Source organism: Leuresthes tenuis, unplaced genomic scaffold (assembly GCF_036924035.1).
Source record: "Leuresthes tenuis unplaced genomic scaffold, fLeuTen1.0.hap1 SCAF_20, whole genome shotgun sequence".
In the NCBI taxonomy this organism is placed as follows: domain Eukaryota; kingdom Metazoa; phylum Chordata; class Actinopteri; order Atheriniformes; family Atherinopsidae; genus Leuresthes; species Leuresthes tenuis.
Genome location: NW_027325374.1, coordinates 31239872 through 31776439, shown reverse-complemented (window position 1 = coordinate 31776439; position 536568 = coordinate 31239872). Strand labels below are relative to the sequence as shown.

General features: G+C 40.9%; 3 protein-coding genes and 1 pseudogene across 10 annotated transcripts; 3 read left to right on the top strand and 1 right to left on the bottom strand.

Moving 5' to 3' along the window:
* Positions 1–7454: 7454 nt before the first annotated feature.
* Positions 7455–33574, bottom strand: cabcoco1 (ciliary associated calcium binding coiled-coil 1). Its single transcript, XM_072373906.1, has 7 exons — positions 33517–33574; positions 33351–33415; positions 17447–17616; positions 13194–13338; positions 10492–10564; positions 10365–10416; positions 7455–7839 (listed from the first exon to the last, which is right to left on the bottom strand). Exons 1-7 carry the CDS (start codon positions 33559–33561, stop codon positions 7808–7810), a joined length of 582 nt encoding a protein of 193 aa, XP_072230007.1. The 5' UTR covers positions 33562–33574; the 3' UTR covers positions 7455–7807.
* A 41522-nt stretch (positions 33575–75096) lies between these two features.
* Positions 75097–140453, top strand: mtr (5-methyltetrahydrofolate-homocysteine methyltransferase). The gene is made up of 33 exons (XM_072372724.1): positions 75097–75243; positions 83472–83683; positions 83808–83897; positions 85533–85602; positions 85713–85805; positions 88222–88328; positions 88607–88666; positions 88972–89066; positions 89183–89283; positions 89767–89828; positions 91229–91296; positions 91380–91459; positions 92410–92522; positions 93349–93489; positions 95384–95569; positions 95650–95829; positions 96069–96185; positions 97752–97892; positions 97977–98066; positions 108042–108194; positions 112284–112391; positions 113137–113237; positions 118254–118321; positions 119193–119313; positions 119477–119558; positions 124534–124632; positions 126316–126391; positions 130713–130868; positions 132929–133128; positions 133612–133812; positions 134569–134761; positions 135568–135680; positions 140059–140453. The coding sequence occupies exons 1-33, from the start codon at positions 75201–75203 to the stop codon at positions 140146–140148; spliced, it is 3810 nt and encodes a 1269-aa protein (XP_072228825.1). The 5' UTR covers positions 75097–75200; the 3' UTR covers positions 140149–140453.
* Positions 140454–146520: 6067 nt separating this feature from the next.
* On the top strand, positions 146521–535135 carry ryr2a (ryanodine receptor 2a (cardiac)). Of its 8 annotated transcripts, none has more exons than XM_072372750.1 (115): positions 146521–146655; positions 185371–185490; positions 186460–186564; positions 190744–190818; positions 191158–191236; positions 198374–198486; positions 202591–202690; positions 217268–217364; positions 227343–227417; positions 242378–242534; positions 242620–242784; positions 243272–243393; positions 247169–247352; positions 255013–255148; positions 255343–255438; positions 258055–258173; positions 274859–274992; positions 276552–276793; positions 277625–277817; positions 280452–280656; positions 280766–280870; positions 283398–283501; positions 285640–285723; positions 285914–286073; positions 289200–289347; positions 289539–289639; positions 289976–290080; positions 290746–290920; positions 297126–297334; positions 297499–297669; positions 298050–298192; positions 299440–299554; positions 300030–300190; positions 313143–313302; positions 313637–313723; positions 317897–318028; positions 319692–319786; positions 319907–320082; positions 332578–333230; positions 343716–343916; positions 355563–355668; positions 355817–355954; positions 356338–356468; positions 373696–373841; positions 382301–382415; positions 382724–382856; positions 387792–387895; positions 388701–388836; positions 388994–389180; positions 399888–399996; positions 400100–400220; positions 400472–400641; positions 401975–402195; positions 402374–402464; positions 402849–402989; positions 404005–404168; positions 404438–404516; positions 405379–405468; positions 411871–412008; positions 412137–412214; positions 412321–412396; positions 413054–413177; positions 417717–417832; positions 419874–419938; positions 421250–421371; positions 421655–421704; positions 423697–423757; positions 426520–426758; positions 426857–426938; positions 428517–428647; positions 429032–429159; positions 432263–432455; positions 432961–433043; positions 433404–433561; positions 433649–433736; positions 435754–435846; positions 435996–436166; positions 438098–438157; positions 438325–438459; positions 438688–438800; positions 439725–439821; positions 439922–440028; positions 442266–442317; positions 442456–442503; positions 442604–442703; positions 445479–445558; positions 446377–446453; positions 463816–463889; positions 464897–464914; positions 470026–470106; positions 470397–470485; positions 471296–471424; positions 482389–482493; positions 488538–488619; positions 488975–489133; positions 489296–489450; positions 498918–499133; positions 499248–499520; positions 508559–508765; positions 508870–509175; positions 509790–509860; positions 509987–510137; positions 510380–510466; positions 513301–513570; positions 521602–521732; positions 521997–522039; positions 522296–522429; positions 522656–522716; positions 523996–524142; positions 524410–524544; positions 526097–526253; positions 526841–526905; positions 527181–527281; positions 528949–529000; positions 530321–535135. In XM_072372750.1, the coding sequence occupies exons 1-115, from the start codon at positions 146608–146610 to the stop codon at positions 530414–530416; spliced, it is 14892 nt and encodes a 4963-aa protein (XP_072228851.1). In that variant the 5' UTR covers positions 146521–146607; the 3' UTR covers positions 530417–535135. The 8 variants fall into 8 exon arrangements, with proteins under 8 accessions (XP_072228851.1, XP_072228852.1, XP_072228850.1 ...); XM_072372751.1 differs by having other exon boundaries at positions 289536–289639; positions 290746–290914; XM_072372749.1 differs by having other exon boundaries at positions 289536–289639; positions 356341–356468.
* On the top strand, positions 234329–241456 carry LOC140278868 (piggyBac transposable element-derived protein 4-like; annotated as a pseudogene).
* Positions 535136–536568: the final 1433 nt, after the last annotated feature.

The following is a 536568-nucleotide window of genomic DNA, read 5'->3' as shown; positions in this document are numbered from 1 at the left end:
GGAAACTCTAACAATCACACGTTGGCTTGCAGGAAAATGTGGAACTCTTTCAGGTATGATAAAGCTTGGTCATTTACAACCATTATGGGAGCAAAGAAGATTTAAAATCTATTCTGGATTCTACAGGGAGTGTTACTTTGACACAGAATGCTAATAATTTTTAAATTACTGTGGAGGTGAAAAAGGGTGGCCCTGCAGACTAGTTTTGTATGTAACTTAAACTTAGAAAATATATCCTGGTCAAAATCACTAAAGTGTACTCTGGAATAACTGAAAGCCAAGGTAATGCCTTTTAAATAAGAAATATGTCCCACAAAACAATGTTAAATCAACAGCAATGGAAAAAAAGAGAGCAATAAGTAAAAAGAATTAAGAGCAATGTGTAAGTGTTGCTTACATTAAGATATCCCAAGAGCTGATGGGGATGAAACAAGAGCTAAAACAGATGATTTCTTGCAGTAGATGTAGTGTAAGAATTACAGAGGATATTAGTCAGAATGGCTGTGGTTTTTTTGTGTTTGATTTCTGTTATGACTTTAGGTTTTTCAGGTTTCTGTTTAGTATTTAGTTCTTGCCATGTTTTCACCAGTCACGCTTGCACATCATTAGGTTCATCCTTGTCACCTGTTTTAGTTCACAGCTGCATTCCATCACCAATCACCTCCCTACAGTATCTAGTTTCCAGGTTTCCTCATGTCATTGCCAGATCCTCACCATTCACCACCATTCATGTTGTCAGGTTGGTCACGGCAACTCATTGTTAATTTTGTTATCACAGTTCATGTCAGGTCTTGTTGTTTTTTGTTAAGTATTTTGGTATACCGGCCCAGCTGTGCTTTTGTTTGTTTATGTTTAAATAAATCAAGTTTTCTTTACCCAGATATCTGCATCCAGGTCCTAACATCTTTGCCAAGCCACACCACAGCTTACCGTGACAGGCTGTAAACCAGCCAAGGTCTATCCAGGTGGTCTAACTGTACATAAGTAATTATGTAATATTACTGGTCATTTCCTACTGGAGAACTCAACATACTCAGCAACAGCAAATAAGTTAAGTCAGGTCCAAGCTGAAGGAGGAAAATGGTTCTGATAGTATTCTGCAGGTGACAGTTTTTCAGTAACATTTTTGGTTTTGGTGTCTCTTTCTTCTGCTTATATTTATCAACTTGATAAGTAGAGATATATTACCACTAATTAAAATGATGATCAATGCATCAAAAAAAATTCCAACCTATGCTTTAATTTGTATGGTATATGTCTCAAATGTATTATTTTAACCCTTAAATAAACATCGTAAGTGTTTGACAAATGAAATCTGTTTCAGTATAACTTTGGAATACTGACCAATATACAAGAGCAGAACAGAAAATGAATGAAAGGAATGCTCTTCCTTATGAGTAAAGTTTTCTTTATGACCATAGTTATACAATGTTAAAAACAGTCACATTCATAAATGGGACTTGGTCAAGAATGGTTGCAGTTGAATGTATTATTTCCCTTTTCTTAAAAAGCATGAACATTCTGAAGAAAATTTTAAGTTACTATTCAATTTAGCATTGGGCACATAAATGGTTTATAGATTTTTGTATCTAGATTCGAGATCTGTAAGTTCTTGTTGACGTGTGTTGGGTAATCAGTTTTTACTGTATCTGATCCCCTTCTGTAAAGTGTTCTGCGTCACAAAATTCAGAGAATTAAGAATAGTGTGAGAAAATCTTTTAGAACTGACCATGGAACACTACAATTTCATCATACTGCTATGGCTTTACAGTGGATTATACTGATCTCTTTTGTGAGGTCTGATCTAGAAATGTTATCACTCAATTTAGTTTCATTGTTTTACTTCAAAAGTAAACTAAAACTGACAGTACTAAAAGGAGAGCATATAGAAGAATAAACAATAATTGCATCAGATCTAATTGCAAATACTATGCAAGCCACTGTGTTGTTATATTTGATTTATCAGAGCATAAAAGTAAATGTGTTGACATAACTTACAGAAAACTGGAACCAAGTTATGCTTTTCATTATTGGTAGTAACACAGGCGAAACACATCAACAGAGAAAGAGTGTTTCTATACTTGAGGAATAAGGAAAAGGACATCCTGTGGTGTTTCCCTAGAACTGTATAGCTGGAAATTCCCACCCCACAACAACAGTAATGGGCAGTCTGGCTGTCCTCAGTCGTCCTAAATCATTCAGACTACTCCTGTTTGAACAAGTGTTCAGTACACAGTACATGGTCTGGAAAATAAATGTCTCTAATGTGCAGTGAATTTACTGATTCCACCTTGACTGAGTTGTTGTTTCTGGATGTCATAGCCCAGTAGACACCCTTCACATGTCTTCTCATGCTGAACACTTAATTAACTGCAACTATGTTTTATTTGAATATTGTAAAGTTCCCGTGTAAAGTAAAAGAGTAATAAAAATATGAATGAATTTAAAAGAATGACATAAACAGTTTAACTGAAAAGGCAAAGGGCTTCATTCAATTCAATTCAATTCAATTTTATTTATATAGCGCCAGATTACAACAATTGTCATCTCAAGGCACTTAAGTAATATAGTCCAATTCAAGCCAATTGGAATTCAATTAATTGTAATCATAATCCAATTAATTCATATAGAGCCAATTCAAAAAATTAATATCCTAGCTAAGGAAACCAACAGATTGCACCGAAACGTGTCTTCAGTCCAATCTCCCGTCCTGAGCGTGCCTGTGGCGACTGTGGAAAGGAACGACTCCCTTTTAACAGGAAGAAACCTCTGGCAGAACCAGACTCAGGAAGGGTGGCCATCCGCCTCGACCAGCTGGGGTTTGAGAAGACAGAAAAGAGGGAAAAGAGGGGGGAAAAACACCATAACGCCATTCAAAGGATATCTGTTGGAACAGGGAAACATAGGTTAATAATCACAATAATGTCACATGTACATAAAATCAATTTTGAAATTAAACAGGGGGAAAAAGAGAGCAAAGTGAGGAAAGGTGTGACAGATGAGGTCCCCCAGCAGTCTAAGCCTATAGCAGCTTAACTATGGGATGATTCAGAATTACCTGAGCCATCCCTAACTATAGGCTTTATCGAAAAGGAAAGTTTTAAGCCTAATCTTAAAAGTGGAAAGGGTGTCTGCTTCCCGGACATTTACTGGCAGCTTATTCCACAAGAGAGGGGCCTGATAACTGAAGGCTCTACCTCCCATTCTACTTTTAGAAACTCTGGGAACAACAAGTAAACCTGCAGTTTGGGAGCGAAGTGCTCTGTTAGGAAAATATCTTACAATTAAATCTTTAAGATATGATGGAGCTCTGTCATTAAGAACTTTATATGTGAGAAGAAGAATCTTAAATTCTATTCTGAATTTAACAGGGAGCCAATGAAGAGAAGCTAAAACTGGAGAAACATGATCTCTCCTGTTAGTTCTCATCAGAACTCTGGCTGCAGCATTTTGGATCAGCTGGAGGCTTTTCAGAGAATATGTGGGACAGCCCAATAATAAGGAATTACAGTAGTCCAATCTTGAAGTAACAAATGCATGAACTAGTTTCTCTGCATCACCCTGAGACAGGATGTTCCTGATTTTAGCAATATTACGAAGGTGAAAGAAGGCAGTCCTAGAAACCAGTTTTATATGTGCGTCAAATGATAAATTCTGGTCAAAAATAACTCCAAGGTTCCTCACTGTAGAACTAGAAGCCAAGGAAATACCATCTAGAGTAACTATATAACTAGACAATTTCTCCCTGAAGCGCTCAGGTCCAAAGAGAACAACTTCAGTTTTGTCTGAATTTAAAAGCAGACAGTTCTGAGTCATCCAGGTCTTTATGTCTTTAAGACAGGCTTGTAGTCTGACCAACCTGTAGGTTTCATCTGGTTTCATAGATAAGTACAGCTGAGTATCATCAGCACAACAATGGAAATTTATTCCATGCTGTCTGATAATGTTACCTAATGGAAGCATATATAAAGTAAAAAGAATCGGTCCAAGCACAGAACCCTGAGGAACTCCATGACTTACTCCAACGTGTGAGCAAGATTCTTCATTTACAAGAACAAACTGGAATCTATCAGATAAATATGACTTAAACCAGCCTAATGCAGTTCCTTTAATCCCAATAACATGTTCAAGTCTCTGTAACAGAATGCTGTGATCGATCGTATCAAATGCAGCACTGAGATCCAACAGGACAAGCACAGAAACAAGTCCGCTATCAGAAGCTAACAGGAGATCATTGGTAACTTTCACCAGTGCCGTTTCTGTGCTATGATGCACTCTGAATCCTGACTGAAACTCTTCAAACAGATTATTTCTATGTAAATGATCACAAAGTTGAACTGCAACTATTTTTTCAAGAACTTTGGACAAAAAAGGGGAGATTGGATATAGGTCGATAATTAGCCAACACTTCTGAATCAAGAGTAGGTTTTTTAAGTAAAGGTTTAATTACAGCAACCTTAAAAGTCTGAGGTACATATCCTATCAACAAAGACCGATTGATCAAATCCAATATGGAAGTCTGCTTGGGATTGGGTCTAACATACAAGTTGATGGTTTAGAAGAGACTATTGCTGTTGTTAGCTCAGAAAGATCAACTGGACGGAAGCTGTCTAAATACAATTCAGGTTCGAAAGATACTTCTAAAGCTGCTCTACTTGATGATACATCAGTGATAATAATGGGAAGGATTCCATTAATCTTCTCTCTGATAGAAACAATTTTATTGATGAAGAATCTCGTGAAATCATCACTGCTGAGATCATCTGGTGTGCAATACATGTCATTGACTAAATGCAATGACAATCTCAGACAGTTATAAAAACCCGTATGGTATCACTACAGTGACTCAGAGAAGATGAATAAACAGATAATTCAGTTGAGTTTGATATATTTAGCAACAAATTACAAAAAAAATGTCATCTCAAGACACTTTCTCTCAAGAGATTCAGTCCAATTCATTCAACTATTATTCATTTCATTGTAATACAATTGTAATTCTTTCAAATTAGATTAATTAAAATCCAAAATCGTGCAATCACTACAATGCCCATTTAAAAAGAAGTTGAAGTTAAGGAAACCAATATCAAATTTTCACCCAGCCTGAGCATGCACAAGGCGACAGTAGAATGGGAAAAAAACACCCTTCTAAAAGGAAGAAACCTCAAGAAAAACCAGACTTAGGAATGGTGGCCATCAGTCTGGACTGGTTGGTGGTTTAAAGGACAACAAACACCATAACACCAGGCCAGGTATACCTGCCGAGAAATGGAACACAAGTTAATGACAGCAATAATGTCGTCAAGCATGTCGTCTAATTACTATTTGGACTAGTTGTGAATTAGTCACAAAATTGCCAAAAGTATTCGTTCATCTGCCTTTACATGCATATGAACTTAAGTGACATCCCATTCTTAATCCATAGGGTTTAATATGACGTTGGCCCACCCTTTGCAGCCATAATAGCGTCAGCTCTTCTGGCCAAGCTTTCCACAAGGTTTAGGAGTGTTTCTGGGAATTTTTGACCATTCTTCGAGAAGCGCATTTGTGAGGTCAGACACTGATGTTGGACAGAAGGCCTGGCTTACAGTCTCTGCTCTAATTCATCCCAAAGGTGTTGTACCGGGTTGAGGTCAGAACTCTGTGCAGGCCAGTCAAATTCTTCCACACCAAACTCGGTAATCCATGTCTTTATAGACCTTGTTTTGTGAACTGGTGGAAACCCATTCCATGAAGTTCTGTTTTTGAGCTAATCTGAAGGCCACATGAAGTTTGGAGGTCTGTAGCGATTGACTCTGCAGAAAGTTGGCGACCTCTGCGCACTATGCGCCTCAGCATCCGCTGACCCCGCTCTGTCACTTTGTGACTGAGTTGCTGTCTTTCCCAATCGCTTCCACTTTGTTATAATACCACTGACAGTTGACAGTGGAATGTTTACTAGTGAGGAAATTTCTCGACTGGACTTGCACAGGTGGCATCCTATCACGGTACCACGCTGGAATTCACTGAGCTCCTGAGAGCGACTCATTCTCTCACAAATGTTTGTAGAAGCAGTCTGGCAAATTCAAGCACCTAGCAGCCTAGGTGCTTGAATTGATACATCTATGGTCATGGAAGCGATTGGAACTCCTGAATTTAATTATTTGGATGGGAATACTTTTGGCAATATAGCGTATATGTACCTGTTGAGAATATTTATTGTATATTCCGTTAAAGATATGTTATGTGTGTGGTAACTTCAGCTCAAAGAATCACTCTACTTTATATAAAGACGGCAAAATAAACATATATATCTGGTCTGTAGGCATTTTCTGTCGGTCAGAGGTCAAGATTATAACTACCGCCGGGGTGGGAGAGTCCTTTTAAAATACATGCAACATATGCAACACTGACCCCCAAGTGGGTGCATGGCATAAGCGTAACTTAATAATGTTCACATCACAACGTCTGTTATCTGTAACATGAGTACCAGTTGTTTGTTCTGTTTATTGACACAAAACCACACATAGAAACACCTTCACCCTTTCCCAAAGAAACTTGTTTCTCTTTCTCAGCAAGTATCCTTTGAATGGTGTTATGGTGTTTGTTGTCCTTTCTTTCCTGTTTTCTCAAATCCCAGCTGGTCGAGGCAGATGGCCACTCCTCCTGGTTCTGCCAGAGGTTTCTTCCTGTTGAAAGGGAGCACGATCAGGATGGGAGATTGGATCAAAGAGAAGTTTTCGTGCAATCTGTTGGTTTCCTTAGCTGTGCTGCTTTTTTAATTGTCTCTATGTATGAATTGAACTAATCTGGAATTTAATGAATTGGATTCTAATTGGCTTGAATTAGACTGTATCTTTGATGTGCCTTGAGATGAGTTTTGTTGAAACTTGGTGCTATATAGATTAGGATAGGACTGGATAGTGTAGTGGTTAGATTGCTACCTTTCATGTAGGTGACCTGGGTTCAAATCCCCTGCATGAAAGGTTCTACTACTTAGGGTATTCCCCTTAGGCAAGAGCCCCTTACCCTATCTGCCAACCAGTAAGTCGCTTTGGATAAAAGTGTCTGCTAAATGCATAAACATATATAAACCAAATTTAATTAAATCAATGTCACATGGACAAAACCACTGACAGAGGTTTTACAGTGCATGGTGGTTAGAATTTTCTTTGTGACAATGTTCTCTTGTTGCTAAATCTAGTCGAGCACATCACTGGTATCTTGGATATATGGAGGTAGTGAGAACAAAAGGAAACGTTATGTATGTTTATGTATCATTGGCAGCATAGAGAAAATGCCATTTATGGGTTTGAATTGTATAGAAACATTTTGAGAGACTGTGGATAATAAACTGATTTTCTATATCTAAATTAACCTTTTTTATTCCAAATGTATTTAACATAGCACTCTGAAACAGTGCAAAAATAATTAGTTGACAAAATTGAATAAGATTGGATAACACGATTCGATGAGCAGTATTTCATTTACATGAGGCAGAAATTGAAGTACATGTTATTGAATGCAACACTTGGTTTTATTTGTTAAAATCTTTATTTAACCAGAAGATTGAACTCTTGAGATATAAAATCCTGGCCAATTAGCAGCTCAGAAAAAGAACACAGACAGAAAATGATTACATGTACACATTAAATTAAACAAAACAATAATGCCATCGAAACTATAAACATCAAAAACTAAACAACAAAAAGGCATTAGACTTATCAAGTTGAATCACTCATCAAAAATAGGGTTTTTGCGTTTGACATTAATAGATAACAGTTATTCAGATTAGGTTAATTAGGATGAGTGCCTTTCAAGAAGTCTAGTCTTAACAGTGGAGCGTTTCCTCTTGAACTAAGCCTGTGAATCAAACACAAACAGACAGATTAGGAGATGGCAGAAGATAATAGGTGTTAAAATATGAGGAAATTTCTGCTTTACTTCTGACTTCTTTTGTAATATGATGCTATGCAAGTATATTCCACATTCATTTTAAACCTGATTAATAAATTAAAAATAAGTCCAGTAGCTATGGGTAAAAGAAAATGTGTTGTCTTGTGAATGTTTAGTAATGCCTCCATAATGAAGCTTCCTTTGGCTTATTATTTTGATTTAGAGCCCTACAACTTGCACAATTTGATTAAACTTCATAGCTTAGTACCAAAAGAAGAAAACTAAATGGAAGTAAATACTTCATAGTTCATCAAGTGTGCATAAGTAAGTGTTATAATGAATGCTAATGTTGCTCTATGTTGTAATATATGTAAGACAGAAACTAACCAATATACTATTTATTTTTCAAGGGAAATGTTTTTGTATTTGCAGCTTTTTTTTCCAAAATAAAAACATGAATGACTGTAATTGATATTCAAACAATAATATCTTCTTTAGGTAACAATGAACTTGGGGTGTCACTGTTAGGAAAGAAAGGTCAGAAAGTACTCAGAATAACAACATTTTTTCCTTTTTTTTGCCTTAGTTCTACAAACGATTATCTATTGTATAGCTCACTAGGGCAATATGTGAGGCTGTACGAGAACCACTAGAGCAGTGGTTCCCAACTGGTAAGGCTTCAGGACCCACCATCATTTGTTATAGAAAAGGTGAGACCCAGGAACATTTTAACATCTCAAATTTCTTTATGTTTCAGTTTGAACCTGACATTAAATAAAATATCACAGTGTGTCAACAGACACAAATTTCAAGTTTAACGATAAACAAAAGCAATTAAAAGAGTGTTAATTCCCTTTAACACTCAAGTGGCTGCATTTTAATTCAAAATCAAGACGTGCACTGAGGTCGTTCATCCTTTCATCCTCAATATAAGAAAATCCATATTTTATGGAGTTAATGTCGTACCTGCGTTCAGCTATGGCGAGGCAAGTTTATTTGTATAGCACAATTCAACAACAAGGTGATTCAAAGTGCTTTACAGAGACATTAAAACAGAAGAAATAAAAAGCATGATTTAAAATTTAAACAAAAGAAAGAAATAAGAACAATAGATCAAATCAGAAAAAAATATATATATGAAAGATAAAATCAATAGTTAAAATATGATTCCGTTTTGAAACTCAACCTTATTCAAATGCAGCTGAAAATAGATGTGTCTTCAACCTGGACTTAAATACACCGATTGTTTCAGCTGATCTGAGGCTTTCTGGGAGTTTGTTCCAGACATGTGGAGCATAGAAGCTGAATGCAGCTTCTCCCGGTCTGGTTCTGACTCTGGGAATTGATAAAAAACCAGATCCAGATGACCTGAGGGGCCTGGAAGGTTCATAGTGGGTCAGGAGGTCACTGATGTATTTTGGTCCTTGACCATTCAGAGCTTCATAGACCAGCATCATAACTTTAAAGTCTATCCTCTGATGGACAGGCAGCCAGTGTAAAGACTTCAGAGCTGGACTGATGTGGTCACTCTCATATGAAAACAAACCATAGCTTTTCTTCTATCTGTAAAATGGTGGGAGTCAATTAGCATTACAGGGTATCGTCGCCACCTACTGTTTACGAGTGTGAATAGCATGCATTCTGAGCCCTTCAAAATTAAAGCATGGTCATTTTTCTGATTTTTTTTTTTTTCCCCAGTCAGAGTCTGGCGACCCATTGAAAACGTGTCCGCGACCCACTTTTGGGTCACCACCCACCAGTTTGGAACCACTGTACTAGACTATCACACTGTGTATGCATTTCACACAGTGTATAGTAGAATGAGTTTGAAATCTAATTATATGATCTTATGATGATACATACTTGACATATGTTGAAACACAAACTGAAATGGCTAGATCCCTCCCTGCATTATGAATCCATGCTGACTCTGAGTTTTACAGTCTGTTCCATCCTATAGTCCTATCGACAATATCGAATATTCATTATGAATGTCATATATATACAGAAGCTAGCTGTTTTATCCCTTTTATATTCTTTTTCCAAGCAGAGCACAGTTCTGTAGCACAACCTGACATCCATATGCTAGGTAGTCCAAAAGTTTAAGGCTGATGACAATGGATTTAATTGTTTTGCATTTCATTTGACAAATACATGAAGTATATCAAAACAATCAGCAATACTTTTCATGATTAAACTGTATATATACTGTTGTATATTTTGATTAATTCCGTAAAAAACCATCATACTAGAGTTACACAGTGGTGTGGTGGTTAGCACATGCCGTGTGGTATTATCAGCCACAAGTCTGATAATAAGTCTACCTTTGGCCTAAGGTGGCCAGTCTTATGGTAAAGTCACAAATGTAGACACAAGGACCAGGGGTTGAAGCCAGTGCAACTCACAGGTCAGATTCATTCCATCCATCTATCCATTAATTTCTCTCAAGAGCAGCTGGGGCTAATTATGAAAGAAGAGGTGAGTGGAATTACCTTCCTCCAGTGGGATGAGAGCATCCTGAAAACTGAACATCTCAATAGTGTCCTGAAAAACAGCATTATTGAATTTACATGAAGGCATTACACACACACACACACACACACACACAAGAAGCCTCACCTCTATGCCTGCCAGTAGTTCCTCTTTGGATGTGTTCAAGAGACATTCATAGAGCCTGTATTTCTGAATCAGACTATAGCCAACACAACACAAAGTTAGAAAGTCTCTTCAGTTATTTAAACACAATGTAGCATACAACAGACCTACCACAACTATTTTAAACGATACTGTCAGGATTGGGCAGTCTTGGGGTTTTAACCGTCATGGCTTAAGAGGGCCAATACAAAGGTGGATTCCAAAGGAGGACACCAAGAATTAAAATCTGAGTAAAGAATAATTTATTTTCGAAAGCTATTGGTGGTGGTGCGTGTGCATAGGGAAGCAGTCCAGGTAGGTGACGAGTCTCTGAGAGAAAAAGGAGAGGCGAGTTAATCCTTGCACGGTTGAGTTTAATAGATGCCAGGAATTTCCAAATGGAGACAAATGATGAATGGTTCTCCGTACTTATCAGGTGTTGATTTACTTAAAGAGGGGAGATACTGGCTTTGGTGAGGAGGCACTGAGTCGGCGGAGGGTGAGCATGCAGGCAAGTTACAAAGCTTGGTATCCTTGATCATTTTCCAGAGGAAGTGAAACACGGGTAAAATCAACTGAGCCAAACCACTGATGGGAATCAGCATAAAAAGACACAGAGGAAGCTGAGTAAAGCAGAAGATACAGGTAAGAATAACGCTTAACAAATATTACAAGAGTAACACTGGAATGGCCTGATTACCACAGAAAAGTTGTTGACAATCTGGCAAAGACTGGCTGCTCCTGATGAGGTTAAAACTCCACCCAGGAAAGCTTCTGCAGACCGCAGCTAAGACTCAGAAACCAATACAACACCACAGCCAGGCATTATCTTTACATTTCCTTTGTTTCTTCTTTCCAACAATTTTCTCAGGAGACAACGCAGCCTGTGTTCTGCCTATGGGCGGATCCGTGCTTCCTGGGGTTGCACTCTCGCTCCTACAGTACATCTTCTCATGATTGCTGTGTATATATGGACCAGCTGCGCATTTGTAAATATTGTCCTGCGCATTTGTAAATCTTGTCCTGCGCATTTGTAAATCTTGTCCTGCGCATTTGTGACTCTTGTCCTGCGCATTTGTGACTCTTGTCCTGCACATTTGTAAATCTTGTCCTACACTCTTGTGAATCGTCCTGTGCATTTGTAAATCGTCCTGCGCATTTGTGATAATTGAGAGTGATTTAGCTTCATATAGGTACTCCCCTGCCATCCATTCACAATCCAGCCAGGTTGCTGTGATGGGTTTCTGCTCTTAAGCGATCAATACCTTTCCCAATGATTACACCAAGATTTCCCACCTTATTGGCTTATGAAAAGATAAGGGCTCTTGAATGGGCAGAAGCATATCTCATCACAAATTCTATAGACTCTGTTTCCTATGTCATATTTTTTGCTGATTTATCATCTATCTTTTGTCACCCTTTACGAGAAGGAGAAACTACCCGGCAATTATTTACCCTATGGCTTTGAGGGGAGTTTTCTGCAATGCCTTGAATGACAAGATGAAAGAACTGAATGAACTGGCCACCCATGATGATCCTAAGAGTCTGGATGAATTGCCATGTGTATCAATAATCACATGGATGAATGACACAGGCAACATTCTAACCGTAGCTCACTTTCCACTTTTGGTCCTCGGTTCACCTTGCCTTTCTCTTCTGGTGCCTATGCTTTGTGGTCCTCAAGTGCTTGCTATGAGGAATTGATGAAGCTTGGAAGAGCTAAATTAACAGCAGAGGAATGGCAGCAGAATTGAGCCAAAGCTTTTCATTGCGGTCAGCCCGGTCATTTTTTCACCACTTGTCTGGTGCAGCCAAAAGTCTGTGTCCATCAGTAAATGTGAAGATACTAGCAGGCGAAGCTCTCCCAAATAAGAACTTTCCTCGCATGCAACTCCCAGCTATTATCTGTATAGGCCATGACATTTGACCTCTCCAAGCTTTATTCGATTCAGGGGCTACTACTCCACCAATTAGGAATTCCCTTCAAACCTTTGGATACTCCTACAGCAGTCTCTGCATTAAATGGACAATCTCTGGCTACTGTAACTCACCAAACCGAGCCCATTCAACTCATCGTATCAGGCAACCACCTAGAGTGCATTAAATTTATTTGTGTTTCAATTGACTTACATTCCCATAATTCTAGGATTCTCTTGGTTTTAGAAGCACAACCCACACATTAATTGGCCCGAAAGTTGCATTGCAAGTTGGAGTCCTTTTTGTTTGTCTCTTTGTCTGTTTAAAATCTGCGTTACCACCTACTCATGACACATAAGATAACACCAATGCTCCATAGCTAGTGGATCGGAGAGCTGACCACAGCAAACTCATCACAGAGTCAGACATCCAAGACAAAATTTTCAGTAAGAAGAGCTGGACTGCACCAGGCCCTCACATGAGACAGAGACTTAAGAGGCTAGCAGCGCAGATTAACCAGACCCCCAGATACCCAGGGGGCAGTTCCATCCAACATAAAAGCTTTATATGTATATATATGTATGTACATATATATACATATATAAAACTTGTGAAAAGAGTTTGTGTTTACTGTCACCATCCAACCAATAGAAGATCTGCATGTACAAGTATTAGTTGGGGATAAGGAGTATAAAGAGTTTAAGTTCTAGTTAATAGTAATAGTTTTAGTTCATGGTGAATAATGATATTCCATATCAACCCATATTTACCTGTCTCTAATGTAGCATATGAACGCTGCAGCTTCATTACTGTCTAGAAGTGAATTGACATCTTCCTCTGAAGTTGAGTGCTGGCAGGCAGCACTCAAGGCCTTCGCCAACTCCATCAAATTATCCACCAAACCCATCTGTTTCTCTGATATGATAATAGAGCATAAATTACTGCTGTGATTCTGATATGCATTCAGCAAAACCTTTTAGATTAGATTAATCAGCTATTGAGACAAATATATTTCTTTTGTTAATTTAGAAAAAAGAGGAACACCTTTTACACACTGAATCTGTAATAATTAATGTAGAACTGTTACATGGTGAACCTTCATAAACTATATAAACAATACTTCTAAGAGGTACGAGTCACTGTCTTTCAAAGTTACAGTCTATTTAGAATATTTTTTTTCATAATTGGTCATTCTAATATATAATTTGTTTATTTATTAAGCTTCTCTCATTTAACTCTCTTTTCGTTTAAATATTACACCATAATTGTACAGATTTTCTGTGAGATATCTCAGAGAAAATCCAGGAAATTCTTTGTGGAACCTATTTTCTCTGGGACACACTTAAAGCTGCAGTTGGTAAGTTGGAGAAGAGAACAGACTTAGACTGAAAATTCGCTGCTGCCATGACAACAGCCAAAGATACTCAACTGACGCGACTTGAAGAGGCAAAGTGGCATACGCGACATGGATGACACTACACATACAAAGATAAACACCAAACCGTGACTGCCTGGTCACTTTATAAAGGTATTTTCTACTGTTTTCTAACTAAATGACAACCAGTAACATTAGCCTTAGCATCAGAAAAAATCTAACTCTACCTAGCCACTATGTCACGGAGCCAGGGCCGGCCCTGAGTATAGGCGAACCAGGCAGTCGCCTGGGGCGCCATCTGCTGGAGGGGCGCAAAAATTGAATTCTCAAAGTGAAAAAAAATAAAATAAAATAATTATACTTTAAGATACAAATAATACATTTCAACCCATCCTTCACATTTCTTGACACTTTTTCTTTTAAATAAATAATAAAAGGAACAGAAAAGCTCAATATGAAAAATGTATTTGCCGTCCTGAGCACTTGTGAATTCTCCTGCGCATTTGTAAATCGTCCTGCTCATTTGTGAATCTTGTCCTGTGCGTTTGTGAAACTTGTCCTATGTATTTGTGATAATTGAGAGTGATTTAGCTTCATATAGGTACTCCCCTGCCATCCATTCACAATCCAGCCAGGTTGCTGTGATGGGTTTCTGCTCTTAAGCGATCAATACCTTTCCCAATGATTACACCAGGATTTCCCACCTTATTGGCTTATGAAAAGATAAGGGCTCTTGAATGGGCAGAAGCATATCTCATCACAAATTCTATAGACTCTGTTTCCTATGTCATATTTTTTGCTGATTTATCATCTATATTTTGTCATCCTTTACGAGAAGAAGAAAATGCCCGGCGATTATTTAACCTATGGCTTTGAGGGGTGTTTTCTGCAATGCCTTGAATGACAGGATGAAAGAACTGAATGAACTGGCCACCCATGATGATCCTAAGAGTCTGGATGAATTGCCATGTGTATCAATAATCACATGGATGAATGACACAGGCAACATTCTAACCGTAGCTCACTTTCCACTTTTGGTCCTCGGTTCACCTTGCCTTTCTCTTCTGGTGCCTATGCTTTGTGGTCCTCAAGTGCTTGCTATGAGGAATTGATGAAGCTTGGAAGAGCTAAATTAACAGCAGAGGAACAGAATAGCCCTTATGGCTCTTGAATGGGCAGAAGCATATCTCATCACAAATCCTATAGACTCTGTTTCCTATGTCATATTTTTTGCTAATGTCTAGTCTATCTTTTGTCACCCTTTACGTGAAGAAGAAACTGCCCGGCGATTATTTAACCTATGGCAAAGTAGCCAGTCCATATCAGTATTTTCCATTGAGTTGCGCATTTTGGCTGCTCAGACAGGCTGGGATACTAGAGCTTTGAGGGGAGTTTTCTGCAATGATCACATGAATGAATGACACAGGAAATAACTGTCATGATCCTTGACTGTTTTTGTGTTTTTCTGGTTTAGTGTCCTCTCGAGTCTTTTGTAGAGTTTAGTTTTTCTCTTTGTGAATTTTCTAGTTCCTTAGTTTCTAGTTTTTCTCCAGCATTGCTGTGATTTAGATTTTTTTTAATAAAACCTTTTGAATTTTAAGTTCTGCATCTGGGTCCTACCTTCCTGCTCCACCATTCCTGACACTAACCGTAGCTCACATTCCACTTTTGGTCCTCGGTTCACCTTGCCTTTCTCTTCTGGTGTCTTCTGGTATGCTTTGTGGTCCTCAACTGCTTGTTATGAGGTATTGATGAAGCTTGGAAGAGCTAAATTAACAGCAGAGGAATGGCAGCGGAATTGAGCCAAAGGTGACCAAGGTGACCGGCTGCCATGCGCCCTGAACCTGACGCTAGTGGAAGGTGAGGTGGGGGAGGGGCAGCGCATTCCAGCTTCTTCAGTTAATAAACAAGGATGTTGTTGTGTTATTTTTAGCAACATCTTTTTTTTCATCTTGTATAATGAAAACTGCACCCAAGCCATCAGGTGCTGCTTTTAGAAAGCGAAGGAAGGAGGAGGAGGAAAAACTGTCCCAAAGCAGAAGTATGTAACTTTAATTTAACTTTTAAAGCATTAGGTGTTGATTTCTTCATTTTGGCTAACATCAAGTGCAAAGCTAACCTTGCTGTATTAAATAGCAGTACGATACTGTCGTTACTACTACTAAAGTTACTACTCATAGACAGGTTCCCTAGCTATCATACTCTACTATACATTTACAATATACTATTGTAAATATCTTGCAAACGGCTGCCAAGCTGACATTGATTGAACTTGTGAAGTAAATAGAGGGTAAAAGCTTCAGAATAAAGCCTAAACACCAGGAATGTATGAGAGGAATCCTAAGATAAACTGTGTTTATTGTAAGCTTGGCTGTTGGCTGCAATGTAACCTAGTATTCAAATAAATCAAAATTTACTATTTGGATTTACTAATTTGGGTCAGGTCGCGGGGGCAGCAGCTTGAGCAGAGAAGCCCAGACGTCCCTGTCCACGGCCACTTCCTCTAGCTCTTCCGGGAGGACCATGAGGCGTTCCCAGGCCACTTGTCCTGGGTCTTCCCCGGGTCTCCTCCCAGTAGGACATGCCCGGAACACCTCACCAGGGAGGCATCCAGGAGGCATCCTAACCAGATGCCACCTCATCTGACTCCTCTCGATGCGGAGGAGCAGCGGCTCTACTCCGAGCCCCTCCCGGATGACCGAGCTTCTCACCCTATCTCTAAGGGAGAGCCCAAACGACTCTCGCCTGGAGCGCCATATTACCCAGAGCAGGCCCTGCACGGAACTAACCATACTCGCTCCGGAGGTTTACTGTCACAAATTCCCCCCAAAAATCAAAACAAATAGAAACCAAGCAGGGGTAATTACCTGTCAAGCAGAAATGTTGCTAACTTGGAATCGGTTTTAAACCCTTTCAGGTCACGTAGCTCCCTCCACCTCTGAAAAGCTACTCCAATATTTACTCTTTTTTATATTTTTTTTTATCTCTGGTTCGGTTAAGTTCTTTCTTTTTCGCTTTTTTGTCTTACCCGGACATCTTCTTTTGTCTTGTCTTAGCCATATGCTGTTGTTGGCAGCGGCGGTATGGGCACTTTCTCTTTTGCTAGTAGCTGTTGTTCCACCATAACTTTCACCAGCCTCCTGCCGCAGCTCACAGAGCTGTCCTGACAGTGCGACAGCTGGCAGCATGAGCAGAGGAAGAGCCGGGTCGCAGCCTGTGTGTGAGGAGTGATTGACAGATGTCAGACACTCCATCAGACGCTGCTCTAGCTCTGATTGGTTGTTTTGTCTCAGTAAATTCTTGAAAATCGCAGTAGGTGGGACCAATAGAGCTGCTCTTTTTTTAACAGATTACAAGTCTCATGTCTTACTGCCTGGGCATAGGGACAGTTTTAGGAAATATCACAAGAAGTTACTTTTATTCAAGTTACCAACTGCAACTTTAAGTAACATAATAGAATAAATGTACCATTGCCAAAAATTAGTGATTAAATTACTGGCAGCAGCTTTTAAGCAGCCTATAACAGCAATATTATTAGGTTCAGCTTTGGAGAAGCAAATGCCTGTGATGGTATTCAAAATTCAGCATTATAAGTAGTTTGTTTTTTATCTGTGCTTGTCATCATCTCTCTTTCTGAGCCTTCCCAACCTCTTATGTTGTCCAACAGCATGTGTAGCACATCCATAGTGAAAGAGGCCTGTCCTGGGGTAAAGTTGGCCTCCTTCACCCACCAAAAACCACGGGTGTAGTAATCAAGCAGGACAGCTTCCTTCATACAGGTCTGATGATTCCTGCAGCCCAGAACCTCCGTCAGTGCTCTTAAAAATAGAACAGACAATAGCAGTCAATAGTCTCCAAAGTCCTGCTCATACCACTGATCTGATTATTTTCAGCTCAGTTCAGTTTGTATTATGTAGCGCCAAATTCCAAAGATCATCTCAAGGCACTTCAGTTGTATTTTAGTTTTACACAAATCAGCCACAAACACTGAACCACTGACAAGGCTACAGCATAGTCCCCCAGGATGTCAGCAGCGGGTCACATCCAAACTCCCCAGATACCAATCTAATGGTATCTGTTGGACTCCAGGGAAAGCAAGCCCAAATTACAAAGGAACTACTGGTATTTAGATGTTTTTGTCTACACCATGCTTGGCAGCATGACAGAGACCTATTCAATACAAAGTGGTCATAATGTTTTGGCTGATAGGTGTGTCCTATATCTAACCACAAAATAAATAAATAAATAAATAATGAATAAATTCATTAATTGGTAAATAAAAATGAAAGAAAACAAATAAAACAATTAAAGCTGCAAGCACCATGAACGGGCCCTCGCAGGTGTGCACATCAGGGTATGCGCTGGACTCAGTCCGATGCGCACCGCACAGCTATCCGTCAAGTGTAGAGCAGGATGTTAGAATCCCAGCCTGGCATAGTACCGCCAGGCGTAAAAAGTGACGTTTTTGGCCACCAGTAAGTGGCGCTAAAAGCATGTATAAATTTGGTCATATGTATGTGTTCTGAGTGGAGCCCAAGTGCAGCCTATGAAGTTTGGTGAAGTTCGGACAATGTATGGAGAAGTTATAAGTGACTTATTTGACCACCAGTAGGTGGCACTATAAGCATGTGTAATTTCTGGCATATGTATGCATTCTGGGTGGAGCCCAAGTGCAGCCTATGAAGTTTGGTGAAGATCAGACAATATATGCAAAAGTTATAAGTTACTGTGTTTTGTGGCGAGCAGTAGCAAGTCCTCAAAGTTTGAGGCTCTGCCCCGGCCACAACCTTCAGACTTTGGAAAAAATCCTCCTAACTTTTAATCCCCCATGGCAGAAGAGTAATTTGACCAAGTTTGAAGCCATTACTGTTAAATCTGTAGTTGGATTTCGATCATATGTGAGGCGTGGAAACACAGTGACATTTCTAACCACCAGCGCTATATGTGAGTGTCAGTATGTGCATATGTATGCACTCAGAGCAGAGTCCCCGGCAAGCCTATGACGTTTGGTGAATATCGGATGATGTATGCAAAAGTTATGAGTGACTTTGTGTTTTGTGGCGAGCAGTGGCGAATCGTCAAAGTTTGAGGGTCTGCCACGGACACACGTTTTAGAATTTGGAAAATCTGATCACAACTTTTAATTCCCCATGGCTGAAGAGTAAGCACACCAAGTTAGAAGCCGGTAGTATTAAATCAGTAGGATGAGTTTGATCAGATGCAAGGCGTGTAAAAAGTCAAAATCGACACTTATTTGCACGTTCAATTCAAAATGGCTGACTTCCTGTGGCCCCAGCGCCATGATGTCGAGAGGCGTTTTTGTGCGCCTGGGCATGATGAAGGCGTGTTCTGAATTTGACCAGCCTACGCAAAACTAAGCCCAATGGCAGGGGTATTTAGAAAATTTGTAGGGGGCGCTACAGTGCCATTTTCCTCTGGCCACAAACAATATTACTGACATACGTATGAGGTAGTCAGTGTGGACATGTTTGCCGAGTTTCATGACATTGCGATGATATTGCTTTTAATCCACAAACACCATAACATGATCTTCGCTGCCCCACCACGGCCACACCCTTCAGACTTTACAAAAAATTCTCCTAACTTTTAATCCCCCATGGCTTAAGAGTAACCTGACCAAGTTTGAAGCCGGTAGCATTAAATCTCTAGTAGCAGTTCAATCATATGCGAGGTGTGGAAACAGAGGGACTTTCCAACCACCAGCAGGTGGCGCTATAGGTGAGTGTCACTATGCATATATGTATGCAGTCAGAGCAGAGTCCCTGGCAAGCCTATGAAGTTTGGTGAAGATCGGACAATGTATGCAAAAGTTATTAGTGACTATGTGTTTTGTGGCGAACACACATAGTCCAAGTTTGAGGGTCTGCCACGGACACACCTTTTACAATTTGGAAAATCTGATGACAACTTTTAATCCCCCATCAGCTCGGGCCCTAATAATAACTCCTTCAGATAGCTGCATGCAGCGTTGATTGGGCCCGAGCACGAGCACATGTCGGAGTAGGCGTTGGATGCTGACTGACACGCATCGTACAGTACAGTTGTCTGTCAAGTGTGGAGCAGGCTGTGAGAATCCCATGCGTATGAAGACATCATCAGCAGGGTTTTTGAAAATTGTTAGGGGGCGCTACAGAGCATTTTGCTCTGATATAACATGATATTCTTTACATACGTATGAAGTCCTCAGCATGGATGTTTGTGCCAAGTTTCATGAAATTGAGATGATAATATGGCTATCAAACCACAAACACCATAATAGAACCTTCGCTGCCCTGCCACGGACACACCTTTTAGAATTTTAAAAATTTGATCACAACTTTTAATCCCCCATGGCTGAACACACCAAGTTAGAAGCCGTTAATATTAAATCTGTAGGAGGAGTTCGATCAAATGCGAGGTGTGGAAAAAAGCACCAATTTGCATGTTCAACTCAAAATGGCCGACTTCCTGTGGACCCAGCACTATGATGTCAAGAGGTTTTTTTGTGCGCCTGGCATGATGAAGGCGTGTACCGAATTTCGCCAGCCTACGCAAAACTAATTTACAAACGCCATAACACGATCTTCGCCGCCCTGCTACGGCTACACCCTTCAGACTTTGGAAAAAGATTCTCCTAAGTTTATTTCCCCATGGCTTAAGAGAAACCTAACCACGTTTAAAGTTGTTACCATTAAATCTGTAGGAGGCGCCATGATGTCAAGAGGAGTTTTTGTGCACCTGGGCATGACAAAGGCGTGTACCGAATTTCACCAGCCTACTCCAAACTAAGCCCAATGGCAGGGGTATTTAGAAAATTTGTAGGGGGCGCAACAGAGCCATTTTCCTCCAACCACACATAATATTCTCTACATACGTATGAGGTCGTCAGCGTGGACTTGTGTGCCAAGTTTCATGACCTTGCAATGATGATATGGCTTTTAATCCAAAAACGCCATAACACATATATACATATACATTTCACATATAACAGCTCGGGCCCTAATAATAATTATAATAATAATAATAACGCCAAGGAATACAATAGGGCCTTCGCTGTTTCACAGCTCTAAACTTACTTTGCTAGGAGCTTCAACCTAGCAGAGTGAAATTGGTTTTATATTCGACATTTGCCAATTTTTCCAGTGTAGTAACTTTAATAGCGTCACGAAAACCGCACCCATCACCCTCAAGATGGTATCATTTTGTGCAGAAAACTAAGACTAAAATTTCACAGGCTTTATCAACTCACCAGAATAACGAAGTCTGGCGAAAGAGAAAAGTAACCTTTTTTTTTTTTACATATCGACAACAAACTCACTTCTGATTAACTCATTGTTGAGGTCCCACACCCTTTATTATCAAGGCATACTTTTTCTTTTTTTTTAAAAACTCTACTAAGTAATCAGTGCATCAGGTTCAGCCATATGTAAGGCTTTTATTTTGTAATAGCTCCCTTGCTTTTATAGATATCGACACCAAACCATTTCTTATGTGTTCCAGGACTCATTGTGTAGTTCCCACAACCCCTTATTATCAAGGAGCACCTTTTCTTTTTTTTTTTAAGTCATAAGTAATCAGTGTATATAAATAACTCATATGTAAGGCGTTTATTTGGTAATAGCTCTCTTGTTTTTATACATATCGACACCAAATCACTTCTGATGTGTTCATGAACTCATTGTTGAGGTCCCACAACCTTTATTATCAAGGAACACCTTTTCATTTTTTTTAAAAAGTCATAAGCAATCAGTGTATATGATTCACTCATATGTAAGGCTTTTATTTTGTAATAGCTCTCTTGTTTTATAGATATCGACACCAAGCCACTTCTGATGTGTTCCAGAACTCATTGTGTAGGTCCCACATTATATATTAACAACCAAAATACAAAGGGTCCATGTTCATTTTGAGTGTGATTTTGATCTACCGGGAGCAAGTCAGGAGTTTTGTTTTGAAAACCAACCGGATTTCCTTGTGTTGCACAAGTCCACCTTCCTGTCTGTGTCATCCGCTTCAAAACAAAAGTTTATATCAATGGAGAAAACATAGGTTTTCATGTTTTCCCACTGTTGTGTGGTCATTTTTCTGAATAAAATGTTTCCAAAATTATCCCCACCTCTTGTTTTTTTTTTACAAATCGCACCCTGGTAATAGTGCTTTACAGTAGTCATGGTTGTAGTAGTCCATGATGTACTTAGTCTGGCAGTATAGGTTTCATGAACTACTTATGGAAGAAACAGGTTTCATACTACATCAAAATTCGATAAAATAGTTTTATTCTTGTTCAGTTTTAATCAACTCGATTGCCTTTGAATGACTAGTGTCTTATTTTAAAAACAAGAAGTTAGCTTGCTCAGTAGTGCTAACTTTCATGATCCGGACGCATGTCAAATGTTAGCGCTGGTGGCTTAACAAAAATATATTTTGGATGGTTAATTGGTTTTACTGCAATATATCAAAGTTGGGAGAGATTGTCCTGTGGAAAAACAGGAAAATATGGTACATTCGTGTTGAGGTTCCCCCTCACAAGAATTCAACTGAAGGACCAAGGACGTTTCGAGAAAAACAGGTCTGTATTAAAATTATAATGAAATAGTCAGATTTGATCAAATATGAACTTAGTATGTTGACCTGAAAAACACTTTAGTTAACTGGTACTCAGTGAAACAGCTTTTCTAAATATTTTTTACCAATTCAATCTTGCACAAAGTGATGTAACATTACGTATGTGTCTATTTGAAGTGCCTAGAAACAGTTTTTCATCATCATGGGCCGTACTAAAAACGGTGGAAGAATTCCAAAAGACGATCTTTGGATAAGGGCTGGTGGCAAAGACAATATCCTTAGCATATTGTCAGATTTTGAAAAAAAGAAACCTCTTGGACCTCAGAAACTTGGCCAGAGCTTTCTGTCATTTTTTTTGGCATCAACCAAAACATATATAGAAAATGGCTGTATACTATTTGGCACCAAAATCGAAAAGGTGTTAGGACATCGGTGACTCAATCTACCATCAATAAAGGTGCTGTCAATGTTGATGAAGGCCTATCACAGAGTGAGGAAGATACAGCTGCAGCTGAAAGTGAGATGGACGCTGAAGCTGAAGGATTATTGGCCCCACCTTTAATGTACAGTGAACGTATAACTTGTAAAATTCCTATATTTTAGTCTTCATTGTAACAGACCATTGCTCCAGTTGTGGCCAGGAGAATCCCACTGGACAGAAAGGAAACACAAAATGGGTAATTTATAAATGTAATATTAACTTAATTTAAGACTTTTAAAGATACAGAGTAGCACTGTAAAATCACCCCTGCAATGGATACGGTTTTGGCAAAACATCTGATATCACATATACAATTTGCAGTATTTTCTAGAAAGCCTGATCTAATGATGTTGGAAATGTGATTTAAAAATGCATTTCAGATTGAATGTACTAAATGCAGGAGGTGGTACCATCTGACCTGTGTTGCCATGTTGGATGAAGATTAGGACAAGGAAAAAGAAGCAGTCACATCAACGTAGAACTGTGGCCTTTGCTGATTTCACATACAAGGTGGATACGTCATGTAAGTAAGTATGAATGTGTCTGTTATGTGTGTAATGTAAAACAAACACTTTAAATTTCAGACAGCATCACTTCCAATGTGTCACCAATCATATGATTCCACTGTAAGACAATGAATGAAAATGTGATTTACGTATTTAATTACTGTGAATCCCAATTTACATGTGTCTACTATTTTCAACAAAAGACAAAGCCTGCTCGTAGTATTTTAACTGCTAATTACAATTACTACAATTGTTCTCAATTTTCTATTTTGGAAAGCATCAGTAGCTGAAGGTAAAGTATAGATCAGGGGTGTCAAACGTACGGCCCGCGGGCCTGAACTGGCCCACCAAGGGGTTCAATCCGGCCCGCAGGATAAATCTGAAAGTGAAAAATTGCAATGAGACCTGAACTAGAATTTTTTTAATAAAGTGCTATTCCTAAATTGTCCACTATGGGTGCACTGTTTTAGACATGGAACAGCTGAAAGAAGAAGAAAAAGACAAAACAATGCTGAGATAGACACAGCTAATGTTCAGTGATTACTACGATACATCTACTTACTTTTGTACTTGCCTTTACATCCTCATTAGCCAAAATGTCTTTGTGAAAAAGGAGTTTTTTGTCGAGTTTTCCAAGAAAAATGGACAGCTTACTTTTCATTCACAGAGGTGAATGGGAAACCTGTGTGCTTGATGTGTATGCAACACGTGTCGGTGTTTAAGGAATATAATATTCGGCGCCACTATGAGACTCAGCATAGTGAAAAATACAACAGCCTGCAAGGACAACTGAGACGAGAGAAGATAAATGAGTTGCTGGTGGGTCTGAAGAAACAGCAGTCTGTTTTCACTCTGAGCCGAGAGGTCAGTGATGCAGCAGTAAAAGCCAGCTATATAACTGCTAACGACATAGCATTAGAATCAAAGCCGTATTACAAAGGGGAGTTCATCAAAACATGCATGCTGAAGACTGCAGAACTCGTATGTACCGAGAAGCAACAAGCTTTTGCCAACATCAGCCTGATTAGGAATACTATTGCAGAGAGGATTTCAGAACGATTCACAGATTTGGACAGCCAACTGAAACACAAAGTCAAGTAATTTCTTGCATTTTCTGTTGCAATTGATGAGAGCACTGACGTTACAAACGTCACTCAACTGGCTATATTTATTCGTTGAGTTGATTAGACATTGGCCGTCACAGAGGAGTTCCTTGAGTTGGTGCCTATGATGGGCACCACAACAGCAGAGGACATTTTCAGCTCTCTCGTTTATGCGCTGGACAGAGTCGGAGTAGACTGGTCGCGTACTGTCAGCTTGGCTACAAATGACGCGCCATCAATGATCAGAAAAAAAGCAGACATTGTGACAAAATTAAGAGAGAAAGTACAAGTCGAAAATGGAGGAGATGCTTTTTGGACATTTCATTGTATTTTACACCAGGAGGCATTGTGTTGCAAGTCATTAAAAATGTATCACGTCATGGAGGTGGATGTCCGAACTGTTTATTTTATCTGAGCCAGAGGTCTGAATCATCGTTAGTTTGACTGCCTTCTCAGTGACAATAAAATTACCCATGGCCTGCCATACCACACTGAAGTAAGATTGTTAAGCCGAGGTGCTGTGCTGAAGCTTTTCTTTGAGCAATGAGAGGAAATTGGACAGTTTATGGAGACAAAAGGAAAGCCAGTGATGGAATTACAATCTCTGGAATGGCTGCAGGACCTTGCATTTATTACAGAGCACTTCAATAATTTTAACAAAATGTTGCAATGCCGTAAAAAAGTTGTCACACAGAATTACGACAGCATACGTGCGTTCAACTTGAAGCTGACTTTGTGGGAGACACAGCTGTCATGTGGTGACACTGCTCATTTCTCCTGTCTAAGAAATGTAAGTGTGACTGTCATTAATGCTGATATGAAACGGTACAAAGACAAGATTTCAGGATTGCTGTGGGAGTTTGAGAAACGGTTTCAGGTCTTTGGTGAACTCGTGACAGAATTTGCAGTTTTTCGCTCATCCTTCACAGTCAAAGCTTCTAATGTGCCCGTCGATATCCAATTAGAAATAATTGATTTGCAATGTGATACAAATTTGAAAAACACATTTGCCTCACTGAACTTGGACACATTTTATCAGTATCTCCTGCCAGGGTACCCCAAATAGCTGTAAAAAATTGTGCATGTTTAGGACTACCTACCTTTGTGAATGTCAGGATCGTGGAAGGTAGGACCCAGGTGTAGTTCTCTTTAGTTCAAAAACAAGGTTTATTTCTCAAATCAAGACAGGGAGCATGAACAAAAGGCGCGGCAGAGCCGGATCAAAAAAACACTTAACTGTGGAAAGGGACTATGACAAAAACAAGACTATAAATAAACGCTATGACTATGATTAACTTAACAAGGCTACGACAAAACAAGACTATGAGGCAGGTAACCAAACTTAGCTTTTTCGTGACGAAGCATGGAGGGATCGTGAGGATTCTGCGATGAATGAAAGTAAACCAGGAAGCTAAATACTGTGAGGGGAGTGATCAGTGACATGAGGTGCAGCTGTGAACAATTAGACAGGTGGAGTATGGCCTTGGTCACCTGACACAGGCCAGATGCTCGCGAGATTTCGGTTCGGAAGGATAGTTTGGTGGAGTGCGGTAAATTCAAAAACAACACGAGAGGAAAAAAGTGAAATAAGGAGTGTTTAACATCATCACTAGAGTGTAGAAGGTAGGTAGAAAAGTAACTTACGGAGAGTAGAGTGGGGGATATCGGCCGATGGCCTGTACAGGTCCGGTAGCGATATCCTAGCGCTACTTTTGGTAAGCGGGTGTAAAATGGAGGGGTATAGGGAGAGTAGTAACAATACGGAGATGACTGAAGAGGAGTTTGAGATTGATAAAAAGGGTGGTGAGTGGGAGCAAGTAGGGAGAGGAGGAAGGGGTAAAGTGGGAGAAAGAGAAAGAAAGAAGATAAAGATAGCGTAGAAGACACGGAGAGTGAGGGACAGGAAGATGAGGAAAGGAATAGGAAGAAGGGAAACTGTAATGTTGTAGTGAGATTTGAAGGTGAAGGGGGAGTTAAAAAAAATGGATCCATTAAAAATTACAAAAATAATCAGAACACAAGTAGGAGAAGTCAAATACGCTAAAGTGTTAGGAGATGGAAAGCTAATCGGGTGCAACACAGATACACAAGTGGAAAAAGCTCGGAAAATGGTGAGTGTAGGAAAAATTAAAGTTACAAAAACGGTGAGAGTTGGAGAGCAGAGAAGTTTTGGATGTAAGGGAGTGATAACAGGGGTTCCACTTGGAATCAGTATGAAAGTCGTAATAGAAAGAAATACATCTTTCTATTACTACTTACTAGAGTAATAGTAACTAGAGTTGTAAGAAATACAACAGTTAAAGATGTTAAAAGAATGACAAGAGGGCCTGAGAAAAAAGAATCTGAAACAGCGGTTATAGAATTCGATGCAAAAACGATCCCAAAAGAAATTTATTTTGGATTTGTAAAGTATAGTGTTCGAGAATTTGTCCCAAAACCAATGAGGTGCTTTAACTGTCAAGAGTACGGACATATTGCTAGCAGGTGCACAGGGAAAAGAAGGTGTGCAAGGTGTGGAGGGGACCATGAATATGGGAAATGTGGGACAGGTGTGAAACCAAAATGCTGTAACTGTGGAGGAGAACATAGTGTAGCATACTGGGGATGTGAGGCTATGAAGAAAGAGATAACAGTGCAGCGGATGAAAGTGAATGAGAAAATATCGTATTCCTAAGCTGCCAGGAGAGCGGGAAAGGAGAATGATAAGCAGAAGCATAGAGAGAAACAAGTGGTGACGGATATTGGGCAAGAAATTGAAAATAAAATGGTGGAGGAGAAAAAAAGATCGGCGACATTCATAGCAGGGGTCATAAATGCGACTGCAGATGTTAAATCTAAAACCGAAAAGAATACAAATCATAGTCAAAGCAGCAGTACATCATCTGGGTATGAGAGGGATACGATGGGAAGAAGTGAGAGATGAGTTAAGTGTTCAGGCCAGTCAAGATTCATCATGTATTGGATAGTAATAATAATAATAATAATCCTTCAATGGAATGCAAGAAGTCTAATTGCTAATGGTCAGGAATTTAAACAATTCATATATAGTCAGCAGGAAAAACCAGACATATTGTGCATACAGGAATCATGGTTAAAACCAAATTTAGATTTTATTATCACAGGATACGTGGCAGTCAGAAGGGACAGGGAAGAAGGGGTAGGAGGTGGGTGTGTCACGTTTGTTAAAGAGGGCATTCCTTACAGGGTTATCGATATTGGAGTTGAGATGGAGAATATTATAATAGAAATATGGATAGGGAAGAGAAAGTTGGCAATAATAAATTTTTATAACACATGCAGGAAGTTGGATATAAAGAAACTGGAAGAAATGGGGGGCAAGAGCAATGGAAATACAGTGTGGTGTGGAGATTTTAATGCTCATAATACATTGTGGGGGAGTGAGAAAAATGACAGTAATGGAGAAATAGTAGAAGAAATGTTAGATGGACAGAATCTGGTTTGTGTGAATGATGGAAGAGGGACAAGGATAGATGTAAATACTGGGAAGGAGTCGGCTATAGACCTGACAATAGTGACGAATGTATTAGCACCACTGTGTGACTAGAATGCGTATCAAAAAGGGACCATAGGAAGTGATCACTACCCTATATATAATAAAATAAATATAGAGACAGTACAGGACACGGAGAGAGTAGGGGGAAGATGGATCTTTGAAAAAGCAAATTGGATAGAGTTTACAAAGGAAAGTGAAAAAAATCTGGATCGGGTTAATGATAATGTGGAGGTGGAAATGATGGAGAGGGACATAAAGCAGGGGATCATATCAGCAGCAAACAGATATATACCTAAAAGTTCAGGGAGAAAGAAAAACAAGTTAGTACCATGGTGGGATGAAAAATGTAAACAAGCAATAAAGAGTAGAAATAAAGCGTTTAAGTTAAAGTTAAAAGATACCATAACTTTCAACACATGATTCAATATAAGCAAGCGCAAGCAATGGTAAGGAAAACAATAAGACAAGCAAAGAGGTCGTATTGGGGGACATTTTGTGGATCGATGGGGAGCAAAACTAAGATAGGAGAAGTATGGGGAATGTTGAGGAAAATGGGTGGGGATAGGAAGGATTGGACTTATCCAGTCCTGAGTTCTGGAGAGGAAGTGGCTATAACTAATAAAGAAAAGGCGGAATTAATGGTTAAAACTTTTGTTGCGGTGCACAGTTCAAATAATTTAACTGAGGAGGGAAGAAATGGAAGGAAGAAAAAGAGAGACGAAAACAGGGAGGTGTTAATAAGAAAAGAAAGTAGAGAAAACGAAATAGATGTACCATTTACAATTAGAGAAATTAAACGAGCAATAGAGAACACAAGAAGGAGTGCGTCAGGCAAAGATGGGATATGTTACACTATGATAAAACATTTAAGTGAGGGGGGATTAACAAAGATATCAACATTATTCAATAAAGTATGGAAAGAGGGGAAAGTACCACGAAGTTGGAAGGAGGCAATAATAGTACCAATTAGGAAGCCGGGGAAAGATCATAGTAAGACAATAAATTACAGGCCCATAGCACTAACATCCCATATAGGTAAGATAATGGAAAGAATGATAAATGAAAGAATGATGTATCATATAGAAATAAGGGGATTGGTAACTAGACATCAGGGTGGGTTTAGAAGAGGTCGGAGGACTATTGATCCAGTAGTATGCATTGAAGATGATATAAGAAAAGCACAAGTAAATAAAGAAACAGTGGCAGCAGTGTTTTTTGATGTGGAAAAGGCATATGACATGTTGTGGAGAGAGGGATTGCTAATTAAAATGCATCGAATGGGAATTGAGGGAAACATGTTTAACTGGACTATGGATTTTTTAAATGAAAGAGTTATACAAGTTAAAATAGGGTCGGAGGTGTCAGAGAGCTATGTGGTAGAGAATGGCACACCGCAGGGGAGTGTGATAAGTCCAACGCTATTTACAATAATGATAAACGATATATTCGACAGTATACCAGCAGGAATGGGAATATCTTTGTTTGCAGATGATGGGGCATTATGGAAGAGGGGAGGCAACATAGATCACATAGTTAAGAAACTACAGGAAGGGATAAATCAAGTGGAGAAATGGGGAGAAGAGTGGGGTTTTAAATTTTCGGTGGAGAAAAGTAAAGTAATGTTCTTCTCAAAAAAGAAAATTAGTGAAAATAAAAAGTTAAACTTGTACAGAAAGAACTTAGAGAGAGTAAGCAGCTTTCGATTCTTAGGAATGATAATGGATTCTAGATTAACATGGAGGGAGCATGTGAAGGGAATTGTAGAGAGAATTAAGAGAGTATTGAATATTATGAGTTGTTTGGCTGGGTTAGAGTGGGGTGCGGATTTTACAGCATTAAAATATATATACATAGCATTAATAAGGTCTAGAATAGATTACGGTTGTGTGGGATATGGATCGGCAGCAAAATCAGTACTCTCGCAAATAGATATAATTCAAGCCAGAGCATTAAGAACTTGTCTCGGAGCAATAAAAACAGCACCAGTATGTTCACTACAGGTTGAAGCAGTAGAAATGCCACTAGGGCTCAGAAGAAAACAGCTAATAGCCAACTACTGGGTAAATTTAAAAGGACACAAAGATGAACATCCAGCAAAGACAGTTCTGTAGATGTGCTGGGAAAAGGGGAAGGAGGAAAAAACGAGTTTTGGGTGGGTCAGTGAGGGTTTAGCAGAACAACTAAAAATACATCATATGGAATTCAGCCCAACAGTTCTGTGGACAGTAATACCAAAATGGATGCTACAAGAAACAAATGTAGACTTAAACATGTGGAACATCAAGGAAAGAAATAAAACAGCAGATATAGTGCAGGAATTTTATAACTATGTGGAGGAAAAATATGGAGAATATGTGTATATATATACAGATGGGTCCAAAGAACAGGCAACAGGAGTAACAGCAGCAGCAATGGTGGTTCCCATTTATAATAAGACAATTTAAAAAAGAACATCAGATCATTTAAGTATATATGCAGTGGAAGTATGTGCAATATTGATAGCAATTGAATGGATGGAGGGGGTGAGGGATAGGAGAATAGTTATATGTAGCAATTCATTTTCATCACTCTTAAGTATTAAAAGCGGAACAGCAAAAACACATCAGGAAATTTTATATGAAATACAGTTAAAAACATCCAGATTAATGCAACAGGGGAGGGAAATAGTGTTCATGTGGGTACCAGCTCATGTAGGAATAAAAGGAAATGAAAAAGCAGACAAAGCTGCTAAGGATGCAGTAAAGAAAGAGGTGGAGGAAATGAAAGTAAAATGATCAAAAACAGAGGGGAAAAGTTTAGTATGGAAAGAAATAAACAATCAGTGGAATCAATATTGGAAGAATCAGGAAAAAGGAAGACATTTATATAAATTACAAAGTGTAGCAGGAGAGGCAGGGTGTTATGGACAGAACAGAACAGAACAAGTCATTATTAGCAGGATAAGAATAGGTCATTGTAAACTGAATAATACACTTAAGATAATGGGGAAACATCCAACTGGGCAGTGTAGCTGTGGGGAGAAGGAAACAGTGGAACATGTGTTGATAGCATGTCCCAGATATGGAAGGGAGAGGGAAATAATGAAGATAGGGCTGCAGAGGGCAGGAATAACAGAATATAATTTGAAAAACATAGTAGAATCTGCTAAGTCTAAAGAAGGCAGGAGAATAACAATAAGATTCTTGGTAAACACTGGAATAATTAAAAGAATATAGAAAAGAAGAAATAAGAAAGAAAAAAAAGAGAGAAATTTAGTCCAGTAGATGGCGGCATATGCAACACCAAGGATGCCAGCTGCCATTAAACATCAAAGAAGAAGAAGAAGAATTAGACAGGTGACGTGAGTGAACTGAACGTGACAGGGGAAAAACATGACTAGAACATAACATGGTTAAACAAACTGTGACATAACAATACAAACTAATAGTGCAGACTGTGACAGTGAACAGGTTTTCTCTGTAATGAACATCAATAAAACAAAGCTTCGCTCAAGGCTCAACTGGCTGCTACTCAGGACCTGACGCCTGACACAATTGTGCAGGCTAAAAGATGTCAAGTTTCAGGAGCAAAAAAATGTAGTCTAAACTAGACTAATTCTTGTAAAATGCTGCATCAGAAACATTTTACACTCAAAAAATATACTTTCTGCTTTTAGGTGCTCTGCACTCAAAAAATATATAATATAGAAAATTTATCCTTGCTGTAATAACAGCTAAAAATTGTGCAATTTGTTAGTCACCAGCTGCACTACAAAAGAGTTTGGTCATACATTTTATGTATACATTTTCTATGTATGTTTCATGTATAAATCTTATATTTACAGGCCGGGTGATTACTTTCTTTCTTATACATTTAAAATGGCCACCACTTTGGTCTGTAAGATGTGGGGAGTCAATTCAAATTTTGAGAATTATTACACTCGGGAAAATAATTCCTACACCTTGATAAGTTGATTCAGTCTTAAAGTGCAATAAGCTACCATATTTTTCAGTTCTAAATACCTGTGACTTAAAGTTTTATGCCTTTGTACAAACACTGTAATCAGTTGTAATGCACACATGTAAATGATAAACTGAAGCAAATTGCACATTTTTCTTGAGAAATCTGAAGTTTTTCATAACATGTTTTGTAAAAGGATAGTTCATTAAATTAAAAATATCCTAATGTAATTGTACTTCTTTCTACTAAAACAAAGCGGAAAACATGAACGTATTGTTATTTATAGCTATGATGAGCTGTGCTATGATTTTAATGGTCCGGCCCACTTGGCATCAAATTAGGCTGTATGCGGCCCCTGAACTAAAATCAGTTTGACACCCCTGATATACACTGATTACTTATGACCTTAAAAAAAATGAAAAGGTGCTCCTTGATGATAAAGGGTGTTAGAACTACACAATCAGTCCTAGAACACACCAGAAGTCGATATCTATAAAAACAAGAGAGCTATTGCGAAATAAAAGCCTTACATATGAGTGAATCATATACACTGATTACTTATGACTTTTTAAAAAAATTAAAAGGTGGTCCTTGATAATAAAGGGTGTGGGATCTGAACAATGAGTTCATCAGAAGTGAGTTTGGTGTCGATATGTAAAAAAAACCCAAAAACAATGAGTTATTAAGAAATAAAAGTCTAAAATATGAATAAAATATGCACACTGACCACATATTCTGCCTAAATTATTTTTTTTGCTGGAAATTAAGTGGTTGTGAAAGTTTTATAGTGAGTTCACAAACACATCACAAGTGGTTGCATGTTCATTACATGACTTTCAAGTAAGTAAAAAAATAAATAGTTGCACTCTTTCGATGGTCCCTTAGCGCTCTGCCTGCCGTAAGGCACTAAGACGTATATTCAGCGCGGTTACTTTTATCTTTCGCCAGACTTCGTTATTCTGTTGAGTTGATAAAGCCTGTGAAATTTTAGTCATAGTTTTCTGTACAAAATGATACCATCTTGAGGGTGATTGGTGCGGTTTTCGTGACGCTATTACAGTTACTACGCCGGAAAATTGGCGAATGTCGAATATGAAACCAATTTCACCCCGCCCTTAAACCTCTGTAATAACAGGACAAATCGATATTAGCAGAATAGACATAAGACATTAAAAATAGAGATGAAGACGGCTGCATGTTTGAGAAGTGTTAATAGTTTTTTTATGCAATCTTAGAAACTTTAAATTTGGCATTAAATCGGACGGTAGGTAGTGCTGTTTTTTCTCTGATAACAACAAAGCAAAATTACTTAGAGCCATAAAAAAATACTATTTTGATATCATAGAAATGATCAGTGATTACTCTCCCTACAACCGTCATGTCATTACTTCAGTTAAGGTAGTTAGCAGGCAGTAACGTAGGTTTGCATGGTTGCTGTACTTACAACTGCAGTTCCTCTGCACTCATCTTCAACAAGTCTTCGATTTGTTGGGGAGGAAGCGCTTTCCACTGCAAAAAAAAACTTCCTGTTTCTTACAGAAGAATAATTCACTGTCACTAACGTAAAACAAAACAAACGCCCTTTGTAGAATGTCGGTTACATGCACTACCTCTGGTCGTTCCTCTTTCTCACGACGACTAGCTCGTCCGGACATGTCTATTCTGATGTCGTCATGGCAACGTGCTGTCAAACCCATATACACAGACAACGCATCGACTGTGGAAGCATAGACATAAAGAGTAGACGCCGCATCGACCGCTGAGGCACGAAAAATACGGCCGCCATCTTGGACCGGTCATCCTACCCTTAGACAGAAGAGTATTCAAGATTCTTTATGTGTGGAAGGGCTTACCTAAAGCGTCACCATCTTGGTACACGCTGGCAGAGGCACCGGTGCATCAACTTACGAAGGAAAGAGGTACTCCTCAACCTTAAAATAGAATTACTCGCTGAATTTTGGACCGGTTTCCAAACCTATTGATTTGCTAAAAACGTCACACATGTAGCTATGATACAGGGTGCTTGGATATTTTAAAAATGCTGGTTTTCTTCCAGTGAACTTGCCTCAGCATTTCCCTGAAGCTTAACCACAGTCTAATGAGTATTTGCATGTAATACTTTTAAAACAATGAGAGCATCAAGGCCATGATCATATTAAAACCTGTGTCGCATTTACTCTGTCACTCATTTAGACACCCTGAAATACACGAGTACACTTTAAAACAAACTGTAGGGTATTTTGTCCCTGTCACTTAGATAGCTTAGCTCATATCCAGGGTGTAGACAGTGGGATTGAGGTATAAAATTAAGAATGTGGGCCAGCTAAATCAGTGTGTGATGAGTCATAAGCATTATTATATATTTCCATCCCCCTTTCCACTAGGACCACAATTATGCTTTGCCTGCTTCTCCCACTGTTCTTAAGGCCAGACTTACTCAGGATTTCCACCGGGTACGTAACTTGAGCGGCCGTGGTCCATACATCGGTTCCCTCTTTCACCATAGATCGCACTCTGGGCAGCCTTCTTTGTGTTGCATCTGCATATTTGCGATGGAAATGCAGGGCCTGTTGTCGTCGGTCCATCTGGGTCCATAACGTCCTGCAAAACCGGCCTCTACACGGGGAATTTCAATTCAATTCAATTCAATTTTATTGATATAGCGCAAAATTACAACAATTGTCATCTCAAGGCACTTAAATAATATAGTCCAATTCAAGCCAATTGGAATTCAATTCATTGTAATCATAATCCAATTCATTCACATAGAGTCAATTAAAAAAATAATATCCTAGCTAAGGAAACCAACAGATTGCACCGAAACTTGTCTTCAGTCCAATCTCCCGTCCTGAGCATGCCTGTGGCGACTGTGGAAAGGAACGACTCCCTTTTAACAGGAAGAAACCTCTGGCAGAACCAGACTCAGGAAGGGTGGCCATCCGCCTCGACCAGCTGGGGTTTGAGAAGACAGAAAAGTGGGGGAAAAACACCATAACATCATTCAAAGGATAACACCTCTGACAGAGTCGGACTAGTGGGTTTCTTCTATGTAGTTTACTGTTAGCTTTTTGTATAGCTTGTTATATCTTGATTTGTAAGTCGCTTTGGATAAAAGCGTCTGCTAAATACATAAACATAAACAAACATAAACAATTTACTGAAGCTGTATTCCGGCTCCTCACAAGTCTCTGAAGGTCTTTGTGCAAGATGTGGTAACTGGTTTTCTGGAAGGCTACTCCAGGAAAGAGAGCCACAAAGGGAGGAAGAAGTCATCGGGAGAAATTCCACAGACACTCACAGAACGTCACTTTCTGTGTCAGAATGATGACCACCCAGATTGTGTCGTATGTTCTGATCAAACCCGGCCTAAAGGCCGCCGTCAGACAAAGTACAGGTGGAGGCAGTGTGGGGTGGGTCTTTGTGTGGTATCATGCAATGAAAGGTATCACACCATAAAAAACTACAAACAGTGTCACCTGGATGGATAGGCATAGGCCAATGTTGACCTCTGCAGGCAAACGTGAGGTTATCGCTCATGTGCATTTTTCAGCCACTTATTAGAAATAATTTACAGTTTTGGTTTACTCTTTGCTATTTCCCTGAACATTTTGCATTGAATATAGAATATTGAATATAGCACAGAGATTAATAGGGGCATATTTGGGGGAAAAGGCTGCATTTCATCATTGAAACATGAAAATGTCATAGAAATGCAATAATCCAAGATGGCCGCCACCCCATGACGTCACAATATGCAAATTAGGCGTGTAAATTTGCTTCCTACATAAACTTTGGGTCATCCTTAACATTTCTCTAATTTACAGAAAGTCTCTATCTCTTATCAGTTTTTTTTTTTTTTTTTTTTTTTTTTTCCCCTTGTCCTGTTCAGCATTATGGCAGCAGAATTGTAGTCTGAATACCTTTGATGCCAAACAGATTTGCTTTGCCAAGGGAAGTTTTATAAATGTAAAGCTCCCCTTGATGCCCATTTATTTATTTTTGTTTACAATATATAACATGTAATAGAACTGAACCGGACCGGGGGACAAGGAAAGAAGAAGAGGAAAGAAGAGGAAACAGAACAAAAATCAGACAACCAGCTGCTACACCTGTAAAAAACAAAACAGACAACAATCCATGGCCTCTGAGGGGAATCCAGCCTTAGCGCCACCAGGAGCACCTGAAAGCAGACAAGCAAAGAAAAAACAAACACACAAACAAACAAAAACAAGCACAAGAAGCGGCAATCGCATACAACACAGCTGTGGATATAGATGACCTGAGACGACATGATAATACATCAACTGCTTAGCGAGCATGCTACTGGGCTAATAAATGTGTGTGTGTGTGTGTGTGTGAGAACATGCAACACCCATGGCACAGGATCTACATGGTAACCGTGGTTAGTTATGAGTGTATAAGTGTACAGGGCCACAATCCACAGCCCCCCCCCCCAGCAATCAGAAGCAGGCAGAGAGGGCCACAAGACCCAGGCCACCAGCAGCCCCCACGGAGCACAGAACCCAGGAAGCCCACCGCAGGGACAACCACGCATCCACCCAGAAGACTGCAGAGGAAGCCCCCGGACAGAGCCCCCATAAGCATAGGGCAGAGGCCCCCCGGGAGCCAGGGGCAACAGCCCACCGACCCCGCCAGGTCCCAGCCGCCCAGACATGGGCCGTCCACTGGACCCGGGCCCCGGGAGCCCGAGCGCCCCCAAACCCCCCGGCAGAGGCCCCACCCAATACCCAGGAGGGCCAAGTGCCCCAGACAGCCACGCAGTGGGTCAGCGCCTGCCCCAGCGCCCCTGGCCAAGTGCCCTGGGAGCCAAGACGTGCCCACAGGTGGGTGAAGTCGCGAGCAGCGGGGAGAGGCAATGCCGCCCCCCCATCGGGAGAAGCACAGGCAGGCCAGGCGACAGCAAGTCCCAGATCCAGGCCCAATCATTACCACACACACTTTCACGTCCCATACATCCACACGTCCTCCCTCCCTCAACTCTGCTGGGGTGTAGTGCAGCGGGCACATCTTATCAGTTTTAAGATATAGCCTTTTGAAATTTGTTTGTCAAAATCAAGGATTTTAGAAAAAAACCTCTGGCGCCTAAAGGGTTAATAACCACAATAATGTCACATGTACATAACATGATTTGAGAAATTAAACAGGGGGAAATGTCACACCCTGATGAAGTGCGGGCCCCGGTGCGGTCACAGAATCAGGAGAACAAGAACTCTTAGTTCAAACAAAAGTTTATTGGATAACAGAAAATCTCACACAGAGGAAAAACCTGGCCTGGTGAGCAGGGAAGTCAGCCTGCAGGACCAGAACAAAAAAACAAGGTAATCCAAGAACTGAAAATAATCCACAAAACACTAAATGTCAGGATCCAGGTCGTGAACCAAAAAAGAAATAACAAATACATTAACATTAACATTAACATTAGGCAGAGAAGACCAGATATTTAAACTAACGGGGCAATCAAAGGAAGATGGAACACAGGTGAGTTAAGAACCAGGTGTCACAGCTGTGGCTGTGACAGTACCCCCCCTCCGACGACCGCCTTTAGGTGGCCCACCAGGCTTGTTAGGGTGGGCTCTGGAGAAGTCGGTGATGAGTGAATGGTCCAGAATAAACCGACGTGGAACCCAAGAACGCTCCTCCGGCCCATAATCCTCCCAATCAACCAAAAACTTGAAACCCCTGCCACGACGTCTGACATTCAGAATCTGACTAACTGAGTAAGCAGGATGGCCATCCACGACCAGGGGGGGAGGAGGAGGTTCAGCTGGAAGGCCAAGTGCACAAGAGGTGACTGGGTTTAAGAGGGATACATGAAATGCGGGGTGTACCTTAAGGGAGTCTGGGAGCTTAAGGCGCACAGCCGAGGGATTAATGATTCTGACCACTGGAAAAGGACCAATGAAACGAGGAGCCAGCTTACGGGAATCTACCTGCAAAGGCAGGTCCCTGGTGGATAACCACACCATCTGCCCAGGCTCATAATTAGGAGTGGGCGAACGCTGACGGTCCGCCAACCGTCGGTTCCTGGCAGCGGACCTAACTAAAGCAGCCCGAGCCTCCCGCCGCACTCTGCGAACCCGTCGCAAGTGTTCCTGTACAGAAGGGACGGACACATCATCCTCCTGGGAAGGGAACAAAGGGGGTTGAAAACCATACATTACCAAGAATGGCGACATACCAGTAGCAGATGTGGAGAGACGGTTATGAGCATACTCCACCCAAGGCAGCTGAACACTCCAGGAGGATGGGTTACGTGCACACACACATCTTAAAGCGGCCTCCAGGTCCTGGTTGGCCCGTTCTGTCTGGCCGTTTGACTGAGGATGGTACCCAGACGATAAACTAACCCTTGCCTCCAATGCTCCACAGAATGCTCGCCAAACCTGGGAAGAAAACTGGGGTCCCCGATCAGAAACTATGTCCATGGGGATACCATGGAGACGAAAAACATGGCGAACTAAGAGCTCAGCAGTTTCCAGAGCAGAAGGCAGCTTCGACAGTGGCACAAAATGCACAGCCTTAGAAAAACAATCAATAACAGTAAGGATGACCGAGTTACCTGCAGAAGGAGGCAGACCAGAGACAAAATCCACCGCGATGTGAGACCAAGGCCTTGAGGGGATGGGGAGAGGGTTCAGCAAGCCAAGTTGGTGTGAGGCCTTCCCTCGGGCACAGACAGAGCAAGCTGCCACAAATTGATTGGTGTCACGGACCAGCGTGGGCCACCAGAACCGCTGTCGAATAAGCTTAAGTGTGCGTGCCACCCCAGGATGGCAGGCCAATTTGGAGGAGTGCCCCCACTGCAGCACCTGAGATCTAACGTTCTCGGGAACGAACAAACAGTTAGGTGGTCCAATCTCTGGACGGGGACAACGGGAAAGGGCCCTCTTAACCTGCTGCTCAACCTCCCAATGGACCGCCCCCACAAAATCTGGCCTGTCGAGAATTAAGACGTTTGGCTTGCTGAAGGTAGGCTAAATTCTTATGGTCCGTCCAAACCACAAACAGAATTTCTTCCCCCTCCAGCCAGTGTCTCCACTCTTCCAATGCCAGAACGACTGCTAAAAGCTCTCGGTTACCCACGTCATAGTTGCGCTCAGCCGGAGACAGCCGGCGAGAAAAATAGGAGCAAGGATGCAATTTCTGTTCTGAGATTTGTGAAAACACTGCTCCCACACCACTGTCAGAGGCATCCACCTCCACTATGAACTGCTTAGAGGCATCAGGGTGAATGAGAACAGGCGCAGAGGAAAACAGCTCTTTAAGTTTTAAGAATGCCTGGGCAACTTCAGGGGTCCAGGTAAAAGGGCTGGAGGTTGGGTGAGTGGTGCAGCTACCTTACTAAAATTCCTAATAAAGCGCCGGTAAAAATTAGCAAAACCAAGGAAACGCTGAAGTTGCTTGCGGTTTTCAGGTACTGGCCACTCAACCACCGCCCTTACCTTGGCTGGATCAGAGCGAATCTGTCCCCTTTCAATGACAAAGCCCAAAAAAGAGACGGACTGGACATGAAATTCGCACTTCTCAGCCTTGACAAATAGTCTGTTCTCAAGCAACCTTTGGAGAACTAGTCGGACATGCTTGCTATGTTCCTCCAGTGTGCTAGAAAAAACTAAAATGTCGTCCAGATAAACAAAAACAAAATGGTTGAGCATGTCACGGAGTACATCATTAACTAAGGATTGAAAAACTGCCGGTGCATTAGTTAACCCAAAAGGCATGACCAAGTACTCGAAATGGACAAGAGGTGTGTTGAACGCCGTTTTCCACTCATCCCCCTCTCGAATACGGACAAGATGGTATGCATTCCGAAGATCTAGTTTAGAAAAGACAGTGGCTTGGTGAAGGGAGTGAAAGGCTGAATCCAACAGTGGCAGGGGATATTTATTCTTGACAATGATAGCGTTCAGACCACGATAGTCAATGCAGGGGCGCAAAGTCTTGTCTTTCTTAGACACAAAAAAACCCAGCACCTACAGGGGAGGAAGAGGGGCGAATGATACCTGCTGCCAATGACTCCTGTATGTACCTCTCCATAGTCTCTCTCTCGGGACGGGAGAGGTTGTAAAGGCGGCTGGAGGGGAGAGGGGACCCAGGCAGTAAGTCTATGTGGCAGTCATAGGGACGATGTGGTGGGAGAGAGAGAGCTTGATGTTTGCTAAATACCTCAGCCAAGTTATGATAACAAGGAGGAACCCCAGAAAGATCAGGAGAGACTGGAACTATGGCAGGAGGGCTCAAGGCTGGAACAGCAGATATAAGACAATTATTGTGACATGCTACACTCCAGCTAATGATTGTGCTCTGTGTCCAGTCAATGTTGGGATTGTGCAGTCTAAGCCAGGGGAGACCTAAAACCACAGGAGTATGAGGAGCAGGCATAACAAAAAAACTGATAAGCTCATGGTGGTTACCAGAGATAAGTAGAGATAAAGGAACAGTCTGGTGAGAAATTACAGACAACAACCTACCGTCTAGAGCATTTACCTTACGAGGTGCTGTAAGTGACACAACAGGAATCTTATGTAGTTCAACAAAATCCGCGGCAATAAAATTCTCATCTGCCCCAGAGTCCACAAACAGGTTTATACCCACCTCCTTAAAGTCACAAAACAAAACGGAAGACAACTGAGTATGTGTGGAAGGAAAAAAAATTGAATCTTGGCTCACCTGGGTCCCCCCCTCCTCAGGTGAGCCTAGGCTTTTGGCAGATTGGGGCAGGTCTCTCGAACGTGGCCGGGTTGGCCACAGTAAAAACACAGCCTCGCCTGAAGTCTCCGTTGACGCTCAGTTGGAGTCAATCTGGCCCGTCCAAGCTGCATGGGTTCAGGAGGGGGCAGGACAACAGGAGTGTGAGCACCTGCTGGAGTGGACACCTCCACCTGTTGGCCAGAGGCAGAACCAAAAAACGGGGTACAGGCAGAAGTGATGCAGCTCCGGTCACGCTCTCGGCGTCTCTCTCGCACGCGGTTGTCCAACCGCCTCGCAAGTTCCATTAAATCGGCCAGGGACTCAGACTCATCCCGAGCCGCCAGCTCATCCCTCAAATTGTCATTCAGGGAGCGAAGAAATATTCCCATCAACGCAGCATTATCCCAGCCGCTCTCCGTCGCCAGTGTGGAGAACTCAATAGCGTAGTCGGCTACTGACCTGGAGCCTTGGCGCAGTGAGAGCAGTCGGTTGCCCGCCTCTTTACCACGAACAGGATGGTCGAAGACCCCTCTCATCTCCGCCACAAACCGCCGGTAGGAGGAGCAGAGCTGGGGGTTTTTGCCTCTAAACTAACAAATGGATTGAATTAATCTTGCATACAGTTACACACTTTCTGTGACTAACACCACAAAGTAGTTAAGAACTTTGAATTTGAATTAATGAAAAGCAATAATATAGTAACTGTGTTTATGGGCAATTAAATTAGTTTCAAGTTAATACAGATACTACTGTACTGTCTATTCAACGTCTTTGCTATTACTAATCTTTTGTTATGATTGCATAGTTACAATTTCATTATACATTAAACTGTACTAACTGTGTTACTTTGCACTCAAAGACAATTGCTGCACCTTCTTGTCTGAAAGTGATCTTAAAATGATGTATATGATTTTTTCCACTGGTTTGCTCTGTATCGTCCCACCTCTCTCTGTGTTCAAAAATGCCTTTTGCACAGAGATAATTCATTTTTGGGGTAACTACAATCTTTCACATTTCACTCTACTGTTACAACAGCTGATCCATCTTCCTTGCTCTTTTTGAACTGCACGCAGACATAACAATGCAAAGATTTTCATGTGTCCCTGGATGGTAGTAGTCTAAAGTATAAACGTCTCAAACTTTGTAACCACTCTGCACAGAGTGCATGCTTGGGACACCATGTGGGGACAGTGTGTACCGGTCAATCAGGAACAGTTGGGCTAGCCTACACAACTATGTAGTAACACAAATCAACGGCACACAGTGGTTGTTCAATTCAATTCAATTCAATTTTATTTATATAGCGCCAGATTACAACAATTGTCATCTCAAGGCACTTAAGTAATATAGTCCAATTCAAGCCAATTGGAATTCAATTCATTGTAATCATAATCCAATTAATTCATATAGAGCCAATTCAAAAAATTAATATCCTAGCTAAGGAAACCAACAGATTGCACCGAAACTTGTCTTCAGTCCGATTTCCCATCCTGAGCGTGCCTGAGGCAACTGTGGAAAGGAACGACTCCCTTTTAACAGGAAGAAACCTCTGGCAGAACCAGACTCAGGAAGGGTGGCCATCCGCCTCGACCAGCTGGGGTTTGAGAAGACAGAAAAGGGGGAAAGGGGGAAAGGGGGGGGGGGGGGGGGAACACCATAACGCCATTCAAAGGATATCTGTTGGAACAGGGAAACATACGTTAATAACCACAATAATGTCACATGTACATAAAATCAATTGTGAAATTAAACAGGGGGAAAAAAGAGAGCAAAGTGAGGAAAGGTGTGACAGATGAGGTCCCCCAGCAGTCTAAGCCTATAGCAGCTTAACTATGGGATGTTTCAGGATTACCTGAGCCATCCCTAACTATAAGCTTTATCGAAAAGAAAAGTTTTAAGCCTAATCTTAAAAGTGGAAAGGGTGTCTGCTTCCCGGACATTTACTGGCAGCTTATTCCACAAGAGAGGGGCCTGATAACTGAAGGCTCTACCTCCCATTCTACTTTTAGAAACTCTGGGAACAACAAGTAAACCTGCAGTTTGGGAGCAAAGTGCTCTGTTAGGAAAATATCTTACAATTAAATCTTTAAGATATGATGGAGCTCTGTCATTAAGAACTTTATATGTGAGAAGAAGAATCTTAAATTCTATTCTGAATTTAACAGGGAGCCAATGAAGAGAAGCTAAAACTGGAGAAACATGATCTCTCCTGTTAGTTCTCATCAGAACTCTGGCTGCAGCATTTTGGATCAGCTGGAGGCTGTTCAGAGAATATGTGGGACAGCCCAATAATAAGGAATTACAGTAGTCCAATCTTGAAGTAACAAATGCATGAACTAGTTTCTCTGCATCACTTTGAGACAGGATGTTCCTGATTTTGGCAATATTACGAAGGTGAAAGAAGGCAGTCCTAGAAACCAGTTTTATATGTGCGTCAAATGATAAATTCTGGTCAAAAATAACTCCAAGGTTCCTCACTGTAGAACTAGAAGCCAAGGAAATACCATCTAGAGTAACTATATAACTAGACAAATTCTCCCTGAAGCGCTCAGGTCCAAAGAGAACAACTTCAGTTTTGTCTGAATTTAAAAGCAGACAGTTCTGAGTCATCCAGGTCTTTATGTCTTTAAGACAGGCTTGTAGCCTGACCAACCTGTAGGTTTCATCTGGTTTCATAGATAAGTACAGCTGAGTATCATCAGCATAACAATGGAAATTTATGCCATGCTGTCTGATAATGTTACCTAATGGAAGCATGTATAAAGTAAAAAGAATCGGTCCAAGCACAGAACCCTGAGGAACTCCATGACTTACTCCAACGTGTGAGGAAGATTCTTCATTTACAAGAACAAACTGGAATCTATCAGATAAATATGACTTAAACCAGCCTAATGCAGTTCCTTTAATCCCAATAACATGTTCAAGTCTCTGTAACAGAATGCTGTGATCGATCGTATCAAATGCAGCACTGAGATCCAACAGGACAAGCACAGAAACAAGTCCGCTATCAGAAGCTAACAGGAGATCATTGGTAACTTTCACCAGTGCCGTTTCTGTGCTATGATGCACTCTGAATCCTGACTGAAACTCTTCAAACAGATTATTTCTATGTAAATGATCACAAAGTTGAACTGCAACTATTTTTTCAAGAACTTTGGACAAAAAAGGGAGATTGGATATAGGTCGATAATTAGCCAACACTTCTGAATCAAGAGTAGGTTTTTTTAAGTAAAGGTTTAATTACAGCAACCTTAAAAGTCTGAGGTACATATCCTATCAACAAAGACCGATTGATCAAATCCAATATGGAAGTGTAAATTAAGGGGAAAACCTCCTTGAACAGTCTGGTTGGGATTGGGTCTAAAATACAAGTTGATGGTTTAGAAGAGACTATTGCTGTTGTTAGCTCAGAAAGATCAACTGGACAGAAGCTGTCTAAATACAATTCAGGTTCGAAAGATACTTCTAAAGCTCCTCTACTTGATGATACATCAGTGATAATAATGGGAAGGATTCCATTAATCTTCTCTCTGATAGAAACAATTTTATTGATGAAGAATCTCATGAAATCATCACTGCTGAGAGTTAAAGGAATACATGGCTCAACAGAGCTCGGACTCTTTGTCAGCCTGGCAACAGTGCTGAAAACAAACCTGGGATTATTCTTATTCTCTTCTATCAATAATGAATAATAAGCAGTTCTAGCTTTACGAAGTGCTTTCTTATACGTTATTAAACTATCTTTCCAGACTAATTGAGACTCTTCTAAATTAGAGGAACGCCACTGTCTCTCCAGCTTTCTTGCAGTCTGCTTTAACGCACGCAGCTGTGAATTATACCAAGGAGCCAACCTCTTCTGACTGATTACCTTCCTTTTCAGAGGGGCAACATTGTCCAGTGTTGTACGCATTGAAGCTGTAGTGCTGTCAACAAGAGAGTCAAGTTCTACTGGAGTAAAATTTAGGTAGCCATCCTGTGTCATATCTGCACAAGGCAGTGAAGAAAAGGATGATGAAATCAACTCTTTAAATCTGGTTACAGCATTCTCTGACAGACACCTTCTATATGTAGAATTCTTCTCAGAAACCGTGTAGTCAAGTAATGTAAATTCAAAAGTTATTAAAAAATGGTCAGACAAGACAGGGTTATGAGGGAACACTGTTAATTGTTCACTCTCAATGCCATAAGTCAGCACAAGGTCAAGGGTATGATTAAGGCAGTGAGTAGGTCTGTGAACACTTTGAGAAAATCCAATAGAGTCTAATATAGAATTAAAGTTAATATTTAGGCTGTCATTTTCAACATCTACATGAATATTAAAGTCACCCACTACAATGACTTTATCTGTACTCAGCACTAACTGGGATAAAAACTCTGAGAATTCAGAGAGAAACTCAGAATAAGGGCCAGGTGGACGATACACAACAACAAACACAAGAGGTTTTTGTGATTTCCACTTTGGGTGGGAAAAACTGAGAATCAGAGATTCAAAAGAGCTAAAACTAATCTTGGGTCTAGGACTGATTAGTAACCCTGATCTGAAGATAGCTGCCACTCCTCCTCCTCTACCTGTGGTTCTAGGAACATGAACATTTAAATAGTCAGAGGGAGTTGATTCATTAATGCTAACATGATCCTCCTGCTGCAGCCAGGTTTCTGTAAGACAAAATATATCAATATGATGATCACAAATCAAATCATTCACTAACAGAGACTTCAAAGGGAGAGATCTAATATTCAGCAAACCACATTTAATAGTTTGATGTTTTTGTTCAGTTAAAGTTTTTGTTTAAAATTTTTTTTGCACAAGAGGATTTGCTCCTTTTGTGTTTTTTGATTGAGGGGGGGGCAGCATCAGGTGGGAAGCCGCAGAGAAGTGTGTAAGACTACAACTCTGCATCCTGGTCTCAACCCTGGGATGTCATGTTTTTGGATGACTAATAAATTCGTCCATATTTCTAGAAATTAGAAGAGCTCCTTCCAAAGTGGGATGGATGCCGTCTCTCCTCATCAGACCAGGTTTTCTCCAGAAAGATTGCCAATTATCTATGTAGCCCACGTTGTTTGCTGGACACCAACTAGACAACCAGCGATTGAATGAGGACATGCGGCTAAACATGTCATCACTGGTCAGATTTGGCAGGGGTCCAGAGAAAACTACGGAGTCCGACATTATTTTGGCAAAATTACACACTGATGCAACATTAATTTTAGTGACCTCCGATTGGCGTAACCGGGTGTCATTACCGCCGACGTGAATAACTATTTTACCGTATTTACGCTTATCCTTAGCCAGCAGTTTTAAATAGGATTCTATGTCGCCCGCTCTGGCCCCTGGAATGCATTTGACTATGGTCACTGGTGTCTCTAATGCCACGTTTCTGACTATAGAGCTGCCAATTACCAGGGTTTTGTCCTCAGCGGGTGTGTCGCTGAGTGGAGAAAATCTATTTGAAACGTGGACAGGTTGATGGTGAACCACGGGCTTGACTTTAGGACTATGACTCCTCTTCCTGACAGTCACCCAGCCACTCTTAAGTCCCGGCTGCTCGGGATCTGCTCGGGGACGACTAACAGAGCTAGCTACGCTAGGTGGCTCCGCACTGACTAAAGGGGCCTGGCTCGCTATCGGGTGGTTTTCAACAGTGCAGAGCCGAGCTTCCAATTCAGATAACCTTGCCTCCAAAACTACAAAAAGACTACATTTGTTACATGTACCATTACCACTAAAGGAGGCAGAGGAGTAACTAAACATCTGACACACGGAGCAGGTGAAAGCAGGAGATAGAGGAAGAGAACTGGTAGCCATGCTAAGCTAGAGAACCAGACACACCGCTAAAAAGTGAAAAATAAAAACTAAAGATCTGTAAGAGTGAGCGTTAGAATATAACAAGTATGGGATAGAGTTAACTATGCAAGATGTGTAAATTATAGGGAGAAATAAGGTGATTATTAGTAGTTCAAGAAGAGCGAGAACTGTCACAGTGCACACACAAAGCAACAGGAAGTGATGCAATACGTCTTACCGCAAAGCAAAGCCGTCAGCCACCAGAAAAACGTGGTCTACACGCAGAGAGTGCAGCAATTTAGTGTCAAAGAAGACACTAAATCTGTTTACAGATTCGAACTTCCGAGATCAATAAGTCTGAAGCCAAACGTTGTCAAAACACAAATGATACCTCTGTCTCATCATAGTACCATAAACTACGAGCTACCAGGACCAAAACCCAGATTTGTACAAAAATAAGCTGTCCTGTGAGCTGGACGGATAACATTCATCTATATGCACAGCCGGCAGCTGTGCGACTGTGCAGGGACCGTCTGCAAATTGCAACACAAGAGCAAGACGCTGTAAAAAAAAAATAAAATCAATCACTCCACGGTTGTACAGGCTAGAGACGCTAAAATCACTCCACACATCAGCGTTCTCCTAATGACCATACTATAACAGCTGTTATGGACAAAACAGGTTCTGCATAATTTTGGTAATTTTTTACAATTCTGAATAATCAATAAAAACTAAATTTTTTCCCCCAATAAATTTACTGTTATAAAGTACAGACACTCTAAACTCACTCCACACATCAGCAGTCTCTTCCTGGTCATACTACAGCAGCTGTTTTGGACCAAAAAAGGTTTGACATAATTTTGGTGAACTTCTGTTTGGAATATTAATCAGTAACTTCACTGTTATACAGAACAGGCCCTCCAAACTCATTATACATGTCAGCAGTATCCTAATGGTCATACTCTAACAGCTATTTTGGACAAAAAAGATTTGGTATAATTTTGATTATCTTTTTCATTGTGATTAATCATTAATAACTTCAATACTGATCAATAGCTTCACTGTTATACACTACAAACACTCGAAACTCACTCCACACATCATCAGTCTCCTCCTGGTCATACTACAACAGCTGTTTTAAAACAAAAAGGTTTGGCATAATTTTGGTGATTTTTTAAAATATTAGTAATAGTAATCAATAACTTTACTGTTATAAAGAACAGACACTCCAAACTCTACTACACACGTCATTGGTCCCCTACAAATTACAACACTTGGTTTGAAAGAAAGGCATTTTCCATCATTTCTGGGAATTTTTGATAGGAATATTAGTCAATAAGTTCACTACGATACAGTGTAGTGTCACCAAACTCACAACACACTTCATTGACCCCCTACAGATTACACTACAACAAGTATTTGGACAAATAAAGACTTTTAATAATTTCTGGGATTTTTTATGAGGAATATTAATCAATAAGAGTATGATATAGTGTAGTGTCACCAAACTCACTACACATGTCATTGGTCCCCTACAGATTACACTACAACATGTGGTTGAAGTATGGATTGGGTGACTAAGGCTACGTTCACACTGCAATTCCAATTTACTGCTCAAATCTGATTTTTTGTTTGGCTGTTCACATTACCTCTTTAAATGTGATCTGTCTATGGATTCTTGTGTGAACAGCTCACGTTCCTGAAGTGACCTGCATGCACAGTTGATCATTGATGACATCACGCCCATAGACCACGCCACAATGGTGTTTACTGAAGCGACCATGGCAACGGTCTGCTGCAGGACTGTATGGCTCTCAAGTCTCACGAGACACATTTCAACAAGTTCTCATGCTCACATGCCACACATGGTATTTCTCACGCTGAAAAAAAAAAATCTATATAATATAAATTTCTCTGGCACGCTGCTATCACTACGGAAATGGCAGGAAACAAGCACGTCTCTCATGAGTCTGAGCTCACTAATAATAATATAAGTAATGAAAGACCTGTACAACCCCCCCACCCCGGCCAGGATTCTCACTCTTGCCTTCATTCATAACTTTAGAGCCCTGCTAAAAATGGTGTGTGGCGGCAGCCGGCAAATCTGTGAGATCACGAAGGAGGAAGAAAATTCAGATGTTAATGATGGCTCTATGCGGAGCAATAACCACATCATCCGCACAGAAAAGTATTTGGATGTTGCGTCGGAGCCAGGAGTGGTGGGATCAGGTTGTGGCTCCTTGCACAGAGCAGGACTTCGACGGAGACACGTCGTTCAGAAGATCCATCTCCTTGAGAAAGCAAGTGGGAGTGGGGCTATATTGGGTAGCAACGGGGCGGGTTATCACACCTTGGCCAACCTATTTGGCATCACAAAGTCCTCCGTTTTGTGCAAGTCGTAATGTGCATGACTTCTGCAAAGCTGTGCACCAGGTCCTCATGTCTGACTGTTGTAGCCAAATTATATATCGCCGGCACACAAGGCACCAACAATATATATTTATAGCATAAAGGACAGGAAGCCAATAAAGGGAGTTAAGAACAGGAGTGATATGCATACGTCTGTTAGTGTTGGTTAAAAGACTTTGAGCAGCATTTTGCACAAGTTGAAGGCGACTGAGAGAAGTCTGGGAGACGCCGACATAAAGTCCATTGCAGTAGTCTAACCTTGAACTTATTAGGGCATGGATGGCTTTCTCAAGATCGTGACGGCTTAAAAACATTTTAACTTTGGCCAGGAGACGCAACTGGAAAAAACTAGTCCTGACAACATTGTTAATTTGTTTGTCAAACTTCAGATGACTGTCAAAGGTTACTCCCAGATTTCTGACGGTTGAACTGAGCTTTGAAGACAAGGTGCTAAAGTCAGCCCTTCAGTATCCCCAAACACAATACATTCAGTTTTGTCATCATTTAAATGTAGAAAATGTTGGGCCAACCACTGCTTAATGTCAGCAATACAATCAAACAAAGAACATTGTGCACTGTTACTATTTGGCTTCACTGGCAGATAGATTTGTAAATCGTCTGCATAACAGTGAAAAGAAAGGTTGGTCCTGGCTATAATTGACCCAAGTGGTAACATGTATAATGAGAAGAGGATAGGGCCAAGAATAGATCCTTGTGGGACTCCACAGGAGAGAGGAGCAATGGAAGAGGACAGGTCACCAACCATAACGGAGAAGGTTCTACTGGATAAGTAAGATGTAAACCACTTCAATGCAGTGCCATGGACGCCAACATAATTACTTAGACGTAATAGGAGGACTGCATGGTCCACCGTGTCAAAGGCTGCAGTGAGATCAAGCAGCACTAAGGCAACAGGGCATTTGGCATCCACAGACAGAGCAATATCATTGTGCACCTTTAACAGTGCAGACTCAGTGCTGTGACAAGACCTATATCCAGATTGGAACTTCTCAATAACAGAGTTATCCTCAAGAAAGGACTGTATTTGTATAAAAACAACTTTTTCTAAAACCTCAGAAAGACAGGGCAGATTGGAAACAGGTCTAAAATTTGATAACATTGAGGGGTCAAGATTAGGCCTTTTAAGAAGGGGCCTGACCACAGCATGTTTAAAGGCAGCTGGGACAGTTCCTAATATAAGGCAGGAGTTAATAAGAACCAGGAGACTGGGCCCCACAGTATTAAAAACTATTTTCAACATTTTGGAAGGGACAATATCTAATAGGCAATTTGTAGGTTTCAGAGATTTCACTACATCACAGAGACAAGAGAGGGAAACCAGCTCAAACTGATCAAACACAGCAGAATAAGTTGGGACAACAGGCAGATCCTTATTTGTACTCAAAATAACATTAGTGTTTCTTCTGACAGAATCAACTTTGTCAACAAAATAAAGAAGAAAATTCTCACAAGTGGCTAGCGATACATCAGTTACAGCAGAAGTACATGGGTTAATAACAGCATTAATTGTATCGAATAACACCTTAGGACAATGACTGCTGCTAGAAATAATATTAGAGAGGTACTGAGATTTTGCTTCACGTACGGCTCTCTGATAATCAGTGAGACAGTCCCTTAACATTTCCAGAGACACATGCAGTTTGTCCTTCTTCAATCTGCGTTCCGCCTGCCTGCAACGCTGCCTGATAGCACGGGTGGTGTCGTGCAACCAGGGGTCTGTTCTTGGCTTGACAGATTTTTGCCTAAAATGAGCAATAGAGTCCAGAATTGCAGTACAGGTGGAGTGAAAGGAGGAGAGAAAATTATCAGGACAGATAGGGGAAGCCAAGCCATTCAAGGGAAAAAATTGTGAGTCATTGAAAGCAGCAGTAAATTCATCGGCTGTGGAGGGAGTGATGATACGCCGCTGATGGGATGGAGCAAGAGGTTTGTTCACTGGTTGGGGGGCTATCCATTCAAAAACAATAGGGAGATGATCTGAGATTGCAGTCTCAGAAATGTCTTTAAGGGAAACTGAAAGTCCAGAAGAAATAATAAGGTCCAATGTGTGTCCCAGATGGTGTGTTGGTTTATCCACGAATTGAATCAAATTAAAAGTTTCCAAAATGCTTTTGAAGTCTGTGGCGAATTGGTCAGATGGGCAACAAACGTGAACATTGAAGTCCCCACAGATCAAGATCTTGTCATATTTTGGGAGAATGTCAGCCAGAAACTCAGAAAACTCATGAATAAAGTCCTTATATTTCGGAGGGCGATAGACAACTGCACACAACACGGGACTTGCGAACTCTACCGCAAACAATTGCAGTTCAAAGGAGGAGTATGTACCTGTGGGAAGAAGCCGACATTTAAAATTGGTATTGAACACATCAGCAAGTCCCCCTCCTCGCCCTGACACTCTTGGGGAGCTGAAGAAAGAACAGTTTGATGGAAGAAGCTCAGAGAACGCACTGTTATCACCTGGTTTAAGCCATGTTTCAGTCAACAGGAGGAAATCCAAGGAATACGAAGTAAAAAAGTCATTTAGGATAAATGTCTTATTTGCAACGGATCTGGTGTTGATGAGAGCCATATGAACCAAACGCCGATCCGTCTGTTGGTAGGCACAATTAACTGGACGGAGATTCTCCAGCGCGCGGCCCCATCCTGCGACAAGGACGTGGGTACCCGGAGTCTGGTACGGCCGGCAGCAACCATCGGTAGGAGTAATCCATGAAGCCTCGGATGTCGTATCCGGCGTAATCGCTGGAGAGACCAAACAGCATTTGGCGAGCGTTGTACGTGGAGTACGAAGCCAATTGAGCTTTCAACCGGCATATTACTCCACCTCTCTTTCCTCGTCTTCTGCGACGGCTGTTGCGTGGTAACCAACAAGGTAGACGCCATAGGTGAGAGGGTACAGACGCCATAACAGGAGGCAGTGGTCTTGCCCGATCGCCAAAGTCCTGGATCGGCAAATTGTCCACAAAATCGCGAATCCCCAAGAGCCTCAGGCGATCATACACCAGTAAAGATGCCACTTTACAAGATAAAAGCGATAAAAACAGGACAATACACAGAAAAGGTAGAAAGGTATAAAATTTTTAGTCACACCTGACAATAAACTGCAGAACTAGCCAAAATATGAAAAAAGTCAGACTAAAATGTGTTGCTTTCAAGTGCAACTCAGAAAAACAAAATATATTTTTAACATATGAAACAACTATCCATCCATCCATCCATTTTCTATACCCGCTTAATCCGTCAGTCGGGTCGCAAGGGGGCTGGAGCCTATCATCGGGCGAGAGGTGGGGTACACCCCATCACAGGGCCACGCAGATGCTCACTCCTAAGGACAATTTAGTAGAGAAACCAATTAACCTAACATGCATGTTTTTGGACGGCGGGAGGAAGTCAGAGTACCTGGAGAACCCACACATACACGGGGAGAACATGTAAACTCCACATGGAAAGGCCCAAGCCAGGAGTTGAACCTGGAACCCTCTTGTTGTGAGGCGACGGTGCTAACCACCACCTTACACCTGGGTGTAATGCTTTGTGCCAGGCAGAGACTGCTATAATGATTGGCATGTTGCCAACAGCAAATAATATCAATACAAATTGTGAATAGTGTTCAGTGTTGTTTGCTATGTCATTATTTATGTATATAAACTAATTGAATTTAGACCATACTATTTGTTTGGACTTTTATTGTATGCACAAAGCTCTGGTTATGGACAAAATGTGTTTGTGCTTCTGTTACTCTTTGTCAGTAATACTGAGGATCAAATCCTCTGCAGCACAGGCGGCAGAGGATTTGAATGTGGGATAAGACAGTCCCACGTGTAACCTTTCATTAGAGCCCAAGATCATGACTGTATGTTGAAGGGTTAGCTCATATTATATTCAAGCTCATATTACTGTGTGACAGTCGATCTTACCAAGATTCTGACTGTTGTGGGTGAATATTCAGAGTGTTCTCTTTCAAAAGAGACCTCAACCAGCCCTCTACTCCAAGTGGTCCAAGAACAGCTTTCAATTTACTATGGGTATGCTTTTTATAGGAGTTGCAGGCAAAAATTGCCCAACTGTTAAGGGGTTAAACTGTGTATTTCAAAATCTCCAATGCTATTTGACCCCTGCATTTTTTTAAGTCACTGAAGTCTCATATCTCTTGCTATATTTGAGACAACATACACCAATGTGTATACTTATTAAGCCAAAGAATCTGGGAGGCATATCCTTGCCTAATTTACAACAACACTGCAAACCTGATTAAGTAGAATATAGAAAAGTTTTAAGTAATGAAGCATTTGTTGAATAAGTGAAGTGGACTACGTTCAATGTACTTGAGCAAACAATCATTCCCCACACATTTATTTAACTCAGCTTGTTAGGTAAGTATTACTCCATTACCAATTCCATTCCAACTCCTGGTGCAGGCCATGGTCATCTCCCGCCTTGACTACTGCAATGCTCTCCTAACTGGTCTCCCAGCCTGTACTATGAAACCTCTGCAGATGGTCCAGAACGCGGTGGCGTGTCTGGTCTTCGATCAGCCTAAAAGAACACACGTCACTCCTCTGTTCATTGAACTCCACTGGCTACCCTTAGCCACCCGCAAAATTCAAGTAACTGATGTTAGCCTACAAAGTGCTTAATGGAACGGCTCCCATCTACTTGAATGCTCTTGCAAAGGCTTATGTCACAACTCGGTCCCTTTGTTCGTTCCAGGATTTTTGCCTAGCAGTGCCTACACCACGCCTAAGACAATCCAAACTCTTTTCATGTGTCGTCCCACAATGGTGGAATGACCTACCGAGCGCTACCAGAACAGGGGCGCCCCTGTCTATCTTCAAGAAACTCTTGAAAACCGAGCTCTTCAGAGAGCATCTCCTATCCTAGCTGTACGATTTTACTCAACTATCTACAGTAGTTGAATAACTCCCGCCGTATAGGGTGTTTTATTCTGGTGAAACAGTGTCACACTCAAGCTCGGACATCGAGTACTGTCTTTCAGTTGTTTTATTTTTCTTAAATCATTCCTGTTCCACACATGCTTAGCTAACTCGCTAACAGTAAATGTGCCGTTAGCCAGGTAATCAACAGCTCAGCTTCACCAGTCAAACAAATGTATCCATATAAAAGAGAAACTGAAAGGTTAACACATCCGCCCCAAATAACCTACAGGGGGCGGGGGGTTGCTATCACAGGAGGTTGACTATGACACTACACAAAATGTGGGATAACTTCATACCTCCCACTTGGGTTACTTGTTATTGACCAAGTAGGCCACAATAACTATCCTTAATACAACAATGTAAAACCTCTCAGTTGACAAAAATAAACAAACAGCATAAAACTGCTCAATGAAACAGAATCAGCTCAAGTCCGGCATTCAAGTGCTCAAAGTCCCAGTACTACTTAGGTACTCGGGGGGTAAGCGAAGCCCCTCCTGCTTCTCTACTGGCAGCAACACCACCAGCCTCCTGACGTCCCTGTGTAGGATTGTGGAAGGACACGGCTCCACCTGAACTGCTCGCAGACAACTGAACGGGTAGGTAGGGAATTCAAAACCTTGGGTGCCACCTCTGGGACCCGTACGACCCAATAACAATGAGTTCAGTGTCACAACCTCCACAGTCTCCTCCTGAACCTGAGCCCTGGCACCGATCGGTCTCTCATTGGAAAGGTTAGCGGCCAGGTAGAGGACGGTCAAATCACCCTCCTCACCAACACTGCTCAACAACCTCTTCAACACACGGACAGCTGCCTCTGCTGCCCCATTCTGATGCGGCGAGTCCGCTGGACTGAACTCCCACACCCAGTCAGTCCCAGTCACAACCACTCTCCTTTGGATTTCCTCCTTATCGACACCCGCCAGAAAGCTGTAGAGATCCTCCAGTGCAGGTCTGGCCCCCACGAAGTTGGTGCCCTGGTCGGACCAGAGCTTTTTCGGATGACCCCTTAGGGCAGTAAATCGCTGGTAGGTTTTGAGAAAGCCCTCAGTCGACAGATCCTCGACCACATCTGCATGGATCACTCTAGAGGCCATACAACTAAAGACTACGCCCCAGACCTTCTTCTTTGTGCCCCATCTCACAACATCCCTAATTACGTATGGACCAAACAGGTCCAGCGTTGTGTACTCAAAGGGAGCTGCTGGCCCGGTGCGTCCATGACGGAGATCTTTCATCACTTGAGAACATAATTTGGCTCTGCGCTTCCGAAAATGAATATACATGTCCACAACTCTACGAGCGACTCTAGGGCCTTGCACCACCCAGGTTCTTTTCCTCATCCAAAGGAGGGTACCGGCAATGCCTTCATGGTTGGCACGGTGGGCTTCTTCTGCAAGGAGTGTGCAGATCCGCTCCTTGTAGGGGACCAGTGGAACTCCAGACCCTCCCGTATCAAATGACTGAATCCGGCCGTGGCACAACAAGAGACCCGTTGCACTGTCCCTGTTCACAACCAGACGGTTGAGTGTAGTCGTGGGGAAGGTCACACCTGCCTGGGCAGCGAGGCATAAGTCCTTGAACGCCTCATCTCGCTCCTGGACTGTGAGTACTGCCTCCCACTGTTCATGCTCGTCGGTTCGATTTCTACCTAGTAACCAGAAGTGCACGGCTCTGCGGATGTATCCCACAGCCCCACAGAGTTTAGTTAAAGTAGCAAACCTTAAAAGATTCACCTGTCCTACAAGAGCCAAACCCCAAAATCTTCTCATACTGCAGGCGCAAGATGCTGTTGATGAAGACCCTGTGACAGTATCTGGCGAGGGTCCCCTATTATCGACCGCAGGAGGCCCCATGACCGCCACGTCCTCAACCATGGCATTTAAACCAGTAGGACTGCCTGAGGCAGACAACTTCTTCCTCTGCGCCCTTGTAATGATGGCAGAGAAAGCTTTCCTTTGGAGCTTACTCACGACCTCCCTGGTACCGGAGGCCACCTCCGCTGCAAACTTTATGGGCCATTCCTCCACTGCCCTAGTCAGGAACTCGGGACCTCTCTGCCACAAGGAGTTACCATCAAGCTGTTCAGGGGAACAACCTCTCGTGACAAGATCGGCCACGTTGTACTGACCGGGGTGCTGTCAGGTGGTTCACCCACCACACAGCTCCGCTCCAACTGTCCATTACAGCCCTGGAAAGCTTGACTGCCGCCCCCCTGGATATCATGTCATGCACCTGCCTTGTGTAAGCTTCCTTCCACTTCGGATCCTTCTCGAGGCGCTTCTCTGATCTCAGAAACGCCGCCTTGACAGCTTCGCGGTTGTTCGGCAGGGTAGTGGGATTCTCTTTCCAGGGGTACCTGGCGTCCCAGTGGGGCCTGTCGCTGTGGTTGTCACTCAGCTTGAAGATCAGACTTCCCCTGATGATCTCTAACTCTCGCTCGTCAGCGAGTGACATCTCCTTTCCCCCAGGGGCGCACTTTCCACAACGACAACCACCACACATAGGGTTACAGGCGGCCCCAATACTGTCCCACTGCAGCCACTTGACAATCTCAGCATTGCAAGTAACCATGGTTCCAACCTCAGCGCTGCCCTTTAGCTCGGGGCAGTAGTTATGGAGGACCTTGACTCTCCTGGACTCTGCCCTCATGGAGCATGCAAAGTGGGTCGATGAGTGGCGTGTGGTTACCTCAACATCCTCAAAGAGATCCGGGTGCACACCACTGATGGTCTTTCCAAGTGGACCATCCCACAATACCAGATCACCACACCTCATCATCCGCTAGGGGGCAAGGCGACCTTCCCGGGTACTGATAAGTAACTCAACTTTCTCCGGGCGGGTCAGTCCCCCCGGTTTGACAACACCAGGGAAGAATTTCTCCAGGCGCTCCGAGTCCACTGCATGCTCCACTCTGGCTATCTCCTCCAGACCATAGCAGAGCATTTCATGGAGCCGCCATGTCCCCCTTTTTGTGGCTACTTTTATGCTCACACAGTACCTCTTTGTCTCAACCCTCACCTCCATACCACCTACACCGTATACAACCAGTGTGATTGGCTCACCTGCCAATCCAAGTCTCTGTGCTGCTTGGTGAGTGATAGTTAGTATCAGAGGCTAGATCGATTAGGGCTCCGACCATGTCTCCTCTCTTGGTCGTGACCTCCACCAGCATCATGAGGACTGGGTACTCTTTCTGTCCACTTTCTCCCATCAAATCTTTGCCAGCACATATTGTTGAGAACACCTTGTTTGTGCAAGCTTTACGCACAGCCTCTAGCTGCTCCGAGGTCAGGCCTAAACTAGCAAACAAAGCCTCTTGTTCCTCGGTTGGACCACAGGGCTCTCTCCTCTTGTCCTTTGTCTCCGCCCTAGCAGTGTCCTGTTTGGTTGGTGATTTGAGGCACAGGAAGAAGTGGTGATCAGGAGGGCCATCACCTCTTTTGCATTCGTCATTGCGACACAGGAAGTTCTTATTGCACAGACCGTCCCTCCCATGTAGATCCAAGCATTTGGGGCAGGCTTTGGTCCTTTTTACCTGAGCCCTCCGCTCTGCTTGGTTGGCCTTCTTAAATATCTTACAGTGGTATAACCGTCCAGGATGCCCCTCTTCGCCACACACACTGCAAGGATTCCGCGAAGATTCTTTCCTCACCTCACTTGCTGCGGCCTTGGTAAATGAATGCCTCTTCAGTTTTCTGTCCCCCAGTCTTTCCTTAGGCCTTTCACGGGGGTTTGGTTCACAGGCTTTGGCAGAGGCCGGTTGTCTTGTGATCTGTAACTGCTCCAGTTGCACCAGGACCGTCTTCTGATCTTTCAGGAACTGCCATAGTTTATCGAACCGATTACGTGGGTTGACGTTGCTGGCCGCATCACATCGACACAAAAGCCACCTCTCTTTCGTGCTGTCTGGTAGCTTACTTTCAAGTGACCGGATCACCAACTGTTTTTTTATGGCGTCCTCACAACCCAAGTCTATAAGGTCCAACAGTGCCCTTTCCACCGCTTAGATCAACTGCAAAGTTTCCCTCGGTTGGTTGTTGCGAACAGCTGGTAAATCTTGTAGCTCCAGTACAATATCGTCCACTATTTGCGACATGTCCCCATAACAGTCCTCCAGAACCCGGAAGACCTCTTCTGCAGTACGGCAATGAGACAGCCTGAATTCGCGTTTCACTGCATCAGCAATACTGTCCAGCAGGTGGAAGAGTCTAGACTCTGGGGAGCCCGTGGGTTCGGCTGATGCCTGAAGGGTCCCCCAGTTACTCTTCCATCGCCAATAGCTTCTTCTGTCTCCAGAGAACTTTGGTAGGCTTAGGGGCACGAGCGCAATCCTGGGCCCAATTAACCTCTCAGGAGTGGCAGACACACTTCGTCCTAACCCAACACTATCCGGTAACACGGCATGTGTTCCTCTCTGTTGCTGCGGTGTGCTAGAGAAGCCGGGGGCAAATGTTGGGTTCATGGACCATTGTGGTGGATACCTCTGTGGTGGCGCTTGGGGAGACACTAATGGGATGCCCGTGCCTTGTGCCCCATCACGACGGTCCACATAACCATCCAGTGCACTGCTAAGCACAGCAGTAGTTGGGTTGGTGGCTGGGCCTGCACCTGCACATAGGACAGCATTATGCTGCACCGTGCCACCGTCTCCAGCGCACTGACCATCGTCTCCGCTGTCAACACCCCCCTCGTTCTTTTCACCGCTTGCCAGGACACCAAGTTCGCTATGTGTTGACCTGTTGTTTTGGCGCATGTAATTAGTCAGTGCAACTAAAGTCATTCTCCTTTTCTCCTTGTAGTCCTTGAGGCAAACCCGCATGTCATCTACCTCCTTGTCCGGGACATGACGGTCCCAGCATCGCACAAACTCCTCCAGCGTTTCGTCTCTGCCTTCCAATGCTGTATGGACCATATCATACTGCTCAAGGGTCACATGGCCTGACTGGAGCGCTTCAGCCTGACCAAACACTTCTTTGAGATCCGCCTTCAGACTGCCAAATTGACCCGTCGCAAAGCGTGACCACAATGTCTCTTTTACCTTCATCTTAATGTCTTTGTACTTTGTGCGGCAATCATGCAGCCTTTTCTTCACATCTGCTACATCCACTTCATAACCAATTGCTTCTCCCTCTTCCATAACAGCAATGTAATTAAAACTGCTGTTACAGATCTCTTCATAACTGCTCTTGAGTGCCCTAAGTTCAAGTTTTAGGTCGTGTTCATTTAAAAGATCCATGTTAAATCCAATTGCATTTGCCTTCCTGTTAAAAGCCCCTTGTGCATAAGAACGCTTTTTCTTTAATTCCCCACAGTCAGCCATGCTTTTATTCTCTCCTTTACTTTTGATGACGTACTTCCGTCCACCGCACCTGTACCAAGATGGCGGTCCTACTTCCGTTTCCAGTTGGCAGCTAGCTGAGAGCTTAATGTGAGTCCGATGCACTGTCAGTCGGCCAGGATGTTCCACCAGGTCCTCTCCACACGATAGTATCCTGTAGCTTGCCGTTTTGTTGACATCTGTCCGGCCTCCACTTTTCCGTCACGGAGCTGGCTTAATTCAATTCAATTCAATTCAATTTTATTTATATAGCGCCAGATTACAACAATTGTCATCTCAAGGCACTTAAGTAATATAGTCCAATTCAAGCCAATTGGAATTCAATTCATTGTAATCATAATCCAATTAATTCATATAGAGCTAATTCAAAAAATTAATATCCTAGCTAAGGAAACCAACAGATTGCACCGAAATGTGTCTTCAGTCCAATCTCCCGTCCTGAGCATGCCTGTGGCAACTGTGGAAAGGAACGACTCCCTTTTAACAGGAAGAAACCTCTGGCAGAACCAGACTCAGGAAGGGTGGCCATCCGCCTCGACCAGCTGGGGTTTGAGAAGACAGAAAAGAGGGAAAAGAGGGGGGAAAAACACCATAACGCCATTCAAAGGATATCTGTTGGAACAGGGAAACATAGGTTAATAACCACAATAATGTCACATGTACATAAAATCAATTTTGAAATTAAACAGGGGGAAAAAGAGAGCAAAGTGAGGAAAGGTGTGACAGATGAGGTCCCCCAGCAGTCTAAGCCTATAGCAGCTTAACTATGGGATGTTTCAGGATTACCTGAGCCATCCCTAACTATAAGCTTTATCAAAAAGGAAAGTTTTAAGCCTAATCTTAAAAGTGGAAAGGGTGTCTGCTTCCCGGACATTTACTGGCAGCTTATTCCACAAGAGAGGGGCCTGATAACTGAAGGCTCTACCTCCCATTCTACTTTTAGAAACTCTGGGAACAACAAGTAAACCTGCAGTTTGGGAGCGAAGTGCTCTGTTAGGAAAATATCTTACAATTAAATCTTTAAGATATGATGGAGCTCGGTCATTAAGAACTTTATATGTCAGAAGAAGAATCTTAAATTCTATTCTGAATTTAACAGGGAGCCAATGAAGAGAAGCTAAAACTGGAGAAACATGATCTCTCCTGTTAGTTCTCATCAGAACTCTGGCTGCAGCATTTTGGATCAGCTGGAGGCTTTTCAGAGAATATGTGGGACAGCCCAATAATAAGGAATTACAGTAGTCCAATCTTAAAGTAACAAATGCATGAACTAGTTTCTCTGCATCACCCTGAGACAGGATGTTCCTGATTTTAGCAATATTACGAAGGTGAAAGAAGGCAGTCCTAGAAACCAGTTTTATATGTGCGTCAAATGATAAATTCTGGTCAAAAATAACTCCAAGGTTCCTCACTGTAGAACTATAGAACTAGAAGCCAAGGAAATACCATCTAGAGTAACTATATAACTAGACAATTTCTCCCTGAAGCGCTCAGGTCCAAAGAGAACAACTTCAGTTTTGTCTGAATTTAAAAGCAGACAGTTCTGAGTCATCCAGGTCTTTATGTCTTTAAGACAGGCTTGTAGCCTGACCAACCTGTAGGTTTCATCTGGTTTCATAGATAAGTACAGCTGAGTATCATCAGCATAACAATGGAAATTTATGCCATGCTGTCTGATAATGTTACCTAATGGAAGCATGTATAAAGTAAAAAGAATCGGTCCAAGCACAGAACCCTGAGGAACTCCATGACTTACTCCAACGTGTGAGGAAGATTCCTCATTTACAAGAACAAACTGGAATCTATCAGATAAATATGACTTAAACCAGCCTAATGCAGTTCCTTTAATCCCAATAACATGTTCAAGTCTCTGTAACAGAATGCTGTGGTCGATCGTATCAAATGCAGCACTGAGATCCAACAGGACAAGCACAGAAACAAGTCCGCTATCAGAGGCTAACAGGAGATCATTGGTAACTTTCACCAGTGCTGTTTCTGTGCTATGATGCACTCTGAATCCTGACTGAAACTCTTCAAACAGATTATTTCTATGTAAATGATCACAAAGTTGAACTGCAACTATTTTTTCAAGAACTTTGGACAAAAAAGGGAGATTGGATATAGGTCGATAATTAGCCAACACTTCTGAATCAAGAGTAGGTTTTTTAAGTAAAGGTTTAATTACAGCAACCTTAAAAGTCTGAGGTACATATCCTGTCAACAAAGACCGATTGATCAAATCCAATATGGAAGTGTCAATTAAGGGGAAAACCTCCTTGAACAGTCTGGTTGGGATTGGGTCTAACATACAAGTTGATGGTTTAGAAGAGACTATTGCTGTTGTTAGCTCAGAAAGATCAACTGGACAGAAGCTGTCTAAATACAATTCAGGTTCGAAAGATACTTCTAAAGCTGCTCTACTTGATGATACATCAGTGATAATAATGGGAAGGATTCCATTAATCTTCTCTCTGATAGAAACAATTTTATTGATGAAGAATCTCATGAAATCATCACTGCTGAGAGTTAAAGGAATACATGGCTCAACAGAGCTCGGACTCTTTGTCAGCCTGGCAACAGTGCTGAAAAGAAACCTGGGATTATTCTTATTCTCTTCTATCAATAATGAATAATACGCAGTTCTAGCTTTACGAAGTGCTTTCTTATACGTTATTAAACTATCTTTCCAGACTAACTGAGACTCTTCTAAATTAGAGGAACGCCACTGTCTCTCCAGCTTTCTTGCAGTCTGCTTTAATGCACGCAGCTGTGAATTATACCAAGGAGCCAACCTCTTCTGACTGATTACCTTCCTTTTCAGAGGGGCAACATTGTCCAGTGTTGTACGCATTGAAGCTGTAGTGCTGTCAACAAGAGAGTCAAGTTCTACTGGAGTAAAATTTAGGTAGCCATCCTGTGTCATATCAGCACATGGCAGTGAAGAAAAGGATGATGAAATCAACTCTTTAAATCTGGTTACAGCATTCTCTGACAGACACCTTCTATATGTAGAATTCTTCTCAGAAACCGTGTAGTCAAGTAATGTAAATTCAAAAGTTATTAAAAAATGGTCAGACAAGACAGGGTTATGAGGGAACACTGTTAACTGTTCACTCTCAATGCCATAAGTCAGCACAAGGTCAAGGGTATGATTAAGGCAGTGAGTAGGTCTGTGAACACTTTGAGAAAATCCAATAGAGTCTAATATAGAATTAAAGTTAATATTTAGGCTGTCATTTTCAACATCTACATGAATATTAAAGTCACCCACTACAATGACTTTATCTGTACTCACCACTAACTGGGATAAAAACTCTGAGAATTCAGACAGAAACTCAGAATAAGGGCCAGGCGGACGATACACAACAACAAACACAAGAGGTTTTTGTGATTTCCACTTTGGGTGGGAAAAACTGAGAATCAGAGATTCAAAAGAGCTAAAACTAATCTTGGGTCTAGGACTGATTAGTAACCCTGATCTGAAGATAGCTGCCACTCCTCCTCCTCTGCCTGTGGTTCTAGGAACATGAACATTTAAATAGTCAGAGGGAGTTGATTCATTAATGCTAACATGATCCTCCTGCTGCAGCCAGGTTTCTGTAAGACAAAATATATCAATATGATGATCACAAATCAAATCATTCACTAACAGAGACTTCAAAGGGAGAGATCTAATATTCAGCAAACCACATTTAATAGTTTGATGTTTTTGTTCAGTTAAAGTTTTTGTTTTAATTTTTTTTTGCACAAGAGGATTTGCTCCTTTTGTGTTTTTTGATTGAGGGGGGGGCAGCATCAGGTGGGAAGCCGCAGAGAAGTGTGTAAGACTACAACTCTGCATCCTGGTCTCAACCCTGGGATGTCATGTTTTTGGATGACTAATAAATTCGTCCATATTTCTAGAAATGAGAGCCGCTCCTTCCAAAGTGGGATGGATGCCGTCTCTCCTCATCAGACCAGGTTTTCTCCAGAAAGATTGCCAATTATCTATGTAGCCCACGTTGTTTGCTGGACACCATCTAGACAACCAGCGATTGAATGAGGACATGCGGCTAAACATGTCATCACTGGTCAGATTTGGCAGGGGTCCAGAGAAAACTATGGAGTCCGACATTGTTTTGGCAAAATTACACACCGATGCAACATTAATTTTAGTGACCTCCGATTGGCGTAACCGGGTGTCATTACCGCCGACGTGAATAACTATTTTACCGTATTTACGTTTATCCTTAGCCAGCAGTTTTAAATAGGATTCTATGTCGCCCGCTCTGGCCCCTGGAATGCATTTGACTATGGTCGCTGGTGTCTCTAATGCCACGTTTCTGACTATAGAGCTGCCAATTACCAGGGTTTTGTCCTCAGCGGGTGTGTCGCTGAGTGGAGAAAATCTATTAGAAACGTGGACAGGTTGATGGTGAACCACGGGCTTGACTTTAGGACTATGACTCCTCTTCCTGACAGTCACCCAGCCACTCTTAAGTCCCGGCTGCTCGGGATCTGCTCGGGGACGACTAACAGAGCTAGCTACGCTAGGTGGCTCCGCACTGACTAAAGGGGCCTGGCTCGCTATCGGGTGGTTTTCAACAGTGCAGAGCCGAGCTTCCAATTCAGATAACCTTGCCTCCAAAACTACAAAAAGACTACATTTGTTACATGTACCATTACCACTAAAGGAGGCAGAGGAGTAACTAAACATCTGACACACGGAGCAGGTGAAAGCAGGAGATAGAGGAAGAGAACTGGTAGCCATGCTAAGCTAGAGAACCAGACACAACGCTAAAAAGTGAAAAATAAAAACTAAAGATCTGTAAGAGTGAGCGTTAGAATATAACAAGTATGGGATAGAGTTAACTATGCAAGATGTGTAAATTATAGGGAGAAATAAGGTGATTATTAGTAGTTCAAGAAGAGCGAGAACTGTCACAGTGCACACACAAAGCAACAGGAAGTGATGCAATACGTCTTACCGCAAAGCAAAGCCGTCAGACCGTCAGCATGAAATGGTGTTGATTACTGTACGGTTTTACTCAATTATCTACAGTAGTTGAATAACTCCCACCGTATAGGGTGTTTTATTCTGGTGAAACAGTATCACACTCAAGCTCGGATATCGAGTACTGTCTTTCAGTTGTTTTATTTTTCTTAAATCATTCCTGTTCCACACATGCTTAACTAACTCGCTAACAGTAAACGTGCCGTTAGCCAGGTAATCAACAGCTCAGCTTCACCAAAGAGAAACTGAAAGGTTGCTATCACAGGAGGTTGACTATGACACTACACAAAATGTGGGATAACTTCACACTAGCACTTACCTTGTACTTACCTACCCCCTCTATCTTTGCACTTTATCTTTCTGCACTTCCTTCTATGCCCGCACCCTATCTCTACTCTGTCACCTCTGACAGAGTCGGACTAGTGGGTTCCTTCTATGTAGTTTATTTATGTAGCTTTTTATATAGCTTGCTATATCTTCAATTGTAAGTCGCTTTGGATAAAAGCGTCTGCTAAATACATAAACATAAACAATTCAACTAAATTGTATATTTGTATAATTGTGTTTATATTCCTCAGTGATGGCATGAAAAGAAAAGAAATCTGCCTCACAAACTGGTGCCAAGCTCTCTTACTCTTTACCTCCAATCATTACAATATTGTAATGAAACCTCTTCAAATTTGGTTGACTGGTTAGTGAAAACTAACAGAGAGCAGATACCTGTATGGAAAGCCCATACTCTCTCCTCCACCTCTACCTCCTCTCTAACCCCCTTTTTTTAGTCTGTCCTTCTCTCCTTACCCTCTCTTTCTTCACTTCCGTACATTCCCTTCAATTAAAGAAGGTAGAGAAAAATCAAAGTTGCATTGAAGAAGGTGTATGGATCTTCGCTGAGAATGACAGGAAGCCCCCTGAGGACAAGGCATATGACTTCTGTCACATCCAAAGCCTGGTGGATTGAGGGAGCAGAGAGGACATCACACACTTAAAATAGTGTCCATATGTTACCCTGAACACTATGTGCAAACACAAAATCAGTAAGACACAGCATAGCCATTTACATACTGGACCCCACCAGTTAACTCACACACAGTGTTCTCAACATTATGCAAATGGGTAGTTATTTGTATACCTCATTTACAGATCAACTAGCAAAACCTGATCTGGCAAACTAATGTAATGGGTGGCAAGTAATTACGCTGAGGAGTTAGTTTAGACAATTCAACTCCATTACACATAGGCTACTAAAAGTTAAGGAAAAGAAAAGAACCCTGCCAGGTTTGCAATATTTTCAGCAAAGTGTGTGCTAAGAAATCTAAAGGGCCAGATGGCTTACCTGCTTTCCTGTTAAGAAAATGTCCCTTTGAGCTATCTGCTGTATGGTGTCCCATCTTCCAAAAATCACTGGACTGTTGCACTGTTCCTGCACTGTGGAAAATATCTATAATCATCCCTGTACCAAAAATATCTTTGTCCTTCAACTAATAATGACTTCAGACCAATTGCTCTAACATCTGTGATCATGAAATGTTTTGAAAATCTATTGGTCAATCGCTCAGGGCTGAGGTTGCTGTGGACATAGACCCTCCTCCAATTTGCCTATAGGCATATGCCTATAGGCAGGGTAGGGGTACAGAGGATGCTGTCACCAATGTAACCCACCATAAGTAAGCACCTTGAAGATACTAAGGCCTACGCCTGTGTTTTGTTCATAGATTTTAGCTCAGCTTTTAACAATATCCAGCCACACCTACTGGTCCAGAAGTTAGCCAACATGGGGGTAAACCTCCTGTTAGGATGGCCATGTCGCGGCTAGATTTGCAAGGTAAGAGGCTTGAGTCCGGAGTTGTGTGAAACCAACCAGGTGTTTATTCACCAACAATAAATAAACATACAGACACATATGGGAGTGGGACTGGGAGCAGAGTGGCAACAGCAACAACCGCGTGTGGTGCAACTGGCAACTGACTTAAATACTATTCTGCCGCTACCAACCAAGACCCTAGGGAATTCTGCCCCTCCCATTACATATCCACATAACAACAATAGACAAAACCTTAAAATACATTTACCCTCTACTATACCCTCAATCAACTACATATTCTACTGGTTCTAAACAATATGCCCAAATCTACAAAATACTTTTATAGATAAAGTGCAGGGACTCTTTTCGCCCAAACACCCTGGAGAGGAGACACAGGACTTGCACTTAAACACACATATTTCAGTTATCATTTGGCATAGTCACATCACATTTATCAAGCATCATTAGCTACAGTTAAAGAGCATTGTTTAGGCAATGTGATGGTAAATTTTATCTCTCAGAGCTAAGGAACTCTCCAATTCACATGACGGTTGAACTATTCACACCCAAAGAACAGGGCTCCCTCAGGTATAAATGCTCTGGGTTCCCTTTCGTATCTTTTCATACCATTGCCGCTGAATAGTGTGGACTGATCTTTTTCCTTGCAACGAAAAACAAAAACTTACTGATGTAATAATTAAAGTTCTCTATTCAATTTCTCATCAGAGGTATTAGGAAGGAAGCAATAAATACTTGGCGTTGTCAGCAGGACCCCATGAGCAGCCGTTGAGGACGAGGCACAGAAAGTGACAGGCCATCCTGGAATTTCCAGCCTCCAAACCTCAATTAATTTGTGAGACGGTAGGGCTAACCGGAAACACAAATATTGACTTTTTACATTTTCTTTCAAATTTGGTTTTAATTAGGCAACAATTTCATTTCTCATAGTCTTCACAGTTGGCCAGCTTTTTTGCCATTTGTAGCTTATCGAAATGGTTTCACTTTTTTTGTCATTTGGAGCTCTATTCGAAATGTTGCTTCTGCTATTTGTAGCTTAACGAAGTGGTTTAGCTTTTGTCACTTGAAGCTTAATATCAAGTGTCGCTTTTTGCCATTTGAAGCTTATCGAAGTGGTTTAGCTTTTTTTGTCATTTGGAGCTCAATTCAAAATGTTGCTTTTGCTATTTGTAGCTTAACGAAGTGGTTTAGCTTTTGTCACTTGAAGCTTAATTCTAAGTGTCGCTTTTTGCCATTTGAAGCTCATCAAAGTGGTCTAACTTTTGTCACTTGTTTCTTATTTTCGAAGTGTCTGCATTTGTCACTTGTTGCTTATCGAAGTGTCTTGTCGTACGGCCTCTTCATTCAGAATGGGGAGTATATTCTCTGAAGAAGCGGTTCAGTCTGCGGAGGGGCCAATTGTGGAAATTATGAAAATGAGATTTGGGGATAAAAGCTTAAAATATTTAAATGTATGGACAAATGAGCTCAGATTCCCAATAGAGGAATCCTTTAGTTTAAAAAACATAGAAAAACTGAAGAAAAAATAACAGGAAATTAGAAGAAAAAAACTAAATTTCTGTTAAGAAATTAGAAATTACGGAAGGTACTACACCACACTCACAGACACATGGTGATCACAATGATTCACAATCTATTGAGAGCTCTCACAGCACACATGCAATTGTCCTAACATATGTTCATTATACATCTGATCATTTCAAGAAATTTCCAGAACACCCACTGAACATCACAGAACAAAACATTGTATTCTTAGTTGACACAGGAGCCACAAATTATGTGATTAAAAACTTCAGAATTCACAAAAAAGCCAAAACTAAGTGGAAATAATGTGTATTTTATTAGTTCATCAGGTCAAACAATTAGAGAGAACATGACCATCCCACTCAAATGTGTAGATGAGTCACATTCAAGCTTCCAACATGTTGCTCTCTAAAATCTGTCCCAGTAACCTGACAGGCAGGAACTGGATGTGCGAATTAAGCCTTTGTCTAATCTCAACCCCAGAAGGCGTCAAAAATAAGCTTTGCCCTGTAGCTTATTTTTCTTCAAAACTGTCACCCTCCTCCCCTCACCAGATAACAGAACACAACATAACTGTGTTGCTGTCCCCCAACCGGTTTGCTTGCCAAGACAGGACCTCCAAGAAACACCATTAATAAATACGGATTTAGTTCTCTGTGCAGATGGATCAGCTTCACGTGACCCACAAACGGGTCACAACAGAGTTGGTTTAGCTGTTGTCACTAATCATGAAACACTTCTCTCCAGTTCACTCACTATTCAGCACAGGCGGCAGAACTGATAGCTTTGACAGAGGCATGCAGACTAGCTAACAACAAAGCAGTAACCATCTAATCTGACTCCAGAGACGCTTTTGGGTTGTCCATGATTTCGGCACTCTGTGGAAACACAGGCAAAATAAAATCTGACGGCAAACCCATTCTCCATCATGACAAAGTCGCAGCTCTTCTTGATGCCATTTTGCTCCCAAAGTCAATTGCTGTTTGTAAATACCTTGCTCACACTAACAACACAGATCCTGTCTCTCGAGAAAATGCACAGGCCCCGAAGCTGCTGCAAAAAGAGCAACACTCCAACCCAGTATAATTGATTCCTGTCACTATTTCCACCTCTCTCACCGCAGTACAGTCTTTTGCCACACAAAAGGAAGATGTGTGGCAAGAACCCGATAATAAACCTTGCCTGCCCAAAGATTTTTTTCCTCATTTTGCAAAATTGACACATGGGTTGGACCATGTGTCAAAAGACGGGATAACGGATGCCATAACCCAACACAAGTTCACCAAAGGATTTTCAGTTCATGCCGCAGAAGTTCTGTCAACCGTGTATGGTTTGTGCAACGCATAACAGGTAAAACCAAAACAATCAGACACATCGCTCACCCATCATCAGACAGACTATTCAAACACTTAATGATAGATTTCATAGGACTGTCACCAGCTGAAGGAAAGAAGTACTGCTTAGTAATAGTTGACATGGTCAAAATAGATTGAAGTATTTCCAGCAAAACACCAGAGTAGCCAAGTGGTAGCAAAGGCTCTGCTAACAGAGATTACTCCCCATCTGGGAACTACAACTACACCAAAACTGAGCAGCGATAATGGCTCTTACTTTGTCAATTCTGCAATAACCCAAATTAGTACATTTCTTACCATTAATCTCAGACAACATTGTGTATAACACCCCGCCAGTAGAGATGCTGTCGAACGAGAAAATGATAAAATCAAAATGAATTTTGGCAGAACTCCATCTCTGGGAGTAAAAGCTGTAACCAGGCCACTCCCCTCCACTGGCCTATGTGAGGATAAAAGCTACAATATTGCAAAAACTTATTCTCTCTCTCTCTCTCTGCAGACTTCCAACCTGGGTGGTGAGAAACGACTTCAGAAGGGAGCACTGGAACTCCAAACGGTGACAAGGTCCATTCTGACAACGCATACCATTGCGAAGATAGCCGAGAGGGCAACGTGGGTTCACGCCATCCACTACAGGAAGATCCCCGAGCCAACGGAGGAGCCAAGCTGCCAACCTGATTGCCACGAGGACGGACGGTGCGAGGACAAACAGACGCCAAGGTGGACAGACGGTGACGGACGACACGAGGACGAGCAGAGGCCAAGGAGGACGGACGGTGCAAGGACGCATAGACGCCAAAGAGGACGACACATGGAATTGGCCCTGTGGATTCAACAAACACCAACTAGACGTGTTCCACCAAACTCCACCATGCATCACTTGATTCTGACACTGTCATGTTTGGCACAGCTGATGGAGGTTAACACCTACAAACCTGCCAGGACTGTCACTTTGACAGAAGGACAAAGTGCAACATTCACCTGCCTCATTTACCCTGAAATTTGGCGATCAGGACGGGCTCAGGCATATTATGCCAAATATGCCAAATACCTATGCAGAGACCCCTGCGGCCCACACGATTGGCACTTGATTGTTGCCACCACTGACAAACTCATTGCTCCAAACAGAAATCCCCGCTTCACAATGACAAAACTTCCAAATTCCAACGGAGCCCAGATCACCATCTCTGATGTCAAACCCACTGATGCAGGCACATATTGGTGTGGAATTGAATATCCAAGCTCTGATATGTACAGACAACTCACAGTCATAGTCAATAGGTCACCTGACCCACATGACGCCCTACTTAACACAATGTCAGATGTGAACACGTCACGTTGACCTCTGGAATTGAAAACAACCACTCCGATGAATATAAGAAGGATGGCCAGCATGGTTTTTAACAATGATAATTGTCAGGGACCGTGGACTCAGGACACAGACGTAGGGTCTTTTCAGACTCAAAGGGGTTTTATTGGAGAGCAAAGCACACAGAGCACAGCAAGGCAGGGCGATCTCCAAGCAGAGCAAAGTAAAGGGCTATGAAAACCTAAGCGCTCTCCTCGGTAACTATGGCGGACGACGAGCGCAGCTATGAAAGTTATGAAACATAAATCTCTCCACGCTGGGAGGAAAACAGAAATACTATGAACAAATTACAAAACAAAGACACGCTCTCCTAACGAGAGGCGGAATTAAACAAAGGATGAATAAAAATAGGTCATAAAACTATGATTATGAAATGTTATAACGAAAAATCTCTCCTAGAAAACGGAGGAACAAACAAGGCTATGAAACTTACCGTATTAATAAATAAATAAGACTAGGACTAAGAATAAATTACAAAACAAGATTATACTGCAGGAGGAATGCTCACTGCAGGCTCGTGGTTTTATGACTGTGAGGCTGGTAGTGTAGCTCATGGGAAGAGACAACATACTGGCACAAGACAAGGGAAACGCAGACTATTTGAACACATGAGGGACCAAGGGGAACAGGGGGAAACACTTGGGAATCAGGGAAGACAATGAGACGCTTGACACGAGAGGAAGGGCAAGATACCTAAAACGAGAGGAGGTCAGTGCTTTCAAAATAAAACAGGAAATGACGAGACAAGACATGAAACAGAACATAAACCGTGACAATAATCCCATATGTAGTGATTTTCTTTTTGCTCTGCACCTTAATTCCATGTGTATTGAAATGCCTGTCTAACGTGCTCATGAGAGAGATGACTCATTCCTCCACATATGTTCATGTCAGCGTCAATAATGCAGATCAAAATTCAACCTCTCTTCATAGTCCTGACCCCGATCATTACCCCAGCTCAGACTCTGACTCTGTTGTCGCCGATCAAACTGCAGTTTCAGTTGATGAAACGTTTATATTTTGTTGGTTCTGTACCCAATCACCATCAGTCAAATAAACTTCAGATAACATACACACCATCCAGAGCAAGGTTGCCACTGCACAAACACCTCAACACAGCCCTTAACAAGACAAAAAGAAAGGTAAAATTAGTTACATTTTCTTTTAAAAAAAGAACAGTAAATACAACCTGAAGTCCAAGTGATATCAAATAATAAAGTGCAATGTGGCTAAAGACTGCCATCCTCTTTTTTAACAAAGCACCTAGACTTATTTCTGTTGGGACAATTACAGTGCGTGGTTTTTTCATCATCATTAATTTCTTATGCTTCTTGAAACGAACCTCCCTGACTCTTTGCCTCAGTATTTTTTTTGTAGGGGAAACTGCTTGACCCTTGATGAATGTGGCATTCTGAAAGGAATGAAAGGATGGTAATCGTTTGTTAACAGACATCTTCTCAATGTTGCCATGAGGAAAAAGTTCAAAATTATGCTAATACTTCTGATAACAAAAATGACTGGTAACTTTTAACAAATGAACAGGACCTTTTTTCAGTTATGTTACAGTAACATGGAAGTAACATATACTCACATGCCAATGCTGAGGTAATCATTCGTTGCTATGACTACTTTTTATGACCATTATTTTATGATTATTTTCCTATAAATACTGGCCACAAACAGATCCAAGATTATAACACTGGAAAATATAAATTTGATTTTACATCTGACCACAACTAAAGTACAATAGTGCATCATTTTGTCACTTGTTGAGATATCATGCAGGTCAACGGCAGGTCAGAAAAGCCAGCTAACTAACTAACTAACTAGCTAGCTAACTAACTAACTAACTAACTAACTGTGAGTTAACATTATGTTTGCTTTTGTGAACTGGCATGCTGAGAGAAGGACGAACAACAGTTGTTTGTAGAAGGATGTTCTTATTGTTGCTGCTGCAGCGATGATATAGAGATGTTGTTCAGTGTCCTGAACACCATTCACGTGTTAGGGTTATTGCACGTTTATATACATTGCCATTAAGGAGTTTTTCGTAGATCCGTTGCATCGTCACAAGGGAATCCTTTACCTCCTCTGCCTCGATGTCCCATGGAGAGAGGAACTCTACCACAATACCGCTTTTATTTTTTTTGGTGAAGAACAGGATAGGGTGCCTCTCTAAAAGGTCCCACTGGTGGAGCTTTAGCAAAGTAAAAACCAAATTATACAATATATTGGAATACAGAAATATAGAGTACAGATAAGTTGACATTTTATGTTTTGGTATCTAGACATATCAGCAACTCATTAAAGGTTAGCGTGAAGTAGCTACTGCTGCAAATAAAACTTTCTGACTGTTAGCAATGGCAAAAATTAAATACTCATTTGAAATACATTAAAATTTAGTGAAAGAAAACTCAAAAATAATAACAGGCTTCTATGTATCTGTACTGAAAGTGCTGCTCATGCTACAAAAAACAAGATGCTTGGCTTAAAATCTGGACCTAAAAAGTTTTTGCCTCTAAACTAACAAATGGATTGAATTAATCTTGCATACAGTTACACACTTTCTGTGACTAACACCACAAAGTAGTTAAGAACTTTGAATTTGAATTAATGAAAAGCAATAATATAGTAACTGTGTTTATGGGCAATTAAATTAGTTTCAAGTTAATATAGATACTACTGTACTGTCTATTCAACGTCTTTGCTATTACTAATCTTTTGTTATGATTGCATAGTTACAATTTCATTATACATTAAACTGTACTGATTGTGTTACTTTGCACACAAAGACAATTGCTGCACCTTCTTGTCTGAAAGTGATCTTAAAATGATGTATATGATTTTTTCCACTGGTTTGCTCTGTATCGTCCCACCTCTCTCTGTGTTCAAAAATGCCTTTTGCACAGAGATAATTCATTTTTGGGGTAACTACAATCTTTCACATTTCACTCTACTGTTACAGATTACAACAATTGTCATCTCAAGGCACTTAAGTAATATAGTCCAATTCAAGCCAATTGGAATTCAATTCATTGTAATCATAATCCAATTAATTCATATAGAGCCAATTCAAAAAATTAATATCCTAGCTAAGGAAACCAACAGATTGCACCGAAACTTGTCTTCAGTCCGATTTCCCGTCCTGAGCGTGCCTGAGGCAACTGTGGAAAGGAACGACTCCCTTTTAACAGGAAGAAACCTGTCAACAATTTCAGATACATTTAGATGTTGTGCAAACTGTAATTTCATATGCAATTGATTTAGTAGGTTAGTGTCTGGATCTGTGTGTTGTTAAAAATCACACAAACTTTTAATGCACCAGCTGCCTGAAGTTATAGACCTAAACTGTTTCAGTTCGCTCTGCCATCTGTAATTTCTTCTTTTTGAGACAATGAAAAAAAATCTATTTTAATCGGTGAAACTCTCCCAATTGTAATAGATTTTCGTAATTTTATGGCTGAAATGCCTTGCAATGTGCATATGACATTATTATCTCTAGAATTCTAAACATCTTCCTGGGAATAATTTCAACTTAAATTCTCAAATCTTAATTTTACAAAAAATACTATACCAGATTGGGGTGAGACTATATAAGGGTTTCTATGAGGTCTGCTTTCAGTCTGTAGACAAATTGACAGTGGAAACAAAGAGTTTTCTATTGAAATGAATCTGAAAATGGAGAAGATGTATGTCATGTTAGACCATTTCTAAGGGCTTTAATTCTTAAATAAAACACCAAATTAGACTGAGACTTTTTGAGGGTCTCTCTGAGGAGGTCTGCTCTTAATCTGAATTGACACTGGTCTGTGGAAACAGAGTTTCTTTTTAATAGGATTCTGAAAATGGAGAAGGTGCTGCACAGTGGTGTGTGGTGGTTACCACCGTCGCTCACAGGTTCCAGGTTCAACTCCCGGCCTTTCTGTGTGGAGTTTGCATGTTCTCCCCGTGTATGAGTGGGTTCTCTCCAGGTTCTCCGGCTTCCTCCCACTGTCCAAAAACATGCATGTTAGGCTAACTGGTGACTCTAAAATTGTCCTTAGGAGTGAGTGTGAGCGTGTGTGTGGTTGTGTGTCTCGTTTGTCTCTGTGTGGCCTGTGATGGACTGGTGACCTGTCCAGGGTGTACCCTGCCTCTCGCCTGATGACCGCTGGGATAGACTCCGGCCCCCCGACTGACTTATTAAGCGGATATAGAAAATGGATGGATGGATGGAAAATGGAGAAAATTTATGGAATATTAGACTATATTTAGGGGATTTCATTTTGAATTACAACACTAGATTGGGGTGACACTTTTTGAGGATCTCTCTGAGGACGTCTGCTTTCAATCTGTAGTGAAACTTCTCTGTGGAAACAGTGAGCTTTTCATTAGTATGGGTCTGAAGATGGAAAATTTTGGTAAGATTTAACAGTCATGTTCTATAATTCTTTTAAGAGTCTGGGGGGCTGGTATACTCTGATACACTTTCTGGAAGGAGAACCTACACATTTACGTTTAATTCTTAAATATATCACCAGATTGAAATTATATTGTTTGGTTGACTCTGAGGATGTATACTTTTACTTTGAAAGCTGCTTTAAACGTTAACCGTGATCCCCCAAGTATGCGCGCAAAACAAAAATAAAGAGAGGCCTGGCTTGACCGTCTTTCAACAAACGAGGGCTCTGTAAATGTACAGCAGTCGTCCAACGTTGTGTCCGATTTGGCTGCAATCGTTTTACCCACCACATTTTACATGCCCAAAGGTTCTCGTCTCCTTATAAATTTGGTCGTCGCAAAGAACCCCCAGCCCACCGATTACACGATTGGCCATAGAAAACAGTGTAGAGGCGCATGACATTTTCAAGTGTTGATAGCGCGACGGCGTAAGCATGAAGTGATGGTGGCGTGACCGCGGTATCTATGTGGGCGGATCATAAACTGCAGATAAAGCCGGTCCTGCAAAAGTTTAAGGCAGCACAATCAAGCACTTGGTCTTCAGACGATTTGTTGGGTTGTTTTTAAGGCTTTAGTTGACCTGATGTCTCCGACTAACGCCTGTCATGAATACTCTTCAGGAACGGGTAAAAAACGCTTTACACTGAAAACATCTACAGTTAGCTTTGAGCAAAATTTAGTAAAGAATGTAGTTGACTAGTAAGTGAGCACGGAACGTGTGTTTGGAGCAAGTATTACATAGTTAGCTATTAGTTGCACTCTGATGTGCAATTAATAGCTCTGCTGCCTCCGGTTGATTTAATGCGTCGACGAGAATTTTTGGGCAAAGTAAAATGTAGGGTGAGAAAAGACCGTTCATTCGAGACCGGTGTCAGATCAAGTGGTGAAATTTCTCAGTGGAACTGTTGTTACAAGACAGTAGGTGACTACATTGTTGCCTGATCAAAATATTAGGGAAGGAAATGAACAAAAACAAAATGTTTATGTTGTGATTAATCCGTCTCAAATATTTTCGTTTGTAACAAAATTATTTGGCCCAATGGTAAAGCAAATCGTAATTTAAAAAATCACTAATCTCCTTAAAGAGATACAGCGCTGTGCCGAAGCTAAAAATGGTAAAGTACAGCGAGATTAACTTGTGATATATCTTTATCCGTTTTTATTCAAACGGTAAAACTAGAAACTACCTAATACAGTCCTAGACTTTTGTTTTAAGATTCCTAGTGTCTAACAGGTGAATTTTATTTCTGATAACTTGCACATTTCGAGGTACGCAGCTAGCAACAGACGCATTTCAGCTGGGGTGTCGTGCCAAAGTAGTTATTTCCTACAGGGAGTGTTCCCCCTTACTTGGGTAAGCCAAATGGCCCATGTAGACATTCTAAACAACTGTAGTTGTTCTGTCGGTGAGGTTTGCCATGTCGCTCTAAACAAAATAAATGTCTTGATTTTTTTTTTACATGGGTTATCCGACTGTGTTTACTTAAACGAACAATAATAAGACAATCGCTACGTCAGCATTCTTTTCCTGCAAAAGCACAGTTTTAATGATAATTTAACAATGCTATAGTGTAGGCCTATCATGACGTCGATTTCACAGTCAAACACTGTGAAGCAAGATCCAATATTCTGTTATAAAAAGTTAAGAACAGCACTACTGTCAAGTCAAGATAATGACACTTTGTTTGGCTCAGCAAGTTAAATTATGCACGATGGCATTTACCAAAACACAAGCTACAGATTAAGGCTACATATTGATCTGTACATCAGGTTGAACAACTGGAAACAAATGTTACAATAAGAATTAAAAACGAAAACTTTTGGTCAAAAGATGTCTTTAATAACAAGCTTCAAATAGTTTGTTATGTTATTTACATTTTTCATGTAAAGCTGAAATATTGTCTGTCAATTACTTGTCAAACCAAGTACAACAGAGCAATTTTACAGAGAAATCTGGTCTGCCAGTGGGTTCTCTCCGGGTACTCAGATTTCCTCCCATCGTCCAAAAACTTGCATGTCAGGTTAATTGGTGACTCTAAAATTGTCCTTAGGAGTGAGTGTGAGCGTGTGTGGTTGTTTATCTCGTTTGTCTCTGTGTGGCCCTGTGATGGACTGGTGACCTGTCCAGGGTGTTCTCATCTGATGACCTGCTGGGATAGGATTTTGCGGGTATAGAAGATGGATGGATGGATGGATGAAGTATGTACAAAATAAAAGACCTTATGGTAGGATATCATATAAGCTACACAGACAATGAATACCAAGTCTGGCAGACAGAAAACTCCAGTCTCAGTCTGCCAGAGACTACTTTTTTCTTTTTTTTTTTACACCCGTGGCATATGTTTGAAGCTCTAATATGGTTTGAAATCCTGTCACAGCACTGAAACTGCTATTTCTAGGTAAGGCATGCCACATTTATTTGTATAGCACAGTTTAATTTAACACCAAGTGTTTTGCACAGAGCATATAGGCATTAAAAACAAAATATACTAAAGTAAAACCGTGTGAGAAGTACAGTACAGTGAAAGGAATGAATCAAAGTCCTTCAATTAGTCGATCAAATACAGTGGCAAAAAGAAAGTCTATAGGTTTGATTTAAAATAAGCAAGAGTTGACACAGGTGTGCAGTTAGTTTGCAGTGGTGTTTGTTCTATGCACAAAAACAGAAAACAGCTTCTTGATGTTCAGTTCTATCTCTGGCCACAAAAAGCAAACCTGTTCCTGACGACCAGACGGGTCTTGAAGGTTCATAACTTATCAGAAGATCTGAGAATTACTTTAGCTCCAAGCCATTTTAAGCTTTATAGACCAACATCAGAGTTTAAAAATTTACTCAGGAAGCCAGTGTGAAGATATCAGGACTTAGATTGATATGATCCACTTTTCTGGTCTAGGTGAGGACTCAAACAGCATTGCTCTGAATCAGCTGCAACTGTCTTATCAATCATTTAGGCAGACCAATAAATACACTATTACAGTAATACATTCACTGGAAATAAATGCATGGACCAAATCTTTAGTCCTTTTAATTCCTGAAATATTCTTCAAGTGATAGTTGGCTGATTTCATAACTGACATGATACGGCTGTTGAAGTTCAGGTCTGAGTCCATAGTATCTCCAAAGACAATTACACCTCGTTTATATTGGCATTGATGACTGCAGTTTCTAAAGCCTGTGGATAAACACCTGAAAGAAGAGATGTTTATATCCAGAAAGTCTGGAGTTAAGCTACCAGAAACATTTTTTTTAAAGCAATTGGTTATGAAATGTCCAGTCAGCAAATTAGAGGTTTAAGATGCTTTATAATGTTTTCAAGGTCGAATTGTCAATTGACATTGATTGGTATAAATTTTGTCATTATATTACGATTTAACTTTTGCAGGGAGTGGGATATTGCATTTCCAGTAGCTGTTATAGAGGCAAATAATTTATTTTCTAATGTTCAAAATTTTGTCTGTGAAAAAGTCATTGCAGGCTTTAGTCAATTAAAAAAATTCAGGTGGATTTATTAATCTGTCAACCATTGCAAAAAATAAGCATGCATTGTAATTGTTCTTGGTAATAATATCAGAAAAGAAGGACTGTCTTGCATTTCTCAATTCTATATATATGTGACGGCTTCTTTTTTTTTTTTGTAGATCTCCTAGTGAACCTGAAGTTTTTCACCACCAGCGATCAGTTTTATGTCATTCTCTTTTTTTCCATTCTGACTTACGTAGTGTTTCGCCATTGGAGATCTTTTCTTACCAGAAATGACCTTCTTCCTAATAGGTACAGTGGCATCCATAACCTTTTGTTCGTTTAGAATGGATAAGTTCTACAAGCTTATTCATTGAAATCTGTTTGAACATCCATGTGTACACAGATCCATGTGAACAACCTAAAAAAAATTAAAACTAAAAAAGTACACAGCATTGATCAGATAGATGATTTCATGAATTTGAAAATCACCAACAATAACGCCTTAGTCAAGACATATAACTGGTAGAAGTTCAGTAAATAAAAAAATAAAAAAACTGCATTGTATTTTGGTGGCCTATACATATTTAGTATGACATGGGTGTATAATTTCAACTGTCACAAAAGTCACATATTCAAAGACTGCGAGTCTTCCATTAAATATGGAAATCAGTGGGAATTATTAAACAAAACAGCAACTCTACCCCCTTTCATATGAACTCTAGTTTCGCTAAAGAACTGAAGTTTGGAAGGGTTGATCTGAAAAGAACAGCTGCATCTTGGTCTAATCAAATCTCTGTGAAAACATAAAATCACGATTATATTTAGGAGTTAAATCATGGATTCAATTTTTTTTACTGCCACGGATTGGATACATCAATGAATCAAAATGTAGTGTTGTCAAAGTTTTTGGTGTTAACCAGCTGCTGATGAGGAATTGATGCTACATTTCAAATTTGCGGTGCTGGTTTCGTGCATCCCTCTTTGCAGATCACCTTATTTTTTCTGTTATCTATTAATACAGGAATTAGTAGAGCTTCTTCCACATGAGACCCTGGCTTTTCCTGGGGAAAACCCTGTGAGATATCAGTCTGTAAGCTTGGACCCAGTCAAAATCAGTTTTTTTTTTTTTTTTTTTTTTTTTTTTTCAAGAGTTGTACATTATAAACACACAAAAAGGAAATAAACCATATCCATTTTGGTGAGGGAGCCTTTGTTAGTCGCTAAATTTTCAGCAAACCACCGGACGTCAAAGATCGTGGATATTCTTCAGCCTACCTGTCTCTAGTGGGTTGGACTAATCCAAAATAGTGAAAACAAGGGGGGTGTTCTCTGAAGAGGCTGTTACCTGTGAAACAGGGTTGCTCTGAAAACACCCCCATTAGCACTTGGTACTTGCTTTCTGATGAAATTAACCATAGACTGTATGAAATGAACACGGCAAAAAATCGACCAATCAGAATTTTGGTCGACCCAGAACGTATCGACCAATAAGTTGACCAGTCAACTAAGACTGTACAACCCTACGCAGTACACAGCCCTTGATGCACTGGGTCATAAGATTCCACTGTCAAGATTTGAACAGAGCATTGCTGTCAAAGGTTCAGTTCTGACTTGGTTGAAATCATACCTGACAGGAGTTTTTTGGTTGATTTTAGAGGATTGTTCATCTTCTATTGCCCCAGTCACTTGTGGGGTATCCCATGGATCCATCTTGGGTCCAATGCCGTGAAGGATCCAGTGAGGTCTAATTTCAGGAAACGTAATATTGATGATATCCAAGTTTATTTGTCTATAAATGTAAACATCAGTAGTCCACAGCATCCTGAAGTCCACCATCAGCTCTTTGGTTTTCGTAGTGTTTCGGAGCAAACAGTTCTTTTTGGTCCAGCCATTGAAGGACTCCACAGGGTCCCTGTGCTCCTTCTCATGTCCACCACGCACACATGCCACAACAGCTGTATCATCAGAATACTTCTGTATGTGGCAGGGCTCCGAGTTGTACCTGAAGTCCGATGTGTACAAGGTGAACAGAGAAAAGCAGCTAAAACAGTACCCTACGGAGCCCCAATACTGCATTCCAGTGTTCCAGAAACGCATATCCCCATCCTGACATACTGGGGTCACATAGTCTATAATCTACGATGTCAGGGAGGGGGCCACACCCATATCTAGAAGCTTGTCTTTCAGTACGGGAGGCCATATGGTTTTGAAGGCACTGGGAAAGTCAAAGAACATGATTTTCACATATGAACCAGGCACATCCAGATAAGTAGAGAATTGCGTCTTCCACTCCTATGTATTTCTGGTGGGCAATCTGGAGGGGGTCAAGATCCTCAGCAACCTGCAATCTCGAAGAAGGAGTCTCTCCAAGGTCTTCATGATATGAGATGTCAAAGCCACTGGTCTGTAGTCATTCAGCTCCACCGGTTGCCCTAATTTGGGCACCGGTATGAGACAAGAGGTTTTCCACAGCACCAGGACTTTTTCCATCTGAAGGCTCATATTGAAAAGCCACTGAAAAGGGAATGCTAAACTGACCAGCACAGTCCCTTAGAAGCCTTGGGCATACTCCATCTGGGCCTGTAGCCTTCCCTGACTGAAGTCTCCTGAGCTCAGCTCCAACCTCCTCTATTGTTAGACACAGAGGCAGTAACGGAGGGATGGTGTCAGGAGTGATGTTGGTGTCAATCATAGAAATGGGGGTGGGGGTGCAGCTGTGCTCAGGATGCCTGGAGGTGGAAGCTGCCGCAGAGGTGGATGTGCAGCTGGGCTCAGGAGGCCTCGTGGTGGAAGCTGCCGCAGAGGTGGAGGTGTGGCTGGGTTCAGGAGGCCTGGAGGTGGAAACTGTCATAGAGGTGGAGCTACAGCTGGACAGAAGAAGCCTGTTGGTGAGAGTTGCTGCAGAGGTGGAGGTGCAGTCAGGCGGAGGAGGAGGCTTGGTGATGCAAGTTGCCATTGAGGTGGAAGTACATCTGGGCAGTGGAAGCAGTATAGAGGAAACAGCTGGAGTGGTGGGGGAGGAGGGAGCAGCAGCAAATGTGGAGGGAGCAGAGGTGGAAAAAGCCACACTATCAAACCTGGTGTAATATTGGTTGAAAGTATGGACTTTGTCCACATCACCTTCCACAGACAGAGTTTTTCAGGCTATCCAGTGATGGTCCTCATGCCCTCCCACACCTCATTGGTGTTATTGTTCTCCAGCTGTCTCTCTACCTTTTTCTTCTACTCCACCTTAGCTTGACATAGTGTCTTTTTAAGCTCCTGTTGTACACTCCTCCGGTTTTCTCTATCCCCGTTCTGGAACACCCTCTTTTTCTGGTTCAGGAGGTCTTTGATGTCAATGGTGATCCATGTTTTATTATTTGGATAGCACCTTACAGTCCTCACTGGAATCACAGTATCCCTACAGAAGTTAATATAGTCTGTGATGGTGCTGACCCTCCTGTCCATGTCAATGTCCATTTCTTCTGCCTCCAGCGGTACAGCCCAGTCTGTGACATCAAAGTAGTCTTTTAATGCATCACTCGCCTCTGGTGACCACTTCCTGAAAGATCTGGTAGGAACAGGAAGTCTTTGTACACAAGATCTGTATGTGGGTTGTAGATAGACCATGCTGTTATCAGATCTACTCAGTGGTGGAAGAGACACTGCCCTGTAAGCCTCTTTCACGTTAGCATAGAACAGATCTAATGTCCTTTCGCCACATTTGGGCAGTCCACATACTGTACGCCTTTCCGCTTACCGTTTGTACGCAGATCTCAATCTGCTCATACGGCTGTGAAGCTGGGTATGTCCACACATTAGTCTTGTGTGTTGTCATTCAGCCAGGACTCGGACAGACTGATCCAACTGTCAAAATAGAGCAACTGCAGTGCTTTACCTGTTCCTTACCTGCAGCTGCCATGGTCTGTTGTGGCTTTAATATCAGATGACAAAGGGATGTTCTCTAGCGCTGATGAAAGTTGGACAAGATTTTTAACTAGCATGCACTGATTCAAAGCCATCAACCATCATGTCAAGTGAGTGTTGCGCAGTGTCACTTGAAGTTGAATGAACCTATCAAACTTGTACTGAAAGTGTATCTTGTGTACAGACGCTCATCATAGAACATGTACTAATACTCGTGATTAACATGACACGGCCAGATATTGCAATTTGTTATCGGAATTATTTTGTTGAAAAAAAACTGCCAGTGATTTTCATCATGTATTGTGTTTTCTGCATATATTTTACATGAGCTTCTTAGATCCTTTCCTGTTTTGCCAAACATGTTCAGTATCTCCCATCTTACAAATTTCCTCTCATCATTTAGTTAATTAGTTCAAATGTAGTGGAAATCACGAAAAACATAAACATTTTTTGTTTTGGTCAATAATAGTACAATAAATGATCAAATTAGTCATACAAAGGCGAATGAAGCATAAAATGTTTTACACTATGTTTGTTTTTCTGAAACAAATAACAATATTATTCAGCATGAATACAAAACAGAATAGCGGATATTGCTGCTGCATCTTAAAAGCCTCATGCTTTTCTAGAATCAGTTTTACAATTTCTATAAAAACTAATTGTAGGTATTCCACCATAATTATCACTATGGTGTGAGTATTGCATTGTGTCCTGAATGAGCGGTGGGCTTTGTAAATACATCAGCAGATATGTTTGAAGTTGTTTTGAAACATTGTCTCCATTACATTTGTCCAGTAGAGAGCTCTGACACTCTTGCCATCTGTTGTGTTTTAAACACGTTTTTATATATCTTGATATTCAGCCTTTCTGAAAGTGGAATTATCTATATTTTTGCACAAAGGTAACCCTAAAACATCAGTATTCAAGCAGGCACTGAAGTAGATGAACCAAATTAAACCAATGTGACCAAAATCTAATAGATTATTTATCTAATGATGAAACCGATGGCTTGACAGTTTTATGTGCACTTTCATAATTTTGCAATTGTCCGTTGAGAGTCTGTTATTTTCAGTCTATGGGATTACGCTCAACTGTGAGTGTGTCTAATTTATTTTGCCCGTTCAGATCGAAAAATAAGAAGCATTTTAAAACCTGAGGGTTTTGTTGAAAATGTCCTGATGTCTGCTAAATCCATTTTGTTTCTTAACCTTTTGAAGAAACCATAAACATGAATTTAAGATAATTTAGGTGGTTAAACCTTTCAGTCCTTTCAGGTCTAAATGGGTTAAAGGACATCATCTTGGCAAGTCTAAGTGTGAGGACATGTTTATAGTGGTATGTCATACACCATGACATGGACAAAGCATTAAGATTGTGTTTTTTTTTTTTTTTTAATTACAATTTCCCATTAACAGCTAGTTGTAGATGTATTTTGTGATACTGTAATCTTATTTGTGAGCAACCTATCATATATTTTCCCAGGATGCAGCTGTCCATTGGAATCGGAGCTTCGAGCTTTGCTGCAGCAAAAGATAATGATCTTGGATGGAGGAATGGGGACCATGATCCAACAATACAATCTCAAGGAAGAAGATTTTAGGGGAGATGAGTTTGTAGAGCACATGCTGCCATTGAAGGGCAACAATGACCTTCTCAGTCTCACACAGCCAGATGTCATTTATAAAATACACAAGGTAGTTAATTTTTTTCTCACTTTGTCTGATGCTAATCACTAGTTCTCAGTTTATCCATAATTTCATAATTCATGACATTGAGCAGAAGTTATGTGTTTAAATTGTGTTTTCCTGCTATTCAAAGGAGTACCTACAAGCTGGTGCGGACATCATTGAGACCAATACATTCAGCAGCACATCTATTGCCCAGGCAGACTATGGACTGGAACACATGGTATGTTGTGCCTGCTTGGCCACTGCACACAGGTTGTACTGTAGACACAGCGGTTAGGTATACATAGTAACTGATATAACTCGTAAACCACTGAACTTTTTTATTTATTTATTTATTTTTTTAATTACATACAGCTCAATTTCTATATACGTCTGTGCACTCTATCTTGTTCTATGACCTTGCTGCTATCGATACTTAAAACTGCGTTTTCGGTTCATGTTTCTTTTCTTTTGTTCTTTTATTAGTTCAGATATCAAAGACATATAATTTGCTGATATGTATAGTCCTTTTTACACTGGTCAAAAAACTCCACAAACATCAGTTTATAGCTGAATTTGAAAATATTTCATCAACATTCGGTTGTCAAATGACTCTGCATCAGCCATAGGTTTTTATCGGCTCCGTCTTGATTTGGCACAGAAGGGAATGCAACATCCAGGTGCATGCTAAAAGAGCAGTGGACATTTTTCATGATTTGAGAATAGGGATTACTCCAAAGTGAGTAAGTAAAGATTCAGACTTTTTTGTGCCCCAGAAGTATTGAGGAAATCTTCCCCACCTGTGAGATTGTACTCAAGATCTGAGGTTTTCCATATCCTTGACACTAGAAATGTATGTATGAGGGTTAATTTCCAACCACAGTTTGCTCACAATGCTTCACAGTGGTGCAAATCTGTGATCGGTTTGTCAGAACTTCCTTGAGGCCAACTGAAAATCCTTCTCCATGGCCTTGCCGAATTCCTCCCACACCTAAGTTTTATCTTCTGCAACCACCAATGCTGCAGCCCTCTTGGGCATTCGGTACCTGTCAGCTGCCTCAGGTGTCCACTGGAATAACCAATCTTTCACCTCTATTGCTTCCCTCACTGCTGGTGTCCACCAGCGTGTCCTCTGATTGCTGCCACAAGAGGTAACAATGACTTTTTGACCACAGCACTTGGTAACATCCACAATGGAGGCTCTGAACATTCAGATTTCATGTCTCAACCTCTCCTGTACATATGAAGAAACTCTTCCTGAGGTGTGAGTTGAAGATATTCTAGACAGGGAGGCTTCTCATTTGGATTTGCTAGGTTTGTCCATTAGTCTTTCACACCATTTCATCAACTCAGCAACAGTTGAGTATTAGTTGACAGCTCTGCCTCGCTCTTTACCGAGCGTCCAAGACAAGCTCAGGCTCCTTCCCTGTCAGCGAGGTGATGTTCCATGTCCCAAGAGCCAGTTTGTGACACCAAGGATTCTCATCGCCAGGCCACCGCCTTCGTCTGCCATTCAGCTCACATTGCACCCGACTCAGGCTGTTCATCCTGCAGGTGGTGAGCCCACGGGGAGATGTCATTCCATGGCTTTTCTGGGCTGAGCTTGGTCGAGCCCCAGAAGCCACAACTCGGCCACTGGGCAAATACCCTGCTGTGCATTTTACAGAAATACTAGTTTCTGTTAAACTAGATAATTAATAATAGTATTATTACATCTGTCCATTGTGTCAACAGTTTTCAATTTTCTTTTTCTTTTAAAGACTTCTTCACAGACAAGGCAGTTTCCATTTTAGAATATTAAACCAGTAACATTGTAACCAGCTCATGTTTCATGCTCTATTTTGTAGACTAATGTTTTTGTGTTTTTTTTGTGTAGGCATATCGCCTTAACAGGGCATCAGCAGAGCTTGCAAGGAAGGCAGCAGATGATTTCACCAAACAATCTGGTTAGCAATAGCACCACATTGTTTTCAGATACATATTTTCTGGTATGGTTCATAATTTTTCAGGATTTCCTCATGTGTGTAACATTGGCTGTAATGTGTCTTGTTACCAGGTTGTAAACGCTATGTGGCTGGGGCATTGGGTCCCACTAATAAAACCCTCTCTGTGTCGCCATCTGTGGAGAGACCAGATTTCAGGAATATCTGTAAGATTAGATTTATTTTCAACTCACTTCTTGCTTTATTAGGTTATAGATATTCAAAATATTGACTTTTTAAAAGCCCTCTAAATTAAATGTTTTTACAGTCCTCAGAATTTGTAGCATATATGCTTGAAAATGGAAACAGATTACAGACAACATTTACTCCTCTGCCAAGATTACCTTTACTCACTATATGACCACAGCAGCCTAGTGATGCCAGTGGTAACTGTGCTCATGACTGTATTTTTGTTGCATAATAGATTTAATTTAATAACATTTAGTAATTTATATTATATAAAATACATGTATGTATGTAAACCTTGGAACTGTCTACTTTGGATAGACAAAACAAATATGGAGATACTTGGTGTTAATGCACCTTGCCCAGCTTGGCAAATACTAAATACAGTACACCCCAATTGTCAAGAAAGGAGGGAAAGATGAAGATTTGGGCTTATGTTTTAGCCAGAAGGTTAAAACTTGCAGTAATTCAGTTGGCCATGAACTCTATACCGAGGCTAGTCTAGTCTCGTCTAATCTGTTCTGTATACCAATTCTATTGTAACTTAATGTCATATGTGAGGCTATCTTGCAGCCAAAACTTAGCTGAAATAGGATCTTGCAACAGAGCAATAATCCGAAGCACACCAGAAAATCTACAGAAAGGCTGTAAAACTAAATATTGTAGGATTTCAGTTCCAATACAAGTGCGTTATATGCTACTTTTGAATTCATTATTGTATTTAGCATATATAACAATGTGATTAATCGTGATTAATCACAGGATATCATGCAATTAACGTGATTAAAGATTTTGATATTTGCGCCTAATTTTTTTTTTTTTTAATTCAGTACAGTGAAGTACGAATTGCCTACAAACACAGTTGATTCGGCTATAGAATTCCAATTTCTGGTATATAAAAGAGTATTTTCTTTATTTATTTGTTCATTTATATTATTTGATTTATTTATGACCTGTTAGCAGGTTCTTGTTGATGATGATCTTCTCAGGCTGTCCATTTTGAAATGTGTCAGTAACACAGTTAAAACTTATTGCTGCACATCTTATGATGAAAAAAAGTCCACCACCCGAAACGGTCAAATAAATTTTGTTCTTACCCCTAATATGCCTTATAACAGCACCCTGGAAATTACCACCCAAACAAGTAGCAAAATGAAAAAATGACTGCTTCCGCATTATAGCAGACATAATTCTCAGTCTTTAATTTTAGAAACAACAAAGTTCTTATGAGGAGAAAGGAGTGGTGATTGGATGTATCAGCTAAGTGCTGTGCATTCGACCTTGAGCCTTTTGGTGATGTGTGATGAAGACCAACACATTTAGGCAACAACATTACTTTGTCAGAGTTGGAAAATAATCATTCTTTGCTGGAGGTTAGGTGAAAATTAAATGATTTTACAATAGGTCACCATCACAAACACAATTTTGCTGGTTGTCTTGGTTACTGTAAATAACATGTTGTGATGAAATATCACTTTCTGGTTGACAAAAGAAAATAAAATCACTTGGTTAGTATTAGAAATCAAAACTACTTTGGTTGGGTCAGATGATGATATTCATGGTTCGAGCTTAAAAAACATTATTTTTACAATGTGTTGCAATGTAAACCTTGCATTTCAACATGTATATGGTTTTCAGTCCTTCACATTCAGTTGCTTTCATGACCATTTTGGGTTATATATATTCTTTATATATAAGTATTTACCGTATCTGCCTGAATGAACACATGCCACACAGGCATGTTTTGAGGAGCTGTCTTGTTTTTCAGACCAGTTGAGAGGATGCAAGAAATATAAATTATTCTGATATGTTATAATTTATTCCCAGGTTTTCCACCTTACACTGTGTTGCCTGAGAGACGACCAAATTCCCTGTTAACATTCTCGGCCATTAAACATGATTCTAATTCTGAGAAAATCAGAGCAAATCAGAGAAAAGAAAACATCATTTTTTGACTGTTTCACAATATACGTATATGTATATATTTTTTTTATATATATATATATACACCCATATAAGTCAGTGTAGTTTGAGAAGTTCCATTCTCTCCATAAATCTACACAGGGATTGGGTGCGTAACCATGTCTTTTCTGTGTTCCAATAATGTCTCCAAAAGTAGCTGCTGCTTGACATTTATTAGCTCCAAATATAGACATGGAAACATCACCACCCAACTAGCAAGTCCTTTAGAGCTTAGATGCTACTGACTCCCCTGCATGGAAGGTACTACCTCAAGTAGGGGTCCTTACCCTATCTGCCTACCTGTAAGTCGCTTTGGATAAAAGCGTCTGCCAAATGCATAAACATAAGGGATTCAGGGAGAAAGGACATTCACAAATGTATGCAATTCCAGTTACTTACATTTTGTTTATGTATGTGCATGCCTTTTTTTCACAGCTTTTGATGAGCTTGTAGACGCCTACTCAGAGCAGGTCAGAGGTTTATTGGATGGAGGAGCTGATATCCTTCTTGTTGAAACCATCTTTGATACTGCCAACGCTAAGGTATCCCTCTTGTAATGGTGATATTTTTTTTTTAAAGTAGACAATAATAATTAGAAAGGGAAATGACAACATTTTTTTTAGCTTTAGTAGTTAATAACCACTGTTCAAAATTGCACTGTAACTTTCTGAAGTTCTGCAGGATCTATCTGAACTTATACAATCAGTGAAACAAAGTATATTAATTGTACTATATACTACATGCATGCCTCCTTACACTGCTTTCTTTTGCTATATTTAAGTTCATGTTTCATATTACTGCTTCATTACTCCGTCTACAGGCTGCCTTGTTTGCCATTGAGCTGCTTTTTGAAAAGAGCTACGAAAGGAAACCTATATTTGTATGTTTGTACCTTTTTTATTTATTATATTTCTAAGTTTGCTGTAGTTTTAAAATTCAAATTTTTGATGTAGAACATAGTTAAGCATACAGTAAGAACCATGCACATCTACTTTCTATTTTATTATATATTTTTAAATGATGTTTTTTTATATATAATATTTTTAAGGCAACAATAAAGCTTTAATCTTATAGGTCCTCCCACTCCTATGCAGGATGGGTAAAATAACGCATCTTAGCATCAGTAACATCTGAAATGTTGAGCAGTTATCTTTATCAGGCTTTCTTGTCAAACTCACTATACAGATCTCAGGGACCATTGTTGACAAGAGTGGACGAACACTCTCTGGTCAAACAGGAGAAGCCTTTGTCGTGAGCTTATCCCATGCTAAGCCACTGTGGTGAGTTACTGTACATAACACACAGCATTGGCACCTGTAAGAGGAAAAACAAATCAATCATGCTAAACTAATGCCCTCACAGTAAAAACAGTTCTTTTCCCCTCACGGTGATGCAGTATTGGTCTAAACTGTGCCTTGGGGGCAACAGAAATGAGGCCCTTCATTGAGACCATGGGAAAGAGCACCACAGCTTTCATTATTTGCTATCCCAATGCAGGTAACTTGCACTCCATCCATCTATCCATTTTCTATACCCTCTTAACCCAATTGTAGGGTCACGGTGGGGCTGGAGCCTGGGGTACACCCTGGACAGGTCACCAGTCATCACAGAGTTGCATCAAGACAAATGAGACAAACAACCATGCACGCTCACACTCACTCTTAGGATCAATTTAGAGGCTCCGATTAACCTGACATGCATGTAACAAAGTACCTGGAGAGAACCCACACATACACAGAGTCGAACCAGGAACCCTCTTGCTGAGAGGCGCCGTGGCTAACCACCACACCAGAATACAATAGAAAAATACTTTATTCATCCCCCATGGAGGAAATTCAAATAAATTATTTGAATTATAAATTAAATTATAATTCTATATATAATATAATTACAATAAAATGTGATTAAAAATTGATTATGAATGATAAATGATTGCCTCATTCCTATGTGTTAATAATAATTTTTTATCTTAATTTTTAGGCCTTCCCAACGCATTTGGAGGTTATGATGAAACTCCTCAAGTGACAGCCTCAAGTTTAAAGGTTCTGTTTTTTACTATTATTTATTCCTCTGATTTATGTTTAAATGGACTGCATTTACATTGCAATTTTCTAGTTTTGTTGACTGCTTATAAAGCTCTATACTACAAGTTACTTTCACTCATTCACAAATACATGCATACACAGCACTTCTTGTGCTGTTTTTGCACCAAAAATACAGCTGCTAAAGCTGACTGAATCCTTCCACATTGCCAGTGGTAGTGCATTTACTGTCTGTGCTTAATGAGCTACAATATACTCAAAACTGGTTCAGTAACAACCACTGTCTCCCAGTGTACAAGCTTGTGACTACAACCTAAAGGAATGCCATTACACTGTATGTCATATCCAACACTACTGGCTTGGACACCAATGCCTGATAATCAGTTCAGTTCAATTTATTAATATAGAAACAATCCCAGATGGGAAATTATATTTCTGCTGTAAAAAGTATTATTAAAGGTATGCTTTTGATACAGACAACAAAATAAAATTTTAAAAAACTGATAAACCTTAAGAAGTTGTAGTAAGTGTAATGGAGAGAGTTGTGGTGAAAATCTTCAGACACTGACGGAGCGTTTTTGTGGCATGGCAGCTACTTAGCTGATTATGTCACACAGCTTCAGCAGGTCACACAGTTGAACTCATGGTAACGCAAACCAGCTGAAAAACTGAACTGAACCTGCTATTGTAGTCCTGAATGCAGTATCCTCATTGAGATCAGTGTGGACACCCATGTGTTGTCTTCCTATAAATTCTGATTGAGAGCTGATAGATACCTGTAGCAACTGCAGTTAAACACTTTCTCGTTTTACTCATTGGCCAGATGTTAGTGTAAAAGGGCCCTTAAGTCTACTCAGTTTAAGCTAGATTGTGTCTTATTTCTGTCAAACATATAATCCCACAGTGTGGGGTGAAGTGTGGGGTCCACCATCTTACTCAAGGACATTTTCAAATGTAGACTAGAGATGCCAGAGATTGAACCACCAGCAGATAAATACTTTATTTTAACAAAACCTGCAGTAATTCTGTCCCTAATGTGTGTCTCATCTACAGACCAATTAAGAAATGGCTAACTGCAAGAGAAAATTAAAGATGGGTGTAAAGTTAGGACATTTGACTTAGTCCTTTTCTTTCTTTCTTTTCTTTGTAAAACTTACAAAGATTCATGACCTGCTACATTTAGTATGATACATTATTTTTAACCTTAGCAAATGAAAAAGTCTCAAAATACTTGCTTCAGACATGAAATTACATTAAATGAAAATGAAAATTGTGTTTGTGTACATGTCTTTTTGGGCCTTAAAAGTTATCATTGAAAACTAAAAAGTGAAATAATCTTTGCCTTGTTGTTGAAACCTGTCTGGTCTGCATCGGTAGATTGTATTGTCTTGTATTTGCAGGACTTTGCCATGGATGGACTTGTGAATATTGTGGGAGGATGTTGTGGGACAACCCCACTGCACATTAGGTCAAGATCATGTACCTTTTAACCATATTTCTGTCCTAAGTATTGCTCAGGTTTGATTTGAATTGCTTTTTCTTCTCTTACAGAGCCATATCTGAGGAAATAAAACAATGCCAGCCAAGAATTCCTGCTGCTGATATTTATCAAGACTGCTTGCTGCTCTCAGGTATTAAAACCACGTATTAAAACTTTTGAAGTACTAAATGTTTAATCCCTAATATCTTAATAAGTGCGACTTTTTTATTAAAACTTGTCAGATGCTAGCTGTTCAGGTTGATCACAAATGTCAATTGATTAAGTGAGGATGCCAATCAGATTGTAAAATCACTTCACGTTTCTTTAGTGGACAGAATACCTCAAGACTTTCACTCGTTGTCTCCCTGACAATTTTACTTTGTGATAGATGAGTAAAATTCTAATATTTTTTTGCATTACTGGTAATTAGGTAGTGCAAAATCAAACTCCATCTCATGAGGAAATGAGTAAACATACCCGTACCTTCCATTGTAACAACATTCACCATTTTACTTCTATACATATTCTGTTTCTTCCCAGTTTTCTAAAAAAAAAAATAACTGAAACTTGACAGCTCCTGTCCTGTTTTTTCAAATTCTATTCATATTTGTAAACTTTTTGATAGTCTTCATTTCAAAAAGCGTCTGCAAGATAAGAATTGCATGCCAGCAGAGCCGCAATTGTACAGATGTAGTGAATCCAAATGAATGATTCCAAAAGGATTTGTAAAAAAAAAAAATTATTATTACATATTTGCAGTAAATTAGAAAACTCAGAACAGCAGAGTGGTGAGTATGATGTGACTTTAAACATACCTTTAATTTTCATGTAAACCATTTTTTTGTTGTTTTTTTTATTTATCTTTTTGAAAGGTTACTGTTCAGCCCATCAACCAATGTCATGAAAAATATTTCTAAAGATTTTTCAACAATTAAAACCAATTAAACTATACATCCACACCTTTTTTTTTTTTTTTTTTGAATACCTTCTTAAAAGTCCTTTGTCCTGTAATGGGTGAGCTAGTTTCTTTAGCTTGTGCCTATCTATCCAAGGTGAGATAAAAATTGAAAAAATAATTTGAAAAACTGCTGTCATTTCTAGGTTTGGAGCCATTTAGAATTGGTCCGTACACCAATTTTGTAAACATTGGAGAACGCTGCAATGTGGCTGGGTCACGCAAGTTTGCTAAGCTGATCATGGCTGGACACTATGAGGTTATTATTATTATTGTTGTTATTATTATTATTGTTATTGCTAATATTGCTCTTTTTTTTTTTTTTTTACTTATTGTTAAACAATACGGGGATAATGTTAATTTTGATTTTAAAAAAATTACAGATTTAACATAAGTTCTCACCTAGCAATGGCTAACATGCACATAATTAACTGAATAAAGATATATCCAAGTGGCTAATCTTGCTCTTCGTTCGCCATCTTTCTCGAATGCCTGAGTTTGTTGTTGTTGTTGTTGGTGGTGGTGGTGGTGAAGAGGTCAACTGGAAGTGGCTCTATTACCACTAATTGAAATGGGTACATCACCACCTATTGTACCAGGGTATGACATGCTTTGTGCCAATGATTCGATTTATTCACTGCCATATATACTTGGATAATTGCCCTTGCCAAAATAAGGAGCATAGTCCAACTATAGCTATAATCAAATTAATCTCATCATGTTGACCCACTCGGTATTACACTTTTGCTCAGGGCCTGTTCTTGAGCTGCCATGATTAGTGCCTCTGTGCTGTCTTTTAGAGAGCTGTACATTCAGGTGAGGCTTAACAGTGAGTCATTGTTCTTTCCACTGATAGGATTTATAAGACTTCTTCCTCTAACCTCCCTCTGTGTTGCCTTAATCTTGGCCTCCAGCTGCTGTCTCCATAGGGAGTGCTGTTTCTTATCAGTCCTAGTATTGTTCATCTTTTGAATATTGAAATAATTGAAAAAGAAATGGCTTTCAAATTCAGAAGAGTACAGGGCAGTGTTTTAAGTCTGTATATTTCACTTTTATTGATATGTCCCTTTGTGTTTGTTATCCAGGAGGCTCTGAGCATTGCAAAGGTTCAGGTGGAGATGGGAGCCCAGGTCTTGGACATAAACATGGATGATGGCATGCTGGATGGAGCAACTGCCATGGCCCGATTTTGTAACTTCATTACCTCTGAGCCAGATATTTCACGGGTGGGATATTCAAATGCAAAGGAAATAAACAATTGATACTAAATAATTAATCTGATAGTCTTGAACTTAGCCCAGCATATTGGATTTTATTTGTATTTTCGAAAGAAAGTGTCTTAGACTAATTGATTATCAATGCCTGACACAGCTATTATACGATCACAATTATTTCAGCTGATCTCAGTTATTGTGCATAGATGTCATCATCTCCATTTGTCTATAGAATTGGAAGGGGAAAGTAACAGAAATGTCCTATTTCCTTGCCGTTTTACACTGTTTGATAGTTGACTGGTACCTTTTTGATGAAGTCATCTCATTGTCTCCATGTTCTGCACATGTGGCACATGAGAGAATATTTGATATTTTGTTATCATTTTGCTCTTTGTTAGCAACTTTCCACTTTCTGTTGAGCATCTGTTAGGGTTGTTATAAGAAATGCTATTTAACCCTCTAGGGTCTGAGCCCATTTTGGTCGTTTTTGAATACTTTGATTTTGTCTTTATATACCACAAAAAAAAAAAGTTTGCCATACCCATGCTTGGTATCTTTTTTTTTTTTTAGTTTAGTTTGTAATATCAAAATCATTTGTAGTTTGTTTTCTACGGTGCCGTAATGACGTCATGTGACCTGATCACGCCAGCATGTTCATAGATCAGAGGATTAAGTATTAGGATGATTTAATACTGAAATTTAGTATCTGACTCTTAGTATCCATTATTGTCAATACTATAACGCAAACTGGAGCAAGTTAGGATTAGTGTATGTGTGCCTGGGTTGGGTCTGTAGCTGGTCAGCAGACTATGGAGAGGATAAAAAGGAGAGTCAGGCATTGTCCAAATTTCTCCTCTTCAACATCTTGTCCAGAGTGTAGTTCCTCTCCCATGACATTGCTGGCCTTCCTGATGATCTTGTTGAGTTTGTTGGTGTCTGTGACCCTCAGACTGCTGCCCCAGTGGACAACAGCGTACATTATGGCACTGGCTAACACAGACTCATAGAACATACGCAGCATCTTCCGGCAGATGTTGAAGGACCTAAGCCATCTCAGAAAATAGAGACGGCTCTGGCACTTTTTGTAGACCGTATTCACATTTTTACATTTTTGGTAATTATTGCTTCCCTTGACTCTTTGAATTATTGAGTCATTTTTCGAAAGAAACAAGTATTCAGACCTTTCTACTGTGTGATAGACTGTAAAAAAAAAAACAAAAAAAAAAAAACACACAGTGTGTACTTTTTTTTTTGTCCTTTTAGGGAAATGTTTTCTAGACTTATATGCTGCACACATAGCTAGATAAATTTACAGTAACAGCAAAAGATCATGATAAGAAATTGCAAAAAGGTATGTCATATTCATACAGTCTCACATTGCCAATACAAGCAAGCCTTACTGCACACACGCATGGAAATATTGCACAATCCTTTCAGCCTCTCCTCAGTTTGTTTGCAAGTTTAATAGAGACAGGAACAGAATAGTTTTGAAAATGATTGAGTTTAGAATGAGGAACTTGGTACCCTCTGTCAAAGGGCAAAATCTCTTAATCTCTGCAGAGAAAATATATTATATATAAAATATAATAAAAATATGACGGGTCAATCAAAATCTTTCGATCTTGTCCGAGAACAGACTGCTCAGAAATTGTCTGAAGGGGCTGCTATTCATTCTTTCCTATCACCTTCATAGTGGTACTAGATGAGCATAGGCGTAGTCTTTAGTTGAACAGTGAAATAGCCATATCATTCTGACATCCCAGATCTCACAAACTCGATATTACAGCCTGGTAAAATAAAAGGGCCAGTTAAAAAAAAAAAAAAAGATAATATGAATGAACCTGTTCAGTAAATATGAAGACCGTATGCTGTGTTTTTTTTTTAGCCATCCTTTCTCCTCATCTAGGTTCCTCTATGCATTGACTCCTCTAACTTCTTTGTGATTGAGGCTGGCCTGAAATGTTGTCAAGGCAAGTGCATAGTCAACAGCATCAGCCTAAAGGAGGGAGAGCAGGAGTTTCTACAAAAAGCTGCCACTGTAAAGCGCTATGGAGCTGCCGTGGTGGTCATGGCCTTTGATGAGGAGGGACAGGTGGGAACGCAGTTATACATACACATACGGTCACCCACAAACTAACAGATATTTGCTTACAAATTTGCTGTCATCTCCAGGCCACAGACACAGACCGCAAGGTGGAGATCTGCACTCGAGCTTACAAACTGCTGGTTGGCAAAGTGGGATTTGACCCCAATGACATCGTCTTTGACCCCAACATCCTAACCATTGGTACAGGCTTGGAAGAACACAACAACTATGCTGTCAATTTCATCAGGGCCACTAAGCTTATCAAGGTAACAGAACAGCTGCTCACACTAACTGTTAAAACAAATGGTCTGCACTTGCTGTATGTACTGAACTGAAGGGGAGCATTTTATCCAAAGCAGACTTCTATAAAAGTAATTTCAATAGGTCTCTGCTTCACAAAATGCTGTGCTCATTTTAAGTTGATCTTATCTAGCAAGAAACTGTAAATATATTCATTACAACAGAAATTTAGATCACTAATGGACCAAGTTGTGTCTGTGTTTAGGAGACTTTACCTAGAGCCAGGGTGAGCGGAGGTCTGTCCAACCTATCCTTCTCCTTCAGAGGTATTGAGGCTATCAGAGAAGCTATGCATGGTGTATTTCTCTATCATGCTATCAAGGTAAATTTGGCCACACACTGGTTCTCCCACACCCACTTCTTTCATTTCTGTTCATGCCTCTGAAATTTAGAAACATACAACCTATTAATGCTGCTTTTCATTTGTTAATGACTTAGTATCGATACAGATAGCAAATCTAGTTTTTGTTCACTGTGCTGTCAATGGATATAACTGTTGATGTTATTTAGTTAGCAAGAGAGAAACGGAAGCTGATTGTAAGAGAATAACAAATGTTGGTAGTATTGTTTGCCAATTTGCCTTTCTGTCATAAACATAGATAGAGAAAAAGTTTGTATAATGATCATGGCTTACATAAAGACTATGGTGTCAGACAGCTAACAGCATAGTTTTTCTACATTATGATCACTATCATCTGGCTTGACAAATGTGGATATAGCTTATTGACAGAGGCTGTGCTGTGATGAGAGATAACATTAGGAACACAAAGGGTTGTTCTATTCCTGTGCAGTCACAAAGCATCTCCACAAGCTCAAACTGAGTATTCAGTATGATATAAAACTCAGCTCTGTCCACAGTGCCATATACTTTTGAGATAATAAGTAAATGTGAAAGTATAGCATTTAGCATTGTAACTATAAAGCTGACAATTATTTATCCAAATGATCTAAAACTGTGTGCCCTCAAATTAAGCATAATATTAGTTTAGGCAGACCACGTAGTCGAGCCTTGTCTACAGATTGGTTGATCTGTTGATTAGCTCAAGATGGCTCACATCAGCTGTTTCCGCTCAATGAAATCAGCTGTCCAGTTCTGTCCATAATATACTCTACTACTGTCATGGTCTGTGGGTTTGTAGGTCTCTATTTTTGTTCAGATTTCTGTATGTATTTAGATAATATTCCAATTAGTCTTGCTTCTATTGTATGTTTTTGAGCTCTTCTGTACACCTTCCTGTGTTATTGTGAAATCGATATTCCCTGTGCACCTCAGTTAATTTCTGTTCTTCTGTCAGTTTGCACCATACTGTATTCAGGCTTCTAATTTCCATTAGTTCTCTGCTCGTTTGTTTGTCATTGTTGTTTTGCTTAATGTCACGTCTGTTCTTACCCTGTTCTTGTGACTGTCGGCCTCAGTAACACCCTTTTGTTTCCAGTAAAGAATAACGTTTTGTTTTTTCCTCACCCTCCTGCCTCCTCCTGTGAGCTGCATTTGGGTACCTTTCTTCCACAACACAAAACTGATGCCACATCTTCTTCAAGCTATTTTTCAGTCCACTTCCACTTAGCTTCTCCTTTTCAAACTGTGTCTGATTGAATTGATTTTATATCTGTCATTGATGCTGCTCTTTTCTGTACTCTGGTTTGGTCTTTGCTGCTACTCTCTTCCTTAAGTATTCCACATTTGCATGTGAAATGTTGGGTAGTTAACAGAACACTGCCAAATTAAACTAATATAATGCAGAGGGTTGGGTTTTTAACAAAACTGCCTGAACTATAGTGAATGTACTGTACGTGCTTATCAAAGTATTGGCTAAAGCTATGAAACCATTTCCCTCATTGAGATGGTATTAGAAATAGGGCTGTGTATTCCTGTGTGTTTTGTCAGGACGGCCTGGACATGGGGATTGTTAATGCTGGGAACCTGCCTGTGTATGACGACATTGATAAGGAGCTGTTGTTACTGTGTGAAAATCTCATCTGGAACAGTGACACAGACGCTACTGAGAAACTTTTGGCCTATGCACAGGTACACACAATCACAGGAACAGAGGAGTATACTGAGCAGTTGTTGCTTTGGTTTGGTTAACAGAAATTTGACTCTTTTTAACAGAACAATGTGAAAGGAGAGAAGAAGGTAGTTAAAACAGACAAGTGGAGAGAGGCCAGTGTAGAGGAGAGATTGGAGTACGCGCTCATCAAGGTAAATTACACTGAGTAAGTGTAAATTGTTTGCTTTAAGTATCTGTTATTACACCCTTGAACATTAAATACTGCCAATAAATGGTATAGAATAGAAATGGCATGTTACAGAGCTCTGTGATGAAGGAATATAAACAAAATAATTAAACAAATGCAAAAAGATATGTACAAGATGTAACATGGCATATATACGAGATGTGATATAGTATGTACAACATATGAACATGCTATGATGCAAGTGAAATAGTAAATATGATGAGTGAGTGCTCTCGTGGTGTTATGGAGTCTGATAGCTGCTAGTAAGAATGACCTGCGGTAACGTTCCTTCCTGCACTGCGGGAGTAAAAGTCTATTGCTGAACGAGCTGACCAGAGCCTGCTCTGTCACATGCAGGGGGTGGGAGGTGTTGTTCCTGATGGATGTTAGCTTAGATAACATCCTCTCCTCACCCACCAGCTTGATGCGGAGCACAGGGCAGCTTATTGAGTATCCTCTTGTCCCTTTCTGCCATTCCACTGCTCCAGCAGACCACACCATAAAAGAGTGCAGACGCTACCACAGTGTCATAAAAAGTTCTTAAGAGAGGCCTGTTCATTCCAAAGGACCTCAGTCCCCTTAGCAAGTGAATACCTAAACTGAAGTACTACTTGTAAAGTGCATCAGTATTCGTGGACCTGTCTAGTTTATTATTGAGGTGAACACCCAGGTATTTGTAGTCCATCACTGTTTCAAATGTACCATGGATGTTCATCAGCGTGAGGTGGGGTGCCTTTTTGCGGAAGTCGATCACCACCTCCTTTGTCTTGCCAGTGTTGATGCAAAGGCGGTTCCGTTCATACCAGCTGACAGTGCCTGATGACTCTATATATTTGAGCTTGTTCCCCTGCGACACCTGGCCAACAATAGCGGTGTCATCAGAGAACTTCTGAATGTGGCTGAAGAAAAGCTTAACTTACTTCACAAACAGACATTAAACAATCAACAATCTGTGCCATTCTTTCAGCATTCATGCATGCTCCTCCAGGTTATTGCCTGAGCTGTGTATGTAAAGTGTGAATGCATGACCAGATAAATACATAAATACATCTGTAGGCAGTTAGTGCATGTTAACATTCAGCAGGGTAATGGCTCTGGGATAAAAACTTCTTTTTAGTCTGTTTGTACTGGTCTTGATGCACCTGAAGCGCCTCCCAGAGCTTAGTAGGTTGAACAGATGATGGCCTGGGTACAAACTGTCCTGAGCAATGTTTCTAGCTCTGTTTGAGCAGCGGGGGTTATAGATGGAGCCCAGCTCACGTTGCTCTGTCCAGTGATGGAGTTCAATCCTCTTTACAAATCTCTGGCATTCTTCTGCTGGAGCTGCTCCTCCAGCTTTCTCCTTTCCCCTCCAAATCTCAGTTATCCTGATGACATGTGAAAATTCCCATGGCAGGTAATACAGTTTCACATCCCGTGTACAGTGCCGCTCCTTGACACTGATGTGCCCTGGTTTACACTATCGCTCATTCACGTCATTTGCGTCACGTGAGAGTCTGGGGTGAGGTCGGACTCAGTGTAGCACATCATGCTAACCTCATGATACTCCTTTTGAAGTTTGGTCAGTGCCCTAGCTCATCGATCTTATTTAGGAGAGATTGAACATTCCCCATAAAAATCGATGGCATGCATAGTTTGTACTGTCTCTTCCACTTATGACACTTCACTTCAGCTATTTATCCCAATCTTCTCCGCTGTAATTCCTTGGGATCTGTGGTCTTTCGCTCAGGATGACTATACTTGCGATGACTTGAAAAATGAGTAGAAAAAAGAAAACATGAAAAATACATTTTCGAGTTTTCAGAGCTCCTGTAACTAACTGCAACTCACATGTTGCCATCTTGAATTGATGATGTATAGAAACCTGCAATGTATACTGCAACTGGAAACTAGTAAAGAATTACCATTAACTTCCCTAAAAAAAAAATCAGTTGTCAGAATCTTTAAAAGGAGTATTGTGTAATTGTCTGCTGTTCGTCAGATTCTGTAATTTCCGAGTGCGTATGAACGATATTTGCTAGATTCTGTAATTTCTGATTGCGCTTTGAATGCAACACTCCACCCTTCGGAGAAACTACGGTGGCCAGACACTGCATGCAGCACACACTACCCAACACATCCATCACTCAAAAGTGTCACGATGTCTTCTCCATCCAGTGAAACCACCTTCTCAAGTTCTGAGGTTACTTTTAGAGATATAGATTATTATATTATATATTATAAATAGATGACATTTGGTTAGATATTCTGTGAAAAGATGACTTTCAGCGAATGTCACTGTTAGTTGTTCTGCATTATATTAGTGTTTTACCTGTGTGGTAATAAAAGCTAATATTAGCTATGTAATGCTAGGGGCTGTTTGTATTTAGTCTGATAGAGGGATAGCATTAGCAGGCAACACGTATCTGGCTGACGTTATCTTCAAAGACTCTTATAGTAATTTCTGTCCAGCTAACGAAGCTACTTAGTAGTTTTGGTGCTTAAACTCAAGTGAATCAACAGTTTTCAAAATGCGTACGGAGAAAATGTTACGTTTGTTTAATCAGATTAGCTGATTGTCTGCAAAGTAGCGGCGAATCACACTTGAGCCACCTTTTGTCCTTTCTAGGCCACTGTAATCAATGTGGCGACGCAAGTGGTGTCCTTCCGGGTAAGCCTTTGTGTAGAGCGGATCGCGATATATATCAATAAAAAGACGAAATCTAAAGTAATAAAAACATAACGACTCGTTTCATAGGGTGACTATATAGAACAAACAACATAGTTATATGTATTATATTCCATTTCTGTTAATAAATCACCATAGTTATTAGACACAGCTCCTTTAAGTGTCTTTTAATCCAGTTTATGCAAGTACAAGCCATAGCCAAAATCTGATTTAAACAATCCAACAAAACAAAGTAATGCCTACCCCACTGACAAATGATTTGTGGAGTTCACTTTCTGAAGCCTATTTTGTCCATGCTCCATGTCATCACTCACATTGTCTTCTAGCCAAATCCATCAGACCAGTCCTACCCCAAACATGAATTTTTTGTGAAAATATATGCTCAGTTATGGGAAGCACTGTCGCTTCATACACTGCCTGGCCCAAAATAAACATTTAAAAAAAAATTGCCACCTGGATTTAACTAAACAAATAGGTAAGCGCTTCCTATTGGTTAATTACTGCATGGGCGATTATCTTTCAACAAATTATTTAACCCCAACTGATGCAGTGAGTAGCTTCTCATTTCTTAAACAACCATGTCGAAAGACTTAGACTTAGACTTAGACTTCCTTTATTGTCATTGCACAAAAAACACAAGGTGAATCTTGACAACGAAATGTCGTTACTTGGCTACCAGTGTAACAGAGCTAGACCTTATTCCTATACAATAAATATGTTTTCTATAACTAAGAGCTAAGAGCTAACTATATGCAGGGTAAATAAGTATATATATATTCATGTATATTGCACTAAGTTATTGATATATTGCACTAATTGTCAAAAGAAACATTAAAAATTGCACTGAGTTATTGCAAAGAAAAACATTCCGTGGTTATGGAAAAGATGTTATGGAAAAGATGTTAGTCTGTTTGAGAAGGGACAAATCATTGGCATGCATCAAGCAGAGAAAACATAAGGAGATTGCAGAAACTACTAAAATTGGGTTAAGAACTGTCCAAAGCATTATTAAAAACAGGAAGGATATTGGGGAACCATCATCTTCAACGGAGAAATGTGGTCAGAAACAAAATCCTAACTGATTGTGATCGGCGATCACTTAAACGTTTGGTGAAATAAAATCACAGAAAACGACAGTTTACCTCAGGGCTATGTTTGAGAGTGAAAGTAAGCACATTTCCACACGCACAAGGGAACTCAAGAGATTGGGACTAAACAGCTGTGTAGCCCTAAGAAAAGCACTTATTGGTGAGGCTAATCGGGAATAAAAGGCTTCAATTTGCTAGGGAGCGTAAAGATTGGACTCTGGAGCAATGGAAGAAGGTCATGTGGTCTGATGAGTCCAGATTTACTCTGTTCCAGAGTGATGGTGCATTGGGGTAAGAAGAGAGGCAGATGATCGATCATGCACTAGGCATGATTATTCCATCAATGGATTTTTTCTATCCTGATGGCACGGGCATATTCCAAGATGACAATGCCAGGATTCATTGGGCTTAAATTGTGAAGGAGTTGTTCAGGGAGCATAAGGCATAATTTTCACACATGGGCTGGTCCCCACAGAGTGCAGACTTTAACCTCATTGAGAATCTTTGGGATGTGCTGGAGAAGGCTTTGCGCAGTGTTCCAACTACCATCATCACTACAAGATCTTGGTGAAAATGAATGCAACACTGGACATCTAAATCTTGAGACATTGCAGAAGCGAAACGATGCCACACCGAATGAGTGCCGTAATCAATTTCAATTCAGTTTTATTTATATAGTGCCAAATTACAACAGTCATCTCAAGGCACTTAAATGATATAGTCAAATTCAAGCCAATTCTAATTAAATTCATTGTAATCATAATCCAATGAAATCCAATTAATTAATTTCAAAATAATCCAATTCATTCATATGGCGCCAATTGAAAAACAATATCCAAGCTAATAAAACCAGTAGATTGTACCGAAACTTGTCTTCAGTCCAATCTGCCGTAATGAGCGTGCCTGAGGTAACTGTGGAAAGGAACGACTCATTTTTAAATTAAATATGATAAAATTAGATAAATATGACTTAAACTAGCCTAATGCAGTTCCTTTAATCCCAATAACATGTTCAAGTCTCTGTAACAGAATGCTGCGATCGATCGTATCAAATGCAGCACTGAGATCCAACAGGACAAGCACAGAAACAAGTCCGCTATCAGAGGCTAAGAGGAGATCATTGGTAACTTTCACCAGTGCTGTTTCTGTGCTATGATGCACTCTGAATCCTGACTGAAACTCTTCAAACAGATTATTTCTATGTAAATGATCACAAAGTTGAACTGCAACTATTTTTTCAAGAACTTTAGACAAAAAAGGGAGATTGGATATAGGTCGATAATTAGCCAACACTTCTGAATCAAGAGTAGGTTTTTTAAGTAAAGGTTTAATTACAGCAACCTTAAAAGTCTGAGGTACATATCCTATCAACAAAGACCGATTGAGCAAATCCAATATAAAAGTGTCAATTAAGGGGAAAACCTCCTTGAACAGTCTGGTTGGGATTGGGTCTAAAATACAAGTTGATGGTTTAGAAGAGACTATTGCTGTTGTTAGCTCAGAAAGATCAACTGGGCAGAAGCCGTCTAAATACAATTCAGGTTCTAAGGGTACTTCTAGAGCTACTATACTTGATGATACATCAGTGATAATAGTGGGAAGGATTCCATTAATCTTCTCTCTGATAGAAACAATTTTATTGATAAAGAATCTCATGAAATCATCACTGCTGAGAGTTAAAGGAATACATGGCTCAACAGAGCTCGGACTCTTTGTCAGCCTGGCAACAGTGCTGAAAACAAACCTGGGATTATTCTTATTCTCTTCTATCAATGATGAATAATAAGCAGTTCTAGCTTTACGAAGTGCTTTTTTATACGTTATTAAACTATCTTTCCAGACTAATTGAGACTCTTCTAAATTAGAGGAACGCCACTGTCTCTCCAGCTTTCTTGCAGTCTGCTTTAACGCACGCAGCTATGAATTATACCAAGGAGCCAACCTCTTCTGACTGATTACCTTCCTTTTCAGACGGGCAACATTGTCCAGTGTTGTACGCATTGAAGCTATAGTGCTGTCAACAAGAGAGTCAAGTTCTACTGGAGTAAAATTTAGGTAGCCGTCCTCTGTCATATCTGCACATGGCAGTGAAGAAAAGGATGATGAAATCAACTCTTTAAATCTGGTTACAGCATTCCTTCTATATGTAAAATTCTTCTCAGAAGCCCTTTAGTCAAGTAATGTAAATTCAGAAGTTATTAAAAAATGGTCAGACAAGACAGAGTTATGAGGGAACACTGTTAACTGTTCACTCTCAATGCCATAAGTCAGCACAAGGTCAAGGGTGTGATTAAGGCAGTGAGTAGGTCTGTGAACACTTTGAGAAAATCCAATAGAGTCTAATATAGAATTAAAGTTAATATTTAGGCTGTCATTTTCAACATCTACATGAATATTAAAGTCACCCACTACAATGACTTTATCTGTACTCAGCACTAACTGTGATAAAAACTCTGAGAATTCAGACAGAAACTCAGAATAAGGGCCAGGTGGACGATACACAACAACAAAAACAGGTTTTTGTGATTTCCACTTTGGGTGGGAAAAACTGAGAATCAGAGATTCAAAAGAGCTAAAACTAATCTTGGGTCTAGGACTGATTAGGAACCCTGATCTGAAGATAGCTGCCACTCCTCCTCCTCTGCCTGTGCTTCGAGGAACGTGAACATTTAAATAGTCAGAGGGAGTTGATTCATTAATGCTAACATTATCCTCCTGCTGCAGCCAGGTTTCTGTTAGACAAAATATATCAAATAGACTACATTTGTTACATGTACTATTATCACTCTAGGAGGCAGAGGAGTAACTAAACATCTGACACACGGAGCAGGTGAAAGCAAGACATGGAGGGAGAGAACTGGTAGCCATGCTAAGCTAGAGAACCAGACACACCGCTAAAAAGTGAAAAATAAAGACTAAAGATCTGTAAGAGTGTTAGAATATAACAAGTAGGGGATAGAGTTAACTATGCAAAATTGGTAAATTATAGGAGAAATAAAGTGATTATTTGTAGTTCAAGAAGAGCAAGAAATGTCACAGTGCACACACAAGGCAACAGGAAGTGATGCAATACGTCTTACCGCAAAGCCGCAAAGTGTCCTGTCTGGAGACCAGGGGCCTCATGTACAAAGACTTGCGTGGATTTCCTACTGAAACATGGCGTACGCTCAAACCAAAATGCCCTCCAACGTACAAAAATATCCGGATGTATCAATGTGTGCGCACGCATGAATCCAAGCACATTTCTTTTGTACATCCCAATCAACGTGGAACTGAGCGCACATGTCGGAGTACCCGACTCCTCCCTGTCCACGTCCCTACTTAAATATGCAAATCATATTTAAATTAGCCCTCCACCTGCGATTCCTCTCTGCACGATCAGAAAATAAAGAAAAAAGAATGAGTAAGACGGAAAAAGAATAACTTAACGAAAATCGAGATGGAGGTGCTACTCTCTGAAGTGGAGGCCCGCAAAAATGTGCTCTTTGGCACGCTGTCCTATGATATAAGCAGCAAACATAAGAGGAGTGGGTGGGAGAGCGGGAGCGAGGCCTGTAATGCTGAGGCGTCTGAGAAGCGCACACAAGTAGAGGTGAAAAAGAAGTGGTTTGAACAGAGAGTCGGCACAACTATGGGTGAAACTGCTCTGTCAGGGGTTTGGGTGTGGGAGTGTGGGTGACTCTGATTAAAGGTGAATACCTACATTTGTGTAACTCACAACAAACGTGTTCATACAGTAACCAGAGCAGAAGTGCGCCGGGGAAAAGGTGAAGCTAATTATGACACTTCACACTTTACGTACGGGGTTATTAACATTTGCACACAGACACGATCAGGGGCTTGTTAGAAAGATCTTAAGCTGTTGTTTAACCAGCAAAAAACAGCAAGTTACTAACTTTAACTACCAACTATGATGCTGTGAAGACGGGATAAAAATTGGGGGCGCATATGCTCAATACACGTCACAGGGAATAATATTAGGACAATTACACAAATAAAGTTACTCACCAAGAAGCCACCCCTACCGCACAGTGCCAGCGTGTTGTCTGTTCCCAACAATTCTGTTACTGAATGTATGAATCGTGTGTTGAACCAGGCCACCCCCACAAAGCATTTAATTAATTAATTCCGTCCCACTCGGCTGGCATGACTCGGGCTCAGGGTCGACTGGCACAGTCCCAATCGGTTGGATCGGTCTGGAATGCCCCAGTTGCTTAAACCCCAGTGTGCACATCACCTGTGGCACAAGCAGCGCATGGCTCCTCGCTGTGTTGCGCTCCAACGCCGGCCGCAGCTCTGCGCACAGTTCCAGGAGGATTGCCCTGAAAATGGCTGATGAGCCAGTTGTCATCATGTGCCAGCAAATCCCCCATTTTCTAATTGCACTTCTTCTAATACCGCTAAAGCTGCCATTGTTTTTAAAGGTATGCACTGCAACACTTTGCGCATGCTTTTATATCCACTTGTGTAATTGCAGACACGTGTATTAATTGTTCATGTGTCTCAGATGTGCACATCACTCAGTCTGAGGACAAATTGTGTTCACATTTATTATAACAGTTTCCCAACATCACCTCTAGTTGTGTCGCCAAAGAAACAACAGCGGTAGAAAAGTGCGTACGACAGCCCTGCAATTTGCGTGAGGCACCGCACATTTCCACGGTCATTTCGCTCTTGATACATCTGATCGTTGACGTGAAAAAGTGTGTACGCCACTTTTTTGTGCGTACGTCTCCTATGTACATGAGGCCCCTGGAGAAGTAATCAAAGCTAAAGGCTGTCCAACGAAGTACTTGTGCGTGACCTTTTTTTGGCCAGGCAGTGTAGTTTGAACGTTCATAGTTTGACTCAAAGCTCAGGCCTTTTTGTGTGCACTTTGCATGTCCCCTGTATAGGTTTTCCTCTAAGCCAAATACATAATTGGGAAATATAGAGTTATTAATAAACAGAAAGTTTATTATCTTGTGAATTACCCTCATTTGAATTTTGTTATGAATTGGCTTTCAATAAACTGAATTGATTGATTAGTTTCTTCCAATTGTACACAATATCTGTAAGAGTGAATTGATAAAGCTCAAACTTTAGGTATTACTTTTTTTTTTGTTTCTTCAAACCTTTAATTTTGATGAGAAACAATGCATATATATCCAATATATATTTGGATGGATAAATTAGATATTCAGTGCCTAGATAACAAAATCGACTCCCTTGAGAAGGGATTTGATTCCCCCATCCCTATCATGTACAAGGTGACGAGGAAGAAGGAGAACTCTCTTTCAACAGGAAAAAATCTCCAGCTCAGCTACTGATGTGCTAGGGTGTCATCCCCCTCAACCAGTTGAGGGGTGAGTGTATAGGACAGAGACATTAACAAACACTATGAAACTAGACCAGGAGTACCTGCTATTGAAAGGAAAAATGAAAACAGTAGGAAAGACACCAATAATGGCTGTTAAGATAAAGAGAGCAAATTGAGTAGAAGTGCTCATTTTCACTTATTTAAATTTCACTGAATCATTTAAGATTAAGAAAAGAAAAAACTATCTAATATCACTCCAAAAAAGCAGTGTCCCTTATCATGCATTTGGTTAACTCATTCTCTCTAGGCTGTTGGGTAAGACCCTGGCTGTTGGGTAAAGATGTCAGATTATACTTCCACCCATTATCTAAACCCACATTATCTTATGATGCGTTGCTGAGGGCTGTGGTCTTGTTCACCTACCATCAGGCAAGAGGTGGGCTTAACCTTGGACAAATTGCTAGTCCATCACAAGACTAACAGAGTGACAGAAAAATCAGAATGTTCAATTAACCCACATAGGCCTGGGGAGAACTTGCAATCTTCCCTCAGAAAGACTTCACCATAGTTAGTACAAGAATCCCTCTTGCTTGAGAATTTATATCTGGTGAGCTAATGTGCTTTATGTCTTGGACATCCTAAACTGCTGAAACATGTTGAAATATGCACTTAGACTTAGTTTAAGCATTGTTTATAATGACAAAGTTGTTTATATCATATGAATAATGACTTCAGAATCATTTGCTTGTTTTCAAACATAGGATTTTAAACAGATTTATTTTGGGGTTTTAACCTGCATGTAATATTTATGTCTTGTAGAAACACATGTGTTTTCATTCCTCTTATTTTGAGCTTTCCTGCTCCATCTTGTGTTGTTACTGTTAGGGAATAGAAAAATATGTGGTGGAGGATGTAGAGGAATGTCTGGCTCAGGTTGACCTCTACAAACAACCCCTTCAAATCATTGAGGGCCCCCTGATGAATGGCATGAAGGTGGTGGGAGATTTCTTTGGAGCTGGGAAGATGTTCCTGCCACAGGTACCACTTTTGTTCATTTTTCTCCTGTGTTTCAGTCAACATTGTATGAACTTTGTTCTATATATTACACCTTTATGTAGATGTTTAAATAGTGGGAGACAGCCTCAGCATTATTTGTGTGCAATGAATTGAATAGAACCCTTCATTTTCAAGCATTTTTTAAGTGATATGTTTCACTTCAGTTTGGTTACTCAAGAAATTATGATAATCCAGTGACTGAAACAATGTGCAGTATACTTCTCACCAGTTTTCAGTCCACTTTGGGAGAAGTCATTGAGGTCACCGTGTCATTGCAACATAGTTTCCAAAAGATCATTTTTCAGCTTTTTAATTTTTTTTTTAAGGGTTTTCTCATTCAAGACTTCACAGTCAGACTTACAACTCTTTAAAATGAAACAATGACTTGACTTATTGTTTGTTGCAGACTGATGAATACATGTGTACTTGAAGTTGTTTGTAGGATTCCGACATTCGCATAAACAACCTCCAAACATGGCTATAAAATACTGCACGTTCTTTTTCTTTCCCATTTTTTTTTTTTTTTTTTTTAATGGAATGTAATAGCATGATTCTTTTCTTGTCTAGTTGACCACTCAGCGCTTTTACACAACAAGCCTCATTCACCCATTCAGACACACTTTCTTATGGCATGTCTTGGTCTATACAATGTTTCAAGCCACATTGTGAAAAAAGCACTTGCACATTCGACATTTCGACTCCAGGGAGGCCAGGGGTCAAAATACACTACTCTGACTGTTACTCCTGAGCTACAGCTACCATCACAACTTGACTGCAACAGGCTTAAGAAGGGAAGAGACTGACATAAAAGCAGTGGCTAAATAACATCAAAAGCAAAGCAGTCTGTGACCAGACATATGACAGTCATGATGAACTTTTTTAAAAAAATTTTAAATAACATTTTTGGAACCTGCAGTATGTGATGTTGCACTGTTTAGAGAATGAACACTGTCTAGTTTAAATGAAATGCCAATACATATAAGCTTAAAATTAGATTGTAGTTGCAGTAAATTGGCATCTGTGATGATGATATTATTAGTTGTGGACAGTGTTTTGGTTTTGTAGTTTTTCATGTATTCAAATATCTTATTTTTTCATTCATTCACATATAGAAATGTCACTTTTGACCAAATTTGTTTTATTGTGTGTCACGCATTTACATGTCAGCATATATCAGGTTTGGACATTCTTAATATTTTCGGTGATACATATGCAAAAAAAAAGTTAATTAACATGCATTTTTGTTACCTCACAATACTTAAACAGTGTTGCAATTCAAATTTTTTAACCATTTGTCAACAGAAAAAAATTAAAAGTTGAATTTACTCTATACAAATGTAAGAGATGCATACAGATCCTCTTCCCATCCTCGATTTAGAAAATCAGACCAGAGTAAGAGTTACTTTCAACTATATACTTATTGTTCACTGACCTGTAACAACAAGTGTGATCTTAGGAGGCTGAATAAACTTTGTGGCCCTAATCCTAGTTGGAATGCTCTCTCTGAGCTACTTGGAGATTACATTAGTGCCAAGACTGAGTCTGTAACAGATAAAATTAACCTCTCTGTGGAGAAAATTATTCTTTCAATTGCAGGGAGGTGCTTTTTCCAGTCAAAAGCCCACACTCACCATCTGAGAAAGCTGCTGAACATGAAAAAGAAGGTCTTCTGGGGGGATAATAGAGAGTTGTTGAGGACTGCTGGGGAAAAAAAGCTAAAAAGCAAGCTACAGCAGAGAAATATGAGGGATGTTTGGTCAACGATGAAACAGATTACAGGCTTTAAAGTGAAAGAGGATCATCCATCTATCCACTCATTATCTATACCTGCCTAATCCAGTTCAGGGTCTTTGGGTTGGGGGGGCTGGAGGTTAACATCCTGAACAGATCGCCAGTCCATCACAGGACCACACAGAGACAAACAGCCACGCATGCCCACACTCACTCCTGGGGTCAATTTAGGATCACCTATTAACCTGACATGCAAGGTTTTGGATGGTGGGGGAAGCTGGAGTACCCAAAGAGAACCCTTGCATGTGGGAATAGGGAGTGCATGGGGCATGCACTCCCTATTCCCACAGATTCCCTGTCACAACGATCTCAACACAGACTATAGCCCCTCAGCAAAACACAGTGTGACCTTCTGTGCTCTCCCATCCACCCTGTCTGTCTTCAGCAGTCAGCTGAAGAGAGTCTGCACATCCAGATGGTGTCAGTCCTGGAGTCCTGAAGACCTGAACTGATTATCTATATTGACTTCTATAGCACCTCTTCAACCTTAACCTTAATCATGAGAAAGTTCCAGTGCTGTGGAATACATGACAGACTGTACATATTTAGAAACTTTAGGTCCTTCAGTGTCTACACCAGTGTTTCTCAATCCTGGTCCTCAAGGCACCCCGCCCTGCATGTTTTCCATGTTTCCCTGCTCCAGCACACCTGATTCAAATGAATGGGTCGTCCTCAGCCTTCTGCAGAGCTTAAAGACCTGAAACCTGATTTTTGGGAAGACCAGATGCATAGCTGTCAACATATGGCTCCAGACAGAGGCTATGCTTGGGCACAGGAGCTGTTACAGGAACACTTTTGGAACCAACACAAGATTACTGCATCATACATGGAAAAAGCCGTCAGAATAGACTAGAATAGAATGCCTTTACTGGCCAACTGTGAAAAATGGAAAATTGTTTTATTGAGTGTTGTAATGCATTGGAGGACATACAATACAGGATCCTCTGGCAGTCTAGGCTTATAACAGCATAACTATGGGATGTTTCAGAGTCACCTGGGCCATCCATAAATATAGGCATTATTAAAAAGGAAAGTTTTAAACCTAATCTTAAAGGTAGAGAGTGTCTGCTTCCTGAACGTATCCTGACAGCTGGTTCCACAAGAGAGGAGCCTGATAACTGAAGGCTCTACTTCCCATTCCACTACTTGAAACTTTCAAACTCTCACAAGTAAATCTGCAGTCTGACAGTGAATTGCTCTGTTTGGAAAATATCTAATATATGTTGGAGCTTGGCCATTAAGAGCTTAATATGTGAGGAGAGGAGTTTTAAATTCTAAGGTGAATTTAAGAGAAAGCCAATGAAGAGTAGCTAAAACTGGAGAAATGTCAGGGTTGATGCAGGAAGGGAGGACCCAAATGCAGACTTCTCAAAGGTAACAAAGGTTTATTTCCAAAGGAAAAAACAGCAAAAACAGAAAGGGCAGCTGAGCCGGATAATCAAAAATACTTAACTATGAAAATAAAACAAGACTGTGAATAATTTACATGACTATGAAAAACAAGACTGTGGCACTGTGGATAACGAGGCTGATTAAACAAACTGTGGCTATGAGGCAAAACCAGACTTAGCGTTCGTGGCGTGAGCGTGGAAGGTAAAGTGAGGATTCTGCCATGAGTGAGACTGAACCTGGAAACTAAATGCTGTGGGGAAGTGATTGGTGATGATGTGCAGCTGTGAACAGAAACAGGTGACTTGAGTGAGACTAAGTGACAGGGGAAAAAACATGACAAGAAATTAATCACGACAAAACCTGAAAACATTATAAAGACCAGAAAACATAACAAATGACCAAAAAACAAGAGGATTAAAACATAAACCGTGACAAGAAATATGATCTCTCCTGTTAGTTCTCATCAGAACTCTGACTGCAGCATTTTGGATCAGCTGGAGGCTTTTCAGAGAATATGTGGGACAGCCCAATAATAAGGAATTACAGTAGTCGAATGTTGATGTAACAAATGCATGCATTAGTTTTAGATAGATTATGGTTAAAAATAACTCCTATACATTACTCCTATACATATATAATCTATACATTAATAACTATATCTAGTTGGGACACCTCCACCTCCACCAGTGGAAAATTCCTTTCCACTGGTGGTGAGTCAATGTGAAGGTGGCATCCAAAAATGGAAAAAGGGAGAAATGAACATCATCTCCATTTATTTTCATTGAAATGTTTTATACATTGGTCAGTATTTATTTTTTTAGTTAGCAGGCAATATAAATGTTCCCTTTATGTGTGTAGAAACTAAATCACACCTCATTGTATTTGCAGGTTATCAAGTCGGCTCGTGTTATGAAGAAAGCGGTTGGTTATCTGATTCCTTTCATGGAGAAACAGAGGGAGGAGATGATGGCCTCATCTGGGTCAACTGAGGAGATGGTTAGTCTCAGTGGAATATGATTCTGTTTGGTGAAAAGATGTAAAAGCATTTAAAAAAATATATTTTTGCGTTTTTTTGCAAGAGTTTTATTTGTGGAAAGAGTTTACAACACTTTTATAATATATAGTATCACAATTGTACTATAAACGGTAAAAGTAAAAGAAAAATGCATTAATTGTGCATGACAACTGACAGTTGGCCTTATCAATAACAAAGGTGGCCTAAACTATTGTGAGCTTTTAATGCTTTCCTAAATTTGTTTTCACACATGCTGGAACAATGACTTCTTTTTTTTTTTTTATAGGTACTTAATTTACCATGAGCAGTTGCGTGTGATGTTAATAGTTTGTGTTTCATGCTCTAATTTGCTGATGTGTATGTTGATTTTCACTCACTCAACAATATTGTGCATGCTTTTAAAGATATGTGGCATCGGTATCAACAAAACATGTCATCAATGAGGCTCACCCTGCATTCTCCACATGCTGTAATACAACAGTTTTTTTCAATAGCATATTTTCACTACTCTACCCATGTGCCACTTCATGTACCCATTCCAGCTGAGACTGCATCTCCAGCAGAGAATCTCTTGCTTTGAAGTGCATGATTAAGTAGAAGAGATGGAGAAAATCTAGACTAAAGTGACTGTGCAGTCTCCAGAATATCCAATTTTTTTGTGTGGAAAGGACTTACTAAAGTTTGTGTCCTGTATAGCAGCCCTGATGTTTTCTCCATTGTTTGCAGGATCCCTATCAGGGCACCATAATTCTGGCTACAGTAAAGGGAGATGTTCATGATATTGGCAAGAACATCGTAGGAGTGGTGCTAGGTTGCAACAACTACAGGTAAAATTTATGTAATGTTTTGTTGCTGAATTTTAATAACCAACCATCTGAAATTATCTTACTCTTCTGCAGAACTATGCCAATTTCTGTTTTTACCAACTATAGTCTTCCCAGTGAACTCGGAAAGTGTCAGCAGCACTTTTTCTCACGATGCAAAGTGTCTCCAAGGGACTTAAGAGCTCATCCAGTAAAAGACATTTCCAGTTCAATAATGTACCACATGCAGTCAAACACATGTAAACATTTGACTGAAAGTATGTAGGACACACCTACATAGTGACATTAGAAACGTATATGAAATACGAACAAAAACTTATTATTCTAGAAATACCAAGGTAAAGTAGTGTGACTCAGCAAGTCAAAGCTGAATGTGAGTTTTAATGAATGGACTCGTGACTTCGAAATAAATGCTCAGAAAAAAACAAAAGTATTAGCTTTGACGTCGGACATCAGATCTTTTTCATTCAGTCAGTCACCAAAGGCGTGCAGTGGAGAAGCCAACCACCCTCCATCACTCTCCACTCTCACTCTCTTGGTGCTTCACTGAAGGGTCTACCAGTGTATTCCTGGAACTTTCATAGTTTCCCATGTCAAGTCTTCTACAGTGGAGCTTTGCCCACGATCGGACAGGATGTGATGGCTTATGTTGCGAAATGCATTCTCTGGAGTCAAATCTCCCTCCTCGGCTTCACTACAAACTGGACAACCAGTTTTTTCTCCTGGCTGTATTTTACTTGCCTCTGGAAGCACAGCTGGTTTGGAATTAGTGGCCCTCTTGTGTTCCATTTGAAGTCTTAAAAATTATTCAAGGGTAACAGCTTTAACAATTCAATTCAATTAAATTTTATTTATATAGCGCCAGATTACAACAATTGTCATCTCAAGGTACTTAAGTAATATAGTCCAATTCAAGCCAATTGGAATTCAATTCATTGTAATCATAATCCAATTAATTCATATAGAGCCAATTCAAAAAATTAATATCCTAGCTAAGGAAACCAACAGATTGCACCGAAACGTGTCTTCAGTCCAATCTCCCGTCCTGAGCGTGCCTGTGGCAACTGTGGAAAGGAACGACTCCCTTTTAACAGGAAGAAACCTCTGGCAGAACCAGACTCAGGAAGGGTGGCCATCCGCCTCGACCAGCTGGGGTTTGAGAAGACAGAAAAGAGGGGGGAAAAACACCATAACGCCATTCAAAGGATATCTGTTGGAACAGGGAAACATAGGTTAATAATCACAATAATGTCACATGTACATAAAATCAATTTTGAAATTAAACGGGGAAAAAGAGAGCAAAGTGAGGAAAGGTGTGACAGATGAGGTCCCCCAGCAGTCTAAGCCTATAGCAGCTTAACTATGGGATGTTTCAGGATTACCTGAGCCATCCCTAACTATAAGCTTTATCGAAAAGGAAAGTTTTAAGCCTAATCTTAAAAGTGGAAAGGGTGTCTGCTTCCCGGACATTTACTGGCAGCTTATTCCACAAGAGAGGGGCCTGATAACTGAAGGCTCTACCTCCCATTCTACTTTTAGAAACTCTGGGAACAACAAGTAAACCTGCAGTTTGGGAGCGAAGTGCTCTGTTAGGAAAATATCTTACAATTAAATCTTTAAGATATGATGGAGCTCGGTCATTAAGAACTTTATATGTGAGAAGAAGAATCTTAAATTCTATTCTGAATTTAACAAGGAGCCAATGAAGAGAAGCTAAAACTGGAGAAACATGATCTCTCCTGTTAGTTCTCATCAGAACTCTGGCTGCAGCATTTTGGATCAGCTGGAGGCTTTTCAGAGAATATGTGGGACAGCCCAATAATAAGGAATTACAGTAGTCCAGTCTTGAAGTAACAAATGCATGAACTAGTTTCTCTGCATCACCCTGAGACAGGATGTTCCTGATTTTAGCAATATTACGAAGGTGAAAGAAGGCAGTCCTAGAAACCAGTTTTATATGTGCGTCAAATGATAAATTCTGGTCAAAAATAACTCCAAGGTTCCTCACGGTAGAACTAGAAGCCAAGGAAATACCATCTAGAGTAACTATATAACTAGACAATTTCTCCCTGAAGCGCTCAGGTCCAAAGAGAACAACTTCAGTTTTGTCTGAATTTAAAAGCAGACAGTTCTGAGTCATCCAGGTCTTTATGTCTTTAAGACAGGCTTGTAGCCTGACCAACCTGTAGGTTTCATCTGGTTTCATAGATAAGTACAGCTGAGTATCATCAGCATAACAATGGAAATTTATGCCATGCTGTCTGATAATGTTACCTAATGGAAGCATGTATAAAGTAAAAAGAATCGGTCCAAGCACAGAACCCTGAGGAACTCCATGACTTACTCCAATGTGTGAGGAAGATTCTTCATTTACAAGAACAAACTGGAATCTATCAGATAAATATGACTTAAACCAGCCTAATGCAGTTCCTTTAATCCCAATAACATGTTCAAGTCTCTGTAACAGAATGCTGTGATCGATCGTATCAAATGCAGCACTGAGATCCAACAGGACAAGCACAGAAACAAGTCCGCTATCAGAAGCTAACAGGAGATCATTGGTAACTTTCACCAGTGCCGTTTCTGTGCTATGATGCACTCTGAATCCTGACTGAAACTCTTCAAACAGATTATTTCTATGTAAATGATCACAAAGTTGAACTGCAACTATTTTTTCAAGAACTTTGGACAAAAAAGGGAGATTGGATATAGGTCGATAATTAGCCAACACTTCTGAATCAAGAGTAGGTTTTTTAAGTAAAGGTTTAATTACAGCAACCTTAAAAGTCTGAGGTACATATCCTGTCAACAAAGACCGATTGATCAAATCCAATATGGAAGTGTCAATTAAGGGGAAAACCTCCTTGAACAGTCTGCTTGGGATTGGGTCTAACATACAAGTTGATGGTTTAGAAGAGACTATTGCTGTTGTTAGCTCAGAAAGATCAACTGGACAGAAGCTGTCTAAATACAATTCAGGTTCGAAAGATACTTCTAAAGCTGCTCTACTTGATGATACATCAGTGATAATAATGGGAAGGATTCCATTAATCTTCTCTCTGATAGAAACAATTTTATTGATGAAGAATCTCATGAAATCATCACTGCTGAGAGTTAAAGGAATACATGGCTCAACAGAGCTCGGACTCTTTGTCAGCCTGGCAACAGTGCTGAAAAGAAACCTGGGATTATTCTTATTCTCTTCTATCAATAATGAATAATAAGCAGTTCTAGCTTTACGAAGTGCTTTCTTATACGTTATTAAACTATCTTTCCAGACTAATTGAGACTCTTCTAAATTAGAGGAACGCCACTGTCTCTCCAGCTTTCTTGCAAACAGTTCAAACAGTTCAATTCAAGAAATATGAAATAATTAACTGTACATGGTTAATTGAAAAAGGGTTGCCAGTATGCTCAAGCATTTCTTTAATTAATCTCTCTATCCCTAAATTTCATAATAAACTTATTAAGACTTATTTTGAATATAGCTGCAAGCAGCATAGCAGGCAAGCCTATGGCTGCTCAGGAAGGCGTCATGAGTCCATACACCAAGTTTGGCATCGATACATCAATGCATCGCAGAGATATGGCCTCACTTCCTGTTTGGCATGTTGGTGCTGAGTTTGATTGGCTGCTACGGGCAAATGGAAGCGAAATTTAAAAAATACACACGATACCTTTTGTGAGGCTTCTTCTGAAGATTCTATGTGTCAGGTCCTGTGGAAATCAGACAATCTGGGTGACCTGAAATGCTTTTTGAAGGACTTTCATAAAATTAAAAATAGCGGAAAATCCAATATATCGCAAATGACGTCATAGTGCAATGAACTTGTCTCAATCCAAGGATTCCAACGGTACCTCATTTGTGAAATTTGGACTAACGAGTCCAAAGTTACATACAGCTGAATGCACTTCTAACTTTGACGTGTTGGTGGCGCTACAGGGATCACTGCTTGGGCATGAAAATTATTGACGTTGACCATGGGACTGTCCTGAATAAGTGTGCCAAATTTCACAACTTTTTACCCATAGCGTTCTAGGGGCTGCCATAGACTTCAATTGCAGCAGAAAGTAAAATGATGATGATGATGATGATGATAATAATAATGATAATAAAAGCTAGGAACACTATGGGTGCCTTTGCAGCTTCACTGCTAGGCCCCCAATTATTCTCACAAAAACAACACAATCACAATCCAGTTCAAAGAAGATATCTTCTCTGTTTCTAAGATAACATGTTAGCCTAATAAATTCTGGTTTAGTTTTTGGACAAAATTATTCTGCCATCCTTTGTCATTGAAAATTGTGTTCCTCTGTGAAAGAACATGCCAAACAAAAAAGAGCATGAGATGGAAGGAAAGGCACAATTAATTTATTAAAAAAATAAGACAACTGTAAATGTATACCATGATTTTCATATCAGCTAACTGACGATAAAGACTCCAAGACTAGTGTATCCCACTATCCCAATCAATGATCCCAACAGGAAAATGTCAATGCAAGGAAAGGGGGAGACAGGTGTGTCAGAGGGTGAGGTGTGAGAGAACAAGGAAAAAATGCATCATTGTTTGTTTGAAAATGCTGTCATATTTCTCTAAAGGCTAAAATGAGTATCACCAGATAGGGGCCATTAGTAAATTAAGATATGTGTTTTAACACCTCAGTTGTTGAGGGTACTCTACAATAAAGTTACATTTCTGACCATATGAAGGTGATTTTTTTTAATTAAAATGATTGAGAAATATTTACCTAAATCACAATTAGCTTGATTGGAAATGAGATATTCAAGTTTGGCTGTAAATATGCCACTGGCTAGAATTGACATCTGGTAGGGAGCACACAGTTTGTTTTTTTTTTCTCATCAGACACAAGCCACGTCTGTTGTTGGCTTGTTAAATGTTCTGGTCAGTGGCACTTAGTGTGGGCTATTGAACATTTCTGAGAACTAATCAATTTAAGATTGTGTTGAAAATCGTTGATTGCATTTCTGTTAGATGTTGGACGTTTCCTCTCTTGCAGAGTGATCGACTTGGGTGTGATGGTTCCCTGTAATCAGATTCTCAGCAAAGCTGTTGCACTGAAAGCTGGTATGAGATAAGTTTGGGTTTGTATATTGTTATAGGATGAGGCAATTAAAATTCTAAACAGGAAGCTTCTGGGAGATTTTGGGTATGACAACAGTCACCAGTAGCAGCTCCTGGTTCACTGACTGGCTTTGCTCATAGCCCTTCATTGATCTGATTGGTTGAAGTGTGCTTGTGTTGACAGAAATTGATTTTTTTTTTCTTTCTTTTTTCTTTCTTGCTATATATATATATATATATATATATATATATATATCCATATATCCAATTTTTTTTCTTGATCTTGAAAAAAAACCCTACTTACAGAAGCTGAGAGGGGCCTTGACTGCAATTGTTTATTTTCTATGCCATTATCTCAAAATCACTAAAAATTTTCATGGTCTTGTCTCCAGATTGCAACGTTATTATTTTATCATGAGAAAAATAGCTTTTGCTTCTCGAGATCATAAGATGTTTATGGTGAACTTGAAAATACGTAATTGTGTTTGCTGCCGTTTTGCAATTCAAAGTGCTTTACATGGAGCACTGAAGCATTAAAACTAAATATGTAGTTTAAAATGCAGTGGGATAGTGAAAGTTATTCATCAAAGTCTTTCAACAGTTTAAACGATTCTGCTACACTTCAGCCAGTAGCTGCTCTTGAGGCAGTCCAACTGTTTACGAAGACAGTAAATCAAGGTCTTTACTAGGCCAAACTGACAAAATATACCACCCTCTTATCTTAAGAAAACAAGCCATATAATTCTGAGATAATGACAAAAATGTCACCATTATCATAACTAACATATTATAACTGCAAAACAAGCTTAAGTTATTTCAACATAATGAAATAATCAACCCATGATCTTGAGATGTTGTTGATTTGTTGTTGTAGATATTATTGGTTTGTCAGGCCTCATCACTCCCTCTTTGGATGAGATGATTTATGTGGCCAAAGAAATGGAGAGACTTAAAATGACAACACCACTGCTGATTGGAGGAGCCACTACTTCAAAGTAAGACAAGCATACACACAAACACAGGCACCCACAAACCTATGTCATATAAAAATAAAAGCAGTATATGTAATTATTTACTGTTAGGGTCATATCCTCGTTCAACCCAAAGCTGGGTATTGTAGTGCTTGCTTTGGTAATTAGTGTGTTTTGTGTTTGATAGGACACACACTGCAGTGAAGATTGCACCATGTTACAATTCTCCTGCTATCCATGTTCTTGATGCCTCCAGGGCTGCTGTATTGGTAAGAGTTCAATACAGCTTTTCTCAGACCTACAGTACAACAGCTGAATTCAAATAGTGGTCTGTGGGACAAAATCCAGCCTAAACAAAAAGGTGTTCAGCTACCTGGCATTTAACCTGTTGTGATCAGAGGTGCTGGTTTATTCAAAAGAGTGATATCATCAAACATATGCTCAGTGGCTGAAGACTATTTCACTGGCTGGAAAACACATAAAGAATTATTAGCGAAGAGCTGTTTTGCAATTGACTGTACCTACAGATTCATAAGTAAGTATGGGTTTTCTTATAGCCAAATAATTTCAGCTATTCATAGAGATTACTGTAGTCCTGGCTTGGAAAGAAAAATGTAATGTGAATTTTTAGGCGCTTGTGGCCTTTTATTTGAAAGTAGGAAGACAGGAAAGAGGGCAAAGACACTGGGGGAAGACATGCAGCAAAGACTCAAACCAGGACCAGCTGTATCCAGTAGCAACAGCCTCTGTATATGAGGCACCAACTTAATCAGTTCAGCTATACGGCACCCCTGGCATGTTAGAGTTCTAAGTCTTCCATTTTGTATCCTTGCTGGGGCCTTTCTGTGTGGAGTTTGTATGTTCTCTCCTTGCAATTCAAGTCAATTCAATTCAGTTTTATTTATATAGCACCAAATTACAACAATTGTCATCTCAAGGCACTTAAATAATATAGTCCAATTCAAGCCAATTGGAATTCAATTAATTGTAATCATAATCCAATGAAATCCAATTATTTAGTTTCAAAATAATCCAATTCATTCATATAGAGCCAATTCAAAAAACAATATCCTAGCTAAGGAAACCAACATATTGCACCGAAACTTGTCTTCAGTTCAATCTCCCGTCCTGAGCGTGCCTGTGGCGACTGTGGAAAGGAACGACTCCCTTTTAACAGAAAGAAACCTCTGGCAGAACCGGACTCAGGAAGGGTGGCCATCCGCCTCGACCAGCTGGGGTTTGAGAAGACAGAAAAGAGGGGGAAAAATACCATAACACCATTCAAAGGATACCTGTTGGAACAGGGAAACACAAGTTAATAACCACAATAATGTCACATGTACATAATATCATTTGAGAAATGAATCAGGGGGAGAAAGAGAGCAAAGTGAGGAAAGGTGTGACAGATGAGGTCCCCCAGCAGTCTAAGCCTATAGCAGCTTAACTATGGGATGTTTCAGGATTACCTGAGCCATCCCTAACTATAAGCTTTATCAAAAAGGAAAGTTTTAAGCCTAATCTTAAAAGTGGAAAGGTATCTGCTTCCCGGACATTTACTGGCAGCTTATTCCACAAGAGAGGGGCCTGATAACTGAAGGCTCTACCTCCCATTCTACTTTTAGAAACTCTGGGAACAGCAAGTAAACCTGCAGTTTGGGAGCGAAGTGCTCTGTTAGGAAAATACCTTACAGTGAGATCTTTAAGATATGATGGAGCTCGGTCATTAGGAGCTTTATATGTGAGGAGAAGAATCTTAAATTCTATTCTGAATTTAACAGGGAGCCAATGAAGAGAAGCTAAAACTGGAGAAACATGATCTCTCCTGATGCATGTGAGGGTTGTCCCCAGCAACTCTAACTTCCTACCCCAGTCTAAAGATATGCACGTTTGGTCAATTGTTGTTCGAAATTAACGCTAGGAGTGAGTGATTGTGTGCGTTCCTGGTTTTTAGCTTCTGTGTTTGCCCTGGGACTCTGTCCAGAGTGTACCCTGCCTCTCGCTTTGCTACAGCTGGGATAGGCTTCATAATTATAATTGTTCTCCTTTTAAAAACTTTCCATTTCCGATGTTTGATTATCACTTTGTTGGTGTGCCATTTAGATCTAGTTGCCCTTACTACTTCAGTTACCACATTCCCGTGGTTAACGATATCCTCAGTGTCGAGTCGTTTCGGTCACCATCTGTCTGGGATCGCTTCCCGGGCCTCCAGCCTCCCTGTTCACTGCCTCACCGCCAAGACCGCTCCCCAAGCCCAGACTGACGGAAGCACCAGCTGCCACCTCCATGGGACCACTCCCCGAGCACCCAGCCTTCACACCCGGTAGCCAGCCTCCAGCCGCATGCCCACTGCCGTTTCCTCTCCCGGTACCAATCACAGTCAGTATCGTCACGTCTCCCATAGTTGGAGGAATCACAGCGATGCTCCTGTTAATGTTATCGGATACATGTTCGCATTGCAGTCCACCATACTTGTCACTCGTTTCACATGTGGGAAATGGGCCAGGACAGTAGTGTATATCCCCGGACATCAGAAGGCAGATGGTAATTATAGTTGTATCTTTATCTCGCCCTAATGTTTCGAGGCTATGTGCCAGCTTGGGTTCAGGAAAGTGGACAGCAGCGCAAAACTGCCAAACCCAAAATGTTTGAGACTGATTTTACACCGTTCATGAGAGAAACGCTTATTAAAATAAGGCCCTGAGTCGACAAATTTAGGCCCTGTATATAAAAACTTTAAAATAAGTTAAAAATGTCAGGCGAACACCTGAGCCTCCTGCACCTGAGCCCCCTGCTGCTGCCATTTTCAAGTATCAGATGAAGCTTCATCTAGATAACTTTAATTTTACCATGGCCGTGTCAGTGGCCATGTCAGTGTCTCTAATTTCAATATCATGCCACGGCAAAACAAAATGACTATAAATCACTCCTATATCTGCCAAAAGCCATAAATTTATAGGATTTAATCACTGTTGATTCCCTAAAAAGATGAAAACTTTCATTGACATAGCTCTGCCTACTTGTGCCAGGAATTCGCCATTAAAGGGGAACTTGCTGTAACTCTGTAGTGTATTGTCCTGCAACACTCATGTTTTTGCATGATTATCAGTCGTCTTATCCTTACCATGTCTGTACATCTGTGTCCACCCATGATCACAACACAATCTCATGTATACATGGAGGACAATATCTGTGCACTCTTCAAGTGTCGTTCCCAATAAAAGCCAGATTGTGGTGCTATCCAGGGCCTAAATATCTTGGTATTGTGGTCGCCACTGGCCAGACCATCACCATGGTGCGAGGGCCATTATTGCTGCTTGCAGCTTCAATTATGTTTGTGTTTTTAGTCTATATGAGGTTACCAATAGAGCAGTTCTTCCATGTGATTAAATGCATCGTCCTGAGCAAGCACAGGCCGGCAGACAACAGTGCAGGAAGCCTCTTTTAAACAGGAAGGGAACTCCTACAGAACCAGACTCAAAAGGAGGATGACCATCCCTGACTGGTTGAGTGAGAGGAAAGGACAGCAACACAAAAAAGCATAGAAATGCCAGGCCAGTGATTCCTACTTTGTGAAGGAAAAAACAGAAACACACAGCTAAAGACTGCAAAATGACATATACAGAGCAAGGATGCCACCCAGCTCCTGGTGCAGGCCATGGTCATCTCCCGCCTTGACTACTGCAATGCTCTCCTAACTGGTCTCCCAGCCTGTGCTGTGAAACCTCTGCAGATGGTCCAGAACGCGGCGGCGCATCTGGTCTTCGATCAGCCTAAAAGCACACACATCACCCCTCTGTTCATTGAACTCCACTGGCTACACTTAGCCGCCTGCATCAAATTCAAGTCACTGATGTTAGCTACAAAGTGCTTAATGGGATGGCTCACATCTACTGGAATGCTCTTGCAAAGGCTTATGTGACAACGCGGTCCCTCCATTCATCGCAGGATCTACCAGTGCCTACACCACGCCTAAGACAATCCAAACTCTTTTCATGTGTCGTTCCTCGATGGTGGAATGACCTACCGAGCGCTACCAGAACAGGGTCCCTGTCTATCTTCAAGAAACTCTTGAAAACCCAGCTCTTCAGAGAGCATCTCCTATCCTAGCACTTCCCTTCCCCTCTGTCCTTTCCTTTCCTTTTTGATAATGGTAGAGATGATTTCTCACTCTATAACCTATAGTGGAAGTTAGTTTTACATGAGAAGATAGTTGGGGGGGAAAAAACAATAGCTGAAGACTCTACCTCCTATTCACAATCAAGTCCATAGTCGGAATTGTCGTCTGGATTAAACATTCTGGATCAGATGGAGGCTTTTTAAAGAATTTTTGGGTCTGTCTTAGTCTACATAGTGCTTCTACATTTATGCACATACATAGACCAATGGATGCAGAATTGCTTCAGGTTACGCTTGATTAAAACGCAAGGTTGAGATTTAGTAATCTTTGTATTCCTGACTGTCGCAACAACACAGTGGTCACTGATGTCCTTGGCAAATACAGAAGCAGATGAATATTTGTGGGGAGCATTTGTTATAATTAGATCTATGATGGAGGATTTTTTTCAAGTTAGGTCTAGGAATTGTTATGTTTATGTTCATGCATTTAGCACACACTTTCATCCAAAGCAACTTACAGGTAGGCAGATAGGGTAAGGGGGTCTTGCCTAAGGACCCCTACTGGAGGTAGTACCTTTCATGCAGTGGATTTGAACCCAGGTCTCCCACATTAAAGGTGGCAGTCATAGCACTACACTATCCATGCATGGAATCAGTAAGCTTTAAACTCATCAGATACTGGTTGCAACCAGTTCCAGTTTCAGTCACCAATTATTACTTTTTCATTAAAGTTTAGGTCTGACAGGAGCTGTTCTAAATAGGGCAGAGCACCAGTATCGTTGATGGAGTCCTATAACAGCCAACCACAGTTCTAATAAGGGATCCGGATACTATCAGCTCCAGGGCTAAGAAGTCAAACTGCCTTACTCAGATTTAGAGAGAAGATTACAGACACGAAATTTACTCTTTATAAAAATTGCCACTCCCCCATTCCTTTTCTGACGATAAGTCCTGTATACCTTATAGCTATCAATAATTATCGCCTTATCAGCAATAGATTTGCTGAGGTTATTTGTTATGCTGGTATTTATTCATTGAAACCATAAAACAATTTTTATGTTTCAGAAACTATTTTGAGGAAGAATAAGTCTCTATTATGTTTCATCTGCTTTCTTTTCTGTATGTTAGTGCTCACAGCTACTGGATGATGCAGTGAGGAAGGAGTACTTTGAAGACCTGAAAGAGGAGTATGACGAGATCAGGCAAGATCACTATGACTCTCTGAAGGTGAGTAGTTTTTTGAAAAATTCATTACAATTGGCACTAGAGCAGACACATTCACATCTTGAACCATTATTTAATGTAATTATAGACTGTAATATTTAGCAATGTCTAATTAAGCAATATTACTCGAGAGGGTGTGCTTTAACGTCATTTGAGCACGACAGTGATGCGGTCAAGACCGAGGTGCCTCGGTCCTGCTATAAAAAAAAAATTCGTCTCAGTTGCTGTGTAGTCGAGTAACGTTTACTCAAACATTATATTATACATAACATTATATTATAAAAAATGAGGAAGGGTTTTGTGTAAATACAGTTAACTGTGCACTCCATCTTATTATTAAGATATTAATATATGTATTTTTTGGGCTCTTGTGAATTTCTAAATTCTCGTGAATTACTCCACATCGCCACCTTTTGTGGTAGCAAAAGTATTTTCATGAAACTTGGCAATCACATAGAACATGTCAAGCTCCACATTATGTGGAGCAATGTCCAACAGGAAGTCGGCTAATTTGGTTCAAAGATGTCAGTTTGGCGTTTTACAAATATTATATTTTAATGAACTCTTCTAATAGATTTAATCATAAAGGCTTGAAAATTGGTCTATATGGTCAAAAGACGTGTAATTAAATGTTATTGAAAGCTTTATAATAAACCATTGGATTTGGGCGTAGCAGCACCCCAAAGTTGATGTTTCGCCATGAAACAGGAAATTGACATCTTAGCCACATTTTACATCCAAACTGCGCTAAACATCACACATATCACACTCAGCTCCTATACAGGTTTACATGGAAATATTTTTTATGTTTTGCTCTGTCATTATTTACTAGATCTACCTCAAATATGTGCAGAATACAAGTAGATAATGCTTCCCTTACAAAACTATGAGTCTTCACTGGAGGATATGTCTGTTGGACATGTCAGTGGGGCGAATTTCAATATCATGTCATGACAAAAATCATTATAAATGCTCATATCTCATCCATGCAACCCCAAATTTAGAACTTGTCAATGATTTACCCCTCACACTCAAAAGTGTGTGAGACAAGGGATATGTTTTTCACGAAACGTATCCATGACAAATTAGATACATGGCCACAAAACAGGTAGTCCTTTTATCTCAAGCATACCATGTCCAAGCTTCACCAAACTTTGCATGTTTTATGAGGATTATGCCCTGAATCATAGCCAATGTAAATATTTTTGGAATGTACCAAAACGACTCAAGAGCGCCCTCTACAATATTACAGAAATATAGCCCCATACTTTAAGCCACAGGTGAGAAAATTTACACATACATGTAACATGCAAAGATGTACAAAAAAGCCTCCTGGACCCATTAGCTAAATCAAACAGGAAGTCGGCCATTTTGATTTGAACCCTGCGATTTGGACTTTTTTTTTCCAAACTGTGCCCTTGTCAATTGCCTGAAACCCTAAAAGTACAACTGACATTTTTACATTATCGATCAAGCATAGCCACATTCCTCTCCCCTTTGATGATTTTCTTTGTTCCTAGTCCTGTACATTATAAATGAGTGTTTTATGATGTTTATATTTTATATATTTATATGTTTATATTTATCATTGACAGGGCTGGATTTTTGTTTATTTCAATGTAGACCATAATGACTTTCATTTGAAAATAAATGTAATAATCTCCCTCTTCCTTATGTTCTTTCCAGGATCGTAGGTATCTATCTCTTTCTGAGGCCAGACTGAAGGCTTTACCCATAGACTGGTTCTCTATGCCTAGACCAGGTAAGCTTGAAAAGATGAATTAAGTATGGAATTAAAACAAAATTACTTTTATCTGTCAGAAAAATTCTCTACATATATTTTTGATGGGAGGAGAAATTAGTCTCAATTGATACATAATATTTAGGGCCTGTAATATTCAGGGGCTGTGAACGGGCGGTCACTCCCCTCTCTGAAACCACTTGTTGGTTAACTCTCGGTGGGCGGTCCTCTCACTAAAGCAAGAGCTTTAAAAACTCACTACAGCACACTGAAGGTATCGGAATTGCACGGAAAGCACATTGTGTGTCTGCTAGTGTAAGTTTTTCTAAGCTTCTTTGCCAAAATCAATATCTGCTGTTGAGAAAGTGATCAAAACCCATCCGTAGGTGAAACCTGTTGCCTAGTAGCCTCGGTTGGGCCATGGCAAAGCAATCGGAGTACCCAGGGGCTGTGAACGGGCGGTCACTCCCCTCTCTGAAACCACTTGTTGGTTAACTCTCTGTGGGCGGTCTCAGCCTAGTGCAATTAGCCAACACATGAAGGGCCGTGTCCAATTGTGTGCACAACATAAAATAAGGGGTGATGCCTGAAGCGTCAGCCAATCTCAGGTGAAGACAAGCGTGTCCACCGAGCAAGGACACTGAACAAGGCAAACCTGTCCTACTTGCCTCATCCATGTCGCTCTGGCCTTACCACCTGCTTTAAAATGTGCCTCAATCCCATTCCTGTTGTCTCCGGCTCGCATAGAAGGTTTCACACAACCAAACGCCACTGCAACCTTAACAACCTCCGCTCTCTAAAGCCCACTTCACTCTGTGACACACCCTTGTCTGTGGGGTTGTGGAATTGCTAGTCGGCGGTAAACAAAGCAGATTTCATTATGGCTTATGCCCAACCACCTGTCTCTTGATATCCTGGCTCTCACTGAGACCTGGATTAAGCCTGAAAACAAAGCTACCCCGGCTGCACTTTCAACCAACCACTCATTCTCCCACACTTCTGGTACATCTGGGAGAGGTGGTGGAACGGGCATGCTCATTTCCAACAAATGGAAATACAACCAACTGCTACCTAATGCTAAATACAATACCTTTGAATACCATGCCATCTTGGTAACTGCACCGGTCAAAATCTATTTCGTTGTCGTATATCGCCCACCAGGACAACTCGGTGACTTTCAAGATGAACTAGACACCTTGCTCTCTTCTATCCCGGAGCATGACTGTCCCATAATGGTCTGGGTGACATGAATATCCACCTCGACAGTCCTAACTCTTCAGATTTTCTGACACTAATGCACTTGTTTGAGCTACAACTGCTCAGCAGTCCTCCGACTCATAAAGCTGGCAAAGTGCTAGATCTCATTTTCACAAGAAACTGTGCCACAGAGGCCCTTGTCTGTCACACCTCTGCACTTTTCTGACCACTATTTAATTCAGTTCAGAGTGAGTCTTCCGAGAAGACCATCTGCTTCTATCCCTATGGTTTCCTTCCGCCACAACCTCCGCAACCTGTCGCCCACCTGCTTCTCCTCCGTTATTGCCTCCGCTCTTTCGACCTCCAACACATTCTCCTCCCTTGAGGTTAATGATGCCACGTAGTCCCTTTGCTCTACACTGAGCTCATCTTTGGATAGTCTTGTGTCTTCTATCCACCAAACCCGCTTGATCCTCCCAATCTGGTTTAATGATACCCTCCGAGCGTTGCACACCAATCTCAGAGCTGCCGAAAGGAAATGGCACAAGTCAAAAGATCCTGCAGATCTAGCTAAACTCCAGCCGCTACTGTCATCATTAGCATCCAGTGTTACTGATGCAAAAAAGTCTTTCTACATTAACAAGATTCATAGTACTACTGACACCCGGAAACTTTTTTCCACCTTCAAAACTTAATCCCCCGCCTCCGCCACCTGCTACCAATCTAACAGCATACACCTTTGCCTCATTTTTTACTGACAAAGTGGCAGCTATAAGCAAACAGTTTCCCAAACCTTGTACCACAAAATCTGCATGCAGAAGTCCTACTGCATCATTTTCCTCATTCACCCCTCTCACTCAGAGTGTGTCTAAACTTCTCACATGTAGCCATCCTACTACATGCCCGCTTGACCCCGTTCCCACTAATCTTCTCCTCACGTTTCTGTCTAAAACCATTGAAAGGGCAGTCTTTAAGCAGGTCACTGATTACCTCTCACATAACAACCTCCTTGATCCAAACCAATCTGGTTTTGACACTGTCAACCACAGTATCCTTTTGTCCATACTCTCTAGCATGGGCATCACAGGGAGAGCACACTCCTGCTATGAATCATACCTCACTGGTCGGTCATTCCAAGTATATTGGCTTAGTCACACTTCTGCAGCACACCACCTCGCCACAGGGGTCCCCCAAGGTTCAGTACTGGGACCTCTTCTCTTTGCCATATACACCACCTCACTGGGCCAGATCATCCGATCACATGGCTTCTCATTCCAATGTTATGCTGATGATACCCAGCTCTTTCTGTCATTTCCACCTGATGACCACACGGTCTCAGCGCAAATCTCAGACTGTCTCTCTGACATATCAACATGGATGAAAGCCCATCACCTCCAACTTAACCTCCCAAAAACTGAACTGCTAGTCTTCCCAGCCAAACCAACCATACACCACAGCATCTGCATCCAAACTGACCCCCTATCTCTTGCTCCATCAAAGGTATCTAGAAACTTGGGTGTCATGATTGATGACCAACTAACCTTCAAAGATCACATTACTTCTGTTGGTTGTTCTTGCCGCTTTGCATTGCTAAACATAAGAAAGATCAGACCATACCTAACCCAACATGCCACCCAGCTCCTGGTGCAGGCCATGGTCATCTCCCGCCTTGACTACTGCAATGCTCTTCTAACTGGTCTCCCAGCCTGTGCCGTGAAACCTCTGCATATGGTCTAGAACACGGCGGCGCGTCAGGTCTTCGATCAGCCTAAAAGCACACACCCCTCTGTTCTTTGAACTTCACTGGCTACCCTTAGCTGCCCGCATCAAATTCGAGTCACTGATGTTAGCCTACAAAGTGCTTAATGGAACCGCTCTCAACTATTTAAATGCTCTTGCAAAGGCTTATGCGACAACTCGGTCCCTCCGTTCGTCGCAGGATTGTCGTCTACCAGTGCCTACACCACGCTTAAGACAATGCAAACACTTTTCATGTGTCGTTCCACGATGGTGGAATGACCTACCGAGTCCCTGTCCATCTTCAAGAAACTCTTGAAAACCCAGCTCTTCAGAGAGCATCTCCTATCCTAGCACTTACCTTGTACTTCTCCACCCCCTCTATCTCTGCACTTTATCTTTCTGTACTTTCTTCTATGCCTGCACTCTATCTCTACTCTGTCACCTCTGACAGAGTCTGACTAGTGGGTGTCACGGTTTATGTTCTGTTCCATGTCTTGTCTTGTCATTTCCTGTTTTAACTAACTGCCCCCTCTCGTTTCAGGTATCTTGCCCTTCCTCCCGTGTCAAGCGTCTCATCGTCTTACCTGATTCCCAAGTGTTTCCACCTGTTCCCCTTGGTCCCTCATGTGTTCAAATAGTCTGCGTTTCCCTTGTCTTGTGCCAGTATGTTGTCTCCGTTTGAACTGCATTACCAGCTTTTGTCTTGAACCATAGTTTACCTCGATCCATAGCTTCCACAAGCCTGCAGTGAGCGATCCTCCTGCAGTGCTATCGTGTTTTGTAAATTATTCTTTTTCATAGACTTATTTTTTTTTTTTTATGCGGTAAGTTTCATAGCCTTGTTTGTTCCTCCGTTTGCAAGGAGAGATCTTTTTGTTGTAACTTTTCATAGTCGCCTCCGTTAAAGGAGAGTTTAAGTTTATAGTTAAAGTTTCATAGTGCCTCTTTTTGTTAAGAGTGCATCTTTTGTTAAATCCACCTCGTTAGGAGAGCGTGTCTTTGTTTTGTAAAGTGTTCATAGCTTTTCTGTTTTCCTCCCAGTTTGGAGAGATTTATGTTTGTTAACTTTCATAGCTGCGCTCGTCCTCCACGGCATAGTTACTGAGGAGAGCGCTTAAGTTTTTCACAGCCCTTTACTTTGCTCTGCCTGGAGATCGCCCTGCCTTGCTGTTCTCTGTGTGCTTTGTTTGATAATAAAACCCTCTTGGAATCCAAAAGACCCTGCGTCTGTGTCCTGAGTCCGCTGGTAACTGACAGTGGGTTCCTTTTTTTATATAGCTTGTTTATATCTTCATTTGTAAGTCACTTTGGATCAAAGCGTCTGCTAAATGCCTAAACATGAACATTTAAAATATGGAAAAGTTTTTTAAAAAATCTCTGAAACACAGTTATCCTTGTTTTTTAGTGCATCCTCAGTTCCTGGGCACCCACGTGTTTGAATGTTACGACTTGAACAGTCTGTTGGACTTCATAGACTGGAAGCCTTTCTTTGATGTATGGCAGCTAAGAGGAAAATACCCTAACAGAGGATATCCAAAGATTTTCAATGACAATACAGTTGGTATGGCTTATTTTGTTGTCACCTTGATCATTCACACTGTAAAATTGATGTCTGCAAAAGTGTGTCTATGCCTGAAAATCTGTTATTCCAACATGGTCTCACAATATTCAACAATGTTTTTTTCTGTTGTTTTTTTTTTTTTCTGTGATCACAAAAAGTTTTGCCTTCTAAGGCTTATGTCTCATAAATCTCTCAAAAAATGTGATTGTGGTCAGCTGATTGTGAATGAAAGTCCACCACAGTCAGCACTTATTTGTCTTCTTTGGTCCTTGCATAGATTTTCAGCATATGTAGACATGTTTGCGCTTGTGGAGTAGAAATTAAATGAAAAGAGTACTGTTCCTTGGGGAGCCTCTGTGCTTCATTACGCATTAGAAATGCAAACACAGAGACTCTCATAACACTGTGAGTTGGTGAGATAGATGATGGTCCAGGCAGCCATTCAAGCATAAGGTGGACCATAAGTGTACATGGAACCAGGCCACCTTAGATAATCTTTTTTTATAGTCATATTATCAGACCTGCGGTCCTATATCTTAGACAGTCTGGTGAAGATCGGGCCAGAGGTATCAACTGATCACCAACGAGTGGTGAGTTGGGGCGGCTGTAGCTCAGGAGGAAGAGCAGTCACCAATCGGAAGGTCGGTGGTTCGACTCTGGCTTCCCCGGGCTACATGTCGAAGCGTCCTTGGGCAAGACACTGAACCCCACGTTGCCCCCCCAGTGTATCATTGGGGGTATGAATGTGTGTGAATGATTAGAAAAGCACGTAGTTATGAATCTTAAGGCGTGCTGTGTGAGTGGGGTGAATGCGGCATGTAGTGACTTGTATGGACTTGTACTAGTGGTCAGCTAGACTAGAAAAGCTGACCACTAGTACAAGTCCATTTACCATTTACCAATTCAGTGGCAGGGAAGACTGTTGGGCGGACCTATTAAATCCAGACACGTAGTGAAGATGAACTGGGCATCTGGCGGAGGCCCCTATCTGTTAGATCTTCAACTCAAACCTTTTGAAGAGATTTTCACCCATGGGAAATTGGAGCATATAATCTGAATGGGCCACGTTCAGAGCCTGGGTTGCTGACACAGCTTCCATGAGCTGTGGTCGGTCATTGGTGGTTGTGGTGCTGGCAAGCGGACGACCCACTGGTGGACACGAGGGGTGAGGGAAGCTCTCAAGCTGCAGAAGGAGGACACTTGGATTTGGATGGCCAAGAGTGCTGCAGCACACTCTGAAAGGGAAAGCAGGGTCTGTCCCGCATTGTGCTTGTCCTCCATTGAGGAGGCAGAGTGCAAGTGACTCAGGGTAAGAGTGACTACTGGGCGTGACGAGATTCACCTTGAGATGCTGAAGTCTCTGGACATTGTGGGCTGTCTTGGCTGACATGTCTCTTCAACACTGCATGGAGATCTAGGACAACACCCAGAGTGGCAGACTGGGGTGGTGGTCCCCATTTTTAAGAGCGGGTACCGAAGAATGTGTTCGAACTATAGGGGAATTGCGCTTTTCAGCCTCCTTGGGAAGTTTCCAGACCTGTCCAGTTTAGAAGAGAACCCAAGACAGATCCAGAACTGGAGCTGGAAAGTGTCACTGGGGAGAGGGATGACTGGGTTTGCCTCCTGGACCTAATGACTTCATAACTTGACCTTGGATAAGCAACAAATAAGAGATGGCATAAAATGAGTCTCACCCGTTGAGAATTGCAAAGAGGACAAACTCTCTGGGGATTAGTGTGTTATAATTTTTATAACTTATAGATATACATATAAATGACACATTCCCGGACTTTTTGGCCCCAAGATATTTAAAAAAAAAAAAAAAAAAAGCATGTTTGTATGGATTGTTCTGTGAAGTGGGACATATATTTCAGATCAGACACAGATTATTATTGTTATTATTTCTATCTATTTTTTTAAAAGAAGACAATCATTATAGATAATCAAATATAACTGGAGGGCATGCTTAATTTTATAACATTAGATTAGGTAGATTAACTGGAACTATGTTTATATGTTCTGTACATTGCTTTTAAATCATAAATTACATCATTCTTCAGGTTTGGAGGCTCGCAAAGTCTTTGATGATGCCAAGTTGTTCCTCAACCGCATGATTGACAGTGGCAGTCTGACTGGACGAGGCCTGGTGGGCTTCTGGCATGCTCAGAGTAATGGTGATGACATTAATGTGTACAAAGGAGAGGTTACAGCAGACAAGGACACAAAACCCATTGCCATATTTCATGGCTTACGACAGCAGGTGAGCAACTCTATTTGAAGATTAATTTCTCATCAACACCAGTACCATACCACCTTGCAGCAGCGTGGTAAGCGTTTTTTTTCCCCCAGTATCCTGTAAGGAACTGGATTATATTAATTTCTTACAGATATTTTCTGGTCACAAAAGAGAAACAAACATTTTTTCTGCAAGCAGATACAGCAGATAGATGTACATAAAGTAGCTGCTGAAATCGATGATAATGTGTTTGTTCCTGGTCGTTTGTTTCTATTTTGATATGGTCAGTACTCAATATTTTTAAATGACCAAACTGTTCACCATCGTCCTGAAAGTCACAATGTTAACTATTTAAATCAAGGTTAAGACTTGGCTTGGTGGACTAATGGTTGGTTCATCAGTCGTGATGTCAAAGTGAAGGGATATAGAATTGTTTTAACTGCGAGTTGCCAAAAAGTTATTATTACCTGATATGCTTGTGTGTTTATGCACGTGCATTTGCTGCAGGCGGAGAAGGACCGCTCCAGCTCAGAGCCCTACCTGTGTATTTCTGACTTTGTGGCACCCATAGAAAGCAACGTGGTAGATTATATTGGTATGTTTGCTGTGGGTGTTTTTGGAGCTGAAGAGCTGAGTCAACAGTTCCAGGCCCAAGGAGATGACTACAGTAGCATCATGGTCAAAGCTCTTGCTGACCGTCTGGCTGAGGTATGTACGCATGGTTCAAGTGTTCTAGAAAAAACAGAAAACTTTTGATTTGGAGACTGTTCTTGTATCCAAAAAAATAAATAAAAATTGATGTTCAGATATATCAAATATTCTGGTGGAACGGTTAGTGCCAACATTATCTTCTCTGCATATTCACATTTTCATTATAACAAATAACATTATTGAAAAGAATTAAGATAATGATCAATGCAGGCAATTTTGGAGGAAAACATTTGAAATCTTCCAGAGAACTGAGACAGTGGTCCAAAACATAAAGCAACATTCGAGTGGTCTAAGGGGACGTTTAAATGTTTTGAACTGGCGTAGTCAACACTCAGACCCAATCTCACTAATAATCTGTGGTACGACTGAAAGATTGCTGTACATCAGGACAACTTAATTTTTAACTTTAATTAATGTTTTATAACAGTTTGTTTTAGAATTTTTGAAAAAAAAATGCATCTTCAAAGTAGCAGTTATGTTGTGTTGATCAACTTATACAACCCTCCAAAATTAATCTGAATTCCAGGTTGCGGGGTAACAAATTATGAGAAATGCCAGAGAGGGTGAATACTTTATAAAGTCTTTACCATGGTCTATGGGGAGACTAAGACATGATGTTTTAGTGTGAGTGTGAATGGGTAAATATGGCTTGTCGTGCAAAAGCGCTTTGAGGTAGACTAGATAAACACAATGTAAATAGTCCATTCACAATTTACTATTTACTTCCACTATCTGCCTCCTTTTGACTTCCAGGCATTTGCTGAGGAGCTCCATAGTCGAGTACGAAAGGAGCTGTGGGGTTACTGTGCTGATGAGGCTTTGCAGGCTTCGGACCTCCACAAAGTTCGTTACAAAGGCATCAGACCTGCAGCTGGCTACCCCAGCCAACCAGACCACACAGAGAAGATTGTTATGTGGAGCCTGGCTGCTGTTCAGGAGAATACTGGTGAGAATAACCCAAACCTCTTTCTTTTATTTTTTTTTATATCAAGCTTACATTGTTCATTTTCAAGTCGAAGGTTCATACTTGAATTTTTTAACGACACAGACAGATTTTGAGTTGCTTTACTGCATACATTTATAAAATAATGCAATAAAACTTTCTTTTAATACTCTTGTATCTTTCATGAAGACAAACTACTGATGTTGAGTACAAGGCAAAATAGAAGGTGGTGTAATTGATATAGTTACGGTATGTTTCTTAATATATTTTTTAATCTGAACTTTAACGTGTTCTGAAAAAACGAAACAAGTTAAAATTCAAGCACTTATTTTATACACATGGAAACTTGCTTTTTCTCTATTATACATACACATACATACTCTTTGACATTCTGATTTTTGGGTTACCACTCTACCATGGTTCCTCAGACTCATTAGTGGTAAACTTTGTTACTTTTGTGATTGCACCATTTGATGCTAGCTGCCATGCTGTAAATGTTGCATTAATTTAGCTGAATTTGAGTCATGGATGTATTAATCAATATCAATAGAATGATGGTCTTGGGACAGAGCAAGACTCACCACAAAGAAGTCCCATAGCATATGATTTATTTGGTGCCTTTTGCAACTTCACACTGGGAATGTCGAGTGTGCTTTGCTGAACTGCTTCATTCACACTAAAAAAGTGAAAGTTACTGTTGTATCTCGTTCTTTGTTAACTTGTTGTACATGCATGTTTAGTATTTTACAAATATCTGTCTTCCTTTCTTATATGTATAGTTATATAATAACTGTGCATTATGTATTTAGGTATTGGTCTGACAGAGTCCTTGGCAATGACGCCTGCTGCCTCAGTGTCTGGACTTTACTTTTCCAACCCTCAGGCCTCATATTTCACCGTTGGAAAGATCACCAAGGAGCAGGTCCAGCTATCCTTTCATTATCTCAGATTTTTGCAAGTAATTGGGAGAGTGTCTGCTTTGGCATCAATCCTTTGGTAACTTGTCATCTGTTAATGAAGGCCCTTTCAGACACAGTATACGCAAAATTATTGTCCTCATAAATCTATGAGCTTTCTGTCATTCATACATTGGTCACATTTAATGTTCCTTTCGGCTTCATTTAGCTTCATAATTGTGAAAGTGGCAAAGATGGCGACAGTGCATGTACAATATTTGCCATTCACACAAGATTGAATAGTAAGTACATCAAGGATAATACAACATAGTGAAGTACAACCTTATGGAGTCAGATGTCATATTGCCAAAACATTTCATGCAACTGGGCCAAGCATGCCATGGCTGTGTAAGACATAAAATCAGTGAATCAGATTAGTTGAAAAATATCCCTTTTCCACAAGTTTGAATTTCTTGAACATAAAGTGGGATTGTAGTTGTTATCAACCACTTGAGCTTCTCATTAATTCATTGTTCATATCTGCTTCATCCTCATCAGAGTAGCAAGGAGGCTTGTGACTCCAAATAGGTCTTTTTTTTAGAATGGGACTCCATGTCTCATGGAGATTACCTGTAAAAATAAAAGGTAAAATAGAAATAAATAAAACAGAAACAGAATTGGGAAATGAAAAAGCCCCTCAAAGAGATGCAGTTTAGAATGATGGAAGATTATGATTTGAATAGCATTTTATTCTATAGTCTCAAAATGCTTTATGCAAGCCTTAGTTGACATGCAGTCTTAATGGGCATTTCTAATGCTTTTTGCAGTCTGACAAAAGAAACAAAAACATATATGTTAATGTAAGCAATTTTACTAGAGATTCAACTGTATTGATATACACTTTAGAGCATATACAGAGTACCTAGGCCCAATCTAGTCGAATTAAGGTTATACATGCAGAAGTGATTCAACTCCGCATTATCTAAATTTCATTAGTTCTGCTTTGAGAGCTTTGATTTCATGCAATTTCTACTGGACTACCATGTTTACATGATTTTTTTTTAAGTCTAGTTTTGGTCTGAAAAACCCAATAATTTGTCATTTTCTTATAAACTTACATCAAGACTCAAGGTTTCTCACAATACATGAAGAATGTCACCCCCAGCTCCCAATATCCTGAGATTGAACACTAAGCAGAAAGAGAAAGGTTTGAGGTTAGTGAGCGTCCGACCCCTTATCCAGGACAAAGAATCATGGCCCCCAGCAGTGAACTGCAAAATAAATGACTCAGGCATCTTAAGCCCAGTGAGGGAAACTGAAAGGAGAAATAATAAAAGGATAAGTACCTGCATGATATGCACAATGGACCAATTGAAGAAATGGATGATATCAAGAATCTTTATCATTAGCTGGAAAAGGCTGATTTGAAAGAAAGCATTGATGCACTCATCATAAGAATGGGGGCAACAGGAGCAAAAGAGGCCAGGGTGTACTACACCAAACAGAACAGGCTGTGCAAAAAGACCTGAGACAGTCCAACACATAGTAGAAGGTACGAGATGCAGGCAGGTGCTGTACATAACCGAGTGGCTGGAATAGTATACATGAATATCTGCACCTAGTATGGGCTGGAAATATTACATTTCATGTGGGATATGGGAAGTGAAGGTGGCACTGGTGCTAGTGGTAATCTGAGGACTTGGGGCTGTGACCCACAACCTCTAGGAGTGGCTTCACTAGATTCCTGTTTCATTTTGGAGTTGAATTGTTTAGTATTGACAAGAAGCTTCTCTTTGGCATAAATTATAAACTGCACAAGGTAAAATATCTCGAAAAATTCAAAGATTTTTATTTTAAATACAATAACAAATTAGACTGCTATTGTGACAATGTCATTTGAAAGTGTTGTTCTCTTGATCTGAAGAGAAACTAGTCTGTGGAAATGAGAAGTTTCTGGTTTTTATTCGTCTGAAAGTAGATGTAAGATATATATGAGTTTTAAAAGGACTTAATTTTTAAATCTAATAGTTGACTGTGTTGTGGCCTTGTCAGTAACATTGAAGATGGTATAGTCTTAGTCTGAAGTAAATGTGAAGTCAATGAAACCTATTGCTTTCTTTTTATGCAGAATATGGTGAGTATAAGTGATAACTGACATTTCATCAGCCTCTGACATTTAGAGGTGGTATTATGTTGATCTGAGATAAAAGTTGTCTGTGGAAGTGGAGTTCATCTTTTCATTTGAAAATAGATATGAATTTATCGGCAATAGTAAATATTTTATGGTGCTTTAACTTTAAAATACGAAACCAGATTAAACAATTATTATGTTACATATGAAATTTGAAATCCTACTAGGCTCTTGTAACGACGGCAAGAATTAGCTCCAGTCAAACAGTGTTTATGTTGTTGGGATTTTCTGAAACCAAACTAATGCCCAGAAAAGATGCCAAAAGACAAAAGGTTTTGCAAATTGTATTGGAAAAGTTGAAAAGAAAATAACAAAAAACAAAGAGATTTATAGAAAAAGGCTTGAAAACAAACTTCAGGAGTATACTTCAAAGTATGTGTGGTCAGGCATTAAAAAGATCACAGGCTTTAAGGAGAAGGTGTATCAGACTGACGGAAGTCTGGCGAAAGGGAAATTAACTGAACATATTAACATGAACATTTTAGTAGGTTCAATTAGGTTTTGAAGGTGTGATGTCTGCCTCCAGCTACACAGACAACACAACAACGGCTTCCCTGTCACATCTCTGCAGTGTCATCTGGCTCCTCAGTCATGACTTATAACACAGCAGGAAACACGGAGATCCTTTCAGTATGCCTGCATAGAACAGCTAAGTTGGACTTACAGAACTTCATCAACTAGTGATGGGATACTCGATTCCTTTTACTGACTCGAGTTTGTATGAGTCACTCACTAAAGAGAACCGGGTTTTCGAGTCACTTGATGAGTCACTTGAATAAGTCACCCAGAGTGTGTGCCATGGAATGTACAAACAAGTTCCAAACCTCTCCAGTCCCCAAATCATTGTGGAAATGACTAAAAATCAAGAAGTCTCCAAGGCGAAACATTTATTTTTCTGTCTTTCTTTCTTTCTAAATAAATGCAAATAACCCTAACAGCCAATAAATTAACGTTCAGTGCGAAATAGTGCATAATTCTAATAAAATGTATGAAATTGTGAATAAATAGAACATTTAAATACCCTAAACATCAGTGCAAAAATAATGATATTCTAACATTCAACAGTGCACCATTAGAATAAAATAATTTTGTACAGAATGAATGAACTCCCGTTTCCTTCAAAATGAGGCCGAGAGGGAGCGAGTGAGCGGTGAGCTGCGTTGTTACTGCGCGTCAGGTATGAATCATGAGTCCTGAATTGTGCGGAGCAGCGAGTTTCTACGAGCTGGGAGAGAGAGCGAGTGAGCTGGAGCAGATACAGCGCTAATACATAGAGCTAATACAGCGATTAGCTTCATACGTTTACGCGATTGCAGTTAGAATAACAGTTGTGTGACATGTCTCCTCTTTGCAGTTAGCTGGCAGTAGCAGCGGTCAGTCAGTGAACAAGTTTATGGAAACAATGACTCATAACTCCTGAGTCAGTAAAATTAATCTTGAGTTTTGAACTATTGATTGAATCGCACATCACTGTCATCAACCATAACCTAAGTCAGGAGAAAGTTCAGTGGTGTGGAATACATGAGATCATGATGAAAAGAGATCATCCATCTGCCCTGAACAGACCAGTTTCATTAACATCCCATATCATGACAATCCTGGAGAGACTCACTTAAGTAAGCAAATTAATACCTTTCAAGACCCACTACAGTTTGCTTATCATCCTGGGGTTAGTGTTGCCATGATATACTCACTCCAGCAAAGATAATGTTCTATCACTTTTCTAGTGCTTTAAATAAAAATCAATATTCCTGCCCACAGCAATAACTGTACAATATGTTTTAGTTATTTTATAATGACTAATACCTAAAAACTGTTGATTCTTTATGAATCCCAAAAATGTAATACTTTTGCAGCATAAAGTATTATTTAATGTAATTTAATGAGATACAGTGAGACTCCAACCAACAATGTGCCCATCTCCTAACAGTACTATATGTTTTTGTGTCAAAACTAATATATTCTTGCGTGTTGGAGTTCCATTATTGTCCATAAACTAGTAAAAACATAGCAATAAATCACCTTGTTGTTGGATGACATGTTCCACCACAAATATTATAGCGATGATAGATTTCTTTGGAACAGCTTGAACAATAACAAAAAAGCTTAATTGAGATCAATATAAACTAATGTCAGAACAGGAATAATCCAAACTAGAGCACAGGGCACAAACCAGGCTAAACTTTTATTCTGTCTGCTCATCTTTTTTGCAGGTGGAAGACTATGCCAGAAGGAAAGAGATGAGTGTGGAAGAGATGGAAAGATGGCTTTCTCCCATCCTTGGTTATGACAGGGATGCATAGTGTTTACTAGTCGAATCAGAGCAGAGAATCAAGTTTACAGTTCACATTTCCACTGTTGCTCACAGTAGTTAGTTGGTAGTTACTCCAGCTGCTGAATGTACTCCAGAACTGATTTCTTAGTGTATATTGTTTACTCCTGGACGCAACACACCAAGCCTTAGTATTTTATATTCTGAATGTCAGAGTGAACTACAGTGTTTTTTGTTTTTTTAGACCTTTGCTATGACTGGAAAAATCTTCTGCCGCTGAAGCATTCACAAATGTATTGCTTGGATCAGCTGAAACACTGAAATAAATTGGAAAAGTTTATTGATTGACTGATTGAGGCTATATCTAATTACTACAATAAAAGTATGAAACATGGCGAACTCACTGTGACAGGATTTATGAATCACTACAGATGATTAGAAACACACAAGTTGTTTTTTTCTCACTCTTGAAATAACTCTGAAAGCAAAATGCTTAGGTAGTAGACCTTCTCCACTACTTCCAGTGATGGCAGTGTGATCCTGAGCCTTACCACATGCAGAGGGTACTTTTTGAAAGACACAAAGACATGAGAAACACATTTAAACAGAGCGTAAGGAAATATCTTGCCAAATAATCACTGGATTTAAAGACTTTATATGGGTTGGCTGTCCTGGTAGGATAGAACAAAAGTTAATTTGCCCTTTAAAAGTACTGAAGTAAATGGCATAAAGTATAAATCTGTGTTTATGGTATCTGTGGTGAGGGAGAGGAGGAACCGAATAAAACTAATCTTAACTAAATGAAAACAAGGAAAACCGACAACGCCACCCTGGGAATTGCACATAGAGAATTAGGTTGCCATGTTAAGGCACACGGGTAAGTTACTCAGGCAGCATGAGACGTGGTTCAAGATTTAAAAGTACAACTTTTATTATCTATAAAAATATGGTTAAAAGGAATCACACTTACAATAGTAAAATCTAATCAATTATGGGGCTAAGTGAGTAGACAAAAGCTAGTGCAAACAGGGGGGACCACCAAAATAAAGAAAAGAAAAGCAAACAAAATCAACCACGTGGCAAATACACTCTAAAGTAGACCTGTTTCCTAAACGCAGCAAAGAAAACAGAAGGGGGGATGCCACCACCGAGACACCAGCACTGCCACCACTGTCCGCCAGCAACTGCCAAAGAAAGAATTACAAAAATTAGGAAATGTAGAAATAAATAAAACAAATAAAACAACTGATTCAATAACAAAGGACAATTAACAAATGGAAAGGAACAAAAGAAAATACAAACTCAAGACAAACAATTTATACAAAAAACGTTAAAACAAACGTCACAGACTCATTCACTCAGTTAAATAAAAGCCTAAACCCAGCTCCAGGCATGTATGCTCTTTACAACCGCCTTGGAGGACAGGCAGACAGAGAAGGTGGCTGCAACGCACCGGCAAAACGAAACCACACCGGACGAGCTGCAGAGAAGCATAGCAGTGAGGTTGAAGCAGATTAAACATCATTCAAAGCAGCAGCAGCTCCAATGAGCTGATTGTGGTACCCTGTAGAAAAAAATGCTATTAGTACCAGCGAATCGTGACTGGAGTACGAGCAGAAAGGTGGGGGTATTAACCTGTTTTTTAATCAGAGATGGGTTAACCCCTGCAATGTGACCGTTAAGGAGAGGGTATGCTGTCCAGACACTGAACTGCTGTTAGTTGGTTTCCGTGCTTTCCATGCGCCAAGAGAGTTCACATATACAGTTGTCATCGTTGTTTGAATTCCACCGAGGGCAGCACCTACAACGGCGTGTGACATTGTCCATGACGCCGTTGCTAGAATATAGACCCAGCATCCTGAGGCATTCATTGCAATCACAGGGGATTTCAACCACGTCTCTCTATCCTCCTGCCTGACTGGCTTTGTACAGTATGTGGATGGTCCAACACATTGAGAAAGGTCATTAGATCTGTTTTATGCTAATGTGAAGGAGGCTTACAAGGCAGTGTCTCTTCCACCACTGGGTAGATCTGATCACAACGTGGTCTATCTACAACCCACATACAGACCTTGTGTACAAAGACTTCCTGTTACTACCAGATCTTTCAGGAAGTGGTCACCAGAGGCGCGTGATACATTGAGAGACCTCTTTGATGGCACAGACCGGGCTGTGCTGCTGGAGGCAGAAGAAATGGACATTGACACGGACAGTAGGGTCAGCACCCTCACAGACTACATTAACCTATGTAGGGACACTGTGAGGACTGTAAGAAGCTATCCAAATGATAAACCATGGATCACCAGTGACATCAAAGACCTACTGAACCAGAAAAAGAGGGTGTTCCAGACTGGGGATGGAGAAAGGCGAAGAGATGTACAACAGGAGCTTAAAAAGATGTCAAGCTAAGGTGGAGTAGAAGAAAAAGGTAGAGAGACAGCTGGAGAACAATAACACCAAGGAGGTGTGGAGGGGCATGAGGTCCATCACTGGATACAGACTGAAAAACTCTCTGTGGAAGGTGATGAGGACAGAGCCAATACTTTCAACCAATATTACACCAGGTTTAATAGTGTGGCTTTTTCACCTCTGCTGCTGCTCCCTCCACCCCCACCACTTCAGCTGCTTCCTCTATACTGCATCCACTGCCCAGCTGTACTTCCACATCCATGGCAACTTGCATCGCCAAGCCTCCTCTTCCGCCTAACTGCACCTCCACCTCTGCAGCAACTCTCACCAACAGGCTTCTTCTGTCCAGCTGTAGCTCCACCTCTCGGGCAGCTTCCATCGCCAGGCCTCCTGAGCCAAGCTACACCTCCTCCTCTGTGGCAACTTCCCTCACCAGGCCTCCTGAGCCAAGCTACACCTCCTCCTCTGCGGCAGCTTCCACCACCAGGCCTCCTGAGCCAAGCTACACCTCCTCCTCTGTGGCAGCTTCCAGCACCAGGCCTCCTGAGCACAGGTGCACATCCATCTCTGTGGTAGCTTTCACCACCAGGCATCCTGAGCACAGCTGTACCTTCAAATCTGTGGCTACTACCACCGCCTGGCCTCCTCAGTCCAGCTGCACCTCCACCTCTGCAGCAACTCCCACCACAAGCTCTCCTCGGTCCAGCTGCACCTCCACCTCTGCAGTAACTCCCACCACAAGCTCTCCTCTGTCCAGCTGCACCCCCACCCCCATTTCTATGATTGATACCAACATCACTTCGGTTGCCATCCCTCCGTTACTGCCTCTGTGTCTAACAATAGAGGAGGTTGGAGCTGAGCTTAGAAGACTTCAGTCAAGGAGGGCTACAGGCCCAGATGGAGTCTCTCCAAGGCTTCTGAGGGACTGTGCTGGTCAACTGACAGTCCCTCTTCAGAGGCTCTTCAATATGAGCCTTCAGATAGAAAAAGTCCCGGTGCTGTGGAAAACCTATTGTCTCATACCGGTGCCCACATTAGGGCAACCGGTGGAGCTGAATGACTACAGACCGGTGGCTTTGACATCTCATATCATGAAGACCTTAGAGAGACTTCTCATTCGTCGCATGAGATTGCAGGTTGCTGAGGATCTTGACCCCCTCCGGTTTGCCTCCCAGAAACACATAGGAGTATAAGACGTGATTCTGCACATGCTGCATCGGGCATATGCTTATCTGGATGTGCCTGGTTCATATGAGAATCATGTTCTTTAAGTTCTCCAGTGCCTTCTACACCACAAGGCCTCCCATACTGAAAGACAAACTTCTAGGTATGGGTGTGGCCCCCTCCCTGACATTGTGGATTATATACTGTCTGACTGCCTGACCACATTATGTCAGGGTGGGGAGATATGTTTCTGGAACACTGGAATGCATTACTGGGGCTCCACAGGGTACTGTTTTGGCTCCTTTTCTTTTCACCCTGTACACATCGGACTTCAGGTACAACTCGGAGTCCTGCCACAAACAGAAGTATTCTGATGATACGGCTGTTGTGGCATGTGTGGCCAGGAAAAGGAGTACAGTGACCTTGTGGAGTCCTTGGCTGGACCAAAAATAAAATGTTTGCTCCTGAATACTACCAAAACCAAAGAGCTGGTGGTGGACTTCAGGAGATCTAAAACTCCATACCAGTCAGTCTGCATTGATGGAGGGGAGATGGAGACTCTTCAGACTTGCAAATACCTGGGGGTGTTGCTGGATAATAAACTGGAGTAGTCTGCAAACATAGAAGCAGTGTACAGGAGGGGCCAAAGTTTACAATAATTGTAAATATTTCAATTTGAATTTCCCCCACTGGGGGATGAATCAAGTATTTTTCTATTCTATTCTATTATATGTGCATACAGAACTGGGAGTTACCATTTAGTGACATTCTACATCAGTGGCTTACCTAAAGTTTAAAGTGATAGAGCCACAACTCTACACCTGGTGTGCTCCTCCCCCTGGTGGGATAATGCGCATATTGCACAAACTTGGGAAGAGCAGACTTATACAAGCCTAATCATAATCCCCAGCTACAATAAAAGTCCCTTCAGGATGAGTTTACTGCTGTCTGTATATCTTTAAAATAGCCTATTAAATTCAATATAGAATTAAATTAAATATTTAGGCAGTCATTTTCAACATCTACATGACTGTTAAAGTAATTTCATTCACTAATTGAGATTATGTGGGGAAACAAAATCTGAATTCAGACAGAAACTGAGAATAAAGGCCACGTGGATGATGCTCAACAATGAACAGTTGTTTTTTTTGTTTTTTTGTGATTTCCACTTTAGATGGAAAAAAACAGGTATTCAAAAGAGCCATAAGTAATCTTGGGTCTAGCACTAATTAGGAAGCATGGTTTGAAGACACGTAAAAATTATCATCAAAATTCACCAATTTGATGATCATGTAAATTCATAAGAACTGAACAGGAGAGATCTAAAATTCAGCAAAATGGTAAATGGTTTGTACTTCTATAGTGCATTTCTAGTCTAGCTGACAGTCAAAGCACTTTTCCACAGCAAACCACATTCAAGCACATCTTAGAATATTCAGTATTACAGGCTGTATAGCCTGTTCTTTTTCTCTGTCACACAAATTCACACACTGATGGCAGCATCGGAGGCAACGTGCTCAGTATCTTGCCCAAGGACAGACGACTGCCTCAGCGCTCCAAAACCAATTTGATGATTTTATGCTTTTAATAATTTAAATCTTCCTAAATGTTTTGAAACAGGTATCCCATGTCACATAAAAACAGTCGTCCTAATTTGCATAACAAACTAGAAATGCATTCAGTGGTATAAGAAGGAGGACATAAATGTAAAAAGAAAACATGGGCTTGAAAGAGTTAATAAAGGGGCAATGCATTGGGGAAATCATAGACATATCCTGTAGGTAAAATTACAATTTAAGTTCAACTACAAAAACTACAATTTAATTCAAGAATACAGTAAAATTGCAATAACATATACACAAATACTTTTAGAGAAATAGATATAAAATGCTATGGAAAGTTATTGGGGAAATAATTGCAGACACAAAATAATAACTTTAAAAACAACTAAATAATAGATTAGGATAACACAAAGTTAAACAAATACAGTTACATATTTATCATTGCATAAACTATGTCTTTGCTTTATTGAATTTACATTTATTGCCATGTTACTTATTTGTTGAGCCATATGTTTCTATGTAAATGTTTCTATTTGTATTTTGTTCATTGTAATTCCAGCCCTCCACACCCATCCTTTATGATTATCAGTCCACAGAGAAATGTTGGTGAATCTTTGAGACAGGAATGAGTTCTTGTATGATGATTATGTTGAAGTCAAATTTTATGAAGTTGTTACACAATTTGTAGATACATTTTTCAGCAGATAGCTGAACCCGCCCATCATCCCTTGACAAATCTCTACCTTTTTGAGAGGTTCATGTTGAACAGTATGGTCATTCTATTTGATTATTCTCCCTAAAGTACAATGGAATATAAGTACACCTGCAAACCATTATTACCAATATTACATAATGGTTAAGGGAGGCTGCAAGCCTACAGTAAGGCAGCTACCTTGAGCCCACTTCTCAGTCTTTTGTGTTCCGTTATCATCGTTTAAGACAGCGATGCTACTCATATAAGTTCTAAACTACATGTGTGTCACACTTACTTAACCTGCATGGGGGCAAAGCAATAAGGTAATGACAGCTCCTGAGACATAATTTATTATAAGAATTATTATATATATGTACATATCAATAAATAAATGCCAAATTTAGCTTATGATACAACGTTTAGGCAGCACTGTCTTTTCCTGACAGGCCAACAGAGGGAGCAAACTGCCCAGTAAACGCGCACAAACACTCGATCACACTTTTGTAGCTCCTCCCCCAGTGATTGCTCCTATCCAATGAGTTCCACTGCGTTGTGGTTTCTGCCGTTAGCCGTAAACTAACAGACACAGACGAATATCCACACAACCCTAGCCGGTATTCTACAAGCAGACATAGCTTTATCGTCTGTGAGACAGCTAGCTATGGCAGACGGAGGTGAGGGCGAAGATGAAATTCAGTTCCTGCGAACCGTAAGTATTGTTCAAATTCTTCAGGAGCACAATACCTGCATGTGACCTACTGCGTCTTTCTGCTTTGCTCTGTGCGTGCGTGTGGTGTGGGCAGAGAGTTTACCGCATTAAGGATGACATCTCTTCATATGAGACATTGGTCAGGGAGCCTGTATCACTGACAGACGAATGGGAGGATGGACGAGGTGTGAAGATGTAGTCATAGACAGAAACAAAGACAGGCGGCATTGGGAGGGGAGATTGATGAATTGTTGCTATTATTGTTTTAAAAAGATAAATTTTTATGACAAGCAGACTATATGGAGTCGCTGATGTTACGTAGTGGGTAGTGGGTAGATGCAGGGCGCAGTGCGGTGAGACAGACGGCATGAAGCCTGCTGCATTTGCTACAGTTCATTGAGTTTCTACTTTGAGGTAATGCTACGACACCCCGTGTTTCTGAACCCTCAAAACCCTCTTGCTGTGACACAACAAAGCTAACCGCAGCACAACCCTGCAGCCCAAAAAGCCGTTCTTTCACAGTCAAATTAAATTCGTTGTGCTACATGACATAAGCTGTTGCTTCACAAAATCTCTCTCGTGAATTGTCACGTGAACGCACTGCATCAGTTTTTTTTTAAAAGTGAAGTTATATACACATCTGCACAAATGTTGTTAAACATACATAGAAGCCATGTAAGATAATATGTAATTTATAACGAAAGTGTACTATAGTGTATTTTCTGTCTGGGTTAAAATGATTACTTAGTTTGCAATGCACTTTCACTTTGTTTTTGGAATAGTCCGTGGTATCATCTTAATATCAGAAGGTAGATATTGCAGCGCCGTTAAAAAACAATGACTTGATGATGGAAGATCCCTCGGTTAAAAATATATGTAGAAAATGACACATACTGGACTGTTGCATATGCTGAGTCACAGCTGAATTTTAGCAAATTAGCTGGACTGCATCACATATATTTAAATGTACAATGAGTCAATTGATTGTACAGTGTTAATACTCACTAGTGAAGTCCCTTGTAGTTACATCCACGCAAAAAAATCACTGTTGGGTACCAACAGAAGCAGTAATAGAGAATGCTGAATAGACAATATCCTGATTAACCACAACATTATGACTGCTGACAGGTAAAATATATAACACTGATAGTTTTGTTTTGGGAAAAAACTAACTGAAGTTGTTTTTTGTGAATTCCACAATTGTGACAAATAAACCAAATGTATAAACAAATTCATGATCATTTCATAATGTGTCATCATTATCTAGAAGTTGGCCAACCAATAAAATAAAAAGCATAGGTCTGGGCAAATATTAAATTCTTTAATCGCATTAATCACATGATTTCCTGTGATTAATCACGATTAATTGCATTGTTATACACAAAATCCAATAATAAATTCAAAAGTAGCATATAACGCACTTGTATTGGAACTGTACAGTCATATAATCGAAGTGTTAAGACAATTCAACATTGCAGTGCTTACAGATAACTTTGGCTCTGTCGACTGTGTCGTCTGGAAGAACTTTGAAATGAAAATGGCCATGTAAAAGTTCCGTAACCTTCTCCATGTTTGTTTAGCCCGCTTCAGCTGCCATTCTTTTCTTTTCTGACTGTTTCCTGTGAGCGCCATAGCAGTAAGCAACGCACTAGGCTCGCTCACGATGGACTTTTTCAAAATAAAAGCCAGTGAGCAACAGAAGTTTACAATAAAAATGAAAAGTAATAAAAACTTTGTTAATGGGAGACAAATAATTGTCGTGATAATGAATTCATTAGTTAAAGGGGAACTCCGGTATTTTTAAACCAAGACCTTATTTCTGGCATGAAATACCGACAACAGTTAGATGAAAGTCGGTGTCCTTCTGAAGATATTTAGATTACTCGAGATCCGTGTATAGCCATATAACGGGAGAGAAGGGGGCATTGAAAATACAGCCTCTAAAAAAGGCATTATCTGTCTTTATTTCACCAATACTTTAAGACGAATGAATGAATGAATGAATGAACGTGTACTATTGCACTGGCACGGACATTTACTGGCAGCTTATTCCACAAGAGAGGGTCCTGATAACTGAAGGCTCTACCTCCCATTCTACTTTTAGAAACTCTGGGAACAACAAGTAAACCTGCAGTTTGGGAGCGAAGTGCTCTGTTTGGAAAATATCTTACAATGAGATCTTTAAGATATGATGGAGCTCGGTCATTAAGAGCTTTATATATAAAGACAGGTACATTCAAAGACACTATATATATATATATATATATATATATATATATATATATATATATATATATATATATATATATATATATATATATATATATATATATATACATATAAACGGCAGGTTTAGTTGTTGAGACCATTAAAAACAATGGCTCCTTTAGCGGTATTGGAAGACTTTGCAAATGGTGCAATTTCAAAAGAGCGTGTGTTCAAAACTGAGAGGATTTGCAGGCACATGATGACAACTCAAACATCAGCCGAAATCCTCCTGGAACTGTGTGCAGAGCTGCGGCCGGCATTGGAGCGCAACACAGCGAGGAGCCATGCGCTGCTTGTGCCCACAAGTGATGTGCACACTGGGGTTTAAGCAACTGGGGCATTCCAGAGGGAGCTGGCCAACCGATTGGGACTGTGCCAGTCGACCCTGAGCCGAGCCATGGCAGCCAAATGGGATGGAATTATCTGCATCTCAGCAGGTATATCAAATTCCCACAATGCAGTTGAACAGGCCAACATTAAAGCGCAATTTGAAGCAAGAGCCGGTTTTCCTAATGTAATCGGAGCTAGTGACTGCACACACAGTGCTATAAAAGCGCCATCACATGATGAATTTGTATATGTCAACAGGAAACATTTTCATTTGATCAATTCATATGTGATGCACAAATGCAATTCACCAACATTGTGGCGAGGTGCCCTGGTTCAACGCACGATTCATACATTCTGAGTAACAGCATGGTTGGGAACAGACTACATGGTGGCACTGTGCGCTATGGGTGGCTTCTTGGTGAGTAACTTTATTTGTGTAATTGTCCTAATATTATTCCCTGTGACGTGTATTGAGCATATGCGCCCCCAATTTCTATCCCATCTTCACAGCATCATAGTTGGTGGTTAAAGTTAGTAACTTGCTGTTTTTTGCTGGTTATACTACAGCTTAAGATCTTTCTAGCAAGCCACTAATCGTCTCTGTGTGCAAATGTTAATAACCCTGTGCGTAAAGTGTGAAATGTCTTAATCAGCCTCACATTTTCCCCGGCGCACTTCTGCACTAGTTACTGTATGAACACGTTTGTTGTGAGTTACACAAGTTCAATTCAATTCAATTCAATTTTATTTATATAGCGCCAGATTACAACAATTGTCATCTCAAGGCACTTAAGTAATATAGTCCAATTCAAGCCAATTGGAATTCAATTCATTGTAATCATAATAAAATTAATTCATATAGAGCCAATTCAAAAACTATATCCTAGCTAAGGAAACCAACAGATTGCACCGAAACTTGTCTTCAGTCCAATCTCCCGTCCTGAGCGTGCCTGTGGCGACTGTGGAAAGGAACCACTCCCTTTTAACAGGAAGAAACCTCTGGCAGAACCAGACTCAGGAAGGGTGGCCATCCGCCTCGACCAGCTGGGGTTTGAGAAGACAGAGAAGAGGGAAAAGAGGGGGGAAAAACACCATAACACCATTCAAAAGATATCTGTTGGAACAGGGAAACACAAGTTAATAACCACAATAATGTCACATGTACATAATATCATTTGAGAAATTAAACGAGAGCAAAGTGAGGAAAGGTGTGACAGATGAGGTCCCCCAGCAGTCTAAGCCTATAGCAGCTTAACTATGGAATGTTTCAGGATCACCTGAGCCATCCCTAACTATAAGCTTTATCAAAAAGGAAAGTTTTAAGCCTAATCTTAAAATTGGAAAGGGTGTCTGCTTCCCGGACATTTACTGGCAGCTTATTCCACAAGAGAGGGGCCTGATAACTGAAGGCTCTACCTCCCATTCTACTTTTAGAAACTCTGGGAACAACAAGTAAACCTGCAGTTTGGGAGCGAAGTGCTCTGTTAGGAAAATACCTTACAATGAGATATTTAAGATATGATGGAGCTCGGTCATTAAGAGCTTTATATGTGAGAAGAAGAATCTTAAATTCTATTCTGAATTTAACAGGGAGCCAATGAAGAGAAGCTAAAACTGGAGAAACATGATCTCTCCTGTTAGTTCTCATCAGAACTCTGGCTGCAGCATTTTGGATCAACTGGAGGCTTTTCAGAGAATATGCGGGACAGCCCAATAATAAGGAATTACAGTAGTCCAATCTTGAAGTAACAAATGCATGAACTAGTTTCTCTGCATCACACTGAGACAGGATGTTCCTGATTTTAGCAATATTACGAAGGTGAAAGAAGGCAGTCCTAGAAACCAGTTTTATATGTGCGTCAAATTATAAATTCTGGTCAAAAATAACTCTAAGGTTCCTCACTGTAGAACTAGAAGCCAAGGAAATACCATCTAGAGTAACTATATAACTAGACAATTTCTCCCTGAAGCGCTCAGGTCCAAAGAGAACAACTTCAGTTTTGTCTGAATTTAAAAGCAGACAGTTCTGAGTCATCCAGGTCTTTATGTCTTTAAGACAGGCTTGTAGTCTGACCAACCTATTGGTTTCATCTGATTTCATAGATATGTCACACCGTAATGAAGTGCGGGCCCCGGTGCGGTCACAGAGTCAGGAGGACAAGAACTCTTAGTTCAAACAACAGTTTATTAGTTAACAGAAAATCTCACACTGAGGAAAAACCTGGCCTGGTGAGCAGGGAAGTCGGCCTGCAGAACCGGAACAAAAAACCAAGGTAATCCAAGAACTGAAAATAATCCACAAAAACATCAAGGGTCAGGATCCAGGTCGTGAACCAAACAGGCATAACAAATACATTAACACACGAGCAAAGAAAGGCGGAGAAGACCAGGTATTTAAACTAACGGGGCAATCAAGGGAAGATGGAACACAGGTGAGTTACGAACCAGGTGTGACAGTACCCCCCCTCCGACGACCGCCTTTAGGCGGCCCACCAGGCTTGTTAGGGTGGGTTCTGTAGAAGTCGGTGATGAGGGCATGGTCCAGAATAAACCGACGTGGAACCCAAGAACGCTCCTCCGGCCCATAACCCTCCCAGTCAACCAAATACTGGAAACCCCTGCCACGACGTCTGACATTCAGAATCCGATCAACTGAGAAAGCAGGATGGCCATCCACGACCAGGGGGGGAGGAGGAGGTTCAGCTGGAGGACCAAGTGCACAAGAGGTGACTGGCTTTAAGAGGGACACATGAAACGTGGGGTGTACCTTAAGGGAGTCTGGGAGCTTAAGGCGCACAGCCGAGGGGTTAATGATTCTGACCACTGGAAAAGGACCAATGAAACGAGGGGCCAGCTTACGGGAATCTACCTGCAAAGGCAGGTCCCTGGTGGATAACCACACCATCTGCCCAGGCTGATAATTAGGAGCGGGCGAACGCCGACGGTCCGCCAACAGTCGGTTCCGGGCAGCGGACCTAACTAACGCAGCCCGAGCCTCCAGCCACACTCTGCGAACACGTCGCAAGTGTTCCTGAACAGAAGGGACGGACACATCAACCTCCTGGGAAGGGAACAAAGGGGGTTGAAAACCATACATAACCATGAATGGCGACATACCAGTAGCAGATGTGGAGAGACTGTTATGCGCGTACTCCACCCACGGTAGCTGAACACTCCAGGAGGATGGGTTACGTGCACACACACATCTTAAAGCGGCCTCCAGGTCCTGGTTGGCCCGTTCTGTCTGGCCGTTCGACTGAGGATGGTACCCAGACGATAGACTAACCCTCGCCCCCAATGCGCCACAGAACGCTCGCCAAACCTGGGAAGCAAACTGGGGTCCCCGATCAGAAACGATGTCCATGGGGATACCATGGAGACGAAAAACATGATGAACCAAGAGCTCAGCAGTCTCAGAGCAGAAGGGAGCTTCGACAGTGGTACAAAATGCACAGCTTTAGAAAAACGATCGACAATGGTAAGGATGACAGAGTTACCTGCAGAAGGAGGCAGACCAGAGACAAAATCCACCGCGATGTGAGACCACGGCCTTGAGGGAATGGGGAGAGGGTTCAGCAAGCCAGCGGGCCGTTGGTGCGAGGCCTTCCCTCGGGCACAGACAGAGCACGCTGCCACAAACTGATCGGTGTCACGGACCAGCGTGGGCCACCAGAACCGCTGTCGAATGAGCTCAAGTGTGCGTGCAGCCCCAGGATGGCAGGCCAATCTGGAGGAGTGCCCCCACTGCAGCACCTGAGACCTAACGTTCTCGGGAACGAACAAAGAGTTAGGTGGTCCGATCTCTGGACGGGGACAACGGGAAAGGGCCCTCTTAACCTGCTGCTCAACCTCCCAATGGACCGCTCCCACAAAACAGCTTGGAGGGAGCACAGGCTCAGAAGGATCAGTCAATGGTTGTCTCTCTGTCTGACGGGAAAGGGCATCAGGCTTTAAATTACGGGAACCAGGTCTATAAGAGAGTGTAAAATTAAATCTGCCTAAAAAAAGTGCCCATCTGGCCTGTCGAGAATTGAGACGTTTGGCTTGCTGAAGGTAGGCCAAGTTCTTATGGTCCGTCCAAACCACAAATGGAATTTCTGCTCCCTCCAGCCAGTGTCTCCACTCCTCTAATGCCAGAACGACTGCTAAAAGCTCCCGGTTACCCACGTCATAGTTGCGCTCAGCCGGAGACAGCCGGCGAGAAAAATAAGCACACGGATGCAACTTCTGTTGTGAGACCTGCGAAAGCACGGCTCCCACACCACTGTCAGAGGCATCCACCTCCACTACGAACTGCTTAGAGGCATCAGGGTGGATGAGAACAGGCGCAGAAGAAAACAGCGCTTTAAGTTTTAAGAATGCCCGGGCAGCTTCAGAGGTCCAGGTAAAAGGGCTGGAGGTGGAGGTAAGTTGGGTGAGTGGTGCAGCCACCTTACTAAAATTCCTAATAAAGCGCCGGTAAAAATTAGCAAAACCAAGGAAACGCTGAAGTTGCTTGCGGTTCTCAGGTGCTGGCCACTCAACCACCGCCCTTACCTTGGCTGGATCAGAGCGAATCTGACCTCTTTCAATGAAAAAGCCCAAAAAAGAGACTGACTGGACATGAAACTCGCATTTCTCAGCCTTGACAAATAATCTGTTCTCAAGCAATCTTTGGAGAACTAATCTGACGTGCTTGCTATGTTCCTCCAGTGTGCTAGAAAAAACTAAAATGTCGTCCAGATAAACAAAAACAAAACGGTTGAGCATGTCACGGAGTACATCATTAACTAAGGATTGAAAAACTGCCGGTGCATTAGTTAACCCAAAAGGCATGACCAAGTACTCAAAATGGCCAAGAGGTGTGTTGAACGCCGTTTTCCACTCATCCCCCTCTCGAATACGGACAAGATGGTATGCATTCCGAAGATCTAGTTTGGAGAAGACAGTGGCTTGATGAAGGGAGTGAAAAGCTGAATCCAATAGTGGCAGGGGATATTTATTTTTGACAGTGATAGCGTTCAGACCACGATAGTCAATGCAGCGGCGCAAGGTCTTGTCTTTCTTAGACACAAAAAAAAACCCAGCACCTACAGGGGAGGAAGAGGGGCGAATGATACCTGCTGCCAATGACTCCTGTATGTACCTCTCCATGGTCTCTCTCTCGGGACGGGAGAGGTTGTAAAGGCGGCTGGAGGGGAGAGGAGACCCAGGCAGTAAGTCTATGTGGCAGTCATAGGGACGGTGTGGTGGGAGAGAGAGAGCTTGATGTTTGCTAAATACCTCAGCCAAGTTATGATAACAAGGAGGAACCCCAGAAAGATCAGGAGAGACGGAAGGAACTATGGCAGGAGGACTCAAGGCTGGAACAGCAGATCTAAGACAATTATTGTGGCATGCTACACTCCAGCTAATGATTGTGCTCTGTGTCCAGTCAATGTTGGGGTTGTGCAGTCTAAGCCAGGGGAGACCTAAAACCACAGGAGTATGAGGAGCAGGCATAACAAAAAAACTGATAAGCTCATGGTGGTTACCAGAGATAAGTAAAGATAAAGGTACAGTCTGGTGAGAAATTACAGACAACAACCTACCGTCTAGAGCATTTACCTTACGAGGTGCTGTAAGTGACACAACAGGAATATTATGTAGTTTAACAAAATCTGCGGAAATAAAATTCTCATCTGCCCCAGAATCCACAAACGGATTCATAGCCACCTCCTTAGAGTAACAAAACAAAACGGCAGACAACTGAGTACGCGTGGAAGGCAAACAACTTGAATCTTGGCTCACCTGGGTCCCCCCCTCCTCAGGTGAGCCTAGGCTTTTGGCAGATTGGGACAGTTCTCTCGAACGTGGCCGGGTTGGCCGCAATAAAAACAAAGCCTCGCCTGAAGTCTCCGTTGACGCTCCGTCGGAGTCAATCTGGCCCGTCCAAGCTGCATGGGTTCAGGAGGGGGCAGGACAACAGGAGTGTGAGCACCTGCTGGAGTGGACACCTCCACCTGTTGGCCAGAGGCAGAGCCAAACAACGGGGTACAGGCGGAAGCGATGCAGCTCCGGTCACGCTCCCGGCGTCTCTCTCGCACGCGGTTGTCCAACCGCCTCGCAAGGTCTATTAAATCGGCCAAGGATTCTGACTCATCCCGAGCCGCCAGCTCATCCCTCAAATTGTCATTCAGGGAGCGAAGAAATATTCCCATCAACGCAGCCTTATCCCAGCCGCTCTCCGTCGCCAGTGTGGAGAACTCAATCGCGTGGTCGGCTACTGACCTGGAGCCTTGGCGCAGTGAGAGCAGTCGGTTGCCCGCCTCTTTACCACGAACAGGATGGTCGAAGACCCCTCTCATCTCCGCCACGAACCGCCGGTAGGAGGAGCAGAGCTGGGGGTTGCCCTCCCACGTAGCCAGCGCCCACTGTGCAGCCCGTCCGGAGAGGAGGCTGGTGATATACGCCACCTTGGCGCGGTCCTCCCGGTACATCCGAGGCTGCAACTCAAACACCAGAGCGCACTGGAGGAGGAAACGTCCACAGGCTCCCACGTCCCCGCCATAACGCTCCGGCGTCGGGAGATGGGGCTCAGGAAGAGGGGGCGTTGATGGCAGAACTGCGACAGGTGGCGGATAAGCAGCACACAGTTCCAGTCTCTGAGAGAGGGAGGCGACGCTAGAAGTCAAGGGCCCCAACGCCTCCATAATGTCCTTGAGGTCCTGGGCATGCTGTCCCAATAAAGAGCCCTGGGCTGTCAGCGCCTGGTAAATCGACTCTGGATCCGCGGGGTCCATTTGGCTCGTGTGTTCTGTCACACCGTAATGAAGTGCGGGCCCCGGTGCGGTCACAGAGTCAGGAGGACAAGAACTCTTAGTTCAAACAACAGTTTATTAGTTAACAGAAAATCTCACACTGAGGAAAAACCTGGCCTGGTGAGCAGGGAAGTCGGCCTGCAGAACCGGAACAAAAAACCAAGGTAATCCAAGAACTGAAAATAATCCACAAAAACATCAAGGGTCAGGATCCAGGTCGTGAACCAAACAGGCATAACAAATACATTAACACACGAGCAAAGAAAGGCGGAGAAGACCAGGTATTTAAACTAACGGGGCAATCAAGGGAAGATGGAACACAGGTGAGTTACGAACCAGGTGTGACAAGATAAATACAGCTGAGTATCATCAGCATAACAATGGAAATGTATGCCATGCTGTCTAATAATGTTACCTAATGGAAGCATGTATAAAGTAAAAAGAATCGGTCCAAGTACAGATCCCTGAGGAACTCCATGACTTACTCCAATGTGTGAGGAAGATTCTTCATTTACAAGAACAAACTGGAATCTATCAGATAAATATGACTTAAACCAGCCTAATGCAGTTCCTTTAATCCCAATAACATGTTCAAGTCTCTGTAACAGAATGCTGTGATCGATCGTATCAAACGCAGCACTGAGATCCAACAGGACAAGCACAGAAACAAGTCCACTATCAGAGGTTAAGAGGAGATCATTGGTAACTTTCACCAGTGCCGTTTCTGTGCTATGATGCACTCTGAATCCTGACTGAAACTCTTCAAACAGATTATTTCTATGTAAATGATCACAAAGTTGAACTGCAACTATTTTTTCAAGAACTTTAGACAAAAAGGGGAGATTGGATAAAGGTCGATAATTAGCCAACACTTCTGAATCAAGAGTAGGTTTTTTTAAGTAAAGGTTTAATTACAGCAACCTTAAAAGTCTGAGGTACATATCCTGTCAACAAAGACCGATTGATCAAATCCAATATGGAAGTGTCAATTAAGGGGAAAACCTCCTTGAACAGTCTGGTTCGGATTGGGTCTAAAATACAAGTTGATGGTTTAGAAGAGACTATTGCTGTTGGTTAGCTCAGAGAGATCAACTGGACAGAAGCCATCTAAATACAAATCAGGTTCTAAAGATACTTCTAAAGCTGCTCTACTTGATGATACATCGGTGATAATAGTGGGAAGGATTGTATTAATCTTCTCTCTGATAGAAACAATTTTATTGATAAAGAAGCTCATGAAATCATCACTGCTGAGAGTTAAAGGAATACATGACTCAACAGAGCTCTGACTCTTTGTCAGCCTGGCATCAGTGATGAAAAGAAACCTGGGATTGTTCTTATTCTCTTCTATCAATGATGAATAATAAGCATTTCTAGCTTTACGAAGGGCTTTCTTATACGTAATTAAACTATATTTTCAGACTAATTGAGACTCTTCTAAATTAGAGGAACGCCACTGTGTCTCCAGCTTTCTTGCAGTCTGCTTTAACGTGCGTTAAAGCACAGCTGTATGTGGGCTGGAGATAGACTATGCTGTCATCAGATCTACCCAGTGGTGGAAGTGACACTACCCTGTAAGCCCCCTTCACATTAGTATAGAACAGACCTAATCCTATCTCCAAGTTTTTGATAGTCCACATACTGTACACAGCCAGTCAGGCACAAGAACAGAGAGACGTGATTAAAAATCCCCTGTTATTATAATGAATGCTTCAGGGTGCTGGGTCTGTATCCTAGCAACAGTGTCATGGATTACATCATACGCCGTTGTAGGTGCCGCCCTTGGTGGGATGTAAACAACAATGACGACGATATATGGGAATTCTCTCGGTGTATAGAATGCACAGAAACCAACTGACAGCAGGTCAATGTCTGGACAGCATACCCTCTCCTTAAGGGTTCCATTCAGGGGTTTAATCCATCTCTGATTTAAAAAAGTAGAATAATTCCTTCTCCTTACCGCCTAACGCTCGTTTTCGGATCTCTATCTGCTCGTATGGCTTTGAAGCTGGGTATATCCACACATGAGTCCGGTGTATTGTTGTTCAGCCAGGACTCAGACAGACAGATCAAACTGCTCTCCCTGTACAGCTGTTGGTTCCAAACAAGCGTCTTCAGCTCGTCACACTTGTTTGGCATCGTCTGTGCATCACACAGGGACCGTAGGTACCGAGGTGTTTACCTTAACAATAAACTGGACTGGACCACCAACACCGATTTCCTGTTTAGAAGGGCCAAATGAATAAAGTTCTATCCTATTGTTAAATTTCTCCATGGCAAGTTTTGATGTTTCACCATGAAACAGGAAGTGTCCATTCCTTACACATACAAAGTCCAACTTGTACCAAACTTCCCTTTTTACAGTTAACAAATGTAAAAGTCAATATTGTGTCATTTCTATGGCTCCAGCCTCTTAAAACAGGACTTCACCACGAAAGAGGAGGTACTCATACCTTACACATACAAAGCCCGATCTGCATCAGTCTTCAGTTGTTAGATCATGGTCTGCTCCTGAGGAGATGTGCAAGTTTATATTTCTGTCATTGCCATGGCTCCGCCCACTTAGGACTTCGCCACAAAGCATGAAGTACCTATAACTGACACATATATTATCATAGTCCTACACTGAATACATCTTACATTTGATTTAATTTACTGGAAATAGGCAGTCAGATGTTTTTCACTTTTATGTACCATTTATACTGTTTATATTTAAACATTTTGGCTAGAACTTCCTTAATACTTACAGTATACATTCTTCCACACATTTAGTCTATCCTTCACCATGGAACAGGAGGTTATTGTACTGAGTAGTGCATTGTCCCACACAACTCATATCTTGCATGACTGATAACTGTCTTGGCTTGATCACGTTTGTTAATCTACTTTTCAAGTAGCCAACCTCCCTGGATCTACCAGTCCACAGTGTCAACATTGCAAATCCACACACATCCATTTCCAGCCTGAAGTAACTAACCTCACAACCATTTTTCTTGGTGTCACACAACCACAAGACATCACATCAGAAACCATCTCTCAAACACACACATCCGTGCTCTGTGCTCCTCACGCACGCGTGCACATACGCACACATGCACGCACTTCCTACCCTAGTGGGAGACCTGGCACTGGGTGTTGGAGGCTAGCTTCTCGTAGTCAGGAGTGTAGGAGCTGGTTGCAAGGCGTAGGCAGGCTGGTCATCAGTCATTGTTGATCTGTACTTGGACTTGGTGATTTTCATAAGTTGATAAATAAGTTGATACAAAAAGAGCTGTTTTGCCATTTTGCAATGTCAGAATCTCATCCTCAAGAGTGGAGTTTTCCAGGTCGAAAAATTATTTGACTTTGGCGGCAATGTCATCAACATCAATTCTTGCAAAAAAATGGATAACACATATAGCTGGCTAAAGGCTCGATGGATGCAAAGTCAGTAAAACGCCTCTCAAACTCTGATGAGATGCTCTGAACATGCTCCTCATAACGTGCACTGTCAAGCTGTGTCACACCTTTACCTTGACGTTGTAGTTCTGCTTGCATGTTAGGGAAGTTGCGCAGATTACCATGCTGCAGCCTGCTTGACATCAGCTGTAGCTTGCTTTTAAATGTGTTCACTGAACTCATGTTGACAATATCTTTACCCTTACCCTGCAGCTCTAAATTCAATTACAAACCTAAAAGCCACTGGTGGTCCCCTAGCCTTGTATGGCAATCCACGTTTTGAAAGCTTCAGGAAGTCCTTGATTTCAGGCAACAGCTTCGTAAATCTTGCCAAAAAATTACCTCTGCTTAACCACCTAACATCCGTGTGGAGCAGCAGGTCTGTGTGCTCAGCACCATTCTCCTCCAAGTGGGCACGGAAAAGCCTTCTCTGCAGACTCCTGGCCTCACAATTTCCGTCGCTTCTTTCATATTTAAGATCCTTCCACACAACGCCTGCTGGTGAATTATACAATGATAATTCAGGATATACGGGATTCACTTTCTTTGCACAGTGCAATGAACCCCCTAGTGCGGCCCAACATAGCAGGCGCCCCACCAATTGTGATGGAGATCAGCTTGAAGAGCGTCAGTTTTGTCTCGCTAACAAATCTCATGAAAGCATTAAAAATATCCTCACCTCTGGTATGTCCATTTAATGGCAAAATGGTGAGTATCTCTTTCTTGGAACTCATGTCTTCAAAAGCCATCCTGATGAAAACAGACAATTGTGCCACATCCAGCAAATCAGTCGACTCGTCAAATTGGAGGGAAAAGCACTCACGTGTCAATATCCTTCTTCAATTGTTCCTCCACATCCACAACCATCCCCTAACATCGCCTTGTGGTAGTATTGCTGGAGAGTTGCATTTCTTTAGTGGCCTTCACAATCTCTGTTTTGTTTTTAAAGTCGTCAAAAAGGCTGTCTGCTGCCTCCAGAAAGACTTCTTTCACAATTTCGCCATCTTTGCATGGCTTCTTGTATTTAGCAAGGACATGACTGACGCAATAGGAAGCAACAGTTGCGGCCTTACCCTGGGTCTTCGGTTTGGTTCGGTGAAGACTGACTGCCGTGCTGCAACCTGTGCTTTCAAATCCCACACTTTTCTTATTTTCTTAGTGAAGTGTAAATATTACACTTGTGAAATAATGTTACATTCAGATCATATGCCCTTCTGCTGTTACTTGTTGGGCTTGAGTTTGCCATGGTGAGCTACCAGCATATTATTTTTGAGTATGCTGAAGAATGTTCTGGACAGTATTTGTCAACACAATCTGTTTTGGATTGTTGCAAAAATAAATATGATATTAATTTACATAAAACAAGCATATCCGTTTAATCTGTTGATAAACAAGCAGGAGCTGGTTTAGGTATTAGCAAATATTAATAAGTGTCCATGGACAGGTTTTATTATTCAATAAAATTATAACAAAACTCATTAACTACTGGGCACCACTGACAAAAGCCACGAACTAAAAACGAAACCCCATTATCTGTCTCAAAGTATGTTGGTCTATGCATGTCTATCTGGAACAAATATGACACAACCACCTTCACAACCAGCAGTTATCACAGTAAACATTCACAATGTTTCACGATCTGTGGAATTTTGGACTTTGGATTAGTTTTGTCTTGGGTTTTCTGGGTTTTGTTTCTATTCTGTTTTGTTGTTGGTCTTGAGTCACTGGTTTAAAACCGGTTTTACTCTGTTAATATTAGTCTTGTCTTTATTTGTCTTATAATTACTGTCATGGTTTGTCTTTATTATTATTACTTTTGTCTGTTAGTCTTGCCTCATCTTAGTTCAGTTTAGTTTCTAGGTCCACCTTCCCAGCAGCAGTTGTCCAGCAGTTGTTCCTGTTCTGGTCATGAGCTCCACTGACACATCTGTCATCTGTCTATTACCCTCAGCTGCTGTCATTCACTAATCAGCTCACCAATAGTATTTAAGCTCCCTTTTTTCTCTCAGTCATTGGCAGATCCTCATTGTGACCACTTTGTGCTTTCCTGGTCAATTCTAGGTCTGATTCTTGTCAGGTATAGTTGTTTCTTGTCTTTCGTTTCTTCAGTTTTAGTTTTAGTTTAGTCTGCATTTGGGTTCTCTCATTTCCACCAACCGTGAGACTATGACCACAAATAACTTTATTAAACTTGATTACATCATTCATACTTTCATCAGTAAGCCCTATTGTCCACTAAGTTATCGCATCATGTACAAAATATGCAATGGGAGAAAGACCATCACTTGCGTGTGTGTGTATATGCATGTGTATGGGAGAAAATGGCAGCCATGATCATGTTATGGTGAGTGCACAAGATGGCAGCCGTAACCATGCACTCAGTTAAGCTAGATTTATACTCTTCCAGAACGTCAACAACGTCGATGTGACGTCGTCATTGAGCATTCAAAGTTCTGCGTTGAGGGAACACGTTGCTCTGCAATTCACCATTCCGGTAGGGAGGTGTGACTGTGCGTTTGTGTGGTTTCAGGGGTTATAGCCGAATCCTTGCTTTTTCTTCCGGTCACAGTTAACAACAGTAAACAATGGCAACCGAGGTGGAGCAGCTGTATTTGCAGTTGGAGCTCATCAATATTGAAGATCAAATGCTTAAATTGCAAATGTTGAAGCCAGGCGTCAGAGAAGACGTTCACGGGGGTGGTCTGTACGACCGGCCGAGGCTGAACGGGTGAATTTACAACACTGATTGTGAATTCACTGGTGTGAATTTACAACCTGGATGAACAAATGCACTTTAGATAATTTTGCATGTCAACGAGCTTCTTCGGCGTATACAGCCATTAAGACAGGAAAAGGCAACTGCCGTAAATTACGTTCTGAGCGGACCAATCACAGCCCTTACAGCCCGCATCTACGCGATGTGTAGTTAGAATTTTTTGGAGGTGCACGTCAGGCTACGGCAGAGGGGTCGACGTAACGTTAAAGCATAAACTACTTCTAAGTCATGTGTTAGCCAGAAAAGCTACAACAATGATGGACATGTAGCCCACAAGTTAACTGGAGATCTCTTGGCTCTTTGTCTGTGTAAGCACATTGGCCTGCATGTGAAAGTGAATGGCGAACGTGCTACAGCATGAATGAGAGACCATGTTCAAATCCCTATCTGTGTGTAGTTCTGGTTAACAAAGACTTCAAATGTTAGGGTGTGACTTATGTCAAAGGTGCCAGGTTAAACAAAAGGAGGATACCTAACATCAACTCGACTAAAATTAACCTTACAGTTTAAACATTAACACAACAAAACTGTTGGAGAGAAACAACCCAATACAATACACTTTTAAAACAAATGATACCCTATGCCAGGACTGTCCAAAGTCGGTCCTCGAGGGCTGCTGTCCCGCAGGTTTTAGATGTTACCCTGCTTCAGCACACCTGATTCAGATGAAAAGGATCTCTTCAAAAGATTGTTAAGTTCTGCACAAGCCTGCTAATGATGCCTTGATCTGCATTTTATTCAGAAAAATTACCACACAACAGTGTGAAAACATGAAAAATGTTGATTCTTGTGTAGATAAACCTTACACTTAGGCTACATAATGTAGGTGATAAGCCTATTTTGAACGTGAACTTAACCACTGCATTTGCAGAAATATTTTCTCAAAATATTGTTTTTAAATTTGTCAATTAAAAATGAAATTGTATTTCTTTCCCAATATCACTTCAACAAAAAACATGACATACCATGTGGTGTCAAGATGTTTTTTTTTTTAAAATGGTTAATCTGGCAGACTATAGGTCAGTCTGTGAAAACAGTATATATTTTTTGTTGTGGTCCTGTAAAATATGACGATATGCTGCTCTGGATTCTTTTTATGTTTTTCTCCATTTGATTTAAGCTTTTGTTTTGGCGCGGATGACGCAGACAGGAAGTTGGACTTGTGAAACGCAAGAAAATCCGGTTGGTTTTCAAAATAAAACTGATTTCTGACTCCCAGTTGATCAAAATACTTTAGGTGGGGGAGATAAATTTTGTCCCCACTGAGGATAAAAATAATTCAGCAGAGGGTAGGACGTATAAACCAGAGGAGGGGGGGGATCCCCACCATCCCCACCGGTGTATACAGGGTGCGATCTGCCGGATTTGTGTGTATATATATATATATATATATATATACAGATGAGATATACATAGAGATATCTATGTGATTCTGGCTTGAAATAAAAATAAAGCATGGGTAAGAGACATCTAGTTAATCAGAGGTGTAATGTTGAAACTTTTAGAAAGGCAAATGCTTTTACTGCCAAGCCCTAATAGCAGGGCGGCATCCCATGCTTCATATTTATCTAGCATGGTGCAATCATAAACTAGTGACCGCTTACTAATAGTCATCAGTATAGTCTTGTAATGGCACAGCACATACATATCCTATCTGTCTTAAAATGTAATGGAATAAAGGAAGATTAATTTAAAGGAATGACTTAGGGTTTGCTAGTGTTAGAGTCCACTAATGATGTTTATGTCAGAGCCATCTGTGCATCCCTTTGAAAGGCTTGAATGGCTCTCCCTGCCTTTTTAGTCCATGGCAGATGAGTAGCTCTTATCACTGCTCTCAATGATGCCATTCTGCTAGAAAAAACACTTATCTTTCGACTGCTGTATTCTGGTATTCATAAGAAGGAAAGCATTTACTCCACAGTCTGTAGTTTGAGGACAGTGAAAGTAAATTCCTGTTATGTGGGTACTATAAGACTGGTCTTCTATCAACAGTAGGCTGAAATATACAGTTTTCTACCAAAACTGTAATTTGTCTCTTTACTACTTACTTTTTACTTTACTTTTATTTGTCTTTTTACACTTACTGTCTCGTATGATAACTTGGAACTAAAGCAATTAGAACAGTGATACAATCTTTTTCACAATGTTTTTTTTAGGAATACACATAATGTGAGAAAGAAAGTCTGCATACTGCATTATTGTAGACTGCATATTTAGCTGTAAGAGATTTTGAGCCAAGTCTTTTAAAGTTGATGGGCAGTCTACAAAACTTTGGCACTATCATTTGTGCTGACACTCTGAAATGTTGAAATGAAAATTGTAAGGATTGGGACCACTGGAGTATGGGATTCAATGATGAAGTTAATTACTTTGTTAAGTACATTTTAGTTTCATTTGGGACATGTAGCTCATCCTTTGCTCCTAATCTTAATTCGTCGACCGTCAAACTAGTTTCTTTAACTGCTACATCTGTTCTATGTTCAAAATATAAGTTATACGTTTTTAGGAATTTGATTTTACTACACTTTTTAATTTATTTCTGATTTTTTCAGTCTCAGTCTTTCCTTCTTTTCACTTCTTATGTGTATGGGGTACGCCATTTTGCACCATGATCTTCTCTGATGTTCCTTCATCTTCTGTTTTCATGGAAATTACAAGGGACTATTTGTCAGCAGAGACATGAATTAACTACCATCCTGTTGATCTGCATTCTTGCACTTGCACAGAAATGCTCAACATGGGACTCCGTTCATGAGACTCATGTCCTTGTATTCGTGGAGTGATGGGAAGTGGAGAGTTTTAGACATGTCTTGATCTTTTCTTTTTCTTTCTTTTGACAGCTTCAATGTGCAGTAGCTTTGGTTTGTCAACTAACTGCTACTTTTGCTCTTACTCCTTTCATATATATTAGGGCTGGGCAAATATTATATTCTTTTAAATTTATATTGTTATATGAAAAATCCAATAATGAATTCAAAAGTAGCTTATAACGCAGTTTTTGGACCTGTACATTCATATGATCAAAGTACTCCGCTGATAAGATAATTCAACGTTGCAGTGCTTACAGATAACTTTGGCTCTGTCGAATGCGCCGTCTGGACAAACTTTGAAATGAAAATGGCCATGTAAAAGTTCTATAACCTTCTCTATGTTTGTTTAGCCCGCTTTATTCGCCATTCTTTTCTTTTTGTTTCCTGTGCAGCAACCAACATACTAGGCTTGCTCATGATGGATTTTTCAAAATAAAAGCTGATGAGCAACATATGTTTACAATAAAAAATAATAAAAACTGCATTAATGGGAGACAAATAATTGTCGGCGATAATGAATTCATTAGTTAACGCAAAAATAACGCGTTAATGTGTCCAGCCATAATATATATACATCAGTGCTTTCCCTACCATTCTGTTGTCTGGGCGGCCCGCCCCCCACCAACACGGGTCCCCGCCCCCCTTGAAAAACGGGGAATGCGCTTGTTGTCTGTTTCTCTGCACGCTGTCGGATGCTATTTACAGTTTACACTTTTTATTGAAATAAGCTAACATAGCTTCCACATGTTTATTTTCATCTATGATATCTACATTTATCTCCCAAAATGAAGCTATCCAGCCCGCGTTTAATCTCCGAAAAGCTGCAAGGGAATTAATCGGCTCGTGTTCTTCTACTGATATGACGGTGAAGTTTTGACCGCAGGTCCCCTCAGCAGACCTGGGCTGGGCTGCTCCGCTCTGTGGCGGCTCAGGTGTGGCTGGTCTGGACTTCTCCCACCACTTCGGAGCAAATGTGCAAACAAGCGTTATTTGGATAAACTGGTGGCACAACGGGGAACTAAACGGCTCCTTTCTCACACGAAAAAGCTTGACTAACTTGATGTTACCGGCGCTATAGCGTAATTTAAAACAGCGTTACGGCGGTTTCAAGTGAGCTATAGAGAGGGGGTGTTCACTTCCTGTTTATAAAATAAAAGTGCAAATTATATCCTTATGGTTTTCTGTATAATAAACGACAACGGCTGTTTTATTTTTGTGAAAATGACCAGAAGTGCATTACTCACTACGGCTGGCTTGGGTAGCAAAAACTCGCAGATCAAACTCTTTCTGAAAGCCAAGGAAAATCAAGTGCTCTGACCACAGCTGGACAATATGCCATTGAGTCCAGTCCAGCCCAAGCCGGCCCTGCCCTTCCCAGCCCCTAACCAGTCCTGTCCAGCTCATCCCCGCTTGAGTGTTTCTGTTTTGTTAATGTTGTTCTGTTGTGTTTTAATTCAATTAAATGGTTCTATTCATTACCTTGAGGTTTACTTTTAGCTCAGTGTAAAGAGTCGCTGAATGTACATTTTCAATGTAAAAACTTACGTATGCATACATATGCATATATTTATTTGCATATTGAATGGGGTTATAATTACATGTGAAATTATTTATTTTCTACTGTTAATTTTTTTTTATTAAATAAATATTGCTGTTGTTACAAAAAAAACAGAGATTTCCTCTGCAACAGAGACAAATGAAAATATGCTTATGGCTGCTGCTGTTTTCTTTTTTCTTAGACATCAGCAGTCACCAGAAACCATGTATTGATCTGCATTCGAGGTGCACTTAGTAGGAGTGCTAGAGGATTACGGAGAAGGGAAAAGCAGAGCTAGATGAAAGATAGTAACAGAGGAAGAGGAGATAAATGGAGAAAATAAAAAGCTTGGATGTAAAATCAAAAAACTGTATGCACATCTCTTTCTAAAGGAATGTTTTGCTGCTTTTACTGTCCTTTGTTACAAGTGCAGAAAGGAAATATATAGAGAGAAAGATTAAACATTATTGCTGGGAACAAAAAGCTGACAGATACCAGTATTATTGGTAAAGCCAGTAGTGTTACAAGGAGAAGGCTGGACTTTTGAAAAATAATTAAGTGTTTGTGCAAATCTTGTCCTGCTTAAACTGAATAATCAAGATTCATGATCAAAGTTTAACTGTATTGATTTTAATCAGTAAAGCAGCACTCTTTATTAAGAACCTCCAGCACAAAATATTATTTAGTTAAGCATCTAATAAAACAAAAAACAGCAAGATTGTGGTGTACCCTCGTGTTTATTTTCAATATATTAAAGGAGAACAATTATACTCCTTTTACACCAGTTCATACAGGTCCCAGGCACCTTAATGACATGTCTGTGAAAACATTTGGTCAAATTCCTCACGGACCAGGCACAGCAGCCCTCTCTGTACCCTGTCTGTAGCACTTTATGCTATGGTGGACGGTTTTTGTGTCTGTCCCTTTAAATGAAAATGAGCTGCTGCCGGCTGCTGCTCACTCCGCCCCCCTCTTCCGCCCGACTTCCGTCCAACATGCCGACCTCCGTTCGATGTCAGGCTGCTATGACAACAGTTGAGCACGAGTACTGGTCATGGCCGCCCACAAACCGTTGCAACCATATATGTTTGAGCCAGAGTAAGACCCTGAGAATGAAGAGGCTCCAGAAGAAGTAAGAGAACAGAGGATAGAACAGGACACTTCTGAATGGTAAGTTTATGTAATGTGTTTTTGTAACTACATATTTAAATACAAGCATGTACTAAGCTGTGTGCCGTGGCGGCTGCCCCAGACACCGGCAGAGTTGAGAAAGCCTCAGATACGGGTAACTGCTGCCACAAATTCAGCCAGCACTTTCTGCAAAATCACCAGCCACTCAGTAGTCATGCCTTTGTCTGAACTCTATTAGCCACGTTACTTTTCTACCTACATTTGGCTGGTGTTACATTTGGCTGCCAACTGTTTTTCTTCGCTGTGATGAGTAAAATATGTCCGCCTCTCCTGAGCTTTGCACTTTCATCACCTGTAGGGCATGCTGGGTGTTGGCCTCTGCTGGAGAGCTCAGGAAGTGGGTCTGGCCTATTTGCTCGTTACGTCACGAGAGGAGTGGAATCTGGGTTTTCTGCCTCTTCCTGCACTTTACATTATTTGTTATCCTTGTTAATTCTTGTAATGTAATTTTAAACTGTGCAAAAATAAGATTAAAAAAAAGATACTACCATTTGTAGACAACTTTCCATTGACAAAGTAATTCGTTATAATAGACTTTACAAAGTGTCCAAAGAACACAGAGAAATGATCTAGCAGCACAGCTTAAATCTCTCAGGGAAAAGCACATTTTAGAAAATTGTGTGTGTGTGCACTCTATTTACAATAAACTGCATTTTTATTCTCTATAATCACACACCGATGAAACAGCTGGGCACCACATGGGGTTAAGGACACTTAGATATGTAAACGCACTGGAAATTGAATTGTCAGCCTTCTAGTTGGAAGACAACAACTGTCTCTTCTGAGCCACATCCATGTGTTAAAGCTCCATCATACAAAAAAGAAGTCATATGTGAACACGATTGAAAAGTGCAACCATCTTTTCTGGGATAAAGGTCAGTTAAAATGGACTGAGCAAAAAAAGTCTGTCTGTTCTGTGGTTGGCAAAATTGAAATTTTATTTATTTTTTCTTTTTGGAAAATCATGTTGCATCCTGCAGACTAAAGAAGAGGGGGGTCATCTGGCTTCTTGTTAACTCCCAGTTCAAATGCTTGCATCTCTGATATTATTGAGTTTGCATTTACCCCCATTGAACAGGTGATTTGCACCACCGATGCTGAAAGGTACATAGACTTTTAGCAACATATGCTCCCAATGTCTGCTGCGGGCTAAGCTTAACAAAATAAGTAAATAACAATTTAGGTCAATGCAAATGGTAGCTGCTACACAGATGTCTTGTTCTATGTATTAAAATGAATGTCCTCTTTGGTGGCTGCTTCTAAAAGGACTGGTAATAACAATGGTCACAGCACCCTACATACTGTGAGATGGTGTGGATGTAGATGTGTGTGTAATTATAGTGTGTGTGTCTATGTATGTATTGGAAATTAAAGTACTGCATTCCGAGAGTTAAACGATGGACTCTCTTTCTCATACATCATGGCTGATGTGTGCTATGGCTACAAGGGCAGCCTATTTTTAGAAGACCTACCTTTGGCTGAAAACCAACACACAATCACACATTGCTGCTGCAGTGCTGTATTTTTCTCTTGTCCCAGAGGTGGACTATGGTCTTTTAAACTCTGGAAAGTCTAACTTTATGTGAAGTGTCCCATTTATGATAGAGAGGGCAGCAGGACAGACTCTGCAGAGCCAACTGCAGCTGCTGTTATTGAAAAATAACTGGGGAAAAAATATGGGATTGGTATTATCTATCTGGTATTATTTATTTACATATATATATTTTTTTAATTTGTGACTAAATATTGATGAACCAATGTGTCATGATTTTATTGCCACTATGTCAATATTTAGCTTTTCTGATGCAAGTGTGCAGGAGCTGGTGAATAAAAGCAGTTTAAAGTTTGCTTGTGAACAAAACTGAGAGGTACAAAACAGGATCAGTCATGATCGGTCAGTCACTCGGCTTTGAGTCATGTAGTGGTTTTGCTACTGATGCAGTTAATTTAACCTGTGGATGAATTTTAGCACGAAAGAGAAACAAGCTGCACAACAATGCAACATATCATTTTAACAGAGTTCTACATTCAGGAATGACCTTTTAACAGGTCCGATCCCAGTGTTCATTGTTAGACCCATCAAGATTCCATATGAACTGAAAACAAAACAACTGGCCAGTTGATATAAACCATGTTTTCGGACAGTACCAAAATACTCACCAACCTGCTGTAAAGCATCAATTAGAAATGCAGTAACACCATCTTTTTTTGCTGTGGAAAAACTTCGAACCATTTAGAAAACACATCAACACAGAGACACAACAAGACAAAACAGATAGAGACAAAAGACACATAGAATTTTTGGGAAAACTTTGAAGTTTTAGTAAACCATAATTAATTGTTGTATCATCCATCCCCCCTGATGAAGCTTAGTCTTGTCTGTAAGTTAAAACTCTTCCACTGCAGTTTCTGCTCCTGTGTTGCTGTCTGCTGCAGGACAGAAATGTTTGTGGTTAAATTTTATTTTGGGAGCAGCACAGCATCAAGAAAGCAGCCATTTCTTCTCAATGAGTAACTTTTTAACCTGTTTAGGCTAAATGTTGTCTGACCTCTCTAAATTCAGCTCAGAGAGTTTCGATAAAAGTTCAACATAATCATCTTAATTCTCTCAAGTTACTTCTTACTAAATTCTTGTAACTTCTTAACCGGGGGTTTTGTTTTGTGATGATGAGCCATCCACAGACAGTTCTGGATCAGCATTAAGTTGTTTCTGCTCCAATTGAATCATAAACTCTTCATGTGGTGCCCACAGTGTGAAATCAGAGCTGCTTACAACATTATGTTATGCAACAACATATTTTCCATATAGATTAAAATTAAGAAACAAAGGTTCCATTTATTTGCTTATTTACCTTAATTCATTATTAGATCAATTGATATATTTTTGAGGCTAGCCGTGTGACCTTGTGCTGCTAACTTTTTTCTGCTTTTATTGTCTAGACATCAGTTATTTAAGATTAAGATTAAGATTACTTTACTGTCATGTAGTCATTGTCACACGAAATACACAAAATTACTCCTCCGCATTTGACACATCCAGGTTGGCACCTGTTGAACACACACATGCGCATGCACAGGGTCACGCACACATGGAGACAGATGCCATACACTGGAGCAGTGGGCAGCCATTCACAGCGCCCAGGGAGTATGGGGGTACGGTGGCAAGGTGGTGGGCTGCTTTGAACATTTCATTCATTCCATTCACATCCTCCCACATCCAGCTCCTCACACTTAATCTTATTTCTATCAATAAGAATATGTTTCGATCAGTATGTTCAGTTGGTGGGTTTGAAAATTTATATGAAATCACTCAGTTATCGGCTGTGTTGTTCTTTACACTCCATCCACCCTGGCACAGTGTCTTTACTGTGCACATCTAAAATAAAATTAAAAAAAAAAATCAGCAATTCCCAAGTAGTGGTCCTTTAAAGGATTCCCCTCAACTATGGTGTTGGCATGAGAATGTCAGCCTGAATGCTTTAATGCAAGAAACAACTCCTGGAATAGATCATATAAATGCTGGCTCTCCAGGGTCCTCATGTATAAAGACTTCCGTGGATTTCCTACTGAAACATGGCGTACGCTCAAACCCAAATGCCCTCCCACACACAAAAATATCCGGATGTATGAATCTGTGCGTATGCATGAATCCAAGCACATTTCCTTTGTACATCCCAATGAACGTGGAATTGAGTGCACAAGTCGGAGTACCCGACCCCTCCCTGTCCACAACCCTACTTAAATATGCAAATCATATGTAAACGACCCTGCACCTGCGATTCCCTTCTCTGTAAGATCAGAAAATAAAGAAAAAAGAAAGTATGGTGGGGAAAAAAAGAAGAACTTCCCGGAAAGCTAGATGGAGGTGCTACTTTCTGAAGTGGAGGCGTGTAAAAATGTGCTCTTTGGCACGCTGTCCTCCAGGATAAGCAGCAAACGTAAGAGAAGTGGGTGGGAGAGCGTGTGCGAGGCTGTCAATGCTGTGGGGTCTGAGAAGTGCACAAAAGCAGTGGTCCGACTCTGTGAAGTGGAGACTGTCTGCCCACCACCAAAGTGTGGCCAAAACAGGCAGGGAGACAGGAGAAGAGGGGCCCACCCTGTTTGAACAGAGAGTCAGTGCAACTAGGTGACACTGCTCTCTCAGTGGTGGTGAGAGCACATGTGAGTGACTCTGATTACCCTCAAGGTAAATACCTATGTACTTGTGTAACTCACAACAAACATGTTCATACAGTAACCTATAGTGCAGAAGTGCGCTAGGGAAAAGATGAGGCTGATTAAGACATTTCACACTTTACGCACAGGGTTCTTAACATTTGTACACAGAGACGATCAGTGGCTTGTTAGAAAGATATTAAGCTGATATTAAGCTGTAGTTTAATCAAAAAACAGCAAGAAACTAACTTGAACCACCAACTATGATGCTATGAAGGAGACAGAAATTGGGGGCGCACATGCTCAATGCACGTCACAGGGAATATTATCAGGACAATTACACGAATAAAGTTATTCACCAAGAAGCCACCCATCACGCACAGTGCCAGCTTGTAGTCTGTTCCCAACAATCCTCTTACTCAGAATGTATGAATTGTGCGTTGAACCAGGGCACCTTGCCACAATGTTGGTTAATTGCATTTGCGGATTACATATGATCTGTGCATTGATGGAATGAAAATGTTTCCTGTTGACGTATACAAATTCACCATGTAATGGCGCTTTTATAGCAATGTGTGTGCAGTCGATAGCTCCGATTACATTAGGAAAACCAACTCTCGCTTCAAATTGTGCTTCAACGTTGGCCTGTTCAACTGCATTGTGGCAATTTGATATACCTGCTGAGATGCGGATAATTCCGTCCCACTCGGCTGTCATGGCTCGGCTCAGGGTTGACTGGTACATTCCCAATCGGTTGGCCTCTGCATTGCACTCCAACGCCGGTCGCAGCTCTGCGCATAGTTCCAGGAGGATTCAAAAGCCCTCAAAAGCGGCTGATGAGCCAGTCGCCAGTCATGTGCCAGCAAATTCTCTCTGTCTCTGAACACACGCTCTTTTCGAATTCCACCATTTGTAATGTTTTCTAATACCGCTAAAGCAGCCATTGTTTTTAATAGTGTGTATAGCACCACTTTGCGCATGCTTTTATATCAACTCATGTAATTGCAGACACATGGGTGTGTTAATTGTTCATCAGTGTTAATTATTCATATGTCTCAAATGTGCACAGCACAGTCTGAGGACTGTGTTTTCACATTTATTTATTATAACAGTTTTCCAACATCACCTTTAAGTGTCGCCAAAGAATCAACAGCTGTAAAAAGTGTGTACACCAGCCATGAAGTTTGCTTGAGGCCCCGCACTTTTCCACGGTCATTTCACTTTTGATACATCTGATCGTTGACGTGAAAAAAAAGCCTACGCCACTTTTTTGTGCGTACTCACCCTTTGATGTTAAGCCCCAGGCTGTATGTTGCTTCTTTCACAAGTGGTGACCTTGAAGGAAGGAGGAACAATAGCAGAAGTAATTCTGCTTCTGAAACATTTTCATTATATAATCAGCTTATTGAAATAAGGCATAATGTGCATTAACATTACAAGTGGTAAACAATAAATTTTGTGTCTCTCTGCCATTGTGTTTCTGTTTGGGTATAATCCCTCCATTTGTTCTGTCCATAAGGCCAGCTGACTGTGGACGATAAGCATAATGATTCTTCAGTTTTTTCTGGAATACAAAACCTAGAAATAATTTCGAAGATTTGGTGGGAAAGACCGCAAACCACCTGGTTTAAGCATCAATTATCACCAGGCACCATAATTTTCCTTGACAGGGTGTTATTCAGTGAAGTCCATATGCAAAGTTTGAAAAGGAAAAGTTGAAAAAAGAAATTTTGATTTCCCTGTTGATTGTTATGCATACATATTTAGCTTTTAACATACACAGTTCTTATTTGCATATGCTACTAAACCAAATGGCACAAATACTTTGTTTACCATTTCAGGCATCCTCCCTGTGGAGACATGGGTGACGCCATGACTCCACTTTGCAGCAAATCTAAAAAGGACTGTAGCACTGCTGTCCCTTTGTCATCACTCCACGGTCAATTTTGTTGCTGTTTCAAGCCTGAAGCACACCTTAATTTTTCTTTTTGATTTAAAAACTTATTTTCTCATGAAACAGGATCTGTCTCAGGTGTGGCGTGGCTTGGCTTGGCTTGGCTTGGCTTGGCTTGGCAATGACGGTGAGGATCTGGCCGTAAACATGAGGGAACCTGGAAACGAAATACTGAGGGGAGGTGATTAGTGAAGGAGTGCAGCTCAGATGAAAGCACAGATGACTTGAGTGAAGTAGATAACTAAGAGCGACTGAGGGAAAACATGGCAAAACTAATGGATTAACAGAAACCTAAAACATGAAAAAACCTAAAGTCATGACAAGATCAAGGATCATGTCTTTGTATTTTAGTGATAGCACAGACACTACATGAGAAACTAATAGGGTTATAGTTCTATACAGAATGATAGATGCAGATGCCTGCACTGCAATAAATGCAGGCAACGGCTGGCAGATAAACAAGTATGGCAACAGCTACAGGATTTAGTTAAATAAGCTACTGAGCACATTTCATCCATGGTCTGTCATGGCTATGAAAGGTCAAGTTCTTCTTTCTCTGCCTGTCAAATGCACACTAGGTTTCACACATAGCAGTTAGTTTTCAATGCATAAGTTGGTGGTGTCTGTACCACTCATCTTGTTCGTTAGGTTTACAGCTGCTCTCATAAACTAATTTATGTTCAATTCAATGTCATCAATACTAAGGTTGTATTCTTGAGTTTGAATAGTAAAAAAAATCTGGTTGTGTTTGTTGTACATGGCTCAGTGCAGGTCTGCAGATACCCCAGCATGGTCATCAGGCTTTGACACTTCATGTTCTTATGTCTTGTCTTAAACAGTAATTTCATACTTTATTGGAGTTAAATTACTTTAAAAAAAATGTCACTCTATTTATTTGCTTTTCTTTATTCATTTTTTTTTTTTTTTTTTTCGTTAGCTGGACACCGTTTTGAAACTCAGATTTTAGCTTTGATTTGAATGCTTGTCTGGCTGGTTACAGGATTAATTCAATTCAATTTTCAATTCAATTTTATTTGTATAGCGCCAGATTACAACAATTGTTATCTCAAGGCACTTAAGTAATATAGTCCAATTCAAGCCAATTGGAATTCAATTCATTGTAATCATAATCCAATTAATTCATATAGAGCCAATTCAAAAATTAATATCCTAGCTAAGGAAACTACCAGATTGCACCGATACTTGTCTTCAGTCCGATCTCCCGTCCTGAGCGTGCCTGTGGCGACTGTGGAAACGAACGACTCCCTTTTAACAGGAAGAAACCTCTGGCAGAACCAGACTCAGGAAGGGTGGCCATCCGCCTCGACCAGCTGGGGTTTGAGAAGACAGAAAAGAGGGGGGAAAAACACCATAACGTCATTCAAAGGATATCTGTTGGAACAGGGAAACACAAGTTAATAATCACAATAATGTCACATGTACATAAAATCAATTGAGAAATTAAACAGGGGGGAAAAGAGAGCAAAGTGAGGAAAGGTGTGACAGATGAGGTCCCCCAGCAGTCTAAGCCTATAGCAGCTTAACTATGGAATGTTTCAGGATTACCTGAGCCATCCCTAACTATAAGCTTTATCAAAAAGGAAAGTTTTAAGCCTAATCTTAAAAGTGGAAAGGGTGTCTGCTTCCCGGACATTTACTGGCAGCTTATTCCACAAGAGAGGGGCCTGATAACTGAAGGCTCTACCTCCCATTCTACTTTTAGAAACTCTGAGAACCACAAGTAAACCTGCAGTTTGGGAGCGAAGTGCTCTGTTAGGAAAATATCTTACAATGAGATCTTTAAGATATGATGGAGCTCGGTCATTAAGAGCTTTATATGTGAGAAGAAGAATCTTAAATTCTATTCTGAATTTAACAGGGAGCCAATGAAGAGAAGCTAAAACTGGAGAAACATGATCTCTCCTGTTAGTTCTCATCAGAACTCTGGCTGCAGCATTTTGGATCAGCTGGAGGCTTTTCAGAGAATATGTGGGACAGCCCAATAATAAGGAATTACAGTAGTCCTATCTTGAAGTAACAAATGCATGCACTAGTTTCTCTGCATCACACTGAGACAGGATGTTCCTGATTTTAGCAATATTACGAAGGTGAAAGAAGGCAGTCCTAGAAACCAGTTTTATATGTGCGTCAAATTATAAATTCTGGTCAAAAATAACTAAGGTTGTATCCAAGGTTCCTCACTGTAGAACTAGATGCCAAGTAAATACCAACTAGAGTAACTATATAACTAGACAATTTCTCCCTGAAGCGCTCAGGTCCAAAGAGAACAACTTCAGTTTTGTCTGAATTTAAAAGCAGACAGTTCTGACTCATCCAGGTCTTTATGTCTTTAAGACATGCTTATAGTCTGACCAACCTATTGGTTGGTTTCATAGATAAGTACAGCTGAGTATCATCAGCATAACAATGGAAATGTATGCCATGCTGTCTGATAATGTTACCTAATGGAAGCATGTATAAAGTAAAAAGAATCTGTCCAAGCACAGAACCCTGAGGAACTCCATGACTTACTCCAACGTGTGAGGAAGATTCTTCATTTACAAGAACAAACTGGAATCTATCAGATAAATATGACTTAAACCAGCCTAATGCAGTTCGTTTAATCCCAATAACATGTTCAAGTCTCTGTAACAGAATGCTGTGATCGATCGTATCAAATGCAGCACTGAGATCCAACAGGACAAGCACAGAAACCAGTCCGCTATCAGAGGCTAAGAGGAGATCATTGGTAACTTTCACCAGTGCCGTTTCTGTGCTATGATGCACTCTGAATCCTGACTGAAACTCTTCAAACAGATTATTTCTATCTGGATATAGGTCGATAATTAGCCAACACTTCTGAATCAAGAGTAGGTTTTTTAAGTAAAGGTTTAATTACAGCAACCTTAAAAGTCTGTCAACAAAGACCGATTGATCAAATCCAATATGGAAGTGTCAATTAAGGGGAAAACCTCCTTGAACAGTCTGGTTGGGATTGGGTCTAACATACAAGTTAGATAGTGGCTCTGGAGTCATGTGTCCTGATGCTGCTTTCACCAGGATTTTCTCAGTGGATAATATTACTTTTGTTGGAAAGTTTTTCAAAAGTATTACTGATCTACATGCCCCACTATCACATAAAAAATCTAGTTCCTTCTCATCAACTGTGAGGATGATAAATAAATATTTTTCAATTAGCCTTAAAATTTACTCCAAGCATGTCCTGTTTTTTTTTGTTGTTGTTGTTGTTCACAAACAACTTAATTTCTTCTATATTTGTGGTTTTATGCATGACCTTCAGTGAGTTAACTGTTTCTCAGTCGAGTCATGTAGTCTGTTGTGGGTGCCGAACTCTCCCCCAGACATCCATGGCTTCTCCAGTCCTCCACCTCCCACCTCTTCTCTGCAGACAGTCACGAGCCCTGTGACCCTGTTTTTTCCCCACACATTACAACCGGAGCCTTCTGCCCACCGCCAGCCTCCACACCCACACACCAGGTCCAGCCCTCTGGTCACAGTTTCCAAATAGATTCCCTCAGAAAAAGACAAAGATGAGGAACACAAATATGTATCAACATGTATCACTGTCTTAATTTAGAAGCACTTCTACAGCATATGAGCCTAATTTCTTATCAAGCTTCTATTTATCTTGCTGCATTTTCTCAGCATGCATTCTGTGCATTTATTTTTAACCGATTAATTATTCAATTTATTATTCAGTTAAATCGTTTATCTCTGGTTTGCAATTATTCAGGGATGCTATCTTTAACTGTATTCTTTTGGTTAAAATGTATTAACACCTGGACTAAAAGCCGGGATCATATCACTGATCTGTCTTAGTGATTCTATTTTGGTGAGCTGTTCATTTCTTCAAGAAGCCTGGATGCTTCATCAAATTAACCTTGACGTGGTGGTGAGGCAGTCAGTATGGGGATTTCCAATCGAGAAGGCAACCCCCCTAGGGAGAGGATCCGGATAGGGTCGGGGAATGGTCCGAAGTGTTCTGGGCTGTCAAGTTGTCTGTAAAACACTTCATTATCTCTTTTTTGGAGAAAAGCGTTAGTTTCTTCCACATCTTTTTTTTTCCATTTTCCTTTTTCTTATCTCTACACCTCCACTGACCAAACTGTCACTTCTCTATAAGCAAACTTATCTCTGTCTTTTTCTCTTTCGCATTCTTACACAATCCCCCAAACAACATATCACATTTACCAACATTCAAAGTTTCTTTAAACCCATACAGTTTGTTCCATTTTATCATAAATCTGACTTTTCTCTCTTTTCTTGATTCTTTATAAAATCAAAATATTTTTTATTTGGTGAATCCTTCACAGCATTGTTTTCAATTCACCTGGGAGAAATGGAGGCATGTTGGGACCTTAAGTTTGTGAGATGTAAAATGATTACTAGGATTTGGTAAGTTGAAACTTTTTAGCGCTTTCATTCTTGTTAACAAGAAGGAACATACAATTCAACAAAGATCAAAATGATGCTCAGAGGGCAGTCCTCTGAGAGAGCTTAATATAATATGAACACGGGAGTTGCTTCAGCAGTATTTCACTCGTGGGAGTTGCTTCAGCAACATTTCACTCAAAAGAGTTGCACCTTCAGGAATTCCTTCCTTCTCAGAACTGATTAGATTGTATCCACAGCTGCTCCTAATTTAACCACAATTGTGACACATTTCTTACAGCTTGGTTAAGCTCTCATGAGGGTAATTACAACCTGGTCGCATAAAAAATGGTGATATGACATTCTGTATTATAAAATCAAGACATGTGATACAATAGAATAAAACTTTTCACAATAACTCTGGGTCTGACACTGGTTTAACCTCCTAGGGCAATCCTCTCCTGGAAAAAATAGCAGTTGCCTGTGAATAAACGTTCTCAATATAGAATGATGAACTCCGAATTTGTTGGCAATGGCCTCCAAGATTGATGGTCAGAAACAATTTATTTTTTGAGCTAACTGGTCATGTTTTTCATCCTTGGCATTTCGTTTACACACCTGTATGCTCAATACTGACAAAACCTCTGCTTTCCTGATATGTACACTGTTGATGGTGATCAATTAATCAAGTCAATTTTTTTTCCCTTGTCCTTTCCAGCATTATGGCAGCAGAATTGTAATATGAATATCTTTTATGTCAAACAGATTTGCTTTGCCAAGGGAAGCTTTATGAATGTAAAGCTCCCCTTGATGCCCATCAACTGCTTATTTATCTATTTTTGTTACAATATTTAACATGTAATAGTGCCGAACCGGATCGGGGACAGGGAAAGAGGAAGAGCAAAGAAGAAGAAACAGAACAAAAATAGAAAGAAAAACCACACAACCAGCTGCTACACCTGTAAAAACAAAACAGAAGACAATCAAGCCTTAGCACCACCAGGAGCACCTGAAAGCAGACAAGCAGAGAAAAAACAAACACACAAGACCAGGGGCAACAACCAGCCAACCCCGCCAGTCACCCACCCAGCCCCAATGTGTGGATGGGTGAAGCAGCGGGGAGAGACAACAGCAACAGCACAAGCAGGCGAGAGGACAGCAAGTCCCAGACCCAGGCCCAGTCATCACCACACACACTTGCACATCATATACATCCACACGTGTCCCCCCTCCCTCAACTCCGCTGGGGTTTGGCGCAGTAGGCACACCAGGGGACCCGGACCAGCAGAACAACTCATCCTCCCGGCCCCTCCCGCCTCGGGCAGCAACCAGGCAACAGGGGTGTGGGAAGACCCCTCCCCTCACCGCTCTGGTTCTTCAATATTTTCTAATAGTGAGCGATTAAAATTGAGGGGCAGGCAACCTTGTAGAACTGGGAGCGCAGCCCTCTGGGCAGCCTCCATACCCAAAGATCCCCGCCCACCAGATACCACTCAGTGCTACCACCACCCAAGACCTAATGTGTGTGTGTGTGTCTGATAAGTAGTAATGTCTAAGGTGTAATTAAAATGGGGGCAGGGAAGTGCAGAGTGCAGACCACCTACGTGGCCCCATACACTACACCCCACAGAACACACACACCCCCAAAACTCTACGTGTGTGAGTGTGTGCTGTGTAAAGGAGCCAAAAGGGAGAGGGGTATGAGATATAGACCAGGGGGGGAAGCTCCCCCAGAGAGGGCAGCCAGAGACTGGCTGCAATAGGCACCCCCGTTTCCTGGGACCCGCCACAGGGCAGGAGGGCCTGATGTCCACCAGGTTCGGGGCCTGCAGCGACTGTATTCGGAGAGCTACTGTGCACCCAGAAGGCACCCATCCGCCCCACCCCAGAGGGCACCCACCCACCCCAGAGGACTACTAGAAAAAAGGAATAGAGAAAAAAAAACAACAACTGAACAAACAAACAAACCATGCAGTCAGACCAGTCGCAGCAGCCCGGGCCTGAGACCCACCATCACCGAGGCCCACCCAGGGTGCCCCCAACAGGGGAAAAGCACCGACCCACTCCACCGCACGCCTTAACGCCCTAAAAAAAAAGAAAGAAAACAACCTGTGGACACATCGGATGTCCCAGAGCAACCAACCCGACACCAGGACCTGCACCAACCCACCCACACTGTGGCATGCCCAGGGCAACCCAGACCCCCCAGGCTCAGGCAGGGCTCCCTCCCAGGGTGCAAGGCAGCGCCCAGACACCAGGGCCCAAGCCCAGCACCACCATCCATGCTAGAGCGGCCCAGGCACTCGGCCCAGAGCGAGCAGCAGTTCATGAGAATAGCTTCCTTTGCGATACATAACACTGTGAGGACCATGTGTGCTAACATTTTCATGTTGATGTTGTCTAAGTCACCCAGTATGCACACTGTGAGACATGCAGGAATGCCACACTTAAGCCATAGGTCCTCACAGACCTCAAGCCAGAACTTCTGGAAGGGCGCAGAAAAACCACAAAGCGTGTACATAATCATCAGGTGTGTTATCTGTGCAATGTGAGCAGATGTTTGAGTGTGTAAGACCCATCCTGAATATCCTTTTTCCTATATAATGTGTTCTGTGAAGAATTTTGTATTGTATGAGCTGTAAATTAGGATTTCGAGTCATTCTGAAGGTGTTCAAACATATTTGTGGCCAGTTATTATTATAACTGATAGATAGACCTGCGTCCCATTTTGAGGATGGTAGAGACATTGTGTCATCTATCTTAGACAATAATAATATATATTTTTGATAGCAGTTTTGGGGTGCAGATGCTTAAAAATTCTGCTACCCTAATGGGGAGTTGGTGGAGGATGTATTTCTTAGTTATTATAGACTTAAGTTGTTGATATTCTAGGAATTTATTGCTGCCTTCCCCATGTTGTGATATGAGCTCATCAAATGAAATAAAATTTCCATTTTGGATTATATGTTCCAGATGTTTGATTCCTTTGATCTTCCACAGAGTAAAGTTTAGCATTTTTTTGTTTTGCAGGATGTCAGGATTGTTCCAGATGGGTGCAAGCTTACACAGGAGAAGTGAAGACTTTGTAATTTTAAGAAATTCCCACCAGGCTGTCAGAGAGGTGCTGATGTTAATGCTTTTGAAACATTTGTGATGTTTTACATTTTGACTAATAAGTGGCAGGTCGGAGATTTCCACACAATGCTTGTTCTATATTTATCCATGGTTCATCTAGTGGGCTAGGTTAAACCATTTTGATATATATTGTAACCTATTGGCTAAGAAATAGTGTTGAAAATTGGGAGAATCTAATCCACCACTGTCCTTGGTCTTCTGTAGAGTTTTTAAACTAATACGTGGTGGTTTGTTTTTCCACAGAAATTTGGAGATACATGAATCTAGTGACTTAAACCAAGTAGTGGATGGTTTTATGGGGATAATTGAGAACAAGTAGTTAACTTTTGGTAGAATCATCATTTAAATAGTTGCAACTCTCCCCATAAGTGATATGGGTAATGACTTCCAACAAGTGAGATTGTCTTCTACTGTCTTTAATAGTTGCACATAATTTAGCTTTGTTAGCTCTGACAGCCTGGCGGAAATGTTTATGCCTAAATATCTAATATTTCCTGACTGTAAAGTGATCGCAGGTATATTCTGGAACCTACAGTTAATGGGCAGAACTGTGGTCTTAGACCAGTTGATAGAGTAGTCAGAAAGTGCTGAGAATTTATTTATGAGTGTGATCGTGTGAGTGAGAGATGTCTGTGAGTTCTAAAGGAAAAATAATACATCATCAGCATAGAGACTTATTTTGTGCTCAATATTTTGGGGTCGGATGCCTTTAATATTTCTATCTTGTCTGATAGCAGCTGCTAAAGGTTAGATGAAAATAGCAAAAAGTGAGGGAGAAAGTGGGCAACCCTGTCTTGTACCTCTCTGCAGACTGAAGCTTGGAGAAGTTTGATCATTTGTCCTGACACATTGATTTGGGGAGCTATATAATAACTTTATCCATTTGATGAAGTATGACCCAAACCCGAATTTGTTTAATGCTGCGAATAAAAGTTTCCAGTTAACTCGATCAAATGCTTTTTCAGTCCAAAATTCTTTGGAGAACTCTGCTGGAAACCATCTGGTCCTGGGGCCTTGTTATTAGGCATATGTTGAAGGGCTTCATGGAATTCTCCTATGGAGAGTGGTGAATCCAGAGCCATTGCCTGTTCGGGTTGTAATTTTGGAAGGTTGATTTTACTAAGAAACTGGTCTATTTTACTGTCTGGGGAATCATTTTGTGATGAATATAAGGTTTTATAGAAGTCCATAAAAGCATTGTTGATTACATCAGGGTCATGGGGGATAGTTCCTTTTGAGTCTTTAACAGAAGTGATTGTTGTTTTCTCTTTCTTCATCTTTGGTTGATTGGCTACGAATCTTACAGATTTATTGCCATGCTCAAAGTTCTCAAGCAAAGTCTTTTTATCAGGAGCTGTGTTTGTTTATCAATGATTTTATTTAGTTCAAGTTTAGCTTTTCTTAATTAATTCAGTATGTGTTTATCTTTAGAGGCACTGTAGGCAACTTCAAATGATTTAATCCTGAGTTCTAATGCTGATACTTTACCTCTTTTTCTTATTATTTAAGATTATTTTGCCTCTCATAACTGCTTTTCCTGCTTCCCAGCGAATACAAGCTGACATTCCTGGCAGGTCATTATTTTCTAAATATACAGGCCATTCCCTTTTGAAATAATTAATAAAATCAGGGTCTTTTAGTAATGATGTATTAAATCTCCAATTCCTAGCTCGTAGTGTAACTGTTATTTTTATTTATTTTATTATTCTATCTTGTGATAGAAACTGTTGTGTGATCACTGATAGTGATGGAGTGAATTTTGGTGTCTGAAATATCACTCATCAAGGAACTGCTAACTAAGAAATAATCTATTCTTGAATATGAGTGGTATACTGGTGAGAAAATAGGTCTATTCTCTAAGAGTGGGGTGGTGGGAGCGCCAAGCATCACAAAGACCGAAATCATTCATGTATTGTTTGACAATATTTGTGGACTGTCAGTTCTGCTGAATTTCTGTAGCACTGTGCCTGTCCACTCCTGAGTCAGATACCATGTTAAAGTCCCCTCCTATGATGGGTGTGTTATCTGAGTGATCAGAGAGTGAAATGAAAAAGGAGTGGAAAAATGAGGGGTCATCAACATTTGGGCCATATATATATATATATAAATCTACCTTCTGTATCTATAACTGTGTTGTGTACGGTGAAATTTACTCTGCTACTTATCAGAATGGCTACACCTCTTCACCACCTCTACACCATTCTACACCAGAATGGCTACGCCGTGCATGTTAGCATCATGTATTAAGGTGGAAATACAGTGGGTTGGGGAAGAAAGACAGAAATGAAAAAAGTGGAAGTGTGAGATAGAAAAAATCCCAAAACAAACTCAAATAAACAAATGTGACCTGCATAACTTTCTATGCTCGTGAAACTGGCAGTGAGCTATCTATTTTGCCTTGACAGATAACTGGGAATTGGGTAGACTATTTCTGTTACATATAGGGTGGCTGTAGCTCAGGAGGAAGAGCAGTCGCCCACCAATCGGAAGGTCAGTGGTTCGACTCTAGCTTCCCCGGGATACATGTCGGGCAAGGCATTGAATCCCATGTTTCCTCCCAGTGTATCACTGGGGTATGAATTTTTAGAAAAAGCACGTAGTTAAGCACGTAGTTAAGACGTGCTGTATGAATGTGTGTGAGTGGGGTGAAAGTGGCATGTAGTAAAGTTAGACTAGAAAAGCGCTATACAAGTACAAGTCCATTTACCATATTTCCATCTACAGTGATATGATTTATACAAGTTCACAAATTCAGATCACCTGGGGTTTAGAAGAGCCAAGGAGTGGTTTCCTGGTCGCATAATTGAATGACAGCTTGGGAGCCTCCTTCCATGAACTTTCTCCGGATGGGGAACAGAACCCTGCGTCTTTCCAGGATTTCTTTGGGAAACTGGTCGTTGACGCTGAAGTCCGTTCCTCTCAGCTCCCTGCCGCGGCCCCTCACCGGAACTTTCTGTTGGTAGTGTTCAAACTTGGCCACAATCGGTCTTGGTCGGCGGGCATCAGGTCTCTTCCCTTCAAGGCGGTGGACTCGGTGAAAAGTGATGTTCTTCACTGCATCTCCGGGAAGTTTCAGATGTGTTTGGATAAAGTTTTTTATTGTGAGTTCAGGATCCTCGTCTGCCTGGATTCCAGAAAACACCAGGTTGTCCCTCACAATGCGAGCCTGGAGATCAATAATTGATTCTTTCATTCTCTTGTTTTCGTCAGAGATCCAGCTCATTACTTCGTGAGTAATCCTCTGAGGGCTGCGTTTTCAGCAGCCAGCGTCTGCACCTGTTGCTGGCTGAACTCCAACGACTCCCGTAATGCTTGAAACTGTAGAATCTCTAACAGAGACATACGGGCCTCAAAACTGGATAATTTCTTATCAATCGATGTTAAAATGTCAGTCGAATCATTACCAACTGGAGATGTCGCACCGGGTGACTCTCCGTTGTGACTCTCCATTGTGACTTCTTTTGGAAGTAAAAGCTGTTTTGCTTGCAGATGGGGTTTGGTTGGTTTTCCCCATGAGGATCCTGTCAAAACACAGGAGTGTTTTGGTGTTGCTAATCAAGTAAATTTGATAAGCAACACCTGGCTTCTCTTTAACCTTTCAATTGTTATATAAGCAGTAAGGATAGACTTTCCACACTACTTCTGCATCTTGGTTTAGTTTTTGTTATTTTAATGATAAATGATCATATGGGGCTGTATTTACCAAATTTTAAGACCAAATACTTGTTATTATGTCCTCATACATAAAACCTTAGAATTAATAGAAGATGTACTTACATTTTACTATGTACCATTTTGCCTAAATTATATGAACTATAGGATTTTGGCCACTTAGTTGAAAGTCTCATGATATTTTAGCAACTGCTGACAACGAGCGAAAGAAAAAAAGTCTCTTACCTTGATTGGTAAATGTGTTGATTCTTAACTGTTTTTTTTTTTTACATGTTTAGGATGATGAGGTGGTCTTACAATGCTCAGCTACAATCCACAAGGAGCAACAGAAACTCTGCCTCGCTGCTGAAGGCTTCGGGAACAGACTCTGCTTCCTAGAGTCCGTCTCTAACTCCAAGGTATGATACAAACATGTATGATACATCTATTTCCCAACAAAGCAACAATTAAAAAAATTAAAAGTTTCACTTTCACAGAGGTTACATTTGTAAGAACAATGAAAAAAACAAAGTGGAATAGATTTTGAGGGAACATCATTGAAAATCACTTCTCAGTTTCACTGCGCTGTCTGTATGGTCACCTTTGACTGGGACTGGTTGTGATTGCAGGATGTGTTTCAAGACTTAAGTCATGATTAGTTCTCCTAGTACTTAAAAAAGTGTATTAATTAGAAGTTGATAATTCAAACTAAATATTCTATTTTTCCAACTGAATGTACAAAATGCCAGTGCATAGGTCTAGTGCCCTCTGGCACCATTCAGCTTTGTGTTATCATGGTGAGCCATAGAGACAGGCAGGCAAACAGTTGTTTGAGAGGTGGCTGTTCTGGACCAGAATATCCAGATGTCCTGTCTGTCCCCTTTCCCATGCACATCCACAGTCCTCAAATGTCCAACTGCAGCTAATACCCTCTCTGAAGCATTTGTGAAAATACAGACCTCTGTTTGATTGGCAACGTGGTGTAAGACCTAGGGACATTAAAGTACTCGAGTTCCAGAAGAGACTTTTTTTCATGATTCCATTCATTCTCTTTCTCTGAAGGTAAAGTAGCATCCCTCTCAGGAAAATCTTGTGGTTAAAGTAAATTTTACATTTAAAAATATTTGAAACATATTCCTCAGGCGACCATACTTTCTGCCAAATATCAGCCATTACATTAAATCACCTAATATTGCCTGATATTTTGTAGGTCTTCCATAAAAAACATCTCTGTTTCTTGGGGGCAAAGGCACTGTGGTAGTGTCCTCTGGATGTGTCACCATCACTTTGGCTCGTGTGTGAAAAAAAAAGGCATAATGTGTAATAGATCCTATTATACCCCTTCAGAAAAACGAAGATACATCACTCAATATGTGTTCTTGTTTCAGAATGTGCCTCCAGATTTATCCATCTGCACTTTTGTGTTGGAGCAGTCTCTATCAGTACGAGCCCTTCAGGAGATGCTGACTAACACAGAGGAGAATGCTGAAGGGGTAAGTGTGAGCAAGCACACACACACACACACTACAGAATACTACTTTTTTTGATAGTGAAATTGACTTGAAAGGTGCCTCCAAATAAAATTAATCATTATTATAGTTTAGTATTTAGTATATTATTATTATTATTATTATAATTGTTTACCACATTATTTATGTTAAATTAAACAGTAAAAGGCTACCAATGAAAAAATTGCGATTATTTACACAATCACAATTCTTTGTCTGTGATTTCTAATGAAAGAAAACATTAAGGCAGCACTACCCTCAATAAGTATTTTTGTCAACCGCCAGGAGTGACAAGATTTTCACATGGATTCTAAAGCAGTACAGGTCCCAGTTCAGTTTGTTTCCTACATGATCACGGAAATAATGAGTTCAGAAGTGCATGACAAAGTTGCGGATCGTGAGGGGGCAAGGGAGCTGCCCTTAAGGATACCATAGAATGTTTTAAAGGGGAACTCCGGTATTTTTGAACCTAGACCTTATTTCTGGAATGAAATACGTTTATATACTCACCGAGAACAGTTTGCGAAAGTTGGCGTCCTTCGAAAGCTATTTAGAAAACTTGCAATCGGCGTAAATCCATATAATGGAGGTAATGGGGCAGGGACAATGCAGCCTATAAATAAGGCATTATCTGTATTTATTTCACCAATACTTTAAGAAGAATGAATGAACGAACGTGTACTATAGCTCTGTTAGCATATAGCTACTGTTATGTGGCTACTTGCAGCTATAGGAGAGCTAACGGAGGGAATTCAGATTGCTCAGATTGCTTTTTCGTTTTCAAATCATGGGCAGTACTTTGCGGGCAGACCATGAAAACGAAAAAGCAATAATGTGCAGTCTTGAAGAAGAAAATGCAAATGCAAATGGAAGGATTGATTACGAATTTTATTTATGAGTCCAATAATGCAGATACATTCATAAAATGAAAAAGCATTTCTGCGAATGCATTTTAATTTTCAAAATTGACATTTCAAATTTAATTTTGGTATCTATTTTCTGGGGCATATTTTGAAAATTAAATCTCAAATGTCTATTACTTTTTCATTTTAATTAAGTCAAAGATTGAGCACTCTTGAAGAAGAAAATAGAAAATGCAAATAGAATGATTGATTACTAATTTAATTTATGAGTCAAATAATGCAGCCACATTCTTAAAATGAAAAAGCATTTCTGCAAATGCATTTTAATTTGAATTATGGTTACGATTCGCTTCCATAAGCGGCTGGTTTGGATCATGATCATAACCAAAACAATATATTCAAAGTGGATACATGTCAATGATATCACCCTCTACTCGCAACTCCTCTGTCTTCATCACTTATTTTCTTTAGGAACATTATCAGCTGCTTTGTCTTTTTGTCAGGTGATTCTTTCTAGTTTAGTGGGATAAGTGAATCCAGGACATCCTTTCTGCTATTTTGGCTGCTGTGGGTGTTGTAAGTACTACCTGATATGGACGTTCCCCCTTGGACTTGACCAGTTTTTTCCCCTTTTTCTTTACCAGTTTGATGAGGATCCAGTCTCCGGGTTTTACTGTCTTCAGAGATTTCTCCACAGGTTCACCTGGAACAGAATTGACAGAAGAGATCTCTCTACTTGTTAACATTTTAACCCTGTATTCTGCTAAGGTTTCTTCTCTTTCATTATCATGTCTGGTGAATGGTTTTAACTGTGGGAGTACAAATGGTCTGCCATACATGTTCTCAAATGTAGCTAATCTTGCGCTAGTTGGAGTTAATATGCATGTTTAGGACTACTAGTGGTAAACAGTAAACCCAATTTTTTACTGTTTCTTTCATGATTTTCTTCAACCTTGACTCAGTTGTTCCATTGTGTCTTTCCATCCATCCTGCTGACTGTGGGTGATATGCACGTTGGTTTCTAAGGTCTATTTTCAAATTCTTTGCCATCAGGGAGATAACATTGTTTACAAAGTGTGTCCAATTATCACTCTAGATCTTTTCAGGAATTTAAAATATAGGAATTATTTCTTTTACCTGTGCTTTTGCTACTGAGAGAGCATCTGCGTTCAGCCCATTTGGTAAAAAAAAAAAAAAACTCTTATCACTTGGCAGAATTGTTTCCCTTCACATTTATTTAGTTCAATGAAATCCACACAATAATGAAATAATGAAATCCATACAAATGTGCTGAAAAGAGTACACTGGCTTAGGGAATAATTCTCGTTTTGGTCTTAGATAGCCCTGTTGATTGTGTTGTGCACATATTTGACCTGTTAGACAAATAAAAAAAAATTTTTTATTATTTATTTTTGAGTAATTAGTAAAACCATATGTTGTAAAAACCTTGTTCATTATTGCAACCATCCCTCCTGTTGAGACATGACGTGGGCCGTGGTTCAATACTGCAGCATATTTAAACAAGCTTTTTAACAATATGGGTTTTCCTTCAGGTCATTCATACAAGTCTGTGGCACCTCAATTCTGCCATATCTGTCTTTCTGTATGTGTATGCTGTTTTTTGTGTATCACATAACACTTGGTGGTTTATTTGTATGTGAGGTTCTTTTTTGCTTCCTCGTCTACTTTTCTATTACTTTTTGAGACAGGATCAGTGTTTTCAGTATGTGCAGCACATCTACAAATTGCTATTTTAGCTAGCAGTTGAATAGCATCTAATAATGCTAAAATCAAGTCTTTATGGTTTATAGATTTACATGTGGATGTTGTCATACCTCTGTTTTTCATTGCTGTGCAGTTAAGAAAGCATGCTGACTGTCAGTGTCAATGTTTGGATTTGAAAATGCATTTCATAGATTTTCCTCTTTTTCGCTTCCCTCCCAGGGGTTCCGTAATTTTTTCCATTTAATTTAATGTAATTTAATTTTGATTTAAAATTTTGCAGCACTTCAGGATAGTTTTGACACTGTTGTTTGTTCGAAAAGTCATGGTTTGATTTTGGGATCCTGCTTTAGCTGTCCTTCATTGTATACAGTCTCTGAAGTGATATGGCCTCATCTGTAACAAACAAAGGCATACCAAGTAAACTTTGGGCTAGGGCAATATTTAGGACATTGCTGTCCATTGCCTTTTTCAGATCAAAGTAGCAGTAAACACCTTCACTGGACACTCTACCCAGGGTACCAATGTGTGCATCGACAAAATAATAGTTGGCATCTACCAGAGCCAACAGGGCTACGGAGGAACAAGACTTGTGATTCCTGAAGGTGCTCACACTGATGCTTGGTGGAAGGATGGTAATGAGCTTCCCATCCAATGCACAGAGACAGTTGGGAAGGCACTTGTCACCTTTCCAGTCAGCCTCCATTGGTGTCTACACAAAAAACAGACAGCATCAGATTGTTGACATCAATCTGTGCATGTTATTGAGGTTCATAATTGTGCAATGATAATAATCCAATAATATCTTGTATTCTCGGTGCTTAAAAATACATCTCACCTTCAGGTAGTCAGACTTTAGGACATGATATAACAACATATTGCATGTCTCTTTAGTAATGATGGGTACTCTTTTCAATATGGCACTAGAAGTTTGTCCTGTCAACATGGACACTGACTGTTTTTTTTGGGTTTTTTTTCAGCATACTGATATTAAGATAAGCATTATTTATACAGAATTCCCTGACGTATTGTCCGGTTTAATTAGGGGCAATAGTCAACAGGAATGGGTTTCAGCACTAAGCCAATAATGATAAGCCTTCATCATACTGATGAAGGGGTATTGTCTCTCTCAGGCGCTCTCTCACATGGGTAGTTTGTTGCTTGATATGTACAACAAGCTTGAGCAAACAATTAAGTTTGCATGTACAGGAACTATTGGAATCTGTTTGGATCTACTATTTAAACAGTGCAGCAACCAAGATTTTTTTAAAGTTTCAATATGTTAGCTAATTAACTTTCTGTGAGTAACATAATTATTCCACTTTGTTTGTCGTAGTATTATGAAACAGCCGACTTTCAAAAGCTACTGTGCTTAAGCAGTGGACGTACAGAAACATTTCCATAAGTTACTTTACTGAAAGCCAAAATTCTAGGGTGAGATTTTTCCAACAATTTCACGCATTACAGTGATTTTATTCCTGTTTGTATATTTTTTTCTTTCTTTCTTTTTTATTCACCTGGTGATTTTTATGCTTTGTAACTATTTTTCTCTGTCTTTCCCATCAAATGCCTCTCTCAGACGGCCCAGGGTGGTGGGCATCGAACACTTCTCTATGGGCATGCTCTTTTACTACGACACTCCTACAGTGGAATGGTAAATAAGTAAACAAATGTACACAATCAAACAACAAAGGCAAAGTGAATTTAATGTTAAAGGAATAATTTTTGGAACTAGGTTTTCATTGACTATGTGAGATAATTTGAATATTTTCAATCTTACTGTTTACAGAAATACTGTACATAAGGTACACCTTCCAATTATTAACCTTAAATTTCTCACTTCAAGTTGGGAGGTCAATGAAAATGCAAGAATGCTTACATTCATCTTTAAAACAACCCAGTTAATTTCATCTGGGTATTTTCTACTTATTCAAACTGACTATTGCTTTGACTGTGTCTTTTTGTGTCTATTATTTAATTGTTTTTCTTTTAGTACCTGTGCTGCCTGTCTACCTCCCGTTCATCCACAGACAAATTGGCTTTTGATGTGGGACTGCAAGAAGATACCACAGGTAGTTATCAAAGAAGTGTATGCTGTTTTATAGAGCATTTCCACCAGTGTAAGATTAGTTTTACAACTGAAATTATGTTGTACTGGAGCACACAAGCTGTCACAACAAGTGCAAATGCAGATAAGTCCAGACAGCAATGAAAGTATTTCCAGGGAAACAAAAAAGGATGGATAAGACCAGAATAGATTTGTTTTTTAACACTTGTTGACTTATAAATATTAAGTTGTATACTTGTCAGTGATATAGAAATAAGGATCTAAAAGGAAAGTTTTTGGTTTTGACTCCATTATTCAGGTGTTACCTCAGCTGTATTACTCTAGCATCAGTTGTTTCCTTTTATTTGCTTTTAAATTCAAATAAACTGTAAAAAGACACACTTGTGAAAGGCATAATGTCAAGTAAACTTGTTATTACATTAAGCTATCTTTAGAACTTGTATCTTAAAGCAACTAGACAAGTTTGTGAATCGTAAAACTATATCCATCTGACTAATTTTGCACATTCCCTGGCCTGAATTTGTCCTGGAGCACCTGGTGACTGAATTACCACACTTCAGACGTTTGGTTTCCTGTCCAGCACAACACAGTTTTGTTTTACAGTACAATGGTATGCACCAGCGTCTAGATAAAAATACACTTTTCTACAATGGATGAAGAAAAAAAGAAAAAAGTTACTCTCATCATTACAAATCAAGTTTAAATACTCAGATGCAGTAAAGGCACTCAAGACAAAGCAATAGGAATAAGTGAGGATGAAGAAATCAAGTGTATGAGCAAGACACTGGACAATAATAAGCATCAGATTACATCTTACTGATGTAGAGAACTCAGAGAATAAACAGGATGACAGTTGGATGCAAAGTTAATTTAATTTTTATTGTTGATAATAACTGGTAATTAATGGTTAGGTCTCTTTTTCTGTCATGCATGTTTTGCTTGGCTCTGTCTGTGAAGTTGCTAACATGCGGGTTAATCATGAAAAGAATAAGGTCATGAACAATTCACTCTCTGTGTAGATTGTAAATCAGGAGAGATCGAAGCTGTGGTGGAGTCATATAATTAAACTAATTAAAACACTTTTATGTACTCCAAACAAATATTTTTTACTCTGTCAAGACTAATTGGAAATACACAACATGACAACAGTACTGTGTTAATCTGTGTTACTAATTTATCAGAAAACAAAAGGTGAACCTTATCATTATCATGTGCCTCACAGATGAAATCTCACAGTCACCTGTTCCATTTTCGACAAACATGGAAATAAGTTTATGCAAATTTCACTCCAAAATCATGGAAATTTGCAGCCTTTTGAAGTGTTAGCTACTCCCTTTCATCACATTGCATATACAAACATGAAAACCAAGATTCACAGAGATTACAGGAAAGATTTAATTTCAATTCAATTCAGTTTTATTTATATATATATATACACAAAATTACAACAATTGTCATCTCAAGGAACTTAAATAATATAGTCCAACTCAAGTCAATTGAGTTCAATTCATTGTAATCATAATCCAAAAAAAATTCAATTATTTTCTAAATAATCCAATTCATTCATATAAAGCCAATTCAAAAACAATATCCTAGCTAAGGAAACCAACAGATTGCACTGAAACTTCTCTTCAGTCCAATCTCCTGTCTTGAGCGTGCCTGAGGCGACTGTGGAAAGGAACGACCCCCTTTTAACAGGAAGAAACCTCTGGCAGAACTAGACTCAGGAAGGGTGGCCATCCGCCTCAACCAGCTGGGGTTTGAGAAGACAGAAAAGAGGGGGGGGGGAATACCACAATATCATTCAAAGGATAGGGAAACACAAGTTAATGGCAACACTAATTTCACATGTACACAATGTCATTTAAGAAATTAAACGGGGGAGGGGTGGCAAAGGAAAGGTGGGATAGATGAGGTTCCCCAGCAGTCTAAGCCTATAGTAGCTAAACTATGGGATGTTTCAGGATTACCTGAGCCATCCCTAACTATAAGCTTTATCAAAAAGGAAAGTTTTAAGCCATGTCTTAAAAGTGGAAAGGGTGTCTGCTTCCCAGACATTTATTGGCAGCTTATTCCACAAGAGAGGGGCCTGACAACTGAAGGCTCTTTTTAAAGTAAAAAGAATCAGTTCAAGCACAGAACCCTGAGGAACTCATTGGAGATCATTGGTAACTTTCACAAGTGCTATTTCTGTGCTATGATGCACTCTGAATCCTGACTGAAACTCTTCAAACAGATTATTTATATGTAAATGATCACAAAGTTGAGCTGCAACTATTTTTTCAAGAACTTTAGACAAAAAAGGGAGATTGGATATAGGTTGATAATTAGCCAACACTTCTGAATCAAGAGTAGGTTTTTTAAGTAAAGGTTTAATTACAGCAACCTTAAAAGTCTGAGGTACATATCCTGTCAACAAAGACCAATTGATCAAATCCAATATGGAAGTGTCAATTAAGGGGAAAACCTCCTTGAACAGTCTGGTTGGGATTGGGTCTAAAATACAAGTTGATGGTTTAGAAGAGACTATTGCTGTTGTTAGCTCAGAAAGATCAACTGAACAGAAGCCGTCTAAATACAAATCAGATTCTAAAGATACTTCTAAAGCTGCTGCGCTTGATGATACATCAGTGATAATAAGGGGAAGGACACCATCAATCTTCTCTCTGATAGAAACAATTTTATTGATAAAAGAATCTCATGAAATCGTCACTGCTGAGAGTTAAAGGAATACATGGCTCAACAGAGCTCGGACTCTTTGTCAGCTTGGCTACAGTGCTGAAAAGAAACCTGGAATTATTCTTATTCTCTTCTATCAATGATGAATAATAAGCATTTCTAGCTTTACAAATGGCTTTCTTATACATTACCAAACTATCTTTCCAGACTAATTGAGACTCTTCTAAATTCGAGGAACGCCACTGTCTCTCCAGCTTTCTTGCAGTCTGCTTTAACGCACGCAGCTGTGAATTATACCAAGGAGCCAACCACTTCTGACTGATTACCTTCCTTTTCAGAGGGGCAACATTGTCCAGTGTTATACACATTGAAGCTATAGTGCTGTCAACAAGAGAGTCAAGTTCTACTCCTCTGTCATATCTGCACAAGGCAGTGAAGAAAAGGATGATGAAATCAACTCTTTAAATCTGGTTACAGCATTCTCTGATAGACACATTCTATATGTAAAATTCTTCTCAGAAGCTGTATAATCAAGTAATGTAAATTCAAAAGTTATTAAAAAATGGTCAGACAAGACAGGGTTATGAGGGAACACTTAACTGTTCACTCTCAATGCCATAAGTCAGCACAAGGTCAAGGGTGTGATTAAGGCAGTGAGTAGGTCTGTGAACACTTTGAGAAAATCCAATAGAGTCTAATATAGAATTAAAGTTAATATTTAGGCTGTCATTTTCAACATCTACATGAATATTAAAGTCACCCACTACAATGACTTTATCTGTACTCAGCACTAACTGGGATAAAAACTCTGAGAATTCAGACAGAAACTCAGAATAAGGGCCAGGTGGACGACACACAACAACAAACACAAGAGGTTTTTGTGATTTCCACTTTGGGTGGGAAAAACTGAGAATCAGAGATTCAAAAGAGCTAAAACTAATCTTGGGTCTAGGACTGATTAGTAACCCTGATCTGAAGATAGCTGCCACTCCTCCTCCTCTACCTGTGGTTCGAGGAACGTGAACATTTAAATAGTCAGAGGGAGTTGATTCATTAATGCTAACATCCTCCTGCTGCAGCCAGGTTTCTGTAAGACAAAATATATCAATATGATGATCACAAATGGATGATTTTATTATCTTTTCAGACTTACTTTAATTATTTTTCATGCATTTTAGTGCCTAAACATATGCACCCATTTGCCAATAAGAAAATGTATATATTTTACAAATATACAGCTCCTTTGTTTATATGTTTGTGCATTTTACTACTAATACACTTATTAGTAGTTATATGTTATATTGTTATATGTACAAAGAAAAAAAGGAGAACAGAATGAGGAAAGTTGTTTCATGGGAAGTCCCCTTACAGTCTAAGCCTATTGCAGCATTACTATGGGATGTGTCAGGTTTACCTGAGCCAACTCTAATTATAAGCTTTATCAAAAAGGAAAGTTTTAAGCCTAATTTTAAAGGTAGAGAGGGTGTCTGCTTCCCGAGAGTTGCCTGATAACTGAAGGCTCAGCCTCCCATTCTACATTTAGAAACTCTAGGAACAAGTAAAGTAAGTCTGAAAGCGAAGTGCTCTGTTGGGAAAATATGTAACTATGAGATCTTTAAGATATGATGGAGTGAGGAGAAGAATTCTAAATTCTGTGAATTTGACAGGGAGCCAATGAGGAGAAATATGAGCTCTCCTGCTAGTTCTCATCAGAACTGCAGCATTTTGGATCAGCTGGAAGCTTTTCAGATAATTCTTCAAAGGATCAAAAGATGCATAAAAGAATAGATTCTGGTCAAAAATAACTCCAAGGTTCCTCACTGTTGTACTAGAAAGCAAGGATATACCATCTAGAATAAATATATAGTCAGACAGTTTATCCCTGAATTGCTCAGGTCCAAAGGCAACAACCTCTGTTTTGATAGAAGTAAGAAGTAAGAAGAAGGAACATGAGAAGCTTAAAAAACTCCAAGGGCTGAAGGAGGGGAACTTGAAAAGATATGGGAATCGAAGGCAGCAGTGGTACCTATGGGAATTGGAGCACTCAGGGCCATGAGCTCCAAACTGGGACAATGGGAACAGCTAAGATACTACACAAAACCCTCAAACTACCAGGTGTATAGATATATATAGATATATATATAGATATATATATAGATATATATATATAGATATATATATATAGATATATAGATATAGATACAGAGAGATATAGAATCAAATAATTTGAATGAGGATAAGGTCAGTGTTATCAGCCTCAGGACTCTGGTCTCCTCCACCCAGAACCAACTTTACATGAGAGCGAGAAATCACTGATATACACACAATACAAAAGAGTGAGAAATAGACACTTATTAGAATTAGGCTGTATAATTTGATGGGCTTGGCATGTTACCACCATGTTTGTTGACAACCTTAACATCAAACATTACATTGTGATATAGTAGATAATATGGAAAGTGGTTGGCAAGATTACCTTGTCCACACCAATGGTACTCACCTGTAGCTCTAGATGCTGTAGAGGCAGTGTCCATAAATTCTCTAGTTTCAAGCCCTGGAAAGGAATATGCATCTTGAACTTAAAAAAGACAAAGTTACCTCCAGTCCGCAGGTCTCAACAACATTAAGATTTCCCTTTGCATCGATGTATTATAATAGATTATTTGAATTTATTATTAAATTAAAAGAAAGGTGAGATTAACACATACATACAACATCTGTATCATGTTTTTTAAAGAATTTTTCAAAATGCATCAAGTCTTTATTGAAAAATAAGCCCATGCCAAATTGGTCTGTCCCTTCTTTGTGTTACTGGAAATACTTCTGTTGTTGTATGGGTTTTGTCTAATGTTTTTATATTGGCATTTTATGCGATTAGTACAAACTAGTGATGGGACGAACGACACTGGTGCGTCAGCTCTGTGTCGAGAGCCCAAGAGTGAAACCCCGTATTGGTGCGTGTATCACTTTAAGAAAAAAATCACGTGACCGATACAGGAACGGTATCGCTTGAATGTGACGGCGCCAAATTGTGTTTATAAGAAAGCAAACTGTGTCAACATGTTGTGGGTTTGTTGGATGGAGTTTTGTTGGATGGAGTTTTGTTGTTGCAGTTTGTTGTTATCCAAACCGTCATCAACTTGCACTGAAAATGTTGTGTTCACCCTCTTCATCTGTACCCTGTGAAAGAGTTTTTTCCAAGGCAGGGGAACTGGTGTGTAAGAGGAGAAATCGCCTTGGAGCAAACACCCTACAAAAACGGTTGTTCCTCAATAAAAATGCATAAATGAATCTATATGTAATTTGTTTAATTTTTTATGCTTTAACACTTACGTTAACAAACTTCCACACATAAGATAAAAAGTTGAACTCTGAATTTTAATACAAATTTGCTATATTTTACAAACCAACTCAGTTTAGCATTTACATCAACAAGTTTTGAAGCCTATTTTGAACTCTTCTCATGGACAACTTGACTCACAAATTGAGCGAATGAAGTTATACAATAATGAGATTATATCTTAAATAAAGGACTGATGATTAAATGTTTCGCAGGCTCATGTTGGATTTGCCGCATTTTACCTGGTCCATCTTCTTATTTCATTTACCTGCAATGATTTCAGAACACCTGAAGGGGTCACTATTGAGTGACCAACACAGTTTCAATACAGTGCCGACACAGTTTGTGTAGTGTGTCAATACACTCCTTGAGGTAGCATCATCCCATCACTAGTACAAACTGTGACAAAATAAACAAACAAACAAAGCAAAGCTATGGAAAAATGAGAGGCAAAACCTGACCAGACAACACATGAATGACCGAGACATCAATGGAGGTGAAGGTGTGGATTTTCAGCCTGAACTGAGGGAACCTGGAAACTAAAGTACTGTGGGGAGGTGATTGGGGATGAAGTGCAGCTGTGAAAACAAAGGCAGGTGACTTGAATGAACCTAACGACGTGACAAGGGAAAACGTGGCAAAAAACTATTGAGTAAAAATAAACCTGAAAACACAACCCAAGAGATGACAAAAAAAAAACAAGTCATTGCATCTTTTTGATTTTGTTTTGACCATTTGTAACACCTTTAATTTCAGTTTATTTTTACAGCTCTCATGAACCTTGTGTCCATCAGGAAGAGGGGAATCTTTTTTACCCAAAAGTTCTGTAAAACCCTCTGCTGTGTTTCCACAGTGCTTCCAAGACTTGGTGCTTCTTTTGAACAAAGTCAAAACAATATGCCACTACAAAGTACTTTGTCTGCTGTTTTGTTTTTCTTGCTTCTGTAAAAATTATATAAATTACATACATTTACAAGCCAAGTTGAACAGATGGAGGATTAATCTAGACTTCCAAAGTTGTATAATATTCATAATAGATATATAGTATTACACAAGCCTGTGTTTAATGTACCCATTTGTTTTATCTCTTGCCTTACTGTGTGTGGGTGCTCGTGTGTTTAGGTGAGGCTTGCTGGTGGACCATCCACCCAGCATCAAAGCAGCGCTCAGAGGGAGAGAAGGTTAGAGTGGGAGATGATCTCATCCTGGTCAGCGTGTCCTCTGAAAGATATCTGGTCAGTTGCTGCTATGGGTAGGAACCTGTGTGAGCAATTGGAGACTCAATATTACTATTGCTTTCTCTCCTTGTCTCTGTCAATCATATTTTTCTTCTTTCCTCCTTTAGTTGCTCCTTTCTTTTTACTGTAAGACTTACCATTGCTTTCTCACTGTCATTCCAAGAGTATATTATGAGCAAAAATGTGTAAAAAGTCTTAGTCTGACAAGAGACGGCATCTTCACGTCGGTATATCAATGCTGTAAAATTAACATGTCAACAATGCATTAACACAGTTTCCTCTTTATCCCTATTGAAAATATTATAAACAATAAGATACTCTTTAATTGTGTCAAGGTTGTACTGAAGGGTGTGGCCAGAACATAGTGCTTTTATTTTGTTTGGCACTTGGCACTGGTTTCTAAGTCTCAGAAAGTTACCCTTACTAATATTCACATTTCCCATTTCGATATGGAACACTGGCAATAGTAACTAATTGTAAAATAAACTTTTGTTATGGTTGTCAAAGATTTATTCAATCAAAACACTCGCCTTTTCCATAGTGATACTGACAACATTACAAAAACTTCTCCCCGTGAACAGTTGCCTTACGTGTCAAAACACTGTTAGATTAATGACCAGATTAGAAATGTTTACAGTCCCATGAAACCATTGACCCAAAATATGTACACTGTTCAAGGGAACATCCCTGTTGTTAACTGTTAACTTTTTATGTAGCATGGTGTAAATATAATGACAGTGTTATTTGCCAACCACCAAGCAAATAAGGAAGAAATCGCTCTGTTCTCTTTGAATCAATGGCCAGGTTTCCATTGCCATTTGTGATTCATATTTAGAGGATTCGAATAGCATAGCGGGATGAAAACAATATGATTAAAACTTCCAGAAACGTTTTTACTTGAGATAGTTTTACAGAGTACTTATTGCTTTTTGGGGGGATTTATATTGTAACAATAAAGTACATCTGACCTTACTCCCCAGTTGTTTCTGGTATGATCCTGAAAACAATAAAGTTATATGACTGACAAGAGGAGAATGACTAGATATATCCAAAGATGAAAGTAAATTCTGAAGAAAGGGCTTGCTCTTCGCCTTTGCAAAGTCAGAGGATGATGCATGGCTGCCCTCTTCAGTCTGGATCCTTCCATTACAAAGTGATGATACATACAGGAGCATCCATTCATCCATTTTTTTTTACCTGCTTAATCCCTCACAGGGGAATTGCTTTAAGAAAACATATCTACCAATCGTCATCTCACTGTAGCTCACCTTTGTGCAATAGTTGCACAGCCATCTTTATATACCTTACTAATCTTTGGGTCATTGTAGATACAGTTCCATTATTTATTCTCATTGATAATTCTTTTATTTTGTATGTACTATTTTTAATTTTTTTTGTCTATATTTCATCTTTTGCATGGTGTCTACCCTATTACTTGCTGCTGTCACAAAAACAATCTCTCTTGCAAGATCAATTATCTATCCATCCATCTATGCTAACTATCTATGTCTGCTGTCTGCAGTACAGTAGCAGCAAGACATGCTTAACCTGTTCAGCTTCAGTAGTCTTTCTGGGGTTCCTGCTTTAAAATGACGTGCCCAAAATTTATTGAGTATTCATCTGCAATTACAAATTCTGTGTAAACCATCTTGGTATCAAAATAAAACACTTGTTAGACTTCATCAGAGCCGAATCAAATCATATGTTTCCCCTCTCGCCCCCTCCCTTGCTCTGCTTTATCAGTTCCCCAAGTTGTGACAACATTTACCACTGAAGGCTGGATAAAACCTTTCATACTTCAGATTATACCATGGTCTGGGTGAATACTCGATTCTGATTGGCTGGAGGGTGTAGGTTAAAAAGTGATGGTGGACACCTAGGAAAGACATTCCGGTCAAGTTGCCTGATGACACTTCTAAATTACTGCGCTGGCTCAAACGCTAGTTGGTAACCATGGCAACGGAGACTCAACGTTATTTCACTGTTTATTTCTCACAACAGCAATACAGACAAAAACGAGTGATTTTATAATTTTTTTTTATTATTTGGTGAATATAACTATGAAGACTAAGATGCAGCAGAAGAAAAAGAGAAGAGAATATGACAAAAAAAGGAGAAGCGACACAAGGAGGTGACACCGGAGGAATTGAACAAATTAGAGGATGACAAGGACGAGATAAACACAAAGAAAACCATGAAACGGGCAGTTAAAACACTAAGAGACTTCCTGGCTGACAAAGACATGGACATCAACTTTGAAAGCCACACTGCCCCTGCTCTCAATGACATTTTGCGACTGTTTTATGCGTATGTCCGGTCGACAAAGGAAGGGGAAGGGAAGACTGTGTTCAAGACCAGAAATGTGGTTTTTAAGGTGATACTGAAGCGTTACAGAAAGAGTGGGAAAGACCAGCTTCCACCATCCTCATAAGATAATCAGATGTTCATCTGTGCTGTCTCCCGATACGCCCCTCGGCCTCGTCAGAAAGGTGTGGTTTGACATCCAGCTGTGTTTTGCTCGGCGTGGCAGGGAGGGGAGCCGTGAGCTGACCATGACATCTTTCATCATCCAAAGAGACGAGGATGGCGTTGAATACGTCGGCCTTGCGCATCAGACAAACAAATCAGACAAAAAATCATAAAGGTCCGAATGACCCACACAAGAAAAACCTAAGAGGGTTCAGTTTCGCCAGGTCCAGGGATCCTCTGTGTCCAGTAAAAAGTTTAAAAAGTACATCTCCAAGTGTCCACCAAATGCAAAATCATTTTATCTCCACCCGAAGCACTCCATCACCGTGGCATCTGATGTGTGGTACTCCAGGGAGCCGGTATGCACTACCTGGGGAACATGCTGAAAAAAAATCTGCGAAAAGGTCTGTACAATAGCTACATTCTAATAATAATGTAGAACCCCTCTTCTGTCCTAATTAATATAGCCTAAGTGTGTTTATTATTGTTTCTTTCAGGTGGGTCTGTCACGGGTTTACACCAACTACAGCCTGCGGAGCACAGCTGTCGGTCGTCTCTCTGACGACCGACGGCTGGAAACTCGCCAGATCATGACGATGATGGGGCATCGTTGTGAGAGCAGCCTGCAGGCTTACTGGGCTCCGTCAGTACAGGAAAGATGAGAACAGAGCAACATTTTGTCATCTCCCAATGTCCCAAGCAGTGGTCGTAGGGAGCCACAAACTTTAAATCTCCGTCCTTCAAATGCCACGATGATTGACATGTCAATATAGCTTTCAAGTTTTACAATTAACGGAAATGTAGCATTTAATTCTAAATAGTGCGTTAATAGTTAAGTTACCTCTGGCATACTGCCATTGCCTTTCTGTCTTGCATACTTAGGCTACTTGCTTGCTTTCCTTTCTACACATTTGATGATCAGAGTGAATGGTTGATGATATTTGCTGTAATAAAAAATATTTAGGAAACTATCTGTGGACTTTGATTCTTTGAAACAAAATTTAGCATCATGTCTGGACACATAGGGAGATATTAAATAGTCCACTCAGCTGTGACTTGTAAAAAAAAAAAAAACTCTAAAACACATTAAAGTATTAATGATTGATTAAATATTTTTTTCTTTCATAAGTGACCATGGTGTAAGCGGAATAATGCCCTCTGAGGTATCCATTATCAGAAATACATGGACTTCGCATCAGACGGTTCACGCCTCTGCTGATAATAGACACCTTGTCGGGCATTATCCCTTACTTGAATTACCAAACGCAGGTTAGACAGGTCAGCAGTCCATAAAAAGGCTAAAACAGAGGCAAACAAGACAAACAACCAGGCACCCTCACGTTCACCTCATCTGCTGAGAGTCAGCAATTAACCTAAAATGGATGTTTTTTGGAATGTCCCTTGGGAAGAACAAACAAAAAGGCCACAGCCAAGGTTCAAATTGGGACTTCTTTTTGTGAAACGGCATTGCTAACCAGCACAGTGTGGTGATCATAGATTGGGCACTGTACACTCTTTGGTTAAATTTTTCACAAATGCTACATACAGGAACATTCTGATTTGTATGTGTTTCTTTTTGGTGTTTAAGTGAATTTTCTGTTAAAGTCAGTTCTCTTGTCGGCTTTCATGCAGCATCTGTCCTATGGAAATGGAAGTCTCCATGTAGATGCAGCCTTCCAGCAGACTCTGTGGAGTGTGGCCCCCATCTGTTCTAGCAGTGAAGTAGCACAAGGTACAACTTTGTTCAAAGTTTGTTTCTCTTCTTTTTTTTCGTCTTTCTTTATTTTTGTAGAATTTACTATCCTAAAATTATGTTTTGTAAACTCTTATGACGCATATAGCTTAATTCAAGTAATGACATGACTAAGAACACATCTGTCCAAACCAGTTCTTAAGATCCAGTCATTTCTGGACAAAATATTTAGTTGTCCCCTTGCATGGTGCCATATATGATGCGTGTCATCACTGTTGACAAGGAACACTCCACAAATGTTAATTTAAGGATGCTTTAACCCAAGTGTCTGGGTGTTATTTGTCAAAGTTGTTCAGGTCGTTACGCCTTCCCATTTTTCCCACATCCTGCATGGAAAATAAACATACCAACATGTTACTTTAACATACTTTTAATTAGATCTTGACAGTACAGTTCTTACGTTCTTTATGGCTTTTTTTTCTTTTGCATTCCATACTCAAGGTTGCAGTTATTTTGTGGTTATTGTTCAATGATTTTTTTTTGTGTGATAATGCACATTTAGGTGTAGATTAACCTGTGTCTCAACTGGGATGGCGTCCTCTGAGATGCCATCCCTGTTGTTAAGATATGGAGTGAGAATAGTGCCACATTGCAGCAACACGATGAAGCAAGTGCTGGGAGGAAGTTGAACAGATGGGGCATGGTAACATCTCTTTTGCCTACATTGTTGTATTTGTTAAAGAACAGGTGTTTCTTAGTCAGCTCATTGAAAGCAGAGTTTATTTTAATGACGTGTTTGTACAAGTTTGTCCGATGCCGGTGTATTCCACCTGGATCACCGTGTTTGGGGTTCCCCTTCTCAAAGAGGCACAGAACGGGAGCTTAGGCACTTGGGAAACATAGCAAGAGGATTTTGCACAGTGAGTCTCTAAACAACACACTAAACAACTCTAAAGAACAAGCTTGTTCCTCTAAACAACACACAGGGCCAGGAAGGAAGGGAGCAGCATTCAGGCTGCCCAAGGCCGCACCACATGCAATGAGTGGGTCTGGTGGCACTTTGGTTAATACCGCTGGTGTTAGCAGCTAATGTGTGAGGTTGCAGACTCTTTGGCAGACTCTATGTGATAGTGTCTGAGGTTGCAGCTAAGGCTGGCTCTGTGATAGCTGGTGTTAGTGGTTTTGTGTATGAGGCTGCGGGTGCTGGCAGTACAGTGAAATACAAAAACACAGTCAACAGGAAATAATTTCTTGTATTTTTATAAAGTTAGAAAAGTTCAAATTGACTGAAAAAATACTTTATTTATCCAAAAGAGAAATTATAATGCTACAACAATTGAATTTATTTATCTATTTTCAATAGCCACGATAAGCTGTGATTATGTGGTTTTTGGTGCTAGCAGGAAAAACCTCATGTACTGCTCTGTGTTTCAGTGGAGCTGAGGAAGCCTCTAACTGAACACATTCTGTTGTTGTTTTTAGCACAAATCTTGAGTAGATGTTGGGAAGTATTGTCCACAATTTTCAAAAACATAGAATAAGTCAAACTCTTTAGTTTCACTGGTGGAACACTTGACAAACTATTGGAAGGTTAGAAGTGTAGCTTAGAGGGAGAATTGAATGAAATCTTCAGAAATCGCAAGAATGTGTTGGGATGTTTTATTTGCAGCCTGGCAATGACTGAGCTGATGACGTCATATGCTGTGTCGGCAGCGACTGAAGGTAATATATAAACTGCTACTAGAATAACATAGATGAACTGTCTTGGTAGATAGTATGAATGTGAACTCACAGCTCGTAGTACAATGTCCGGGTACAGATCCTCTACTTCGCAGTGACATGTTCAGGATTACACCATGTTAACATACACTGTGACACCTCCACCTTTGATTTTGCTGCTGCTTCTGATGTCTCTGCCGACTCGCATCGTCTTGAAACTGGGGAGAGATGCATTTGAGATGCATTCTCTTCAAATTGTCAGGGATTTGGTGTCTTACTTTGGGCTTTAATTTCATTTGGAAAGCTCAATAACCTTGTAAACAATTCTTGTGTTGGCATGGCAACTCATCATAACAGATGTTGAAAAGTGTGAGAAATACGAGGGGAATCCACTCAAGCAGCAGTTTCCAGACCAGTATAGAAAGATCTCTCAAAAATCACTTATTTGTGGGGAAAATAGCTTAATATAAATCACAAAACATACAAAATATATCCAAAACTTGTGAAGCTACTGCAACGTGCAGTCAGCTTGGTGCAGTGCATTCTAGAAGTCATGTTCAAGATGAGGTGATTGTTCCCACACCAAATTTTCTGATTCTGATTCCACTAAATGGTCGACCAGTTCTCTGTACTCAGCCTTTTGTCCATCATTGATACACCAAATAACTGCAGATTCATCTGAGGACTCATCACAGGACTCTGAGTTGTGCTTGAAGTCTGAGGTGTACAGAGTAAAGGGAAACGGTGAAAGTGCAGTCCCGTGTAGCTCTCCTGTGCTGCTTACCACCTTCTAAGAAATAAAAACCTTCAGTTTCACAAACTGTTCTTCTGTTTGTGAGGTCATCAATGTTTCAGGCAGTGGTGTAGGTATTCTTCTCTTGTCTGCTGAGGTGAGCCAAAAACAGTCTCTCCAGAACTTTCGTGATTTGGGATGTTATGACAACTGCTCTGTAAGGGCAAGGCAAGGCAAGGCAAGTTTATTTGTATAGCACAATTCAACAACAAGGGGATTCAAAGTGCTTTACAGGGACATTAAAACAGTAGAGATAGAAAGCATGATTTAAAATTAAGAAAAAAAAAAGAAGGAGAACAATAGATTAAATCAGAGCAATAAAGACAAGATTGAATAAAAATGTAAAATATGATTACTTTTTGATTTGGAGCTTTATTCAAATGCAGCTGAAAATAGATTTGTCTTCAACCTGGACTTAAATACACTGATTGTTTCAGCTGATCTGAGGCTTTCTGGGAGTTTGTGCCTACCTCATTTGATTTAAAGGCAGCTATGTTAAATAATTGTTTGTTGCAACAAGCTGCATATTTCATTAAAGGATTAATGAACTATGATATTGTCTTTTTTTAGTTAGCATATACCTTAAACACTCCAAGCTGAAAGCTAATGATGGTTGTATAAGAGCAGCTGCATCCTGGTGCGATAAGCTGTATGTTTTACGTTCAATATACCTATGATCCGATTAGTCGACTAATTGAAAAAAAATAGTCGGTGATTAGTCGAGTATTAAAATAATCGTTTGTGGCAGCCCTATCTACCACCACAGCTGAACCTGGGCCATTTCTTGCCAGTCATCATAAACCTGTGCACATATCAGGACAATCATATCAATCAGGCTTCCGACGTCATTACAGCACTGAAACAGCTCTGGTCAAAGTGTTAAACGACATCAGGTTGAATACTGATTCTGGTTATGTTTCAGTCCTGGTTCTGTTGGATCTCAGCACTGCGTTTGATACTGTAGATCACAGGATCCTGTTGCACAGGCTGGAAAACTGGGTTGGACTCTCTGGAGCGGTCCTTAACTGGTTCAGGTCCTATTTAGAAGGCCGGAGTTATTTTGTGACAATTAGCAGCTATGAATCTGAGCGAGTGGCCATGACTTGTGGAGTCCCCCAGGGGTAAATTTTTGGACCTCTTCTGTTTAACTTGTATATGCTCCCTTTGGGTCAGACTGCAGAACTTTAACATCAATTATCACAGTTATACAGACGTTACACAACCTTATGTGTCTCTGTCACCAGACGACTGCAGCCCAGCAACGTGGACTGAAGACACGTTTCGGTGCAATCTGTTGGTTTCCTTAGCTAGGATATAAATTTTTTGAATTGGCTCTATAAGAATGAATTGGATCATGATTACAATGAATTGAATTCCAATTGGCTTGAATTGGACTATATTACTTAAGTGCCTTGAGATGACAATTGTTGTAATCTGGCGCTATATAAATAAAATTGAATTGAATTGAATTGAATACTGTGTCAGTGTCTTGAGGAAATAAACACCTGGATGAGAGAGAATTTTCTACAAATAAATGAAGACAAAACTGAGATCATTCTGTTTCATAACCTTGTTGATAGACTCAGATCTGACTTTCAGCACCATATCAAAGCTGTCTCCAAGGCAGCTTTTTACCAACTCAGAAAAATCAACAGAATTAAAGGTTTTCTCTCCCAAAAAGACAAGGAGAAACTCGTCCGTGCATTCATCTCCAGTAGACTCGATTACTGTAATGGTCTTTTAACTGGACGTCAAAAAAGAGCCTTAAACATCTGCAGCTCATCCAGAATGCTGCTGCTAAGAGTTTTAACCAGCGGTCCGTTTCACAAAGCAGGTTTAGTGAAAACTCTGAGTTTATTAACCCTGAAATGAGGGAAACAGAGTTTTCCGTTTCACAAAGGGAGATGACTCAAACCAGAGAAAGAGGGGTAACTCTAGCCTGTTTCAGAGAGAGAGGTAACTTAAATTCTCAGTCACTTACCGTAGTAACAGACTCTATGAACCTAACCTGGTCAGGACCAGGTGTTTCTCAATAAACCTCGAGTTTATCTCTGTCTCCGCCCTCTTTCAGCCATACGCGTCATTTGATTTCCTCATTCATTCATACAGTTAGGCGAGTTTTGGCATAGCCTAGTTCTTCAAGAAGTTCTTGAAGTCCATTAGGCACTGGAGGAGGCAACGTTTTTCATGAACACGGCCTGTCCTTTTGACATTACTGGGCAGAGAATTAAATATCCGTCGAGAGATGGTTATCAGACAGTGCATAGATGTTTTAGCATTTCCAGACAATTATCTTTTTTGAGCGGCACCATAAGAATCTGTTGGGACAAAAGAATAGGCTTAAAAATATATACCTATAGGCCTATTACAACGCACTTGTGTCTTGGGGGGATGAGCTCCCTCCAGGGATTCCCTCAGCCACTGGCTTTCCAATTTTCTGGCTTAGGGCCAGTTCCTCTGCCTCCGTTACAGGCGGCGGTGCTGGGCCACCATCTGTTTTACGGGCATCTGCCTTCTTTCTGTTGGCTGAGTAGATGTCTGTGTTAGTTTAAATAGGCTTAATCATCTAACAGAATATGATATAGATGAGAAGATATTTATGTGTGTGAAAACAGCATTATTGGGGATAAAACAATGCACAGTCAAATAGCCACTTAATATTTACTCTACAGTGTAACCCATGATCAAAATGAGGTTCCTCCATGTAGAGGTCTTACCTGTTTGAACAATGTTTTTATATTTCATCTTAAGCTGGATTCTGAAGCCGGATTGCACCTAAATGAAATAAATGAATAGGCTGCCATTCAAGCAGTTTCCCCCTGTAATATTATTGTGATTGCGAAGTCTACATTTAAACTTACACACTGACCCGAGCAGCAATGTTCTCCCTCGCCGTCTCCCTCTCTTTTTTGCAGCTGCAGCGTGTTGTACTTCTTTCTAAAAACTTGTTGAAACTCGCCGTATGAGCGCATTAAGATTTCCATTTCGAAGTTGGTGAAAAACGTAGTTCTCCTCCTCTCCCCCGTAGCCACAGTGACTCGTCGAGTCGGGGCTCCATTGATGCTGGCTTTTGATAGATGTGGCTGTTGACTAAACTAACTCAAATCAGCGTTTCTGGAATCAGAAACTCAGAGTTTTCTATCTCAGAGTAGATAAACTCAGAGTTTAGGATTAGACTAGTTTGATGAACATGCTTTTTTAAATGTAACCCAAGACTAAGAGATCTGAACACATTGCTGGTTTTTATTCATTTTAATTAATTTTATTATTTAATTTCTTTCTCTTTATATTCTTTTACATATTTTTAATGCTCTCCCATGAACTGTCACCTTATCGTGGTGGGGGAGTTTGAGTCCCCCAATGAGTCTGGGAGCTATGTTGTCCAGGGCTTCAAGCCCCTGGTAGGGTCACCCAAGGCAAACAGATCCTAGATGAGGGACCAGACAAAGAACAGCTCAAAAGACTCCTTATGATGAAAAATAAATTTGGACAACGTCATCCCTTGACCGGACGTGGGACACCGGGGGCTCCCCCCGGAGCCAGGGGCTCGGTCGGGCATCGCCCGAACACATGACGTGGGTCCCCCTTCCAATGGGCTCACCACCCGTGGGAGGGGCCAAGGGGGTCGGGTGCCATGTGAGACGGGTAGCAGCCGAAGGCCTTGGCGGTCTGATCCTCGGCTACTGAAGCTAGCTCTTGGGACATGGAATGTCACCTCTCTGTTGGGGAAGGAGCCAGAGCTGGTGTGCGAGGCTGAGGCTGTGCGGTAGATATAGTCGGACTCACCTCGACACACGGCTTGGGCTCTGGAACCAGTCCTTTTGAGAGGGGTTGGACTCTCTTCCACTCTGGAGTTGCCCATGGTGAGAGGTGCAGAGCAGGTGTGGGCATAGCCTCCCTCCGCCTTCGGGTAGGGGGACGGGTCCTGACTGTTGTTTGTGCCTAAGCGCCAAACAACAGTTCAGAGTACCCACCCTTTTTGGAGTCTCTGGGGGAGGCACTGGAGAATGCTCCTACCGGAGACTCCCTCGTTCTGCTGGGGTCTTCAATGCTCATGTGGGCAATGACAGTGAGACCTGGAGGGGTGTGATTGGGAGGAACGGCCCCCCGATCCGAATCAGAGTGGTGTTATGTTGTTGGACTTCTGTGCCAGTCTTGGACTGTCCATAATGAACACCATGTTCAGGGTATCCATATGTGCACTTGGCACCAGAACACCCTTGGCCGCAGTTCGATGATCGACTTTGTGGTTGTATCGTCAGACTTGCGGCTGTATGTCCTGGACACTCGGGTGAAGAGAGGGGCGGAGCTGTCAACTGATCACCACCTGGTGGTGAGTTGGCTCCGCTGGTGGGGGAGGATGCCGATCAGACCTGGCAGGCCCAAACGTGTTGTGAGGGTCTGCTGGGAACGTTTGTCGGAATCCCCCGTCAGGAGGAGCTTTAACTCTCATCTCCAGCAGAGCTTCAAACATATCCCGGGGGAGGTGGGGGACATTGAGTCCAAATGGGCCATGTTCCGTAACTCCTTTGTCGAGGTGGCTGATCGGAGCTGTGGCCGTAAGGTGGTCGGTGCCTGTCGTGGCGGCAACCCCCGAACCCGCTGGTGGACACCAGTGGTGAGGGAAGCCGTCAAGCTGAAGAAGGAGTCCTATCAGACCTTTTTGGCCAGTGAGACTCTGGAAGCAGCTGATGGGTACCAACAGGCCAAGCGGGCTCCGTCTTCGGCGGTTGCTGAGGCAAAAACTCGGGCCTCGGAGGAGTTCGGTGAGACCATGGAGAACGACTTCCGGACAGCCTCGAAGAGATTCTGGTCCACCATCAAGCGTCTCAGGGGGGCGAAGCAGCTCACAGTCAACACTGTGTGACATCAGTGTTTGCTGACCTCAACTAGGGACGTTGTGAGTTGGGGTGGTGGTCCCCCTCTTTAAAAACTAGTCTACATGTGTTTTGTGGACTTGGAGAAAGCGTTCGACCGTGTCCCTCGTGGAGTCCTGTGGGGGGTGCTCCGGGAATATGGAGTGCCGGACCCCTTGACCGTTCAGTCTCTGTATGACCAGTGTCAGAGTTTGGTCCGCATTGCCGGCAGTAAGTCGGATACGTTTCCGGGTTGGACTCCGTCAGGGCTGCCCTTTGTCACCGATTCTGTTCCTAACTTTTATGGACAGAATTTCTAGGCGGAGCCAGGGCGTTGAGGGTGTCCGATTTGGCGACCTCAGAATCGGGTCTCTGCTTTTTGCGGATGATGTGGTTCTGTTAGCGTCGTCAGGCCGTGACCTTCAGCTCTCACTGGAGCGATTCGCAGCCGAGTGTGAAGCGGCTGGGATGAGAATCAGCGCCTCCAAATCCGAGTCTATGGTTCTCAGCCGGAAGTGGGTGGAATGCTCTCTACGGGTCGGGAATGAGATCCTTCCCCAAGTCGAGGAGTTCAAGTATCTCGGGGTCTTGTTCATGAGTGAGGGACGAATGGAACGTGAGATTGACGGGCAGATCGGTGCGGCATCTGCAGTGTTACAGGCTCTGTACCGACCCGTCGTTGTGAAGAAGGAGCTGAGCCAGAAGGCGAAGCTCTCTATTTACTGGTCAATCTACGTTCCCATCCTCACCTATGGTCATGAGTTGTGGGTAGTGACTGAAAGAACGAGATCGCGAATACAAGCGGCCGAAATGGGTTTCCTCCGCAGGGTGTCTGGGCTCTCCCTTTGAGATAGGGTGAGAAGCTCAGTCATCCGGGAGGGGCTCGGAGTAGAACCGCTGCTCCTCCGCATTGAAGAGTCAGATGAGGTGGCTTGGGCATCTGGTTAGGATGCCCACTGAACGCCTCCCTGGTGAGGTGTTTCGGGCACGTCCCACTGGGAGGAGACCCCGGGGAAGACCCAGGACACATTGGAGAGACTGTCTCTCGGCTGGTATGGGAACGCCTCGGGGTCCTCCCGGAAGAGCTGGAGGAAGTGGCCGGGGACAGGGACGTCTGGGTTTCTCTGTTAAAGCTGCTGCCCCCGTGACCCAACCCTCGGATAAGCGACAGATGATGGATGGATGGATGGATGGATATTTTTAATGCTTCTTCCATTTCCTGCTGCAATGCTTTTATTTTATGTAAATCACTTTGAATTGTTTTGTACATGAAATGTGCTATACAAATAAATTTGACTTGACTTGACTGTGCTAATCGGCAGGCTAATCGGCAGGCTATAAATGGCCTGCTAGAAGTCTTGATGGCTCGATGGAGCTAACAGGAAAACAACATCTGCAATCCTAAACTCACCAAACAAGAAACCCTTTGACCCTTTGCTGTGCCTAAAAATTCTGTCCATGAAAGTTATGAGAAGAATCAGTGACAAAGAGCAGCCCTGGCATAGTTGAACACCCACCAGAAATATGTCTGACTTACTGCCAGCAATGCAAACCGAGCATTTTACAAAGACTGGTTCTGTTGTGACTTGTTGGACAAACTCCCATGCACTCTCCGATATCCTTGTAAGGGTGCAGAGCTGGTTCAGTGTTCCACGACCAGGTCGAAAATCGGATTGTTCTTCCTGAGACTAAGGTTAGACTACCTGCTGGACTCTTTTCTCCAGCTCCCTGGCATAGATTTTCTCAGGTAGCATGTGTAGCGAGCGGACACGTGTAGATTAATGTGTAACTTTATCTTTGGGAGGTCCATTGTGTGGGATTTCCACACCTCTGGGAAAGATAGACACCAACTTTATTTCAAATAACCTTTGTCCTAAGGGAATTATTTGAAGGTGCTCTCCCAGACCTTTGTCCTATTTGCTGTTTGGATGACATTATTGGTATCAGTGAATAAACAAAAGAACCCTTAAGTCTTAAGACAAACCACAACAAATGTTTATTTTCTGTCCCAGACATGTAAATCAAAGAATTCCTTGAACCCCCCCCTTTCTTTACCTCTGGAAAGAGAAGCATTTTCACTGTGTCTTAGATTTCCACAGACATCTTCTGTTGTTGATCTTACCAGAGACCACCCTGACCCTAAACAATATAAGTAAGCAGTGGTAAGGTACTACTTCCTCCCACGTATCCCCCCTGAAATAACTAATCAGTGATTTAAAAAAAAAGCTAGCTTTAAAAAAAAAAAATCACAGCTAACTAAAATAATTCAAAAGCTAATAAAAAAAGAAAATACTAAACTAATAAAAAAAAGATAAAACAAAATAAAACACTACTTTAATCTAATAAAATTAAATAAATTCACGAACCATTACCAACTCGTTGATCCACAGTTTGCAGTATATCATAGCGAAAAACCTCTCTGGCTGCTTCTGTTTGTAACTCATAACTTTATTGGCAGGAAAATTCTTCTATTACCCCATTCCCCAGGTGGGAATGGGACATTTTGAAGTTAAGAGAAACTCCACAAGTTTTTGTTGGGAATGGAGTAATAGACCTCTGAACTTCACAAAGACCTGTGGAGTTTCTCTTAACTTCAAAATGTCCCGCTACGAACTATTGATTTTTGTCATCAGAAAAGGACAGCTTAGTTGAAAAACTAAAAGTAGTATTGACACGTACTGACAAGTAACAGCATGAAATGAATGAAAAAAGCGTGTTGACAACTTAAAGAATAGACAATAAACAATCAAACAACAGTCAGAACATAGACAAAACACAACATTTAACCATGACATATGCATATGAATATGGTAAGTAATGATACAATGAAGTGTAATAAACTGACAAAGTCAAAACTGGTCCAAAAAATGGTCCAATCCTGTCACCACTGGCTGAACTCGTTTTTTCTGACTGAACCTCATTTCAACAGTCTGATCTGGAGCGAGCTTGGAAGGAGAGGTTATGAGCACTTCACTTCCAAAGGATTTTTACCACCCCCTTTTCCCTAACTAATCGTCTTTTATGACAATTCAGGAGAGAATTCAGACACATTTTCTTGATAGTGGTTGAAGGCTATAGATTGTTGAAAGTTGAATGAATTCTTCAAGTCAGCTTTTCACTCAGTTGGGGTGGAGCGCTTAGCTTTGCTGTCCACCCTTTTTGGCCCTCATTGTGCAAATGTGGATAAAGATCATGTGATGGTGTAATGGTAAGGCCTTCCAGAACTTCAGATGGGCACCTAGTCAGTCGCCTGGCTTTGAGTCCTGTAGTGTTTCTGCTGCTGATGCGGAAAACAGAGGTTAAATCTTTATTCAGCAACCAACTCACTCTAATGTCTTGTTTTAAACATTGTGCTCTTACTTGGATTTATTTTCCATCCATCCATTTTCTATACCCGGGCTGCGGGGGGGCTGGAGCCTATCCCGGCAGTCATCGGGTGAGAGGCTGGAGTACACCCTGGACAGGTTGCCAGTCCATCACAGGGCCACACAGAGACAAACGAGACAAACAACAACACACACGCTCACACTCACTCCTGAGGACAATTTTAGAGACACCGATTAACCTAACATGCATGTTTTTGGACTTGTTTTAAAATAAGTCAATTAATTAATTAGAATTGCTCGAGTAAAAAGCTTTACTTCTGTTATCATTGTGAACTCATATACTAAATAACTATATGTCACTCATATACTCTTAAAGTAATGATCAACCAGCACCCAGAATCAGTAGATACAAATATTGATTGGAGTGTCCTTACTCTCATGGCTGAATGAGAGAAGAAGGAAGCAAGGTTGAGGGCTTAATAATAAGTCTCGATGACCGAAGCAGAGGAGCCTCGGCTCACCCTTTTCTTGTGATTCAATATCATTTCATCGGGGCATTTGGATCGAGTTATCTCGGGGTCTTAATTCGACCGCAAGTAACCTGATCTGATTCGATTGTGTGTTGTGCGCTTATGGAGTTATCTTTCGCCCGTCTGTTTATTGCTTTGTAATAGCAATAAACACAACCAAGACAAACAAGAAACCCAACCAAGACGAACAGAACAGAAGCTACTGCTAGCATGCCTGACTCTCCCCCAGTGGAGGAAGAGCAACAACCACTATAAGGTAACACAGAGTTTGTCCTTGACCCTACTTTTTGCCAAACTATTCAGGAAATAACGGCAAACATAACCAGGGTGATTGATGAAAAACTGGGGCCTTTATCCCAAACGATACAGGCCCATGCCCAGCAGCTGAAAAAGATCGAGGAGAGAACCACCGAGGCAGAGAATAGGATTGCTGTGGCGGAACACACCTGCGAGACGGTGGACACACGGGTTCAGCTTGAAAAACAAATACAATGGATAAAAGACTGTATAGAGTTGGTTCGTTATGGGTTTAAGTTACATTCGCCTGGGGCGTCGGTCAGGACATAAACAAAGAAGATTGGAATTCAGTTTAGGCAGTTTACTAAGGAGATGCAGGCACAGGTGAGTTACAGGCATGGGATTGGATGGGATGACATTAAACGGTACAAGCACTGAATAGGTGTGTGTGTACGTGTGGTTTTGCAGAATACAGGCAGGAAAGGAAAACCATAATTAGTATAAATACAAATTCCATAATACAATACATTGCATAACTGCAGTAATATAGTATTCAATACTGTAGCATTTACACTGCACATGTTATCACAGTATATGATCAGATATCAATAACAATTTCAATTAAAGCTGCAAGCAGTGTTAATCGGGTACGAGCGCACGTCGGGGTATGCGCTGGACTCTGTCCGATGTGCACTGCACAGCACAGCCGCCTGTCAAGTGTCGAGCAGGATGTGAGAATCCCAGTCAGGCATTGTACCGCCGGACGTAAAAAGTGACGTTTATGGCCACCAGCAGGTAGCGCTATATGCATGTAAATGTAAATGTAAATTTGGTCATATGTATGTGTTCTGGGTGGAGCCCAAGTGCAGCCTATGAAGTTTGGTGAAGATCGGACAATGAATGGAGAAGTTATAAGTGACTTATCTAGCCACCAGTAGGTGGCGCTAAAAGCATGTGTATATTTGGTCATATGTATGCATTCTGGGTGGAGCTCAAGTGCAGCCTATGAAGTTTGGTGAAGATCGGACAATGTATGGACAAGTTATAAGTGACTTATTTGGCCAACAGTAGGTGGCGCTATAAGGTTGTGTAAGTTTGGTCATATGTATGCGTTCTGGGTGGAGCCCAAGTGCAGACTATAAAGTTTGGGGAAGATCAGACAATGTATGGAGAAGTTATAAGTGAGTGTGTTTTGTGGCGAGCAGTAGCGAGTCCTCAAAGTTTGACGGTCTGCCACGGCCACTACCTTCAGACTTTGGAAAAAAATTCTCCTAACTTTTAATCCCCCACGGCAGAAGAGTAATTTGACCAAGTTTGAAGCCGTTACCATTAAATCTGTAGTTTGAGTTCGATCATATGCGAGGTGTGGAAACACAGGGACATTTCCAACCACCAGCAGGTGGCGCTATAGGTAAGTGTCAGTATGTGCACATGTATGCACTCAGGGCAGAGTCCCTGGCAAGGCTATGACATTTGGTGAAGATCATACAATGTATGCAAAAGTTACGAGTGCCTTTGTGTTTTGTGGCGAGCAGTGGCGAGTCGTCAAAGTTTGAGGGTCTGCCACGGACACACCATTTAGAAATTGGAAAATCTGATCACAACGTTTAATCCCCCATGGGTGAAGAGTAAGCACACCAAGTTTGAAGCCAGTAGCATTAACTCTATAGGAGTTTGATCGATGCGAGGCGTGTAAAAAGGCAAAATGGCACCAATTTGCATGTTCAAGTCAAAATGGCCGACTTCCTGTGGACGTGGCGCTATGATGTCCTGAGGCTTTTTTGTGCGTCTGGGCTTGACGAACGCATGTACCGCATGTACAGAAGATTGTTGCCTGATTTAAAGGTTGTGTCATCCAGGGTTTTTGGTTGGAAAAGGTCCAGATCTGTTTTTCAGTCGCAACATTGTCTTTGCAGTGCTTGATGTAAGATGATGACTTGATGTGTGTTTCTCCAAGTCCACCTCTTCAAACACATCCCAAAGAGTGTCTTCAAAGCAGTCCTGAAGCTGAGTGAGGGCACTTTCATGCAGGGTTTTAATGAATTTTGTGCAGGGCTTAGTAGACCTTATGAGAAGAGTGTAAGCAGGAGTTATTACCAGGTGGTCCGATTGGCCTAAGTGTGGGATAGTGATGGCTCTGTATGCATGTTTAATGTTCGAATAAACATGATCCAGTATATTAATCCCTTGTGCTGCACAGTCAACAAGTGGGTAGAACTGTGGAAGTATAGTATTTATACATGCCTGGTTAAAATCTCTTGCTATGATGTGTACACCGTCTGGATAGTTATTCTGCTGTTTGTTTACAATGGCTAGCAGATAGCTCAGAGCAGTGGTAATGCTAGCATCAGGCGGAATGTAAACAGCAGTGATAACACTCACCACACGGGGAAAATGAAAAGGTCTACATAATACCACGAGAGCTTCCAAGCCCGGGCAGCAGTGTCGGGAAAAGAACCGGTTGTTGTTGCAACAGTTACACATAGCCCCCCTCCTCTGCTCTTACTGGACTCTATGTCTGTCGATGGCTAATGCAGCCTGCTAGCTGGATAGATTTAGTTTGCCATGGTTAAAAACACTACTTAATTTTGACAGTCAGCATTGCTGGCCCTATATCTAAACATGGATTTCATGGTACCATAAATGCCCAAAAGCACTTAAGTTCTGCTGTTGTCTCTCACATCAGAACAGTCAGATTTATCAGAATATTCAAAAATAGCAGAATGTAGGCTACACAATTTATGTACCAATTTCCTCTCCACTGTTGCTCAGTGTTGCATGCTCTGGAAGGGAGATCATATCAAAGTGAAGATTCCTTGTCATCCATTGTTTTCCTGAGTGAGGAAATTCTCTTTAATTGGCATAATATGAATACAATTATTATGAATCTAGTTCCCTTGGAATATGATCAATTGTATTACAATTAATTGGACTGAATTTGTAATGTGCCTTGAGATCACTTTTGTTGTAAATTGGTGCTATATTAATAAACTGAACTGAATTGAATTGATGCTTTTTTTAAACACTTTTTAAGAAAGGGACCTTTTTATTGTTCTGTCTGTCATCTTTCTCACACCTTCTTTCTATGATTTCTTTTGTTGTCCTCTTCCTTTGTTTTATATATTTCCTCTCTTTTTCCATTCCCTTATGTGTAGGTTTCCTCATAGGAGGAGATGTCCTGCGCCTCCTTCATGGTCATGTGGATGAGTGTCTAACAGTTCCATCTGGGGAGCATGGGGATGAGCAGAGGAGGTAATGTTTATTGCTAATTACGTATTGATAATATGAGTAATTAGTAATTTTCTCTTGAGTGATTCCTCTTTCGTTGCTAGTACTTTCCCCACTTTCCTTGTTTCTCCTTAGTCGTGTAAAAAGAAACCATAATAATGATATACAATTGTTTATTTGTGCTATGCTTGCTGATAGCACTAGGTATTGTACTTTAGCAAGGAGTGGTGTGGTGTCTATGTTCAGTTTCACATATTCATAACCTGGACTTTACAAAGCAGCAGGTTTGATACATTCGTGACAAAAAGTTTCTGCATGGTAAAACAATGATTAGAAAAAGAGAGTTCTATTTCATTCCTCCTGACCGCCAGAAGCGGTGCTTTAGCACTGTATATTACTGTCTCACATATATGCAGGTCGAGTTATTATACCAACAAAGTCACCTGTGACCATGTGATGAGGTAGGGTGCACGCCCTAGTATAAGAGCCCCACATCATCACGCAATCTGTTCCTTCTTATCTTCTCGCATTTGAGGAAAAATCTGATAGCAGATCAGTGGGCTCACCACTGGTAGTCTCGTAACCTGAGGGTTGGTGCTTCGGCTATTTGTCCACCAGAGACTGCGGCAAGCCGCTTATTTCTTTTTCAAGTTTGTCTGTGTCTTTCGGGCGAACAGCGGTGACCTCGCTGTTACGATTCGTACTGAATTACTACAGGTAAGTAAGGGTCTGGCAACTCGTGGGGCTTGTATTTGGGTTAAATGGCGGTGTTTTCACCACAAGTTATATTACACGCTACATTGCTTAACTCTCTGTTTTCGGTTAGTTGTAGCGGCAGTAAGCACGCCATTAAACGTCTTACTTTAAATTGTCGGGCAGTGTGGAGTGCACTGACTCGTTGAAATAACGCTCCAGTGTGGACGCGTTTGAACTTTATTTTTGTGTGGGCCGCATAGCGTTTTCACTGTGACTGTCTCACACGGTTTATGAGTTAATTTTGCAGCATAGCATTGGCTGTATTACTCTTTCGTGCTTCTGGAGACTGTCCCACTTAATGACATGTTGAGCTCGCATGTCTTTAATTCTTGTATGGCCCCCCCTCCAACCTGAAGATGGCCACGATCATTGTTCGGCCTGTCTCGGGGTTGAACACCTGAGGACAGGTATATCTGACAACCCATGCATGAACTGTACGTTTATGCCACTGTCGGTCAGAAGGGCTAGACTGGTAGAGGTGGAAGGGGATACTGCGCAGCTACCCGCTAGCGGGAGCGCTGACCCGGCAGCACCTAGGAGACAAGGATGTAGACGCAGTCCGGCCTCACAGGGACCTCCTCAGAAAACTAGGAAGGTGGACATGTTAGCTCGCAAAGTGGGCACTCTCTCATCTGAGTTTGCTCAGATTAAGGAGCTTCTGCTCAATCTGCAGCCAGATGATAGGGGATCAGCTCCCAGTGGTGACTCCGCCACAAGGGGCTCACCTTGTCGTGATATTGATGTGCTGTCAACTGCAGCTTCCTGCAGTTTGTTTGATGATGAGGGGGACGGACAGGACAAGGATAAAGACTTGGTTTCTCGAGCCTCTGACGATTTGTCTTAAGGGTCTGATGGTTCATTGCGTGGATCAGAAGCTGGCCATGCCACAATGACAGCAGCAATTCGAATGGCTTTAGCACACCTGGGGCTGGATGACGCTCCCGTCACAGCAGCTCCTTCGAGTGCCTTTTTTAGACAGACACCGCAGCCTGCAGCTTTCTCGGTTCCTCCTTCGAAACCCTATATTGAAGAGCTCCAGTGCTGCTGGGCAGATCCAAAATTATTGTCCCATCACAACAGTGATTGCAGGAATTTGGCAGCCATGCAGGAGGCAGGCAGCTATGGGTTGGATCGTATGGTCGATCCTACCATTGCCTCTTTGATAGTCTCACCCGATGAGGCTCTTAGACCTGATGCCCGCTGTCGCCGTCCTCAGTGCCGGCTGACCGATGATCTCCTTGTTAGGACTTATAATATAGCGGCACGCAAGGGCCGTATTGGTAATTCCTTTTCCCACCTTATTCTGGGCCTGTTTCAGATCCTGCAGGAATCTGGTGTAGATTCCTCTGCTCAGACCCTCAGTGATGCATCCCTTCAGACTTTTGCAATCATATCTAGGGAGCTGGGAAGGTTGATGTCAATGGTGACACTGGCACGTCGCCAAGTCTGGTTAGCGCAGTCCTCTCTGTCGGAAGGGTGTCGCCGTACTCTCCGTTCTCTTCCAGTGGTTCCAGGTCACCACCTGCTGCTCAGCAGACACTAGAGCGCAGTGCTCAAGTGGACCAGGCCAGGCAGCAATTTGCAGGCCTGAGCCGGGCCCCGACACAGGCCCCAAGGCAGAGGGGGCTTTTACCATCTGGTCCCAGCCGCTGTCATCCACCTGCTCGCCCAGGTGCACAGCTGAGGTCCTCTCACTATTCGGGGCATTATGATCAGCGCCGGTGGGCTTCCCCCCCAGCCGGTTTTTCAGGTGCCAAGAAGACCAGAGAGAGAGAATCGAAGAAGAGTACAATGAAATTAGCCCGGCAGCTTGCAAACGCATGCGCCAACTTAAAGAGTTGCAAAGGTGGGGAGCGAGGGAGAAAGGGGATGAAAACAAAGGAGAGGGGAGGGAAAAAAAACCCGCGTCCAGACTATGCTCCTTAAAAGGAGTACGATGTGGTGACTTGCTATGTCTGGCTCGCAACCAATGTTTCAGTTCACAAGATGTCAACGTGATACCACAGCAGGTTGCCATGGAGAAGTCCTTGATTGGGTCCCAGTCGGAGTCAACAATCACCAGGTGTCCGAAGAAGGGAGGGGGGAGAAGTAGTTCAGAGCGTCTCACAGCAGTAATTTCAGGACATTGCCAGGAGAGCAGGAATGCAGATTAGATTATGATTGTTGGTTAGGGCGAGTAGTCATATTTAAATAGACACGACTCACTCTCTTTGTCCATTGTGATCATAAAAACGATCCATACGCCTTTGCAAAGCCACCAGCTTCTGCAAGATGTTATCCATATTGTAGTTAATGACCACAGTCTGAGCGCCAATAGCTCTGCCCACTGCTTCAAACATGTTGGGCAGCTTGGGGCCTTTGATCGCTGTCTCCGACTTCCGAATTTTGCGATACACCAGGGCAATGCCTAATCCAATCAGCAGAAAGCCTGTTATCATGGTTCCGAATATGTAGAGATCTTCAATGTCCTCGATGGAAAGAATCGATAGGCACACAACCCTCCACTTCTCCCAGGAGTCTCTCGTGTACCCAGTGGCGAACGTTCCATCAGGACAGATGGGTTCCCCTGGACCCGTAGCCGTAGCCCGTTTGTCAATTGCGCTGAGAGACCAGCTGATCAATTCCATGATTTAGTTTGAGAGCAATGCAGAGAGAGGCACTGAAGTTGAGACAGGACAGTACAAGACGAGAGAAGCAGGAGAGATATGGGAGAGGTCAGAATCAGGAGAGAGGAGAAATGCGACTGCCTTCGTTGAGAGCTGGAAGAGAGACCAGCCCCCAGTGGTCGGCCCCCCCAGAGGCTCTTGGACCTGAAGCTCAAAGGGCCGGTGTCGGGTGCTTCTCTCAGCAGCACATCAGCTACTGGGAGAGGGAGACCACGGACCCATGAGTGGTATCCACAATATCGAAGGGATACACACTGCAGTTCCGACACCGGCCACCAACTTTCTGCGGGATCAGAATGTCTGTGGTCAAAGATTCCGCAAAATCCCTCGCCCTCAGAAGGGAGCTGGAAACTCTCTTAGACAAAGGTGCCATCGAGCCTATCGAGTGGCATACACAGCTCAATGGGTTTTATTCAGTGTATTTTTTGATTCCGAAGAAGGATGGCGGGTTCCGCCCTTTCCTGGACCTGCGGGGGCTGAACAGGTTTTTGAAGGTCCGGCCATTCCGAATGTTGCGGATGGCAAACATTCTCCAGTCAGTGGCACAGGGGACCTGGTTTCTATCATTAGATCTCAAAGATGCCTATTTTCATGTGCCTATTGCTCCACAACACATGCAGTTCTTGAGATTCGCCTTTCAGGGCCAGGCTTACCAATTCAAGGTGATGCCGTTCGGTGTCTCACTTGCCCCTCGCATATTTCGCATATTTAAGAGGTGTGTGGCGGCGGCCCTTGCTCCCATACAAGCCAGAGGCTTGATGATCTTGCCGTATCTGGACGATTGGCTAATTGTTTACCCAACTGCAGAGCAGGCAGTCAAAGACACTGCTTGGCTCCTTGGACATGTGAACCGGTTGGGCATCACAGTCAATTACTCCAAGAGCAGTCTTACACCCAGTCAGAAGGTAAATTACCTGGGCATGACTCTCGACTCACTGTCGATGAGAGCCTTCCTTTCTCAGAAAAGAGTGGAGAATATTTTGCAACTCATAGGTTGCTTCCAGACAGGCAGAGTGTTGAGGTATGGCCTCTTTGTCAGGCTGCTGGGTATGCTGATTGAAGCATCCACGGTGATCCCCCTGGGTCTCCTTTCCTTACGGCCCCTTCAAATCTGGGTCAACACACTTTACTTGGATCCCAAGTGGCACAGGAGCAGGAACATCAGGGTATCCAGTCTTTGCTGTCAAGCCCTGAGTCCTTGGAGGAGAAGGGGATATCTAGCCAGAGGGGTTCCCCTAGGAGTAATCCCTGCCCGCCGAGAGGTTGTGGAGACAGATGCCTCTCTGTCAGGTTGGGGTGTCATTTGGCAGCACAGGACCATCAAGGGCAGATGGAGCGCACAGCACAGGTGGGAACATATAAATGTGCTCGAGCTCAGGGCAATATATCTCGCACTGCAACATTTTCTCCATGTACTGAAGGGGTGGCATGTTCTCATCCGCACAGACAGCACCTCAGCAGTGTACCACATAAATCATCAGGGTGGCACCAGGTCCAAGCAGGGGCTGCATGTGTCAAAGCAGCTCCTTACATGGGCACTTCCTGAGCCTCAGGGCCATACACCTCTCAGGTGTACAGAACAAGGTAGCGGATGTTCTCTCCCACCAAGGGCTGCCACAGGGTGATTGGAGACTCCACCCAGAGGTGCTGGAGATGATTTGGAGCAAATATGGCAGAGCAGAGGTGGACGTTTTTGTCCACACATTTTCCCCTTTGGTACTCACTGATGAGGGAGACCAGCCCTCTGGGACAGGATGCCTTGACGCATGGTTTGCCACCCCAACTTCTATATGCCTTTCCTCCAATTTCGCTCATTTGTGTGACACTGGAAAGAGTGCAACAGAAGGGCCACAGACTGCTACTGGTGGCCCCCAACTGGCCAGGGTGGCCATGGTTTCCAGTGCTGCTGAAACTACTCCAGGGGAAACCATGGCACCTCCCATGGAGACCAGACCTTCTCTCTCAGATGGGGGGACCCGTATGGCATCCAAATCCGGATCGCCTTCAGCTTTGGGTCTGGCCATTGGGAGCCAGGACCCACTCTTGGTATCCTGTGACCAGTCAATGATCCACACTCTATGCTAATCGGTGGAATCTTTTCTCCCAGTGGTGCCATACACAGGGTGAGGTGCCTGAGAACTTCTCAGTGGCCATCATTCTGCATTTCCTGCAGTCATTATTGGACGCAGGCAGATGTGCATCAATCTTAAAGGTATATGCGGCGGCCATTTCGGCAACACATGCCAGAGTGAACAACCAGACAGTGGGATAAAACTATCTGGTTAGTCAGTTCTTGAGGGGTGCACAGAGGCGTAGGCTGTCAAGGGTCACTGTGGTACAATCATGGGACTTGACATTGGTTTTGAGGTCAGTGTGTCGGCCCCCATTCGAACCCATAAGAGAGGCAGAACTCAGGTGGTTGTCTGGAAAGACCGCATTTCTGCTGGCAATCACATCGGCAAAGCGAGTGGGTGAACTCCACGCCCTATCAGTGAGCCAGATGTGTATGCGTTGGTATCCGGATGGGTCGGGGGTTACTGTCCTACCCAATCCCTCCTTCCTACCAAAGAGAGTACCTCCCTCACATGCAAACCAAGCAATGGAGTTGGCAGCATTCAGTCCACCAAGCTCATCACAGCAAGCAATAGAGCTGTCAGAGCAGCTTTGCCCTGTTCGGGCACTCAAGGCGTATGTGGGGGCTACAGCCAATTTTCGTAAATCTGACAAACTGTTTGTTTTCTATGGGGGTTGTAGGAGAGGTCAACCTCTGTCAAAACAGAGGTTTTCCAAGTGGATTGTATATGTGATTTTACATGTTTACAGTTCGCAGGGCCTACCTGTGCCTAGTAACGTGCAGTGCCACTCTACTCGGAGTGTATCCACATCATAGGCAGCCTTGAAGGGGGTCTCCCTGCAGGACATCTGTACTGCAGCGACCTGGGAATCCTCATGTACCTTTGCTCGCTATTATTGCGTCAATGTGGCTGCTCTACCTGCTGTGGCAAGAGCTGTTCTATCAACAGCTTACATGCCTTAATGCGGTAAGCATTCCTCGTGACCTTGTTGGTATGAGTCATCCAGTGCTAAAGCACCGCCTCTGGCGGTCAGGAGGAATGAAATAGAACGAGAGTTACGAATGTAACTACGGTTCTATGAATTCTGGATGACCACCAGAGCTGTCTGTCACTCGGAATCTGGGCGAGAAGATTCTGTAGGAACAGATTGCATGATAACGTGGGGCTCTTATACTGGGGCGTGCCTCATCACATGGTCACAGGTGACTTTGTTGGTATAATAACTCAACCTGCACATATGTGAGATGGAAATATCCAGTGCTAAAGCACCACCTCTGGCGGTCATCCAGAATTCATAGAACCGTAGTTACATTCGTAACTCTCGTACTGGTACATCTCTTCCAATGCAAATGATTTAATGTAGCAGGACAAAATAAAGTAATTTGATTCTTACCAGGTTGTGAAATTAGATAAATACAAGCTCAGATGAAGCATGACACATGACATAGTGTACTGCATTAAAATAAAAGCAGAGTTAAAATGCAACAACAGTGTGTGATAAACTACATTCAATAACTGAAATGATCATTTACGCTATCACCTTATTAGTCTCCTACTTTTCTCAGTGACTCTCTTGTGCAGGCATTTAGGACCCTCTCTTATTTATAACTTCAGGTTTGGCTTCAGGTCATTGAAGTTTAGGCATTAATTTAAGCACAGCATTCTTTAGATTCTGCCACAGCATTACTACTGGACTGTGGTCTGGACTTTACTGGATTATTTTATTTTTCAGCCATTCTGCTTTAGATTTGCTGGTGTGATTGGGATCATTCTCCTTTTGCATGACCCAATTTTGGTCAATTCTGTTGAATGATAGCCTCACATTTGTCTCCACAATACTTTGGACTAGATGAGCTCATGGTTGACTCAATAACTACAATGTCAGGTTTTGTGGCTGCACAACAAGCACAAATTATGATCTCTTCACTGCTGTGCTAGATTGTCCATATGAGGGGCCTGCGTTGATGTGCAGTGTTTAGTTTTCACCAAACATGGCACTGTGCATCTAAATAGTCCCACTTTGGTCTTGTTTGTCGAAAGAACATTGTTCCTGGTCCTGATGTTTTATAGTTTAAGATGAACCTGTGCAAACAGGCATTGTTTTTCAAACCTTTCAAACAATCCATACCTGATCAGTGTTTAACGAAATGATCTGCCATCAATGTTAACTTTTAAGATGCTAACTGTGGCCTGTAGAGCCCCAGAAGTACCTCTTAAGTTTTTGGGGTTTTTTTTGTATTTACTCTTAAGGGCCCAGCATAGTTTCTGCGATGGCTTGTGCGAGCGGTGTTAATGATGTCAGTGTGATGCCGGCCATATATAGTGGCGAGTCGATGCTCCAGTAGTTGCAATCTTCTCTGTCACAGAGGTGTCGCTGCTACGTGAAGGTTACCGCTAACTACTCTATGACGATGAAAGTGAGAAGAAAACAATGTCAAGAGTAGGAAGAGTAGCACTGACATCAATGATCAGCATTCTCACCTCTGCTTACATAATAGCTGATGAGCTTACAGAAGTTGAAATTTCAAAAGCAATGATGATGCCCATCTCACCTCCAGATTCCTGAGCATTCTCACCCATTACTTAATAGCTGATGAGCCTGTAGAAGTTGAAATTTCAATAGGTGTGTTATCACCATTATAGTCTGATATAGTACTTAGAAAATTGTTATTGGAATTTTAAGAGTGTTGTGTTACCTTTTCTTTTTTATTGTTATGAAATAGTGTGCTTCAATGGACACACTTGGGAATTATCGTTGCCTTTCAGGATGCAATAATAATAATAATAATAATAATGATAAATCGGTTTGCTGTTTTATTGTTAGAAAAATTCTCTCACAGACAACGGCATGAAACCAAGAAAATCCTCAGAGGCCTCAGTATTTTACTTGCAAGGGGAGAGCTACACACGAACCTTCTCTCTGCAGCTTCACAAGAGTTCTCCACCGTGTTGTCGTCTCCCCCTGCCTTTTATTTGGTAACACACACACATATATACAATCCTCTATTTGCTTTCATGTGCCCAGGTCTGGTATGTCTCCTGAGTTTGGAGTCATCTCCTTACTTGGGGAGCTATAAAGATAATGATCAGTGGGGAGACAACATTCCTTCTTAAAACACAGTTCTCTTTGTCTCCCAACTTCTCCTTGAGAAGTTTGATATATATAATGGCCTCTCTGGCCTTGACATTTATATATTGATAATAAGCATACTTTTCAGACATTTACTTGCTTATGCTGTTTCAGTGCAGTGTCATACAGGTGCCTGTACAGACGCACTTCCTCGTTGAGCCTGTTTTCAAATTGGTCCATCTGGTTTGTCGTTCTCCGCGTGCGCCAAGTTACAAATTTTGACTGGTACATGACTACGCACAACGCAATCCTTTCATAGGGCACGCCAGGCGGAAATACGTCCTTTTTGACGTCACCCGCTGTGTGCGACGCGTCAACTATAAAACAAGCTTTAGTATTACGTGGTATATCCTTGTAGTGGAGTTGCTCAGACATCTGCTCCTGGGAAGATGGGAAACTGTCTGGCAAATGTTTTTCACTTGTGAATAAACTGCATCACTGTGAAATGATTGACTCCAAATTGTTTGGAAATTGCCTTATGGAAAAACAACAATTACTGCTGTAAGATATTTGCTGATGTCTTTCCTCCTTAGCATTTTGTTGGCACACAACTGAATGCTGAACGTGTCAGCAACCTGTCCAAACTACTCAAGTGCATTTGATTAGAGGATACTACTCATCTTCTCAATTCCTATGGAAACAGAAAGAGTGTAGTTAGTTTTTTTTTTTGCATTTTTGTTAAATTAATGGTGAAAAAGCTATATATGCTGTGTGTTGCTATAACATAATGTTTCCCTAAATGTAATACTCGGCAAGTACTAGATTATTCAGATGATATATCCATTTGCATTGGTATCTATACCAGTTTTGCTGTCTTTGCTCTTCTGCTTACAGGCAACATCTTCTGCTACAGATAGAAATAGAGCCCCTCCTGTCATTAGCAGCTAAATATAGGGACACAACACAGGGTTGCACCAGGACAACTTAGAAACACCAGGAGGGAGTGAGAATGTGTGTGTGTGCCTATGGTTTCTCAGGAAGGCGTCATGAGTCCCTACACCAAGTTTGGCATCGATACATCAATGCATTGCAGAGATATGGTCTGACTTGCTGTTTGGCATGTTGGCACTGAGTTTGATTGGCTGCTGCGGGCAAATGGAAGCGAAATTGAAAAATCCACATGACAACTAGGTCCCCAATTATAGTTCCAAGATGTTGTCTTTAGTGTTGTTAAACAACACTGCTTAGAGTGTACTCCTTCTTATTGACCTCTGCGGTTTGTTACTATGAGGCTGAGTTATCCAGGTGCTAACGTGTCTAAACTTTAAACATAAAAGACAACTGCTGTACAAAACTTTATTTGCAGAATGCAAAATCTATGTATGACATAGATACTGTTTGTAGTTTGGTGTAATCTAATCCTTTCTCCCCACAGGACAGTGCACTATGAAGGGGGAGCAGTTTCCAGTCATGCAAGGTCCCTATGGAGGCTGGAGACACTCCGCGTAATGTAAGCCCAACAAATTCATCCTGTATACCTACATACAAATGGCAAACAAGTACACTGATAAATACACAGCAACATAATATGTCAGTGTAGATTCTCAGTCATTCAGGTCTTCCTGAACTTAAGAGCAAGTATAAAGGCAAGTGGACTTATTTTTCTGATATTTTCTTATTTTTCTCTCAATTGAGGTGGGGAGTACCGTCTTAAAAGTAGCAGAGATGCCGTTCACACTTTGCGTCTATATGGTCATATATGCACACAGATTGTTAGACTTTGGTGGTTTTTCAGTCCTTGGTGCCATACAGCCGGGTCAGACCAAGAGACTCATAACATTTGAAAGCCTTTTCTACGTATTCGTTTGCACGTTTTGCAGACACACAGGCTACCACCAGACATTAACATGTAAACTTAGCAATGACACCTACTCTGAGTTGAAGACAAACTTTTGCAGCTTGCTGGCAACGTCCATCTGTGAGAGCTATCCCTCATCCATATCTACAACTTCCTTCCAGACACATCCTGTGGTTCACAACTTGAGCCCAGCTTTTCTGGAATATGCATCCTTCGTTCATGCAAATTCACCCTCGGACACCAAGCCATGGTGCAGCAGCGCCCCACTATGGTGCCTGCAAACATAACATAGCAGTTTTAGAGTACAATAACAAATTACTCATTGTCTGAACATTCCTCCTCCCTATAACTGTCATTGTTTCATTCATACTCAACACATACCCATAACTCTCACTTAGACTAGAAGCTACTCCTCCTCAACAGGTATAAATCAACACATTTTTCTGCATTGTTAGGGTTTTTACTTCAAAACTTTGACGCAACATTGTTGTGTGAAGAAGATCCTGTTTGATGCAAAATAGCCCTCCAGGTGTATTTTGTTGAGACTCATGAAACCATTTTGTATTGGCAAGTTTGTTTTTTGTAGTAAACGTAACCTTTTCACCAGCCAAATTTTCATCAGAAGGAAGAAATGACAAGAAGATTTCTTTACAGATCAAGAACCAGCCAAATCTTTTCAATATATGAAGTCAGTAGTTACCTGATACCAAAGCAACATTAAACAAGTTGATGCTCTAGAAAGATGTCCATCGACCATCTCCACCTTCAAGTCTGAAGACATTATTTCCTAACCTTTCTATAGTTAGAAGAGATCCTTAAGTGTCTTTGGGGACCCTTGGGAATCACTAAAAAGGAGGTCCATGACGAAGCTCGTTTCTGCAAAGCTGATCTGTCAACTGCTATAGAGAATGTGAAGATGCATCATGCTGTGGTGTCTGCTGAGACGTTAGTACCATCTTATGAGGAATGCTCTCCCATTACCTTTGTTTAATACCACTGTTTTCTGGTTAGATTTGATTTTGTTTAGGTAAAAGTGGTCCCATCTAGCAGAGAAGAGGTCTTTACATACAAGACGGCCCAAGAGCAAGCAAGAATACAATACGATGCTCAAACAAACTGAGACATGATGTCAAATTCGCATTCTGTAATTGAGAAAGTTGGAACCTGATTGATAAAGAACATTGTTCTTTAATTTGTGAAGTTGTAAAAGATTCCAAACTATCATTAAAGACATATGAGCTGAAAGACTAGTTGGGATTTTTTTTTTTCGGTTGATGATTCTCAAAGTGACTTAAACTGACAAAAACATTTGCCAAAAATTACAACAATCTCTCTTTTATTATTTTCTTGTGTTTTTTTTAAATAAAATGAAACAACTAAAAACATCCTCCGAAGAGTGTGACCTGCTAGACAGGGTGAGGGAAGGATCCACGTGGCCTTGGTGGATTCCTCTTCGGAGGCAAACTATCGGGATAGGGAGTCTGGCTTAACATTTCGGGAACCTGGATGAAAAGAAATGGAGAAGTTGAATCTTCCAAATAACAAAGACTAGCGAGCCTGACGGAAGTCCAGGAAAAGGTTGTTTATCTGGATGGTCACTGGTAACGTGAGTCGTGGAGGATTTTCTTCAATGGCGGTGCCCACCAGTAATGCTGCCTCTACTGGTGGGCTCTGTCTTTTGGCCAAACAGGGCAGATTGCAATGAAATGATTCTTTGCACCACAATAGAGACATTCCAGACCCAGCATACTTATGAAAGCTGATGCCGTGCCTCCTGATGACATCCCGAGGGGAAGCATGTACAGATTAAAAAGGATTGGACCTAAAATTGACCCCTGGGGAACCCTGCGCTTGATCTCATGGGTGCCTGAGGAACATGTATCCATACTTACAAAGAGTATCCACACTTAAAAACTGTACCAGAGAGGCTGACCAGGTTCCCAGGTGTAATTTATATAATCATAAACTCACAGTCCTGGATCCGCCTTCGCCTTTCTTGCAGTCTGCTTTAATGCACGCAGCTGTGAATTATACCAAGGAGCCAACCTATTCTGACTGATTACCTTCCTTTTCAGAGAGGCAACATTGTCCAGTGTTGTACGCATTGAAGCTATGGTGCTGTCAACAAGAGAGTCAAGTTCTACTGGAGTAAAATGTAGGTAGCCGTCCTCTGTCATATCTGCACATGGCAGTCAAGAAAAGGATGATGAAATCAACTCTTTAAATCTGGTTCCAGCATTCTCTGATGGACAGCATCTATATGTAAAATTCTTCTCAGAAGCCGTATAGTCAAGTATTGTAAATTCAAAAGTTATTAAAAAATGGTCAGACAAGACAGGGTTATGAGGGAACACTGTTAACTGTTCACTCTCAATGCCATAAGTCAGCACAAGGTCAAGGGTATGATTAAGGCAGTGAGTAGGTCTGTGAAGAATTTGAGTAAATCCAAAAAAAGTGTAATATAGAAGTAAAGTTAATATTTAGGCTGTCATTTTCAACATCTACATGAATATTAAAGTCACCCACTACAAGGACTTTATCTGTACTCAGCACTAACTGGGATAAAAACTCTGAAAATTCAGACAGAAACTCAGAAAAAGGGCCAGGTGGACGATACACAACAACAAACACAAGAGGTTTTTGTGTTTTTGGAGGTTTTATTTCCACTTTGGGAAAAACTGAGAATCAGAGATTCAAAAGAGCTCAAACTAATCTTGGGTCTCGGACTGAATAATAACCCTGATCTGAAGATAGCTGCCACTCCTCCTCCTCTGCCTGTTGTTTGAGGAACGTGAACATTTAAATAGTCAGAGGGAGTTGATTCATTAATGCTAACATTATCCTCCTGCTGCAGTCAGGTTTCTGTCAGACATATATCAATATGATGTTCACAGATCAAATCATTCACTAACAGAGACTTTGAAAGGAGAGATATAATATTCGGTAAACAACATTTAATAGTTTGATATTTTTGTTCAGTTAAAGTTTTTGTTTTAATTTTTTTTTGCACAAGAGGATTTGCTCCTTTCGTGTTTTTTGATTAGGGGGGTTAGCATCAGGTGGGAAGCTGCAGAAGTGGGAAATTCTTGCCTGTTTGATTGCATTATCGTAGGTTTTGAGTTGTTGGCGTAAAATTTGATAATGAATTGTTAGTTCTGATTTTCTCCATCTCCTTTCAGCACTCCTGCAATTTCCTTTCAGTTTCTTTGTTTCCTCATTTCTCCATGGTGGTGTAGAATTTTGTCTCAATTGTTTTTGTTAAAAGAGGAGCCACTGAGTCCAGTGTTGACTTAAGATTGCTGTTAAAATTGTCAACGATAAAATCACAAGGTGCTGCTAAAATTTCTGCAGGAGTGCTCTGTAAAAAATCTGGATAAAATTTGCAACCACTTCAGGAGTTAGGTAGCGTTTTCTCACCGGGGCCTCCCGCTGATTAAAACTGGTGAAAACACACAGTAGTGGTCAGACACAGCCAGGTCCACAACAGAGGACACATCTACGGACAGGCCAAAGGTTATGATTAGGTCCAGGGTGTGTCCTCTGCTGTGGGTCGACTGTGCTACATGTTGTTTAAAATCCAAGCAGTTTAAGAGGTTTAAAAATTCTCTGGATACTGGGTCCGAGGTGTTGTCAATGTGTAGATTAAAATCACCAGTTATTCAAATCCTGTTGTAGGTGGTATGAATGATTGATGGCAGTTAAGAGAATTCACTGATAAAAGAAGTGGAATACTGGGGTGGTCTATAGACCGTTATACAAAGAATAGGAGGGCTGCTATAAACAAAGGCACGATGCTCAAATAATGAATAACTGTTGAAAGGAACTGTGTTTGAGGACGTTGTGGTTCGTGTTATTGATGCAGTTCCTCCTCCTTTTTTGCCTCCCCTAGTAGAAAATAGAAAGTTAAAATTTGGTGAGGAAGCCTCAGTGAGAACAACGGGTGTATCGGTGCCAAGCCATGTCTCTTTAAGGAGAATACTGTCCAGATTTTTCTCTAATATTAAATCCCTTATGTTAAAAGATTTGTTTAAAAGAGAGTGCACGTTCAGCAAAGCCATTTTTATGTCATTGCTGAACGTGTGCTCATCGTGGCATTTTAAGGGAATATTAAAAACACTTTTGACTTTAAAAACATTTCTGGGTTTTGGCAGTCTATGTGAGGTGATAGTTTTGATAGTGTGAATGTCCTGACATTCTGGTGGCAGAGAAGGGTCCACTGATTGAAAGGAGTGTATGGTGAGGATGAAACGTGTAGTGGGGGAAGGTGGGGTGAGTTAGGGGGTCTATGTGCATGGACGAGTGGACCCCGGCTCCTGGACTGATGAGAGCCACGACCAGTTGGGTGGACAGGTCCCACGGGCGAGCTGGTCAAAGCACCCACGAGAGGGAAATCCTGCTTGGTTGACTTAGGATGTCAAACCTGTTATCCAGTGGCAGATCCGGAGGCGGAGGAGGAGAAGATGGACAAGCACCCGCGCCCCTGTGCACCACTGACCAGGGTTCCCTCAGCTTGAGTGGAGTTGAGCTCACTGGATCCTCCACTTCATCCTCCCGGTTCCAGATGAAGCACTGCAACTCTGCGGGACGAAGATAGGAGGCAGGGGGTGCCGATGTCTTGGGCTTGGCTCTCTGGTGGTGCCAGTGGGACTCGGCTAGTGCTGAAATCCTGGTGGTGATGGAGTTGGTCCATGGCAGGGTGGTGTTGTCCATGGCCATCATGCGCCGATTGCCAGCAATGGATGTTTTTAGATGAGTAATGAGCTTCACCTGGGTCGCAGCGGATCTTGTCCCTCTCCATGAGGTCCAGACCAGACCAGACCAGAGACAGTCTCCCTCAGTTTTGAGAGTGTGGGGAGGCAGGACTCGCACACCGCCAACATTGCTTGTAACTCTTTGTATTTCTTTTGTTTTTGTATTTGTTTGTTTTGTTTTGCTAGCGAAAAGCAAGCTCCACTGCTAGCGTTAGCTAGGCCCGACGTTAGCTGAGTTGACAAGGCCAATACTCCACCACTTTGAACAGAATAGATGAACAGATGAACTCAATCAGATAAATTAAGGAGTGATAGAAGGTGAAAATCAGAGCCAATTGAGAATGAGAAAAGGAAAAGGAAGTGATGTAATGGAAATGATAGAGGTAATGACAGAAATGTAAAAATAAAGGGAAATAAGGATCTTTGCTACAAGTATTGTGAATCTTGTCAATGTAGAAAGCCTTTTTTGCATAAGTGACACTGGCTGAGAATGATGACAGTAGTGCCTGGAACTTTACTAGATCTGCAGGATATTTTGATTTGTGCCATTTCCTTTCTGCATCTCTGAGGTTGGTGCGCAGTGATTGGTATCATTCAGCCAATGGTGGGACAGGGAGGATCGAGCGGGTTTGGTGGATACAGGAAATAGACAAGAGCTCAGTGTAGAGCAGAGGGACCGTGGCCTCATTTACCTCAAAGGAGGAGAATGTGTTGGAGGTCAGAAGAGCGGAGGTAACAAGGGAAGAGAACTGGGTGGGCGACAGATTGCGGAGGTTGCGGTGGAAGGAAACCATAAGGGTGGAAGCAGTGAGTCTTCCTGGGAGACTCACTCTGAAGTGAATAAAAAAGTGGTCAGAAAAAGTGCAGAGGTGTGACAGAGAGCTCTAGCTCTTTGCCAACTTTGTGAGTCGGAGGACTATAGACCAGTTGTAGCTCAAACGAGTGCATTAATATCAGAAAATCTGAAGAGTTAGGACTATCAAGGTGGATATTCATATCACCAAGGAACATTAGGGGACAGTCAGGCTCAGGGATGGAAGAGAGCAAGGTTTTTAGTTCATCGAGAAAGTCACTGAGTTGTCCTGGTGGGCTATATACGACAAGCATTTGTCCGGTGCAGTTATCATCATCGCGTGGTATTCAAAGGTGTTGTATTTAGCTTTGGGTAGCAGTTGGTTGTATTTCCATCCATCCATCCATTTTCTATACCGTCAATCCGTTAATCGGGTAGCAGGTGGGCTGGAGCCTATCCCAGCAGTCATCGGTCGAAAGGCGGGGTACACCCTGGACACGTCGCCAGTCCATCACAGGGCCACACAGAGACAAACGAGACAAACAACCATGCACGCTCACACTCACTCCTATGGACAATTTGGAGTCACCAATTAACCTGACATGCATGTTCTTGGTTGTATTTCCATTTGTTGGAAATTAGCAGGCCTTTTCTACCACCTCGCCCAGATGTATGAGAAGTGTGGGAGAATGTGTGGTTGGTTGAAAGCGCAGCAAGAGTAGCTTTGTTTTCGGGCTTAATCCAGGTCTCATTAAGAGCCTGAATGTCAACTGACAGGTGGTAGGCATAAACGGTCATGAACTCTGCTTTATTTACTGCCAATTGGCAATTCCACAAGACAAGAGAATGTGTCACAGAGTGAATTGCATCTTAGACAGCGGAGGTTAGTAAGGTTGCAGTGTCATTTGGTTGTGTATAGTCAATCTGACCACTCAAAGAACTTTCACACTACATTCACCCACCTACAGAACGCAACACTGTGCTTTTTGTTCTAATCATTCACAAACATTCATACACTGATGAACGCATCGGTAGGCAATGTGGGGTCCAGTGTCTTGCCCAAGGACCCTTCGACATGTGGCCCGGAGAAGCCTGGAGTTGAGCAGTTGACCTTCCAAGTGGCAGGTGACTGTTCTTCCTCCTGAGCTACAGCCACTCCTAATTCTGCAAGGATGAAGATCTGGTCCATTGTTCCATGACTTTGGAAAACAACCACCCTACTCTTTCTGAATCCAAGGTTCCACAATAAACCTCTGTCAATGGGATGGGCGAGTCTTCATGCGGGCCAGATTGAGGAAATCTTCAAAGTGATCCTTCTGCCGCCCTCAGTTCGGGTCAGCAGTTCTCAACCAAGACCAAGCACATCTTGGGATTGCTCCTGCTTTCCCTCACTGAGTTGCCAAATGTTTTGTCAGAACATCTTTAAGGCAAGTCTTTCTCAATGGCTTTAATCGCTGTGGGTCCACCAGCGGGTCCTCTGATTACTGCTACAACAGGCACTGACCTTCTGGCCCCACACATGTCTACCCCCCAGGGGGCATCCCCTCTAAGACACCACCCAGAGACTCCAAGAAGGCCGGTAATCCTAGCTACTGTGTGGTGCATACACACAGACATCACTCAGAACCTTTACCCCTATGCTTTGCAACTGTAGTAAGATGACCCTTTCACTCACTGAAATAAAACTCTAGCAGTAAGGCACTCAGCAGTGGGCTTGTAAATATCTCCACACACTCCCCCTGAGCAAATCTTGAGTTGAGAGACTTAGTTGAGTTCCAGAGCCCATGCTGTGTGTGACGGTGAACGCAAGTCTATCTAGTTTATCCTGCTCCACCTCACACACTAACTCAGGCTCTTTCCCCATCAGTGAGGTAACGTTCTATGTTCTGAGAGGCAGTTTGTAACATCTGGAATTGGCACACTAAACACCCCCACCTCTGTCTGCTGCCCAGCTCTGCCACCAGGAAGTTTAATTTCAAATTCACTGTAACATGAATTACCAACTGAGTTTGCTAAATGATGAGTTTACACATGAATCCAATTGATTATATATTATCATTGCCTTAATATTGTATATTAGGTAAATTGATTTTACGTAATTTATTTGAAGTGTCTCCCCATATCCGTTGTGTTCAAGAGGTTCAGGTACTGCAACTCCAAGGAACATTTTATCAGGTTGTAAGGTTATTCTGTCCCAAGTCTGGTATACGTGGCGACATAACCAAGTATTAAGAAACTTAGCTCTGCAGGTATTGAAGATAAACAAGGGCAGGTGAATTTAGGAGGGTCTAAGTTGAAGAGAGTGGGAATTCAGTTTGTTCAAGAGGGGGATAAAGTTAATAAGGAGGCAAGGCAGCTTAGAGGATGCTTGGGATTGGGTGATTTAGGAGGAAAGCTTGTTGTTCCCCAGGAAATAGCCTCTACAAATCTAAGGCCTGATATAGTCTTGTGGTCTAGGAGTAGAATGAGAGTCTATTTCATAGAGCTGACTGTTCCTTGGGAGGAATTAGTGGCAGAAGCATATGAAAGGAAAAAGCTTAGGTATGTGGAGGTGGGGGCAGAAGCAGAGCAGCGAGGATGGAAAGTTAGGATCTGTCCAGTGGAAGTCGGATGTAGAGGATTTGTTGCAAAGTCTGTTGTCTCATTGTTGAGGGAGTTGGGTATAAGTGGACAGAGTGTGAGGAAAATAGTGAAGGAAGTGTCAGATGAGGCAGTAAAGTCCAGTCAATGGATTTGGATTAGAAGAAGCAATAGTAGCTGGGGTCCCAGCAGGGGGAGCACTTAGGGTAAACAGACTCTTGGAAGAAGCAAGGAAGAAATCCAGGATTTATTGTGGAGGGTGTGACCCATGTGAATAAAGTGGTAAAGAAATTAAGGAAAGCTAAGACAAAGTTCTTCTTGATTATGATAGTGCAAGGAGTTTCCTGGGCAACCGTTCTGTTGTCATCAACACCAAGAGTCAAAATAGATGAGGCTAGAATCAGTGAGACTGGAAGCTAGAGTCTTTAGTGGAGAATATTATTTAATACTGTGTTCACAGGGTCATACAGTTCACATGCAGCAGAGGCAATACCTCGAACAAAGAAACCGGGTCCTATTTATACCCTAAGGTACGTGCAAAACAACACGTCTGTCTTTAGGCGTTATCTTCCTCATAAGATTTCTGTGAGGAATATCCAGACATCTAGGTGCCATCTAGACATGTCATAAGTTTCCTCTAAACCTCCCAGTACCATATATCTGAAGACTGACCCTTCTAATGTCCTGCAGCATCAATCAAGTCCGGTGTCTCCCAAAACATACTATCAGATAAAAAAGGCAAAAGGTAATCCAAAAAATATTTGGCACCAGTCAAAAAATATTAAAGTGGCATAATTAAAAGGAAAGGCATTTTTTTGGAACTTAACCCTTATGTGGTGTTCGGGTCTGTGGGACCCGTTGTCATTTTTTATCAAAAGAAAATTGATACAATAAATTAATTTTTCAAACTCAGACTCACTAGCCTTGGCTCATTTTCTGTGAAGAACATATATCAGAATACACACATCATGACCACACACTGTGCACCCCCCCTCCCACACACACACACACACATTTCTATTACATTTAAGATGTCCGGGTCCACTGGACACGTCAGTGTGGAAATTGATGTTCTGTGAACCTTCATTCTGTCCTCCTCCTGTCTGGGCCTGCTGTTAGTGTGTGTGTGAGAGAGAAAGAGTGACTGTAAATGTGAGTTTTGTGTTTCTGCACCTGCACCTGCGACTTGCAACATTGTTGCAACCTTGTGTCTGCACTCACTGTCTGCTCTCAGTTCCCGCACTTTTGATCCTCTGTCTTGCGGAGGGTTAAAGTCTTTATTTTCTCACATTCTATCTGCTACAAATTGGAGGCAGAACACTATAAATATAGCTTTGCCAGTGTGGTTTCTTATCACAACCGATCAAGATGACCAAAAAGTGCCCTGGAATTGATTTTGGAAGAGAGAGAAGAGGGAGAATATTCAAAAGAAATGGTTTCAGAATTTGAGGATCACATTTCTGAAAATTCAGAGTCTGACAGTGACTCTGAAGAAGATGATGAGATTGAGCATCAGCCAGTTCCAAAACGAAGATGAGCCACAGGACCAGGCCATCAGCAGCCAGCCCCAGGACCAGAACAAGAAAGTCAGCATGAAGCAAGTGAGGAATTATGGATGTCAAAAAATTTTGAAATTGAATGGTCTTCTCACCCAAGAAAAGAGCCACCCTGCAAGGCTGCCAATGTGATAAGGATGCAACCAGGGCCAACACGGATGGCAGTTACTCACACACAGGACATCAAGTCTTCGTTTGAGCTTTTCATCCCAGATTCCATCCAGAAAATTATTCTTGACTGCACTAATTTAGAAGGAAGACATGTTTTTGGAGAGAGGTGGAAGGAAATGGACCAAACCCATTTACATGCATACTTCTGGGTTCTTATCCTTGCTGGAGTTTTCAGGTCCAAAGGGGAATCTGCAGAATCTCTGTGGGATGCAGAAACTGACAGAGAAATTTTCCATGCAACAATGTCTCTGGAAAACTTTCACATAGTTTCCAGGATTATCTGCTTTGACAACAGAGATGACAGACCAGCTCGACGGCAGAGAGACAAACAAGCTGCCATCAGGACAGTATTTGAGTGGGTATGTCGCCTCCCCCTGCTGTACAACCCTGGGCCAAATGTCACCATTGATGAACAGCTGATGTCATTTAGGGGCCACTGCCCCTTTCGGCAGTATATACCATCTAAATCTGCAAAGTAAGGTATAAAGATCTGGGCTGCCTGTGATGTCACTTCCTCATATGCTTGGAACTTACAAGTCTACACAGGGAAACTTGATGGAGGAGTCTCAGAGAAAAACCAAGGAATGAGAGTTGTCCAGGACATGTCTCAGGGACTAAGTGGACATAACATCACATGCAACATTTTTTTTTACCTCTCTCAAGCTTGGACAGGAGCTCCTAAAGAGGAAACTGACCATGGTGGGAACAATGCTGAAAAACAAATCAAAGCTCCCACCTCAACTGCTGACTTCAAAGAACAGGCCTGTCAAGTCTTCCAAGTTTGCGTACATGGCTGACACATTCCTGGTATCCTATGTACCAAAGAAAGACAAGAATATGGTACTCATGAGTACACTGCACAGGGATGGAAGACCTGTGACGGGGAACATCACAAACCAGAGATCATCATGGATTATAATGCCTCAAAAGGAGGTGTAGACAACATGGCCAAACTGGTGACGGCCTACAGCTGCAAATGGAGGACTGACACTGACACTGGTGATATTCTTTGACATGTTGGACATCTCAGCATACAACGCCTTTGTCATTTGGATGGCACTGAACCCGGAGTGTAACAGAGGGAAGCTCCAGAAAAGATGCCTCTTCTGGGAAAAGCATTGGTGAGACCACAAGAAAACATGTACCCAGAACCCCAGCCTCTGCAGCCATGGTGAGGAGGATTCAGGAGGAGAACGTTGGTTCCCTATCCACCCAACCTACAGAACCACAATCTGCAGAGCCTGAAGTAAGTGTGTGACGCTGTTGCAGTACATGTCTGACACTAATGTGTTGTGAGAGAGAGAGAGGTGTTTTTTTCCCACTCATATCTCGGTTTTAATTGATTTTCTTTATTATGTTTTACACAAGTTATAAATGTGATCTAACAAAGATAAAGGGCAAATGATAACCATATATACTGTTTATATTGCTTGTAATTGGAATGAAGTAAACATCTGAGTATTTTAACATGAAAGTGTTTGATTGTGAGGCATTAAAAACCACAAAATGCAACGGGTCCACCAGACTCACAAACACTGGCTGAGTAACAACAATATGAACACCACACAACTGTTGGAAAACTGACTGAAGTAATGGAAGTCTAACAACTAGTTCAATAATTCTATAGCTGTCTACCCAAAAACATAAAGGTTTGTCCAGCTAACAGGCTTTCAGCATGAGGAATGTCACTGAATCTGAGGTAACCAGAGTGATCTTTTAAACCATTCTCAAGCAAAGTATATTTTAGTATGAATGTGGTTATGCTTAAAGACCTAAGTACAACATTAACTAATCCAACACTAAAATGTTCAGGGAATGTTTCAAAGTGACTGGAAAATGTTGCTGTTGTTACTTTTATCTAAGGAATGTAGTTTGAATTTCTCCTCACTTGCACGTCAATGGATAGAATCATATTTATCAAATTGATACAGATTGACAAAATCATGAATCAGTTGCCATGGGCTTGTCTACAGGAGTGATCAATCCATGGCCCATTATTATTTACCTTGTATATTAATGATCTTCCATTTATGTGTTAATTGTAATATCCAAATGTATGCAGATTATACTATAATTTATGTGCATGGTGATATTATGACACAGGTTGCTAATGAACTTGCAAACTATATGGCTCATATTACTACATGGCAACTAAATGTGTCTAAAACATTGTGAGTGTTTCTTACTTAGTCAAACACGTGTACTGTAGAGCATGATGTTTTTTGTATTAGGAGAGAGGCTACACATTTTTGAAAGAAGTACCTTGGAATTGTGATTAATTCAAGCACACATGAAAAAGGTTGATAATAGGGCTAGATTTAATCTCTTAGATTTTAGGTTTATTTGAAATTATTAGTTATCAGAGGCAGCTAAAATGTACTTGCACTATGTCACAGTTTTATGTTTTGATAATCTTGTTTCATTCTGGTCATGTTTTCCCCCTGTCACTTAGTCTCACTCATGTCACCTGTTTCATTTTCATTAGCTGCACTCACTCACTAATCACCCTCTTCAGTATTTAGTCTCCCAGTTGGTTCATGTTCATTGCGGAATCCTCACTAACCCTTCATGCCACAGTCACCAAAATCAAAGTCTCCGTTCTCATAGTCTTGTTTTTGTCTTGCTTTGTTTCTCACAGTCTTGTTAGTCATAGTCATAGTCTTGTTTTGTTATTTCTCACAGCTTAGTGTTTTTGATAATCCGACCCAGCCGCATCCTATGTTCTTGCCTTTTGCCTTGGAATAAACCTTTTTTGAATTTTGAAAGAACTGCATCTGGGTCCTACCTTCTCCACTGTTCCCTGACACACTATATGTGTCCAGTCTTTTCACACATTACTGCTTAACAACCTGGTCACAGGCCAGTGTTACTACTTTAAAACCATATAATCTTGTAATCTTTATAGAAGCAGACTGAATATTTCTGATAAAGTCAATTAATTTTCATCATTGTTCAATATTGAAACAATATAACCAGCTGAGTTGGAAAAACATGATTAGATATAGAAATGTTTGTCTTATTTATAAAATTTCTGGTGGCCTTCTCCTTCGCTCAGACAGTTTGTCAATATAAGAACAGATGCACAGGATTGGAACTCAATCCCAGCAACCATAGTTGGATACTTACAATTAATGTCAAGGTAATTTGAAGAAATTATTAAGTAGTACTCGGTTCTGTCAACACTGAAATTCTGAAGAATTTTGCTGCCTGCAGCCACCTGTCGCTGTCTTTTAAAAAAAATGTCAACCTATTATTTTGTTAATTTTACTATCCTTTTACATTCTGTTTTATGTGTATTGTAGTATTTTTCATATAGTGCTATACTCTTATATTCTATTTTTAGAGTGACAGTGACTGCAATGTAAAATAGCCTTTTGGATAACTCTGTGGTGATTATGACCTTTTGTTGCCATTTAGTTTAGTTATGTTTGTACCTGGGTGCTGGCTGGTTGTCTCCTGTTGTTTTTTCAGGCTGGGCTGGACGGCTGGGAGGAGCGCTCTCACATTCACACCTGTGCCCCATTACCAATCTGGTACCTGTTAAAGCCTGCTCCCTCCTGGCTTGCAGTGTCGGAATATTGTCTCACTACGGCCGAACGCGCATGCTAGTTGAATGTCAAGCCAGAGAGCTCTACCCAGCCCAGTCTGCCACCGAGCCAGCCCGCATCCCATAACCGAGCCTGCCTTCACGAGCACATACACGGGAACTTCGGAACACGGGAATCACTCGTCCCCCGAGCCTTGCACGGAGTCACCCGGACGCAAGACCTCCTTCCACCTCACCCGGACCCTGGTTTATTCCCCTCGCCTCCTGAGATCCTTAACTCCCCCCTCCCTTAATAAATCCCTTTTGATCTTCACCTTCTGTCTGCTGTTCGCTTTTGGGTCCAGTCCTCTCCAGAACCTAACAAACTCTGGTGTATTTACACTTACGTTTGTTAATGTGCATGGTCCCTGTCAAAGAAATTAGTAAATCCAGATCTGATAGTGTACAGTGGCTTTTTCAGGCTCTTTGGGTTGGAAACAGCTGCTTGCTAATGTTAGAAATGGAGTGAATAAGAAAAATGTTTGTGAGCTATAAAACTGAAATAATAAACTAAAAGCTTCCAAAATACACTTTCTTTTGGATTTCACTGAGACACACAGTTCATGAGCTTTTTATTGTGTATGTGTACTTTTTGACATTGAATACCCCAAAGCAGCCGTTTACCAATATGCACTCCATTTATTTAATACCCCCCCATCACACGTTAGCTAGTTTGAAATAATCTGATTAAAAAACAAATACATAAATACAAATACATAAAAAGAAACATGTTTGATTTAATAATTTACTCCATGATACGTGAAGTGCACCTTTTTAAAAAAATTTTAAAGGATTTTGTTTTGGCACTAGTGGCCTTTATTAGAAAATTTCTTGACAGGAAATGGGGCAGAGTGAGAGAGAGAGTCAAACACTCATGCAGGACATGAAGGACATGCAGCAAAGGGCTCCAAGCTGTGACTCAAACCAGGGACGGCTGCGTTCAGAAGCTTAAGCCTCCGTATATGGGACACCTGCTCAACCTATTGAGCTCACCAGTTCCCTGGAGTGCAGCTTTAAAGGGGGTTAAATCAATAGCATAAAAAGAGCTATTTCAATTCCCTGCCTTTAATCTACACAATTTTTTTTTTTTTTGCATTTTTTGCGTTTCTGTGCATTGGTTTAGAAATCTTTGTTTGTTTGTGTGTTCATTGCCTGTGGCTTATGTTTGTGTTCAGGTGGAGCGGAAGTCATATCCGTTGGGGTCAACCTTTCAGACTCAGACATGTGACCACAGGGAAATATCTAAGTATGACAGATGACAAATCTCTGCTGCTGATAGACAAAGAGAAAGCTGATGTCAAGTCTACAGCCTTCTGCTTCAGGTCCTCCAAGGTAAAGGGTCTACAGCATCCATAACACTGTCTTCAGGTCAGTATTAGTTATCTTTCTCTAATGTTCCTCCTTTTCTATCTTTAAGGAAAAATTGGACCCTGGTGTGAAGAAGGAGATGGATGGAATGGGTACTCCTGACATTAAGTATGGTGACTCTGTGTGTTATATCCAACATGTTGACACCTACCTTTGGCTTACATACCAGACTGTTGATGCAAAGTGTGCACGTATGGGTGGAGTGCAGAGAAAGGTACCTTCCTACAATGAGCCATTCCTTTCAACAATTTATCACTAAACCCTCATCTCATCAGATCTGCAAACACAATTGGCAAAGAGGCTTAATATTTTGACATGAAAAACAGTCTTTATCAGACCACTTTACAGAGGAACTGATAAATACATTCTGTATATGTGTGTATTAAAATGGAAAGGACGATCAAAATATATCAACATATTCAAGACAGATGGAATCTCATAGTCAACATTAGTTACTTCAGCTGCCTAGACCCTGCTACTATAAACACACAAGTAGTAGGGTAGTCTGCTCCCATGTTTTATAATCAGAATCACTTATGCTGTGTACTTATCATAACGATGTTAGAGTGACACTGTTATGCTTCAGTCTTACATAATAGTCTTGCAAAAGTCAATTAACACTTTAATTTGGGTGTGCTTGGGTTTATTCAGCGTGATAATCTGAGATTAATTCAGAATTTTAAAAGCAAACTTTATTCTAGGCCATCATGCACCAAGAGGGTCACATGGATGATGGGCTGTCGCTGTCTCGGTCACAACATGAGGAGAGCCGCACTGCCAGGGTCATCCGCAGTACTGTCTTTCTATTCAACCTTTTCATCAGGTGGATCCAAACACCAACCACATACACACATAGTTTTAATGCATTGTTGCATATGACAGAGATGCTGGAACAGAGTGCAGTAATGGGAAACTACCAGAGGAGGAAGCTATTGTTTGCACTGTATTGTCAAGGAGGTATCTTCTAAACTCCTTCCAGGTTCAGGCCCAGGTTCAGGTTTCTTTATTTGTACCTTGTAGCTAAATATATAATGACATCCATTATGAAACACAGCATACAATGTAGATAAAACGTAAACCAACCCATCTACTTAAACATGTTAAAAGTTATTAGTGCTTCAGATTCACAAATCAGGACATATGAGAGAGAAAAATATTATCAAATAACATGAATAAAAATAAGAAAAGTCCCTCTTGCATTTAGTCAGCATAAGAAGAAATTCTGGACTTAAATTAATAAGTGATTAAATAAGTGAATGTGTCCAAAATATAATACAACTTGTTCATTTCAGTGATAGCAGAAGGACTAAAGTTGCTTTTGTAGTGCTTTGTTCTACACTTTGGGACTGAAAACGTCTGTCCAGAGGAAGCTGAAAATCATTATGCAAAGGATGGAATTCATGATTTTGAATAGATTTAGCTAATTGCTGTAACTCTCTCATATACAGGGAAGCTGGGTAAAGTTGTCAAAGATTATATTTCTACTGTGTGCTTTCAGCCAGAAACCTGTTGAACAGAAAAGAACAAAAAACAAAGCCAAATGCATATACAGTTAAGCTATTAATATCCAATTATAATCTTTAGCATATATGAAAATGCATGGAGTGTCAAGATGGCAGGTGAACAAAACCTCAGTGACTGTGACCAAGGGTTTATTGCTAAGAGACAGATGACTAGAGCTTCGGTAGCAAAGTTCTTCTGATTGAAGGATATTTCGATAAGATACTATGACTAAATGTATATATAATTTTTGGAGAAGACATTAATAAAAAGTGTCTGAAATGGTGGTCTACAGCGGACATTTGATGACCATGATGATGATGCATTTAAGCTCTATTTAGGGAGATGTGGAAGGGCAACAGAATGTCACTGCAGAGCATGATCCGATGTCAGCAAAGATGGTTCCATAAATAGGGGTTTATATGTAAATTAAATTACTTTTTTTTTTCTTATCTTAGCAGTCATTATAAACTTCCATTATGTATCGTTAACGATACATAACGATACTTACTTACTTAGATTCTGTCTCTTACAGTTGAAGTATACCTTCGATGAAAATTACAGACCTCTCCATTCTTTGTAAGTGAGAAAACTTGCAAAATTGGCAGTGTATCAAATACTTATTTTCCCCTCTGTAAGTATATATATATATATATATATATATATATATATATATAGAGAGAGAGAGAGAGAGAGAGAAATGTAGGGGAGGAACCAAACCCAGAAAAGGTCAATGGAAATATCCAAATAGAAAGTTGTTCTGAATATTTATTTAAGCCCAAACACCGAAGGAGATGCGATTGTATCTGTAGTGTTTATTCTTTTTCTTCCTCTTCTTTTCACTTATTCTTGTTCTGGTCCTAAATTACTTGCTTTTTTGGGGGCCTGAACATACTCAAAAAACCCATGAAATTGTGTGTACCCACCCCAAGGGAATGCGTAAATCATATATTTTTGGGTTTTCGTGAATTTGTGGGGAAAAATGACTCCATAGCGCAAACTTTTTTGGTAGTCCCGTAACTGCAACTCCTGGATTTTCACGAAACTTAGCAGTCATAAAAAATACGTTAAGACTCACAAAAAAATTATTTTGGGGGAATATCCCAAATCCAACAGGAAGTTGACCATTTTGGTTGAAAGACATAATTTTGGCATTTTACAAATGGTCAAAAGAGGTGTGATTAAAATTTATCACAATCTTTGTTATAAAGCATCGGGTCCTTGTGGCAGCACCCCTAACATTGATGTTTTGCAATGAAACAATAATTTGACATATCTGCCAAATTTTACATCCAAAATGCACTAAACATCACACATATCATCACACTCAGGTCCTGTGCAGATTTACATGGAAAAATCTTGTTGTCCCCATACCACCACCCACTGGCTACAATAATTTTTTTTCAGTGTCTTTGGAGGGAAAACATTAAGTCAAGAGAAGGGGGATACATCAACCAAAAGATATTCAAATAGTCTAAAAAGGACACATTTATGCCTTTAATGACTTTGATATGGGAGTGGACAGACTGAACGTCTTGGTTGTGTACAAAAATACCTACCTTCAAAAAAATGCTGATTAACCTGTTTGCCTCACAGGAAAGCTATTGGTGTGAACCTCTTTTCAAGTAAGATGGGCCCAAGCCTATGCACTTCTTAAAAAAACACAACACACGTTTCCGTGACCTTCATTATTTTACCTGTCTGTCCTATGAACATTAACTATATTCACTGCTGTTATTGTTTTATTAAGAACATACGTTATGTTTGGTACAATGAAGCAGTTGTAATGACAAATTAGTTGCAGTTGTATTTTTGTGAATAATGTTTTTGCTGTAAAATAGTACATACTTGTAGTGTGTGTGTGCGTGTGTGGTTTCTGGCTCAGCTGTAGGCGGGATGAGTAGAGCTATGGTTCAGAGAGCAGTGGCAGAGGAGGCACACGTGTGGCCAATTTCTGATCATTCTATCTGCCTTTATCTGCAGAAGTGTGCAGAGGAGAAGAATGTGGACCAGCCAGCTTGATCCAGGAAGTGAACGAGAAATCATGAATGAAACTTGTATAGAACTGACACTGTGTCCGTGTGCACTGCTGTTGCCAGTGTCACTCTTTAAAGAGCAGCTGGACTGTTACAGTAATGTTGCTGCTGAAGCTTATATCCTTTGGTACTTTGGTTGTTTAAATTTAACCAGTTAAATTTCAAAATGTGTAACAGCCAGAATGTTGAAGCTCCACGAGAGCCTGTCCATAGGAAGTTTGTTTAGTCTTCCCATGCCAGGTTCTCTCTGGGTATTCTAAATTACTCCAACTATTAAAAATGTATTCTTTAGATTGATTTGTGGTTCTAAATGAACCCTGCGGGTGATTTTGTGGCCCTGTGATGGACTGTCCTGGGTGTACCCTGCCCCTCGCGAATGGCAGCAGGACTCTTGTTTGGGGATTTTTATTTGAGAATAGCTCAAAATGTTATTATAATTTTAAATGTGTTGTCTAATGGCTCCTTTTGTGATCTTCTGTACTGAGAACAACCTACAAATGCTTTCTCTGAAGTTCACTGCATCTGCTCACTACGGTTGAATATATCAGGCAAAAATAAATCCAGTTTTAAATTACTGGATGCTTGAACACTTTATTGTTCTGTTTTGTAAAAATATCAACCAATTACATTTAAATATTCAAATTTACTATTGATATTTCTGAGGGACACTTGTATACTCTTAGTTTAAAAGTGTAGTAAATACAAAAGTAGCGATTTAAAATTTATTTAAACAGAAATACAAATACTTTTTTCCTCAACAAGTACAACTACAAAATTGCAGAGTCTCTGTACACCCCCTCTCGCCTTACTACAAAGAGAAATGTAGTTCAATTACACACAAAATAGAAGCACTGGTTAACAGAGATGTAAGAATACACACTTTAGGATAAACAAAATAGTCTGAAAGAAAATCAGAAACTAAGATAGATAACTCTGCTATAGTGCACTGATACTGTCCTTACATTACTTTGCAAAGCAACACCTTACTGCAACATTTAATGTTGGACACAATCTCTTCCCCTCTTATCTTGAAGTTATTGATTTTAATTTTATTTTCTGTAGGGGTCTGGACACACTCAGAAAAATAGGAAAGAGTTCAACTTCAAATCTTCCGATAGACTCGATGAGTCTGAGTCTGCAAGATCTAATTGGCTACTTCCAACCACCTGGAGATCATATGGAGCATGAGTATAAGCAGAACCGACTGCGAGCTCTGAAGAACAGACAGAACCTCTTCCAGGAGGAGGTAGGGAGTGTCACTCTGTATATATGCATGTTTTTTTGGTGAATCCATTGCTCAGTTAAGAGTCTGACCAGCAAAGCTACAAAAGGTAACATTAAGATAAAAGGGTAATGCCAACATCTTGGGTCATTCATTGTGGAGGACTGAAAGGGTCATAATCCAGAATGAATTAAAAAAATGTATAAATGGCTAAATAAATAACTTAATGATAAGTACTACTAAAATACAAAAATAATTTAATAAAATGTGAAATTTTCTGCTTTGATTCGAAACTACATTAATTTTAGCTTGTGATAATGTAGCTATTTATTTACTTTGCTACTCAGTTTCCAGTTTTATTTATTTTTTAAATTGGAATACATTTTTTTCATTAACTTATTTCTGTTTTACATGGTTTTTATCCATTTATTTATTCCAAATTATTCATTCCTTGATTTATTTTGATTTTAACAGAATTTTTAAAATTTATTTTATTCATATATGTGATTATTTCTCTGTCATTTCCTCTTTGTATTTTCTCTCCTTATTTAATTCTGTAAGCCCATTTATTTCCATGTTGCCTTTTTACATTTGTCTGTTTTTACATTCTTGTATGTATTTCTGCCCCATTATGCAAATTAGAAGGCAGGCTTTCTGATTGTGTCATCGGCTCAGCTTTTTACCTATTGGTTGATTATCATGCTACACAGATCGTTACTTACAGCGCAGTGTAAAAAAATAGTGGCGACACTCCCATTACATAGACTTCTATAGAAAGAAAGGAATGTGGAAGTCACGTGGGTCATGGAAGTGCAGATAGTTCCAAACACCAGCATTTCCAGCATTGAACGCCGTTCATTCTCGGTGTTTCAGAAGTTTTTTCTCTGGTAAGTTGATGAAATTACAAATTTTTTTGGCATTTTTTGTGAGGCATTAGCTGACTGCTCTGTAACGAATAAAGTCAACAGTGTTATTTAATGTAGCCAATTATAATTAATTAATCGTGTTAACCAGCTAGTTGTAGTTTCACTGCAGTTAGCTAATGTGAGAAAAACATCAGTCACTGCAGACATCATCAGTAAGCCTACATTTATCTGAAATGTATTGTAGTTATTGGCAGTTTTTTTCATATAAAGATTATTTTTCATTATTAGATTTGTCCTTTTGGTGGTGATTGTATCAGTATTTTAATTCCTGGTAGTGACCTATCTCAGCTAGAAAGCATGTTTGGCTTTTGTTCTGTAAGATTGATATGATGGTTAATTTAGTTCGAGTTATATATCCTTTCACAGACAATGCCTCAAAGACAGCAGCATAAATGTGGATATTATTAGTATATATGTCAAAGTTTGTGCAAAAATATAGTGTAGTGTAAATAATATGTACAATTAGACTATAAACGTTTGTCTTGGTCCACCTTCAATATTGAACACTAAATCTGTGATAAAATAATTATTTAAAGTAATCTGTCTTGTGTTTACTGATAAAGCAAAAGTGAGCCACCCCTCATTTCTTTATAAATTTAATTTGCTTCGCGGTCTGTTGTGTGTAGTTATGATACTGATTCATCCCTTGAGTTTGGAGTCTTTTCATGCTTGAATGATTCATAGGTCAGTGATAAGTGACTTAACAAAGAAATATTCTATTCCTCTTAAAAAAAAAAAAGAAATGGTGCGGTACAAGGACTGGACTGAAAATTTGTAAAAAAGCAGCCAATGTCCACAAATAAAAGAGCTTCAGAAAGCCTTAGGAACTGATGAAAACTAGATTACAAGAAAGTCTGACTGCTTGGAAACCAGATATAAAGACACGAGAACCGGATTTCTCTGACAATTCAGTGAACACCTACAGAACTTTCCAGAGCAATCTCGGTGTTTTGATTTTTATCAGAATAACTCGTTAATTTCACCCTGAATGTAAAAAAAAATTTACTTTATTTTCTTCTGATTGCATGAGTTAATTACTTCAAAGCACATATTGCTACCTTTTTTTTCAGTATGACTTTTCACCTGTGATAATGAATTGATTATTTATTGTTGTTGTCGGGGAGGTCAGCAGATGTGGTGTTTCCAAGTGGTGGTCCCAAAGGGATCTCCTGTCATGCTGCCAAGGATCAACCCTCATTCGGACTTCAGCACATTTCTACAATGTCCAAACCATTTTATTTAATCGAATATAGTTCAATGTTGCAGATTTAACTACCCAACATGACAAATGATGAAAATACTTATATATAATATAATTATTTATTATTGTTCTCCATTTTCCATTATGACATTGTATAATAAAATGTTAGGTTGAAATCTGTTTATTTTTGCAAACTGACACACACTTAGTTGGTCATCTAATATGGTGTTATAAAAATTCACACACAGACAACGGCATGAAACCAAGAAAATCCTCAGAGGCCTCAGTATTTTACTTGCAAGGGGAGAACAACACACAAACCTTCTCCCTGCAGCTTCGCAAGAGTTCTCCACCACGTGGTTGTCTCCCCCTGCCTTTTATTTGGTAACACACACACATATATACAATCCTCTATTTGCTTTCTCTTTGTCTCCAAACTTCTCCTTGAGAAGTTTTGATATATATAATGGCCTCTCTGGCCGTGACATTTATATATTGATAATAAGCATATTTTTCAGACATATGGTTTTAACCAGAAAAAAGTTTTATTAAGATTGATATTTTAGTCAATTAATTAACATTTTACAATAGCTTTCTGTTTAGAAGCACAATAAACAGAGTTACAGAAAATAACAAAAAATCAAATATAGGATAAATGTGTTTTCTACAGTAAAGAAGAATTCATCCCGGGTCATTCATCAAAACATCTACAGCCACATATTTTCTTCCAAGTCATAAAACAATTTATGTAGATCAGTGTAGTAATCAATGCAATTATTGGTCAATAATTTACCGAAAATTGCAGGGAAAAGCTGCGTCCCGTCAGAACCCATTCAAACTAACTGACAGTGCTATAACTTTTTAGGTCAAAGCATGTCATAACTCTCTTTCTGTAAGGCACTGGTTGCAATATTTAGAAGATGGTGCCTGAAACCGAAGGTGGCAAAAAATTGTATTTCTGGTACTGAAGCTACGATAGAGATGACTTGTTACTTCAAATCCAGCTTGTGTTCTCTTTGTCACTGATTAGTCTGTATAAAGCAGTTGTTTGTGAGATTTGAACAAAAATGCAACAAGACAAAAGGTGAAGCAGGAATGTACCAGGAGGCCTGTCAGTAGGGAGACATAATTTTTTAGAGCCCCCTCTCTGACAAGGGCATCTGCAAACCTGGAAACCAGCAGGTAGAGCTCCGGCCCTGGTTCTTGCATGTCGTCTGCCAAGCCCTGAGCTTGAACTAGTGTGGACCCCAGTGGCTTGGACTTGGGCAGAGACTGGCACTGGTGAAAACTGAGGCAGAGAGAAGGTGGCAAGATGAAGTTGTTTTGAACTGAGAGATGTCACAGTGGAATTGCAAGGAGACTGAAGAGCCAGGCCATGAAGAGACTGCATAGCCAGGCATAAGGGTGAAAGTGTCAGCTAAAGGTGTGCTTTCCTCAGCCTTAGCTTCTTCCAGAAGGTCTGCTACACCAAGAGACAAGAGAAGCCAAAACCTTGCATGCAGCTCATCCAGTACCGCTCTGCTACCCTCAATCTAGCACACGGTCCCAAGAGTTTAACCAAACAAACAATAATGGCTTTAATGGCTATGTGTAACTTTAAAAAATCCTCTGGGGAAAGCAAATCTCCTGAGTCCTGGATCCTGGCCAGCGCTTACTCTTGTGATCCATGGTGGAAAAGATGAAGTTGGACCCAAATGTAGACAAGCTGGAGATAAACTAATGATGAAGCAAAAAGTTCTTTATTAAACAAAGCAAGGGCATTGTGGAACAGGTAATCCAAAATAAACAAAACCCTCAACTTCAAATTAACAAAAATCACAAAAAAGATGGAGAATTGGAAGACCATGGGTTAAGATACCACAACTAACTGGTAAATGACTGAAGATATAAATGCTGGTAGGGTTGTTCAGTAAAGTGACAACAGGTGAATGAGGTGGCAGAGGGAGACGGGTGTTACTAGAGACCAAGGGACAAGACCAAGACAAATGAGGACATCTAGGAGTAATGACAAGAATAAAGTAACTCAAACTAAACCAAGGCCTGAAAGTAAGTAAAGTAAGAGTTAAACACATGATAACACTAATCTAGGGACTTGTGAAACAAAACAGGAACACAAACTCTTATGACAAAAACAAGAATACAACATAATCTAACTCAGAGACTAATGCATAATACACAAAGAGTAATGCTCAAAAAGAACGGCAGAACTCAAACTAGAACTGAACGAAAACCAAAAGAACAGAAATTAAACCATGGCACTAAGGAAAACTGAGGCGGAGCATAGAACAGTGATGATAACATGGGAAACCAAGAGACTAAAGGACAAAGAATACACTAGAATATTAAAACCTATTAAGTAAAACCCCATGGCCATAACAAAACCCACAAAACCTAACATTTTCATTCACTATTTGGGCAATGCATTTGATGTCATCAAACATGTGACTTCAGAGATCTATCAGCATCTCTCTAGCTATTTAGTGAAGGTTATTTAGTAAATAAGTTTGTGAGAAGTGTTTTGTGTCCTTAAACTGAATTGTAGAACACCTTCTAAATCTGATAAGAAAAAAATTCAAATTGGCAGGAGACCCATGCATGTCTTAGTTGGAAAGTTAGACTATTATCAAAAAATCAAAACAAACACATACTCTTGACTATAAACAATAAGAATCTATAGATATCAGTGATCTTTTTAAATCACTGATAAATATGATTTACCCAACCTTTTTGTACCCAAGAAAGTACAGAGGTGTCTTTTTTTCTTTTTAAATGCACACACTGCTGTTTGTTAAGTTTGGGCCCCAAGCCATATTTGTATAAATCCAGAGAGAGATGGGAATCAGATTTGAAAGTCACTTTTGGGTAACAGGTCTGGTTATAGTTATGTAAAAAAAGCTTATCTGCCACTATTAATGCACTTTACACCTGCATCTTTTTTTTTCTACACTGTACCTTGACTTGCATAAAGATTAAGTCATTTTGGTATTACCTCTGCAACAACCAAAAGCAAAATGACTGGTATTACCCTTCCTTAACACACAGGGGCTTTGTTCATTGTGAAATATTCATGAAATTAACAAGGTTCTGACCAAATCTCTAAGCGTTCCTTGAAAATGCATGGCTTGGCCCTGGAAATCTGACTCTCCTTCTCCCTTGGTTATATGTAAATATGACATGAATAACTTATTGAAAAGGTAGCTAGAAGTAAAAGAAAAATATACAATACTTTTCAGAAAATTTGGCAGGTTTTTCTGGATTATAGTGTAATGCCCTTGTTATCACCACATGGTTGTAGAGGGTATGAAACATTTTTCTAAAATATAAAATTACACTTTCAAATTATGATGTAACTAGTTTTGACTAAAATGTAGAAAAAGCACTTTTCTCTAGAAATAATTTCAAAATGAACATATTCTGATCTTGAGATATCATTAACATTTTATTGCAGGCATGGATGTTCTGTCTATCTGTCTATCAACAGCTAAATTTAACTTAACAAATAAAGATAAAACATATTAATAATGAGTTGAAAAAAGATATTTGATGTATGATCTTCATTTTAGCCAGAGATATGATTGAGATTTTCTACAGTATTGCTGTCATTGTGGGAAAAAAAACTATCAGAATCCTACAGTATTCTGGCTTGAAGGTGCCTCTGAACAGCTGCAGGACAGCTTTGCATCTACAAACTGGGATGTGCTCAAACATCAGGACCTTCAGCACTACACAACAGCTGTCCTGGACAACTTTTGTACAGACGCTGTCACAGTGGGTAATTGCTTTCGGGTTTGTCCTAACACAAGCCCTGGATGACTAAAGAAGTGCAACACCCGCTCAGAGTGACGGACATTGCCTTCAGGTCTGGTGACGAGGCATAATACAGGGCTGCCCGAGACAATCTGAAGAGAGGCATCAGTAATGCCGAAGCTGTGTACAGACGGAGGCCTACTTTCAGAGCAATGACTCCAGACTTGTGAAGCAGGGATCCAGCATATCACCAATGACACAGTGGCCTCTTGGCCGTTGATAGCAAAGTTTCATTGCCTAATGAGCTGATCAACTTCTGTTGGAGCCACCGGAAGCAATCACACGATAACCACCAGCCCACAGCGTCACACCCTCACGGTGGACGAGCATGACATGAGGCATACACTAAAGGCGGTGAACAAGTGGAAAGCTACAGGACCTTACGGCATCTCAGATTGGGCACTGCAAGTCTGTGCAGACCAGCTGTCTGGGATATTTAACCAGTCCTTATCCCAAGCTGTATCTCACCCTGCCTGAAATCCTCCACAATCGTCTCACCCCCAAATAAGAACACTGTCAGCACTTTTGATGACCACCAGTCACCATGACGTGCTTTGAGAAACTTGTCAGGCCCAACATCACGTTTGATCCCCTCTAGTTTGCATACGGAGCAAATTGGTCCACAGAGGATGCAGTTGTCACAGCTCTCCACTTCACCTCGTTCCACCTGGAGCAACAGGGAAGCTACGTGCGGCTGCTCTCTGTGGACTCCAGCTCTGCATTTAACATCATCCTCCCCATCACACTGGTGTTCAAACTGTTAAACCTGGGAGTATCCCATCCCATTTGTCTTTGGATAAAAGACTTCCTTACTGAAATAATGTGGGTAGGCCCCACTGCCTAAAGAAGGAGTCTGCCTACCGGGTTGAGGTGGAGTGTATGGTGCACAATGAATAACCTGGTCATGAATACCATCAAGACTAAGGAGCTTATCTATGACTTCAGGAGGAAGAAATTGAACATTTAGCCAATGTTTCTCAGAGGGAATAGTATATAGAGGTTGTCAGAATACTGGTTTCTGGGGGTTAACATCCAGGATGACCTGACCTGGAGTGTCAACACCACTTCAGTCGGGAAGAAGGCACAGCAAAGACTGCACTTCCTGCGGGTGCTGCAGTAGAATAATCTCCCATAGAAATTGTTGGTGTCCTTCTACTACTGCTCCATAGAGACCGTACTGACTTAATTAATCCTGAGGCTCTAAACTTAATACTCCAACTGGAAACAGAGAGGTGCACCAGGGGGTTGTCACTACAGCAGAAAAATCATCAGTTATCCTCCCCCCTCCATGGAGGATCTGTTTAACACCCAAATAATAAAGAAAGCACAGAACATTGTCAGGGATCCATCTCACTCCAGAAATAATTTTTTTGAACTGCTACCTTTCAGCAGAGGTTTTAGATCACTAAAAGAAAAAACATACTGAATAAAGAATACTTTTTATGTCTGTGCCATCAATACACTACAAAAATTAAACTTGAACATTCTTTTATAATGACTGTGCAATGTAATTTAAAGTTATTTGAGTGCCTGTGTTTTCTTATAAGCTACTAATTATCTATATACCAATTTCATCTTGTTTATTTAAACATTTAAAAACAACTTTATCTTTGATGTTTCTACTTCCTTGGCACCAGAAATGTACCTTTAATTTTGTTCTATTGTACTTAGTGTATTTACACACATGACAAATAAAGATCTATTCTATCCTAGTATAAAGGAGTTAATTCAACCACATCTGTGTCTGTAGGGGATGATCACCCTGGTACTGGAGTGTATTGATCGTCTTCATGTGTATAGCAGTGCAGCACATTTTGCCGAGGTAGTTGGAAGGGAAGATGCAGAGGCCTGGAGCTCTATTCTCAACTCTCTATATCAACTACTGGGTAAAAACACACACACACACACACACACAAACAAGGAAACAGTGAGTTTATAAAAAGTGATGCAACCAGAGGACAGCTATGCACACAGATGTGATAATAGTAAGGAGAATTTTTGTTAGTGTTCCTGTCTACCATTGATTACACACCAATGGCACCCATTGATGGCACGTGTCTTCTCCCTTGACTACTCCCAGCTGCACTTATCAGAGGAAACAGGAAAAACTGTGCTCAGTTTTCTGGTTCATTGGACTGGCTGATAAGTAGACTGGAGCAGCTGGAGGCCTCTTCAGGTAAGTCAGCTTATCTTTGTGAAAACATCAATTATGTTATACTTTCATTCAAACCTTGAATTAGAAGATTGAATAATCATGATAAATACATAAATATATACACACATGCCTATCTATATGTGTTTGTACACACTCACACAAACATACATACATATACACATAAAGTACACATATCTACATACACATAGATACTTGTATTTATTCATGTCTTCTATGGATAGTTATGCGGTGCTTCAAATTATTAAAGCATTTTTTGGGATGCAGATCCAGATTTGTTAGGCAATAGTTAAAGGGAAAAAGATGCCTGTGTATAATCAACATAAAAACGAAAACATACAGTACATTGTGAATTGCAATGATCTCATTAAATGGGCATGTAGTGAAAATTGAACATTAATTTAATTGTTTTCATTCAACCAGTGATTTTTCTGTTAAATTTAAGAGGTAGGTTCTTTTTACAATACTCAAAAAACAAAATGTTGGTGAAAATAAAATAAATAAATAAATAAAATAAAGCAGGGTGAACCAGACTGTGGCTAGGTTGATTTAGTCTAATCCTTTAGAGTTTTTCATCTCCCTAATGTTTGGTACATAATACAGATGATGTTTAAAGCAATAATGATAACTTGCTGCTGGGGACTTGAGTACTTCAAATCCAATGGCACTTTGGTTTGTTTTTGTTGTTAGGATGCTTTCTATTGTTCTTCTGTTGAAGTTTATTAGAACTTTTAAGTATAAAGTTTTACTATTTATTGATTTATTTATTTTTGTTTATTGATTTATTTATTACCATTTAAGTTTAACCGTTCTCCCTTGACAATTCAGTGATTTCTTAACTTTTTTAACCAACAGAGAGTTTATGTTTACCATTAGAGGTTCTCTATGATGTTGATTGGCGCTGTTCCCAGGCGCTGTGAGTGGCTGCCCACCGCTCCAGTGAATATGGCATCTGTCCCTATGAGTTTGGTACCCTGTGCATGTGCATGTGTGTGTTCAACAGGTGCCAACCTGGATGGGTTAAATGCGGAGGAATAATTTCATGTATCTCTACATGACAATAAAAGTCTTAACTAACTAAAGGTTGCCAAGGGAGTGGTTAATATAGAATCAAGAGACAAGATGAATAGAAACTAGAAAAAGCTGTTCCTGCAAAAAAGTGATGCTGATGAGCTGAATGGGGATAGCTGACCATACTAAAAAAAAGCCGAAAATAGTGAAAAAAAATTTGCAGAAGTCAAGTGAGTAATAATTAAAATGGCTGCAGTGTAATAGCGGAAGAGAGATGTCATCACAGTGATATGAATGTGTGTAAGCAGCTGCGGCTTAACAAACTCCCTCCCAGTATTACCAGCAGAAATGGCTGAAGGGGTACTATGACCTCCTGTGAGAAAACTGTAAGAGTGAGGAAAATAATTTTAAGACCGTAAGAACCAGAAGGGTTAGAGAAACGTGGCAAAGTAGTTTTTATTTCAATGGAGGGAAATATTTTTAAATGGCAGCAAGAACCTGGTGTCATACCAAACTCTCCATTGGAGAGTGTGAGATAATTTGAAAGGTTGCTCTCGCTTCAAGGCTCATAGTGTCAGGAGGCACAAAACGGCAGGTAAGAACCCAATAGCATGACACAGGGAACAGTTCAAGTGAAGGAACAGAGGTTTAATAACCAGCAGAGGTCAAACCAAGTAGTAATAGCGTGGCAAATAAATCCATTGGGAGCAGGCAAAGGGAAGGTCTGTAATCCAAAAAGGCAGGTCAAAACACAAACAAGAAAGATCAGAATCAGGATAACAGGACGCTGGATAGCTAGGAAAACACACTAGATAATCTGGCAAAGAACTTAGGGAAATGGACCGGTATACATGCTGAGGGGCTGATAGCTGATGAGGAGCAGGTGAGTATGGAGGCCGGGCAGGCCAGGTGAATGAACTCAGGAAGTGATGCAGAGTAGGAGGAAGTGGCCAGGTCTGAAATGACATGAGAGTTAGTGTGGCAAAACAGGAGAGGGACAAAAAAAAAACCTAAGCCTGGCTGAAGTTGTGACTGAAATTGTAGCTGAAATTCTGTAAATGTGAGCTCTTTAGTAGTTACATTGGCTGAAAGAAGACAACTTTTCCTACATTTTAAGGAATAATTTATTTCTGTAAGTTAAACTGTCTCACAATAATCTTCTGTAGACAGAAATTTGCAAGAAGGGTGCATTTATTTAGCCAACATCAAAATACAGGTTAAACATGCAGTGAAACAATTCCGGAACTCACGGAGATCACGGAAAAAAGAAGTTGAAAAGTCGAGGGAGCTCAGACTTTTGTGAAAGTCAGTCTCCAAAGAAATTACTCAAATGTGGCCAATTAGAAATTAAACAGAATGACAATTATCCATTGATAGAATAATCAGGAAAAATAAAAATTTCATGGCAATTTTTCATCTCTTTTTTTCAATTTGGTAAAATCACTGAAAAACTGCACTGCACTGCAAAGTGTTACACGTCCCCAGGGTCACTCACCAATTGCCATAATTGACACACCCCATCTCCTAATCCAGCTACTTAGAATCTGCTTCCAGTCTTAATAATTCTTGCTCTCATGTCATTTTTGTTTTCTTATTCTTTATGTCTAGGTATATTGGAGGTGCTTCACTGTGTGCTGGTGGAAAGTCCTGAGGCTCTAAACATAATCAAAGAAGGACACATCAAATCCATTATATCTCTTCTGGACAAGCATGGACGCAACCACAAGGTACTTTGTCCTTATACAAGCAAGTGCAATCATACAGCGCGTTAAAAGGTCTTCAAGGCTCTAAAGATAACATTTTCAGATATTCAGATATCTGTAATCATCAGCAAGGTCCACATTGACCCCCCGGATGGAAACAGTAGACCTTGTTCCTTAGTTCCTTAGTCTTTGTCACGTTAAGCCACTGATGGTTCTGTTCACATCAAGTTACAAAGTTGTCCACCAAAGTCCTGTATTCAACCTCATCATCATCACTGATATATTCAACTAGAGCAGAGTAATCAGAAAAGCTGTCGTTGGAGTCTGTGGTGTAAAGGATGAAGAGGAAAGGAGAGAGTCCCCGGTGGGGCTCCTGTATTGCTGATTATTCTGTCTGACACAGTCAGTGGGGTTACATGGCCTGTAAAAATCGGATTACTGGCTAAATTAGAATAAGACTGGGTTATTAAGTTCATGTATACACCTTAGTCTGACAAAAAATTGGACCAGATCGGGTTACTCGCAAGTCGGATTAAGACCCTGAGATAACTCGGTTGATAGTCACAATAAACATGCTTTTAGACGGTGAAGCACATGGTGAATTGAACTTTGTGTTCTGCGCATGCTCGAGACCTTTTCCCGGGGTCGTCACCCGGTAGTCGAAGAGAAAGATATTACTGTTGTTGTCGCAGCCGTCGGAAAGAAATAAACAACGTGATGGAGAATGCACCGTTGTGCATTGCGTTTGTGCCATAACCATGCTCATCACAAACTAAATGTAGAGGGACGTAGCTTCATCTTGCTCTTTGTTTGCCATCTTTCTCGATTACCTGAGTCTGTTGTTGCTGTTGTTCGTGGTGAACTGGAAGTGGTTTTGTTAGCGATAGTTGAAATGGGTACAGTGCCACCTATTGCACCGAGGTATGACATGCTTTGTGCCAATGATTATATTTATTCACCGCCATATATCCTATGATAATTATCCTTGCTCAAATAAGGAGCATAAATCAGCAATAGCTATAATCAAATCAATCTCATCATGTAGACCCACTGAGTGAGTTGCACATGATGTGGTCTGACTAGAGGTAATCAACAGTCCAGAACACAAGGGGACCCTCCACCTGAATCGCTGTCAGCTTCTCATTTAGAAGATCCGGCCTGATTGTATTGAATGCACTTGAGAAATAAAAAACATGACCCTTGCAGCGCTCGCTAGCTGGTCCAGGTAGGCGTAGATGCAGTTCAACGGGATGATTGCATCCTCAACCCCAAGTCTGGGCTGGTAGGCGAACTGAACCGTATCCAAAGGGGGATTGACCATGACTTGGAACTGGTCCATGATGCAAAAAACAAAATAAATTAATTGGCCCTGTCAACACTGCCCACAACTGCCCACAACTGCTCTGCTATTGTGGCTTGAGATGACATTTGCTGTGATTTGGCACTATAAATAAAACTGAAATTAATTCAGTCTGGTATGGTCTGAAAGCAGTTGTAGTCCTCAGGCCGCTCCAGGCTTCCTCTTGTAACTTGTCTTTTTCCTTCCCGTTCTTCATCTTGAGTGTCCCCTATCATGTCCACACCTCTTCCTTGTTGCCTGCTTTGAAGCCCACTTCTCACCATTGAAGAGGGCTTTGATGTCCTTTGTAACTGCCTGTTGATTGGGATAATAGTAGACAATATTAAGTAGCTCACCCTTTCTTTTCGTCACCTTGAGTTCTTCCACAACTTTCTTTTTCTCGAAATGTAATCCCTGATTTACTTGATGATGTTGAGATTTGAGTTTTGTTCTTCTTCAAAGACATGTCTCTGAAGGGCTGTGTGATAGATGATTTTAACTTTTACCACTTTTACAATCTAAACAGTAAATCTAATACTCTCAGGTATAACAAAAGTCTATATATATTTATATAAGCCTCTATAATATGCCTCTGAATCTTTTTTTAAATTTTGTGCAAATGATCCATATAAATATTCGTATGACATGTGCAGTAATATGCAGGACAAACTTGAATAAGCTACATTGACATTTACTTATAAAGGATAATCTTGTATCCAAAGCAATTTACAATGAAGGAACAACAAGCATACTAAGAAAAGGCTTGGCATTTGTATTGATTACTAAACCTAGAAGGACAGATAACAAGCAGAGATGTTAAATATATTCAAATCAAATTTATCTTAGGTATGTTTAAGTGTTAGATTAGGTGTTCTTGGAAGATAGAACTCTTTAAGTAATCCTTGAAGAACTAGATGGCCGCTCCTGATCTGAAAGTTTTTGATAGCTTGTTACACCTTTGTGGAAGCAGTCTGGATTAACACTGCCTATGTATAGAGATAGCATTACCAATTACTGTTTTGATAGTGTAGAAGTGTAGAAGTCCAAAGGAAGAATTTAATTAAATTCAGTTCAATTTGTCTTTACTGTCCCATGAAGGGAAATTAGTGTTGCAGCAGGAGCACACAAAAGACAAGGTACACATGATAGCATTGGTAATAAGAATAAAACCCAATTAAAAGTCTAAAAGTCAAAAATAAAAGTCACAATAAAAACTGTCACAGTTTAGTCATCCAACCATCAGTAATTTTCCATTGATCCTGCTTCTGCCCCTCTCAGCCTGTCAGTCACACACACCTCATCAGTTAACTCCACTCACCTGTGCACACAGCTGCCTCTCATCACATGCAATCAGCCCAGCATATAGTCACCAGCTCCACACTCTATCCTTTGCCAGATTGTTCTTTGCCATGCAAGTCTTTCCAGCGTTCTCCTGCCAGCTTTACCGGTACCGACCTCGCCTGTCCCTGATTCCCTGCTTCGTCTGCCTCCTGGTAATTCGACCCAGCCTTCTGTCCCTGACCAAGAATTTTGCCTCTCCTCTCCTGATTCCTGTTTGCCGGTTTCTAAACCGTTTGTCTGTCTGCCAGAGTTTCAGTAAAGCCTTGAACTTTTTACCACTGTCTTCTGACTCCTTTGTACTGCAATTGGGTCCATACACCACCCGTTACAGTACAATCTGGCCAGACATGGACCCAGCAGGACCAACCTCACCACAGGATCGGTTTGAGAGGATTGAACATGCGCTCATGCAACAGCAGCAGAGAATGGAGGAGGCTGATGCATACGTCAGACGAGCTACAGAGGCCAACACCAATGCCTTTGCAGCCCTCTCTGCCCAGTTGCAACAGCTGATGTCCACTCGCCCTCCTGCAGTTCCAGTCCCCACACTGGAGACCCCTGCTCCAGCTCTGCCACAGCCCAGAATGATCTCCGAGCCCAGAGTGGGAACCCCTGAGCGATATGATGGAAACCCTGAACTCTGCGGTTCATTCCTGACCTCCTGCTCCTTACTCTTCGGCCTGCAGCCATATACGTTCGCCACCGAGGATGCCAGGGTGGCATATGTAATTAGCAACCTGACCGGCAGAGCCCTCCTCTGGGGAACAGCAGAGTGGGAGAGGCGGACTTCCGCTTGTGCATCATTCCAGGCCTTCTCTGGATCTGATGCCGCCCGTGATCTGCTCTCCCTGCGCCAAGGGAACCAGTCAGTGGCTGACTTCTCCATCGACTTCCGGACCAGGGCCCATCGAAGCGACTGGAACACTGCGGCTCTGCGTGATGCTTTTCTGCATGGTTTGGCAGACTACATCAAAGATGAACTGGTTTCCTATCCTCTACCTTCCACACTGGACAGTCTCATTGAACTTACTGTTCGGCTGGACCTCCGCATACAGGCCCGGAGAAGGGAGAGGAGACAGAACACTCCTGGTCATCTCGACCCAGCCCGCTGGCCAGGTTACTCATCTGCTTCCGGTTCCTCTTTACCCGCTATGGATATTGGCGTAGAGTCTGAGCCCATGGGGTGGGCCGCACCAAGCTTACACCCGAAGAGCGAGAGCGCCGCCGTAAGGGGAATCTGTGTATGTACTGTGGACAAGCTGGACATTTTATCTCCCGCTGCCCGTTAAAAGACAGGGCTCACCAGTGAGTGAGGAAGTCCTGGTGAGTCACACGGCAGCAAAGTCTTCCTCCTCAAGCTTGCGCCCGCTCTTCCAAGTCAAGCTCCTCCTTCCTGGTGGTGCACACACCCTGCCCACTTTTATAGACTCTGGTGCAGATGCCAACATTATGGCTGAGAGCTTAGCTATACAACTCGGACTTAAGAAGATTCCACTTGACACCCCAATTCCTGCCAAAGCCCTTGATGGCCATCTTCTGGAGACTGTCACTCACCAGACTTCTCCTGTCCACATGCTACTTTCCGGTAACCACCATGAGACCATCCAGTTTCACCTCCTGTCATCTTCCAACATTCCACTGATCTTAGGCTACCCTTGGTTACGTCGACACAGCCCCCACATCGACTGGGCCACAGGGGGCATCCTCGCTCCAGTTCCTGCCCTGACTTGTCCAGAGTTCCTGCCGAGTACCATGACTTCCGGGAGGTGTTCAGTAAAACTAAGGCGACTTCATTGCCCCCTCATCGGCCTTATGACTGTTCCATTGACCTGATGCCTGGCACTTCACCTCCCAAGGGGCGTCTGTACTCCCTGTCTGGTCCTGAACGGGAGTTCATGGAGTCTTACATCAATGACTCCCTGGCTGCCGGTATTATCCGACCCTCGTCGTCTCCTGCTGGGGCAGGATTTTTCTTTGTCGAGAAGAAGGACGAGGTCCTGCACCCCTGCATTGATTACAGGGGACTTAATGACATCACTATAAAGAACCGGTACCCTCTTCCCTTCATCTCCTCAGCCTTTGAGTTACTTCATGGAACCATGATCTTCACCAAGCTCGACCTTCGTAATGCCTACCACCTTGTCCGCATCCGAGAGGGGGATGAATGGAAGACTGCTTTTAACACGGCCACCAGACATTTTGACTATTTGGTGAAGCCATTCGGCCTCACCAATGCCCCGACAATCTTCCAGGCCTTGGTCAACGACCTCCTCAGAGACATGATCGACAAATATGTTTTCGTCTATTTGGACGACATCTTCATTTTTTCTAAATCCCGCGAAGAACATATCCACCATGTGAAGACGGTCCTCCAACGCTTGCTGGAGAACTCCCTTTTCGTGAAGGCTGAAAAGTGTGAATTTCACTCACAGACTGTTCATTCCTGGGTTACATTGTGACTCAAGGTCACCTGGAGATGGATCCTGCCAAAGTGGACGCAGTTAGGTGCTGGCCAGTCCCTGAAACCCATAAGAAGCTGCAGCAGTTCCTGGGCTTTGCCAATTTTTACAGGCGCTTCATCCGGAACTATAGCTCCATCGCTGCCCCTCTCACAGCCCTGACATCCTCCAAGACTTCCTTCCGATGGTCCCATTCTGCAGATACAGCCTTTCAGACCCTGAGGGACCGCTTCAGTTCTGCACCCATCCTCCAAGTTCCTGATGCCGAACGGCAGTTCATCGTAGAGGTGGATGCATCTGACATGGGTGTAGGGGCTGTGCTGTCCCAGCGAGCAGCCAGTGACCAGAAGACCCACCCATGTGCCTTTTTCTCTCTGCGTCTTTCCCCAGCCGAGAGAAATTATGACATTGGTAACCGGGAACTCCTTGCTGTTAAACTGGCCCTGGAAACTCCTTGCTGTTAAACTGGCCCTGGAGGAGTGGCGGCACTGGCTGGAGGGAACCAAGCAGCCCTTTCTGGTGTGGACGGACCACAAGAACCTGGAGTACATTCGAACCACAAAGAGACTCAATTCTCGACAGGCACAATGGGCCCTCTTCTTCACTAGGTTCAATTTCACCCTCTCCTACAGACCCGGCTCCCGCAACGTCAAACCTGACGCTCTATCACGTCAGTTCCAGAGCGAGGATGATGGCACCAGTGCTCCTGACGCCATCCTTCCGTCCCTGTGTGTTGTGGCATCCCTGACTTGGGAAATTGAGGAGAAAGTAAGAGCTGCCACAGAGGGTCAGCCTGGTCCTAGTGCCTGCCCTACTGGATGTTTATTCGTGCCTGCAGCTCTGAGGTCGGATGTACTCCAGTGGGCCCATGGTTCTAAGTTGACCTGCCATCCTGGGATCCAGAGAACCCGGGAGGTCCTTCTACAACGTTTCTGGTGGGCCACGTTACAGGAGGACACCCGGGAGTATGTCAAAGCCTGCCAGATCTGCAATCGGAATAAAACATCGCGTCAAGCACCATTCGGCCTCCTGCAGCCTCTCCCAGTGCCACATCGCCCCTGGTCCCACATTTCAGTGGACTTCGTGACAGGCGGCTATTCTTACCATTGTGGACCGCTTCTCTAAGATGGCACACTTTGTGTCCTTGCCTAGGCTCCCGTCAGCTAAAGAGACAGCCCAGCTGCTCCTCAACCACGTCTTCCGCCTTCATGGGATTCCTGTTGATGTAGTCTCGGACAGAGGGCCCCAGTTTTCATCAGTGTTCTGGCGGGAGTTCTGCAGCCTCTTGGGAGCCACGGCCAGTTTGTCATCCGGGTACCACCCGCAATCTAATGGCCAGACTGAGAGGAAGAACCAAGAAATGGAGACGGCCCTCTGGTGTATGGTGTCACAGAACCCATCCTCTTGGTCCCAGCATCTGTTGTGGGTGGAATATGCCCACAACACCCTTACCAGCTCCGCCACCGGTTTGTCTCCTTTCCAGTGTGCCTACGGTTACCAGCCTCCTCTCTTCCCAGTCCTGGAAGGGGAGGCCTCTTGCCCTTCAGTTCAAGCCTTCATCCGTCGCTGTCGTCGGACCTGGAGCCATGCTAGGGCCTCCCTCCTGAAGGCGGCAGACCGGTACTCCTCAGCAGCCAACCGTCATCGCTCTCAAACTCCACAATACCAGGTGGGCCAGAAGGTTTGGCTCTCCACCCGTGACCTTCCTCTGCGTGTGGAATCCAACAAGCTGGCTCCCAAGTTTGTTGGGCCCTTCACTATCGAGAAGGTCATCAATCCTGTGGCAGTCCGGCTCAAACTCCCTCGGTCTATGTGGGTGCACCCGACATTCCATGTGTCCAAGGTCAAGCCGGTCAACGAGAGCCCGCTGGTGCCTGCTGCTCCACCCCCACCCCCCCCTCGTCTCATTGAAGGGGGACTCACATATGAAGTGCGCCGCATCATTCGCTCTCGCCGACGTGGAAGTGGCTGCCAGTACCTCGTCGACTGGGAGGGCTACGGTCCGGAGGAAAGATTCTGGGTTCCTGCTCAACACATTTTGGACAGGGGTCTTATCCAAGTCTTTCACCAGCAACATCCGGACCAGCCCTCCCCCAGCAACATCGGCAGGGGCCCTCGCTATAGGACGCCTGCTGCTGGCCCTTCCACTGCCCCGGACCAGTGGGAGGACTCCCTGTCGGAGGAGGAGGCAGTGGACCCACCGGTGAACTCGCCTTCCTCACAACCTGAGGATGGGGAGTTCTCGGGTTCTTCCGAGTTTTGTCCCTGATTCCCTGCTTTGTCTGCCTCCTGGTAATTCGACCCAGCCTTCTGTCCCTGACCAAGAACTTTGCCTCTCCTCTCCTGATTCCTGGTTTCTAAACCGTTTGTCTGTCTGCCAGAGTTTCAGTAAAGCCTTGAACTTTTTACCACTGTCTTCTGACTCCTTTGTACTGCAATTGGGTCCATACACCACCCGTTACAAAAACAACACAATATAAGAAGCATCATACACATGTACAAACTCATTAGCAAATGTTCAGTCTAGAGCGCCTACCAAAAATGGGAACTACTTCTAAGAATTACGAAAAGTGCAAATGTATAGATTGCTTATTTGCACAAGCAATAGCAGTGCAAAGGAACTAGAGTAATCCAGGGGCTACTGTCATGTGCGATGATGGAGGAAGGTAGGACCCAGATGCAGACTTCTCAACAACACAAAAGGTTAATTCCAAACACAAAAAGGCACAAAGCCAAAATAGAAAGCGCGGCTGAGCCGGATAATCAAAATTTAACTGTGGCAAAAATAACCAAGACAAAACGAGACTATGAAAAATAAACAAATGAGACAAGACTATAGCAAAACAAGACTACTATGACACTGAGACTATGAGGCATAACCAGACTTAACTTTCAGCGTGAGCATGGAAGGGAAAGTGAGGATTCTGCAATGAATGATGGGAACCTGGAAACTATATACTGGGGGAAGGTGATTGGTGATGACGTGCAGCTGTAAACAGAAACAGGTGACTTGAGTGAGACTGAGTGACAGGGGGAAAAACATGACCAGAAACATAACAAAGAACCTGAAAACATGAAGAACCTGGAACATAACAATAATCAAAACTTAAACCTTGACAGCTACTTGCCATTAAGTAAATAAATGGCAGGGGAATGAATGAAACCTGAAGTCTTTTAGCCCTAAAACGACGACCTGAGGGCAAAATCTCAAACTCGTTTAGAAGTGGATGATTAGGACAATCCAGAATAGCATTAGCCATTCTCAAGACCTGTCTGATATAAATGGACATAATACCGGCCTGCTGACTTCCTAAGATTTTTCCAGCAATTTTAACAAGCCAAACAAGACGATTCATATTGGACAAGTTCAGGTTTCCAAACCATGCAACCATACAAATGGTTAAAACAGAACAAGTTCTGTAAAAGAGAGTCATAATCTCAAAGGAAACATGGAAGGTTCTCACCAAGATATTTATAGCTCTCCACCATCTCAACATCTGCAAAATAACATGTCTTTGGTTTTCGACACATTTAGCTCGAGAGAACTAATACCAAGCTACAAAGTAATCTACAGTAGGCCCATGGTCCTGCTCATCCCCCTGAAGAAGACTAATAATAACCATTTCATAAGCAAACTTTAAGAGGTGTTTGTTACTGAAGCTGCTACGGCACTTGTTAGTATACAAAATAAAGAGGAGGGGCGACAAGCAGCACCCTTGAGGAGAGCCAGTGGGAGAGCACATTGGAAAAAACAGTTCAGTCAGGAATGGAGACCAGCTGTCTTGACCTACTTGGGTGAGGGTAGCTACATGTAAAGCTTTCCTGGGGTACCGGCTCCTCAGAATGTGAACACTACAGTGGTAGCAAGTTGCAGCAGCTCTGCTCATACTGTGTGTATTTTGTATTTGTTGAGATTTTCCACAAAGCTTTTTTCCAAAAAACAGGGAATTCGAGAGACTTTGTGCAGATTTCAAAGCTATGTTAATGATTTGACTTCTCCTTTTACTTAAGATGTTTTTAAAGATTTGTTCTCCTTGCCAACAGATAAGTTGTTTGCAAACAAATGTTGAGCCCACTGTAGCAGTCTACAAGACAAATGTTCTGCAAAATGAATGACTATCCTTATTGTCATTGTGTCAGAGCCACATACGTATATGTTAAGGAGAAACTGAGTTATGGTAGAGAACACAGGTCAGGTATCTCAAATATGGTCAGTTATGGGATTGTGGTTAGACTTAGACAGACGTACATGTACATTTGAGTGAGATTACGTAGCAAGGCTCCAAGAAAACAGAAGACAAATGAATCAGTATAAATATAAAGTATATCAAATATAAAAGAAATTGAAAAAAGATATGACTTATTTACAGAAATGTAGCATCTAACAGAAAATTATATATGGCAGTGGATGTATTATAACAGTGAATAGACAGTATGAATAGAGCAATAGCGTTCACAGTGTCCATGTAAAGTGACTAGTGTCATGTATGGAGGGGGGTTGTTGGGAATTTAGAAGTCTTATGGCGTGGGGGATTAAGCTGTTGTGGAATCTGGCTGTTCTGCTTTTGATGCTGCTGAACCTCTTACTAGAGGGCAACATGGGATACAGTCCATGATTGGGGTGGAAGGGGTCTTTGATGGTTGACTGAGGCCTGGTCAGCCAGCATCCGCAAGCAGTGTCATGGAGTGCAGTCCCGATGATCCTCTCCGCTGTCCTCACCACTCTCTCTACACATTTCCAGTCTGAGGCATTGCAGGCCCCAAACCAGACAGAGATGCAGCTGGTCAGTATGCTCTCTGTTGTCCCTCAGTAGAAAGTGGTGAAGATGGGAGGGGTAAGGCTTGCTCTTCTCATCCGACGGAAGAAGTGCAGACGCCGCTGTACTCTTTTCACAATAGCAGAGGTGTGAAGGGACCAGGTCAGTGTCTGTGAGCTGCACCCCCAGGAATTTGGTGCTGCAGACCCGCTCCACTGCGATGTCATTGATGAGAAGGGGGGTGTGACGGGGGTGTTTTTTCCTGAAGTCAATGAAGATCTCTTTTGTTTTGTTGACATTCAGGATTAAATTGTTCATGTCACACCAGTCCACCAGGTGTTTCACCTCCTCTCTGTAGGCCAGTTCGTTGTTGTCCCTGATGAGAACCACCACTGTTGTGTCATCCGCATACTTAATGATGTGGTGCACACTCAACCTGGCACAGCAGTCGTGGGTCATCAGGGTGAAGAGCAGTGGGATTTTGGAGATGATGTGGTCCTTCACCAGCCTCTTGAAGCACTTCATCATGATGGGAGTGAATGTGATCGGGTGGTAATCATTGAGGGATGAAATTGTGGGTTTTTTGGGCACTGGTATTATGATGGCAGTCTTGAAACAGGATGGGACGACAGCATGGGTCAGTTAGGTGTTGAATAGATCTGTGAGGACGTGAGCCAGCTGGTCAGCACAGTCTTTGAACACCCGTCCCGGTATATTATCGGAGCCCGCTGCCTTTCGTGCGTTGACTCTTCTCACGTCCTCCAGACAACAGCTGTGCCTGTTCATCTAGGTGAGGTGTGGATTTCCTCATAGGGGTGCTGTTGAGTGCTGTAAACCAACCAATGTCGCTAATCAACCAGCGACTGGCTTCCATCAGCGCATTAGATTATGGCAACACTGAGGAAATTGTATGGACAGCTAACTCGATGAGCCCTAAGGCTAATGATGCTACAACTACTAACGTTGACACTGGTAAAAATGACGGTATTGTGTGTCCTGTGTTTACCCGAGCCCAGGCGAGAGCCAGTGTTCAACCTCTCCCAGATATGGATCATAGTCTGTGCGAAGGTGGCACTAAGGGGCCAAAGAAATCACGACGCCAGCGTTGTTTTGAAAACCATCTGGGAATAACAGGAAAGAGTGTATCTGGTTTGACTACTGATAAAATGTGGACTGTGCCAGACAACATCAATGAGTTGCAGAGAAATGATGTTACATTGAAACCTTTGTGGGGAAAAAGTGAGGGATGTGGGGATGAGTAGCCATGGTGGAAAAGACTTTTGTAGTGGATAAGGGATTATTGTATATGAAAACTGACACTTAATCATTTGGTCATCCCGGTAGCCGGCAGAATGATTGTGATGTACTTGGCACAAACAGTCCCGTGGGCTGGATATTTGGGCCGCCATAAAACGTACATGCATGTGAGTTTGTTTCTTTTGGCCGGGCATGAATACTGACATTCACCAATATTGCATGACATGTCCTGTCTGATAAAAAAACATGCATACCCCGCATGGGGCACGTCTACATCCACTTCCCGTTATCTCAACACCATTCCGGAGAATTGCAATGGACATTATTGGACCATTGGCAAAAAGCAGCCAAGGTCAACAGTACATCTTCGTCGTGTGTGTCTACGCCACCCGTTACCCAGAAGCCCTCCCTCTGCAGACCATCACAACTTCAGCGGTCGTTCATGCTCTGGTGGAATTGTTTTTTCATCAGGAATCCCTGATGAAATCCTCATCGATCAAGGCACCAACTTCACATCACGGCTCATGCAACAGTTTCACACACAACCGGGCATTACGGCACTAAAAACCACACCGTACCAACCACAGACCGATGGTTTAGTGGAGCAGTTTAATCAAACGCTGAAGCGTTATGCTACAAAAATTTGTTGCCGATACCAGGAAAGACTGGCACCGACGGTTTCTACTGTTCGCCTATAGGGAAGTACCGCAAGACTCTACAGGATTTCCCCCGTTCGAGCTCCTGTACGTTTGGGGCGTCCAAGGCTCATTGGATTTACATCACAAAGGCTGGGAAGGACCAGAGTGCCAGACTGAAGAGAAAGGGGTGGTCCAATTCATCTTGGAAATGCGAGAGGGCCTATCAGGGGTATCAGGATGAGGCTGAAAGAAATATGCTGGATGCACAAGAAAGCCAGAATACCTGGTATGACCAGAAAGCCCGACATTGTGAGCTTCAACCAGGTCAGAAGGTATTATTGTTACTCCCATCTTCCACCAGCAAACTTTTGACCAAATGGCAAGGACCATACGTTGTTACCCGGAAGATGGGCCCGGTAAAGTATGAGGTCCATCATCCAGAGAAAAAAAAAGCAGAAGCAGACCTACCACATCAGTCTCCTTAAAGTATGGAAAGAGCCTCGGGGCCTGACAGCTACAGTGGGCCTGGTGGTGCAGAAATCTGAGATGGAGCAGGAAAATTCTGGTTGGGACATCGTGACCCAGTCAACCACGCCAGAGCTGGCTCACCTGCCTCCCAAGTAAGTAGAACAAATATGGCAGGTATTCTGGACCATGCCAAACCTGTTTGGAGCCAGACCGGGCAGAACCACAGTGACCCAGCTCGTCATCAGGCTAAAGAAAGATCAACCCTTCCCGCAACGGCCATATCAGGTACCACAACAGCTGGTGGGGAAACTGAAAAACGAAATTACCACGATGTTGGAAATGGGAGTTATCGAGCAGTCCGACTCTGAATGGTGCAGCCCGCTGGTGTTACTAACAAAGAAGGATGGATCGTTACAACCCTGTATTGGTTCGATGCCTATACAATGCCCCAGATAGATGACCTACTCAAACGCATTGGATCGGCCCAGTACATTACAACATTGGTCCTATGTAATGGGTACTGGCAGGTGCCATTGGATCCGTCCTGCCGGCCTTACACCGCCTTTCGGACACCTACTGGACATTACCAGTTCACGGTGATGCCCTTTGGACTCCATGCCCAGCCACGTTCCAAAGGCTCATGGACCGAGTGCTCCAAGGATGCGAGGACTGCAGCGCCGCCTGCTTGGATGACGTTGTAATCTTCAGTCCCTCTTGGGCCGATCACCCGCACCATCTGGAGAGAGTACTTGGAGCCATCAAACAGGCTGGACTCACTTTCAACATTGCCAAATGTGAATGGGCACCAATCGGAAGGTCGGTGGTTCGACTCTGGCTTCCCCAGGAAACATGTCGAAGCATCCTTGGGCAAGACACTGAACCCCACGTTGCCTCCCAGTGTATCATTGGGGGTATGAATGTGTGAATGATTAGAAAAAGCACGTAGTTAAGAATCTTAAGACGTGCTGTATGAATGTGTGTGAGTGGGGTGAATGCGGCATGTAGTGAAGCGCTTTGAGTGGTCAGTTAGACTAGAAAAGCGCTATACAAGTACCAGTCCATTTACCATTTACCAAATCCTGTTCTTTGGAGTGCTGCATGCGTTTGACACTCTTAAGAATCACCTGTGCTCATCCCCAGTTCTGCGCAGCTCTGATTTTGACCAATGATTCTTGGTGCAGGTGGATGCATCAGCAGTGGGTATCGGGGCAGTATTAGCCCAAGGAGAGGAGGGCGCTGAACAACCGATCCTGTACCTGAGCTGAAAGCTAGTGCCTAGAGAGACCAGCTACTCAACCATAGAGAAGGAGGGGCTGGCCATGAAATGGGCTTTGGAGAGCTTCCGCTATTATCTGTTGGGATGAGAGTTTGATCTGGTGACAGACCGTCATGCCCTGACATGGATTAGTTCCATGAAAGACAATAACAGTCGCTTAACTCGGTGGTATCTCGTGTTACAACCTTTCCAGTTTATCAATCGGCATCGGGTAGGAAAGATCAACATGGTGGCTGACTATTTATCCAGGTTGCCATCTGGGTTGCCATCAACCTAGGGGAGAGGGTAGATGATATGACGGAGTGAACCCGTCCCTCATTCACTAGAGCTACAGTCTGCTGACTATTAGGGGTGCACACCTACTAGTCTGTGAGTTTGGGTTGGGTAGTTATGGAGAATGTGACATCACTGGCAATGTGGGCTCGGTTGTAAAGATCTGTACAGAATGTATTTTTTTTGGGCACTGAACACACATGTGGGGAGCAATGGGGCACAACAAATAGCTCCACAAAGCAACAAGCAAGAAAGCTTGTGAGTTATTCCAGTGACGCCGAACCCCGTCACCAGGAGGTGGAGTGGCGGACACGTCAGCAAAACCTGGGCCTGTGAAGAAGAGGGCGATCGCCATTCACACCTCATAACAAATACTGAATGAATACTGAATAATGAAATGACTACACTAAAAATTACTGTCACATTAAAATATGAAAGCCAAAAATCCCCTTAAATGGCAAATCATTATACACCCTGAATTAGAGCCCTGCGCGGGACTGTTTTCTTCATCCCGCTCCCGCCCACTCCCGCTAAATTTCTGACCACTCTCGCCTGCACCCGCAAAACTTTGAGAATTTATGCCCGAACAATAATAGAATGCCTTGATATGTAATTGAGCTTCCTTTCCACATCATTTCTTGACATCCTGTCGCTAGGATACATCCCGACAGTGTTGCCAGGTTAGAAATGTAGTATTATTGTACCAGAGACATAAAATTATTGTATTTTGAGGGAAATTATCGTATACCCGTCATAACCAAAGTAACAAGTCTATTGATGCGCTATAGTCAGTTTAGTGTTGAATAGCATCTAACTCGGCTTTGCATCAGCAGTTGCGTTAGGCTAAATGTAAACAACGTAAACAATGACGAGTGGGAACTAATGAGCCAAATCATGAGGCCTGGAGGCCACCTACTGTTAGGAACTTCAAAGGCAAACGCATGCACGTCACTCGTAGCGTACATAGAAAAGCATGATTGGCTTGAAACTTGTCACATGGCATTGGAAATGCCTTCAGGGTTAAAAAAGAAATCAGTTGCGACAGGCTGATTACAACCGATTACAACCACACATTCACAGAATGGTCAAATTATCATATATGTGGCCTTTTTTGGGATTATTGATATACATCGTACACAGGGCAAAATTATCATACAAATACGATAATTATCGTACACGTGACCTGGCAACACTGCATCCCGAACCCGCAGTGTTTTTGTTTTTTTTTCTTGCCGTCTGCAGCAAAGTTCAGACAGTCCGAGATTTGAGGTGGGTCCCATGGGACCCAATCCCAATGCAGCCCTCTATCCTGAACCAAAAAATTAAACATTGTAAAAACTCATCATCTCGTACAAATAATATTGAATCCAGCAATCATTTTAGACCTTTGACATTGCTGTTAAGATCGTCCACTGTTCGCAGTGCATCGGAGCGAAAAACCCGCTACTTTTGTAACTCATGTTCTTATTCACGGGAATATTCTCCTATGGCCCCATCCCCACTTGGCGACCGACCACTTAATTACTCCCTCAGTATCAAAGGTCACACTCCCAACAGTTGACTCACACGAATGGCAATGGACATATGTGTAATTAGTTATGACTGATAATAAACATAAAATTAATACAGAAAAACAATACCAAATGAATAAACCACAGTTTTGTACCATGTACAATACAGAAAATCAGGAAAAATCAAACAATAATAATAATGCGATGTAATTCAGCTCATCCAGTATAGTCCTGTCAACCGTACCAGCACTTCACTTCCATGAAAGAGGTCTTTACCACCTCCTCCCCCTTTTAGGCTACATTTGGTTCTACACATAAGGAAAGAATTTTGTGAACAGTTCATTGGCAACCTTCGTTCGCTGGCCAATTCTTCCATGCATTGGTCCTCAGACCAGGCCTCGCAAGGTCAGCTGCAGTCTGGCTGCTTCCACTCTTTGTCTGAACTCAATTGCAGCAACCACCTCCTCAGAATGGATATAATGTAACATACTAATAGGGAGATCATTATCAGTACTATCAATACAGTCATTCCTACTGTATTGCATTCAGTTAATCCTGTTTTTCTAAATGGTCAGGTTTATAATTCTGCTACTGTTTATTGTTACCTGTCAGTGCCAAATATCAAAACAAGATCAAGAATATGACAATGACAGTGAGTGTGTGTAAATTTTGAGAAGAGTCAGTTGTTTTTAAGCCATCATTTTCAGCATCTATATGAAATTTAAGCTTACTGACTACAAGCACTCAAAAGTATAAGACAAAAAATGTTTAAAAAGTCTGAGAATTCTAACAAAAACTCAGAGTATGAGCAAAGTGGATGATGCATAAGAGGAAGAAATTGCAAAGTGTAAAGAAGCAGCATGGCCTACATACAGACAACATGGTCAGAGAAAGACATTTGGTCACAAACATTGGCATACATGTAATTTTCATATTAATCTTCTTACGAATTGACTGCCAAGCTGGTATGACCAAATATTTTGTCTTAGGGAGGTTTAATTGATGGTGGCATTCCTCTATTCTTATAGACGTCTGTTAATTAAGCTGAGATATCTGAATATAATGGGAATTGAGGAATGACAAGCACAGTTAGGAGGCTTCGACTTGTGTGCTAGATGCTCAAGCTGTCTTTGCTCTTTATCCATAAGGTAAAATACTGAATATTGTACCCTGTTTATGTTGGGCACTCATTGACTCATTGGGCACTCAAGGGGTGAGTACTTATTATTTCTCAAGGCAAAGGATACTCTGTATGATACAGAGCTGTTGCCTACCAAATCAATCCAGTGTCTCAAGAAGCTTGACATTTAATCTTTGCACCACTATATGTTTACACGTGTCTGTTTATATTGTAACAATAACATTTTCTCTCTTTGTGCATACTATTTAGGTTCTAGATGTGTTGTGCTCACTTTGCGTGTGTCATGGCGTGGCAGTGCGCTCCAACCAGAACCTGATCTGTGACAACCTGCTACCAGGAAGAGATCTGCTACTGCAGACTTGTCTAATTAACCACGTAAGCAGGTATACATAGAAGCACTCACACACACACACACACACACACACACACACACACACTGGGGATAGAAAGGAGGGATGAGATGCACATATAGATGCATGTGTAGTGACTTGATAAATGTAGTTTGTTGACCGTTTGGCTTGCCTCTGATGTCTCTCCTTTCCGAAGCTCTTCTCGGGTAGGGACAGATGGAGTTCCTCCTCAACATTTCTGCTGGGATTTGTTTGTTCCTCTCTGAGATAACTCCTCGTTTATCTCATTCTTGGCACCGAGCACAGCTGGATGATGTAGGAAATAAAATATGATGGAGGTGAACAGTTTCAACCCTGACTTGTTAAAATGACATCAATTTGTCTTAAAAAGATGCCTGCGTTCCCAAACAAATGTTAAAATTATTAGTAAAATGAGCTGAGTGGTCAGCACATGCCAATAAAAGCCATTTATTCAGTGCTAACAACCTGCTGAATCTTTCCTCTCTTCCTCTGACGGGTGGTACAGGTCCACTGATGAATACAATTGCATTCAGCGAGCTCTCTGTGTTTTTGATAATCCAATAAAGTCCCTCAGATTGTTGCTTGGACACATTGTTTGACCCTATATGCAGAACAATGTTTGTCACAGTTGGATATTCATCTGGAATTTCAATAATTCTCTTCTTCAGATCGTTAACCATATCCCTAGGAAAGCAGAGGACTTTAGTGTTCTTACTGCACTTTCTTTGTACATCCTTTACAGCAGAGTCACCCAGAATCAGAGTTTCAGGTCCAGCCTTTAGCTTTCCCTGTGGCCTTTTACTTTTTAACAGGTTTTCAGTCCTTGCCTTGCTGCTTTGGGATGGATGGTCATCCAATAGAAATCCTGAGTCCTTCGATAGGAGTTCTGCAGTTTCACACTTTGTTGTTTTGGAGGTTTGTTGTTAACCTTCCCATTCATGTTCAGTCCTGTTTCCTCCCATGTACTCCCTGTAGAAGAGCTCCTCTGTCTCATAGGAAGTGAAGGCCAGTTGGTTTCACGTCCTCCCATTTCCAGGAGACATGATTTGCTTTTTGGTTTTGCACCGAGACAGTTCCAGGGAGAATTATTATTTGTTGATTTATTATTAAAATGCACACAGTCTGCTTTCTTGACTGTGTTATCTGTGCTCCTTAGCTGTGTGTTAGCTTGCTCATCTCCACTGTTTTGAATCAATGGCAAGGTTGTTTCATTTCCACACAGTCCATTTACTTTAAGCGAAGAACACACGGAGCGCTGAAGATAAAGAACTACAAAAAAATTTGCTGTTTCTGTTAAAAACACTTTAATCCCAGAGATTTATAAGTGTCAAGAAGCTATCGCAGGTAGGCTTACATGGAAAAAGGGGAAAATCAGCATAGAATCAATAGAATAAGCAAAGCAAGCAGAGGAAGCTAGAAGCCAGACGTTTACCGAAAAAGTGGTATGGCTGGACGCTTTTTTACATACACACACACACACACACACACACACACTTGTAATGGTGAGTAGCACTCAGTATGTCGTCATACTTGCCTATTCAGCGATGTATCTTTTGAATTTCTCCCAACAGCATGCGCCCCAACATCTTCCTGGGTGTCAGTGATGGCTCTGCCCAGTACAAAAAGTGGTACTATGAGCTTATTGTAGACCAGGCTGTGCCATTTGTCACAGCAGAGGCAACTCATCTTAGGGTGGGCTGGGCCAACACCACCGGCTACGCACCCTACCCCAGTGGAGGGGAAGGCTGGGGAGGCAATGGGGTGGGTGATGACCTCTACTCATATGGCTTTGATGGTCTTCATCTTTGGTCAGGTGAGCAGAGTGTGCACACAGTATGCATGTATTAAGAGAGAAGTGACGGTGTTGTACTTAATAGGTATGGGTGATTCTTAATAGTCTTTGTAATAACCAGCTAAACTTATAGTTTGTAATCTACATATGAACATGGGTATGTCAGGTTATTATATCCTTGCATGTACATGTGTTTGTATGAATATGTACTGCAGTACTGTGCAATTTCCTAAAGCTACCCCTCATTTCTTTATATAGTTTTACTACTACTTTACTACTTTACTACTACTAGTTTTATAGTTTTACTACATACACTGCACTACTGTTTACCAAAGCCCTATCAGAAACGACCTTTAGACCATGGCAAAGATTAACACATCAACTTTCAAGCTTATTGAAATTGTAAAATTTCTTTTGTTGCCTTATATGCTGTATTTACATTTATGTTTACACATTTTTCAATAAATTGCTTCACCTTATGTCTCAATATACAAAGAAATGAGGGTCTCACTGGGACTGTAGATATGTTCAAACTGTGAACGTATGTATGTATTTTAATTTTTTTGATAGTCTGCTCTTTAGAATAGGTAAATCACAAAATGTCACAAAAAACTACCACCTACATCATGCTGTTACCGAGCAGTTCTACATATTTTGAATAAAAAATGATACAACCATCATGACCCTGTATTTCTACATATACCATGGTTATATGTAACACAAACGCATGCCAAGATTTTAGTCGGAGAGCCCCAGATAGCAGAATCAAAACTCACATGTTTACATGTTACAATCTAACATTTTAATCCAAAATTAATATATCCTTACTGTCCCTCCACCAATCCTGTGCAGGCTGCATTGCACGGACTGTTAGCTCGCCCAATCAGCATCTTTTGCAATCAGAGGATGTGGTGAGCTGCTGCCTGGACCTCAGTGTTCCCAGTATCTCCTTCAGGATCAACGGCCAGCCGGTTCAGGGCATGTTTGAGAACTTCAACTCTGACGGCCTTTTTTTTCCTGTGGCCAGCTTCTCTGCAGGGATCAAGTCAGTGCTTTGTATAATTTATGCACCCATCACATGTTAGGTTAACTTAAAAGAGAAGTCACGGCTTCTTTGAATAAGTAGTTGTAACAATAAATTGCTTATTTAATTCTGAAATACTTGTTTCCCTTCACAGTTAAAAAAATATCTTATTGATATAAGGTCACAATACCATAATCACAATACCAGAAATTCAAACTTCATACCTATAGTATTATATTTACACTATATATACACTATATGGCCAAAGGTATTTGCTTATCTGCCTTTACACAATATGTGAACTTAAGTGACATCCCATTTTTAATTCATTGGGTTTAATATGACGTCGGCCCACCCTTGGCCACTGTAATTGCTTCAACTCTTCTGGGCAAGCTTTGCACAAGGTTTAGGAGTGTGTTTATGGGAAATTTTGACTATTCTTCCAGAAGCACATTTGTGAGGTCAGACACAGACTAATCAATTCCAAAGGTGTTTTATTGGGTTGAGGTCAGGGCTCTGTGCAGGTCAGTCAAGTTTTTCCACACCAAATCTCTCATCCATGTCTTTATGGACCTTGCATTGTGCACTGGTGCGAACAGGAAAGGGCCATCCCCAAACTGTTTCCACAAAGCTGGGAGCAGGAAATTGTCCAAAATCTCTTGGTATGCTGAAGCATTCAGAGTTCCTCTCACTAGAACTAAGGGGCTGAGCACAGCTCCTGAAAAACAACCCCACACCATAATCCTCCCTCCACCAAACTTTACACTTGTACAGTGCAGTCAGACAAGTACTGTTCTCCTGGCAACTGCCAAACCTAGACTCATCCATCAGATTCTCAGATGGAGAAGCATGATTTGTCACTCCAGAGAACGCGCCTCCACTGCTGTAGAGTCCAGTGGCGGCGTGCTTTACACCACTGCATCTGACGCTTTGCATTGCACTTGATGATGTATGGCTTGGATGCACCTGCTCGGCCATGAAAACCCATTCTATGAAACTCTCTATGCACTGTTCTTGAGCTAATCTGAAAGCCACATGAAGTTTTGAGGTCTGTAGTGATTGACTCTGCTGAAAGTTGGTGACCTCTACGCACCATGCGTGGCGCATCTGTCATTTTACGTGGCCTACCACTTCATGGCTGAGTTGCTGCTGTTGTTCCCAATCGTTTCCACTTTGTTATAATACCACTGACAGTTGACTATGGAATATTTAGTAGTGACGAAATTTCATTAAACACTTGTTGCACAGGTGGCATCCTATCATGGTACCACGCTGAAAATCACTGAGCTCAGTATTGGCTCTCTATTACCAATACTTTTGGCAACTATATATGTATATATATGTATAGATAGATAGATAATGGCTGCTCTTCCAAAGTGATTGGACATAATGAATCTTATTAAAATGCTGCTGATGGGCCATCCATGGCATGGTACTAGGGATGTCATGATTACGAATTCATTGTTATGTTAGGTAAACATTGACATGACTTAACCCAGTTACTATTTATCTTTACTTTGGCGTACAACGCCGGGTGGTTATTCCGCAGGTGGTGAAACTTATTTGACGTATTGCCTGATTTCACGACAACTTTTTTGTGGCATGTCTTACACTTAGGCAGGCCGTCTTCCACAATTACATCCTGGTCATTTTTGTGGTAGCACAGACCGAAAACAAAGCAACACAAGTGCTGACACGCGGTTGTTGGGTATCTTTGTTTTCATTCCGGGCGAGTTGCGCTGATGTACCAATATGGTTCTAGCCTAATCTTTACTGGAAATTGACGGTAATTGACAGTGAAAAACGGGTAATTGTGATAAGGCACAGTGGTACCACACTGTTGTTGAAATTATGTTGAAAATTGGAGGTCAGGTCACCAAACTCCTCTGCAAATGTTGGGCCACCCAGAACGCACTGCATGAAACACACAGTATGCCTTTGTTTGCAGAATCTGTACCTTATTAAACCTTTGAGTCAATAATGCGAAGATCTGTGTTCCCCATTTGAATCTTGGCCAGGCCTTTCTGTATGGAGTTTGCATGTTCTCTCTGTGCATGTGTGAGTTTTCTCAGGATTCTCCAACTTCCTCCCACCTTCCAAAACATGCTTGCTCGGTTAATTAGTGATTCTGACTTGACCCCAGAGTGTGCATGGTTGTTTTTCTCGTTGGACCTGTGATGGACTGGTGACCTGTACAGGGTGTGCCTCTCACAAATTGGCAGAATCTCCAGCCCCATTGACTCTGAATTAGATAATGTGGGTATGAAAAGTGGATAGATGGATAGATGGGATGTTGAAAAGGCAAGGTGAAATAAGAGCAATAATATCCTGCTTACCAAGTCATAGACAATGATCCATGGAGTTTTAATTGTCCCCCACCTTTAGTGGATGACTCGGAGACAGGCACAAATAATTATCTTGTCTCTCTCTCATTCACTCACATAAGACATACACAGTTTCTTGCTCTTAGTGTTACACAAGATAAATGATGACAATAAAAGCAAAATAAACAAGGAAAGAAATTAAAGAAAACTTCTGAAGAAAAAAATCTACCTATATAGTATAGATTTGGTTTCCTTTAATATTTGTAGGTGTTTGCTGAAATATAACTTGATTAATCAATTTCTCTCAATCCTGTCATACCTCATACTTCAGGGTACGTTTCCTCCTTGGCGGTCGTCATGGGGAATTCAAATTCCTCCCTCCTACAGGCTATGCTCCTTGCTGTGAGGCAGTTTTGCCGAGGGAAAAACTTAAACTTGAGGCTAGTCAGGACGAGACTGCAGCCAAAGAACTGCTGGGCCCCACTGTTACCTTGAGCCAGGCAGCGTTCACCCCCACGCCTGTGGACACCAGCCAGGTAGAGACAGAGGGATGTTTTTTTAAACTTAGAACAACAAACAAGTCAAAAATTCTTAAAACTGATGCTCCAGGTAACAAATACAACTTGTCTTTGTTTGTGTGTTTAGATTGTTCTCCCACCTCACTTGCAGAGAATTAGGGAGAAACTTGCTGAAAACATTCATGAACTGTGGGTGATGAACAAGATAGAGCTAGGCTGGACATATGGTGCAGTGAGTATGTTTGTATATCATGATGATAATGGCCTTTAGTTGCAAAGTGTTAGTCAACAGATTTTTGCTAAAAACGTACAGCTGTAGAGGAAGGCTTTGAAATGAAAATATGTAAAACAGTATTGGGAAGCTAAATAAAAGTCTGATGTTAAGTCCTTTATAGCTACCTCTTCACAAAAATATGAACATCATAGTCATCCTTGAAGTACTTTTACAGCTTTACATTTACATTTTTGCACTGACAAGTGGCTGCATGGTGGTGGTTAGTACTGTCACCTCACAGCAAGGTGGGGCTGTGCAGGTTTCTGGGAGCCCGGGGCGCAGTCTCAAAGATAGATTCACCTCGGCACCCATCCTCACTCAGCCAAAACCAGACCTGCAATTCATTCTGGAGGTGGATGCTTCTGATGCTCAGGTGTGGGTGCTGTTCTGTCCCAAAGGTCTGACTCGAAGGGGACACTACACCCTTGCATCCTTCCAATAACCCATCCTGGAGCTGACACTTGCCCTGGATTGAATATGCTCACAACACCCTTGCATCCTCTACCACGGGATTAACTCCATTTGAGGCCTCGCTGGGTTACCAACCATCTCTGTTCCTCAAGGAGGAAAGAAATTTGGAGGACCCTCTGTTCAACATCACCTTCAGCGTGCCCGGTGTGTGTGGACCCAGACTTGTGAAGCCCTGCTGCGCACAGTCAAACACAACCCAGCGTAGTAGATCAGGACTGTGTCCATGCTCCACAGTAGGCCCCTGGTCAGCGGGTTTGGTTGGCCAACTCAGAGAAACTGGCACTAAAATACATCAACCCCTTTGAGATAGTCACCATTATCAACCCTTCCGCTGTCCGCCTCAAGCTCCCAACCTCCATGCACATCCTTCCACTTTCATGTGTCATTAATCAAACCTGTTTCTTCCAGTCCGTTGTGCCCTCTGGCTGACCCCCCTCCGGGTTGTGGATAGTCAGCTGGCCTACACCGTCGGCCGCATCATGGACATCCGCTGTCAGGGTCCCAGTCTGCAGTACCTAGTGGACTGGGAAGGGTACGGTCCGAGCATTCTTGGGTCCCTCGTCGGTCTATCCTGGACCCTTCTCTAATCACAGACTTCAACAAGTCCAGGAGGGGTGAATCTTTCAGCTTACCTGGGGGCAGCCGTTACGGTAGGGTACGGTCACAATCATGCTTGGCTGTGCAGTTTTGCTGTGGTTTCTGGGTCTTAGGTGAGGCTGGGCAGGTATCATTGGAGCCTGGATTACTCCTGCTTTCACACCTGTTCCTCATCTCCCTTCATCAGGATCCTCTTTTAAGGAGCTCCAGGAGCAACCAGTCTTCGCCAGATTGTCTCAATACTCAAGTGGTAATTAGTCCGACTCCTGTGTTCCATAGCGAGTTTAACTTCTCACTCTTCCCTACCTTCTTGTTTCCATCGTCCACTCTCCAAGCTTTTTCCAAGCTGATTCCTATGCCAGGACTGGCATCCATTGTTTAATTCCTGACGCCAGCCTGTTTCACCTACCTGCCTGCTTGCCCTGCCGCTGACTCAGAATCTCTGCACCACAGCCAGCCCACTCCCCTCCATTCTGGATTACCTCCTGGATCAGTAAGGAGAAAACATAACCTTTGTCTGGACAAAACCATTATTTGGAAGCTCACTAACCATCTCCCTCGTCTCTCAGAGTTCCACGATTACCCGGATCCTCCCATTGGCTTCCTACACCAACCTATTGTAAATAAACTCTGTTCTAACTCTGTTTCTCCTTGTGTCCTGCATCTGCTCTTTGGTCCTTTTGTGAGTCCGCTAGGCACCAAGCCACGACAGTGACATTTCTCTAATTCTTTCAGTGTGGCAAAAGTTAGAGCTGAATGCTTTGGGTTTTACATAGCACCAGTTGCTCTAATCTGTCTAAATTTTCCCTGTAACTTCAGATGATGTTCATCTGAATTTTCAAAATGGAATTGACGAGGAACAGATATAACACAGTAGAAGAGCACAGAGCCACAGCATTTGGTTGTGGCTCCATCTTCCAACATCATCTTGAAACTTCTCTGAAACATCCATCTATCCATCCATCTTCTGTACCTGCCTAATATCCAATGCAGAGTCACAGGGGAGCTGGAGACTATCCCAGCTGTCATCTGGAGAGACACAGTATACACCCTGGACAGGGCTCTAGTCCATCACAGGACAACATGGAGACAAACAAGACAAACAACCATCCGCGGTCACACTCATTCTGAGGGACAATTCAGGAATCACCAATTAACTTGAGATGCGTGTTTTTGACTGGTGGGAGGAAGCTGGAGTACCCAGCGAGAACCCACGCATACACGGGGAGAACATGCAAACTCCACACAGAAAGGCCCCAGCCAGGATTCAAACCTGGAATCCTCTTGCTGTGAGGCGACGGTGCTTAGCACCACATCACCATGCAGCCTTCTCTGAAACATAAACAAAATAAAATAAATAATGGGGGGCAAGAAATCCCTCCTATTTTTAATCTATGTATGTGTCTGTGTGCTACAGGTGCGAGATGATAACAAGCGGCAGCACCCCTGTTTGGTGGAGTTTTCCAAGCTTCCTGAACAGGAACGAAGCTACAACTTACAGATGTCTCTGGAGACTCTTAAGTAATGCAGAAACAGAGAGGGGAATAAGATGTTGCAGTTGAAATATTTATCAGTGACACCAAATCCTTGCAACAGAAATATAAAACTGTATAGTATGAAATGTTCCCTTTTTTAAAAACCTCAATCATTTAGATACTAAACTGACATTTATTCAACTGGGGGGGGGGACATAATAATGGAAGCAACAGTAAAGAAGAAGCGTTTTAAAGATAAGTTTTATTTCATATAAAACTGAGACACCCGATAGAGGGAGAGAAAATTTAAAAATTTTTAAGTTGGTTATCTCACTTCTGTAATCACAAGGGAGAATTGTGCATGAATCATTTAGACCTGAGCGATGCTGTCATCAATAGAAGACATTACCATTAGTATACATCACACTGCTGTCATTTTGAGCCTGTTTAGGTTAGTGGGAAAAATTACACTGTCTTGATTTTGCTATTTCAACATAGTTTGGCTCATATGTGTTAAGAGCAATCCTCAGACACTCATGCAACTTCTCATTGGTCATGAGCAATGTGATCTTGTTTTTATGGTATTCATATGAGAAAAGCTAGACTCACATGTATAAGTGGACCCCAAACATTGTCAGTATTAGCAAGGTCACTTTCCTCATTGTGGGTTACTGGTATTGGTTAACACGGTTTGACCAAAAGCTCTCTGCACCCTCAGACTGCAAGTGCTGTTTTGAAGCAAAAGAGGATTGCACATCAACCATTTCCAACGGAAAGATGCTCTCATCAATAGAAGACATTACCTCTTTCACTTTTGCACAAAAGTCCATTAATTTGCTCTGGAACTGGCAGTTTTCCAAGTCAATATTCCATTTCTTCAGTTTTGAGAGCGCCATGCTAGTGCCAACCTCTCTCACCCATAAGCCCAGGCAACTGCAGAGCAGCGCTGTGATTGGCTGCGTATCACGCGTGACATAAATATTTACGAGTTAGATCCAGATCAAAACCGTTGTTGATGTAATAATTTTCCTACATCACAGTTATTTACTGGCAGTCTCACAGGCCACAAATTTCAAGCGGGCCGTCTCCAGCCAGTCCAATAAGCCTGCTGTATAGTATACCATCTTGCTTAGAGTTGATCAGAGGGACATTATAGATGTACAAATGGACCATGGTATATTACCTCTTTTTTCAACAACTGTATGGAAGCAATAGACAAAATCAGAAAAAAACTAAATCATACTGAACAAGCTCAGTGAGATAGGCTTTTTAAATTTTGAATTATGCAGGCTTTTTTTTCCATTTCCACTTCATATCAGGGTTACATTGTTAAAATAAATATAAGTAAGCATGGTCTCCGGGTCAGGAATGAGATCCTTCCCCAAGTGGAGGAGTTCAAGTATCTCGGGGTCTTGTTCACGAGTGAGGGACAAATGGAATGGGAGATTGATAGACGGGTCGGTGCAGCATCCACAATGTTGCTGGCTCTGCACCAACCCGTTGGTGTGAAGAAGAAGCTGAGTCAGAAGGCGAAGCTCTCGATTTACTGGTCAAGCTACGTTCCTACCCTCACCTATGGTCACAATCTGTGGGTAGTGACCAAAACAACGAGATTGCGAATACAAGCGGCCGAAATGGGCTTTCTCCGCGGGGTGTCTGGACTCTCCCTCAGAGATAGGGTGAGAAGCTCAGTCATCCAGGAGGGGCTCGGAGTGGAGCCTGATGGGGTGGCTCGGGCATCTGGTTAGGATGCCTCTTGGACGCCTCCCTGGTGAGGTGTTCCGGGCACGTCCCACTGGGAGGAGACCCCGGGGAAGACCCAGGACACGTTGGAGAGACTATGTCTCTTGGCTGGCCTGGGAACGCCTCGGGGTAACCCCGGAATCTGGCACTTCTCCGGGGGTCAGGCCGCGGGGGCAGCAGCTTGAGCAGAGTAACCCAGACGTCCATGTCCCCGGCCACTTCCTCCAGTTCTTACGGGGGGCCAGCCGAGAGTCATAGTCTCTCCAATGTGTCCTGGGTCTTCCCTGGGGTCTCCTCCCAGAAAAAATACACCTCTTCAATGTATTACCACATTGAAAGATTCATTCCCTCTGGACTTTGCTGGACTATCAGTGACACTACTTATATAAAACACTTTCATACAACTTAACAGGCTTATGACTGTATTTCTGTGTTTTACAGGACTCTACTTGCCTTGGGTTGCCATGTAGGACTAGCAGATGAACACGCTGTAGAGAAAGTGAAGAGTATGAAACTATCAACAATGTAATTCAGATCAATGATTAATACAAGATATGAAAACGTATATATAGTATATATAGTAAAGAATACCAATAATGTAATGATACAGTAATGGAGAGAATATTAGTTTAATTGGATCAAACAAAACAACTATACACACTATATAAATTACACAGGCATAAATTAATACAGTGCTTGAACTAAATCTGTGCAGATATCAGTTATCCAGTGGTTACAAACCTGCTCCTCTGGATTTGAATCACATCAGACTGATCCCCACACAGGAGGCCATGGTGGACAAACTGGCTGAGAATGCCCACAATGTTTGGGCAAGAGATCGCATCCGCCAAGGCTGGACATATGGAATACAGCAGGTTAGAGCCTGGCACTTGTTATCATAAACTGTTTGCTGTGTGTATCTGGGTTATTTTGATAGCATTCCACCCTTAACTATTTTGTTGTTGTATAGGTTAATTCACAATATGTCTGAAGGTGACACTTATAATTCACTAAAACATGGGCAGTTTCTAAATAACTAGTAAGCAATGATAAAGAAAGACTCTCACAGCTTATACATCCATTCATAATTCATGGATGAGAATTTCTAAAGCTAAATTTCCCTGATTGTTGCATCATTTACCCCTGCGTTTTCTATGATGTAAAATAAAAACCACCACTTGAATATTTTCTTTCTTCCTTGTTAGACAAACTACTCCATTACATTTTTTTCTAGGAGTTTAGCTGAGAAATGTATAAGTCAAAGTGTCATTGACAATATTACTCAGCCGTACAGTACATGTCATGATCTGTGGCTTTTGGGTTTTCCTGTTCTGGCATCCCTTTTGGTCTTCGGTTTACTTTTTGCTTCTTAGTAACTTTGCATCTTGTTTTATTTGGAAACATTAATTGTTTTTGTAATATTTTTGTTTCTTTGTGCTTACTGCGGTAATTACTTCCTGTGTTCCATTTTCTATAAAAATCAGTTGATAACCCTTCCAAGCCGGGGGCTTTTCCACTCTGAATGGCCATTATCGCATTGTTAACTTCTTCCAGCGTCACATTTTGTTCCAATCCCTCTTTAGAGTCAGAGTCAACTGTAGGAATATTCAGGGTAGAAAAAAAATTAGTCAAATTGGTTCAGTGTTGAGCCTGAAGAATATAATTTAGAATAGAACTCTTTAAAGCAGTTGTTACTAGTCTAATGATCCTCTGTTGAGGAGCCATCAGGTAGCATAATTTGCTACTGGCTAATAATTTGGAAGTTGACTGGCTAATAATTTGGAAGGTTAATCCCCCTCTTCATAGAATCTACTATGTGATTTAAGGATGAGCCTCAATTTCAGAGATCAATTTCAGTTTGTAAGCCTACTCTCCTCCTAATCAGATCAGGGGTCGGAGAGGCAGCTAACAAGTGAGTCTGTCCAGAGTCCTAATATGGGCAGAGCGGGAAATAATCTGCCCTCTGAGATATGCTTTAAGTGTTTCCCGGAGAGTTGAGGCTGAGATACTAAAAAAATCTATTTGTTCTGTAATGAACTTTATAAAGTCTGAATCTGCCAGCAGGAGTGTATCAAGCTGCCATGTCCGTTTTGTCCTCTGAATTGGAAAAGTTACTTTAATACTCATCGGGGAATGGTCACAAATAATAACTGGGTCATATTTACAATCTGTAATAACACTTAGAAAATAGGGGTCAACCAAAAAAAATCTATCCTGGAGAATGACTTGTGTACATTAGAGTAGTATGAATACTCCCTCTTAGTAGGGTGCTTAAATCTCCATGGGTCTATAAATTTATGTATGCCCATGAACGATTGGATTGTTTGCACGGATTTAGATGGCTTTGATACAAACTGGGAAGAGCGATCCCAGGTTGAATCCATTGCTAAGTTATAATCCCCAGACATAATCAAGTGATGACTATCTAAATTAGGGATGGAGCTTAGCATCGTTTTTAAAAAACCTTTTGATCATCATCAAAGTTTTTTTTTATGAATCACTTCCCCTACCTTTACAGTTAAATTGTGAGTGAAACATTTGCCCTACCCATTCTTTATGAATTTTTGACTGGTCTCGATTTGGAAGGTGGGTTTCCTGTAAAAATGCAATACCAACCCCAAGATGTTGTAAATGAGAGAGAACCCTTTTTCTTTTGATTGTCTAATTCAAACCCTTAACATTCCAGCTTATAATTTCCATAACATCTTTACCTGGGACAAGATTTGATTTACCCTGCACCATTAGAACTACTCAAATCCAATTTGCATTTGCTACCCGCAACATTGAATACATTTCTTTCCAACAGTGTAGGCTATTAAATAACCTGTGATGTCCTTTCACATCGTTGAAACCATAATACCTATAGGCCGTTGAAAGTCAGTTTAACGAGATCGGTGGTGATCATAAAATAAAAATAAACGTCCATTGCCACATAAACAATACTAATAAAATAATACTATGAACATTATGAACATTACTGTCAGTAATGTTAACAGAATGACCATAACCAGTGATATCACCGTCTCTCTTAATTAGTTATTTTCATTTTGACCCGATCATTAACAGTCACCACCTTCTGTAGCGTGTGTAACGGAGCTTCCGTCATCAGCAGTAACATTTTTGTACCCTTCATTCAGCAAATTTTTTTTTTCCACTTAAAGTTTTATTGAAGCTTTTTCATTTTTAAAAGAATACACAACAAACAGTACACTGTTATAAGAACAGTAATGATAACTTAAAAACAAACAAAAACAAACAAACAAAAATTGGGTGGGTGTGTATGAAAAGCAAGTTTCCTTTCCTTTCTAGTCCTTTCTGTGATGTTTGTCGCTGTCCATTGTATACAGTCCATTTTTCCCATTTCTCTTGGAACTGTGTTTCCTGTAGATGAAGTCTGTGTGTCAACCTTTCTATCACATAAATTGTCGTAGTTTACGTTAGTTCTGGTGTCCGTGCTCACGTCAACATGTTTTGGATTGAGGTGATAACGTAGGCTTTAAGTTCTGCGGTGATAAGAAAACTCTTTTTTGCACAATTTGCACACAACCATGCTCTTATCCAAGCTGCCATTGGGGTAAGTTTTCTAAAGCAAAAACATCCACCCAACAAGCCAAGCAATGTGTTCTCATCTTCCATGACCGTTCACCAAACTTTCTCATGCACTGATGTCACTCAATACATCCTGCGCATCCTCTTTGCTGTATCGAAATGCTGTATTTAATTAATCAAAATTAATGCATCAAATCACCAGTTCTACTTTGTATTCTTATTTTTTCCTTTTAATGATCATATTATTTACAGTATGCAGTTCCCAGAAAAAAAAATATATCAATCTCTGATTTCTACTTTGCTAAGAAATTAGGGATAAACATGTCTTGTTATTCTTGACATCTGAGGGACTGACGGAAGTACTATTTCACATTCCCCACTCAGCATTAGACTGTTACAGAATTAGAAATTTGTTTATTTTTATCTTTTTTGTTTTTGTTGTCTCTTTTCAGGATGTGAAGAACCGTAGAAACCCTCGTCTGGTTCCCTACACCCTGCTGGATGAGAGAACCAAGAAGTCCAACAAGGATAGTCTGAGGGAGGCTGTCAGGACACTACTGGGATATGGATATAATCTGGAAGCTCCTGACCAGGACCATGGTGTGATCATAATCACATTTTGTGACATTATTTTTGCTGTTATAACTGAATATTGAAAGTTCATTATATTTTGGAATGCATAATGATAATGGATTGTGGTAATGAATTGTTTTTCCCTGCTAATGTCGTCATGAGATTACACATCAGGTTGTCGCCTTTCTCATCTCTACCTCCCTGTTTCCATCCAGCAGCTCAATGTGATATAAGCAATATGTCTGCTGAGAGATTCCGCATTTTCAGAGCAGAGAAAACCTACTCTGTTAAAGCTGGGAAGTGGTACTTTGAGCTGGAGGTAATAAACAACCAGATGATACAAATTAATAGAGAAACAGAAATGTCACTGGTAACTAATTAATGTACAACTTTAAAATGTATATTCACTTTGATGGTATAATTGCAGTAAAGTAAAGAGAGCAATAAATAAAAATTATTCCCAAATACTTATTCATATTACTTAATACAGCCAGTGTGTTAGCTGTTGTGCATGCATTTTTTGATTTCACTTGATTTATAGACACCAAGCAGTAGATGTAAATTTACTTTTGGAATTTTAGTCTGCTTAAGATGTAGCTTATCACTCTAAGTTTTAACTGTCCAAGTTTGTAAACTGTTCCCACATGTCTTCCAGGTATTAACAGCAGGAGAGATGAGGGTGGGTTGGGCAAGGCCAGGATGTCTGCCAGACCGTGAGCTGGGATCTGATGATCAGGCCTTTGTCTTTGATGGCTTCAAGGTGGCTGGAACATCATTTATTTATCTAATTGGTCAATGATATAGAAAAAATAAAATATAATATCTTATTTAATTCAATACAAAGCAAAGCAAAGTTGAATGGCCCTGCCTCCCCAGTTTTCCATCAGTCATCTGCCTATTCAAAAACATGATAAATGCAGTGATGTTGTAAGTAAAAAATGTGCTGCAAGTGTGCTGTATGGTGCGAAACTTAAGAACCAAAAGATAATGCCAACAGAACCCAGAATACGCTGCTGTCCTCAGGGAGCAAGAGAAGCAAATGGAAAAGAGACAGAGCTCTAATCACCACCTCACAGAACACTGGCCAGGTTTACTGACTTGCACTAATCAGAGCCCAGTACTCTAGTCAGCTCAGGATCAGAGGAGAGAGAGAAAGATACACACCCACACAAGGCCCTGAAAGACCCCTAAATGGCTGTGACATCAGCAATTGACTTGATCATTTTTTTGACATTGCTGATGGCATGACCTACAAAAATGTATCATCCTACAGAATTTACCACCTTATTATTGAAGAAAGAGAGATAATCATCATCCTCACTAAAATAAATATTCTACAGTGGGGAAATTACATCACTAATTATCCTCAAGACACACATTAATTTTTGTAGAATAAAAATACTTGTTTACTTGTGTGTGTACCAGGTACAGCGCTGGCACCAGGGCAATGAGCATTTTGGGCGTGCCTGGCAGACAGGGGATGTGGTGGGCTGCATGGTGGATCTAAATGAGCACACCATGATGTTCACACTCAATGGAGAAGTGCTGCTGGATGATTCTGGATCTGAACTGGCCTTCAAAGATTTTGACACAGGTGAAGGTTAGTGCTGTCTCTTGGATAACACTTAGACCACTTAGATGCAGAAGCATCTAATACTGTAAATGTGACATTTTATTTATTTAAAAAGAGACAAGGTGCCTTTATACAATATTATTTTGGTACACCATGGTCGGAAGCATAGGAGAACCACGGGGTGCACAACAGGGGTTTTGTTTCTCTTCACTTTATACACTTCAAACTTCCAGTACACATCTTTGAGTGCTTTGAGCGCTTTGAGTGGTCAGTTAGACTAGAAAAGCGCTATACAAGTACAAGTCCATTTACCATTTACCATTTACCACATCTGAGTCTTCAGAGTCATCTCTAGAAATAAACAGATGGGCATTTTTCGGGGTATATCAGGGATGCACAAGTGACTAAATACAAGAAACTGGTCGACCACTTTGTGGCATAATGTGTTGACAGGGTTTTCGATAATATACTTTTTTTTTTTTTGTTACGATAACAACCTCCTTATCTTGAATGGGAACAAGACAAACAAGATGATTCTGGAATAAGCCAAATAATATTTCCATTGTGGAAGAAGAGTGGGAGATGGTGGAGGAGAATTATACTTGGGTGTTCAAGGACTGGACAGGAAATTCAGCACATAGGCTGACTACAAGAAGGGACAGAGCAGGTCTTCTTCGCGAGGAAGCTTAGGTCCTTTAACACCAGGCTGTTGTATATTCTTTAGAAGCCTGTGGTGAACAATGTAACCTACTTTGCAGCCATCAGTTGGCACAATTGCTTTAGAGCTAGCAAATCAAAGGAACTGAACAAATATACACTGCTCAAAAAAATAAAAGGAACACCTAAACAACACAATGTAACTCCAAATCAATCACACTTCTGTGAAATCAACCTGTCCAGTTAGGAAGCAACACTGACTGTGAATCAATTTCACCTGCTGTTGTGCAAATTGAACAGACAACAGGTGGAAATGAGAGACAACTAGCAAGACAACCCCTATAAAGGAGTGGTTCTGCAGGTGGTGACCACAGACCATTTCTCTGTTCTCATCCTTTCTGGCTGTTGTTTTGGTCACTTTTGCATTTTGTCAGTGCTCTCACCCCTAGAGGTAGCATGAGGCGGTGTCTACAACCCACAGAAGTTTCTCAGGTAGTGCGGCTTGTTCAGGATGGCACATCAGTGTGAGCGGTGGCAAGAAGATTTGCTGTGTCTCTCAGCACAGTGTCCAGAGCATGGAGGAGATAACAGGAGACAGGCCAGTACACCAGGAGACGTGGAGGGGGCCGTAGGAGGGCAACAACCCAGCAGCAGGACCACTACCTTCTCCTTGTGCAAGGAGGAACGGGAGGAGCACTGCCAGAGCCCTGTAAAATGACCAGCAGGCCACTAATATGCATGTTTCTGCTCAAACTGTCAGAAAATGACTCCATGAGGGTGGTATGAGGGCCCGACGTCCACAAGTGGGGCTTGTACTTACAAGTCCAACATCGTGCGGGACGATTGGCAGATTCGTGCTCTTCACGGATGAGAGCAGGTTCACACTGAGCACGTGACAGACGTGACAGAGTCTGGAGACGCCATGGAGAACGTTCTGCTGCCTGCAACATCCTCCAGCATGACCGGTTTGGCAGTGGGTCAGTAATGGTGTGGGGAGGCATTTCTTTCTTCATGTGCTCGCCAGAGATACGCTGACTGCCATTAGGTACCGGGATGAAATCCTCACACCCATTGTGAGACCATATGCTGGTGCAGTGGGCCCTGGGTTCCTTCTGATGCAGGACAATACTGGGCCTCATGAGGCTGAGTGTGTCAGCAGTTTCTGCATGACAAAGGCGTTGATGCTATAGACTGACCTCCATGTCTTGTTCCAGCCACTGATGCCACATTGCACCACATACTGTTCAGGAGTTGACTGATGCTTTAATCCAGGTATGGAAGGAGATCCTCAGGAGAATCCGGAGCATGTCCAGGCGTTGTAGGGAGGTCCTACAAGGGACATGGAGGCCACACACACTACTGAGCCTCATTTTGACTTATCTTGAGGAATTTCCACTGAAGTTGGATCAGCTTGTAATGGGATTTTCCACTTTTATTTTGAGTATGATTCCAAATCCAGACCTCTAAGGGATAATAATTTTGATTTACATTTTTTCTCCACGCATTCCACTATGTAATAAATAACGATTTTCAACTGAAATATTTCATTCACTGAGATCTAGGAAGTGTTATTTTTTTAAGCAGTGTATAAAGAAGGCTGGCTCTGTGTTGGAGACTTCTCTCGAACTCCTGGAGCTGGTTATGAAAGAGCGAATGTTGCACAATTTTCTCGATATACAAACAACAAAGTGTGTTCACATAAAGACAGTAAAGATACAGGAGGTTATTCCTGCTCACAGCTACAATGCAGCATAAAAAATGTCAAGGATTCACAAAATGAATTACTGACAAATATCATTGATACTTTATGCTGCTGGATAATTTCCAAAAAATCATAAATAAATGAATAAAAACTAAATGTTTCTACATTTTCTATAATCTCAATCATTTTTATGTAGTATATATATATACATATGTATATATATATATATATATATATAGAGAGAGAGAGAGCGAGAGAGACACACACAACACAGATGTATACATTATATTGCCAATAGTATCGACTCAATTAAATTCAGGCGTTCCAATCACTTCCGCGGCCACAGGTGTATAAATTCAAGCACGTAGGCATGCAGACTACAAACATTTGTAAAAGAATGAGTCACTCTCAGGAGCTCAGTGAATTCCAGCGTGTTACCGTGACAGGATGCCACCTGTGCAACAAGTCCAGTCGTGAAATTTCCTCACTACTAAATATTCCACAGTCAACTGTCAGTTGTATTATAACAAAGTGGAAGTGATTGGGAACGACAGCAACTCAGACATAGGCCACGTAAAAAAATGAAAGAGCTGGGTCAGCAGATGCAGTGGTGTCAAGCACGCCGCCACTGGACTCTCGAGTAGCGGAGACATGTTCTGTGGACCAATCACGCTACTCCATCTGGCAATCTGATAGACGAGTCTGGGTTTGGTGGTTGCCAGGAGAACGGTACTTGTCTGACTGCATTGTGCAAAGTGTAAAGTTTGGTGGAGGGGGGGTTATGGTGTGGGGTTGTTTTTCAGGAGCTGGGCTTGGCCCCTTAGTTCCAGTGAAAGGAACTCTGAATGCTTCAACATAAAAGGAGATTTTGGACCATTGCATGCTCCCAAATTTGTGGAAACAGTTTGGGGATGGCCCTTTCCTGTTCCACCATAACTATGCATCAGTGCACAAAGCAAGGTCCATAAAGACATGGATGTACGATGTAGCATGCTGAGGGACGCCCGGAAAGAGGGGAGCACTTTTTTCCTTTGATCTGTTGGTAGTGGTTTCAAAACACAACAAAACCACCTAATGTGCAATCATGAGAAAGGGGGTGAAAAAACATTCCATCCACGGATCTTCCAAATTTGGAAGATTCGAGAGTCAGATTAACATCTGCTTGCCTGGACAGAGCTGGGTTTGAATAAACAAAGACTCACCTTTTTAAACACTCCTGTGAATACTCCTGTGACTGCAGGATTGATACAAATGAACTGTGTGATCGTGTCACAATAAACCAGAGGCCCAACTGACGGAATAACATTCAGTAAATTAAATGTGTGTGTAATAACCATCTCCACTTTAAACTGATACAGACTTAAACTCACCATAATCAACTATCTTTTAGTATATGGACGCTGTCAACGGTTTCCTGTTTATCATGCTTATGTTTCATGCCTGTGTTATAAGTATTGTATTAATGTATTCTTTGAATGTACGTTGGGATGCTGGGATAAGAGAGATTCATTTTTCTTTTAGAAAAGTTAATTTAAGAATGAAGTGATTCTGTTACGCCCAAACCAAGTCAGACATCTTACTGGTTGAAAGCTAAAAACGAAACTCTGCCCTCGCCAGTTTTCCCTTATCTTAAGTTTTTTTTTTAACTTCCCCCTGACTTCGCTTATTTTCTTTTCTTCAGTATTCACCCTTACTCACAAAGAACTTCATGCAGCAGTTCATTAAGTTTTCCCTTATTTTAAGTTTTTTTTTTTTTACTTCGCCCTGACTTCGCTTATTTTCTTTTCTTCAGTATTCACCCTTACTCACAAAGAACTTCATGCAGCAGTTCATTAAGTTTTCCCTTATTTTAAGTTTTCCTTTTTTTTTCATCTACTTTTACTTTTTTTATGAAGTTTAGTTCAAACGCACCTGTCGTTTGATTTTTGGTTATTTTGAGTCGACACTTTGAGAGTTTGATACCATTCAGCTTCAAACTCCTGCAGCCAAATCTGACTGGACTGAGAGACGTAAGCCGGCACCACCTGGGCTGTGGGACAGCAAAAAAAGGGTTAAAGCGCCAGCTATAAGCTCTCTTCGGGAAAGACCACTTCAATCTGAGACTCACGAGCAATGATCAGATAATATTATGCCATGGTAATCAGTGTGGCTGATATTGGAGATTAGTCTGGAATCAACTAAAAAATAATCAATCCGTGTATTAGACTTGTATGTGCAAGTAAAAGGAGTATTCACTATCAGACGGTTGTTGCAATATGTACCACTTTATAAGACTTCATCAAACTATTAATGGTTTGTACGTTTGATATACCTGGTGGGAGGGAAGGAGACTGTCTGTCTAAATATGGGTCCAGGTAGCGATTAAAGTCAAGACAGACAGACAGTTAGTTTTATCTTAGATGTAGTCATGTTCATTGAGATACACAGGCAGCTCTGCAGGGGCTTGGGCTGCAAGCTTGGCTCGAAAGAAACTGCCTGACACGTGCTGGTGGCCAGCATCTTCATTTGGATCCTCCCCTCCATCATCATCACCTCCGCCCTCCTCTTCCTCCACTTCTGGATCCCAGTAGTCATCTGCTGCTACACAGATGTTATGTAGGATGCAACAGGCTCCTACAACCTTTGGAGCAAAGATGGGTCAAATCTCTAGTGCTTGAAAGAAAATTGATCTCCAGCGTGTTTTAAGCAGTTCAGACCACAGTACCTCTGTGAAAGGTCTTGCTCCTGTTGGAAGGAAAAAATTAGAGACTTAGAATAAGATTCATTTTAAAACTAAAAGATTAATTTATTTAATCTCTGTTTTACCACACCACATTTTTGTACAGTGTGTAAATTTTGCATAATTTTGTAAAGTAACCTAAAAAGTTGAACTAAACCTGAATATTTTTCTGCTAGCTGATGTGAGATGTGTATTCATGTTTGTGTATTAAATCATTTCATTTAAATGTTGCGCTTGTTCATTATTACATCAAACTGATTGTATTGAATGTATTTTTCTGTTTAAATCCATCTAAAGCTCGGTCCATTTTCAATCTATCCTAGAAATGTTTTGATTTTTCTTTGCTGTTGAAATACCAGGGTATCGAGCAGAGTGGCTGCGATAAACAGAAAAATCAAAAGCAATCAACGTTTTTTTGTTTGTTTGTTTGTTTTTTGGCGGCAACGTCAACATCTTTGATGTAATAAAGTAAGCTTCCGTTCCAAATGCACAAAGAGCGTACTTGCTTCCTCAGAAGTCCGTGCTTCCGACAAGTCCATACTAGTAGGTACACAAGTACGTACTTAGCGTACTTGGTATTGAGAAACGGCAAATGTCTCTACAGAAGTTAATGTATTCTGTCATACAGTCCACCATACTGGTCTTCTTCCAGTTTTTAGTGGTGGTGGAAAAGAAAAGTGTGATGAGAAGTCTTGCAGTAAAAAAAGAGAGTTAGATGTTCAAAAGGGTGGATATATGAAAAATTTGCCACAAGGAGCTCTAATAAACACATCTCGAGAACTCCCCAGGATTGTTTTTTTTCAACCAAGTTTCGGTCAAGCAGGGATAATTCAAATTGGAATAACACAAAAGGTGAAATAACTGATCAGTTTTTTATTAAAGACTACTTGTGTTTAAAAATTAACCCAAAAGGCTTCTAGTTTTAAAAATGATATCCAATTTCTATTTGATTTCCATTATTGTTACATAAGTGTTGCATCAAGTAATTAAGACAACTGCTTAAAATGCACGTTTTTTACGTGTTCATAGGACTTCTATACAATTTCTTGGTTGTCTTGGTGAATCTAACATTTAATAAATTTAGTTTAGCAGATCTTTGTGTAATTACAGCATTAAATTAAGATTTGTGTATCGATCGCTTGTGTCTGCCTCAGGTTTTATCCCAGTATGCAGTCTAGGTGTGTCTCAGGTGGGGAGGATGAATTTCGGTAAAGATGTCAGCACTCTGAAGTACTTCACCATCTGTGGGCTGCAGGAAGGCTATGAGCCATTTGCTGTCAACATGAACCGCAATGTTACCATGTGGCTTAGCAAGAGGCTACCTCAGTTTGTACCAGTACCCTCTGACCACCAACACATTAAGGTGAGCAAAGTCACTTGGAACAATAGTTTCTCATTTTTAGCACTTGTGAGTTCATCTACATTTGAGAATTTTTACTTATCTACATAAAATTTTATCCTTGAATAAACTACGTTATGGGTATGCTGAGTTCATTTCAAAATACGACTTAAAAATGTCTTTTTCAGGTGACCAGGATAGATGGAACAATGGAGTCATGTCCATGCCTAAAAGTCACCCAGAGATCATTCGGCTCGCAGAACAGTTATTCTGACATTATCTTCTACAGACTGAGCATGCCCATAGAGTGTGCTGAATCTAGATCCCCACCTAATGGCAGTCTCTTCTCTCCAAAGAGGGTAAGAGATACCGTTGCAGTTCTTCTGCTGTGTAGGAAGGTACTCAGTTACCTAGGTTGCTGCTGCTGACATGTCTTAAGGATTTTTTTTGTTGCTCAACAAGTTATTTGTTAATCAATTTTTTTTTATATACATTTCTTTATATGTATCTTTTTATCTTTTCTATTTTTTTATTTATATTTTGTTTAAATCTGACTTTTCCACCTTGAGGAACAATGCATGCTCTAATTTAACAGCTCATGCAATCCAGTGTGAACATATTTATGAGGCCAGCATACAATAGAATTGAACAATTCTGCAAAAATGTTGTAAATGTATTCAAGCTGTTTCCTATTCAGTGAAGCTCTATGAACTGTGATCACCTGTTTTTTTTTATACAGGAACTGGAGGACTTTGAAACTGTGTCAGACTTTGAAGTCCTGATTAAGTCATCTCAGTCCACTTGTTCCAGTGGACCTGAGAGAGATGAATTCAACAACCACAAAGATTGTAATCAGGAGAAGCCATCCAAGCTAAAACAACGGTAAACCTTGATCTCATAAACAAACATGAGGTTGAATGACTATTGTTTAATTCTATAGCAGCGCCTGTAGCTCAGCTGGCAGAGCAGTCATCTGCCAATCTGAAATCTGAAGACTGGTAGTTTGATTCCCATCCTCTCCGGACCACATTTCAAAGCATCCTTGGGCAAAACCCGAAAACCCTCCAATGCGACCATTGATGTGTGAAAGTGTGTGATAGGAAAATAAAGCACAGTGTAACATTCGATATTCTAAAATTTGCTGTAGGAGTGTGTGTGCAAATGGGTCAATATTACTGTACTGTAATACTGTAGTGTAAAAGTGCTATATAAGTAAAGTCTATTTACCATTTAAAATTTTAAAGAATTCTGACATTTTTAATGCGACTAGTGCACACCAAGAATTTTTCCTTTTTTTTTGTCACTGTGTGTGATGTTGTGATGTTATGGAAGTTTTTTTTTTTTTTTTTAACTAAGGGACCCCCCTAATGGGAATCTGAGCTCATTTGTCCATACATTTAAATAATTTAGACTTTTATCCCCAAATTTCTTTTTCATGATTTCCACGATGGGCCTCTCTGGAGGCTCAACCACCTCAACGGAAAAGTCACCAAGTCACCAATGCTAACTGTTTCGTATTTTGGCCACAAACAGCAAAAAACCCTCCCTTTTGTGTTTTCTTTTCTTCTTTTTCTTTGTCCAAAGGATACAAGCAACAAAAGGAATTATTACGTATTTGTTTTAAAAGAGAAAGAAAAGAAATAAAGAAAATAAAAAGAACGCCCGTTACTTGTTTATCCAAGCACCATAACATTAATTCGTATAATTATTTAAACTGCTACAAGTAATAAAAAGCATGGGCACTTCGTCTCAACACTACAAGTGGCAAAAATCTGGCCAACTGTGGAGACCATGAAAAAACTCAAATGTGCCTAATTAAAACCCAAATTTGAAAGAAAATGTATTAAGTCAATATTTCAACACTCACCAGACGAGTTTTGCTGAATTCTGTTCTTGGAACCCCGGTGGCAGGGGGCAGGATGCAGTCTTGATGATGATTAAGAAACAGGAGGTTAAAACAATTATCTTGTCTGAGTGTTAATTAAGAGGTAAATGATTTAAAACAATTAGCGTGTCTAAGTGATACAAATGGTTAATGTGGACTGGAGAGTCTGTCAGTCCTGAGACATAAAATTTACCATCACAGTGACCACTTATTTTAAACCCTAACTAACCATCTCGTTTCTCAGATTCACATTGAAGAGAAACAAGCCAGACAACAGCTGTGCTTCATCTACTCAGCTGTCAGAAGAGGTGGTCTCTGATGACAGAGATGGCTATGAATTCATCATGCAAGCATCCACTGTAAGACCACATATATTTAAACTGATAGAATGCTGCATGTTTCTGAGTAACTTCCTATTCCAATGAGCAGCTAAAGGAAGAGATGCATGTGCTAAACAGGTGTCAGTTATAAATTGGCTTTTATATTTATTATTGATTTATTATTATTATTTATTTTATATTTATAAATTATTATGAAGAAACAAAAGTGTATAATGATATTTCAGATGTACTCTGTTTATGGTCCTTGTAAAGTGGGAATGCAATCATATTATTGAAATAAGAATTTTCTTAACGTGAAAAAAAAATTATAATTTTTTTCATTTTTTAAAAACAGACCTCTTCGTATAAATTAGATACATCGATCAAAACAATGATTCACTATATTGAACTACTGTTTGAATATGTGTTTTGCAGTCCTTGAAACAAACTAGTGATGAAGGACCACATACATAAACTTGTGATTGATGTTATTGCACTTCTTATCTCTGTGTAGTACTACTACTCTGCACGGATCTTCCCTGGTCAGGAGCCCAGCAGTGTGTGGGTAGGTTGGGTAACCTCTGACTTTCATCAGTTTGATCCTGGCTTCGAGCTGCACAAGGTCAGAACGGTGACTGTTACACTGGGAGATGAGAAGGGAAAAGTTCATGAGAGGTTAGTCAAGTACTGGAAAAATATATTCTGTGGTAGATTTTCCTTTATGTTTGATATTTTGTCATAGAAGGCATGTATCATTAAAGCGCCAGGTTTTCATTCAATCTTCAGACTGTGATATACACTCACCAAGCACTTTACTTGAAACCTGCACAATTTCTTAATCATGCAGTTATCTAATCAGCCAAGTGGGTGGCAGATTAAATTTGTAAAAGCGTATGATACAGGTCAGGACCTTTATTAAATGTTCTGATCATACATTACATAGGGGAATAAATGCACTTTTTAGAATGTAGCATGGTTGTATGTAGGGTGGTGATGTTTTAGTGTCTTTTAAACTACTTTTCTCATGACAGAAAGTAGAAAAATTGTAGCTGAAATAATCACTCTTTAAAAACATATTTTTCCTTTTATTTGTGTTGCTCCTGTAAGTGGTCACTAATATTTTCATCTCTTCCTAGCCTTTCCATCTTAATCTGTTCACTCTAACCACTTTTATTTCTTTGTTCATCATATGTCCTCTTAATCATCTTCCTCTTCTCTCTGTCCCAATAGTTCCATATTCTGAATCTTTTCTCTACTTTACCCAGCATCTCCCTTGAAACATGTCCAAACTGTGCTCTGTTAAAGCTGTGTCAGTTTTGGGCTAGTTTCCACATTGAGCGTAATTCTGTAGAAAAGCTAGGCTGTTATTATGGTGCTTGTCAACTCCTCATCCTTACCATTTTGTGTTACAGCAGGGCAGAGATAGTTCTTTGCACAATCAACTCTAGTCCCCAGCAAAGAGTCATTATTCTTTGACAGTTTATTCAGTTTCTTTGAGTTAGTCTCTTTTTTTAAAGAAAATATTTTTTTCTATTCAACCTCATTGAGATTAAAAATCACTTTTCCAAGAATGTCCTGGTCAAGACAGCAGTGTACAGATAAAAATTTGCAGACATATCAACACATGTACAAACTGACTGATGTACCAAATTCAAACCTGAATATCAGACAGTACATCTACAAACAGATGTATCTGTCTCCAAGTCATCCAGCATTTTTAAAAGCCTCCAATGGGACCATGTGATGTCTAATTTCAAGTTGTTTTGCTGTTAGTTCCAGGCAAAGGGATCAGCGTACATGAATGCTTTTTTTCCCATCTCAGTTCGTACAGTTGGGACTGAAAATGATAAAAAAAAATTCTGTGAACGGGGGCTACAAGGCCCTGAACTCTTCAGATTGAGGAAGTTCGAGAGGCATGACGTTGAGTAGATCAAGAACAGCCTTGTAAATAATGCCTATGTATTGACACGGAGGATCATCCAGCACGTTTGTGTAATAAACAGTGCATTGGAGACATTTTGCTCAATATTGCTGATATAAAGGACAAAAAGAGGTGATCCTAGAACTGAGACATGAGACACTCATAGGTATTACCTTCAGCCTGTACACACTGTGTACTATCTGCAAAATAATTTTCAAACCAGCAGACAGTTTCAGTAGACAGACCTGCTCTAACTAAACTATGCATAAGCAGTTAGTGGTCCACTAAATCAAATGCCTTAAAGAGGTCAATGAAGAGGGCAACACAGTGTAGTTTAGTATAAATAGAAAAAAATCAGCAATAACTTTAAGAGCTGCTGTTGTTGTACTGTGTCTTTTTCTAAAACCGGACTGAAAATCAGATATAACCTTATTGTTGACTAAAAACTCCTTTAGTTGTTCACTGACCAGGGACTCAAGGAGTTTGGCCTGGACACATACACTATATTGCCATAAGTATTCGATCATCTGCCTTCACACGCATATGAATTTAAGTGACATCCCGTTCTTAATCCATAGGATTTAATATGATGTTGGCCCACCCTATGCAGCTGTAACAGCTTCAACTCTTCTGGGCAAGCTTTCTACAAGCTTTAGGAGTGCGTTTATGGGAATTTTTGACCATTCTTCCAGAAACGCATTTGTTTGGTCAGATACTAACTAAGTCATCCCAAAGGTGTTCTATCAGGTTGAGGTCAGGACTCTGTGCAGGCCACCAAACTTGCTCATCCATGTCTTTATGGACTTTGCTTTGTGCTCTGGTGCACAGTCATGTTGGAACAAGAAGGGACCATCCCCAAACTGTTTCCATAAAGTTGGGAGCATGAAATTGTCCAAATCTCTTGGTATGCTGAAGCATTCAGAGTTCCTTTCACTGGAACTAAGGGGCCAAGCCCAGCTCATGAAAAAGAACCCCACACCATAACTCCCCCTCCACCAAACTTTACACTTGACACAATGTAGTCAGGCGAATACTGTTCTCCTGGCAACCGCCAAACCTCATCCATCAGATTGTCACTCTCGAGAACACATCTCCACTGCTCTAGACTGCAGTGGCGGCGTGCTTTACACCACTACATCTAATGCTTTGCATTGTACTTGGTGATGTATGGCTTGCTGCCATGGAAACCTATTCCATAAAGCTCTCTACGCACTGTTCTTGAGCTAATCTGAAGGCCACATAAAGTTTGGGGGTCTGTAGTGATTGACTCTGCAGGAAGTTGGCGACCTCTGCGCACTGTGCGCCTCAGCATCCGCTGAGCATCCGCTGTCATTTTACGTGGCCTACCACTTCGTGGCTGTCCCAAATCGCTTCCACTTTGTTATAATACCACTGACAGTTGACTGTGGAGTATTTGATAATGAGGAAATTTCACGACTGGACTTGTTGCACAGGTGGTGTCCTATCACGGTACCATGCTGGAGTTCACTTAGCGCCTGAGAGCAACTCATTCTTTCACAAATGTTTGTAGAAGCAGTCTGCATGCCTAGGTGCTTGCATTTATACACCTGTGGCCATGGAAGTAATTGGATCACTTGAATTTAATTATTTAAATGGGTGAGTAAATACTTTTGGCAATATAGTGCAACTTGGAGATAGGCCTATAGTTATTTTGAACAGAGGGATCACCCCTTTTAAGAGGGTAAGGACAAAGGCAGACTTCCAGACATTTGTGTCAAAGTAAAGATTATAAATGTGTGTTAGGGGCTCTCAAATAAAGAACTAGATGCTAAAAAATGTTGGTGGGAGGAAATGATCAGCTTTAGCTTTTCTAAATGCATTTCTGAGCTGTCTGCAAGCCAACCAGTCAGAGTTCAGGTTGTTTTTTCTTGCCTTTGTCCATGCAAGATTGCATTCATGAAGAAGACAAGTCCTTTGCAGAGTGTACCAAGCATTATTCTGGCCTTTCACTTTAAACTTCATCAGAGGCGCATGCTTATAAACAATATTTCTAAAAACCCATGCACTATCAACATCAGAGATCAAGCTAATTTTATCCAACTCATAATTAAAAGAGTGTTTCATGTCTTGTTTAACTGCAATGCAGTTTTTGTTTTCTAACTCAGTGTTTCTCAATCCTGGTCCTCAAGGCACCCTGCCCTGCATGTTTTCCATGTTTCCCTGCTGCACACCTCATTCAAATGAATGGGTCATTCTCAGCCTCATGTGTCTTTTATAGTCTGCGTCTCCCTTTGTCTTGTGCCTGAGTGTTTCGTTTTGTTGATCACTCAAGCCTGTCACCACAGTCATAGTTGTCCTTGCCTTGCTTGTTCAAGATTCTTAAGCCAGAATTCTTTTGCCTTCTTGCGAGTTTTTTTTTTTTTTGTTTGTAATTTTCATAGATCAGTCTCAGGTTTCATAGCCATTTTGATAGCCTCTTTTTGGAGTGATTTTTTTGTTGTTGTTATTGATGACGTTTCATAGAGTTTGTAGAGCCTCCAAGAGTGCATTTAGTTTTTTTTGTCTCTAGTACTGAGTTGGTTTTCCTTGATTTTGAGTTTTAAGTTCATGAAGTTTTTGCCTCTTTTCTTTTAGGGTTATTTCCTCCTTTCTTCAGAGAGGTTCATTAGGTTATTTCTATCTGATTATTTTTATCTAAGTTTTATAGATTACATAGACAACATTTTTATAGCTTGTTGTTTTATCACTCAGTGTTGGATGGTGGAGATATTAATAAAGTCTGCTTAACAGTCTTCCTTCTGCATCTGAGTCCTCTTTAAAGTCTAGGTCTGACAATGAGGAACATTTGTAAAAATTAAATCAATCAAGGAGGAATTTTCAGAGCATTTAGAGTCGGGGAATGTGGAACCATTGACAATATGAAACAAGTTTAAAGAGTCATACTAAGCTTTTAGGTCACCAGATATTGAATGCAGCCAGTTCGAATTAAAATCTCCCAAAACAACAATTTTTTTAGAATTTAACAGTGTGAGGAATTATATTAAGGAAGACAAAGCACCATAATCAGCAGAAGGTGTTCGATAACAACCAATAACATGTAAACAAGTGGTTTTGACACTGTGAGCTCAAGGACCAAAATCTTAACTTGTTTAGTAACAGATTTAGACAGCAACACATTTTCCTGAAACTTGTTTTTCACATAGGTTGCTACACTCATGCCTCTCATCAGCTCTTTACACATTATAACCATTTATATTATATTATTATTTTATATTACATTATATTATTATATTAATATTATTGTCTGAGATGGATTTGTTGAGCCAGGTTTCAGACAAAACAATGTAAGCATCTGTAGAGTGTACCCATACATGCATCATTTCCAGCAACATTTACACTGTGTGCACAATTATTAGGCAAGTCAATTTTTTTAGGATTATTTGTATTAACAAACAACTACAGTGGTCTTGGTCAATCCAAAATGTCAATAAACCTCAAACATGAACATTCAAGAAAGTAAAAGTGAGGTTTTGGCTTTCTTATAGATAATATCTATGTGCACGATCATTGGGCAACTATTAGTGTGCATAATTGTTATGCAACTAAATTAAAAAATACACATTGAATTATAAACAAATAACTCCATAAACAAACAACTTCAAATAAACATTTCTGACAAAAAAATCAGTGACCAATATAGCCACCCTTCTTTTCAATAACAGTGATGAGCCTTCCATTCATTCCAACCACAGCCTCCCAGACACTGTTCTGAGAGGTGTATTGTTTTCCTTCACTGTAAATCTCCCGTGTAAGAACTGCCCACAAGTTCCCTATTGGGTTCAGGTCAAGAAAGGGGGCCATGTTATATTTTTTTCATCTTTAAGACCTTTACTTACTAGCCACACAGTGCAGTAGTTGGATGCATGATTTTTATTGCATAGAACAATTCCAACTTTTTGTTTTCTCTGGTGGAATTGTTGAAATGGGTGGAGAGGTGTTGGAGTCCGGGATATATTCCTGTTGATATGTCTCAGTGAAGAACATAATGCATCGTCTATTTTCTGTCTGTGTCCTCATGAGTGCTCTTAGCTTGTCCATTTTATTTGGTAGTGATCTGATTCCGACCGCTTGGAGACAGAGACCCACATTGCACTGCTCACACTGCCAGGGAGTGTTCTTTTTGCACAGAGAGCTCTTTTGCCTTCCTTTGGTGGCCTTGTCTGCCCTTGACTGTCCTCCATTGCCGCTTGTGGAGGCAGGGAAATGGGAGCAGTTGGGTGTTGGTGGGAACCTGGATTAAAATAAAACACCAAGGATATGAGCACAAAACCTCTCATGGAACTCCTGGCCATTCTGCTGACCAGAATGCAGAGCTGCAGTCTTATGTTTCTTTGCAGCTTCCCACATGCTGCTACTTTTTTTCACCTCAATCAAGTCAAGTCTCTTTTATTAATATAGAACATTTAAAAACAACTGAAGTTGAACAAAGTACTTCACACCATAAAAATGTAACAGTCAGAAATAAAACAATAAATTAAAGCTGCAAGCAGTGATGATCGGGCCCGAGCAGGTCCTGGCCAAGTTTGAGGAAGTTACCATGACATCTGTAGGAGGAGTTCAATCACATGCGAGGTGTGGGAACAAAGTGACGTTTCCAAGCACCAGCAGGTGACACTATAGGTGAGTGTCAGTATGCGCATATGTACGCAGTCAGGGCAAAGTCCTGGGCAAGGCTATGAAGTTTGGTGAAGATCAGACAACTTATGCAGAAGTTATAAGTGACTTTGTGTTTTTTGTGGCAAGCAGTAGCGAGTTGTCAGAGTTTTAGGGTCTGGTACGGGCACACCCATAAGACTTTTGAGAAAATTCTCCTAACTTTTAATCCCCCTTGGCTGAAGAGTAACCTGACCAAGTTTGAAAACGTTATCATTAAAGCTGTAGGAGGAGTTCGATCATATGCAAAGTGTGGAAATAAAGTGACATTTCCAAGCACCAGCAGCACTATAGGTGAGTGTCAGTATGCACATATGCATACGCAGTCAGGGCAAAGTCCTAGGCAAGCCTATGAAGTTTGGTGAAGATCAGACAACTTATGCAGAAGTTATAAGTGACTTTTTGTGGCGAGCAGTAGCGAGCTGTCAAAGTTTGAGGGTCTGCCAAACTTTTAATCCCCCATGGCTGAAGAGTAACCTGACCAAGTTTGAAAACGTTACCATTAAATCTGTTGGAGGAGTTCAATCATATGTGAGGTGTGGAAATTGGCAAAACGGCACCAATTTGCATCTTCCACTCAAAATAGCTGACTTCCTGTGGACATGGCACCTTGACATGCCAGGCTTTTTCATGCATCTGGGCATGACGAAGACGTGTACCAAATATCGTCTAGCTACGCAAAACTAACCCCAATGGCACAGGTATTTGGTAAATTTATAGGGCACGCTACTGAGTAATTTTGGAGCAATTCCACTAAAACTTAAAGGGCACCAGGTCTGATGCGCATGGCAAAATTGATGAGTTTTGGCGCATGGAAAAGCACTGAAAGGTGCAAAAAATGTGCAAAGAACACCTTGAAGAACAATAGGGCTTCGCTGCCTTGCAGCTCGGGCCCTAAAGAATAATGCCTTGAAGAACAAAAGGAACAATAGGCCCTTTAATAATACATCATAAAGATTAAAAATCTGCTTGGGTGATAAAACTGCTCAGCACGAAAAGAAGGCTGAGAAAAAGATATGAGTTTTTAGTTATAACTTGAATTGCTCAACAGTGGGAGCAGATCTAACATAGAGAAAAAGCAGTTCCATAATTTTGGGACAGCTACTGCAAAAGCTCAATGGCCTTTTGTTTTTAGCCAACTATACACATCAGGTCTGAGGTGGTCTGTGGTGGACAGAGCCATTGGAACACACTTACACTGCAGCCTTGTTTGAAGTTTTCCAGTCGGTTTTCATTGACTGTCTTGCTGACTCTGCTGCAGTCCCTCTCTCTGCTGATTAGGGGCTGAGGCTTTTGCCTTGGATGTCTCTCAGAATGCTGGTCAGCTACACCTGGGAAGCTGGAACAAGGCCAAGTGGTCTTTTCCACTGATCATGCTGTTGCAAACTCTTGATGGAGGCTGTGATCTGCAGATGTTCTGGTGTTTCTGTTTCATGCACTTTTCAAACCGCACCGTGGCCATGGGAGCTGTGTCCTCACCATTACAGTGTCAAGCAGGAGTCACTCATCCACAGCTCTTAAGTGCACTTGACCACAGTATGAAGGCTCCTTTGACTACTAATATAGAACTGGCTGCTAGACATATTAAACTCCAAATGCTTTTTTCCTGATTAACTCTGATAATTGAAGATTCCATAATCAGGAACATGCACCTTTTTTTCTGACACAATCACACTGTTTTCCTGGTGCATTCTTATGAAGACATATGAAGCTCCAGGACCTTATACCAATGTTTTCATCTTATATAACTAGTCATAGTTCATAAACAAACAAACTTGTACATCAACAGGCTGAGTTGACAAAATCTGACTTTTCCCATCTTCTGAACTTTTTGAAACAGTCTGGGAATTCTGCTTTTATTTCTGAACCCATTCCCACAGTGGCATTGGTCATTTTAGAAGACTACCTAGTCTACATACCTGGCTGCAGTCTCACTGTAGGATTCATACCATGGTTTTATTGTGACAATTTTAATTTATTTTGGAACCATTAGACTGATTTAGAGATGGTTTGCACTTGAATAGACAAGGTACTGATTGCAAATACCCATGTGACTGACTATGTTTTTGTCCCACACCTGCTGCCCTCCTCCTATGCCAAGATCCCTATCTTACATACTGTACAGAACACTACCAGTTTTGAAATATTTGCTCCTTGTCACCCCACTTTGGAAATATCCTCTTTTCAAGAATTCAAGGAACTTTTATTGCCATACCAGCTCACATTTACATGTTTATGTTATGAAATTAGGACTCAGGTCCCGGTTTAAGAAGCCTAATAAATAAGTATGAAAGAGAAAAAAAATATAAACGGCAAAGAGCAAAAATATAAACAGTTTGATAGTGAAAGCTGGAATTAGCTTTGCTCAATACTAAGTACTGTGAGAGCAGGAGGTAGTTCGTAATATTGCACCTATGATGAATCAATGAAATACAACACCTTTGGTGGATAAAGTGTTTGTTTGTGCAGGTCAGTGTGTGGTAAGGAGAGAGAGAGAGAGAGAGAGAGAGAGAGACAGAGACAGAGACAGAATGACATGAGAGAAAGAGACAGAATGACATGAGAGAGGGGTGGGAGTCTAGGGTGAGAGTCTACAGAGTACAGCTCGAGAGGGCCCTCCCCCTGCATCGTGATGTGTAGAGGTCCGAGGTGGTAGGAAGGCTGCTCCCCACAGTCCAGCTTTCACCATCCTCTGCAGAGCCTTCCTCTCAGCAGCAGTGCAGCTGCCGTGCCACACGGTGATGCAGGTGTGGAGGATGCTCTCCACCGCACAGTGGTAGAAGCTCCTCAGAACTGAGCTCCCAAGTCCAGCTCTCTGCAGCTTCTTGAGGAAGTAGAGATGCTGGTGGGCCTTCCTGACCAGACGGGAAGTGTTGGCATTCCAGGTGAGATCATTGGATATATACACACCGAGGTACTTGAAGCTGGAGACCACTACCACATCTGCTCCTCCAATGTCCAGGGGAGGGAGAGGGCACTTGTCCCTTCTGAAATCCACCACCATCTCTTTGGTCTTATTCACATTGATGCAGAGGTTGTTTTCTCTGCACTACTGCACCAGGTGTTCCACCTTCTGTCTGCATTTGGACTCATCATTGTTCGTGATGTGTCCCACTACGTCATCTTCACTACATGACAGCTGGGGTGTCTCGCCGAGCAGTCATGCATCAGCAGAGTGAACAGGAGGTTTCAACTAACAGCCCTGGGGTGAGCCACTGCTGAGGGTGATGGAGGAGGAGATGGTGTTGTGTATCCTGACAGTCTGAGGTCTGTTGGTCAGGAAGTCCAGGACCCAGTACCCCAGTGTCCAAGAGAGGAGAGCTTCTGCACCAGGGTCCATTGGACGACGGTATTGAAGGCTGAGGAGAAATCCAGGAAGAGCAGAAGGACTTAGGAGTTTCTGCTCTCCAGATGGGTGAAGGCTGTGTGGACCACCGACGAGATGGCATCATCAGGGAGCAGTTCTTCCTGTGGGTGTATTGATGGAGGTCCACAGTGATGTCGATGGAGTCCTTGATATGAGTAATGACCAGCCTCAAAGCGGGCATAGAACCTGTTGAGTGCATCTGGCAAGGAGGGATCCCTTGGGCATCACTGGTGTTGTAGTCCGTGATGCACTTGATGCCCTTCCACATACGTGGATGGTCGTTGGTGGTGGAGTGACCCTGAATTTTCTTGGTGTATGTGGGTTTGGGCCTCTCTGAGCACTGATGCCTCACCTGCCCTGAACGCAGCGTCCCAAGCTTTCAGCAGAGCTTTCACCTCAGCATTCAGCCAGGGTTTCTGGTTCAGACAGCAGGTTACTGTCCTGTTGCTGGTGACATCATCAGTACACTTGGAGATGAAGCAGAGGACGGAGGAGATGTATTCCTCCAGGTCTACCTCTTCCTCACAGCTGCCTCTCTGAAGACCTCCCAGTCTGTGCACTGTAAACAGTCCTGAAGCACAGAGCATGCATCCCTGGGCTACACAATGACTGTCTTCTTTGTTAGCGTCTCAGCAGGGGGCGGTATGCTGGTGCCAGAAGAATGGAAATGTGGTCAGAGAGGCCAAGATAGGGGTGAAGAAGAGCTCTGTACGCACCGTCAATGTTAGTATACATACAGTCCAGACTGTTATCTCCCTGTGTTGGAATGGTGACATGCTGGTAAAATCTGGGCATGGTGTCCGTCAGTTTCACGTAGATAAAGTCCCGCGCAACCATGTAAAACGCCTCCGGGTGCTTTATCTGCAGCGAGCTAATGGTGTTGTGTAGCTCCTTTAATCCTTCGTTTGCATTAGCACCCGGCGAGATGTAAACAATGGCGACGAACAACATGGTAAACTCCTGTGGCAGATAGTATGGCTGACATTTCACAGTCATGAGTTTTATTGCCTCAGAGCAGTAGCTTTTAACCAGTCCACAGTTTGTACACCAACCCTCATTCACGTACACACAGAGTCCTCCTCCTCGTGTTTTCTCTGACCAGTGGTTGCGGTCTGCTCGGAAAAGCTGTAGTCTGTCGATCTGGAAGGCTGAGTCTGGCATGTTGCTGTTAAGCCAGGTTTCCGTAAGATAAAGAATAGCACAGCTCCTCGTCTCTTTAGAAACATTCAGTGTCAGACATAACAAGTCCACTTTGTTATCCAGTAAGTGGACTTTGGCCAGAAAGAGTGTTGGAATCGGCAGCCTGCTAGCCTTTAGTTGGGCCAGCGTGCCCGTCCGCTTTCCTCTCTTCTGTTTTCGGGCACATCATTTCCTCTTGCCCGCTGCTCCCTGTATTCTGATGCGGCACTCCGTTGTCCTCATTGTTCTTCAAGGTGTTCTTTGCACATTTTTTGCACCTTTCAGTGCTTTTCCATGCGCCAAAACTCATCAATTTTGCCATGCGCATCAGACCTGGTGCCCTTTAAGTTTTAGTGGAATTGCTTCAAAATTACTCAGTAGCGTGCCCTATAAATTTACCAAATACCTGTGCCATTGGGGTTAGTTTTGCGTAGCTAGACGATATTTGGTACACGTCTTCGTCATGCCCAGATGCATGAAAAAGCCTGGCATGTCAAGGTGCCATGTCCACAGGAAGTCAGCTATTTTGAGTGGAAGATGCAAATTGGTGCCGTTTTGCCAATTTCCACACCTCACATATGATTGAACTCCTCCAACAGATTTAATGGTAATGTTTTCAAACTTGGTCAGGTTACTCTTCAGCCATGGGGGATTAAAGGTTTGGCAGACCCTCAAACTTTGACAGCTCGCTACTGCTCGCCACAAAAAGTCACTTATAACTTCTGCATAAGTTGTCTGATCTTCACCAAACTTCATAGGCTTGCCTAGGACTTTGCCCTGACTGCGTATGCATATGTGCATACTGACACTCACCTATAGTGCTGCTGGTGCTTGGAAATGTCTCTGATTAGTTCAGTTGAGCTGTACTTCACACGTGAGTTTAGCACTAAGCTAGTGCTATAATTAGTTGGATTTTCTGAGTGTAACTAGGTAACTGAGTATCTTTATGTTTATGCATTTCGCAGACGCTTTTATCCAAAGCGACTTACAGGTAGGCAGGTAGGGTAAAGGGGTCTTGCCTAAGGACCCCTACTGGAGGTAGTACCTTTCATGCAGGGGATTTGAACCCAGGTCTCCCACATGAAAGGTGGCAATCATACTACTACACTATCCAGTCCCAGTAAGGATGTCCAGTTGAGGAGAAGGACAAGTGACTGTTTCAGAAGTTCCAAGTTTAGATGCAAATATATGTTGACATCATCTACTTTCTTTTGTTTTGATTTTGTTCAGGTTATGTCGCGTTCACCTAGTTCTATGTTTAGTGACCTACCGACCACCTGCTATAAATATGTTAAAAACTTTATTTATGACTTTTCTGATTTCTTGGCTGAAATCGTGCCTAAATATGATCGTGTCCTCATAATCGTGGATTTTAATATCCATGTCTGTTGTTCTGATAAGTCGTTAGTCAAAAATTTCTTAACTCTTATCCACTCTTTTAATCTTGTGCAGTGTATTACTTGTCCTCCACATCAATAAGGGCATACACTTGACTTGGTTGTATCTTGTGGTCTGTCACTTTTTAATTTAGAAAAAATATTTCTCTGATATTGTCTCCACTAACTGTCTTTTTAAGACTTTTAACTTGATTCTTAAGTTCCCCAGTCTACCAATTTGGAAGCCATCTCAGTCAAAGTTCACAAGATCCAAACTTTCTTATATGAGCCATCTATGAATGTCTGTTGCTCTGCTGTTTTTAATAATTAATAAAAAAAACTGCCTAAATAATTTTTATAAGACATTATTAGTCATATGAAACCTTCAGGTTCTCCCAACCACTACTACTACTTTGCAACCACATCTTCTTAAAGAGGTTCTCCCTAGTGTTGGATCTTCCATCCAATGTATTGTTAATGGCAGCCTTACCTCAAATGTTGTTACTGTGGCTTAAACATGCTGTTGTACACTCACTAATCAAAAGATCCAGTCTTAACCCCTCAGTTTGGTCAAATTATAACTCCCATTCCTTTCAAAAATTTCAGACAAAATAGTTTTTATCCAACTAAATGCCTTTTTAGGAATAGTATCCTTGACAATTTTGTTGTACAACTGTACAAAGTATGATTGTGCAATGACAATAAAGAGATATCTTGTCTTATCTTATTATTCTATGTCCTCATTGGTGTCCCTCTACTTGGCCCTATTATTTTCTCTCTTTATCTGCTTTCTTTGGGCTCTATTTTTAAGGAAACGTGGCATATCTTTTAACCTTACCACAATTTCCTTACATCCCTGTGCTTTATCTGAACATTCTTTGAAGTCCCTCAACTGTATCTATGAAATTGGAAAATTGCATGTTTAAGCAGCTGTACAGGTGTTCTTGATGGATATATCTGTAACTGATAATGCAATATGTTTTCCTACATGTAGCTTGGAATACTGTTAAATTTGCTGCTATTTAGCAACTTGTGCAAATCGTCTTTGTATTTTTTATTTTTTTTAACCCAACCTGGTGTGGATGTACAATTCATTCTTCTGCCCTGCAGTATAAAGCGCAGTAACTGTTACATGGTGTGGGCTGGAGAGAGCAGCAGCCCTGGTCAGAGGAGAAACAACAATGGCATAGAGATTGGCTGTTTGGTTGATACATCAAACGGTCTGCTGACCTTCACAGCCAATGGCAAAGAACTCAGCACTTACTATCAGGTAAATTTTTGATATGGCAGTTTGTTTCTTCAGTACTTTGTTTAAGTAATGAATAAGTCTGTAAAAGAATAGAAAATTGAATGAAGAATTATACACACAAATAAATAAATGAATGAAATGGAAAATGGAAATGCAAAGATAAGTGAATAAAACATTTTTTTAAATGTGGAAATTTAAAGACAAATAACAAATCAGAACAATAATCATACAGGATATATATGTATTCATGCATGTATATGTTTACACCCTGTAACCAGTAAGACAAAAGAAATAAAAAAGAAAGAAATTAATTATTCATAGGATTTTAATAACTTACCAAGCATGCTCTCCTCAGGTGGAGCCAAGCACAAAGCTTTTTCCTGCTGTCTTTGCCAAGGCCACTAGTCCAAATGTCTTCCAGTTTGAACTTGGATGTATTAAGGTGAGAAAGGCTTATATTCACATATACACATGCGCACACACATTCACATTAATCATAAAGATAAAATAACAGCAGTAATGTTATTAGCTCTGTCCTCAGATTCCAAGATGGCACACATAGTTACAGAGGCTCAGTGTCTTCCAAGTCGGTGCCATGTATGGCTGTTTCTGTATGTGATGTTTCTTGTTTTGAGTACGTTTTGTCGGGTGAATAACACCTACAGCCGGCATGATCTCATTAAGATCGGACTATGTCACAACTGATGCGTAACAAGCAAGTTCCTCCGCACTCACAAAATTCCAGTGGCGTTAGCAAGGAGCCTGCTCAGGACTGCTTTGAGAGGACCAACTGGGGGGCCCCAAAAAGGACCTGGAGGTGTTCACAGACAGTGTTCTGTGCTACATTAGGAACTGCATAGATACTGTCACAGTGGAGAAACGCATCTGGGTCTATCTCAAGCAGCTGCTAAAAGAGAGGAATACTGCCTGGATGTCTGGCAACAAAGACCTCTACAGCACAGCCCGAGCCAACATGAAGAGGGGCATCAGAGAGGCCATGGCAGACTACAGGAGGAGGATAGAGGACCACCTGAGTAGCAACAACAGTAGGCAGGTGTGGCAGGGAATTCAGGATCTGATTAACTACAGAACCAATGTCGGTGCTGCTGAAGGTGCCCCCGCCCTCTTGCAGAGGAGCTGAACATCTTCTATGCCCACTTCGAGGTCACAGTCCACTTTCCCACCCTGCCTGAAATCCTCAACTATAGTCCCCCTGCCCAAGAAACCCCACATCTCTAGCCTCAACGACTACCGACCAGTGGCCCTCACTCCCTTGGTGATGAAGTGCTTTGAAAAACTGGTCCGTTGTCACATCACAGCAGCCCTGCCCCACAGCCTTGACACCATAGCTACAGCACTCCATACTGCACTGTCATACCTGGAGCAGCAGCGGAACAATGTGTGGATGCTCTTTGTGGATTATAGCTCTGCTTTCAACACCATCCTCCCTCACAAGCTAGTGGACAAACTGGGGGACTGTGGTTTAATAGCTTCCTCTCTGATTGTAGACAGAGAGTTAGTGTGCCACCACACATAAACTACCTTAAGCCAGAGACCGCATACAGAGAAAACATGGAGCGACTGTCAACATGGTGCAGGGCCAACAACCTGTTCCTCAAAAACTAAAGAATTCATCATAGACTACAGGAAAAAGAAAACAGATATCCCACCATTAATCGTCAGTGGGGGCTGTGTGGTGGCAGACTTCTGCTTCCTGGGAGTGCACATCGACAAGAGCCTATTGAGAATACTCAAGAGTAATAACATTGCACAAAGAATACTGGTGTCCTTTTACCATGCCTCCAATGAGCGCATACTAACATACTGCATGTGCGTATATTACACCAGCTGCACAGTGGCTCAGAGGAAAACGCTCCAGGGGGTCATCAACACCATTCAAAATATTGTCGGCTCCTGTCTTCCTACACTGGAAGAACTTCACAGTTCCTATTGTCTAAAAAAAGCCTGGAACATTATAAAGGACAGCATCCTGAGCATCCTGGTCACTCTGTTTGAACTGTTCCCTTCAGGCAGACAATACAGAAAAATCAACACAAGGACAAATAGACTCAAACACAGTTTATGTCCAACTGCAATAACCATCCTCAATGCTGCAAAAAAAATAATAATAATGTGCAATATGGAATCTGAATGTGGCAGAAAGTATGCATGTCTGTATTTTGTTTTTATTCAATGATCTATTCTCATCAAATGCAGAGGTTTTCCTGCTATGCTCATGTAACAACTGCAGTTCCCATATGCTGTGTGTGAATAGATTTAAATGTTTCACAGAGAAACAAACATGTTTTGATGTCAGCACCTGTTTTTGAATAATCCTGTTGCAGCTATAGGTAAGGATTTGTAACATGCTTCTGCTTCCATGTCCAGTTAAACTACAAAAGAAGTTCACTGTCAAGTTGATTGAGACAAAGATGTGCATTAGTCATTGTAAAATAATGAAATACTAAAAATGGAAAAACAGTGGGATTATTCCTTTCATTTTGACAACACTACGATTTGTCATTCTTTGTCAATTGGGACAAAGTGCTATACAAGCCACACCCTAATTATGGGTGCCAATGCCAAAGGCATTAAGACACATCGCCACGTGCGCAACGATTGGAAATAGTGTGCTTGTATTTTTCTCTCTCATTAGTCGAAAAGTATTCTGAAAAAATAAGAATTTTCCCTATGGAGAAATGCATTGAAAAGCACAAAACAAGGGCTTTTTGGTGCTCAACGAGCCTTTTTTGGAGGCCTCATAACTCAGCCATACAGCATCACTGAGACATCATTCAAAGGTCAAACGTGACAGGAAAGACTCAACTTTAACTGAATGTAAGGGTTTCTTGATATATTATACAGCTTTGACACAACGGCAGTTTACGTTTTAGGAAGCCTGAGAAACTCCTCTCATGCCTAACTCCCACAAAAAATCTCAAACAAACACCTCTCACGTCCAAAATATCTGCTTGACCTAGGCAAATTTAACTTCAAAACGAACGTAGGTATTTTTGTTCTCTTTCACCCAAAGTCACCCTTATTGAGCTTGGCCTCACAGATTTCTCAAAAATCACCTCTGAGCGCAGAGAGCCCTCACTCCAGCTACCAAACAGGCTGACTCATGAAATCATTGTGAAGGACTCATTTTAAAACTGCCATAAAAAACAAACCTTACATAGGAGCAGAATAAAGGTTACACCCTTGGCTTCTGCCGTCCCTTCTGGCGCTCACTGTCCAAGAATTTTTCAGATATGACTTTCACTTTTCGAACAGCGACTGTTTGTTCAAGACATACGCATCAGTATTAAACCCCAAGATTTTAAGGGCACTTCTGTCAGTTGGCTCCTGTCTGTAGCTGTCTCCCATAGCAACTAGTTATGAGGGCAGAGCCAACATGGCTTCCCTGTTCTAATACTGCTTATGAGGGCTGAGCTGAGATGGCTGCCGAATCTAATACTTCTTATGAGGGCAGAGCCAAGATGGCTTCCCTACTATAACAGCTTTATGCCAGCCTGCTCCTAATACAATATAACATGACAGCCTCTGTCTCTCAGCGGGCAGTTGCTCAAACTAATCAACTAACCACACAGCTGCTTCTCCTTATGAGGGCAGAGCCAAGATGGCTCCCCTATTATAACAGGGCATATGCCAGCCAATCACGAGACGAATGCGCACGATAGGTTCATGCCAGCTGCTCACGACATAAATGCGCGCAAAGTGCGCACTTACTCGCATTTTCCCATTATTCAGAACACATCAACCAGGCTTTGTGTTATAAGAGGTTCTTGCCAGCCAGTCACGAGAAAAATGTGCGCGATAGCGCGCATCTAATACAATATAACATGACAGCTTCTTTCTCTCACCGGGCAGTAGCTCCATCTCATCACACAGCTCCTTATGAAGGCACAGCCAAAATGGCTGACCTGGTATAACAGGGTCCATGCCAGTCAGTCAGGACACAAATACGCGCACTTACTCGCATTTTTCCAATATTCTGAATACATCGGCTGGGCCTTATATGCTATAACAGGTTTATTTCACCTACTCACTATATAAATGCGTGCGAGAGCGCACACCTAATACAATATAACGTGACAGCCTCTGTCTCTCAGCGGGCAGTAGCTGAAGTTTTTCATATTATACTATTATCTTGTCCTTTTGACAGGCCTGGAACAATATGTGCTTAGTTGATAGGCATCTGCACCTCTGCAAATACACAATAATATATTTTATCATTCCTGCTGCAAATACTAGTAGATATTCATTTTCTAGCTGTAGTTAGGGAAATTCACTTAAAAAAAGGTCTCTTCTAATTCCAATAAATATTTATGAGATATCCATGCAGTTTAATGGCAGACAGAGGGTATCATCAAAACTAATCAGAAGGTTTGCCCTCAAAGAGGGCACACAAAAGAGGGTGTTTTTATGCCATACAGAATATTGTTTACTCAACAGATGCTTAAAGAATTAAACCTATGCCATGACCACTGGAAAAGAAAAAGCACACAGTATTACAATCTGATTTACAATATTTTCACAGTATGCTCTCTGATTTGTCCTCTCTTGTCTTGTCATGTTGTAAGACTGTGCAACTCTGTCTCTGACTTTGTAGAATGCGATGCCTCTTTCAGCTGGTCTGTTTAAGAGTGAGAGAAAGAACCTACTTCCCCAGTGTCCTCCACGGCTTCATGTCCAGTTTCTCACTCCTGTGTTATGGAGTCGTCTTCCCAACGATTTTCTCAAGGTAGCATATTCTGTTGGTTGTTGTGTATAATATTGACTTTTTTGGCATAACACAAACACAATAGTGCAAAATATGATGAAATGCTAAATCCCATATAGAGAGGATTGACATTTTATGCATCATGCTGAAACTGATGAGAGGGACATACAACATCATTTTATTGGTGGTGAAGGAGCTTAAGCTTGTTTTGGAGGTTGAGGTATTGGCTTGATGTAGGTAGGCTCACTGAGACCTATGCATCAGTGGTGGAACTAATCTCCAAGAGAGGGGCTGGACTCTATTATTCAAGAAAGTTGCCCAGGGTGAGACGTAGCAAGCAAGGTTGGCTTGTGGCCCCTTTCTTACTGCTTGTTGTTGGAGATGTCCTTGGTGCTCAAAAGGGTGGGTTCCTGATGACTTTGGGTCAAGGAAAGGGATCTGACTGTTGTTTGCGTTTATGTGCCCAACAACAGTTTGGAGTACCCAGGCATCTTGCTGTCTTGATGGCGGATGGAGTGAAGGGAGATACATTCCCTGAGGACTCCATTGTTTGGCTACAGGACTTCAACGCTCATGTGGGCAACAGCAGTGAAACCTGAAAGGTTGTCATACAGAAAAACGATTTGTCCGATCTGAACCTGAATCTGAATATAGTATTTGGAAGGGCACAGGTTGTGTATTTTTTTAAATATGTATTTTATATATTTATAAAAATAAAATATATTTCAAGAAATTGATAAAAAGACATCAATAAAAATTTGCTCAAGACAAATGCATCAGAGTGCCTCAAAATTTAATACTTTTTGGTACTGCAGCTACTTCTGCTGGGATGGTAAAAAGGGTACATGGGTCAGAAAGACAGTAAAGATTAAGTGTCAGATATTGTTAAATATCAAATTGTTAAATGTTAAATGCAATATGCCAGAGACATGGTAAAGTTGTCAAAACCAGATCCAGGATAAGCAGCAGAAAATGGATGGATTGAAGCAGCAGCAACATTGTATTCTAGAATAAGATGAGTGAGTTTCTTAAGGCCTTGGATGTTGTTGCTGACATGGCTGTGCAACATTGTTGCACCTCTGAATCAAAAGGTACCAGTTGAGGTGGTAAGAGCATTTTGCCCTTATTTCTGGACTTCTGAGGGGTGTTTAAAACATGTCATAGAGGCATCAGAGTAGACCCAAGACTTGCTGGATGAATTATCTCTCATGTGGCTTGAGATTGCCTTGGTGTTCCCCAGAAGGGCTTGAGGAGGTGGAAGGAGCTCTAATAATCTCTGCCCCAGGCTGCTTCTCCAGCAGTTGGGATGAGCTGCAAAAAAATGACTGTTTACCAGAAAAAGAAATCAGATCAGAATCAAAGAGGATATAATTCTGTCACTTAAAAGAAAGTCATAGATATTAAGAGGAAGCAAAGATTTGGAAGTAATGTAGAGAATGTACTTGAGAGAATGATAGGAAGTTGACATAATTAATTTTTCTCTCTATTTGAAACTAATTGCTATGTCTGTTGACTTTTTTATGCTGTACCACAGAACAGAATAAAACAGTATGCTTGCAGTAACTTTACAATACAGGGTAATCAAAAAAAATTCTGCTGGCTAGAAAAGCCTGGTAGAAAATATAAAAAAATTGAATGTATATTATGGTCTAACTTTTTTCTTTTTTTCTAAAATTTTGTCTAGGTTTCAGCAGCCAGAGTGAATGACAGACATGGCTGGCTGGTTCAATGTAATAAACCTCTTCAGTTTATGTCTCTGCACATACCTGAGGAAAACAGGTGTAGTATGATTCCAAAGCTACTAATGCATGCTCTCAGACACATGACAAACACAATCAACACCCACACATGAACTTTTGTGTCCCAGTGCTCATGTAATGTATTTTATGTGTTGTTCAGGTCAATTGATGTCCTCGAGCTATCAGAGCAGAAGGACTTATTAAAGTTTCACTACCATACCCTTCGACTGTACTCTGCAATCTGTGCACTGGGAAACAACCGAGTGGCTCATGCTCTCTGCTCCCATGTTGATGAGGCACAACTTCTGGAGGCTATAGAGAATAAGTATATGCCAGGTAAAACACAGTATATAAACAACATCCAACACATAACTTTGTCCCTGGGTTAGGTTGTGCACTTATGTCACTGCTCTGTCTAGCCATGCTTAGAGCTCTTGAATTGACTTCCCCTAAGTAGCAAAACATTCAACAAGGCTGTCACTGCTATCCACAGGATTGAGAGTATTATAAATGAATATCATCTGAAAGGCTGGTGGTCTCGACCAGCATCTTTGCAACCTTCCAAAGATTCACATATAAAGTCTGGATGCCTGGCTGTACTTCAAAGAGGGATTTGTCAGCAAAATTACTACTACTACTACTACCTACTAACTTTAATTTTACTCAAAATCAATTTTTTTTGTAATCAAAATTTTAAGCAAAACTAAACTGTATTTTATAATGCACTGTATATATGAGCACAGTTGTGAGAGATTCGATATGTTTTGGCACTTTTTTTGCCACTTTTGCTCTACACTCTATTTTTAACGTTGGGAAAACATTTGACTTGTAAACAAGAGGAGCAGGATTACAAGAGGGAATTACAAGTGCCATCCATAAAAAATGTTAATAATAAACGTAATTTTGATATTTTTGGAGCAAATTTTAAACATTTGTCACTTTGTGTACAAATTACATTTTCAGAATAGACCTGTTATTAGAAATAGAAAATAGAAATAGAAAAATACTTTATTCATCCCCCAGTGGGAGAAATACAAATTAGTCAAGTAGCTCAAAAAATGACAAATATTTACAATGATTTCATACTAGACAATAATAATAATAATAATAATAATAATAATAATAATAATAATAATAATAATAATAATAATAATAATAATAATAATAATAATAATAATAATAATAATAATAATAATCAATTATGAAATTTGAGAAGAACATGTCACCACAGTGCTGAGAGGGTCTAGTCTTCTGCTTACAACACAACTGGCCTTTTTAACCAGTTTGTCCAGGCGCCTACAGTTTTTGTCTGTAGTGCAACTCCCTCAGCAGACAACAGCATAGAATAGTGCACTCTCAATGATAGTGTGATAAAACATGCATATCATATCACTACAGACATTGAAGGACCTGAGCCATCTCAGGAAGAAGAGAAGGCTCTGGCCCCTCCTGTACACTGCTTCTATGATTGCAGACTGCTCCAGTTTATTATCCAGCAACACCCCCAGGTATTTGCAGGTCTGAACAGTCTCTATCGCCCCTCAATGCAGACTGACTGGTATGGAGTTTTAGATCTCCTGAAGTCCACCACCAGCTCTTTGGTTTTGGTAGTGTTCAGGAGCAAAAAGTTATTTATGGTCCAGCCATAGATGGACTCCACAAGGTCCCTGTATTCCTTCTCCTGTCCACTGCGCACACATGCCACAGCCGTATCATCAGAATATTTCTGTATGTGGCAGGACTCGTAGTTGTACCTGAAGTCTGATGTGTACAGGGTGAAAAGAAAAGGAGCCAACACATCTCCCCATCCTGACATACTGTGGTCTGGCAGTCAAATAGTCTATAATCCACAATGTCATGGAGGGGGCCACACCCATACCTAGAAGCTTGTCTTTCAGTATGGGAGGCCATATGAACCATGCACATCCAATTAAGCATATGCCCGATGCAGCATGTACAGAATCGCGTCTTCCACTCCTGTGTTTCTGGTCGGCAAACTTGAGGGGGTCAAGATCCTCAGCAACCTGCATTCTCATGCAACGAAAAAGGAGTCTCTCCAAGGTCTTCATGATATTAGATGTCAAAGCCACCAATCTGTAGTCATTCAGCTCCACTGGTTGCCTAATTTGGGCACCGGTATGAGACAAGAAGTTTTCCGCAGCACCAGGACTTTTTCCATCTGAAGGCTCATGTTGAAGAGCCTATGAAGAGGGACTGGTAGTTGACCAGCACAGTCCCTCAGAAGCCTTAGACATACTACATCTGGGCCTGCAGCCCTCCCTGACTGAAGTCTCCTGAGCTGAGCTCCAACCTCATCCATAGTTAGGCAAAGAGGTTGTAGCGCAGGGATGACGACAGGAGTGATATTGTTATCAATTTTAGAGATGGGGGTGCAGCTGGACAGAGGAGGGCAAGTGGTGGGAGTTGCTGCAGAGTTGGAGGTGCAGCTGAACTGAGGAGGCCAGGTTGTGGGAGCAGCCACAGTTGCGAAAGAGCAGCTGTGCTCAGGATGCCTGGTGCTGGAAGCTGCCACAGAGGTGGATGTGCAGCTTGGCTCAGGCAGTCTAGTGGTGGAAGCTGCCACAGAGGTGGAGATGCGGCTGGGTTCAGGATGCCTGGTGGTGGAAACTGCCACAGAGGTGGAGATGTAGCTTGACTCAGGAGACATGGTGGTGGAAGCTGCCGAAGAGATGGAGGTACAGCTGGACAGAAGAAGCCTGTTGGTGAGAGTTGCTACAGAGGTGGAGGTGCAGTCAGGCGGAGAAGGAAGCTTGGCGATGCGAGTTGCCATTGAGGTGGAAGTATAGCTTGGCAGTGGAAGCAGTATAGAGGAAGCAGCTGAAGTGGTGGGGGTGGAGGGAGCAGCAGCAGAGGTGGAAAAAGCTACACTATTAAACCTGGAGCAATATTGGTTGAAAGTATGGACTCTGTCGACATCACCTTCCACCGACCGAGAGTTTTTCAGTCTGTATCCAGTGATGGTCCTCATGCTCATACGTCCCTGGTGTTACTGTTCTCCAGCTGTCTCTCTACCTTTTTCTTGTACTCCACCTTAGCTCGACGTAGTGTATTTTTAAGCTCCCGTTGTACATTCCTCCGCCTTTCTCCATCCCCATTCTGGAACGCCATCTTTTTCTGGTTCAGGACGTCTTTGATGTCACTGGTGATCCATTGTTTATTATTTGGATAGCACCTTACAGTCCTCACTGGAATCACAGTGTCCCTACAGAAGTTAATGTAGTCAGTGATGGTGCTGACCCTCATGTCCATCTCAATGTCCATTTCTTCTTCCTCCAGCAGTACAGCCCAGTCTGTGACATCAAAGCAGTCTCTCAATGCATCACACGCCTCTGGTGACCACTTCCTGAATGATCTGGTAGTAACAGGAAGTCTTTGTGCACAAGGTCTGTATGTGGGTTGTAGATAGACCATGCTGTGGTCAGATCTACCCAGTGGTGGAAGAGACACTGCCCTGTAAGCCTCCTTTACATTAGCATAAAACAGATCTAATGTCTTTTCTCCTTGTGTTGGACAGTCCACATACTGTACAAAGCCAGTCAGGCAGGAGGATAGAGAGATATGGTTGAAATCCCCTGTTATTGCAATCAATGCCTCAGGATGCTGGGTCTGTATCCCAGCAACGGCGTCATGGATGACATCGCATGCCGTTGTCGGTGCTGCCCTCGGTGGAATTTAAACAACGATGACGACTGTAAATGGGAACTCTCTGGGCGCACAGAATGCATGGAAACCAACTGACAGCAGTTCAATGTCTGGACAACATATCCTCTCCTTAACGGTAACATTGCAGGGGTTAACCCAACTCTGACCCGCCTACCGCTCGTACGGCTGTGAAGCCGGGTATGTCCACACACGAGTCTAGTGTGTTGTCGTTCAGCTCGGACTCTAGGACTCAGACAGACAGATCAAACTGCTCTCCTTATACAGCTGTTGGTTCTGCACTATTGCCTCTAGCTCATCACACTTGTTTGGTGGCGAGTTAGCGTTTCCCATAATCACCGAGAGCAGAAAAGGCCTGTGCATCCATCTCCTGTTGTCCCTCCTTGCCTTTCGTTTTGCTCCAGCTCTGCATCCACAGGATGGTGGACCAGAATCTCTTCGAGGCCGTCCGGAAGTCGTTCTCCATGGTCTCACCAAACTCCTCCCAGGCCCGAGTTTTTGCCTCAGCAACCGCCGAAGCCGCAGCCCGTTTGGCCTGCCGGTACCTATCAGCTGCTTCCAGGGTCCCCCTGGCCAAAAAGGCCCGATAGGACTCCTTCTTCAGCTTGACGGCTTCCCTCACCACTGGTATCGACCAGCGGGTTCGGGGGTTGCCGCCACGACAGGCACCGACCACCTTACGGCCACAGGTCCGATCAGCCGCCTCGACAATGGAGTCACGGAACATGGCCCATTCGGACTCAATGTCCTCCACCTCCCCCGAGATATGGTTGAAGCTCTGCCGGAGGTGAGAGTTAAACCTCCTCCTGACGGGGGATTCCGACAAACGCTCCCAGCAGACCCTCACAATACGTTTGGGCCTGCCAGGTCTGATCGGCATCCTCCCCCACCAGGGGAGCCAACTCACCACCAGGTGGTGATCAGTTGACAGCTCCGCCCCTCTCTTCACCCGAGTGTCCAGGACATATGGCCACAAGTCCGATGATACAACCACAAAGTCGATCATCGAACTGCGGCCAAGGGTGTCGTGGTGCCAAGTGCACATATGGACACCCTTATGCCTGAACATGGTGTTCGTGATGGACAGTCCATGACTGGCACAGAAGTCCAACAACATAACACCACTCTGATTCAGATGGGGGGGGGGGGCGTTCCTCCCAATCACACCCCTCCAGGTCTCACTGTCATTGCCCACGTGAGCATTGAAGTCCCCCAGCAGAACGAGGGAGTCCTCCCCCCACCCGAAGGCGGAGGGAGGCTACCCTCTCATTCACTGGGGTAAACCCCAATGTACTGGCACATAGCCGGAGGGCAATAAGTATGCCCACACCTGCTCTGCGCCTCTCACCATGGGCAACTCCAGAGTGGAAGAGAGTCCAACCCCTCTCAAGAGGACTGGTTCCAGAGCCCAAGCCGTGCGTTGAGGTGAGTCCGACTATATCTAGCTGGAACCGCTCAGCCTCGCGCACCAGCTCCGGCTCCTTCCCCAACAGAGAGGTGACATTCCACGTCCCAAGAGCTAGCTTCAGTAGCCGAGGATCAGACCGCAGAGGCCTCCGCCTTCGGCTGCTACCCAGCTCACATGGCACCCGACCCCCTTGGCCCCTCCTACGGGTGGTGAGCCCGTCGGAAGGGGGACCCACGTCATGATTTCGGGCTATGCCCGACCGAGCCCCATGGGCACAGGCCCGGCCACCAGGCGCTCGCTGCCCCTGTGTCCCATATCTGGGCAAGGGATGACGCGGACCAAATTTCTTTTTCATCATAAGGAATCTTTTGAGCTGTTCTTTGTCTGGTCCCTCATCTAGGATCTGTTTGCCTTGGGTGACCCTACCAGGGGCTTGAAGCCCCGGGCAACATAGCTCCCAGACTCATTGGGGCACGCAAACTCCCCCACCATGATAAGGTGACAGCTCAGAGGGGAGCTGATGTCTCAGCTATGAACCAGACTTTGTTTGACTTTTCAAAATTCTTGGTTTTTATGTCTTGGACACACAGAGCCAGATATCGAGACCTCAGTTGATAGGTCAAGCTGACATTCTGACTTATGTCTCAGCTATGCCCTTGACATGTATTATCTGCAAGCTTGATGTCTTGACTCATACAATCTGTCATCTGGATCTCTCATCTTCTTAATCTTTTCTTGTTTGTGCGTGTTGACCTGTTGTTATCTCTGTTGGCAGTCTCCAGTATTAGTAACCACCTCTTAGTTTTCCATTGTGGCCTTATTTAGTTTATCTAAGTTTAATTCACTACCGCAGGAGAGAAAGTATGTTTACTTTTGTCAAGGATGGCCATGGCCCAAGAGTGACAAACTATTTTATACAGAACTGTGTCTTGTCAGATTCATCACAATAAAGCCATAGCTTAGAAAGTCAGAGATGCTTTTCTCAGCAGAGAGGCGCAACCATACAAATTTAATTCTGCCGGAGAGTAGTATGATCCTAAAAGTTTCCTGCAGACATAGAACCAGTAGAACCAAGTCAGAACTCAATCTAGCAGGAGACCTGATGTTTGCCCTAATACCACCCAGGAGTCGTGAGCCTTGTCAGTCATACTTGTTTACCCAAAATAACGCTGTACGGAAAAAAAGCCTCCTCAAGGCAATATAATCTTCTAACATAATTGGGTTTGAAGTGAGATTTTGAGAACTCATCAAGACCAGTCTTTGCAGCCTCCTAGTGGAATTTTATCAATAGATTCAGCAGAAACACATGTTTCTTCTGAAGCATACATGATTTCTGAAGACAACAGATTCTTGAACTCTTTTATGCGGTTTGATAACATGTATGTGCATATGTGGCCAAAAACATACAAAAACACCTCCATGTCTCCATCTTGCACAAATATTTTCCATTATTTACATTACTTGCATAGATCTCTCGAGTATGACACAGAAACGAAACGGCTGTTTTTGGATGACTAATAAATTCGTCCATATTTCCAGAAATGAGAGCCGCTCCTTCCAAAGTGGGATGGATGCCGTTTCTCCTCATCAGACCAGGTTTTCTCCAGAAAGATTGCCAATTATCTATGCAGCCCACATTGTTTGCTGGACACCATCTAGACAACCAGAGATTGAATGAGGACATGCGAGTAAACATGTCATCACTGGTCAGATTTGGCAGGGGTCCAGAGAAAACTATGGTGTCCGACATTGTTTTGGCAAAATTACACACCGATGCAACATTAATTTTAGTGACCTCCGATTGGCGTAACCGGGTGTCATTACCGCAGACGTGAATAACTATTTTACCGTATTTACGCTTATCCTTAGCCAGCAGTTTTAAATAGGATTCTATGTTGCCCGCTCTGGCCCCTGGAATACATTTGACTATGGTCACTGGTGTCGCTAATGCCACGTTTCTGACTGTAGAGCCGCCAATTACCAGGGTTTTGTCCTCAGCGGGTGTGTCGCTGAGTGGGGAAAATCTATATGAAACGTGGACAGGTTGATGGTGAACCACGGGCTTGACTTTAGGACTATGACTCCTCTTCCTAAAAGTCACCCAGCCACTCTTAAGTCCCGGCTGCTCGGTATCTGCTAGGGGACGACTAACAGAGCTAGCTACGCTAGGTGGCTCCGCACTGGCTAAAGGGGCCTGGCTCGCTATCGGGTGGTTTTCAACAGTACAGAGCCGAGCTTCCAATTCAGATAACCTTGCCTCCAAAACTACAAAAGACTAAATTTTTTACATGTACCATTACTACTAAAGCAGGCAGAGGAGTAACTAAACATCTGACACACGGAGCAGGTGAAAGCAGGAGATGGAGGGAGAGAACTGGTAGCCATGCTAAGCTTGAGAACCAGACACACTGCTAAAAAGTGAAAAATAAAGACTAAAGATCTGTAAGAGTGAGTGTTAGAATATAACAAGTATGCGAGTTAACTATGCAAGATGTGTAAATTATAGGGAGAAATAAGGTGATTATTAGTAGTTCAAGAGGAGCAAGAAATATCACAGTGCAAACACAAAGCAACAGGAAGTGATGCAATACGTCTTACCGCAAAGCAAAGCCGCAAAGTCCAGCGTTTCCTTCATATCCCCACAGAAACAACTTTGACAAAACTATCAACAAAAGCGGGCACCAACTCCTGCAGCTCTGTCGAACACTGGGTCTGTGCATAGTCAACGGTCGAATTTAAGGGGACTCCCTTGGTCTCTACACACACAGCTCTCCTCTTAGCAGTCGTACAGTAGACTACAACATAACAGACCTAGACCCCTTCTACTTTAGAGCATGTACAGTAGGTCCCCTCACACCCTTATCTGACCACAGTAAAATTACACTATACATTAGAAAGACAGTAATGGACCCTCACGCAGCGGAGCCCAGTAAACTGAACTATACAAAACAACCTTATAGGTGGACAAACAACAGGAAATACCACTACCTCCTACATCAAACAATTCAGTTTCAATTAGACAATATTATCTCCACTTCATATTCCCATAGTAAAGGTGGCCTGAATCAAGCTGTATGGGATATCAACAACATCTTTGACAGTGCAGCAAAGTTATCCAATCTGACACAGTATCAACATCACAAATAAAAAAATAAAAAAATCTGCCAATAAAAAGTGGTTTGATACAGATTGCAGACATCTGAGAAAAACAATGATAAATTTATCCAATCAAAAACACAGACAGCCTGACAACCGCGAGCTTCGCATCCAATATTGGGAAACATTGAAAATATACAGAAGAACACTCAGAACTAAAAGGGTGCAGTATGTGCAACACCAACTGAATGAAATTGAATAGTCCATTGACTCAAATGATTTCAGGAAAAAATGGCAAACAATCAGCAAACCACACAAAGAAGAACTGGCTATACAAAATGGTGTAATTTGGAAACAACACTTTGAAAACCTGTTGGAACTGGGAAACACAAGTTAATAACCACAATAATGTCACATGTACATAATATCATTTGAGAAATTAAACAGGGGGAAAAAGAGAGCAAAGTGAGGAAAGGTGTGACAGATGAGGTCCCCCAGCAGTCTAAGCCTATAGCAGCTTAACTATGGGATGCTTACGGATTACCTGAGCCATCCCTAACTATATAAGCTTTATCAAAAAGAAAAGTTTTAAGCCTAATCTTAAAAGTGGAAAGGGTGTCTGCTTCCCGGACATTTACTGGCAGCTTATTCCACAAGAGAGGGGCCTGATAACTGAAGGCTCTGCCTACCATTCTACTTTTAGAAACTCTGGGAACAACAAGTAAACCCGCTGTTTGGAAAATAGGAAAATATCTTACAATGAGATCTTAAATATATGATGGAGCTCGGTCATTAAGAGCTTTATATGTGAGGAGAAGAATCTTAATTTTTTTTCCGAATTTAACGTTAATGATCTCAAAGACAAGGGAAGGACTTTTTACGCCTTAAAAAGTCTTCGATCATTGACAGAATCTGGCTCAAAACATTCCACTCTATAATTGAACCTATTTTGCTGTATGGTAGTGAAGTATTGGGCCCTCTTACAAATCAAGACTTTGAAAAATGGGACAAACACCCAATCGAAAGCATGCATACTGAGATCTATAGGAGCATTCTCAGAACCCAAAGGAACACCCCCAACAATGGATGTCGAGCTGAATTAGGACAAATTCCCCTTTTAATTCGAATACATAAAACAGCCATGAAATTCTACCAGCACCTCAAAGCCAGCGAGCCCAGCTCCTACCACTACAAAGCCCTGCAATGCCAAGAGGAGAGCAAAGAAAGGAGTCCCCTCAGCCAGCTGGTTCACCGACTCAGCTCCAACAGCACAGGGCACCGAGACCACCCTCACACAATCCAGCCCCACCAAATTATAACTAAAGAAAAAGACAATTACATCAACTATTGGCCATCTGCAACCAAAACCCAAAGCAAACTCCAATGCTATTTGGCCCTAAACAGACAATACTCCATGGCAGATTATCTGAGCTCTGTAAGCGACCCCAGACTGAGGAAAACATTGACTACGTACAGACTCAGCAACCACAGCCTGGCCGTAGAGAGAGGCCGACACAGACAGACGTGGCTGCTCAGAGAGGAGCGGCTGTGTCAGCTCTGTCCACACAGATAGGCAGAGACAGAGCAACACACTTCCTATTACATTGTGACACATATGAAGAAATTAGAACTAAATTATTTTCAAAAATCAAAGATAAACAAAAAGATTTTGATACCCTTTCTGATCAGGAGAAAATTAAACATCTGCTTGGAAAACACAGCGTCAGTGTCATAGAGGCAGCAAAATATGTCAGTAATGTCACAGCCTGTGAGAGACACAACAACCAAACACAGTCTCCTAATAACACTGCCTGTTGGTGTAGAACATACGTAGTATAAATAGTTAAAGTATTTCTATCTACCTATTTAAAATTAAATGTATCTATTGTAAATAATATGTAACTATATTAATATTTAATGTAAAATTGTATCATAATTTTAAGTATATGTTTCAGCTTTCAGCAACAGTGGTTACTATTCATGCCAATAAAGCAAATTTGAATTTGAATTTCTAATTATGTTAGAAATTGACTTTTGTCGACAACGTCGACTAATCGTTGCATCCTTAAATGAAATAATGAATCAATTAACTTCCCATTGCTGACACATAACTTATGCTAAAGATAATTGAAAATTGCTCAAATGTATCGTACTCTATTAAACAGTGACAGGGACTCAAATACAATGGCAAGACGTTGAAGTATCTTAGGATCTTGTTCACAAGTGATGGTAAATTGGAGCAAGGGATGGACAGAGAAATTGGGCCTTTGTCAACAGTAATAAGGGTGCTGCTCTGGTCTGTTGTGGTAAAGAGAAAGCTGAGCTGGAAAGCGAAGCCACCCTTGTTCCATCACACACCTATGGTCTTGAGATTTAGGTAGTGACTGAAAGAATGAGGTTGCAGATACAATTGGCTGAAATGGGTTTGAGGGATTATGTCCCTTCTGGCCTGGGAAAGTATTGAACTCCTCCAGAAGGAGCTAGGGAGTGTCCCTGGGGTGAGGGATGTCTGGGTTTGTCTCCTGAACCTGTTGCCTCAGCGACCCAACCTCGGATAAGTAGAGGACAATGGGTGGATGGCTTTCTTTACTTTCATTGGCACAACTTCTCTCATGTTGAACAATGGCAAGTACAGACTTCTAATTGTAGAAGCAAGTTATCTGTAGGCACAATTAAAGCAATGAAACACAACTGAGTAATCACAAATACCAGGGAAGCCAATTGTCCAAAACATTGTGGTGCCCTGAAACGAGGGGGACTAAGAACAAAAGGTGTTATCATTTCTACAAGGTGTAAATGAAATCTATGAAAATTACTTTAATTTTAAGCCTGGAATGTCAAAATCCAAATTAGTTTAATAACTAAGTAGGTTTTCACATACAAGGAATTTGTTTTGGTGTTTGGTGCAAAGAGTTGTAAACAAAACGTGGAAATAAATTTAGAAATACAAGTTTAAAACTAAAGTAAAGGTCAGATTAAGTAGATTAAAAAAAAGTAAATCAAATTTACAGCAGGGATGTGGAATATTTATGAAAAAAAGAGTAATTGTAATGATAGTGAGTATTTATACTGTGCAAAGTGATGGGAATGTGCAGTAGTTCTATGGTGGACCTAGGGGGATCAGTGTTAGTGAGTCTCTTTCCTCTTGTTGATAAGGTTGATAGCAAAAAGTTGTTTTTGTGGTGAGAGGTTTTGGTCCCGAAGGATGGCAGCCTCCTGACTGATGGAAGGACCTCACAGAATTGTATTCATTGTGGGAGAGGTCAGCTACAATTTTTGTTGCATGGCTTAGGGTCCTGGAGGTGTACAGGACCTGGAGGGAAGGTAGGTCGCAGCCGATCACCCTCTTAGCAGAGCAGATAATATGCTGCAGAATGCTCAGGTCCTTTACAGTGGGAGCACTGCCATAAAGTGAAGGAGGTGGAGAGGATTGACTCAATGTCTGATGTTCAGTTCCCACTTGAGGTCCTGTGTGATTGTGGTTCCCTGGAAGCAGAAATACTCCAGTGTCCACATGGGAGTCACACAAGGTGATGGGGTCAAGTGGGGTCTTTTCTGAAATCCACTGTCATCTCCATCTTCAGAGCATTGAGCTCTTGGTTGTTCTGCTTGCACCAGGTCACCAGATGGTCAATCTTCTACCTATTGACAGACTCATCCCCATCAGAGATCAGCCCAATGAAGGTGTCACCTGCAAACTTTAGGAAGTTAACAGACTGATGGTTGGAGGTGCAGGGATTTGTGAATCGGGAGAAGACCCACGGGGAAAGAACATAACCTTAGGGGGATCCAGTGCTGATGTTCCAGTATTCAAAGACATGCTTTCCCATCTTCACATGCTTCCTCCTATCAGGCAGGAAATGAATGATCCACCTTTAGGTGGAGTCAGGAATGCTCAGCTGGGAGAACTTGTGCCCCTTAATCACGTCTGAATAGTTTTTTCTATAATTTCACACTGAGGAGCAGAGGGGTAACTCAAAGAAAAATGTGACTTTGTCCCAAATATTATTGAGTGCACTATCAAATATTAAGGGAATTCAGAAATCTCTGTATGCCAAGGGAAAGGCCAGAAAACAAAATCTACTGCAGTACTGCATTAAATAATTTATAAAAAAAAAGAGAAATCATCATCATCATTGCATGAAAACCATTTTCAGTAATCACAGTTCATAAAATATTTTTTTCTTCAACAAAATCTAGAATCACCGCTTCCTGATCACATGTGTAGAGCTGGGATCCCTTGAGATAGACTGAAGCTAAGTAGAAAAATGTTCAATGATCTGAAATCAAGTTTTGATTATTTTTTTCGATAGGAACCTATAGATAACCTAGACATCTGTGAAGATGTCAGTAAAATTAAATGTTTGTCGGTAGGTGTTGAAGCAACATGTGCTGCCAACATTTTTCAGGGAAAGCTTTGCTTCTCTCAGCAAGATCATGCCAAAACACACTCTGTATGCATTACAATAGTCTGTACAAAAAACAGAACTTCTTTTTTTTTTAAAGAAACCCAGCTTTTTAAAAACATGTTGCAGGAATTGAATAAAGAAGTATTTAGAAAGATAAAAACCTTCTTTAAAATTGTCTGTTTAAAATTGACGTTTATTTTGAATACATTTAACTATCTCTCTGTCTGTGATCTACAGGTTTGCTTCGTGCAGGCTACTACGACCTCCTCGTTGACATCCACCTGAACAGCTATGCAACTGCGCGACTTATGATGAATAATGAGTATATTGTTCCCATGACGGATGAAACAAAAAGCATCACCCTGTTTCCAGATGAGAAGAAGAAACATGGCTTGCCAGGCATTGGACTCAGCACTTCCTTGAGACCCAGAATGCATTTTTCACCTCCAAGTTTTGTACGGCTGACTGGCTTATTGTGTCAAAACAATGGCAACAATGAATCAGAAAATTGTTTCCAGTACAGCCCTGAATTCCCTTTAGACAAACTAAAAGTTAAAACTATTGAAATGCTGACAGAAGCAGTGCAGGAGGGAAGCATGCATGTACGGGATCCGATAGGAGGCAGCACAGAGTTTCTCTTTGTTCCCCTCATCAAGCTCTTCTACACCATGCTCATCATGGGAGTTTTCCAAAATGGAGATCTGAAGAACATCCTCCGACTGATTGAACCTTTTGTGTTCTGTGAACAAAGAGATGGACAAGAGGAAATTGCAATGGAGCCTGAGCTGGTGAAGAAACTGGAAACAGTAGTAGGAGGAAAGGATGGAGGGAGGATCATGGCGAAAGAAGGGCTGTTACAGATGAAGCTACCAGAGCCTGTAAAACTCCAGGTGATGCTCAATGCATTTTCTTATTATTAAAATGTTCCTATTGTTCAGAATATTAGATAACAGCATTTTTTTCAAAGGTAGCAGAGCTATATTTTTTATCTACTTAATCTCTGTTTTAATTTGTTATCATATGCAGACCACGGTCCTCAGCCTTAAAAGGGTGGAATGCTCTTTCACTTTTCCTACCCTCACCTATTGTCACGAGTTGTGGGTAGTGACCGAAAGAACAAGATTGCGAATGCAAGCGGCTGAAGTGGGCTTCCTCCGCAGGGTGTCTGGGCTCTCCCTTAGAGATGGGGTGAGAAGCTCAGTCCAGGAGGGGCTTGGAGTAGAGCCACTGCTCCTCCGCATTGAGGGTGGCTCGGGCATCTGGTTAGGATGCCTCTTGGACACCTCCCCGGTGAGGTGTTCTGGACACGTCCCACTGGGAGGAGACCCCGGGGAAGACCCAGGACACATTGGAGAGACTATGTCTGCTGGACTCTATCCCAGCTGTCACTGGGCATGAGGCAGGGTACACCCTGGACAGGTCATGATGTAAAACTGTGGTTTAAAATTCACTGGGGTTCAGTATTTCCTCACGTGTCCATGTAGGTTGATGAGGAAATATGCAACCAACGATGTTAAAACAGTACATGAACCTGAACTGTGCTAGACTCAACAACAAACTAAATTGACATCTATGTTGTACAGTAATGGATTTTCAAAAGGGAATAACCACGTGTCACATACATTGCAGTATGACCTAATAATTCTGCTACTGCATGGTGATAGAAGCAACTGTATTTTGGAGATTGATTTATACATAAAGCGAAGTTTAATGTTACACAGTTAAAACACAGTAATGTGAAAAAGAAAGAACACCCTCTATCACTTTTGAGGTTCTACAAATGAAAACATGAAAAAATATATATTCTGGTCCCTTTTAAAATCAAGTAGATACAACCTCAAATGAATAACAACACATGGTATATTACAGTTTGTTAAGATCTATTGAACAAAAACTAAGTAAAACTGCAGACACAATGTGTCAGAAACCAAGTTGTCACAGTGATTTAAAAGCTTGTAGAGCCACCTTTAGTAACTTCAAGTAATAATTTTCTGCATGACAATATAATTTTTTTACATTGTGGGAAAATTCTTCTTTACAGCATTGCTTTAATTCACTTAACTAATTAGTCATTTCACAATAAATCAGACATCTGTAGGCTTAATGCTTGCCTAGAAACGTGTGGCAGTGGCAATGTAATAACCATGAATCAGGGCTGCAAACTGACCAGTAATTTGTTTCAATTTAATTTCATGGCTACATTGCTTTAAACCAAACAACCAAAGTTATAATGATAAACTAGAAAAATGTGGTAGTTTCCATACAATAACCATAAATCAGAGCTGCAAATCTCTGCAAAACCTATTTCTGTTTCACTTTTATTACTTTCTGTTTCCTATGGTGTAGAAAGATTTGGGGTACAAGATAGAAAGAGGGTTGAAAGAGTACATTTAGTTAAATCTAGACGACAACGAGAGTTGGAGAAATTGGTTAAAGAAAGAAGAAATTTAAGAAAGCAGTGAAAAAGAACTACAGGGGAAGAGAGGGCTGTTAAAAGTGCACCTGATATCCTAAAGGTTTTGTGGAGGCAATTAAGAATAGTTTGAGAGAAACAATGTATTCCTAGAACATGGCGTAGGGCAGGAGGCGTACTTATCCCAAAGGAGAAAGTGTCACAAGGGGGGTGGTTCAAAGGACTCAATTGCAGGACACACACACACTGGAATATGGCAAAGAGAGTTTTTTGTGTGTGTTTGGATGTGTGTGTGTGTGAATTGTTACTACTCGTGACAACATCCTGCTTGGCGAACAACATCTACAGCCGGCGCGATCTCCTAGTAATAGGTGTACACAGCGAGCGGACAGTTACAACTGAATTTCTCCGCTTCCATGACATCCCTGTGGATGTCGCCAGGAGCCCTGGCTCTTCTTGGATTACCATCCCAGCAGGAAGGCGACGGAGGTGGCACAGGGAGAGGAGGCAGAAGCGGTGAGGCTACGGAGGCCACACGCAGCCACATAAACCACTTCTTCCCAGTGTCTTCCTTACTAACACCAGATCCCTCGCGAACAAGACGAACTGAATTTACAGATTGCAACCAACAACAGTGTGAAGCACAGCTGCTTTCTGCTCATCACAGAAACTTGGCTTCATTCATCCATTCCAGATGCCGCCATCAAGCTAGCAGATTGCACGACAGGACCAGGGACTCTGGTAAGAGCAGAGGAGGGGGGTTATGCATCTATGTGAACAACAACTGGTATACCAACACTAAGACTATAAGCAGTCACTGCTCCCCAGACCTGGAATATGTGACTGTCAAATGTAGGCCCTTTTACCTTCCTCAGGAGTTTAATGTCGTGATGATAACGGTTGTTTATATTCCACCGGATGCTAATGCTATCTTGGCCCTGGGACATCTACACGACATTATCAGCAGCCAGTAGAGTATGTATGCTGAGGCTGTGCTCTTCATTGCTGGAGACTTTAACCATGCTGAACTAAAGGCAGTACTCCCCAAACTCCATCAGCATGTCAAATGTGCTACCAGGGCAGAAAAAACAATAGACAAGGTCTACTCCAACATCAAACAGGGCTTCAGGGCTAAATCACTTCCTCATCTGGGCCAGTCAGACCACATATCCCTGCTCTTAATTCCAGCATACACCCCTCTCAGGAAAAGTGCTCCTACCACAACCAGAACTGTTAAAACCTGGCCCGAGGGTGCCTCTGAACAGCTGCAGGACTGCTTTGGGGCAACAAATTGGGATGTCTTCAAACATCAGGATTTGGAGCAGTATACAGCAGCTGTCCTGGGTTACATCACATACTGCACAAACAATGTTACCGTGGATAAGTGCATCTTTGTCTATCCGAACAGGAAGCTATGGATAACAAAAGAAGTGCAGTGCCTGCTCAGGGAGAGGAACACCGCCTTGAGGTCTGGTGATGGAGCACTGTACAGTGCTACCACAACCAACCTGAAGAGAGGCATCAGAGAGGCCAAGGCAGTCTACAAGAGGAGGATTCAGGACTGCTTCCAGAGCAACAACTCCAGGCAGGTGTGGCAGGGGGTCCAGCACATCACCAACTACAGACCCAGCAACACCTCAGTTGATACCAGTAACATCTCACTGGCGGATGAGCTGAACCACTTCTTCGCCCGGTTCGAGGTAGCATCACAGGACAGAGCCACGCTACATCTGCCAGCCCACAGCAGCCACATCCTGACATTGGAGGAGCACGAGGTGAGGCGCATGCTGAGGGATGTGAACCCAAGGAAAGCTGCGGGACCTGATGGCATCTCAGAACAGGTGCTACGGCACTGCACAGATCAGCTGACTGGGGTTTTCACCTTGATTTTTAACCAGTCACTGTCTCAGGCCACAGTCCCCTCCTGCCTTAAGTCCTCAACCATCATTCCACTCCCAAAAAAGACCACAATCAGCAGCCTAAATGACTACTGTCCAGTAGCACTGACACCAGTCATTATTAAGTTGAAAAACTGGTCCGGACACACATCATTTCAAATCTCTCATCCAGCTTTGAGCCTCACCAGTTTGCCTACAGAACCAACAGGTCCACAGAAGACGCAATCACCTCAGCTCTCCATGTTGCTCTGTCCCACCTGGAACGGCAGGGGAGCTACGCACGGCTTCTCTCCTGGGAATTCCAGGTCTGACTCCATCTGCCTATGGATCAAAGACTTCCTGTCTGACCCAGAGGGTGAAGGTAGGCCACCACATGTCCCCAGCCCTCAGCATGAACATCGGCTCCCCTCAGGGATGTGTGCTGAGTCCCCTACTTTACACCCTCTACACTCACAACTGCTCCCCTGCCCACTCCAGCAACACCATCATCAAGTACGCTGACGATACCACTATTGTAGGACTCATCTCTGGGGGGTCATAAGTCAGCCTACTGGGACGAGGTGGAGCAGCTGTCAGTGTGGTGCTCAGACAACAACCTGGTCTTGAACACCACCAAGACCAAGGAGCTGGTCATAGACTTCAGGAAGAAAAGCAAAACAGTCACTCGGCCCCTGTTCATTGGGGGAAGACAGGTGGAGAGGGTGACAGACTTCCGCTATCTGGGTGTCCACATAGAGTATCCTGACTTACTGTATGTATGTGTGGTTCGCCAGCTACACAGTGGCAGAGAGGAAAGCGCTCCAAAGGGTTGTCAACGTGGCCCAAAAAAATCATTGGTTGCCCTCTCCCCACCCTGGAAGATCTGTACAGTTCCCGCTGCCTCAGGATGGCTACCAACATTCTCAGGGACTCATCCCACCCAGGCCATTTGTACTTTCAACTGCTGCCCTCAGGCAGATGTTTCAGGTCACTGAAAGCACAGACAAACAGGCTAAAAAACAGTTTTTATGCTAAAGCCATAACTTCACTAAATACAGCAAAAATATGAGTTTCGTATCTCTCTCTTACCAATCACTATTAATGAGACGTGCAATACTGTAAAGTTTTTCTTTAATGTTGATTGTATATTGTCTCATGTTTTTTTATTTATTTTTATTTTTTATTTTATTTATTTATTAACAATGCACTTTGAAGGGGTTGTGCTTTTTTAATTTCGTTGTACTTGTTCAATGGCAATAAAGACATTCTAATTCTAATGTTGCGAGAAGGCGAGAGCGCCGCAGGATGTGACAGCATGAGCTTAGCAAGCACACCGGAGTTGGTTCTGTGGCAGAGGAGAACAGGACACATGAAAAACAGGCAAGATCTTGTCAAACGGCAAGTTCCAAAGTTTGAGGGGCTTGGTCACACTACCATACAGTGTAACGGGTGGTGTATGGACCCAATTGCAGTACAAAGAAGTCAGAAGACAGTGGTAAAAAGTTCAAGGCTTTACTGAGACTCTGGCAGACAGACAAACGGTTTAGAAACCGGCAAACAGGAATCAGGAGAGGAGAGGCAAAGTTCTTGGTCAGGGACAGAAGGCTGGGTCGAATTACCACGAGGCAGACGAAGCAGGGAATCAGGGACAGACGAGGTCGGTACTGGTAAAGCTGGCAGGAGAACGCTGGAAAGACATGCATGGCAAAGAACAATCTGGCAAAGGATAGAGTGTGGAGCTAGTGACTATATGCTGGGCTGATTGCATGTGATGAGAGGCAGCTGTGTGCACAGGTGAGTGGAGTGAACTGATGAGGTGTGTGTGACTGACAGGCTGAGTGGGGCAGAAGCATGATCAATGGAAAATTACTGATGGTTGGATGACTAAACTGTGACATACAGAGTAGATTAACAATCAGGCGATGAGTGGAAGGAGAGTCCAGCTTAAGTACTGTGGTAGATGAATGATGATGATCAGGTGTGCAGGAGAAACTGAGGCAGCCACGCCTGCTTCTGGGAGGGTACATAGAGTTGGTGCTCCCGCCCACAGACACACAAGACAGAGGGATGAAAGAGCAGGAAAGATGAGGAAGAAGGAGGGTCAGCACCTAAGAGAGCAAGGGGACCATAACATAAAGAGTCCTCGGACCTGAGTCAGTTCCAGATGATCTCTCTCCTAAATGTAGAGGAGAAGATTTTCTTTTCTGTAGTTGCACAGATTAGCCAGTTATGCAGAAAATACACCTTACACCAATTTGGGCCTAGATGGATTACATGACGTTGGTGACTACAAGAGTGTCTACAAAGAGTTTAGGTGGTACTAGGCCGACTTCAGTGATGGAGAGCAGGCAGGACAGTTTTGGAAAGATGTTGCTGAGGAACTAGAATAGATAAATCAGGGTTTCCAGGAAAGTTGAAGCTGTGGTGTCTGCAGTTAGGATTGTTTCCTCGGGTGATGGGCCACTGTCTGTATATCAGATTCCATTATCTGTTGCAGCAAAAATGGAAAGATTAGTTAGCTTTTACATAAGAAAGTGGGTAGATGCTTAAGAACTGTGGCACTGTATGGGAAAGGCATACTTCTGCTCCCAGTATCTAGTCTAATAGAGGAGTTTAAATTTACTAAAGTACTGTATAGCGCTTTTCTAGTCTAACTGACCACTTCTAACACTACATGCCACATTCACACACACACATAACTACGTGCTTTCTAATCATCCATACCCTGATGGATACATCAGGAGGCAACGTGTGGGGTTTAGTGTCTTGTCCAAGGCCGCTTCGACATGTAGCCTGGGGAAGCCAGAGACTAACCACTGACCTTCCGATTGATGGGCGACTGGATCTTCCTCCTGAGCTAGTATGGAGGAAAGGAGTATTAGATTTTTGATAGGGGCAACATATAATGTATTGCCAACTCTTCAGAACCTGGCTGGCTTAGAGCATTGCCTTGTGTGAGTTTCACACTGTGGACTGACAGTGTGGACTGCTGGGATTCTTTGACTTTGTGTCGTTGTGATGGGTGGGTTGGGTTTTAGAGTATGCACACTGTGCATTGTTTTCAACTTTTGTTTGTTTGGGTACTGCTTGCGGCTGTCCCTTATTTGACCTAGTGTGGTCTTGAGGGGTCTGGGAGTGCTGGGGGTGTTCCCGTGGCTTCTGTGCTGGTTGAGTTGGACTAGTCCATTGATAGTGTAGAGTTGGGCAGTGGGGGCAAATATGGTGCACAGGTGGCACACTGGCTGATGGTGCTGGGCGGCTGGGTGATGTGTTTGTCATGGGGGGTGGGGTTCCTGTTCCCCGCTGGTGTTTGACGTGTAATTGGCAGTGTTTGCTGGCCATGGAGGGTACGGTAGCCACTTGGAGGGCATGTGTGTGTGGATTTGGTATCAGGATGGGTTCTCTTCTTTTTTTGTTTGGGTCATTTGAGTGAGTTTTTCAGCCCTAATTGTTGTTATTGTTGTTGGTATTACTGCTGTTATTACTATTTTGGTAATTCTTCCTTTTACAGTGCCCTAATTACCAGGTATTTACCAGGTAAATATATGGTAATTCATAGCATCTTCTTGAGTAATTACCACCAGTATAAGAAGGTAAATACACAGAAACTACAGCTGAAATACAAAGTATGTATCTGGAAACATTTTAAAGCGTGCTAATTACCAGGTATTAATCTAGTAAATGTAAGGTAAGTACAGGGAAACCACAGCAGAAGTAAAAAGTGTTTACCTGGTAAAATATATTGAAATTCCAGTGTATTATTGAGTAATTACTGCTGGTAACAAGAAGGTAAATACTGAGAAACTACAATTGAAACACAAAGAAAAAAATCTCCACTACTGCCCATGTTTTCAACTGAGTACCATGTAGTTGACAGGTTTAATTGTTTAAAATATGGAATTGTTTCTATCTAAGTTGAAATTTCTGTCCGTATTTATCTGTTTATCATCCTGTGCAGGAACAAACAGAAGCACAATCAATTGCATGTTTATGCAAGCATATATGCACACGCATGCACGGGATGCTTTTTTCAAGCATCCAGCACTCACTGCATTAGTCTGAGCATGTCCACGCTAAGGTTTATTTCATGAAATGAGCATGTAGCTGGGTCCAGGGAGAAGAGATTAAATCTCTCCAGTAGATTGAAGGATCTACAGGCAGACATTGTTTTATTACAGGAGATTAATTTATCAAAGACTGCAGCTGATGTTCTCACCACAGCACAGTTTCCTCATGTGTACTCAGCCTGTTACAACTCCAGACAAAGAGGTGTAGCCATTCTGATAAGCAGAAGAGTAAATTCCACAGTAAACAACACAGTTATAGATACAGAAGGTAGATTTGTAACAGTTAACTTATCTCGCCAAGATATGAATTTATGCATTGCAAATATATATGGCTTAAATGTTGATGACCCCTTTTCATTCCTTTTTCACTTCACTCTCTGATCCGTCAGATAACACTCCCATCATAGGAGGGGACTTTAACATGGTATTAGACTCAGGAGTGGACAGGCAAAGTACTACAGAAATTCAGCAGAACTGGCAGTCCACAAATATTGTTAAACAATATATAAATGATTTTGGTCTTTGTGATGCTTGGCGCTCCCATCACCCTGCTCTTAGAGAATACATCTTCTTCTCACCAGTACACCACTCACATTCAAGAATAGATTATTTCTTAGTTAGTAGTTCCTTGATGAGTGACATTTCAGACACCAAAATCCACCCCATCACTATCAGTGATCACACACCAGTTTCTATCACACTGAAGAATAACAGAGTTCTACCACCAGCTAGGAATTGGAGATTTAATACATCATTACTAAAAGGCCCTGATTTTATTAATTATTTAAAAAAGGAATGGTCTGTATCTTTTGAAAATAATGACCTGCCAGGAATGTCAGCTTGTATTCTCTGGGAAGCAGGAAAAACAGTTATGAGAGGCAAAATAATCTATCTTTCATCAAATAAGAAAAAGAGGAAAAATTCAAGAATATCAGAATTAGAACTCAGGATTAAATCATTAGAAGTTGCCTACAGTGCCTCTAAAGAGGAACACATACTGAATCAATTAAGAAAAGCTAAAGACTTTGCCTGGAGAATTTTGAGATTGGCAATAAATCTGGAAGGTTCCTAGCCAATCAACTAAAGAGAAAACAAAGAGAAAACAACAATCACTTCAGTTAAAGACTCAAAAGGAAATACCACCCATGACCCTGATGTAATCAACAACGCTTTTAGGGACTTCTATAAAACCTTATATTCATCACAAAATGATCCACCAGACAGTAACATAGATCAGTTTCTTAGTACCATCAACCTTCCAAAATTACAAGTGGAATAGCCCATGGCTCTGGATTCACCTCTCTCAATAGGAGAACTCCATGAAACCCTTCAACATATGCCTAGTAACAAAGCCCCAGGACCAGAAGGTGTTCCAGCAGTGTTCTACAAAGAATTTTGGACTGTTTTGGCACCTACATTTCACAAAATTGTATTACAAGTTCAGGAGAATGGCAGATTACCCCAAACATGAACTCTAACATGTGCTAACATTATCCTGCTACAGAAACCAGGAAAAGACCCCGTACTTCCATCCAGCTACCGCCCAATATCACTCATAAATGTAGACCTCAAAATAATTTGTAAAGCCCTCGCCAAAAGAATAGAAAAAAATAACTCCCCTTATAATACATCCTGACCAGACAGGTTTTATAAAGGGTAGACACTCATCCACTAACACACGCAGGCTAATTAATCTCATAGACTATTCTACCTTCAACAACTTGGAAACCACAATCGTCACTCTAAGTGCAGAAAAAGCATTTGATCGAGTTAACTGGAAATTTCTGGAAAAAAGTTTAGAGGGAACTAATTATTGAAGGAAATAACACTTGACTGATGATTCAGATGACCCAGCTTTCAAACAGTTCTTAAACACAACATGTATGGATGAATCTTTGAGGCTTCCGGATGTCTCAAAAGCCGTGGTTCTGGTGTATAGGTAAATGTAGCTTTTTGTGTGTGTATCGGGCGATTCGTGCATGTGTATTTGTGTTTGTAGGAGGCTTTTGAATTCGTAATTATCGTTTTGTCCGTAACTTCGGGCAAGTTACGCACGCACAAATCAAGTAGTACGCACGTACAAATCAAGTGCTACGCACGCACAGATGTATTGAGTTGATTTTCTCTCCATATTTTACCAGGTAAATACTTTGTACTTCAGCTGTACTTTCCCTGTGTTTACTTTCATTTGCTAGTGTAAATTACCCAAGAAGATGCTATGAATTACCATTTATTTACCTGGTTTCCATACCATTATCATTGTTGTTATTATCATAACTATTTTTATCATTGCTTTGTTTACTGTTTTTGGAAATATTTCTTATATTGTTTACATATCATCAAAATGTTTGGGAGTTGCCAGAATCTGCTTATGGTCAAATATTATACTACATTTTCATCATTCCTGGGTCGTCATGGTTTTGTTTCTCTAAGAACTTTGTTTTAATTTCTAGACAATATTGCTGTACCTTTCAAATTGTGATGTGTGCTGTCTGTCCTAACCAGATCAGGCTTTCCACAAAAAGTTTAGGATGACATGCAGTTTTTGCAATTTCTCTAAGCGTTGTACAGTTTGACTTTGAACTTGATGGGACATCTCCTCCTGGGAAGATTGGTGACTGTGTTGAATGTTTTCCATTTGGGAATTTTCTTTTTCTCTACAGAATGTAGGATGGTAAACTGTTTGGCCAGATTGATGGGCAACAGCAATTGCTGATATCATCAGTCCTTTCACATTGTGTTAACACACACCAGAATGCTGTTGACAAACAAACTGTCAAAACATCACCTAGCTGCTACTTACCCTCTTTATTTGTATAGAGGCAATAAGGGCGTCCCTAGTGTTGACCACATCTGCTTTTTGGCATAATTTGACACAGAGTAATATGTCATGTTTTGGACTAGCTTATCTATTCTTTTTTGTTTAATGACCTGCTACTTAATTCTTTAGAAATGGAAGAAGGTCAAATTTATTTTGCTATGGCTGTATCTAATCAATGTGTGTCTATGTATTCGTAGATGTGCCATGTGCTGCAGTTCCTGTGTGACTGCCAGGTGCGGCATCGTATTGAGGCAGTGGTGGCTTTCTCTGATGACTTTGTGGCTTGTCTCCAAGACAACCAACGCTTTCGCTACAATGAGGTGATGCTGGCGCTCAACATGTCTGCAGCCCTCACTGCCAAGAAAACTAAAGAGTTCAGATCCCCTCCTCAGGAACAGGTATGAACACCACTGACAAGGGGTTATATTGGGCAAGTACAAAACAGAGGACACTGTGTTCATGAATATGCCTCACAAAGGCAGGGTGTCACAACTTATTTTTTCTCTGTGATTTGAAACAAAAAAGGCTTTGTTGTTTGACCACTGTTATTCAAAGCGTGTAAAAAAAATCAAGAGGAACAAAACCTTACTTTTAAGCTATTTATACCAATAACTATCAAACAGACATTACATAAGCCACAGAGGAAGTCATCGACACACCGTATGCTTGTAATTTATCTTCCCCCTTTTAGCTCATTTCCACCAAGAGGCTGGTCCAGTAAAATAATCTTTAAAGGTGACAAATTATGAAAACTTCACTTTTCCTGTTCCAGGGAGCATAAACTGGGGTGTCTGAAGTCACCAGCAATGTAAAACTGCCCAAAAATATGATCTTGGCATTTTTCTTAGTTGCCTGTTGTTTGAAAATTCCTCATTTCTGATTTTTATTTCAAAAGTAAGTCACTTCTTAACCCATAAGGACGTAGACCCATTTTTCCTTAAAATTATAGGGAATATAAACAGACCAAAATGACCACATAGATCACATTTATGAAAAAAGGTTTCCAAGTGCCACCACCAAATCTCTAAGATGTTATAATGTTATATATGTTACATTGCCCATTTTTGGTAAATCTAATTTAGTTTCAATCGTTTGTCACCAACACTTACCCAGGCATCCATAGCTTGCTCCTCGTATAGGCCATTGTCTCTACTCAATACTGATGTTCAAATTCTGGCGTAGGTCTTAGAAACTTGCTTTGAGGCAGTTCTTCCAGAAGTCATATCAGAGGAACAAAATGGTTTCATGAAAGAACGTCATCTGTTATTTTATGTTTGCACACTTTTTAATGTTATTTTCTCTGCTCATTCTCTTTCTATTCCTGATTTCCCTCGATGTGGAGAAAGCATTCGATCGCGTTGAGTGGAACTATCTTTTTGCTGTACTGAAGATATTTGGCTTTGGGGAGAAGTTTATTTCCTGGATTAAACTCCTGTACTCTTCCCCCCAGGCCAGCGTTGTCACAAATGATACCGGGTCTAGTTACTTTACTCTTTCAGGGCTGTCCTCTCTCTCCTCACCTTTTTTTTTGGGCCTTTGAACCACTTTCGATCACTTTATAGCACCATCCTTTATTTCAAGGAATTACTCGCTATGGTATTGAACTTAAACTATCTCTTTATGCAGATGACCTTCTTTTGTATGTATCTCATCCATCAATGAGTATTCCATCAATCTTGTCTCTTTTACAGAGGTTTGGGTCTTTTTCTGGCTATAAGGTTAATCTCCTTAAGAGTGAATGTTGGCCTGTAAATTATTTAGCCCTAACACTAGACAGTCTGATATTCTCTTTAAACTCAACCCATCAGGGTTTAATATTTGGGGATTAACATCACTCGTTCTTTATCATCCCTCTATTGTGCCAATTTTAACACTTTGGTGTTCCAGATTAGAGCTGATTGTCAGAGGTGGCTTTCTTTTTGTCCTGTCAATTGTGGGCAAAATTAATGCAATTAAGATGAACATCTAGCCTAGGTTTATATTTATGTTTCAGTACATTACTCTGTTCTTGCCCAAGCGATTTTTAAATCATTAGACCAGATCATTTCTTCATTCCTGTGGAGTGACGGGACCCCCACATGGAGTTTATCCTTGTTACAGAAATTTACATCAGAAGGTGGCCTTGCCTTGCCCTCTCCAATTTTCTTCTGTATTATTGGTCTTCAGTTTGCTTTTTGGACTGAATCCGCCAATCTACTATGATGTAGACTTGAAAGTCAGTACATCTCCACATCTTCACCTACAGCCTGAATTACCTCTTCAAGGGCTATTAATACCTCTAATTTTACAGAGAGTGCGATCCACTCTCAGGATCTGGACCTAGTTCAGATGCCATTTCACTTGTCCTGGGTCTTCCCTGGGGTCTCTCTCCTCCCGGTGGGACGTGGATTTAATTTGGGTGGTGTGGGAGCAGCAGGTGGGAAGCTGCAGAGAAGTGTGTAAGGCTACAATTCTGTGTCCTGGTCTCAACCCTGGGTTGTGATGTTTTTGGATGACTAATACATTCCGCCATATTTCTAGAAATGTGAGCTGCTCCTTCAAAAGTAATATGGATGCTGTTTCTGCTAATCGGAACACGTTTTACGTAGAAAGACTTCCAATTATCTATGTAGCCCACGTTGTTTGCTGGACACTACCTAGACAACCAGCGGTTGAAGGATGACATACAATTAAATCACTGAAGTCTGACATAAATTCTAGTGACCTCCGATTGGCATAACAGGGTGTCATTACCGCTGATACTATCTTACTACGCTTATCCTTAGCCAGCAGTTTTAAGTAGGATTCTACGTTGCCAGCTCTGGCCCCTGAAATGCATTTGACTGTGATCGCTGGTGTCTCTAATACCAGGTTTCTGACTATGGAGCCAGGGTTGTTTTCCTCGGCGGGTAAGTAACTGAGTGAGGAAAATCTATTATGGACAGGTCAGTGGTGAACCACGGGCTTGACTTTAGGGCTATGCTTCCTTTTCCTGACCACCACCCACTGGGATCCCAGCTGCTTGGGGCATGCTGGAGGGCAGCTAATGGCTAATAGGATAACCCTGCCTCCAAAACTACAAAAAGACTACGTTTGTTACATGTACCATTATCACTAACGGAGGCAGAGGTGTGACTAAACATCTGACACAAGAATATGAGAACCAGAAACTGCTAAGAAAATTAAAACGTGTCAAAAAAGCCAAAGATCTATATCAATGGGTACTGGAATAAAACAAATAGTGTGGGAAAGGGTTTACAATGCAAAAGTGCATAATTTGTAAAAATAAATTAAATGGTATTTAATATTCCAAGAGAAGCGAGAAGTTCCACAGAACACTATGAGGTTACAGAAAGAGATGCAATATGTCTTAAATCAGCACGTAGCTTCCCAGTATATTTTATCTGAAATGACATTTTGTACAGTAGAGAATCTCTTTATCTGGAATATTGGCTTCATAACAATATGTTTGTAGATCAGTTATGAAATAAGGAAAATTATCTGTTTTCCAATCAAGAATTCTTAGTGGAATATAATATTGCTGGAACTCCAGGAGCCTCATGTAGAAAGACTTGCATGGATTTCCTACTGAAAAATGGCGTAGGCTCAAACTAAAATGCCCTCCAACATACAAAAATATCCGGATGTATCAATGCGTGCGCATGCATGAATCCAAGCACATTTCATTTGTACATCCCAATCAACGTGGAATTGAGCGCACATACGCTCAAAGTATCCGACTCCTCCCTGTCTATGCCCCTACTTAAATATGCAAATCATATTCAAATGCACCCTGCACCTGCGATTCCTCTGTCTGCACGATCAGAAGATTTAAAAAAAGTGAGTAAGACGGGAGAAAAGAATAACTTAACGGAAAGCGAGACGGAGGTGCTACTTTCTGAAATGCTGTCCTACGATATAAGCAGTAAACGTAAGACGAGTGGGTGGGAGAGCGTGAGCGAGCCCTTTAATGTGGGGTCTGAGAAGGGCACACAAGCAGTGAAAAAGAAGTGGTCCGATATGAAGTGACTGAAGTGTGGCCAAAACAGGCGGGGGAGGCTGTTTGAACAGAGAGTCAGCACTATGGGTGACACTGCTCTCTCAGGGGTGGTGGGTGTGGGAGTGTGGGTGACTCTGATTACCCCCAAGGTATTTGTGTAACTCACAACAAACGTGTTCATACAGTAAAGAAGTGCGCCAGGGAAAAGGTGATTAAGACATTTCACACTTTACGCACAGGGTTATTAACATTTACACACAGAGACAATCAAGGGCTTGTTAGAAAAATCTTAAGCTGTTGTTTAACCAGCAAAAAACAGGAAGTTACTAACTTTAACCACCAACTATGATGCTGTGAAGATGGGATAGAAATTGGGGGCGCACATGCTCAATGCACATCACAGCGAATAATATTAGGACAATTACACGAATAAAGTTACTCACCAAAAAGCCACCTCGATCGCACAGTGCCAGCTTGTAGTCTGTTCCCAACAATTCTGTTACTGAATGTATGAATCATGCGTTGAACCAGGCCACCCCCACAAAGCATTTGTGCATCACATACAATCTATACATTGGTATAACACATATTTCCACGGTCATTTCGCTCTTGATACATCTGATCGTTGACGTGAAAAAGTGCGTATGCCACTTTTTTGTGTTTACGGTGCGTACATGAGTGTACATGAGGAGAGATTATGCCAAAATATTTGATGCAATACCCACTGTAGTTTGTATGTTTTTTCTTAGCCAAGAGTTAATACCCAACATTTGTTTTTATGGTTACTTTAGAAATTATATCAGATCTATTAGATCCTTATTTCAGGGAGACATTACCATATATCCAAATGGAATTTGTTTTGTGGATGATATAATATGGAACGAAGCATGGCTATAGCCTAATCAACATTTAATTACAACAGTCAAGTAAATGAATTTGAAATTTAGATTCAGACCACCCTTGAAGTCAAATTTGAAAAGAACATTAATATGAACTGTAATTTCTGTAAAATATCTCTGGAATCTGCTGTACATTTATTTTGGCATTGACGTAACGTTCAGCAGTCCTGGCAAAAATATTATGCTTTCTTTCAGGAAAATATTATTTCTGATTTTTTTTCCTGTTTTGGAAAAAAATATTTATTTGGTCTTCTTAGAGACAAGATCACCAACAGATATATTACCATCCTTATTATCCTAATGGAAAAGTTTCATATCTGTGTCCCGCAAAAAAACAAGAAGACCACCATTCTTTCTTGCTTGTATTCAGGAATTCAAGCAATACATTCACTCAATTAAAGACTCTCTGAATAAAAAAAACTATTAAAACTGTAACAGTTTGTAATAAATTGAAAATGTTTACATAGATTCACACTGTTTATTCTTTTATTTTATTCCCTCCAGCGTTTGAAAAATGTATTCTTGATATATACATCGGCCATAACATTACAACCACCGACAGGTAAAGTCAGCAACACTTCTCATCTTGATCCAATGCAATGAAAACTTGCATCCTGAGACGCTCATGGATTTCACCTGGACAATCACCTAAATATTTCTGCAGACTAATCACCCCTCACTCAGCCTCAATCAGCCACAGCTGTGACACCTGGTTCTTAACTCACCTGTGTTCCATCTTCCCTTGATTGCCCCGTTAGTTTAAATACCTGGTCTTCTCCGCCTTTCTTTGCTCGTGTATTAATGTATTTATTATGCCTGTTTGGTTCACGACCTGGATCCTGACCCTTGGTGTTTTGTGGATTATTTTCAGTTCTTGGATTACCTTGGTTTTTTTGTTCCGGTTCTGCAGGCCGACTTCCCTGCTCACCAGGCCAGGTTTTTCCTCTGTGTGAGATTTTCTGTTAACCAATAAACTTTTGTTTGAACTAAGAGTTCTTGTTCTCCTGACTCTGTGACCGCACCGGGGCCCGCACTTCATTACGGTGTGACAGAACACACGAGCCAAATGGACCCCGCGGATCCAGAGTCGATTCACCAGGCGCTGACAGCCCAGGGTTCTTTATTGGGACAGCATGCTCAGGACCTCAAGGACATTATGGAGGCGTTGGGGTCCTTGACTTCTAGCGTCGCCTCCCTCTCTCAGAGACTGGAACTGTGTGCTGCTTCTCCGCCACCTGTCGCTGTTCTGCCGTCAACACCCCCTCTTCCTGAGCCCCATCTCCCGACGCCGGAGCGTTATGGCGGGGACGTGGGAGCCTGTGGACGTTTCCTCCTCCAGTGCGCTCTGGTGTTTGAGTTGCAGCCTCGGATGTACCAGGAGGACCGCGCCAAGGTGGCGTATATCACCAGCCTCCTCTCCGGACGAGCTGCACAGTGGGCGCTGGCTACGTGGGAGGGCAACCCCCAGCTCTGCTCCTCCTACCGGCGGTTCGTGGCGGAGATGAGAGGGGTCTTCGACCATCCTGTTCATGGTAAAGAGGCGGGCAACCGACTGCTCTCGCTGCGCCAAGGCTCCAGGTCAGTAGCCGACCACGCTATTGAGTTCTCCACACTGGCGACGGAGAGCGGCTGGGATAATGCTGCGTTGATGGGAATATTTCTTCGCTCCCTGAATGACAATTTGAGGGATGAGCTGGCGGCTCGGGATGAGTCAGAATCCCTGGCCGATTTAATAGACCTTGCGAGGCGGTTGGACAACCGCGTGCGAGAGAGACGCCGGGAGCGTGACCGGAGCTGCATCACTTCCGCCTGTACCCCGTTGTTTGGTTCTGCCTCTGGCCAACAGGTGGAGGTGTCCACTCCAGCAGGTGCTCACACTCCTGTTGTCCTGCCCCCTCCTGAACCCATGCAGCTTGGACGGGCCAGATTGACTCCGACTGAGCGTCAACGAAGACTTCAGGCGAGGCTTTGTTTTTATTGCGGCCACGTTCGAGAGAACTGCCCCCAATCTGCCAAAAGCCAAGATTCAAGTTGTTTTCCTTCCACACGTACTCAGTTGTCTGCCGTTTTGTTTTGTGACTCTAAGGAGGTGGCTATAAATCCGTTTGTGGATTCTGGGGCAGATGAGAATTTTATTTCCGCAGATTTTGTTAAACTACATAATATTCCTGTTGTGTCACTTACAGCACCTCGTAAGGTAAATGCTCTAGACGGTAGGTTGTTGTCTGTAATTTCTCACCAGACTGTTCCTTTGTCTCTACTTATCTCTGCTAACCACCATAAGCTTATCAGTTTGTTTATTATGCCTGCTCCTCATACTCCTGTGGTTTTAGGTCTCCCCTGGCTTAGACTGCACAATCCCAACATTGACTGGACACAGAGCACAATCATTAGCTGGAGTGTAGCATGCCACAATAATTGTCTTAGATCTGCTGTTCCAGCCTTGAGTCCTCCTGCCATAGTTCCTTCCGTCTCTCCTGATCTATCTGGGGTTCCTCCTTGTTATCATAACTTGGCTGAGGTATTTAGCAAACATCAAGCTCTCTCTCTCCCACCACACCGTCCCTATGACTGCCACATAGACTTACTGCCTGGGTCCCCTCTCCCCTCCAGCCGCCTTTACAACCTCTCCCGTCCCGAGAGAGAGACTATGGAGAGGTACATACAGGAGTCATTGGCAGCAGGTATCATTCGCCCCTCTTCCTCCCCTGTAGGTGCTGGGTTTTTTTTTGTGTCTAAGAAAGACAAGACCTTGCACCCCTGCATTGACTACCGTGGTCTGAACGCTATCACTGTCAAGAATAAATATCCCCTGCCACTATTGGATTCAGCTTTTCACTCCCTTCATCAAGCCACTGTTTTCTCCAAACTAGATCTTCGGAATGCATACCATCTTGTCCGTATTCGTGAGGGGGATGAGTGGAAAACGGCGTTCAACACACCTCTTGGCCATTTTGAGTACTTGGTCATGCCTTTTGGGTTAACTAATGCACCGGCAGTTTTTCAATCCTTAGTTAATGATGTACTCCGTGACATGCTCAACCGTTTTGTTTTTGTTTATCTGGACGACATTTTAGTTTTTTCTAGCACACTGGAGGAACATAGCAAGCACGTCAGATTAGTTCTCCAAAGATTGCTTGAGAACAGATTATTTGTCAAGGCTGAGAAATGCGAGTTTCATGTCCAGTCAGTCTCTTTTTTGGGCTTTTTCATTGAAAGAGGTCAGATTCGCTCTGATCCAGCCAAGGTAAGGGCGGTGGTTGAGTGGCCAGCACCTGAGAACCGCAAGCAACTTCAGCGTTTCCTTGGTTTTGCTAATTTTTACCGGCGCTTTATTAGGAATTTTAGTAAGGTGGCTGCTCCACTCACCCAACTTACCTCCACCTCCAGCCCTTTTACCTGGACCTCTGAAGCTGCCCAGGCATTCTCAAGACTTAAAGAGCTGTTTTCCTCTGCGCCTGTTCTCATCCACCCTGATACCTCTAAGCAGTTCGTAGTGGAGGTGGATGCCTCTGACAGTGGCGTGGGAGCAGTGCTTTCGCAGGTCTCACAACAGAAGTTGCATCCGTGTGCTTATTTTTCTCGCCGGCTGTCTCCAGCTTAGCGCAACTATGATGTGGGTAACCGGGAGCTTTTAGCAGTCGTTCTGGCATTAGAGGAGTGGAGACACTGGCTGGAGGGAGCAGAAATTCCATTTGTGGTTTGGACGGACCATAAGAACTTGGCCTACCTTCAGCAAGCCAAACGTCTCAATTCTCGACAGGCCAGATGGGCACTTTTTTTAGGCAGATTTAATTTTACACTCTCTTATAGACCTGGTTCCCGTAATTTAAAGCCTGATGCCCTTTCCCGTCAGACAGAGAGACAACCATTGACTGCTCCCTCCAAGCTGTTTTGTGGGAGCGGTCCATTGGGAGGTTGAGCAGCAGGTTAAGAGGGCCCTTTCCCGTTGTCCCCGTCCAGAGATCGGACCACCTAACTCTTTGTTCGTTGCCGAGAACGTTAGGTCTCAGGTGCTGCAGTGGGGGCACTCCTCCAGATTGGCCTGCCATCCTGGGGCGGCACGCACACTTGAGCTTATTCGACAGCGGTTCTGGTGGCCCACGCTGGTCCGTGACACCAATCAGTTTGTGGCAGCGTGCTCCGTCTGTGCCCGAGGGAAGGCCTCGCACCAACGGCCCGCTGGCTTGCTGAACCCTCTCCCCATTCCCTCACATCGCGGTGGATTTTGTCTCTGGTCTGCCTCCTTCTGCAGGTAACTCTGTCATCCTTACTATTGTCGATCGTTTTTCTAAGGCTGTGCATTTTGTACCACTGTCGAAGCTCCCTTCTGCTCTGGAGACTGCTGAGCTCTTGGTTCATCATGTTTTTCGTCTCCATGGTATCCCCATGGACATCGTTTCTGATCGGGGACCCCAGTTTTATTCCCAGGTTTGGCGAGCGTTCTGTGGCGCATTGGGGGCGAGGGTTAGTCTATCGTCTGGGTACATCATCCTCAGTCGAATGGCCAGACAGAACGGGCCAACCAGGACCTGGAGGCCGCTTTAAGATGTGTGTGTGCTACTGGTATGTCGCCATTCATGGTGATGTATGGTTTTCAACCCCCTTTGTTCCCTTCCCAGGAGGATGATGTGTCCGTCCCTTCTGTTCAGGAACACTTGCGACGAGTTCGCAGAGTGTGGCTTTAGTTAGGTCCGCTGCCCGGAACCGACTGTTGGCGGACCGTCGGCGTTCGCCCGCTCCTAATTATCAGCCTGGGCAGATGGTGTGGTTATCCACCAGGGACCTGCCTTTACAGGTAGATTCCCGTAAGCTGGCCCCTCGTTTCATTGGTCCTTTTCCAGTGGTCAGAATCATTAATCCCTCCGCTGTGCGCCTTAAGCTCCCAGACTCCCATAAGGTACACCCCACGTTTCATGTGTCCCTCTTAAAGCCAGTCACCTCTTGTGCACTTGGTCCTCCAGCTGAACCTCCTCCTCCCCCCCTGGTCGTGGATGGCCATCCTGCTTTCTCAGTTAATCGGATTCTGAATGTCAGACGTCGTGGCAGGGGTTTCCAGTATTTGGTTGACTGGGAGGGTTATGGGCCAGAGGAGCGTTCTTGGGTTCCACGTCGGTTTATTCTGGACCATGCCCTCATCACCGACTTCTACAGAACCCACCCTAACAAGCCTGGTGGGCCGCCTAAAGGCGGTCGTCGGAGGGGGGGTACTGTCACAGCCACAGCTGTGACACCTGGTTCTTAACTCACCTGTGTTCCATCTTCCCTTGATTGCCCCGTTAGTTTAAATACCTGGTCTTCTCCGCCTTTCTTTGCTCGTGTGTTAATGTATTTGTTATGCCTGTTTGGTTCACGACCTGGATCCTGACCCTTGGTGTTTTGTGGATTATTTTCACTTCTTGGATTACCTTGGTTTTTTGTTCCGGTTCTGCAGGCCGACTTCCCTGCTCACCAGGCCAGGTTTTTCCTCTGTGTGAGATTTTCTGTTAACCAATAAACTTTTGTTTGAACTAAGAGTTCTTGTTCTCCTGACTCTGTGACCGCACCGGGGCCCGCACTTCATTAGGGTGTGACACTCACAGCCATACAGAATGGCAACACCACTCCCCTAATGAGCAGTTTTCCACTGCAGGGACAGCACTGAGATAAGCACTTAAGATAAGCTAAAAAGCAAGTCAAAGTGACTGAGGCATTCCTCTGACCTTAAAACTCTCCAGATACCAATCTGATGGGATCTGATAGCATCTTTGGGAAGCAAGCTCAATACATAAAGACCCTCACCACAACCTACAGGGCCCAAAGGATCCTTTGCTATAGTCCTGGTACTACACATTATATTAAATATTCTTTGACCATGCCTTGACTGGTCAGAGCTCTTTGGCAGGATGAGGGGAGCACACTCATAATTTTATGGCTGATTGTGTATTTTTTAAATTTTACTCATTATTGTTGTCAAGTTTTATGTTCCCCTTTATCACTGAGTTGTATTTTAATGTAAATTGTTCAATTAAAGAATTCATATACCGTATTTGCTGCACTATAAGGCTCACCTGATTATAAAGCACACCCTCAAGTATGGGGTCCATTTCTGTACTTAACCCATACATAAGGCGCACCTGATTATAAGGAGTACGTATTTGATAATGTTCTCTGATTGGTTTATCGCTGCCAGCACACATACTGTATGTATTAAGTCCCTGTGTCAGCGGGAAATGGGCCGACGTTCAAGGACAACATCGTTGGTTGTTTTTACACTTATAAACTGCACATCGGTCTGCATCACCCATCTCAGACTGAAGAACAGGCACTCACTGGGACATGGGCAAAAGCTTTAATGATGACATGATTCAATCGCTAAGTACGAGCTCGATGCAGTCTTTGCCCCATTAAGAGTGAATGGCTGGGATCCGCCTAACCCTGGATTCATACCGAACGCAAAGCGAGCGACAGAAGTGGCCAGTTGCCATTCTTTTCCAATGTACGAGAACGAAGAGGTGTGGCAAAAGTGAACGTGCCGGTCAGCGGCGCGAAGGGCCAGCGGTGAGTGATGTGGAGGGGGCTCAATGCCCCGATGAATGCTCGGCGCTCCCCGCGGTAAATTCAAAATGGTGGTATCCGTGACACATTTTGGATGGCGCATGACCGTTTTTTGTGAAAATTTAAGGCTTTTAGGTGCGCCTTATGGTAAGGAAAATACGGTATATTCTTTTTTTTTTTAGAAAGCCACACTGGAAGTACTGTTAGCATTAGCGGCTAGTTTAACATGCAATCAGAACAACGGTCTAAATGCAGTTAGTCCCGTAGTCTACATTTTTGTTCATACTTTATAACAATTACTATGTTTTAAGCAGACCAGTCAATCACTGAGAACACAATTTGTGTGGGTCTGTTGAAATAACGACCCATCTTTATTGTAGCTTTGGTAACGTAAGTACAGTTTTTTTCAATCTTCTGAGACATGACCCCTGCAGCCTGATAATCAACCAATGGGTGAAAAGCTAAGCCCATGATATCGTCAGAAAGACCGCTCCCTCATTCGTATTGTAAAGCAAAAATGCATACAGAACTGTAAAAACAGAGACATGGAAATAAATGGACATGGGGAAATAAATAGGAGGAAAAATGCAAAGGGCATTTGTGTAATACTTCTTTGTGTTTTTCTGCAGATCAACATGCTCCTGAACTTTAAGGATGACAAGCAGGAGTGTCCCTGTCCTGAATACATTCGGGAACAGCTTCTAGATTTCCATGAAGATCTGATGAGACATTGTGGTCTGTTTTGTAACTATATACTAATAGTTTTATTTACTGCAATGACTGAGAGAGACAGAAACAAAAAGTTAAAAGACATCTTTATATTGTATATTAATAAATTCAATACTTGCCATATTTACTAATTTCTTCATTTTTTCAAGTATAGAGTTGGATGAGGAGAGAGGCATAGATGGTGATAATGACTTCACCATACGAGGGCGGCTCATGTCACTGGTGGAGAAAGTGTCCTATCTTAAGAAAAAGATTGGCAGTCTGCCAAAAGAGAAAAAGGACAGGAAACCCAGTAAGCTCTTTGTGTGAAGCCACATGTATAAAACAGACATTGTTCTTCTGCTACAGTGCTTTGAAGCAAAATATAATGTTAGTTGTCTTTTCTCTGTCTTAATTTTTGCAATGATGAATTTGATTAATAGAAAATATATTTTTAGCATCACAGACTCCAGCTAGAATTAGTGCTCTGGTTTACTCTTGATTTTCAGCAATGAGTAAAAGTTTTTTTTAAAGCAAAATCGTATCAACACAAAAGACAACATAACATATAATTTCCCTTTGGGTTGAATAAAGTATTTTTCATTTAATTCATAAAATTAAGTTAATCAAAATAATGAATTAGATTTTTAGCTTACTCTCATATCCTCATCTTCATTTAATTTATTTCTGCCTAAGTAGGCACTCTACAACAGCTCATTTCGGATACAATGGTCCGGTGGGCTCAGGAGTCAGTTATAGAAGATCCAGAACTTGTCAGAGCCATGTTTGTCCTGCTGCACCGCCAATATGATGGCATTGGAGGGCAGGTAAGTTTGTGTGTCTGTTCACTTTAATAAACCACATCACTGAAGACCCTATTTAAACTGCAAGCGATGAAACAGATCTTGTCGGGTCTGTGTATGTTTACCATTGCTCTGTACTCTACTCTTACTTCTTCTTTGATTCTTTTGTAGCCTCATAACTAGTTTTGAGAATAATGTTCATGTATTATCATTTTGATTTGAGTTTAAACATTTGAATTAATACAACATATTAATAGGGGTACCCTAAAATCAATCTCGTTTGACAGATGACCTTTAGATGACCGAGTATGTTAGGAGGGGGAAAAGAGGAGGAGTTAGAGGGGAGGGTTTAGGGAGGGATTAAGGAGGTTACAGCTCGGTCAGTTGGGAGAAATATATCTGTTGAGTGTATAAATGAAAGAATGATTCATTTCAGAATAGGAAAAGTTGTTTTAGGAAAGAAGCTGTCAATATTTTGGCAGCTTCAGCTTCTCTCCCTGTATGGTGACTTGGGTGTTGCTTATCTGATAAAAGTCTTGGGGAATCCTCTTCGGCTGAGGTTTACATGTGGCTTAACAAACTGACCAACTCCTCTTGTGAAGGGGGAGAACAGGTGGTTTCAAGTCCCAAAAATCCTCCGTTGCTTTACTTCATGAGCATGAGTGAATAATCTAGTGAATTATAGGAAGGGGGTGGAGTAAGGGTGAAGAGAAAAAAAACAAACAAACAAACAGTTGAAATTAAATGACTTCCTTAAAAAAGGTAGAGGTAAAAGAGGTAAAACATACATTTTTATTCAGACAGGATAAAAATGGTGCTGACCACTTACTCTCAGGATTCCTCGAGAGAAGATCAAGACCATGGCCTCTGATACGCAAAGGTTTCCTTTAAACTTCTTACTTTGAATACAGTAGAAGTTATAGTAAAAAAAAAAAAAGTGTGTATACAATCTTTTAGGAAAGAAAACGAGAGTTGAAATCCACAGACTTCCATGAAATGATTCTGAGGACATCTCAGGATTGTTCAACAGCAAGTAAACAGCCTTAATAATTAACATATTGTGGGAAATTTAAAAGACCAGGAAGGTGTGATTTTCCACAGAAGTGATAACCCTTACCACTGTGGGCATCGCGACGAATGAAAACATAGTTGGCTAATTTAAGCCCAGGAGGGACATGGGACTGGGGAAAACTGTGATGGGAAATGGGGACTGGTGTCTGGTGTAGTGTGGACCGCTGAAGAGACGCAGACCAAGAGACAGTGGCGCTGGCGAAAAAATCCCCCGAAACCCACAGTGGTTGGCCATAAACCAGTTCTGCAGATGAAGACTGTAGGTCTTCTTTTGGTGCGGTTCTGATGCCAAGTTCCATTCTTTGACCTATGGAAACGCTCACAGAGACCGTTAGCCTGTGGGTTATATGCGGTCGTGCAATGGAGTTTCACTCCCAGGCCTTTAGCCACAGCACTCCAAAGCGCAGAAGTAAACCGCACACCCCGGTCAGAGGATATGTCCGAAGGGGTGGCAAAACATCCAACCCAGTTCCTGACAAACGCCCGTGTCACCTCCACAGATGTAGCTAACGAAAGTGGCACAGCTTCTGGCCAATGAGTTGATCAAAGCGCCTTTCTGGCACTTGGAACAGTTCTAAAAGGGGCTTTGGTATGGCTGTGTACTTTGGCACGTTGGCACTCAGGACAGGTGTTTGTCCACTCCCTAACATCCTTTTTGAGGCCGCGCCAGACAAACTTAGCTGCAACCAGCCTCTCTGATGTTTTCGCACCCGGGTGAGAGAGACGATGAATGGCATTGAAAACCTGTCTGATCCCAAGATAAAGACCAAGCAGATCCCAGTCGACGGTGCTGTACTTCTGCTCACTGGGAAACAACTGTCGGCTGAAGAAAGGAAGCGGCTGCCAAGCACCACTCACTCACTGCTCATATACAGCACCAACGGCGTAGTTGGAAGCATCTGTGGTGATTGTGATACAGGCTGTGGGTGAGGGGTGTGCCAACATAGTAGCGTTTGCCAGGGATGTTTTAGTACCAGCAAAAGCCTGAACCCTGTCTGGTGTCCAATCAACGGCATGTTTTGGCTTCCTACCTTTCAAGGCCCCATACAAAGGTTGCATCTGTTGAGCAGCTTGGGGAATGGAATATTGGTAAAAATTCACCATGCCCAGGAACTCCTTCAGAGATTTGACTGTGAACTGTACAACTGCTGCCACCTTTGATGGTAGGGAAACTGCACCGGCCTTAGTGACTCTGTGCCCCAAAAAATCAATGGTGGAAAGGCCAAACGGGCACTTGGAAGGGCTGTTAATCAGCCCATGTCGGCTGAGCTGTTCAAAAATCAGGTGGAGGTGTCAGGTGCTCAGATTTCGAAGTGCTCGCCACCAGGATATCGTCCAAGTACACAAAAAGAAAAGGCAGGTCATGCAACACAGAATCCATAAGGCATTGGAACATTTGAGCTGCTGTCCTTAGAGAGAGAGTATTTAATGATGTGTTTGTGAGAGGACGGCTGCCCTCTACATTCTCAGAAGCATCAATCTTCCTGCTATTGAAAAAGGAGAAGGACCCCCTTCAGTGTAGCAGCTACAGACCATCCATCCATCCATCCATCCATCCATCATCTGACGCTTATCCGAGGGTTGGGTCGCGGGGGCAGCAGCTTTAACAGAGAAACCCAGACGTCCCTGTTCCCGGCCACTTCCTCCAGCTCTTCCGGGGGGACCCCGAGGTGTTCCCAGGCCAGCCGAGAGACATAGTCTCTCCAACGTGTCCTGGGTCTTCCCCGGGGTCTCCTCCCAGTGGGACGTGCCCGGCGTCCAGGGGTCATCCTAACCAGATGCCCGAGCCACCTCATCTGACTCCTCTCAATGCGGAGGAGCAGCGGTTCTACTCCGAGCCCCTCCCGGATGACTGAGCTTCTCACCCTATCTCTTAGGGAGAGCCCAGACACCGTGCGGAGGAAACCCATTTCGGCTGCTTGTATTCGCGATCTCATTCTTTCGGTCACTACCCACAACTTGCGACCATAGGTGAGGATGGGAACATAGATTGACCAGTAAATAGAGAGCTTCGCCTTCTGGCTCAGCTCCTTCTTCACTGCAGATGCCGCACCGATCCGCCCGTCAATCTCACGTTCCATTCGTCCCTCACTCGTGAACAAGACCCCGAGATACTTGAACTCCTCCACTTGGGGAAGGATCTCATTCCCGACCTGGAGAGAGCATTCCACCCTCTTCCGGCTGACAGACCAATCTCTTCATTAAATGTTGATTTTAAAATCCTATCCAAAGTTCTTGCCCTTCGTATCCAGAAAGCCAGTACTGATAAATGCAGATCAGACAGGTTTTATTCTTGGATGGCAGTCATTTTTTAACACCAGAAGATTATTGAATATCATCTCCTCTTCCTCTGATTCTGACCCGGTTGAAATTGTTCTCTCATTGGATGCCGAAAAGGCGTGTGACCGTGTGGAGTGGGGATATTTACGTTTTATTCTCAAAAAATTCGGATTCTGCCCCAATTTCATAAATTGGATGAATCTTCTCTATACATCTCCAGCAGCGAAAATTAATGTAAATGGTGTTTATTCGGACATCTTTCCTTTATCCCGAGGCACCAGGCACCACCATCACCATCCCTGTTTGCTCTTGCTGTTGAGCCCCTGGCCATCTGGCTCCGTGATGAGGGCAAGTTTGAGGGAATCTCTCGTTTTGGTTGCACTTATAAAATTTCATTATATGCGGATGATCTCCTGCTGTATGTTGCCAAACCAGTCACTTCCCTTCCGACTATTCTGTAAATTTTAGAAAAATTTAATGTTCTATCAGGATTCAAGATCAACTTACACAAAAGTGAATACCTACCAATTAACTCCCTGGCTGAGGCCATCCCCTTGGGTCTTTTTCCCTTTAGAAAAACAACTCAAGGACTACAGTATCTTGGCATTACAGTGACAAAGACCCTCTCTGATCTGTTTGCTAAAAATTTTCAGCCACTAATTGAACACCTTGAATTGGATATGGTGAGGTGGTCTAATATCCCCCTTTCATTAATAGGTCGTGTCAGTCTGATAAAAATTATGGTACTTCCCCGATTTCTATATATTTTTCAACACGTGCCTGTATTTGTTTTGAAATCCTTTTTTATGCATCTTGAGCAGTTAATTCATTCTTTCTTATGGGGTAGCAAACGAGTTCGCATCAGGAGGTCCATTCTTCAGCTTCCCAAATCCTTGGGTGGATTTGGGAAATTACCAACGGCCTCTATATATGGTGTCTTTCCTTCATTTGCAAACCTATCACACACTTTCAATCTCCCCCTTCCAATTTATTCAGTTTTTTCCAGATCAGACATTTTATTCAAAATCAATTTCTGCATTGTCCGAATCGCCCCCCAGAATCCCAGATGGACCCCGTCCTCCTTCTTAATGTAAATCAAAAATGTCTCATCTCAATATTATACGATAAAATATTCAAGTTAAATCCAAACTCCAATGACCAATGGGATTGCATACTGCGTACAGACGCGTTCACACCTCCTCTATCTGTGCAAGACATAAACTTATACAATGCAAGATTTTACATAGGAGTCACCTCACCAATGGCAAATTAGCTAAAATATATCTGGACAGAACAAACGCTTGCAATAGGTGTAAACTTTCACCGGCAGACTACATACACTCGTTTTAGACATGTCCCCAACTCTCTAAATTCTGGAATAATATTTTCAATACTTTAAGCAAGGTCTCTGGTTGCGCTGTGGGCCCGGAAAAGAGCAACCCCCCGGTTGGTTTTTTTGGAATTACCCTTGGACTCATTTTGCCTAAGTCCTCACAACAATTCATAGCATTCACCACCGTGCTGGCAAGGAGACTTATTTTATTGAAATGGACTCACTCCCCCCCCCCCTACACACAATAAATGGATACAGGAAATCCTAGTTGTATCCAACTTGAGAAAATCGGATTCTCCCTTAAAGGCTCTCTTCAGGCCTTCTACAGCCTTTTCTTCGACATATAGACACCTTACATATTGAGTCAGAACGTGAATGAACAGATGAAGTTATTTATTTTCATATGTATTACTCCCCCCCTTTTTTTCTTTTTTTTTAAAATTTATTTATATTTCTCAAATTTTTTCCTTTACCTCCTCTTTTGTTTATTTGTCTGTTGGTATTTTCATACCAGTTGTTATCCATTAATGTCTACTTATTTACTTATTCTCTGTCTGGCTACTGTTACGAGTGTTGTGTGAGTGTTTTGTTAGTGTTGTGTATATCTCAGTTCAAGTTGGAAAAGGTCAGTAGAAGTTTTTATATTCTGTTAAGGACATTGTTCCTGAAATGGACCAAAGACTAGAGATTGTACGGGATGTATTTTGATGTGTTATGTTGATTGTTTTCTTATCACTATTGTAGCGAACTCAAGTGTGGAATTTAATACAAACTTAAGATTTTAAATGACTGCAACATTCTTTTGTGGGGATGGTCAGTGTGGAAATACCAGATGGGGGATTTCTACATCAAAGAAGAGAAATTTACAACAACCTTTGCCCACAAAAGCATTTTGGGGGAGTTTTCTCAGCCCCTCTTTCCACAGACCTGTGCCATAAATTTAGATAAATGCATTAATAGCTTAGTGCTAACTAAGCTGAACAAACAACGGACCCTTTCAGGAGAGTATTGGGGAAAACCAGAACAGGACCCTTCCGACTCTATATGGTTCAAAGTAAATAATGGTGACCGTTTGCCCTGACTGATTCAAGCCAGAGACAGTCGCTGCATGGACCTCTCAAAAGGATCTCACCAGAATAACTTTTTAGCTGAATCTTGAAACTGTATTAAATGTGCTTAGCATCTTTGTACAAGTTCTTTCATGTTCTCAGTGATATCACAAGCTGCATTTTAATACCCTTTTCATGATCGTACATGGAATGATACGGAAGATATTATTATTTTGGAAAACTACTAATCAGCTTATGGAGCCACATTGCCCCCGAGTGGTTTATAGTACTGAATAGTTAAACCCAAACTAATCAACAACTTGCATATGACATGTGACATTTATATGGAATAATGTAACTATTAACCAATAATCAGCTGTTTCTTATTGTATTCTGTGTTTAACACAGGAAAATAACATTGTTTGGTTCGTTATTCATACTTCATAACTCTACAGATATCCATCTGAATTTTGAGACTCATAACCATCATGTTATGTTATATTATGTTGTTTTTGATGTCTTTATATCCTAAGTTTATGCTATATCTTTACCCTTTATATCTTAACATGTTATGGTGTTTTAGAATCCTCTGAACAAATGTTTACGAGACGGAGGAATGCAGGAGTCGAATTCCTTTGACGCAAACCTCCTTGCAGGTCGCCTTACGCCCAGGCCGACGTCACAACAGTTTCAGGCATACCATTGGCTGAAAGTGTAGCATAGGCCTACGTCATGCCCCGCCTCCGCGAATCAAACTCCGGAACCCGCGAGGAAAAGTCAGTTATTGCCCAGTCATGGCATAAGTTGTTGCCAGTTCGCATAAGTTCTTGAATAGAACATGGGCGGAATATTTAAAGAGAATATTGAAGGTCCAGATCAGTAGAGAAGATGAAGAACAGAGAGCTCTAATTGATGGAATGAGAGTCTGGCGGAGAGTCTTTGAAAATGGCAGGAGAGGAAAATGAGATGGAAGAAGAAGGTCCGAACAAAGACAGAAAGAGAAGAATGTAGCAGAAAGATACATTTTTGCGTTTTTGTTCGTCCGTCATCCTGTCTTCTCTCTATAGCACGTTTTGAACTCTGCTGCCACAGCATCCTCACCTATTTTTGATCAGAAAAAGGAGCCGGCTTTCAGCTTGTCAACCTTTTTGTCAATCTTTGGTGAATTTAAGTTCACCTCATCAGAGTTGGTCAGCAACCAAAGCCAACTCGACCCTTGGACAGTTATATCATTATTTGCGGTGAATTCAGACACACCACCCGCTCGTCTTCAAGCTATCAGAAGGAAGGCTTCTTCTCCAGCGCAGGAAAGCGACCGGTCCAGTCCCTGAAAGTCCCTGAAAGTCAACCACAACGAAGGCCACGAGACGTGGAACCGAGAGAGACCCAGTGGGACCCACTGGCGATGACCTGTGGTTCGGAGCTGACCTAACCATAAGATCTGCCCTGTTCTTACATTTCAGACGGTATGCGGTGGGTGTCGAGAGAATTTGCTGTTAAAATGATAAACTAACCAAAGTTGATAGCCTTTGAATTCAAATAGTAACAAAGCTCGACTATTTGAATGATTCTGGTATCCATCCACCCCCTCCCCTTAGTTCTTTTCAATTCACTAAGTGTTTCTTGTATAATCATCCATATTCAAAGCATTTCTCCTGTTGTCTTAAGGTTCATGTCTTTGGTCATATCATTTTGATAAATGGTTCATATATATACATATATAAAATCAACCGGCTTTTGTGTATGTGTTCTTTATGTATGTGTGAGTCCAACAAAACGAGAATTCACGAGTAGCAACTATATGAGACTGGAATTTATTAGTTATTAATTAATCATTGATTATTAATTTAACATACCAGAATCGGAAGATTCTGTCTTTTTCCTTCGATTGAAGGTGGTGTCCTAAAACGAGGTTAAATAAGGCTTATTCAGATAGTGAGAACTTTCGGATAAATCCTTATATCTTATCACATCACGCTACGTGTGTCCGCTATAAATATATATTGTTGGTGCCTTGTGTGCCAGCGATATATAATTTGGCTACACTATCTCATAAAACCAATAAAAATATTTGAAAAAAAAAAAAAGGATGGGTTATGGTCACCAAGGAGATCCAGCATTCTGTAAGTTACCCAGGACCGCCACAACATGATAGTATTTTGTGGTGTCCGCGGCGATGTCTCTCAGGGTGAACTGTGCTTTGGTCTGGGCAAACCATGCTGATGCCAATAATTCCCAGAATTCGGGGGGGCTTGAGGGTAACAGCGTTTGCTGTCGTTGTGTTACTGGATACATCCGGCAGACTAACTTGGTGGTCACCAGTGTGGGAAATTGAAAAGATCAGGAAGGTGCGATTTTCCACAGAATGCACACGCTTGACTGTGCTGTTTATTCAAGTTCCAGAACACGTAATAACTCATTCAAAATGGTTGACGAAACCAAACACAAAATGTCATCAAACATCGTAGCCACTTAAAGAGGCCAAGGGCACTAAACAGTTATACTTATTATTACTAAGTATTGAATGTGAAATATGCTGCTTTTGAAGATGCTGGTGAATTATGTACATTGCAGTCACTACAATATACTGTATATATGTATGTATACTTATATTCCATCATGACACATTTCTAATTGTTATTCTTCAGAACCCATTGCAGCGTAGTTGGAGGATTTTGTTTTAACACAATTGGATTACAGTACTGTTTCTTAAAATTTCAATAACCTTTCACATACAAAGTGATTTGATAAAAGAACAACAATTATAGATACTTACAGATTTGATTTGTGCTGCGAAGGTAAGCTGTCAGATTGGGTCACAGTGTTCCCTTTACACTTCAACTTTCTTTTCTCTTCATTGTGTGTATTTATCAGCCACGACATCACAGAACAGTGTGTGCATGACTGTGTGTGTGTTGGTGGCATGCACACCTCCAGCGGCCCTGTTGTGAAAGACTGCAGGCATCCCATGGTCTAGGAGACAAGAAAACCACAAGTTGGAAAGGTCTCGAACAAACATGCCAAACAATATAGAAACATTCAGTTGAATAAGACACTGGGAGTACGCCTACTTTTCTTTTTCTTTTTTTAATGTCCAACTAATTTTTAGAGATAAGGAACATTGTAAAAAAAAAAAGACACTGATTTGACAGAACAATGTGATAATTTCTACCCTGTTTCTTACAGAAATCAAGGTATGCAAAAATGTCAAGAAAGATTATTCAAGAAAACTCCTGAAACAGGTTCATATGCACAGAGAACTGATAATGTAATCTCACACCAGCTGTATTTTTGCATCTGCTACGGGCAAGAATAATTCAATAAGCTGGCTTTTGTTGCCCCTCACACTTTATGTTACTTTGCTGTTAAAAGATTTATTTACCTTCAGTTGACCACTGTAAAGGACATTTCAGGAGCCTTGTTACTTATCCTTATTACTTACTCAGCATTTAATTAGCTATATTCAATGTGATCTGCTGTTTTCATTTCAAGTTGTTATTAATGAAGGTAATCACACACAGCCAAAGACAAACAATTAAGTTTTCAGGACTGCAGGCAGTTTCCTTTGTGTTAAAGGGACAACTTCATCTGAGAGTCAATATTAGACCAGACAGATTTGTTGGCCTACTTCTAAATAGGAGTCTGCACACTTATTAACTAGCCCAGAGAAAATAAAAGTTTTAAAAAAACTAATTTGTTCATTGTGCTGCAGCAGTGGGAGGAATTTTCATGAGTGACAATGACTGTTGTGCAACAAACCTGAAGTCAATCTCCTTGGATTGTTTAGAGTTGATATTAAGAATTATTTAAGTGAAAAAACAAAACAAACAAACAAAAAAAAGATGTAAAAACCTAACAATATGCAAAGGAATAAACTACAGTCAAAAGATTTTTTTCAAACAGAGTGCAACATGTTCCTAAAGCAAACAAAACTTATGCAACACCTGAGCACCGAGTTACCCACAAAGTGATCCGATGTATCAAGAGACAGACGTTCCCTTGTGATTAGATGATTAAGTTAAAGTCAGCATTTAATAAACTTCTGAATTTTTTTTCCCACAGTGGGAAAATTATCACCATCACCTGCATGAATTAACAGTTTAGTCACAGAGGCACTAAGTATGTTCTCATGAGAACAGCGTACACGGCAACTACAGGCTTAGAAAAAAATAATTAGAGATAATGGTAGTTCACTTTTTCAGCAGGGTGAGGTTCTCAGCTGTCACCCTGAGAACTACAAATGTTTGATTCCATCTTTTATTCTGAGAGCTCATGAATTTTCAGTAATACATTTATATTAGATATGTGTGTCAGATAGTTAGCTGTACAAGTCCAGCGCCATATGCAGGGCCCAAAAAATACTGAGGTCATGAGTCAGAACTTCTAGCCAGTTTCGGGGGCATGCTCCCCCGGGAATTATTTTAATTCCGTTATATAAATCTGGCCATTTTCAGAGTCTTAAGGAGCAAAAACAACATCATAATGACTTTTGGGCTTATTTGTTTTGTTTGTTATCAGAGAACATCACCCTCATCCTAAATGATTTGCAAATTAGTTACATTGTATAACTGGAGAATGAATTTCGTCAAGTCATGGATTAGGAATAAAAGGAATGAACTGTCTTGGGACAGCGGGATAATATATACAAATGCTTCATATTTCCATCAGTATTTAAATAGATACCAAGCCCTATTATACTATTATGTTGATGATAGTGCCTAATCTGTTCACTCTTGTTAAGGAAAGCCAGTTTTTGAACACATTTCTATTACAATCTTACACAATACTTCAAATATCATGCATTATACATCTGACTTTTAAAACGTATACAGTTCTGGCATAGTCTCTTCCTTTTATAGTACCTGCTCTCCCTCTATCTCTCTCTTCACTGCTCCTCTTTTTGCTGCTTGGCCCAAAGATGTGCTTGGTTTGGCTCAGCCTTTTCCTCCCTATCCTGTTTTCCCTTTAGCAAAGAATATAAACTCGATCCGATACTAAACTGATAGAAATGAAAACAATATGCCATTTCAACATCATGTTTTTAGATGTGTCAGAAATCTTAAAAAACCTTGAGGGCAGTGCGGAGCTTTTGAAATTTGAGGTAAAAATGGGGCATTCTGAGGCTTTTTGAAGGACCATTATGGTGACTCATGAAGTAAGGGCAAGTTACCACAGAAAATTATTTATTATTATTATTTTGAAAATTAACCGGATATTTTATTTTGTTTCTGCGCACGACTTCCTGTCCCGCACAATCTGCTCTGTGCTGTGTTGCTGGTGTGACTGACTGACTCACTAACGGCAGCAGTGGTAGTTACCATAGCGACAGTGCATGTTGTTGATGACGCGCAGCATGTATGCCCAAATTGAGTCACTGTTTTATTAAACAGTCGCGCTACTCTTGGCTCCCCAAAAATAAAATCACCACAATTTAAGCAAAAAAAATGTAAAAATACAGAAGACACGACCTTGGTGTCCTCAATGGTAGTTACAGCCTTGTACAAGTCATATCCTACATTTTCTGTTACTGGTGAGCTGTTTGCAGCACACATTGAAATGTAGTCAAGAGTTATCTTTCCACAAAGCCTTTTAAGGGGGTGCAATGCAATTGTCCAACCTGGAACTGTAGAAAAAATGCCAACTTTCTGATGAATTACTCTTAAGCGGTGCCAGTTTAAAGTATTTTACAAGTGGAATGCTGCACTGTACAAACGTGTTTAGTGTTATAAGTCAAAGGTGATCGTGGATAACATTTAGACTCTGCTCTTCAAAGTTTCAATAAGCCAGTTCAGATATATTCCTGATAAAATATTGTTAATATTGCAACATTCCAAAATATTGGACCTGTATTCGACTTAATGCCTGATTGTAGTTAAGCTGTTAACAAGCAAACAAGGCCTGAGTTTAAGAAGTGGGTTTCCTAAAGAACTTTATTCAGCCTTGAAGACTTCAGACTCTGCTCAATCCATCCTTCATTTGAAATCAAAACACAAAAACGTCAACTGAGGTGACTTTGAGGTTAGATTCAAACATGAACAATTATTTGATTTTATGAGTAGACACTTTGATCTGAAGAAAGAATACTGATTTCCTGCGGACTCAGGATTAGCTAAAATAAAAAAAGTCTTGATCAAGATTTGATCAAGCTGAAATTAAAACCCCATGGATTTGTTCTGCATAAAGACCTTATAAATTGTACACTTCGTGCCCACCAAACGCCTTTTATGCTAAAAAATGTTCCTGAATTTAACCTTCAGACCACAGCTGACATTATTCTCAAGCTTGATTGGTGAAATATGTTGAACATGAATAACCTTCATCTTATGTGCTAGTGATTTGTAGTTCTTAAATCAACTTGAACTGACGGTGCTGGCAAGATTATTTAACCTAATTTCCCCCCCTTGGATTATTTAAGACAACTATGTGTTTACCTTGCACAGAATACCAGCACACATTTGGTTCTAGTCAGGAATAGCTACGGACAAAAGAGGAAAAATAAAGAAATTGGCAGACAAAATATTGTTGATGGGTGAGGACAATTGAGACAGGCAACACATACCACTCTGTAGAATCAATAGTTTGCAGACAATCAAAACCAGACATATATATGTAGCTTAGGTGTCTCATGCAACTGCAGTAAAGGTGTTAAAAAAATAAATGTTCTAACATTGAACTAAAAGGGGGCAAAAGGTCTAAATTAGCCACGCAATATTAAATATTTTGCATCTAATTATTAATTTTCACATCTTTAATTTAGTACTCATGCAGAGTTCAACACATGCTTGGTGGATAATGCGAAGGTAATAATGATTCACACAGAAAATGTATATCCAACCACCAAGGAAATTCCATCCAGTGTAAATGAAGGCAACAATATCCTGTGTTTCAATCTTGTTTTACTTTTTGTTATTATTATTATTGTTTTTTTTCCATCAATTTAAAAGATACGTTGGATACAAAATTAGCTGGTTCACCAAATGCACCCCAAAATAACAATGAAAAGGATGACAGATTTATTTCAGAAGTTGGGCATAGGGAGACTTTCCAATAAAGAATATCAATTTGCTATCTGGAGGGACCAACAACAAGGATCAATCAGTTAATTTACGTGTTGAGGGTCGGCTAAGATAAAGATGAAAGAATCCAAATTTTTCTCGTTGTTCTTAGTATCTGACCTCCCCACACCCACACTAAACATGGTGTGACATGATGTTGGAAGTTTGAAATGCATTGAAATTACACAGAAATTGTTAGCCTGGTCTTACAATTATAGCATAGCTATGACAGGACAAGTGAAGCAACACATGACAACTTTGCACCTCTTGTTTCATGTGTCATTATGTGCCATCCTGTTCAGAGATGTCACCATATCTTATTCTTTGACCCTAAACCTACCATTTTACATAGTGTTAAAAATGTCAGAGGATACAAAGCTTAAAATGCGTAGAAATGACATACAAAAAAAAATGATTAAAAAGTCGCTTGCTAATTATATGTAATCTCAAGAGACCAGCTGGAAATGTTCTTACGAGTGCTAGGATATAAAATGATTTTGCTGTTGTTAACAAGCAATATCGGTATAGAAATTTAAACCAATAGCAGTCCCTCAGATGGAATTTTCTCAGAAAGAAGATGGTCAGGACAAAAAAACATAAAAAAACAACAACATGGTGTTGTTGAGGGTCTATAGCCTCATATCCAGCACTCAAGCCAATGTCCGGCAATTAAACAAGGGTTCTAACACTTTATTCTTTTCCTGAAATAGTTGAAGAGGTTGATTCAAATGACTAATGTGTTCATGAATGAAGGACAGACTCTGTGTCAGTCTGTATTAGCCAAAGCTGCGTAGAGTAGACTACAAAAGTGATCAGTTTAAATGTCAAATGGTATCTTCTAGTACACTGTTAACAGAACATCATCAACTACATCTACACTAGTTCCATTCTCAAAAAGCTCAGGTTTCTTTATACTGTTTCTTGGTGGTCTGTCAAGATCAGTTGTAAATCAACTCCATGCACAGCCCTAGATACACAACAGCTGAGCAGTTAAAGAAATCGCGAAGCTATCCTCAGTCCATGAGGGTGGAGTTGGTTTAGAAAAGACATTTTCTGTAAGCTACACTTAATATAGAGGAATTACAATTACAATGACATATTTAAAGAAAAAGATAACTACAAAAAAGCTGTTCGAAACAGCAGTGAGAATGCTGATGAAATGAATGGGGATAGCTGACAAAGCTAAAAAGGCAGAAAAACTTTCAATTGCTGAAAAACCAGTTGCTGAAGTCTTGGTTGAAGTAATTCGAAGTTGAAATAACAATAGTGGAATTACTCAAACCTATTGGAAAAATGGAAGATTTGATGAAAGAGACGAAAAATGCAGAAGTATTTTTCAAGTTTTTGAAGCTGACATATTTCAAAATTGGCTTAATATTTGAGAAAGCTGAACCATTTGGTAATAGCTGAATGTCTTGTGAACCGTTTAAAATTTGAAAGGTATCTCTAGCTGAAAGTATGTAGAAGTACTTTGGTTGAAAAGAGGAGAAAGAGTTGAAATTTGAAATTTTGCATAGAATTTGAATAAAATGTTAAATATTTCAAAAAGTATAAAAGTTAGAAACACCAAATATTAAAGCCACAATCTCCTGAAAGAGCTGAACGTTTTGAAACCAAAATTGATTAAATAGGTGAAAGTATGCGGAAGGAGTTAAATGACAAAAAAGTACAGAAGAACTAAGATGTTGAAAAAATAACTAAACTAGAAAAAGCTGTTCCTGCGAAAGAGCAGTGAGAATGCTGATGATATCAGTGTCTTATTCAACTGAATCTTTCTATATTTTTTGGCATGTTTGCTCAAGACCTTTCCAACTTGTAGTTGTCTTGTCTCCTAGACCATGGGATGTCTGCAGTCTTTCACAACAAGGCAGCTGGGGGTAAGCATGCCACCAACACACACACAGTCATGCACACACTGTTCTGTGATGTTGTGGCCCATAAACACACACGATAAAGAGAAAAGAAAGTTGAAGTGTAAAGGGAACACTGTTAGAAAAATTCACTCACCGACAACGGCATGAAACCAAGAAATCCCTCAGAGGCCTCAGTATTTTACTTGCAAGGGGAGAACAACACACAAACCTTCTCTCTGCAGCTTCGCAAGAGTTCTCCAGCGAGTGGTTGCCTCCTTTGCTCTTTTATTTGGTAACACACACACACATACATACAATCCTCTATGTGCCCAGGTCTGGTATATCTCCTGAGTTTGGAGGTATCTCCTTATTTGGGGAGCTATAAAGATAACGATCAGTGGGGAGACAACATTCCTTCTTAAAACACAGTTCTTTTGTCTCCGAACTTCTCCTTGTGAAGTTTTGATATGAAATGGCCTCTCTGGCTGTGACTTTTATATAATGATAATAAGCAAACTTTTTAGACAAACACTGTGACCCTAACTGACAGCTTACCTTTGCAGCACTAATCAAATCTGTAAATATCTATAATTGTTGTTCTTTTATCAAATCACTTCGTATGTCAGATAAGGTTTTTGAAATTTTAAGAAACAGTACTGTAGTGTGATTGTGCTAAAACAAAACTCCTCTGCAATGGGTTCTGAAGAATAACAGTTAGAAATGTGTCATGATGGAATATAAGTATTCATACACTACCGTTCAAAAGTTTGGGGTCAACAAATTTCCTTGTTTTTCAAAGAAAAGCACTGTTTTTTTTTCAATGAAGATATCATTAAATTAATCAGAAATACTCTATACATTGCTAATGTGGTAAATGACTATTCTAGGTGGAAACGTCTGTTTTTTTAATGAAATATCTACATAGGTGTATAGAGGCCCATTTCCAGCAACTATCTCTCCAGTCTTCTAATGGTACATTGTGTTTGCTAATTGTCTACATTTCTACAGATTAGCTCAACAAATTAACAGCTAGAATGCCAAAGGTCTGCAATGCTGTAATTGCTGCAAATAGAGCATTCTTTGACGAAAGCAAAGTTTGAAGAACAAAATGAATATTTCAAATAAAAAACATTATTTCTAAGCTTGTCAAATATTGACTATATTTTCTATTAATTTTGCAACTCATTTGATAAATAAAAGTGTGAGTTTTAATGGACAACACAAAATTGTATTTTTGAACAGTAGTGTACATATATATATATATATATATATATAGTACATGTTTATTATTAAGGCTGTTTACTTGCTGTTGAACAATCCTGAGATGTCCTCAGAATCATTTCATGGAAGTCTGTGGATTTCAACTCTCGTTTTCTTTTACTATAACTTCTACTGTATTCAAAGTAAAAAGTTTAAAGGAAACCTTTGCGTATCAGAGGCCATGGTCTTGATCTTCTCTCGAGGAATCCTGAGAGTAAGTGGTCAGCACCATTTTTATCCTGTCTGAATAAAGATTTATGTTTTACCTTGTTTACCTTTCTGAAGGAAGTAATTTAATTTCAACTGTTTGTTTTTTTTCTCTTCACCCTTACTCCACTCCCTTCCTATAATTAGTTCATTAGATCATTCACTCCAGCTTCACTTGAAGTAAACCAACGGAGGACTTTTGGGACTCAAAACCACCTGTTCTCCCCCCCTTCACAAGAGGAGTTGGTCAGTTTGTTTAGCCACATGTAAACCTCATCATAGGAGGATTCCCCGGACTTTTATCAGATAAGCAACACCCAAGTCACATTACAGGGAGAGAATCTCTGAAGCTGCCAAAATATTGACAGCTTCTTTCCTAAAACAACCTTTCCTATTCTCTCCTAAAACAACCATTCTTTCATTTATACACTCAACAGATATATTTCTCTCAACTGACCTAGCTGTAACCTCCCTAATCCCTCCCCTAACCCCTCCCCTCTTCCCCCTCCTAACATACTCGGTCATCTAAAGGTCACCTGTCAAGTTGTGATTGATCGAACGGAGGTCAAAGGTCACCTGTCAAATGCGTTTGATTTTAGGGTACCCCTATAAATATATTACAACAACTATAGAAAAATAATTCATCCATCCATTTTCTATACCTGCTTAATCCGTCGCTCTGGTCGCTGGGGGGCTGTAGCCTATCCCAGCGGTGATCGGGTGAGAGGCAGGCTACACCCTGGAGAGGTTGCCAGTTTAGACAAATAATTAATTATACAAAATTGAATTAAACTAACAACAAGCAGTTCTAGCTCTGATAACATTAGCACAGATTGAGCCACATTGATAAATGAGTCAGATGTTAAAGTAGTTCATAATGATATATCAACTATTTTAGAGAGTAGCAAAATTGCTTTTCCATCTCAGATAACACTACAACACTAATGAAAAGAGGCCAATTACGGAAAATGTGTGGGGGGAAAAAGATAAACAAAAAGATCACCCTGAAAACACAGTACCTAATCACAAATTACCTCTGTCTGCAGTCTGCATAGCTCCTCACATAAAGTCTCTGCTGGCCGAGGAAATGTGTGAATCTGTGCAAATCTAAAAAAAGACATGGATGTGTTCGCCAATTTTCAGGTTCGGGCTCTTCCTAAGACCTACACGATAAATTCCATATCAACCGAGGACACCATCAACCTGTTGGCTGCTCTGGGCCAGATCAGGTCTCTGCTGAGTGTCCGTATGGGAAGAGAAGAGGAGAAACTGATGATCAGAGGGCTAAGGTGAGATCACACTCATCTGTTAAGCTGCTTACAGGAACACCAAGAACATGCGTTTATGAGAGTCTGAAGAGAGGCCAGAGGTCATATGTGTTCTGAATAAAGGGTACGACCCTTTTTAAAAATGAGCATTCATAACACTAAAGCTGACCAAGACTAACTGTATGATGTAAATTAAGTCAACTGAGCAATGATAAACAAGACAAAATAAAAACATGCTAATTATTATTTTAACCTTATTTAAAACAAATTTTTAGAAGACATTACAGAGGCAGACCACTGTAATTAAAACGCTGCAGGAAATCACTGCTGAGAAACAAATAACATCTAAAGAGAGTGTAGTAATTCTTGGAGAAATTATCAGAAAATTAATTTCTGACCTGATATTTTTTATTGAATTGGTTTGTCTATTAAATGTTTACGTGTAATAAACTAAACTCAAGCATGACTGTAACCAAGAACGGGAGGGGAGACAAGTTTGCAACAAAAAAATAACAAATTTATTAATGGGAAAAAAAAGGCAAAAGATTAGTATCAGTAATCAATAGTGTAGGAGTGTATGGATGCGCCTGTGTGTGTGTGAGCATGCGAAACAAAAGAGCAAAGCCGCGCCTAATAAAAGATACAAACATTTTGGTAAAACAAGCATTTTGGTTATGTTTATACAACCACTCATAAGTCATGTTTCCATCCAAAAGTGATTTGAATCATTGGGAAATGCGCATTAAAAGAAATTCGAATCATGTGTGTTTCCATCAAAAGTACGGACTTTGGTGAAAACTACTAACTCGCGCTAGTTTTCTAACTCTGCCATGTACCGCCGCTTCAGACTTTTCCATTTACTTCTCATTGCAGTCCATGGTTTATTAAACCCCTGGCTACATCTTTCCACGCGGAGCTCTTGATGTATCCTGGCATTTTAATGCTGTTTACTGTCAAGAATAGCGGTTATATGTTTCTCCTTAATTAAAGTTAAAAACGCCACAATTTCTTCCTCCATCCACACAAACCTTACGTCGTCCGCCATGTTTGTTGTCTTGTGAGTGACCCGCAAACAACAGAAGCAGTCGGGGTGACAGTGCGTCACGTCAGACTTGAAAAGAACAGAGCTGTTTCCATCCCTTTCAAATGAACCAAAACCCAGCGCTAGTGAGGGTATTTTCATTTGTGCAAATCAGAGGATTTTAATTCGAATTATGGCGTTTCGATCATAATTTTCCAATGCGATACTTCTCGATGCGCATCTAAACAGGCTGATGGAAACACACCTATAGATATAGGCATTTGGATCCATTGGCTTAGCATCTCACGCACTCTGTCCACCAAGGGGTCACAATTCAAAGAAACCATGTGTGTCACATCAGGACTAATTTTAATCCCCAAGTACGTAAAACTATCATTTGTAGTTGTGAATGGTATGTCTACAATAGGCTGCAATCTTTAATTTTCATTCAAGAAGATTAGTGCCGATTTGAAACTGTTTATTTTATATCCTAATATATTTCCAAATTTAAGTTTGTTAAAAAAAAAAGGATATCGTCCGCATATGTGATGCTCATAACCACCAAGTTATACCAATGATGCTTTCATGGACTCTTATGGCCATAATCAAAGGCTCAATAGCCTAATTCCCGCTCTGCATTCTTTTAATGGCCTCTGCTAATTCCCTTGCTGTTAACTTGCAAGCCAATCCCTGTTGTCTGTTGAAGTCTGGAACTTCAACTGATCTAAAAAATTATTTTGACTCTGCAAATCATTTAAACACAAGGATCCGTAAAAATTCCTAAATGTGTTGTTCATCACTGTCAGTTCTGAAGTCCCCTCACCTGCAGGTATCTTGATGCTGTTGATTGCCCCATCTGACTGTTGTTTCCTAATTCGCCAAGCCAACAGTTTACCACATTTTTTTCCTTGATCATAATAAGACTGTTTTAACCAATTTTTTGCAACTTTGTTCATGGATAATTTATTATATTTAGTTTTCCTTATTTGCAATTTCTTTGCTTACAAATTTCGTTCCAACAATCCAATTTTTGCTTAATTGTTTCGATTTCTAAACGTCGTCGTTTGGCTCTGGATTTTGTAAAAATAATACCGTATTTTTCCGCACCATAAGGCACCTAAAAGCCTTAAATTTTCACAAAAAATGGCCGTGCGCCATATAATTCCAATGGATTCCAAAATCTGTCACAGATACCGCCATTTTGAATTTACTGTGGGGAGCGCCGAGCATTCATTGGGGCATTAATCCCCCTCCGCATCACTCACCTCTCTCCCTTCACGCCGCTCACCGCCACGATCACTTTTGCCGTGCCTCTTCGCTCTCGTACATTGGAAAAGCAACTGGCCACTTCCGTCGCTCGCTTTGCATTCGGTGAATCCAGGGTTAGGCGGATCCCAGTCATTCACTCTGAATGGGTCGAAGATTGTATGGAGCTCATACTTAGCGATTGAATCGTGTCATCATTAATGCTTTTGCCCGTTTCCCAGTGAGTGCCTGTTCTTCAGTCTGAGATGGGTGATGCAGACTGATGTGCAGTTTATAAGTGTAAAAACGACCGACGATGTTGTCCTTGACCGTCGGATCATTTCCTGCTGACACAGGGACGTAATACATACACTACGTGTGCTGGCAGCGATAAACTGATCAAAGAACATTAGGTAATACGTACGCCTTATAATCAGGTGCGCCTTATAGTGCGCGAAATAAGGTAATTTCCCCTCTAATGTACGCTTTAAATGCCTCCCTACTAACACAAGCATCAGCTTGTCATGATTAATTTAAAAAACGAACAAAAAGAAAAGAAATGATCAATGCATTCTTCAGTGAATTTGATAAACTTTGCATCCTGCAGCAGCTCAACTGGAAATCTCCATCTCTTACAGTTGTAAATAGACGTATCTATACGCAAATTTAATGATATGGCTGCATGATTGCTTATGACAATGCTATTGTACCAAGATTAATTCATTCTTGATAAGAGTCCAGAGGGGACCAAAAAATAGTTCATTCACGAGTGAGTCCCATGTGTACTAGAATAACAGGAGTATTCAATTGTATCTAAATGTTGTTCACTCCATATTTCAACCAAATCTAAATTTTTATGCGACTGCAACAGCATTTTCCTTGACTGTATGTGTGTAGAGTCAAGATTAGTGGAGCGATCTTTTGTGGGCACTAAAGCACAATTAAAATCACTGCCAATAATGTACATACCTTGCAAGGTGGACAGAGTAAGGAAGAAATTTCTGTGAAAAAACAGATGCTAACCAGGTTCAGCTATAGATGCTAACATATGTGTTGATGATATTAAGATTACTTTATTGCCATGTAGTCATTGTCACACGAAATACACGAAATTACTCATTTGACCCATCCAGGTTGGCATGGGGTCACACACTCATGGAGACAGATGCACAGATACACTGGAGCGATAGGCAGTCCTTCACACTGCCATGGGGCCTAGCTCAAGGGCACCTTGGCCTTGGCAAGGAGGTGGACTGCCACCCCTCCAGCTGTTAGTTCACTTTTTTTTAAAGTGAGAGTGGAAATTGAACTGATGTAATGGTAAAGATGTACATATAAGCACACCTCTAGCATAATAACTGTATGAGCACACATAACCTTTTTTCTATCAACTTCTGCTGCTTCTAAATGCATCTCCTGCAAGAAAATTATCTGTGACTTGAGTTGTTTGATTATGTTTAAAACCTGTTTTATTTAGGCTATTTCCTTCAATCTCCTAACATTCCTGTCACGACCAGGCTGGAACTCAGGGCGCAGATGCAGGGTTCAGGTTCTTCAATAAACAGTCTTTATTGAGGAAAACAGGTTTGACACTCCAAGACTGAGAAGTCAAAGTAGGCTATAAAACTTACCTCTAATACGCTTCTTCCGAAATAGAAGAAGCGTGGCTACAAAAAATACCAAAATAATAATTGCCTCACTAAATCGCAGTGTCACAATTCCAGCTAGTCATTTTTAGACATATTGGTGTTTTGATTTTATGAATAGAATAGAATGTAGTCCTGAACCAGTTAAGTAAGAACAGTAGTTTTATTACTGAGGATTTTATTATCAAGATATGATTGGTTGTAAGAGGCTGTGGCCCAGTAGGATAATTGAGATGGTGTGCAGTTAAAGGCGTATGAAGTCATGACTTCACATAGGTAGTTTCGCAACAATGAACTATTGAGTCTTTTCAACGGCTGATTTCTAAGACGTCAACTCATTTTCCAGACTCTGCTCATTTGTGGCAAGCAGATGGTACATTCATAACAAACTTTCAGCTTAGTTGCTTTATACGTTCTTGGTCCATTTTTCTTATAGCTTCTAGAAACTTGTGGCGAAGCTGTTTGGATATTGCCACATAAGGCAATGAAGGCTCGTAGAGAACTGATAAAGGCATTAGTAATCATCTCATCGAGGGGCTCTATATGCACACCTTGGGAACACAAGCATTTAAATAGCAGACCATAATGTCTCAGCTCCTTTCTTTCCTCTTTAATGTAAAACAGGCCAAAACAATCCATTCCATAATGAGTAAAAGGAGGAGATGCTTCTACTCACCTGCGGGGTTAGTCCACACTTTTTCTAACTTTCTACACTTAACACACTTGTAAATGCAGGATAACACTGCATTGCTACATCCAAGTATCCAGAGCCCATTTGAACGTGGTTCATTCATTATTATGCCATGGCCTTGATGTGCTTGCTGATGATAGCGTTCAATTAGCAACTTTGATACGTGATTTCTGCTGGATGTTTGATGTGTGGATACAAGGCAGCATACTCCAGACAACCTCTTACCCTGTGATAACTCCTTGTTCATCCAAGAAATGATTTGGTCTGTGTAGCCTGCTGATCTTATCCTTTGTTGTCATCTCCTTCTTTCTTTGAAGGCTTTGATTTCCTCAAAAAAGGCTTCCCTTTGGACAATTATTCCAAAGTATAAAGCGTGCTCTGCTTCCTTTCTCTTTTAAGTAATCTTGTCCAGCTGGAGAACTTTGTGGAGTGAGTGAGCAGAGTATTCTCTGCTGTCAGACTTTTAAGCACAAAGGTTTTGCAAAGTTCTGGGTCTTTGGCTGGTGTCTCTCTGACTTTATTATCACCACTGGGAAGTTTGTCATGCCAGGGAAAGTCCGGACCAGTGAACCAGTTGAACGCAATCAGCCCTTTCACTATGAGACCCCTTGATGCGTGATCAGCAGAATTTTATTCAGACATATCTCCATTGGTTTGGATTTGTAATCTTTTTGATGTGTTGAACACTGTTTGCTACAAATGTGTGAAATCATCTTGTGTCATTGTCGACCTATTCAAAGACGACTTTTGAATCAGTCCAGATAAACTCCTCTATTTCCAATCTCTCTATTTCCAATTCCCTTTAAAGAAGGTTACTTGTTCAGACAGCAACAACAACTGCTTACAGCTCAATTTTGGCACTGTGGTGACCTTTGAAGGTGTCACTCTAGCTTTGTCCATAACCAAAGAGCATGGATTCGGTTTATTGCTCTCAGGTAGGAACACTGGGTCTCATGCAACCACTCATGCGAACAGATTTTCTCTTAGGTGGTGCGTACAAGTGATTAAAGAGAAGTTGCCACATTCACAAATTTTTCCGTATTTTGAGTTTTCTGTCAGGTCCAAACAGAATTTACAAGTGAGCCAGACCTGTCGTAGGAATCACATAAAATAGTCCGCTGTTAGTTGAATCAATTTTATATTTAAGTACTTTGAAGAAATCAGACATAAATATTTAAGCTTACATTATTCTGTTTGACTTGAATTATACACTAATTGAAGGTTAATTTGACTGTATATAACAAGGTCAAATGTAACCAGCTGCGTCATGGCTGACTTGCTACTTTTGGATGTTCTCTTGGAAGAGAGCGTGTGTTCCGAGAGCGTGTAAATATCCATGCGGAGATAGACGAATGGCTGACATTGTGATTTAGGTTGCCAAGGACTGTGCTGCTGTAAATATGCAGCTTGCTTGAGCCACAACTCCAGAGAGAAACACGCCGATCAAACCCAATTCCACCACACATTCAGGTCCTCACCATCCCTGATTTTTGGACATGGGAACCTTTCAGAGGGAGATTGGAGACAGATCAGGTGTGTCCCAGTCCCAGTATCACCCAGGTACATCAAATTCCCATACACCGCTTTTGAACAGATACAAATTAAGAGGCACTTTCATGCTGTGGCTGGACTGCCAAACATAACTGGAGCAATAGACTGCACACATATACGCATCACAGCACCGTCACCTGACGTCACCGTCCCTTTCCTCATTCGCAAATAGTACAACTCCTTCAACATCCAAATCATATCAGACTCCAAATACCTTTTAAATGTTGTTGCTTGATGGCCACACAACTCCTTTGCGCTACAAAATAGCGCAGTTGGCACGCATCTTGCGCAAAGCGCAAGGACATGGCTGTCTTGTTGGTAAGTGACTTGTCTGATTGTTAATATTCACTATGCAAACTTCATCAGATTATTTACCTAAAATTCACTATTTTCTCCAGGTGATCGAGGCTATGCTTTAGCCCCCTGGCTATTGAAACTGTTAGGAAAGCCCAGTAACAACACAGGTACGCTTGTACAATGACCGTCATATGCGCACCGTGCCGTTGTGGAGCTAACTATTTGTGTGCTGAAGACAAGGTGGGTGTGTCTCAATATAGCTGCTCTATAGCCCAGTGAAGGCATTCCAGATTTTTCTGCAACCTTGGACTCAGGACACAGGTGCAGGGTCAGTTTGGATTCAAAGAGATGTTTATTATAAACACACAAACACACAGAGCACAGCAAGGCAGGGCGAGGATTTTTGGGTTTTTGTTTTACATCTTATTATTCTTAAAATTTTTCAACACATCGGCAAGGCATGCAAGACTACTTGATATCTTATCCAACGTCGCAGACATATTCTCTTTTTCAGAACTGCATTGGACACCACTTGTGTGTGTGGTAGACGACGGTGAGCTGGAGCATCACAGCTGTGGTGCTGCGTCTAATTGCTCTTCCTCTAAATAAAATATTGAAGATGATTGTTTGACTATTCCTTTCACATACAAAACATACAACAAAGGGAAATAAATGAGTAGAATCAGAGGAGGGTAAATCTTGTTTCATTCTTTTTATTTCATGCTAGTTGATACTGTTAATGTGGTCATTATGAATTATAAAAATGTGAAATTAAGAAATTATTTTCAACATTATACCATTTCAGTCAGGTATGTTGGCCATATCTTCATATTCAGGTTGATGCAAGTCGGTATCCAGGGGAGCATCCTCCACTGAAATGCCTGACAGTGCAACTTCACCTATTATGGAGCATATTTTTTCATTCAGTGTCAGTTACGCAGATTTCCCCTTGATTTCCTCCTGTGATCGAGTACCTGGCCATGGCGAGACGTTTTTTTGAAGCCATTTTCATGACAGTACGTGACAGTACAAACCACAGGTGACACGGAATTAACAGCACTTGTAAATTCTTCCCATTCCTTCGCTTTAGCAGGTCCCGTAATTCCACTGTTGACGCTGATAAAAATTATTATTATTTTTGGGTGTTGAGCATGCAAATTTACTATCCTCATGCACGTGTACTTAAATATGCACAGGTGACATTCATCATGTTTACACAGGCCGTTTATAAATTTTTTCGAAGTTAAGAGCGTTTGTTGAATCTGGGGTGGCATGTTTGTAAGAGACCTTCATGCGAAAAAAGTGAAATTTAGAATAAGAAAATGTTCTTGCATGAGACCCATTCTCCATGTCCTGAGATGCTTGTATCTGAGAAGTGATACAGCTCATATCTTTGAACTTCCTTAAGGCTGTCTGGCAGATAACATAGATGAATTTTAATATTACCCAGTTTCTTTAAGTTCAAGAGCCAACACTCCCACCATGGCCTTAGATCATCAGACAGCGGCTCATCCCATTCAATCTTGTCATGACACATACACTAAAGTATAAAAGATAAAGAAGCTTTATTGTCATTATACAAGAATAGCACAACATTTCATTTGGCAGCAGCTCTTATAGCAGCTAAAATATCATAAGCATAAAAACATAATACAATTAATAAATAATATTAATATTAAAAATGTTATAAAATAGTCTGTAGTGAAAGTCTGGTTAAAAACTAAAATCATTAAATGAGCTTAACTATAGAACAGGAATGATACCTAATAACCACCCATGGTGTAACACTGGACTTAAACAAAGTATCCATGTGTCAAGGAGAATGTAAGGAAAACCATTGAAATAGTTAATGAGAAAAACTTTGCACTCCCAAAGTTGAAGTTTATGACAGAAGTGAACCCTTTCTTTCAATATTTGGGGTGGCGGTGTTGTCAGTGATTAGGACTCTGACAAGAACAGGAATTCAGCATCATTCCATGGTAAGACTTTTAATAACTTTTTAGTCTAACTCATTCTTCTCCCTCTGCAGTGACATTATGAACAACAAGGTGTTCTACCAGCATCCTAACTTAATGAGAGCCCTAGGGATGCATGAGACTGTCATGGAGGTCATGGTCAATGTACTCAGTGGAGGAGACTCTAAGGTACGTACAGGAAGTGTGATTAGCCTGCTGAGATCGTAATCAAGCCTGTACTAATAAAAATGACTAGAGAATCGATGGCCCTATAGTTACAAGGGACAAAAGTAAAGTAGTTGAGGGTTGTCATGCCGAATATCATTGAATTCATTGAAACAAAAAAGACATGTCTACAAATGAAAAAAACTTTTACTTTGCATTTTATGCATTAAGGAAACTATAATTTGGGAAAAATATACACATTTACTAATTAGAGGATTTTGATTTTTGTCTTAACGTTTCTGTATGTGATGTCTTTATTTCTGTTTTTGCAGGAAATCACCTTTCCCAAAATGGTAGCCAACTGTTGTCGTTTTCTGTGCTACTTCTGTCGAATCAGCCGGCAGAACCAGAAAGCCATGTTTGACCATCTGAGCTACCTGTTAGAGAATAGCAGTGTTGGCCTTGGTGAGTGTATGCAGTTCACACTGTAACTGCATCCTTTCTTTTGTTGACCCCGGCAGTTTTGGTTTGAAACAAACTTGCCTGCTAGTGCTCAAAATTGTCTGAGTTTACTGGATCCAATGTTTGTGCTGTGATGTGTAATTCAAAATAAAACAGAAACAGATACATGTGGAAACAGGCAAATAAAAAAATGGACTTCAATTAACCTTACAAATGCAAACGGTATATAAAATACAAAAGATGACAACAAATGAAAATTCAAACAAGAAAACTTCCCCTTGTGGGATAGTTTGGTCATTCAAGGTGTGAGTGGTCATGACACTGCCTGGGGGAAGTCAGGCTGCATTTTTTGTGTGAAATCATTTTCACACATAAACACCAGAGATTTTCTGCAAAAACCAACAACACTTTAGTCTGAACTGTTTCCACAGTTGCTGTTGACACAAACACAGTAAAAGGCATTCTGCCATAGATGTGCTGTCCTGACTGGATATAAGAATTTTCTTTGAACATTTGCTTATCTTTTTCATTTTCAGTCCAGTTCTTGTCCTTTACCTTTTTTCAGGAACAAGGACTGGAATATGTATTTTTCGGTTTGCAAAACCACTTGACACTAACCTATGACTCATTAAAGCATAACAAAGGCATGCAACTGATGGGATGAAAGCAATTTCGTGTCTGTACATAATAGACAAGCAGAGAACCGTAGAACCAGTTTCAAATAGTATCTCGCAAAAGAACAGGACAAAAGAATAAGTGGCAGGTCAAAAAAAGAAAAGAAGGGAATGCTTGGTCTGAAGCACGAACGAGAGCAACTTTACTTTACTTTGTATCTGCCATGGTTGCTCTACAAAAATATTTTTCACCCAAAGTCAATGTTGTTTTAGACAATTATGCAGTATGTGGCCGCATTACATGATCTTGCTTCCAAATGTGGATTTGAATATAGATTTGATGAAATGATCTGCAACCAACAAATTGAACAAGTTTCTAGCTCCAGCAAAAGACAAAGACTTTTGCTTGAGCCTGACTTGATGCTGGATAAAGCTGTTACTCTTACAAATCGAATCTGCTGTTCATCAAGCTGAAACCACAACTGCAGACAGCAGTATTCCAGTCCAAACTGTGTAGCTCCATACACTTACCTCTAAAATCAGGCACAAACAGAACACTTGCCTAAGTAAGCCTCCTCATGTTGCTAAGTCTGCTCAACATGTGTGTTCAGACAAACATTTGGTTAAATTCCTCCAGTGCCCTGGGGCCTGTTGTTTAAAACCTAGATAAGGGATTAAGCCGGGACATGTTGGTTATCCTGGCTGAATTTAGCCTGCAGTCGGTTGTTCGAAAGCTGGATAAGTTCATCCTGGTCAAGTTACCATGGTGATTTATTCTCTGCAGCTAACCTGCTCCAGACCAGGCTAAATGCCAGGCTTAGTTGATTCTGTTGGCTTATCTTTGGAGATAGCGGCTGCGCTGATCAGAAATTGTGTTTTATACACACGTGGACAAAATTGTTGGTACCCCTCAGTTAAAGAAGGAAAAAGAAGGAAGAAGGAAAGTAACAATAAATAAAAATCCATTGAAAATTAAATAATCAAAATCAGCCATTACTTTTGAAATGTTGATTAACATAATTCTTTTTAAAAAACAAACTAATGAAATAGGGCTGGACAAAAATGATGGTACCTCTATAAAAGATTGAAAACTATTTGACCAGAGTGACATGATTAACTCAGGTGTGTCCTTTAATTGACATCACAGGTGTTTCCAAACTCATAATCAGTCAGTCTGCCTATTTAAAGGGAGACAAGTAGTCACTCTGCTGTTTGGTGAAAAGGTGTGTACCACACTGAACATGGACAACAGAAAGCGGAGGAGAGAATTGTCCCAGGACATCCGAATAAAAATTATAGACAAACATCTTAAAGGTGCAGGCTATAAGACCATCTCTAAACAGCTTGAAGTTCCTGTGACAACAGTGGCTCATATTATTCAGAAGTTCAAGACCCACGGGACAGTAGCCAACCTCCCTGGACGTGGCCGCAAGAGGAAAATTGATGACAGATTGAAGAGACAGATCGTTCGAATTGTATCCAAAGTGCCCAGGACAACCTCCAAAGAAATTAAAGGTGAACTCCAAGGCCAAGGTACATCAGTGTCAGATCGCACCATTCATCGTTGTTTGAGCCAACGTGGACTTCATGGGAGACGACCAAGGAGGACACCACTGCTGAAAGAAAATCATAAAAAAGCGAGACTGGAATTTGCAAAAATGCTTGTTGACAAACCACAAAGCTTCTGGGAGAATGTCCTTTGGACAGATGAGACCAAACTGGAGCTTTTTGGTAAGGCACATCAACTCTATGTTCATAGACTCAAAAACCAAGCATACGAAGAAAAGAACACTGTCCCTACGGTGAAACATGGAGGAGGCTCAGCAATGTTTTGGGGCTGCTTTGCTGCATCTGGCACAGGGTGTCTTGAATGTGTGCAAGGTAAAATGAAATCTGACGACTATCAAGGCATTCTGGAGAGAAATGTGCTGCCTAGTGTCAGAAAGCTTGGTCTCAGTCGCAGGTCATGGGTCTTCCAACAGGACAACAATCCAAAACACACAGCCAAAAACACCCAAGAATGGCTGAGAGAAAAGCGTTGGACTATTCTAAAGTGGCTTTCCATGAGCCCAGATCTGAATCCCATTGAACATCTGTGGAAGGAGCTGAAACATGCCATTTGGAGAAGACACCCATCAAACCTGAGACAACTGGAGCAGTTTGCTCATGAGGAGAGGGCCAAAATACCTGTTGACAGCTGCAGAACGCTCATTGACAAATACAGAAATCGTTTAATTGCAGTGATTGCCTCAAAAGGTTGTGCAACAAAATATTAAGTTATGGGTACCATCATTTTTGTCCAGGGCTGGACAAAAATTGTAAGTTTCAAGTGATTTCAGTGAGAATTGTGGGTTTTTCCTTCTTTAACTGAGGGGTACCAACAATTTTGTCCACGTGTGTACAGTTATTCCATGTTCTGAAGAAGGCTACACATTGGCCTTGTTTTTAAACAAACAACACCTTGGCTAAATTATTTTAAAAAAAGAAATAAAACAAAACATAGTCAAATTAAAAAAATAGCTAAAGTTAGCCTATTACGATAGTTCTTTTTCACAATTGGGGCTTATTATACATGTATAATAGGCCCCAATTTTAGGCCCCAATTTTTATTATACATGTATCATGTCAGGACCTGGTGCAGTCCAGCTCTTCATACGTGAGACTCTTTTTGGATATCTGCCACTGGTTCCTGTTCTGGAAGATTGCTCTTATCAGCTCTTAGATTCACTTGCCATGGAGCATAGGTGTTCTCTCTCATATGCTCTTCACTAAACCGCTCTTGGACGGTTTACAGGAGAACATCCTATTTATTTTCCTGACTTCAGGAAGGTGAGAAATGGGGCAAAGATTATTGAAGTCGTTGGGATCTGAACCAGGTTTTTTCAGGAAAGGACTGACAGCTGCAGACCTGAAAATTCCAGTGGACAGTGAGGAGTGGATAATGGCAGATATGAAGGGGGGCAGAAAAGGGTGGCAGCATTTGACCAGGACTGTGGGGAGGGGGTCAAGAAGAAGGCTTGGACTTGCTGATGAGGTCCAAGATTAATGAGGGTTGAGGGAGACCAAAGTTGGAAAATGGTTGACAGAGCGGAAGAAGTTCAGGTGAGGGGAGGAGAGAGGTAGAGGAGCCAAGGTGCTAGTGGATTTTGCTGACCTTCTCGTTGAAAAACAGGAGGAGAGAGTTGCAGGTTTCAGAGCAGTAGAGGTGGTGGGGGTAGGGAGTCAAGGGGTTGAAAGATACTATTAAATACTGGAGAACATCCTATTTATTTTCCTGACTTCAGCTTCAGTTGTTTCTTAGCTAGTTTAGATGTTGCGTTTCAAAGTTTCCATTGCTCCCACATCCTCTGCATATATTCCTTTTCACTGGGATAGCTGGAATAGTAGCATTCCAACAATGTGAGATTCTCCACTCAATTCCTAGCCTTGTTCTCGTGGCCCCCAACACCTAATGTGGACCTAAGGCCTACAGTTTCCTATTGACTTAATGAATTGTCTGTGGTATTCGTTGACCAAAATAACAGAGAGGGACACTACAACAACAACAACTTATTTCTCTTCCTTTGATTTACACCTCTTTTAAAGCAGAAAATCTTAAGGCATAGACGGACTCTATTATGCCCCTGTTTATGTCAGGGTCTGCCTTTTTTTAGATCTGTAGTACTTATTAATCCCTGGATTATATTATTATGATTTGAGGGAGCATACAATAAAGAGAACTCAGATCACAATGCAAACTAAGATACAATACATATTTAAAATGCTTCCTCAAATTCTTACATTTACCTTGTCTGTAATTTGACCATGGACGGCTTTGAGGCCATCAATCCCTCTTTTTGGCACAACCTTATCACCTGTCAAACACTGAGTGCAGTCCTGAGTCTACTCCTCAGCAGATTTTACAATCACTCACACCTTGAACCAAGTTACCAACACATCTCACCTGTTGGCCAGGTAATTAAACAACTCACAGGTGACAACAGCCCAAATGATTCATAGGAAGAGCGTGTGGTCAGTGACACATGATGCAACTTCTGCAGCTCTCAAATTGTGAATGTCCCTTCAGCATCATATAGAGCAGAAAATCACCCCCAGTCAGTGAAAACTATCATTTGGATTAGCAGCAAGACATCTTCAAAAACTGAGAAAAGTTAAGAGGTTCTCCTCTATTTACTTTGTTTCAGTAGCATTTTTCACACATTTTCACACACAACATTCACTGTCTGAGCATAGCTCAGTTTAGTATCCAGGAGACAAACTCCCAAGACTTTTCTTTTATTTACTTGTATGTTTTTTTTCTCCATATTTCCCCTCCTCTCTGCAGCATCTCCATCTATGCGAGGATCCACTCCTCTAGATGTGGCTGCAGCATCAGTCATGGATAACAATGAGCTGGCCCTTGCTTTGAGAGAGCCAGACCTTGAGAAGGTGAGATTGAGGAACACACGTGCTCCCCATTTGTGAGGTCCTACTATTGACATGCTTTACAACAGTTGTTCCCAACAATCGGTCCTCCCCCCATAAGGCGACTCCAAAGATTACAGTGAGTGTGTTGGGGTTACACTCTGCACAGAGGTTGTCAAAATTAGATTTGCACATGTACAAAATCATAACATGTTTACTTGATTGATTTATCAAAAGTCACGTGAAAATGATACCTATTACTCTTATTTACCCAACAGCCTCACAATGCCTGTTGGGTAAATAAATGTTTTTTTTTTTAAAGAGAGTCTCTATAACCCTGTATAAACTGCCAACTTATGTGTTTTATTAAAACCGCACACCTTGCAAACACATGGATGGTCCTGGATCAAACATTGATAAGTTAGAAAGTTAGAAAAATAAACAAGCAGCTCAAAAATTCCCACCAGAATTGAAATGGCTAAAGGGCACTTTGCGAGTGTCATTACACCGCAATTTACTTTACATATTAGTATGGTTTGGGAGGAAATGAAATCACAGTATGCGATTGTTTCACTGACGCATACTTGTAAAATTAATTTCCACCTTTAAGGGGGATATAAAGAAATATTTCCAGAACAGTACTTAAGTTTTGGATTGTCAAAAGTTTTTAGAATTTTTTGGGATTTTTTTTTTGGAAGTTTTAGGAGTGAAAAAGTTTGACTGATTGATTTCACCATAATTCATAATTCCTGGAAAAACCTAACTATCCATCTGTCTGCCTTCCTTCCTGTCCCTGCCTACCTACCCACCCCAACCCTACCCACCCCAGGTAGTTCAGTATCTTGCTGGCTGTGGGCTACAGAGCTGTGTGATGCTAGTGCATAAAGGCTACCCTGATATAGGCTGGAACCCTGTGGAGGGGGAGAGATACCTGGACCTCTTACGCTTTGCTGTTTTCTGCAATGGTAAAATCTGAAACTGTTTAAAAAACTAATACAGGCTTATTTAAACTTTGTTTCAAATTCTAATTAATTTGAAGATACCTGAAAATGTCTGTTAGCACAAAACCTACAGTTTTTACTATTGCAAGCTTTTGCCATTTTGTCCCTATTGTATGGCTAGGTGAAAGCGTGGAAGAGAATGCCAATGTTGTGGTGAGACTTCTTATCCGCAGACCTGAATGTTTCGGCCCCGCTCTTCGAGGTGAAGGGGGTGATGGGTTGCTTGCAGCGATCGAGGAAGCTATAAAGATTTCTCAAGATCCTTCCAGAGATGGTCCATCTCCAACATCTGAGAGCAGCAAAACATTGTAAGACAACTTGTAACCTAAACATATATCCTATATCATATGTCAATATTTATGAAAGAAATCAGTTGTTTAGGCTCATACACGCTCTAATAATGCTTGAGCAAGGTTTACAGTACAAGTTGTGCCATGGGGTTTCTTTATTTCAGTTGGTCACAAGACCATTAACATTCTTTCTTTACTGGTATAAAAATATATAACTTTGGTTCAATTCAATTAAATTCAGTTTTATACATATTGCAACAAATCACAATCATTGACATCTCAAGGCACGAGTCAATCCCCCTTCTTGAGTATGTATGAGCTGACGGTGGCAAGCAAAACTCCCCTTAACAGGAAGAAACCTTCAGCAGAACCAGGAAGGGCAGCCATCTGCCTTAATCAGCTGGGGTTGAGAGGACAGGAAAGAGGTGTCAACAAGCACCAGGACACCAGGTCAGGGATACACGCTAAGAAAGAGAAACACATGTTAATGACAAAAACCATCAGTAGGGTTACATGAGTGCCATCGGATCCGATTAATGGCTAAATTACAATAAGACTGAGTTATTCAGTTCATGTAGACACCTTAATCTGACAAAAAAACAGATCGTATTGGGTTACTCGCGATCGGATTAAGACCCCTAGATAACTCAATCCAAATGTACACTGAACGTGCATGAAGATGTCAACCGGAAGTGGCTTTATTAGCGATAGTTAAAATAGGTACAGCGCCACCTATCGTACTGGGGTATGACATACTTTGTGCCAGTGATTCAATTCATTCAACGCTATATGTCCAAGGATAATTACCCTTGCTCAGATAAGGAGCATAACCCAACTATAGCTATAATCAAGTTAATCTCATCATGTAGACCCACTGAATGTCATATGTGCAATGGATTAAAGAGAGTGTGAGGAGAGGCATATCATGGAAGGTTCTCCAATAGTCTAGGCTTGTATTTGTATTTGTAACTATAAGCTTTATCAAAAATGAAAGTTTTAAGGCTTATCTTGAGGGGGCGTCTTCTTTCTGAATCCATGGCAGCAGCTGGTTCCACAAGAGGGGCCTGATAACTGAAGGCTCTGCCACCCATTCTACTTTTTCTTCTAATTTTGTTCTGAAAATATCAAACTTTGAGATCTTTAAGATGTGATAGAGCTTGGTCATGTAGAGGTTTATATGTGAGAATTTTTAATCCTTTTCTGGATTTAACAGGGAGGCAATGAAGACCAACCAAAACTGGAGAATTATTATTACTATTATCTCTGCTGCTACAATGACAATTACATCTTTATTGTCATTGTAGCATGTACAACAAAATTAGTGTCATTCAGTCAGTGCATTAAAAAAAAGGAAAAAAGCATTTAAAAACAGATGAATAAATAACACACACACACAAGCATACATATATGTGATAATTGCACCGATATCTTAAAAGATAAATAGTCATGTATTGGCAGCATTAAATGTGGCGACTGCAGTGGGATAAAAACTGTTCTTTAGTCTATTTGTCCTTGTTCTTAAAATTTGGTACCATATCCCAGATAGGAGCAGTTCGAAGAGTGGGTGTCCAGGGTGGGAAATGTCCCTTATGATATTATTTGCTTTCTTGGGGCACTGGGAACTATGCAGCTCCTCCAGTGTGGGGAGAGGGCACCCGGAGATCTTCTGTGCAGTTTTGATGACTCTCTGAAGGGCTGTCCTCTGGACCACTGTGCAGCTTCTGTACCGCATGCATATACAACACGTGAGGATGCTTTCAATGCAGCTTCGATAAAAGGACACCAGCAGTCTCTGGGAGATGTTGTTTTTCTTCAGAGTCTCAGGAAGTGCAGTCTCTGCTGGGCCTTTTTTAGCAGCTCCGAGGTGTTCACGCCCCAGGTCAGGTCCTCCTCAAGATGGACTGCCAGGAAGCGGAAGATGGACCTCCGCTTCCTGGCAGTCCTTTCCACACCGTCCCTGTTGATGTATAGTGGAAGGATATCCGTTTTTTTTCCTCCTGAAATCGATGATGACGTCTTTCGTTTTGGAGGTATTGAGGAGCAGACTGTTTTCCCTGCACCACACAACCGCTCAGTCTCCTCCCTCACCCCCCCCCCCCCCCCCCACCCCAGAGATGGGCCCCACCACCACGGTGTCATCAGCTTATTTGACAATGGTGTTGCAGTGGTGGGTGGAGGTGCAGTCGTAGGTTTACAGGGTGTAGAGTAAAGGGCTCAGCAAACAGCCCTGTGGGGAGCCAGTCCTGAGAATCAGGGCCGTGAAATGTGTGTTGGCTCATTCCCACCGACTGCGACCAGACAGGAAGCTCCTGAACCATGTTCAAGTGGAGTGTGGAAGATCCAAGTCCATCAGTTTGCCCACCAGTTTATGTTGGAGAATGGTGTTAAAAGCAGTGCTGAAGTCCACAAAGAGCAGCCACACGTAGGTCCCCTGATGCTCCAGGGGGACAACGCAGCATGGAGGGCTGTGGCTACTTTATCTTCCGTGGATCTGTTTGCCTTGTATCCAAACTGGTGTGGGTCAAAAGTTGGTGGGAGGAGTGAGGTGATATATCCTGTACAAGTTTTTCAAAGTACTTCATTGCCACTGGGGTGAGTGCAACTGGCCGGTAGTCATTGAGACTGGTGATGTGGGGTTTCTTGCGCAGGGGGACTATGATGGAGGACTTCAGCCAGGGTAGGACAGTGGACTGGGACAGGGACCGGTTGAAAATCCTGGTGAAGACTCCAGCCAGTTGGTCCGCACAGTCCTTCAGCACACGTCTGGAAATGCCATCAGGTCCAGCAGCTTTTCTTGGGTTTACGGCCCACAGTGTGCGCCTCACCTCACGCTCCTGTGAGGGTGAGGCTTCCATGGGCCACAGGGTGAAGTGTGGCTGCGTCTGGTTGCTCTGCCTTGAAGTGGGCAAAGAAAAGGTTCAGCTGCTCTGTCAGTGAGGTGTCCCCTTCAGCAGCCCCAAGGTTGGTCCTGTAATTGGTGAGGTGCTGGACTCCCTTCCATACCTACCTGCTGTTGTTGCAATCCAGGTGGTCTTCAATCCTCCTTTTGTAGTCTAATTTGTTATCTCTGATGCCACTCCTCAGGTTAGCTCGGGCCGCGCTGTACAGAGACCTGTCACTAGACCTGAAGGCGATCTTTCTCTCCTTTAGCAGCAGCTGGACCTTCCAGTTCATCCAGGGCTTTTGGCTGGTGTAGATCTGGATGTACTTGTCCACGGTGACAGTGTCTAACATAACATAGTACACTATCCGTGAGCACCTCCAGGTCTGGATGTTCAAAGATGTTTTAGTTAGTCCTGTCGAAACAGTCCTGCAGCTGCTGAGAGGCACCATCAGTCTTTGTGATGGTAAGAGCAGTTCTCCTGAGGGGGCAATATGCAGGGATTAAATGCAGGGACATGTGATCAGACTGGCCCAGGTGAGGTAGTGGGCTAGCTTTGTAGCCCGGCTTGATGTTGGAGTAGACCTTGTCCAGTGTTTTGGCTCCTCTAGTAGCCTTCTTCACATGCTAATGGAATTTAGGGAGCACTGTCTTTAAATCTATATGATTAAAGTCCCCTGTTAGAATGTGCACAGCATCAGGATACATGCTCTGCTGATTGCAAATGCTGCCATGTAGATGTCCTATAGCCAAGTTAGCATTAGGGTCCAGTGGAATGTAAACAGTAGTTATTATGACCACCGTAAACTCCCTCGGGAGATAGATGGGCCCACATTTAACAGTCACATAATCCAGTTCTGGGGAGCAGTGGCTCTCAACAGTCACTGTGTTAGTACACCAGTTGTTGCTGACATAAACACAGAGCCCCCCTCCTTTGCTCTTACCTGGGAAGCGGTGGTCTGTGTGGCTGCCTCCATAGCCTAACTAGTGCACCAGCTCTGCAGCCTGGCTTCTGCTTCCTCTCCCTGTGCTGCCTTCGCCTCCTCACCACGGGGACGATAATCCAAGAAGAGCCGGTGCTCCTTTAGAGTCAGAAAATACGGAGTCATGCTTATAGTCTTACCAATTGATTAGTTTAAATTGCTTTCATTTTTAAGTATAACTAAGTATCATCTACATTGCAATTGAAATTTATGCCATCCTGTGTAATAGTGTTGTCTAATAGAAACACATACAGTACAAGTAAAAAGAATAGGTCCAAGCACAGAACCCTGTTGACCTCCACGACTACCTCTGATGTGTGAGGAAGATTCCTTATTTACGTCAACAAGTTGGGTTCTATCAGATAAATTGGATGATAAATACTATAATCAGCTAACAGTCATGGTAAAGTCAATAAAGGTTTATCTAAAGCATCCTTAAATGCCTGTTAACAAAGATGGATTGATCAAATCCAATACAGCAGTGTTGATTAAGGGAAAAACCTCCATGAACAGTTTGGTTGGGAAAGGATCGAAAACACATGTTGACTATTTTGATGAAGCTATGGTTGTTGTTAGTTCTGAGAGCTTGACGGTACACCAACATTTGAAACATCAGGTCCTACAACCTCTTCTGAAGGTGCCATACTTATGATACACCAGTGACAATAGTGGGAAGGGTTCTATTGATTCTCTCTCTGATGGGGAAACTCATAAAGTCAACACTACTAAGAGTTCAAATAAATGTATGGCTCAACAGAGCTAGAACTCTTAGTCAGCCTAGCTATAGTGCTGAAGAGAAACCTGGGGTTGTTCTTATCATCTAATATCAATGATGAATAACAACCAGTTCTAGCTTTGCAAAGGGTGTTCTTATAAATTAGTCACCTATTTTTCAAGACTAAGTGAGATTCTTCTCAATTAAAGGCCATTTTCTTTACTTCTTTAACTTTTTTTAAGCCTGTTATGCATCTTATGTATCTTCTGTCTGATCACATTCTCTTTCAGAAGGACATCAGAATCAGATTCAGAATCAGTGACAGTTTTATTGCCAAGTAGGTGCACACATAAAAGGAATATGTCGTGGTGTGCTTGTGCTTTGTTTTCCGGGTAATTAAATAAAAACAATAAATAAGAACAGTAAGTAAAAGTGAAAGTGAAACAAGTATGTACTGGTATTGGTACAGGTATTGTGTTGACAGTATGTGGAGGAGATAGTATACATCAATGTAATGTGTCGAGGGTGGTGGGGTCAGTGTCACGGGGGGTCTCTGGTCTTGTTTATGAGGCCAGATGCAGAGGGGAAGAAACTGTTCTTGTGGCGTTAGGTTTCGGTCTTGATGGACTGCAGCCTGCTGCCAGAAGGGAGCGGGTCAAACAGTTTGTGTCCGGGATGGGAGCGTACCAGAAGGTCATGGAGGAGGTGAGGATGGACTTGATGATGGCAGAGTTGAAGTGCACCATCATTGCCCTTAGCAGGTTGAATTTCTTCAACTGCATAAAGAAAACAATGTAAAATTGCAGAGAATGGGACAATTTATAAAACAAATCAATCAAATAAATAAATAGAAAATCAACTCAAGCCATGGTCTAAGCTCATAGGACTCTTTTGTATACTAAGTTCAGGTCTGCCTTGCTGTAGTAAGTGGGTGTTTTTTTTAAATGAATAACTGTTGTTCCAGTCTTAAAGTTTCATTCAGAATTTGTTTGAACAGATTAAGTGATGGAGGTCTCTGCTGATTCCAGTCAAGTAGGCTACATTTCTTCGCTATGTAGGATATTATGTTGATCCTCTTCATGTACGTGGGATGCAATGTCTTGTCCTGTTCTGTGCCAAAGAGGTATCATGTTGATGTAAAGTCCAGTTTATGTACAGCCCTCCAGAAAAGCTTTAATTCTTTGCATTCCCAAAAAACGTGCATAATTGATCCCGTACACGTTTTACAGCAATGGCATCTTGGGGTTGAATTAGGAAACATCTTACTTAGATGGAGCAGGGTAAAGTAGGTCCTGTGTATAAACTTGTAATTCTGTTCAATAACTTTATTACAAGACAATGATGTAAAGGTATTCTGACATATTATATTCCACTGTTCTTCACCAAAGTCACATCCCAAATCCCCCTGCCATCTATTGTTAAGTGGGGTGAAGGAGGAGCTGTGGTGGTCTAACAAAGCATTATAAATTACTGAGAATTTTCCCTTTAGTAATGTGGTTTTCATCAAAATCTTCTCTGTCTTATCTTATCTGTGGAAAGATTTGTCAGTCCCATTTATGTTTATGCATTTAGCAGACGCTTTTATCCAAAGCGACTTACAGGTAGGCAGGTAGGGTAAGGGGGTCTTGCCTGAGGACCCCTACTGGAGGTAGTATCTTTCATGCAGGGGATTTGAACCCAGATCACCCACATGAAAGATGGAAATCATACCACTACACTATCCAGTCCAATTTATTAAATGAATGTGTCCCCGTAACTGATGAAAATTTGTATGTGAATGTGCTCCTTTATTCCGCTGGCATGCCAGTACTGCAGAGTGTCTCTTTGAAACATCAGTTTTGTTTAGCCAGTGGATAGTGATCCCCATAAATGCCTTGTTCACAGCTGACCAGCAATCTGCTGTTGTGCACACAACATCAATCTCAGTGTCTGTACTTTTTTTCTTGATAGGACGTTTTTGGATGGCTGCAACCCCTTAATTAGGTTCATGAACGCTCGTTCATTGAACGCGTTCAGGCACAACACTGCAGGGGAGTGACTGAAACAAATAACTAAAACGCAGCAACACGTTCATTTTAATTTCATTAATTCGTCCGAGAAATTAAATGGGGAGCATCAGTGTTCTAGTTCTTCCTTTATCTTTTTGATTAAAGGGATGTAATTTAAATGGTAAAGATTTCCAAGTTTTGAAGACACATCCACTCCTAGATATTTAAAACTGTTTTGAGCCCATGTGAAGGGCGAGATTTTCCTGAGTTCATCCGAGACCAACGAGTTTATTAATAGGGCATTTGATTTTGTCAAATTAATTTTATAGCCTGATATTGATCCAAACCTGTTGATAAGGTTCAGGACTGCTGGGATTGATCTCCCAGGGCTAGTTAGGTATGAAATTATGTATTTCAGCATAAAATTAAATTTTGTTCTTTATTTTCCCAATATCAATACCAGAAATCTTTTCATTCGTCCATATTGCTTCTGCGATTGGTTCAATCGCCAAATTGAATAAGAATTGAATAAGAATGGGGATAACGGACATCCCTGTCGACAGCCCCTGAACATATCAAATTTTAAAGTAAATTTACCATTTATGCATTTGACCTTGTGGGTTGCTATACATAGCTCTGATCCAACCAATGCATTTTTCCCGAACAGCAAACAAATACAACCACTATGTGTTAATAACCCCGTGCGTAATATGTGAAATGTCTCACCTTTTCTCCAGTGCACTTCTGCACTAGGTTACTGTATGAACATGTTTGTTGTGAGTTAAACAGAAACATAGGTATTTACCTTGGGTGTCACCCACATGTGCTCCCACCACCCCCTGAGAGAGCACTGTCACCCATAATTGCACAGACTCTCTGTTCAAGCAGGGTGGGCCCCTCTTCTCCTGTCCCCCTGCCTGTTTTGGCCACACTTCGGTGGTGGGCAGCCAGTCTCCGCTTCACATCCACTTTAATATCAGACCACTTCTTTTTCACCTCTGCTTGTGTGCGCTTCTCAGACCCCACAGCATTACAGCCTCGCACACGCTCTCCCACCCACTCCTCTTATGTTTGCTGCTTATCCCAGAGAACAGCGTGCCAAAGAGCACATTTTGGCGGGCCTCCACTTCAGAAAGTAGCGTGTCCATCTCACTTTCCTTGAAGTTCTTCTTTTTTCCCATCTTACTCATTATTTTTTCTTTATTTTCTGATCATGTGGAGAGGGCTCATTTAAGTATGATTTGCATATTTAAATAGGAGCGTGGACAGGGAGAAGTCATGTATGTGCGCTCAATTCCATGGTGATTGGGATGTACAAAGGAAATGTGCTCGGTTCATGCGTACGCACAGATTCATACATCTGGATATTTTTGTACATAGGAGGGCATTTGGGTTTGAGCGTAAGCCATGTTTCAGTTTTTTAATGTGCTCTGTTTGAACTAGATTAAGAGTTTTCTAACAGCATTTAGTTTTTTCAGTTTTTCCTCTGTAGGTGATTGTTTATGCGATTGCTCCAGATTGCGAAGCCCCTATTGTGAAGAATCACAGTAACGAAGGCCCTATTGTATCTGAAGGCATTATTTACTTTTTATTATTAGGGCCCGAGCTGTGAAACAGCGGAGTGCCTAACGAATGGGGTTATTTTGGGGTACCCTTTGCCGACTCACAAAAAAGCCTATGGACACCATGGTGCCAGGTCCACAGGAAGTTGGCCATTTTGAGTGGAACATGCGTTTCGGCGCCATTTTTTTCCACACCTCGCATATGATCGAACTCCTACAGATTTCATGCTACAGGCTTCAAACTTTGCCAGGTTACTCTTCAGTCATGGGGGACTAAAAGTTGCACAAATGGCGCCACTGTTATCAAGGTTTATTCAATTGAATAGCGAGTATGTTACACCCGATATGAGGATAGCTGCCAATGAGTTGATTTAACAACAGTAAAATGTTAACATGATCATCTTGCTTCAGTCAGATTTCTATAAAACAAAACAAATCAATATAATGATCATCAATGAAGTATCTTAAAGAATTTATTGTTTCTAAAAGTATAATGGAAGGGAGACTCTTTAGTTTTCAAGCCCCTCTCTTATGGAACCAGCTTTCAGTATGGATTTGGAAAGAAAACAGACTCTCTACCTTTAAGATTAGGCTTAAAAATTTACTTTTTGATTAAGCTTATAGTTAGGGATGACTCAGGTGACCCTTAAACATCCTTTAGTTAGGCCTGGACTGTTTAGGAAGCCCCCCATGATGCACCCCTTTCCTCACTCTGCTCTCTTTACATTCCATGTACATATAACATTATTGTGATTAACTTGTGTTTCTCTTTCTCAGCAGGTGTCCCTGGCCTGGTTTTATGGTGCTTCTTGACCCTCTTTTCCTGTTCTCACAATGCCCAAGCAGACCGCCACCCTTCCTGAGTCTCGTTCTGCTGAAGGTTTCTTCCTGTTAAAAGGGAGATTTTTCTTTTCACCGTCATAAAAGTTGCATAAGAATAAAAGTGAAATGAGAATGGCCCAATAAAACATAAAATCATGAAGATAAATATCACAAGTCAAATTGCCACGATAAAAATGATCCAACAAAAACATGCAAATTTGAACTGTATACCACAGTAATATTGTGAGGAATTAATTTAGTAAGATCAGGTTCTTTAAATTTGTTATTTTGAAGTTGATACCATACAGCAGCATAATTAATGCCCTTTTCCCCTATTCAGAACAGGCGATGGAAACAGACAGACAATCCTAACTGGGAGAGAATAACTTCCTCAGCTTTTTTTAAAAATGTAGGACTATATAAAAAGGAAGCAGACTAAGAATAGCCATGTAGATAAATAATTGAGTTTACGCTTAGATAAAGTGGAACAATCAACTCAAGCATACATAAACATTAGTAAGTTAGAGAACTAATATTTGTTATAAATCTTAAAGCTCTGTAATAGATTGTATCTAAAGCATGTAAACAGTGTTAGGAATGTAAATAACGTGTAAATAACAGCACTAAAATCCTGCACAGACATGAAAGTAGCAGCTACAGTTATCTTTTGGCCTTGAATGAAAGACAAGTTTCATTCAAGGTTTAAGTTAAAGTTTAAGTTTCTGTACTAGTACGTAGATATTAGGCATAAAAGGTAAAGATTCATGAGATACAGTTTCAGTAACAGAGCCCTGAAAAGTGTTGAATGAAATATTCAGTGACAAAAGACTGATGAAAAGAGGTTCCCACCTGATGACCCGAATGACATGTTGGTCAGCACTGCTCACTGGTCTATATAGGGATAATAGGGATTATTCACTGAGTCTGGTCCATTTTCTTTTGTAGCACAAATTTATTTTGTTTACTTTGAATGGACAGTCTGTGTATCTATAGACCAAGAGTTATTGATTAGCACACATGCCTCCCCCTTTAGTTTTATCCGAGTCTGCGGTCAGATCTCCTATGTGCACGGTGTACGCCTGTAGCTGAACGGCAGATTCAGGAACTTTGTCCGAAAGCCAGTCCAGTTGTGTTGGCGCTGTCTAGTGATGTGTGTCTGCTGTAAGTTATCAGTGAACCCTTCTAGTGTGGGCAACTATGATTTTATTTTTCTTTTATGGAATAGTTTACTTAAACAACACCATATAAAAATCAAACACTTTCATAAAACGGATAGTTTTATGAAATACATACAGTGCAGCAATTACGAGGACAGCTAAGCGACCTCCTTCAGTTTTTCAAAAGCTGTCATAGCTACCAGAAACCCCACCGGATTTTAGCTTTGAAGGTCACCTGTTGAAAAGAACACGTTAAACCATAACATTGGTGTTATGCTGAAAACACACCTTATTTAATAAACTGTTAGTTGTCCAAATTACAGAATGTAAATGTTAAACTGAAAAGTATTTAAATGACAAATTATGGGTGTAACAATAATGCTATTGTTTAAAAAATTTAGAGTAATAACTCCCCAGGAGTTGGTATATGTCATCTTCATTACCTATGATAGTAGTTATGTGGTCTTGCTTGAAATCAAACATTGCATCGGAACTCTCAAAGATGCGACAGGCTCCACCATCCAGACCAAACTCAAACTTCACAATGCAAGGTACACTTCTCATAGTCAAAAGCCTTTATTTTGAGTTAATCTGTACATGTGTGGATGTGTATGTAGCAGTGACATGCTGGAGGAAGAAGATGAAACCATCCATATGGGAAATGCCATCATGACCTTTTATTCTGCACTTATTGATCTGCTTGGCCGCTGTGCTCCAGAGATGCATGTGAGTGACATCGGGATGTCAGACTTTTTGCACACATATAACGACATACGCACTCACTCACACATGGTATTCTCACTATGACCTTTCATTTGTTTAATATTAGTTGATCCACGCTGGTAAAGGTGAAGCAATCCGTATCAGAGCCATTTTGAGGTCACTTATTCCTATAGAGGACCTGGTGGGAGTCATCAGCATTCCATTCTCCATGCCTAACCTGACTAAAGGTAAGCAAACCTTCTGCACCAACTCCACCTAACATGCATACAGCACTAATCTGTATTTATTTATGCACGTCCAATACTTTTATATTTGTATATTTATATTTGACAAAACAAGAACAAAGATGAACATGTACAAATACAAGTATAAATGTCTGAATGAACCATATATAATTGAAAGACAGCCTTTTGTCATTTAATCAATTAAACTTGTTTTTGTATGTGTGTGTTCTTTTCGTGTACCCGTGGATGCGCAGATGGGTTAGTTGTGGAACCTGACATGTCAGCAGGTTTTTGTCCAGACCATAAAGCCGCCATGGTCCTGTTCCTAGATCGTGTCTATGGTATAGAAGACCAGAATTTTCTTCTCCACCTCCTTGAGGTTGGATTCTTACCAGATTTAAGAGCTGCTGCCTCCCTAGACACTGTAAGTCTGTGCTTGTGTGCATCTTATGCTTCTTCTTCCATTCCACTTCCTTAAAGAGCTTATTGCACAAATCCTCCCACAAGTCCACCCACAATGCTGTTTTCTCCACTGCATTCATTGCACAATTTATTGTTACTAGTGGCATTCAAGTTCTATGATTCTTCACAACAATTAAGCTTTTTTAATCTGTATAGTTAAATAAATTTGAGCATTATGTTACCAAACTGCATGTGCTATTAAGAATGCTATCTGGGTTGATTGCATTGTCTTAAAAGTTGTCAAAAACGTTTAAGGAGATTGTAATCAATTCCACATTCCCCAATCATGATTCAAAGACTCCTATGTGGTTTACTCTGTACATGCATGATTTAAAAAAATTCTATCATAGGTCTACAAATTATATTGATTTAATTTATACACTGTTTATTTGTTCAAATTTAACTATGAGGTAGGAATTTGGTGAGAATTTTATGATAAATGTACCAAATTGTAAGGATGTTTTATATCTATTTGTTTAACATGAGAATTTGAAAGACTACTTATGCTGTTATTAGTAACATATCACTTTATGTAAAACAGATGTCACATTGAAAAGGTGCACTATGCATGAAGGGTGCTTTTACATTTTATAATTTTAGTATTTTTATGTTAATAGTTGCAGTAATGTTCTAAATGCAATCCACCTGTTTATAACACAATATTTTACACAAGATCAGTTGTTCCTTCTTAAGCCAAGCTTCTTTTGCAGGCTTGTCCCTGGAATCTTACAATATCTCACCCAACAAAAAACATACTAGAGATGTATTAAGTGGTCAGAATATTCAAAGCCCCTCTAATTAGTTATCATGTATAAATAATGGATCTAATACATTTCAGTCTAATTATCAACTGCCTCACAAAAGCTCTGCTAAGCTTTTGAAGTCACATTAGAATGGAGACTGGAGTGTCATTTGTTATTATTTATTTATTTGTTTATTTTTTCTTAATGAAATTACAGCTGTTGACAAAACTCAGATGTGGCTGACATAGAGGGACACAGAATTTAAGAGGATTGTTGGGCTCAACCCTCACTGTCCTAACAAATCTGTATAAATCAGCGTCCTGCGATGGAGCTACAATTTTGTTGAATGTAGTTTAATCATGGGTCATTAAAGCAGTAACATTTGAATAGATAAATTCATAAAAGTGAGAATTGCAATATTTTTTTAAGGAAGAGAACACAAAAAGCCTATTGTTGTTCCAACAAAATATATATGAATGAAGAGATTTATATATGAAATATATATATGTTTTTTTCCATCATTCCTCTTTCCTGTTTCTGTATTTGTCTCAGGTTTCTCTCAGTGCCACAGACATGGCACTTGCCCTCAACAGGTACTTGTGTACAGCAGTGTTGCCTCTCCTAACTAAATGTGCTCCTCTGTTTGCGGGGACCGAACAGTTTGCCTCATTAATCGACTCCCTCCTTCATACGGTTTACCGCTTGTCCAAAGGCTGCTGCCTCACCAAAGCTCAGAGGGATGCCATTGAGGAAAGTCTGCTCACTGTTTGTGGGTAAGACCAGATTTCCTCTGCTAAGGCAGTGTATTACAGCAATCACACTCCTACGGTGTAATAATGTTTATTGTTTCTTATATGGGAGACCTACTCATCATCTAATCCATAATGTTTTTGTAGAGCTAGTTCTTGAAAACATATTCTTTGTCGTTTATGCCATCCTAATAATGTGCAGTAAGCTGAGGCCTTCAATGATGCAGCACCTGCTCAGGAGGTTGGTGTTTGATGTACCTCTGCTTAATGAACATGCCAAAATGCCTCTGAAGGTGAGAAACATATTTATTATGTCTGTGCTCTGTTCATCCTTAAGTGTTTTCCAGGTTTTCCACCGTATAGGAACAGTCCCTTATACCTTTAGTAAAATTGTTAGTTTTACAATACCATCAACAATGTACACATTTTCTACTTTTCTGTTGTCTCCTCAACATGAAATAGTGATTATGTTTGATGGGCATAAGAGAAGGAGAACTATGTTCATTTTCTATATTTTGTCACACTACAACACTTTAACAAAATATGTTTTTCTTTTTTTTCTAGATTTATTAGAAATGGGTTAACATGTTAATCATGAATTGAAAAATTGTGTTTGCTTTGGTATAATATGTAAAAGCTTGCTGAATGCTGATGATTGTGTTTATCACATTTCCCAGCTGCTGACCAATCATTACGAGCGTTGTTGGAAGTATTACTGCCTTGCTGGAGGTTGGGGTAATTTTGGAGCAGCTTCAGATGAAGAGCTTCATCTCTCCAGGAAACTCTTCTGGGGAATATTTGATGCCCTGTCATGCAAGGTGAGGTTAGGTGACCTCTAGTTATATGCCAACTATATCAGTATAAAACAAAGAAATTGGGTAAGAAATTGTAGGATGTGTGAGGCATATGGCTTTATTTTATTTAGCTTCAATCTATGTCAAATCTACTTTGTCATGGAATCAAATATTTTGAAGTCTATAGCCTCAGTTTGTATATTAAAACTAGATTAAAACCACCAAAATAATACTTGATATACGGGGGCGACTGTAGCTCAGGAGGAAGAGCAGTCGCCCACCAATTGGAAGGTCGGTGGTTCGACTCTGGCTTCCCCAGGATACATGTCGAAGCGTCCTTGGGCAAGACACTGAAAGTGGTATGAATGTGTGTGAATGCTTAGAAAGCCCGTAGTTATATCTTAAGACGTGGTGTCTTAAGGTGAATGCGGCAGCTAGAAGTGATGGTCAGCTAGACTAGAAAAGCGCTATACAAGTACAAGTCCATTTACCATATACGCTGAACTGTGCATTCCGTTATGGATAAAGATTACCATTGGTATATTTTCATACTTTGGCACTGTCCCCATACTTATCCCTTGGTAGAGAAAGTGACACTTCAAATATCATCAATCCAGGAATTTTTGATTTATGTTAATTTTGTATGGTTTGTCTTAATACATAATTTCTCTCTTTAACAATTTTTATTTTATATTTTGTTATAATAATAAGTATAAACAGCTGTCACAAAACACTGGCCTGAGAAAAACCTTACCAACCTGGACTTTTTTTTATAAGCACTGTCAGCTATGGAAGAGGTGACATACAGCCTTCTTTTACAAAAGCACAAAAATCAAAAATGCTGAATGTGATGTTTTGTACAGTAATGCTTCCTTAGCCAACATTCAAAGTTCTCAATTAATTATAAGCGTGGAGACCATTAGCTATAAATATGTGCAAGTCGAGTCAAAGGGTCATCCGTGTGCAATGGAAGCATATAATTACTGTCCAAAGAGGTATTAAGCAGAAAACTTACTTCATTTGTGTCTTCATGATGTAGAATTATGACCAGGAGTTGTTTAAGTTGGCGCTGCCATGTCTTAGTGCTGTGGCTGGAGCTCTTCCCCCAGACTACATGGAATCCAACTACATGTCTCTGATGGAAAAACAGTCATCTATGGACTCAGAGGGAAACTTCACTCCGCAGCCTGCAGACACCACTAAGTATGCAACCCATTTTCTGCTTTCTTACATGCTTTCTTACAACCAGTGCTTTCTAGTCCCAGTTCTAAAATTTCCTGTGAGCCTCCTTAAATACAAGATTTTTGACAAGAAAAGATTCAGTCATTGTCTAGTATTGTTTGCGCACTAATAGAAATAGAAATGTATATTCAATTTACTTAAGGATTCATGTATCTGTAGCCTAGCTCAGCGCTGAGAGATGAAGACCCCAAATGTGAATATTTATTTTTTTCCATGTCTCCCCTCATTAGTGTGAATGTCCCTGAGAAGCTGGACTATTTCATCATCAGATATGCAGAGCTCAACCATGAGAGGTGGTGTATAGAAAAAGTAAGTAGATGAGAGGTCATGTGTTTAAATTTTTATTTGTAAAATCTTAAATCTCTATCGTCATGATAAAAGCAGAAGTACCATATAGCCATAACATATAAACGACCAGCCACATGACAACATCAACATGTTTCATGTTTATCAATTGTGTTTCATGAGTGCTTCATAAAGGGCTGTCTTTTTAGGCAGTGACTGACATAAGGCCTGCTTCACATCGGCACAATGACATATGCATTGCATGTGTATTGCTGTATTGCCACATGTTTGTGTCAAGATTCAGTGTTGGAGGCGAGGATATATCTCATGCCACCTCTCTGACCATGTAGCTGATAGTTATCATGATGTTTTCCTTAATTGATGTCATTGTGCTGGGAAGAAAAATCAGAATTATGAACAGTAGAACAATACTCTTGACTTTAGGGCTATGCTCCCTTTGGATGTTTATCGACCTGGCTGTTTATCGACCTGGACTATCATCTGAGGGATGATATGTAGAGATCTGACACACTGAGCAGGTGAAGAAGGCTGGTTTTGATGCTCTTATCTGTTAACACGCTGGCCAAAATTAAGATTGTGTCGTTGCTTCCACACAATGCCAAGCTGCTGGTATTAAGGTGGGATAAGACATTCTTAAACAATGCAGCCTACAAATGTGACGCCAAAAAATATGAGATTTGACTCTATATGTTGGTTCATTTGGATTTTGAGAGTTTAGTGATATGAAAGAAAATAGTATTTTGTTGTATTAGTATCGCTGTCTCATGATCACATCTAAATGTGTAGAAGAATTTGCTGCTATAATATATTATTTTCAGCATAAATTCTGTTAATTTTGAAATTACTTTGTCTTTATGTTTTCCAGTTTTCCAATGGCTGGTCATATGGAGAACTTATATGTGAGACCAGGAAGAGCCATCCACTACTGAAACCATACAAAACTCTTTCTGAGAAGGTAGTGTCTATGCATCTGTTTGAGTCTGCTTATAGAAGGTGCTAAACTATTTACAGTTAACACACAACAAACATTTTTTTGCAAAAAAAAAGAAGATAGAAATATTTTAAAAAGTCTCTGTGCAGTCTTACACAGCATTGGCCCAAACAATCCTGATTTTGGTGTGCCTTTGTTAAGTAGTTGGTATAGATATTTTACACACAGCTGTGTTATGACACATGGGAAGACATGACATAAGTGATGATCAGAGAGTGAACACGTGGCTCTCCTCTGCAGACTGTCTGGCAATTTGTTTTGATCCTGCAGACTTATCTATCCTCTGAGAAGATAAATTGTGCTCATGTACTGCTTTCCCTTTCTGTAGATAATTGGAATGCAATCTTTAATGCAGAAACTATAATATGAAAATAAATGTTTCCATGAACACAAATGTCCACCTCATCCAAATGTCCATCTCAAAGTCATATTCACTCAAGCAGTTTAATTACCTACCATGTATGTAATGTCAATTTATTTGATAATTTACTAAGATCAAGCTTACCCATTTCCTTGAAAACTGAATAGCAGTCTGAGCATATATAAAGCTGCTGTATGTCTATCAAACGTGATGCTTTGCACTTTGCAACATAAGAAAAATGTGGTAGTATCTGACTCTGTATTCTCCTGAACTCCTGTTAAAGGCCATTGATTGACTACTGCAGTGCTGTTCTCGCATGTCCTCCAGCATGCACAGTGAAACCTCAACAGATGGTCCACACGTATATACAAGATACAAGGATGCTCTCAATGGAGCACGGATAAAAGGACACCAACAGTCTCTGGGAAATGTTGTTTTTCCTCAGAACTCACAGGAAGTGCAGTCTCGACTGAGCCTTTTTTAGCAACTCCGAGGTGTTCACGCCCCAATTCAGGTCCTACTCAAGATGGACACCCTGGAAGTGGAAGTCCACCACCCTTTCCACACTGTCCCTGTCAATGTACAGTGGAAGGATATCCATTTTCTTCCTCCTGAAATTGATGATGACCTCTTTTGTTTTGGAGGTGTTGAGGAGCAGATTGTTCTCCCTTCACCAAACTGTCAGCCGCTCCGTCTCCTCCCTGTAAGTGGTCTCATCCCCCCCAGAGATGAGCCCCACCACCGTGGTCTTACTGTGATGGGTGGAGGTGCAGTCGTAGGTGTACAGAGTGTAGAGTAAAGGACTCAGCACACAGCCCTGTGGGGAGCCAGTGCTAAGACTCAGAGCTGTGGATGTGTGTGTGCCCATTCTCACTGCGACCAGACAGGAAGCTCCTGATCCATGTTCAGGTGGAGTATGGAAGATCCAAGTCCATCAGTTTGCCCATTTGTTTATGTTGGAGGATGGCGAGCTGAAGTCCACAAAGAGCACCATCCTGATGCTCTAGAGGGACAGACCTGCATCTTCTGTGAATCTGTTTGCCTTGTATGCAAACTGGTGTGGGTCAAAAATTGGTGGGAGGATTGAGGTGGTATGACCCCATACCAGTTTTTCAAAGCACTTCATCATCACTGAGGTAAGTGCAACTGGCCGGTACTTATTGAGACTGGAGATGTGGGGTTTCTTGGGCAGGGGGACAATGATGGAGGACTTCAGGAAGGGTGGGACAGTGGACAGGGAGAGGGTGTGAAAACTCTGGTGAAGACTCCAGCCAGTTGGTCCTTCGGCACAGGTCAGGAGACACCATCAGGTCCAGCTGCCTTCCTTGGGTTTACGGCCTGCACTGTGCGCCTCACCTCACGCTCCTCCACTGTGAGGGTGAGGCTTCCATGGGCCATAGGGTGGAGTGTGGCTGTTTCTGGTTGCTCTACCGCTCTGCCAGCGAGTTGTCCCCTTCAGCAGCCCCAAAGTTGGTCCTGTAGTTGGTGAGGTGCTGGACTCCCTGCCATACCTGCCTGCTGTTGTTACAATCTAGGTGGTCTTCAATCCTCCTCCTGTAGCCCTGCAGCCTCGGTTCTGCTCTCTCCCTGCGCCACATTCACCTCCGCACCGCGGGGATGATAGAATGATAGTTAGGGCCCGAGCTGCGAAAGAGTGGAGGCCCTATTGTATCTGTTGGCGTTATTATGAGAGCCCGAGCTGCAAGGCAGTGAAGCCCTATTGTATGCCTTGGCATTATTAGGGCCCAAGCTGCAAGGCAGCGAAGCCCTATTGTATCCCTTGGCGTTATTAGGGCCCAAGCTGCAAGGCAACGAAGCCCTATTGTATCCCTTGGCGTTATTATTAGGACCTGAGCTGCAAGGCAGCGAAGCATTATTGTATCCCTTGGCGTTATTATTAGAGTCTGAGCTGTGAAACAGCGGAGACCCTATTGTATCCCTTGGCGTTATTATTGTCATTATTATTATTCTTTGCACTTTGATCACATTTTTTCAGTGCTATTAAGCCATGGGGGACTAAAAGTTAGGAGAATCTTTTTCCAAAGTCTGAAGGGTGTGGCCGTGGCGGGGTGATGAAGATCGTGTTTTGGCGTTTGTGGATTAAGAGCAATATCATCATCGCAAGGTCATGAAACTTGGCACACATGTCCATGCTAACGACCTCATACGTATGTAAATAATATTGTTTGTGGCCGGAGGAGAATTGCTCTGTAGCGCCTCCTCCAAATTTTCAAAATACCCCTGCCATTGGGCTTAGTTTTGCGTAGGCTGGTCAAATTCGGTACACGCCTTCATCATGGCGCTGGGGCCACAGGAAGTCAGCCATTTTTAATTGAACGTGCAAATTAGTGCCGTTTTTGCATTTTTACACACCTCGCATCTGATCGAACTCCTCCTACAGATCTATTGCTACCGTCTTCAAACTTGGTGTGCTTACTCTTCAGCCATGGGGGATTAGAAGTTGTGATCAGATTTTCCAATTTCTAAAAGGTGTGTCCATGGCAGACCCTCAAACCTTGACGACTCGCCACTGCTCGCCAAAAAACACAAAGTCTCTGAAAACTTTTGGATTCATTGTATGATCTTCACCAAACATCATAGGCTTGCCGGGGACTCTGCCCTGAGTGCATATATATACACATACTGACCCTCACATATAGCACCATCTGCTGTTGGTTGGAAATGTCACTTTGTTTCCACCCCTCACATATGATCAAACTCTAACTACAGATTTAATGGTAACGGCTTCAAACTTGGTCAGATTACTCTTAAAACATGGGGGATTTAAAGTTAGGAGAATTTCTTCCAAAGTCTGAAGGTTGTGGTTGTTGCAGATCCTCAAACTTTGAGGACTCGCTGCTACTCGCCACAAAACACAATAACTTACAACTTTTGCATACATTGTCCGATCTTCACCAAACATCATTGGCCTCCACCCAGAACGCATACATATGCCAGAAATTACACATGCTTATAGTGCCACCTCGTGGTGGTCAAATAAGCCACTTATAACTTCTTCATACATTGTCTGATCTTCCCCAAACTTCATAGGCTGCATGTGGGCTCCACCCAGAATGCATACATATGACCAAACTTACACATGCTTTTTGCGCCACCTACTGGTGGCCAAAAACGTCACTTTTTATGCCTGACGGTAGTATGCCTGGCTGGGATTCTTACATCCTGCTCTCCACTTGATGGACGGCTGTGCGGTGCGCATCGGACTGAGTCCAGCGCATACCCCGATGTGCACACCTGCGAGGGCCCGTTCATGGCTGCTTGCAGCTTTATTTATCTTTATTTTTGCACTGTCCTGTTCATCATTGCACCGCACAACGGTGAGATGCTTTTTCAATGGATAGGATAGTTATTACTACTCTTAATTGCACTTGGGACTCTTTGGAACACTGGGAGGCATGCCTGCAACACCGCCGACATTGTTTACATCCGCGACCAGCTGATGGCCCTGATGTGCCCGACTCACTTGGGCAGAGAGAGACCCACCATACCAGAGGAGCTACAGAGAAGACAACGAGGCTGTAGAGCAAAGCTTAAACAGAGGATGAAGAAAAGGAGGTATAAGCCCTGCATCCCCGCAGTCATCACTGGAAACGTGAGATCATTCGCAAATAAAGCTGATGAACTGGAAGCCCTTGCCAGGACTCAGAGGGGGTATAGAGAGTCCAGTATCATGTGTGTCACGAAAACAGGGCTGCAATAGCAGATACAGGACTCCAACGTCAATGTCCCGGCTTCCAGACGGTTCGAGCCGACAGGGACACCACTGCGACCGCAAGAAGAAAAGGAGGGGGCCATGCTGTGCTTGTGAACAACAGGTGGTATAACCCCGGGCACGTCTCAGTGAAAGAGCGTGTCTGCAGCCTGGACATCGAGCTTGTTGCTTCCATCATATGGACTTCGTTCATATGATTTACCAGTGTCATCGCCATCATTGTTGACATTCCTCCATCTGGGAACGCTGAAGCAACGTGTGATGTCATCCACAGTGCAGGACTACAAACCAAACACCGTGGGGCCTTCATCGTCATCACAGGTGACACTAACCATGTTTCCCTCTCATCCACACTCCCAACCAGTTTGTCGAAAATAAGACTTTGGAATTGTAAATGTTTGCCACCAATGGGCGGGTCAGACCCCAACCTTGTCCTGCTCTCACCAATATACAAGCCTGTGGTACAGCAGCATCCAGCCACAGTGAGGACAGTCAGGAAATGGTCGCTTGAGGCCATGGAAACACTGCGTGGAGCACTGGAGGCCACAAACTGGGATGCTCTGTGGCCTGAGCAGAATTCAAACGAGTACAAAGGTAGCTTAAGCGCAGCATCAGGGAGAGAAAGGACAAACTACAAGAGAAAATTGGAGCACAAACTGGAGAACAACAGCATCAGGGATGTATGGAGTGGGTGAGAGAGATCACTGGCTTTGAGAGGAGAGGTGGGGTGCATCTGAGGGGAATGAACAACCTGCCAACGAGTTGAATAGGTTCAACTCCAACCCCCACATGCCTGACGGTCTCTCTACAGCTTCTCCGAGCAATAGCCGCTCACCTCTCCCCAACACCTCAGACCGCTGGTGTGTACATCACAAGACCCCTGTAGTTTGCATATCAGCCCCATTTTAGGGTTGATGATGCAATCATCCACCTACTGCAGAAGGCCTACTCCTCCCTGGACAGACCCAACACCCAAGTCCGGATCATGTTCTTCGACTTCTCCAGTGCCTTCAACACCATCCAGCACCACCACCCCCCTCCTCCTCTTCACCACATACATGTCTGACTTTAAGTACTGCACTGAGTTGTGTCATCTGCAGAAATTCTTTGATGACATGGCCATTGTGGGGTGTGTTGAGGGCAAGAGGTAGGCAAGAGTACAGGGACCTGGTCGACAGCTTTGTGAAGTGGGGAGAACCACCTGCAGCTGAACGTGGCGAAGACGAAGGAGATGGTGGTGGACTTCAGGAGGAACAAGCCACTGCCCTCTCCTGTCTGCATTGGTAGGATGGATGTGGAGATGGTACCAGCATACAGGTACCTGGGTTTCACACTGGACAATAAACTGGACTGGTCCACTAACACAGAGGCCATCAATAAGAAGGGCCTGAGCCGGCTTTACTTCCTGAGGAGACTCAGGTCCTTTAACTATCCATCTGTCCATCCATCCAGTCTTTTTTTCCCAGTTAATTTTTCCCCATGACTTTATTTTCTTTCTAAATCATTATTAATATTTGGAGTAGTATTTCAAAATGATGCATTTACTTTTCAATTTCAACATCATTGAATTCATTTCATAACTATCAGATAAATCACATCTATTTGTTCAGTTCTCCTTTAACCTGTTCCTTTTTTGCTTGACATTTATTTATCTGTTCTTTTTATTTCTGAGTCATTTGTTATTTCCATCCATCCATCCATTTTCTATACCTGCTTAATCAGTTGGTTGGGTCGCGGGGGGGCTGGAGCCTATCCCAACGGTCATGTGTCGAGAGGAGGGGTATCTCAACATATTTGCATGTTCACTACAATAGTGTATACATAATATGCCGCTGTGTTATTTGTGTTACTTTGTCCTTTTTTTCTCCATTTGCCACCCTGTTATGTGTCATGCCCAATTTGTATAATGTTTTCCATTAAGAATAAAATTTGATTTAAAAAAAAAAAGGAACAATCTGGAATTTTTTTTCTTCTTTTGGTAAATCTTTGAAGGCCCGTTGGCACAAGTCTTTTACAGACTCCTATTTAAAAGATTTGCACTCAGTGCTGTTTTCATTTCGAACAAGTTACTATGTCTCTTCAAATGTTTACTTTTGAAACCAGGTGAAACTTTTTTGTAACTCTACCTACAAAACTCTGTCATATTTGTACTTTGCTGCACTTGTTGAGTGTTGAACTCTTTGCACTTTTTTTATTTTGAAAGGTAATTGTGTTGCATGGTTTTTGCTATTTAGCTACTGTCATCTGTGATTTGAATGTTTTAATGTTGCAGGATAAAGAGGCATACTGCTTCCCAGTCAGAGAGTCTTTGAAGACCATGTTGTTATGGGGCTGGAGAATTGACAGGAACAGAGAAGGACACCATGCCAGTCTCCACAACAAATCCAGACGGATATCACAGACCAGCCAGGTAGATGTGAACATAATACGCCATTCAAGCCTCGTGCATTATCTAACATTTAACTTCAAATTTGAATAATTTCTTAAAAAAAATTTGTGTGAAAAAATTCCACCATATATTATATACATCCGCCACAGCTATCTTTCGAAGGAGCTTCAGCTTTCACTCCAAGACCAGTTGATGTGAGCAATGTTACACTGTCCAGAGACATGCAGGTAAATTACATAATATCACTTTATACACAAAAAGAAAGCAGAAATGCATTAGATAAATCATTTGATCTACAAAGTATAATACATAATTATAATTGTACTTCTTCAGTCTATGGCAGAACTGCTTGCAGAGAATTATCATAATATCTGGGCTAGGAAGAAGAAAATGGAGCTGGAAGCCAAAGGTGATACCTGCACACTTCCACAAACAGAGCTTCCGATAATTGATATTTACCGTATTCTTTCATTTGTTTGATCAGCCTTAGCTTTTCATGTTGCCATTATATTATGGCAAAGAAACCTGAATGTTTCTGTTTCTGAATTTTATGTATAATTTCCTGCATTCTTAGTAAGTGTGCAATTAATGATTTGGATTTTTTTTTTCCAAAAAGGCAACTATGGTGAAACTACAGGTCTAGGTGGAGAGGGGAATCCTCTACCAAGACCTACAAACCATCTTGCAGTTTTCAGGAAAATTATCTGGATTCACACCCAATTTTAAGGAGTTTCTACTTTGCCCATTACGCACTTCTCCATTATGTGTCATAAAATTCTCCCTGGTAGTTTGTACATGATCATGCAGACAAACAGATGAACTGCACCAAAAACATACCTTGGCTGCAGCCCTGGAAAAGAGACAGTTAAACTCTATCCAATATTGTCATGTAAACAAGGATCTAACCATCCAGTTAAAAAAAAAAAAAAAAAAAAAGGTAGTGCTGTCCTCTATGATTAGAAAGCCATGGTCAAAGTTGCTCTATTAGCCATTCAAACAGTAACTGTTTAAATGTACAGTAGCCTGTTAATGTTTTTTCTTTCTGCTATGATCCTGTTGTCTCCAGGTGGTGGAAGCCATCCCCTGCTGGTTCCTTTTGATACACTGACTGCCAAAGAGAAATCAAAAGACAGAGAAAAAGCACAAGACATTCTTAAGTTCCTTCAGATCAATGGCTACACTGTTTCCAGGTAGAAGATTTGGTGACCACTTTGTGCTCTGATTAGAAGCACTGAAAAGTGTATTTTGAGTTTTGAATGGTTTAAATCAAATGTCTTGGTAGTGCTTGCATACAGTAGCAAAATCTATATCTCATGTGTTTTCTAGAAAAAGCAGGGAAAAAAGAAATCAGAAAAACATTTAGTCTGTCAGAAAGTATATTTTCTAAAACTAAAGTTGTCCAGTGCAAAACTTTTGTCTGGGTTGGGTTTAGATTAGGGCCGGGACTTGATTAAAAAAAAAAATCTAATTAATTAGAGGCTTTGCAATTAATTAATCAAAATCAATCAATTTTTTAATTGCATATAAATATTTGACCTGAAAACAGTGAGAAACAATTTTTTTCACATGGATTTTAGTATACAATTGAATAATGACTTATAAGCTTAAGCAACAAAACATTGTTTATTTTTTCAAGGTGGTACTTAACCAAAAGTGCTTCCATCCATCCATCTGTCCCTTTTAAAAAAGAAAAAAAAATATGCCTTTTAATGAACTGGACAGATAAAAAGAGGCAGAAAGCAGAGAGAGGGGGATGACACGCAGTAAAAGGCTGTCCAATGCGGAATTCGAACCAGGGTCGACTGCAGCAAGGACTGTAGCCTCTATACACGGGGCGCATGCAAAACCCTCCACTACGCCACCGACCATCCCATCTGTCTGTTTTTTTTTTAAACAAAACTTCCCATCCACGGGCCAACCAAAGTGGTCTCATCAGCTTCTTTCTTCATGTTTGACTATTGTTCTCTGTGGTTTGTTGTTGTCTGAAGTCAGTGGCAGCGCCAGAGTATTTTTTATGGTTCAACTACAGTGGGGCTCAAATCAATGCCATAATTTCAGTGTGAATATATATTCAATAAAACAACATCTCCCACAGCTAGAAACACACACACTCAGACACACAGAGAGAGACGGTATAGTTAACGAGAAAAAGCTGTTTCTGCGAAACAGCAGTGAGAATGCTTGTTAAGTTGAATGGGATTAGTTGAACATGCTCAAAAAGCTGAATCTAGTGAAAATTTTGCAGAAATCAAGTCAGTAATAGTTAAAATGGCTTCAGTGTAATATACAGCAGGGAGTAGAAGAGTGATGTCATCAGTGATAGCAATGTTTGTCAACAGCTGCAGCTTAATGAGCTCTCTCCCTTTATAACCTGCAGAAATTGCGTTTTTATTTCAATGGAGTGAAAGAAATTTAAACGGCAGCGAGTTGAACACAGTTGAACCTGTCTCTGGCGTCAGACCAAATTTCCATTGGAGTTAGTGAGAGAAATTGAAAGGTTTCTCTCGCTTCAAGGCTCATAGCTGACATTCTGTAAATGTGAGCTCTTCAGTAGTTACATCAGCTGAAAGAGGACAAGTGTACCTACATTTTAAGGTATACTTTGTTTGTCTGAGTTAAACAGTATGAAAGTTAGAGGAATTTGTTTGAATATCAGAAAAAGTTAAAATGATCAGTGTGCCATTCATAAAAACATAAAAATCAAGAAGGAGCAAAAATGTTCATGGTTTTGAAACTGTCATATTTCAGAATTGGCTTAATATTTTAAAAAGCTGAATTATTTGGTAATAGCTGAATGTCATGGGAACATTTTAAAGTTTGAATGGTGTCTCTAGCTGAAAATATGCTGAACTAGTTAGGTTGGAAAGAGGAGGAAGTTTTTGAGGAGTTAAAAGAAATTTCCATTCATTTGAATGACGGGAAAAATTTGGATAAAAGTGAAATAGTTTAAAAAGTATAAAAGATATCAACACCAAAAGTCATAGCTGGAATGTGCTGAACAAGCTGAACGTTTTGATACCAGAATTGTTGAAATCGGTGAAAGATTGCATGAGTAGTTAAGTGCCAAAAAAGAGAAACAGGAAAACAATAGTGAGAATGCCTTAAAGCATTCTCACAATAATTAGGTTGTCCTATAGCCATATATAGTTTACCACACAACAGCCAAGAGTCAAAACACAGCCCCAACCAATTAAGTATGCTAATTAGGCAACAAGACTGCAGCAAGGAAGAGCATCAAACAGGCAACATGCAAAATGCAATAACAAAGTCAGCAAAGTTTCCAAAAACAATATTAAAACTCACCAGGTTGAGATTTTTAAATGAGTAAAATCCGCCGTTTTTTGTGACGAGCATGCACTCAAAGCGTGCACTCACATGAGTGAAGTGGTCCCAGTAGAGTGCCTGTGTAGAAATCCCTCCATTAGCTCTCCTATAGCCGTAAGTAGCCACATAACAGCACCTATGAGCTAACAAAACTATAATACACGTTCGTTCATTCATTCGTCTTAAAGTATTGGTGAAATAAAGACAGATAATGCCTTATTTAGGGGCTGCATCATCTTTACCCTGTTCACTCCATGATATGGATTGCGAGTTATCTAAATAGCTTCCGAAGGACGTGGACTATCGCCAAACTGTTCTCGGTGAATAGATAAACGTATTTCATGCCGGAAAAAAGGTCTAGGTTTAAAAATACTGGAGTTCCCCTTTAAGGATAATTCTATCATGCGCATAAACTACGACTTAACGTGCCTGACAAGCCCGAATGCGGCATCTACGTGTATATATCTATGCTGCTGGTCAAATAAAAGATGTACATTGCTAATGGTTGACGTGTCAACCATTGGTTTGTGTCCAAGAAAGGGGCTGCATTGGGATTGGGCCCCGCCGGTCCCGAGGGACCCAACTCAAATCTCGTGGGAGCGGGCAGTATGAACTTTGCTGCGGGCAGGAGCGGGCGGCTAAAAAAAACACTGCGGATCGGGATGTAGCCTAGCGACAGGATGTCAATAAATGATGTGGAAAGGGAGCTCAAAGAAGGTCTTTACATCACAAAGACAAAGCAAGGCAAGTCTGACATTTGGAGAAGTTTCTCTATTGTCCATGAATCTCTTTATTAATAGCCTGTAAAACTACGTGTTTTCTCCTGCGGGACGGGAGAAGACACAAAATCAATGCATTTCTATTATTGTGCGGGCATAAATTCTCAAAGTTTTGCGGGTGCGGGTGGGAGTGGACATACACATTGTGAAAGCGGGCGGTAATGGTCAGAAATTCTGCAGGAGCGGGATGAAGAAAACAGTCCCGCGCAGGGCTCTAGTCCTAGGCACATAAACCCTTAAAGTGACCACACCCATACTAATGCAGACCTGTAAAACTTTAACTATTTGAATTTATTTCTTTTACAGGCTTTTAACATTAATATTTACATTTATCTGCTACTTTTATCCAAAGAAGCTTACAACTGAGAAACAACATTCTAGAAACCCTGTCAAATGCATCTAATGATTATTTTATTTAAATGAGAGTACAAGTAGGTACAGGCAAAGAAGTGCAAAGTAAGTGTAGGTGTTGGAGAGGAGATGTTCACAGAAGAAATAGTTTCTTGAAAGTTTAAATAAATGTACCTGCTCCAGTAGCAATTGTTTGCTTGTTTCACAATAGTGGAACCCCAAATTAAGAGGTTGAGAACAAGCATAAGCTTCTATGACTGAGAATATGCGGCAAGCATTAGTGACTTAAATTAGATTTAGGCAGCCATGATTAGCCAGTGGAGTTCAATAAATAATGGTGGCGTGTCCTTTTGTGGCTGATCAAACACCAGGTATGCCACCATGCTCTGGACCATCTGTGGGAGTTTCGCAGCACATGCTGGGAGACATGCGACAAGAGCACTGCACCAGTTAAACTGAGAAATAACCATGGCCTTTACCAGGAGTTTGGTGGCATACGGGCTCATTTTTCTTATGTTTGCAAAGCAACATGACCTAGAGACAGATGCAACATGTTTATATTTGCTGTGCAGATGCACAGGTTCTATGATTAACCCTTTTTATGGAGACAGTCTCAAGTTACTCATTGAGGATATGCAGTTTTTGGCACTTCTGGATTGGCTTCATTTAAAGTTTCTTTGTCACTTGGTAAAAATTGTAGAGGCATGTTGTCATTTGTTTATCCACGATTATTACTATTATCACTAATTCCATAATTTTTTATTCATCAGTTGTTGTACTGCTTTGGATTACGGTAGATAACAACCATGTATGTTGTTACATTGGGCGGCTGTAGCTCAGAAGGAAGAGCAGTTGCCCACCAATTGGAAGGTCGGTGGTTCCCCGGGCCACATGTCAAAGTGTCCTTGGGCAAGACACTAAACCCCACATTGCCTACCCATGCATTCATTGGTGTATGAATGTGTGAATGACTGGGAAGCACATAGTTAGGTATAGGTATGAGTGTGTGTGAATGGGTGAATGCGGCACGCAGTGTTAAAAGCACTTTTAGTGGTCAGCTAGACTAGAAAAGCGCTAGATGAGTACATTCCATTTACCATGTCTTTTGAGAACTTATTACCTTTGACAAAGCCATACTAGCACTTTTCCTATAAGTCCATGTTTTGCATTAAGCTAGGTTATTAACTCTCAGTCAGGCTGGCTGGATAAACAGTGTACTTTCATAAGTCTGGTAAAGATGAAAAACTACATCATAAGTGCTTTGTGTGTTTCCAGAGGTATGAAGTCGCAAGACCTGGACACTCCAGCTATCGAGAAGCGTTTTGCCTACACTTTCCTCCACAAGCTTATTACATATGTCGACCAGGCTCATCAACATATGATGGAGTTTGGTGAGGTTCCTCTGACGTCTACTGAATCTTCAACAAATAACAATCTGTGCCAAGTACAATTGCTGAACTGTATATTTCTAGTTTGGTGTAAGAGTAGAGGCCAAAACACACAAAATGATGCATGTCAAAACAGCCGCTCCTATTATTTGCGATGATCATGCCACTCAGTTAGTGTTAATCATTCCTGTGCATGCTCACAAAAAAGGGGCGTTTTACATATAAGAATTATATATAAAAGTCAAAGATTGTAATGAAAGGAAAAAAAAATTGTATTGAAGAAAGGACTGCTGCAGAAAATGATTAGCTATGCAACTTGGTACATGGACACATGCCTGCTGTTTATGTCATGATGGATGCACATAAAGTTATTTTAGTTTTTACTTTGATGTGTGCATTTAGCTTCAAGTCATTGACAAAATCAAACTGAAATTTTGAATTATTGAATATTTGGATATACAGACAGGTTAATTGATTGAGAGTGTGGTTTCTATGGTAAGTCAATGCACACCCTACTTTTTATTTTTTAAAGGAGACAAAATTTAAAGCTTCATTGGTGTGACAGTATCAGGCTCAACACGTTTAGAGATTAACATTTTCCTTCAGCTAAAAATCTTGGACCCAAAAACATTGAACTCTGGGCAAAATAGGTGATTTTTAGTTAAGGTTATAATCCATGGTAAATAAATCCTAGAATAAATGCCAAAAAGATTTAATTGACTCATAGCATTGTGATAAGATATGGCAATTAAAATTACAACAATTGATCAACATTTAAAAGTGGTACACCATTTGACTTTTAAGATGACAATTGAATGATTGATTTTCTGTCACTTCAACCTATTTGACATATTACTTTTATTCAATCTCAATTAAGCATTTTTGATTATCTTAAAATGTCAGAGATCAACTTTCAACACTTCCAACTCAAAACAATTAAAAATTCAGTTAGTGAAATGATAGTGCTTATTTCAGGCAATTTACGGTAGTCCAAAATTTGTAGCTTCAACTGCTCTGGAGCAGGTTATGAGTTCGGCCCAATTGGCCATCCTAATCCTTCCATGTGAAATGGCTTTAGTAGCTCATTTGAGTCTTTAGAGATTTTCAGTGGAGTTTTTCTGTGAAAACACAGATTTATTGAGCATTTTTCTCTGCTGGTTTGGCAATTTTTTTCATCTTTTATGATGGATAACCATGGCAACAGGAAAGTTGTTAACCTGTTGGAGCAGGTAAATGAGTTTTCCAAAGCCCAAGTAATGCCTGGAACAAGACCCCCAAATCAAGATGTGTTGAAGAGGAGCTGTATTGGATGCAGCGAGGGAATGGAATGGGGCGAGGGGTGAAAGAAAGTCAAACCATTTATGTGGATGTGGATGTGGGATCACTAGAGGATGGAATGGACAAGCTTGGATCCCTGATGAGGACACAGTAGGAATATCAGCAAGGCAATATTATTTTTTCATGGCTGCAGGAGCAACTCTTGGGCCTCTTTACTTGGCTTTGGGACTGTGCGGGCGGGTGAGCACAGGCTACAGACAGTGATGTTGAACTGCTGGCTATGAGTTCTTGTCCATGTTATCTACAGAAATAGTACATCTGTATTAACCTTCCAACGCTGTGTGTGACATTGTATGCTAAGCTGTTGTTGCCAAAATTGGATTGAACTGAATTGAATTAGTAAAAGAGTGCAGTTTCACTTTTCAGTGCACTATCAGTGGTACATGTACAATGGCTGACTAACAAGTAGGATGTTGGATACTGTATTACAATGAGCAGGCTCTATAGTAGTTACTTGTATAGGACTAATCTTAAACAAACCAGAAAAGGCTTTGCCAAAAGCTTTATGAATGAAAAAGTAGAAAACAATTTGCAATTGTTATGTGAATTGATGTATGTCTCCCCCACCCTGACACACAAACACACACCCAAAGTGTTTCTTTTTTCTTTTTTTTTAGCTCTTTGCTGAACCAATGGAAATAATGTCTTTTTCACATGAATGCATGCAGACCTGACTGTCTTTTTTTCTGTTTTGCCTGTCATTTAGATGAGGGAACAAGGCCAAAAGGCGACAAGATTCCTCATGAACAGCAGATTAAATTCTTTGGAAAGGTCCTTGTCTTTTATTATAATTGTTGTTGTTATTATTATTTTTATTATTTGCCTGTTAGGTATTTGTGTTTGTCCACATTTGACACATTTTACAATGTAAAGTTTGAGGAGGAATATTTTTTTTTTTTTATCAGCAATCAAATATCCATCCATTTTCTATACCGACAGTCCGTTAATCGGGTAGCGGGTGGGCTGGAGCCTATCCCAGCAGTCATCGGGCGAAAGGCAGGGTACACCCTGGACAGGTCGCCAGTCCATCACAGGGCCACATAGAGACAAACAACCATGCACGCTCACACTCACTCCTACGGACAATTTGGAGTCACCAATTAACCTGACATGCATGTTTTTGGATGATGGGAGGAAGCCGGAGTACCCGGAGAGAACCCACGCATACACGGGGAGAACATGCAAACTCCACACAGAAAGGTCCCAGGCAGGGATCGAACCTGGAACCCTCTAGCTGTGAGGTGACGGTGCTAACCACCACACCACCGTGCAGCCCCAATCAAATATCAATTAGTCAATTAATAATCAATTATACTATTATGCTTGTCTGCATTAGAATTCCAACGCTCAAATCTCTTTAAGCTAAACTTAAAATAAATTTTAATAAAATTGCTTTTTAGAGGACTGACAAATAACACAATCAACATTTGGTCTGTGCTCTGCACACTATAAGTCATAGAATTATTGTATATAGTATAATATAAGTATATAGTATAAGTCATTTTTTAATAAGCCTCGTCTTGACCTGACCTAATTTAAGACGGTATGACTCAAAGTCCAAAAAGTCCAACTGTCCAAAGAACTTTAACTTTTTAAATACTGTGTCGAAATCATAGATGTGGCATGCGTAAAAAATCTGTGATGGCACCATTAATGTGAATAATATATGCAGCTTTTGGGATTTGTGCTGATATACTGATGATGCAATTTTCTTGGAATGCCTTACTTATATTGGAAAAACAGTGCCAAACTACATTAGGAAAATATTATGAAAGCTTGGCACCATTGTAAATTCTGGGTTTGACTGTAAAAGTAGTCTGCTTGGTAGATTATACTTTGGACGAAATCTGTACAATATCAATGAAGTCTTGCTTTCCTAAGTAAAAAAAAAAGAAAGAAAGAAAGAAAGGGTATTTTTAATGAAATGTGCTGCTGACTGAGCTTATATTTTTAAGAACAATAATAGGATTTCTCACTTTCTTTTTTTTTTTAGATAAGAGCCCCACCTTCAACAAAAATATGACTCTCTTGCCTTAATGTATGAATTATATGTTGTGTAAATTGTATGTATTTTGCCACCAGGTTGTTTTGCCATTGGTGGATCAGTACTTTAAAAACCACAGGCTGTACTTCCTGTCCACAGCCATACATCCGATCAGCAGTGGCGGCCATGCCTCCAACAAAGAGAAAGAGATGGTGAGCAGGTGAGTATGGAAAGCCAGTCACTCTTTTGCAGGGTATTAAACTTGCTTAAGTATCATTGCTTGTTTACTGAATAAAACCTTGACTTTATGTCAAAGACAAATAATTCTGTGTACTAATATTACTATGCTAGATTAGTATTTCATACTGCACTGAGTAAAATCTCCACTACTTGACATCTTTCCTGTTCCCTCCATTTTCCTCTGTGTCCTATCTGAATATCTCACCTTTCTTTTATTTTTCTCTTCTAACTCATTCTACCTCCTCTTCTCTCCTTGTATTTAGTCTTTTCTGCAAACTGGGAGTTCTTGTCAGGCATAGGATATCCCTATTTGGTAAGAATGCTGTAACCAAACTGTTGAATTGTTTCTCTTTACATAAATAATTAGCTCAGAATATTTTATAAAAAGTTTGAAATTTCCATCTATAGTTATTTGCTTGAGTGACATGTTGCTTTTTCCTTGGAGCATTCTCACCTCCCGAGGCACTTTCACTTGAGGCAAAGATCTAACCCCTAACCCTGAGAGAGCACTTCAACCTTTTTCAATTGAGAGCCATGGCCTCAAATTCGGAGGGCTGTCTCACATCCCAGCTTCTTTACACTCTGCGGCAAACCGTTCCAGTGTGTGCTGAAGGTCAGGGCTTGAAGAAGCCAACACAACCACAACATTGGTAAAGAGCAGAGATGCAACCCTGAGGTTCTTCAACCAGACATCCTCCTCTCCCTGACAATGCCACAAGTTCCTGTCCATGAACAAATAGGTTCAGTGACAAGGGGCAGCACTGCTAAGTCCAACACGCACCATAAACAAACTTTCGACTTTGTGTTGAGGAGCTCATAATAACCCATTTCAGCAACTTCAGTACCCTGACTTCATCAGCATCTCACTATAGAATCCACCAAAAGACACAGTTATAAGCCTCCACAAAGTCCACAAAACACCAGTAGACTGGTGTAACTCCTGTGACCCCGTCAGAAAACTATAGTACTCCTCCTAAATCTGAGGTTTGACAATCGGTCAGAGCCTTCTGTCCAACACTCTTTCCCAGAAGTACCTGAGTAGTGTGATGACCAGATAGTTGGAGCACACCCTCCGGTCCCTCCTTTTAAAAATGGGGACCACTAACCCATTCTTCTATACCGCAGGCATTGTTCCTGACCTCCATGCAACACTGAAGAGGTGTATAAGCCAAGACAACCCCAAAACATCCAGAATCTCAGGACAAATCTCATCCATCCCCTTTCACTCTGCCTCCTTAGTTTCTTACCAGATTAAGGTGATCCTCAAATAACTCTTTCCCCTGCTCATAGATGTCCCCAGTTTGACTTTTCTCTCCCTGAACCATTGAACTGCTTGCCAGAACTTTCTTGAGACAAACCAAATCTTTCTCTATGGCTATTAAGAATTCCTCCCAAGCACAAGTTATGGGTCCCATCACCCCCAACCCTCCCTGTCTTTTTTGCCACTTGGTACCTGTCAGCTGCTTCAGAAGACACCCGTTTAATGTCCTCCCTCATTGCCAGTGTACACCAGTAAGTCCTCCAGTTTTCACCGCAGCAGGCTCTGACAACCTCCTGGTCACAGCTCCTGGAGACTGCATCTGAAATGGAGGCTCTGAACATGGTCCATTCAGATTCCATGTCCACGACCTAGCCCAGTACATGGGACAAATCCTCCATGTGTGTGAAGGATCTCATGGAGAGGGACTTCCACCAGATGTAACTAGCTGAGCCTCACTATTAATTTGGGTTTACCTGATCCAACTCATGACCTGGTGGTGAGTTCACAACTAGGTGAACTCAGTATATCAGTGTCAAAGAGACGGCTGCAGGTCTGATGATACAACTAAAAATCAGTTATGGACTTTTGGCCTAAGCTGGCCTGGTAAAAATAAATTCACGAAACAAATGCACAATATTATAAGTTGATAGATTGAACTGTAATTGTGATTTCAGCTATCATTATTTCATAATGCTATGCCATACTATAATACTAACATTTTAGGATATGAACATTCTGATGACATATGTTACATGTAAAATTTGTTTACAGATAGAACTCAGTTTAGTACCAAAGTAACAATTCTCAGTAAGTCCCGCAGTGTAAGTGTCTGCATGGTGTTACCAACCCCCCCCCCAAAAAAAGAGCAAACTCTTGAGAGCAAAGAAAGAGTCAGTATTTCTAAATTGTAACGTGTTTCTTAAAAGACATGATAAACTATTTCAGTTCACTACAACATATGCAGGGAATCTTTGATTTCAGATAGACAACTCCTATTACTAACACAGTGGGTTTTCTGTTCTTGTCATCCTCTCTGCTCTCCAGGCTACAATGCAACGTCAATAGTCAACTGTCTGCAGATATTGGGACAAAGTCTAGATGCCAGGTATATTGATCTTGAATGTAAATATTGATATCTTTGACAGGAAAAGGAAAAATATCATTGTGTTGATGTTACATCATATTTAGACTGCAGAAACTATATTTTCTTTGACCCAACTTGGCTCCTCTTGTGATGTTTTAGCTCTGCTAAAATTGGCTGCATAGTGTATTATGTTATGACACCAGAGATACAACCCAAACTAACACACCCCTTTGCAAAAAACTGAAATGTTATATGATGAATATAGTATCATCTTACATTAGTTTTTAGGATATTTGGTCTTTTGTTTAGATTAAAAAATAAAGTTAGAATTTTTACATTTAATTTCCAATTAAAGCTAGTTGCATCAGCAAAGAACCTGTGAACACCAGTGCTCTCAAGTAAATCAGTAACAACAAGAAATTAAAGCCGCATTAAATTAATTAAAATTAAAATTAAAGCAACGATGATCGAGCCCGAGCACATGCGCATGTCAGGGTAGGCGCTGGACACTGGCCAATGCGAGGTGTGGAAAAAAAGTGACATTTCCTAGTTTAGTGTCAAAATGCGCATATGTACACAGTCAGGGCAGAGTCCCGGGCAAGCCTATGAAGTTTGGTGAAGACCGGACAATGTATGCAGAAGTTATAACTGACTTTGTGCTTTGTGGCGAGCAGTTGCGAATTGTAAAAGTTTGAAGGTCTGCCACAGACACACCCTTCATATTTTGGAAAAGTTGATCACAACTTTGAATCCCCCATGGCTGAAGAGTAAACAGATCAAGTTTGAAGCCGTTACCATTAAATCAGTAGGAGTTGGATCATATGCGAGAAGTGGAAACAGGCAAAACGGCACCAATTTGCATCTTCCACTCAAAATGGTTGACTTCTGGAGGACCCGGTACCATGACGTCCCAGACTTTTTTGTGCGGTTGGGCATTATGAAGGTGTGTACTGAATTTCGTCTGGCTACGCACAACTAACCCCAACGGCCCGAGTATTTAGTAAATTTCTAGGGGGTGTTACAGAGTCATATTGAAGGTAAAGGCCACCAGATGCGCTACAATAGGGCCTTTGCTGCTTGCAGCTCAGGCGCTAATTAGCAGCCAGGTTCTACTAATCGAACACACTTGATTAAGTGACCATCAACAAGTGTTCCCACCTCCATAAAAGTTCAAGTTTTGACAGTTTGCTTGTGTGTAACATATAGGTCTGTGTTTTCATAATGCCAAGGAAGAAAGATATCAGAAAGTATCTTAGTTATCTTAGTTAGTCTACAGTGGGTAAGATTATTCACTCGTGAAAAACAATAAAAACAGTTGCCTGTCGAGTAGATGTCCTAGCAAGTTAACCCCAAGGTGCAATATTCAGAGAAATGAAAGAAAATCAGCACTGTACAGTTTTCTGCTTATACATTGTTAAAGCCCATGACAATACAGAACAACACAGCATAACACTCATCTTGTCTGTAAGGATTGGCAGGAGAAAGGCTCTTCTCTCTCTCTCAAAAAAAAAATACAGCATGACTTACATTTGCAAACTTGCACTTAAAGCCAAACCAAGCTTGAAACCACAAAACCTCTGGAACAACGTCCTTTGGACAGACAAAACCAAAGTGGAGATGTTTGGCCATTATGCATTTTACATTTAGTAAAATCATAACAGTGCATATTAAAACAAACTTGTGACGCTTGAAGATGCATGTCAAACATGGTGGTGAAGAAGTGATGATTTTGGATAGTTTACAGCCATGGGACCTGAACACAATGCAGTCATTGACTCAACCATGAATTCTCCTATAAACCACAGCAGAGTTAAAAGTGAGGCCATTTATCTCAGATAGCTAAAGCTTCAATGAAATTGAGTTCTACACCAGGACAATGATTCCAAGCACGCCAGTCCATCTACAATAGATGGGCTAAAAAAAAAATTAAGGTGTTGGTGGTGGCCTATTGAAAGTCTACATCTCAACTTGACTGACGTGTTGTAAGAGGAACACAAGAGAGCTGTGCATATATGAATGCCCACAAACCTTAAAAAACTTCGTAAGGAAGAGTCAGCCAGAATTCCTCCACAAGATCGTGAAAGACTGATGATGTCATACTGAAAATTATTACTTCAAGCTACTGCTTGCAAAGGTGTTTCTACAAACGGGAGTTTGCATTTTGCCTCAGCTTTTCATTATAGATGATGACACATTGTAAAATATCTTGTTGTTGATATGAGGATGCATTTACCGATTTTTCAGACATGGCAATGATCACATTATTTATTTTTATTATGTACAAACACATAAGATCTCAGAACTGCAATAGCCTCTAGTTTTTCATATGACATATGATAAGATATATTGGTAGGTTGACTTTAGCTAACATAAACTACAGATGAAGGACAACAGAACGTCAACATAACGGTGCTTTAAGCTATGCTATCCTGCACAAAATGTTTAGTTTTTGCTAAAAGTCACTGAGAATAACCAGTCTTTAAAACATGTATGTTCATCATTGATCTGAAGTCAGTGAAATAGTACTAATAGCACAACAATCATGGTTCTGTGAAAGGGTATTGTCCTGATGTTTAACCTGTGATTAAATGTTTCCAACTGAGCTTTGCAGTTTTGTTTGTTTGTTTTGTTTATTTGTTTGTTTTGTTTCATATTATGCCATCTGAGTGTGTCATTTGTTTTGTGATTCTGAGTAGTTATCAATCTAGATGAATGTGCTCTCTACTTGGTTGAAAGAACTATACTTTTTCCAACATAATGATATGAAACCTAACTTTTAACAGGACAGTGATGAAAACTGGTATTGAGCCAGTAAAAGCAGCTTTGCGGTTGTACTTTGACAATGTGGCTGAGGATTTGGAAAAGACTCAGGAGAACCTGAAGCTTGGTCAGTTCACTCATAGCAGAGAGCAGCCACGAGGTGTCACTCAGATTATCAATTACACCACCTTCGCCCTGCTGCCTGTGCTGTCCTCCCTATTTGAACACATTGGACAGAACATGTTTGGAGAAGACCTCCTATGTGAGTAAAAAGACTGAGTGAGTTTGAGTTTATACGTTTCATGCTGAGAATAATTTCACATTTTCAACATGCCTGTCTGTCTTGTCATGACCATCCAGTGGATGACGTCCAGGTCTCCTGCTATAGAATTCTGAATAGCCTATATTTTCTGGGAACCAACAAAAGCATCTATGTAGAAAGGTATAGTATAAGTTTCACATCTCTAACAAACATATTGAGTTAATTTTTCCTCCTCAAATACCACTTTTTAGGTACAGCTATGTTTGCATGAGGCATGTTTACTGGCCTGCGGTCCTTTCTTTATGACATTTCATGTCTTGTAGAGTTACAGTCATTCGTTGATCAGCAAAATAAAACCTTTGTCTTATACTTCTTGCAGAATTTAGTATCACATAAAGTATTGGGTTTTAGACATCTGACATTCAATCTAAAAATGATAGGAGAGTTTCAGGACACATGAACATTTTAAAATGCTGGAAGTTGTGATATTGAATATGTAAAATATATGACATAGAATATTTTACAATCTGCTATGTTTCTAAGTCAGCAATTAAAATGAGAAAGATTAGTGATAGTGCCCATTTTAGCTCCTTTGTACAAGTAAGAAAAACCTAAACTAAATAAGAAACCTCCATTTATCAGAGACAATCTCATTCAACAGTCTGCTCAACCTTTTGAGCTGCCAGTATCATTTGTCATGACAAATATGAAAACAAATTTAAAGTAAAGTCAAATATTCAATGTAACTTTATTCATGGAGTATAACTTAAGAACCATATTTCATAAACGTGTGTTTATGTCATGATGATGATGACATAATTTAAAATAATGGTAATGCTAAGGTTTGATGCTCTGTACCAAACACTGAAGAGTACTGAATTACACTGAAAAATGTCAAACTTCCCACTGAATCTAGTTGCCACTATGGAGTACACTGTAATACTGGTGTGGACAAAATACATTTTTGGTTGAAATGTGATAGAGGTGTTTCTTGGTTGTTACCAAGAGTCTGAATCAGTCTCTTTCATAGTGTATGTTTTTAAAATAATTTTACCAAAGCAACCTATCTAAAAGTAACATTGCTTTTAATTTAAGATTGATGGATTAATACTTTATTTATCCCAAGCTGGGAACCTCTCTTGCTACAGCAGTACACTTTACAATGTATGATAGAAATAAAAGATACATGAAAGATAATAATAATTGCGGGAACATCAGGTCTATAGGTCCTCCTGTTCTCTCTCACCTTGGCTCCAGCTCTGCGACCTCGTCGTCTCCTCCACAACTCCTCCGGAATCTCAGGCCTTGCTCCGGCCAGCAGCACACACAGCACAATCAGCTGGTTGCATGTGTAAACAATGCCCTCAATGCCAACAATGCCTGAATCTGTGGCTCTCCGTCGCCAGGAGTAACAAAAGTAGTCCAAAAAGTATCATAAAAGTTTTAAAACTGAGAGTGGTAATTCCTACATGGTATCTGTTGTAAGTGGAGGATACGTGACAAAAAAAAAGTGGCAAAAAGTGACAAGATATGCTAAAAAAAACAACTAAAGCATTGGGGGAGCTGCTGTAACAGGCATCCACTAACGTGGCGCCACCACGGCAACCGAATTTTTCTTCCAAGTTAAGATGAAAAATACTGCCTATCTACCTGTTTTGAAAAATTTACCAATTACCTGTTGAGTGAAACAAAAACGAAACATTATTTAAAATGATATGGACCATTAACTCTCTTGTTTTCTGTCCTTTATTTCTCCAGGCAGCGCCCAGCATTAGGAAAATGTTTAGCAGCCTTCTCAGCAGCATTTCCCGTAGCCTTTCTTGAGCCTCATATCAACTTGTTTAACAGCATCTCGGTCTACAACAGCAAAGGAAGTAAAGACAGAGCAGGTACACAATTTTACTTCACACTTTGCATGGACATTAATGCTATGGTAATATTGGGTTTTAATTTATTCTCTCTTTCTATACACACACACATATATGTATGTATATATATATATATGTGTGTGTGTTTGTGTGTAAGTATATGTAAATACATATATGTATAACCATTAATGTGGGGGTGGAATAATATTTGACTGATTTACAGATCAACAGTTTGGTTTACCTTGCAGTTTTTTCTATTATTCTGAAATTCCAGAGAAATGTTCAGAATTCTAAGGAAGCAGAAATACCTGCTATGAAGTTTAGTCTATGTAAGTTATGTAATTAAATAAACAATACAAGACTCATTCATTCTGTTTTAAGAATGATCCACTTCCCATCTCTCAGCTTTAGGTCTTCCAGGGCCAGTTGGGGAGGTTTGTCCTTTAGTCCCAAACTTAAAGAAGTTCCTGGAGGAGATCATGGAGCTGGCAGAGTCTGGCATGAGATACACTCAAATGCCTCATGTTGTGGAGGTGAAACACTGAAACACTAACTTACAAACTTTTAATTAATTTGCTTTTTTCTATCCATAAAGATTTGGTTTTGGTTTTGGTTTCTTTCGGATGATTTGTCTCTACTCAAATTCATAGATGGTCAAAGTACTAACTTTTGGCAGCCACTACTATTAAATAATGAAATAGTTTGAAAGACCGAAGACTGCTGATTTCCTCATAGGGTTTAATACATGTCATGTTAATTGACAATATCAGACTATTTTACTTACTATTTTACTTAGCCTATAACTTCAAGTCTAATGGGGGAATCTGCAGCTGACAGGAATGACCTCCTGTATCGTTCTTTGTTGCAGCAGAGCTAAATAAGAACACACTGCATTGTTTCATCACTATGTTGTGTAGTGTGCTGTATTGTCCATTATGTTCAGAAAGCATGCAGCATTCTTCTTTGTACAGTTGGCTGTAGGAGCTGCAGAGTAGTCCTCACCACAGATCCATCTTGGTTCTGATGCTGCTGCTGCAAGACAGATTGTACTCTCCTCGACAAATTTACAGAATATATGCACTATTTCTATTTCTGGATATGACAGGACTCTTAAGTTGTACGGGAAGTCAGGTTGTAAGGTGTAAAGAAAAACTATGAGAGTAGAGCCCCCCATTATACTTATGTACTGCTTTCACATGCCTTCTCAGATACACAACTTCTAACAAACTGTGATCTGTTAGTGAGATAGTCAATAATCCTAAAATCCAAGTGGTTGTGGAGGCATTCGCCTGTCTTTTCTGGAGCATCTCACAAGCCCCTGGATTAGCGCCTCTATGTTGGACTCTTTCTTGTGAGTGAGAGGGTCACCTCACTGCAGCTTCAAGTTACAGAAGGGAAGGTTCTGACTATAGTTGCGTAAAGCACCAAAGTAAGTGCGTATGCACCAATGTCTATGTGGGCAATGATGAAGTGACCTGGAGAGGCGTGATTGGGAGGAACCCAAGCAGTGTTTTGTTTTTGGACTTCTGTGCTAGTCATGGATTGTCCATTACAAATATCATATTCAAGTATAAGTGGCCACCTTAGGCCTAAGGTTGATGATCAGCTTTGTAACTCTACTATCAAACCTGCAGTCGTTTGTCTTAGACACCTAGGTCAAGAGAGGGGCGGAGCTGTCAACCAATCACCATCCAGTGGTGCTGGACAGACCCGGTAAGGCCAAATAGGTAGTGAGGATGAACTTGGAATGTCTGGTGGAAGCCCCCGTCTTCAGTGATCTTCACCTCACTTCTGAGAATTTTAATCATCTACTGTGGTAGGTTTGGGACATGGAAGCTGAGTAGCCCATGTTCAGGACCCCAATTGCGAATGCAGCTTCCAGGAGCTGTGGTCCAAAGGTTGTCGGTACCTGTCGTGGCAGTAACTGGAGAATCAGCTGGTGGATGCCAGCAGTGAGGGAAGCTCAAATTCGACGAGGCCATAAATGAGTTTCAGTTGGCCTCAAGGATGTTTTTGCAAACCATTTGGAGACTCAGAAAGGGAAAGCAGTGTTCGTCCCATGTAGTGCTTAGCCTGGATAGAGAACTGCTGACCCAAACTGAGGATACTGTCAGGCAGTGGAAAAAGCCTTTTGTGGATGTCTCCAGCATGTCTCCATTGAGAAGTATGTCGCGAAGGTAGTTAAAAAGCTTCCTGGCTGTAAAGGGGAAGGGGGTGGATCAGATTCATCCTGAGATGCTGAATGTTCTAGACATTGTAGAACTGTCATGGCTGACATGTCTCTTCAATGTCGCATGGATGTCTGGGACAATGTCTGTGGAGTGGCAGACGGGGTGGTGGTTCGCGTTTTTTAAGAAGGGACCGGAGTGTGTGTTCCAACTACACGGAGATCACACTACTCAGCCTCTCCAGGAAAGTGTACTCTAGGGTGTTGGAGAGGAGGCTGTGACTGATTGCCGATCCTTGGATTCAGGAGGAGTAGTGTCATTTTTTTTCCCAGGTCTTGGAACAGTCAACCAGATCTTTACTTTTGCAGAGTTACTAAGAGTGTCATGGGAGTTGACTATCCAGTCTTCATCTATTTTGTGGACTTGAAGAAGACTTACGATCGTGTTTCCCAGGGGATTTTATGAGGGGTGCTGTGGGAGTATGGGGTCGCTTTTGTTATTTGATCCGTGTATAACCAAAGAAAGTGCTGTGTCTGCATTTTTGGCACGAGGTGGAACTTGTTTACAGTGCAGGGGGGATGCCTCTTGTTACAAATCCTGTTTATGGTTTTCATGGACAGAATCTCTAGGCATAGTGTCTGGTTTGGGAACGTCAGGGTCGCAACTGAGTTTATTGCAGATTATATGGTTCTGTTGGCTTCTTCAAGCCATGACTTTCAACACATACTGGAGTGGTTTGTGTCTGAGTGTGAAGTGCCTGGGACACAAGTCCACTCTTCCAAATCTCAGGCCATGGTTCTCAACCAGAAAATTTTTAAATGATCTCTCCAGGTCGGGGATGAGGCTCTGCCTCAGGCAGAGTTAAGTATCTTGGAATCTTATTCACAAGTGGAAGCAAGTTGGAGTGAGATTGAAAAGACAGATTGGGGCTTCATCAGCATGAACAAGCTGTCGATAGTCATGGAAAGAATGACCTTGTGGATACAAGCGAGTGCAAATGAGTTTCCTTCGGACTGTTGCTGGGCTCAGCCTTAGAGATAGGGTGAGGAGCACAGCCAACTGGATGGAGCTCGGAGTACAGTCGGTGATGCCCTGCATTGAAAGGAATTAGTTGAGGTGTTTCAGGCATCTGGTTATGCCTCCTGGTGGCCTCCCTTTGGAAGGTTTTTGGGCACGCCCAACTGGGAGGAGACTCCTGGTTAGACCTAGAACTCATTGGAGGGATTATCTCTTCTGGCTTGAGAATGCCTTCTAATCCCCCTGAAGGAGCTGGAGAGGGATGTCTGGGTTTCCCTCCTGAACCTGTTACATCCATAGCCTGACCTTGGATAAGCGGAAGACATTGGATCTATGTTATTGTTTGAACCCATGCAGTGTATATATAATTTGTTTTCATGTGTTTCCATTGTCAGATTGTCAACGAGAAACTCTGTAAAACTTAATTGGGTGTTATTTATTTTTTCTGTAGGTGGTGTTGCCAATGTTGTGCAGTTATATGTCTCACTGGTGGGAACATGGACCAGAGAGTAACCCAGACAAAGAAGAAAGCTGCTGTACATCTGTTACTTCTGAACATATTAATACTCTGCTAGGAAACATCCTCAAGATTATCTACAACAACCTGGGAATAGATGAGGGAACCTGGATGAAGAGATTGGCTGGTAAACGTCACTGAATGATTTGTCCGAAAGAGGGACAGGGTATCTTTAAAGTTTTGCTCATACTTACACTGCTCTGTCGTAGCACTTTACTATGAAATCTTGAAATCATAACAGAGAACATGATACTTTTATTGTTAATGATATTTACATTGACTGTGTCCCACCAAAACCTAATGTTTATAATCTTATATTCTGATAAAGATGTGTGTAAAATGTGTAAAAACAGTTTGTTACCCTGGCTGGTGGATTGCTACTTACACTGGTAAACTGAGTGGTAGTAGTCAAGTAACAGGAATATTTTGAATCTATTTGTGAAACAAAGAGTTCTCAGATCAGATACTGACAACTATTCTCAACAGCAACTACTGTCAGTTTTTGAAAGTATTGTATTGTATTGCAAGTACTCTAGTCTAATCACTAGGCACCAAATGACATGTAAATGCAGTGATGTGCAAACAGTTATAATTGTTTTATGATTCATCTAATGCTTTTTTTCACTATGAAGTCTTCTCTCAGCCAATCATCAGCAAAGCCAAGGCCCACCTGCTAAAGACACACTTTCTGCCTTTGATGGAGAAACTCAAAAAAGTAAGTCTTTTTTGCCATGCTCTTTTTATTTCTTGCCACATTAGAAGACAGATGACCTTCACATGCTATAATAAATCTGTGTACAACTAGATCATATTTATTGCACTTTTTTTAAATTTCATGTTGTCCTATCTGAAATTGTACAGCCAGATGGTTTTCCTAGTAGCAAAATATTAATATATATATATATATATATAAACACACATTAGAAAACAAAATACATATATACATATACAGTATATATAGTAGCTTTCAGGAACACAGCACACCACACATTGATAGAAATCAAAATACTACTTGTCAGGTTAAAGCACAAAGGATGTATTGTAAGGTAGATAAAACTATTGCTATGTTGTGTAGAAAGCAGCAGTTGTGCTGATGGATGAAGAACACAGCAAGGCTGAGGGGAGAGGGGAAATGTCAGAGACAGAGCTTCTCATCATGGACCAGTTCACCATACTGGTTAGAGACCTATATGCCTTTTACCCTCTCCTCATACGATTTGTGGACTACAACAGGTACACTCACAACTAATACAAAGCAGTCTATTTGCAGAAAGGATGATGGGCTTATAGCGTGTCGCTGAATGGCTCGATGTTTTACAGGGCCAGATGGCTAAAAGAGTCTGACCCAGAGGCAGAGGAGCTGTTCAGGATGGTGGCTGAGATTTTTATCTTCTGGGCCAAGTCTCATGTAAGAAAAACACTGGGGAGGATGCAAAGTAAAACAAATCAATGCTGATAAAATATTAAGAGTGACAAGAGTAAATTAGATTAGAGTTTTTTCCAAAACGGGTGTTGCAGAACTCAGGGCAGGATCACATGTTGCTTATTTATTACTAGATACATTTTTTACCTTCTTTTTTAAATGTACAATATATTTAAAAGAAGCAATTAGAAACATAAGGCCCTTCCGGCAGAGACGTTCTAAGAATGCAGTTCTAAGAATGCAGTTCTAAGAACTGTCCATCTTGAATTTTGTTATAAGAACTGCCCTTCCCCAGGGGAACTGTTTCATTTTGCATTCGCACATGAGTCAGGGACCTTGACAGGGACTGATGTGACGTAATCGTCTGCGACAGTGACGTGTTACTTTTATTGCCATACTCGACAACAAAATAAAACCCGCGAAAAATAAGGAGAGAAGAAAACAACACCACCAAGAAGCTAATATGGAGAGCGAGGAGGCCACCATGTTCATGGTCTGCATGATGGTAATATTAATCATGGACGATCACATCAGGCATCTAAGATCTAGGCTGGAAGAGCACACAGCGAGAGAAGATACTTCTTTGTTTCATGAATGAAAGAAGGAGAGCAGAGCGCCACAGACAAAGGAGATGATGTGTAAGTTTAACTTATTAAACATGTGCCGGTTGTGTCCGTGTTGTATGTAAACATTTCAGACAAGGGGCGTAGCCACCAAACACCTACGTCATATGTTTTCCTATGGAACCCAGAGAAGACCCTACCTCGGAGAATGAGCTAAAATAGTTATAGGTACTGAGGGCCGTGGTCCCTAGTTCCTGTCCGGATGCGCAAAAAAACGGCCTTATTCCTTAAAAGGTTATGGGAACTGAAAAAGGTTCCTACAGTGGGAATGCACCTATAGAAGTAATTGTGGAAGTCATCAGTCTGTTTATTAATTTTCACTTCTAGAGGATATAAGCATCCATATACAATATTCAAGTATGCTATAATATACTTGTATCTTCTACATATGCTACCCCTGGACTCCATTTTCAGTAACCACAATACATAATTTCACTGTTATGCAGATGACATACAGATTTACCTGCCTTTAAGTACACATTGCAAAGACTCACTAACTCCTCTACTGGCCTGTTTGGCTGATATTAAGTCTTGGATGAGCCAAAGTCATCTTAACTTAAATTACAATAAAACTGAGGATATTATGTGTGGACATCCACCATGTAGCATTAAATCTGTTGCTAGTATGGGCCTCCTGGCAAAACCGAAGCCATAATTATCTTTTGATGACTTCGAAAGGGTCATTCATGCGTTCCTTTTCTCTAGGCTTGATTATTGCAATTCTTTATACATTGGTCTTGATCAGTGCTCCCTCCATCACCTGCAGATAGTGCAGAACACTGCAACTCGGCTTTTGACTGGCACTAAGAAGCGGGACCACATCACTCCTGTTCTGGTCTTCTTGCACTGGCTTCCCGTCCATTTTAGAATACATTTTATGGTGTTATTATTTGTTTTTTAAGATTTTAATTGGTGAGGCCCCTCAGTATCTCGCAGAGCTACTTCAAGTTCATAATCCAGTCAGAACCCTCAGACAATCAAATTAGCTGCTGCTTGAGGTCCCAAGACCCTTAAAACTAAGGGTGACCAAGCGTTCTCAGTAGCTGCTCCAAATCTATGGAATACGTTGCCACTTCATATTAGACACGCTGTATCGTTGGAGTCATTTAAATCTTCCTTAAAAAAAATTTTTTTCTCCTTTTGGTCCTCTTGGTCCTGCTGTGAGCCAAATTTGATTTTTATATATAGAAATAAATGTGACCTTGACCTTGAAGCAGTTTTATATAGGCACCAAAGATGCAGAAAAAAGCCAAAGAAATATAGGTCTTGCTTCACCTGCAACAGGAATCAAACAAAGCTCTGCAGTAGTGCATAATCCCTCATGAAACACAAGTCTTTTTTTATTTTTATTTATTATTATTTTTTTCATCTGTCTGCAGAATTTCAAGAGAGAAGAGCAGAATTTTGTGGTCCAGAATGAAATCAATAACATGTCATTTCTCATCTCTGACACCAAATGCAAGATGTCAAAGGTATGAAAAAAAGGAGAGCCACATCCAAAGAGAGGAAAGTACAAAACAAATACTGAATAAAATGTATGAATTTAATCTCCATAAATAAGTTACAGATGATGATATACATTTGTGCATTTCTTTTCTTTTGATATTTAACCTTGCCATAGGGAATAGTTTCAGACCAGGAGAGGAAGAAGATTAAGAGAAAGGGAGATCGATACTCAATGCAGACAAGTTTGATTGTAGCCACTCTGAAGCGTCTACTGCCAGTCGGACTCAACATCTGTGCTCCAGGAGAACAGGAACTCGTTGCACTGGCTAAAACCCGTTTCACTCAGGTAGCAAAGTAATACTAGTCTATAAGATTTTGATAAGAGCTGTTTGTTTGCCAGTACAAACCATCCATCCCTTTTCTATATCCGTTTAATCCAATTTAGGGGTCATGGGGGGCTGGAGTCTATACAACTGTCCGAATACAGATTGGTTAAAACATTTGCTACACTATTAAGCTTAGGCAATACAATGCCTGGCAAAAAATATGCAATCACCACACTTGGAGGATGATCATTCAGCTTTTTTTTTTTTTTAAATATAAATGAACTATTTTTCTCCCCCCAAGAAAATAAAGGAAAATGATGGAATCACCTTGTAATTTCCATTTATATAACAAATAGCTACACCAGTCTACATGTGCAAATGAGTTTGCAATTAAGAGAGTTTTTGGAGAGCTTAACACTTAAGTTATTGAAGCTAGCTGATTAGCAGGAAACATGTGCCTAACAAGAGCTGTCAGTAGAAATAATGGAATGGATTTTAACACTCTTTCAAGAAGCAAATTAAACCTAGAATTTAGCAAATGATGTTTGTTACCAGAGGGGTTGCATGTTGGTGTGGTGGTTAGCACCGTCACCTCACAGCAAGAAGGTTCCAGGTTAAATTCCCAGCTGGGACCTTCCTGTGTGGAGCTTGCATGCACTACCTGTGTACACGTGGGTTCTCTCCGGGGACTCCGGTTTCCTCACACTGTCCAAAAATAAGCATTTTAGGTTAATTGGTGATTCTAAATCGTCCCTAGGAGTGACCGTGAGCATGAGTTGTTGTTTGTCTCGTTTGTCTCTGAGTGGCCCTGTTTATGGCTATCTGTCCAGGGTGTACACTGCCTCTCGCCCGATGACAGCTGGGATAGGCTCCAGCCCCCAGCGATCCTGAATTGGATTAAGCGGGTATACAAAATTAATAGATGGATTCTTGTCAGTCAGCTGTGTCTAAAATTTGAAGCAAGCATAAACAAAATGTGAAGGTTGTTTGAGGAAACACACATTGACAAAAGAAGACATAATAGCGTTAGGACAGAAACACAAAGCTATATGCCCTGACGGTAGAAAATGCATAGCAAAAAAAAAAAAAAAAGGCGAAGGAGTCAAATGTGGATGATTGGATGAAAGCAATATTCACTGAAGAGTCACAAATCTCCATTGAACAAGAAGATGATGCAGACATTTTGTGTGGTACAACTCCAATAAACATAAAGATGTCTGCCTGAAGAAAACAAGCAAATATTCACAATCATCTTAGAAATAGGGCTGATGTCAGGTAAAGGACAAGGAGAGATGGCATTATTATTATTGATTACCTCAAGAGTAAATGAACAAGAGTATGTTGAAACGCTCTTCTCATTGCATTAGTCAAAAGGAGGTTTGGTGATTCTGAGGTCATATTTCAGAATGATAATGCATATTGCCACAGAGCAAAGAAAGTTCAAACCTTTCTTCAGGAAAGACATATCAACTCAATGACATGGTCAGCAAACAGTCCTATTGAAATTTATGGTGGAAAAAATGGTCCATGCCAAGGCTCAATTCATATGTTAATTGCTTTATAAGAAATTTGGAACCTGATTGATGAAGTGTTTTTATTAGTGAAGTCCATGCCAAATCAAAAATTTCAAACTGTCATAAAAGCAAGAGGTCTAACAGTAATAACAGTTTTGTTGTTGCATTTGTTTCATGATTCCACAACTGTCTCCTATACCTGATTTGGAAAAAATAAGATAAAAGATTGGAAAAAATTGATAAATAAAACAAAGGCTTAGTAAAAGAAAAAAAAGAAAAACACGTCTATTCAGCTTCTAGATTAAATGATTTGTTTATTTTCTTTCTTTTTAACTAAATATGCCATGGTTTGCAAAAAGCATCGCCGTTAAAAAATAAAAAATATAATATGGCAACAATTAATAATTCAGGAGTTGTTATTTGTTATCCATCAATAGAAAGACACGGAGGATGAAGTTCGAGAGATCTTAAGGAACAATCTGCATTTACAAGGGAAGGTAAGAATGCATTTGCTTTGCGGTTGTAAAAAGAGCAAAGTGCTGTAAGTATGTCGAGACACGAGTATTTAGATTAAACACATCTTCCACTGGTTTTGCAAAGTGCAATTACAGTTTATAGTTAACTAGAGTAATGGAAATAGATTCCCCCTTTGCATTATGTGTAGCTGGAGGACCCAGCTATTCGTTGGCAGATGACTCTGTACAGAGACCTTCCAAATCACTATGAAGATATAGCTGATCCAGAAAAGACTGTGGAGAGAGTCCTGATCATTGCACATGTGCTCTTCTTCCTGGACCAGGTCTGTAAAATTATATTTGAGTACGTGTTGCTGAACATGTGCTCCTTCTGGAGAACAAGAGCTTTCAAAGTAGAAACTTGTTTGCATGGTCTGCAATTTCACTGTCTATGTATAGCGACAATAAAGGATTCTTCATCTTATCTTTATCTTTGATGTGATTGGACATGTCAGAAATTGCCCAAATCAACTAAATTCTTCTGTGCTGAGTGGTTTAGTTTTTGTTAAAAGGTGGAGCATCCTCAGCGCAGTAAAAAGGCTGTATGGCACAAACTACTGTCCAAACAGAGGAAGAGAGCCGTGGTTGCTTGCTTCAGGATGGCTCCACTCTATAACCTACCTAGGTAAGTTTGGAACCCACATACACACCCATCAGTACAGACATTCAGATCAAAGAGTTTCTGACCTCATCAAAAATGTTTCATATTTTCACGTAAGCATCAAAACAATCAGAGATACAGTATTACAAGTCCTGGCATGTTAAATGAAGAGGAAAGATTTGTTATTCTGCAGTACTTCTACTTTAGCAAAGAGACTAAACAAGATTTCAGGCATTGATGTAATCGGATGACATTCAATTCAATTCAATTCAGTTTTATTTATCCATCCATCCATCCATCCATCATCTACCACTTATCCGGGGGTCGGGTCGCGGGGGCAACAGCTCTAACAGAGAAACCCAGATGTCCCTGTTTTATTTATATAGCGCCAAATTGCAACAATTGTCATCTCAAGGCACTTAAATAATATAGTCCAATTCAAGCCAATTGGAATTCAATTCATTGTAATCATAATCCAATGAAATCCAATTAATCCAATTAATTCATATAGAGCCAATTCAAAAACAATATCTTTGCTAAGGAAACCAACAGATTGCACCGAAACTTGTCTTCAGTCCAATCTCCCGTCCTGAGTGCGCCTGTGGCAACTGTGGAAAGGAACGACTCTGAGGTGGAGCTGATGTACACATAGGCCTATCCAAGAAAATCAGCTTGCACCCAGGGTAGACTTGTTAGGCGTATGGATATGCTTCAAGTTTCTGTGAGGGAAGATATCACCTTGCAAGTGATCATCAATAATTAAGACCTTACTTATTAATGATGATGATTTTCAATACACCTACAAGTTTGCCAGCGCAGTGCATTCGCACGTGAACTCAGAACGTAGAAATTAATATTTTCCTATGAATATGATAATGTATACATTGTAAAAATATCCTAGATATTATTACCCAGTCAATATTCATGTCTCTATCTCCCTCCAATTAGGCACCGGGCTGTAAACTTGTTCTTGCAGGGCTATGAAAAGTCCTGGATTGAGGCAGAAGAGCACTACTTTGAAGACAAACTCATAGAGGACCTTGCTGTAAGTTAATTTACTTATAAATGTTGAACTAGTTCAATTATTTTGACCTCTGCCAGAAAAAAAATGCTTACTCTTTTCTGTAAATATTTGCTTATTTCAGAAACCAGGTGAGCAGGAGCCATCTGAGGAAGATGAAGGTGTGAAGCACATTGATCCACTGCATCAGCTTATTCAGCTATTTAGCAGAACAGCTCTCACTGAGAAATGGTGGGTTTTTTGTAGATATATTAAAGTTACAGTTGCTTTATACAATGTTCAGACCTTTTTAATCATCTTAAACATTATGTTTTAAATTTGTTTTAACCAAGACAACTGTATCTTTATTTTCTTTATATTAATCTGCACACAATCACAAAGTAAAAAAAAAAAAAAAAGTTACACTTTACATTCTCAATTAAGTGCTGCAATTCTTCTTTGATTAGTCATTACCGGTAGTTTGACTAGTTTGTTTCAAACTGCAGTTCATTCATGAGATATATCCATGACAGAGACAGCTGTTGGTTGAAGCTGAGTATCAAACATAGAATTATGACCCTGAATAAACTGATGGTGCTTTTAAGGCATGCTTCCATGGAATACATTTTTCAAAAATAAGCCTTTAAATAGACATTTCTGATCAATTTCAGGAAAACAAATTGACAGATTGCATTAATAAAATGTAATAAATTATTCTTAGTTAAATTATGCCAGTGCTTTACTTTTTTCTTCTGTCCTTCAGAGGAAAATATTCTACTTCATGTAGAATAAAATGCTTTGTTTTTTACCAACTTGGATATCTGTCAAAAATTTCAGTTCCTTCATTTAAGACATGTAAAGGGTAATGGTCACATTTGTTCGGACAAAGAAAATATTGTGATGGGATCTCTTTGGGCTCAGAATTTATTCTGACTCAATAGAATTAAAAAATAGTGAATAAATGACAATATTCATAAATACAGCCTAAATACAGTTACAGCAGGAAAATAATTTACATAAACAAGGTAATGATAAAGTAAATGTAATAATGAAATCTGCTGTTTATCATTGTAATCTCTCTCTTCTGAGTGCTTGGAATAAGTTATTATAATGTAACACATGTTTGATAATTAGCGACCTAAAAACATGTGTGTTAGGTTAATTGGTATCTCTAAATTTACTTTATGACTGAGTGTGAGCGTGCATAGTTGTTTGTTTCTGTGTGGCCCTGTAATGGACTGGTGACCCGTCCAGGGTGTACCCTGCCTTATGCCCAATGACAGCTGGGATAGACTCCAGCCCCCAGTGACGCTTAGTTGGATTAAGCAGGTATATAAAATAGATGGATGTTTGTTGATTAACAAGGAGTTTCAAAATCTGGGACAAAACAGATCATTGACATCACTGGAGCGACTGTAGCTCAGGAGTAAGAGCAGTTGTTCCAATTGGAAGGTTAGTGGTTGTGGACTCCTGGCTTCTCTGGGCCACATGTTGAAGCATCCTTGGCCAAGACACTGAACCCCTCTTTGCCTTCCGATGCATCCATTGGTGTAGAATAAAGTACAAAGAGTGTGTGAGTGAATGGGTGAATGTGGCATGTAGTATAAAAGCGCTTTGAGTGGTCAGTCAGACTAAAAAAGCGGTATATAGTATGTAATTTACCTTTTACCACTGTAATTGAATCACTTTTTAAATCATTTTACCTTTGGTTCAGTGGACGATATTTTTGTTTCACTGTCAGTTAAACTGAGTACACATACACAACCTTTAAATCCACGTGTCATTTGTTTTATTTGGCTAAACACTGCTTTGATGGCTTAGGTTGACTTGTCTAGGAATTATTTAATGTCCACTTGTGACAAACTGACTGGACCTTATAACAAGCCGTTTAGTCCTAGGAACTCCTGGATCAGGTACAGATAAGAGCAAAGACAGAAAACCATTTCTAAAAGTTTTGTTGTTCTTAGTAGTACAGTTGTTTCAGAAATAGTGAAATGGCGGAATTTTGGAACATTTAGGATCCCGCTGCATAATCAAGCTGGGGTGTTTATCAGGGAGATTAGCAAAGTGATGATAAAGATGATCCCCAGTTTTTTCAGATCCACAATGAGATCCATTTTTTTCTCATTTATTATTAAACTATTTACTTGTGCAGTCTTTCACAGAGGAGTGAGCCTCGTTCCATCTTTGACTCAACCTGCCGTGATGGTTCATCTTTACATTTAATCATTTAGAAGACACGTTTATCCAAAGTGACATAAAAGGAAGGAAATAATATTTGTCAATCTTATTCCAAATCATATAATTGACGTTTGCCAGTTCATCATATTAGCTGCTGTTAGTTGTGACACGTTCCACCAGATATTGCACAACTTTTCCAGACTTTTGTTGCTAAGGCCCATCTTTTGTAGGTGTTGGCAAAAAAAGATTAAGAATAGGGCTGGTCAGTCATCAAACTGTTTTTATGTGTGCATGTGTTCCTTTTGCAGTAAATTGGAGGAAGACAATCTCTACATGGCATACGCTGACATCATGGCAAGGGTAACAGCAACAGGAATCCTTTCGTTAGATATGAATTCACTGTCTTATGAAAGTTTTTATGTTAATTGCTCCTTTTGTGATACATCACAAATTTTCTCCATATATTCTTCATTTTGTCATCACTGTCACTTCCCTCAGAGTTGCCATGATGAGGAGGATGAAGATGGAGAAGTAAAGAGCTTTGAAGTAGGTGATCAGTAACTACTTTTATCTGTCAGTCTCCTTGGTGATTTTTGTAATAGAATGGTATACAAGTGCTCATCAGTGTCTTGTTTGAAACAAATAGGAGAAGGAGATGGAGAAGCAAAAACTGTTGTATCAACAGGCTCGGTTGCATGATCGTGGAGCTGCTGAGATGGTACTCCAGACAATCAGTGCTTGTAAAGGTAAGCCAATTTAAGTTAAAGCTCTTCCTCCACCCCTTTCATTTACATGCTATGACATTACTATCTAGAGTACAAGAGAAGTGAGTAAACCTTTGTACAACACTACTTAACATTTTTCAGACCTGATACAACATATCTATGTTATGCAACACTCTAAGCCTTTGCATTAATCTTCCAGCCCTCTGCCAGGGCATCTGTGAAATGGGTTGACTCTCTATCTTCTGGACGGCAGTTGATCTTCTATTCTTTCAACATTTGTTGCTGAGAAGTGATTAAGAAATCTAGAGATCTACAGATTAAGCTGGTGAAAGCTTCACAACAGGAAGGTATCACTATGCAACTTAATGTCAACAAATAGCCTTCAGCTTCAGTCCCATGGGACCGATGCCACTTTATTGCACATTGATATCATGTACAGAGGTGGCATGGTGGGTCAAAGTTGATTTCATGATGCTGGCTTGATGTGTGTAAACACATACTGACACAAGAATTAGCCTCCTCTCTGGCATAGGTGAATAAGCACGGAGTAAGAGTGGTGGGCTACAAAGAACGTCTTTTTTACGTTGATGTGAAAAGGTCTAATGAAGCGCCTCACATTTTCAAAAACATGACTAAACATTTAGGTAAGATTGCTTGAATCCAGCAAACATTATTATAATTATTATATGTGTATTTTCACCAAACATATATTTCATTAAAGATACAGTAAGTACAGTACAAATGCACATACTAGTATTAATGTATTCTTAAATCAGTTGAATTTTCAGTTGTATATGAAACTTGTAAAAAAAAGATGTAAACTAACTTGTTTTCAACCATTTGTAACATGTCAATTTTTACGATAATAATCTACTCATAAGAAATCTATTCAAATATACATGACGCACAACTTCTGTTTCTGTTGTTTATTTTCTTTTAACAAAATAATAGCATTTTTACCCATAAAACAATCTTTACATTTTAGACTACAATAGAAAGTAATAAAGAAAGTATTTATGTGCCACCACATTGAGCTGGTATGAGCTTCACATCAGGAAAGTTTATTCTTAGTGTGTGTACACGCACTACTCTATAAAGGGAATGCACCTACATCCCATTTCTATCAAGCCAAGCCAAGAGTGCTTGAATCGTCAACTCAAATGAACAAATGCATTTTCAATACTTTCGAATGTCAACAGGTCGATCTGAAGAGCTTCTTCGCCGTATACAGCTATTAAGACCAGAAAAAGCAACTGCTGGAAATTACGTTTTGAGCAGACCAATCACAACCCTTGCGGTCCACAACAACTCAACGCGTAATTAGGATTTTTTGGAGGTGCACGTCAGGCATCAACGTGGACCCCTACGCCGTAGCTACGCCGTCAACTTGACGCAGAAGCATAAACTAGACTTTAGGCGGTCGCCAAGTGCTGAATATACCGCGTGCCAGCAAAGTTAGTTAGCTAGTTAGCTAGCTAGCAGGAAAATACACTATTTGATTTGCCAGTGCCACAGCTGCTTTCAGTGCGGAGAAACTGACTTAAGTAGGTGAGCCAACAGGAACGTACATAGTTTGTTTCGCTTAAAACTTACCTTCATGGTTCCATATTCACGTTATTCCCTGTCTCAGTCAACAATGTCCGCCAACCTAGTTGAAATGTGGACCATGTACGTATAGTACATGTCTGACAAAAGACCGCTCAAATGTGTTGACGTCATGCTCCGAATGTTGCCAGATTCACCGATGTCACTCATTTGCATTTTATTTGGAAATATCAACTAATTAAGCCAATGAACTGGTTTAGTGAATATTACTTGGATCGAATGATTCAATTTACATACAAAACTGAGGACACATAATTACAAACAATCACCAAGTAATGCACTACATGAAAAACTGTTATTTTAAGGTGAAAGCACTGAATTACTGAAACATTTTTTTTCAGTGTATGCAATCACTAGCAGCTTTGGAACAATATGATCCCGTAAAAAATCCAAGGTGCATTTATAATCAATATCCCCAGGCTTTTCAGGGGCAATCAAACTGTCCAGTAATCTATACTTCTTTGACCCCATGACGCTTAGCAACACCAGGACTTTCTTGGCATCCCTTATCTGATTAGCGAGAACATCAGTTGCTAACTGGAAAAGATCCACATGTCCGATCAATCTAGCCATGATGTATTTGCCTTCAGCGATCTAAAATCTTTGAAGAAAAAGGGAGGGTACACACAGCTAGCTTAATAGCTAGTTCTCCTGCAGCGTGGAGGTTTGTCGGTTCAAACTGACACTGGCTACATTACTTGCAGCTGAGCAAGACCAGTGTCTAGTTCACACAGTTTATGTTGTGTTTCTTTGTCCAACTATCTGCATGCAGGCAGTATTTCAGGTACACAAGGCTGACACAATGCTTGTTTCTTACTTTGTCACTGGACGAAAAAATAATAAAAATTAAAATAAAATATTAAAAAATTTAAATTAATTGGTTTAATGTACATATATGCACCATTCAAACATTGATTAAAAAACTTTTGTAAATATTTTTTGTCAGTGTTAGTGATTCAATAAATCCACCTTACTATTATGAAAATATCACCAAGACTTTGAACTTAGACCTTCTGTCTGATAGTTCTAAACAGTATGGACTTTATTTTTTTTACTGAGGTCTGGCTGTCAGAGATGCCATAGAGATATATATGAATACTTTGAGTAAAAGACGGGGAATGGGAGCAATCCAGGTTTGTGGTTGATAAGCTCATAATAAAGTTTATTTATGTTTTGGGCGCTCTCCTCTAGGTGAGATGGGTCCTATGGTCGCATCGACTCTGAAACTGGGCATAGCTATTCTCAATGGAGGAAACTCGACAGTACAGCAGGTATTGTTAAACTACTACTGTTTCTGTTTTATTTCAATGGACAGATGGATTTAATTTTTCAGTGTTACTCTCTATTGTATTTGAAAGGGTATGCCTTGGCTTGCATTTTGAATTCACAGCTATTAGCTACATCATTCTATTCTATACTCTCAAATTACATAATAAATTGGGCAGCATTAGAACAATAATTATCTGAAGTTACTGTGTTTGGCAAAAGGGGCAAGCAGAAGAAACTATATACCTTTTGCAACTTAACTGTGATGGTTAGAGGAGTGGGTCAGAGCATATATACACACACTGTATTTTATAAAACAATTGTACATGTTTGCAAAAATATTGCAAAACATTTCAAAATTAGTTATGACAGAGAGTTATAACGTTTTGGTCTCGCATCTCAGATTTGTGTTGAATTCCACAGTACACTTCCAGATGTTGTTTGGGGTTCATTCCTTGACTGATCAGAAATGTTTTGATATATTGAAAACGACCTATACAATACTGGGCATATAGTATGCAGATCTAAACGAATTTTACAATGTTTTTTTTTTCTACATGTATTAGATTCTGACTTGCATGTTGTACATGTAGGACATGAACCTGACAACAGGAGGATAATTATGATATTCTCTTGAAATTTTTAGTGTATGTTGAGATCCTACCGATAAGGCTTTGTATTATATTGATGTGAAATTGACAGCGTGTTAATAATTTTATTATTATTGAGTCCATCCTCTAGATCTGTTTCAATCAGAACATTATGTAAGATGTAACAAGATAGTCCCATTGTTCTCTGTTGTTTTGCTCTGCAACTTTGACAGAAAATGTTGGATTATCTCAAAGACAAGAAGGACGTGGGCTTTTTTCAAAGTCTGGCTGGTCTAATGCAGTCATGCAGGTAACTTGACAAATGCCTCCTCTTTCAAGATTGATATATATATTTTGTTCATAGCAAAGCAACGCAGCTTACTGGGTTTGGTTTGGGGAGAATAAAAGGATTCATGGGTACATAGCAAACTGGAGATATATTAAATATCTTTAATTGACAATCCTGGTCCTCAAGGCACCCTGCCCTGCATGTTTTCCATGTTTCCCTGCTCCAGCCCGCCTGATTCAAATTAATGGGTCAGGTCTTTAAGCTCTGCAGATGGCTGTGGACAACCCATTCATTTGAATCAGGTGTGCTGGAGCAGGGAAACGTGCAGGGCGGGGTGCCTTAAGGACCAGGATTGAGAAACACTGGTCTAAGCAACTGCAACAATGAATTTTGTCTTGAGCAGTTGCAGTGTAAGTATATTAACATTTATATATAAAAGTAAAGTTGGATGTACATAATATTTAGTAAATATTTATATAAACGTGTCTAGGTTGTATTTGTATGATATATTCATATTCATCTTTGGTTTGAAAAAGAATCCGTGCTGTCAGATGTTGCGAGAATGTGCTGCTGAGACGTGGAGGCATTTTATTTGTCATTCTGAAAAATGTCAATTAAGTGTCAGAAAGTTTGAAAAATGCATTGCCTGTATAAAATGAGTCTGACATTGACTTTGGAAATGGAGTGTTATGGGGTTTTCTTTTCCCATGAGAATTAACTGACTGCTGCTCATCTTCTTAAGGGATAGGTCAGTAGCTAAAATAGTATGCATGTCTGTATCTATATACAGTATATGTACATATATATGGAAAATAAGTTATTATCTTAGGCTGACCAAAACAGGATATCACTCTGTATGTATATGCTTAGCTGGACTCAAATATTGTAATCTGTACATGCTTCAAAGTTCCATCTTGCATAAAAAAAAAACATTTAAGTATAAGTATAATGACAACCAAATTACCAGTAAAGCGGCTCAACTTAAATATACGTAAATATAGTTACCTTTTTCAGCATTCTACATGGATCAGAAAATGCGATTGAAAATAAACTCATTAAATGGATGTGACATAAGCATTTATTTATTACTGCTCTACTGTAATAAAGCCACAATTTCATAACCACATCATCTGACAAAATCACTATTGAAGTCATATGTAGACAATGTATGTGCAGTGAATCTTGCAATGCTTACATGTACGATGTTCTCCCACAGAGAAAATCAGAAATGGCACAACGCCTTGAACAGTTACTCACACAGTGTAACAGGCAGCACAGTGCTTTTCTTCTTTATCACACACATTCACACACCGATAAATGCATTAGATCCCAATGTGGGATGCAGTGTCAAAGATACTTCAACATTTAGCCTGGTCTGGTGAAGCCAAGAATCAAACTTCCGATCTTCCGACCGACCGCTCTTTCTCCTGAACTACAGTCACTTAAGGTGCTTTAGTTCCCGCTCGGCTCTTAAGTGGCAAAAAATTCAATGTGGCTGCCATCCCAACAAGTGGGATTGGATTTATTACATTGGATGTATTATTAAGTATCATTTTAAGTTAAGTTAAAGGCTGTTGGTTCAAAAGAATCTGTGGTTCACAGCAATATTTGGCTATAAATTAGGTTTCATGATATTTACATGTTTAAAGCAAAGCCTGTCTAGATCCCTGATCATACTTCAAAGAGAGATTTGTCATTTGAAATTAAAGTGGTAAAGATTGTATAATAATTTTGGTTGTATGACATTTTGGTCCAACAAAAATGTTGATTGTGGTCATCACCACCTTAATTCCGCTGACAAATCTCTCTTTGAAATATGTTCGTACTAACATCCTTTATTTCATTCAAACTTTGTAATGAAAACTGAGCATGGATGAAATTCAACTGTAATTGAAGTCATCACAGACCAACATTATAATGTTGTTAAATGAGAACTGTGGTTCAGCAGGAGGCGGAAATAGCTTTCAGAGCAATTGTTTCAGTATGCTTTTTCAGTTAATTGAAATGAATACAATTCAACACTTTCAGAAAAGAAAAGCATGTATTTTTGCAAAGAACATCGAATAATATTACAAAACATAACTATTTTTTTTTTTTTAAATTCAAACAGATAATTCAAAGTTCTACATTGGCTATTTTTTCAGTTTACGAAAAGAAATTAAACAATACTGTGGATTCATACATTTTCTGTAGGTAAAACTACCTTGGCATGACACGTTACCAGCATTCTCCTAGCTAATGTTCAATAACTGGAGAACGAGGGGCCAAGATGACTTTCCACCATGATATTAAGGGCACTTTCACACTTGGACAGTCCAAGGGACTTGGTTCAATTGGGCAGGGAATGCTGAAAAATGACCCACCTTCATTTAGTTCGGTTTACTTTCACACTGCACTTTTGACCAAACTGCTAGAACAATGTCAGTTACAACAGTTGCTTGTTTGGGGCGCTATTGCCCGAAATGAGCACTGGCCAGTAAGCAAAAAAGCATGAGGAAGAACAAAACCTCGCTCATTGATTGATTAAGACTGAAAATGGAGCAATAACCTTAGCCACAAGCAACCACGATATATCGTCCTCTGACCATATATCAATTAGGGATGCACCAAATATTCGGTAACCGAATATTGAAAAAAAAAAGCCACATTCGGTATTCGTTGGAATGAGTTTGATAGATAGATATATATAATTATTTTCTATCCAAAATGCACTGCGCTCTACCTCACCTCGTCTCTTTGGTTCACTGGATAGTCCGTTGGGTTAATTTGCAAGTGAACCAAGAGTTTGCTTGTTTGGTCCACACCAGAGTTCAGATGAGTTTTCACACATGCCCAAAGAAGCAGACTATCCGAGGAAACATACTCTGGTTTGGACCAAACAGTGCCAGTGTGAAAGAACTTTAATGTCATTATTTTTATGGGGACATGGCTGGTGGTGGTGTGTGTATACAAACAATTTCGTTGGGTTGCTCTACTGGTCTTGAACATCTTATGATCAAATGCAGACCTTTTTTTTATCTACCTAGAGGTTTACAACGATGTGCTATACCGCTGTTTATAGCTCCCCCACATACCGACACCACATGGGCACTGGACGAACTGTATGAGATGACCATGAATCGCTTATGGCGTTATAATTGTGCCATATTCCTGAGGATGCAGTGGCGTGTTCTGAGTGCAGACTAGAGTTGTCACGATACCAAAATAAGTAACCACGATACTATACCAGACAAAGTATCACAGTTCCGGGTATTATCGCGATACTCCAGCCTTTTTTATTATTATTATTTTTATGAACTGCAACGTATTTATACAAGCTATAAATACTTATTAATTATGTTTGTTGTTATGTGCATAATAAACATAATACTAATATGAATAATCAACATAGGATAACAAATCCACTGTCTTTTAAAAAAATTTATTTGACAATAATGCTTCATCTCCAACATAATAAAACCTAGAGGACAAAATACAATAAACAGGAACCAATAGTCTATTGCTTTATCGTCTGTGCCTTGTTTAAACCCAAAATAGTTCCAAAGGTGGCTTTTGGAGTTTGTTTTTAGTGGTGCCGCTAGCACGCTGCGGAGAGACTTGCCGCTCGGGTGCGGTGCTTCTGCCATGGGGTGTGTGTGTGTATGTGTTGTCTCATGTTTGTAACTGCTGTGCTCGCGTCTGGGCGAGACAGAAATGTAGTTTTGAAGAGAATTTCTATTGAAGCGGAGCTGTCTACATGGAATTTGTTCTAGCCGTCAGAAACACACAAACAGCCAATCAGCTAACAGATGGGCTGACCCAGCATGCGGAAACAGCCTATCATATCCTGGAGGTCACCAGTAACAGGCAAACAGACAGTCATTCAGCAGCTGTGTAGGTCGGTTGCAGTGGTTGCCGTGTGGGTTTGTTTACAAGGGAGTAGCAAGCGGTGAGAAGCCACGAGGAGAGTCGAAGCGGCCGCTGTGTAGCGGAAACTGGCACCGTTAGTATAGTAATCCACGGTAGTACTGTCGTGTAGAATTTCTAGTATTGTAGGAACCATAACGATTTGGCACCACGGGGTACCATGGGTATCGTGCAACTCCAAACATTTTTACAAGAATATCGAGCCTGTGATTGGTTGGTGTTATAGCACATATCAAGTTAAGCGAGCATGCGGACAGGTGTGTGGCCGCACACAGAGGAGAGATTAGAATAAATAAAACTGAGGAAAAAGTCTGAACATTATTCGTCTACACAGGAGAAAAAACGTAAATTAATTTCATGTGCACAGAATTTATTTTTTGTTTGCTCAGATTAAGTTATTTGAATGAAAATATTTTCTGCTCAAAATACTGTCATGATCAGTGTTTTGAGTTTTCTTATGTTCTGGTTCTTCTTTTTGGTCTCCTGTTATTTCTTACGCTTTAGTTACCCTACTTCCAGTTTTATTTTGTAGAGTTTCCCTGTTTATTTTCTGCTGAATTTTACTTCCTGTGTCACACCTGGTCTTCAGCTGCTTCATGCTGAATGGTTTTCCTTTGTTCAGTGCCAGACCGTTTGTATGTTGGTTGTATTTGCTCACCCGTGTAATTTTTTCCTTCGTGTTTTTTCTCTTGTGACCAGCCGGTTTAATGTCTTTAATTCTGCTTAAGTTTTGTTTGGAGTTTTTTCGCTTCTGCCTTGGCAGCATCTTATGTTTTGTTTTTTTCAATAAACTCTTTTTCCTCAACCTACTGCTCCAACACGAGTTATGAGAAATATACCTTTCTATGCTTGTCTGCGCTCAGAAATACCCCACAGTTAATAGCTATAGCCTGTTACAACTTGTTACCCATTCAGTACAGTCATTATTATCAAATAATGATAGTTATATTTGGTTATTTTTCATAAACATTTTTAGATGCATTTATGCAAAAAAAAAGGTAATTTAAGACACAGAAACAAACTATCACAAATAGAGCTATGGAACATGCAAAAGTTTATCTGCCTCAGGTATTTCATGTCTTATTGTTGATTGTGTTGCATGTGCAACGGATGGCAAATTTAAGGCTACATTAACAAATAAGTATGTGGACACTTTAAAAACCAGCAGGTTAAAGAACAGGTTTACTGTTCTCTACAATTACCAAAACAATTTGAGAATATGAGGGATAAGAAATTGTGAGGATTTTCTAATAATTTCATCATCCTCAAGTATATATATACACTCCAAACTCCACTATGGCCAAAATCAAAGAGCTGTCAAAGGAGATCAGAAATAAAATTGTAGACCTGCACCAGGCTGGGAAGACTGAATCTGCAATAGGTAAGCAGCTTGGTGTGAAGAAATCAACGGTGGGAGCAATTATTAGAAAATGGAAGACATACAAGACCACTGATAATCTCCCTCGATCTGGGGCTCCACGCAAGATCTCACCCCGTGGGGTCAAAATGATCACAAGAACGGTGAACAAAAACCCCAGAACAACACGGGGGGACCTAGTGAATGACCCGCAGAGAGCTGGGACCAAAGTAACAAAGGCTACCATCAGCAACACACTACACCGCCAGGGGCTCAAATCCTGCAGTGCCAGACGTGTCCGCCTGCTTAAGCCAGTACATGTCCAGGTCCGTCTGAAGTTTGCCAGAGAGCTTTTGGATGATCCAGAAGAGGATTGGGAGAATATCATATGGTCAGATGAAACCAAAATAGAACCTTTTGGTAAAAACTCAACTCCTCGTGTTTGGAGGAGAAAGAATGCCGAGTTGCATCCAAAGAACACCATACCTACTGTGAAGCATGGGTGTGGAAACATCATGCTTTGGGGCTGTTTTTCTGCAAGGGGACCAGGACGACTGATCCGTGTTAAGGAAAGAATGAATGGGGCCATGTATCGTGAGATTTTGAATGAAAATCCATCAGCAAGGGCATTGAAGATGAAACGTGGATGGGTCTTTCAGCATGACAATGATCCCAAACACACCGCCCGGGCAACGAAGGAGTGGCTTCGTAAGAAGCATTTCAAGGTCCTGGAGTGGCCTAGCCAGTCTCCAGATCTCAATCCCATAGAAAATCTGTGGAGGGAGTTGAAAGTCCGTGTTGCCCAGTGACAGCCCAAAAACGTCACTGCTCTAGAGGAGATCTGCATGGAGGAATGGGCCAAAATACCAGCAACAATGTGTAAAAACCTTGTAAAGACTTACAGAAAACGTTTGACCTCTGTCATTGCCAACAAAGGGTATATAACAAAGTATTGAGATGAACTTTTGTTATTGACCAAATACTTATTTTCCACCATATTTTGCAAATAAATTCTTTAAAAATCAGAAAAATGTAATTTTCTGGATTTTTTTTTCTCATTTTGTCTCTCATAGTTGAGGTATACCTATGATGAAAATTACAGGCCTCTCTCATCTTTTTAACTGGGAGAACTTGCACAATTGGTGGCTGACTAAATACTTTTTTCCCCACTGTATATAGAATGAATAACATATCGTTTTGATATAGCCTATACATTATGTTTTCATTAACAGGCTACATTATGTTTTCATTAACAGGCTACCCATTTATTTTGTATGTGTAGGTGTACACATACTTTTGATTTGCATTGTACCTACATTAATGCATTCACACGATCAGCCATATAGGCAGGTGGGAAGTTTAAAAGTAACATCCATGTAAAAGCCAGAATGTAGGTTTTCCCAGCAGAAGATTGCACTTTAACAGCAGTGTTACTCTTGTTACATGTCAGTGGTGATGATGTTATGGCTGATCAGTGTATAAGAATCTATCAGTGGCAGTTGCCCTAAACAATGGTAGCTTCCATGGCAGGTATTGGCAGTATCTGGCAGGATGTGGCAGGATGTGGCAGTAGCTGGCGGGAGCCTGGCAGGGTTAAACAGGTTTTCCAGGAAGCCTGGGAGAGTCTGTTTTAGCTCCTGCTCTCACGCCTGTCCCAAATCTGTGCTCGTCAAGACACCCTCTTAAGGATCTGGAGGAGCAACCAGTCTTCGTCAGATTGTCTATTACAGTGGTAATTCGGCTGACTTCTGTGCTTCTTGTTTAAGAATCTTCCTAAGTGTATTTACTTTGTCCTCCTGTGTTCCCAGTGCCTGTTCTTCTATTTCTTGCCTCGCTTTTGGATTTCCAAGCTAAGGATTTAATTCAATTCAATTCAATTCAATTTTATTTATATAGCGCCAGATTACAACAATTGTCATCTCAAGGCACTTAAGTAATATAGTCCAATTCAAGCCAATTGGAATTCAATTCATTGTAATCATAATCCAATTAATTCATATAGAGCCAATTCAAAAAATAATATCCTAGCTAAGGAAACCAACAGATTGCACCGAAACTTGTCTTCAGTCCAATCTCCCATCCTGAGCGTGCCTGTGGCAACCGTGGAAAGGAACGACTCCCTTTTAACAGGAAGAAACCTCTGGCAGAACCAGATTCAGGAAGGGTGGCCATCCGCCTCGACCAGCTGGGGTTTGAGAAGACAGAAAAGAGGGAAAAGAGGGGGGAAAAACACCATAACGCCATTCAAAGGATATCTGTTGGAACAGGGAAACACAAGTTAATAAACACAATAATGTCACATGTACATAATATCATTTGAGAAATTAAACAGGGAGAAAAAGAGAGCAAAGTGAGGAAAGGTGTGACAGATGAGGTCCCCCAGCAGTCTAAGCCTATAGCAGCTTAACTATGGGATGTTTCAGGATTACCTGAGCCATCCCTAACTATAAGCTTTATCAAAAAGGAAAGTTTTAAGCCTAATCTTAAAAGTGGAAAGGGTGTCTGCTTCCCGGACATTTACTGGCAGCTTATTCCACAAGAGAGGGGCCTGATAACTGAAGGCTCTACCTCCCATTCTACTTTTAGAAACTCTGGGAACAACAAGTAAACCTGCAGTTTGGGAGCGAAGTGCTCTGTTAGGAAAATATCTTACAATGAGATATTTAAGATATGATGGAGCTCGGTCATTAAGAGCTTTATATGTGAGGAGAAGAATCTTAAATTCTATTCTGAATTTAACAGGGAGCCAATGAAGAGAAGCTAAAACTGGAGAAACATGATCTCTCCTGTTAGTTTGCATCAGAACTCTGGCTGCAGCATTTTGGATCAGCTGGAGGCTTTTCAGAGAATATGTGGGACAGACCAATAATAAGGAATTATCCAATCTTGAAGTAACAAATGCATGAACTAGTTTCTCTGCATCACCCTGAGACAGGATGTTCCTGATTTTAGCAATATTACGAAGGTGAAAGAAGGCAGTCCTAGAAACCAGTTTTATATGTGCGTCAAATGATAAATTCTGGTCAAAAATAACTCCAAGATTCCTCACTGTAGAACTAGAAGCCAAGGAAATACCATCTAGAGTAACTATATAACTAGACAATTTCTCCCTGAAGCGCTCGGGTCCAAAGAGAACAACTGAATTTAAAAGCAGACAGTTCTGAGTCATCCAGGTCTTTATGTCTTTAAGACAGGCTTGTAGTCTGACCAACCTATTGGTTTCATCTGGTTTCATAGACAGGTACAGCTGAGTATAATCAGCATAACAATGGAAATTTATGCCATGCTGTCTAATAATGTTACCTAATGGAAGCATGTATAAAGTAAAAAGAATCTGTCCAAGCACAGAACCCTGAGGAACTCCATGACTTACTCCAATGTGTGAGGAAGATTCTTCATTTACAAGAACAAACTGGAATCTATCAGATAAATATGACTTAAACCAGCCTAATGCAGTTCCTTTAATCCCAATAACATGTTCAAGTCTCTGTAACAGAATGCTGTGATCGATCATATCAAATGCAGCACTGAGATCCAACAGGACAAGCACAGAAACAAGTCCGCTATCAGAGGCTAAGAGGAGATCATTGGTAACTTTCACCAGTGCTGTTTCTGTGCTATGATGCACTCTGAATCCTGACTGAAACTCTTCAAACAGATTATTTCTATGTAAATGATCACAAAGTTGAACTGCAACTATTTTTTCAAGAACTATAGACAAAAAAGGGAGATTGGATATAGGTCGATAATTAGCCAACACTTCTGAATAAAGAGTAGGTTTTTTAAGTAAAGATTCAATTACATCAACCTTAAAAGTCTGAGGTACATATCCTGTCAACAAAGACCGATTGATCAAATCCAATATGGAAGTGTCAATTAAGGGGAAAACATCCTTGAACACTCTGGTTGGGATTGGGTCTAACATACAAGTTGATGGTTTAGAAGAGACTATTGCTGTTGTTAGCTCAGAAAGATCAACTGGGCAGAAGCTGTCTAAATACAAATCAGGTTCGAAAGATACTTCTAAAGCTGCTCTACTTGATGATACATCAGTGATAATAGAGGGAAGGATTCCATTAATCTTCTCTCTGATAGAAACAATTTTATTGATGAAGAATCTCATGAAATCATCGCTGCTGAGAGTTAAAGGAATACATGGCTCAACAGAGCTCTTTGACTCTTTGTCAGCCTGGCAACAGTGCTGAAAAGAAACCTGGGATTATTCTTATTCTCTTCTATCAATGATGAATAATAAGCAGTTCTAGCTTTACGAAGTGCTTTCTTATACGTTATTAAACTATCTTTCCAGACTAATTGAGACTCTTCTAAATTTGAGGAACGCCACTGTCTCTCCAGCTTTCTTGCAGTCTGCTTTAACGCACACAGCTGTGAATTATACCAAGGAGCCAACCTCTTCTGACTGATTACCTTCCTTTTCAGAGGGGCAACGTTGTCCAGTGTTATACACATTGAAGCTATAGTACTGTCAACAAGAGAATCAAGTTCTACTGTAGTAAAATTTAGGTAGCCAGGACGGCTACCTAAATTTTATGTCATATCTGCACATGGCAGTGAAGAAAAGGATGATGAAATCAACTCTTTAAATTTGGTTACAGCATTCTCTGACAGACACCTTCTATATGTAAAATTCTTCTCAGAAACCGTATAGTCAAGTAATGTAAATTCAAAAGTTATTAAAAAATGGTCAGACAAGACAGGGTTATGAGGGAACACTGTTAACTGTCCACTCTCAATGCCATTAGTCAGCACAAGGTCAAAGGTATGATTAAGGCAGTGATGTGTCTGTGAACACTTTGAGAAAATCCAATAGAGTCTAATATAGAATTAAAGTTAATATTTAGGCTGTCATTTTCAACATCTACATGAATATTAAAGTCACCCACTACAATGACTTTATCTGTACTACTAACTGTGATAAAAACTCTGAGAATTCAGACAGAAACTCAGAATAAGGGCCATGTGGACGATACACAACAACAAACACAAGAGGTTTTTGTGATTTCCACTTTGGGTGGGAAAAACTGAGAATCAGAGATTCAAAAGAGCTAAATCTAATCTTGGGTCTAGGACTGATTAGTAACCCTGATCTGAAGATAGCTGCCACTCCTCCTCCTCTGCCTGTGGTTCGAGGAACGTGAACATTTAAATAGTCAGGGGGAGTTGATTCATTAATGCTAACATGATCCTCCTGCTGCAGCCAGGTTTATGTAAGACAAAATATATCAATATGATGATCACAAATCAAATCATTCACTAACAGAGACTTCGAAAGGAGAGATCTAATATTCAGAAAACCACATTTAATAGTTTGATGTTTTTGTTCAGTTAAAGTTTTTGTTTTAAATTTTTTTTGCACAAGAGGATTTGCTCCTTTTGTGTTTTTTGATTGAGGGGGGGGGCAGCATCAGGTGGGAAGCCGCAGAGAAGTGTGTAAGACTGCAACTCTGCATCCTGGTCTCAACCCTGGGTTGTCATGTTTTTGGATGACTAATAAATTCGTCCATATTTCTAAAATGAGAGCCGCTCCTTCCAAAGTGGGATGGATCCCGTCTCTCCTCATCAGACCAGGTTTTCTCCAGAAAGATTGCCAATTATCTATTTAGCCCACGTTGTTTGCTGAACACCATCTTGACAACCAGCGATTGAATGAGGACATGCAGCTAAACATGTCATCACTGGTCAGATTTGGCAGGGGTCCAGAGAAAACTACGGAGTCCGACATTGTTTGGGCAAAATTACACAACGATGCAACATTAATTTTAGTGACCTCCGATTGGCGTAACCGGGTGTCATTACCGCCGATGTGAATAACTATTTTACCATATTTACGCTTATCCTTAGCCAGCAGTTTTAAATAGGATTCTATGTCGCCCGCTCTGGCCCCTGGAATACATTTGACTATGGTCGCTGGTGTCTCTAATGCCACGTTTCTGACTATAGAGCTGCCAATTACCAGGGTTTTGTCCTCAGCGGGTGTGTCGCTGAGTGGGGAAAATCTATTTGAAACGTGGACAGGTTGATGGTGAACCACTGGCTTGACGTTAGGACTATGACTCCTCTTCCTGACAGTCACCCAGCCACTCTTAAGTCCTGGCTGCTCTGGATCTGCTCGGGGACGACTAACAGAGCGAGCTACGCTTGGTGGCTCCACACTGACTAAAGGGGCCTGGCTTGCTATCGGGTGGTTTTCAACAGTGCAGAGCCGAGCTTCCAATTCAGATAACCTTGCCTCCAAAACTACAAAAAGACTACATTTGTTATGTACCACATTATGTACCATTACCACTAAAGGAGGCAGAGGAGTAACTAAACATCTGACACACGGAGCAGGTGAAAGCAGGAGATAGAGGAAGAGAACTGGTAGCCATGCTAAGCTAGAGAACCAGACACACCGCTAAAAAGTGAAAAATAAAAACTAAAGATCTGTAAGAGTGAGCGTTAGAATATAACAAGTATGCGATAGAGTTAACTATGCAAGATGTGTAAATTATAGGGAGAAATAAGGTGATTATTAGTAGTTCAAGAGGAGCAAGAACTGTCACAGGGCACACACAAAGCAACAAGAAAGCCCGCAAAGCCCAACTGCTGTTCCAAGCCATTTTAGCATTCTCCTGTGGATTCCTAGATACCTACCTGCTCACTAACCTACTTGCTCACCCCACGCTGACTTAGTACCTTCTGCACAACAGCCAGCATCTTCCCCTGCACTCTGGAATCCAACCTGGACTCCATCCATCCATCCGTCGGTCGGATCGCTGGAGCCTATTCCAGCGGTCATTGGGCGAGAGGCGGGGTACACCCTGGGCAGGTCGCCAGCCCATCACAGGGCCACACAGAGACAAACGAGACAAACAACAACACACACTCACTCCTAAGGACAATTTATCTAAAGTCAGGAGATTTGGTAGAGAAACCAATTAACCTAACATGCATGTTTTTGGTGGGACATTTGGACGGTGGGAGGAAGCCGGAGTACCTGGAGAGAACCCATGCATACACGGGAAGAACATGCAAACTCCATACAGAAAGGCCCCAGCCAGTAGTTGAACTTGGAACCCTCTTGCTGTAAGGCGATGCACACCACCGTGCAACCCCCAACCTGGATTCAGTAAATATAAACCCACACCTTTACCTGGATAAGTCACTCCTTCAGATCAACACTAACCATATCCCTCGCCTCTCAGAGTCTCCTGTTGTCCTGGATCCACTCTCTGGCTCACCACATCTCCTGACTTTAGATAAACCTTGTCTTGTACCCAAATCTCCCATTGTCAGCATCTGCTCTTGGGTCCTATTTGTGAGTCAGCCAGCATCAGCCAGGCGATAGTACAATCTGGCCAAGAGATGGATTTGGCAGACGCTTTCCGTTCTGCCCTGAAAAATGAGGGAGTTATGCTCGTTGAACATGAGAAAGCGCTACGTTCTCTGAACAAACAACAGGGTTCCAATAACCAATGTCTAAACCAGATTTTTCAATTACTTCAGAATGTCCATGAACATATGTTTGCTTCTCTGGCGAGATTTGGCAGGACCTCAACCGCCAGCCAAATCTCCAGCTCTGCATTCAACCAGCCATGGCGTCCAACCTGTGCCTGGCTCCCGTGGCGCTTCCTTTTCCACCCCGGATCACTTCTCAGGTGACATCAACAAGTGTGGTGTTTTTTTTACTTAAGTGCTAACTAGCTTTTTCTCTTTCTCCACGATCCTTTTCCACCGACTCCTTCAAGATTTCCTATGTCATAGGATTACTCCTTGTGATAGGATAAATCGCTGGACTAGGCGCCAACTTTTGAGGAGTTAGGGAGAATGTTCGACCACCCTCTCCGTGAGGTTAATGCAGCCAAGCGGAGTAGTAGATCCGGTAGCGGAGTTCATTATTGACTTCCGCATCTTAGCTGCAGAAACAGGGTGGCTGCCCAATGCCCTCCAGGGAGTCCTACTACATGCGTTAAACGATCAAATGAAGGACCAGCTAGCCTCTAGAGAAGGATTTGGTTACCAATTTGCATTGACAACCTGCTAGCGGAACGGAGAAGGGAGAGGATCTTCTGTCCCCTGCAACCATCACTGCGATGGTCTTCCCATAACATGCCTTCTTCCCTACCTTCCACCGGATCTGCCCAGCTGGTTTCCAAGTGTCATTTTTTTTTTTTTTTTTTTTTTTGGTGATTAATGTTTAATGATGATGTCACGATGGCTTATTGGCTTTAATTGGCTTGATATGTCAACCTCAAAAGTCACTTAAAATGCCCTTTCCTAGAATGTACTTAGGAAACAGCTACTGGCACGTTTTCCAAATACTTGGTTACAGAACACCTAGCAACAGGCCAACCTCATCGTAAAACTGTAGCTATCTGTAAGCCTCTTGCACCTGTCTGACACAACACCTTATTGTTAAATCTGACTTTGTGTCAAGGGGTAACACATTTCTGTCCAAAATCCTTTAATGATCATTTTGTGTCTCTGGTGCTCAAACCTGCTAAGCAACCTTGCAGCATTGTATTATTCTTTGAAAACAGAATAATGACGGTCATTCATTGCATTCCTGAATGAGGTCCCCCTCATTCCTCCTTCATTCACAGAGCCTTTCTTTTTTTTTTTTTTTTTTTTTCTTTTTTTTTCTTTTTTTTCCCCCCAAGTGTCATTTTTGAAGAAATCTCCAAGCCCATGTAGATGGGTTGAACATGTCGTACAGCTGAGGAGAGACATTGTCATGTGAAGGCTAACAAGTGCATCCATTGCAGCTCTAAGGGTCATTATATTTCCGCCTGCCCAGTGGAGCCAAAAGACAGAGCCCACCAGTATAGACAGGATTTCTGGTGGATGGAGCTCGAACAAAACTCCTTTGCTTTACACTACCTCTGACCATCCACTTGGAAACACCACCCGAGAACCTCTCGCCCCAGTGGACTCTTTGGATGGATGCTTATTGACCACCATAAGTCATTAGACCAAACCCGTCACTTTGATTGCATCTGGAAACCACTGTGAATTAATTGAATTTATCCTGTTCCCCATCTCTGGTGTCCCCCTAATACTTGGTTACCCCTGTTTAGCACTGCATAATCCACACATTTTTTGATCGGACCGCCGGATTGAAGACTTGAGTCTTTCTTGTCTTTCCAACTGCCTCAGATTGGCCCTCCATTCATCCAGTCACCCCCCGCCAGATACCTCAGTCCCTCCAGTAGATTTGTCTTTTGTTCCCACTGTATATCATGACCACATGGCACAGTTTTCAGTAAAGACAGGGCCCTGTCATTAGCTCCTCACCGCCCCAATGACCTCCTGCTTGGAGCACCCTTGCCATCCAGTCGACTATACAGTCTGTTTCGCCCCTAGTGTGAGGCCATGGAACATTACATCCCAGAGTCTGTAGCAGCAGGGATCATTCCATTATCCTCTTCACCTTTAGGAGTCGTGTTTGTCTTCATGCAGAAGAAGGAAGAGTCTGCAGCCCTGTATTGACTATGGGGCCTTAACCAAATCACTGTCAAAAATAAGTATCCTCTGCCACCAATCTCATCCACCTTCGAATCAATCAAAGGAACAACCATCTTCACCAAGCTCTATCTCCACAACCCTTTACACCTGGTCAGAAATCATGAGGGAAATTAATAGAAGACAGCCCTCAACACACCTTTAGGGCACTTTGAATACCTGGTCATGCCTTTTGACGTTACAAATGCCTGTGCAGTTTTCCAAGCCCTCATAAATTACATTCTGAGAGACTATCTAAATCTGTTTGTGTTTGTTTACCTCAATGACATTCCGATTTTTTTCCAGAGCACACACAACATGTCCGAAAGGTTCTCCAAAGACTCCTGGAGAACTGCCTCTACATTAAGGCAAATTCACAAATGTGAATCCCACACATCTTCAGTCACCTTCTTCAGTCACCTTCCTCTTCTTCCAGGAGGGTTAGGACAGATTCATCCCTACTTCCATCTTTATCCAGCCCAACCCCGACCAGCAGTTCATTCTGGAGGTGGATGCCTCAGACTCTGATATTAATCAGAGGATAAACTGCATCCCTGTGCATTTTTCTCAGCTGAACAAAATTATGATGTGAGCAATTGGGAACTCTTAGCGATAAAACTAGCTTTGGAGGATTGGAGGCATTGGTTAGTGGCCAAACAGTCTTTCATTGTGTGGACCGACCATAAAAACCTTACTTACCTCCAGAAAACTAAGAGGCTAAACTCCCATCAAGCCCGTTGGTTTCTGTTTTCTGGTTGTTTCACCTTCTCCATTACTTACTGGCCAGGCTCCTATAATGTCAAACCAGATGCCTTATCCCGACAGTTCGCTACTGAAGAATGGAACCTGCTTGCATTCGCCCCTCGACCTGCCAAGTGGGTGGCATCACGTAGCAGATCAAAAACCGGATTCACCAGCGGTTGGTCTTGGACTCAGATCCTGGTGGTGGACCTCCTGGGCATTGATTCAGCCTACTTCACTGATCCCCTGTGGGCCCATACCTCCAGGTTTGCTTGTCATCCAGGAATTCATCGCTCCATCACTCCCGTCTCTGGATACCAGGGAGTATGTATCTGCCTGCTCCACGTGTGCTAGGAGTAAGAGCAGTAACCAACCACAATCAGGACTTCTGCAGGCTCTGGAGGTCCCTGGTCAGCCCTGGTCTCATATCTCCCTCGCAAGGTAAAACCACTATACTCATCATTATCAACCGAAAGTCTGCTCAAGATGTTGAGATAACTTGCAAAACTCGCAAAAGCCAGCATCCTCCCCTCCACTCTGGAACCCAACCTGGGCTCAGTAAGGATAAACCCACACCTTTACCTGGAAAAATCACTCTCTCAGATCAACACTAACCTCCTGGATCCACTCTCTGGCTCACCACATCTCCTGTCTTCAAATAAACTTTGTCTATTACCCAATTCTCCCAGTATCAGCGTCTGCTCTTGGGTTCTATTTGTGAGTCAGCCAGGCATTAATCATGCTATAGTGAGGTCTAAGATGTTTACTAGTTAAGCTAGTGGAAGCTCAAATCTTCTCTCGTCCCACTAGATAAAGACTTTCTAATCTCACCAGTTAACTACTGATGCTAAAATTGTTTCCTGGTTGAACTAGTGAAATGCTCACTAGTCACACTGGTTACACAAAATGCTACTGAGGAGGTGGACAAAAACGTGAATTTATGCTTTTTCTTGGCTTTCCAATTAACAATAAAAAAATTAAAACAAATAACTTTATCGTCATCCAACCCACTTCATTTGCATGTTTCACACCAGTTAACATGTTGTCTTGAGGAACTGCAACTAGTAAACTAGTGACTGCATGCCTCAGCTTACATGTAAACTAGTCAAGGCAAAATTTTTGACAAGTTGTAACCTAGTTAATGTAACCTAATGTTACCTTAGTTAACTAGTAAATATCAACTCGTCATTTTCTTAACTGGTTATGCATATTCTCTTGCTAGTTAACTAGTGACAGTGTTCGTTTACCTCACTAGTTAATGAGTGGAAGGCAGTTTATGTCATAAGTGAGACTGTACGAACATGTAAAACCTTCTAAATGTATACCTTGCTCAGCAAGAGTAAGCAACTGTGCACTAGTGATACATTTGTTATACATGTTGGACTTGTCACACTTGTCAAAGCTGCTTACTAGTTAACATGTGCATGACATCAGTTTACTGGTGAAGTGCAGCAACTGCCATACATGCTAACAAGAGAAATTTGATCACATCACTTTTTGTAGTAGACACATTTGAATATCAAATGCACTATTTGATATTCTTATTCTTTAAGAACCGAAGCTGCCATTGCTAGTTAACACTGCCACAATTTGAGCTTCCTGTGTCCCCGGTTGTGTGAAAGCAGTTACACAGGATGACGTCTGATTGGCCAATCCAGCGCTTCTTCTTCTTCTTTTCTACTGTTTTATATTTCACTTTGGATTTTTTAACTAAATGTTACTTACTCCTGTGCAATTTTTTGTTTATTTATGTGCAATATTTAAAGGGGTTCTGAGTCCAAGAATTTCATTGCAATGTCATGGAAATGTTAGTTTTTAAACCTAGATAACATGTGGAAGAACATTTATCAGTTCCTGATACTTTTTACTCTGCTTTAGTGTTCTGGATTTAAATGCGTTTGAGAGGCAGAATAAAGCAGAGGGCCTTGGGATGGTGACAGAGGAGGGATCAGGTAAGCCTCACTCTTTTAACCTCTCTGATTTTTTTTTTTTTTTCGACAGCTATAGAAAGACTTGCAGCACTTTTTTTCCCAGGTGGAGATTGATAGCCTAACTTGGTATTTATTGAAAGCATATTGTATGTGGATGTTTCATGCTTATTGATTCAAGGTGCAGATAAAATTCTTAAATGCCCCTTTAATCATCACAAAAATGTGTATTGAAAACCTGGCCACAAGGCAGGTGCATTTTGGTCTCTAATACTCATCACTTGTAGAATGTGACAATTGATATAGTTGTGCCAGGAGAAACTTAATCTTTGGTGTCATTTTTAAATGTTACTTACAAAGATTTGTTTTATCCTTGTCAAATCATCATTCTGTATTTTGTTTTGACCGATTTATCATAGCATTCTTCTTTTGAGCTTTTTGTTAAGTTTGGTAATGCAGTAATACCTGTTGTTCACATACATTTATTACAAGTATTGCTTTCTGTTGTAAAAATGAATGGGCATATGATGAGCTTTTTTCTGATTTATTGACTACTAATTTGTGAGTTATAACATGATTATAGTTAGTTACTAGTCCTTACCATGTCATAATAGGTTCAGCAATTGCATTTTTTTTTTACAAATTTGTTGGCAGTTTTTTGTTTTAGTTTAAGCAATTCTTTTACATTTCAATTCACATCCCTTTTCAGTGTCCCATGTATGTGTAGTAATAATAAGATCGTATTAGTATTTAGTCATTGTGCTCATTTGAATAAACCATACATATATATATGTTGTGAATTTCAAACAGGCAGGGCATCACTTCAGCATCAGTGAAAAAATAAACACTATTTGAATAGGTTTTATTCAGTTGTACAGATGTTCTTTTTACCAAACAACACTCACATTTCCCTATATATATATATATATATATATCTTTCTTTCTCTGTGTCTTACTTTCTTTCTCTCTTTCTTTTTCCTCTGTTTTTCTATTCTCATTTTGGTTTAATGCACTTTCTTCCCCTACCTCAGTCATCACTCATGAGCGTGGTAATTATGCCTTCTGCCATTTTCTTGTGTGTTGGATGGTCTTTCTTTCTCTCTTTCACCTTGGTTGTTTAGCTGTTGTGTCAGTTCTGTCCAGGTCCTGAGTGTAGACCTTCAAACCATGTCCTTTACCTGCTCTGCACTTGCAGCCACTTTTCAGCTTAACTGTCACTAATCTAATATTTTTGTTTTTAGTTGAGGTAAATGCATAACTCACTCTCAGGTTTGTTGTAGTTGCTCTTTTTCTAATGTTTAAGGGCATATTTACCAAAGCTGTGTACACAAAGCCATTTTTGGCATAGAAAAGTTAATTACTTTTTGTATTAACTAATGAATGGTAAGACTGTAACTTTGCTGCCAATTGTGCCATTGTGCCAAAAAAATAGCGAGTCTTTTTCCTCCTGTCTTGGCTGTGGTTGTTGCTGTGCCCACGTTTGTATATTATTTGGAATGAGACTTCATCAGACTTCATCAGAGCAATCTCTTGACTGCCAGGATCTAAAAGAATAGCTAACTAGAGTCATGCAATACCAACACAAAAATTTCAGCTCTTTGTAGTTTATTTTTTGTTTTATTGATGTTAATTTGTTTTGATAAGCTCATCGTAAATTCTGTAACAATATCTTCATCCACTTACCAGGATTTTTCTGACTATTCTGGCCTGTGGAAGAAACATAGAAACTTGTGCTGTCTTAAGAGGTGTCAGTCTAAAGCAAAGAGGGCTGACTATCTTTTGAAATCCCTGTGTCAAGAATGTTTTTATGGGGGGAAAAAAAAGGAATGTAAACTTGAACTGGCAATAGAAAATATGTGAGACTAAACTGATCTAAACTGTGGTTAAGGAGTTTATTTATTTAAGCTGACCTGATAAACAGTATTTTATGTTCTCAGCTAAAGAGTGCATCTTAAATATTTTGCCTGAACAAATTACCTGGTTCATGCTTATATGTCCTGTGTTGTAACAAGAAACAAGCTGTGTCTGTGTTGCTGCTGGACTACAAGTTCCTGTGTCCTGTATATCAACTGGTCTGCTTGTTTGCACACTGCACAAACTTGGGCAGTTCCTGATATACTGATTTTAATAAAATGAACTGGTTTTGCCTGTTTGTAGATCAGCACAGATTCAGGACTTTACCTGCAGAACTAGACACTCACATCAGTGCCATTTCTGACTTGCTATCAGACAATTATTTTCACGTTTTAGTAAACATGCCCTTTTAAAGTCTCAGTTTATTTGAGAATTTAGATTCAAATGTAATCTATTGTAAATGCATGTACCATTATCTTCTGAAACTAATAATGATATTACAATGTCTTGTTTAAATCAGGACATGGCACAAGTGGTAGAGGTGAAAAATCTTGCCACAGCCTGCCATCTTAAACAACTCATGTCTACCTTCTCCTCAGGATTTGCACAGTATATAGGACATTTTGAAAAGTGCAAATAAGAGTATCTGAACTTCTCCCACCTCCATCCACCACTTCTCCTTTCTCAGTCCTAAGGTCAGAACACACTGGCGCCGAATGACAGGCATCAAAACAGTTAGTTGAATAATTTTACATACTAGCAGTGGCTGGCTGCGTAAAAGCACTCTGTGACATGCCACCCCTGATCGCTTCTCAAGATTGTCCTATTTTCTAGCATTTTCTCTCATGAAAAAACACATTTTTCAATTGTACCTGCTTCATGCAAGTACAACCTGGCTCCTGTCCCATTGCAGCACTTCCTCTGTGCTTTCAGAGTTTATTTTTTTTATTATTATTTTTTTTCATCCCTGCTTTTATTAAAGCGCTGTCACAAATCAAAATATATTTGAAAAATTGATGAGGAGAGTCATCAAATCGATAAATATTACTCTTAAAGTAAGTCACCAACTTGTGTTATTCCACACAGAAGTTAATAATTAACTTAACAATATTTTTTTGTTATGGTTGAAAACTTTTCTTTTCTTTTAAACTAATAAAAATCAATAACAAACAGATAATAAGCAAAGCTATAACACAAAAATGTTGTAATGTAAAAGTAATTGTGTTTTATAGATCAACTGCATCTTAATTTCCACTAAGTGTTACAACTACGCTACCTGCTGACATAAACTGGTAGGCTACCTGCATTGTCCCTCTACTAATTAAGTAGTGGAAATGTACAAATATTATGATAAGTTTGATATCTGGTAACTGACAAATTATTAAGGATTTTCTGCTTCTATTAAAAAAAACAACAACTATTAATTAAAAAGTGAAAACTGTGATTAGGAACTTCACTACAGCCCAGATCTGTCTAGTCAGATGCAGGGTACATCGCTAGGCTTCCTATCAGTGCCAAAGGCATCTCTTGACGCAAGTCAGTTGACTCGCAGCAGCAATACGCCGCCAGTGTGTTTTCGGCTTTACAGTCAACATCAAGTCAGTTGGTTGTTTTGTCTCAGTAATGGAAATGGTTATTGTGCTAGCTGTTTTCCGTTGTGATCCCCCTGTTCTCGACCGCTGTCTTTTTCTAAATCACACCTTTAGGGCTGCAATGAATTAAACAAATTTCCCCAACAAAATACATATTTTAGATCATGCCTCCACTGAAGTTGCATTCATCAACATTTTAGTATTTAATATGTAGAAACAAGAAGGTCACTACTAGTGACTGATCATCAAATGATACTAGTGTAATCATCAAATTTGCAGTCTCCTTCAACATATTTTCTTTTGAGTGCCTTTTCAATTTTTGGTTTTCCATTCTACTCTGTAGCCTTTACTCTTTTAGTTTCATCTAGGTGCTCTTAAATCTTTTACAGAAATTGTGCACGCTATCTCTTGGACAGCAAACAACATAAAATAAACAAGCTGGTGAACCTAATGGAGCGTTTAAAATCCAGATATTATGTTGTCTCACCAATGGAAAATCTAAAACAATATTAGATAGAGAATATATATTGGGCTTTGATGCTTCAGAGTGAAACATTTGGATGCCATACTAAACTAATGTACTAAAGCTTTTTCAGTGTCAAATGGTAAAATAGAAAAAGATAAGTTACATGAATGTTTGACTGACTTATGTGAGGATGAAAACAATCTTTTCACTTTGTTACTGCACACTCTGTTGCCACTCATCTTATCCAACCTAATGAAAAACTCCTGCTATAAACTGTCAATCATGAATGAAGACACCAAGACTTAGTTAAAAATCTTGATTAATTTAGAGACGGTGTAATGTTAAAAATTTCTTGACAAAATTTAATTTTATATCAGTAAAACAACTAACACAAACAAAAGCTAGTAGTTGCAGCCCTGCTCATTTTCCATTGTCACTTTTTCATCCAGTGTAATGGGTCCCCTTCTCCTTTCTTCTCACTTAGTAATGGGATTGGGATGTTAGAGTGGCTGTTTGTGATCATGTTGCTCTTCCAGAGGAGGCTGAACTCTGATCCTTTTTTTCTCTCTTCCTCCTTTCTTATCTCTGTTTAATGGCTGAGCTGTGTTTTGTAGTTGCTGTATTTGTTCTTTGTATATGGAATAATGTGGAAAATGTATTAGAAAAGCTTTTTTGTCTGACTGTTAAATTATATATTTTTTTTACAGAATTAGCATTTGTCAGTTAGCTGTTTTTTATTTTATTTCTTATAATATTTTTCTGTGGAAAAAGAAAAATATGTGTTAACATTCAAACAGCGAAAATTGCAATCCTTTCATTTGGTTAATCACTGTTTTGTAATAAGCCTGAAAGGACCATAGATATTTACTAAAAAATAGTTTAAATTTATTTGCCATGAATGTAAGACACAAATTGTCATTGAAAGAAAAATCTTAAAGAAGTAGAGTCTCAGAATCACTCTGTTGTTCTGATATCTACTGATTTAACACATATGAAAAAGTATTTTTTTTAGTAAGTAATTCTTATCTACAATCTCTTACTTTTTGAGGCTGGCCAGAGATTTATTTCTGCAATCATATTGATAAACACAATTTCAACCAGTTCTACCACTACATAGTGTAAAATTTTATTCTTTTGATCATCTTCTGTACACCTTTTCATGAGGTTTATCATATATTTATTTAAGCAATATCCAGTAAATGGGCCCAGAGACAATTTAGTGCATCTTACATTTCCCTAACAATTTAACCATATTAATCTTTGGACTTTTGTTTCTAGCTTTGCAGCTGTTATTAGTATTTGCATAATGTAATAATTACTGTTCTATACTGTCTATACTGTTCTATTATTACAGCTTGTATATTCAGTATCACATAACAAAAAATGAATATTGTTCATTTTCAGTAGATGTGAGATTCACATGTTAACATCAGCATATCCTCTTTCTTTTCTAGCCAGATAAGATAAAAATCTATGACGTACTGGTAGGATTAATCAATCTACTTGATTAATCTACCTAGTTCTCAGACAAAAAAGAAAAAGAAAATGTTTTCAGTCTTGTTAGTTTTGACCCACGTTTCTCTCCCAAAACCTCGTTCAATTTGTTCTCACTTTGTATGGATGTGGTCTGTTACTGTTTATCTTCATGTTACTATATTAAGTTATTGTGATGTGTCTCATCTTCCTTCTTCTACTCTTGCATTTCATGGTTTAAAGCAGCATTTTAGGACAGTCAGAGCAGTTTGCCTCAATTACCACCTTGTTTTTTAATTGTATGCATGATCTCAATGTGAAGGGTATGGCTTTGGCAAACCATGAAAAGAGCCAAAATCCTATTCCGATACTACAGTTCATAGTCCACTTCAGCCCACCACCACCAGGTGTGGCTGTCCACTGCTCATCCAGGAGTACATATATTTGTGTTAGATAAGAACGGTTTCTTATGACTGATTTTTTTTCTGAAAGAAAACATGAGAGGCTTAACCTTTTTTAACACATATTCATTTTCATCTCCTTTGTCTGACACTTTCCTATATTGTCTGTTTATGATGTCCCTGTTTTCTGACTCTCTTTTTGTACATATGACTGTGTGTGTGTGTGTGTGCGTGTGTGTGTGTGTGTGTGTGGTGCTCTCTGTGTGTATTTATGTATGTGTTTGCTCATGCCCGTACCCATGTTTGTTGTTGTGCACATATGTACATGTATGTGCGTGGGTGTGTGTGCATGTGTCTTTCTTTTCTCTGGCCAGGTGAAAAAGTCATGCAGGATGACGAGTTCACATGTGACCTTTTCCGCTTCCTGCAGCTGCTCTGTGAAGGACATAACTCAGGTACAATATGTCAAAAATAAGAAAACCATTCAAGAATATATTAAGAATAAATAAGTGTTTGCCAGTGAAATTATTGTTGTTCCACCGTAGATTTGTTATAGTAAAAATAAAGAGAGGTTGCATGGCCACAGTACATGTGTATGCAGAAGATGATTTCTGTGTTCTGAGGCATAGCATCATCTATCAGACATTTTTCCTAAAAAATTACGCCAGTATTCCTTCTATGTTTATTTTTAAATTAAAATTAATTTAAAGACATTTTCTTCTATTTTTGTGGTATCTTGTTTCAGACTTCCAGAACTACTTAAGGACACAAACGGGGAACAATACAACTGTCAACATTATTATCTCGACTGTGGACTACCTACTCAGAGTTCAGGTTAGTTTCTGTAGTAACAGCTGCCACCTCACAAAGGACATATTTTAAATTTAATCAATTTTTTTCTCACACAGTCTTGACAAAAGCCCCTATCTGTGACACCAGAATTTTGATTTTACTCAATGCCAATGGACAGTTGACTAACTTTAGAAACAGAAATTTGCCTTAAGGTGACATGCTGTAGCTATATCTTGAAAACTGTTGAAAAAAAATAATAATAATTTGACTTTCTGGTATCTGTATTAACTGTCAGTGTGATGGTGTAATTTATTTAACAATACCTAAAAACAGCAAAACTTAATTGCACTATGTACACTTTGTAGTTGTAGCCATATTGGGTCTCTACGTCGCTGCAGGTTAGGTTCACTCTGGAAATCTGTCAGCCAGTTGGATTTGTCAGCAGGCTTAATGTACTTAGTGCACTCTCTGACACAGAAAAACAGCTGTCTACCGAACTTCATAGCTAAGGTCAGAGGACTGTGTCAAGGGACAACTACCTGCTTAGATAGCAGAGTTAGCTTTTGCTAAAACCTGGTGATTTTACCTTGGTTGCGATCTTTAAACATGTGAACATTAAAATTGTGTATGAGCTAAATCACTTCATGGTGTAGATTTAGAAAAGAGCTAAGATCCTAATGTTATTAGCTTAGGTGATATTTTAAGATGCCATTTTATAATTTGACTCTTTCAAATGCTATCTTAAATTTATTTCAATGAAAATATTTAGAGTCTTGAGGCACTGAACATTGCTACCACTTATAATGCCCCTCTCTTGCTCCCCTCCCTATCCATTACTTCTCTCTCCTCCAGGAGTCTATCAGTGATTTCTACTGGTATTATTCTGGGAAAGATATTATTGATGAGCAGGGCCAGAGAAATTTCTCCAAGGCAATAAATGTTGCCAAGCAGGTTTTCAATACACTCACAGAGTACATCCAGGTAGGAGAGCACATTCATTCACCACTGTTTAAATTGCTGTGAGAGAGAGTATGTTTACCTGTAATTCTTAAGATGTGCCAAGTTATTAGAAATGGCAAATGCTTTTCAAAAAGTTATTTACAAGTTTCTTTAGGCATACAATTCACTACAACTCATATACAAATTATTTGTTAATCAGATGCAAAAGGCACAGCATTGGCTTCTTTTTGATAAAAAAAAAAGTCAATGAAGTATGTGAGGACATGTATAAAAAAGCAATAGTCATAGAAGTAGATATGGGGACTCATGTTGTGAATATTTGATTTAAGGTATACCATGGAAATTAATAATATGTGTAATTCATAAAACAGTGTTGATAAAATTTTGCTTTTTTCAATGTTACAAACCATAGTAACACTCACATTCTTAAAAAGAATTTCCAGAAAAAATTGAAAAATGTTTAATAAACGGCAGCTGTAGCTCAGGAGGAAGAGCAGTTGCCCACCAATCGGAAGGTCGGTGGTTCGGCTCTGGCTTCCCCGGGCTACATGTCGAAGCGTCCTTGGGCAAGACACTGAACCCCACATTGCCTCCCAGTGTATCCATTGGGGTATGAATGTGTGTATGAATGATTAGAAAAAGCATGTAGTTATGTATCTTAAGACGTGCTGTGTGAGTGGGGTGAATGCGGCATGTAGTGAAGCGCTTTGAGTGGTCAGTTAGACTAGAAAAGCGCTATACAAGTCCATTTACCATTTAAAAACATAAATTGAACTTGGACAACTTTACTGTGTTTGAGAATGATTATAAAAAAGTTTTTGTTGTCTAAAATACCCATTAAGAGTAAAATAAGAAGTAGAAGCATGTTTACTATTGCCTTACATCAATCTTCCTTTTAATTAAACTGGCCTGGTCTTTCTCTTCGTTGGCACATAGACATAGACAGTGTTTTTTTTTTTCTTGTTTTTTTTTTTGGATGTGTGTGTTCTGTTCACAAAAGCGAGCAAATTGTGGATACATTTGGCCACAAACACATGTCCACTTTCATAAAGATGTTCCTTTTTCTGTATCCTGCGTCATTTCGGACCCTAATGGTCGCTATGTGATGGTCTTTGGCACCCTGTATAATACAGCCCTTGCACTGGTTAACATCTATGCCCCTAACTGGGATGATGTTAATTTTTTTAATAACCTCTTTAGTTCTATACCAAATTTGATTTAATTTTGCGTTGATTTTAATTTGATTCTAGACCCTGTCCGTGATTGTTCCTCCAATAAACCATACCCTGCCTCTAAATCATCTAAGGTAGTTAAATTTTTACTGGAGACCTATAATTATGTGGACCCTTGGTGTTTCAAATTCCCCAGCTCCAGAGCCTACTATTTCTTTTCTTCTGTACATAATTAATTCTCACGGATTGATCATTTCTTTATTAATGCCTTTTTGGGGGGGTTCTGTTAGAGCTTGTGATTACCAAGGTATTGCTGTTTCGGACCACTCGCCATTCAAACTCAAATTGAGCTTACTTTACAGAAAAGACCCCCAAATAGGTTGTGGCGCTTTAATCCTCTTCTCCTCTTCCACCCCGAGTTTGTCATCTGTCTCAAACCAAATTGACACATTTCTTTTGACTAATCCTGTGGCTGATACCTCTTCATCTATCTGCTGAGAATCCTTGGAGGCTTTTCTGCCGGGACAAATAATTTCTTATACATCCCATGTAAATAAGCTTAGCAAAAGTAGAATCTCTAACCTCACTTCCTCCATTCTTCGTCTAGATCAGCAGTATACAATGAACCCTACTCCAGAACTCCTTAAGGATAGGATCGCTTTACAGACTTTGAGCTCTAAAAACTGAGCGCACAGAGGAGTCACTACTTAAGTCTTGCCATAAATTGTATGAAGACTGGGATAGACCCACTAGACTTTTAGCCCATCAGTTTCGTCAAAAAGGTGCCTCTCGCACCATTCCTTCTATAAAAACTGTCTCCGGCTCTATCACTTCTGATCACAAGCCTATCAACGATGAGTTCAAACATTTTTACTCAAGTCTTTATGCTTCTGAATCTCAGCTTAACCCAGACGAGTTTTTTTTTGTTTTTTTTTTTCAATATTTTGAATATTCCCAAAGTGTAAGCCCTGAGGATTTTTTGTTCCTTGAAAAAACTATCACCCCCGAATTTATAAAAAAAATCTGTTGCTTCTATGCAAAGTGGGAAGGCAGCAGGACCGGACGGCTTTCCAGCTGACTTTTATAAAAAAAAAAAAATTCAGACAAATTAGTTCCCCTTTTGCATGTGATGTATACTGAATCCTTTCAAACAAAAACTCTTCCTCCGACTTGATATCATGCCATCATTTTCGCTCTTCTTTTTGACCTATAAGCCTCCTTAATCAGGATTTCAAGATTCTAGCAGAAGCTGTCTACCAGAAGCTGTCTAATGATCAAACTGGTGTTATCCATGGTAGACAGTCATTCTGTAATGTACAACGTCTGCTCAATATCTTACATACTCCTTCCCAACATTCGGGTGCTGAGCCTGTAATTTCGCTAGATGTGGAAAAGGCTTTTTATCGTGTTGAATGGGATTATCTTTTAGAGAAGATAAGATAGCTTTAGAGAAGTTTGGTTTCGGTCAAAATTTCATTTCTTGGATCAGGCTTTTATATGCATCACCCATGGCTTCTGTACTTACTAATTATCAGGTGTCTGACCATTTCTATCCAGGTAGAGGCACAAGACAGGGGTGTCCTTTAAGTCCCCTCCTGTTTTCTATTGCTATTGAGCCTCTCGCCATAGCTTTGAGACAGGATGATAGGATAGAGGGAATCATTCGGGGCAGTCAGACACGAGGTTTCACTCTATGTGGATGACTTCCTTCTTTTTCTCTCTAATCCTGATACCACTCTCCCTAACGTCTTGTCTCTGCTGAGTTCTGTCCGGGCCATCTCAGGGTTCAAACTCAATCTGAACAAGAGTGAATATTTTTTCCCATAACACCCTCCCCCCTTCGGCAAATTGATATACAATTTAAGATTGTCAAGGACTCATTTAAATATCTTGGTGTGACTATCACTCGGACATACTCAAAACTATTTCAGGCTAATTTTGCTCCTCTTCTTGAGCGCTGTAAAGCCAACTTTGCACGATGGGCAGCCCTTCCTCTTCCTTTAATTGGCTGACTTAATTCAGTGAAGATGAACATTCTCCCTAAATTTCTTTCTTCCCATTTATAATACTCGCTCATTCTTTAAAACCTTACAATGACTAATTTCTGACTTTATCTGGACGGATAAACAAGCACTCATACATAAAGACTTCCTTGAGAGACCTAAGCGGCTTGGGGGCCTTCCTGCCCCTAATTTTCAAATATATTACTGGCCGTCACACTTAACCAACATGTCTTTCTGGCTTTTATCTTCTGACAGTGCAAACTGTTCGGAATGGGTTAATAGCAAGGCCACCCTTTGTTATCCGTACTCTCTCTCTGCTCTCTTAGGGGCATCGCTTCCACTTCCAGTTTCAATCCCCAAACATAATGTTGTTGTGTGGCATTCTTTGAGAATTCTGAAACAATTTAAACTTTTCTTTGGTCTGCAGAGCATCTCTCTTTTCTCCCCGCTCTCTTACAACCCCTTATTCCCTGCTTCTTGCCATTCAATTCAATTCAATTAAATTTTATTTATATAGCGCCAGATTACAACAATTGTCATCTCAAGGCACTTAAGTAATATAGTCCAATTCTCAAGCCAATTGGAATTCAATTCATTGTAATCATGATCCAATTAATTCTTATAGAGCCAATTCAAAAAATTTATATCCTAGCTAAGGAAACCAACAGATTGCACCGAAACGTGTCTTCAGTCCAATCTCCCGTCCTGAGCGTGCCTGTGGCAACTGTGGAAAGGAACGACTCCCTTTTAACAGGAAGAAACCTCTGGCAGAACCAGACTCAGGAAGGGTGGCCATCCGCCTCGACCAGCTGGGGTTTGAGAAGACAGAAAAGAGGGAAAAGAGGGGGGAAAAACACCATAACGCCATTCAAAGGATATCTGTTGGAACAGGGAAACATAGGTTAATAATCACAATAATGTCACATGTACATAAAATCAATTGTGAAATTAATCAGGGGGAAAAAGAGAGCAAAGTGAGGAAAGGTGTGACAGATGAGGTCCCCCAGCAGTCTAAGCCTATAGCAGCTTAACTATGGGATGTTTCAGGATTACCTGAGCCATCCCTAACTATAAGCTTTATCGAAAAGAAAAGTTTTAAGCCTAATCTTAAAAGTGGAAAGGGTGTCTGCTTCCCGGACATTTACTGGCAGCTTATTCCACAAGAGAGGGGCCTGATAACTGAAGGCTCTACCTCCCATTCTACTTTTAGAAACTCTGGGAACAACAAGTAAACCTGCAGTTTGGGAGCGAAGTGCTCTGTTAGGAAAATATCTTACAATTAAATCTTTAAGATATGATGGAGCTCGGTCATTAAGAACTTTATAAGTGAGAAGAAGAATCTTAAATTCTATTCTGAATTTAACAGGGAGCCAATGAAGAGAAGCTAAAACTGGAGAAACATGATCTCTCCTGTTAGTTCTCATCAGAACTGCAGCATTTTGGATCAGCTGGAGGCTTTTCAGAGAATATGTGGGACAGCCCAATAATAAGGAATTACAGTAGTCCAATCTTGAAGTAACAAATGCATGGACTAGTTTCTCTGCATCACCCTGGGACAGGATGTTCCTGATTTTAGCAATATTACGAAGGTGAAAGAAGGCAGTCCTAGAAACCTGTTTTATATGTGCGTCAAATGATAAATTCTGGTCAAAAATAACTCCAAGGTTCCTCACTGTAGAACTAGAAGCCAAGGAAATACCATCTAGAGTAACTATATAACTAGACAATTTCTCCCTGAAGCGCTCAGGTCCAAAGAGAACAACTTCAGTTTTGTCTGAATTTAAAAGCAGACAGTTCTGAGTCATCCAGGTCTTTATGTCTTTAAGACAGGCTTGTAGTCTGACCAACCTGTAGGTTTCATCTGGTTTCATAGATAAGTACAGCTGAGTATCATCAGCATAACAATGGAAATTTATGCCATGCTGTCTGATAATGTTACCTAATGGAAGCATGTATAAAGTAAAAAGAATCGGTCCAAGCACAGAACCCTGAGGAACTCCATGACTTAATCCAACGTGTGAGGAAGATTCTTCATTTACAAGAACAAACTGGAATCTATCAGATAAATATGACTTAAACCAGCCTAATGCAGTTCCTTTAATCCCAATAACATGTTCAAGTCTCTGTAACAGAATGCTGTGATCGATCGTATCAAATGCAGCACTGAGATCCAACAGGACAAGCACAGAAACAAGTCCGCTATCAGAAGCTAACAGGAGATCATTGGTAACTTTCACCAGTGCCGTTTCTGTGCTATTAAAATATTCATTCATCTGCTTTTAAAATCTGGCATGATAAGGGCATCCAAAAACTGGAGCACTTGTACATAGATGGTGTCTTCACCAGTTTCACACAGCTTAAAGAAAAAAATGTTCTCCCACGGTCTCCTTTTTTTCAGTTCTTACAGGTGAAGGACTTTATTAGGAAGAAGTTCCCAGATTTTCCCTCTCTCCTGGCTAAACTCATCTGGATCCTATTATTAACATGCTTTTACATTCTCAAAGGGGGAGGTTGGCCAAAGCTTATGAATAAATAGTTTCAATCAACATGCCCTCTTTAACTATCATAAAACAGCACTGGGAGGAGGAGCTGGGCTTTGACATTTCGGATGACATTTGGGATGCAGCCTTGGATCGTGTACACTCTTCATCCATATGTGCACATCACAGTCTTATCCAGTTGAAGGTATTGCACCGCTTACATTATTGTAAGACTGTCCTGATAAAAATTTACCCAGACTCCTTGAAATTCTAAGTCTTTTTTGTCATTTGGGAAGCTCAGTCAGCTGCTTCCATTTGCAAACAATTCTTGTGTTAGCATGGTCACTCATCAATCAAGAATCAAGCTGCATGACTTCCGGTAGAGCGATGAGAGGAATGGCGGCGTAGTTCGTTGCTCCTACCAGTGGAAGACAAGTAAACACCCCCCCAACTAACGGTAAACCGAATTCAAACAGATTTTTTACGAGGAATGAGTGGGGGAACGCGTCAGAAAGGCCGAAAAAAGTTGAAAACACAGGAAATAAAGCAGTTTCGATATGGAGGCAAGCAGCGCAGCAGGGGGAAATGGCGGCGAAGCATTAGCCAAAGACGCTACGCCAGCACTATACAAATATTTGACGGACATCACTAAAGAAATCCGTGAACTCAAAGAGGAAATTAAAAACGACAAAACGGCCCTCGACACATGCTTTAAACAGGAGTTTGCCAATTTTAAAGACGACATTAACAACAGGCTTAAGGCAAACAAAGACGAACTACAGGAACAGAAGAAAAGTCTCAATGAGGCACAAGCACGCAACTCGAGACATTCTAAATGGAAGCTAAAGACACCCTGTTGACAACCCTGCACGAGAAAGCTACAGGAAAAGCTAACCGACCTGGAAGGAAGGTCCAGAAGGAACAACGTGCGGATATTTGGAGTCCTGGAGGGCTCGGAGGGGGACTCAGTCATCCGTTTTGTCCAGGAGCTACTACAGAGAGAACTGGCTCTGCCAGAGGGGACCAACCTGCTGATTCAACAAGCACACTGAGCAGCAACAAGTAGAACGGTCCTTAATCATAAACTTTCTCTGGTTTGGCACAAAGGAGATGATATTAAAGAAAGCTTGGCAAAAACGGGTTAAACTTGGCAACTCATCTCTGTTCTTTGACAACGATTACGCAGCTGAGGTGGTACAGAAACGCAGAGCCTATATGGAGATCAAAAAGACTCTCAAGACCAAAGGCTCCAAACGCCCTGACCAGGATCAGAATCCACTGGACTGACGGACCTCGGCTCCAAATGCAATAAAATTCGAGACCTTAAAGGAAATGAAAGATAAAGAAGGAAGATACATTCTGATTAAGGGGAATATGCACCTCCGGACAGTGATAAGAATTTCTTTAAGAAATTATTTGAAGTTCTTGTTCAAGAAATAGAAGGGATACTGATATGTCGGGGGGATTTTAACTTCACACTGAATCAGGATTTGGACACAACTAGTGCAAAGAAAAGTAGCAAAATTCAAGTGTCCTGATATTTAAATACTGTATTAACAGAACTGGGAATTTCAGATGTCTGGAGGGAACTACATCCATTTGAAAGGGACTTCACGCACTAGTCAGCTCCTCACTCTATTCATGGATAGATTATTTTTTCATTAATACAGGAGATAGATTTAGAATAGAAGAGTGTAAGATTGGAGTAGCAGACATGTCAGATCATTGTATTCTCCACCTGACACTGAATATGAACAGCAGGAAAAGGAATACAGTATGGAGAATGAATGTTGGTGCACTAAATAATCTAGGATTTGTTGATGAGATCAAAACAGAAATAAATACATACAGGGAGGACGATGACAATGGGGAGGTAGATCCTAACACTCTATGTGATGCTATGAAAGCAGTTATGCGGGGAAAACTAATATCTCGAGCAGTATACAATAAGAAAGCTAAATTAAAATTATATGAAGTTAGAAGAGCTTAAAAGAATTGAGCAACAACATAAAGACTGAAATGATGCAGGTTTACTTAAACAAATCAAGGAAGTGAGGACAAAAGTGAATGAGATATTAGGAGACGAAGTGGAAAAGAAATCTAGACTTCTGAAGCAGATTTATTACGAATAAGGCCCCAAAGCTACAAAACTATTAGCTAAATGAATAAGGAAACAGCAACTCATGATTACAATCCATAAAATCAGAGGCCACACAACCAATTCACTAGAATTAGAACCAGGAAAAATAGAAAAGGTTTTTGAAAAGTACTACCAAAAAAGTACTCAGCAGACGAGGAATCAATAATCTACCAACAATAGGAGAGAAACAAAACAAAGGTTTAAATTCATATATCACAGCAAAGGAACTGGAAGAAGTCATGAATAAGTTCAAATAAAATAAGTCAAGGATAAAGTACGCAACTCTTCAGATTCCCAAAGACAAAGGTGGGTTAGCCCTACCAAGCCTCTTAGAATATTATTATGCTGCACAGACTCTACCTCTGGTGTATTGGTGTGATCCTGAGTATACTGCAAAGTGGAAAGATATTGAATTAAAAAGAGAGGGATACCGTATCCATAGTATGATTGCAAACAGGGACATGTTTATGAGATATAAGAATATGCTTGATCCTAGAGTTGTCACGATACCAAAATAAGTAACCATGATACTATACCAGACAAAGTATCACGGTTCCAGGTATTATTGTGATACTGTGGCCTTTTTTGTATTACTATTTTCATGAACATATGTATTTGTACAAGTTATAAATACTTACTACTACTTATTACGTATGTTGTTATGTGCATGATAAACATGACACTAATATAAATAATCGACTTAGGATAACATTGTACGGCCATCGTCTATTGCTTTACCGTCTGTGCCTTGTTTAAACCCAAAATAGTTCCAAATGTGGCTTTTGGAGTTTGTTTTTAGTGGTGTCACTAGCACGCTGCGGCAGGCTCGCCGCTCGGGCCCGGTGCTTCTGCCATGGTGAGTGTGTGTGTGTGTGTGTTGTCTCGTGTTTGTGACCGCTGTGTGCGTGTCTGAGCGAGACAGAACTTTAGTTTTGAAGCGAATTTCTATAGAAGCGCAGCAGTCTACAAGGAATTCGTTCTCACCGTCAGAAAAACACGAACAGGCAATCAGATAACAGATGGGCGGACCCAGCGTGCGGAAACAGCCTATCATATCCCGGAGGCCACCAGTAATAGGCAAACAGCCAATCATTCAGCAGCTGTGTAGGTCGGTTGCAGTGGTTGCCGTGTGGGTTTGTTTACAACGGAGTAGCAAGCTTGAGAAGCCGGGAGGAGAGTCGAGGCGGCCGCTGTGTAGCGGAAACGGGCACCCTTAATATAGTAATCCAGGGTAGTACCATCGTGTAGAATTTCTAGTATAGTAGGAACCGTAATGATTTGGCACCGCGGGGTACCGTGGGTATCATGCAACTCTACTTGATCCAATTACTAGATTCATCCTGAAAATCTGGTTTATAGTGATTAGGAAATACAAACTAGAGAGGGAAATTAAACCAGGGGCAACGGATAGTAGTTGTGAACAATGGACAAACAGGGGAATTTCAGCAATATGCACAGTAATTGATCAGGGGAAAATTAAAAGCTTTCCAAAACTAAAGTGGGAATATGGACTGGAGGAATGTGACCAGTTTAGATATTACCAAGTGAGAGACTTCTTTGAGAAAGAAATAAAACCAAATTTACCCCAGGAGCTGAATAAAGTAACTATAACACTGTGTAATGCATATAGAAACAATAGTAGAAGAGTGGTTTCAACACTGTACCAGGGTCTAGAGAAGAACAGAGAAACTTCTGCATTGTATATAAGAGACAGATGGTATAAGAAAGTAAAATACCATTAACTGAAGAGGACTGGTTTAACATATGTGATGTACAGCTAACCACCACCAGCTTCAGGATGTGGAAAGAATTTTGCTGGAAAAATAGAATCAGGTTTTTTATTACTCCCAAAATAAAGAGCAAATTCTCAACTATCCAACAAACATGCTGGAGACAGTGTTGAGAGCAGAATGCAGATCACAGTCATGTTTTTTGGGAATGTACTAAAATGAGAAATTATTGGAATGATGTATGGGTAGAATGGAAAAAATACTGGGATATGAACTACCAAAGACATGCGAGATATTATACCTGTGTAATCTGACAAGGGAAAATGTACAACATGATGACGAATATCTGGTAAAAATTCTGCTGGCTGAGGCCAAGAAGGCAATCGCCAGGAAATGGCATACAGAGGACCCTCCCACTCAGAGGAACTGGCTGGACACAGTCAAAGAGATAATTAACATGGAAAGACTCACCTACATATTGAGACTCCAGCAAACAAAATTCAATAATAAATGTGAAAAATGGACAGAATACAAATATCAAAGCAGAGACACCACCAAAGACCTTTGATTGATGTCAGAGATGTTTGACTATTACTGCTAAGAACATGTACCCCACTGACACTGTGCTGTGTTCTTTACTGTTCAATGCCAGAAACTAATAAAGTATGAGTAAAATCTTGGACATGAGTAACTGATTCTATTCTTGAATTTAGTTGTTTAGAGTAGACATGAGTGTAGATAGCATGGTAAGGACTATGTTCTTTATGACATATTAGATATCTTACCTGAACTTGTAGTCAGATCCATACTAATTTGTCCTGTCTTGTAACAATAACAAGCAGTCCCTGTCTTGTTGATGAACGACAGCCTTCTGATTATCAGTAGGTCCGTTTCTTTACAACTCAGCATCAGATTGTGCTTCTTCTTGTTGACCGCACTAGTCATAACTGAAATGACTGGGTTGCTACGGTGTTTTAGTGCAGTTAGTGCAGTTTCACCCATAAAACTGGACAGGAAATACAAATACAGCCGTTGGCACTATTTCTGATTGACAACCACACACTAGGTCGCCCAGCTCGGTGAAACGCCCCTATTCACTGGTGGTGTCTTATCACCATTATGTTAAACCAATTAGTCTGGTGATTGTAGTCTTCCACTGTTACTTGTAAATTTCCAGGAACTTTTCTTTCTTTATTTGCCATATACAACTTTTCTTTTCTTGTTTGAGTGTGATTCTAGCATGCAATTTTGTAAATATTGTGAAGTTAGTGAAAACCAAACTACGAGTTACAGATGTCCTTGCCTTTCAAAAATTTTCCAACTTTTCTGGAAATGAGTTTTGTCTACCATTTCTTGAGGCAGCATCTGTAAAAAAACAAACAAGAAAAACCTCATATTTTGATCTAGAAAACTTCTGCTGTGTATAACTGATCTAATAATGTGTCTTTCTGGTGTTGCAGGGTCCTTGCACTGGCAATCAGCAGAGTTTGGCTCACAGTCGACTGTGGGATGCAGTGGTTGGTTTTCTACATGTCTTTGCTCACATGCAGATGAAATTATCTCAGGTTAGTTGAGGTTATCTACCAGCTTAGTTGCAGATTCAGCTGCATGTGATACATGCCTGTTGATGCTTCATTTGAGAAGAGATTGTGAAATTTCAAAGTGAGAACCTTGGGAATGGTTTATCAACCCCAACTCCTAATAATTAAGCTAGAAAGGTAGCATACAAAACGTAAAACGTAAAACGTATTTTATATTTTATATAAAAGCTGTAGCTCAGGAGGGGCGGCTGTAGCTCAGGAGGAAGAGCAGTCGCCCACCAATTGGAAGGTCGGTGGTTCGACTCTGGCTTCCCCAGGATACATGTCGAAGCGTGTGTGAATGCTTAGAAAGCACGTAGTTATATCCTAAGACGTGCTGTATGAATGTGTGTGAGTGGGGTGAATGCGGCATGTAGTGAAGCGCTTTGAGTGGTCAGCTAGACTAGAAAAGCGCTATACAAGTACAAGTCCATTTATATGTTATTATTGATTTGATCTCATAAAACATTAGACAAAGTACTCAAGCATTATTAGCATTATTTTTGTGCATGCATTATTAAAAGGAATAAAAAGAATCAATAAAATCAAATAAAAGCTTGATTAAAAAGGTGAGTCTTGAGCCTCTTTTTAAAAACATCAACAGTCTCTGCGGCCCTGAGGTTCTCCGGCAGGCTGTTCCACAATCGGGGGCGGCCATAATAACTAAAAGCTGCTTCCCTGTGTGTTTTCAATCAAACACGTGGTATTGTTAAAAGGCCAGTGCCGGAAGACCTCAGGGTCCATGAGGGTTGATATGGTAAATGTAAGTCCGATAAATAAGAAGGCCCAAGACATCTAAAAACGAGTAAAAGAACCTTAAAATTGATCCTGAAACGTATGGGGAGCCAATGGAGTGATTTTTAAACTGGTGTAATGTGCTCCCGCCCTCTGGTCCTTGTCAGCACTTGTGGGGCTGAATTCAGTAGTAGCTGAAGATTAAAAATACTCTTTTTTTAGAAGACCAAAGAGCAGGGCAATACAGTAATCTAAACGACAAGAGATAAAAGCATGCATCAGCACCTCCGTGCTGCCCTGAGAGGGAAACGTGAAAACCTATCTTTGTTATGTTTTTAATATGTGGAAGAAAACTAAGTTCAGAGTCAAGAATCACGACCAGTTTTTTTGTAGTTTTTGTTGGTTTAAGATTTTGCAGTTTTGTTAAAAGTTTCTCTCTCTGGCCTTCAGGACCAATGACTTTCCTTGTTACTCTGTCGAACAGATTATCAGTTTCAGTTCCATCAAGAAGTCCTTTTCTATCGCCATAAGCTAATGCTGAAAGTCGAGCCTGCCCTGTCGTTTTTCTGGCATAAGTTTCATAAGTTTTAAAATTTTGAATCCATTTCTTCTCCTCCTTAAGCCATTGTGGGTTGACAAAACAGCTATAAAATCAACACTATATTTTTCTCATGCAGCTCACTACAGATGCAGTTTGCTAGCTCTGGCTAGTTCACTCTCTGACTATCCAATCAAAGGGTATGAATATGCTGACGTCACTGTACGCCTGTTAGAAGGAGTAAGGTCTAGCTCCAGCCAGAGACGCTACAACCCACGCCCCTACAAATCACACCCCAAGATAGCTGTAGAGGCCCATAGCACTTAGAACATAAACAAAAGGGAAACGAAGCAATTATGGGAGCAATTTTAACAACTGTAACGGTTAATTCACAATATTAAATGTCTTTCAATGCAAACAATTAAATTTATGCAAAAATAGAAAGTAATGTCATTAAAAAGATTATATAGGACTGCAGATTTATATGTCAGTATATATATTTTTATAAGTGACAAATGTATGTGCACAAGTTTATTTTAAACTCAATAAAATATTTACAATAATGATAATTAGTAGTAGTTATTTAAATTAAAATAGGTTGTTTCCACCGTCCGTCCGTTAAGAGCCACACTGTCACAGAGCTTGGCCTACTACATCAGAAGCCATAAATATCACTCTAAGGTGATGATTTCTGATGGGTTTACAGAAAAGATTGCTGGCCCTTTGACACAAATAAAATGTATTTATTTATAACTAAACAAAATGTTTTGAATTAAGTATACAATTCACATGACTAGTAAAATAAATATGACCATACACAAATCTTTAAAATATGTTCCGTAAAAGAGAAAAAAGTTTAGACAAATGAAACAGCAAGCAACAACTTTTATTGGCAATAAAATAAAACATACATTCACACTTAAACATAATCCTTGATGTGAATTAATGACTGCAAAAGCATCCAAGTGATTACAATAGGGCGAACAGAGGTTAGTGATATAGGCCAAAACTATGAATTGAAGGATAACATACTGAAGGCCTGTGTCACTGCTTTTGATGTTTTCAAACAGCAGTTTCTTTAGAACAAGGGCTTGGATGGATGCCAGAGCTCCACAAGGACCACCCTAGAAAATAAACACACAAAGTACATAATAACACAAATTAAACTTCACCAACATACATATTACCCAAACTATTCAGTTTGATATGTTGAGTTTAATTAAAATTACAAATATTCTGCGTCTACGTGCCACTGCTTCTGTTATCATCCCTTGCTCACTCATTACTTTGATTTTCATAACACATGTAAAATACGACACAAAATGGGTTTGAGTTTGAAGAAATGTGTTGTTTTTTCTTTATAAATAGAGTCCGCTATCTTTGAAAAACAGTCATTAATGCTCTTTCTGCCTAGCAAAAGATATCTTAAGCGTTACAATAAATGTCAACATCGTCCCAAAATGTAAAAATATAAATATGTCTTACCTGAAACGCCATTACTGTCTCGTCATGCAGCACACATTGCCATCTTGTCTTGCAACACGCAGGCGAGGGTTACAGGGGTGTGGTTTGTATGGGCGTGGTTGGCAGGGGGCGTGGTTTGTAGCAATATTGTGAGACAGGAAATAAAGGAGCTGCCTAAGGTTCAGGAAGTTTCGCCAGTAGGGGTTGTTGTTTGACGGAGGGTAGTTTATTGTTCAGAGAATTTAAAAAAAATTACTCTAATTAAAAAGGCAGTAAAAAGTAGGCTAACACTCACAATTTGACAACGTCTTGCTAATCTTACATTGAGCAGCACTCTCTCTCACAATTCTAATTCTCCTCTGTATCATCATTAATTGAATTATTGTTAAAAGAAACACAGCCAGATTGATAGAAGATGGCATTTCGATAGCTGAGTTTTCTAGATAACGGTAAGTTGTTTTTTTTCCCCGGTGAATTGCTCGTAGTTAGCCGTTGGATGACAGGCGCGAGACAAATTCATGAGTTGTGGAGCAGTACAACAGTGACGAAGCCAGTTTATTCCATTGTTTATTTCATTACAAATTTTAAAACAAGGCATTTTAAATGTCTTCCTATATTCATTGAAAAAAAAGTGTAACACAAACAGCATATAATTAAACATTCCAGTAGGTTACACTGCTATTACCAATGAGCCAAGAGAAATATGAAAATATGCTTAAATAGAAGACAAAAATTACATGACAGTAATCAAAAGCCTCTAATTTAACAAAAATGCAGTAGTAAACGGACAAGATTGTATGAGACGGCATTTATGTGGTACGTTTTAATTGTGCGACAGCAATGACGTGATTACTGGCGCCGAGAGTAGTGTCCGAAAGATTTTTCTGTTGAGCTCACTATATAGTGCAATACATTTATTTCTCTATATAGGGAGTAGGGAATGAGTGAGTGATGTCGGACACAGCCATTGTGAAGGCCTCCAGGCAGATTTTAGACTGAAATGTGATTGGTTAAATACTTTGATATGAAAATACATGTCTGGAATCAGCGCAACCAAGCTATGAAAGGAAGTGGACAGACTATTTGGAATTATGGTATTCATTAAAATCAGTCTGTAATTCAGATATTTTTTTAGGCCAGCAGAGAAGGCCTTGCAGTATACCCTTTTGTAGCCTCAGGTATATGCTGACTTTAAAATTTAATTTACAAACACAGCTCTTTATTTTTGGCTGACATTACATTCGGTGACATTACAAGCGATGGTTTAACAAGTTACTATTGCTACAAACGAGACTGTTCTTAGACAGTTTAAAGTTTATTCAGGAGTAATGAAATAAATGAATGAATAGATTACATGTGAGGATATGATGCCATTTTTTACACTTGAAATTAAGATTCAGAAATGCAACGTGTTTTAGTGATAAAACAAGGAAATTTACATTATTACAAGTACTGAATGCATTTACTCATATCTGTAAATGTTAAAACCAAGCAGGGCTTACTATGCTTTTGTATATTTCACTTTCACCCTTTTTTGCAATGTTAATAAACATTCTTAGCACAACAATTTCATATTATACTGTAGCATCATTTATTTTGCAAAACCTAAGCCAAAATGCAGGGGCAGAGTACAAAAAAACTATACTTTCTGCTTGCATAAGAATTTAGAGGATAAGTAGCAGCCAGGTGCTAATCATATGCACTTTATTAAATAATCATCAGCAAGTTTGACCACTTCAGAAGTTTTGGCACTTTGCTGGTTTTAGGGAAGAACATCTGCAATTATCTTAGAAAATAAAATGTTGCAGTCTATCGATCCTCAGTGAAAAGGATTAACGATGAACTCATAACAGTTGTGAATCTTCCCAAAAGTGGGGACCCCTGAGAGTATAACCCAAAGTCAGCTCCAGAATTATCCAGCAAATTGCAAAAATTCTTATGCCTTAGGCCTCATAATGTTTAATGTTAAATTTTGGGATAGTATAGTACAAAAAACACTGTGAACAAGTATGGTTTGCTTGAAAGGGTTGCTAGAAGAGAGATTCTTCTTTCTAAAAGGTAAATGGCAACATGGCTTAGGATTGCAATTTACATCTAAATAAACCACTAAAGTTCTGGAACAATGCCCTGTGGTGGTTGAGAAGAAAGTGGCAAAATTAGGCTATATCGCAAAGCACTACATTTGTTGAAAACCAGACACAAACAGAGTTTTAAAGATGACTTGGCCAGATTGTCTGATCTACAATATGATATACTGATAACGTCATACAGAAAATTATTAACTAAAGGTATTGCTCCCAAAGATGGTTCTACAAGCTCTTGAATCTTGAGGTGTTCTTAGCTTTTTCACACACTGCTTCTGTGTTTTGGCACATAATGACACTGCGTTTACCACATGACACTGTGTTTAAAAGTTATTCATTCCACGTCTGTTTTCATATGACTGAATTTGCTCTCCAGCACAGAGATGTCTCATTTAATAATCAAAATGTATAATATGTATAATATTTAGGGTCTTCTTTGGATACAGTCTCTAAGAGGCACAACATCTTCAAGCAGGCATCTCTGAGTAACCTTTGTTACTTGTCCCGAGTTTTGGAACTCACTGTCTGATACTTATAGTTTACTTCTGAGAACTACTCTTATATTAAATTTCTTTGATTTTAAGTTCTTGTTTTGTATACCCACAATTGTTTTGCTATTTTTCTTATGTTTTGTCCTTGTCACGGTTCGGAGAGGTAGGACCCAGATGCAGTTCTTCCAAACGTAACAAGGGTTATTAACAAAAACAGGGAGCAAGAACAAAAACAAGACAAGGCCAAAAAACATAAAGCGCGGCAGAGCCGGATCAAAAATACTTAACTATGAAACAAAACGAGACTATGAATAAACAAAGGAACGCAAAACAAGACTGAGCACGGCAAAACGAGACTTATCTGTGTGGCAAGGCATGGAATGAGGTAAGGATTCTGCAGTGACTGAAAGGAAACCAGAAGACTAAATACTGTGGAGGGAGTGATCAGTGTTTACTGTACTTAACCTTCTTGTTCTGTCTTAAGAAATATAATATAATATTGTTCATACTGCATCTTCCCTGCATATGTTGATGTATGTGATTTAACATTTTTGAGTAGCTAAAAGTAATATAATAAACTATACGTGCTTTATTATTATTATTATTATTATTATTTTAGCAAACCTTTATTATTACAATATCTTCGTTAGCCAATACTGGCTGAGTGTAGATGACATTAAATTTCTTTAAACGTGTTTTTCATTTTGTTCACCTCAGGATTCCAGTCAGATTGAGTTACTCAAAGAACTGATGGATCTGCAGAAAGACATGGTCGTCATGCTGCTGTCCATGCTGGAAGGTAGGTTTGTTGTCATGGGCACATCTGTATAAGATATTGAAGCGGGAATAGTATACTAAAATAATAAATACATACATACTAAATTATTTCAAACCAGTCTCAGAGGTTAGGCGTGTTTTCCAAGGTGTAATTCCACAAATATTTAATTGTCTTTCCTAGAAGCCGCCTCAGAACATTTTAAAAAAGCTAGCTGATTCTGTACTGTTATATGAGATCAATGGCCTACAGTTAATTCTGAGAAAAGGGTCAATGACTGCAAATACCCTGACAAAGGATGTGTTGAATAGCAATGTTTTAAATGTGTTGTGTGGTTTCAGGAGCATTTATTATACCAAATACACTGTTTTTGTGGCAGGTAATGTGGTGAATGGAACAATTGGGAAGCAGATGGTGGACATGCTAGTGGAATCTTCCAACAATGTGGAGATGATCCTCAAATTCTTTGACATGTTCCTCAAACTGAAAGATTTGACTTCATCAGATGCATTCAAGGAGTATGATCCAGATGGGAAAGGTAAAGTTCTTAAAACTTATTTTACTTAGATTTTTTTTTTTTTTTTAAACTTAGACCCACTTATCAATCCTTATAACTGAGGAATCATTCGAATTTGCATGTAGAAAATTGTTTCATGAAAAGAGCAGCCTATGATTTATCAAATTTTAAATTAACCGACAGGTGTCATCTCCAAGAGGGACTTCCTTAAGTCCATGGAGAGCCACAAACACTACACCCAGTCTGAAACGGACTTCCTTCTTTCCTGTGCTGAAACTGATGAGAATGAACTCTTGGACTATGAAGAATTTGTGGAGCGCTTTCATGAACCAGCCAAGGTAAATTATGAAGAAGAAAAAAGTTTTCAAATCCCCTTTACTCTTTCCTTTTTTTTTCTTATTTCTCACTGAATTAGCTTTTAAACTCTGACAGTTTCTGTTTTGAAAAGATAATGAAGCACATAACAATTTTTTTAGTTTCATGCACTATAAATGAACCAAATGAAGATAGATACTAAAGACAACTTAATTTTTGTATTAAATTTCAATATGGAGCACTATAGATTAAAAATAAAAATTTCATATCTAACATCTGATTATAACAACTTAATAAAATCTTTCTTATTTGATGGAGGAGCAATTCATATGCATCTGCCAGGCAGCTAGATTCTCATAAGAATCAAAATTAAATTAATTCAGTTTTATTTGTATAGCACCAAATCACAACAAATGTCATCTCAAGGTACTTCAAAGAGATAGTCCAATTCAAGCTCATTACAATCCAATTCATCTGCTCCTTGGCAGATTTGATACCCCTCTTTAGATTAGCTTTATCCATGCTGTGCTGTACCCTGTCTCCTGACTTAAAGGCGATGTTGTGGTCTCTCGTGAGGACTCAGACCTGTCTTGTAATCCAGGGTTTCTGGTTTTTCAACCACAACATTTCCAACACAGAATGTGATGTAGGGGATTACAGTCTGTATGTACTCTTCTAAGTCCTGGTTTTTAAACTGGCTTCACTCTGTGCTCACAAAGCAGTCCTGAACCTGGGAGAGGGCATCCTCGGGCAGAGTCCTAATGTGTTTTCTGCTAACCCTGGTTTTCTTGATATGAGCGGTATAATCTAATATGAGGTGTAATGAGAAGTGGTCTGACGGGCCCAAATGTGACTGTGACACTGCTCTATATGCTTGCTTAATGTTACAAAACACATGGTCAAGTAAATAGCACTCTCTGGTGGCGCACTTCACATATTGGATGAATTAAGGGACTTTAAGCATGTTTGGTCGATGTCTCTATAATAAGTACCCCCTGCTGTTGTTTATGCAAGGTTCTCTAGAGGTGGCATAAGGGCAAGGCTTGCGTTTGTGTCCAGATTAATGTAAACAGCTGTACAGATACAACAGCAAACTCTCTTGGTAGAAGGCAGCAGCACGAAAGTCTCAAGAAAAGGGGAATGGTAGTTGTCAACCACTTGGCTCTGTGAACACCAGTTGTTGTAAACATAGACACACTGCTGACCTTTATTCTTGCCAACATCTTGTTTGTAATTGGGATTCTACTTTGAAGCCCGATGAAGATCAAGTCAGGACAACCGTACACATGTTTTGCTTGGCAGTGCTCACCATGAAAACCCACACCCCTTATCCTTCCTTAAGGTGTTGAACCTCCGCTTGGATCATTTCACTACTCTGCATTAGGTTTGGCTCTCGGACAATGTCTCGGTCTTGTCCTGTATTCTAGCATTGCTGAAGAACCCTCTTATTGAACACACTTTGTTATATAGAAGATGGGCATTGTTGTGATGGGTGTTGTGAGTGTTGTTTTTTTATGTTGATTAACTTCTGCACTATTTTTTTTACAAGTTTAGAAAAAGAGAATTACTAATTAATAGATCAGATCAAAAATATAAAAGTATCCGTGTATTAAAATATGTGTGCTTGTGTCATACACATTTTTTGAAGTGGGGGGGTCTCTTTTCCTGCCAGAGGTGTAAGCTTGCAACATAAGGGATATGTGATCCAACTGGCACAGGTGGGGTGTTAGTATAGCCCTGTATCCCTGTTTAATGTTGGAGTAGACTTTATTGTAGGGCGGCTGTAGTTTAGGAGGAAGAGCAGTCACCCACCAATCGGAAGGTCGGTGGTTCGACTCTGTCTTCCCCAGGCTACATGTCGAAGCGCTTGGGCAAGACACTGAACCCCACGTTGCCCCCCCAGTGTATCATTGGCGATATGAATGTGTGTATGAATGATTAGCGTTATACAAGTACAAGTCCATTTACCATTTATCCAGTTGGATTTTCTGCTTGTAGCATAGTTCACATCCTGGTAAAGTTTGGGAAACACTTAGATTAAGTCCATATGATTGAATTCCCCGGCTATTAGCCTCTAGCCTCTGGGTGCTAATCGGGCGCTCACACCAAAAGCGTCTCATTCATTTTCTATGTAAGGCGGCGCCGATGAATGGCCGGTGTTGTGAGAAGTGTTATGAGCATCGTGAGCTTAATGAGCGTCGTGAGCTTCATGAGCGTCGTGAGCGTCATGAGGCTTCGAAAGTTGAGAGAGGCTCAACTTTATGCAAATGACCAGTGAGGCAATACAGCTGATCTGGATTCCGAAGGCAGAAAAAAGGCGGAAAAGGCCAGAGCGAGAGTAAAAACCATGGAGGAGAAACTTATTATTGCAGGAACCGATTTATAGATGGATTATTCAATATGCCTGCTATCTGAAAGCCCTGCCCCTTCGGTCGCATCGGCCTCTTTGGCCACTTCGGCAGCAGAGGCGGCGGGTTGTGAGCACCCTGAGCGACCACGGCCGCTCAAGATGCTTTTGGTGTGAGCGCCCAGTAAGGGCCAAGTTGACTCCAGGATCAGGAACTATATTCAATTCAATTCAATTCAATTTATTTATATTGTGCCAAGTCACAAAAAAACGTCATCTCAAGGCACTTCAATGATACAGTCCAATTCAAGCGATTACAATGAAGTGGATTATGATGAATTCATTGTAATCACAATCCAATAAAATTTGGACCAGTTTTTTAACCTAATCTTAAACTTAGAGAGGATGTCAGCTTCCTGAACCCAAACTGGCAACTGGTTCCACAAGAGAGGGGCCTGATAACTGAAGGCTCTGCCTCCCATTCTACTTTTAGAAACTCTAGGAACTACAAGGAAACGTGCAGTCTGAGAGCAAAGTCCGCTGTTGGGAAAATATCTAACAATGAGTTCTTTAAGATATGATGAAGCTTGGTCATTTAGAACTTCATGTGTAAGGAGAATAATCTTAAATTATATTTTAATCTAACAGGGAGCCAAGGAAGAGAAGTTAAAACTGGAGAAATATGATCTCTCCTGCTAGTTTTCATCAGAACTCTAGCAGCAGCATTTTGGATCAGCTGGAGGCTTTTCAGAGAAATTTGTGGGACAACCCAGAAATAAAGAATTACAGTAGTCCATTTTAACAAATGCATGGAGCAATTTTTCTGCATCACTCTGAGGCAGGATGTTCCTGATTTTGGCAATATTTTGAAGGTGAAAGAAGGCAGTCCTAGAATTTATTTTATGTGTATGTGAAATTATAAATTCTGGTTACAAATAATTCCAAGGTTCCTCACTTTAGCCAAGGAAATACCATCTTGAGTAACTATATAGCTAGACGGTTTCTCCAAAGGCAACAATTTCAGTTTTGTTTGAATTTAGAAGCAGAAAGTTCTGAGTCATCCATGTCTATATGTCTATAAAAATGAGCTACTTGACTAATTTTGAATATCCCCCACTGGGAGATGAATAAAGTATTTTTCTATTCCATTTTTCTATTCTACACTATTCTACAGCTGAGTATCATCAGCATAGCAATGGAAATTTATGCCATGTTGTCTAATAAGATAATCAAATCGAAGCATGTATAAAGGGAAAATAATCGGTCCAAGCACAGAACCCTGTGGAACTCCATAACTTACGCTGGTGTGCGAGTAAGATTCTTCATTTACAAGAACAAACTAGAATCTATCAGATAAATATGACTATGACTAGTACAGTTTCTTTAATCCCGATAACATGTTGAAGTCTCTGTAATAGAATGCTGTGATCGATTGTATCAAATGCAACACAGAGATCCAACACAGACGCAAGTCTGTTTGCTGGACAGCATCTCGACAAGCAGCTGTTGAAAGATGACATGCGGCTAAACATGTCCTCACTGGTCCAAAGAGATCTATGGAATCCAACATTGTTATGTCAAAAAAAAATTTTGTACACACTGATGCAACATTACTTTTAGTGACCTCCGATTGGCATAACCAGGTGTCATTACTGCTGTCGTGAATAACAATTTTATCGTATTTACAGTTATCATTAGCTTGCAGTTTGAAATAGGATCCTACGTCGCCTACTTTGACTCCCGGAATACATTTAGTGGGTGTGTCGCTAAGAGGGGAAAATCTACTTGAATTGTGGACAGGTTGATGGTGAACCACAGGCTTGACTTTAGGGCTATGCCTCCTCTTCCTTTTAGCCCGGCTCTTTAATTATACCTCCTCTTTAATTGTAACATTTAATATTTCTCTTATGTTATTCATGTAAATGAATGTTATTCCTCTAAATATGTTTTACGTAGTAGCCTTTATTAACATATAAACTTATTTACTTAGTCATAAATATATATTCATATTTATTTCAGATAATGGCAGTTTCATTCTTCCATAGTTTAGATGCCAGATAACAAGGTCGTTGATTCTGCTGAATATGTTTCATTCAAGCATGTCCAATAACCAGTGTATTACTGTTTGTTTTTTTGCTCTGTTGTCACGGATAAAGTGGCTGACTCACAAATAGGATCCAAGAGCAGACGCTGACACTGGGAGATTTGAGTAAAAGACAAAGTTTATTGAGAGTGGGTCCAGAGGAACATGTGGCTCTGAGAGGAGAGGGAGATGGTTAGTGAGGATTGGAGAGAGTAATTTATCCAGGTTAAGGTGTGGGTTTTTCCTTATTGAGTCCAGGTAGAGTTCCAGAGTGGAGGGGAGGATGCTGGCTGTGGTGCAGAAGGAACTGAGTCAACGGTGGGGCGAGTCAGATAGTGAGCAGGCAGGTGTCTCCGAATCCACAGGAGAATGCTGAATCCAGAGCAAGGCGAGCAATGGAGGAACAGACACTGGGAACACAGAAGGACAATGTAAATCCACATAGGTCGGCCGAATTACCACTGTAGTAGTGAGACAATCTGGCGAAGACTGGTTGCTCCTGCAGATCCTTAAGGCAGGAGCTGAACCAGACTCCGCCCCGGGCTTCCTGCAAAACCTGCTCAACCCTGTCTAAGAGCCAGAAAACCAAACAAACAAGAATGATCGTGACATCTGTGGCACATTTATCTTGTCAATTACTGATGTGTCATAATCCATGGAGAGTCTGGACCCAAATGCCAACTCAGGAGACAAGAAAAAGAAATTAACAAAAGATTTATATGAAGCTAAGGCAGGAGCAATAACTAAAAAACTCAATGGTGTCAGTTTACCAGGGGACTCAGGACACAGACGCAGGGTTGTTTGGATTCCGACAGGGTTTTTATTATTTAACGTACCACACAGAGCACAGCAAGGCAGGGCGATCTCCAGGTAGAGCAAACTGGCTAGCTCTCCTCAGTAACTACCGCGGAGGAGGAGCGCAGCTATGAAAGTTACAAAACATAAATCTCTCCAAACTGGGAGGAAAACAGAAAAGCTATGAACACTTAACAAAACAAAGACACCCTCTCCTAACGAGGCAGAATAAAACAAAAGACGCACTCTTAACAAAACAGAGGCTCTATGAACTTTCACAATAACTTAAAGCTCTCCTTTAACGGAGGCGACTAAGAAAAGTTACAACGAAAAATCGCTCCATGAAAACAGAGTGTAGCGAACTCAAGTGTGGAATTTAATACAAACTTAAGATTTTAAATGACTGCAACATTCTTTTGTGGGGATGGTCAGTGTGGAAATACCAGATGGGGGATTCTACATCAAAGAAGAGAAATTTACAACCACCTTTGCCCACAAAAGCATTTTGGGGGAGTTTTCTCAGCCCCTCTTTCCACAGACCTGTGCCATAAATTTAGATAAATGCATTAATAGCTTAGTGCTAACTAAGCTGAACAAACAACGGACCCTCTCAGGAGAGTATTGGGGCAAACCAGAACAGGACCCCTCCGACCCTATATGGTTCAAAGTAAACAATGGTGACAGTTTGCCCTGACTTTGATTCAAGCCAGAGACAGCCGCTGCATGGATCTCTCATAAGGATCTCACCCAGAATCACTTTTTAACTGAATCTCGAAACTGTATTAAATATGCTTTGTATCTTTCTACAAGTTCTTTCATGTTCTCAGTGATATCACAAGCTGTATTTTAATACCTTTTTCATGATCGTACGCAGAATGATACGGAAGATATTATTATTTTGGAAAATTACTAATCATCCTATGGAGCCACATTGCCCCCCGAGTGGTTCATAGTACTGAATAGTTAAACCCAAACTAATCAACAACTTGCATATGACATGTGACATATATATGAAATAATGCAACTATTAACCAATTCTTCAGCTGTTTCTTATTGTATTCTGTGTTTAACACAGGAAAGTAACATTGGTTGGTTCGTTATTCATACTTCATAACTCTACAGATATCCATCTGAATTTTGAGACTCATAACCATCATGTTATATTATGTTATGTTATGTTGTTTTTGCTGTCTTTATATCCTAAGTTTATGCTATATCTTTCCCTTTATATCTTAACAAGTTATGGTGTTTTAGAATCCTCTGAACAAATGTTTATGAGACGGAGGAATGCAGGAGTGGAATTTCTTTGAGGCAAACCTCCTTGCAGGTCGCCTTACAAAATACGCCCAGGCAGACGTCACAACAGTTTCAGGCATACCATTGGCTGAAAGTGTAGCGTAGGCCTACGTCATGCCCCGCCTCCGCGAATCGAACTCCGGAACCCGCGAGGAAAAGTTAGTTATTGTCCGGTTATGGCATAAGAGTTATTGCCCAGTTCGCATAGGTTGTTGAATAGAACATGGACGGAATATTGAAAGAGAATATTGAAGGTCCAGATCAGTAGAGAAGATGAAGAGCAGAGAACTCGAATTGATGGAATGAGAGTTTGGCGGAGAGTCTTTGAAAATGGCAGGAGAGGGAGATGAGATGGAAGAAGAAGGTCCGAACAAAGACAGAAAGAGAAGAATGTAGCAGAAAGATACATTTTTGCGCTTTTGTTCGTCCGTCATCCTGTCTCCTCTCTATAGCACGTTTTAAACTCTGCTGTTGCAGCTTCTTCACCTATTTTTGATCAGAAAAAGGAGCCAGCTTTCAGCTTGTCAACCTTTTTGTCAATCTTTGGTGAATTTAAGTTCACCTCATCAGAGTTGGTCAGCAACCAAAACCAACTCGACCCTTGGACAGTTTTATCATTATTTGTGGTGAATTCAGACACCCCACCCGCTCGTCTTCAAGCTATCAGAAGGAAGGCTTCTTCTCCAGTGCAGGAAAGCGACCGGTCCAGTCCCTGAAAGTCAACCACAACGAAGGCCGCGAGACGCGGAACCGTGAGAGACCCAGTGGGACCTGCTGGCGATCACCTGTGGTTCGGAGCTGACCTGACCGTAAGATCTGCCCTGTTCTTACATTTCAGACGGTATGCGGTGGGTGTCAAGAGAATTCGCTGTTAAAATGATAAATCAACCCAAGTTGTTAGCTTTTAAATTCAAATAGTAACACAACGCGACTATTTGAATGATTCCGGTATCCATCCATCCCCTCCCCTTAGTTCTTTTCAATTCACAAAGTGTTTCTTATATAATCATCCATATTCAATGCATTTCTCCTGTTGTCTTAAGGTTCATGTCTTTGGTTATATCATTTTAATAAATAGTTCATATATATACATATATAAAGTCAACCGGCTTTTGTGTATGTGTTCTTTACGTATGTGTGAGTCCAACAAAACGAGAATTCACGAGTAGCGACTATATGAGACTGGAATTTATTAGTTATTAATTAATAATTGATTGTTAATTTAACATACCAGAATCGTAAGATTCTGTCTTTTCCTTCGATTGAAGGTGGTGCTCTAAAACGAGGTTAAATAAGGCTTATTCAGATAGTGAGAACTTTCGGATAAATCCTTATATCTTATCACATCACGCTACGTGTGTCCGCTATAAATATATATTGTTGGTGCCTTGTGTGCTGGCGATATATAATTTGGCAACAGGAGGAAAAAACAAGGCTATGAAACTCACCATGTAGAATAAATAAACTAAGGCTAGGGATAAGAATAATTTACAAAACAAGGTAGCACTGCAGGAGGATCGCTCACTGCAGGCTTGTGGAACTATGGATCGAGGAAACTATGGTTCAAGACAAATGGCTGGTAATGATGCTCATGGGGAGAGACAACATACTGGCACAAGACAAGGGAAACGCAGACTATTTGAACACATGAGGAACCAAGGGGAACAGGTGGAAACACTTGGCAATCAGGGAAGACAATGAGACACTTGACACGGGAGGATACCTGAAACGAGAGAAGGTCAGTGCTTTCAAAATAAAACAGGAAATGATGAGACAAGACATGGAACAGAACATAAATCGTGACAAATGGAAACAAAAGTACAGTGGCTGACTGCCAAACTAACAAACTGACACGAAAATCATGCAACAAAGACTGACAATAACAAACGACATACAATGATCTGACAAATTACATGGCAGACGGAAGAACTATAAGTACTTGGAGGGTTGATGAGCAGACTAGCAACAGGTGAGAGAAAAACAGGAACAAGTGTGAAATGAGACCAAGCAACAAATTCCAAGACAACTGCGGACATCTAGGGGTAAAGAAAAGGAACAGAAAAAGAAAATCTAATCAAGGACTGAAAACTAAAACGGAATGCAAGGAGTAAATCTCAAACAAAGCCAAGGCAAGTTTATTTATATAGCACCATTCATACGCAGGGCAATTCAGACATAATAACATAATAATAAGAAATAAATCACATCCAAATCATACAAAGTACCAAACAGGAACACAGAACAAAGATGTCAAGAAATAATGCAACCAGAGCAAGGACAAAGAAATCAAAAGACAGAAACCAACACACCAAAACCTATGACATCGCTCATAATCATTTCTATCCTACTCATGCTCTGGTGAAGGGACAAGGTGCTTACCAACAAATACATACTAAAGAAAATCTATTAAACTTTAGAAAAAAACTAATCCCTTTATATAAACATGAAAATAAAAATAAGAATGCATGGTATGAAATGAAAACTAGATTATTATTATTCACTGCAACTAATAAAGACAGACAAACCATAGACAAAAGCTTTATGAAAGATTATGATGAACTTTTCCATTTAAAAAAATCATATCTTACATCATATTATATTTTACAATTTAACTATTTTAACAGTTTATTCAATGCTTTTCACTTTGTTTTTTTACAGTGAAGGACATATAACTAATTTTCTTAAAGTATTTATACCATAGCTCTATCTTTACTAATTGTTTTTAGTTTTCTTTCCGAACCATTTAGCTATACTTTTGCATGTCTCTTTGCTTTGCCATTTGTGTACTATTTGTGTCACACACTTATTCTAATTGTCCCAAATGTTGGTCATTTCTGTTTTATCTGATTGTTGTAGCTGCTTCACTGTCTTTCATGCTGAACATGCTGAAAAAGTAAGGTTGTTATTATTAATAAATTATTCGTAAATCAAATTCATAATAATTTCAAACTTTTACTGTGATCCCAAAGGACATTGGCTTCAACGTTGCAGTTTTACTGACCAACCTTTCCGAGCACATGCCTCATGACACCCGGCTGCAGACCTTCCTGGAGCTAGCGGAGAGTGTCCTCAACTACTTCCAACCATACCTTGGCCGTATCGAGATCATGGGCAGTGCTAAGCGCATTGAGAGGGTCTATTTTGAGATCAGTGAATCCAGTCGGACACAGTGGGAGAAACCTCAGGTAAAGATATTGTGCTTAATTAACTTATGCGGATACCTCAGAGAGACACAACTTGCTTTGGTTACAGTGTTCGGTTTGGACAATAAATTCTAAAATATTTTACTTTCTACCCAGGTCAAAGAATCCAAACGTCAGTTTATCTTTGATGTGGTGAATGAAGGTGGGGAGAAGGAGAAGATGGAACTATTTGTGAATTTCTGTGAGGACACAATATTTGAAATGCAACTGGCAGCTCAGATGTCTGATGCTGGTGAACGCTCATCTGTAAAAGAGGAGAGTGAGCTAGAGAAACCAGATGAGGAGAACTCTGAGATGGGCTTCTTCTCTGTTACCACTGTCCGCATGGCCCTTCTCGCTCTTCGTTACAATGTTATGCTGCTGATAAAGGTAGGAGCACAAAGAGCACTGAATATGTTTCATTCAAGCATTTTCTTTGTGTTACCATCCAGCTAGATGTCAAAAAAGTCATACGTGTATTTTGAAATATTTGCAAAGATTATGTAAACATTTTTGAAAATCTACATATTTGCTTTTTTTGTGATATTGAAATCAGAAAAATTATGTCTGTTGACATAATACACCTGGCAGATCCTAACAAGTATGTGAGATTAGATGAAAATATCATACAATTATAATCTGTAACCATGCAGCTATATCTTTTGCATTTTTCACCAGATGGCTCTTTAATTCTCTTTAACGTCTGATGATCAAGATTTCATTATTTTATTTATTTATATATATATAAAAATATATATATATATATTATTGTTATTATTGGACATCCTTTATGGAAATGAACAATCATCAACTCTATGGGAAACAGGCAAAGCTGTTATCAGAGGGAAGGTTGCTTCTTATTCATCACACACAAAAAGAAAGAATTGGAATTGGAAAAAGATTAAAGGTTGAACAAAAGATTAAAGCACCTTCAGTCACATACAGCTGTAGCTCAGGAGGAAGAACAGTTACCAATCCGTAGCTTGATGGTTCGACTGCCGGCTTCCCACATTTGCCACATGTCAAAGTGGCATTGTTGCCTGATGATGTGTCTATCGGTGTATGTGTGTGTGAATGTGTAGAAGAACACACTGTGTAGCCTATATGGACTAAGATGTGCTGTGTGAGTGAATGGGTGAATGTGGCTTTTAGTGTTAAAGAGCTTTGAATGGTCAGTCTAGACTAGAAAGTACATTTACCACTTACATCCTGGAAACACCATTAACAGTAGCAGAAATTCATAAAATTCTTCTCCAAATGCCAAACAATGGATGGGTGGCATTATGGTAGATACTGCTGGTTGGAGGAAATTGTTCCCAAACCCACCCCAAATGTTGTCTTCATTATATACATACGGGCATAAAGAATCTCTTTATATTAATTTTCCACTATTCTGATCGGTCTCCCTGTTTCTATTGAATTCAGTTCCGTCTTATTTATATAGCACCAAATCACAACAAACATCATCTCAAGGCACTTCAAAGATATTGTCCAATTCAAGCAAATACAGTCATAATCCAGTCAAATCAAATTCATTAAATTCCAAATTGGTCCAGTTCATGCAGAGTCAGTTAAAAAAAAAGTTCCCAAGCTAAGGAAACCAATAGATTGCACCGAAAGTTCTCTTCTAAACCAAAATCTCCCATCCTAAGCATGCATGAGGCGAATGTGGAAATAAAAAACTGATTTTTAACATGAAGAACCCTGTGGCAGAGTGGCCATTTGCATCAACAGGCTTGGAGGTTGAGAGGACAGGAAAGAAGGGACAACAAGCACCACAACACCAGGCCAGGGATACCTGCTGAGAAAGAGAAACACAAGTTAATGACAACAATAATGTCATATCATAACCGCTTGAATAAACGAAACTGGACTTCTTCTTGAAACTTGAAGACATTGCACCTCTCATCTGAAAGGCTCCTTCAGTTCTGAGCTAGATGGTGGTGAGTATCAGCTTATCAGCGAGAGGGTCATTACAGTCACAAGTGTCACTGAACCCCCACCAGTGTACATGCTGTTGGTGTCATCACCCCTAAATTGTCTACCTCTCTGGAAGGGCGCATCTTGGTCACAGGATCTAAGGTGTGAATGGTTGGGAATATTTACCGCATCGCGAGGAGAGACAATGCTGCATTGTAGGTGCTGGGAAGGTGATACTTGAGACCACCTCCTCTTTTCAAAGATGTTTTTTCCAGTTTATCATAGATTTCTTCGATGACTCCTCTCTCAAACCATCTGTCTTCTTTGTTCAGAATGTGTACATTACTGTCCTCAAACAGTGTCCCTTTTCCTTGAGATGTAGGCGCACTGCTCTTGACCAGAATCTTGACCTAAAGAGGTGACTCTCCTATGTTGTGCCATGCGTTTGTGGAGCTGTTGTTTGGTCTCTCCTATTTAGAGGTCCCCACACTCCTTGATACACTGCACTGCATACACGACACACCACTCAGTTTTGTTTGGGTGTTTTGTCCTTTGGGTGAACCAGTCTCTGTCTGATGGACTTCTTGGGTTTGAAGTGCACTGGAAAGTCAAGTTTCTCCGAGACTCCTGCCACATATGGAATTGCAGTTAGTGGCTGTTCTTCGTAGCTTCTCTGCCAGTGTGGTTTGGTCCATTTGTCTTTGATTGAGTTGGATGTTGTTTGATTTGACAAAGGCTCAGATTGGATATCCATAGGTCTGAAAAGCTTTCTTGGAGTGCTGATTTTCCTATTGTTTTCCCTCTTGTTTTCCTTCCACCCAGTGGTGTAGAGTTCTGATGACTGCCAGTTTGTGTTCTCATGTATGATGTGAGTTGAAAAGCAAGTACTGGTCTGTATCTGTGGGTTTTCTGTAAACCTCAGTGTTAAGATTGCCATGCTCTTCAAAGTACACTGCACAGTCCAAAAAAGGCAGCTTGTGGTCTTTAGCATCCTCCTTCGTGAACTCTTAATTTGGGTTAGGGTTAACCCTAACCCATCCTCCCTCCACAAAAGAACGGCCTGATCACTGAAGGCTCTGCCGAGGCTCTAACTATGAGATCTTTAAGGTATGATGGAGCTTGGTCATTTAGAGTTTTAATTGCAAGGAGAAGAATTTTAAATTCTATTCTGAATTTAACAGGGAGTTTTTAGTTTTTATGCATCACTGAGACAGGATGTTCCTACTTTTGCCAATATTACAAAAGTGAAAGAAGGCAGTCCTAGAAACCTGGTTCATATGTATCAAAGTATAGATCCTGGTAAAAAAATAACTGCATATAAACTTCCTCAATATAACAAGAAACCAAGGAAATGCCATCTGAACAGAGCATCTCAAAAGAGCAATGTGATGGCAGCGTGCACAAACACAGCGGCTCGAGAGTCCCATTTTTGTTTTTTTGTGCACTATGATAGTGGTCTTTCCTGTTTTTGTTGAGTGTTGTGTCCTGCCATGCACATACTACCTACAGCTTGCAAGTCCTGATAAATATTGGATTTAACTGCAATACGGAAATTATGAGCACTTTCACAGACTTGCAACATTCCACCAGAGATAGCAAGACCACCGGGAGCTCCATGGATTGTTGTTGGGCCCAGAAGGGAATGCAGGTGGTGTAGAGAGGAGGCAAAAATTGGGTTGTAGCTAGCTCAGCTACGGAAACAACCACACAAACCTCCACTTTCAGCTATCTTCCAAACAAAATGGATGAATTACAATCCCAGATTGCCTACAACTGCCTCATCCATGATGGTTTTCTGCTGATTGTAACAGAATCCTGGCAGCACCCGCAAATCCCTGATGTTATTGTGGAGTTCGCAGGCCAGACTATTCACCACCAAGACCACAAAAAAACCTCCAGAAAGAACAAAGGAGGGGAGACTCTGTGTTTATGTGCTTGAAGACTGGTGCCCAAAGATAAAAAATAATAGGCAGCAAATTGTCACAGCTCACATGTCAAGTGTTCTACCAGGGGAGGTAAGACACTTGAACATGATTTTTTTCCAATGTTAAGCATGCTTATAGAGGGACACCTCTGCCCTACCTGGACAATCAGATCATCTTTCTCCGCTCCTCATACTGGCCTACACCTCCCTTAGAAGACAAATCAACCCAAGCACACAAATCGTGAAAACATGGCCTTAAAAATTCTCTCCTTCAGCTCCAGGACTGCTTTGCTTTGCCATCTTTGAACATCAGTACATCCAGACACACAGAGAATATCCTTTTTTACATAAAGTGCTGTGTGGAAAATGTAACAGCCAACAAAGGCATCTGGATTTTTCTAAACAGGAAACCCTGGAAGACTAGTGAAGTCCAGGCCCTGGTCAGAGCTCATAACTCAGCCTTCAGGACGAGGGACAGCTCTCTGTACAGCACTGCCTGAACCAACCTGAGATCAGGCATCCAACATGCAAAAGAGGCGTATTGGAGGAAGACGGAGGGCTATTTGACAGACAACAACCCACAGCAGATGTGGAGGGGCATCCAGGCCATAAACAACCACAGAGGTCAGAGTCCCTCATCCTCGAGCAGCTACAGTTGTGCACGGGCAGAGGAGCTAAACAACTTCTTTGTCCACTTCGAGACCACCACACACCTGCACACACTGCCTCTCCAAGAGTCAAACATCCCTCCCGTCTGTCTCCAGGAACACTAGGTGAGTTAAATCTGAAAGCAGTGAACCCCAAGAAAGCTGCTGGACTGGACAGGATCCTGGGGGCAGTGGTCAAAGTATGTGCAGACCAGCTGACAGGGATCCTCACCAAACTGTTCAACCTGTTGCTGACACAAGCTACTTTCGCTACATGTCTGAAGGCCTTCATCATCATCACTATTCCCAAAAACCCTACCACACACAGCCTCAGTCACTACAGACCCATAGCCTTCACATGTGTAGTCATGAAGTGCTTGGAGTGACTGGTTTCCCAACACATCAAGGACTCCCTCCCTTCTTCAACCCCCACCAGTTTGCTTACAGAACTGGTCCACGGAGGACGCCATTGCCATAACTTTGCACGAAGTGGTGAGTCATCTGGAGAACTGGCAGTGACATGAGGATGCTCTTTGTGGACTGCAGATCAGGGTTACAATCATTCCGGACATCTTAACCACCAAACTGCTCCACCCACAGACTTTTTTGCAATTTTGCAGTTATTTTAATCCCAATAACATCTTGAAGCCTCTGTAATAGATTGTTGGTATCGGTTGTATCAAATGCAGCCCTGAGATTTAACAGGACAAGCACAGACACAAGTCCGCTATCAGAGGCTAAAAGGAGGTCATTTGTAACTTTCACCAGTGCTGTTTCTGTGCTATGATGCACTCTGAATCTTGACTCTCTTCAAAGAGATTATTTCTGTGTGAAGGATCGCAAAGTTGAGCTGCAACAATTTTCTCAAGAACTTTAGACATAAAAGGAAAATTGGGTATTGGTCGATAATTAGCTAACACTCCTGGATCAAGAGTAGTTTTTTTAATTAGTTTAATTACAGCAGCCTTTAAAGAATGTGGTTCGTAGCCTCTTGAGAAAAATAGAGTCATCCAATCCAATATGGAAGTGTTGGTTAAGGGGAAAACTTCCTTGAACAATCTGGTTAGGATTGGATCTAACATACAAGTTGATGGTTTGGATGAAGCTATTGTTGTTGTTTGCCCAGAAAGATCCACTGGACAAAACAGTCTAAACACAAATCAGGTTCTAAAGATGCTTCTTGTCAGGGTTGGTGGTGGAGAGAGGTGGACCCAAATGCAGACACGTATGATGAGAGGAGGTTGAAAGTGATCTTCTTGATTTATTTTAGAACTAGAACAAAAGACGCAGCCAAGCGGGAGACACCATAAATCTAAACTGAAAAACAAATCCTATGAACTGACGAAACCTGATGATCACAAATAACATGAACAAGAAATAACTATGACACAAAGCATGGATTGTAATGGTGAGGATCTGACAAATGCTGTGAAACTACAAGGAAACTAAATACTTTGGAGAGAATGATTTGTCAATGAGTGCAGCTGAAGATAAGTGAACACAGATGAAACAGAAGAGAACAGAGAGAAACCAATAAGCAATCTAGAACAAGACAAATTAAGAGTTAGCAATAAACATGATAAATCCTAAAGATGACAAATGACTACAAGACACAAGAAAACTGAATAGAAACAAAAGCCAAAACCAAGACCTGAAACAACAAAAAGTCCCAAAAAATTCACAAAAACCATAAACCCTAACAATTCTAAAGCTGCTATACTTTATGATAGATCAGTGACATTAGTGAGAAGGATTCCATGAATCTTCTCTCTGATAGCAGCAACTTTATTGTTAAAGAGGCTCATGAAGTCACAACTACTGAGAGTTAAAGAAATACATGGTTTAAGGAAACCTGGTATTCTTCTTATTCTCTTCAATCAATGATGAATAGTTAAGTAGTTCTAGCGTTACAAAGGGCTTTCTTATATGTTATTAGACTCTTTTTAAATTACTGACACCCTTCCAAATTACAGGAACGTAATTTTCTTTCCAGCTTTTTTGCAGTCTGCTTTAAAACAAGCAGCTGTGAATTATACCAAGGAGTCAACCTCTTCTGACTGATTACCTTCCTTTTCAGAAGGGCAACATTGTCCTATATTGTTCACATTGAAATTGTAGTGCTGTCAACAAGAAAGTCCAGTTGAGTGGGAGAAAAAGTTTAGGGAGCTGTTGTGTTCGAAAAGGTTTTTGTGATTTCCACTTTGGTTGAGATAAACTGAGTCAAAGATTCAAAAGAGCAAAAAATAATCTTGGGTCTAGGACTGATTAGTAACCCTGATCTGAAGATAGCTGCCACTCCTCCTCCTCTACCTGTGGTTTGAGGAATCTGAAAATTTAAATAGTCAGAGGGAGTTGATTAATTAACACTAAAACGATCCTCTTGCTGCAGCCAGGTTTTCGTATGATATAATTTATCAATATGATGATCAAGTCATTCACTGATAGAAATTTGGACGGGAGATATCTAATAGTCAGCAAACCACATTAAATAGTATTATGGGGTTTTTCCAGTTAAATGTTTTGTCTTAATTTTATATTTTCTGAATTTGCTCCTCTTATGTTTATTGATTTATTACATTCGGGTGATAGAGAAGCAGACAGTCATTATGGACTGCAGAGAAAAGTATAAAGTAAAGACACAAGATGGCGGTGCGCAGTGGTGCAATGGCTTCTCGAACTCTCGGGACTAAGCCTTATTTAAAGACCTTTGAGGCAGCTTTTAGCACTAGTTTAGTGCTTACTTCACGTGAGAGGTACAGCTCAACCGAACTGATGGTCATCAGAGATAGTTCGGTTATTACTATATCACCAAAGTTGAAACCCGCATTTGGAAGACAGCGGCTCCTGAGGACAATGGAGTGGCGCAGCAGAGTATGGGTAGCAGCAACGGGCAGGTGCCCTGGCCCAACTAAAGGCTTGCAGACCGCCAATTTCAACTGTCTTTCTGGCCGCTCACTGGATAACAAAGTGGACTTGTTACGTCTGATGCTGAATGTTTCTACAGAGATGATGAACTATGCTGTTCTTTGTCTCATGGAAAGGTGGCTCAACAACTACATGCTGGACTCAGTCTTCCAGATCGACGGCCTACAGCTTTTCCGAGCGGACAACACGGGGAGGATGACTCTGTTAGTATGTGAATGAGGGTTGGTGTACAAACTGTGGACTGGTTAAAAGCTACTGCTCTGAGGCGATAGAACTTATAACTGTGAAATATCAGCCAGCAGAAAAGTGTGCTCCAGGACTGTTTTCAGTGCACAGACTGGCAGGTCTTCAGAGAGACAACTATGTGTGAGGGAGAGGTGGACCTGGAGGAATACACCTCCTCCATCCTCGGCTTCATCTCCAAGTGTGCTGATGATGTCTCCACCACCAGGACAGTAACCTGCTACCTGAACCAGAAACTGCAGGTGAATGCTGAGGTGAGAGCTCTGCTGAAAGCTAGGGATGCTGCGTTCAAGGCAGGTGAGGCATCAGCTCTCACAGAGGCGAGGAAAGGACTGGCTGCAGACATCGCGAGGGCCAAAGTCACATACACCCAGAAAATTAAGGGTCACTTCACCACCAACAACCCCCAGCGCATGTGGAAGAGCATCAAATGCATCACAGACCACAACACCAGGGTTGCACGATGCCCAAGGGACCCCTCCTTGCCACAGATGCACTCAACAGGTTCTATGCCCACTTTGAGGTGCATATATCCAGTGACTTCACCTGGAGTGCCAAGACTTCCCACCTGGTCAGGAAGGCCCAGCAGCACCTCTACTTCCTCAGGAAGCTGCGGAGGAGCTTCTATCGTTGTGGGGTCAAGAGCATCCTCTGCACCTGCATCACTGTGTGGCACGGCAGCTGTACCGCTGCTGAGAGGAAGGCTCTGCAGAGGGTGGTAAAGGCTGCACAGAGGACTGTGTGGAGCAGCCTTCCCACCACCTTGGATATCTACACATCACGATACAGGGGGAGGGCCCTCCGCATCATGAAGGACTTCACCCATCCCGCACACAGACTGTTTTAGCGCCTCCCCTCAGGCAGGTGGCTGAGTAGCATCCAGAGCTGGAGCACCAGGCTCAAAAACAGCTTCTTCCCTGAAGCTGTCAGACTGCTGAACTCAGGCCATACTCTGTAGACTCCCACCCCTCTCTCTCTCTCTTTCTCTCTCTCTCTCTCTCTCTCTCTCTCTCTCTCTCTCTCTCTCTCTCTCTCTCTCTCTCTCTCGGCACCACACACTGGCCTGCACTAAAATCACTTTATCCACCATAGGTGCAATATTTCATATTTCATTACTCTCATAGATGCAATATTACGGACTACCTGCTCTCATCTGTGTACTTAACTGTTTATATTTTTGCTGCTGTTTATAGTTTTTATTGCTATTTATATATTTGATTTTTTTCTCGTGTTATACACTTTTTATTAGGCTTTTTAAAGCGGGACCTGAGATCTAATTTTGTACCGTAAACATGTACAGGTGAGCTGGTATGACAATAAAGAATCCTACAAACTACAACTCTGCATCCTGGTTCAACCCTGGGTTGTCATGTTTTTGGATGACTAATAAATTTGTCCATATTTTTTTATATGAGAGCTGCTCCTTCCAAAGTGGGATGGATGCTGTCTCTCCTAATCAGACCAGACTTTTCCCAGAAAGATTAAATTATCTAGGTTTGTTTGCTGGACACCACCTAGACAGCCAGCGGTTGAAGGTTGACATGTGGCTAAACATGGTTTATGCTGAAAAAGCAGTCCTATAATAGGATGTTCCCAATGCACTGTATCAAACTTTGCACAAATGGTCAGATAATAAGAGCATGGGTCCATGTATATGAATTGTTATTTTAGTGCAGAAATAGGTATACATTCTAAACAGTACATGTGTATCTGTGTAGCTTCGTCACATCAAGCTAACAGTTCACCTTTTGCTTTCTTCCTTTTTTCAGGTGTTATCCATGAAGAGCTTAAAGAAGCAAGTGAAGAAGATTAAGAGCATGACTATGAAAGACATAGTGACCACCCTGGCCTCCTTCTACTGGTCAGTGTTGGTGGGCCTCCTCCATGTAGTGTTCAGTGTGTCCCGAGGATTTTGCAGAATATTCTACAATACCTTCATGGGAGGCAGTTTGGTGGAGGGGGCCAAGAACATTAAGGTTATCGTAATGATTTTGAAAAAAATTTTTTTTTAAAAGGATCAGTAAAAAATCTTGATACAGTAAGACCTGTTGCTTGATACCTATACTGTCCCCATTCTCAGATGTCAGAGCTGTTGGCCAACATGCCTGACCCCACCCAGGATGATGTGCGGGGTGAGGCGGAGGACAGAGACAAGAGGTTGTCTGATTGCAGCTCCCTGAAGGAGGACCTGGCTGATCTGGCAGTCAATAGCAGTGAGACCGAGCTGCTATCAGATATTTTTGGTTTAGACTTGAGAAGAGAAGGGGGACAATACAAGATTACCCCCCATAATCCCAACGCCAGCCTTACTGAGCTTCTCAACTCCCCAGTTCTCTCTCCAATCCCAGCTACTACACCCAAACCTGAATTTAGACAAAGGCATCAGGTGTGTCAAAGTTTTTAAAATCCTTTTCCTTTTCTTTACCATCACAAATGTTTCTCTCCATGTTGCTCAGTTAACTATATGGAAAACCAATAGAAGATGCAGATTGCATTATTATGCGGCCATGCGTGTTCAGACCTCCACTGGTTCTTTTGGCTGTTTCCTGTTCTCTTTGCGCATGGAATTGGATCAGGATAAAGTAAAATTGTCAAATGGCTCATCTAAACTTTTCAATTGCTTGCAATGATTGCTGATGTGAAACATACTTTTTGACCAAGTTTGTTTCATGTGATGAACATGGAAGTTGTACTTAAGTGACTTTGCCACAAAATCTGCTTTTAGCTAAGCACCATTCCTGGAAGCTTGGTGGGTACCAGCTTTTAGGAATGGAATTAATTCTGGTAAAACATCAGGCTCTCACTTACAGTCATGACTAAATCAATTAAACTTCCGAATGAGATTTTGAATGTTGCATTGATGTATCTGGCACTTTAATAACTCAATTACTTCTTCTTCAAACCAAACTGATGAGCAAGACTTTATACTATGCAAATGTGGATAAAGTACACTCACACCTACAAATATGCTTGTTAAGGCAATTAGGTTTTCTTTTTCAGTCAAAGAGTTCTACAACAGAAGAGAAGGAAGCAACACCAGAAGATGAATCTGAACCCGAAAGAACATCTGAGTAAATGCACATTTTGTTGTCGTTATAAAATGCTTCATAGTGGGCAAAAAAAGTGGACAAAAATCTATATACACTGAGAAATAGCTCTAAGACACATAATAAGAGACAAATATTTTGTGGTTTCAGAAGTGGACAAATAGTCAGAGAGGAGAAGCAGCAGACGTATGAAAAGATGAAAGCAAATGTGAGAAGACACCACAACTCAAAGCCTGAAGAACCTGATCTACATGAATCAGCCTTTTTAAAGAAAATCATAGCCTACCGGAGGAAATTACTGGTATTGTCAACACTTGGATCTTTTATTTTGATCTCTCTCTGGTAAATCTGTGTTGTCTGGTCAACTGTGATTAATTCAGAGTTAAATAATGCTGGTTCATAAAATCAAAATCAAAATAAACTTTTATACTTTGATGTAATTGAAAGAAATGGGATGCTGTGAAAAGCGTCAGTTTTCAAGTTTTGAATCACCCCACCCTGGAGCACTCAGGAACTAAATTCAACTCCCTTTAATTTCTGCAGAATTACTTTGCCAGAAACTTCTACAACATGAGAATGCTGGCATTGTTCGTTGCCTTTGCAATCAACTTCATACTCCTGTTTTATAAGGTAACTATACACTGTAGATGTTAATAAATTTTATAACAGACAAGACAAGACAAAGCAGATCACTTTCTTTCACTGTGTAAAGAATGAAGAAATGTACTCTATTTTTGTTGAAATATGGAATGATGGCAGATCAATTTAATACAGGTTTTGTGTTCATTGAATAGTGTTGCACCACTTTGCTCCTTGGCCTCAATGTAGTCTACATGCTATGAACTCTTGAAGTGTTGGTATCTATAATTTCTTATGGGTATTTTCACTCTGTGAACAAAAAGATCCTGAGAAAAAATTCCTTTTAAAATTTTTATTAATGGCTTAGTTTTAGTTCTTCAGCCATTTCATCAGGAGAGACTCCTTTTGTATTGTATTTATCAGGTCTTTTTCATCATACTTTTAAGATAATTGTTATTTCATTTGTGACTTTTGACATTATCAGAGATTTCAGTTAAGTTTGCAAACACTTGGATGCTGACAAGAGTCAGCCTGTTACAAGGTTGCCAAACTATAGCAACACTATGGCAGTATGCAAGAATTGCATCTCTGTGTCACCTACTTCCATAATTTCTTCCAGCTTAGTTCCACTTAATGTAATTTTTTCATGCAAGATGTCTAACTGGTAAAAGTTTTATCTTTAATTATTTTATTTGTCCAACAGCTTTTTTGTTTTTGAAAAGACCGGGAGTACTATCAGCCTGTTTAACTGGGTCTCCCACACCGATTGGTTTACTAAACCCATGAACAGTGGTTGCAGTGGGAGACTTATCATTGTTATAGCAACCTTTTCAAGTCTTATCAGTTACCCTACAATGACTTGTGTGGTCTCCACCTGATTTTGTTTGTTCCAAAGCATCATCCTCCAAAATCATTTTGTAGCCTTTTATCAGAACTCCTTGATTTTTTATTTGCACTTTTTTTCAAAATTATAGCATTGTTCTTAGTGATAATGATATGGTGACTTCTTGAATAATGATGCCAACACTTTTTTCTTCAACATAACTACTTATGTTTCGACTTGATCCAATCCCTAAAGTGCACCAGCTCAAACAGATGCTGATTATGAAAAATTTTAAAGTAATTTTGATGAAAAAGTCATTCAGAGTCAGTCAGAGCTTCCATCACTACTAATACAGCATGCTTTAATCCCTGTTTGTGACAGTTGAGTATGATGGACTCAGAAGGCCAGTGACAGAAATAAAGGTTTAATGAATTTAATAGAATTCGAAGTGAAGAGATGAGTTTAGGAACTATTAAGCAGGATCCAACTGTGGCCAGCAGTAATAACAATGGGCCTCATGCAGGAACATTTTAGTATTTTAATTCTAAATTTCTCTCACTTTTTTCGTAAGAAGGTCTCGTACGAACACGCCACGTCAGATTTAACAAACGCTCTTAACTTTGGAAAATGTGTGCAAACGACCTGCGTAAATGATGAATGCCACCCGTGTGTATTTAAGTGCACGTGAAAAGGATAGTAAATTTGCATACTCCACGCTCAAAATAATACCATATAAGGCTACACTTCCTCCCTCCTGTGCCAGGAACTGTTGAATGTTGAGTCATGAGAATGGCATCAAGGCGCAAAAAGAACAACTTTACGGGCTCTGAGATTGAAGTTCTGCTTTCAGAGATCCAAAAAGGAAAATCTGTAATTTTTAGCCTGTGTCAGCAGTGGAATTGCAGGACTTGCTAAAGCGAAGAAAGCTATTACGTGTGCTGTTGTCACCGCTTTGATATTAAAATGGCTTAAAAAAAAAAAGTCTTGCCATGGGCAGGCGCACGATGACTGCAACTAAAGCTGTGCAATCAGTTGCCTCATCATGATGGCACTTTGATGGGGCGGTCCTTGGGGGTCTTCTGGCACCACACCTTCTGGTCTCCCTGGGCTGGTTCAGGTAGTGGGAGACCCTTATCATAGCAATATTGTGCAAAACGTTTCGAGACACACCAGGCCTTCAGCTCACTGCGCTCGACAACGGCATGGGTGCTTTTACGCATATATGTGTGCAGTCTCGAGCTCCGATTATGTTTAGCTGTCCAGCTGGCATTGGCCTTGTTATATCCATCCATCCATTTTCTATACCCGCTTAATCCGTCGGTTGGGGGGGGGCTGGAGCCTATCCCAGCGGTCATCAGGCGAGAGACGGGGTACACCCTGGACAGGTCGCCAGTCCATCACAGCACACCTTGTTATATGCAGAGTCAACTTAACCTTCAATTAGTGCATAATTTAAGTCAAACAGAATAATGTCAGCATAATTATGGGGTATAATGTATATATTTATCTATGATTGTTTCAAAGTAAGTAAATATACAATTAGTCAAGCAAACTTGATTCGAATAACAGCAGACTATTTTATGAAACTGCTACGACAGGATCACTCATAAATTCTGTTTGTACCTGAAAGAAAGTTTAAAATACGAAAACATTGGTGAATGCGCAAATTCTCTTAAAGAACTTGTACGCACGACTTAAGAACAAATCTGTTCGTACGAACAGTTCTTGCATGAGGCCCAATGACTTTATGAAATGGATAATCCCAGCAGACCCTAAACAGAGATTTGTTAGTTTGGATCTGAAGGTAAAATAACTCACATTTGGGATTTGGAAACCTCCAGGAACTAGGTCTTGATGCTGAAGCAGGGGTTGGAGGGAAAGGAAGCTGAAGGTGTGCAGGCACAAAGGCTAGTGGGAGAAAGAATTTGTTCAAATGGAGATCAGGTTACTGGGCAGATCTGTAGATCCTGACTTGCATAAATGAGAACATTAGAGTGACAACATATGTTTTCTGTTACTTTGCTTTACTCTGAATAAGCTGACTTAAAATGCTCTCTACCAGGTTTCTACAACTGCGCCCCTGGTTGAGGAAAGGGAAGTAGAATACACCAGCATGCAACCAGACAGCAGTGTCCAGTGGGATCCACTTGCTGGAGAAACAATGGTGTTAAAGGAGGGAATGATAGATGAGTCTGGAGAACCCCAGAAGTCTGTCACAGTCCGTTTTGTCTTGGAAGAAAGCAGTGGATACATGGAGCCCATGTTACGGATCCTGGCCATCTTGCACACAGTTATTTCCTTTTTCTGCATCATTGGATACTACTGCCTCAAGGTAGGATTCTGACAGTTATTGTTTTAGCAAAATTGGTTAGATTCCTGGTTAGATTAATCTTGTAGCCAAGTATCTGTAGGATAACTGCAGCTGTGTATTATATAAGTTACTGCATTTACATCTTCTAGCAAAACCATAAGAAGGTACTTTATCTGTCAGCCTTGGCAAAGGGCCAGGCAGTCTCTAAATATGCAGTTTCTGCTGCCCTTTCATTCAGTTTATCAGTAATACGACTTTGTCCCCTTTCTCGGATTGTGGGAATGCTGACGTATCCCCTAGGACTGTCCTCACTCCCCTTTGACGTTGCATCTCATTGACCTCTCGTTGTGATAGCAGATTCCATTTATATCGCTATACCTCCTGGGACCATCACAGAGATAAATAAGCTGATGTAGTGAGTCCTTAACTGCAGTGATCTTAGAGATGCTTTGCTACAATATGAACAACACAAGGAGTAGTAAGGCGCAGTTCACCTAATGGAGACAAAGATTGGAGACCAAGATCAAGGTAACATGGAGAGAAGCTAGCCAGCTATCAGAGCCTCTGGAAGGTGCTAAGGAGACAGAAATCCCTGATAAATACAACAAACTCACCATACCTGAAGCATTGGTATAAGGTACACTAGAGAAGCTGAAGCCAGGAGAATAAATAGGATGTTCTTCCCTGAGCCAATTTAAAATATACACTCAGTGGCAGGGTAATAAGATGAGAATAGCCCTTCCCAGGGCTGAGACTGAACAATACTGGAAGAGCATATGGGAGAGAGAAGCAGTGCGTGCATAACACCAATTCTAGTGGATCTGGGAGCTGACGACAGCAGTCTCCCAGAACAGGAACCAGTGATCATAACAGTGGCAGGCATCCAAGAAAGAGTCTCAAGAATGAAGAGATGGACTGCACCATTTCATGAAATATGAAACCTGGCAGCACAAATGAACCAGCTGATGGTGAATGAGACCCAACCAGACTGTTTACTCAAGGTTGGACAGTCCTGATCATGAGAGTTCCCCTGAAAGGGGCAGTTCCATCCAACTACCGGGCAATAACCTGCCTCTGTACAACATAGACGCTCTTGTCAGAAATCATTGCATATAAGATGAAAAGGCACAAGGCTCGATACGTGAGCGGGGCCCAGAGGGGAATTGCGAATAAGGAGCTAAACGCCAGCTACTGATCAACAGAACTCTTCATCAGGAACTCAATGGTACTGTGAAAGATATCCCTGTAGGCCAGTTCAAAGTCAGTTGCAGAAGTTAACATCAAATGTGGTATCTACCAAGGAGATACTCTGTTCCGCTGTGGTTCTGCATAGGCCTGAACTCCCTTGCCACATCATCCCTAAAAATGGCTTAGGAGACCAGTTCTGAAGTGCAGCAACCATCAGCCACCTCCTCTGCATGGACAACATCGAGCTGTATGCCGGGACTGAGTGAGACATTGACTCACTTATACACCTTACTAGGATACAATAAGGACATTGGGATGTCATTCAGACTCGATAAATGCGGCCTAATTAACTACAACAGTGCCATGTATGAGGAGAATACTTGAGAGACTTGATAAAAATCTAAAGTGGGCTGGTATGAAAATCAGACCTGCTAAGTCTAGAAGTATCTCAATAAGCAGAGGGAAATTAAGTGATAGAAAGTTTGTAATAGATTAAGAAAAAATTCCAATAATTAGGGAAAAGGCAGTAAAGAGTTTAGGTAGGTGGTACCAGGCCAACAGGCAGGGAAATTTTGGAAAGATGTTGCTGAGGGACTGGATAGAATAGATAAATCAGGGCTTCCAGGAAAGTTGAAGCTGTGGTATCTGGAATTTGGATTGTTTCATCTGTTGATGTAGCCACTGTCTATGTATGAGATTCCATTATCTGTTGCAGAAAAGAATGGAAAGATTAGTTAGCTTTTACTTTAGGAAGTGGCTAGGTGTTCCTAGATGCTTAAGTACTGTGGCACTGTATGGGAAAGGCATACTCTAGCTCCCAGTATTTAGTCTAGTAGAGGAACTTAAATGTACTAAAGTTAGGACAGAGCTCCTGTTAGCTGGGAGTAAAGATGTGGTAGTTAGTAAGGTGGTTCCAAACCCAACCAAGGGGAGGAAATGGGATCCCAGAATGGCAGCTCGGGAGGCAGAAGCAACTCTTAGACATACAGAGATTGTGGGTAATGTTCAAATAGGCCGGGGAGGAAACTGGTGTGAAGTAGAGCAGGTCCCAAGGAGAAGAAAAAGCCAGTTGTTGAGCAGGTTCGTAGACAGGAGGAAATGTTTAGGGGTACAAAGGCAGTGGCTCAGACTAAGCAGGGACAGTGGTTGAATTGGGAAGGTGTAGAGAAGAAAAAGCTTAGCTATGCGGTATGGAGGAAAGGAGTATTAGATTTTTGATAGGGGCAACATATGATGTATTGCCAACTCCCCAGAATCTAAAACTCTGGGTAACTGGAGACCTGTTATGTTCATTATGTTAAGGTACTTCAACTCTAAGGCATATTTTGTCAGGTTGTAAGGTTAGTCTGTCACAAGGCCGGTATACGTGGCGACATAACCAAGTTTTAAGAAGCTTAGCTGCAGGTATTGAAGATAAACAAAGGCAGGTGAATTTAGGAGGGTCTAAGGTGAAGAGAGTGGCAATTCAGTTTGTTCAGGAGGGGGAGAAAGTTAATAAGATAATAAGGAGGCAAAGCAGCTTAGAGGATACTTCTAATTGGAAAATGCAAGTAGATTTAGGAGGAAAGCTTGTTGTTCCCCAAGAAATAGCCTCTACAAATCTAAGGCCTGATATAGTCTTGTGGTGTAGGAGTAGAATGAGAGTCTATTTCATCGAGCTGACTGTTCCTTGGGAGGCATTAGTGGCAGAAGCATATGAAAGGAACAAGCTTAGGTATGTGGAGTTGGGGGAAGAAGCAGAGCAGCGAGGATGGAAAGTTAGGATCTGTCCAGTGGAAGTAGGTTGTAGAGGATTTGTTGCAAAGTCTGTTGTCTTATTGTTGAGGGAGTTGGGTATAAGTGGACAGAGTGTGAGGAAAATAGTGAAGGAAGTGTCAGATGAGGCAGTAAAGTCTAGCTAGTGGATTTGGATTAGAAGAAGCAGTAGTAGCTGGGGGCCCAGCATAGGGAGCACTTAGGGTAAGCAGACTCTTGGAAGAAGCAAGGAAGAAATCCAGGATGTATTTTTTTTTCCCCTTGTCCTGTTCAGCATTATGGCAGCAGAATTGTAGTCTGAATACCTTTGATGCCAAACAGATTTGCTTTGCCAAGGGAAGTTTTATAGATTTAAAGCTCCCCTTGATGCCCATTTATTTATTTCTGTTTACAATATATGACATGTAATAGAACTGAACCGGACCAGGGGACAAGGAAAGAAGAAGAGGAAAGAAGAGGAAACAGAACAAAAATAGAAACAAAAACCAGACAACCAGCTGCTACACCTGTAAAAAACAAAACAGACAACAATCCATGGCCTCTGAGGGGAATCCAGCCTTAGCGCCACCAGGAGCACCTGAAAGCAGACAAGCAGAGAAAAAACAAACACACAAACAAACAAAAACAAGCACAAGAATTCGCATACAACACAGCTGTGGATATAGATGACCTGAGACGACATGATAATACATCAACTGCTTAGCGACCATGCTACTGGACTAATGAATGTGTGTGTGTGTGTGTGTGTGAGAACATGCAACACCCATGGCACAGGACCTACATGATAACCGTGCTTAGTTATGAGTGTATAAGCGTACAGGGCCACAATCCACAGCCCCCCCAAGCAATCAGAAGCAGGCAGAGAGGGCCACAAGACCCAGGCCACCAGCAGCCCCCACGGAGCACAGAACCCAGGAAGCCCACGCAGGGGCAACCACACATCTACCCAGAAGACTGCAGAGGAAGCCCCCGGACAGAGCCCCCATATGCATAGGGCAGAGGCCCTACGGGAGCCAGGGGCAACAGCCCACCGACCACGCCAGGCCCCAGCCGCCCAGACACGGGCCGTGCACTGGACCCGGGCCCCAGGAGCCCGAGCGCCCCCAAACCCCCCGGCAGAGGCCCCATCCAATACCCAGGAGGGCCAAGTGCCCCAGACAGCCACACAGTGGGTCAGCGCCTGCCCCAGCGCCCCTGGCCAAGTGCCCTGGAAGTCAAGACGTGAAGTCGCGAGCAGCGGGGAGAGGCAACGCCGCCCCCCCATCGGGAGAAGCACAGGCAGGCCAGGCGACAGCAAGTCCCAGATCCAGGCCCAATCATTACCACATACACTTTCACGTCCCAACTCGACTCCGCTGGGGTGTAGTGCAGTGGGCACACCAGGGGGCCAGCAGCCCCCCAGCCACCACAGACCCCGAACCAGCAGAACAATTAATTAATCCTCTTGGCCCCTCCCGCTCCGAGCAGCAACCAGGAAGCAGGGGTGTGGGAAGAAGACCCCTCCCCTCACCCTTCTGGCTCTTCAATATTTTCTAATAGTGAGCAATTAAAATTGAGGGGCAGCCAAACTTGTAGAACTGGGAGCGCGGCCCTCTGGGCAGCCTACATACCCAAAGAGCCCCGCCCACCAGATGCCACTCAGTGTAACCACCCCCCAAGACCTAATGTGTGTGTGTGAGTGTGTTTGATAAGTAGTAATGTCTAAGGTGTAATTAAAACAGGGGCGGGGAACTGCAGAGTGCAACCAAAGGGGACCACCTACGTGGCCCCATCCACTACACCCCACCGAACACACACGCCCCCAAAACCCTTCATGTGTGAGTGTGTGCTGTGTACAGGAGCCAGAAGGGAGAGGGGTATGGGGATATACACCAGGGGAGCTACTCTCCCCCGGAGAGGGCAGCAAGGGACTGGCTGCAATAGGCACCCCTGCTACCTGGGAGCCAACACAGGGCAGGAGGGCCTGATGTCCACCAGGCTCGGGGCCTGCAGCGACCATATTCCGGGAGCTACTGTACTCCCAGAAGGTACCTCTGGGGCGGGATGCCCCACCCCACTCAACCCAACCCCACCCCGGAGGACCTCTACAAAAAACCAACAAACAACAACAAACAAACAAACCACCCGGTCACACCAGTCGCAACAGCCCGGGTCTGAGACCCACCATCACCCAGGCCCCCCCAGGCCCCCCCCAATAGGGGAAAAGCACCCCCCACCGCACGCCCCAACACCCTGAAAAAAAAACAACCATCTGCGGACACCTTGGAGGTCCCAGAGCAACAAGCCCGGCACCAGGACCTGCACCAACCCACCCATACTGTGGCGCGTCCAGGGCAAAGTCAGTCCAGCCACCAGGGCCCAGGCCCAGCACCACCACCCATGCCAGAGCGGCCCGGCCACCCGGCATAGAGCCAGCAGCCACCACCCCAAGGCCCCTAAGGGACCCCGCCCCACACCGCAAGACAGCCCCACCCGCAAGCCCCCAAAACTGCCCTTCAAGCCCGACACACAGTCCCCCCCAGCAATGACCAACCCGGTCCCCACGACCCGAGAGACCACCAGATGCCCGAAGCCACACAGCCCCCCCCAGCACACACCCAACCGCCCAGAGCGACGGGACAGCAACCCACCACCACCACTATGTGATAAAGCTAATCAGAGGGGACCAGAGAGAATGAAATTCAGCCAATTGATGTTTTGAGGAGGCAGACATTGTTTCCATGCTAATATAATCTAAAAGAAAATTTCTAAACTGGTTAATACACAGGTTGTTCTTCGCTTTCCAGTTCATGAGAATAGTTTTCTTTGCGATACATAACACTGTGGGAACCATGTGTGCTGAGTTAATTTCCATGTTGATGTTGTCTAAGTCACCCAGTATGCACAGTGTGGGGCATGCAGGGATGCTACACTTTAGCCATGTTGATAGGTCCTCACAGACTTCAAGCCAGAACTTCTGGACAGGCGCACAAAACCACAAAGCGTGAGGCTCTCCAGGCTTTCTTCACTGTACTCCAGTGTTTTGTTTTTGTTTCACCTGATAATATATTTATTTAAACAGTAGTTATTGCCGTAATTATAATCTTACTATATTGTTTGCTCTATTTGAGGCGCGCCTTGTTTGAATCTGCCGATAGTCTCACACAATCTCGCGACACTACAGCATCACTCCTGACCCTACAGCATCACTCCCGATCCAGGATGTATTTAAGTGGAGAGGGTGACCCATTTTTTTGATAAGTTGGCTTGTATGGCCTTGTTTTTGCTGGCATTTTTAGTGATTGTCGGACTGTTTAGTTGAATTTGTCTGCTAAATCTGCTAGTGTGTCTTGTCCTGCCTCCATCTCTGGCACCCTTGTTACTTTCATTATCCCCTACCCGAACCACGGTTTGTATCCCATTCATCTTTGCGTCTTCTATTTCTACCCCCTACCCAAACCACGGTTTGTATCCCCAACCCACTATTACTGGTGTGCAATTGTTGAGAGGCTGGGGTAGTTTCTGGTTGGAAAAAAAAGATGGTTGTTGTGGTGTGAGGAGCAGTGATGGCTGGCATTAGTGGAGCGACTCTGTGACATCAGTGATCATTGTCTAGCCTCCTGGAGGTGTCATGGGCCCAACTAGACGAAACACAGATGAAAGGAGGTTCCCACCTGATGACCCCAATGACATGTTGACCAGCACTGCTCACTGGTCTATATAGGGATTATAGGGAATTAAGAGTCTGGTCCATTTTTTACATTTTATTTTTAAAAAAGATTTTGCACAATTTCTTGTGTTTACCTTAAATATTAAAGAGAGGCAAGGTGATCATGACTGATAGGGTTGAACTACCATAGGGCACCATAGTAGACGTTAAGGACAGCTACAAATAAAGTGGGATCCCACATTTCGAGGCCACAAGGAAGTCAGCCACATCCAAGTATCGACATAGAGTAAGGCAGGTCCTGAATGGGAATCATGGAACATCAGATACCCCACTGGTATAATAAACTTCCCAAAGGAGGAGATATAAGCTATTGATATCAAGACAAAAAACCTCCTCCCAATGCACTTGGGTTTCACTCCAACTCCAGCACCCTTAAATTGTACACTAAGTGGAAAGAGGGTGTCTAGGGGCTAGTGAGTGTCAGAGTAACTATCCAGGATAAAACAACAAATATCCAGGAATGCACCAAGAAGATGGCCCCCAGTGATGAACTGCTACGTGAGTGCCTAAGGCAGCTGAAACCCAGGGGAGGGGGAGAGGAAGAGAACCATCATGGAAGGGCAAGCCTCTGCATGGTATGTACAGTTCAAGAACATGTCAGCACAAGAGCAATAGAGGCTGAGGACTACCACACCGGACAAGATCCCAGGTGCAGGCTGTGCAAAGAGGCCTCTAAGACAGTCCAGCAAATAATAGCTGGGTGTGAGATATAGGCAGGTACAGCATACATGGAAGGTCATTACCAAGTGGCAGGAATAGTTTACAGGAACGTATGTGCAGAGTATGGTTTGGAAGTCCCAAAGTCTAAATAGGACATACCTCCAAAGGTTGTGAAGAACAACAGAGCTAAGATCCTGTAGGACTTCCCGACCCAGTCTGATAAAGAGGTGATGGCTAACCAACTGGTTGTAAACTACAGAAGAAAGCAGTACTGATAGATGCAGCAATTCCAAGTAACAGCAACATCAAGAAGAAGGAACATTGAAGTTAAAGAAGAAGGAAGTTGAAAAAATACTTTTGTTGGACATTCACACCTTCTTGCAGCCGACCACCTCCGTGCTCGCTTTTGATCATGTATAGTCGGAAGAAGAGGGAAGTTGAAAAATGTGGAAATTGAAAACATGGGGGGTCGTGACCCCCACACTTGGAGAATGGCTCCAGCAGATAGGGGCAAAATGCTGCCTGCCTACCTGGGATACAAGTGGAAGTCGATTTGGATAAAAGCGTCGGCTGAATGCAAAAAACTGAAAATATATGACACAGTATAGTCACACATAAAAGTCAGCCATTTAGTCAGCATTTTTTATATTTAGTATCTCCAAGTATTTTAAGTCTTAGGATTTGAATTTCTTTACATGAAACAGAAGTTCTATACCCATGTTTGTGTATGTATTATTTAGGTGCCACTTGTGATCTTTAAGCGGGAAAAGGAAGTGGCCAGGAAGCTGGAATTTGATGGTCTTTACATAACAGAGCAACCATCAGAGGATGACATCAAAGGACAGTGGGACAGACTAGTTATTAACACACAGTGAGTAGGCCAAGCCTGCATGAGAGATTTAGCAGAAGGATGTAGATATTGTAACCAAAGACCTAGTTCCTGACGTACCTCTCATGTTATCAGTGAACAAGTGTTGTAGGTGGTAAGGGTTTTTGTAATTTTTTATGTCCTGCTGACTCCTACTGGTTAGGCAGGTCTCCTGCATGATTGGGCTAAAATATTCCTTTGCCTTTTTTCACTCTTACAGTTATTTTCAGTTTAATTATTATAATCTTTTTTTCCTATAACTTTCAGATCTTTCCCCAACAACTACTGGGATAAGTTTGTGAAGAGAAAGGTAGGTGTTGACCTAATAACCTCCCACAAACACTGAACAATCATATTAGTCATACTGACAACTCCCTGAAACTGAAGATTATGTACTGGCAGCCCAACATTAATGATTGTGTTTGCACTGAGTTGGCCCATGTGTCCAGATTTTTGGTGAAAAAACACCTTGGTACTTGCATAGCTGAAGTTTGATTTGAGGGGAAAAAAACAGTTCCAGGGAATTATTTTGACATGCTCTTCCACTAACTCCTGCTTTTTCTCAGGTAATGGATAAGTACGGGGAGTTTTATGGCCATGACCGCATTAGTGAGTTGCTGGGATTGGACAAAGCAGCTCTGGACTTCAGTGATGCACACAAAAAAAGAAAGCCCAGAAGAGACAGCTCACTTGCAGCTGTGTAAGCGCTGTGCCATGTTCAGTATTTGCAAAGTCAAGAAGGAAAAATGGAAAAACTGGGTTATCTCTTAAAAAAGTTTTTTAAAAAGCAATGTTTGTACATCTGTGGTGGTCAGATAATATAACTCAGACCATCAATCAAGTAAACTTTGTTTTTATTCACACATGAAAACAATTTGTTTACTATGTTGTGATAAAGACCCAACCTTCTACCCCTCTCTTACTAGGCTGAACTCCATTGATATCAAGTACCAGATCTGGAAGCTTGGGGTTGTATTCACAGATAATGTAAGTGTTTAACACACAAAGCACGCCGCAGCTTTGATCACATACAAATTAATTGCTGAATCTATTGAAGAGATTTTTCAATTTAATTTTGTTCTATTTTTAATTCTTTCTTTGTAATATCTGATTCAGTTCATACATATCAAGTTAAGATTATTTTGCTATGTCTGACAGTATTGTATGACATGGTCCAGCTTTTATTGGTCTATATTATTTATAAACATTTGAAATTATACATTTCCACTCTCATGTTTGCTATGTTTGTAACACTGTACCATATGGAAGTGGTTTTGCTTGCTATCATCATTCCTCTTGTACGTATAGTCTTTAAAAATACATTCCAAAGTTTAACTGAGGCTAATGTTCTACCTTTAGCTAAAAAATGTCTCCTTATTCTGTCGATAAGGGGTTGTAATCATAGACATAGCTGGATGCAGAGTAGTAAACTGTAACATTACCTATTTGTTTGGATTTGAGCCAGTTTGAAGCCCAAAGTATCAGCCTGTGATCTGCATCTACTTTTCTTGTTGGAATCTTGACCTTCAAACTTCATCACCTTGGGACAAAGCAAACATAATCTTGACATAATGGAAATATTATCAGACCCAAACATGCAATCCTTAAATTTACTAAAATATGATGTGACATTATCCTGTGATGATTTCTCTGGTACAAAGCTTGAACCATAAACATGGTGAAATTGTGTGTTTTGTTTAAAAAAATCCACTTGGTCTTTCAAACAGAAGTTTTGTGGGGGTATTAAGGAACTTGGAGAGCTGTGGGCAGAACAAATGTCAATCTTGAATGTTGAATGTCAGAGGAGTCATTTTTAAAATCATCACAAAAACATTATTTTGAAGAACTTAATTTAGTGACTGAAACCATAATGACTTAAAAAATGTTGAAAGTTGATGCTTTTTTAGGCAGTTACCTATTTCATGCCAACTTCTAATGACTTTTGGATGGCATTTTGCTCTGAGGAAAGGATCTGTTGTTAGTAAGTTTTAACAGAAAGTCTGATTATAGTATGCAAAACCTGTATTATTGGTGATATAGTTTACTCTCATTTACAATGTAAAAAATTAAGCCCCTCTTCTCTTAACTGTAATAACTCGGGTACTACTTTTTATGAGCAGTGGATACAAGAGTGTGTTTATAAGCCATGCATATGAAGCAGAGAACTAAACACATATCTATCTTAGAGTTGTCAGTTAGGTTGTAGTTTTGCAGCAGCAGTCACAACAGTATCTTGACTAACCTGTCTTTTACTTACTTGCTGTAGTCCTTCCTGTATCTGGCGTGGTACATGACCATGTCAATTCTGGGTCACTATAACAACTTCTTCTTTGCTGCCCATCTCCTGGACATAGCCATGGGTTTTAAGACCTTGCGCACCATCCTCTCCTCAGTCACACACAATGGCAAACAGGTAAACAACTACATATACTATTTGACTTTAACAATTATGGCATCAAGTAAATCAAAATAGAGAAATAAAGTATTATAAATAACAGGGTTTAGTTAAATGTTTACATGTGTTATTTGTACAGACTAGTATCTTTGTCTTTGATTTACAAATTCTTAGCGCTCCCCTAAAACAGTTTCGAATTATGTAGAGAGTGCACCGGTTAAAAAGTTGACAATTCTGAATAAGAAGTGTTCAGCATGACAGCAGCTTGGTCTCATTTTTCTACAGCTGGTGTTGACTGTTGGCCTGTTAGCAGTGGTGGTGTACCTCTACACAGTTGTTGCCTTCAATTTCTTCAGGAAGTTCTACAACAAGAGTGAAGATGGAGAACTACCAGATATGAAGTGTGATGACATGTTGACAGTACGTAAAAAATGTTATCCAAAAGTTAAATAAAATTAATAATAGTTAGACCATGTTTTGGTTTTGTTGCTGCTTAGACTTATGGCTGTGGCTTACTCCTTTTTTGGCTGATATTGTCAGTAAATCTCAGTCTGACTGAGATGATGTGTCATTATTATGCACAACATGTCTGTGAAGAGTGCCTGCTCCATTTATGGATAAAACAGCATGGGTCAGAGATTTCAGTCTTGTCATCATTCATTGGCGGGCTCTGTCTGCATACCAGCTGAGCTTCTGGAAGACCATTTTCGTTTGTTTATTTTTTTAGACATTTGGTAGCTTTTCAAAAAGCAATATTGAGTGTTACATTAACAGAGGTCAATTTTATACAACAAACCTGTGGCTTCATCACTAAGCAAAGCTTTATTCTGAATAGAGAAATTGAAATTGGAAACCAGTTTGGTGACACCAGGGCTGGTAAGCTAAAATTAGGATGTAGTTTTGGTGAAGGTGATCCTGCTTTGTGATTCATAAATATAAAACTGAACTTCGGCCAAAGATGGCTGCTAACTTATTAATCTCATCTCGATGATTCAATCATTAAATACTGATTCTACCCTGTTATGTGTTTGAAATTTGGTTTGTTTATTATTTATCCAACATTTATCTAAAAGTTTGTGTCTTTGATACATTTCCTCTTGAATCCAGTAGGAAATATAATAATGTGTCATAAAGGTCAAATTTGTAGAATGTTGTCAGAGGTAGGGAAAAGGCAAGGGGAGACACTAATGAAGTTTTGATCCAATTGTTTCCTTTTGTCAAGTCATTTGAAAGAAGCACTTTAAAAGGGCTCGATGGTGTGTTTTCCAAGGGCGTAAGAAGCCTTCTGTCAACCAGAATTATCAGGACACCTACTAATCCCCTATTGTCAGCCATCCATGGCCTTCTTTAGAGCTTGTCTGTTTCCTATTAGGGAGTAAGTGTGGCAACTCTGCCTTGTCTGGAGTTAAAGAGGGTGACAGGGGTTATACAATTAGGGGATGAACAGATGAAAGTTCCTTTTCTCCTTTGAGGACAAATTCCATTAAAAAAAATCTGGGTTGATCTTCTTTTGTTCACTCTTAGCCTTCATCTTCATCTTTGTTCTAAGGGAAGCCCTGATTCTAAATACACGTTTGTCACTGACTTGATAAAATTGAGTCATTTTGGAAGTTTGTAGAGGTCATTGCAATATTTAAAAGAAAATAAAAGAAAAATGGTCAATACTCCATACTTAATTGGTATCTTAGAATGATTAAGGTTCTACAAAGCACTTTACAGTGTTTCTCATTCACTCAGTCAGATACACACTCACATCACATTTTGTTTTGTACATGCAATGCCTTTTTATCTGTCATTCACTGTTATATTGAAAAGCATATCAGAACCAGGATATTTGGGGGGATTGAATTTTTTGCTGGGATGAAAACCATCCTACCTAAGCACCAAAGGACTAACGATGGTTCCTTTTACAAATCCAGCTCATCCTCTCTTTCTGAGCACCTTTTCCTGTGTCTCTCACTCTCTTCCCCAGTGCTATATGTTCCACATGTATGTAGGTGTGCGAGCAGGTGGAGGGATTGGAGACCAGATTGAGGACCCCGCAGGTGATGAGTACGAAATCTACCGTATCATCTTTGACATCACATTCTTCTTCTTTGTCATCGTAATCCTACTGGCTATTATCCAGGGTGAGGCAACCCCCCCCCCCACAACCAACACACACACACTTGCAAATATGTATATTTATTGACAACTATTTATATTTATTTAGTAATAGTATGGATTGATGAATGGCATAGTGGGCAGACAAAAGCATAGAACGTAATCTAACACACATCTGTCAATTAACTCAAACCATGGTTTAAGAATGACGGCAGGGATGCTAAACAACTGCAATTAAAATTGGTTATTTATATAGATATATATATATGTAATGTAGCATAATTAATATGATCCTTCATTAGTATTCATAGATTCAAGTTTTTTTGTGACCAGGTGGCAGTTTTACCCCACTGCAACATTCAGAGGTTTTATAGAGCACATGTCAGACCTTAATTTTAAGTTAAAAGGAAATACATGCAGAACATAGAACTTGTGGGCACTATTTGACTCGTTGCACACTAATGATTCAGAAGATAAAACAGATTGTAGTTTTTGAGTGGTACAGTGGGAGTTGAGTCTACAAAATTGTTTAATCTCAAACAGCAGTAGATTTTGGCAGGGCAAGGCTCTTTAATATCGGCACCTCCTGTGTTCTGTGAAATGTTTCTTGTAGGATTGATCATTGATGCTTTTGGAGAGCTGAGGGACCAACAGGAACAAGTGAAAGAAGACATGGAGGTGAAAGACATGCATGGCACCAATTAAAACAATGCAATATTATACAACTCCTGACAGACATTTTATCAAATGAGTTGGAATGCACAGGTCTTGTCACTAGACCAACTAATCTCCTCTAATCTCTGTGTTACCATCATGGTGTGGATAATTATCTGATATTTAGATTGAAATTGCAATTCTATACCCAACATTAGGTGAAAGATAAAGGCAGATTTATACCAGGTAAATGTGCTGTTTAACATAGATGGATTAACATCGTTATACTTCTCTTGCAGACCAAATGTTTTATCTGTGGAATTGGTAATGACTACTTTGACACAGTACCACATGGCTTTGAAACCCATACACTACAGGAGCACAACTTGGCCAACTACTTGTAAGTCCATCTGGAGTTTGTGTGTGGCTGTATTTGTGCCCTTATAACTGTAACATGGGGGCCAATCAGTATGAGCGGGACCTAGTTTATTTAATTCACTGCAAATATTAAGATGTGAAGGTGAGCCCTAAATATATATTTGTTGTTTTTCTGCTTTACATCTAAACCTATAAACAAAGCATCATTATGATGAATTATTTTCTTTACTTTCTTCTCTCATCACTGCTGTACTTCTGAATCATACCCCCTGACCACAGACTCCTCCCCTTAAAGCCTCACTGGTTTTATCTTCTTTTTTAAAAAAGACCTGGCATTGTTTACAAGAATACTGGTTACTTGAGTTACAGCACTCAAGCTGTCCAAGCTCAAGAATGCCAGTAGATAAGTTGTGTAAGATACTGGTTATCAACAGTAGCCCATCCGTTTAAGACTTAGTTCTTTATTTACAAACAAAATTTTGTTGAAGGTCTCTGTCACAGGACAGCCACTCAGCCGCTGGATCACAGTAAAGATGAGACAGAAGTAATTTCTGAAGAGTTTTCTTTTATTTCCAGTCCAACTATTACCACAGGCACCAAACAGCAAAATACCTGCCCTCTAGCAGCCCCCCCGAAAGTCATCAGAGACTGTCTTTTACACCAGCTACACTAAACAGGTTCAGCCCATTTTCCTCATGAGGGATGTTCCCTTTTCCCAACATCTTTAAAATTAAACCATATTTTTATCCACAATTTCCAGGGCTTTCCTCAGACTCGCTGAATATTTTCCCACTGTGCATGAATGTGTTGCCAGCAACTAATTAGATTTTTTTCAATTTAGATAATTGAGTTGGTCAGTGAGGACACTGAAAACATTCACTTTGTATTTGTGTCTGTTAAATAAAGGTTAAAATAAATTAACAAATAATAGATGTAAGTTTTTTATGTGTTTTAGAAATGTATTTTCCCAACTTTTCTGGAAATAGGGTCTGTACATGACAACTATTTACTGAGCTAGAGTTTTTGCTGTTTTTACAAATCATATCTTTCTCATAACAATTAAATATGCCTAAACCGATGGTCTAAAACCTTCTTTTGAGGCAGACCTGGTACAAAATATAGTAAGTTAGAACAGACATGCAGATCACATTGGGATCACACAATGATTTCTGACAAAGAATGTAAAAAAAAAAAGAAAAATAACTACTTTAATATTTATCCATGACGAAAAGGTGGAGGTCTCAAAAGCAAGACAAGGTGGTGGAAATTACAAGGAACAGGCTCCACAGATTGAAACAGGAAGCAAGATAACTTCACTACAGAACACTTAAAAGGAGAAAAACAAAAACATCAGTCATGATAAATGCCATATAAACCAAAGTAAACTGACAAGTATTAATACAACATGACGTTAGAAACTAAAAAAAAAACAAAAGACAAAATCAAAACCTGAACACAACCCCCCAGAACATGACAAATTAGGTCAAATCAATTTCACATTTTCTGTATTTTAGATTGTTGAGTGAAGTTCATTATGGTCATATTACAATTCATACAAAGTGTAAGTAAGTAAGAAGAGTTATGTTTTAATCGAGAATTAGGCACTGTTGGCATGTCATTAGGCTTGTGAATATATTTGTGATAATATTGTCAGTGATTTTCTGGTAAATGTCTTTGTGTGTGTTTTAGATTCTTTTTGATGTACCTCATCAACAAAGATGAAACAGAGCACACGGGCCAGGTAAAGAAGCATCAAAACTATATCTACTGCATGCATCACTGTAATATTCTAATGTAATTAGCACAGCTCAGCTTCAAGCTATTGACTACTCATATTATTATCTCAGATGCCTCAGTGTTCTGGTAAGCTCCTCTAAGAATGAATTAAATCTATTAAAACGATTAAATTGTTCAATTTTTCTTCACAAGATAGGTAACATTAATTGCTTGATCAGTCTTTAAAAGCAATGTCATTTACACATTTGCCAATTTTTCAATAATGTTTCTCATCCTTTATTTAGACATGCTTGTAATAGACAATGCACATAATAGTGTAATACTAAAGTCATTATAGTCCGTTTTGGCAACATTGTGCCAAGCACCCAGTGGCTGTGTAGCACATAGTGATTGAGAATAGAAGCAAATTAAATGATCACTTTTTAAACTGTTGAAGCATGTTGGACATTACACTCCAATCAGCTTGTACCACAGTAACAGCATAGCTGTTATCAACTTGAGGAATGTTTAGTATTTAATGTTTGATCATGTTTGGTTTTAGGACACATGCTCTACTGGCACTGTTGTTTCTGAGAAGAGAAATTGTGCCACCAAAAATTATTTAACCATTTAAATATTGATACTTTAGAAACTATAGCTATTGTTATTGTTATTATCCTTCTGTCTAGTTCATTTGGCTCATACGAGTAAAAAAGTAACTGTGTTGCAGCTTATTACTGCATCTGTGTTATTACTTTTTTTATCTGATCAAATTCCTCTGATTAGCTGATAATGACAATTCAAACCACAGCTGCTATGTGTGTCTGTCTGTTTATGCGATAACAGCAATTCACTTTTGCGCTGTATCAAAAATTATTTGAATGTGTCATTAGGTACAATCTAGTCATCTGTTAGCATCATTTACATGGAAAGCATGGTTGAAAAGGGCTATAGACATTGGAATTTCCAAAATGGAGATTAATTTAATCAAATCTTTTTGAACACTCTACAACTCATAACACCAAGTAAATATATTGTCACAGATGCGCCTGTTACCTATAGCATTTCATATCAGTTTACTTAGAATTATACACTCAACAGCCTACTATACAACTTCAATATTACCATGTTTGACCTTGGCTGCTGAAACGGGAAGAAACATTGTCTTCAGCAGGGGTCACACAACATAGCTTATATCAAGCATATTAAGTGGTTCAGTCTTTGAGAGCTGGAAAAAAGATTTAAAAAATATATATATATTCTAGATATAATAAACATGTTACATAGCATTAATTATGTATCATAAGTTAACTCTCACTATCTCTTTCATTTCACTTTGCTTAAGGAGTCTTACGTATGGAAGATGTACCAGGAGCGTTGCTGGGAGTTTTTCCCTGCTGGTGACTGTTTCAGGAAACAGTACGAGGATCAGCTCAACTGACCTATTCTTGGCGCAACAGACTCTTCCCTTTAACACTGTAACCTCAGCATAGACTTCTGCTACTATCTGCCCTCTGCCTGTCTCTCAGACCTTTCTTACAGATTTCCGAGGAGCAACTATTCTACTCTACTTCTGCTCTACTTCTCAATCCAGCAGGAGGATCGATATGTCCAGCTTTCTCTTCAGGCACTATCCTCATCCAGACAGTCATCTCTCTAGCTCTACCCTAACCTTGAGCACACTTTGTATGGAATGCTTCAAGAACTCTGTACATAGAAAAAAAAATCAGTTATTATATGCTGTTCCATATATGACTGATAGCATGTTAAATTTGGCTCTACATACACTGTAACATGCAAACAATACAAAGGGGCAGAGGAAAAACAATGGAACCGACAAAAGGAGATAAAGATTCCTCTTGAACTTTTTAAGGACAATGATGAATACATAAAGTGCATCAAGTAGTACAGTGATGTTTACCACCCTTCGTGTGTACAATACGTTCTGCATGTCGGTACAGGGGGTGGATCCAAAAAGGATACATGTTGGCAGCTTATTCCTATTAATCAAGTACAACACTTCTGCAAGAAATCTGATATGTGAGAGGCTGACATCTCAAGTACATCTCAAGAGGGATGAATCCTGCACACCTGAAAACTGCAGCCTCCAGAATAACTCTATAGTTGAATGAACACCTGTATAGCATGGTGTCAATAGCAACAGAGTATTCTTCAGTAAAGAGAACTGTTATACTGGATAGAATTAAAGTTTACAGATTCAAACGTTGTGTTCACTCTCTGCTCATGCCAACACTGTATGTGAAGGACTCCTTAACTATCTGTTCTTATTGTTAACAACATTATCACAGAGTCTTGTTTGTTCCAGTAGTGCTGAGCAATCTAGAACTTCAGCCAAAGCATGGACAAGTCATTGTCCTCCATCTGCTTCAAAACCTATAGAAATAGGCATGTCCCCAAAACTGAGTCAAACAATTGTGGTAAACAAAAATGATGTAAAGTACATTAGACTCTCAAATATGTGATCAACTATTGTTCAGATTGTTCTTAGCATGTCTTTGTTCCTCTTTAGTGTTACAAGCCCAACACTTTTTTGAAAAGCAATACCAAAGCAGCACAAACGGGAATTTTGATTTCATATTTCATGGTTGAAGTCTTGTTAGTTAGCCAGAACATCCTTAATAAGCTCAGCTGGAATAATCAGATGTTTCCTGCAGTGGAAATGCACAGAAAGTGAAACAGGATGAAAGGGAGACAGGAGCATTCAGTGCCTTACTAAGCCAAGGAGGAGCTATGCAAACAGGAGGAGGAGGAGAGAGGGATATCAGATAGTTTCTCAGAAATATTAAGAATTTCTGAAGCTGGGAGATGAGAGAATAAGTGGTAGAGAGAGAAAGAAAGAGAGAAATATGCTATGTGTGAGTTCAAGGCATTTGTATAAAAAGAGATAAAGGATGTTCTTGAAAATACAACATGACTGGCAGTGTGGGTACCAGTCATGTTGTATTATCAAAGCAGAATTATCCAAGTTTAAAATTACTTCAAATTTATGATCCAAATTGATGTTACAGTTATTAGAATCCCACAAGGTCTTAATTCATTGTCACTGAAAATTGTGTGGAGGCATTCAACAACAGTAGAGCTGGGGTCTCATGTACAAAGACTTGTGTGGATTTCCTACTGAAACATGGCGTACGCACAAACCCAAATGCCCTCCTACGCACAAAAATATCCGGATGTATGAATCTGTGTGTAGGCGTGAATTGAGCGCACATGTCGGAGTACCCGCCTCTTCCCTGTCCACGCTCCTACTTAAATTTGCAAATAACACTTAAATGAGCCCTGCACCTGTGATTCCCCTCTCTGCATGATCAGAAAGCGGGATGGAGGTGGAGGCCTGCAAAAATGTGTTCTTTGGCACGCTGTCCTCCAGAATAAGCAGCAAACATAAGAGGAGTGGGTGGGAGAGCATGTGCAAGGCTGTCAATGCTGTGGGGTCTGAGAACCGCACACAAGTAGAAGTGAAGAAAAAAGTGGGGTGACATTAAGGTGGATGTGAGGCGGAGACTAGCTGCCCACTGCCGAAGTGTGGCCAAAACAGGCAGGGGGACAGGAGAAGAGGGGCCCACCCTGTTTGAACAGAGAGACAGCGCAATTATGGGTAACACTGCTTTCTCAGGGGTGGTGGGAGCACATGTGGGTGACTCTGATTACCCCCAAGGTAAATCACAACAAACGTGTTCATACAGTAACTTATAGTGCAGAAGTGCGCTGGGGAAAAGGTGAGGCTGATTAAGACATTTCACACTATATGCATGGGGTTATTGACATTTGCACACAGAGACGATCAGGGGCTTGTTAGAAAGATCTTAAGCTGTTGTTTAACCAGAAAAAAACAGCAAGTTACTAACTTTAACCACCAACTAGTAATGATGCTGTGAAGAGGGGATAGAAATTGGGGGTGCACATGCTCAGTGCATGTCACAGGGATTAATATTAGGACAATTAGACAAATAAAGTTACTCACCAAGAAGCCACCCTTGTAGTCTGTTCCCAACAATGCTGATATTCAGAATGTATGAATCGTGCGTAGAACCAGGCTACCTTGCCACAATATTGGTTAATTGCATTTGTGCATCACATATCTGTACATTGATTAAATGAAAATGTTTCCTGTTGACATATACAAATTCATCATGTGATGGCGCTTTTATAGCAATGTTTGTGCAGTCGATAGCTCCGATTACATTAGGAAAACCAACTCTCGCTTCAAATTGTGCTTCAACGTTGGCCTGTTCAACTGCATTGTGGCAATTTGATATACCTGCTGAGATGCGGATAATTCCGTCCCACTTGGCTGGCATGGCTCAGCTCAGGGTCGACTGGCGCAGTCTCAATCGGTTGGCCTCTGTGTTGCGCTCCAATGCTGGCCATAGCTCTGTGCACAGTTCCAGGAGGATTGCCCTAAAAATCAGCTGATGAGCCAGTTGTCAGCAAATCCTCTCTGTCTCCAAACACACGCTCTCTGCGAATTGCACCATTTGCAATGTCTTCCAATACCACTAAAGCAGCCATTGTTTTTAATAGTATGCACTGCACCACTTTGCGCATGCTTTTATATCCACTCCTGTAATTGCAGACACATGAGTGTGTTAATTGTTTATCAGTGTTAAATGTTCATGTGTCTCAAATGTGCACATCACTCAGTCTGAATACTAATTGTTTTCACATTTATTTATTAATTATCACAGTTTCCGAACATCACCTCAAATAATCAACAGCTGTAGAAAAGTGTGTATGCCAGCCATGAAGTTGGCGGGAGGCACTGCACATTTCCACAGTCATTTCACTCTTGATACATCTGATCGTTGATGTGAAAAAGTGCGTACGCCACTTTTTTGTGCTTACTCACCCTTTGTACATGAGGCCCCTTGTCACTATTGGTGGTATTATACTAAGACATGCACCCTTGCTCTTATTATTCTCGATTTAGTATCGAACGGTTCATTCTATCTCCCTTTTTTTTTTTTTTATTAAAATTAGAAGTATCTAGTTCTATTGGGTGGCTCTATAAACATTCAATATGTGATTTGTTAGTTATGGTTAGGTTCTCATACCTGTAGTGGATAAAGCAAACTGAAGAAGAAATTATGCCCCTCCAAATATGGAGTTTGGTTGTTAACAACAAACAGTATTAGTGATAAAACTCAGAGTATGACAATGTTGCTTTCAGCAAACAATAAAATTGTCTACTTTACAGGATCTTTGCATCCTTGTCTTCTCTAACCTAAGAAGAGAAAGCACCATTTCAAGATAAAGATTGTCAGCAACAAGCAAAATTACTTTTCTGCCCCACCAGTTAGGTAGGGCTCATTACTTTTAGTCTTAATTTGTCAGTGCATTTCTCTCTCTATTATTCACCAAATTCTAAATTTCATATGTCTTCTCTTCAGTTTTGTTAGTTTGAAGGCTTGTGATGCTTTGGAAAGTAATGTGTGGGTAATATACTTTGTGCCTGATCATCTCAAGTAACATAGCCTTCAGCCACTACACCAAAATCAATGTACAGCCCAGTGTTCGTACTGCAGGTTTTTAATCAAGGTTTTTAATGATAGATTTTTCGTTTTACATTGTATTTGTTATTTGTGCTGCTTTTGGTATTTTCAAATAGTAGAACATCAAATGGTAAATGGACTTGTATAGCGCTTTTCTAGTCTAACTGACCACTCAAAGCGCTTCACTACATCACTACATCAATAGTTTGGAACATATTTTGAATCGACTCTCAATAACCTAAACAATAACAAATAATTGCCTCTGAAAGAATTTATTGCAGGTGGACCAACCAGTCTGACAGTGGAGTTTATGTTACAGTTCATATTTAGCCATGAACAGACATAATAAGATTTTGGAACAAAAGGGAACAGATTAACAGAAAAACCCATTTAAATTACAATTATCACAGTATTGTGTCACCTTTTCTTTCCTCGATGACAGGAATGTGTTTTTAGAATAATTTCTCAGAGTAGGTCAATATTGAACAATTGGACAACTCAAGGAATTCTTTCTTTTTTGTTTTATAGGTGATGATCTTATGCAATAAAGCCAACAAAGTTAGGCTTTTTGTACAGCAATTCTCAAAAAGGAGTGAAAAAAAATTAGATAAAAAAGCAATTGCATGTTAGTTATGGAGGTCTAATTACCATGTATAGGAAGGTATTAAGTGTTTATTGGATTTATTAAGATTGCTAAGATTTTTTAAATACTTAATTTAGGTGTTATGGGCTTCACTGTAACTCATCAAGTAATTTTGACACAACTACATCGCTTTGACAGTTAAAAGAAAGCAGTTCTTGTCTACTCTCATCTGACCACTTCTGTTTGATATACTTTTGAGGAAAAACATTTCTTTAATTTGGTTTTAAATTCAAGCAATAGCCCTTCAAGGAATGAATTGGAGGTGACAGATCATTGCAAGTTGCAAACAAAGACAGGACAAATAAATCTTGCTTAATTTAGGGTCTAAGAGTTTAATTAATATTATTTATTTACTATTTTCTTATTCTATTGACTTAAATATTGGAAATAGATCTAAGATTACTGTGTTAAATAATGTCATCAGCTTGTCTTGATCTTTACACACACACATATATAGATATATAGATATATAGATAGATATTATACCCAAAGCATTATGACAACATTAGGAAAAATAAGATAAATAAAACAGTATTATTTACTGAGAATTTTTAAATGCATGTAAGTACATCTGAGCATAGAGTTTACAGTGGAAGAAGAAGTCTGGATCACTGGTTTAGTGAAGCAACTTCAAATTTAGTCCTGGGTTTAATGCTTACAACTGTGGATGAAAATTATTTTTAAGGTGTTCTGCTTTGCTTTGGCTGCTGCAAATGTGTTGCTTTCAACTTGAATTATAGCCCTATATTTTATATTTCTGTTATTCTTTACGTTTATGATTATAATTTGGTCTTCTTATAAGATAAGAATGAAGAAACATCCTTATGTTAAACTTGCCTGAATGTATAGACCCCAGGGAGAGATAGAATGTTTCTATTTTGAGGTTTGGTGTTAACATTTGCTGAAGAGCCATATTTACTTATTTAACCTTTAAGTGAGTGACGGTGCATGTTTAATTTCTTTAGCTGCTAACTGTACAGCATGGTGACAGTCACAAGTGGAGGCAACCAGTGTGAGTATTTTGATTTCTGTAGTGTGCTCATACCATGCAGAATTCATAACTGTTTTTCCTTTTTTGTGTTTGTGTAATACCACGAATGTCATTAATAAGTGGCGTTTGGATCGTGTAAAAATAATTCTACTTAATCACAATGAAAAGGGCATGTTTAGTTTGCCACACAGTTGTGTATCATGTCAACTCTTTTGAATAGGTAAGCTATTTCTGAGAGGGAAATATAATAAAAAAAAGTATGGATTTGCATGATCAGAACAATAAAACTATAAACTGGTTCAGTGTTTTTTTTTGTTCAGTATTGTTTTTTAAATTTACATTTTTTTAATTTTTCATATAAAACATGCTTGCTGTCAACAAGGTTACAAGTTTTCCATACTTAACTAACGTGACAGTATAAGTTTAGTTTAGCATCACTTATAACA

Excerpts from the sequence above, each read along its gene's own strand:
- cabcoco1 (XM_072373906.1), bottom strand. The coding sequence starts at position 33,561 with ATGTCCGGACGAGCTAGTCGTCGTGAGAAAGAGGAACGACCAGAG. Across the intron at positions 17,617-33,350 it reads AGTGCAGAGGAACTGCAGTT|AGCACTGACGGAGGTTCTGG; the intron begins GTAAGTACAGCA and ends TCTATTTTTAAG. Across the intron at positions 13,339-17,446 it reads GCTGTTGGACAACATAAGAG|AGAAACAGATGGGTTTGGTG; the intron begins GTTGGGAAGGCT and ends TTATCATATCAG.
- mtr (XM_072372724.1), top strand. The coding sequence starts at position 75,201 with ATGTCTCCGACTAACGCCTGTCATGAATACTCTTCAGGAACGG. Across the intron at positions 88,329-88,606 it reads TTGATACTGCCAACGCTAAG|GCTGCCTTGTTTGCCATTGA; the intron begins GTATCCCTCTTG and ends CTCCGTCTACAG. Across the intron at positions 91,460-92,409 it reads AGACTGCTTGCTGCTCTCAG|GTTTGGAGCCATTTAGAATT; the intron begins GTATTAAAACCA and ends TGTCATTTCTAG.
- ryr2a (XM_072372748.1), top strand. The coding sequence starts at position 146,608 with ATGGCAGACGGAGGTGAGGGCGAAGATGAAATTCAGTTCCTGCGAACC. Across the intron at positions 343,917-355,562 it reads GATCCCCTCCTCAGGAACAG|ATCAACATGCTCCTGAACTT; the intron begins GTATGAACACCA and ends GTTTTTCTGCAG. Across the intron at positions 412,215-412,320 it reads CACTGTCCAGAGACATGCAG|TCTATGGCAGAACTGCTTGC; the intron begins GTAAATTACATA and ends GTACTTCTTCAG.